The sequence below is a fragment of the Corythoichthys intestinalis genome, chromosome 16 (genome assembly GCF_030265065.1).
Source record: "Corythoichthys intestinalis isolate RoL2023-P3 chromosome 16, ASM3026506v1, whole genome shotgun sequence".
Classification (NCBI taxonomy): Eukaryota; Metazoa; Chordata; class Actinopteri; order Syngnathiformes; family Syngnathidae; genus Corythoichthys; species Corythoichthys intestinalis.
The window spans coordinates 33,402,002-33,888,980 of record NC_080410.1 but is presented as its reverse complement, the minus strand read 5'-3'; the positions used below and the strand labels follow the sequence as shown (position 1 = coordinate 33,888,980).

Here is a 486,979-nt window from a genome sequence, read left to right as displayed (position 1 = left end):
TACAGTAACAGATTTAAAAAACATTCAATACAGTATTCACATTGTCTCTTAATAGTGCATTATCAGTTCAAATTACAATAGTGTTCTGTTCTTGTATGTAGAGCCGCATGAATTGTGTTTTAAATTCAACTAAACCACATTTTAATAAAGTTATGTTTCAGTCATGTATTATTTTTCATTAATAAACGGAACTATTGTTTTGCTTTGTTTCAAGACGAGTTACAATAATACACCATCTCGCTTGTAGATATCACATATAAAAGGCTAGATGTTAAATGATGGAGTCGGTGCGTAAAAAAAAATCTTGCTACTCACATAGGTAGAGGACGAAGCTGAGAGTATATTATTATGAATATTACTATATTATTATGAATATTACTACATCTCTGACGTTATTGAAACACCAAGTCGTCTGAAAATTAAGCAGTCTGTTGCTTTTTGACACACGCTCCGACTTTATCGAACGGCTCCTACGCAAAATGGCCGACAAGTGAGGACGCTCGTTCCACTTGGTTCTCATCACGCACAAGACATCTAGCCTCAGAAACTTATGATATCTAGGTTCTGACTAAACCATCTCAAACGCGTCTGCATGTTTCATCGCTAAGGTCAGCACATAAACCTATATTTATTTGGCATATCTATGGAACCTACACTTAATTATTCTTAAAAACGTGATTAGAAATGTTGTACAAATATCTTTTAATATCAAGGATCATTTTGACAGGTCCTTTTGATGAGGTGATACAACTTCATGCTTAGTGTACAAGTAGACGCTACAGGCTGGTCGATAGTCTAATATCAATGTTACTAAAATGATTTCGCGTGTGACTATTGTTGTTGTTGTTGTTGTCCCCACCTCATTATCTCATTAACTTGATCATTGAAACACATGCATTCATAGGCATTCCTCCTGGTCTAACTGATTTGGATGTCTATTACAATCAATGGCATGCAATGAGTTAAAAACAATGAAAAAATAATTACCGTTACAGTGTTATTTGTGGCAGTAACCTGTGTGTATTTCTATTTTTACTTATTTTCATTAATTTAGCTTTTATTAAGATGGTATTAATATATTGAGTTATTTATAATACTAATTTTAAAAAGGGAAAATACAATATTTATTAATGATTTTTTTAAAAAAAGAAGAAGAAGAAGAAGAAGCTAATATTAATGTATTTTAAATGGCCCAAAATAGTCACTTGCTCCATAAAGGATTAAAGGTCGTTATTTTATGAGATAACTGTTTGAGCACATTTAAAAGATAAAAGGTTTTATTGTTCCTATGTCGATATCTTCAACCTGTCTGTTTGTTTGTCTGTCTGTCCATCTGTCTAACCCATTTACCTTGATTACTAGGCTACTTAATTTAATCCATGTGTTCGTTAACAGTCATCAATATCTCCAGATATTGCAAGTGGATGATTCAGAGGTTCTACAATTCTATGACCATGACTGAAAAGCCATGAACCAAATCATCTTTCAACATGATAGCGTTCTGTCAGATGTTCACATGTTGCTCCCCAATGCCCACAACATAATGACGCGCCTCAACAAAGTAGGACAACCTGGTATGTATAAGGCGAATATCTTTTTTCCAATATTATTCAATAAAATTGAAGGTAGCCAAATGTAGTAATTAAAAGTTTATCTTGTTGGATGTTTTTTTTCCCCTTTCTGCAAGCACGCACCTAAAATTTGACACCATGTTATATTTAGTGGAGTGAGTTTTATTTATAGCTCCAACCATTCCTACTTGGTGCAATATAAACTCTGAAATAAAGTAATTAATAAGCATTGGTGCGAACACAAAGTAGATGCTTCAGTAGAGACTAGAAGTTTGCTAAATTTCCGATTCTTAATGTATTCGCAATTTGGCCGTGGAAGATTCGAGAACGATTCACAAACATCCAAATTCCGATTATTGAAATATGTCAAGTAAAGCGGAAATAAAACACAGTCAGCGCGGTCTTCGTGACGCAATGAGGAACGGACCATGCTTGTCATTACCAGGGTCATGACTCATTACCTGGGCAATGACAATGCTCAACGCCCCTAGATAAAAAAAAACAATAATACCTGACAGCTGCCGACACCCGCTACAGCTACAAACTATGTCCACATAATGCTACGGTAGATATCTTATTTACTGTATATAGAACTAGATGCGAAATGACGGACTCAGCAGCGTTAGCACATTTTAAGAGAACTAGATGCTAAATGACAGACTTGCCAGCATTAGTAAACAGTCGCCATCTTAAAGCAATAGACTTCTCTGAAAAGCTGTTGTAGCGAACCTTCCGAGCAGACCTAATTAACTTTTTATCTAAAATACTTCTAAATTGGCAAAATCTTGACTTGAGACCATCTTTAAAACAGTTTTAAAACTTTCACATGTCAAAAGTAGACAGAAGGGAAATTATGGAATAACGGGAGCAATTTTAACAATTTTAACAGTCGATTGACAACATTAAATTGTACAGAATGGGGACTTTAGTATTTTATTTACTGTTTTGAACTGTTCACTTGATACTGAAATAGTCGTTTATTTAAGCTTGAGAGGATTTTTGTACAATTTTTGTAACTAAAGTACGAAACATTAAAAGCAGCTAATACAATGGTGCAAATAAGTATTTAGTCAACCACCAATTGAGCAAGTTTTCCTACTTGAAAAGATTAGAGAGGCCTGTAATTGTCAACATGGGTAAACCTCAACCATGAGAGACAGAATGTGGGGGAAAAAAAGGAAATCACATTGTTTGTTTTTTAAAGAATTTATTTGCAAATCATGGTGGAAAATAAGTATTTGGTCACCTATAAACAAGCAAGATTTGTGGCTGTCAAAGAGGTCTAACTTCTTCTAATGAGGCTCCACTCGTTACCTGTATTAATGGCACCTGTTTTATCTCATTATCGGTATAAAAAACACCTGTCCACAACCTCAATCAGTCACACTCCAAACTCCACTATGGCCAAGACCAAAGAGCTGTCGAAGGACACCAGAGACACAATTGTAGACCTGCACCAGGCTGGGATGACTGAATCTGCAATAGGTAAAACGCTTCGTTTAAAGAAATCAACAGTGGGAGCAATTACTAGAAAATGGAAGCCATACAAGACCACTGATAATCTCCCTCGATCTGGGGCTCCATGCAAGATCTCACCCCATGTCGTCAAAATGATAACAAGAACGGTGAGCAAAAATCCCAGAACCACACGGGGGGACCTAGTGAATGACCTACAGAGAGCTGGGACCACAGTAACAAAGGCTACTACCAGTAACACAATGCGCCGCCAGGGACTCAAATCTTGCACTGCCAGACGTGTTCCCCTGCTGGAGCCAGTACACGTCCAGGCCCGTCTGCTGTTTGCTAGAGAGCATTTGGATGATCCAGAAGAGGACTGGGAGAATGTGTTATGGTCAGATGAAACCAAAATAGAACTTTTTGGTAGAAATACAGGTTCTCGTGTTTGGAGGAGAAAGAATACTGAATTGCATCCGAAGAACACCATACCCACTGTCAAGCATGGGGGTGGAAACATCATGCTTTGGGGCTGTTTTTCTGCAAAGGGACCAGGAGGACTGATCTGTGTAAAGGAAAGAATGAATGGGGCCATGTATCGAGGGACTTTGAGTGAAAATCTCCTTCCATCAGCAAGGGCATTGAAGATGAGACGTGGCTGGGTCTTTCAGCATGATAATGATCCCAAACACACAGCCAGGGCAACAAAGGAGTGGCTTCGCAAGAAGCATTTCAAGGTCCTGGAGTGGCCTAGCCTTTCTCCAGATCTCAACCCCATAGAAAATCTGTGGAGGGAGTTGAAAGTCCCCATTGCCCAACGACAGCCCCAAAACATCACTGCTCTAGAGGAGATTTGCATGGAGGAATGGGCCAAAATACCAGCAACAGTGTGTGAAAAGCTTGTGAAGAGTTACAGAAAATGTTTGACCTCCGTTATTGCCAACAAAGGGTACATAACAAAGTATTGAGATGAACATTTGGTATTGACCAAATACTTATTTTCCACCATGATTTGCAAATAAATTCTTTAATAATCAAACAATGTGATTTTCTGTTGGGTTTTTTTCCACATTCTATCTCTCATGGTTGAGATTTACCCATGTTGACAATTACAGGCCTCTCTAATATTTTCAAGTGGGAGAACTTGCACAATTAGTGGTTGACTAAATACTTATTTGCCCCACTGTAGCTGGGGGGCATCAATAATCGATTTATAATTGAATCGTAGCCTCTGAATCGTAATCGAATCGTTAAGTGCCCAAAAATTCCCACCTCTAGTAGAAACCACGTGAAAATGTGTCCTGTGGGGGACACTTCCAATGGTTTCTATTACCCTTGCTTGTACACAGTTGAAAGTAATTACAATGATCAAAACATCTTCAGGATCAGATGCATTCTAGGGATGTCCCCGATGCGATCATGTCATTTTCAGTGGATCGGAATAAGGTGAAAAAACAGACTGGGTTTTTAAAATGTATTTACCGTATTTTTAAGTATTAACTCATTGGCTGCCATTGACGGCAATAGACATCCAATACATTGTGACTGGGAGGGTTGGCAGCGTTCGAAACATGATCACTCAATGTCAGTCTTGGAGAGGCACTTTTTGAGTGAACAGCTCCATCTAGTGTTAAAGCTGGAGAAATGCAAAAAATATAGGCAGAACTCAAGCTTCTTGTGTTTAATATATATAATATATTTAAATTTTTATAAGCCCACAGGCTGTAGTTTGGACACCACTGCTCTAAAGAGTCTGCTAAAATGAACATTGACGTGAAGCATCACGATGCGCTCTAGATTTATGACTGGTACGGCTTTTCATCAAGGTATTACAAAGTATTCATATATCCAATAATTAGGTTGCTCGAATCCAAAATGGTAAATTAAATATTTTGCAGATGACAAAATAAATGTTTTTTCCTTCTAACATTTTAAAAATTGATATCCATTGTGGTGATGTCTACATACAGTATGTTGTACTATGTATACTGTATTTTCTTCTTTTTTTTTTATTCACCCAGTTTTCATCTCCAAATTCAAGTTTTTATCCAATGCCGAAAAACAGGACAGGAAGTGTGAGGCAACGAGTGAAAACAGCGACTGTGAAGCATATGTTACGCAAGGAAAAGACAGAGATGAGAAACATGAAAGAACTGTAGCGCCAGCTTTGGATGAGGATGGAGATCTCGACATTCCAAACCGGTAGGGAAGAGCTCCAGTCTAGTAATTATTGTTGTATGTTAAGACATGTTGATTTTTTTAAAGTGTTATTTTGAATTCACCAAGTTTTTAGGATTTCTGCTCTTTCAAAATTCAATTTTTTCTTTACTGTATTGGTTTACAGACGTAGATGCTAGTGCTTGTACAATATTATAGTTTGTGTTGTTCGTCATGGCACGTAAAATATACATTCTTGACTATTTACAGCAGGTGTGCCTAAACTACCTCCCGTGCGCCAGCTCCGGTCCACTGCACAGTTTTTATTGGCCCACAGCAAATTATGAATAAGTCATTTAATAAGGCCCACACAAAAAGCTTAAATTTAGCCTACATTCTGTTACAGTTTTCAGCTTTAACACTAAATATAGCTAGTCACTTAAACAGTACCTCTCCATTAGCTCCTGGGTCAAAACCTGACTTATATAGCATTTTAGGAAACTGTGCTTACGTTTGGATACCCCTGATTTCCACTATAGCAATTGTTTAATTACAAATGCTTTGCTTTTCTTTAGACCCAGGAATAATGTTACAGAGGATTGCACCAGAGAAGTGATCTGCCCTGTCATTCTCAGACAATCCGATACAAGTGCAGTACAAAACGAAGTGAATACAGATGATGAAGCAGACGAGTGCTTTGATGACATTATACGGATTGGTAAGTACCAGATGGTTAAAATATACAGTACAATGTTGAGGAAATTAACATTTAAAATGAAATGTAAAATGTATAATTGAGGATGGTTTGATAACATAATAATGGGTGGAAGGTTTGAAAGGGTATTGGCTTAATCCAGGTTCTGTTGTTTTTAATGAAGGGCTCATGTTCTGTGATGTAAATGCCATATTGGAAAAAACTACCATTGCAATTTTTGGAGGGTTTTCGATATATAGCGATGTTAAATTTAGTAGAATTTTCACCATATAACTAACTCTGTTTAGGTTAGGCCTGAATGATATCAGGAAAAAATAATATTGCGATGTATTGCCAAGGCTCCACATTTAATTTTTGCATTGGTTGCACGAAACTTTTTTCTTAGGGTGCACCAGCACCAAATGTAGGCGCACCTACATTTTTTATTGCATTACCTTTAACGCAATACATATGATTTTATCATTCATTCATCTTCTGAACCACTTATCCTCACAAGGGTTGCGGGGTTGCTGGAGCTTATCACAGATAACTCCAGGCAGACGGTGGGGTACACCCTAAACAGGTTGCTAGCCAGTCGCAGGGCACATATATACACACACAATGTCAAGTTCAAAAATAGACCCTTAGGTAGACATTTGTAAAATTACCCAAAAATAAGGAGAGAAGACACTCAGTTTTCTTGGCCAAGGAGAGCAAGGAGGGACTAGACAGTGAAATGCTAGATTATGCTGTATAGTCACCAAAATTGATCTAAAACTAAACTCCTTGCTCTTTCTTTTATTAGGGGCTTGTCCTAACACAGAAAGGTGCCGCCCTAAAGGGAGGGGGAAAGCAAGCTAGAGACACCCATTTTGGTTGGCTATGTGTGAGCATGTAGGTGGAACTAACTAAATACACGTGTGTAAGCAAAGGCACTTAGGTAAAGTGGTCAGAATGACCTAGACACTTAAGTTATGTAACGCTGCGGCCATGGAAGATGTCCTCGAATGGAAGATGTCCTCGAAAGTCTAGACGTAAGATGCTGAAGATGTCCCAGAAGGTCTAGTTACGCAATGTTGCGGCTATGAAGCAAGGCAGTCGTCACCCCGACCCTCTTTAACACTTTGTAACACTTAAACATTATACTACAGCCTAGTATAGCAAGCAATAATCATTTACTGTTTATATCAAATAAGAAAAAATATGGCAATATGTATTATGTATGTAGTAGGTATATATAAGCACAAGCAAATATTCAATCAATCAAGCAAATATTCAATCAACCCTCGATAATTAACTCAACACACAACCATTCTTGCAAATACTCACACCTATGGACAATTTGGAGTGCTCAATCAGCATACCATGCACGTTTTTTTGGGATGTGGCAGGAACCTGGGGAAAACCCACACAGGCATGGGAAAAATGTGCAAACTCCACACAGGATGGCCGAATCTTAGATTATTCGCGATTCGGCCGTGGAAGATACAAGAACGATTCACAAATATCCAAATTGTGATTATTGAAAGCGTGGTCATCGGGACGCAATGAGGAACGGACCGAGAGTAAAAACATCATGCTTGTCATTACCCGGGTAATGACAATGCTCAGCTCATGGCTCTGGCTCAACTCATGCCGCTAGATAAAAAAACAAAAAACAATAATACCTGACCGCTGCCGACAGCCGCTACAAACTACATCCACACTGTGCTAGGGTAGATATCACATGTATAAAAAACTAGCTGACAAATGACAGAGTCGGCGGAGTTAGCAACACGTATAGAAAACTAGATGCAAAATTACAGACTTGCCAACGTTAGTAAACAGCCGCCATCTTAAAGCAGTAGACTTCCCTGGAAGGCTGTTGTAGCAAACCTTCCAAGCGAACCTAATTAACTTTTTATCTAAAATACTTGTAATTCGGCAAAATCGTGACATGAATATATCTTTAAAACAGTTATAAAACTTTCACATGTTCAAAGTAGAGAGAAGGGAAATTAGGGAATAATGGGAGCAATTTTAACAACTTTAACGGTTGATTCACAGCATTAAATTAATTGAATGAAGTTTAAAGCTGCTGAGACAGAATGGGGACTTGAGTATTTTATTTTCTGTTTTGAACTGTTAACTTGATACTGAAATAGTCATTTATATAACCCTGAGAGGATTTTTGTAAAATTTTTGTAACTCATGTACGAAACATTAAAAGCAGCTAATAGCTAAGGGGGTGCATCAATAATCGATTTATAATCGAATCGTAGCCTCTGAATCGTAATCGAATAGTTAGGTGCCGAAAGATTCCCACCTCTACTAACCACTGTCCCAACGTGCCGCCTTCATATTGTGAATACATTTTAAACAAGAATAACGTAGGAAAATGCATGTCTTTCTTAAATGCTTCATTGAGTCCACTCAAATTCACTCACGCTTTGATGCTCACGGTGCTCAACATCACTTACACAATGAATGAGTTGGCACAGCACACTTCAGTCTGGGCTGCAAGTTTAACGATGATTTACATATTTGTGCCTTTGATCGTAGAGCTATAAAGGCTTTTCTGGCCAGATCAAAGCTACAAACCTGTCAATCATTGTTAACAATACCAAACATTAGCTGCACTGGTGACCAAGAAAAACAATTTGGTCGTGCACTTTAGCAGGAGGGAGGGTGTGAGTATTTTATTTGCTGTTTTGAACTGTTAACTTGATACTGAAATAGTCGTTTATTTAAGCTTGAGAGGATTTTTGTACAATTTTTGTAACTAATGTACGAAACATTAAAAGCAGCTAATACAGTGGTGCAAATAAGTATTTAGTCAACCACTAATTGTGCTATTTCTCCCACTTGAAAATATCAGAGAGGCCTGTAATTGTCAACATGGGTAAACCTCAACCATGAGAGACAGAATGTGGAAAAAAAAAACAGAAAATCAAATTGTGTGATTTTAAAGAATTTATTTATTTATTATTTATCGAAAGCCTTTGACCGGATCAATCACAGCAAACTTTTTCTTATGTTGGCACAAAGAGGGGTGGCCAAATACATAATCCGTATTCTGGCCTTCTGCTATGCAAATCAACTTGTTCGCATAAAATGGGGTGGCTCGGTCTCTGCTTGCTTTAAAGTAGGTAATGGTTTGAGACAGGGAGGAATTCTCTCTTCATATTTGTTAAATGTTTTCATGGATGATTTATCCAGCCGACTCAATAAGTGTAATACGGGAGGTGTTGTAGGAGGCGCTGTCATTAACCATTTTATGTATGCAGATGATGTGGTGGTGCTCTTCCCATGCAGTGCTGGCTTGCAGGAGTTACTCTCGATATGTTCCGAATTTGGTGATCATTTTGACATCAAATATAACGCAGAGAAAAGTAATGTAATGATTGTCTATTCTAAAGAAGATAGGGCGGCTATATTCCCTCAGTTCTTTCTTGGCAAAGTAGCTATGAATATTTGCAATGAAGCTAAATACCTCGGCCACTTCATATCTGAAGACTTGTCGGATGACAGGGATATTCGTCGTCAATGTTGTAAACTTTATGCACAGGCAAATATGCTTAAAAGAAGATTATTTATGAGCTCCCCCCACGTTAAGACCTCGCTGTTTAAGGCATACTGCACACCGTTTTACACTGCTCACCTGTGGTCAAGGTACACAGCAAAATCCATGCAGAGGCTAAATGTAGCCTACAATGATGCTCTAAGGCTGTTACTGCGTGTGCCTAGATGGTACAGCGCCAGTCAATTATATATTAACTCTGGATTACCCACCTGTTGAGTTGAGTTAATGAGTTAAAACAGGTGCCATTAATACAGGTAACGAGTGGAGCCTCAATAGACCTTGTTAGAAGAAGTTAGAACTCTTCGACAGCAGTGTTGTTAGTTTTACTTTTAAAAAGTAATTAATTACAGTTACAAATGACTTCTCCCGAAAAGTAATTGCGATAGTAACTCAGTTACCTGAATGTAAGAGTAATTTGTTACTTGGCAAAGTAACTCGTGATAATTTTTTCTTTTTTTTCTGGAAAAAAAAAAAACAGGTCACGCAATGTGAAGTTTAAAGGGTTTGGGGGACAATTGGCCCTAGCCCAATTCTTTACCCTCCACCTAACTAGACACAAGGGTATTGTGATAACTAGATAGTAACCTTTGCTATGTGTGGAAGTCATTTAAAGTTTTGAATCAACCGTTAAAGTTGTTAAAATTGCTCCCGTTATTGCATTAGTTCCCTTCTGTCCACTTTAAACATGTGTAAGTTTTAAAACTGCTTCATCATTTAAAGATAGATTTAAGTTAAGATTTTGCCGATTTAGGAGCATTTTAGATTAAAAAAAAAAAAAAAAAGTTACTTAGGTTCGCTAGGAAGGATCTCTACATCAGTGCCTTCCTGAGAGGTCTACTGCTTTAAGATGGCGGCTGTTTACTAACGCATGTAGTCCTTAAAACATGTTGCCAATGCAGCTGCGTCTGTCATGTGCATCTAGTTCTATAATATGATATCGACCGTGTCATGTGGGCGTAGTTTGTCGGCTATGGCTACAGTCAGGTATTACTGGAGCCACCTAGCATTGCGGTTGCAACGGCGTCTTCCCCACACCTGCTCTGCTCTCTCGTCTCTGTGAGTCCGTTTCTCTCAGACTTTTTTTATTCAACCAACTTAGTAACACATAGTAACGCACGCCTTTCCTGCCTCAGTAACGCTAACGGCGTTGCCAAGATGAGAAAAGTAATTAATTAGATTACTCATTATCATTACTGAAAAAAATAACGCCGTTAGTAACGCCGTTATATTCTAACGCCGTTATTAATAACACTGTTTGACAGCCAGAAATCTTGCTGGATTGTAGGTGACCAAATAATTATTTTCCACCATGATTCTCAAATAAATTCTGTAAAAATCAAACAATGTGATTTTCTGTTTTTTTTTTCCACATAGTGTCTCTCATGGTTGAGGTTTACCCATGTTGACAATTACAGGCCTCTCTAATCTTTTCAAGTAGGAGAACTTGCACAATTGGTGGTTGACTAAATACTTATTTGCCCAACTGTAACTCTTTGGATTGAACGTCTAGCCGCTGTAGCGCCATCAATTGCACTGAAACATGAGCATTCACAGCCAGTCCTACCTGTTTGTACTGGTTGTACTTGCCACTGGGATAATTTATTCACTGTTTTTGATGGAAATAAACTTTAAATCCATTTTGACTGGGACCACTGGTAGTGTTCATTTGGTGCCAACCTCAACTGGACCGTTTTTTTAGTTGAATACTTCTGAATTAGGTCACTAGCAGGGGTTTTCTTTATACAGTACCAGAATGAAAAAAAAAACATTTAACACCTGTTTCAGTTTAATGTTTGTCCCTGAGCCACAGTTTAACTAATACTTTTTGTTTTTTAAAATTCATATACTACTTGCCACGTTTCCTCATTCAAGCATTGCTGGTCTTGCCTACCGTCAAATGACCATTGTATTTTATATGAACTATAAAATTATTATTTCGTTACACGTTCACTTTAGACGTGTACTGAAAAAGACTACCGGTATATTGTTTACATTGCAGTTGTGATAAAATGGGGAATGTAAACCTTTTAGTATGATTCCCATTTGCATTTATATACATTTGAATTTTTGCAGAGCATACTATGGCCACACCCCTGGAGGATGTTGGCAAACAGGTTAGTAAAATGACTTTTAACATATAATTTTCTTGATTTGTGACAGGATCAAAACGATTGCTGCCATACCTCAGTCAAAATGGCAGCCAATGAGTTAATACTTAAAAAAATGACTAAATACAAAAAAAAAATAAATAAAATTCCACACTATTCCAATCCTCTGAAAATGATGTGATTGGCCCTTTTTGGGGGCATCCCTAGTGCATAGTGTTCTGAGTGACCATGACTGTTCATATAGCCCATAAAAATTTATGGAATCCTAAATAGGTTTGAATGTTAGTCAAAATACTTTTTCCCACAATATTGCTGTCATAATGTCATTACATTTAGTGTGGGTTCTAGGCTTGCCCTATAGCAATGACAAATGTTTCAAACGTGTTTGTCTTCCTCTCATCAGGTTTGGAGAGGAGCATTACTCTTGGCTGACTTCATTCTTTCTCAGCCCCTCATGTTCAAAGGCGCAACAGTTATTGAGTTAGGAGCTGGTGTTGGTTTAACCAGTGTTATCATGTCCACGTTAGCCAAAAGAGTGTACTGCACAGGTATTCAGTTATAAAGCAATTCTAATTTCTCTTGCTTTCCACTAAATTTCTCGAGTATTCTAATTTTGTGTTACAGATGTCGGAGATGACCTTTTAAGCATGTGCCAGAGAAATATAGTTCTAAATGAACAAATGATTGAGCTTGCAGGTGAGAAATTTGCAACAAAAATCTTCCCCAAACTAGTTTAATCGTCAATAAAACTGTGGTCCCTGTGGATGTAAGCCTATACTTTTCTGCATCCAGTAAATATGTTTAGCCTTTGTCAGCATTTTGGAATTTTCTATTGGCTGAAGGCTGTTGTTGGGGTGTGTACATTATCAATTAAAAAAAAAAAAAATCTATTTTACTGTTATCCGTGGCCTGATCACAATGAAATTTGGCGGGTATATTCTCGGGAATATGCATCAATCCAATTTTTAAATTAAGTTAAATTAAAATTAAATCATGACTGATTAATTAATTGCAGACTTATTTTTGCCTGTAGTTCAGGAGTCCGCTTCATCACAGCCTTCAGCCTGGAGTACCATATTTATACTTAGGAATTAGACAAAAATTTAAAAACATTTCTAGTTGAAGACAGTTGATTGCTGTTTTTGCTGTAATTTGACATGCTTCTTTGCTTTATGCTCAAAGTAAAGCAAATCTTGCAACGTCAAAACGCATGATTATTTTCAAGACTAATATACAATAGTCACACTGCAAAACACACCGCCTTAAAACTAGTTAAAATACCTTGTTTTCATTGTAAATCTGCTAGAAATAAGTGAAATTATTTGCCAGTGCTTCAAGTAAATTTTACTCACTTAGATTTTTTTGCAGTAAGAAAAATAGCTATTTTAAAATCAAACTTAAAACTTTAAAACTTTTTTTAAGCAATAAAGTTTTTAAGTATTTAATCTAAGAAAAAAAGCTTGTTTGCCAGAAATGTTCTCAATCAGGGGTGTCCAAACTTTTTGCAAAGGGGGCCAGAATCGGTGTGGTAAAAATGTGGGGGGCCGACCTTGGCTGACATACTTTACGTAGAACAATATATTTATGCAAATTTTAGCAAGCCATTCTGTGTGTCACATTTGCTTTATTATTTTGTTTTTAATTAATAATTTCCACAAAATCTTGCAACTAGCCTTTGTGGCCTTCTCTTTCATCTCTTGGGCTCTTGCGAAATACTGCTGCTGTAAAGTTAAACTAGCTTTAAGTTGCTTCAATTTCTCGCTACGTATCTTCCCTGTAATCTTGTCATACATGTCAGCGTGTCTTGTTTAGTAATATCGCGTCACATCGAACTCTTTCAAAACACTGTCTCATTGCAAATGAGGCAGACACAGTTTTTGCGTATTTTAGTGAAAAAATAGTCCAATTTCCACCTATCCATGCGTAGGCCGTCACAGTCAACTTTCTTTTTTTTTGTTGATTGTCGCCATTTTAGAAAATTGGGAGTAAAGGGTCACGCGGGTTAATGTTGCTTAAGAGTGCTGCTGCCTTTTAGTGGGTAAATGAAGAGCAGCATTTAGTGTGTAAGCTACTTCATATGCTGGTAGCAGTACTGCTGACCAATTTATTAGGTCTGTGTACGGGCCAAACATTATTGATTTTATGACACAGGCTGGGGGCCGGATGAAATTTGACCACGGGCCGCCCCCGGGCCGCACTTTGGACATGACTGTTCTAAATGAAAGAATAGATATTGTTCAACACATTATTTGAAAGCAAATCTTTCTTGATTTCGGTAAAAAATTACAGACTTCTAGACGTATGGGTTAAAGTAAGTGGAATAATCTGACGCATTAATCTGTTAACTAGTTTTTAACATTCAAAACAAGATGGGGAAAAATGATTTGACTAGATTTAGGAAACATACCGTATTTTTATAGCACTGACACATCCTGGCGCATTCTGAATTGAATTGCTCTGAAGATGACTGAACACTACCTGATACCTAAATATGTGCAAATTAGTTACAGTTGCACATTTTAGTTTACTGCTATTACTTAATGTGAACAGATACTCACTACCTTGGAGGTGAAAATGTGCCATATTACTATACTGTATCTAGTTCGCAACCTGTACACTTTTCCTATTTGTAAAACCTGGCGGTTTGATTTTTTCAGTGTTATTCCAGTGTCTGATTTAAGAAATGCGAGGCTTTATTTCTTTCAGCAGCAATAAAAACAATATTCGAACAAATAGGAACATCCGTTCTTTTCTAATAGTACTCATTAGGGACCTATGTGTGCCGAGGCGTACATTTTAAACAAAAGTACCCATCCGTTTATCTTTACACACACGACGATCTTTAGAAAAATTACTTGAATGTGCTGTTTAACTCTGTTCTGTTTACAATCAGGCGGGGAAGTGAGAGTGAGACAGTTGGATTGGCTCCGATCTGATCTTTGCACAGGTAATTTAAATTATTGAATTATTCATGAGACATTTATTGATTTAGCATTTAAAGTCTCTGTAAAGGGAAAATATATGTCCTGTAAATAAAAAACACCACAGAGAAGTGTGTTGTCAACTCACCCATTTGTCAAGCGGCAAGAGTTATCTTACATTATTTTTCATTACTTTAGTTGCCATTTTACCAGGATTGCACAACAATTTGTGTTGAAAGTGCCCTGAATGTCATTCTTCAAGGTACCTTAATTGGTCCTTTTGGGGCTCTTGTGCAGACGTGTGGTTTCTCTTTAATATGCAGCTAACTGTATTTTTAATATGAAAGTTCATTCACCCCTTCCTGTCAAAATGGATTGGACGTCAAGTGCCGTCAATGGCAGCGAATGAGTTTAATGAGTGTCCTGCATGGATTAAAAAAAAAAAAAAGTCATTCATGCATGAACGAGGTAATAAATGACAATTTCAGATTTTAGTTTGGTCCATTATTTTTGTGAAAGTCCCTTTTAAATGTGTTGTAATTACTGCTCTGTTCAACCGATTTAGATTTAAATACTAAAATATAATGATATATAATAATAAAATATTAAAGGTCAACGACTGCACTTACATATTGATTGTTTTTCTAAATCAGTTGCAGTACGGTAAAAAGGTAGAATGCTAAAAATGGTGTCAATTTCCAAATATTACAGACCTGAGTGTATCTATCATATCTGCATTCACTTTGGTGTGAAATACAAATGTCCCTTCAGACAAGTTCATCATGATGCTGATCCTAAGTTACCAGGGTTACTAAGTTATATAGTTGGCAAATTTTGCACACTTGTATCAAGTCTATGCTTGTATATTTGTACTTTCACTTTCATGCGTTAAAAATAAATGCATTCCATTTGTCTTGCCTGTAGATGCTGATGTGGAACTTAGCTGGACAGAGGAGGAAGTAGCTGATATACATGACAATGTCAGTTTCATCATTGCTGCTGACGGTAGGTCATCTAGACTCTTTTAAAGTCAAAGCTCATATAGTTGCGTTTGCAGTTAAGGTTTCATTTTCTAGCGAAGTCTTCTAAATATAAGAAAAAATGGATTGCAATTCCCTTCCCTGAGCTGTCATCGCATCGTGCTGGAGGGGTTTGCATGTTAAAAGATCGTAGGAACTAAAGCTACATTCAAACCCCAGTCCAAATCCAATTTTTATACCCATATGCTGACATTTTCATGTAGTATGAACAGTCCAATTCCGATGTTTTAAAATCCAACCTAGACATTTTTCATATAAAGATATAATTCCAATATGCATCTAATGCATCTGCACTCTGAATGCTCATCTGTACACCTATACCGTATTGGCCTGAATATAAGACGGTGTTTTTTTTGTATTGAAATAAGACTGAAAACATGGGGGTCATCTTATATTCGCGGTCTAGACGTTATACCCATTCATGACGTTAGATGGCGCCAGATATCATTGAAGCGATGTTCTGTTATGACAGATCTCAGCTACTCTTAAGTTTAACCAGTTTGCATTATTTTATTGCAATGTTTTTCCTTATTCAGATTGTTTCAAGACTACAGTTACAGTTAGACTTCAATTTGATGGTTAATGCAGTTATTGCAATTTTGTTGTTTTATCACAATAGATTGGTTTATTTACATTTCGAAAACCAGAAGCCATTCATTTACGAATGTGATTGCACTTTAGTTTACATATTAAATGTTCAGATATTAAGATTTGAATGAGGCAAAATAACATGCTTTTTCTCTCAAAAATATTGTCATAATCATTTGTTTCAGATGTACTGTAATTATTTTCTATATAAAAAATAATTTGGTGTTCAAAAAGTCTTTTTTCAAACTTGAGTCTTGGAAAAGAGGGGGTCGTCTTATAATCAGGGCCGTCTTATATTCGGGCCAATACGGTACATCAACAGCAAGTGAAATACAGTGGGGAGAACAGGTATTTATTTATACTGCCGATTTTGCTGGTTTTCCCACTTGCAAAGCATGTAGAGGTCTGTAATTTGTATCATAAGTTCTCTTCAACTGTGAGGGACGGAATCTAATACAGAAAATCACGTTGTATGATTTTAAAAAAAATAAATGTGCATTTAATTGCATCAAATAAGTATTTGATACATCACAAAAATCGAACTTAATATTTGGTACAGAAACCTTTGTTTGCTATTACAGATACCAAACGTTTCCTGTAGTCCTTGACAAGGTTTGCACACACTGCAGCAGGGATTTTGGCCCACTCCTCCATGCAGATCTTCTCCAGAGCCTTCAGGTTTCGGGGCTGCTGCTGGGCAACGCGGACTTTCAGCTCCCTCCATAGATTTTTTATCGGGTTCAGACCTGGTGACTGGCTAGGCCAGGGGTTTTCAACCCAGTCCTCAAGGCACACTGTGGGTCCTGGTTTTTGTTCCAGCCGATCCAGCAGAGACAGTTGAACCAATGAGGCTTCTGCTAAAACAAGCCACACCTGACTGCAATCAACTGATTGCACTTGTAAAACACCAGATTGGGGAAAAAGTGTTGTCATCTTGTTTGGTAAGAATGAAATCCTGCACCCACAGTGTGCCTTAGTGGAATAGGTTGGGGACCCCTGGGCTAGGCCACTCCAGGACCTTAAGATGCTTCTTACGGAGCCACTCTTTAGTTGCCTTGGCTGTGTGCTTTGGGTCGTTGTCATGCTGGAAGACCCAGCCACGACCCATCTTCAGGGCTCTCACTGAAGGAAGGAGGTTGTGAAGCCAAAATCTGGCGATACATAGCCCCATCCACCCTCCCCTCAATACGGTGCAGTCATCCTGTACCCTTGGCAGAGAAGCAGCCCCAAAAAAATGATGTTTCCTCCTCCATGTTTCACGGTTGGGATGGTGTTCTTGGGGTTGTACTCATCCTTCTTTTTCTTCCAAACACGACGAGCCGAGTTTAGACCAAAAAGTTCAATTTTGTTCTCATCCGACCACATGACCTTCTCCCATTGCTCCTCTGGATCATCCAGATGGTCAGTGGCAAACTTCAGACATGTCTGGAGTTCTGGACTTGCACTGGCTTCAGCAGCGGGACCTCGCATGCGCTGTAGGATTTTAATCCATGACGGCGTAATGTGTTTCCAATGGTTTTCTTCGAGACTGTGGTTCCAGCTCTCTTCAGGTCATTGACCAGGTCCTGCCGTGTAGTTCTGGGCTGATCCCTCACCTTCCTCATGATCAGTGATGCCCCACGAGGTGAGATCTTGCATGGAGCCCCAGAACGAGGCAGATTGACCGTCAACTTGAACTTCTTCCATTTTCTAATAATCGCTCCAACAGTTGTTACCTTCTCACCAAGCTGCTTGCTTATTTTCCTGTAGCCCATCCCAGCCTTGTTCAGGTCTATTATTTTAGACCTGATGTCCTTACACAGCTCTTTGGTCTTGGCCATTGTGGAGAGGTTGGAGTTTGTTTGTTTGAGCATGTGAACAGGTGTCTTTTATACAGGTAACAAGTTCAAACAGGTGCAGTTACTTCTGGTAATGAGTGGAGAACAGGAGGGGTTCTTAAAAAAGAACTAAGAGCCGAAATATTTACTAGTTGGTAATGTATCAAATACTTATTTCATGCAGTTAAATACAAATGTATTATTTAAAAATTATACAATGCGATTTTCTGGATTTTTGTATTAGATTCTGTCCCTCACAGTTGAAGAGAACTTATGATACAAATTACAGACCTCTACATGGCTTGCAAGTGGGAAAACCAGCATAATCGGCAGTGTATCAAATACTTGTTCTCCCCACTGTACGTCAACACTGTTTGACAAAACAAACAACACACGAGCAAACGAGCAGTGTTGAATAAAGACGCAAAACATACTTTTTGCTTCTTTACACCACACGTGAAGATATCAGGCTGTAGAAACGTTGGCTCAGGTAGCATATGATCCTCAGACTAATTTGCTGACCCATGTATCGGTAATTGTTCTATGTATCGCTATATCATGAGATAATCGTGCTCGTCAGTCTCGAATCGCAAATCATATTGTATTGGGAGGTACCCAGACATTCCCTCCCCTTGGATTTGCATTTTTAATATACCAGTCATAATACTGCTAGAACATAATGTTTGTGTTTTTGTGTCACTAGTTTGCTACGATGATGATCTGACCGATGGCTTCTTTCGAACACTGTACCGACTGTGCAGTAACTTTGCTCACAATTGCACCATCTTTATTTCCATTGAAAAAAGGTAAGGACTACCAACAATTGGTCCTCTGTTTCATACAAGCAAAAACACCAGAAGCATTTTATCATTTGGTACTTCAATAATCAACTCAACATTTTTGGAATATGTCCCGCAATCCTTTGTACTATTATTTAAATTTTCACACATCACTCTGGAAAGTTGCTCACATTTGTTGCATTAGAACCAGAACTGGACCAGTATTTATTTAGGTATCTCTGTTCTCACCTCTGTTCTCACACAATTTAGGTGATTGAGGCTAAATTATATCAGCCTGAATCTTGACAACATTTTTTCATTATTATTTCAAATATGTTGTTTTGTGTGCATATCAAGGTTAATTTCATGCTGTTTAATTTTTTTTTTTTTTTTTTTTTATAATTACACCACGAGTATCCAAACTACGGCCCACGGGGCTACTGTAGACACCCCTGAATGAGACTAAGGCCCACGGGGCTACTGTAGACACCCCTGAATGAGACTAAATATCTATAAAACCTAAGTGACTGATAATTGTTATTTTTTTCAAGGTTTAACTTCACCCTGCAAAAAATGGATGTATCTTGCGACGCTTACAACCATTTCCAACACTGCCTGTCGCAGCTTGAGGACATGGTGGATGGGAAATGCCTGTTCACAGTAGAACAGCTTCCTTCTACGTTCCCCCAATTTCTTCAGTATGAACGCATAGATCAGTTGGTAAGTAACACATCTCTTATAACCTACATACATTTTTTCTTACTTTTAGAGTTTACCTTTTCAATAAGAGTATCGGGATATGAAAAAATCTTGCAAATGCAATTTTCCAAGTTTTTGAATTCATGTGTTCAATGCTCATCACATTTACCTTGTGCAGGGATGTCCAAACTACAGCCTGCGGCTCAGTTTGTAATTGGCCTGCATCAAATTATGAAAATATCATAGAATATGGCCCATGCAAGAAGCTTACATTCAGCCTACATTCGCACTTGTGCATGTTTAATAAAACCCGTGTTTCAGGTCCTTTGGATTAACCAGGGGAGAAAATGCTCCTCAAAATTTGAAGGTTGCTTCTCAAATTGATTTGCAGAACTGCTCCTCAAAGTAAAACGTTTGATCATTGTTGCATGGATTTTCCTCTGTTACTCTGGCTTTCACGCTCATTTCCAACCCAGTCATAAACAACTGGTACAGAGTGGATGGATTGATGGTTTTTTTGTTCAAGATGTTTGATTTTGTTTTTACATTAGCATTAATCAAAGTTATTTTGTTCTTGTTGTTAATTATAAGACTTTTGACTTGCCCTACCCCACTATCAAATTTATTAATAGAGTCCCATTATGAATCTGTTGTTCCAGGAGCTGTGGAAGGTGACTGCCAATAGAGTCTCATTTGACAAAGACCAGTCCAATTCCCAGGAATTAACTTCTTGACATGTACTATCTGTCACCACCAATGGACAATCCTCTTCCAGGAATCTCTCAAATCTTCAGGTTTAAATTTTGAAGTGTATCTGTAATTTTCGGTTTCAGCCAACAATTTTCATTTAGGTGCATCTCTACTGTAATTATGATTACTACTGTGAGTTAACATAGCTTACTGAAACAGTGCATCGTATTAAAATTTAAGTGCAGTTTTGTGTTGTTGTATTTAGTGTTGCACTGAATTCGATGCTTGTATCAGAAGGGCCCCAGACACATCGCTAAAAAGCAGATATCGGTATCGACGTGTACTCAGCCATAATGCACCGGTTCTATGCAATATGTACACTTTGAGATTTAGTTATCCTACCCATGATACCTGCCAGTTACGAATGCTGCCGTAAAAGAAGCAGAAATTGTTGCTCTTCCCAAGATGGTCGCCGATTACAGACTCCATGATAGCAATTATTTTACATTCAAGTGAGTGTGCAGCAGAGGTGGGTAGTAACGCGTTGCATGTACTCCATTACATTTACATGAATAACTTTTTGAGAAAAATGTACCTCTCAGAGTAGTTTTACTCAGCTATACTCTTTACTTTTGAGTAGATTTGTGAAGAAAAAAAACTCACTCTGACGCCGTAAGTTTGGGCTACTCAAGATTTGTTATATTTTTCCTCTTTATTCTACATATTAGATTGATTTATTTATTTATTGTCAGTGATGTCAAGAGTAGAAACGTGCTTGGGCTATTACCGGGATAGTTCTACCGATTTCACCAATGAGACGTCGCAACAATAATCACATGACTCCATTATACCAATCAGATGGAAGCTTGCCATTCTTCACGCCAGCCTGTTCAATCGCGGTGTCTTTAAAGCACTGTAAAAAATTGAATATTTAATATACTGTACCTCAACATGACACGGAAGCGTGGGTTTTAACATCCCTCCCAGTTTTTATTTGGCACTGATTAACTACGGAAAACCGTAGACGTGATCCTTTTAATTTCACAACAGTAATTATGAAGGAACTCTTCACTATTCAAACTTGGCTATTTCTCCACCAGAGGGCAGTCATGGTCTTTGGACGAATAAGGCTTCATTTATGATTTTTTTTCTTTCTTGTCGGAATGCAGTCATTTTTTTTTGTTTGTTTTGCATTTCTTTGGCTTAATGTGGTTATGTAATGGGTTATTGTACAGTGTATGTCATTATAACAATAGTCCATACAGATAACGTTTTGCTCAGAAAAAAATACCATTGTAAAAAAAAAACATCCAACAAAAATTGAATTGAATATTCTTTTCACCAAATACTTGTTTTACTTTTACCTAAGTACATTTTTTACACGACTACTTTTACTTTTACTTGAGTAACATTATTTTGAAGCAACGCTATTCTTAATTGAGTAAAAAATTTTGACTACTCTACCCACCTCTCGTGTGCAGTAATAGTCACTTGCTCCTTAGAGCAGGGGTGTCCAAACTTTTTGCAATGGGGGCCAGATTTGGTGTGGTTAAAATGTGGGGGGGCCGAGCTTGGCTGACGTCCTTTACTTAGAAAAATATAAGCAAATTTTAGCAAGCCATTCTGTGTTTCACATTTGCTTTATTATTTTTTTTAATTGTAAAATTTCAACAAACTCGCAACTAGCCTTTGTGGGGTTTTGTTTCGATTCTCGGGCTCTTGCGAAATACTGCTGCTGTGAAATTAAACTAGCTTAAAGTTGCTTTAACTTCTCGCTACGTGTCTTCCCTGTAAATCTTGTCGTACATGTCAGCCTGTCTTGTTTGATAATATCGTCTCACATTGAACTCTTTAAGAACAGCGACTGTCTCTTTGCAAATGAGGCAGACATAGTTGTTGCGTATTTTAGTGAAGAAATTTCCACCTATCCTTGAAGCGTCGGCCGTCGCAGTTAACTTTCTTTTTTGTGTTGATCGTCGCCATTTTGGAAAATTGGGAGTAAAGGGTCACCCGGGGTAATGTTGTTTAGAGTGCTGCTGCCTTTTAGTGGATAAATGAGGAGCAGCAATTGTTTGTAAGCTACTTCATATGCTAGTAGCAGTACTGTTGACCAATTTATTAAAGTCTGTGTGCGGGCCAGACGTTATTGATTTTATGACAGCGGCTGGGGGCCGGATGAAATTTGACCAGGGGCCGCATTTGGCCCCCGGGCCGGACTTTGGACATGCCTGCCTTAGAGGGTTAAGTCCTGGCATCATTTGAGATTAATTTTATGTAATAAAAAATACTTTAATGATCAGACGAATGATATGACATTTGATAACATCCTGCAGCATACATGATGGCCAGATTAAGGAATCACTTATTGGCCCAGTGTAATAGTTTTCTTTACTATGTACTACTCAAAAAGTCTTCTTTGTGTTTTATATTTTTTTCCGTGAACAATACAACAACGTATTGTCGACGTTATTGTTTTCTTTAGTCCTTCACAAAAAATCAGCATATTGTGATAAATTTCATTATTTTCTGTAATGTACTGATAAACATTAGACTTTGATGTACAGTGGGGCAAATAAGTATTTAGTCAACCACCAATTGTGCAAGTTCTCCTACTTGAAAAGATTAGAGAGGCCTGTAATTGTCAACATAGGTAAACCTCAACCACGAGAGACAGAATGTGGAAAAAAAAAAAAAAAAAACAGAAAATCACATTGTTTGATTTTTAAAGAATTTATTTGCAATTCATGGTGGAAAATAAGTATTTGGTCAATACCAAAAGTTCATCTCAATACTTTGTTATGTACCCTTTGTTGGCAATAACGGAAGCCAAACGTTTTCTGTAGCTCTTCACTCTTCACTTGATGTAAAGAAATCAACTGTGGGAGCAATTATTAGAAAATGGAAGACATACAAGACCACTGATAATCTCCCTCGATCTGGGGCTCCATGCAAGATCTCACCCCGTGGCGTCAAAATGAAAGCAAGAACGGTGATCAAATTTCCCAGAACCACACGGGGGGACCTAGTGAATGACCTACAGAGAGCTGGGACCGCAGTAACAAAGGCTACTATCAGTAACACAATGCGCCACCAGGGACTCAAATCCTGCAATGTCAGACGTGTCCCCCTGCTGAAGCCAGTACACGTCCAGGTCCGTCTGCAGTTCGCTAGAGAGCATTTAGATGATCCAGAAGAGGACTGGGAGAATGTGTTATGGTCAGATGAAACCAAAATAGAACTTTTTGGTAGAAACACAAGTTCTCGAGTTAGGAGGAGAAAGAATACTCAATTGCATCTGAAGAACAGCATACCCACTGTGAAGCATGGGGCTGGAAACATCATGCTTTGGGGCTGTTTTTCTGCAAAGGGACCAGGACGACTGATCCGTGTAAAGGAAAGAATGAATGGGACCATGTATCGAGAGATTTTGAGTGAAAATCTCCTTCCATCAGCAATACAAGGGCATTTAAAGATGAGACGTGGCTGGGTCTTTCAGCATGACAATGATCCCAAACTCACAACCAGGGCAACAAAGGAGTGGCTTTCGTAAGAAGCATTTCAAGGTCCTGGAGTGGCCGAGCCACTCTCCAGATCTCAACCCCAAAGAAAATCTGTGGAGGGAGTTGAAAGTCAGTGTTGCCCAACGACAGCCCCAAAACATCACTGCTCTAGAGGAGATCTGCATGGAGGAATAGGCCAAAATACCAGCAACAGTGTGTGAAAAGCTTGTGAAGAGTTACAGAAAACGTTTGGCCTCCGTTATTGCCAACAAATGGTACATAACAAATTATTGAGATGAACTTTCGGTATTGACCAAATACTTATTTTCCACTATGATTTGGAAATAAATTATTTAAAAATCAAACAATGTCATTTTTTTCCCCACATTTTGTCCCTCATGGTTGAGGTTTACCCATATTGACAATTACAGGCCTCTCTAATATTTTCAAGTGGGAGAACTTGCACAATTAGTGGTTGACTAAATACTTATTTGCTCCACTGTATTTTAGATTCATTACACACAACTGAAGTACTTGAAGTATTTTATTGTTTTATTTTGATCATTTTGGCAAAAAATTCAAGAAAAACCAAAACTTCTTATCTAAAAAAATTAGCATATTTCATCTGACCAATCCAAAAAAGTGTTTTTTAATACAAAAAAAGTCAACCTTCAATCTTTTATACCAGCTATGCACTCAATACTTGGTCTCAATACAATGCGGCGTGGCATGTAGGTAATCAGCCTGTGGCACTGCTGAGGTGTTATGGAGGCCCAGGGTGCTTCGATAGCGGCCTTAAGCTCATCCACAGTGTTGGGTCTAGTGTCTCTCAACTTCCTCTTCACAATATCCCACAGATTCTCTATGGGGTTCAGGTCAGGAGAGTTGGCAGGCCAAGGTTGTGCTGAAAAATGAAATCTTCATCTGAAGTGCTCCAAAATCTCCTGATAGCTAGTTGCATTGACCCTGCCATTGATAAAACACAGTAAACCAACACCAGCAGCTGACATGGCACCCAAAACTCAAAATCCTATCAGTACTTACAGTTTAGACTAACTTAAAACTGAAATAGAAAATAGCTTGACACAAATGGAAATTAAATTGAAACACGTGGGGAAAACACGTAGCTTTCAAGTAATGTGTGTTATCAAGCATAATTACATTTTTAGGTAAGAAATATTTTTTTTATAAGATCTAGAAGTTTTTGAGTGAAAGCAGTTAATTTTTTTTTTCTAGTCACGTCTGAGATACAATTGTTGGCTGTTTTCAACAATGTACATCGAAAATAAAGACATTGATTGACTGAAAATGGTTCAATATCGGATTTAATGTCTTTTTTTCTCGTGTATATTTATAATTGCTCCTTACCTTAAAAAAATGTTTTATCCGATTACTCGATTAATAGATTGAATTTTCAGTCGAATACTCGATTACTAAAATATTCGATAGCTGCAGCCCTAATTAAAACAAAGGCTTGAACTACTTCAGTTGTGTGTAATAAATCTAAAATATATGAAAGTCTAATGGTAAAGGGTACTAAAACACTAAGGGGCTGTGAGATATCAATAGAACCGTTATGTGGCAAGATAACAAATATAGTTAACAAAAAAATAAATCGCATTCATGAGCAATTATCGAAAATAGATCGAAAATTACGAACATTTCCGAAAGTATTCCGGAAACAGCCGAATGGGGCGGAGACGTCATAACAAGGAAACGAAAGGTCGACGCAGGTGCAATTTATTGACGAGAGAGTTGCGTTCGTGTTTTATCAAAAAATCGCGAAAATGGTTCAAACCTGTCATGCTATGTGGTCTACAAATAGCCATTTGTCGCAATGTAGTACCCATGAGTTCCCGAACGCGAGAAAAAGAGCTGGACTACGCTAAAGTTCATCCGTGCTAAGTGGGCTAATTTTGCAGAGCCAGCCTCCGGTGTTCTGACAAAATTTGCAACCCATCAAAAATTGCTACCTTGCGGTTTTGCGCATGCGCGTAACGTTAAAAATGGCCGCGAATGCAGCGATTCCAAAGTAAACACTACAAACTTTCTTTAAAGAAAGGAATATTTACTTAAGTTTGATCATGTAAAGACATGTATAAAAGTTCTCAGACACATCCTACCATGTTAGCTGCACACAGCAACTGCACCCCGCGCTCTCACCGTTAACGACTTCGCCGTGTCGTTAAGTATTAATTTACGCCATTTTCGTGTTGCACATGTATGTTTATGATGTATCTAGTTTAGTTAGCACCTTTGGATAACATTGAGAGTCCAACTGAATCTAAAAGAGGGCTTTTTTAGTGCCACAAAAGCTTTGGGAGCAAAATTTTATAAGGGAGCAAATTTTGACAGAACACCGGCACGGTTTTGTGTGGTGCGCATTTTACACCTGAAAGCTATTCGAACTATGGACAAATGAAATCGGGTTTTGCCAAGAAATTGCTGATGAAAGCAGCCACCATACACGCGCAGCCACCTAAATGTCCCGCGATACCAAGAAAGAGGACGACTGGCTCTGACGAGACCACCCCAGGCTAACCAAAGGAGCGGAGCAGCCAAGCTCGAAATGGCCAGAGTGAGTACTCTTTTATAATAAAAACATATCACGCATTGGATATCGGACTGGACTCATGTATAAATTATCGCTCGTAAAATATATAGAACAAATCCTCGAATCCCATTCATATTTGTGTCTGTTGGCAGAGCGAAAACCTATGATAGCACTATAAATGATAATTATTCTATACATTACATTATTTTGCAGTCACGGTGTATCAGCTTCGCAAAAAGAAATGCAAAACAAACCATTCGGTGTTTCCCAGCCGATGTTGCCGGTGTTTCATCAGTGTGATTGCTCCTCTCAATGATCCTTTCACTAGGCTGCATTGGCTTTCGTTTGGGCTCAAATTGATAACCCAAAACACCAAAGAAAGGTTCATAACTCTCCTCGTCACCATTCGAAAAATGTTCGTTACGTCGGGTTCGTCGCTGCAACTATAAACAAAATTGTCCGCTATCATCGCCGCCATTCAGTACTAGGGACTGAGCCGGTTGTTTCCTCGTAGTGACGTCACGCACACAATATGCTAGATTTCCGGTATCTCTAGGCGGGTCCTTTTAGCTTGACAATCGATCCAAATTTCTATCATTTTCTTGGTGTTGCGATGTGTGTAATTACACGAAGTGGCATGATATGACTCCAAAAGGCATGCGTTTATGGATAAATGATGGAATATTAGCATTTCCCCAGGTGTTGTCATACCCTTTAATCAGTACATTATAGAAAATAATGAACTTTATCAGAATATTGTAATTTTTTAGAAGGACTAGGAAATATAAACACATTACGTAATCCATTTTGGGGGGCTTTATAGAAAAGTTGTTTGCAATTATACTGACCACTAGGGGGACATAATAGATGTAAAATCCAAAGCGGGAAAGCAGCCAATCATAAGCGGGTCTAACGGGGAGGGCAACTCAGCATGGGGGCAAACTGCACCATATGAAGCAATCAACCAGCTTTTGAAAAGGCGTTATAGAATAGAACTGTTTCCCCCGGATCAGCTGGAAGCGGAGAGGCACAAGTTGTCAGGCCGACCACCACCAGGACGGAACCACAAATCCGACAAGGAAGAAGCCCCTCCTCCCCTTAGCGACCCGCGCGGCGGCTGTCTAGCCTGCGAGCTGCAGTCGAGCCCTCTGCCTCACCGACTCCGATCCAGTCGTCCGATTTAGCGGTAAGTTTTAGAAGCCTGCATGTCACGATGGGTCTACGTCTACATAGCATGAGCACGTCGTGTGTGTCACGCTTCCAAGTAGAGAGTGAGCAGGTGACTCCGCAGAGTCCGTGTAAACAGAACGGCAGATGATGGTGCAGCCTGCAGAATAACGTAACCTATTAGGAGAAGCTTGCCAACTCCGATATTCTCGACTCATTCATAACACCTCATGTGGAAGCCAGTCGGATCCAGTTGGAACCAGATTGGAATGAGGACAGTTAAAGAATCAAAAACAAGTTGAAAAGCCATTCATCATCAAACACTTTGAATGGGCTCGTTATGGTAGTGAACCTTTGGATCCATGAATGGATAGGATACTGTGTTTGACCTGCACCTGACTATCAAAAGTTGTCGCCCTTCTCTCACTGGAATTCTGCATCATGCAGATCTCGATCTGTCCATGTAATGTTTTGAAATTGCTTAGAAAAACGCTGCAGGACATACGTCACAATTCATAAGTGTCAACTGTTTTGTGTTACAAGTTATAATGTCATTCAGAATGCATAACAATTAATTCATTCCTACTTTAAGAAAATTGGCAGAAAGAAAATTTGAATCAGTATTTTTTTGTTTTTTTTGTTTTTGTAATTGTGGGTTCTGAAGTTTATGTTATGGCATGCCTGGTTTATACTGTTGGATTGCCCTAATTACATTACAGAACATCGTTACAGTTTAGATCGGTGGTGTCCAAGCTACGGCCCCGGAGCCAACTGTGGCCCAATTTTTATTGGCCAGCAGGAAATTATGAAAATATTATTTAATATGGCCTGCCAAAGAAGCATGAGTTCAGCCTATATTCTGTTGCATTTCTCAGTTTTGACATTAGATGGAGTTGTTAACTTAAAGTGCCTACGATAGGATTTTAAAAAGTCTTATATAGCATTATTATGTGAATTGGAATCATATTTTGAGACAATTCGACTATATACAACAATTTGGCAAAGCGCAGATGACGGGAAATTAGTCTTTTAATCTGCCGTTTAGCCCCTGCGTGGCATTATAGCGCTCTAGCGTCCCCAACAGGAGGATGACGTCGGCAGGGTCATGGTTTCATCTGATTTAGAATTCAGCCCATTAAGGAGGAATTATTCAGAAAGAGGAAAATGCGACGAAGAGAGCCACAAAATGTCATTGTTTCAATCTCTCTACTCCAATATTTTTACAAGATATTCTTTTTATCGAAGTATTTCCCCCAATTACTAATTAAAAGGTATGGTCATGACAACAGTCTTGTGCTAAATGGAATATGAAATATTAAAAATGCATTTGTTCAGTACGACATGGCAAAATTACTCCATAATGGTCAAAACTGTCGACTTCTTGCACCTTCCGAACGATATTTTATGCCACCGGAGTTAGTCCAGCTTTTCTCATTTCCCTGCCCCAGCTTCAGAGAGCATAAGCAAACCAGGAGGCGTGACAGCTACCTGACATGCTAACCCGAACCGAGTGGCGTTTCCAAGTCTTATGCTTGCCTTTTGAAAAATCACACCAAACTACCCCGGAACATGTCACACGGCGGCAGGGTTGTCGATTGTCTTCGCCGATCGGCAACTCGCCCGGCAGCAAGCAAGTTACAGCTCGTCGTTCCCCTGCTGCGGGCAGGAGAGCTCGTTTGCCAGGGAGGCAGCTGGAGAATGGCCGCCGGACAAACCAGCCGAAGTCGGAGGAGCGCGTAGCTGCCACATGGTCAGCACGAATATGGCGTAAATTAATGCTTAACTACACGGCAAAGACGTAAACAGTGAGAGAGCGGCGTGCAGTTGTTGTGCAGCTAACATGGCAGGATGTGTCTGATAAGAACTTTTCTACATGTCCATCAATGACCAAACTTAAGTAAATAGTTCTTTATTTAAAGAAAGTATGTAGTGTTTACTTTGTAATCGCTGTTTTCGCGGCCATTTTTAACACAGAGTTGCAATTTCTGATGGGGTTAAAAATTCGACAGAACACTGGGAACACAAAGAGGGCAATAAGTCGAGTATAGCGCTCTCCCGGCGGGCATGCGAATGACCGAGGGGGGTGTGCGACCAGTGTTGTTAATCTTACTGAAAAAAAGTAATTAATTATAGTTACAAATTACTTCTCCCAAAAAGTAATTGCGTTAGTAACTCAATTACCTGAATGTAAGAGTAATTAGTTACTTGGCAAAGTAATTGGTGATAATTACTTTTTTTTTTTTCCCTCAAAAAAAAAAAAAAAAAAAAAAAAAAAAAAAAAACATTGGCCACACTATGTGAAGTATTTTTGTGAAGGTTTTTGGTACAATTGGCCCGAGCCCAATTCTTTACCCTAATTTACCCTTTACCCTGAATCAACTGTTAAAAGTTGTTAAAATTGCTCCCATTATTGCATTTGTTCCCTTCTCTCTACTTTCGACATGTGAAAGTTTTAAAACTGTTTCATCATTTAAAGATAGATTCAAGTCAAGATTTTGCCGATTTAGAAGTATTTTAGATAAAAAGTTACTTAGGTTCGCTAGGAAGGTTCTCTACAACAGAGCCGTCCTAAAAAGTCTACTGCTTTAAGATGGCGGCTGTCTACTAACGCATTTAGTGCCATGCAGTGTTGTTAATTTTACTTTAAAAAAGTAATTAATTACAGTTACAAATTACTTCTCCCAAAAAGTAATTGCGTTAGTAACTCAGTTACCTGAATGTAAGAGTAATTAGTTACTTGGCAAAGTAACTAGTGATATTTTTTTTTTCTCCAAAAAAAATAAATAAAATAAAATAAAATTAAAAAAAACAGGTCACACAATGTGAAGCTTAAAGGGCTTGGGGGACAATTGGCCTAAGCCCAATTCTTTACCCTCCACTTAACTAGACACAAGGGTATTGCGATAACTAGCTAGTAACCTTTGCTATGTGTGGAAGTCATTTAAAGTTGTGAATCAATCGTTAAAGTTGTTAAAATTTCTCCCGTTATTGCATTAGTTCCCTTCTGTCTACTTTAAACATGTGTAAGTTTGAAAACTGTTTCATCATTTAAAGATAGATTTAAGTTAAGATTTTGCCGATTTAGGAGCATTTTAGATTAAAAAAAATTACTTGGGTTCGCTAGGAAGGATCTCTACATCAGGGCCTTCCTGAGAGGTCTACTGCTTTAAGATGGCGGCTGTTTACAAACGCATGTAGTCCTTAAAACATGTTGGCAATGCAGCAGTGTCTGACATCTGCATCTAGATCTATAATATGATATCTACCGTGTCATGTGGGCGTAGTTTGTCGGCTATGGCTGCAGTCAGGTATTATTGGAGCCATCTAGCATCGCGGTTGCAACGGCGTCTTCCCCACTCCTGCTCTGCTCTCGTCCCCGTGAGTCCGTTTCTCTCAGACTTTTTTTTATTCAACCAACTTAGTAACGCATAGTAACGCACGCCTTTCCCGCCTCAGTAACGGTAACGGCGTTGCCAAGATGAGAAAAGTAATTAATTAGATTACTCATTACTGAAAAAAATAACGCCGTTAGTAATGCCGTTATATTGTAACGCCGTTATTAACAACACTGTGTGCGACAAGCTGCCGTTCGTCGGCCGAGTGGCATTCTCGGTGGACTAGGAGCATGGTCAGCCACAAAATGCAAGCCACCTCTGTATTAAAACGCGTGCCATGAACCCAGTATTTGACATAATACAAAATACGATGTTTACTCACTTCCTCATAAATTGACTTGTTTTAGCCATTCTCCGAGGGTGAACGGGAACTTTTTGAAACCCTAAAAAGGCTCACACGCCTCTCCCTGGTGCAGCAACAAATCCCTGCAGCACATTTGGCTGGCACGATGCGAAAAATAAATGAATTAATCCGCAAAATCAGCTGAATCCGGCCAATCCGCAGTCCATCTGCATGCTATAAAGCAATGCTGTATTGTGAGATAATGACCTAGGTGACGTCACATTCGCATTTCTCCTTAAAACAGGAAGTTATTCATTTTCATGGCGCGGGATTAAAAAAATTGAATAAATAAAACGATCGCTTCCACACAGATCCAAGCGGTCCATTTCATTCAGGAGCATAAATTACCGCTTGAAATATGAAATAAACATGATTTCTGGTGTCATAGGCACTTTAAACAGTCCCTCTTCATTAGGTCAGGAGTTAAAACCTGAAAGCATTTTGAAATCAATGTAGGAAAATGTCGAATTTCAGTGTTTTGTTTTACATGAAAATTTGAATGCGAAATTTCAAGTGGGCCCTTGCATTGTTTGAATTTTCTGAAAGATAGCGACTCTCTGAGGACAAAAGTTTGGAACCCCCCTGTTTTAGATTGTTTATTGTCATGCTCTCAAACCTATTGCGAGGCGGTAGTCAAGCAGCTCTGCTCTTTGGTATTGCCGTACTGCAGCCACGGTTACACAACAGTCCATTTGTCAATGGACTTGCAGGTCATAGGACAGCCAGCTGATTTGATCGGCCCAGGCCAATAATGCCATTCTGTATGTATAATGCTCAGTTCCGAGTGCAGTTTTTATTGACCCAATCTGTATAGATTTAGTTTTAATTCATGGATTGCAAACTATTAAAACAACCTTTCTGTTATAACATCTACATGAGGGTATAAATGTTGATGAATTGCAAATTTGTCATCCATTTATGGGTAATAATGTGTTAACTTTTTAATTGCGATTGGCAGCTCATGTCACTTGCTACAGTTGAGTAACTTCAATAGTAAATAAACATGGTAAGTAGTGCTGCAACGATTACTCGATTAACTTGAGTAATTCAATTTTAATAAAGCCTCGAATCAAATTTTGCTGCTTTGAGGATTCGTTTAATTAGTGGGGTTGTAATGGTTTGTTGTGAAAGTGTTTGCATTTTGTTGTATTGATTTAGGTCGATACACTCCCTCTAGTGGCAAGAGTGAATATAACATAGCTCATCTAACATGGTTGGATCTAGCTGCTCCCTGTTAAGACCAACATATGGTTGAAAGTTTTTGTTTAAGCTAATATGATTGTTTATGCATATGTAATTTAGTTTAGAGGCATATTTAGCTGTTTTTGGGGGGGAATATGTGTTTGAACGATTTGTTCAGACCATTGCAAAAAAAAAAAAAAAGTAAGCATTTTATAGCATTTAAGCTAGTGGACTTATGCTATGCAAGTTAGCCAATTGTTCTTTTGCTGCACTTCGACCCTCAGTTATTATTTTTTTTATACCGTTTGAGGGTATGCTTAGGTATTTTAATTTAGTTTTAAATGGTTTTATTGCTCTTGCGAAATTAAAGTGCAATTCTGCATAGTTTGAGAAAAACAGTGGGAATTTTATTTTGAATTTGCATTTCATGCTCTTTTGAAAGTACAATCTTAGCAAGCCATCCTTTTACAGTATATCTCCTAAAATTTATTGTGCAATGCATTAAATGTTCCTAATCCAAAATTAATCGATTATTAGAATTAACTAATTGATAGATTAATTGATTACTTAAATAATCGATAGCTGCAGCCCAAATGGCAGGTTTATCACTTTTTTATAAAGACGTTGGTCCTGCAGGACAATTGCTAACTTGATATTAGGGATCAGAATTTGCCCTATTACTTTCTGTAATGTTAAAAACTTGTACAAAGACCAACAAACTCATTGGCTGCCATTGACAGCAATAGACGTTTGCTGCCATGCTCCCATTTCAAATGGGTTCGACATGTACTAGTGATAAGAGTTTCTTTTTTTTTTTCGCGCGCCACATAATTGGATGTCTGTCATTGTTAGTGGCACTGAAGGAGTTATCACAAAAGCAATACAACTTGATATTTGAGGTGACCTTTTCTGTTAAAAAGGTTTCAAGATATCCTTTTTTTTTGTAATCTTTACTCAATTTTCTAAAAGTTGTTCGACCCTTGCATCATTCAATTTTCGGGCAAAAGTTTGGCCACTGCTGGTTTGAGTGAACTGAATCACGAAGTAAAAAATTCGCTCAAAAGAATTGTTCACCAAATCACTGCATCAAAGGGTTAGGGTTTGAACAAAGCAATCACAAATGACACAAGTCTCTCAGCCTGAGGTACCTGTATTTGAAAGTAATGTACTTCCATCCCATAATTCTAAGCAATTATTAATCTCTTTCTCTGAAGTCCTGCAATCACTAGCTGCTTGTCCTCTTGAGCCTCCGAGCTAATTACAGTACATAGTTCAAGAGGAAATGATACCAAAAACTATCATCATCAAACTTTTTGTTTTTTGGGAATGTTTCGTTCCACAAAAAGCTAATTTCCTCAGTTTTTCTTAAAGATTCTTTAGAAAGTGGGCCCGATCACGTTATTTTCAGAGGATCGGAATGAAAGATCGGGTTTTTTAAAAATGTACTGTATGTATTATTTTTATTTTTTAAATATTAAAACATTGCCATTTACGGCAATAGACGTCAAATTTATTTTTACTGGGAGGGACAGGGACTCTTCTGTTTTTATTCCTTTTAACGTCATTAATTAACCATTATTAACATTGGATGAATTCATAAATCTATTCATAATTATATAAAAACAATATTCCGCAAAAATAAAATAATGATGAATCATTTTGAATAGTAATAACTGCTAATATTTGAGTGCTTTTTAATGACCAAAAAAAGTCACTTGCACTACTTGAATGTGAACTTTTGAATATCTGTCTACTGTAGTGACCATTATTCCTGTAAGGGTTAATGACTTCCCACCACTGACTGAGACAAATTTCCCTCTGAGACAAAGTATGCGGTCAGATTAGACATGAGATTTAATCACCCGAGATGTGACAGTTAATTACTGTGGTGTTAGCGCCCAGCCATGCGATCATTTTCTCTCCAGCAAACTGCTTTGGTACTTGACACTTGTTTTCTTCTCTTTTCAACACGTGTGTGGACAGTGAATGTTTTGGATTAGATAACTCATGAAAAGCCTTTGCTCAAGTTCAAAGTCTGAAGTGTAATTTAAAGTCAATAAATACAGAAATGTTTCCATAAATAAACACCTCCGCTGCAAGATTTAAAACCCTTTCAAGGACAGTGGTTACTACACTGGACAGCTGTTTAAAAGTTGTGGATCCTTCATTGATCATTCATTCATTTTATTAAAAAATATTCATATTAGGGATGTCCCTGATCCGTTCACGTGATCAGGAATTGGGCCGATTGGGCCATTTTTAAGAGGATCGGAAACGGGTGAAAAGGATCGGATTTTTAATTAAAAAAAAAAAAAAAAAACATTGTGCTGGCTAGAATCTCCAGTGTTAAGAGCCAGTTGACATTTTACAGTAAATTCCTGCCACCTTGTGGTCATAATAATTCATTGCATCTATCGTGTGACGCAGTTTGGAACACAGGCTCATTCACTCAATGGCGCCACCAGGGGGTGGCCAGGCCTCCCCCTATAAATTTGTTGGCCACTCCACTTGCCAGTTTATCATTAGATTGTTGTAGCATCAGTTACTGTCACATTAACATTATGTTGGGAAATATCCAGTTAAGATATGATTGCCTCTGTACTAGCTTTTATTTGTATCTGCCAGCACCTGCTTTTCCCAGTAATCATTTTGTTTTGTTAAATGTACACCGTATGCCTAATATATACATAACACAATAAAACAGAATTGTTGTGGAACTCAAAATGTTGACTGGACGTTATTGACTATGCACATTAAATCATTAGTAACATCAAATTAGAGCTGAAACGAATACTCGAGCAACTCGAGTAACTCGAGTTTAAAAACTGATCCGAGTAATTTCATTCACCTCAAGTAATCATTTTTTTTGACAGCTCTAAGCATCACGTTTTGCTCGGACTACTTTTAATGCGGGACAACGCACTGATGTCACGTGCGTAGAGGAAGAAGCAAAAAAAAAAAAAAAAAACTTACATCAGCCGACAGCCGCTACAAACGACGCCGACACGTTGCTAAACCGCACGATGCTACGTTGATAGCAGGTAGCGTCTGATGTGTCTCGTAGAGATCACATGTATATTGAACTAGATGCGAAATAACAGACTCGGCCGCGTCTGGGCAGCGTTAGTAAACAGCTGCCATCTTAAAGCAGTAAATGGTAAATGGTAAATGATGTTACACTTATATGGCGCTTTTCCACCTTTCTAGGCGCTCAAAGTAGAGTGCTAAGCGCGAATAAAGAGCGCTAAGCGCTAATAAATAAGATTAACGTTACTGTCACTAGCTCACGTAACGTTAGCCCTGCGGAGGGCTAGGTTTCTATTAATTATGACCACTGTCAATGCGTGGCTAACGTGTCTTACATACAGGCTTTAACATAACATAGCGTTGTGGAGTGATGATGGTGTAAAATAAAAACTCAATAATGCTAACTATCAATTTTAGCTCAGTAGTCATTGCTGGATAAAACACCAAGTAGCACTGGTCCCTAATGTGCTCCAATACAGCCTGTATCATACATTTATTTTGAACACTGCAAAAACTCAAAATCCTGTCAGGACTTACAGTTTAGACTAACTTAAAACTTAACTAGAACTTAAAAATGGCTTGACACAAATAGAAATTCAATTGAAACACGTGGGAAAGAAATTTTTTTTTTTTTTTTTTTTTTAATAAGATCTAAACGTTTTTGGAGTGAAAGCAGTGAATTGGTCTTTTTTTTACTCTAGTCACATCTGAGATGCAATTGTTGGCTGTTTTCAACAATATACATCGAAAATAAAGACATTGGTTGACTGAAAATGGTTCAAGATTAGATGAAATGTCTTGTTTTATCATGTATATTTATAATTGCTCTTCACCTAAAAATATATTTGTTTTATCCGATTACTCGATTAATCGATAGAATCTTCAGTCGATTACTCGATTACTAAAATATTCGATAGCTGCAGCCCTACATCAAATATTACACAATACACCAAAGTATAACAGTAGCCGTGTCCATAAGTCTTTCTGATAGTTTTCCCCGGACCTTTTTACTGCAATAATATAATGAAAACCTAAAATTATGGCTTTTAGTTTTGGTGTGCCACCCCAAGATTTTAAGTGGCCCCATCTGGCCACCCCTTTGAAAAATTTCTGGAGGCGCCACTACATTCACTTGCACAGTACAAAGCCTGTCGGCCACATTGACACTGTTGAATGCATTATGTTACCTTTCTGCCTTGGAAAATACAAGTCTGTAAGCATTTTACATCTATACCAACTTGTTAATATGCAGTATACGTGTGTTTATGGGGAAAAGTTATCTGAACAAACTTTGTTAATAAATCCTGCTGTATGAAAGCTAACCCATACTTATAGTTTGTAGTTCAAGTGAAGTGTGGTGTCTCGATGGTATTTGTATACCCGCGTTTATTGTGCAGTTCTGTTAAATGCATGCATTTTTCTTTGTTTCTTTCACAAAATTTAAACGAATTACTTCATATAAAAACAAGAAAAGACCAAGCCTTGCGTTGTGTTTTATTGGAGGACATTCAATGTTAGATAGCTGTCGGACAGTGCACAAGGAAATGCACTGTTTTGGGTAATACACTTTTGTATATTTTTAAGGACTAAAAAGTAACAAAACAATCCAGAAATTAAATGGCCTTGCCAAAAGAATAAAAAAATAAATACGTTTTATACTCCGCATGACTCCGCAACAAGTGGAAGTACTGTTAACAGTATAGTACTGTAACATGTTTGGAACTAAAGTTCAATTTAAAAAAAAAAAGTTGAAAAATTTTTCTTTCGCTCGATGTCGGATCGGTACTCAGTATCGGCAGATTCTCAAAATCAGGTGACTCAGACTTGGGAGCAAAAATATGCGATCGGGACATCCCCATTTTGGGGGGGAACAAAACAAAATACGTGCAGGCAACACTAATACTGTACTACAAGTAGATGTCAGATGGGAGTCAAAAACTGTTGTCCCATGGTCTGCAATTGGCCCCTGGGCCACAGGTTTGAGACCACTGTCCTATATGAATGTAATAAAATCATTTGTTTAAAAAAATCATAATTCATGCATCAAGGAGGCCTGATTAGTGTATATAAACTAGGGGTGTGACAAAATATCGATATATCGGGATACTTTGTATCCCAAAAGGTTATCGATATGCTCCTGCCAAGAATCGAGATATCGTTTTAAAAAGGTGTCTTTTTTTTTTTTTTTTTTTTCCTTAAAAAGGGAACCAACAAGTTACTGCCAAAATCTTCCACCATAATAGTGTCTCAGTTAACTCTAAGGCTGCCATTGACGGTGCTCAACGCCCAATCCATTTAGCCTGGGAACTTTTGTTCTTTCAAAACCAGAGCATTCACAGTAATTCGGTCTGATTTTCGGGGCATTTACAGGTCACTTGCTGTTCATTTTAGGGCATTTACAGGTCATTTCCTGTTGAGTTTGTGTCACTGCCTATTCATGTGGGTGATTCCCAGGTCACTTCCTGTTCTGTAACTCAAAATAAACAGGAAGTGACCCATAAAATACCCCAAAATCAATGGGAAGTAACTAAGGGTGTAACGGTACATGCATTTGTATTGAACCGTTTCGGTACGTGGTGCTCGGTTTGGAACGGTGGCGTACCGAACGAGTTTCTGACATAATGTAACCCTTACTTTTCGAGGCTGTGAGTCGATCGGGTTACAGTTTCTTTGTGTAGATTATATTTACTCTGTCTTCTCTACTATAATGAGGACCAACACAGTAGGACAGTATAACCCAGAAACGTCAACGGCGCGACAACGTGGCCGACGTGAGAACGCAATGAAACGCGGGCGTTAAAGTCAATCAGCCAATGCACACCAGTCGCAGTGCGGCCGCGTTAGACGCGTCCCAGAAGCGGCTCAACACGACGCACGCGAAAAGAACGACAGTTTATTATTTGACGCGAGACGCGACCCTCCTACGTCAATACTACTACTAGTAGCTAGGATCGGGCAGACTGGAAGTCACTCGTGTAAAAATACGGTGAATCCGGTCGGTTTTCAAACTAATATGCAATCGTAACCCACTTTTTGAGTCCATCAGATTTCTTGAGTGGTAGATCGGGGCACAGTTGACTTGCCTTTGTTGATTTACTGCCGTCTTCTCTGCTATAATAATAACCAACATGGCCCTGTGTTCAATACAAAACCCTCCTACCACAACAAAACAAGTAGGAACTAATATTCACATAGGAACTAAAGTTATACAACATAAAATATACCATATAAATGAATAGTACATCACATTTGTAAAATATAAACACATAATGAAATAACTAATAGCCCATTTAAATGAATTGAAATGAACTAACACACCTGTAATTAAATAATAAGAATTATACACAGATCCTGCTTACACAATTAAATTTATTAATTTCTGTGTGGCGCTTTAACTTGAGAAAATCCACCAATAAAGCTTTTGAAAACCGTTCATAAGGGAAAAAATTATTCATTAAGGCATTTCATTTGTAAAATACATGTTAAAATCTTTGTCATTGGGATTGCTTTTCTCATTAGCACAGGACTTCTTTTTTCTTCTTTCTTTCAGAAAGAAAGCTGACCAATATGCGGGGTCTGAAAGGCAAATTGTTGTTGGATTATCTTTAAATACCCGCTACTTTTTGAGCAGAATTCTAGCTTTGTATAGGCTAATGTTCCTATTGTTGAAAGCACAAAGGTGTGTAATAAACAAATAGCACATTTATATTTTGCATTTTGTTTTCTTACTGTACGGAAAATGAACCGAACCGTGACCTCAAAACCGAGGTACGTACCGAACTGAGATTTTTGTGTACCGTTACACCCCTAGAAGTAACTGAAAATCAACAGGAAAATCATCTTAAATGGCCCAAAATTACCTCATTGGCTGCCACTGATGGCACTGATGGTTTCCTAGTGATAAACTCATTCCAATTCACAACAGAAGCTTGTTTTTCTGTTTATTAGTTGTTTGTAGAATATCCTAGAATGATTTTCCGACCAATGTATCAATAATCGTTGTATCGCCATATCGTCAGATCATCGTTATCGTGAGCTTTGTATTGCAAATTGTATTGTATCGTGAGGTACCAAGAGGTTCCCACTCCTAATATAAACACAACTTTTTCAATTGGGTTTTATTTCTTGATTTTATTGAATCGTTTCGCTCTTTAGTGGGATCCTTTATGCTGCAAACCTTGTATCTTCTGTTTTGAAAAGTGCTAAAGAAATAGTTTTTTTGTGACTCTGTCCTACATCTTTTTCCTCAAACCAGAACACTGAAGCATATGAAGATGCAGTCTTGTGTAACACTCTCGGAACCAGTTTCATCCAGTTCATGAGGTGTTGCCAAGTAACCGGCTGTGTGATGTGCGCGATAATCGGGTTGTCCACTGTGTGAAAGCAGAAAGCTGGAGTTTTCCCCATTTTGCAGTCGATATTACATAAGGATTCGGAAAACAACAGAAAACATAAGACTTATTTTCTTATTTTGCTTTTAATTGAATTTGAAAAGCAAAGCTTCTTGTTGTCACAGTGCAGACTACATACAGAACATGTAGTCGGGGAAACTGTGTCTGATTTGACTCACTTTTGCATTTATACCCCCTCCTCCCCAAATATTACCCATTTCAATTATGATTTTTTTTTTTACCCCCATAAATGTTTTTAATATATTCTAGGGCTGCAGCTATCGAATATTTTAGAAGTCGATTATTCGATGGACTACTTAGTTCGATTATCCGAGTAATCGGATAAGAAACATGACAAATTAAAATACCTGAACTGAGCCTCAAACCGTATATATTTTTTAAAAATGAGGATCAATGTACAACACAAGAACAATTGGTTAACTTACATAGAAAAAGTCCGCTAGCTTAAATGCTATAAAATGCTAAAGTTTTTTTTTACAATACTCTTAACAAATGGTTCAGACACATATTCCCACAAAAAATGGTTAAATATACCTATAAACTAAATTATGAATGCATTAAAAACATTAGCTCAAACAAAAACTGAAAATGTCTTAACAGGGAGCAGTTGGATTCAGCTACGTGAAAAGAGGAAGACCAGAGGTTAGTGCATCCACCCAAGGCAATAAAACTAAATGGAAACACTTTCAAAATAAACCATTACAACACCACTTTAATTAAACGAATACTCGAAGCAACAAAATTTAATTTGAATATTTTTTTCTAATCGAATACTCGAGTTAATCGATTAATCGTTGCAGCACTAATATATTCACGACAGCGGTCTCAAACTTTCGAGCCAGGGGCTAATTGTAGAGCCCCCATTTGACATCTAATTGTATTAGTGTTGCTCTGCCTGTATTTTGCAATACTAAAAATATGTATAAATAATTTCAAATAAAATGAATGAAATAATTATTTTTGAAAAATACATTTTAAATACAATTTGAAAACATTTCAACTTCACAAAATAAAACAAATTGTCAAAACTTGGAGAAAAAAAAGGAAGAAATATAAAGAAATACATTCTAATAAATGTGGCTTGTGTGTTTTTTGTTGTGAGAATTTTATTTCTGTAGTTTTTGTTTTGTTTTATATATCCCTTATGACCTCACATAGCTTAACTCTTTGGCTGCCATTGACGGCATTAGACGTCCAATCCATTTGAACTGGGAAGCGATCAAATGAGTTATTAATTATAATGAGTTAATACTAAAAACAAAAATAAATACATTTTTATATCCCGATCTTTTTTACCCAATTCCGATCCCCTGAAAATAACATGATAAACAAAAATAACGGCCCGATTTACGATCACACGATTGCATCAGGGGCATTCCTACCAAGGGCGTAGGTTTGCATAGGGACAGTAGGTACATAACACTACCAACTTTTCAGGATGCTCAGATCGTCCCCACCAGCTTTTAAGCAACCTGTCAGGAAAATGCTGGGCAGGCAGGTGTGTGTGGACCCAAACGCAGGAAACAAAAATGCAAGGCAGGAGGCAGATGGCGATGAACTCAAAAAACGTTTTAATGATATCTAACAAAAACACAAAGTACAACCAAAACCACTGGGGATCAAAAGGGCAAGATTCAAACAAAACTTACTTAAATCGGAGGGACGGATACACGAGGGCTTGGACAGGACTTGGCTTTTACACGGACATGGACGCTGACATTGACAAAGACAATGACGCAACAAGGAGTGACAAGAAACTGGGTCATTATATATGCAGACAAGGGGTAACGAGACGAGGAACAGCTGGGTAACACAGGTGGATGCAGATTGCAGGATACACTGGGAAAACACACACAGGTGAGAGCAATGGGTAGTCACAGGGACAAGTCACACTAGGAGAAACCAACACAAAACCTAACAGTACCCCCCCCTCAAAGGACGGATCCCAGACGTCCCGAAGAAACGAAAAGTCAGAAGGTTGCTCGGAGGAGGGAGTAACACAAGCCCGTCAGGGCCAGTCAGGCGGGCGTCCAGGACGCCAGACATGGGCTGACCGGAAGGGTCGATCTGGAGGGCGTCCAGGGCGCCAGACATTGGGCGACCGCACGGGCCGATCAGGCGGGCGTCCCAGACGAGGCAGTGCTCGGTCTTTCATGCCGCCAAGCCGTGGCAAGAAGCGGGGAGCAGCGGTGTCGTCTGCTGGCGGGACAGCAGCGGTGTCGTCTGCTGGCGGGACAGCAGCGGTGTCGTCTGCTGGCGGGACAGCAGCGGTGTCGTCTGCTGGCGGGACAGCAGCGGGGTCGTCTGCTGGCGGGACAGCAGCGGAGTCGTCTGCTGGCGGGACAGCAGCGGAGTCGCAGGAGTCTGCTGGCGGGACAGCAGCGGAGTCGCAGGAGTCTGCTGGCGGGACAGCAGCGGAGTCGCAGGAGTCTGCTGGCGGGACAGCAGCGGAGTCGCAGGAGTCTGCTGGCGGGACAGCAGCGGAGTCGTAGGAGTCAACAGGAGCAGTCGGCGCGGGCACTTGACTGCGGGGAGTCGGCGCGGGCACTTGACTGCGGGGAGTCGGCGCGGGCACTTGACTGCGGGGAGTCGGCGCGGGCACTTGACTGCGGGGAGTCGGCGCGGGCACTTGACTGCGGGGAGTCGGCGCGGGCACCTGACTGCGGGGAGTCGGCGCGGGCACTTGACTGCGGGGAGCCGGCGCGGGAAGAACTTGACTGCGGGGAGCCGGCGCGGGAAGAACTTGACTGCGGGGAGCCGGCGCGGGAGGAACTTGACTGCGGGGAGCCGGCGCGGGAGGAACTTGACTGCGGGGAGCCGGCGCGGGAGGAACTTGACTGCGGGGAGCCGGCGCGGGAGGAACTTGACTGCGGGGAGCCGGCGCGGGAGGAACTTGACTGCGGGGAGCCGGCGCGGGAGGAACTTGACTGCGGGGAGCCGGCGCGGGGGGAACTTGACTGCGGGGAGCCGGCGCGGGGGGAACTTGACTGCGGGGAGCCGGCGCGGGAGGAACTTGACTGCGGGGAGCTGGCGCGGGAGGAACTTGACTGTGGGGAGTCGGCGCGGGCACAGGACTGGAGGCCAGACGGCGAGGTGCCGGGACAGGGACTAGGCGACGAGGCGCCGGGACGGGCACCTCGGGCAGTTTGGACATCGGCGCAGGAGACCGGGACATCGGCGCGGGAGGCTGGGACGTCGGCATGGTAGCTTCAGGAAGCCACGACGTCGGCACTGCAGTGTGCCGTCGGCGTTGACGACCACGCCGAGGCTTTTGGCGAGTGCCTTCATCTTTCAGAAGCGGCAGAACAGCCTCATTAGGCCGCAACGAGCCTGGTCGACCCCGCAGACCACCCCGGGGGCTCCCTGATAGAGGGCCCAACGGGATCCCAGGTAGGAGTCTTCGGCTTGGATCTCCGAACGGGACGCAGAGAGCGGAGGGTGGAAAGAAAAATACTCAGGGGAGACAGAGGGCATAAAATCAGAATCGGAATCGGAGAGAAGATCACATAAATTATGATCTTCCTCAAAATCAGAAAAATCTGAATCCAAGAAAATGTGTCGAGGAAAAACATAATCAGGGGAACGGGCGGATGGTTGTCGGCGTGCACGCCGGTGGCGAATTTTTCCCGCTGGGTCCACAAGTGGTTGCGTCATTCTGTCTGGAAAATGCTGGGCAGGCAGGTGTGTGTGGACCCAAACGCAGGAAACAAAAATGCAAGGCAGGAGGCAGATGGCGATGAACTCAAAAAACGTTTTAATGATATCTAACAAAAACACAAAGTACAACCAAAACCACTGGGGATCAAAAGGGCAAGAGTCAAACAAAACTTACTTAAATCGGAGGGACGGATACACGAGGGCTTGGACAGGCTCTTGGCTTTTACACGGACATGGACGCTGACATTGACATAGACAATGACGCAACAAGGAGTGACAAGAAACTGGGTCATTATATACGCAGACAAGGGGTAACGAGACGAGGAACAGCTGGGTAACACAGGTGGAGGCAGATTGCAGGATACACTGGGAAAACACACACAGGTGAGAGCAATGGGTAATCACAGGGACAAGTCACACTAGGAGAAACCAACACAAAACCTAACACAACCTTATTCGAATTACACAATGACTTCAGTTTTGTAGGTAAATTAGATTGTCGTCTCATACAACGTTGCAAGAATAGAATAGACCCTACCATTATTAAGTGAATTATTTTCATTATGTTCAGACTTACATTTACCAAATCCCTTTTCACTTGCTGAATGTGCCCGTCCATTTTTTCCCCTCAAACGCACGTTTGATTGGCCAATGACTAGAACACACAAACACACACTCACACAACTCCAACAAAAATACATGCCAACATGTCGCCTCCTCCGCCCCCTTCGAAGATGAGGGATTTTTAAAAAATTTTCCAGCCAGCCGCAGCAGCAGCCACTGTAAGTAATGTAAAAAGACATCAATGTTGTGGAAGTGGGGAATACGGCACTTATTTTGCTACTGAAAGTCCGACCTGCATCCGAGTTAGCATAACATTGAACTGTGTAAACTTGCTAACCTGCAAAATCGAGTCAAGCGCAGTGTTTTCTACTGTTAATGTTAATTGAATTGAGCATTTAGTGCATTTGTTAATTAATTAAAATGTATTTATTTTATTTTCTACATCATTCATTTAAAATAATTTTATTTGCAGACATTTTACCCCCCCCCCCAAAAAAAAAAAAAAAAAACACACACACACACACACATACACACAAAAACACAACAACTGTAAATTTCCTTTATATGAAACAAGGGGGATTTTCCCCATTTTCTCCCTTAAAAATAAGAACTTTAACTTTTTTAATCTTTACCTAGGAAAGACATCAGCATATTCGTGACAAATATAGCCCTGACCCCCATTCACCCAATCTGTTTGGTCTACACGTCAGCATATTCGTGAGAAATATAGCCCTCATCCCCGTTCACCCAATCTCTTATTAATGCCCCGTCTCCAGCAAAAAGTTTATGCAGGTTATGCTGTTATAGCCCTACTAATGTTGAGACCAAACCTACATCTTGATTCCTACTAATGGATTTGGTAGTGATTTAGAGTGACAAACAAACCATGTTTTGCTTTTGTGGGCTATAGTTATCTAAATAACTATTAATATTTTTTAGTTTAAAATATGCCTATTTATGCCTTTTGTTTTCTATTGTATCGTCTTTTCTGTCATGTTAATGTTCGTTTTTGGTGTTTTATAAAATAACCCCCCAATGATGTGACTTAATATGGGTTTTTTTTCCCCTCTTTATGTGCATTTTTTGATTGGGGTGATTTATCATCCAAAAATATGATATAAAAGGTTGAATTGAGCAGATGTACTTGTTGCCATATTGAATCCCTATTTGTTATTTGCCTTTCCTCACACACCTGCTCCCACTTTTTCCCAAACCCAGGTGACCTGGTTGGTGAAGCTAGATAAGGGCAGCTGCTGCCTCTCAAAAATTCTGTCTGGCTCCTGTCATGGCATCCTTTGTGATCAGCCGTCATCTTGCGCTGTCCCTCCACAAAAACCTACACCTCAGTGTTACAGGTAAAACGATTTTTATGTTGAACATATACTGTACCAATGTCTGCGTATAACTTTGTCGCAGAATTTGATAATTGCTGTGATCAAAAGTATATCTGATTTGAATCTGTTTAACCGTGTCACTATTTACAGTGGGGCAAATAAGTATTTAGTCAACCACTAATTGTGCAAGTTCTCCCACTTGAAAATATTAGAGAGGCCTGTAATTGTCAATATGGGTAAACCTCAGCCATGAGAGACAGAATGTGGAAAAAAAGAAAGAAAATCACATTGTTTGATTTTTAAAGAATTTATTTGCAAATCATGGTGGAAAATAAGTATTTGGCCAATACCAAAAGTTCATCTCAATACTTTGTTATGTACCCTTTAGTGGCAATAACTGAGGCCAAACGTTTTCTGTAACTCTTCACAGGCTTTTCACACACTGTTGCTGGTATTTTGGCCCATTCTTCCATGCAGATCTCCTCTAGAGCAGTAGTGTTTTGGGGCTGTCGTTGGGCAACACGGACTTTCAACTCCCTCCACAGATTTTCTATGGGGATGAGATCTGGAAACTGGCTAGGCCACTCCAGGACCTTAAAATGCTTCTTACGAAGCCACTCCTTTGTTGCCCTAGGGCTGTGTGTTTGGGATCATTGTCATGCTGAAAGACCCAGCCACGTCTCATCTTCAATGCCCTTGCTGATGGAAGGAGATTTTCACTCAAAATCTCTCCATTCATGGCCCCATTCATTCTTTCCTTTACACTGATCAGTCGTCCTGGTCCCTTTGCAGAAAAACAGCCCCAAAGCATTATGTTTCCTCCCCCATGCTTTCACAGTGGGTATGGTGCAATTCAGTATTCTTTTTCCTCCAAACATGAGAACCTGTGTTTCTACCAAAAAGTTGTATTTTGGTTTCATCTTACCATAACAAATTCTCCCAGTCCTCATCTGAATCATCCAAATGCTCTCTAGCGAACCGCAGACGGGCCTGGAAGTGTACTTCCTTCAGAAGGGACCCGTCTGGCAGTTCAGGATTTGAGTCCCTGGCAGCGCATTGTGTTACTGATAGTAGCCTTTGTTACTGTGGTCCCAGCTCTCTGTAGGTCATTCACTAGGTCCTCCTGTGTGGTTCTGGGATTTTTGCTCCCGTTCTTGTTGTCATTTTGACGCCACGGGGTGAGGAGGGAGTTGAAAGTTCGTGTTGCCCAACGACAGCCCCAAAACATCACTGCTCTAGAGGAGATCTGCATGGAGGAATGGGACAAAATACCAGCAAAAGTTTATGAAAAGCTTGTAAAGAGTTACAGAAAACATTTGGCCTCTGTTATTGCCAACAAAGGGTATATAACAAAGTATTGAGATGAACTTTTGGTATTGACCAAATACTTATTTTCCACCATGATTTGCAAAAAAATTCTTTAAACATCAAACAATGTGATTTGCTGTTTTTTTTTTCCACATTCTGTCTCTCATGGTTGAGGTTTACCCATGTTGACAATTACAGGCCTCTCTAATATTTTCAAGTGGGAGATCTTGCACAATTAGTGGTTGACTAAATACTTATTTACCCCACTGTACATGTACAAGAATTTTATCTGATGAAGAAAATAATAAGACATTAATGAACATTTTGAAGGAAATATTTCATCATGTGGATATATTATTGAGATTGAAATTAATAAGAATTTATTTTGTGACTTTAGAAAGATAAAAACATATATATATATATATATATATATAATGCACAAACATACTCCAAAGTTTGTCTAGTTTAGAGATTGTGAACGTCTGAATGTTACCGTAAATCTGGTCGGCAGACAAAAGGTATCTGTCTCTTATGATTGGATACAATGAAAGCGCATGGAAGAGTTATGTAATCTTTGCAATGTTTGACTAACTTATGTAGAAGCGAGGATAGCAAAGGTTAATAAGTATGCGGAACATTTGTTGTTCTGAAAAGTACTGTAATTTTCGGACGAGTAGCCGCTACGTTTTTCTCCTAATCTGCGGCTTTTATAGTGATGCGTCTTTTTTATGGATCTTCATGTCGTTCTTTTTATTCCATTTTATTAGATTGGACGTCTATTGCCATCAATGGCAGCCAAAGATTGAAGCTGTGTGAGGTTGCAAGAGATGTCTAAAACAAAACAAAATCAATAAAATTCCCAGAGTGAAATAAACACGAGACACACTTAATAGAATTTATGTCTTTATTCTTTTTCAAAAACGACTAACTACAAATAGCTTGTAAAATTCGTGGCATTTTTTTTACGCAAGTTGTCTCAGACACCTGATGAAATGACAGTAGAGGTTTGATTAGAAAAAAAAAACAGTCCACCTTTAAATTCATTGTATTTTCAGGATGCCGTTATGCAAGCAAAGCGGCCCCCAAAGCCCAAGTGGACTTTGATTATGATGGACCCTCCATGAAAACCGAAGTCCCTGGGCCGCGATCACAGGTACAAGACACAGACAAAAACGTCCAAATAGAAGAACCAGTCGATAGCTATATAATATTATTAATATCCTGGACTTTTGACTTCTGTCTTTAGGAGCTGACAAAACAACTGGGAGAAATTCAGGTAAACCGAAATATGTTTGTGTGAAATTCTTAATTTTTTTTTTCTCAGTTGTAGAACTGCTTTTCTTGCTTTAAAGATTCAAGTTTGTATTTGAAGTAAGGCTGAACAATATTGGCAAAAATTGAGATTGCGACTTTTTGGGGTTTTGTGATATACAGTGGGGCAAATAAGTATTTAGTCAACCACTAATTGTGCAAGTTCTCCAACTTGAAAATATTAGAGAGGCCTATAATTGTCAACATGGGTAAACCTCAACCATGAGAGACAGAATTGTTTGATTTTTAAAGAATTTATTTGCAAATCAAGTTGAAAATAAGAATTTGGTCAATACCAAAAGTTAATCTCAATACTTTGTTATGTACCCTTTAGTGGCAATAACTGAGGCCAAACGTTTTCTGTAACACTGTTCACACACTGTTGCTGGTATTTTGGCCCATTCCTCCATGCAGATCTCCTCTAGGGCTGTCGTTGGGCAACACGGACTTTCAACTCCCTCCACAGATTTTCTATGGGGTTGAGATCTGGAGAGTGGCTCGGCCACTCCAGGACCTTGAAATGCTTCTTACGAAAGCCACTCCTTTGTTTCCCTGGTTGCGTGTTTTGGATCATTGTCATGCTGAAAGACCCAGGCACGTCTCATCTTCAATGCCCTTGCTGATGGAAGGAGATTTTCACTCAAAATCTCTCGAAACATTGCCCCATTCATTCTTTCCTTTACACAGATCAGTCGTCCTGGTCCCTTTGCAGAAAAACAGCCCCAAAGCATGATGTTTCCACCCCCATGCTTCACAGTGGGTATGGTGTTCTTCGGATGCAATTCAGTATTCTTTCTCCTCCAAACATGAGAACCTGTGTTTCTACCAAAAAAAATCTATTTTGGTTTCAACTGACCATAGCACATTCTCTCAGTCCTCTTCTGGATCATCCAAATGCTCTCTAGTGAACCACAGATGGGCCTGGATGTGTACAGGGGGACACGTCTGGCAATGCAGGATTTGAGTCTCTGGCGGCGCATTGTGTTACTGATAGTAAGTAGCCTTTGTTACTGTGGTCCCAGCTCTCTGTTGGTCATTCACCAGGTCCTCCCGTGTGGTTCTGGGATTTTTGCTCACCGTTCTTGTTATCATTTTGACACCACGGGGTGAGATCTTGCATGGAGCCCCAGATCGAGGGGGATTATCAGTGGTCTTGTATGTCTTCCATTTTCTAATAATTGCTCCCACAGTTGATTTCTTTTCACCAAGCGTTTTACCTATTGCAGATTTAGTCTTCCCAGCCTGGTGCAGATCTACAATTTTGTCTCTGGTGTCCTTCGACAGCTCTTTGGTCTTGGCCATAGTGGAGTTTGGATTGTGACTGAATGAGGTTGTGGACAGGTGCCTTTTATACCGATAATGAGTTAAAACAGGTGCCATTAATACAGGTAACGAGTGGAGCCTCATTAGACCTCGTTAGAAGAAGTTAGACCTCTTTGACAGCCAGAAATCTTGCTTGTTTATAGGTGACCAAATACTTATTTTACACTCTAATTTCAAAATAAATTCTTTAAAAATCAAACAATGTGATTTTCTGTTTTTTTCCACATTCTGTCTCTCATGGTTGAGGTTTACCCATGTTGACAATTACAGGCCTCTCTAATCTTTTTAAGTACGAGAACTTGCACAATTGGTGGTTGACTAAATACTTATTAGCCCCACTGTATTGTGATATTAAAACTAAAAGAATTTTCACCAGATGACTTGAATAGCTCTGTTTGGGAAGGCTTTGGTTGACTCACCAACACATTGTATTCATCTAATAACATTTAATCCAAGCTAAGGGGGTTATTCTGTGACTGATGATGATTGCTGGATATCAGTGGCAGATGCTGGTCTTTCAGTGAGTGGAAGCTAAAAGTGTGTCCACCTGTGAGTGCTTTGTGACGGTGGCGGGGCTCAGCCGCACCCGCTGCTCGGTGGGGAAAGAAACTACAGTGTCAGAAGTCAAGTCTCCGAACACAAGCAGCTACAATAGAAAAAAAATAAGCTCAATTTTTCGAAGAAGAAAGTGGCGCTAGGATGATTATGAAAGTCTCCGGTTCAACTCAGAACAATGGAATAAAAATTGAAAAATGCCTCCGGCGGATGTTAATACGACAAGGCGTCATTCCGCTGTCAGTCAAAAAGGGATTCAGCCTCAGATTAATCATCCAATCATAATGCAGAGAACCAGCGCGTCCGGGCTAGCCGAGCCCACCACACCGCCCATAGACCCCGAGAGACTCACAGCGTCCGATGGGAACGATAAAACCAGCCTTTACCCAATGACTCATCTCATTTCGCTGCAATGGAACAATGTATTCTAAACTCTGGAGTAGGCATGTGCTGGTATGAGATTTTGACTGTATGATAACCTTAAGCAAAAATACTGCGGTTTCACGGCATCACGGTATTGCAATTATAGCTCTAAAATGTGTTATTTTTAGATGTATGGGTTAAAAAAAAAAAAAAAAAAAATCCACAACTCATTTGCAAAAAGCAGATGTTTACAACGGCAGAAGACTTTACAAAAGTAGACTAATAGTAGAGAGGAAACTAGTTAGCTGTCTTGGCAGCGTAACTAGCCACATTATCTGCCTCGTTAACAAGCTTACGTTAGAGTATTTGTTTTACCATCGCAAGACACACTAAACCAGCTTGAGTGAACTCTCGTAGCTGGAGGGAAACGTTCATTACAGCGTTTACTTACCTTACATTTTGTGTAAAGTGACAGATAATGGTCATGTAAATGTGAAATCATGTTGGAGGTGTTGCCTGCACGTCGGTTGACCTTTCTTCTCTAAGCCGCGGCCGTCTGTTTCTTTTCAGTAGCCGAAGTACTCGCATACTAGCAACTTTTGGCTATTTTTGCGGGGGGACTCAGGTGTAGTGTCACTGACAGACACAGGACAGAGAAACAACTGGAAGGGGATGGGTGAGCACTGCCGCTGTAAGCCACGGATTTCTCACTATATTTTTGGTACCTCAAAAATAGCTAATACCGTATAAGCTACCTACCTACGCTACATACCTACGGTATGACGGAAAATTTTAGTGGTTTTGATACCGTGACGTTTTCATTCCACTGTAAACCTGAAACCGGTAACCGCCACATGCCTGCTCTGGAGACACACAGCATCCACACCGTTAAAGTACTGTGAAGCTGCATGAATGAATGAAATGCAAGCAGCATCGTAACCATTGAAGCTAATTCTGAACAAAAGATGAGTGCGTTATAGCACATATTTAGTCATTAGCCACGTTTACATGCTGACTTTTATTCATACCGATTCAAATCATTCCGAATGGAAATTTCACATCTGCTGTTTACATGTCACTTCATCTATTCCGATCCAGCGTTTACATGTGACTGCCTTTATTCCGAAAGGACGTTTGACAGCTGCCGTCTGACATGCGCAGATTAATCAAAACAAAGCGTCACGTTGCAAAACATGAAGATCGATCGTTAGATCAGCTGCTGTTTTAACTTTTAGAGTGGAAAAAAAACTTCAGAATGATACGCCGTTCATTTAAGAAGTTGTGTGGGTGCGCTGTGCGTGTGCTTGGAAGCCATGTTGCAAGTGACGTTACTTACGTCACCAAGTGACGTCACCACGTCAGTACGGAGCATGCGCAGAAAGAACGCAACCAGACACCATTCCGCTTCCCTGTTTACATGATATAATTTTACTTCTAATCGGTTTGGGAAAAGGAATATTCCACCCCTGTGAATCGGAATGAAATTCCATTCGGTTTGGGCCTGTTCATTCCAAATGAGGTGTTTATATGGAACACATTTATTCGGTTTGAACAAATATTCCGATTGTAATTGGAATATTTGGCTCCATGTAAACGTGGCAACTGACATGTACACACCTCAGTATACATTTGATCACTTATTTTCTTACATTTTGGGGGAAGCTGAGCTTCCCTTGCAGTCTTTGAGCAATCGTCTCTGTTTGCTAGGTAAGTTTCCTATTTGCAAAATAAAATGTATTAGTTTGTGCTAGGGCTGTCAAAATTATTGCGTTAATGGGCGGTAATTAATTTTTTTAATTAATCACGTTAAAATATTTGACGTATTTAACGCACATGCCCCGCTCAAACAGATTAAAATGACAGCACAGTGTCATGTCCACTTGTTACTTGTGTTTTGTCGCCCTCTGCTGGCGCCTGGGTGCGACTGATTTTATGGGTTTCAGCACCATGAGCATTGTGTAATTATTGACATCAACAATGGCGAGCTACTAGTTTATTTTTTGTTTGAAAATTTTACAAATTTTATTAAAATGAAAACATTTAGAGAGGTTTTAATATAAAATTTCTATAACTTGTACTAACATTTATCTTTTAAGAACTACAAGTCTTTCTATCCATGCAACGCTTTAACAGAATGTTAATGCCATCTTGTTGATTTATTGTTATAATAAACAAATACAGTACTTATGTGCAGTATGATGAATGTATATATCCGTCTTGTGTCTTATCTTTCCATTCCAAAAATAATCTACAGAAAAAAATGGCATATTTTATAGATGGTTTGAATTGCGATTAATTAATTTTAAAGCTGCGATTAACTCGATTAAAAATTTTAAACATTTGACGGCCCTAGTTTGTGCGTGATCTTTTGTATATGTATCACTGAGCATGAGTAAACTATGTTTTGTTTCTTGTTTGGCGTGATTTTAACTCCGTGGGCGGGGCTGCTTTTTTGCCTCCCTACAAGATAGCCCAGAGTAATGACATAGAAGTGAAATTGATGTCACATGGTTGAAATAAGTCTTTGCCAAAATTTCCTGCAGCTTCTACTGTGTTGCTCATAGCCATTGGCAGTCTCTCTGACCAGGATTCATCACAAATGTGAACATGAGTGTGTAGATTTTTTTTTTTTTTTTTTTTTTTTTTTAAATAACTACTCGTCTGGCGCGGAATGGCATCTTCAATTGTATCTGCCCAGTGAACCAGTTAAATAGAGCCTGTAGCACTAATGCTGTTCCTGTAGTTGGACTCTACCACTTGCCTTTGTCCTCTTTGTTAATGCTCAAGTGATGGATGTATTCATTTTCCAGCAAATTATTGAGGGGTGTATGTACAAAATGTTTGGGACTTCAATGCAATGTTGATTTTTTTTTTAAAAATTAATTAATAAAATACAAAGGAATAAAAATAGAAATACAGGGTGACCCAAAAAAAAGTTTACACTGCCATAATACAACTTAAATGCCATGTTTATTCAGCTTAGAATTAGAATTTAATCACAAATTATACATTATTGTAAAGAACATGTACAGTACACTCTATTTTTCAATGTGTCCTCCCTTAAGTGTCACAACAGCCTCCAGGCGCCTGCGGAACGCTTGACAGGTCTTCTTTATGTAGGATGCTGTCATCTTTTCCCAAGATCTAACAATGGACCTCTCCAAGGCTGCCACAGAAGTTTGTGGCTTCTTACAGGCACTGTCCACCACAGTTGCACATATGCTATAATCCAGGGGATTGAGATCTGGACTCTGGGGTGGCCACATATCACCTTGTCAATCAACTTTTTGGTCCGCACAGATCGGCACTTCCAGACCCAGGTTTTCGTGAGGCTGTTCCAATATCTTTCAGCTTCTTTTTAACTTTGTAGACTGCACATCTGAATATTCTCAGATTTGCTGCAATCTCAGTAGGTGTCAGACCGGCACCCAGCAATTCAGGTACAGCTAAAGTTTTCTTCATTTTCAGCAGAAGCACAGGAATTGTAGAGACGAGAGATTACCAGCTGCATTGAGTGACCTTAATAAATCACTTAAGCATGACAACCTATTTAGATATGTTTCAATGGCTTTTAAACAAGCAGTCAACTGAGTGTAAACTTTTTTTTGGGTCACCCTGTACACACTGATTACAGCTCCAAATATTTTTTTTTCATTGTAATTAACTCATTGACGACATAGACGTCTAATTCTTTTAAACCGGGAGGAAAGATAGTAAACGCTAATGTTTCAATGCCACCGATGGCGCTAGACGTCCGATCCAGTTCAACTGGGATGGGTTAAAGAACGAACGTTCATTGGCCCCTTCCAGTCAAAATGGATTGGACGTTTAGCGCCCTCAATGGCAGCCAGCGAGTTAAATAAGGGCCCTGGAAGGGTTAATAAAACTTCTTTTCTGGGCTATAAGTCGCACTTTTTTCACTTAAAAATAATGCAACTTATATCTGTTTTTCCCTTTTCATTCTGTATTCTTTGGCTGGAGCGATTCATACCCGGGTGCGACTTTTAATCTGGAAAAATACAGTAAATAAGTCCTAATTGGTTCACTAAATCACCCCTGAGTAGAAGTCGCTGGCCCAGTCAAACTATGAATAAAAGTGGGAATTATAGTCCGGAAATTATGGTACCACCACCAGCCATTCTTGTTTTTATTAAATGTAATTGATGTGGATTTGCTAACATCACCGATTATTAAATGATTTAATTTAGCCAACCATTATATACTGGTAAACACGCACTTGAGACATACACATCAATGTTCCACTTTGGTTAGTTCTGTTGTGGAATGAGCAAATAAATCCCACCTGTGCTTCCCCCAATTTAATGGTGTAAAAAGCAGTTATATTGCTAAACAGAACAACAACAGCAGTTTACAGCTGTCTCAAGGTATTATAGGGTACTTATCGGCTAAATTGCTCACATCCAGTACTGTAGCAGAATAGAACACTACGGTAAAGTACCACAACCAACAACAGTGCATTTTCTTAGGCAGAATCTGGTACTGAATTGGAAAAAAACAAGAGTGAAGGCTGCAACCATGTATACCACGGGTCCCATAACTACGGCCCGCGGGCCGGATACGTCCCGCCTCCACATTTGTTCCGGCCCCCTGAATATTTTTTTTTTTTTTTTTCCAATAGTGTTATTTATTTCCTGGCTTTTTTTCTGTGAAGAACCCAGAGAGTGTTATTTGGTTATTATCTATTTCATTAATAATAATAATAATAATACATTTTATTTCTAGAGCGCTTTTCAGATACACAAAGACGCTTAATTAATAGTGTTATTATTATTTATTATTATATTATATTTAGGGCTGTCAAAATTATCGCGTTAACGGGCGTTAATTAATTTTTTTAATTAATCACGTTAAAATATTTGACACAATTAACGCATGCACTGAATGAGCCGCTCTCGCATTGCCTCAAACAGATTTCAATGACGCCGTTTATGGACATTAAGAGTGAAGAGAATGCCACCAGCCGCTTGGGGGCAGCGCAGCGCCGTTCCATACTAATGTTATTCCTTCTAATAGTGGGAGAATTAGTAGTTGTGAGACATTTATGCTGTTGCTTTGTGCTCCACACATATTTCGGTAAGTTTGCTTTCTTTTAGTGGCAATTATATGTCTCTTGTTGTATTTTGGGTAAGATATGCACAGAGATATATGTTATAAAGGCGAATGGACACAGGCGTTCTTTGGGCTGCTCCATTTATTGGCATAAGCTTCTGCAACTCCTTCACAACAAACAGAAGTATCATTTAGTGAAAGCACAACAAAAATAATATTGCTATGTCCCAAAAAAAAAAAATGTTTACAAAAAGAAAAAGCACTTCAGTCTGTAGTAATGAGGCCCTATTCTCACTCAGCTAAACAACAATGCAAAGTGAACTGGCATTACTCAGAGTTTGGTCACTCAATTCTTATTATTGTTATTTTTATTCTTCTTATTATTATATCAACTCTACTTTTAATTGAAAATTGTACAAATTTTATTAAAACGAAAATATGAAGAGGGGTTTTAATATAAAATTGTGGGTGGCGTGGCTCAGTGGTAGAGTAGTTGTCCCCCCAACCAGAGGTTGTGGGTTCGATTCTCCGCCCTGATGAACTCGTCTAAGTGTCCTTGAGCAAGATACTGAACCCCACGTTGCTCCTGGTGCTGCGTCACCAGTAGGTAGATGGCGAGATAGTGTAAAGCGCTTTGAGCGCCTTGAAAGGTGGAAAAGCGCTATATAAGTATAACACCATTTACCATTTACCACTATAACTTGTATCTATAACACTTATCTTTTATGAACTGTTTGAGCGGGGCATGTGCGTTAAATGTGTCAAATATTTTAACGTAATTAATTTAAAAAATTATTACCGCCCGTTAACGCGATAATTTTGACAGCCCTAATTATTTTTTTATTTTTATTTAATTTACTTTTGTTCCGTGAAGAATACAGAAAGGGTTATTTGATTGTGGATTTATGAAAAACAATACATTTTTACATTTAGGCACTCCTGCAATCGTCACACTTTTTCTGTTACAAACTGACCCGGCCCCTCATCAGAGAAGGGAAAAGTTATGTGGCCCTCACAGAAAAAAGTTTGGGGACCCCTGATGTATACAGTATGTTTTCAGTTCCCAGTATCTAAAGACCTGTGATGCAGTCAGTAACTGGGACTGTGAATTGGTGAGAGAGCACATTGGAGCGCTCTGCTTGGCATTTCAGTATGCCCATGAGGCCCAGAGGCTAAATATTAATCGACCGTGATAACAAAATGAACCTTAAAATCAACTCATTCATGCGAAGTGAAAGGAGACTATGCACAAGGCACTACCATCTGGTGTAGGTGAAGTACTGTCTGTGCACGTGTGTAAATCTAGTCTTCTTCTCTGATTTTTTCTGTTCTTATGTAGTGTTGTGGTTGTCTTCAACTGAGGTCTAAAGCTGGCATAAATTCAATGGTGTGCTTGTTTTTGAATAGAAAACATGTTTCTTCGCAGAATGTTGGCGCCGTCAACTTTTTCTGCAACTACGAGGAGAGTAGGGGGAATTACCTGGTGGACGTGGATGGCAACCGGATGCTGGACATCTATACTCAAATCTCGTCTATACCTATCGGTTAGTAACAAAAGCACACGCCACAGCAGTGTTGTTTTTGGCAGCACTTTTAATTTTAGTCTTAGTCTTTTGGACAAAAATACTTTGTAGTCTTAGTCATATTTTAGTCATTTCAAAATGTGTTCGTCTTCGTCTTGTTAAGACGACGAAATTTCATACAAATTTCGTCTAGTGTTAGTTGAGAGTTACTCAAAATAATTCAAAATTATTACTCCAAAAATCAATAAAGGTTTCAAACAATTTCGAATAAATATGTACAGACGAGCACATATTGTAGCATCTATAAGGACAACGCCAACTTCGTGATGATAATACACACTCAGCAGGAAAAGCAGTACATTATTTTCAAATAAACCCACTTAGAAGCCACAAATTCTGTCTTAAAAAAAAAGTTGTCAGAGCGTTTAAAAGGATGCTCGCCACGCTAAAGTAAGAAGCTAATGCTAACACAAATGCTATGCTAACGTGACGAGTTACATTTAGTGTGTGCTCAGTACAGACCTTCAAAGGCTAAAGCAACTTTGAATATTATCTGTTGCCAAGATATGAAAACAAATCTTACCATCTGTTTCCAAACAAGCAGAATGGAGCGCAGCCTAGTTTGAAACAGATCCTAAACTTGGTGAGGAGAGTGAGGGAGAGGCACAGCATATCTCACATGAGTGGCACGACCCAAACACTGCCACGATGCAAGCTGACTTACTCCACGTACAATATGAGAATGTCACGCATTGGGAACATATAACAGAAACTACTATATGTCTTCTTTTCGTCTCGTTGTCATCTCGTGAGACAAAAACTGGCTTCTGTCTCGTTATGTTCTAGTCACCCAAGCCACATTTTTAGCTTGTCATCGTCATGACAAAATTGTTCGTTGACACTTTTTTTCGTTATCGTCATTGTTGACAAAAACAGCAATGCACCGCAGGTATCAACGCATAGCCTTAGCAATGAGTATCGATTCAAGATAAAAGGGTAAGAAAAAAATCTAGGGCTGCAGCTATCAGTTATTTTAATAGTCAATTAATCTATCAACTAGTTATTTCAAATAATAGAGTAATCGGATTGGGAACATTTAGTGCGTTGCAGAATAAATTTTTGGTGATGTAAAACAAAGGCTTGCTAAAATTGCACTTTTAAAAAAGCCTTAAATGCGAATACAAAATACAATTCCCGAGTGTTTCTTCAAACTATGCAGAGTTGCACTTTCATTTAAAATAAAATTAAAATACCTGAGCTTCAAACGGTATTAAAAAATAAATATACAACAAAAGAACAACTGGCTAACTTGCATGGCAAAAGCCCGCTAGCTTAAATGCTAAAACATGCTACCGTTTTTTTTTTTTTACAATTCTCTTAACAAATTGTTCAAACACATATTGGCACAAAAACGGCTAGATATACCTATAAACTAAATTATGAATGCATTAAAAAACATTAGCTGAAACAACAACTTACCTTATGTTGGTCTTTACAGGGAGCAGCTGGATTCAGCTATGTTAAATGACTTACAGTATGTCACATTCTTTCAAAACAAACTATTACAAGGCCACTATAATTACATGAATACTCGAAGCAGCAAAATTTGATTCGAAGCTTTTTTCTAATCAAATTACTGAGTTAATCGGTTATTCATTCCAGCACTGAAAAACATAATACAAATGAAAGCAAAATTCAGTACACCAACAATGCATTATCATTATTTTGACAGTAAAATCAACAACACAGATACATGTGAAATGTTTTGATCTGTCCTAGTTGTAAAAAATGTCACCTGGGAATCTGATTCTCACGTCTTGATTTCCCAGTTGTGCGTCTTCCATCTGAATTTGCTTGTTTTCCTTTGGCTGTTAACTTTTAGTTGAATTGGTGCATCGTCTGCTGTAATACACACATTGCCAGTCTGTCATGGTAAAGAAGGAAGATCAACCATCTGTTCCTCTGTTATAATTATGTGTCAGCAATGCCGTAGCTAACAATGAGTGCAAGTAGTGTTTGAAAACCTTTTTTTTTTTTTTTTTTTTTTTTTAAATTAACTGACTGATAAACAACTGTAGTTCCAATAAGGCCACAATATATATGTCTGAAAGAATGGGGGGGAAAGTACAATTTATTTCAGCAGATAATTCAAAGAAAGCTGCAGTGGTTTGCCTGCAATATTTTCTCTGTGATCACCGTTATTTTTAAGCCATTAGTTTTAGGATTCAGCACCCAGGCAACATCCAAAAGGGTTTTTTGTTCTTGCCACTGCCTCACACATTAATTAATTCAGTAGCTGAAAGGGTAACTACTGTGACTGTTGCTTTTCACTGGTTATACAATCGGCGTGCTAGATATGCATTGAAATCTAATTGACGGTCTCGGAAAATTTACGGGAAAAATAAACTACCATAGTTTTATCCTAGTTTAAATTTGATATAGTGTATGTCATGCACACCGTCAGGATTTAATTTTAATCTTAACACATCATCAATTGATTTAATTTGAAACTGAGTAAGACAGGATGACACATAGGAGGTCTACAATTCTCTCTGTGAACTACAAGCACATGACATGAATAGTGATGGTATTTTTCATTCTTACAAAGAGATGACATAAATGCAGGAGCATTGCATACATTACTTTAAGTCATAATTTTACTGTATGTGTAAATCTAAGTCACATTGTATGTTTTTGTGCTGTGATTTGAATCAGTGACAGGATTATGGATGAAAAGAAGAAATAACAACTGTCATTTTGATTCATTTTATAATTGATAATAATACAGTGCCCTCCATAATTATTGGCACCCCTGAAAAAGATGTGTTTTTTAGCTTCTAATGATTTCTTTTTAATTCAAATGATATGGGACCTTAATGGAAAAAAAGGGAAAAAAATCCAACCTTCAATACAAGTGCATTCATTCAGTGGGGAAAAAATCCCACATAAAGAAAAAAGTATTTGACATCACATAATGTGTGTCACAATTATTAGCACCCCTGGTGGTAATACTTTGTACAACCCCCTTTTGCCAACAAAACAAGGTCTGGGGACTGAGATGGCCATGGGAGAAGCTTGATTTTGTGTCTGGTGAACCATTTCTGTGTAGATTTGGCCATATGTTTAGGGTCAGTGTCTTGCTGAAAGACCCAGTGACGACCCATCTTCAGCTTTCGGGCAGAGGGCAACAGATTTTGATTTAAAATGTCCTGGTATTTCAAAGCATTCATGATGCCATGCACCTTAACAAGGTTCCCAAAGCCTTTGGAAGCGAAACAGCCCCACAGCATCACTGACCCACCCCCATACTTCACAGTGGGTATGAGGTGCTTTTCAGCATGCTTTTCAGCATGCGCATCTTTCGTGGCACGCCTGACCCACAGAGAGTGTTTGTTGCCAAAAAGCTCAATCTTGGTCTCACACAAAAATACACACGGTCCCAGGCTTCAACTGGGACCGTGTGCTTTGGTCAGATGAGACCAAGATTGAGTTGTACAAAGTATTAACACCAGGGGTGCTAATAATTGTGACACACATTATTTGATGTCAAATATTTTTTTCTGTATGTGGGATTTTTTTCCACACTGAATGAATGCACTTGTATTGAAGGTTGGATTTTTCTCTTTTTTTCCATTAAGGTCCCATACTATTTGAATTTAAAAATATATATATATATTAGAAGCTAAAAAAACATCTTTTTCAGGGGTGCCAATAATTATTGAGGGCACTGTATAATAATGATAAATAAAATAATAATAAAATATATATAATTGCTATTTTTAACCCTTTCATGCACTAATTATGTTGTTGTTTTTTTTAACCAGAATTAACTTATTGGCTGCCATTGACGGCACAAGACCTCTAATCCATGGCTGGGAAGAGCAAATGAACGAACATTCGATGAGCATTCATGGCCAGTCTTACCGGTTTAAATGAATTGGACGTCAATCACTGTCCATAACTGTCTAACAATTTTTAAAAATGCAAGAGCATTATTACTAGTATATATTATGTATATTTTTTTTATGAGCAAACATAGTTACTTGCCTTACAAAAGGGTTAGAGGTATTAAGTGTCAACTTTTGAAGGGCTGTCAGCTGTAGTGACCACTGTCCCTGAAAAAGTTAAACACAAATGTGAATGATTTGGGACGGAAGAAGTTGGCACCATTTGATAGTTATACTTTACTCCCCTCTGCTGGTTAGAAGTGGGAGTTAAATTCAATTTATGTAAGGCACTGATCAGCTTACATAAGACTCAAAATTCAATTGTTTATTGTCAGAGATGAAATGCTAAAGATATTATCGTCTTCATTGTGCATTCTTCGGCAGGTGCGATTTATAATGGGGTGGGAATTATAGTCTAAAAAATACGGTAATTTACAGTATATTGTCAAGGATTCTGACGAACGTTAAAATGAAGGCTATAAATTACCAATTCATGACAATACGATACAATATGAATTATTTGGAAAAAAATTACGATTTTTGTCCTTTGATCAATTTTATACGACATGATCACACGTTTTATCACATATTATCACATCTAAAATAAATACATATATATAACACAATGAAATGGGAAAAACATGGTCATTTTTATGTTTTTGACAATATTTCTGCTGAAAATTTTCAGACATTTAAATGAAAAACTTGTGTTATATCTAAAAGATGTTGATGTTGATCGATGTGTTGCGTTTTGATTAAATTTGATTTCATTTTGTTTAACCAATAGATGTATTGATCCAGATTGATGTATCGTTAAACCTCTAATTAAAACGCAGGGGCAAAATAGCCCAAGTAGTGTTATTCCTGAAAAGCATATTTAATATTATTTTAAGAAGTTGTAACATTTTTCAATTTGAAAATTAACACTGTACTTCAATTTAAGGAGAACCACAAACACCCTCCCCGTTCACCCTCCTTTTGTATTTCCTCAGGATACAACCACCCTGCTCTCCTCAAGCTAATGTCCAACCCCAACAATCTAGTAGGTCTCATTTTTATTTCCATCTACTGCAAATATATTACAGTTCGTTGTGTTGATTAATAACACTTAATTTCCTGTTCGGTTTCAGAGTACAATTGTGAACAGACCCGCCCTCGGAATCTTACCTCCAGAGAATTTCCCTGACAAAATCACAGAAAGTCTTCTTTCAGTGAGTTACTTTCACACGAAATCTTGCCTAATGTAATGTTCTATATGATATATTTTTAGCGTTCTTTAATTAGCATCACTTCAGTGTGTTTTTTTTTTTTCTTTTTTTCTCTTCTATTCCTTTTTGTCAGGTGGCTCCCAGTGGAATGAGTCGTGTCCAGACAATGGCCTGTGGCTCATGCTCCAATGAGAATGCTTACAAGGCCATGTTTATCTGGTATAGGGTGAGGACGCTATGTATACAGAATGCGCTCTGGCTAAAACATTGTCCAAAAAATTTATATATTTTTTTAAAAGCCAAAAACGATTTAACAGAAATACTTCAGGTGTTTGGTTGTGCTGATGATTATAGTTAGAACTATGATAACTATGAGAATGATTATGATGGTTATTTGTCAACTGCACGAAAGAAAAACTGGAAGATGTATATGTGCTCTATTGAAGCTTACGACTCAGTACGTCTTAATCACAAGTAGGCATGTGCCGGTATGAGATTCTGCCGGTATGATAACCTTAAGCCAAAATATCACGGTTTCACGGTATTGCAATTACAGCTCCAAAATGTCTTACTTATATCAGTGTTTAAAAATATATATATTTTTCAAAACATATTACAAAATGGGAATATAATCATCATGTTTAGTTAAAATGAATTTTTCAAAAAATAATAATAATAAGTACATTTGTATGACTCGTATCATGTTTACATTATACACACACTCTCTTTCTCAACACAGACAGTTGCCAGAGAAAAAAAAAACACGTTTTACCACACACTAAACACGCTGGAGTTAATTCTCGTAGCTTGTGGGAAACGTTCATGACAGTGTTTACGAGAGCTGGGAATCTTTGGGCACCTAACGATTCGATTACAATTGCGATTCAGAGGCTCCGATTCGATTATAAAACGATTACTGATGCACCCCTTTAATTTTTTTTTTTATGTTTTGTATATTAGTTCCAAAATTGTTCAAAAATCCTCTCAGGCTAAACCAAACTACTATTTCAGTATCAAGTTAACATATAACAGTAAACAAATATACGAAAATAACAGTAAATAAAAAACTCCAGTCCCCATTCTGTATCAGCAGCTTTAAAGAACATTCAATTAATTTAATGTTGTGAATCAACTGTTACAGTTGTTAAAATTGCTCCCGTTATTCCATAATTTCCCTTCTGTCTACTTTTGTCAAAGTTTTAAAACTATTTCATCATTTAAAGATAGATTCAAGACAAGATTCTGCCAATTTAGGAGTATTTTAGATAAAAAGTTGATTAGGTTTGCGACAACAGAGCCTTTTAGAGAGGTCTACTGCTTTAAGATGGCGGCTGTTTACTTACGCCGGAAAGTCTGTCATTTCGCATCTCTGTTCTACATATATATGATATCTACTGTAGCCGTATGTTTGTAGGAACTAGCAACCGGGCGTTGTTTGTAGCGGCTGTCAGCCGCAGTCGGGTATGATTGTGTGTTTTTTTATCTAGCGGCATGAGTTGAACATGATATTTACTCTCGGTCCGTTCCTCATTGAGTCCCAAAGACCGCGCTGACTGTGTTTTACTTCCGCTTTACCTGGTATAATTCAATAATCGGAATTTGGATATTTGTGAATTGTTCTCGAATCTTCCACGGCCGAATCGTGAATAATCTAAGAATTGGAAATTTCGCACGCCTCTAGTGTTTACTAACCTTTAATTTTGTATGATTGTGAAATCATATTGGAGGTATTGCCTACTTGGCAGCCATCCTCCGCAAACATGTTTTACATGTCAGCCCTCCTGCTTTAAGGCGGTCTGTAACTTTTCTGTAGCCGAAGTCATAGACTTCATAATGTATTGACAGGGTGCGGGGCCGATAAAAAGGGGGCCTGCATTGTTGGCGAGGCCGTCAAAGCTGACCAAGTGGAATCACAAATAAAGAGCTTTTTTCGTTGAAAATTCTTATGAATAAATGAGTAAATCCCTGAATTCCTTATAGGTATGCATGTAAAGCAGGCTCAATTCTTGGTAAAAGCAAAAAAAAAAAAAGCGTGCAGTTAGCATTTATTTTACGTAAATATGTCGAAGTACAATGGTAGTTTGTTAGTAAATGTAGCTAGCGGCCGCCTTATGTAAACAAAGCTTTTCCGGTGAAAATTCTTGTGAATAAATGCTTAAATCCCCAAATTCTTCATAGATATTGATGTAAAACAGTCTTGATTCTTGGTTAAAAGCACACAAAAAAATACGTGCAGTTAGCATTTACTGTATTTTAAATATGTCGAAGTACGATGCAAGTCTGTAACTCAATGAGGCGGCCGCCGTGTGTAAACAGAGATTTTCCAGTGAAAATTCTTGTGAATAAATGCTTAAATCCCCGATTTTATTTTTATAGATATGGACGTAAAACAGTCTCAATTCTTGGTTAAAAGCAAAAAAAATGTGCAATTAGCATTTATTTTACGTAACTATGTTGAAGAATGATGCTAGTTTCTTAGTTCTTTCTTGTGATAAGGGGGCTGCCTCAATGGCTTTTTTTCCGTTAAAAATTCTTGTGAAGAAATGTTTAAATCCCTGAATTCTTTATAGACATGGACTTGTAACAGTCTTGATTCTTTGTTAAAAGAAAAAAAACGTGCAGGCAGCATTTATTTTACGTAAATATTGCGAACTATGAGGCTATTCTGTAAGGAAATTATCAGCCACCATATGTAAACAAAGAGCTTTTTCCGTTGCAAATTCTTGTGAATAAATGCTTAAATCCCTGAATTCTTTATAGATATGGACGTGAAAGAGTCTTGATTCTTGGTTAAAAGCAAAAAAAAGTGGGCAGTTTGCATTTACTTTACGTAAATATGTCGAAGAATTACACTAGTCCTCAGCGGTTAATTTCTCCCACTGGTATTTTTCACGTTTTAAAATGCATGCATGGTATGAAAAATATCATAATTACCTTGAATCCCCGAACAAATCACTCCTGAGGCAATCGTCCTTGTTTGTATGCGGTACAGCTTTCGTACTTTTTCAATCCTAAATCAGGCGTTGGATCACTGCATGTGTTGACTCTGCGACCGACTGCGAATAACTGAAGCGGACTGTAGGGCAGCCACCAACTTAAAGGCGTTGCACAGTGAAGGTGTAATCTGACCTGTCAATCATTATGAAGTCCATAACGAAGTATTCCCATACCAGCAATTTTGTTTTCTTCGATGGAGGTAAAAGTTCAGAAGTTTCACGTCCTCCAGCCATCGTGTAGCACAACTGATTCACTGACACTGAGCAACAACCGGTGGGGGAAGGTTTACCCTTGCAGCTGCATGCGAGGGATTACTCCCAGCATTTTTGGGACATAAAAAATACAGTGCCTTGCAAAAGTACTCGGCCCCCTTGAACCTTGCAACCTTTCGCCACATTTCAGGCTTCAAACATAAAGATATAAAATTTTAATTTTTTGTCAAGAATCAACAACAAGTGGGACACAATCGTGAAGTGGAACAAAATTTATTGGATAATTGAAACTTTTTTAACAAATAAAAAACTGAAAAGTGGGGCGTGCAATATTATTCGGCCCCCTTGCGTTAATACTTTGTAGCGCCACCTTTTGCTCCAATTACAGCTGCAAGTCGCTTGGGGTATGTTTCTATCAGTTTTGCACATCGAGAGACTGACATTCTTGCCCATTCTTACTTGCAAAACAGCTCGAGCTCAGTGAGGTTGGATGGAGAGTGTTTGTGAACAGCAGTCTTCAGCTCTTCCCACAGATTCTCGATTGGATTCAGGTCTGGACTTTGACTTGGCCATTCTAACACCTGGATACGTTTATTTTTGAACCATTTCATTGTAGATTTGGCTTTATGTTTTGGATCATTGTCCTGTTGGAAGATAAATCTCTGTCCCAGTCTCAGGTCTTGTGCAGATACCAACAGGTTTTCTTCCAGAACGTTCCTATATTTGGCTGCATCCATCTTCCCGTCAATTTTAACCATCTTCCCTGTTCCTGCTGAAGAAAAGCAGGCCCAAACCATGATCCTGCCACCACCATGTTTGACAGTGGGGATGGTGTGTTCAGGGTGATGAGCTGTGTTGCTTTTACGCCAAACATATCGTTTTGCATTGTGGCCAAAAAGTTCAATTTTGGTTTCATCTGACCAGAGCACCTTCTTCCACATGTTTGGTGTGTTTCCCAGGTGGCTTGTGGCAAACTTTAAACGAGACTTTTTATGGATATCTTTGAGAAATGGCTTTCTTCTTGCCACTCTTCCATAAAGGCCAGATTTGTGCAGTGTACGACTGATTGTTGTCCTATGGACAGACTCTCCCACCTCAGCTGTAGATCTCTGCAGTTCATCCAGAGTGATCATGGGCCTCTTGGCTGCATCTCTAATCAGTTTTCTCCTTGTTTGAGAAGAAAGTTTGGAAGGACGGCCGGGTCTTGGTAGATTTGCAGTGGTCTGATGCTCCTTCCATTTCAATATGATGGCTTGCACAGTGCTCCTTGAGATGTTTAAAGCTTGGGAAAACTTTTTGTATCCAAATCCGGCTTTAAACTTCTCCACAACAGTATCTCGGACCTGCCTGGTGTGTTCCTTGGTTTTCATAATGCTCTCTGCATTTTAAACAGAACCCTGAGACTATCACAGAGCAGGTGCATTTATACGGAGACTTGATTACACACAGGTGGATTCTATTTATCATCATCGGTCATTTAGGACAACATTGGATCATTCAGAGATCCTCACTGAACTTCTGGAGTGAGTTTGCTGCACTGAAAGTAAAGGGGCCGAATAATATTGCACGCCCCACTTTTCAGTTTTTTATTTGTTAAAAAAGTTTATTATCCAATAAATGTTGTTCCACTTCACGATTGTGTCCCACTTGTTGTTGATTCTTGACAAAAAAAATTAAATTTCATATCTTTATGTTTGAAGCCTGAAATGTGGCGAAAGGTTGCAAGATTCAAGGGGGCCGAATACTTTTGCAAGGCACTGTAGCTAATACCTTAGGGACGGTATGACGGAACATTTTTGCAGTTTTGAAACTGTAATGTTTTAATACCATGAAATCAGGAATTGGCACATGTCTAATCATAAGCCAGGAGTTCGGTCTTGTGACTGGTTACGTAAATCACACCTCAGTATAAGTCGCAGGCCCAGACAAACTATGAAAACTGCAATTCATCATCTGGAAAGTATAGTAATTGTAATCTGTTGCCTGATGTTCTAGATAATACAGCATCAATTTAAATTCTAAACATAATTTTAAACCAAACGTTAATGCAATTTTATCTCAAATCTTGGTGTAGAATAAAGAACGAGGCCACAACTCACCAACAGAGGAAGACATCAAATCCTGCATGATAAACCAGGTGAAGAAACACTATTGATTGGATTGCCCTATAGTCTCTACTATTCGAGTTACAAATCCTTCCATCCAAGTTGGTTTTGACCCCATTGATTTTTTTTTTTTTTCCCGCAGGGTCCGGGTTGTCCAGACTTCAGTATTTTATCTTTCATGGGCGGTTTCCATGGTAGAACTATGGGTAAGTGGCAAATCTATAAACTACCGTAATTTCTGGACTATTGGGCGCCCCTGATTACAAGCCTCACCCAGTACATTTTTAAAGGAAAAACCATTTTGTACATACATAAGCCACTCCTGCCTATAAGCCACGTGTGCCCACTTAGTAACAAGAGACACTGACAAAGAAATATACAGTTTTCAAAATTTTAATAACACAGCTTAACTTTTAGTTCCAAACAGCGCCGGCAAACACGGCAGTTATATAGCAGCGGCACGGAAGTTACATAGCATCAGCATGGCGGTCCAGCACTAATTGTGCTGGTTAATAAAAACATAAAAGTCTTTGTTAGCAATCTTCATCTTCCTCCTGTGCATTCAAACCATGGAAGTCTTCACCCTCAGTTTCGGATATGAAGACGCTCAGATGCACTTTGCCACGCACCTACTCAGTCACTCCTTCGCTGTCGCCTTCAATGTCTCCCATAATGAGGCAAATTCACTCCTAGCCCGTGCTGTCCTCCTCGTCACGCGGCAGAATGGCCCCTTCGAAACCCGTTGGTGATGGCGGACTCTTTCACAGCGCTTCACGCTGCCAGGCTCCCCCGGCAAACCTGTGCAAAAGCTGCTCTTTGCATGCGGCGAGTCTTGGCAAACGATCTCTCGCCACTCGTCATCAAAGCTTCCCATACAACTCGGATGGCCAATTTAATTTCTTCGAGCATTTTCCATGATGCAGGTATGCCAATTCTACTCATGCACAAAGGCGGATGCACAACGCACAAAGTTAAACTACCGGTAATAGTGCAAACTAGCGTCTTGTTGTGCTGAAAAATCTCCCCCCCACGTGAAATGTCCCCCCTGACGGGAGCGCTTATTTATGAGGCTTTATTGAGGTGAAAACGTGAAATGTTTTCATGGACGCATTACAGTAATGGATTTACGACTGTAAAATCAGTTTTAAATAAATAAATTACACAAAATACTAGTAATGTATTTTGGTAACAAATCGTGAATTGGGCCACATAACCATCTTTGAACCGAAATGTATTAGTCTACAGGTTTTCACGACCATATCCCGATGACAATCACACAGGTATGACATTTATTAGTTCAAGCAGAGCAAAATAATACATATTCACAGTACAAGATTCATTAGTTCAAGCAGAGTAAAATAATACATATTCACAATACAATATTTATTAGTTCAAGCAGAGTAAAATAATACATATTCACGGTAAAAGAAAGTCGTTTCCGTGTCCATCGATTGGTAAGAAAAAGCTGTTTGTACGAGTGACGTGTAGGCGCTTCCGTCAGGGGGGACATTTCACGCGGGGCGGCTATTTTTCGGCACAACACTTCCTCCACACATATATTCCACGTGTCTAACTCCCACATTCCATGCTCGAGCGCCCCTGGCGGCCGTCAGAAAAATACACAAATTGGCCGCATCATTGCACACGCCGCAGGACCCAAAATGAGGGAAAAAAGTAGTGGCTTGTAGTCCGGAAATTACGGTACACAGTCCTACAAAACTGTGATTTAAAAGATTACTTTTGTCTATCTAGTAAAGCAAACAAGTTTGATTGTGGCGCTATTTTGATTTCCTTTTTTTTTTTTTTTTTCCAACTATGTTATGCCTAGGTTGCTTGACGACGACACACTCTAAAGCAATACATAAACTGGATGTGCCCGCTTTTGATTGGCCGATTGCCCCATTTCCAAAACTGCAGTATCCATTGGAGGAGTTCGTCAGAGAGAATGCGCAGGAGGAGGCTCGCTGTTTGGAAGAAGTAGGCTTCAAGTGGTTCTTGCTTGGTTCTTATAATTTACCTGCACGCATTTTATTGTTCCTCCCTGTGTATTTCCATTTTTTTGCTATTTACTAAAGCTGTCAATCTTCAGGTGGAGGACCTGATTGTGAAGTGGCGACAAAAGGGTAAGCCCGTTGCTGGGATTGTTATTGAACCTATCCAAGCCGAGGGAGGAGATAATCACGCCTCAGTGGATTTCTTCAGAAGTCTCCGCAAAATTGCAAACAAGGTAACAGGATCAGAAATCAGGTCGTTCGTTCAGAGCCTACAACTTTTAAAGCAGTAATGTGAAGTGAGGTTGGCCAACCATGTTTTTGAATAATATCAATGGCTAAACAGTTATAAGCATATTTTCGTCTTTTTTTTTTTTTTTTTTAACGCAACCCTTCCAGATTCTTTGTTTAACCCATAGCAACGCCCTTGACAACGAAAATGTTTTTCTTCGGCAATATTCGGAAATCTTCGAAAATTACGTCACACCGGGAAGTGCGAGGGAAGTGCGCCGTAGAACAGTATTGTTTGTTGCATTGTTTCTCGGTAAGATGCCATGGCGGTGTGTGGCGATGTTTTGTTCTCACTCAAACGGAAAGTTGAATGAGTGGCCAAAGGATAGCAGGGCACGTAAATGGACATCTTTCGTTCGCACGAAGCGAATGAATTTCACGTCATCATCGAGTAGTGTTCTCTGCTGCAAACACTTGGAAGATGCCTGCTTCCTTAACTGGTCTGCTTGTGATCAAGGATTTGCCAAAAAGTAAGTGTGATTTTTGGATAAATGACTGATGACTTTGTCAAAGCAGAGCTGCCAACTGTTGTGGAATGAACAGTATAAGCTAGCGACGTTAGCCAAAAGTTAACTCGTGGCAATCTCCGATCATAGTTGTTGTTGCGTTCGCTAGGTTAAGCGTGTTTAAATTGTGTGTCATCTGCGATCTTGTCCAAAAGGGTTAATCCACTGTCAGTCGGGAAGGGGTGTGGATGTGCATATAAACAGGTTGGCGTCGCGGTAATTCACGGTCACGTTGCAGTAAGAGTCACACACCGCCGGTGAGTTTGTGCACATTTATTTGTATTTGTATTACGTATTTCCACCTTCATGCTTCAAGCATTGCATTTGATTTGTACGGTTCGGCGTTTCATTCACGGTGATCGCTTGATAGCCTTCTAGTTTGTGTTTTACGAGAGCCATTGACAGCTGACGAACAAGCGTGTTGGTATTGAGTCAATCTCGCAGCGAATCAGCGAAATGTAATCTCGGGACAACACTGAAGTGGTGCTTTGCAATCTTTTCGCTTGTGTGAAAAAAACTACATTTCCTCACACCATTAGACGCCACTTCCTCCCGAGAGCCCTGAGCCGTGTTGTACTTTTAGCTCCATGTGTTAATAAAGAAACAAAGTTGTCAGCACGTCGTGTGTTCGATACATTTGTAAACAAAAAGCTCATAACAAGACACTATGCACGATCCGTTTAAGAGACGCTGGAGTAGTAGGAGGCGAGGAGGAGATCAGCGAGAAGCAAAACTTCGCGGTCGAATGTGGCGGCAGTCCGCTATTATTTTGTTTTCTTATTGTTGCCACAATAAAGTGGAGAAAGCCATCAACGACTCATCTCCTTCTTTCCCCCCAACGTTTTTATATTATTATTTTATATGCACGAGAGCTGCCGGATCTGCCAAAATGAACATGAAGTCTGACTATTATTTTTTTTAACAATGTCATCAGATAGCCAAAAACATAAAATTATGTGCAAATGCCTGCATCTTCAAATCATGAAAATAATAACAGCCTATATCTTACCAATCTTGTAATCTCGATGGGTCTTGTATCCATTCCATGTCAGGTAGTCTAGGCACATTATTTGCATCCTGATGAGCGTCTGGCTAATACATGTTAGGTCCAACATAAAATTCCAACCTCCTCTTCTTCCTTCAACTTTTCAAAAACTTGGATCTCCTCCCTTGCGCTTGATGTATCGCTTATATCGCTGTTTGAATCATTGTTTGAAGGGCTTTGTATGGCGGCCGTATGTATGGAGCTGCCATCGCTGTTCCCGGTATGACGTATCACTTCCGGGTTCGTCCCCTTTCAGGCTCGAACTTCGGAAACGCGATTATTTTGTCAAATATACAACATATAAATTATTTTTTCATGCTGTATTTGTTGGACAATGTTTAATTACTTTAATTGTGACCCTATTTGGCATGTTATGAAATTACTTCACATTACTGCTTTAAACTAAACCACACATTATCAAATCTGAACTGGTTGATTATTAAAGGGAATTAATGAGTTGAATGGTCCCGGCGCTTCAGAGGTTGTTGGGTTTTTTTCTTTTTTTTTCCCAACATTTCAGCAAGCCTGGTTGTACCAAGCTTCTGTGACTGCTAAAAATCTTGTTCGAGCTTATATTATAATAAGTCACTTTTAAATTGATGCATGGTCCAGTGAGTGAGTGCCTTCCCTGTTTTGCATCATTTGAGTTAACAAGCAATCCAACAAGAAGAGATTTTGTCTACTGATGCAGAAAAGAAAGAAGTAGAAGAAAGAATGTTAAGTAAATGGTTGGGTTGATGGTCATGGCTTGGTTAGGCACTGCTTAAAACCTTTGTGGAGCAGGAAAAAAAACTAATATAAACTTTGTGAGTGCACAGTTAATGCCTTTACGTTAGCTTAGCTCATGTGCTAATCGCATTTGCTTGGTGACTACACAAGAGTGCTTGCCTACGTTTCCCCTGTTTTACCACCTTTAACAAAGCTAACATCTATATAGATGTTTATATCAATGTAAGTGATCATAAAATTTTAAATCCTGGCTGGTATTACTGTTAACATGTACATTTAGCCATCATTTAAAGCAAAGGCCCGCACATCAAAAATATGAATGCTACATGATTTGACTCTTATCATTTTCCCTCTTACAAAAAAAATATTAAACTATTTGTAGGTTGTTGTTTTTTTTAACTTTAGTGCTTTTTTCTAGGGCTGTCAAACGATTAAAATTTTTAATAGAGTTGATCACAGCTTAAAAATTAATTAATCGTAATTAATCACAATTCAAGCCATCTATAAAATATGCCATATTTTTCTGTAAATTATTGTTGGAATGGAAAGATAAGACACAAGACGGATATATACATTCAACATACTGTACATAAGGACTGTATTTGTTTATTATAACAATAAATCCACAAGATGGCATCAACATTATAAACATTCTTTCTGTGAAAGGGTTCCACAGATAGAAAGACTTGTAATTCCTAAAAGATAAATTTGAATACAAGTTATAGTAATTTTGATAGTTTGAATATTGTGCCTAAATATTGCCATCTAGTGTATTTGTTGAGCTAAACGAAATGTTTGAATAGAATTTGTATTATTTTGCATAGCTATTTTGATTGGGAATGCCAGTTCTCTTTGCATTGAGCGCTTTTCTTTTTATCAACATTATTTTTTTTAAGAGATAGAATACTTGTTCTGCTTTCACTAAATGAAACTGTAGCGACTTAACTGTTCTTAACCCTTTAAAACCTAAGCCTATTTTAGCCGAATTTGCATGCCTTTGATGTTGCTTTTATATGTCAAAGAAAAAACTGTTCAAAATGGCCAAGTTGAGTCCCTTTTTTCAGTATTTTTTTTAAGAGATAGAATACTTGTTCTGCTTTCACTAAATGAAACTGTAGCGACTTAACTGTTCTTAACCCTTTAAAACCTAAGCCTATTTTGGCCGAATTTGCATGCCTTTGATGTTGCCTTTATATGTCAAAGAAAAAACTGTTCAAAATGGCCAAGTTGAGTCCCTTTTTTCAGGATACCTTGAACTTCATGTCCAAACTGTTTTTTTTCTTCACTGACCAACTTTAATCCACATTTTGGACCCAAAAAGAAAAAAAAAATCCTAAAAAAAATTGGTAATGTTGAAGTCCCACTGACAACCAAACATGCTCGACCAACCATTTTGAAGATTGATAATATTTATTTATCTTGCTAAGATAAACATTCAATAGAAAAAAATAAGATTGAATAGTTTTGTGTTTGACAACTCAACACAAAGAGCAGCTTCCGTACTTTCAAACGAGAGCAACCAGGGGCACGTGGGTGACGTAATTACAGTGTTACGAGGCTTCAAAGATGAAGCATCCGACACGTTCGGTGTTAAAGGGTTAACTGCCCAAGTGCATGATGGGAACCATGACTGTCAGTGGTGGCTGTAAATGGTATATCTTCTCTGCGTTGCAAATAATGCAGGATGTTAAGTTAATGATCAACTCCTCGCATTCTTCCCCACGTCGTTCGCCATAATAGTCATAATTATTGGGGAAGAGATGCAAAGGCTTAAACTAATGAATAGCGCGGCTCCAATGAATGGCAGTGTCCACTTCACTTGCTTGTTTCTGCTTGTTAACGTTCAATATACTTTAACGGCGCCATTGTAACCCGTTCGTGACAATGCCTGAGTGGGTCATTCCGCGCATGCGTTAGATATTTTAACGTGATTAATTTAAAAAATAATTACCGCCCGTTAACGCGATAATTTTGACAGCCCTAATAATAATATTGTAATTATAATGAAAAAAAAAACGTTTTACATTCAAAAGAAATAATTGAAGGATGACGGTTATTGGCCCGGCCCTCTCTACCAATGAGGTGTCCCTTATTTTTTTTCAGGGAGTTGGCAACCCTGTGGCTGTCCATCATGGGGAGGGCAACTGGTGTTTTTGGAAACCTAATCTCAAAGTATACATATGCATCTGTGCATTATTTCTAAGTACTCATCGATACTTGCATTTAAGGGCTGTATGATACTAGTATTGGTATCCCTGCAAACTACGTAGTCAACTGATTATTACAATCCATAGCGAACCTCATGACTTTATATTCAGCTGAAGACCCGAGTGGGTTGATGCAATAAAAATGATTTTACTTTAAAGAGCATACGACAGGAGAAAAAAAGTCTTAAATAGCATTATTATGTGAATTAGAATCATATTTTGAGACGATTTGACTACATACAACAATTTAGCAAAGCGCAGATGACGAGAAATTAGTCTTTTAATCTGCCAGTTAGCCACGCCTACCATTGTAGGGCTCTAGCGTCCCCAACAGGTGGATGACGTCAGCGGGTGAATGGGCTCATCGGTTTTACTATTCAGCCCATTGAGGGGGAATTATTCAGAACGAGGAAAACGCGACAAAGAGAGCCACAAAATGTCAATGTTTCAGTCTCCAATATTTTTACAGGATATTCTTTTTATCCAAGTATTTTTCCCCAATAGCTAAATAAATGGCTTGAGAAGGACCAGTCAGCCCGTCGAGGGGGAACTATTCACAAGGAAGAAAACGCGACGAAGAGAGCTGCAAAATGTCATTGTTTCTGTCTCTTTACTTCAATATTTTTACAGGATATTCTTTTTATCCAAGTATTTTCCCCAATTTCTAAATAAATGACATGGTCATGACAAATAACAGTCTTGTGCTAAAAGGAATATGTAATCATAAAAATGCATTTATTCAGGACGACATGGCAAAATTACTCCATAATGGTCAAAACTGTCGACCTTACCTTTACTGTCGAACCTCCCGAAAGATATTTTATGACACCTAAATCAAACATATGTCATTTACCTTCCACGGCTTCGGAGAATGTAAACAAACAAAGATGCGTGACAGCTAGCCGACGTGCTAACCCGAACCGAATGATGTTTCAAAGTCTTCAAAGCGGAAAATCACACATAACTAGCCCGGATTATTTGACATGACGACTGGGTTGTCGATTGTCATCGTGGATCGGCAAACCGCCCGGCGGAGAGCAATTTACAGTTCGTTCCCCGAGGAGGGCGGCTGCAGTTGTTGTACAGCTAACGTGCAGCTAATGTGCACGAGGAGAGCTTTTTATATGCCTATCAATGATTAAACTTAAGTAGTCCCTTATTTAAAGAAAATTTTTAGTATTTACTTTGTAATCGCTGTATCCGTATTTGACATAATACAAAACAAGATGTTTACTCACTTCCTCGTAAGTCCAATGGTCCCACAGTAAATATCCACGGTGAATGGGAACCATTTGAAACTCCAAAAAGGCGCACACGCCTCTCCCTCATAAAGCAAGATTTTTCTGCAGCCGTTTGGCTGGCGTGATGCGAAAAATAAACGTATTAATCCGCAAAATCAGCTGAATCCTTATTCCTCATACACAACAGTACCGCTGTTTAGTGAAGAGAACGCCTTCACCCCTACATGTCACAGTGCCCTCCTCCTCAATGCAAAACCGAAGCCGGAAGTCACTCATTTTCATGGCGCGGGATTCAAAAAACTAAATAAAAATAGCGATCGCTTCCACACATATCCAAGCGGTCCATATCATTCAGGAGCATAAAATACCGCGTGTATTATGTAATAAACATGCTTTTTCGTGTCACATGCACTTTAAAGTAATTTCTCATTTATAATATTATAATGTATTCTCCTGTTTTTCCATGAAGCATGGCTGTGCATTCCACGTGGATGAAGTTCAAACTGGAGGAGGGTGTACAGGAAAGTTCTGGGCCCATGAGCACTGGGGTATGGACGACCCGGCGGATATTGTCTCCTTCAGCAAGAAGCTTCTGACGGGCGGCTACTATCACAAGCTTGAATTACAGGCCGATAAGGTTTGACATTTTTTACTACGTACACCATATGGTTGTTTTGGACAGCCCTTTTTGTTTTAGTCTCAGCGTTAGTCTTGCAATTATGATTCTTTGTTGTATTTTAGTCATTTCACGTCATATGCATTTTATTTATAAAAAACACATTATATAACCCCATCTATCTCTATCTCTAAAACATTGCCCTTTTTTGCCTATTTTCAGGCTTACCGCATTTTCAACACATGGATGGGTGACCCTTCAAAGAATGTGTTACTGGCCGAGGTGCTCAATGTGATTCGCAGAGAAAACCTCCTCGAGGAGGTGAATCGTTCAGGAAAAGCCTTGATGAATGGCCTGTATGAACTACAGGTGAATATATTTATGTGACGTTAATGTCCATTTTATACTCAATGTAAAGTTACTTTTCTGTTATATTGTTAATCATTTTTTACAGCAATTTGAATAGTTGTACTCATGTACTGCATACTGGGTGCACTGGCGATGGGAGGACCCTAAACTGTGTTTATGCATGACAATTTTCTTTTTTATATTGATGTTTGAACTTGTCTAAAACTGGATTCTGCTTATTCTTCAATGCACAGCTCGGAAAACAAGCAATGGGTTCTAGCTTGGTAAGAATACAGTATGACCTAGATGCCTTTGCTCCTCAGGCTCAGTATCCTGGCATCCTGAGTCGAGCTCGAGGACAGGGAACATTCTGTGCAGTTGATATCTGCGATGATACAACACGCAATGACATCCTTCTGAAGGCCCGGAACAAGGGTATGTTGGCTCTCGCTCTGTATTTATTTATTCTTTCTTATTTTCAAATTAAATCTGCGTGATGATCGTGACCTTGTCCTTATCTTTTCACGTCTCTGTGGTTGCATACGTGATAAACATACAAATAAACAAATACACACACTCACAAATGGGATCCATGGAAATGCAATTGGAGCGTGTGTGGGTCAGAATCTGTTCTGCCACAAAAAAAAAAATTCTTAATTTTTTTTATCACATTGATAAAGATCATAGGTCAATTTTTGCAGCCCGGGGGCCATTTGCGGTCCACTGGACAATATTTTGCGACCTCCATTCGGCATCCAATTGTAGTACAGGTAGTCCCCGGGTTACGACACACCCGACTTATGTGATTTAGACTTTACGATGCTGGAGTCTCCTGTTGTTCTTTTTTTTTGTTTGTTTTGTTTTTTAATAATGTTGACTTTTGTTTTGTGATGCATGCTTTTATTTTGGCGCAGGAAGTGTGCTTCTGCACGCAAGTAGGAGCGCATGTACATACGAAGAAGAAAGTATTTGCGCACACGAAGAAGAGTGCATGTACACACGAAGAAGAACATATTTGCGCACACGAAGAAGAGCCATTTGCTCCCACGAAGAAGGGGAAAGAGCTGCAAGCCTGCGCGCACATTGGTTGCTTGTGAAGCATCCACAGATTCAGAGATTTATTTGTTATTGACACGATCTCTCACAAGATGACAACAGATGACAACAAAATTTCGTTCGATGAGTGACCATCGGGCCGCTGCAGACGTTCCGCGCCACCAACTTCTCTCTCTTCTTCAGAAATTACAGAGCGAGTTACAAGTAGACACTAATATATCATATAACATATCAGGGATATGACACCACGCACAGGTCATGTGCAGGGATTTTTTTGTACGAAATAAAAAGGAGAACTACCAGTCATGGCTGGAGGAAGGCGGAAGGGGAGTCAGTGATAGTAAGAAAAAGGCGGAGGGGGGGAGGTTGTGTGTGAGTGTGTGTATGCACAGGTGTATCAGTATTTGTACGTCACTGTAGACAAAATAAGAGTCGCAGAGCCCTGCGACTGGCCTTGGGAAGAGATTAAGGGCAAGAGATAGGGCCATCTGCGTGGCTCTCTCCAGGAGAAGGGATGGGTGGGGTAAGGGTGTTCGGGAAAGGGAAAGGAAAATTATAATCGAATTAAGCCGAATAAGTAATTTAAAATGTCCAAATACGGTTGGTCTTCGGTCAAATTCGCGCTCCCCATGGCGTAGGCGAGACCTCAGGTCCCTTAAGTCATTGCCAGTAGTCGCGGTCTGCCTCGACAGTTCAGTCACCTGCCCTGACAGTTCCATCACCTGGCGCAAGGTAGCATCCACTTTTCTCCATCCTTCCTCGGACCGAACCGTGAGTACACGGAGTCAGTTCTCGATCTGAGCCTCGACACGGTCTTCCAATGCCTTGAATCGCACCGTTTGAACTATGGTCAATTTGTTTCCTTGAAAGCTGCCGTCTTGGAAACTTTCCGGTAGAGCAGGGCACTTCCTAAGCCAAGCAAACGTCACGCCAAACAGCCATATATCCTCGATATCTTCCACAGATAGGTCAGTAAGACACACTGGCTTCCAATGATCCCATGAATCTCTCACATATCCAGCGGCAAAGGTACCATCTGGGCAAGAAGGCCCTCCTGGTGCACTGTGTCTTGTTGAAAACAAATCTTTTCAATTGCGCTGAGAGACCAACTAATCAGATTCATTTTCATATGAGAGACCAGCACAGTTGATCCACAGAGGAAATACAAAAAAAGCAGGAAGACTAGACTGACGAAGATAGCAGCAAGCAGGAGCAGGGAGGAAACGCGTCCGCCCCGTCGAAGGCAGGAAGAAGCAACACCCATATATAACACCTTTTGTATTGTTTGTTGTGCGTTTTGAATTGTGATCGAATACTTGCGGAGTTGATGTAATTGTTTTTAATGATGTGCGGACGCTAACTTTTACATGCTAATTGTCTATGTGGATTCTTATTGCTGTATAAGCAGCTAGTTACAAACGCAAATTTAAATCGATGTTATTGTGATGAAACTGATTTAATTTCATTTTTATTTTAGTTTCATTCTGCAAGTGTTGGTGTTATGAGCAGCTGAAAAAAATCAGCAAACACACAGATGTCTGACATCGTCATTTAGGGTCTTGGCTAGCTGTCTGGCTAAGACTTAGATCCAACATCTTGTCGAGGACAGTACAATGATGTATAATACATGTTTTCGGATAGTTATTTTGAGATTTAGGGGGTTTTCCGGTGGTACTTAAAGGGTTCATTCCTACTTACGCGGAAATTTGAGTTACGTCGCCAGCCTAGGAACGGAGCTCGTTCGTAACCCGGGAACTACCTGTATTAGTGTTCGCACGTATTTTGCAATGGGCAATAAAAATATTTAAATAATTTTAAATAAAATTACGGAATTAGTTTAAGGATCAATTTTGGAAAAAAGTATCATTTTTAAAAACACAAATTGAAAAAAAATATATAAAAGTTAAGAGAAAAATAATTAAATTCATGCAAAAAAGAAAAATATAAACATAAATTAAAATAAATCGAGCCCATTTTGCTCTGGGAATTTTATTCATTTTTGTTCATTTGTTTGTTTTATAAATCTCTTGTGACTTCACATAGCTTAAGTCTTTGTCTGCCATTGACTGCTATAGACGTCCAATTCATTATAGCTGGGAGGGGCTGGAAGCGATAGAACGATCGCACGTGAAATGACTTACACAAGTGGAATTTCTCACCTGACTTTATCTTGTCAACAGGTATCCTCCTGGGAGGTTGTGGGGATCGCTCCATCCGTTTCCGCCCATCACTGGTCTTCAAGGAGTACCACGTGCACATTTTTCTCAACATCTTCAATGACGTGTTGGCTCAGCTCAAATGAAAGGCAAAACAAGGACTTTCCTTAACACTATCTGGAATAGAGGGGGGTCCATGACCAGATAAGCACAAACCACAGAAATGGAAAAGACCTTTGAATGAACGAGGATCAGTTGAGATTACCCAAACCATAACAAGAATAATGTCACCGTACAAGTGATGTCATTAGGATGTAAATTAATACTTTCACGCACAAATTAATATATTTTTTCTTTTTTTTTATTACATATATTTAATTTTTTTTATTACATCCATATAGAACAAGGGTCTCAAAAATGGAGCCCAGAGGCCAACTGCAGTCGGCAGGTGAAAATTTTGTAGCCCCCATTTGACATCCAATATCAGTATTAGTGTTGGATGCGTGTATTTAGCGATTGGCAATTTAAAAAAATAGATTAACAGTTTTAAAGAAATTGAGATAATTAATTAAAGGATCCATTTTATTTAAATTGGAGGTCAGACAATTTATTTAGCTGTATTTGGAGTTCTTTTCAAGGTCGGTTATCGGGCGATATAAAGCCCAAATAATTGTATAACTGTTATCTTCACTGTTTGGGTGACGAGTTTTGGATATTGTGATTTTGCACCATCTAGTGGCCAGTGTTACAAAAGGAAAAAGCAGAAGAATAACATCAGAATTTACCATCTAAGATATAGATTTGTATAATGAGCCTTTCATAATCAATGTGCGTTTAAAAAAACATATATCGGCTTTGGACATCCCTCTCCTTGTAACCATCAATAGGCCTTTCTCCAAACATGCGTCTTTCACCAGCTTTTACCAACAAACTGATGCGTCGTCTGTTTTAACGTGCATCTGTTACACAGTATTCTTATCAATGAATGTGTAGTGGAATCTGATATCATTTCACATGGAAATTGAGTAAAGCATGTTATTTTTGCCATAAATATCAATACTAGGGTGATCTGTCCGTGTCCCTGACATTTTAGCAAACAGTGCATTCATTTTTTTGACACAAATTGTGAAGTTGTGTTATTCCTCTTGTGTAAAATTACATCCTCGTTCAGGCAAGGACAGCGCAAAACAAGGTCTTTTGTGACCAACCAACTTAAAAGTGCAAGACTGTTACTAATAAATTAATTAAATGTAAATTATGACTTATTGGTCAGAGCAAGGTACTGTATGCATTTCCTTTTAGTTCATTTATGGTGATCCTTTGTCCCATCATCACCTATCACTAAAATGACCACAAATGCTTATTTGAGAAGGCCGACAGACATCTTTGGTCTAGGATTCAGTGTTAGTGATGAGTACAATGCCAGTCTGCATGTAAGTGTCCCATTTAAAATGTCCTCGTAATGGTTCTGCCTGTTGTCTTGCTATGACTATAGGAATGACTCCGCTTGAAACGTAGCTTGCACAAACGCCAACCTTAAATTGACCATAAAAATGTCTGCGTAGTGCCTGCATGATACTCGGCATTTTTTATTTTAAAGTTACTTTTTCTACTCATGCAAATATTGCTACCCTTCTATAAACTTCCTTTTGACATATTTTTACCAATAATAGACCAGACTGAATTTGTGTTTACTTTGAAAACAAACATGTTGAAGTAATAAAGTATTTTAAAAAAAGAAAAGAACAAGATACCATAAATGTAGCTCACTAGCTACAGTTAATATGGAATCCCATAACAATGTGATAATTTTTGAACATGAACCTTGACAGATAGTGATGTTTGCTCGTTGTAATCATGGGCTCTTGCTATGCTTGAAGATTTTACCGGTGTAAATTCAAAACAAATAACTCAAGTTATTCTTACTTGTGATTTTTACAAAGATGTAGCACATGTCTAACAGCTTTATAACACATACATAAATGTTTTTGTCATTTCGGAAGATGCAGGAGGAAATACGTTTCAAGGATTAGTTGCCATTGATGACGAAAGACAACCATTTCATTTCCCTTAGTTCAAATGGAGTGGACGTGTTATCGTCAATGGCAGTGAACGAGTTAAAACAGGGGAGTCCAAACTTTCTCTGAGGGCCAACTTGAAATCTTTCCACTTGCATATGTTAAATAGAGGATCAGAATCGAGCAAAAAAAAAAAAAAAGTTGTTATTTGGTTGGAATTTCAGTATTAACTCGTTGGCTTTATGGAGAGGCACTGTTTAAGTGACTAGCTCCATCTAGTGTAGAAGCTGAAAAGTGCAACAGAATGTAGCCTGAATTTAAGCTTATTGCGCGGGCCATGTTCAACAGTGTTGGGAGTTACGCCGTTATAAATAACGTTACGTAACGGCGTTATTTTTTCAGTAACGGGATAATTTAACTAATTACTTTTTCCGCCGTTACAACGTCGTTATCGTTACTGACGGTCAAAAGCGGTGCGTTACTTACTCTGAATAAATTGAAGAAACTACCAGCCGTGTCGAGTCGACTCTCTGCTCTGTTGATTTGTCATCCAAGATCTGGGGTGCGTTCAAGTTCGAGACTAGCGTACGTACTTCTGACTTCAAGCTGTTTGTCCCTGCTCATTCAATTAGACAATGCTTTCCAGAGTTTGGTAACGTTTCTGTGTTTGCTACACCTGATGTAGCCTCGTTCCCATCTCCCACTGTCAGCCAGTAATAATTCTGCTTCCATCTTGAGGACGGCAGACGCTTTGAAGGTGACGTGAATTGTCGGGAAACGAGCCTACCTGAATGCAGCCCCTCGAGAGATGCAATGGAAGTGATTGTGATTGGCTGAGGATTAGAGTCATGTGTCGTGGTAAGCCAATCAGAGCCGGTGATTTCACAAGCAAACCGGAACAGCGTGTGCGGCAAACACACACACGCAAAACAGATGCACAGGGTCGGGATGGCAGAGCATTCAGAAGAAAAATTGTCCTTTAAGAGGTGGAGATATAGACACTATTTCAAGTTTGTCGAAATTAAAGAAAAGAACCCGCGTATAATGTGTAATTTCTGTCCCGGGGCAAAGCTTTTGTCGACATCTGTGGTAAGCAATTCAAATGTGCTGAAGCACCTAACAAGTTGACTACCTGTCTGTTCTCTATTCCACTGACTCGAATACTGCTCAGAAAATTTCAAATTCTTTGACATACAACAAGTTCTTTTTAAAGTAACGGAAATAGTTACTTTCCCTGGTAACTAGTTACTTTTACTATAGAGTAATTCTTACTGAGTTACTAACTCAGTTACTTTTTGGAAGAAGTAGTAAGTAATGTAACTAATTACTTTTTTAAAGTAACGTGCCCAACACTGATGTTCAATGATATTTTCATCTTTAGCTGCGGGCCAATTAAAATTGGGCAGCGGGCTGCAGTTGGCCCGCAAGCTGTAGTTTGGACACCCCTGAGTTTAAAAAAAAAAAAAAAAGGCTTCTTCCTGTCAGACTGTTTTCGTGAATGTTCAATCCTACATTTTGAGCAAGTGTCAGAAATGTGTATCAAGTAAGATACCATCTGTCTTGTATGAATTACCTTAATATAGTGTATATTGAAATCGACTCTGGAGAAGCCGTTTAGTTGTTTAATGCTGAGGAATACCATAGTGATAATACTTCTCCAATCCTCATGATCAATCAGGATGATATAGTTAAGACAGATACAGATAAGTTTCTTTAAACATTTTTGCACTTGTGATCTGATCCAGATTATTATTGATGTAATTATTTTAGATGGCTTTAACTGTTGTCTTTAAAATATATACATTGTCAATGTACTGTGATGAATAAATTACATTTTGACTAACTTATCTCTTGGTTTTATTTGTTACATCCTATGAAATTTGTCATCAGCCTTCAAGTTATCATTTCAACAATTTTGTGACAACACTCATATTCAACACCATGCAATTCTAAAAATATTAGGTACACGTAGTCATGTATTTCAAGTACTTTTACTATGTTTCATCAGTTTTCTTACACACTATTACAGTAAGAGTAAACGTAGCACTTGAACTTGTGAAGCAGCAAATATCAAATACAAGGCGGTTCACGTTTACGTGACAACGTGGCGCTTAAAAACCAATAAGAAGGCTCGGACCGCGCGTCTTTAAGGTGATTGGTTAAAAGCTTCTGTGGCACTGCCTTGATTGGATAATCAAAGGACATAGCCCGCCTTCTCGACAGCGTTATTTAAAGGTACAGAGTGCCAACGCGTACAAAGTTCTCTGCTTAGCGCCAATCATTTGACGGAGGTATCGTAAGCAACTTGCAAGAAAGTGGTAAGATGTTCATTTAAATTGCTTTTTAGCGCGATAAAAAATAACAAAAGCACGGAATACTGGCTTTTCAAAACTGTACGTTTCCGTAGTCTGCCATTTGCATCGCAGTGAATTGACATCAGCTCCTAGTCATGTCAGTGATTTGGATAAACGGTACTGTGGACACATAAGGGAAAGATGGGAGTGTTTTTTTTTTTTAACAGTTTTGTTCTCAAGTTTTCAAAACTATAAAGTGCTATTCAAATTTCAAACGGTGTGAAATAAAAACATTTTTGCGTGGAAAGTTACTCTCTCAATGGAATGCTGAGTAAAGTTCATGTGCTGATCCTAATAGTTGTATCGCTACATTTCTCCTGCTCGTAGTTGAATGATTTGGGCTTTCCTTAAAATGAAAGGGTAACTTGCAAAACTGTAGTTAAGAATTGCTCTACTAATATTTGGTTTGATGCAGTTGACTAAACTTGCAATGCAAGCGAACCTAACATCGTGGTTAAGATGGCTTTGTCCCCCCAGTTTCCTCTCACCACTGTGACATTGGGTGTGTCCCTTCCTAAACAAGTCAATATAAACTGGATGGCTAATCTTTGTCTGTTCTGTTGTTCTTCGAATATTTTGCATCCAAAATTTCATGAAATATGCACGTTTCAATTTTCAGCCGCTGGCTGGCGATCCAAATGTTGCTGCAGTCCCTAGCATCCTTCTGCCTCCTGGCTGCCACTGCCTTTGCCGTCCCAGCTCAGGAGAAACGCGTCCATCACCACGCCGACTTGAGCGACCACGCTCACAATGACGCTCACGACTTTCAGTACGACCACGAGGCCTTCCTGGGCAAGGAGGAGGCAAAGACCTTTGATAAGCTGACTCCTGAGGAGAGTAAAGACAAACTAGGGTAGGTGTCGCTAACGTCAGCTTAACGACAATACATTGTGCCCCTACAAAAATTTGGACCTCTGAGTTTATGTCACATACCTTGTGATATACATAGCTACAGTACATACCGGAAGTTGTTTAGTAAAATAAAACGTCAAAGTCTGAGAAAGCAGTCTTCTGCCTAAGCAGCCTAATTCAAAGCATCACTGTATTTGGTAGAGTGCACACACTACCTTTACCCACATGCACTTTTGTCAAAACTTTAATACCTCCTTAACACTGTGTTAACTAAATTGTGTTACTTTTGTGTGGTAGAATTAATTAATTGAGAAGAATTGGTTCTGGAAGTAGTTTCGTAACTTAAAAATTCTATAAGTAGAGACATGTTTTCCATGTAAATGCCCTAATCCTTTCTAACCCCCATAAATTTCAGGCATAAATCTTTAATAATGCATAAAATGCATCAAAACATGTAACAACTACATGTTACAATTAGATTATTGCACAATAAACATAAAATATGAGTTGTGCATCATGTAAAAAAACAAGAGTAAAAGTTAATTCACTCACGTAAAGCTGTCGGACCATGAGGGGTGAATGAAGAGGACGCTGGGATACACACATACACATACAGTAGAGGTCCCTCTTAGCCAATTGGATGTTGGGAATGATAGGCAATAGCCAATGGCAGAGCATGTTACGTTCAGTAAACTCTGGGAACTGCGAGTACCAGCCATAGTGGTTTTTTGCCTTTCGTACCCTTAAATTTCTTTTGTAACAAGGGGCAGTATTTTCCCATTGAGGCGTGTCTTAACCTGAAAATTCTGTATGTAGAGTAGGTAGACGCAGGGCTTTCAACAGACTTGCAGGGGCCCGGGGACAAAAGACCATTATAGGCCCCCCAACCCACCCCTGCCAATGGCTTGTCACGACAACATACGCAGTACTTTTAACACTTTGCAAGCAAAGACAGTGTAAATTTTCAAATGATTGAATTTGAGATGGACAGTTAAATTTAACAGACTGTAATGTGATGTGACACAATATAAACAAACAATTTCCATCTATTGTCCCATGTAGGCTACAATACAATACCACTGAGAGTGCTATGCCTGCCTGCTAAGCAACTAAACAGTATAAGTAAACATCCTGTGCCTGCCCCCTTCACATCCCTGGGGTTATCGAGCCCTCAGTGATGCGCCTAGATTTTTTTGACAGCAAAGTAGTTTATAACATCAGTGAAATCCAGTTTATGAGCAAGCTCACGCTCAATGGAGAGCATGACTAGGTTGTTAAGCCTGCCCAGTGATATGGTGGAGCGTATGTAGTTTTTTATTATTTTCATTTTACTGAGGCTTGCTCTCCTCCAGCTACAATCACTGGCAAAGACAAGAAAATGCGTAGCAGTGTGCAGAGAACATGAATACTTTGTAGACCCATGCCATAGATGGCAATAAGCTGGTCTAGTGGTCCCCGGTCCTCCTCAAATGTTGCAGTGTATATCTTTTTCAGGTGACAAACCTGGTCTTTACGTGACTCTGAAAAAGTCGTTTTTGTATTTTTCTGACAGTTTTTGTGCATGCCGATTTAATACTTTCAGTGGTTGTAAACAATCAGTGTTAGCGGCTGTTGTTCACTTACCGACATCATCATCCACAGCCAACTCTAGCCCTAATTCTCAGGCTTCTTGTCCCCCTTTGAAAAATGTCATCATTTTTTCTCGTTCACCTCCATGATCTTCATCTCTTTTTCTTTTTTGCGCACCTGATTTATGACGACTCGCCATTTTTAGAGCAGGGCCGGCCCAGCCTATACGCAGACTATGCAGCTGCTTAAGGCTTTTGACCACTAGGGGGCCCCCAATCTGGCTTAAATTTATATTCTATTTTGTTTACTACAGTTTGCTTTATTTGACTTTTGTGAGTTTTGATACTTGATTACAAGCTTAAAAAAAATAACAGTTCTTCCTTAACTTCTTTTTCCTCTTTTAGAAAAAGGTTTGGCGCTATCTACTGTAAGTACTGACAATCATTTGGGGTGAGAAGTTTGAAGTATGCAGTGCAACAAAATCTGATTAATATACAAAATATGGACGTATGGCTTGGATTGCATGTATGGGTTTCACAGTACACTGTGACAAAATGGTGGGCCAAAAATATGGGCCCCTTTGCATTATTTTGCTTAGGCCCCCCAAATGGGCTGGGCCGGCCCTGGTTTAGAGTTTATAACAATTACAGATTTTATTTCCCGCTTCAGGGCACAAACGTAGTGTAGCCTTGAGTGCGCCAGAACGGGGTCAAACCATTCTCTGTTAAGACGGGGGGGGGGGGGGGGGGTGTTGTGCAAAAAAAGGAAAAAAAATATATTTGAAATATTTCATATGTTAAAGTTTTTAAGTATAAGTATATTTTAAGTATGTTGTCCCCCCCGTCGACGGGCTTGGGTAGAGGCACCACTGTATAGCTAATGTTAGCACTGATCTATCATTGTGTTCAATAAATTGGAAAGCAGCAACACCATTGTCCTTTACATAAGAACAAAATTAATTATTATTTTAAAAGGCTACACACGATAATTAAACAAAAACTGAAAAAAAAAATCTATTTTCCAAACTGATGTCATCTTCCTGTTTTACAGGAAGATTGTGGACCGCATTGACATAGACAAAGATGGCTTCATCAACCACTCAGAACTGCATTATTGGATCAAACACCGGCAAAGGAGGTACATCGAGGAGAACGTAAACAAGCACTGGAAGGATTATGACATGAACCAAGATGACAAGATCGCCTGGGGGGAGTACAAAAACACCACCTACGGATTCTATCTTGGTAAATCATTCAAATCTCACAGCAATATCCATCAGTCTGACATTTGACCTTCCGCCGTCTCAGATGAGGAGTTTGATGACATCGAGGACAAAGCCACCTACAAATCCATGCTCACCCGAGACGAAAGACGCTTCAAGGTCGCCGATCGTGACGGCGATGGGATCGCTACGCGCGAGGAGTTCACTGCCTTCCTCCACCCAGAGGAGTTCGATTATATGAGAGACTTGGTTGTACAGGTAATTCATAATCTTCATACTCACAATTCTATATAGTACATGCAATGGAAAAATTGCCATTTGTTGTAGTACGACTAGTGATCTCAGCATTATAAGCCACTCAGCCAAAATTTCTCAAAATTTTAGGAAAAATCTATATACACCACACCTGAATGTAAGCTGCATGTGTCCATGTCTTATTATTGGATATTTACATAGATGTTACGCAGAAACATTTGATTGATGGAAAATTTATTTATAAACCAAATTAATATCAACACACCAAGCACTTCCTCGTCTTCCGCAAACAGTGGCCTGCAGAGGGAGACACACACCACAAGTCCCACTTGTATTTCTAAGTCTAAAATACAGTAATCACTCGCTACTTTGCACCCTCAGTCTGTTGTGGATTTTTTTTTCTCTATAATTAAAAAAAAAAAAAAAAATTACAGATGAGCTGTCCTGGCCCGATTGCGTAATCTCACTCTCTATCCTTCCCTCTCCCTGCTCTTTGTTGGAGGCAGTGCACTGGAGTTGCTTATTAAAGTTAACTATGATTGGCAGCAGTTAATATGCGATCATGCCAAAGAAGCGATCTTCAAAGCGTCGTATGCGTCAATCATCATTTAACTTGTTAAACAGTTGCTGTGGCAACTCATTGTGTATAAGTGAGGAGCTTGAGCAGATGTGAGTGGACTCACTCAATGAAGCATTTAATAAAGTAAAGCAGTTTTCTGCTTGAAAATAATTTGGTGGGACAGTAACATGTTTAAAAGTGCTCAAAACCTATATATTAACATATATATGGCGGAAATCACAGACAAGACTGAAAAAGCAGTTTCTGCTCTTGCACTCCTCTTTAAAAGAAACTGCTGTATTTTAAGCCAAAACAACTGTTGTGTTTGATAGAACAATATGTCTATATGCGGCCATAGCAGATTCATGGCACATTAAGCCCCCGAACTATTTTTGATTTGTCCGTTTTACCCTGGAAACCCCCGTTTACAGACGCCGCGCAACCGCTTTTGTTTCAACCTAACCATAAAAAGAAGGTAAGTAATCGTATTTATTATTCGAAACGTCTGTCATTTTTATCTTACAATCATTATTGAGGTTTAATATTTAGTTTTAAAAAAAACGACTTTAAAAAATCATTCACTCGCATATTTTAAACTTTTAAACAAATTACGTCACAATGAAAAAAAATGACGTCTGTAAAAAAGTCACATATATCTACCTCATAACTATCGCTAAATTGTATTTTTTTTTTTTACTTTCGCATTTTCCCCGATATGTTAGATGATAATCGATCCAAAGAAAGAAAAATTGGGGGAAAAAATCATTTAAAAGGGTAAATATATGAAAAAGAAAATCTCGACCACTCCTTGATGTCTGCGATTTCTGCATCGCGACCCTTGTTATATTACCATGTTCCTCCCATAAAATCCCCCAAAAAATCCAGCTGTGGCCATTCACATCCGCGTCTTGACACTCTATGATACATGCTACATGGAGTTTTTGGATCGAAACGGGGTAAGTGCACGATAATATCTCGTTAAAATCATAGCGTCTTTAATTCTGCTCTCGCCTCCATTTGGGGTTTTGCTGTTTAATTTTTTATTTTTTTTTTAAATGCCCTCCTGTTCAACATTTTTCTTCCCCCTGAAAATTGATATTTTAAGCTTTCCAATGATGTGTCACACATGCATATAGGACAATTTTGAAATTTGGCCAAATTGGGGGTCTCAGAGCGGAACTTCAAATTGCCTGAGTGTTTTTTGCCATATATATATATATATATGTGTGTGTGTATGTATATATATATATATATATATATATATATATATATATATACACATACATACATGCATAAAACATGTCTTTTATGTATCTCTTTCCAATGCTAAATATGAATAAATACATTGAACCCACAAAAAGGAAATAATTTTTTTTTGCGGGGGGGGCGCTACTTCGCGGTTTTTCACTTATCCCGTCAGGTTCTGTTCCCCATTAACAGCGAAAAACGAGGGATCACTGTGGTCAGTTTCAGTCTAAATGGATTTGATGTCTACAACTATCAGTAGCAGTGAATTATTTCAGGGCTACAAGTACCTCTTCTTATCTATAAAATTACTTCGTTTAGGAGACTATTGAGGACATTGATAAGAATGGCGACAGCAAGATCAGTTTGTCTGAGTACATCGGTAAGTGACCAGCTAGTCAACTGCTGCCTCTCAAACTTGAAGCTGAGTATAATGTGTTGTGTGTTTGTGTAATGTGCCCACAGGTGACATGTACACACCAGAGGAGGGAGAAAATGAGCCTGAATGGGTGCAGACCGAGAAAAAACATTTCACTGATTTCAGAGATGCCGATAAGGTAATCTTACCATGGTAAATATATTCATTAAAGAAACAGCACTTGCACGTATACCAAGTCAACACTAGATGGTGCCAATGTAATGTTTGTAATATTCAGTGAATACCAAACAACATGTCCCCCCAAAATTACACCAACAGGTTATGTCACAACATGCTGAATTGCAAATACAATGTATGTATGAGTTCACTGTTCAATATTAAATTTTCGCTACTGCTGATGGCCCATTCATCTTCATCACCATATCATAAGAAACCGTAATATGAAAACAAAGTTGCGGTAATTGACTAAAATCTTTCTGACCAACCACAACATTATTTGCAATTTTACATTGGATTGATTTTTAAGGGCTTTAAGGGACAACCCTGAATACATTCAGTTTCCGGTAGAATTTTCCTTAAAGGCCATTCCCAGTCACCATGACTGGTATCTGTCTATGCTAGATTAGTCCTTTAGACTGAATTCTTCCTATAGTAACATTAGGGTGACTAAACGTCCGCTTTTGCCCGGACATGTCCACCTTCCTCGTCATCCGGCCGGGTTTTATAAATTCATGAAAATGTCCGGTTTTTATGATTTTTCACGGGACCAATTTGAAGAGAAGCCCTCCGGCCGCTGGGGGGGCAGCGCTCGCATGCGTTGTCGTGGCTCCTACTAGTAGGGGCGGGAGAAGGAGTACAGTTTACCCCTTGTATTATGGGGCATTACTGCCATCTACTGGGTTGACGGTTTGGCAAGAGAACAGGCAGTTACAGACTACAATAAGGAGTAGTTGAGAGACGTGTATAGTGCTCCATACACCTTTCTATAAGTTTATTTTCTGTTAATGTCGCTCATGTGTCCTCTGTTATATATTATACAATATATGGGTACAAAGAGATGCAGTATGTTGTATTAGTCCTGTATTAATTGTTCTGCGTTCGTGTGGTTGAATGTTAGTATTATATTCTAAGTAGGAGCGCCTGCCCAGTTGTTAAGAGTTTTTTTTTAACGATAAATACGTAGATAATGGCAACTGTTGACTTCTATTGGAGCTTTGTACTGGCGTGATATGTAAAATTCCATTTGGTGTCAAATCGTTGCGCTACCGATGATTGTAAATTTATACAGCAAGGTTTGATTTTGCCTCGTCTCCCGGTACTCGCTTATATGGTAGCTATCAGTGCGCTAAGCTGCGCTAGGCATTATGGGAAACGTAGTTTTGAACTGCTGCGTTTGGAAACATGCTGGTTGAATAGTTTGTCAGTTTATTTCGGTTATTGTTTGCGTGCAATCTAGAACAGTGAATGAGACTAAAATTGAGTGGGAATAACAATTTCTCAACGACAATTGTCGTGATAGTGATTTATAAAAATGTTTATGTGGCACAAGCCTACTGTGTGTCTGAACTATATTTCCATGGGTCTGCATTTTTTTGTGTGTGTGTGTTTTCTTTGTATGATTATTTTTTAGTAAGAATAAAGTCTGTCGAGTAAAAAACTTATTTACATATAGTATGTAATAAATACTATATGTTTTTTTTTTTTTAAATAAAACAATTTTTCTGTCCAGACGGAGTAGACACATCTTTGAGTGAACTTCGAGTAAAATTCAAGTATCTCAAGGCCAGGCCGAGTGTCCTCTTTTTTGGAAATCAAAATATGGTCACCCTAGTAACATGCATTGTGTGTCACACAGGATGGTTACATGGATTTTAATGAAGTGGCCCATTGGATTTTGCCCGGAGAAGTCGACCATGCTGACAATGAAGCCAAACACTTGATCCACGAGACAGACACTGACAAGGTAGCCTTACCACACAAATACACATATTTTACATACTTTTGGCAAGTCGGGGTAATGACAACTCGACGTACGAGAAATCGATGCAAAAAAATAAATTGACTGAATGTAGAAATATCAGTCAAATGCATGGAGGAGTGACAAATACACGGTAGCTACTTGCATGCAATTGACAACAGGTAAGACGGATACAATATATGGTTTAATTCATCAACAATAACTGGCATAATTCATAAATAATTGTGACTTCATCCTGTTTTAATTAACACTTACTAATTGTCTTTTCGCTTAATTTCTCTTCCTCAATCATACCAATGTTGGATGCAATGTGGCCATCAATCATCAGGATCAGAAAATAACCAAGAAGGAGATCTTGGCCAACTGGAACATGTTTGTTGGTAGCCAGGCCACCAATTACGGAGAAGATTTAACAAAGAGTCACGATGAACTTTGAAGAACTGTCACGTCCCAAGTGGAGCCTTGCATTATTTCACTAGGTTTGCTCACGTGGTGTCCGTGCCTGACTGCTGGAACGGGTCGCTGGGTATCACACTTACAGAAACTATACCACATGCAGTCACATACCGTGTATGTGGTTACAGGTGATTTGTACTCCAACATAGCATTATTATAACCAAGTAAAAAGAGTCCGAACATATTTCAATTAAGTCCTACGAATCTGGATTTCGTCCACCGTGCACTGATATTAAACGGTGTGTTTGGAGTTTGATCTTTCAAAGATGGTCACAATTCCAAAGGCTATGGTGACATACACTCCACTGACTGGTTTGTTACTGACGTGCTGTACTTGAATATATTCAGTGTTTTACTTTGTGACACATCATGTATAGCAATTGATTGGCTTTTCTAATTGAAAGCTTTTAATGGTTGTGTTGGACTGAATTACAAATGTAACAACTTTATCTTATCAAGTTGCTGTGTAGGTCAGACAAATTAGATAGTGTTACTGTGGATTGGACAAATAAAGTTGTGATTTGTTTTTTTTTTAATCCTGCACTGAATACTTGTCATATTGAAGTTACAAATTCAAATTACTCATTCTTGCAATTCTGTCTGAATGTGTAATTTCTCCCAGAAAATGATTGCAATTTCAAATGATTTGGTAGGAATATATTCATTTATTTTGCTTGCAATGAAAAAACACAGAAGAGAATGGGAAAAAAATCATTATCATTTTACACAAAACTCCAAAAATGGGCCAGACAAAAGTATTTGCCACCCTCAGCCTACTATTTGGTAGCACAAACTTTAGACAAAATAACTGCGAACAACCGCTTCCGATCATAAGCTGATTTTAAGGCGGGGTAGGGGGGCCAGGCCAAAGCTGTCATTGCATGAAATTGACTTTCCTATATATATATATATAAGTTGTAAAGCAGTAAAACTGCAACAAAAATGAATGAAATGAACAAAAAAAATATACAGTGCCTTGCAAAAGTATTCGGCCCCCTTGAATCTTGCAACCTTTCGCCACATTTCAGGCTTCAAACATAAAGATATGAATTTTTTTTTTGTCAAGAATCAACAACAAGTGGGACACAATCGTAAAGTGGAACAACATTTATTGGATAATTTAAACTTTTTTAACAAATAAAAAACTGAAAAGTGGGGCGTGCAATATTATTCGGCCCCTTTACTTTCACTGCAGCAAACTCACTCCGGAAGTTCAGTGAGGATCTCTGAATGATCCAATGTTGTCCTAAATGACCGATGATGATAAATAGAATCCACCTGTGTGTAATCAAGTCTCCGTATAAATGCACCTGCTCTGTGATTGCCTCAGGGTTCTGTTTAAAGTGCAGAGAGTATTATGAAAACCAAGGAACACACCAGGCAGGTCCGAGATACTGTTGTGGAGAAGTTTAAAGCCGGATTTGGATACAAAAAGATTTCCCAAGCTTTAAACATCTCAAGGAGCACTGTGCAAGCCATCATATTGAAATGGAAGGAGCATCAGACCACTGCAAATCTACCAAGACCCGGCCGTCCTTCCAAACTTTCTTCTCAAACAAGGCGAAAACTGATCAGAGATGCAGCCAAGAGGCCCATGATCACTCTGGATGAACTGCAGAGATCTACAGCTGAGGTGGGAGAGTCTGTCCATAGGACAACAATCAGTCGTACACTGCACAAATCTGGCCTTTATGGAAGAGTGGCAAGAAGAAAGCCATTTCTCAAAGATATCCATAAAAAGTCTCGTTTAAAGTTTGCCACAGGCCACCTGGGAGACACACCAAACATGTGGAAGAAGGTGCTCTGGTCAGATGAAACCAAAATTGAACTTTTTGGCCACAATGCAAAACGATATGTTTGGCGTAAAAGCAACACAGCTCATCACCCTGAACACACTATCCCCACTGTCAAACATGGTGGTGGCAGCATCATGGTTTGGGCCTGCTTTTCTTCAGCAGGGACAGGGAAGATGGTTAAAATTGACGGGAAGATGGATGCAGCCAAATATAGGAACATTCTGGAAGAAAACCTGTTGGTATCTGCACAAGACCTGAGACTGGGACGGAGATTTATCTTCCAACAGGACAATGATCCAAAACATAAAGCCAAATCTACAATGGAATGGTTCAAAAATAAACGTATCCAGGTGTTAGAATGGCCAAGTCAAAGTCCAGACCTGAATCCAATTGAGAATCTGTGGAAAGAGCTGAAGACTGCTGTTCACAAACACTCTCCATCCAACCTCACTGAGCTCGAGCTGTTTTGCAAGGAAGAATGGGCAAGAATGTCAGTCTCTCGATGTGCAAAACTGATAGAAACATACCCCAAGCGACTTGCAGCTGTAATTGGAACAAAAGGTGGCGCTACAAAGTATTAACGCAAGGGGGCCGAATAATATTGCACGCCCCACTTTTCAGTTTTTGATTTGTTAAAAAAGTTTAAATTATCCAATAAATTTTGTTCCACTTCACGAATGTGTCCCACTTGTTGTTGATTCTTGACAAAAAATTTAAATTTTATATCTTTGTTTGAAGCCTGAAATGTGGCGAAAGGTTGCAAGGTTCAAGGGGGCCGAATACTTTTGCAAGGCACTGTATCTTTATAATGGGTCAAAATTATTTTTCGAACAGATCATGTGACTAGCACCTTAGACGGTCATTTGCTTTGCATATAATTTTTTTTTTAAATTAGGGGAAGGCATTTTATTTTTCACGATTTTTTTTCTTTATTTGAAAATATTTTTAAACTTTTTTTAGGATTGAATAATTTAGACACAAATGTCCTACCCATAATATGGCCCTAACACAAAAAAGATTGCTTCAATCAAAGAAAACTTTTTCAATGAAAAATTAAGTGTTCAAATGCAAATTTTTCAATCTCAAATATTTTTTCGCATTCAAAAACGTTTTCTATATTAAAATTTTTCATTTTTTGATTGAAGCGATTTTTCTTTTTGAAAATGTGTATTTTTTGAAGCAACTTACTTTTTGATTGAATGATAAAGACAAAAGTCCTAGCCAAAATGTGGCCCAAACACAAATCAACATTAGTTCAATCAAAAAAGTTGCTTCAATCAAAAAAAACTTGACTCCAATCAAAAAAATAAATAAAAGAAAAAAAGCTGTCACATGCATTTTTTGGAGGATTTCAAAGTTATTTTTGTATTCAAACACTTTTTTTGATTGAAAAAAAAAAAAACTTTTTTTTTGGGGGGGGGGATTAAATAATAAAGACAAATCTACCTCCATATGGCTCCGCCCAGGGGATACAATTTTTGACTGGGGTAACTACATTGGCACGACACTAGCGGGTGTACCACATTCAATGGATGATGATCTTGGTGAAAAGTATTGCCTAAGCAGCCTTTTGTAGAATTCCCCTCAAGAATGGTGGGAAACAAATTGTCAACAACAATTGTTAACATTGTCAACTTATTATTATAAATATTCTTGTACGTAAGTTAATTTTATTGCTGACACAGAGTTTCGGGGTCATCAACATGTTGTGCCCCCCCTGCCCCAAAAGTCAAACTCCGCCTATGCTTCCGGTATCCATCAATGAGTTTCTTACAATGCTCTGCTCGAATTTTAGACCATTCTTCTATGGCCAACTGCTCAAGGTCTCTGAGATTTGATAGGCGCCTCCTCCAAACTGCAATATTCAGATCTCTCCATAGGTGTTCTATGTGATTCAGGTATGGACTCATTGCTGGCTACTTTAGAAGTCTCCAGTGCTTTCTCTCAAACCATTTTCTAGTGCTTTTTGAAGTGTGTTTTGGGTCATTGTTCTGCTGGAAGACCAATAACCTCTGAGGGAGACCCAGCTTTCTCACACTGGGTCCTACATTATGCTGCAAAATTTGATGGTAGTCTTCAGACTTCATAATGCCATGCACGTGATCAAGCAGTCCAGTCAATGCCAGAGCAGCAAAACATCAGGGAACCTCCGCCGTGTTTGACTGTGGGGACAGTGTTTCTCAGGTATGTTTTAGTAAACTCCAGCCTAGCTTTTTTGATGTCTCTGGGTCAGAAGTGGGGTCTTCCTGGGTTGACACTGTCGTACCCTCGGACTGCAAGACACCTTGAACTTATTTGGATGTTCGTCAAGGCTCTTTATCCGAGATCCGCACAATCTTTCGTTGAAATCTCTTGTCAATTTTTCTTTTCCGTCCAAATCTAGGAAGGTTAGCCACAATGCCGAGGGCTTTACACTTATTGATGACACTGCGCACGGTAGACACACGAACATTGAGGTCCTTGGAGATGGACTTGCAGCCTTGAGATTGCCCATGCTTTCTCACAATTTTGCTTCTCAAGTCCTCACAGTTCTTTGGTCTCGTTTTTCTCCTCCATGCTCAATGTGGTACACATGAGGACACAGGACAGAGGTTGAGTCAACTTTAATCCATTTTAACTGGCTGCAAGTCTGATTTAGTTATTGCCACCACCTGTTATGTGCCAAAGATAAGTAACAGGTGCTGTTAATTACACAAATTAAAGAACCATCACATTTTTTCAAAGGGTGCCAATACTTTTGTCCGGATCAATTTTGGAGTCTTGTGTAAAATGATAATTTAATTTTTTTCCCATTCTCTTTTGTGTTTTTTCATCACGAGTAAAACAAATGAAGATATTACTACAAAGCATTGGTAATTGCAATCATTTTCTGGGAGAAAATGAGCATTATCTGACAGAATTGCAGGGGTGCAAACGCTTTGGCCATCACTGTGTATATATATTATAAATGCCTACATTAATACAGTGTTAATTAAAACTAAATAAAATTGAAATGTAGAAATAGAAAGACACTGGTCTTAGCCCTAAATAACACTATTAGATTTTTTTTCACTCCCCAAAGTACTTAACACTTGCATGCCATTGACGACAATGGACGTCCAATTTTTTTAAACTGGGAGGTCTTGCTGTGATAGCTCATCATTCAGTGCCATCAATGGCAACCAATGAGTGCCCTGTAACAGTTTAAAAAAACAAATTGTGTATGCACTTTTGATCCCAGGCGTTCTCCTCCAGTTATATAATGGGACCTACTGTATGTACACTGATTATACATCAATACTATTAGTACAAAATTGGACTAAAATGAGTATCACATTTGCTTAGCCTCACACATGAAAAAAATTACAGGAACGAACTACAGTAATGATAGTGAATTGAGACTATTGCAGATGTAATTGAGTTTGTATCAGTATTTTTCCTTAACCTCTTCTTCCCTTTTATTGTTGCTTTTGTTTTCCCATCTTCCCTGTTACTGCATACCAGGATGGACTTCTTTCATTGTCTGAGTTGCTTGACAAGTTGGATTTCATCAAGATCAGCACCATAACAGACTTTGGGGCTATGGAAGTCGACGAACATGATGAGCTCTAAATATCAGTACCACTTAAGTGAATAAAAATGTGTCTGTGTTGCAAGGAAAGTAACAGCACCCTTCTAAAGAGCTTGTAAAGTGTACTGCATTGTGGAGTAGAATGACTGACAAAACTGACTATAGTTCCTTTATTTGTATTTCATATGAAAACAAAGCATGGTATTGACAATCTTACAAGCAACAAAATTGTTCAAATAGTGATCATGGATAAGAGAGCATGTACTACAGGAAAAAAAAGTTTTTTAGAAACCAAAATACGGTAATATTCCGGAGTATAAAACATTCTAGAGTACAAGTCAAACTAGTCAAAAAATGTGTCAAAGAAAAAAAACACAAGTCGCACCGGACAATAAGTCGAATTTTTTTGAGGAGAACGAACCATGTCGTGACCACTATTTTTTGCTCATGCGCAGTCACTAGTAAGTATTACTTCAGAAACAAAATGTTACATGAAAACGTAAATAGCACTTCATTAATTCAATCAAACTGCTCCAAATTGATAATCCTGATAATCCTTTGTAATCCTAATTATACTGTCTTGGGTAGATTATAATAAATACGGTATAGTCAATACTGTTACAGCACTAACATTGCTTGGCGTCTTGATCATAAGAGCGCCCTCTCGCGGCTGGTTGTGGTTATTTTTTACTCCATCGTCAGACAGTATAACATTTCACAAAATGTAAAAATCCATTTTTTTAACATTATGTAAGTCACAACCTCAGCCAAAGTATTAAAATTGTGCTATACAGTCCGGAAAATACGTTACTAATTCCGAGATGATCTTTCACACTTGCATCACTGGACGAGCTTCTTTGGCCTTGAGTTCGATACCAGCACCTGCGAAACCCGTTCCTCCCTGTCAAACAGACATCAAACCAAGATCTAAACACTGGGAAAATTCTGAAAAACATTTATGAAACCAAAATCATATTTTTTTAATGGGTTCATATACAGACCACCAACTCATATTTACCAATCTACATACATACATATATATATATATATGGCGGAAAACACTCAGGTGACTTGAAGTTCTTCTCTGAGACCCCCAATTTGGCCAAATTTCAAAATTGTCGTATACGCATGTGTGAAACATCATTGGAAAGCTTAAAATTTAAATTTTCTGGATGACGAAAAATTTTGAACAGGAGGGCATTTTATTTATTTTTTTTTTTTTTTTAAACCCCTAAACCGTAACTCGAGATGAGAGCATTGAGAGGGCATAATTAAAGACACCATGATTTTAACGAGATATTATCACGTACTTACTTTGTTTTGATCCAAAAACTCAGTGTAGCATGTGTCAAGACACAGCTATGAATGGCCACAGCCGGACCTTTGGGGGATTTTATGAGTGAAAGACGGTAATATAACAAGGGTCGTAATGCAGAAATCGCAGACATCAAGGAGTGATCGAGATTTTCTTTTTTCAAATGTTTAGCCTTTTAATTTTTTTTTCAAATTTTCTTCGTTTGGATCGATTATTTATCATCTAAAATATCGCGGAAAATCGACAGTAACAAAAAAACATACAGTGATAGTTATGAGGTAGATATTCGTGACCGATTTACAGACACCATTTTTTTCATTGTGACAAAACTTGTTTAAAAGTTTAAAATATGCGAGTGAAAAGTTTTATCAAGTTTTTTTTTAAACTAAATATTAGACATCAATTAATGATTCTAAGCCAAAAATGATACATATAATATGCTGTATTCTACTATTGTACTAAATTATATGCTACACACATACCCTCTGCAGTGGGATGATGTCTTTGTCAGAGAGCTTTTCTCCACTCACAGGATCAGTCATGTCCATCTTGATGAGTCTCTCCACACACTCCTGTGTCACCACGCACCCCCTGAACACAACGTGGAGAGAGGTGTGAGACCACCTTTCCTGAGGCTTTTCTGTGAACATGGAAAATCATTGAAAGACAAGTTGTTTCGATGACTCACGATGGTCGCAGGACAGCACAGGGAACGCTGTTGCCTAAAACATCTTTGGTGACCGCACACACGTACCTGTCCTGAAGAAGAAACACTGGCTGATGAAATTATGAATACACTGTATTTTCAGGACTATACGTTGCACTTTTTTCATTTTTTGGCTGGATCTGTCACTTATACTTCTGTGTGACTTTTACTTGTTTTTTTCCTTCGTTTTTTTTCTTTGGCTGGTGTGACTTCTGGTAAGGTGTGACTTACAGTCCAAAAAATACTGTAAGTTAACTGATAAATAGCCTCGGTTGGCAATTGTAGTAGCTTCAAATTTTTATATCTTCCCCCTTTATGAGGTCAGGAAGACAAGCATGTGACTTTTCCTTATTTGGCAAGAGATACCAATGGATATAGGGTTCACATGACATTTGCCCTTTGTCGGAATATGGTGTGCACAGTGTCCTAGTAAAGCTTGATCCTTTGGGTATTTTGATAATAGCATGTCACAGGCACTTGGGTTAGTGTTGATATAAACTAACCTGGCGGTTGATAAGGGCTACTCGGTCCAGGCTTGGGTCTACCGGGGTAAAGCGCACCGTAATCAGATCGCTCATCTTAATTGGCTGTCCCGACATCGGACACAACACAGTCTTGCTCTGACGAGACATCGGAAAAGAAGGCATGAGCAGCTGAAGCAAACTGTCGGCGCACATCTCTTTGCTGTTACATTTGGAAGGCCACAAACAAGGTCAGCTTGTTATCAACATGCAAACACACAAAGTAAATAGAGGGCATCATGACATTAAATTTGAAGGCAAACAGGTTAATTCACATAAGAAGGTACGGAATAAATAAAGGCATCTCAGTGGGTAAGTATTCAAAAGTTATCATTAGCTTAAAGAGCATACGACAGGAGAAAAAAAGTCTTAAATAGCATTATTATGTGAATTAGAATCATATTTTGAGACGATTCGACTATATACAACAATTTAGCAAAGCGCAGATGACGAGAAATTAGTCTTTTAATCTGCCGGTTAGCCACGCCTACCGTTATAGGGCTCTAGCGTCCCCAACAGGTGGATGACGTCAGCGGGAGACTGGGCTCATCGGTTTTACTATTCAGCCCATTGAGGAGGAATTATTCAGAACAAGGAAAACACGACGAAGAGAGCCGCAAAATGTCATTGTTTCAGTCTCTCTACTCCAATATTTCTACAGGATATTCTTTTTATCCAAGTATTTTTCCCCAATAGCTAAATAAATGGCTTGAGAAGGACCAGTCGGCCCGTCGAGGGGGAACTATTCACAACGAGGAAAACGCGACGAAGAGAGCTGCAAAATGTCATTCTTTCTGTCTCTTTACTTCAATATTTTTACATGATATTCTTTTTATCCAAGTATTTTCCCCAATTGCTAAATAAATGGCATGGTCATGATAAATAACAGTCTTGTGCTAAATGGAATATGAAATCATAAAAATGCACTTATTCAGGACGACATGGCAAAATTACTCCACAATGGTCAAAACTGTCCACTTCACCTTTACGGTCGCACCTCCCGAACGATATTTTATGACACCTAAATCGGACATATGTCATTTCCCTTCCCCGGCTTCGGAGAATGTAAACAAACCAAGAGGCGTGACAGCTAGCCGACATGCTAACCCAAACCGAGTGATGTTTCAAAGTCTTCGAAGCGGATAATCACACATAACTAGCCCGGATTATTTGACATGAGGACTGGGTTGTCGATTGTCTTTGCGGATCGGCAAAACGCCCGGCGGAGAGCAATTTACAGTTTGTTCCCCGGAGGAGGGCGGCTGCAGCTGTTGTGCAGCTAATGTGCACGAGGAGAGCTTTTTACATCCCTATCAATGATCAAACGTAAGTAGTCCTTTATTTAAAGAAAGTTTGTAGTGTTTATTTTGTAATCGCTGTATTAATATTTGACATAATACAAAACAAGATGTTTACTCACTTCCTCGTAAGTCCAATGGTCCCACAGTAGTAGGGCTTGGCCAATATCCACGGTGAATGGGAAACTTTTGAAACTCCAAAAAGGCGCACACGCCTCTCCCTCATAAAGCAAGATTTTTCTGCAGCCGTTTGGCTGGCGTGGTGCGAAAAATAAACGTATTAATCCGCAAAATCAGCTGAATCCTTAGTCCTCATACACAACAGTAGGCTGTATAGTGAAGAGGAGTCCTCCTACGTCACAGCGCCCTCCTCCTCAATGCAAGACCGAAGCTGGAAGTCACTCATTTTCATGGCGCGGGATTCAAAAAACTAAATAAATATAGTGAATGCTTCCACACACATCCAAGCGGTCCATATCATTCAAGAGTATAAAATACCGCATGTATTATGAAATAAACATGCCGTTTCGTGTCACATGCACTTTAACCCATTCACTGCAAGGCCAGGTCACAGAGAATGTGTTGTGGTAGTTAGTAAAAGAGGAAAATTGACCCATTGATGCGATAGACATCCAATCTATTTCAGCAATTTAAAATGGATTGTACGCCTATTGCATACACGCGTAAAATGAAATGAGTTTGAATGCCTAGCAATACACTACACTGGAAAGCAGACAACTCAAATTTTCAGCCAATTTATATCCCAAGCAGCCACTCACTGGTTTCTTGAGAAGGGTGGGCTTAGCTTCTGGTGTCAGAGAAGGAACCCAAAAGCTGGGCAAATTCTGGCTGGAGGAGGCCACTGAACCAGTGGAGGTTGATGCTGAAGAGCTACTGTCCCTTCTGATTTTGTCACCTACTTTGCTTTGCCCTGAAGGGAAAACACAGTTGATACATTTCCCAAATAAACTGCTAACAAGTTATGATTGCTGCCCGTTTTTCATTTTCACAAAGGTTTTTAAGCAGTGCCTGACCAGGCCAACTATTTTACATTCAAGTATGCAGTAATTTAGTATTAAAAACTGCATCGGTGAACACTAATGATTATCACAGCTGTATGTTGACAAACACGTACCCGAAATGAAAGGGTTGATGGGTTTAGAAACGATGCTGTTCTCCCTGTTTTTAAACTTTTCCACTTTCTCACGTTCCTCTGACTTGGACACAAGCTGACTGTCATTCTTCTGAGCTTGTTTTTGCTTCTCGTATGCCTTGAAGAAAATCCAAGAGAGAAAACGCTGTTTAGTTTTATTATTTACATTTTGACAGGAAAAATTAATCCCAAACACATTCATCATTCCCTCTACAATAGTGGACTAGTCAGTCAATCAAAGGACACATGTAAGGAAACAATTGACCGTCATCGCTAGAGGTGCAAGAAATTTCCGATTCTTAGATTATTCGCGATTTGGCTGAGGAAGATTCGAGAACGATTCACAAACATCCAAACTCAGATTATTGAAATATACCAAGTAAAGCAGAACTAAAATACAGTCAGCGCAGTCTTTGGGACGCAATGAGGAACGGACCGAGAGTAAACATAATGCTTGTCATTATGGTAGGTAATGACAATGCTCAACTCACGGCTCTGACTCAACTCATGCTGCTAGATAAAAAAAAATTAAAAAAATAATACCGGACTGCTGCTGACAGCCGCTACAAACTACGCCCACATAATGCTACAGTAGATATCACATGAATAAAGAACGAGATGCGAAATGACAGACTTGCCGGCATTAGTAAACAGCCACCATCTTAAAGCAGTAGCCTTCCCTGGAAGGCTGTTGCAGCGAACCTTCCAAACGAACCTAATTAACTTTTTATCTAAAATACTCCTAAATCGGCAAAATCTTGCCTTGAATCTATCCTTAAATGATAAAACAGTTTTTAAACTTTCACACGTCGAAAGTAGGCAGAAGGGAAATTATGGAATAACGGGAGCAATTTTAACAACTTTAACGGTTGATTCAATACATTAAATAATTGAATTTAGTTTAAAGCTGCTGATACAGAATGGGGACTTGAGTATTGTATTTACTGTTTTGAACTGTTAACTTGATACTGAAATAGTCGTTTATTTAAGCCTGAGAGGATTTTTGTACAATTTTTGTAAGTAATATACGAAACATTAAAAGTAGCTAATAGCTGGAGGGGGTGGGGTGCATCAATAATCGATTTATAATCAAATCATAGCCTCTGAATCGTAATCGAATCGAAACGTTAGGTGCCCAACGATTCCCACCTCTAGTCATCACTGGATAAGAATGCTGCAGTCAGACTAGTGAATAAATGCACCTATATTAATAAATTCTAACATAATCATCAAGAACTTACTTTCATCTTTCTAGCAATGTCTGTCTTCTGATGCAGAATGTATTCAAGAATGGCTTGTTTTTCATATAAGAATCCATCAGGACTGTGGAAAAAAAAAGAAATGTGATGTTAACATTAGTGATGGGAATTTTGACTAATTTCCCTGCCAACTAGTCTCAGATTTTATTTGTGACGAATCGACTATTTTATAAGCAAGAAAACTCACAATTTAATACTGCAAAAATACAGCCAAATGCTGCTGACTTTCTTGCGCGATAGTGTCGCCATCTTCAGATTTTACTTACTTACCCAAACTTTGTGTCCCTGCCCCCTCCTACGTGTGTGTATTAGGGCTGCACCTCAATTAGTTAGTTCGAATAATCGGATTACAAACATTTAATGTGTCGCAAAATACGTTTTAAGATTTGTAAAACAAACAAGTGTTTATGCTTGCAATAATATTTATTTTGGCTTGCTAAGATGACACTTTTAAATGAGCATTAAAAGCAAATACAAAATAAAATTCTTTAGTGTTTCTTCAAACTATGCAGACTTCATTTCACAACGGCAATAAATGCATTTAAAAATAAATTTAAAACACCTGAGCTTTGCCTTGAACAACATTAAAAAATAAATAAATGAGGATCAAAGTACAACAAAAGAACAACTAGCTACGTTGTATAGCAAAAGTCCACTAGCTTAAATGCTGTTTTTTTTTCGTACAACGTTCTTAAGAAATTGTTCAAACACATTTTCCCACAAAAAAACTACTTTACACAAAAAATATACTTCTAAACTAAATAACGAACACATAAACAAACATATTAGCTAAACAAAAACACACCTTATGTTGGTCTTAACAGGGAGCAGCTGGATTCAGCCATGCTAGACAAGTTATTGCAGATTCACTTTTGCCACTAGAGGTGAACAAACCATTACACTACTGGTGCACGATAATTATTGGTCCGATAATTATCGGTCCGATAATAGGAATTATGACGTCATCCCGATAAATCCAATAATATTATTAATAGGACCGATAATATCTACTGTGCTGGCTTTCCAGTTTACACACTAGTATGGGAAATCAGTTGACCATTTGTGGGGCATTGCTGCCACCTGCTGGTCAGAATAATTCCCCGCATCTAGTTTTTGTTACAGTAGTTTGGTTCATTCACTTACTCAGTGAGGTGTCTAGCGGTAGCATTGACAATCGTGAATGCTTTCTGTTACGTTTCCGCCTCGGAAATATATGTCTCTAAATATTTTATGTTTACAAGAACATACGGATGTGCAACATATGTTTACTTCTGTGGTGAAGGGTCATATGTACAGAACTTCATAAGTTGTTCTGTTATAGCCAGCCAATGATTTAGTAGCTCAAGCTAGTGTGCTATGCTATACATATAATAGTTGTGTATATAAGTTTATTGTGCAGTTTGTTGTATATTGAGTACTGAATATGAGTATTTTTCGGTTGTAATTTCACAATATTAAGATGAGTGTCTTCCCATAAAAGCAAGAAAAGACCAAGCCTTGTGGTTTATGGAAGTGCATTCATTCTTAACTGGCTGTTGGGCAGTGCAGAAGTGAAACGCACTGTTTTGTTCATGTCATTATGAAAAATCTGGTGAATTCAAAGGCAAATCTATGTAGAATCCACCACTAGGTTTTTTTCTTTAACCTCCAGGCGTTCAAAAACTCAGGTCATACATTTAAAAAATTATATTTTTATCATCGGTTATCGATATCGGTATCGGTTTGAGGAGCAGGAAGTCATCCATATCGGTTTTTAAAAAATGGATATCGTGCACTCCTACATTACACGTCACTAATTAAACTAATCCTTGAAGCAGCATAATTTGATTCGAAGCTTTTTTTCTCATCGAATTACTTGAGTTAATCGATTAATAGTTGCAGCGCTGGTGTGTATGTGTGTTTGTAGGTGGTGGCGGTGGGGGGTGGGGGGGCAATTCTCTCAATGGCTGCTCGGCCTGTTTACAAAGAGGAAGAGGGGCGAAGACCAAGATGCATGACGCTTAGTAAACTACGAAAAGTTTAAAAAATGAGGCGGATAAACATTTAAACAACTAGTCGCGCACATCCCTAGTTCACATTCATGTTTATGTACTCTGAAATACAGAATATGAAAAAAACTATGTGCATTTTATACTATACGTATTTTATATTTACACTTTTGAAAAAAAAACCTTTGCAGAATAAAAAGAAAAAGTCAAGAAAATAACAATGAAAATAATTTTTAAAAGCTAGTATTTGCAGAATAAAAAGAAAATATTCAGCTCCAGCAAAAAAAGGCAAGAAAATAACAAAAATAATTTTGAAAAGCTAGTATTTATACAGTCAGTGTTGAGGAACATACGTCACCACGGGAGTCTGGCAGGGCTGCAGGGACAAACAGCAACAGTCAAAGTCTTTGATGGCATCTTTTCCTAGGCGGATGCTCTGTGTGCCATAACCAGACGCCGCTGAAAACAAACAAACAAACAAAAAAACAGACAAACAAGCTCACGCTTATTCTTTAAGTAGATTTTACGTTCTGGAATATGGAGAAGAGCATGCAAGTTCGGGGATGTTAAATCCAAACAGGACATACAAGCAGAGATTCATAAACACCTTTAAGCTGTGATTCAGCAGTGTCCACAAATGTCATTATTAATAAATTGAATAAAATCAAATTAGTAAGAATTTAACAAAAGGTGAGCACTGCAGTGTATGTATTTATTATAATTATACAATTGACAATAGCTAATGTGAGAATAACTGAGCTAAGAAACACAAAAACAAATAAAAATGTGTATTTTCTGATCAACCAAATTTTGATGGGATAAAAAATGCATCATATAAACAAGTTGACAATTGTTAACATGAATCAGGTAAGGAAACAAGCTGTATGTTATGTACTCCAACTTGAGTGAGGTGTCCCAATTTAACTAAAAAAAATAAAAATAGAGCACGATTTCATTAGCCACGGACAAAAAAAAAGCAACTGAGCGGTTAGCCCAATTACTTAAATCTCACCTGTATCTTTCTTTTTCTCGTGGTACGTGTAGACGGCTCCGGCTGTGCAGTTCTTGCCGTGGCGAGTCATTTAGTCAGTGAAATGTGGCCAGTTAATGAAAAAAAACTGCGTAGAAGCTGCAAGATTGGCAGTGCTAGTTAGCTTGTATTCAGCTCGCAACTCATCGATAACACGGGAAGCTAAATTGACGACAAGTTTTGTTTTAACGGAGAGAGACAGGAGATATGTTTAGAATTAATCAGTCATTCTTTCCTCTTTTAATCAGTAGCCAGGGTTTTCTTTATATTTTGCGATATTGTTCCCTCACCAACCAAGTGAAAAATTGCTTCCGTTCACTGCTCAGGCGCGCTGTTAATGACGTCATACATGTCGCAAAAAAATCAACGTCACCTAGCAGTCATGTGCAGACACTTTGGATACACTGTATAATTCATTCGTCTGACTAGCCGCTTATACTAAACACACACAATGGTCACGGCGGTTCTGAAGCCTATATAATGATTCATTATATAAAATTAAATAAAAGAACTCCAATTTAAAATTTGAGTTTAAAACACATTTGTCCTTGTAACACAGCACCATAGGCGGAGTTTGACTTTTGGGGCAGGGGGGGAACAACATGTTGATGACCCCGAAACGCAGTGTCAGCAATAAAATTAACTTACAAGAATATTTATAATACTAAGTTGACAATGAGCGTTTTTTGTTTGTCATTATTCTTGAGGGGAATTGTAGATCAGGCTGCTCAGGCAATACTTTTCGCCAAGAGTGTCATCCATTGAATATGGTATGCCCACAGGTGTCGTGCCAATGTAGTTACCCCAGTCAAAAATTGTATCCCCTGGGCGGAGCCATATGGAGGTAGATTTGTGTCTTTATTATTCAATCCAAAAAAAAGTAGCTTAAATTAAAAATTAAAAAAAAAAAAAAAAATAGTGCACCAATTAAAATATATATATTTTCAATTTTTTTTAAAATGTGTTTGAATGCAAAAATAAATTTGAAACTCAAAAAACTAAAAAAAAAAAAAAAAAAAAAAAAAATGCATGTGAAAGCTATTTGTCTTTTTTGTTTGTTTTGTTTTGTTTTAATCAAAGTCAAGTTTTGTTTTTTGTTTTTTATTAAAGCAACTTCTTTGATTGAAGTAATGTTGATTTGTGTTTGGGCCACATTTTGGCTAGGACATTTTTGTCTTTATTATTCAATCAAAAAATAAATATATATATATATTTTTTTTTTCAAAAAGGAAAAATCACGTCAATCAAAAAAAAAAAAAAAAAATATATATATATATATATATATATATATATATAAATTTGAATCATAGAAAAAGGTTTTGAGTGTGAAAAGATTGAAAATTTTGCATTTGAACGCTTGATTTTTCATTGAAAAGGTTTTTTAGATCGAACCCATAGTATGGGTAGAACATTTGTGTCTAAATCATTCAATCCCCAAAAAAGTTGCTTCAATCAAAAATAGTTTCAATCAAACAAAAAAAATCATTTAAAGAATAAAATTGCCCTCCCCTCATTTTTTTTTTTGTTTTTTTTTTTGAAAATTACATGAAAAGCTAATGACCGTCTAAGGTGCTAGTCACATGATCTGTTCGAAAAATAATTTTGAATACATTTTTTTTTTCCATTCATGTTTGTTGCATTTTTATTGCTTTACAAGTTATATATCTATAGGAAAGTCAATTACATGCAAAGACAGTTTTAGGCCACCAGGGGGGCCTTGCCCTGGCCCTCCCTTAAAATCCGCTTATGCACAGCACGATTGCCAAGTTCACCACTATTGATGATTAGGGCACTCTCTTTTTTCTTCTGTACCTCAGATAACTGGGAGAAAATTGATGGATTTCGGTTAAATGACACACTGCTATAATTCCAACTTTTTTATTGTTATGAACCTCAGATAACCATGAGAAAATGGATGGATTTAGGTTAAATGAAACACTATTATAATTCCAACATCTCTTCATGGTCTTTGAAAGGAGTAAAAATCCTTGAATGTCACTTTGCTGATGAGAAAACGGTAATGTGTGCTTAGATAACTTGTTTATTTATCTGTCTTTCAACAGCAGCATTTCCTGCCTTTGCTACTGTGAATTTCCTGTGAGCAGATCCCCACACCCTTTGCAGAAATCTACATCTAGCAGAAGCCTGCTGCAGTAATATCCATCAATGACATCAAAATAAGCACACAATATGAGCAAATAAGAGATTTGAGCATAATCAGTGGTCGAGCGCCGGTAGTATATATCTTTATAAGAGGGGTCTTCAAACTAAGACCAACAGTTTTCCATATATTTGTATTAAAAAAATAATAATAATTAAAAAAAATATATATATATATATATATATATATACATATACTGTATATATATATATATATATATTAGGGTGTCAAACGATTAAATTTTTTAATCGAGTTAATTACAGCTTAAAAATTAATTAATCGTAATTAATCGCATTTAATCGCAATTCAAACCATCTCTAAAGTATGCCATATTTTTCTGTAAATTATTGTTGGAATGGAAAGATAAGACACAAGACGGATATATACATACAACATACTGTACATAAGTGCTGTATTTGTTTATTATAACAATAAATCCACAAATGGCATTATTAACATTCTTTCTGTTTAAGTGATCCATGGATAGTAAGACTTGTAGTTCATAAAAGATAAATGTTATAGTTACAAGTTATAGTAATTTTATATTAAAACCCCTCTTCATATTTTCGTTTTAATAAAATTTGTACAATTTTCAATCAAAAGTAGAGTTAATATAATAATAAGAAGAATAAAAATAACAATAATAAGAATTGAGTGACCAAACTCTGAGTAATGCCAGTTCACTTTGCATTGTTGTTTAGCTGTGTGAAAATAGGGCCTCATTACTAACAACTGAAGTGCTTTTCTTTTTGTGAACATTATTTTTTTTTAGAGATAGCAATATTATTTTTGTTGTGCTTTCACTAAATGATAGTTCTGTTTGTTGTGAAGGAGTTGCAGAAGCGTATGCCAATAAACGGCGCAGCCCAAAGAACGCCTGTGTCCACTCGCCTTTATAAAAGATATATTTCTATATATATCTATATATCTAAAACAAGAGACACATAATTGCCACTAAAAGAAAGCAAACTTACCGAAATATGTGTGGAGCACAAAGCAACGGCATAAACGTCTCACAACTACTAATTCTCCCACTATTAGAAGGAATAACATTAGTATGAAATGGCGCTGCGCTGCCCCCAAGCGGCCGGTGGCATTCTCTTCACTCTTAATGTCCATAAACGGCCTCATTGAAATCTGTTTGAGGCAATGCGAGAGCGGCTCATTCAGTGCACGCGTTAATTGTGTCAAATATTTTAACGTGATTAATTTAAAATATTAATTAACGCCCGTTAACGCGATAATTTTGACAGGCCTAATATATATATATATATATATATATATATATATATATATATATATATATATATATATATATATATATATATATATATATATATATATACAGTGGGGAGAACAAGTATTTGATACACTGAACCCACTGGCAGTGTAGCAAATAATTGTTCTCCCCACTGGATATACATGTATCCAAAGTGATGAATTGAGCTATCTTGACTTTCCTTACTGTACCTTACCGAACGCTGCTCTGCAAAGTTTCATTAGCGTAAATATAAATATATATTGCAATATGCTTATACCTCTGGATTATTTTCTCACTTGCAGCTATTAACTCATTCACTGCGATTGATAGTAACAGGCATCAAATCCATTTCAATTGGGAAGGCTGCCATTGAAGGCGATAGACGTCCAATCCAATTTCATCCATTAACACTTAAAAATAAATGTATTTTAAAATATTTATTTTTATCCAACCCTCTATTCAACAAATAAAAGTAGAAGGATTTCAAGTTGACCCTTACATCTCTGATTTTTCTGAAAGCATCCCTTGGAGAAAAAAGTTTGGCCACCCCTGTTCTGAAATAACAAATAGTTCAAACATCTGTTGACACTTGACTATAAAATATTTATTTATTTTAAGCTTAGTCGAACAGGGCTATGTGGAGACATATTCAAGCAGTTGTGTTGCTATGGTGACACAGTAAAGGCAATGAAAAGTTACATATGTAAAAAGAGTTGCATCAAGGATTAACAAAAAGCCGCAAAACTTCTCTCATAAACAACAATTCTCCATGGAGGCCCACCCTGCACTTATCCAGAGCATTTAACTCCTCTTTATCTGCCCTCCTTGAGCTTGTCGAATATACTGTATCACTTCATCAGCACCCTCATTTTCCAGCAGTCTTGTCCCATCCTTATGTCCACTCTCATACTCTTAACTCCATCAACACACCCTTCAGTAAATTGCTTATTTGAATTAAAGGAACTAGTTCGGGGGTGTCCAAACTTTTTTCTCTGAGGGCCTTTTTCAGCAAAATCAAAGTATGAAACAGCCAACTTGAAATATTTCAACATACGAAATAAATATTCGGTTTATAAAATATATTTATTTTTCACTTTTAGCTCATTGGCTAACAATGATGGCGATAGCCGTCCAATCCAATTTGACTGGAGGACTGCCATTGATCGTTGGGCAGTGTAACATGATCACTCAATGCCACCCTTCCAAGTTGAAACAAATTTGATGTCTACAGCTGTCAATAGCAGTGAATGAAACAGACAACAAAATAATTCAAAGGTATACAAATATTGCAAAATATACATTTATTTTTATTAGAGCTGTCAAACGATTAAAATTTTTAATCAAGTTAATTACTGCTTAAAAATGAATTAATCGTAATTAATCGTAATTCAAACCATCTATAAAATATGCCATATTTTTATGTAAATTATTGTTGGAATGGAAAGATAAGACACAAGACGGATATATACATTCAACATACTGTACATAAGTACTGTATTTGTTCATTATAACAATAAATCAACAAGATGGCATTAACATTATTAACTTTCTGTTAAAGCGATCCATGGATAGAAAGACTTGTAGTTCCTAAAAGATAAATGTTAGTACAAGTTATAGAAATTTTATATTAAAACTAGGGTTGTTCCAATCATGTATTTTTTTTGCTCCCGATCCGATCCCGATCGTTTTAGTTTGAGTATCTGCCGATCCCGATATTTCCCGATCCAAATGCTTTTCTTTGCTCCCGATTCAATTCCAATCAATCCCGATAATTTTTCCAGATCATATACATTTTGGCAATGAATTAAGAAAAAAATGAATAAAACTCGGACGGATATATACATTAAACATACAGTACATAAGTACTGTATTTGTTTATTATGACAAAAAATCCTCAAGATGGCATTTACATTATCAACATTCTTTCTGTGAGAGGGATCCACGGATAGGAAGACTTGTGACTTTGTATATTATGACTAAATATTTCCATCTTGTGTATTTGTTGAGCTTTCAGTAAATGATACTGTAGCCATGGCCAAATGCATGATGGGAAGTGGAACCATGACTGTGCGTAGTGCTACCAATTGATATATCTTCTCTGCGTTGGGATAACGTAAGGTGTTAAGAAGAAGATCAATTGCTACCTTGCTTCCCTACAGTGCTTCCCATGATATTTCTTATCGTAGGGAGAGGGATTGTAAGGCTTTACCCTATTTAAAAAAAGGCTCCGAAGGCTGCCAAAATTCACTGTACTCATATTACGCTGCCTTTTATCTCTCTATATAGGTAAAACGGCACCATCAGATTGAGCGCGACAATGCATGAGTGGATCATGCAGCGCATGCATTAATTGCGTTAAATATTTAAACGTGATACTTTTTTAAAAAAATTATTTACCGCCGTTATCGGGATAAATTTGATAACCCTACCTTAAGTCTAAACTAAAGACTCTGGATGAGTGTAACATATTATGTCTGTAACGTTAAATACAATTAGAAAACGATTTAATTAAAATATATATACATATTAAAAAAAGGCATGGCCGATATTTTTTTGCCGAATCCGATACTTTGAAAATGATGTGATCGGACCCGATCGATCGGCATCTCTAATTAAAACCCCTCTTAATGTTTTCGTTTTAATAAAATTTGTAAAATTTTCAAACAAAAAATAAACAAGTAGCTCGCCATTGTTGATTTCAATAATTACACAAGGCTCATGGTGCTGAAACCCATAAAATCAGTCGCACCCAAGCACCAGCAGAGGGCGACAAAACACCAAAAAACACAAGTAACAAATGGACATGACACTGTGCTGTCATTTTAATCTGTTTGAGCAGGGCATGTGCGTTAAATGCGTCAAATATTTTAACGCGATTAATTTTGAAAAATTCATTACCGCGCGTTAACACGATAATTTTGACGGTCCTAATTTTTATACTATTGAAACAAACTTTGCAGAAAAAGGAGAAAATGTCCAGCGACAGCAAAAATGTCGAGAAAATCACAACCAAGATAGCTGAGTACATCACATTTATTATTTTTTTTTTATGTATGTAGAACAAAATACAGAAATTCTACACATTTTCCTACATTGACTTCAACATGTTGTCAGCTTTGAACCCTGAGCTAATGAAGAGATACTGTATAAGAGACTCGCTCTATCTAGTGTTAAAGCTGAGAAGTGCAACAGAATGTAGGCTGAACTTAAGCTTCTTGTACGGGCCATATTCAGTTATATTGTTTGATTGTGCAAGTTATGACATGCTGGGCATCAGGCAGCACTTGGCCCACTGGCCGTGGTTTGGACACCCCTGATATAGCCATAGCTCGAGTTAAATGTCCACATTGACCTTTTCCTGGCCTCTAGAGCTCTATTCAGAGCCATCAAACATCTGCATCTCTTTATCTCCATCTCTCATTACCTCCCCCAACCCCCCTTCATGATCTCTGGGTGTTTGTTGTTAGCTTCCTGTCACAGAGGAAGTGCCTCACCCTGCCGCCTTGCTGGCTATTGGTCCCTTCTCTGATCAACTGTGATTTTAAGCCAGTGAGGGGGGTTACAAAAGGATAGAAAAGGGTTTGGGAAGGGAACAGACTCAAAAGGCGGAGGCAAGTGGGCTATACAGAATGCCTTTCTGCTCATAAGAGGAAACACATTTGTGGTGCAGGAGGTAAGAAGATTGCTAGTAACTTTACACACTTGGAAATTCACTGTTATGTATTTGTAATTGATGTTTGATGTGGACTAGAAAAAGGCTTGTAAAATTGTGTCATACCATCGACTGTACACCCGTGGTCAAATGTTTTGAGACAATTTCTCATCCGACTGAATGGCAAAGTGTCTCAAAACTCGAGACACAGCAAGTACATGTAAAATGATGTACCAAATGTTTTCCAACTAATCTATCCAGAATATGTGGCAAAAGTGATTTTTTTATATTTATACTTTTATACATGTAAATGCAAAATGTATAGGGAGTATAGATGGATATTGTTTTTCTTTTCAAAAAATACTTTTTGTTTTTACCATGCATATAGTTTACCCGTTCATTTACCAGCTCGTGGAAACAAATCTTCACTAACTAATGTAAAGGTGACAATTGCAATTCCGTACTTGATGTTTGCTAGCAGTCCAACAATTTCTTGGTGTGGCTACTCCCAATCCTTGTACCAGTGTCTTGATTCCACACGGACGCTGGACTGGTTTGGGGGGAGTTGTTCCAAGTACGAACCACTGGAAATTCATTGCTGCTTCCACGATTTCATTTCAAGAGTCATCAACATAGTTTTTTTATGATTTGTTAAATGATGTCAACTAGAGAGGAAGACATTGTTCCTCTCACAAGGTAAATGTCACACTTCTGATTGTTGAAACATGTGAACAATGCAAAATGTAGAAAGTTCCAACTATTAAACAAGCAGATTTTGATAACGCTTGTGAGCAATAAAATTATTTATCTCATATTTTCTTGTTTGGTCTGTGTTCAGTACAGAAAATGTATTAAATGTGTTTATTCTTAATTCTGCAGTGGACATTTTCTATATGCTAGCTTGCATTGAGCCTGACAGAAAAACAGACTGAAGTGTGCAGTTTAATGGATGCTTTCAGGGGGAATATTTTGATCAATATAAAGTTTAATTACAAATAAAAGTTTATATTTAATATGTGGTTCACTCGGCTCACTTCCGTGTAGCATATCAAATTCCAGGTAGCATAGGTTTTAGTTCCTTAAAAAATATATGCGGAAACATAAATAGAAAAATAAGGGAAGATGGACATCTTAACCCTTTCATCAATGAATGATTTTTTTTTTTTTTTTTTTTTTTTTCAAAACCGTTACAGGGCATTAATTTATGGATTGGACGTCTAGCGCCATCAACAGCATGCAATGAGTTAAATACTACAACAACAAAAAAAAACTTTAGAGTGTTACTTGGGGATGTTACCATTGTGTATTTCTTTGATTTAGTTTTCTATTAACATTGCATTAATTTATAAACTTTATAATAATAGAAAAATACTCTTTAAAAAACACAATATGATTAAATTATATATATATTTAACTGATCAAAATTAGTCACGTGCCCTTTAAAGGTTAAAAGGTCTTAAGCAGGGGTCCCTAAACTACGGTCCGCGGGCCGGGTACGGCCCGCCTCCACATTTGGTCTGGCCCCCTGAACAATTTTTAAAATTAAAAAAACATTTTTTTAAATTTGTGTTATTTATTTCCTGGCTTTTGCTGTGAAGAACCCAGAGAGGGTTATTTGGTTATATTATATTATATTATATTATATTATATTATATTATATTATATTATATTATATTATATTATATTATATTATATTATATTATATTATATTATATTATATTATATTATATTATATTATATTATATTATATTATATTATGTTTTATTATATTATTTTTATTTTATTTACTTTTGTTCCATGAAGAATCCAGAAAGGGTTATTTGATTGTGGCTTTCTGAAAAACAATAAATTTTAAAATTTTTACATTCTGTTACAAACTGACCCCGGCTCCTCATCAGAGAAGGGAAAAGTTATGTGGCCCTCACAGGAAAAAGTTTGGGGACCCCTGGTCTTAAGTGTCAAAAAGAAATGTAATGGCTAAAAATAGTCAATTGCGCAATAAAGCGTAAACCCTTTCATGCACTATTTATTTATTTTGTATGTTTTGATTAAATTCATACAGGACAGCACTCACAAATGTATGGCCCAGCGGCCAAATACTCGATCAAATCCGAGACAATATTTTGTGGCTCCCATTTGACATCCAATTATTGTATGATTATTATAGTATTATTGTTGCCTGCATGTATTTTGTGATGTGCCATTAAAAAACATTTATAGAAAAATTATATATTATTATATTATTATTATTACATTATTATATAGAAAAATAAATAAATAAATGCAATCAATTTATTGAAGGATGCATTTTATATAAAAAAAAAAAAAAGATTATTTAAATAGTTATGAATAATTTAAAATAAAATAAAAAACAATTAAAAACATAAGCAATCTATTAAAAAATATACATAATTCAATAAAATGAAATTAATTAAATAAAAAAAAATTGTCATAAATTGAAAGGAAGAAGAAGCCATAAATTCAAATAAGTGTGGCCTGTGCGTGTATTGCTCTGGGAAATTTATGTTTTGTTGATGTTATTTTGTGACTTTAGATAGCTTGACTATTTGGCTGCCATTGACGGCAATTGCTCTCCAATCCATTTTCACTGTGAGAAGCTGGAAGTAATCAAATGGATTGAAATGGCTTGAATTTATATTGCCGTCAATAGGTATCTTTAATATCAATTTTCCTTTTTTACGAACCACCACAACACATATTCTGTGACCTGAGCTGGCAGTGAATTACTTCAGCTGATAGTAACTTTTGAATAGATATCCGCTGTAGTGACCATTATCCCTAAAAGGGTTAAACAACAGGCACCTGGCCTTTTCCATTTTTAAAATGTATATAATTATATATAATTCTTATCTAATAATATTGTTATTATTTTAAATAAAAGAATACTGGTGTCGTCAGCGGTGTCTGCCAGCCTGGTGGTGAGAAAATCCCTTCAAGCTACTGTCTGTCGAAATGTGAGCCAAAGAGGACATCTAGCGGCAAATATTGAAAACTACAGCTAGAATGAACTACTGTACTGTATGAAACTAACTTTTGGGACGTGCCAGACCAGTCCAGGCGCCGCCTCGCCACCTACTAGTGTTGCCGCGCACTACCACAACTTGGAAATCTCTGCCCAGCCCACCGACTCCCAAAGGTACGATTCGAAATATCTTTCATTGGTGTTAAATGCCCCAATCTAACGTTTTACCGGACCTTTAGAACAATCTGTGTCGATTTAAAGCTCGAGTATCACCCTCGTACTGTTCACGCCTTAATGTAATACTTGTACTTTGTTTTATAATATTAACGTATGACATTTGTATACAACGTCGTGGTTACTAATGAACTGCTCATTATGATACATTTAATCGGTCGCTAACTTTTGTTTATTTATATTTTGTGACGTCCAATGATCCAACCCGGTCGGTGCGGTGCTCACCGAAATGTTCAACCTTCCGGAGATTTTTACTTCGCGCAAGACCTCGTTCAAACGAAACCGGCTTATTAAAAAACACTCCATTTGTCCAATACAACGTAGAGTAATTCATTAAGTTGTAACATGCATTGAGACAACGTGGTGCGGAGAGGAGACAAGGTTTTTAGACGTGAATGAAAACATGAAGTTTCGTCTCAGTGACGTCACTGTTTTCCAATCGCGCCATAATCAGAAGGCTGAATAAGAACCAATCATATATTAACGTGTTTTTTTTTTATCATATATGTTTGTTTTGTATATGTCTTTTGTTTTGTTTTGTTATTTGTATGTTTAAATTAAATGTATACACAAAGAAAGAGAAGGGAAGATAATCGTAATGCATTTTGGGAAATCCCCAAGGAGTCTACTCCAGGACAATCGTGTTACCTTAAGTTTTACACTTTCGTGCACGAATAAAGATTTTTTTTTTTCCCTTAAATGTTTTTATTATATTAATAGATTGGACAGGGATTTCAAACCCGTGGGCCAGGGGGCAATTGTGGCCCGTGGGACAATATTTTGTGGCCCCTACTTGACATCCACTTGATGTATTAGGGTTGCATGTATGCATTTTGCGTGGACAATAAATTACAAAAAAAAAAAAAATTGAATAAAATGAATGAATTCATGCGGGAAAAGGCAATTATTTAAACAGACATAAGCATAGGCATACACATATACATACGCAGTATATATGTATATTTAAACCTAAAACATTTTAAATAAGCCATGAATTATAAAAAATATATAAAGAATTTGAAATAAAATACATTTCTTAAAAAAAAAAAAAAAACAACCTCAAAAAGTAAACAAAAAAAATATATACTGGAAAAAATGAAAAAGAATAATGACATACTGTATATTGAAATGTCTTTTGTGACCTCACGTAGCTGAACTTTGTGATGGCAATACTGTAATTTTGTGAATATATATTTTTTTGTTCTTGTTTATAAGTGTGACAATTGAAGTGCCTTGAAAGAATTCTGCCACGAGTAGTACAGTATGTACAATGTGCCTCCTTTGTTTTTGTTTGTTTTTTCATAGATGTTTTTGCGTTTCTTCGTTTTGCAGAGTTTTGTATTTGTTGTGCTTTGTTTGTGTGTGATTGTTCGAATTAAAAATAAATAAATAAATGAACGAATAAATAGATGCCCATTCAATTTTAGCTGGAAGGGGCGTCCGTTGCCATCAATGACTTTTTTTTTTCTCTATATCAATTACCACAACACATACTCAGTGACCTGGGTTGACACTGAAGTGTGGCTAATGATAACTTTTGAATAGATGTCCACTGTATTGACCACTGAAAGGGTTAATAAATGTTCCCACAGGATCTTTAAAAGTCTTAAATGTATCTTGATTAAAAATTTTGAAAAGGCACGCTGCATTGCGGGAAATTGTCTGAGAAATAAGAACTTATTTCTATCTGTCCTAACCCAATTAATTGGATTTGAAGTTAGGAACCATTTAATGAATACAGTTTTTCAACGTGATTTCAAGTACATTTATGGTTGTAATAAATCTTGTGCTTACCGTCTGTCTGGTGCTTCTAATTACTGCAACAATAGAAGGAACACATTTTCTAATCCACAATTTTGTCTTCATATCAGTGATGTCTATGGGCCGCTGTTCGTCCGTGTCCTCCATCTCTCTACTTGATATCAAAGCTGAGAGCCGTCTAGTCCTACAAGCTTTCCTCAATCAGACACTGTCCATCCCATTTGTGGAACGGCCAGGCAGAGTAGGAGGTGGCTACAAGGAATACAACAAATACAGGTAACGTACTTGTCAATAAAGGCTAATGGAATAGATTCATGGAGTATACATTCACGTCAGTGGAGGACTTTGAGTCAAAATGTCACTATATAATTTTTTAAAAGGCTGTTTTCTCACTCTTACTTAATTCACAGTGCTAGTGTTAAGCCAAATCCCAAAGTAAAAGATGGGTGGGATTCTCAAGCTGAAGATCAAAGCTCAGCAGATGAGAAGAAGCCAGGATTTAAGGATTTCCTGAAGCAACTGCCCCGGCGTAGTTATGCACGCTCTTCTAACAAGGATGGGAAAGGTTCTTTGGAAAAGGACAACAAGCCTAGAGCGCCAAACATTAGAGAGCTGTCTGAGGTAAACATATGGCCCTAACCCTCCAAACCTCTGTTGAGATAAAATTGCTGGATAAATTACCTTAGTGAGATTTTATGCTGCAAATTCTGCAAAGTATATACTGTTTATATATTTTGGTGAGTGTTGTCTGGTGATTTTTGTTTTTGTTTTGTTAATTAATTTTTCCCTTTTTTCATCAATATTAAAATCCTGCAAGAAAGATAAAAAATCTAGACACATACTGTATAAAAATATTTACAGATATACAGTATATGCTCTATGTGTGTGTGTGTGTGTGTGTGTGTGTGTGTGTATGGGTATGGCGGAAAACACTTTAAGTTCCTCTCTGAGACCCCCAATTTAGCCAACTTTCAAAATTGTCTGATATGCATGTGTGAAAAATCATTGGAAAGCTTAAAATCTCAATTTTCTGGGGGAAGAAAAATTTTGAACAGAAAGGCATTTAACCAAAAAATGTTTTTTAAACAGCAAAACCCTATCTGGAGGTGAGAGCATGCGAGAGCAGAATTACAGACGCCATGTCGTTAACAGATATTATCGCGTACTTACCTTGTTTCGATCCAAAAATTCCATGAAGCATGTATCACTGAATGTGAAGACACAGCGATGAATGGCCAGAGCTGGATTTTTGGGGGATTTTATGGGTGAAATATGGTAATATAACAAGGGTCGCGATGCAGAAATCACAGACATCAAGGAGTGGTTGAGATGTTCTTTTTCATATATTTACCCTTTTAAACTTTTTTTAACCATTTTTCTTTTTTTGGATCGATTATTTCTCATCTAACATATCGGAGAAAATGCAACAGTGACATAAAAAATACAATTAAGCGGTAGTTATGAGTTAGATATCCGTTACTTTTTTACAGACGCCATTTTTTTCATTGTGACATAATTTGTTTAAAAGTTTTAAATATGTGAGTGAATAATTTTTAATTTTTTAAAATTTTTTTATAGCGAAATATGAGACATCAATTAATGATTCTAAGCTAAAGACATTTTGAATAATAAGTATAATTAATTAACTTAGTTTTATGACTGGGTTGAAACAAAAGCGGTTGCACGACGTCTGGAAATGGGGGTTTCAGGGTAAAACGGACTAATTAAAAATAGTTTGGGGGCTTAATGCGCCATTAATCTGCTATGGCACCATATAGACATATTGTTCTATCAAACACAACAGGTTTTTTGGCTTAAAATACAGCAGTTTCTTTTAAAAAGGAGTTCAAGAGCAGAAACTGCTTTTTCAGTCTTGTCTGTGTTTTCCGCCACACACACATGTGTGTGTGTACAGTATGTATACAGTATATGTATTTATATAGGATTAGGGATGTACCAATCCAATCACGTGATCGGAAATGGGGACAATCGGGCCATTTTTTAGAGGATCGGAATTGGGTCAAAAGGATCGTTTTTTTTTTTTTTTTTTGTTAATCAAAAAATAAATTTATGTTTTTCTTGCTTGCACAGCCTATCTCCCTCCTGCTTATTGTCTTGGTCAGCAGTGCACCGGAGTTTGCTAGTTAAAGTTAACGATGATTGACAGGTTTCTAGCTTTTATCTTGCCATAGAAGCTCAGCTCAATGATCAAAGGCGCAAATCTGTCAGTCATCGTTTAGCTTGTTACACACTAGCAGTAGTGTGTTGTGGCAACTCATTGTGTAAGTGAGAGGCTTTTCTCAGCAGCATGAGCGGATTTGAGTTGACTCACTCAATGAAGCATTTGATAAAAACAAGAATTTTTCTACATTACTCTCGTTAAAAATAATTCACCTTTTGAAGGCGGCATGGTGTGACAGTAGCTTGTTTTAAAAAAACAACACTTGTTTTTTTTTGTTATCGGATCGGGACTCGGTCTCGGCAGATTCTCAAAATAAATAAATAAATAAATAAATAAAAAATATATATATATGTGTGTGTGCATATATATACATACATATATATATATATATATATATATTAGGGCTGTCAAACGATTAAAATTTTTAATCGAGTTAATTACAGCTTAAAAATTAATTAATCGTAATTAATCGCAATTAATAGCAATTCAAACCATCTATAAAATATGCCACATTTTTCTGTAAATTATATATATATTCTGTAAAATAAATTGTTGGAATAGAAAGATAAGACACAAGATGGATATATACATTCAACATACGGTACATAAGGACTGTAGTGGGCATTTCACTCTACTGTCATTTAAATCTGTCTATGCTGTCCTCACTCCGAAGCGTCCACTTTTTCCAAAGCTAGACAGCTAGTGAACGACGCCTTAATAATTAGACTTCTTCCTTTTTCATCTGATTTATTAATGAAATGGCCTCAAACCATTGTCCTCTTTAGACCGTCGTAAAACTACAAAATAAAAGTACACAAGCATTGCATTAGCAACAACGTTAGCTTAGCACGCTATACAGGTTCACTAAACATAAACAAAAAGCGTCTCATTCAAAAAATATAACATTTCGCTTACTAACATAATATATACATTCTTTACAACAACCATACTTACGGACAAATCTTGTCCAAGGATCATATAGGCACAACATTATCAGCCCGAGACGTCGTGCAGCCATAATGAAGAAAGAAAAGAAGAAAATAATAAACCATGTCGCAAAGCGACCACAAGAGTTCGCTGTTGGAAAGCGCAAAAAGCCTTGCTGTAAAACTTACCAAAAGGCAGAATACTTTCTGAGCGGGACATGTGCATTAATTGCGTCAAATATTTTAACGTGATTAATTTAAAAAATTAATTACCGCGCGTTAACGCGATAATTTTTACACCCCTAATATATATATGTATATATATATATGTATGTATATATATATATATATATATATATATATATATATATATATATATATATATATATATATATATGTATATAGTGTATGTATGTACAGCATATACAGTATTCGTATGTACATATATGTGTGTAGCTGGCAGAGATCGAACGGTCACTGTCAGCCCTCCCCGTCAAAATGGATTAACGTCTCTTGCCGTCAATGACAGCCAATGAGTTAATACTTTAAAATAATAATTTTAAAAAACACATTTTAAAACCACCATTTTTTTTTTTTTTTTACCCGATTCCGATCTTCTGAAAATGACGTGATCGGGGCATATTTCCGATCACGTGATCGGATCGGCGTCCTAAATGTTAACCATAAAACCTTTTTTCCTGCAGGAAGACATTTTATCTCCCTCCTCTACATCCGAAGAAGACGACGGTGACAAGAAACAGAAAGGACTGAACAAAAAGAAGCTTAAAAAAAAGATTTCCAAGTTTTTCAAGATAAAGGAGAAGGAAAAAGAGAAAGAAAATGATCAAGAGAAGGAGAAGAAACGAGAGGAGAAAGAGGGACCTAGCTCTCAACCTAAGAGACCTTCCACATTGCTAATAGACAAAACAGCTGAGCCAATCTCACCCCTTGTTTCCCCAAGTAAGTTCTCTATTTAAAAAAAGAACTCAACAAACCAGCTTTACAAACCACAATAATATAATAAAAAAGTTGGCACCACTATTATGTCAGTGCCTAGACTGTTGTTAGCTATGATTATTAATGCCATTTTGAATGTGTGTGTTTTCTATTTTAAGTCCAATATAGGAACAGGTTCATTCTAAAAAGTAGCACAATTGTACAAACTACCTAATGAAGCAAGTAACTAACCTGCTTATCTGTAAAATGACGTGAGGCATAAATTCACAATGAATATAAGTGTAACCTTTGTGTTTTTATTGCCCGGGCATTTAGATCACCCTCCTGAATTCTATAATGAAGTTGCGCAGAAGCTGGAAAAAATCGCACAAAGGTCTACGAGTACAAAGAAGGTGACTCCCCTCACTCCCCCACAAGATCCCTCAGGTACTTAATAAACCTGTTTCATCACATGCATATAAATCTTACCAGGAAATAACTAGTGCTGCACCCATACCATTTTCTGGTGCCGATGTTGATACTGGGTGTTTGACAAAAACAGGAACTGATCATGCAACAAAAGTATTGTACTAAATGAGAGGGCGACCGATAATGTTAAAAAAAAAAAAAAAGTTGATCGCCGATGTCTAAAGCCGATATTTGAGGCCGATATACTTTTTAAAGCATGTTGATTTTGAGAAGCAATTGAAACACTCATTATATAAATGTATACAACTGTACAGTATATCAGAAGTTATTTTTTTCTTATACTACTGACTGTTGTAACACTTGCCACTAGGTGGTGCACAATTACAGTTAGCAACGATATAATATCGTACAGTTATCCTATTATATTGCCTATATATCGGCCGTAATTGGTCGATCTTGAAAAAAATTCATAAATGAATTCAATCAATTTTAAATAAAAACAAAAAAAAATTTTTTTTAAATCCCATTTTATTGCCATTATAAAATATGTGAAAGCAACACTAATTCTACATTTAAAAGTCAAATGGTGGCCTCAAAATATTGTCCCGTAGGCTGCAATTGGCCTGCCGGGCCGCAGGTTTGAGATATCTGTCCAATATGAATGTAATCTAAAAAACTAGGACTGAAAAAAATGCATGAAACGGTTTAAAGCTGATTTTTAAAGGGGCGTACTAGGCACTTCTAAATCTATGCATCGAAATTAATAAGGTTAAAATTCAAATCCAGTAAATTCAAAAGTTACCATAATATATGGATAATTTTGTAATTATGTCATTCCTTTTTTCATCAAGTTGTGGACAACAAAGAGCTGGTGGTTCAGCAGCTGGTTCAAGTTCTCTCTGTCGAGGCAGAGTCTATTAACAATAAGGTAAGGTTAAGTGTCATGTCATAATGTCATGTTGGTGTTGGGTGTTATACTTATATAGCGTTTTTCCACCTTTCAAGGCGTTAATTTCAGGAACCATAAAGCAGTAAATCAGTGCTACATTAAAGTGCATACGACAGGAGGAAAAAAAGTCTTAAATAGCATTATTATGCGAATTAGAATCATATTTTGAGACGATTCGTCTATATGCAAAAATTTGGCAAAGCGCAGATGACGAGAAATTCGTCTTTTAATCTGCCGTTTAGCCACGCCTACCATTATAGGGCTCTAGCGTCCCCAACAGGAGGATGACGTCGGCAGGGTCATGGTTTCATCTGATTTAGAATTAAACCCATTGAGGGGGAATTATTCAGAACGAGGAAAATGCGACGAAGAGAGCTGCAAAATGTAATTGTTTCAGTCTCTCTACTCCAATATTTTTACAGGATATTCTTTTCATCAAAGTATTTTTCCCCAATTGCTAAATAAATGGTATGGTCATGACAAATAACAGTCTTGTGCTGAATAGAATATGAAATATTAAAAATGCATTTATTTAGTACAACATGGCAAAATTACTCCATAATTTCAAAACTGTCGACTTCACCTTTACTGTCGCACCTCTCGAACGATATTTTATGCAACCGTAGTAAGTCGGGCTTTTGTCATTTCCCTGTCCCGGCTTCGGAGAATGTAAACAAACTAGAGCTGAAACGAGTACTCGAGCAACTCGAGTAACTCGAGTTTAAAAACTGATCCGAGTAATTTTATTCACCTCGAGTAATCGTTTATTTTGACAGCTCTAAGCATCACGTTTTGCTCGGACCACTTTTAATGCGGGACAACGCGCTGTCACGTGCGGAGAGTAAGAAGGGGGGGAAAAAAAAACTTACTGCAGCCGACAGCCGCCACAAACGACGCCGACGTTGCTAAATACTAGCCCGCACGATGCTACGTTGGTACAGGTAGCGTCTCATGCGTCTCATAGAGATCACATGTATGTTGAACTAGATGCTAAATGACAGACTCGGCCGCGTCTGGGCAGCTTTAGTGAACAGCCGCCATCTTAAAGCAGTACAGCGCTAAGCGCTAATAAAGAGCGCTAAGCGCTAATAAATAAGATTAACGTTACTGTTCTGAAGTAACGTTAGCCCTGCGGAGGGCTAGGTTTCTATTAATTATGACCACTGTCGATGCTTGGCTAACGTGTCTTACATACAGGCTTTAACATAACATAGCATTGTGGAGTGATGAGGGTGTAAAAAAAACTTAATCATGCTAACTATCAATTTTAGCTCAGTAGTCATTGCTGGATAAAACACCAAGTAGCACTGGTGCTAATGTGCTCCAATACAGCCTGTATCACACATTTATTTTGAACACTGCAAAAACTCAAAATCTTATCAGGACTTGCAGTTTAGACTAACTTAAAACTTAACTAGAACTTAAAAATGGCTTGACACAAAGAGAAATTCAATTGAAAGACGTGGGAAAAAATCCAAACTTTTAAGTGATGTGTGTTATCAAGCATAACGGCATTTTTAGGTAAGATATTATAATTTTTTTTGTAATAAGATCTAAAGTTTTTTGAGTGAAAGCAGTGAATTAGTCTTTTTTTTTTTTTCTTTTTTTTTAGTTCTAGTTCCATCTGAGATGCAATTGTTGGCTGTTTTCAACAATATACATCGAAAATAAAGACATTGATTGACTGAAAATGGTTCAAAATTAGATGAAATGTCTTGTTTTCTCATGTATATTTATAATTGCTCTTCACCAAAAAATATATTTGTTTTATCCGATTACTCGATTAATCGATAGAATTTTCAGTCGATTACTCGATTACTAAAATATTCGATAGCTGCAGCCCTAAAACAAACCGAGAGGCGTGACAGCTAGCCGACATGCTAACCCGAACCAAGTGATGTTTCAAAGTTTTCGAAGCGAAAAATCACATAAAACTAGCCCGGATATTTTCACACGGCGGCGGTGTTGTCGATTGTCTTTGTCGATCGGCAACCCCCCGCCGACGAGCAAGTTACAGCTCGTCCCCTGCTGCGGGAAGGAGCGCGTGTTTGCCAGGGAAGCAGCTAGGGAATTACCGCTGAACAAACTTGCCGATGTCGGAGGAGCCGCTACATGGTCAACACGAATATTGCGTAAATTAATGCTTAACTACACAGCAAAAACATAAACAGTGAGAAAACGGCATTGTTGTGCAGCTAACGTGGCAGGATGTGTCTAAGGAGAATGTCCGTCCAAGATCAAACGTAAGTAAATAGTCCTTTATTTAAAGAAAGTTTGTAGTGTTTACTTTGTAATCGCTGTATTCGCGGCCATTTTTAACACAAAGTTGCAAAATTTCTGATCAGGTGGAAAATTTGACAGAACACCGGGTACACGAAGAGGGCAATAGGGCGAGTATAGCGCTCTCCCGCCAAAATCAGCTGAATACGCATTCCATCTGCATGCTATAAAGCGATGCTGTATTGTGAGACTCTGACCCGGGTGACGTCACATTCACATTCGTCCTAAACCCGAGACTGGAGCCGGAAGTAATTCATTTTCATGGCGCTGGATTATAAAATTGAATATTTAAAACGATCGCTTCCACACACATCCAAGCGGTCCATTTCTTTCAGGAGCATAAAATACCACGTGAAATATGAAATAAACATGCTTTTTGGTGTCATACACACTTTAATTAACAGTAGTGTTGCACCGATACCGATAAAATGCAGGTATTAGTATCAGAGAGTACTAAGAAATAATGCACCAATCCATGCATTACTGCGCCATGTGTACTCTTTGAGATTTAGTTTCCGAACATTGGATTTCTCTTCCGTGATGGCCACCAGTTACGAACGCTGCCGTAAAAGAAGCAGCGCTTGTCACTCTTCCAAGATGCCTGCCAATAACATATGCCACCGAAAAAGAAGAAAAAGGAAAAACTCACTAAAGTAGAAAAATAGATCAAAGGCGTTTTGTTTTTTTGTTAGTTTGTTTTTTTGTAATATTTAAAATGATTGTCAAGTCCTGTGGTGTTTTGAGCCAAACCTGTAGTCAAATAATGGATGTCATACGGTAATACCAGCCAGGATTGAACATTTTGTAAAACCTGATGTTGACATGAGCAAAGATGTTAGCTATGTTAAAAGGAGCTAAAATGGGGAAAAGTAGGCTGGCGAACTTTTGTAGTTGCCTAGTAAGAGTGATAAGCACATGAGCTAAGCTAACGTACTTATCTGGTATAATCTGCACTCACCAGAGGTGGGTTGGGTAGCCAAAACTTTTACTCAAGTAAGAATTGTGTTACTTCAAAATAATATTACTCTAGTAAAAGTAGTCGTCCAAAAATGTACAAGTAAAAAAGTATCCAGTGAAAATAATACTCAAGTAATGACTAACATTGTGAGTAACCGCTTTTTTTTTTTTTTTTCAGTTTTTTTTTTTTTTTTTTAATCTCAGCTCAAACTTATCTACATGAACCTGTTATAATGATACTGTACAATAACCCATAAAAGAAATACACACAAAAAAAAATATTGAATTCTAGCAAGAGATTAAAAAAATGAGAGAGAAATGAAGCATTAATTGTCCAAAGAGCATGAGTGCCCTCTAGTGGAGAATATAGTTCCTAGTTTGAATAATGAATAGTTCCTTCATAGCTACTATTATGAAATCAAAAGGATCGCATCGCCGGTTTTACGTGGTCAATCGGTGCCAAATAAAAACTGCGAGAGAGGTTTAAGTCCGCGCTTTCGAGTCATGTTAAGGGCAGTGCTCTATGTCAAATACTTCATTTTTTACGGTGCTTTAAAGACGCCACATGATTGAACAGGCTGGCTTGATCATAGAACGGCAAGCTTGCGTCAGATTGGTGTAATGGTGTAATTGTTGCAACGTCTCATTGGTGAAATTGGTAGAGCTACTCTTGGCAACGCTGGCAAAAAAAAAAATCTAAGCGGAAGAATAAAGAGGAAAAATGTAACGACTCTTATGTAGCTCAAAGTAGCGTAGTAAGAGTAGTGTATTTTCTTTACAAATCTACTCAAGTAAAAGTAAAAAGTATGGCTTAGTAAAACTACTCCAAGAAGTACATTATTCTCAAAAAGTTACTCAAGTAAATGTAACGGAGTACATGTAACGTGATTAGGGATGTCCCGATCCAGGTTTTTGCAGTTCCGATCCGATACCGGCCGATACCGATACCGGCCTATCTGAGCATGTGTTAAAGTTTAAAGTTATTTAGCCTTCTTACCAGTTGTCAGACTCATGTTGAAAAAGGTTTTTAGTACTCTTGATAATAACTAGCCAGCTGAATTAGGTGAGTTTGAATAACACACAACGGTTGGTAACAAGAAACTGACCTGTTTATTCAGTGACAAACACAAAACATTGTAAATAACAAACAGAAATGGCATAGTCAGTCAGTATAACGTACAAATAATATTGTAAACTGTCTTAAAAAAGCAAAACACACAAACAACCTCAGTGGAAAATCCCACAAACTCCCCAAGCTATTAGATGCTTTTAATGTTTCGTGCATTAGTTACAAAAATTGTATAAAAAGCCTCTCAGGTTTAAATAAACCACTATTTCAGTATCAAGTTAACATTTTAAAACAGTAAATAAAATACTCGAGTCCCCATTCTGTATCGGCAGCTTTAAACTACATTCAATTCATTTAATTTTGCGAATCAACTGTTAAAGTTGTTAAAATTGCTCCCGTTATTCCATAATTTCCCTTCTGTCTACTTTCGACATGTGAAAGTTTTAAAACTGTTTTGAAGATAGATTCAAGTCATGATTTTGCCGATTTAGGAGTATTTCAGATAAAAAGTTAATTAGGTTCGCTTGGAAAGTTCACAACAGCCTACTAGGGAAGTCTCCTGCTTTAAGATGGCGGCTGTTTACTAACGCAACTAGTTTTCAATACTTCAATGTTGCTAAAGCCGTCGAGTCTGTCATTGTGCATTATCTACAGTAAAACAATGTTGACGTAGTTTATAGCGGCTGTCAGCAGCAGTCAGGTATTGTTGTGTTTTTTATCTCACGGCATGAGTTGAGCTAAAGCTGTGAGTTGAGCACTGGCATTACCCGGGTCTATGACAAGCATGATGTTTACTCTCGGGACGCAATGCGGTCCGTTTCTCATTGCGTCCCGAAGACCGCGCTGTGTATTAGTTCCGCTTTACTTGACATATTTCAATAATTGGAATTTGGATGTTTGTGAATGGTTCTCGAATCTTCCACGGCCGAATCGCTCAAGGATGTAATGACGGCTGGGCATGTTGTACCGTGGTTCTAAGTGTTGGATGGTGCGTCTTTACTCACGAGAGATAATGGCTCGTCATCCAGAATGAATTCTTCGGCAATGACTCTTGTTATTCCCTGGGCTTTGGGACTGTCGAGTGCCAGTTTGTCACGCATAGCAAAAGTTTCTGCCAGTGTTAGTTGCGTAGGACCTTTCTTTTTGTCTTCGGTTTTCTTAACATACTTCTAGACTTATATTTTTTGTGGTGGTATTTTGCTAAATGCTTGATTAGGTTGGTTGTATTAAAATTTCTTACAGCTTTACCACCACGCTTGACTTTATTGTGGCATATGTTGCACTCTGCCTCTTCGTCTTTGTCGTCCTTTAAGGTGAAATGATCCCACACAGCTGACATTTTTACCGATAAAGTCTCTCGGTAAATTGGGAGACTGTAATGTAAATGTAGTGTGTTGAAGGTGTGCCGTAAAATGCGGACCTGATTTTAGGGAAACCGAAGCAAAAGCTGGAATGGATTATATAAATCGGTGCGCTGGAAAACCCGTAAAAGGAAAAAAAACTGGATCGGAAGTCTGGATCGGAATTTTTCTGTGTTGGCCGATCCGATACCGATGCGCATTTTTTTGCCCATATCGGCGTCCGATCCGATCCGATCCAAATATCGGATCGGGACATCTGTAAACGTGATACTACCCACCTTTGGCACTCAAGTTTTTTTAGTCTTTCTTCGTATTTCACCAAGTTTTTAAGCAGTGTCTGACCAAGTCACAATAGTAATTATTTTACATTCAAGTTAGTATGCAGCAACGCTGGCTCTACGCAGGGGCAAGAGGGGGCAGTGCGCCCTCAAATAAATGTTTTGCCCCCTCAAATCTAAATTTTAGAAGTTAGGAAAGCACATTTGTAATATTCTCGCAAAATGAATACATTACAAATTGACAGATTAATCTCTCTTTGCCTTCGCTGTGTGTGTAGTCAGCGCGCGCACAGTAAATGGCTCACAGCCCCCCCAGTAAACATCCAATCCCTGTTACTATGTAAATGAGCCTAGACGTCACCAGACAATGTGGTGTTAGGTTTCAATACATCCATGGAGCGGGAAGACTTTGAAAAAGCAGCTGTGTTTTCTCAGTCACAACAAGCACAGAAATAAGTCCATGTCCACTTCACGCGACAGACTGAAGTGAAAACAAATGATGATCTTGGCCCATGAGAAATCCATAACAAATAGGAGGGAAGTAGGAGACTGTTGCTGTCGAGTGAAGGGAGATTTTTGAACCGTTTGGTTGCTAACAAAAAAAAAAAAGTTAAAAAGAAAGAAAAAATGTTCTGTTCTTTATCTGCTGTGTTTGATAAATAAGTTTGAGAAGTATTTTTTTCATTAATTATTCATAAGCCTACCTTTCAATTCTCAGGTTACAATTTATTTGAGAAATAGGTCATCCAGTTAAGATATATGTTATGTTGTCAGTTTATAAATCTGGATGAAGGATATTTTATTTATAGTATTGTTCATTCCCCCCCCCCTTGAGGGATTCCCACCTTATTGTGGTCAGGGGGTTTGCGTGCCTCAGTGACCTTAAGAGCTATACCAGCAGGAGCTTAGTCCTTAAGTGGGACACCCAAATGTACTAAGCTTGAGAACGATAAACTGATAGGACCGGATATCCGGTTTTACAGGTGAGAGATACAGATGTATTGATAGTAAAGTTACAATTCAACAGTAATTAGCCATTAAATATTCAATGAACCGATAGTAGAAATAGAATTCGGCTATCGCGAGCACAAGAATGGGCTTCTAATGCCTAGCTCAATGCATTGCTTAATATTTTACTTCACATGCTGCGCTTGTGTCATTCACCACACAGCTCACTTGGATCGAGACCGCACGCATGATATAATATGGACAAGCACTACTCACGGTCGTGGTTGCCTCAACTTCCCATGCATTTCGGCAGAACCGCTACTAGTCGCCGTCATTACCCGATCGTCACGGGCGTGTCATAACGCGAGAGCTAACGAAACCACTGTAACGCACGCTCTGTAGCATTTTCTTCACAGCCCAAAACGAAACTAGTAGTGGCAACATGCTAAAACAATGGACAGTGTGATCACCGACGCCAGCGACGTGTAGCGATTGATTTTCAACGCACCCAGGAAAACGAAAGTCGGACTTTGAAGTAATGAAGGCAGGCAGATAAGTTCGCATGGGACTGAGCTTGTGTGAAGTGTGGAGCGGTGCAGAGATCGTGAGTTTTTGTTAGTGAAAAATAACCCACTACAATGGTGGAAAGGGTGGCATATTGTTTCCACGAAACGCAGTCTACTTAAACATGAACATGTGGATTAGTTGATCTTCCTCAAGAAAAATCTGCCCTTCAAAAAAGATATGGATATGTGATGAGGAATAAAAAATGAGGAAGCGCAGGCATAATTGAATGACTTTGCTGTTTATTAGGTTAAAGTAATGATTATTGACCTGTCTAAAATGCCTTGTTTTTATTCCCCCAATTATACCAGTCATAAAGCATAATTTATAATTTATTTATGATAACACTAGCAGGTTTTTTTTTTTTTCTAGAGCTGCTGCATATAATTAATATTTTTTGTTTGTAAGATGTTTACATTGAAAGTTTGCACTTAAATTACTTACCTCTTGTGTTCAAAACACCAGGAAATACAGTAATTGAATTATTGCACTTTATTGTTGTCTGTCACTGGAGTTTTATTATCAGTCCCATCCAACAAAATGACGGTCATATAGTAAGCCTTAAATTTTTTTTCATAAAAAAATAAAACATAACATTGGTATGAAATTTTGTTGTTTAATTTTGCTATTAGAAATGTGATCTTTTTTATATGTTTAAAATACTGTACGAACACACACAACAAATGTTTACTTTCGTATCGTTTTCACTCTGTATCGAACTGTATCGTTCTTAAACTGTATCGAATCGCATCGAATCGCTCGGCCATAAAAATGGATCGTTTTTTAATCGAATCGTAACCTGTGTATCTAGATACATATCGAATCGGCTTCATGCCAGAGATTCCCAACCCTAAAATGTACGTGTGTACATATGATGCCCCCTACACATTCCTGACTGCCCCCTCATACATGCTTGCCTACAACCGACCCTGGTATGCAGTAATTTAGTAATAAAAAATGTTGTTGCTTTTTTTAAAGTGTTATCACTATAACATCAGCTGATACCAGATAGCCAGGTATTGGTATCGGATGCAAAAAACATTATCGGTGCAAAACTAATGATACAATTGATATCATTACATGAAAAAAAACCCAAAATGAACACAAAAGAGCACCACCATTCATTGTTGTTCCTCATTACGTAACTCAAGTCTTAATTACTAATCATCCGACTTGTCCAGTCTGACCTACTATGGTTTGCTTCAGGATTAATACATGTCTGTGATCTTGTACAGATTCAGATGGACCCATTTCTGCGCTCAAGTTTGGCTCGCCTATCGTACCCATCCTTCGCGAGGCTTCTCGACACTGTCAGCAGCACTCAGGTATTGGATGTCCCACTCCTCCAGCCAACAGCGAGCCCGACTTTGCGCCGCATGGCCGTCTCTATGGAAGTGTCAAGGCGTATAGTGACAGCTACAGGTGTCCATCGCATGCAAGGGTATGCAGAGTGCTACATGGAGAATTTTGCCCCATGGTTAAAGAGTCGAGGAGGATGGGTAAGTGCTTGTCAGAGTCCCACTCTGTCTTACAGCCAGTCTGAAATCAAAAAAGCACTTTCATGCACGAATGAGGATTTTCCATCCTTACGGGGCACTCATTGAACTCACTGGCTGCCATTGACGGTGCTAACTTCCAATCCATTTCGACCGGGACTTCTAGCGCCGTCAATGGCGCTGAAACATTAATGCATGAACGGTTTAAATGTACACCACGTGTCATCCTTAATAGAAATCTGTTTTGTATTTTATAATTCCTGTGGTTTGAGGTTTACCGACATTTACATATTTCATTTTATCCTCAGGAGAATGTGGCCGAGATGAAGGATCCTGCTGAATATGACTGAATTGTGTCCATTGTGCCACTGAGGTTAGAAGAAGAAGACTTGTTGCATTTTTGTTTCAACTAAGTTATTGTTGTGAATCCTTACTCGTCAAATTGGATTATTGTTCTATCAAAGTAAAGGTATGATCAAGTTTGAATGACTTTAAGGAATTTATAAAAACATCCCATTTTAAGGGAGTTCTCGTCTAATAATGCCTGCAAACTACAGTATTTGCAACATTTGACCATAATACCGTCATTAAGTGCAAAATGCCGAATACTACCTCCATTGAGTATGTAGCTTTGAGATTCTAGTTTAACCTTGTTATGATCTGTTCATTTTGTTTTTGTTGCATTAATACATTGACAAACCCTTAAAATCATGCATTTTTGTATACCAACATTTTTCATATGTTTGTTTTTTGGAATTACGCTTGAAAATGTTAGACATATGTAAGCAGTTATTACATGTGTACTGTATTTGTGTCTTTTGTTTGTAAGGATAGTTAGACTTTATTGTTATATTATTGGTTTGTGGTGGTAGACATTTGTAACCAGAGCAAACAGTCTTGTTGTCAAGTGCAAAGTGAAACCATTAACAATTTTAAAAAAATATGTTTTTTATTTATTGCTATTTAAATAATTGATTTTTTTTGTTTGCCCATCGCAAAATATGTGCAGGTGACACTAATACTATAATGGACCTATCACAAAGCTCCGCCCCCTTGTAAAACTCAGTCAACTAAGGCATTGTCAAATTCTCTCAGTGACAGTGATTGAGTTAACGAACGATTTATGGAAGATGGCGGGAGTTCAGATTTCTGAATTTGTGTAGTGATTGGCTAGTAAACAAGTAGGCAGTCAAATGTTAGCAAATTAATATTAATTGTTAAGTTTATGTTTTTACTGCATGCTATCAAATACTTTTTTTTTTTTTTTTTTTACAAATTGATCATTAACTTACCTTTGAGCAAGCATAAGTGTTCTTGGGTGACTGTCTTGACATTCAGTTGTTTATGAGGTCGACGACAGAGCCTTATCTATAGCGTGCATTTGTCGAGCCTTATTTTAGGCTGTGAAAAAGGACAAAAAAAATTCCTCCCCTCAATCTTTTGGGTTACCTGGTGTCGGAATTACAGGTACTCCACGTTCTCCATGCACAGCATTAAACTATCGGGTTTTTGCTATTTTAAAGTTAGAAAAAAAATATGTTTTAAGTCACAACTACACAGTATTCCGATGCAACTCTGTGGCTAGGTGTCCAACTTTTGTGATTTAGGGCATGGTTTTGCCATAGGTCCATTAGATGTCAAATGGGGTCCCAGAATATTGTCCTGTGGCTTGTAATTTAAACATATAAAGCAACACTTTGTAACTTTTCAGTTAGGTTGATTTTAGCGACGCTGGTGGAAAAAAGCGCTAGTGTTTTGCCTAAAGAAAGACTGCGTTTCCCATGAGGACCAGCGCACACCCAAACAGTGTCGTAAAATCATCAATGAATCAAAAATCAATCTCCCGGTCACCTGCAGATAGAGTAAACATTTTTTTTCCAGAGGCTGTGTGAAGGACAAATAGTTATAAGTAGAGATCGATCGGGTCCGATCACGTCATTTTCAAAGTATTGGAATCGGCAAAAAAATATCGGACATGCCTTTTTTTAATATATATATTTGTTTTAATTAAATCGTTTTCTAATTGTATTTAACGTTACAGACATAACATGTTACACTCATCTAGAGTCTTTAGGCTTAAGGTAGGGTTATCAAATTTATCCCGTTAACGGCGGTAATTAATTTTTAAAAAAATTTATCACGTTGAAATATTTAACGTAATTAACGCATTGTTGCGTTCAATCTGTAATGGCGCCGTTTTACTTATATATAGAGCTAAAAGGCAGCGTAAAATGAGTAGAGTGAATTTTGGCAGCCTTTGGAGCCTTTTTTAATTGGCTAAAGCCTTACAATCACTCTCTCTACGATTAGATATATCCTGGGAAGCAATGTGGGGAAGAAAGGTAGTAATTGATCTTTTTCTTAACACCCTATGTTATTTCCCAATGCAGAGAAGATATATCAATTGGTACCACTACGCACAGTCATGGTTGCACTTCCCATCATGCATTTGGGCAGAACAGTTAAATGGCTACAGTATCATTTACTGAAAGCTCAACAAATACACTAGATGGCAATATTTAGTCACAATATACAAAGTCACATTTATCCTTTAAGAATTACAAGTCTTTCTATCCGTGGATCCCTCTCACAGAAAGAATGTTAATAATGTAAATGCCATCTTGAGGATTTATTGTCATAATAAACAAATACAGTACTTATGTACTGTATGTTGATTGTATATATTCGTCCGAGTTTTATTCATTTTTTTCTTAATGCATTGCCAAAATGTATATGATCGGGAAAAATTATCGGGAATGATTGGAATTGAATCGGGAGCAAAAAAAAAAGCAATCGGATCGGGAAATATCGGGATCGGCAGATACTCAAACTAAAACGATCGGGATCGGATCAGGAGCAAAAAACCATGATCGTAACAACCCTGGTTATAAGGTAATAAATTCAGTTGTGGCTAAACAATAGCATATGACGGTTAGCAACTGTGTGGCTTAGTGTGGCTAACCCCCCAACACCACCCCCAAACCGAACTTGTCAACGCTGACAAGTTCGGTTTGGGGGACGGGGGGCGTCACGCCAGCGAGTGAAAGCCGGGCCAATGTTTATTGTTGAGTGCCCTTATATCCTTATTCTTCCTCAGACAAAACATTTTGTCTCTTTTGTTGCTCTGCCATCTTTGCAGCATTCACGCGGAAGTGTTCACATCTACTGCTGTCTTTATAATGAATGGGGAAAGGGGGAAGTGACGTATGCCGTAAAGCAGTCAGCGCATTTGTAGTTTTTTTTGTGTGGCAGGATTCCTGCCACCCTCCTCAAAGTTAATTAGTACCGGTGAAAACGATACAGAACCCCTCAAGATATAAAAGAGGTGTCATTCAACTAGTTGTCAGTCGATATATTATCACAAATGTTATGAAAATATTTTATAAAGGTTGAAAAGTTACCTAGTGTTGCTTTAAGAGAAAAAAAAATCATCATTCTTGCATGAAACGTACCAAAATAATAATAACAGCATGCTGATTTGACTGTTGGTGGTATTTCTAACTACACGCTTTCAAAACAAAAGAGGAACAAGAGGTGAAGCAATGATATACACTATATTTATTCACAGCCTTATTCACAGCCTGTACAAGTTCGTCAGTCGGCAATATGGGGGAAAACATGATTCTTGACAAGTTTGAATGTGGAGTCAGCGCAAGTCTGTGAAGCAAGGCCAGTTTACGCATCAGTGCCAATTATCTAATGGCTCTGTGAGCTTTATTGTGTGTGTTTTTGCACTCTTGAAATTGTGAGTGTATTGAAAGTACAATGTATTTTTTTCCCACTTTGTTTTATGAAAAAAAAAAGATCTTGATTTGGAATGTTTGAAAAAAATAATGTTTTATTGTTTAAAAAAAAAGAAGCTTTTTTTGGAATGTTTAAAAAAATAAAATTGTTGACTGGAAAGAATCTTGTAGAATTTTTTTTGTTTTATTTCAGCTCAGATCGGCCAAATCCAATAGAGCTAATTTAGTGCAGTCGAATAATCACACTCCAAACAATAGAACAACAAAATATGATAATATGTAAGGCACAGAAACAAATTGAAAAGCATAGAAAAATATCATAGATCATTAAATCCCACTTGTTGAAACAAACAGCCGGAGTGCAGAAATAATTTCATATCCTAAATGTGCCTAATAGACAACAAGGCTTCTTACGATAAGGTAAGCTGTTACTAATTTTTTAGCAAAAAAAATACATTAATTCAATTTAATTTGCAGCACAAATTGTGAGGGTCAAGGCAAAGATCATCAAATACTTTGGACCATAATAGTCTAAAGCGTACTTTTAGAGGTTAGAGGTCTAACCGTACGCAAAAATAGCTACACTGACAAGAAGAAAATATAAACATATTTTTTTACCCAACAACAAACATAAAGTGAATATCAAAATTACCTCCCTAAACAAATGGTGACAGTGTCGTGAGATGATCAGCTTTTGATTCAGTGCATCGGGGAAGTATTCTGCTTATTAATTTCTCCAAATTGTGCTATGCTCTTACGATATTCCATAGAACAATTAGCTACAGAGGAAAATCTTGAAAAATATCAAGGTTGCGTAAACCATAACACTACGTGCTCAAGTGCGTGTTTATGCACATAAAACTGTATTAATCTGATTTAAAACATTGATTTATGTTTGAGGACATCCACTGCACATGTCGGTTTTGGTTTCAAATGCTTAGGAAAACAACAACAAACCTTTTCGACACTTTTCATGAACAATCGGAAGGTTTTTTTGAGATCGCATTGGGAAGAAAAAAAAACCCTAAAACATCACAGTTTTACCACTGCTGCAATGTGTGTCAGTTTAGCGCTGTGGTAACTGTAGCTTGGCTTGGTATTTGAAACAGTATTTTAATGGGCTTGTCAGCAGGTCCACAGTCAGTCCAAATACTTCTCGGCACACGTAATTTGGCAGTACATCAGCATGGAGAACACCAGGGCTAAGATCTGATTGGGAGCAGGGTACAAAAAAAATTGTAAAGAAAAAAATTCTACTTCAATTTAATAGAGATAATATGGAATTAATATTCAAAAAATATATATGTCAATGCTTTTAACGCACCTTTGGAGCAAACAAAAATTAGCTTTTCGTTTATCTATTTGTATTGTGGTTTTAATGAAAGTTCCCTGATGAAGAAACATTTTAACAATTACCTGAATGACACCAATGCACACCCCAAACACCAGAACAGATGGAATGTTATCCAGAAGCCATTCCCTGGCCTTCTGATAACAAGGCTGCAGAAAACAGACAGCGTAGAAGAGAATATAGTTTATATCAGAGTCTAGTAATGACAACTTTCCCAAACATTTTAATATGACTAAAGCAGTGGTGTCCAAAATAACAGCCTTCAGGCCAAATGGGACCCGTTGCCTGTTTTTTATTGGCCCACAGTGAATAATGAAAATACAGTGGTGCCACTACTTACGAACTTAATCGGTTCTGGAAGTAGGGATGAGAATCGAGAACCTGTTCTTATAGAGGACCGGTTCCATGTGTTTCGATTCCATGGAATCGTTTGGCAGTTTACCTAACGATTCTCTAATCGATTCCAACCAGCATGATTTACATTTAGAAATTTTTGGCAGTTTACCTAACGATTCTCTAATCAAATCCAACCAGCATGATTTACATTTCGAAATTTACGCATGTTGCACGCGTTCATTTCGGCAAGCATGGCTACATAATTACACATAGACTTCACATTAATTGTAATCTGGATAGAGTTGTTACCGAGTGAATTTGTATTGACATTCACTGGCTTGGTCATTATTCATGAGACTACTTAAAGAAATGGTGATTTTTCCCAAAAAGTCTATTAATGGGTCTATCATATTCCTCGTCGAGTACTCTATAAGAAAAATAATACATATATGCATCTAAAATAATCCTAAACGATTATATTAGCAATTTTAATACTCCTGTTAGAAAGATTCCATGGGTATGAATTCGTTCCCATAGCAACCACTCAGTTACACCCAGTTATTGTCCTACATCATGCGCGCTGCGTATTCTGGGAACCAGAATAGGCGTAAGGTACGCATTTCGAGCAGAGGACGGCCACCTGTTAGAGGAAATATCTGTGTGCGTCCATGTATTTCTTCTTTATGCCATAAAGTTCTTATGATAAGTTAGAGCGGTTATCAGCGCGACCGTTTTGTGTTTTTACTGTTACGTCGGCTGGTTGCTCCCGCTCATACTCGCTGTGTCGAGGAGAGCGTTGTTTACATTATATTCACGTTGCACATTTGTGATAAGAGGGAATGTGTTAGTTTAGCATCTTAGGATGATGTTGTACATCCATATGAGTGTAAAGTGCTTAGTTTTATGGCCAAGATGACCGCAGGTGCATGCAGCGTGCTTCCAGGTTGTGCGCGCGCACTCGCTCCCCCCCCCCACCTTTGTGTCATTATAATGTGCGAGTCGTTTATGTGTGTTATTCACTGCTTTACAATCAATTTGCATTGTTTATTGCGTCAGCACTAATATGATGTAATGTTCTTTCCTTTTAGAACCACACATATACCCACACATTCCAGTGTTCTTCCACACACATACAAATACATCAACATCTTTCCACGCATACTCTCATCTGCTCATTGAGTGCCATTGCCCGTATATGCAGTAGTTGTGCCTGTTGCCAAGTTGGATTAAACGTGCCAAAGACCAACTTCACTCTCCGCTCCTTGTGTTCTAACCGACACCCCGAGGCGAATGAACCATAAAACATATTGAACCCGGAACCTCATACAGTCCATTAGTCCAAATTAGAATCGATAAGGGAATCGATAAAGAATCGAATCGATAAGCAATATCGATTATGGAATCGGAATCGTAAAAATCTTATCAATTCCCATCCCTATCTGGAAGTAGTCTCTTAACTTGAAAATTCCTTTAGTAGAGACTCGTTTTCCATGTAAATGCTCTAATCCGTTCCAAGCACTGCTGAAACACCACATTAAATTTTATAATCGTCTTAAAACCGGAATAAAGCAACAGCCAAATGCCTGTGAATCATTCTATATACTTAACCCAGTGGTTCTTAACCTGGGTTCGATCAAACCCCAGGGGTTCGGTTAGTAAGTCTAAGGGGTTTGGCGAAGGTAAAGAAACTCAGAGCCCTATTTTCGTACGCTGATTAAATCTAGCCAAAGTGGATTTTTAGACAAGGTTTTGGACTGGTTTGCTCCAAGTTCGAGGCTTAATCCATTTCTTTTAACTCCTAGTCCTCGATCTAATGGGGGGAGGAACTGGTTTGCTCAGTGGAAGGTTGACTCGCACTTGGTATGAGGGAATACAACAGACCAATGGGCAGCGTGGTCTCAAATTTTTGACCTGTTTATAAAACATGCTATCAAAATGAGTGTTGGATTTAACTCGGGTGTTAGAAGGGGGCGGGGCACCACAGGTGACGCATACGCCACAATGACGCATGTTAGGACACACCGGGATTTGATTGCTGTACGTAAATAATATATAACGCGATCAAAAATTGACATATTATATATTTAACATGAGAAATAATAGTTACTGATGACGATAGTAATACATTATTCTGAAGTCAATGTGTTGTAGCAGTAAAATCATATTAAAAATATATTGTAGTTGATATCATTGTCATAATTGTAAGAATAAGAAAGTGAAGTTATGCTTATTTGCTGCATTTTTATTTAATTTGTACATTATGTACCAATACATTCTGTTTATTGTACTCATGTGTAGGTTATTACCTGCTGTGTACTGCTGTGCTCAATAAAACAAAAACAAAAGCGTGCACAACGAGTAATCCATCAATTGCTGAGTGACGAACCCTATTCAGAGGGCTGTGAAAACAGAATTAACTGAACAATGAGATGAATTTTGAACGGGAATTTGCTAAATTATTAGCTTGTTAGGTTACATATTTCGGTTTTGAATTTTTAAAAAATTGCTTAATTATCTAATTCCGAAGGGTTCAGCGAATCCACTGGTGATACTTGCAGGGTTCGGTACTTTTAGCTAAGTTAAGAACCACTGACCTGAAGTGAAGTAGATAATAGAACATAATTCGAAGGAAAATAGAGAAAATAAAATATCTTACCGTCCTTCTCTTTCAAGAAAGTGCCTATCGCCTATCTTACTCACATGACAGAAAAACGCGAGGAGACTTGTGCTCTTTTGGCGACGATGTCAGGCCCGCTATGACAACAACACTGTCACGCCTTTGCACATCATTAGACAGCGACAACCAGATTGAAACGGCATCAACAATAGGCCATTAGGAGAGAATCGCGTTACTGAAGCATGATCAGAAAGCTTATGACCAATAGGGCAGCAGGATCTTATGGTGCGATATTTAATAGCAAAAAGCAGGAAGTACATACTTATTTTTTACAGTACTGTACTGTATTTTTGCCTCACGTATCCTTTTGTAACAAGAGGCAATATTTTCACATTGAGGCGTGTTGTAACCTGAAAATTCAGTTTATAGAGACGTTTGTAAGTAGAGGTACCACCGTATAATCAAATATAGCCCACACAAGAAGTTAAAATCCCGCCTACGTTCTGTTGCACTTCTCATATTTAACACTAGATGGGGCAAGTCATTTAAACCTGACAACATGTTGAAATCAAAATAGGAAGCATTATAATTTCCGTATTTTGTTTTTGGATAATTAAATTTATATTTAAAAAATAATCCAACTCTATTACAGTGGGGCAAATAACTATTTAGTCAACCACTAATTGTGCAAATTCTCCCACTTGAAAATATTAGAAAGGCCTGTAATTGTCAACATGGGTAAACCTCAACCATGAGAGACAGAATGTGGGAAAAAAAAAACTGAAAATCACATTGTTTGATTTTTAAAGAATTTATTTGCAAATCATGGTGGAAAATAAGTATTTAGTCTATACCAAAGGTTCATCTCAATACTATGTTATGTACCCTTTGTTGGCAATAACAGAGGCCAAACGTCTGTAACTCTTCACAAGCTTTTCACACACTGTTGCTGGTATTTTGGCTCATTCCTCCATGCAGATCTCCTCTAGAGCAGTGATGTTTTGGGGCTGTCGTTGGGCAACACGGACTTTCAACTCCCTCCTCACCCCGTGGCGTAAAAATGATAACAAGAACGGGGAGGAAAAAAATCCCAGAACCACACAGGGGGACCTAGTGAATGATCTACAGAGAGCTGGGACCACAGTAACAAATGCTACTATCAGTAACACAATGCACCGCCAGGGACTCAAATCCTGCACTGCCAGACGTGTCCCCCTGCTGAAGAAAGTACACGTCCAGGCCCGTCTGCGGTTTACTAGAGAGCATTTGGATGATCCAGAAGAGGACTGGGAGAATGTGTTATGGTCAGATGAAACCAAAATGGAACTTTTTGGTAGAAACACAGGTTCTCTTGTTTGGAGGAAAAAGAATACTGAATTGCACCATGCCCACTGTGAAGCATGGGGGCGGAAACATCATGCTTTGGGGCTGTTTTTCTGCAAAGGGACCAGGATGACTGATCTGTGTAAAGGAAGGAAGGAATGGGGCCATGTATCGAGAGATTTTGAGTGAATATCTCCTTCCATCAGCAAGATGAGACGTGGCTGGGTCTTTCAGCATGACAATGATCCCAAACACACAGCCAGGGCAACAAAGAAGTGGCTTCATAAGAAGCATTTCAAGGTCCTGGAGTGGCCTAGCCAGTCTCCAGGTCTCAACCCCATCGAAAATCTGCGGAGGGAGTTGAAAGTCCGTGTTGCCCAATGACAGCCTCAAAACATCACTGCTCTAGAGGAGATCTGCATGGAGGGAATGGGCCAAAATACCAGCAACAATGTGTGAAAAGCTTGTGAAGAGTTACAGAAAACGTTTGGCCTCTGTTATTGCCAACAAAGGGTACATAACAAAATATTGAGATGAACTTTTGGTATTGACCAAATACTTATTTTCTAACATGATTTGCAAATAAATTCTTTAAAAATCAAACAATGTGATTTTCTGGAGTTTTTTCCCCACATTCTGTCTCTCATGGTTGAGGTTTACCCATGTTGACAATTACAGGCCTGTCTAATATTTTCAAGTGGGAGAACATGCATAATTAGTGGTTGACTAAATACTTATTTGCCCCACTGTATATAAGCTGCACACTGACTACTTTTCATTGTGTCAAAGTGTCATTTTCTCAGTGTTGTCCTATGAAAAGATAAATATCTGGAGAAATGCGAGGGGTGTACTCACTTTTGTGATACACTGTAAGTATAAACTATATATTGCAATACCTCTGGAATATTTTGTTGCTCGTAGCCCTTAACTCATTCACTGCTTTTGACAGTTCTAGTTACAGTTCTAATTAATTTTAACTGTGAAGGCTGGTATTGACTTATCCCATTACACTGCCATTGACGTTAACAGATGTCCAATCCAATTTCTCTGGGGGGATGGCAGCGATTGTTTGGCCGCTTTAAAGTACTAATTTAAAGCATTGTTATACAGTTTTGAAATGACACTGAATTGATTGTTTCTTTTACGTCCTCTGGAAAAATGATTCGTTGACCACTGGATTGTGTTCAACTGTAAAGATCACACTGTACTCTTTTCCGTAATTGTTCCCCAGCAGTAAACCATTTGAAAAGTACGAACTTATAACGTATGGTTGTTGTCACGCTGACACAAGCTTACTGTCCAAACAGTGCAATGCGCCTTTGTCACAATGGCGACAGTGCTGTACAATAGCATGTTAAATGATGGAGCCTGACGAACTTGTTGCTCTTATTAACATGCATATTCTACCTCCCTCGGTGCTGTTCATGTGCAGCAACCCACATTCACGCATCTGGAGCAAATTTAGAACTCGTGAGTGGATCGAGGCTTGTCACTTTGAAACCACATTCCCCCCGATGATTTATGTGTATACACTTTAAATGAGAATGAAACTAACCTCACTCCATCCATCAGTGCATTGGTCAATCCCGGAAGAGCAGCAGGACGATGGCAACGTTCCATTGAGTACTTCATACCAGTCAGTTTTATTGGTGATGCCACAACATTTGAACTGAAAGAGGAGTATGACACAACTCAAATGCATGATGTTTGACTGTGTGCGTGGGCGTGCAGTACCCAAAAATTGTACAATTACAAATAGGCCACAAATGCAAGAGATAAATAGTGTTTGAACTGTCATTGCAATTTTGGGGTTCAGATCGAGGGGGGGCAAAATTGGGGCTGTGGAGTTGTTTACGTTGTCCTATTCATTTAAACCGGGTAAAATGGCTGTGAATGCTCATCTTTCAGTGCCACTGAACGAACGTTCATTCGCCGCTCCCAGTCAAAATGGATTGGAGGTCTAGCGCCATCAATGGCAGCCAATGAGTTAAATAAATGGCCTTTAAAAGTAAAAAAAAAAAAAAAAAAAAAAACATAATTTATGCATGAATGGGTCAATATTCATTTTATACACACATATATATATATATATATATATATATATATATATATATATATATATATATATATATATAAAACATTCTCAGATTTCTGTAGTTTTATTTTAGCAAGAAACAAAGTACATTATTTTACTTTCACCGTCCACACCAAACCAACATCGTGGGCCAGTTTTGGCCCTCAGGCCTTGAGTTTGACATGTGTGTTAAGGGTAAAAACTTACTTACTTATTCAAATCAAAGTATTGTTTCAGTTGTATTGTTTGCTCTAGGTTTTTTTATTGTTATGCTTACTATTTTTTGAACATTATCCCACGATGTTTTAAGCCCAGGTTCCGATTCATAGCTCTTCATCCCTTCTTTCAACTCGCCTTGTGCTTTGGAATCCAGCTGGGTGGGAGAAAGAAATGGAGGAGGACAATCATGTTAAATGTCCCATTAACAACTGTCCAATAAATCAAAAGAGGATTGATGTAGCTGAATGTGCCGGTCTATTTTTTTCCCCTCAAATGCACGTTTGATTGGCTGATGATTAGTCCCCCCACATACAAACGCACACTCACACAAACACGACAGAATACATGTCAACATGCTGCCTGCTCCGCCCCCTTCAAAGAGGAGGTATATTTAATCCTTAGATGCATAAGTGGGTCAAAAATGACCCGGTGAGGTTGTTTTCTTGAAATATCTTCGGAATGACAAATTGTTATCAATTCAGATTTCAGGTATTCCTCAAAAAACATGTTTTTGATATAATGCCATTCAAATTTTGGATGAACCTTTTATACATTTGAAGAAATTGTCATTTTTGTATTACTACCCTAAGCTTCCACAAGTGGGTCAAAAATGACCCACGTGCATTTTCTATGGAATCCAATGGGAATCTTTCATTCTTATCAACTTTGGCTGTCAGGAATAAATTTACCGTGGACCACACAGACTAGTTATGTAAAAAGTGACATCCCTTAAGAAGATTATTTTACACAGCAAGAGCTGATACGTGTACTGTAAGTACTTTATTATTATTTATCAACAAATTAACCTACTTCATAACTAGCTAGCTAACTAAGGCTAGGTTAATACCGCAGGTTGTAATGCACAATTCTGAATTTTTGTAATATTTTTTTTTTTTCCGTACCCGTTCAGACTGCCTTTGTCCATTGAGCCTGTTCAAGTATCACACACGCGCTCTAATTTGCAGTCCAAGATGCGCTGAGCAAGCTGGCCCGCATGCGCAGGAGCATTGGAGCAGAGAGAAAACCGAGCATTGTCAGGCTTTTTCTCAACCCATTTTATTTTTTCATTACTGTTGTCCAGCCCGCTCCTTCCCCAAAAGCTGCGTTCTTGCTAGGCGCTAACGCTAATGCACAGCTGCACCTCTACCGTAGCACCCTGTCTCTCTCGCTCTTTGCTGATGTTAATTGCTGAACATGAACATGAACTGACATGAAAAAAAATGTGAAATGAAATCACACATCAGAATTTTATGACAGTACTTTAGTCAGAGTCTTGGGATATCTCAGATTTTTTTTTTTTTTTTTTTTTTTCATTAATTGCACTTCAAAATGTTTTAGTAGTTTTTGTAAACAAAGGTTTGAATCGAATGTTGTATCACCTGAACCAACACATGTGAAAGTTTGTATAAGTCAGTACTGATATTTTTTGCATTGATCATTTACACTATGAATTAGGTTCATATTAAGCCTGAACGATATATTGCTTAAACATCGCCACCGCGATGTGTGCGTGCGCAATAGTCCCATTGCAAGGACGTGAAATAGTTTTTATTTTTTTAAATCCACATACGCCCTGCTTTCTGCTCTGCGCAGAGCCTCACACCCTCCCTCTCTCAGCTCTTTGAACCTCACAGTCACTGCAGCACTTGCTTATTAAAGTTAACGATGCTATTATCTTTGATCTTGCCACAGAAGCGGACATCAAAGCGCAGCAGCTGTCAATCATCGTTTAACTTGTTAAACAGTTTCTGCAAGGAAGCCGCTTTGGAATGAATGTGTGTGTGTGTGGAGACGTTTGAGACATATAAATCAAATGCCAGAAGTGATCATGAGGAGTTTGTAATTTCTACATGTCCACCAAGAGTCACAGCTAAGGTAGATAAACAGAAGTACTTAATAAAGCCAAGCATTTTTCTACTACAGTACTTTATTCTTGTTCAAAAATGATTTGGTTGGACAGTTATGTTTAAAACTGATCATAATTATTACATTTGGAGTGCTTAAAACCATTTATTAAAAGATATATACATTATATATATATGTGTGTGTGTATATATATATATATATATATATATATATATATATATATTAGGGCTGTCAAAATTATCACGTTAACGTGCGTCAATTAATTTTTTAAATTAATCACGTTAAAATTTTTGACGCAATTAACGCAGATGCCCCGCTCAGACAGATTTAAATGACAGTACAGTGAAACGCTCACTTGTTGTGTTTTATGGAGTTTTGCCGCCCTCTGCTGGCGCTTGGGTGCGACTGATTTTATAGGCTTCAGAACCGATGAGCATTGTGTAAGTAATTATTGACATCAACAATGGCGGGCTACTAGTTTATTTTTTGAGTGAAATTTTTACAAATTTTATTCAAACGAAAACATTAAGAGGGGTTTTAATATAACATTTCTATAACTTCTACTAACATTTATCTTTTAAGAACTACAAGTCTTTCTATCAATGGATCGCTTTAACAGAATGTTAATAATGTTAATGCCATCTTGTTGATTTATTGTTATAATAAACAAATACAGTCCGTATGTAACGTATGTTGAATGTATATATCCGTCTTGTGTCTTATCTTTCCATTCCAACAATAATTTACAGAAAAATATGGCATATTTTATAGATGGTTTGAATTGCGATGAATTGCTATTAATTACGATTAATTTATTTCTAAACTTTAACTCGATTAAAAATTTTAATCGTTTAACAGCCTTAAATAAAAATCATACTTTGGGGAAAAAGTGAGAAAAAAACCTGCCTTATATGTATCTCTTTCCAATGCTAAGTCTGAATAAATACATTGAGCACACACAAAAAAAATAAAAATTTCGCGTTTTTTCACTTATCGCGGCGGGTTCTGGTCCCCATTAACCGCGAAAAATGAGGGATCACTGTACACTGGTCGTTGTTAGTCATCCAAAGTCTTTCCAAACAGCTATATAAGTCATCTAGTGAACATTTCTTTAAATTTTTTTTTTTTTTTTTTTTTTAATATCGCAATATAATATCGCAAACCCCCAAAAAATCGTAGCAATAGTTTTTTCCAATATCGTTCAGGCCTGGTTCATATTCGTAAGAAATGTAGCCCTGACCCCTGTTCAATAATCTGTTCAGTCTTATTAATGTCCCATCCCCAGCAAAAAGTGTACATGCTGGTTATGCTGGTCCCTACCAATGTCGAGACCAAACCTACGCCCTTGCTTTTAGGGATAGTTAGAAATGTATGGAGAAATATTTTAAGTCACTATTGTTTGTCCGTCTTTCTTCTACTCCTATTTCTTGCTACTTAGTCAATCTGCACATCTCAAAATAAATTGTTACAACCACAAATGTAATGTCATGAAAACAGTGAATCCAATTGTAACTTTATTTTTCTCCATGTAAATGTAGCTACTGCCTACAATCCAATCTGACTGTAAAAGAAAATGTGTTAAAGACGAGCTCACCTGGTCTTGAAAGATGTGTATGACCAGTGCGAGTGCCACTTCTGTCAGGACCAGGAGCAACAGGATCACAAAGAACTGCAGAGTTGGGAACCCATTTAAACCTTTTTCATGCCGATCAGTAACATTGCCTCACTGACATCTTTAGCATAACCTCTGAAAAATTGGGTAGAAGAGTGCTTGAACTGTGTATGTGGTCCTACCATGAACAACAGGCAGCGCTGCTCCTTAAGCGCTCCAAGACAACCAAGGAAGCCCGTTACCATAGTGATCCCACCAGCGACTAGCAGCAAATTGGCTGCCGAGAGCGATGGGAAGGATAGAGGAAGAGATGAAAACTCAGCTTGAGTGAAAGACAGCCAGACGCCAACGCCAAACAGTCCACATCCTCCCAGCTGTTCAGGAGACACGGTATAATATTCAAATTCAACATTGGCCAAAGCAGCATCTACTATGCAGTAAATGTTAATGGCATAAAAATATAATTGGAAAATAAAACGCAAAAATATACCATACTGGCCCGAATATAAGACAGTGTTTGTTGCATTGAAATAAGACTGAAAAAGTGGGGGTCGTCTTATATTCGCGGTCTAGACTTTATACCCATTCACGACGCTAGATGGCGCCAGATATCATTGAAGCAATGTTCTCTCATGACAGATCTCAGCTACTCTCAAGTTTAACCAGTTTGCATTATTTTATTGCAATGTTTTTCCTTATTCAGATTTGTTTCAAGACTACAGTTACAGTTAGACTTCACTTTGATGGTAATGCAGTTATTGCAATTTTGTTGTTTTATCACAATAGATTGGTTTATTTACATATCAAAAACCAGAAGCCATTCATTTACGAATGTGATTGCACTTTAGTTTACACATTTAAATGTTCAGATATTAAGATTTGAATGAGGCAAAATAACATGCTTTTTCTCTCAAATATATTGTTATAATCATTTGTTTCAGATGTACTGTAATTATTTTCTGAATAAAAATTTGGTGTTATAAAGTCTTTTATCAAACTTGAGTCTTGAAAAAGAGGGGGTCGTCTTACAATCAGGGCCGTCTTATATTCGGGCCAGTACGGTATTAGGGATGTGACAAAATATCTTAATTGTGATAAATCGTGATACTTTGCATTCCGCCAGGTTATTGATATGCTCATGCCAAGAATTGAGATATCGTTTTAAAAAGGTATCAATGTTTAACAAAAGAAACCAACAAGTTTCTACCAAAATCTTCCACCATAAAACCCGAGTTATGCTCCCGTGTTGCGGTGACGGCGCAGCGTCTGCGGCGTCATTCGACATTCGATGGTTCTCCGGCCAGGAGACGCGTGGCGTTATGTTTGTACGGTTTTGGGGCATGCTTGTTGACTTCCTCTTGTCTAGTTTAACGGAGAAAAAAAATAAACAATGCAAGATGGAACGCTTGAATGTGGATCTTCAGCTCATCAACATTGAATAAATGTTGATCATACAAATGTTGCGGCGCAGGCGAAGCAGAAGACAGTTTTTAGGCGGTCTGTCCAACTTTTGATGCCGCATAGAGTTTTAGCCTCGGGTGAAAACCAACTAGCTGTGGCGGCTCAGCTTCAAACTGGCGTCGAGCACTGTGTCCAGCGTTTTGTCCGAGGTTTGCAAAGCCCTCCAGCCCGATTTGTTTGCCGTGTTCTCCAACCAGCCAGTTGGAAGCTTCTGGCTATTTCTGGCGTCTATGGAACTTCCCAAACTGCGTTGAAAGCCTTGATGTTAATGTTATCATGAAAGCATCGAGGCACTCTCAATCAGTGATGATGTATCATGTGTGAACTGTCTGTTGTTGAAAATGAAACATCAAAACAACTCTTTTGACACCAAACCTGTGCTTTATTTTTCATATACTTGAAGTGTGACACGTAAATAAGTCACAGACTCACAGCAAACAGATGTACACAATAAATGATGAAGTGCACCAACCAAAAATAACGACATAAAGGGATAAAAAGCTGGCAGTTTTTGGCCGACTGCGTCACCGCTTCGTGTGGCCACTCGATTCCGAACACACACGTCTAACTGGTCCTTCCATTTTTTTATTCAATCGCTGACATTTCCATTTGGCAGTCTTAATGATGTCTTGATGAGACTTGCTCTTCGATGAAACTCCCGTCGGCTTGGTCCATTTCTGCATGTACAATGGCGGTGATTTTGAGCTGAACCGGAAATAACAGTTTGAGCGGACCAATCACAGTTCAGTTCCGTCACATCATCTGCGTCGACGTGACGCTAAGGTTTGAAAATTCAATAGGACCACGTCAGGCTATGGCGCAGGGTCGTAAATTGGGTCTTCCTTGACAGCGCAAGTCTGACGCGGAAGCATAACTCGGCCTTAATAGTGCCTCAGTTAACTCTATAGCTGCCATTGACGGTGCTCGACGCTCAATCCATTAAGACCGGGAAGGGCGAATGAATGTTCGTTCATTTGTTTGAAACCAGAGCATTCACAGTCTCACTCTTTCCGATTTTCGGGGTATTTACAGGTCACTTTCCGTTCATTTTCGGGCATTTACAGAACAAATCCTGTTGCGTTTAAGTCACCGCCTATTCTTTCCCGGGTCTTTTCCTGTTCTGTAACCCAAAATAAACAGGAAGTGACCCATGAAACAGGCGATTCAGTCTTTCCGATTTTCGGGGTCTTTACAGCTCACTTTCTGTTAATTTTAGGGCATTTACAGGCCACCTGCTGTTCTGTAACCCAAAATCAACAGGAAATGACCCATAAAATGCCCCAAAGTCAACAGAAAGTGACCCTGAAATACCTCAAAATCAACAGGAAGTGACTGAAAATCAACAGGTTATGACCTGAAATGGCCCAAAATTACCTAGTTGCCTATCATTGGCTGGCACTGATGGCCACAAAAGTTGGTGGGGCCTCTTTGAAGTGGGAGAAGTTCATTCGCTGCCACCCCCCCAGTTCAAATGGATTGACGTCTACTCGTTATAAACTTACAGCAGAAGGATGAAGATAGCTTGTTTTTCTGTTAATTAGGTGTTTTGTACAATGATTTCCTGACCAATGTAACGATAATCGTTGTATCGCCATATCGTGAGATGATGGTTATCCATACCTGTTAACCCCAGGCCATTGGCAATCTTACAAATAGTGACGTATGCCCTTACAAATTGGTGACTAATCTTACAACGTTGTATAAATTGAATTTATTGGTAATATTGTCACATATAACCTGGTGCAATCAAAGAATAATCAATATCTTCAGCTACATCATGATTACTAAAATTTGACAGTGACTTTTGTTAGAATTGTATGTAGCGCTTTGGCAATTTCTATCATGTCTTGATGGCTGCCCTTGATGGCACTTCAGCTCGCAAGTCAGTTTGACTTGAAGGTAGTTTGTTTGTGTGTCCAATTAAAAATTAAAAAGGTCAATTGACAAGATTGACTTACCAATGCAATCTTTGAGTCAGGGAGCATTTCTTTTGCTAATTCTGAGAAGTGATTAGCAATAGTTGCAGGCAAATTGTGTTCGGCAACAAATTGGCAGAATCAAATCTCTGCTTTTGTCACTTTTCATTCTGCAGACTTCATCTTTATGACCATTGTTGGTTATCTTACTTTTAAAAAGTAATTAATTAGTTACAAATTACTTCTCCCAATTTATCTGAAGGTAAGAGTAATTAGTTACTTGGCAAAGTAACTGGTGTTACCTTTCATGTTATTTTTTAAAAATAAATAAATTAATTAATTAATTAATTAAATGAAATAACATAGTAACCTTTGCTGTTTGGAAATCGTTTAATATTGTGAATCAACTGTTAAGTTGTTAAAATTGCTCCCGTTTTTGCATTAGTTCCCTTTTGTCGATCGTAATTTCCCGAATATAAGGCGCACCCATGTATAATGCGCACCCCAAATTTACTTGATCAATGTAGGGAAAATTATTGTACCCATTTGTAACGCGCACCCTAATTTTAGCACCAATAAATAGAAGAATACAAGAAAAAAGAGCTCGTGTACAGATACAGACATGTCATTTTACTGAATGGTGAAACACAGCACAAGCATAGCACATTGGTAGTTCAAAACATTACCATAAACTGACAATATTTACGGTAATAATATGATTTGACAACTTCTCCAACTTACCAGAATCTAGGAGAAAACAAAACAGATGTGACTTTTCTTTTAAAGGCTTCTGTATAACTTGCTCGTTTCATCATGATGAATGAATGTTTCTTCCATGGATTGAGACGGTAAAATGAAAGTGAGAACGTAAGTCGGAAATCTGTGAGAGCTCATCGCTGTCAGCACGACAGTAGCAATAGGAACTATTGTTATTTGGGTTTGAGTTTCCCGAGGGACAGATATAGTTGACGGACACAGGAAGTATGTGTGCTTACGTTTGTTATGGTCCGAGTTGTGGAGCTGCAATAAACGTTGACTCAAATGAGTTCAAGAAACTATATTCTGTGCTTTATGAAGAGTGAAAAAAGGAGAATTTAACACAGACGAAATCATTCGGCCGATTAGAGTGAAGTATTACTGAAACAAAACGGTGACGTCACGTACCATAATAGTCGGCAACGGGTCGCCGCATACGTTTCTTCAACACAACGTGGCCGTGTCAATAAAAAAAAAATCGGTTTATATATATATGTTATATATATATATTTCTGTCTCCATCCATGTATCCGTTTATAATGCGCACCATGATTTTACAAGTTGATTTTGGGGGGAAAAAAGTGCGCGTTATATTCGGGAAATTACGGTACTTTCGACATGTTAAAGTTTTAAAACTGTTTCATCATTTAAAGATAGATTCAAGTCAAGATTTTGCCGATTTGGGAGTATTTTAGATAAAAAGTTACTTAAGTCTTCTAGGAAGGTTCACTACAACAGAGCCTTTCTGAGAAGTCTACTGCTTTAAAATGGCGGCTGTTTATTAACGCCGCCGTCTGTCATTTCGCAAGTTGTTCTATAAGCATTTGAGTTCTAGGCGTAGATTGTAGGTTGTCGGCTACAGTCAGGAAATATTGGAGCCACCTAGCCTAGCATCACGTTTGCTACAGTGTCACAACACTCTTCTTTCTCAGTGTCTCTGACTTTTCTCGCGTCATTCAACCAATGTAGTAACGCATCATAACGCACATTGTCTCGTTGCCGAAACGGTGACAAAATCCGTAAAAAAAAAAACGTAATGCAGGAGAAACTTACAGATTTTGAACGTATGGCGTACACATTTAAAAATGGTTATCGTGAGCTTTGTATAGCAAATCGTATTGTATGGTCAGTAACCAAGACAATATGTAGTACTCGCTCATGTAAATACTCACCCAGAAGATGAGGTTAAAGACAAACATCACATATTTGACGCAGCACAAACATTTCCGAGACGCTGACATCCTGAAAAGAAAGAATTAAGATATCAGAGCCATAATTCTGTGATCATCAATGCCACTTCATTTGTACTTGGTGAAATATTCTGGACGGGTGGACTATTTCCAATTTCATTTGTTGAATAGAGGATTGGAATAAGGCAGTACTTCTCAAATGGTGGGGCGCGCCCCCCCAGGGGGGCGCAGAGCGATGCCAGGGGGGGCGCGAGTGACCTCGGGGAACATGTTTTTTTTTTTTTTTTTTTTTGCCGTACTAGATAGAATAAAGTGTACTTGCACATCCACTCCGTGGGTGGCAGTGGCGCTCTCATTTTCAAAGTGCGTGCAGTATTTTTGAAGTAAGCAAGAGCACACGGAAGAGACTCATGCAGAGCTGGACTCACGCAGCGACCCACTGTCGTTCTCACGTGTCCGGCCGAGAAGTGCCGTTTTCGGCTTGGGATCATCACGACCACCGCCCTCACCTACGGTTCTCCCTCGGCCGCCGAGAATGCGCTTTTTTTCGGGCCGTTTGCCTTTGACTTTTAATATAGTGGGAAATGAGGAAAGACCACTGTTTACTGAGTCTAAAAATGATTATAGCGGAGAAGCCAAAAAAAAGACATTAGACCTCAATCTCATTGATAAGCTGCTTGATTGTTTTTCAGCGAAAATGTGCCGAATATTGCCAATTGTCACAATCGTCCCGCTTTGTCAGTGTTATATCAGTAAACCAGTGAGCACTGTGGTGAATCAGCGAAAATAAAAACTTTCCTTCTGTCCAAAGACTCCCCCCCCCCCCTATTCAGTTTTGTTTTTTTTCGGTCAAATTTTTTGGCATGTTGTCCTGAAGAGTAAATGTTTCTAATCAATTTGAATTTGTTATTATTTACTGATTTTATTACATTTTCTTTTTCAGTATCAAATGGTCAAAAATGTACCTTGAGTGTATTTTTACAGTTTGGATGTGACTTTTTTTTTTTTTTTTTTTTTTTTTAACCTCAGGCAAATTGATGCGCGTTAAGTCTTTTCTGTTACAAGCAACACAATGTTAAAAAAGTTATACTTTATTATAAGTTGATCTATGTTACTTTTTTTCTTTAATAGAAAAAAAAGGACACAATGTTAGGCTGAGGCGTACTTATAATAGTAATATAGACGAATGATACTATTTACAGTGGCGGCAGAGAGTTGGGGGGGGGCGCGAAACATTTACGTCTTCCTTGGGGGGGCGTAACAGAAAATAATTGAGAAGCACTGGAATAAGGTAATTAAAAAGAAAAAAGTAGTGGGTTGCAGTTGGCACAAGGGCCGTAATTTGGACACCCTTGCTGTAAACGCTCTACGTTTCAACAGAGGGATGGATTGGACAGTGTCCTTCCTTGCTTTGCTGTGGCACTATTGATTTTTCATGTGAAGACAAATAACTGCAATAAAGCATAGTATAAGTCAAGAGTACAGTGTATCACAAAAATGAGTACACCCCTCGCATTTCTGCAGATATTTAAGTATATCTTTCATGGGACAACACTGACAAAATGACACTTTGACACGGTGAAAAGTAGTCTGGGTGCAGCCTATATAATAGTGTTAATTTATTTTCCCCTCAAAATAACCAAAATATAGCCATGAATATCTAAACCCCTGGCAACAAAAGTGAGTGCACCGCATGGGAACTACGTACACCCCTAAATGTCCAAATTGAGTACTGCTTGTCATTTTCCCTCCAAAATGTCATGTGACTTGTTACAGGAGTGCTGTCAGCATTGCTGCAGAGATTGAAGAGGTGTGGGGGGGGGTCACTTCCACCACCATGCTTGACTGTAGGCATGACACACCTATCTTTGTACACCTGGTCGCCGCCACATATGCTTGAGACCATCGGAACCAAACAAATTAATCTTTGTCTCATCAGACCATAGGACATGGTTCCAGTAATCCATGTGCTTTGTTGACATATCTTCAGCAAACTGTTTGCGGGCTTTCTTGTGTACCGTCTTCAGAAGAGGCTTTTTCCTGGGGTGATAGCCATACCACACCAATTTAATGTAGAGTACGGCGTATGGTCTGATCACTAACAGGCTGACCCCCCCCCACCTCTTCAATCTCTGCAGCAATGCTGACAGCACTCCTGTAACGAGTCACATGATATTTTGGAGGGAAAATGACAAGCAGTACTCAATTTGGACATTTAGGGATGTACGTCTTTTCAAAGGGGTGTACTCACTTTTGTTGCCAGGGGTTTAGATATTAATGGCTATATTTTGAGTTATTTTGAGGGGAGAATAAATTAACTCTATTATACAGTATTTATTTATTTATTTATTTCCCTTCAGGCATGACATACAACATTTGTATGTGTTTACAATTAATTCAACCCGAAAAGAAAAGGGCTGACGGGAGAAGCCGAACCTTATTGAAACTCGTCCCCAGTATACCATATAGGACGCAACATCCTCGATATCGTTCCACTTCAAGCCACGATAAACTGCACACAGACTACCTTTCATTGTGTCAAAGTGTCATTTTGTCAGTGTTGTCCCATGAAAAGATATACTTAAATATCTGCAGAAATGTGAGGGGTTTACTCACTTTTGTGATACACTGTATATGTTTGCATAGGGACTGTAGGGACATAACACTACCAACTTTTCCAGATGCTCAAAATTTTCAACTTTTAAGAAACCTTATTTGCATTATTGACTGTCTGATGACTTGACCCCACCCCATCTCCCCGACACACGCTCTCACAGACCCGATAGAAATGCAACATGTCAGTAACATGTCGCCTCCATCCGTCCTCTTCGGAGAGGAGGAATATTAGAAGTTTTTTTTTCGGCGAGCAGCTGCCACGTAAATGTTGTGGACGTAGGGTACACACCAAAAACTTTGCTACTGAAAGTCCGACCTGCATCAGAGTTAGCATATCATTAAACTGTGTGAATTACTAGCCTGCAAAACTCGAGTAGGAAGCTGCTTAGAGAGAAGTGTGTTGTGTTTTCTACTATTAAAGTTGATTAAAATGTGAGAAATGTAGTAAACTGAGGTGTACCCCCTTCTCCCCAATTTTCATTTTTATTTTATTTATATGGTCACTAGAAGGGGTGAAAGTGGCTAGAATTTCTTGCCAGAACTCCCCGACGTGAAGGTCGACACGTAGCCAGAAATTGTATTTATTTATTTATTTATTGGGGGGGGGGGGGGTCAAACCTCTTAAACTACTGAAATGCAAAGAAACTTTTAGCACGGTTATTTCTATAACACATACAAAAACTGATTTTCATTCAAATTTTTTTTTTTTTTTTTTTTTTAATGATTTGCGAAATAAACATTAACAAAAACAGCAATAACCCCAACCTCCATTTCCTAATTTTTATTTTTTTTAATTTTCCCTCATTTCCTCACATACTATATATATATATATATATATATATATTTTTTTTTTTTTGAAGATCGCGCAAACATTTACTTTTTTAAATCATAAGGAAATGAGTAAGTACCCTAACATAAATGAAAAAATATAAATCCAAAGTGCAAATTGACAGCTAAGATGTTCTGAACCTCCCAATCAGAGTAAATAAAACTAAATATGATAAATAAGCCTCCTCAACTCTTTCGTTGCTCTTAAAGATTTGATTCATTTTATGTTGCATTGCCCTTTTTTGTTGCATCAATTCAACAAGCTTTTTCCCCCCCGCTGTTCCAGAAAACATGCACATTTGAACCAATCAGAGCTAACCATTTCTGCTGATCACATGTCAGTATGTCTGCCAATTGAAAGAATAAATGAGTCCAGGCGTTTTGCTTTGCGTGCATTCGCACATTGACGTGACTCATCATCATCAGACTCAGATAACTGCTGCAGCTGGGGAAACCTCCATGCCGTCCGTGGAATAAGATCAATATTAAATATTGGTGGAAACGGATTACGCTACACAAGCACTTTATTATGCTTGTTGTTAACACTTGTGTATGTAAATCTGATGTTGGTAGATTGTTTTCTTCTTGGAGATGAAATGCATGTGTGGCAGCTTAGCATTTTTTTACACATCGTTTTGACAGTTGCTGTCATATTTTCGCAATCAAAGCACCGCGTACCGGAACAGCATTCTGGCCCTTAATCTTATACCGGAACAGCTTTCCGGCCCTGAATCTTATACCAAAACTGCGTTCTGGCCCTGAATCTTACACCGGAACTAGGTTCCTGACCAATCTGGCCCACTTTCATACCTGGTCATTAGCCTATCAATTAATTAGGTTCATATTTGTGAGAAATGTAGCCCTGTTCATCCAATCTGTTTTGTATTATTAATGTCCCATCCCCAGCAAAAAGTGCAGGTTATGTCGTTATATTGTCCCGACCAATGTTAAGACCAAACCTACGCCCTTGGTATAAGTTAACACCTTACGGAATTGAATGGTACTATTGTGATGAAAATACAGCATAAATAGAACAAGGGTAACTTTCTGTATAGTTTAGAGAATGTCTGAACATTGGCATCATATGGTTAAGGATAAATTACAGCATCGGGAGTCATTTCCTGGTCATCCCATGTTGGTTTGTAAATCCACAGAGCTCTCACATTGTGTCAAAATGAACGTGCGAGCGGCTTTTGTCCATGTGTCCATCTGTTTGTATAAGTGAGTCGCAGTCATCCTCCCTCTGACAAGTGACCTCACACAGGAAGTCAAACTGCTGATAGGAAGGAAGCGGCCTCCCAACCTCAATAGACCTAATTATACTACTGAAAGCATTTCCCATGGCCACAGCAAACTTGTGACCCACTGAGGAGCGTCCATCAGCTAACCACTACTAATGTGTACTGTGGAGTAAACAATATGATGTGACGTTAAAGCAAAGACTAGGATTTGTCTAACCCTTACAGGGCATGCATTAGCTGCCATTGACAGCGGTAGACGTCCAGTCCAATTTTTCATTCTTTCACCAGTCCCAGTCAAAATAGATTTGACGTCTAGCGTCATCAATGGAACTGAAATCTGAACATTCCCAGCCAGATGCCGGATTAAATGAATTGAACGTCTATGGCTGTCAATGGCAGGCGATGAGAAATACTACAGGGATAAAATAATTCTCATCATCATTTATCTTTATTTATAATTATAAGAGATAATATAAAAATGTAGTAATGGATAATATAAAAATTAGGGGTGTCAAACGATTAAAATTTTTAATCGAGTTAATTACAGCTTAAAAATTAATTAATCGTAATTAATCGCAATTAATCGCAATTCAAACCATCTATAAAATATGCCATATTTTTCTGTAAATTATTGCTGGAATGGAAAGATAAAACACAAGATGGATATATACATTCAACATACGGTAAATAAGTACTGTATTTGTTTATTATAACAATAAATCAACAAGATGGCATTACCAGTATTAACATTCTGTTAAAGCGATCCATGGAAAGACTTGTAGTTCTTAAAAGATAAATGTTAGTACAAGTTATAGACATTTTATATTAAAACCCCTCTTAATGTTTTAGTTTTTATAAAATTTGTAAAATTTTCAATCAAAAAATAAACTAGTAGCCCGCCATTGTTGATGTCAATAATTACTTACACAATGCTCATGGGTGCTGATTCTGCTGAAGCCTATAAAATCAGTCCCGCCCAAGCGCCAGCAGAAGGCGACATAACTCCGAAAAACACAACAAGTACACATTTCACTGTGCTCTCATTTTAATCTGTTTGAGCGGGGCATTTGTGCGTTAATTGCGTCAAATATTTTAACGTGATTAATTTTAAAAATTAATTACTGCCCGTTAACTCGATAATTTTGACAGCCCTAATAAAAATATATGTATACAATTAAGATGGGGCTTTGCAAGGCAAAGGCCCATGTAAGAAAATTCTTTTTTTTTCTTAATGGATGTTTCTTCGGCACGCCGCACAACATGAACCGTGATCGGCACCGTTCGAATATTGAAATGACCGGAATTTTCGTGCGATGCAGAAAATTGTTAGAATGACCTCCAAAAACTTTTAGTTCCCCGTAAACAATGTTTTTTTTTGGGGGGGGGGGGGGTTCAAAACACTACTTGTCATACAATTTTTGACCAAATCACAAAATGTAAACATCGAAAATTCCAGGACCGTCTGAGGCATAAAAGTAGAATACAGAATTTGGCAAAAACATACGGTTCTCCCAAAATTTGTCAAAAACTTGCCCTTTCATTTTGAGTGGGATGCCACTGACAGTCATGTACGTCCAAATTTCCCATTCATTTTCAATGGCAGTAAAACATAGATTCTTATGATTTCCGACCATTTACCATGACAGCCAACTGGCGTCCAAGTACGTTGATGCCACTGACAGCCATGCAAGTCCATGCCATAGATGGCCGTGTACGTCCAAATTTCCCCTTCATTTTCAATGGCAGAAAAATCTGTGTGGTTGTGTTTTTTTTTTTTTTTTACCAAAAACCTGCGATTACAGCCCATTGACATTCAACTGGTGCCCAAGTAGGTCGATGCTATTGACAGCCATGCAACCGGACGTGTTCCCGAAATGTCCCCAAATCAACAGGAAGTAACCTAATATCAACAGAACGTGTCCCAGAAATGTCCCCAATTTAACAGGAAGTGACAGGATAGATCTATATCTACCACGGCAAAGCCCCATCGAAATTTCTGCAGAAATTGCAGTTCGCAGTTGTACTTGCTAATCCGCATTTATGATTTTTTTTAAATGACCAAAAATAGTCACTTGCCCTATAATAGGTTAAAGGTCTTAGGTGTCAATGTATATATATGTATACATATATTAAACATATTTATATATACATAAGGTCATGTGAAAAAATTAGGACACCCCATTAAATAATCAGTTCTTTATTAAGAAATGTTCACATATCAATGTCTCATCTTGTTTTTCTTTATCTCTGGAAAAGAATGTGATTTAATTGCAGGTAAACAACAAAAACTAACATTGTTTTACTCATTAAACCAAATTTATCAACAAAAATGCATAATATTACTGAGGAAAAAGTTAGGACACCGTACAACCTAATAGCTAGTGTTACCCCATTTGCCTGAAATAACTTCAGTGAGACGCTTTTTGTAGCCATCTACCAGTCTTTAGCACCGGTCTGAAGAAAATTTGCTTCACTCCTCAACGCAGAATACTTTCAACAGTGACTGACTGTTGAAGAGAGAGAAAACACCATGGTGAGATCAAAGGAGCTGTCTGAGGCCTTCAGAAAGAAGATTGTAGACGCTTATGGGTCTGGTAAGGGATTTCAAAACGTCTCAAAAGAATATACAATCAGCCATCCCACTGTCCAGAAAATAGTCTACAAGTGGAGGCCATTCAAAACAATTGCCAACATGCCCAGGTCTGGCCGTCCAAACAAGTTCACCCCGAGAGCAGACCACAAGATGCTAAAAGAAGTCTCCAAAAACCCTAAAATGTCATCACGGGACCCACAGCAGGCTCTTGCTACTGTTGATGTGAAAGTGCATCCCTCTACAATCAGAAAGAGACTTCACAAGTTTAACCTTCATGGGAGGTGTGCAACTCGGACCAAGAATAACACGAAAGCCAGACTGAGGTTTGCCAGAGTGAATGTAGACAAAGACCAGGACATATAAAATCATGTTCTTGGACAGATTAATCTAAAATTGAATTATTTGTACACCAGAACAGAGGACATGTTTGGCGTAAACCCAATACAGCATTCCAGGAAAAGAACCTCATACCAACTGTGAAGCATGGAGGTGGAAGTGTCATGGTTTGGAGATGTTTTGCTACAGCAGGACCTGGCCAGCTCACCATCATAGAATCCACCATGAATTATATCATTATCAGAGGGTGCTTGAGGAACATGTGAGATCATCTGTTAAAAAAATTCAAGCTTAAGCGAAACTGGACTATGCAACATGACAATGGCCCAATACATACCAGTAAATCATTTCTTCACATTAAAGGAAGAAATGAAGAGTCCTTGAATGGCCGAGTCAAAGCCCAGATCTAAATCCCATTGAGATCCTTTGGGGTGACTTGAAACGGGCTGTACATGCAAGACACCCCTCAAACATCTCATAGCTGAAAGTATTCTGCGTTGAGGAGTGGAGCAAACTTTCTTCAGACCAATGTCAAAGACTCGTAGATGGCGACAAAAAGCATCTCACTAAAGTTATTTCAGCTAAAGGGGGTAACACTAGCTATTAGGTGGTAGGGCGTCCTGACTTTTTCCTCAGTTAGAATATGCATTGGTGTTGATATATTTGGTTTAATGAGTAAAACAATGTTAATTTTTGTCGTTTACCTGCAATTAAATCACTTTCTTTTCCAGAAATAAAGAAAAACAAGATCAGACATTTCTAAGTATGTGAACATTTCTTAATAAAGGACTGAATATTTCATGGGGTGTCATGACTGTATATATACATATACATATGGCGGAAAACACTCAGGCTGACTTGAAGTTCTGCTCTGAGAGCCCCAATTTAGCCAAATTTCAAAATTGTCCTATATGCATGTGTGATACATCATTGGAAAGCTTAAAATCTCAATTTTCTGGGGGAAGAAAAATTTTGAGCAGGAGAGCATTAAAAAAATTTTGAATTTTTTTTTTTTTTTTAAACATCAAAACCCTAACTGGAGGTGTGCGCACATGAGAGCATAATTAAAGACGCCATGATTTTAACGCGATATTATCGCATAAATACCTCTTTTCGATCCAAAAACTCCATGTAGCATATATCACCGAGTGTCAAGACACAGGTGTGAATGGCCACAGCCGGATTTTGGTGGGATTTTATGGGTGAAACATGGTAATATAACAAGGGTCGGGATGCAGAAATCGCAGACATCAAGAAGTGGTCGAGATTTTCATGTATTTACCCTTTTAAACATTTTTCAATTTTTCTTTGTTTGTTTGTTTATCATCTAAAATATTGGGGGAAATACGACAGTAACAAACAAACAAACAAAAAAGAGACAATTAAGCAATAGTTATGAGGTAGATATCTGTGACTTATTTACAGACGCTATTTTTTTAATTGTGATGTAATTTGTTTAAAAGTTTAATTTTAATTTTTTAAAGTTGTTTTTTTAAACTAAATATTAGACATAAATTAATGATTCTAAGGTAAAAATGACCGACATTTCGAATAACAAATACGATTACTAGAGTTGTTCCGATCATGTTTTTTGCTCCCGATCGTTTTAGTTTGAGTATCTGCCGATCCCGAGATTTCCCGATCCGATTGCTTTTTTTTCTTCTCCTGATTCAATTCCAATCATTCCCGATAATTTTTCCCAATCATATACATTCTGGCAATGCATTAAGAAAAAAATGAATAAAACTCGGACGAATATATGCATTCAACATACAGTACATAAGTACTGTATTTGTTTATTATGACAATAAATCCTCAAGATGGCATTTACATTATTAACATTCTTTCTGTGAGAGGGATCCACAGATAGAAAGACTTGTAATTCTTAAAGGATAAATGTGACCTTGTATATTGTATTGTGACTAAATATTGCCATTTAGTGTATTTGTTGAGCTTTCAGTAAATGATACTGTAGCAATTTAACTTCTGCCCAAATGCATGATGGGAAGTGCAACCATGACTGTGCGTAGTGGTACCAATTGATATATCTTCTCTGCGTTGGGAAATAAAATAGGGTGTTAAGAAAAAGAGCAACTATTACCTTTCTTCCCCACTTTGCTTCCCACGATATTTCTAATTGTTGAGAGAGGGATTGTAAGGCTTTAGCCAATTAAAAAAAAGCTTCTCTCTACTCATTTAACGTCGCCTTTTAACTCTATGAACACGTAAAACTGTGCCATTATAGATTAAACACGACAATGCGTGAGTGGGTAGTGCAGCGCATGCATTAACTGCATTAAATATTTAAAAGTTATTACCGCCGTAAACGTGATAAATTTGATAACCTAGTTTAAGCCAAAACTAAAGACTCTGGATGAGTGTAAGACATTTTGTCTGTAACGTTAAATACAATTAGAAAACGATTTAATCAAAAAATATGTATATATTAAAAAAAGGCATGTCCGATATTTTTTTGCCGATTCCGACACTTTGAAAATGGCGTGATCGGGGACATCTCTAACAATTACTTCTTTTTATGGCTAGGTTGAAACAAAAGCGGTTGCGCAACGTCTGTAAACAGGGGTTTCCAGGGTAAAACGGACAAATTAAAAATAGTTCCAGGGCTTAATGGCCATGAATCTGCATATTGTTTTATCAAACACAACAGTTCTTTTGGCTAAAAATACAGCAGTTTATTTTAAAGAGGAGTGCAAGAGCAGAAACTGCTTTTTCAGCCTTGTCTGTGTTTTCTGCCAAATATAGTTTCGAAATGGCCAAAAATAGTCACTTGGCCTATAAAGAGTTAAAGGTCTAGAATAGCTGTCCACTGTAGTGACAACTGTCCCTGAAAGGGTTCATTTGGATTGATCACATTCAAAGACAGATGCAAATAAAATTAAGTTAGTCTATGTTTCTATGTTTGGATTACACTCATATACTCATTACGGTTGGCAGTAGAATTAGTTTGTTAGTTTAGAAAGCACTTATACTTTGACAGCAAAATGGATCGAAGGAGATACTGGATACTGTACAACTAAACTTTAATTGGAATGAAAGGACAATGCTAATTTTATTTCTGTATGAATCACATGATCAGCATTAAGAATCTGTGCCGTTACAACAGGTTTTACCTGAGGATGTGTTTCAGTTCTGTCCGGTGTTGTTGTTAGGTTCTGTTCTGTATTCCCAACTTGTTAATCCCTTCGCTTTCCTCTTTCTCTCCAGGAAGGAGAGTTCCTGAAGCAGCCAAATGCTTCAATCAGCTTTCTTTACACTTCTCCACTGTGTTCTTCTTCCAATGTGGTCGCCTCTTCCCCCAATTAGTTTGTCTTCCCTCTTGATTCCCAACCTTTTGACTTCATGTATTTTTCCATCTGGGAGGCTATACCCTACTTTCAAAAGTTTCCAGATGTCTGATTTTGGTCTGTCCCGCTCTGTGCTCCTCCCCTGCTCATTCTTTCCATGTCCCCCCCCCCAACCACAACCCCACTACCTCTACATTCAGCCTGCCCCAATGCGGCTAGGTTTTCTCTTTGTTCCAAAACATTGTCAAGATCACTCGAGGATGGCCTGTATTTAATACAGTTGGACATAAAACTTTTCAAACTTTGTGGTAAATTGCATTTTATTTGCAAATTCAATAAACTTCCAATTGTTGATCACTTGTACAAAAACAACAGTTGCGTTGATCTTTTTTAATTGTTTTTGTTTTGTTTGTGCGCTGACAACTTCTGTGCATTTATAGATTTGCAACAGGGTTTGACCATTATTGAGTTAATGCACATTTTTCAGTTTATAACTGCAAATATTTAGTGAAACATTCCAAACAATAAACAAAAATATCTATGGCAGTGGCGGTTCTAGGATTTTCTGAAACAGGGGCCATAAAGGGGCCACATGTAATCCTCAGAGGCCAAGTGTCGCTGCCATCTTTGTTTAGTGTTTGTTTTGGTCAATAAGGCAATACGCAGATTATCTTACATGTGGCGGTAAAAAGACATCTTTGCTTGGTACTGTATCAAACAAACATGAACCAGTAAAATTTGTAATAATTCATATTTAATCATAATGTTTGCAAGTAATGATACAATACATCGGACAATACTTTAAATCAGACATGTCCAAAGTCCGGCCCGGGGGTCAAATTTCATCCGACCCCCAGCATCTGTCATAAAATCAATAACGTCTGGCCCGCACACAGACTTAATAAATTGGTCAGCAGAACTGCAACCAGCATATGAAGTAGCTTACACACGAAATGCTGCTCCTCATTTACCCACTAAAAGGCAGCGGCACTTTAACCCTTTATTGCCAAATGTATCACATTTGATACACCTAAAATGTAATGATTTTGAGACTGATTTAGAATTTTGACATTTCTTTTTGAAAAAAAAAAAAAATGATGGATGCAAGTCAACACATGCATCTGCAGGTTCCATGAGAAAAAAAAAACATGATTTAGCATGGGTTATAGATATTAGAGCACTTATTACACATATTCATTTTGACTTTTCTTTTTACAAATTTGAAAAAAAAAGTTTCATTAGGACCTTATTTTTCAAATTTTGGGATTCTCTGATAATTGCTTCATGTTGCAGGTATTTAAGGGCTAAGCAACATTACCCCGTGTGACCCATTACTTCCATTTTCTAAAATGGCGACAACAACAAAAAAAAAAAGAAAGTTGACCGTGATGGCTGACGCTTCAAGGATAGGTGGAAATTGGACTATTTCTTCACAAAAATATGCAACAACTGTGTCTGCCTCATTTGCAAAGAGATAGTTGCCGTTAAGTTCAATGCGAGGCGATATTACCAAACAAGACTATCTGACATGTACGACAAGATTACAGGGAAGATACGCAGCGAGAAATTGAAGCAACTTGAAGCTAGTTTATTTTCACAGCAGCAGTATTTCGCAAATGCCCGAGAGTCGAAAGAGAACGCCACAAAGGCTAGTTGCAAGATTGTTGAAATTATTAATTAAAAATAAATAAATAATAAAGCAAATGTGCCACACTGAATGGCTTCCTAAAATTTGCTTAAATATATTGTTCTACGTAAAGCACGTCAGCCAAGGTCGGCCCCCCACATTTTTACCACACCAAATCTGGCCCCCTTTGCAAGAAGTTTGGACACCCCTGCTTTAAATCATTTTTTCTAAAAAGTCATTTTAAACACGAAAAGCAGCATTTAAATTTTAACAAACTCTAGAAACGGGGGGCCCATTGAAATTAGAGGTGGGGCCAGTGCCCCTGTATCCCCACCCCTAAAACCGCCACTGATCTGTGGGCTTATGATTTATGAGTTACATATTATAGAAACAAACATGTGACATAATAGTCATCACAGTTAGAGAAATGTAGTATGGCATATTAGCTTCGAATTGAAAGTAAATAAATAATCATGTTTCAAAGACTTGAGCATGATTGATGTTGATACAAACAAAAACTTACTATTACCGATCAAATAAAAGTACCGTACAAAGAAACAATTCATTGGATTTTCTTTGCAATATGTATATTGCGCTGATTATTTTCCATTTTCACCCGACACGCAAGCATTTTTTTGCGATGCGAAGGAATACTCGGCTTTGTGATGCATGACCAGCTTGTTGTTTACGAAGTAAAAGCTGTCTGAGCGTGTCTCGAATGGGTTGGCAATCATATCTTCAACTGCAGAGAATAAAAGGAAAAGAGTTAGATTTTTTCCCCGGGAATAAAGAAATCAAGTATAGTACCAAAAAAAAGCAACAAATTCTGTTCATTGAATCAAGTTCTTTCTGTTCTTCTCATTGTTAGAAATATGCATATACAATAGTCACCATTACACAAAAGCATGGATTTAAAAATGTAACATTTTAAGCAGTTACTCATTACTTTAGTATTCTTCTTAATGAATACATTTTACTCTTACTTGAGTGACACAAAACTAGTGATGAAGTTTTTCAAACAGGACACGTATTTTTAGACATATTTTAGATTTTCTTGAATCTCCACTGAAATTTCCACCCAAGAACTCAATGTCCACCATAAACAGTTTTTCGCGGAAATTATTTACAATTACAGTGATACCTCAGCTCACGAACGCTTAAGCTCACGAACTTATCGCCTCAAGAACATTAAATTCGCGAGCATATAGTCTCTGCTGATGAACTAGTTTTCGGCGGACGAACCAAACCACGCGGTCGAACAGCGCCACGAGAAGCTGATGCACGCTCACGGCGTCCCAGTTCGTCCCCTCCCTTTCGTTGAGTGTGGACGTGGTTTGTGTTTGATAGACATTTTGGACCATATTGAGTGTACTTTTGCTATTATGGGACCGAAAAAGACCCCACCACAGGCTAGTGTTAAGCCTAAGAAGACATTAAAGAAAATAAGGTATATTTTTGTGTAGTTTTAAGGCTTATTTAGTAGAAAATTATGTTTTATGGGGACCTGGGAACGGATTATTCTCATTTTAATGGTTTCTTATGGGAAATAAATGTTCAGAAGACGAACTTTTATGTTCGTGAGCTGAGGTATCACTGTAATTTTTTTGTGGGTGTGTGTTCAATGTATTTATTCAGATTTAACAGCATTGGAACGAGATTCATATAAGACATGTTTCCCCCTTTTTTCCCGTAAAGTATAATTAAAAAAAAAAAAACGTATATTTTAATAAATGGTTTTTAAGCACTGCAAATGTAATAATTATGATATACAGTGATCCCTCGTTTTTCGGAGTTAATGGGGACCAGAACCCGCCGCGATAAGTGAAAAACCACAATATTTTTTTCACTTTTTTCCCAAAGTATAATTAAAAAAAACTTTTATATATCAGGCGAAAAAAACTCAGGTGATTTGAAGTTCCGCTCTGAGACCCCCAATTTGGTCAAATTTCAAAATTGTCCGATATGCTCGTGTGATACATAATTGGAACACTTAAAATCTTAATTTTCTGGGGGAAGAAAAAATTTGAACAGGAGGACACACAAAAAAAAAATTTAAATTAAACAGCAAAACCGTAACTGGAGGTGAGAACATGAGAGAGCATAATTAAACACGCCATGATTTTAAAGAAATATTATCGCGTACTTACCTTGTTTCGATCCAAAAACCCCATGTAGCATGTATCACCGAATGTCAGGACACAAATGTGAATGGCCACAGCCGGATTTTGGGGGGATTTTATGAGTGAAACATGGTAATATAACAAGGGTCGCGACTCGTGATGCAGAAATTGCAGACATCAAGGAGTGGTCGGGATGTTCTTTTTCATATATTTACCCTTTTAAACTTTTTTTGTTTGTTTTTTTTTCCCAATTTTTCTTTGGTTAGATCGATTATTTATCATCTAAAATATTGGGGAAAATGCGACAGTAACAAAAAATATATATAATTAAGCCATAGTTATGAGGTAGATATCCGTGACTTATTTACAGACACCATTTTTTTCATTGTGAAGTAATTTGTTTAAAAGTTTAAAATATGCGAGTGAATAATTTTTTTTGAGTCTTTTTTTTTTTTTTCAAACGAAATATTAGACATCAATTAATCATTCTAAGCTAAAAATGACAGATGTTTTGAATAATAAATATAATTACTTACCCTCTTTTATGGCTTGGTTGAAACAAAAGTGGTTACGCGACGTCTGTAAACGGCGGTTTTCAAGGTAAAACGGACTAATTAGAAATAGTTCGGGGGCTTAATGCGCCATGAATCTGCTATGGCAGCATATAGACATATCGTTCTATCAAACACAACAGTTCTTTTGGCTTAAAATACAGCAGTTTATTTTAAAAAGGGGTGCAAGAGCAGAAACTGCTTTTTCAATCTTGTCTGTGTTTTCTGCCATATACAGTATATATTTTAATTAGGGCTGTCAAACGATTAAAATTTTTAATCGAGTTAATTACAGCTTAAAAATTAATTAATCGCAATTCAAACCATCTCTAAAATATGCCATATTTTATGTAAATTATTGTTGGAATGGAAAGATAAGACACATGACGGATATATACATACAACATATTGTACATCAGTACTGTATTTGTTTATTGTAACAATAAATCCACAAATGGCATTAATTAACATTCTTTCTGTTAAAGTGATCCACGGATTGAAAGACTTGTAGTTCTTAAACGATAAATGTTATAGTTACAAGTTATAGTAATTTTATATTAAAACCCCTCTTCATGTTTTCGTTTTAATAAAATTTGTAAAAATTTCAATCAAAAGTAGAGTTAATGTAATAATAAGAAGAATAAAAATAACAATAATAAAAATAGAGTGAAAAGTTTTAAGTGTATTTTGCATAGCTAAATTGATATGGAATGCCAGTTTATTTAGCATTGTTGTTTAACTGTGTGTCAGAATAGGGCCTCATTACTATAGACTGAAGTGCTTTTCTTTTTGAGAACATTATTTATTTTTTGAGAGATAGGAATATTATTTTTGTTGTGCTTTCACTAAAGGATACTTATGTTTGTTGTGAAGGAGAAGCTTATGCCAATAAACGGCGCGCCTGTGTCCACTCGCCTTTACTGTATAACATATACAGTGGGGAGAACAAGTATTTGATACACTGCCAAAACCCATTGGCAGTGTATCAAATACTTGTTCTCCCCACTGTATCTGTACATATCTTACCCAAAATAAAACAAGAGACACATAATTGCCACTAAAAGAAAGAAACTTACCGAAATATGTGTGGAGCACAAATAGCAATTTGCATTGCATTGTGTATTCAGCATAAACGTCTCACAACTACTAATTCTCCCACGTTTAGAAGACATAACATGAGTATGGAACGGCGCTGCCCCCAAGCGGCCGGTGGCATTCTCTTCACTCTTAATGTCCATAAACGGCCTCATTGTAATGTTTGAGGCAATATGCAAGCGGGTGCGTTAATTGCGTCAAATATTTTAACGTGATTAATTTAAAAAATTAATTAACGCCCGTTAACGCGATAATTTTAACAGCCCTAATTTTAATAAATGTTTTTTAAGCACTTCAAATGTAATAATTTTGATAAGTTTTATACATGTTACTGTCCCACCGAATTATTTTTAAACAACAAAAAGGTAGATGCCCATTCTATTTAAAAGAAGTAGAAACATGGTTGTCTTTATTAAATGCTTCATTGAGTGAGTCCACTCAAATCCGCTCAAGTTGCTCACTTACATACAACGAGTTGCCACAGCAACTGTTTATCAAGTTAAATGATGTTGACGCATGCGGCGCTTTAAAGTTTCGGCTTACAAGTGTCTCTGGCAAGATCATGCCTTAACGGTCTGTCAATCATCGCTAACTTTAATAAGCAACTCCAGTTCACTGCTTGACTAAGAAAAGCGGCGGGAGCAAGAGTGAGAGACAACGTGATCGGATCAGGACTGCTCTATAAAATACTGCATTTATTTATTTATTTATTTTTTAAATTGGAAAAAAATCTGCGATGGATTCAGGGCGCGAAGTTTGAAGCGCGATATAGCGAGGGATCACTGTATTGCCTTTCGGATTCCGTCCTTAACGCAGAGTGATCGGGAAATCAACTCTGCTGAGGGAAAATGCTAATCGTTATGGATCGTTGTGAGTCTTTAAAATTGTTTTTGAATACCTTTTAACAAGATTCAATAATTTGAATAATGTGAAGAAATGATGACAGTGAGACTTTGTTAGTTACTTTTGTTTGTGTTTTGATATATGTTCAAAGAGTAGCCAATGTATTTGGATGAAGTCAAGCTTGCATATCTAACATACAGTATATCTAATTGGTGTATTTAAACTAGGGCTGTCAAATTTATCGCGTTAACGGGTGGTAATTAATGTTTTTAATTAATCACGTTAAAATATTTGACGCGATTAACGCATGGACGGAATGACCCGTTGCCTCAAACAGTTTACAATGACGCCGTTTTGGCACATTGAGAGCGAAAAGGCAGAGAAATACGAGTGGGCACAGGCGTTCATTGGACAGCACCTTTTATTGGCTTCAGCTTTGGCAGCCACTACTAACAGTCATGGTTGCCCAACTTCCCATCATGCATTTGGGCGAAGCAGGAGACAATCTTTTTCTTAACATGCTTAATTGAACACAACGCAAAAAATACTGTATACCGTTTGCAGCCCCCACTGACAGTCATGGTTGCTCAACTTCCCATCATGCATTTGGGCCGAACAGTTAAGTCGCTACAGTATCATTTAGTGAAAGCACAACAAAATTAATATTCCTATCATCTATCATCCTATTGGGAATGGCGTGGCTCAGTGGTAGAGTAGTTGTCCCCTTAACCCACAGGTTGAGGGTTCGATTCTGTGCCCTGATGAACTCGTCTAAGCATCCTTGAGCAAGATACTGAACCCCACATTGCTCCTCGTGCTGCGTTACCAGTAGGTAGATGAGGATGTAGTGTAAAGCGCTATACAAGTATAACACCATTTACCATCTCTCGAAAAAAATAATGTTCACAAAAATAAAAGCGCTCAATGCGAAGAGAACTAGCATTCCCAATCAAATAGCTATGCAAAATACACATGTTAATAATGTTAATGCCATCTTGTGGTTTTATTGTTAACATAATCAAATACAGTACTTATGTATAGTATGTTGAATGTTTATGTCCGTCTTGTTTCTTATCTTTCCATTCCAACAATAATTTACAGAAAAATATGGCATATTTTAGAGATGTTTTGAATTGCGATTAATTACGGTTAAAGAATTTTTGAGCTGTGATTTACTCGATTAAAAATTTTAATCGTTTGACAGCCCTAATTTAAACCAAACACACTTTGGGAAATATCTTTCTCCCTTGAACCATATAAGTAGCCTTAGTATAGATTTTTGTCATAGTATAATTTTGAATGAGCAAGACCTTTGTCAAAAACACAGCCCTAACACATTTAAATTGTACCTGTCTCAGGTTCCAGGTCAGGTAAGCAGTATATGTGCTCACAGGTGTTCCTGCTATGTGGAATGCAAAAACCAATCTCAAAGTCAAAAGTTTTAAGCAGGACATTTCTGAAGAAATGTCTCTCGATGAGACGAAAACGGCTCAGTGCCTTGCTCCCCACGGTAAACTCTAACCTAAAAGACAAGCAGCAGATAAACACAGGTCAGAGCAATTGACTGGATAGTCCAGGAATTGTCCAAGACTATGGTCACTCCAATGGTAATTGAAGGGATCATTTTGAAACTGTTTACTTTAAGTTGCTCATGAACGCACCCAGGAATGAGAGCAAAATAAAAGTTTCCAAAGCTGGAAAGAAGCTATGTAAACCAATCACCTCCAAGTATCAGGCGATCCTGTAATGGCCAAAATCCTGACTGACGACCAAACAAAAATGTTGCACCTAGATGCGTCTTGCATAATGAATTCACTTACATGAACTTGTTCCACTAACTGCAGGTACATGACAACACAAGGTAGGTAACCCAGACAATAGTAAGTCATGTACTGAGCTCATAAGTGACTTTGACTTACGTGGCTCCAATCTCGCTGAGATTCAAAAATGCTGGTGAGAACTGATATTGGATGAATCTGTTTGTATCAAGGTCAATGATGTCTTGGATTTCTGAATTGAGAAGAGCCAAATAAACAAGAACGTCAAACAAACAATGCACAGGGAATGGTTCAGAAAAAATGCAGAATTCAGACTCAAAATGAGGAATTTCAAGGTTGATTTACCTTATTTGAACTTGAGGGATATTAAAGTTTAGAAATGATTCAAGCATAGAATTCATACTACAGTAGTTTATCATTTGACTCAATGAATTATCATGTGCCTTACTATTATTATTATTTTATTTCTTTACTTTTTCTGTTTTTGGAAGAGTACATTTGACAATTAATAGCTGACAATACCGTAATTTTCGGACTATAAGGCACACTGGACTATAAGCCACATGGGATATTTACACCTAAAGATATTAACCGGTAACACTTTATTTGACAGCGGCATCATAAGACTTTCATTAGACCAAATGAACCACCATGAAGCTTTGAACCAATTGGCTGCAAAGCTTCATTGTAGGGTTGTTCCGATCATGTTTTTTTTTTGCTCCCGATCCGATCCCGATCGTTTTAGTTTGAGTATCTGCCGATCCCGATATTTCCTGATCCGATTGCTTTTTTTTTTTTTTTGGGCTCCCGATTCAATTCCAATCATTCCCGATAATTTTTCCTGATCATATACATTTTGGCAATGCATTAAGAAAAAAATGAATAAAACTCGGACGAATATATACATTCAACATACAGTACATAGGTACTGTATTTGTTTATCATAACAATAAATCCTCAAGATGGCATTTACATTATTAACATTCTTTCTGTGAGCGGGATCCACGGATAGAAAGAGATGTAATTCTTAAAGGATAAATGTGACTTTGTATATTGTGACTAAATATTGCCATCTAGTGTACTTGTTGAGCTTTCAGTAAATGATACTGCAGCCATTTAACTTCTGCCCAAATGCATGATGGGAAGTGCAACCATGACTGTGCGTAGGGGCACCAATTGATATATCTTCTTTGCGTTGGGAAAGAATATAGGGTGTTAAGAAAATGTTCAGCTACTACCTTGTAAGGCTTTAGCCACATAAAAAATGGCTCCAAAGGCTGTCAAAATTTTCTCTACACATTATACGCTGCCTTTTAGCACTATCTATAGGTAAAACTGTGTCTAGACTTAATTTGACAGTGGCACCATAAGACTGCCATAAGATCATCATAATTATGACATGACACTGCCATGGGCATTAATGAATGCTTATGACAGATGTTATTAAGTGTCATCCGGCAAATTATGTCACTAACTCCATTTATGTCCAACTCAGATCTTTTACAGTGTATCACAAAAGTGAGTACACCCCTCGCATTTCTGCAGATATTTAAGTATATCTTTTCATGGGACAACACTGACAAAATGACACTTTGACACAATGAAAAGTAGTCTGTGTGCAGCTTGTATAATAGTGTTAATTTATTTCCCCCCCAAAATAACTCAAAATATAGCCATTGATATCTAAACCCCGGCAACAAAAGTGAGTACACCCCTTAGAAACTATGCACATCCCTAAATGTCCAAATTGAGTACTGCTTGTCGTTTTCCCTCCAAAATGTCATGTGACTCGTTACAGGAGTGCTGTCAGCATTGCTGCAGAGACTGAAGAGGTGGGGGGATCAGCCTGTTAGTGCTCAAAGCATACGCCGCATACGCCGCACTCTACATCAAATTGGTGTGCCTCTTCTGAAGACAGTACACAAGAAAGCCTGCAAAAAGTTTGCTGAAGACATGTCAACAAAGCACATGGATTACTGGAACCATCTCCTATGGTCCGATGAGACGGGCAGGCTTTCTGCAGAAATACGAGGGGTGTACTCACTTTTGTGATACACTGTACATCCATTCAAAAGTGAGATAATTTGTCAGATGACACAAAATGACATTTGTCATAAGCATTCAGTAATGCTCATGATAGTGTCCTATCATAATTATGACGGTCTTATGACGCCGCTGTGAAATAAATTGTTACTTATTAACCCAAATAAATCAACAAATGAGCCGCACTGGACTATAAAGCGCAGGATTTTAAATGAGGGAAAAAAGTAGCGGCTTATGGTCCGAAAATTACAGTAGTTAAAAAAAAACATATATATAAATATTTTGTAACAATAATTATTTCAAAAAATCTGGTGAGGAGTACTGTTAATTATGGGAAGCTGCAGCACCAAACTAAGATTAGACCAGATTTTGAAAGCCTAAAACTAGGGCTGTCAAAATGTTCGCGTTAACGGGTGATAATTAATTTTTTTTAATTAATCATGTTAAAATATTCGACGCGATTAACGCACATGCCCCACTCAAACAGATTAAAACGACAGCACAGTGTCAATTCCACTTGTTGCTTGTTTTTTGATGTTTTGTCGCCCTCTGCTGGCGCTTAGGTGCGACTGATTTTATGGGTTTCAGCACCATGAGCATTGTGTAATTATTGACAATAACAATGGCGAGCTACTAGTTTATTTTTTGATTGAAAATTTTACAAATTTTATTAAAACGAAAACATTACCAGGGGTTTTAACATAAAATTTCTATAACTTGTACTAACATTTATCTTTTAAGAACTACAAGTCTTTCTATCCATGGCTCGCTTTAACAGAACGGTAATGATAATGCCATCTTGTTGATTCATTGTTTTAATAAACAAATACAGTACTTATGTGCAGTATGTTGAATGTGTATATCCATAGTGTCTTATCTTTCCATTCCAACAATAATTTACAGAAAAATATGGCATATTTTATAGATGGTTTGAATTGCGATTAATTACGATTAATTAATTTTTAAGCTGTGATTAACTCGATTAAAAATTTTAATCGTTTGACAGCCCTACCTAAAACATCTGTTGTGGGGAACTAAATTCCAAAATATTAACACAAGAACGCAAGAGTATACTGCATGTGCTAACAATAGTACATTATACCAAATGAAAGTCAGTTAGTGGAATAAAATTTAGAACGAACAATTCAACAACACGAGGGAAATGGAACCTCCAAAGTTAACACAGTATCTACCTGTTGGACAATGTTTTTTTATGTCAAGGATGACCAAACCGCTGGCTAGGTCCCTGATCTTGAAACGAGAAAAGTTGATGTTGTAGATGTTGTCCTCAGGTAAACATAGGTAATCTGTCATAATCAGTCAACAAGACAAGAACCGAAATTTATTTTAGAATATGCATTGTGGAAGACAAAAGTATGATCATATATAGAATTCTGACTCACCCGCTGTGTACCTATTGAGCCTTAAGACATGCTGTGGCGTCACTGGTTCACCAGGTCTCCATTCATCCACGACCTCCTCTTCCTCTTTTTCAACCAATGGTAAAATAAAGCTGCTCCACTCCTTCTCTCTTTGGCTGTCTCTTTGGCATTCCTCGTTACTATTTACTACTATGCTTTCGTCCTGTTTATCCATTTGCTGTTTCTGGATGTTACTGTGGTCTGTTAGCGGGTTTGAAGGCTGGGTGCAATATGGATCATTCTCTGCTGCTGTCTAAACTGATTATGTCACTCTGGATTTGTCTTGGAATGTAAATCCATAATTAAAAGTTGGATTGTGACGTATGTCATAGTCTCATGATCATTAGTTAAAGTATTGTATCCTAGATTACGTTGGATACAAAAATGGTAGTGTATGCATTTTTATTTGAGCACCAATTAGTTGGTTTCTTTTATTGTTAGCAATGTTAAGCAAGACGATTTGGTCATGGAGAACCTCTGGGGTGAAAAATTAAAGTCCTGGAAATGTTTGAAAAGCCTGCAGTGCTGAGGATTGCCACTGGAAGCTATCTTCAAAACAGAGAAAACTCCCATTGAATCTAGTTTTAAACAGCATGATTTCACCATCAAAGTTAAACTGTTTAAAGTCTCGTACAATCTTTGAGTTTGGAATGTATAGCAACACCAGTGGCGGACTTGGCAATTTTTTTTTTTTTTTTAATTGAATTTTCATACTTTAATGGGATCGGTACAGGCAAAACACAACAAGGGTAGAAACACATAAATGATAGTTGATGCTAGATAAGTTTTTGATAACACAAAGTAAGCTTCATTCCAATAAGGTCAAGATAAGGGTACCTTCCCGGCACGATCAAGACAGCAGACGTTCTCATTCACAACTTGCACACACACCCACACAAAAAAACAAAAAAACAAAACAACAACAAAAAAAACACACACACACACAAAAAAAAAAATATATATATATATATATATATATATATAAATTAAAAAATATACATAAATAAATAAAAATAAAAAAAGAAAAAGAAAGAAAGGGAGGGGGTGTTAGTAGCTCAATGGTTTTCAGCTTCAATAGGTATGGAATCTATGTAGAGTAGAAAGGGTTGCCAGATTGTATCAAAGGTTTGGAGGGAACCCTTTAAGGAAAATCTAATTTTTTCAAGTCTAAGGTTTTGCAGGATTTCTTGGATCCATTTGTTGTGTGTAGGTGGGGATGAGTGAGTCCACTTAAGGAGAATTAGCCTCCTAGCAAGTAGTGTTGTGAAAGCAATCACTTTTCTTGATGGTTTGGACAAAGCAGGTGAGGTGTTCCAAAAATTGCCGTTAGGGGGTCCGGATTCAGCTTAGTGCGAAGCACTTTTCCTAAAGTGTCAAATACAGTTTGCCAAAAGACAACTAGTTTGGGGCATGACCAAAACATATGTATATGATTGGCTGGCGAGAGTTTACATCTATTACATGCATCAGATCTTCCCGGGAAAATTTTGGCCAACCTCGCATTTGTAAAATGAGCCCTGTGGAGAATTTTGCACTGTAAGAGTTGATGTCTGGAACAAATTGATGAAGAATGAACAAGATGAAGCATGTTGTTCCATTGTTCATCAAATGTATTAATGTTGAGGTCTTGGTTCCACGCTGTTCTAAGAGAATTTAAAAAAGTTGGATTGATTTTAAAAATTAAACCATATAAAGTAGACAATAAGCTTTTCTGTGTTGGTTTGAGTACAAGAAAGGCATCCATCGGCGTTTCAGGTGGGCGATTTGGAAAATGAGGAAAAAGTTTTTGAATAAAATGTCGTATCTGAAAGTAACGGAATAAATGAGAGCTTGGAAGAGTGAACCTCTTTGACAAGTCAGCAAATGAGGGAAATATGCCATCAATATAAAAATCGTCAAGAATTTGCAGGCCCTTTTTCGACCACGAGTCGAAGGCTAGGTCTGAACACGCCGGAGGAAATAAGTGATTTTGGCTAACTGGGGCTAGTCTTGATCCAATATGCAGTCCAAATTGTTCTCTGAATTGCCTCCATATTTTTAAAGTCTCGAGGACTATAAAATTTTGAGATATATCTTTAATGGGTAAAGGTAACTGTGCGCATACGACCGACCACAATGAAAAATGTGCGGATGATAATTCCATACATGCCCAGAGAGGTCTGTTGTTTGCTACGCCTGTATTCCAGTAAAGGATTTTGCCAATATTACTAGCCCAGTAGTATCGTCGGAAGTCTGGTAAAGCCAGACCTCCGAGAGATTTGGGGAGCTGGAGAGTTGATCTTTTAATCCGAGCTTGTTTACCCCCCCATAGGAAAGAGTTAATGATCTGATCAAGTGTAGTGAAAAAAGATTTGCGTATAACTAAGGGAATATGTTGGAATACGTAAAGAAAACGAGGTAGTATTGTCATTTTAATGAGGTTGACCCGACCAAGTAATGACAAAGGGAGTGTGGACCACTTAGTTAAATCTAGTTTACAACGGTCAAGAAGGGGTTTGAAATTTTTAGAAAATAGTTCAGACAGGGATTTTGTCACAATTATGCCAAGATATTTCAGCCCATTGTTAGTTTTCTTAAAAGGAAAAAGAGATTGAGGAAGGTTTTCAGCAGGTAAATTAAGAGGGAGGTATTCACTCTTGTGTAAATTAATTTTATACCCTGACAATTTACTAAACTGTTCCAGAATGGCCAAAATAGGGGGGAGAGAGACAACTGGGTTGGATATGTAGAGCAACAAGTCATCTGCATATAATGATAGTTTGTTGGAGAGGCCAAATCGACAAATCCCTTTAAATTTCTCTTCCTCACGGAGCCACAGGGCTAAAGGTTCGATCGCTAGCGCGAACAAGGACGGGGAGAGCGGGCATCCTTGACGAGTGCCACGAGACATGGGGAACAGTTTGGATTTGAGTCCATTAATATTAAGGCTCGCTACTGGGGATCTGTATAGGAGTTTAATCCACGATACAAAATTCGAATTAAAACCAAATTTTTCCAAGATAAAAAACAGGTAGCCCCATTCCACCCTGTCAAAGGCCTTCTCAGCATCTAATGATAAAATTATTTCAGCAGTTTCAGAATCTTTGCAGGAAGCAATGACATTGAATAACCGCCTTGTATTATTAAAAGAATGACGCCCTGTAATGAAACCGGTTTGATCTGGGTTTATTAGTGTCGGCAAAACCTTCTGAAGTCGAATAGCGAGTACTTTGGACAATATTTTAAAATCGACATTGAGAAGAGAAATTGGTCGGTAACTGCTACAATGAAGAGGGTCTTTGTCTTTTTTAAGCAAAAGTATCAGTATTGGCAATTTTGGGGCCTAAGGCGAACATATCCAGGGGCCCTCTTTATGGGTCAGGGGTTAAAAAGGTGAGGGTGTGGAGGAAATATGTTCTGGTACACTAGGGCTGTCCTAAACGACAAATTTTCTCCTGATCAGTCAGCCGACTAGTTTTACGATTAATCGACTAATCTAATAATTTTCTTTTTTTTTACTAATTTAGCAATGAAATTTTTGTTGACGCTTATTAATTCACAAAACTATTTTGGAACACTTAAATTCTTTATTAAAGTACAAATAATCATGTAAATAACAATAATTAATCACAAACAAACAATGAGGTTAAATGCTGATAGCATTTACTAGTGAAAAAGAATGGAAAGTAAACATTCAGAACACTGACTTTGCCTTTCCAACATTATTCAAAACAATTCTTTAAAAAAAATTCTCGAAATATTATTACAGGATACTACGATATATAATAGTAGTATTAATAATTATTCATTGCCAATCATATTGGTCATGAAGAGTGTCATTTGAAAGCTATTCTAAGTGTAGAATCTGTATTATGTAGTACTTACTCAACATATTATAATATTAATTCTGTAGTATGTGGGATTAACTCCAGAAATCATTATTTATAAGACGAACATGACATGCTTTTGCTGTTAACCAGCTGTTGAGTGTAATTGTATGACTGATTGGAACTGTACTACATTGTTTCGCCACAAGGTGTGCTGTCGTGTATTTTATGTTTGGTGTGAAGAAGAAGAAGAAAGTGAAAAGAGGCATTAGAGGCCTGTTCTCAACTTTTCCCTCACTGCACTTTGGCTCTCAGGGAGAGCACGTTCGCCCATGTGTTCGAAATAAACGATAGCCGACGTGCAAAGTAGCAAGTGAGCTGTAAAAATAGCGAGCTTATTGGCGTGAAAACAGCGGGAGAGCTCCGTGAAGCTAACGAACAGCTAAGCAATGCTAAACGGCACTAAATGAAGCTAAGCGACTGATACTCAGTCTGTCGTCGTGGAACAGTCCAATGTAGTGCATGTGTGGGGGGGAAGAGATAATATAAATTCCACATTCAAATGATTTTCTTTTTTGTTTTGTTATTTTTTGTTTGGTATGCTGACAAAATTATACATGACGAATAGCTAGGGGTGCTGCTGGCTCCGGTGGCCCAAGCCGTTGCTTGTTGGGGCAAGGGCAGCTGGTTGGGGACCCCTCGCCTGAATAGTAGATCCGCCTATGAGCAACACCATCGCTTCATGACAATTGAATGGGGTGAATTTTTTTGTGACACAATCATTATGTTGTTATAAATCAGGGGTGGCCAACCCTGGTTGTCGAGAGCCGCAAACCAGCTTGTTTTCCATGTCTCCCTCCTTTAACACACCTGAATCAAATGATCAGCTCATCAGGAAGCTCTGCAGTTAACTGATAACAACCCTGATAATTTGATTCAGGTGTGTTGGAGGAGGGAGACATGGAAAACAAGCTGGATTGCAGCTCTCGGGGATCAAGACATTATAGGTCGTTTGATCGCTACCAGCCCCTCCCAGTTGAAATGGATTGGCTGTCTATTGCCGTCAATGGCAGCCAAGGAATGAAGTTATGTGCAGTCACAACACTAAAAAATGAATAAATAAAATTCCCAGAGCAATCTACACATAGGCTACACTTATTTGAATTTATGTATTTGCTCTTCTTTGTTCATGTGTTTAATGTATTTCAATTTGTCTTCATGAATTATTCATGGCTTTTTTTTTATTTTTTTTAAGAAAATCGTATTAATTATTTTTAATTCATTACTATTCAAATAATTGTTATTTCCCCAAACTTGATCATCGCAAAGTACATGCGAGCATCACTAATACTACAATTGGATGTCAAATGGTGGCTGCAAAATAAAGTCCCGGAAGCCGCTATTGGGCCCTGGACTGCACGTTTGAGACCTCTGTCCAATATGAATGTAATAAAAAATGTAAGAAAAACAAACACATAATCCGTTCATGAAAGGGTTAAATCAGTTATAATTTATTCAGCAGGATAACATCAAAGGAACAAGTCAAAGGTAAGTTAAAAGAGTATATTACACTATGTATTAGTAGGATTAATGATAAGCACAGGGTTGGGTAGAGTAGCCAAAAATATTACTCAAGTAAGAGTAGGGGTTACTTCAAAATAATACTGCTCAAGTAAAAGTAGTCATCCAATAAATGTACTCAAGTACAAGTAAAAAAGTATTTGGTGAAAAGAATACTCAAGTAATGAGTAGCATTGTGAGTAACTGCTTAGGATGTTGATTTTTTTTTTTTTTTTAAGCAATGGTATTTTTTTCTCAGCACAGTTATCTATATGAACTGTGATTATCATACTCTATTATAAGACATTACATAATAACACTAAGCCAAAGAAATTTGAAAAAAAAAATGAAAAAATTCAGGCGAACGAAAAACATCTACAGAAATGAAGCATCATTCATCCAAAGAGCATGAGCGCCCACAGGTGAAGAAAACATTTCGTATTATGAAATTAAAAGTATCATATCTGGATTTTCGTGGTCAATCGGTGACGGATAAAACTAGCAGAGAGGTTAAATCCGCGCTTTCGAGTCATGTTGACGGCAGCGCTTTATGTCAAATACTTATTTTTATACGGTGCTTTGAAGACGCCACATGATTGAAAAGGCAGGTGTGATCATAGAACAGCAAGCTTGACTCAGAATGGTATAATGGAGTCATGTGATTATAGTTGCGACATTTCACTGGTGAAACTAGTAGCGCCACTGTTGGTTTCTCTGTCGAAGAAGTTAAATCTAATACTGAATGTAGATTAAAGACGAAAATTTTAACGGCTAGTGTAGGCCAAAGTTGCGGAGTAAGATAAGCGTTTTTTTTCTTCACAGATCTACTCAAGTAGAAGTCAAAAGTATGGCTTAGAAAAACTACTCTTACAAGTGCATTTGTCTCAAAAAGTTACTTAAGTAAATATAACGGAGTAAATTTAACGTGTTACCACCCACCTCTGATAATAAGCAGAATTAATGTAGCTATTGAAAATTGGGGAGAAGGCGTTAAACCTCAGTTCACTAGCTTTCTCACAGTTTAACTAAAGTTGACAGTAGAAAGAACAGACAGGAGGACACGTGTCTCTAAGCAGCTTCCTATTTGGGTTTTGCCGGTAATTAACTTCACACAGTTTAATGTTATGCTAACTCTGATAGAGGCTGGACTTTCACTAGCAAAATTAGTGGTGTGTTTTCCACTTCCACAACATTGACGTCTTTTTACATTACTTACAGTAAGGTCTTGTTGGAGTAGTACAGTTACCAGTCTGCTCGAAAGTAAATGTCTCAAACATGATTATCTGAAGTTTTGGTTTTATAATACTGAGAGCAACCTATAACTGACAAATGTAATAACCTTCATCGTACTTGAAATTGATAGTTGCATATACAGTGATCCCTCGTTTTTTGCAGTTAATGGGGACCAGAACCCGCAGCGATGCGTGAAAACTGCAAAGTAAGCACTTCAAATGTAATAATTATGCTAAGTTGTAAATATGTTATTGTCCCACCGAATTATTTTTAAACAAGAATAAAGTAGAGAAATGCTTGTCTTTATTATATGCTTCATTGAGTGAGTCCACTCCAATCCGCTCATACACACAATGAGTTGCCAAAGCAACTGTTTAATAAATTAAATGATGATTGACGTATGTGGCACATTGAACTTTCTGCTTACAACCATCTCTGGCAAGAGCAAACCATAACGTCTGTCCATCATCGTAAACTTTAATAGGCAACTCCAGTAAACTGCCTGACCATGAAAAGCAACAGGCGCGAGAGTGAGGGACTAGATGATCACATTAGGACAGCGCTATAAAATACTGGATTTATTTTTTTATTTTTTACTTTGAAAAAAAATAAAAATAAAAAAAGAAATCCGCGATGGACTGAGGGTGCGAAGTTTGAAGCGCGAAAAAGTGAGTGATCACTGTGAAATGTTTATATGTTTGTCAGTCAATTGCATCTATAACAACCGATTAAAAAATATGTTACTCCATGTCTTTGTCTTCTTCCCTCGCCTCTGGCATCATATCCATATCTTCACCCTCATCTTCATCTTCTTCTTGCAATGTGCACTCTTTCATTTGTCTGTGCAGCGTAGCAAGTCTCCCATCCACTGTCATTGCCATTGGCTGAATGATGTTATTTCTAGGTGTACACCAAGAGTGAAATTTTCATTTGTACTCTGGAAAATAGCCAGTTCTAAGACTCACCTTGATAGTCGGTTTATCATGCTGATGAGGCGACAGGCCTCCTCCTCCTTCTCCTCCTCTGTCATGCCCTCCATCGGGTCAGGCTGCTCTGCCTCCACCCGACCCGTCACCAGGTTAATCCTGGCTTTGGCCTCGCGGTACTCTTCTGTGTCTGAGTCAGAATCGCTGGAGTATTGGGTTGTGTGCTGGAAGTCACCGGAATGCCTTCTCCCATTTAGCAGCCCGCGAGCCGCCAGAAGACCAGCAGCATTTCCGTAACCCGTGTACTTGACAAAGCGGCTAACTGGAAATTGAAAAATTTGTTTATTGCACAATATAGTTCTCATGCAGAATTGTACATGATAACGATGGTGGCACAGTGTAATGCAGGGGTGACCAAACTCAAATAAAATCCAAGAATCATCTCTCCATTGTAACTTCCACTCTCACTGTGGCTTTCAAGTGTGCTGACTACTGAGCTAATAGGCCAGTCTGGCTTTACCTGGTGATATGCTCTTTTAGGTCCTCAGGGATAGAAAGGTTTTCATAACATTCTGACATGCACAGCACTTGTGCTGCTGGTCTTAAATCAGAGGTGATTGCTCTTAGACTGTAAAGGAAGCTCAGCTTCCCCTAAAATGTCAAAAATAAGTGATCAAGTGTATTCTGTTCTGTGTACATGTCATTGACTAATTATGCGCTACAATGCGATCAATTTTTGTTGAGATTATGCACTACAATGCGATCAACTTTTGTTGAGAATTAGTTACTTATCAGTGGTTATGATGCGTCTTGCTTTTCATTCATTTATGAACCTTCACACATAGACTTCATAATAATATAAAGATATAAAGCAGGGGTCATGAATTAAAAATACTCTGGGTCCGAAATTTAAAAATTACAACAATCTCGGGTCCGGAAATATTTTTAATGCTTCTTTTTTTCCAAAAAATACAAACGTATTTTTACGTGGCCATGAAGCTAATTACAACATTCAAGAATGTAAATAAAATATAAAAGGTACATAAAACTAAAAAAGTGCTTTAATTAAATCATTAAATAGCAACATAAGAGCATGTTCAAGACTTGCTTTTTTAAATTGTGGATGCTGACAGGAAGATTTGCTTTATTTTTTGACAGCCCTCTTCTTTTTGCTTTCCATCCACAAAGTTTCAGCAACTACACTCATATAAACTTTGACAATCGGTGCGTCACTGAAAGACTTTTTGTTTTGACCCAATATCCACGCTATTCTGAGGGAGAATTCATTTGCGCGTTGCTGTGCAGTGAATAAATGAACCATGAGCCTTGAGGTGCGATCATATTGAGCCCTTAATTCCGCTATTTTTTGAGAACGGATGGCAGAGTTCATAGGGAAACTTTGCAAAAAAAGCTGCGCGCTTTGTCTCATAGTGCCTTTTCAAATTGCTTTTTACAAGCGCTACCGTCTCTGAATGAGTCTCAGATGAGGCATAGCAGTCTTGTGCTGCCGCCAGGTAAAATGAACAAAAATGTGTTGGTCCACTTCTCCTTAAACACTCTGTTTTCTGCATCAATCTTGCATAGTTTTGAGCACGCCATTTGCCGTACCTTTTCACCTCTTCCTCCAACTTCAATCGGCTCCGTTTTTGGCTGTCACTCCGCGGAGTCTGGAAAGCGAGTGTGAGACATGCTGTTCTAAAAATAACTTTCAAATGCTTCACTCCCATTGGCTGGCTCACGCGCATCACCGCTAAGGTTTTTGTTTGTTGCCCGCCCCCACTCGGCAAACCCGCAGAAAAAAATGATTTTTGTTGTTGCAACGTGTTTTAGTCCGGACAGCTTGAGATCCGGTCCAGACGGCTTGGGGGTCAGGAACCGGACCGAGGTCCGCGGTTCCGTGACCTCTGATATAAAGAATTCAGGGATTTAATCCTTTATTCACAAGAATTTTCACCGAAAAAGCTCTGTTTACATATGGCGGCCGCCACATTGACTGACAGACTAGCATCGTATTTCGACTAATTAAATTTTTGTTGTTGTTGCTTTTAATCAAGAATCGAGACTGTTCTACGTCCATATATTTATAAAGAATTTAGGGATTTAACCATTTATTCACAAGAATTTTCACAGGAAAAGCTCTGTTTACATATGGCGGCCGCCACATTAACTGACTAGGATCGTACTTCGACATATTTACGTAAAATAAATGCTAACTGCACGGTTTTTTTTGCTTTTAACCAAGAATCAAGACTGTTTTACGTCCATATCTATAAAGAATACAGGGATATAAACATTTATTCACAAGAATTTTCAACAAAAAAAGCTCTTTGTCTGTGATTCCACTCGGTCAGATTTGACGGCCATGCCAACAAAGCAGGCCCACTCATCGGCCCCGTGCCCCGTGTCCCGTCAATATCATTATGAAGTCTATGCTTCACAGTCCTTTCTTTTTTCTTTATTTTTTTTATTTCTTTATTTTTTTTTAATTAGCAGTGTGGACGCTGTGCGTCTCCAGAGTTGAGAGTGCATTGTTCCACTACAGCAAAATGAGACTAGTCACTGCGCTGTGCCTCTCTGGGGGTCTATAGGCAGTGGGCTGGGCTCAGCTGGCCCGGACCCTCTGCTTATCTGCATGATGATTGGATTATCTGTCTGAGGCCTTGTCTACATGTAGCAGGGTATTTGGCAAAATGTTTTTCTGTGGTGTGGCCTATCATCCACACGCACAATTTGTTCATTGAAAATGAGGGTTCTTAAAAACTCTGTCCAAAGTGAGAATGTGCGAATTCTGCGTTTCCAGAGCCACCATGTGAACACTGATGACCGAAGATTTAACTGTGGAAACGTCACTGACTGTGACAAACTTTGTTCCTACGTCACACGTGAGACCAATGTTTACGTCGTTTATGTTTGGATCTGATTATTAGACAAGTACTTTTCGCTTCCATTTAAAAACTCTTGCAGTACTTCGTATTGATGAACACATGCTAAGAATGAGGGTTTTATGGACAATTATGTTTTGCTCATTGTTATGAATGGAAGCTTTTTTTTTCTACAAACGTGCTGGTGTAGACATTATTTTTACCGGACCCTCGGTTTGAAAAAAAAAAAAAAAACTACTAGGTGTTGACATGACCTGAGGCCGAATCCATTTTTGATTGACAGCGAAATAAGCGAATCAATGATATTGTCAGATTAACATTTGCGGGAGGCATTTTTCATTTTTCATTTCGCTGTTCTGAGTTTAACCGGAGACTTTTATAATTGTCCTAGCTAGAGATGTCCCGATCCCATATTTGGATTGGATCGGACGCCAATATGGCCAAAAAAATGCGCATCGGTATCAGATCGGCCAACACGGAAAAATTTCGATCCAGACTTCCGATCCAGTTTTTTTTTTTAAAGTCCGGTCCGGTTTTCCAACGCACCGATTTGCATAATCCATTCCAGTTTTTGCTTCGGTTTCCCTAAAATCCGGTCCGCATTTTTTGGCACACCTTCAACACACTACATTTACATTACCGTCTCCCAATTTACCGAGAGACTTTATCGGTAAAAATGTCAGCTGTGTGGGATCATTTCACCTTAAAGGACGACAAAGACGAAGAGGCAGAGTGCAACATATGCCACAAGTTTTAATACAACCAACCTAATCAAGCATTTAGCGAAATACGACCACAAACAATATAAGAAGTATGTTAAGAAAACCGAAGACAAAAAGAAAGGTCCTACGCAACTAACACTGGCAGAAACTTTTGCTATGCGTGACAAACTGGCACTCGACAGTCCCAAAGCCCAGGGAATAACAAGAGTCATTGCCAAAGAATTCATTCTGGATGACGAGCCATTATCTCTTGTGAGTAAAGACGCACCATCCAACACTTAGAACCACGGTACAACATGCCCAGCCGTCATTACATCCCTGAGCGATTTGGCCGTGGAAGATTCGAGAACGAATCACAAACATCCAAATTCCGATTATTGAAATATGTCAAGTAAAGCAGAACTAATACACAGCGCGGTGTTCGGGACGCAATGAGAAACGGACCGCATTGCATCCCGAGAGTAAACATCATGCTTGTCATAGACCCGGGTAATGCCAATGCTCAACTCACGGCTTTAGCTCAACTCATGCCGCTGGATAAAAAACACAACAATACCTGACTGCTGCTGACAGCCGCTACAAACTACATCAACATCGTTTTCCTGTAGATAATACATATCATATGTATATAGAACTAGATGCAAAATGACAGACTCGACGGCGTTAGCAACATTGAAGTATTGAAAACTAGTTGCGCTAGTAAACAGCCGCCATCTTAAAGCAAGAGACTTCCCTAGTAGGCTGTTGTGAACCTTCCACGTGAACCTAATTAACGTTTTATCTAAAAGACTCCTAAATCGGCAAAATCGTGACTTGAATCTATCTTCAAAACAGTTTTAAAACTTTCACATTTCGAAAGTAGACAGAAGGGAAATTATGGAATAACGGGAGCAATTTTAACAACTTTTAACAACAGTTGATTCGCAAAATTAAATGAATTGAATGTAGTTTAAAGCTGCTGATACAGAATGGGGACTTGAGTATTTTATTTACTGTTTTAAAATGTTAACTTGATACTGAAATAGTCGTTTATTTAAACCTGAGAGGCTTTTTATACAATTTTTGTAACTAATGCACGAAACATTAAAAGCATCTAAGGCTACGTTCATACTACAGGTCTTAATGCACGAATCCGATTTTTTGTCATATCCGTTTTTTTGGCGTGCCCGTTCAGACTGCCTTTATCCATTGAGACCGTTCAAGTATTACGCATGCGCACTAATTCGCAGTCGGACACGCACTAAGCAAGAAGACCCGCATGCGCAGAAGCATCAAAACAAATGACAGACATCATCCGTCATTCCAGGGATATCATATTTTGCTTTTCAAAAGGTGGGCACAAATAACAGACATAAATGATCCCCGTTTAGGCTTATATTCAAAGTTTATATGGATCGATAGCATGCACGCACTGTCCGTGCACGTCACACACACATACGGGCAGTTTGTCCCGACTCTCGGCCGTGGAGGCAATGTTGAAATATTGCTCACTTGGAACAGAGAGAAAACTGAGCATTCTCAGGCTTATCCTCAACCCATTTTTATTTTTTATGACTGTTGTCAAGCGCAGTCCTTCCCCAAAAGCTAATAACGCACAGGTGCATCGCTACGGTAACGACTCTCTCGCTATGTGATGACGTAATTGCTGCATTAAATCTGATTTCCGGGACTGGACAGTACAGACCGCCGAGACAGTCTGGAAAAATGTGGCCCAGATCGGATTTAGACCACATACGAAAGTGACCCAGATCGGATTTGAAATGGTCCCGTTCTATGCGACTTGTCACGTTCAGACCGTCAAGTTAATGCCTCACTCGAGTCGGAAAAACACGAAAAAATCGGATTCGTGCATTAAGACCTGTAGTATGAACGTAGCCTAATAGCTTGGGGGGTTTGTGGGATTTTCCATTGAGGTTGTTTGTGTGTTGTGCTTTTAAGACAGTTTACAATATTATTTGCACGTTTTACTGAGTGACTATGCCATTTCTGTTTGTTATTTATAACGTTTTGTGTTTGTCACTGAATTAACAGGTTAGTTTCTTGTTACCAACCGTTGTGTGTTATTCAAACTCACCTAATTCAGCTGGCTAGTTGTTATCAAGAGTACTAAAACTTTTTTCAACATGAGTCTGACAACTAAGTAAGGAAGCTAAATAACTTTAAACTTTAACACATGCTCAGATAGGCCGGTATCGGTATCGGCCAGTATCGGTTTCGGGTCGGAAGTGCAAAACAATATCGGATCGGAAGTGCAAAAACCTGGATCGGGACATCCCTCGTCCTAGCGACACTTGCTTTGTTAAAAATGACTAGAGAAAAGCTTCTATTCTGATGTTTTTTTTCTATTGTAGTGTATTTGGAGACTTGACTTCAGGCACTGTAGTTTCTTTCTCTGCTGAGCAGTGGGTGCCACTGAGCCCCTCCACCGTCACAAAGCACTCACAGGCGGACACACGTTGAGCTTCCCCTCATGTAAAGACCAGCAAGTCGACTGTCTTAAATAGCTCATTAGTCAGCACACTTGACTGCTCAGGGTTCAAATTCTGTTTGAAGAGGTGGTAGAAATAGAGAAATACAGTGCCATTGTCACCATCAAGAACAATTATATGTATACTATAGTGTTAAAAAAAAGATTTTTGTGTGGTCTTCTATCATGATTTTCAGTTAAAACATTTTTTTACAGATACCAACGCACTATACTGTTGTAATGTGTTTCTTACAACTTTCACATATTTTACTGGTAAACTAATGGCAACCACAAATGCCAGTATTTTACCGTGAATTTAATGGGTTTTATTTGCACTGTTGGAATACAGTAGCTTTATCCGGCTAACCACTTGTGTGTTCCTTAATTGCAGTGACACAAGAAAGTCCTTTACCGTTCTCCTTGCAGAGCACAAACAGCAGCTCAGCAGCGCAGTGCTTCACATCTGTGTCAACATGGGTCATCAGGCGGACCAGCTGCCCTCTCAGTGTGGGGTCCTGCTCTGGACGGATAGCAACATCTCTCAAGGGAGGCAAGATCTGCAGTCGTTACAAGGACAGCATTGTCAGCACTGGCCACAGAATGTTTTAAGATATGTATTCACAGACATGCATTTGCGACCGATGAAATTCAAGATCGATTCCTTTAAAGAAACCCATACGCTATGCTTAACTGTCATTTAGTTTTGAAAATAAAACAAGAAAATGTACCTGTTGCCGCAAATAGTGGCGTGTCTCCCTGTGCACCCGAGAGCTCTCAGTCAGTAGATTGAGTACAAGAATTAGTTTCTCCTTTAGCTTCTCACCCTGAATGATAGAAGATAACAAATTCTTACTAAACAGCTGAGAGTTAAAGACTTGCAGTAACACTTTAAAAAGTTTAATATATGTAACTTGTTCAGGAAAAGTTTATTTATTTTTATTTGTATGACAATTCCTCTGTGATCTATATATTCATGCAATCTACTTGACTATTTCAATTATGAGAGTGAGCCGGATATGCCCCAGAATAAACAGAAAGTGAGCCCAAAACGCCCTACAATCAACAGGAAATGACTTGAAATGTCCCAAAATAAGCAGGAAGTGATCCAAATCAACAGGAAGTGAAGTAACAGGATGCAACCTACAGGGTTTTTCCGATCTGCATACTATGCAATTTCTCTAGAAGTGGCATTTAGTGGCACATACACTGCTGGTATAAAGTACTGGCACCCCTGCAATTCTGTTGGATAATGCTCAATGTCTCCCAGAAAATGATTGCAATAAGAAATGCTTTGGGAGTAATATCTTCGTTTATTTTGCTTGCAATGAAAAACCACAAAAGAGAATGATTTTTTTTTTTTTTTTTTTAAATCATTATCATTTTATACAAAACTCCAAAAATGAGCCAGACAAAAGCGTTGGCACCCTTTGAAAAATCATGTAATGCTTCTCTAATTTGTGTAATTAACAGCACCTGTGGCACATAACAGTTGATGGCAATAACTAAATTACACTTGCAGCCAGTTAAAATGGATTAAAGTTGACTAAATATCTGTCCTGTGTCCTTGTGTGTACGACACTGAGCATGGAGAAAAGAAAGAACACCAAAGAACTGTCTGAGGACTTGAGAAGCAAAATTGTGAGGAAGCATGGGCAATCTCAAGGCTACAAGTTCATCTCCAAAGACCTGAATGTTCCTGTGTCTACCGCGCACAGTGTTATCAATAAGTGTAAAGCCCATGGCACTGTGGCTAACCTCCCTAGATGTGGACGGAAAAGAAAAATTGACGAGAGATTTTTCAACATAAAATTATGCGGCTGGTGGATAAAGAACCTCGACTAACATCCAAACATCCAAGTTTAAGCTGTCCTGCAGTCCGAGGGTAGAACAGTGTCAACCAGTACTATCCATCGGCATCTGAATGAAAAGGGACTCTATTGTAGGATACCCAGGAAGATCCCACTTCTGACCCAGACATAAGAATGCCAGGCTGGAGTTTGCCAAACTTACCAGAGAAAGCCTAAAACGTTTTGGACGAATGTTCTCTGGTCAAATGAGACAAAAGTAGAGCTTTTTGGGAAAAGGCATCAACATAGGGTTTACAGGGAAAAAAAACTAGGCCTTCAAAGACGAGAACACTGTCCCCACAGTCAAACATAGTGGAGGTTCCTTGATGTTTTTGGGTTGCTTTGCTGCCTCTGGCACTGGACTGCTTGACCGTGTGCATGGCTTTATGAAGTATGAAGACTACCAACAAATTTTGCAGCATAATGTAGGGCCCAGTGTGAGAAACCTAGGTCTCCCTCAGAGGTCACAAGTCTTCCAGCAGGACAATGACCCAAAATGCACTTCAAAAAGCACTAGAAAAATGTTTGAGAGAAAGCACTGGAGACTTCTAAATTGGCCAGCAATGCGCCCAGACCTGAATCCCTTAGAACACCTGTGGAGAGATCTGAAAATGGCAGTTTGGAGAAGGCATGCTTCAAATTTCAGAGACGTGGAGCATTTAGCCAAAGAAGAATGGTCTAAAATTCCAGCAGAGCATTGTAAGAAACTCGTTAATGGATACCGGAAGTGGTTGTTCGCAGTTATTTTGTCCAAAGGTTGTGCTACCAAGTGTTAGACTGATAGTGCCAATACTTTTGTACAGCCCATTTTAAGAGTTTTGTGTCAAATGATAATGATTATTTTTTTCATTCTATTTTGTCTTCATTGCAAGCAAAATAAATGAAGATATTATTACCAAAGGATTTTTAATTGCAATCATTTTCTGGGAGAAATTCAGCATTATCTGACAGAATTGCAGGGGTGCCAATACTTTTGGCCAGCAGTGTATTTGGGATTTATCAGTTGGCAGCAGCAAGTAAACAATTGCATACACTTGCCCTGTTCAGGCGTCTTTCCATATACAGCATCAATGTGTGGACACAGTCCATGTTGACACCTTCCCATGGATGGGAGGCTTTGTCAACATGAACAGACAGCAGGACGTCCAGACATGTCAATGGCAGTGCTGATAGAATGTTTACTGTATGCCTATGGTGAAGTGGGTTGAAAAATATTATTGATCATTTGCTGATGTTTTATGACTTAGTTGCTGCTTATAAACACATGTCAAATGAATGTACATGTAAACTTGCACAACTGACTGACCCCTGAATTTCCTCCTTGGAGTCCTCATCCACATAAGATAGCAAGAGGCAGTGTCGTAGCACAGCTGCTAGTTGACGATACATTGTTGCCTCGTCCTTAAAAAAAAAAAAAAAAAAACAGAGAACTGTGGTTTCATTTGAATGTCACATGATATGGAAAATATTTGACTTTTTATGTGAAAGTGCACAAATATCTGGAGTGTTTGTGCACCAATCAAATGTGAAATTATGGCTGCATTATTCTAAACATTTGAGCATGCTGACTGCAATTTAGAGGCAGTTTCTATGCCAGAATTGATGAATTTAAGGTGCACCGCCCCAGTCATAATTGATTGGACGTCTAGTCAGGATTAAAAAATATATATTCCGTAATTTTCGGACTATAAACCGCTACTTTTTTCCCTCATTTCGAATCCTGTGGTTTATACTCCAGTGCGGCTTATTTGCAGATTTATCTGGGTTAAAAGGTAATTTGACAGCGGCATCATAAGACTGTCATAAGACTGTCATAATTATGACATGACACTGTCATGGGCATTGATGAATGCTTATGACAGATGTCATTACGTATCATCCGTCAAATTTTGTCACTAACTCCATTTATGTCCAGCTCGAATCGTTTACATTCATTCAAAAGTGAGATAACTGACACTAAATGACATCTGTCATAAGCATTCATTAATGCTCATGACAGTGTGATGTCATAACCAGACGGTCTTATGACAGAGTTAAGAAATGGCTGTCAAATAGAGTGTTACCGGTTAATATCTTTTGGTACTGTATAAATATCCCATAATACAGTGAGGACAGCTGTGGCTTATAGTCAGGTGCACCTCATAGTCCGAAAATTACAGTATATATAATAATTCGTGCATGAAATGGTTAACAGTTTACAGTTAACATTTACAGTTACATGGTGTCCTTTTTCCTATTTTGTTGTTTACAAAAGCTCTAAGAATTGTGAGTCTGAAAGACATCAACCATTACATGCACGTTGGGATAATCACCAAAGTTGCAATGATGGCAAGTTAAGGCTTTATGAGTGAGGCATTAGGTACGTTTTCAGGTTTCACCTCATCAGGTTCCTGCCTGTTGAACTTGTGTGCGATGTTGAAAAGTGTTTTGAGGATCTCAATGACTTCATTGGAAGTTTCCTTAGAAAGAGGAAGGGCTGTCGTGTCACTCAGCACCTCAAACCCGTTACCCCATTTCGCTGCCAGGCATCGCTCCAGAGCTTTGGTTAGCACTGACACTCCTTTCTCCTGACACAGGGGAAGCAAACTGCTAAGCACTGATAAAAATGTAACCCAAAAGATTCACAATGTTTTTATTTTATTTTTTCACTGATTAAAGAAATATCATATTTTCCGGACGATAAGTCGCACTATTTTTTTCGTCCTTTGGCTGAGCCTGTGACTTACATAATGTTACAATATAGAATTTTACATTTTCTAAAATGACAGACCATGGATTCAACATGACCCCGGTACCAGCTGCAAAATTGCGCTCTTTGTTCGTGAATAATAAGCCAATAAATGTTAGTGCGCTTACAGTTTTGACTACAGGTAGTCCCCTGGTTACGAGGTACCCGACTATGATTTCGACTTTATGACGCCGGAATCTTTCGTCAATTTGTCTCCATTCGTTTTTCTTTCTTCTTTCTTTTTTAGTCGCTTAACAGTAGCCTATTTAAGACTTACAGTGGGGCAAAGTTTGTGCAAGTTCTGCTACTTGATAAGATTAGAGAGGCCTGTAATTGTCAACATGGGTAAACCTCAACCACCAGAGACAGAATGTAGAAAAAAAACAGAAAATCACATTGATTGATTTTTAAATAATTTATTTTCAAATTAGAGTGGAAATAAATAAGTATTTGGTCACCTACAAACAAGCAAGATTTCTGGCTGTCAAAGAGGTCTAACTTCTTCTAACGAGGTCTAACGAGGCTCCACTCGTTACCTGTATTAATGGCACCTGTTTTAACTCATTATCGGTATAAAAGGCACCTGTCCACAACCTCATTCAGTCACAATCCAAACTCCACTATGGCCAAGACCAAAGAGCTGTCGAAGGACACCAGAGACAATTGTAGACCTGCACCAGGCTGGGAAGACTAAATCTGCAAGAGGTAAAACGCTTGGTGTAAAGAAATCAACTGTGGGAGCAATTATTAGAAAATGGAAGACATACAAGACCACTGATAATCTCCCTCGATCTGGGGCTCCATGCAAGATGGTGGTGTCAAAATGATAACAAGAACGGTGAGCAAAAATCCCAGAACCACACAGGGGGACTTAGTGAATGACCTACAGAAAGCTGGGACCACGGTAACAAAGGCTACTATCAGTAACACAATGCGCCGCCAGGGACTCAAATCCTGCACTGCCAGACGTGTCCCCCTGCTGAAGAAAGTACACGTCCAGGCCCGTCTGAGGTTCGCTAGAGAGCATTTGGATGATCCAGAAGAAAACTGGAAGAATGTGTTATGGTCAGATGAAACCAAAATAGAACTTTTTGCTAGAAACACAGGTTCTTTTGTTTGGAGGAAAAAGAATACTGAATTGCACCATACCCACTGTGAAGCATGGGGGTGGAAACATCATGCTTTGGGGCTGTTTTTCTGCAAAGGGACCAGGACAACTGATATGTGTAAAGGAAAGAATAAATGGGGCCATATATTGAGAGATTTTGAGTGAAAATCTCCTTCCATCAGCAAGGGCATTGAAGATTAGACGTGGCTGGGTCTTTCAGCATGACAATGATCCCAAACACACAGCCAGGGCAACAAAGGAGTGGCTTCGTAAGAAGCATTTCAAGGTCCTGGAGTGGCCTATCCAGTCTCCAGATCTCAACCCCATAGAAAATCTGTGGAGATAGTTGAAAGTCCGTGTTGCCCAACGACAGTCCCAAAACGTCACTGCTCTAGAGGAGATCTGCTTGGAGGAATGGGCCAAAATACCAACAACAGTGTGTGAAAAGCTTGTGAAGAGTTATAGAAAACGTTTGGCCTCCGTTATTGCCAACAAAGGGTACATAACAAAGTATTGAGATGAACTTTTGGTATTGACCAAATACTTATTTTCCACCATGATTTGCAAATAAATTATTTAAAAATCAAACAATGTGATTTTCTGTTTTTTTTCCACATTCTGTTTCTCATGGTTGATGTTTACCCATGTTGACAATTACAGGCCTCTCTAATATTTTCAAGTGGGAGAACTTGCACAATTAGTGGTTGACTAAATACTTATTTGCCCCACTGTATGCCCCGCTAAATTACAGTGTAATGTGACGTGGGAATTACCTGTGTCATGGCTTTAAGAAACAGGGAGATGTACAGTGAATTTTCTATGTTGGATACTTTCAGACTTGTGCAGTGTCAGCGACTCGGCGCGGAGTATTATATCCCGGACATTACGTCATTTTTGTGTTGACATCCATAAGAAAATAAAGCACATATTACCAAACATGGATGATGGACTGTGTCTCCCTCAGCTCTAAGATCCTGTAGCAATTTAATTTTCCTGTGTTTCTAGTTTAATTTTTCTATTTCCAATTCGCCATGTTGATAATTGCGATGTTTGTTTACCGCTTTTTGTCTTACTGCGAAGAAAGAGGAAATGACAATCGGCCCACCATGATACACACGTCATCAGCCTTGGCGCTGTCACTTGGGAATTAACCGGCTGCTTCATGCATGTTTCATCCCGGTTAAGGACCGAACATTATACTAGGATGCGACCCGGTTAAGGTCCGTGACAGTCGACCCGGGAAACTGCTTTCAGACATGAGAGCTACCCGTTTAAATACTGGGACTTAACTGGAGTTCAGCGTCTCGTCCAGCCAACTGCTAGCATTGATGGTAACAGTGTTGTTTTTGGCAGCCATTTTAATTTTAGTCTTAGTCTTTTGGACAATAATACTTATCAGTCTTAGTCATATTTTAGTGATTTCAAAATGTTTTTGTCTTCATCTAGCTTTTGTTGACGAAAACTCAGACCAATTTCGTCTAGTTTTAATCTACGTTTACTCGATATTTTCATCTATAAAATTTTAAAGTTTCACTCTAAAAATAGATAAATAGGAAAAAGGTTTCCAACTGTTTCGAATGAACATTGACAGACGAGCACATACTGTAGCATCTACAAATCTATCACCGGATAATACATACTCAGCAGGAAAACAGTTTTTTTCAATTAATTATACCCACCTGGACGCCACGAACTGTATGTAAAAAAAAAAAAAAAAAAAAAAAAAGTTGTCCAAGAGTTTTAAAGGACGCTCGCCATTAGCAATAGCCTAATGCTAACGCAAACAATAAAGCTATGCTAATGCTATGAGTTATATTTGTGTGTGAGGGTCACTCAGCACAGACCTTTAAATGCTAAAGCAACATTGCATATTCTCACTTGCCAAGATAAGATGACAATTCTTACCGTGTGTGTCTTAAAACAAGCAATGGAGGGACTGGAGAGGACACTATTGGGTGAGTTGGTGGGGGCGGTTCATTGTAGCAGTGCCTGCTTGTGTCACATGAGTGACACAAGCAGACACTGCTACAATGCAGGCTAACTACACATAAAATGTCATACAAATACTTTTTTAGCTCGTTATTGTCTCGTCATTGTCATGAAAAATTGATCGTTGACGAAATATTTTGTTATAGTTATCATTGACGAAAAAAACACTGGATGGTAAGTACAGTATCTTGTTTTTTACTTTATTGTATTAATATGACGTATAACACATGTTTTTGGATAGTTATTTGAGATTTAGGGGTACGTAAAGGGTTAATTCCGATTTATGTGGAAATTCGGGTTACGTCACCAGCATAGGAACAGAACTCATTCGTAACCTGGAGACTACCTGTATATTAGGGTTGTTCCGATCATGTTTTTTTGCTCCCGATCCGATCCCGATCGTTTTAGTTTGAGTATCTGCCGATCCCGATATTTCCCGGTCCGATCGCTTTTTTTTTTTTTTTTTGCTCCCAAATCAATTCCAATCATTCCCGATAATCTTTCCTGATCATTTTTTGCTCCCGATTCAATTCCAATTATTCCCGATAATTTTTCCCGATCATATACATTTTGGCAATGCATTAAGAAAAAAAATGATTAAAACTTGGACGAATATATACATTCAACATACAGTACATAAGTACTGTATTTGTTTATTATGACAATAAATCCTCAAGATGGCATTTACATGATTAACATTCTTTCTGTGAGAGGGATCCACGGATAGAAAGACTTGTAATTCTTAAAGGATAAATGTGACTTTGTATATTTTGACTAAATATTGCCATCTAGTGTATTTGTTGAGCTTTCAGTAAATGATACTGTAGCCATTTAACTGTTCTGCCCAAATGCATGATGGGAAGTGCAGCCATGACTGTGCGTAGTGGCACCAATTGATATATCTTCTCTGCGTTGGGAAATAACATAGGGTGTTAAGAAAAAGATCAATTGCTACCTTTCTACCCCACATTGCCTCTCACGATATTTCTAATTGTTGAGAGAGGGAGTGTAAGGCTTTAGCCAATTAAAAAAAGGCTCCAAAGACTGCCAAAATTCACTCTACTCATTTTACCCTGCCTTTTAACTCTATATACAGGTAAAACGGCGCCTTTATAGATTGAACGTGACAATGCGTGAGTGGGTCGTGCAACGCATGCGTTATTTGCGTTAAACGTGATTAATTTTTTAAAAATTAATTACCGCCGTTAAAACGATGAATTTGATAGCCCTACTTTAAGCCAAAACAAAAGACTCTGGATGAGTGTAAGACATTTTGTCTGGAACGTTAAATACAATTAGAAAGCGATTTAATTAAAAAAATAATAATAATTTTTAAAGGCATGTCCGATATTTTTTTGCCAATTCCGATACTTTGAAAATGACATGATCGGACCCGATCAATGCCGATCGATCGGGACATCTTTACTGTATATCTAATCAAACCAATACAATAATATTCGACTTATAGTCCGGTGCGACTGACACTCAAAAGTGATTTATCGTACGGAAAATACACTAATATTAGTCTACTTGATGGTTTTAGTACCTGCTGCAGCTGAAGCCTGAGTTCTGGCCTCAAAGCTGTCAGTAAGAACAGTAGTCTCAGCCTATAGAACTGGACACTGTTTCGCTCGCTGCTGTTGATGCCCTGCTTCACACTATCCCAAACACCTTGCAGAAATCTTTGAAGGAAAGATATGAAAAGGGCGGTGGGAGATTGGTCAGCAGCTAACGAGACAGAAACTCTTCTATCTACAGATATATTGTACCCCAATTATTGATATTTTACCCATCCGGAGTTTCAGAATGACGCCTTAGAAAGAAATTAATTGACATGCTTGGTTTTACGTGTTGCTTATGTGACTTCCTACAGTGTATTGGTTTCTCACCTCAGTGCACTGGCTCTTTCCTGTGCCCTGGGGCTGTTGTAGATAACGTTACACAAGGCTTTCAAAGCCTCCTTCCTGCACACCTCCTCGTCTTCTTCCAGATGTTCATCATCCTCTTCACTTGTGAATTGGTAAGTATTGGTTGTACAGGCTTCCTCCAATGAAACTGGGACCACAGAGCCAACAGCTGCCAGAGTAGCATCAGAATGTATTTGACTATGCTTTCTATCTGAGCCATCTGTAGCTTTTTCCTGCTGCTGTAGACAAGCCTGTAAGCGGATCCCTCCCAGGCCTGCCAATGTGGTCAGCGCACCATCAGTGACCATTGGTCCTAGGCCCCGTCTATCGCGGGACAGGATACGCAGCGTTTGCAGGCACACTCCTAATACTGATGGTTGAAGCTGACCGCTGATAAAACTCATCAGGGCTGCAGTAAGATGCTGTTGAAGTTTGTTGGAAAGAAAAGAGATAGCAGTTAAGATGAATTTATATTTTGACAATAAGCAGGCATGAAAATGGGTCAGGAGTTAAAAAGGTGAGAAGGGTGTGGAGGAAATATGTTCCAGTACACTGTACACCCCAACAAAACATTGAGCTCTGTCGACCCACACTGTGTTTCAGCAGGGCCATGCAGAGACCGATGGAGGGGCGGGTGCTCGTAGATCAAAAGGGGCACATTAACAAGTATTTAATACACCTTAAAACAACATAACTTCAATTTTAACCAGCTTTAGATAATAATTGGCTGCGACTGTGACATACTTTAATTGGGAGGGGGCAACAGTGAATAGACATCAAAACTGTCATCAACACTTTCTGGCTGTGACTCAGTCAGTCTGCCTCTTTTCGTCCTTCAACCTCTGCATCAAAACTTCCTTCCTCAACTTGTTCATCTGAGAACAAACCACATCAGATGGTCACTGAGCCACCAACAGCACAGTTTTCTTAAAACTATTATTTCATTATTATCCATACTTAACAACTCTAGCACCTAATGATTAATAAAGCAATGACATAAAAATCTTATAGAAAAATAATATTGTAATTGTGTTTATAATTGTATTTAATACCCGACTATCCTTGCAAACTTGTTCTTACCAGGTCTGCTATTCACCCAGCTGATGAGGTATCCACTGCCTTTAGCAGCCTCATCTAACTCCTTTTTTTATCCCTCAATCTCCCTTCCCTACGACGCATGTCTATGTAATGAAATATAAATATTTAAAAAAAACAAAAAAAACAGACTCCCCGGTGGCTTTTAGTTTTAAAGCTTTCTTAATTTCTTTCTCTCTCAATAACGATGGAGGTAGATTTGTGTTTTTATTATTCAATCAAAAAACAAAGTTACTTCTATCAAAAACAAAGTTGCTTCAATCAAAATACAGTATAAACTTTTAATCCCCAAAAAGTCACTTCAATAAAAAAAATTGTTTTTAATTGCAAAAAAATAAATTTGAGACAAAAAAAGCATTTGAAAACTATTTTTCTTGATTGAAACAAATTTTTCCATTGAAGTAATGTTGTTTTGCGGTTGGACCACATTTTGGCTAGGACATTTGTGTCTTTATTATTCAATCAAATAAGTTCCTTCAAACAAAAAAATATATATAAAAAGAAAAACTTTGCACACGTGTCAATCACCGTTTACCAAAGCCTGAGAGGGTTTGAGTAGACTCACTGTGAAGCATTAAATGAAGCCAAGCATTTTCTTACTACTTTATTCTTGTTTAAAAATAACTTGGTGGGGCAGTAACATGTTTAAAACTTATCATAATTCTTACATTTTGAAGTGCTTGAAAACCATTTATAAATGATACTTTGGTGAAAAAAGTGAAAAAACATGTCTTATATATATCTTTTTTCCAATGTAAAATCTGAATAAATGCATTGAACACGCACAAAAAAATGGGGGGGGGGGGGGGGGGGGCGCTACTTCGCGGTTTTCACTTATTGCGGCGGGTTCTGGTCCCCAATAACCGCGAAAAACGAGGGATCCCTGTATTTCTGAAAAGCTTTAAGAAGCAGGACTCATTCCCACCGATCGTCGGGCCGGTGTTGTGCCGACACCGGCCGTCAGCTCAAATCCAAGCCGAAAATAACGCGTCTCCGGCGGACGACGGGAGCGATGTGAGGCGCCCCCTCCATCCGAGAGCATGCCGCTTAATTTGACTCAACAGTGTGTTTCTTCGTTTATATTACCGCTAAATACACAAGCTTGCGCCAATTTAACGGGAGCTATTTTTTTTCATGGGAGATTTGGCTTGCTCTGGCAGTGTTCAACGCAAGCTGCAACGAATGGCAGTAACTTTTTTATATCGCAAAATGTGAAAACGATTGAAACCATTACTCACCAAATTCAATCTGCTGGCAAATACAGGCAAGTGTGTATGCTGCGCTCTGGTCTGCCCCGGTGTGAGTAAGGCCTGCTTTTTGTTTTCGCAGCTTTGCAATGCAACCAAAGGCTCTCCGAGCACTCCATGTACAGTAAGGAGTGTGCGCGTTTGGAATAATGGAATGCAGCTTGGGCCGATGATTGGTTCTCGTCAGCGAAGCATCTAGAAGGATTTGCTGACTGTGTTCTTAAGTACTCAGTTTACGTACTAAGTTAATCACATGATGATAATAATAATAATTATTAAATAAAACCTCCCGACCCCCCCCCCCCCCCCCCCCCCCCACTCCCAAAAAGAATTTCTCCTCGGATCTACGCAATTCACGTAGGTCGCCCTTTTTGACTTCAAAACGGCGAATTTCGCCGAAAGGTGAGAGATTTTCATGCCTGAATAAGGCACACTTGAATCACACTACTACGAATCTCACTTCCATCAATGGTAGCTAATGAGTTAAGGAAGTTGTAAATGCAGTATATCCATACCTGTTAACCCGAGGCCGTTGGCAATTTTACAAATAGTGACGTATGCCCTTACAAATTGGTGACTAATCTAACAACGTTCTATATAGCGTGCAATAGGAAACAAAAAATAAAACTCAATTTTTCAAATAATATGAATTTATTGGTAATATTGTAACATATTACCTGGTGCAATCAAAGAACAATCAATATCTTCAGCTACATCAAGATTACTCAAATTTAACAGTGACTTTTGTTAGAATTGTCTGTAGCACTTTTGGCAATTTCTATCATGTCTTGATGGCTGCACTTCATGGCACTTCAGCTCGCAATTCAGTTTGACTTGAAGGCAGTTTGTTAGTGTGTCCAATTATAAATTCAAAAGGTCAATTGATAAAATTAACTTACCGATGCAATCTTTGAGTCAGGGAACATTCTTTTGCTAATTCTGAGAAGTGATCAGCAATAGTTGCAGGCAAATTGTGTTCAGCAAGAAATTGGCAGAATGAAATCTCCGCTTTCGTCACTTTTCATTCTGCAGACTTCATTTTTATGACCAGTGTTGTTAATCTTACTTTAATAAAGTAATTAATTAGTTACAAATTACTTCTCCCAAATAGTAATTGAGTCAGTTACCTAAATGTAAGACTAGTTAGTCACTTGGAAAAGTAACTGGTGTTACCTTTCATGTTTTTATTTTTCATTTAAATAAATAAATAAAACATAAGAACCTTTGCTATGTTTGGAAATCATTTAATGTTGTGAATCAACCGTTAAAGTTGTTAATATTGCTCCCGTTTTTGCATTAGTTCCCTTCTGTCTACTTTCGACATGTTAAAGTTTTAAAACTGATTCATCATTTCAAGATCGATTCAAGTCAAGATTTTGCCGATTTAAGAGTATTTTAGATAAAAAGTTACTTAAGTTCGCTATGAAGGTTCACAACAACAGAGCCTTTCTGAGAAGTCTACTGCTTCAAAATGGCGGCTGTTTATTAACGCCGCCGTCTGTCATTTCGCATGTAGTTCTATAAGCATTTGATATCGAGGTGTAGATTGTAGGCTGTCGGCTACAGTCAGGGAATATTGGAGCCACCTAGCCTAGCATTGCGTTGCGTTTGCTACAGCGTCACAACACTCTTCTCTCTCAGTGTCTCTGACTTTTCTTCCGTCATTCAACCAACGTAGTAACGCATCGTAACGCACATTGTCTTGTTCCCGAAACGGTGACAAAAACCGAACAGAGAAAAAAAAAAACGTAATGCACGAAGAACGAACAGATTTTGAACGTACGGTGAACACATTTAAAAATCAGTGCTCACTTGTACAAATTACGCTGAAACCATACAACTTGACAGGTATGTATATCCTTCATTAGCATTACTATCAAGAGCAGTGAAAAATCAAATTTGCTCCTTGACAACAAATTTCTAGTGACCTGTGATCGAGCAAAGACGAATAACTGAGTATTGATACTTTTCCAATCTAATATCGTATCCGAGCAGAGCATTTCTTAATACTTATCAATGCTTTTGACAGTCCTACTTAAGACATACAGCTAATCGGCCTGTAAAAATCCACGTATAAGCCGCAGTGCTCTCTGGGCTCTCAGACAGGGAGAAGCCCAGCCATAATACTCAGGTTCACAAATAGAAGATAGAAAATCACCCTATTGAAATTGGGTATATTCATATTTTGTCTTTCTTATATGTTATTTGATTATTGTTATTGACTATTTTTACTTATGTATTGAATATTCCAAATAAACATGTTCGTCATCATCGTCATCAGTGGACTATAAATCGCAGGGTTTAAAGCGGATAAAAAAAGTAATGCCTTATATAGGGATGAGAACCGGTTACGTGTGTTCCAATTTCATGGAAACGTTAGGCAACTTATCGAACGATTCTCTTATCACTTCCAACCAGCACTATTCGAGTCACAAAATTTGCGCATGTCGCGCATGTTCGTTTCGACAAGCACAGTAAAATAATTAATCCTGGAGAGACTTCTTCTAACCTGGAGAGAGTCATTGCTAAGTGATTATATAATGACTTTCACAGGCCCGGTCATTATTCATGAGAAAACTTAAGGAAATGGTGATTTTTCCCAAAAAGCCTATTAATGGGTCTATCGTATTCCTCATCAAATACTCTATCAGAAAAAAATTGCATATATTCATCTAAAATAATCCTAAACAATTTTATTAGCAATTTTAATACTCCTGTTAGAAAGATTCCATGGATTTGCGTTCGTTCCCATAGCAACCAGTCGTTACTTCCAGTTTTTGTCCTACATCATGCTCGCTGCGTATTCTGGGACTGAGAATAGGCGTAAGGTGCGCATTTCGAACAGAGGAAGTATCTGTGTGCGTCCATGAACGAATGTAAGTATTTCCTCTTCATGCCATAAAGTTCTCTTGATAAGTTAGAGCCGTTATCAGCGCGACCGTTTCATGTTTTTACTTTTACGTCAGCTGGTTGCTCCCGCTCGTTCTTGCTGCGTCGAGGAGAGTGTTGTTTACATTATAATCGCGTTGCACATTTGTGTTAAGAGGGAATGTGTTAGTTTAGCATCTTAAGATGATGTTGTACATCCATATGAGTGTAAAGCGCTTAGTTTTCGCCACTTTTTTGGCCAAGATGACCGCACGTGCTCTTCTGGGTTTTGCACGCTCGCCCCCCCCCACTCACAATGTTACTCATTGCTTGAGTACAGTATTCTTTTCACGAAATACTTTTTTTATTTGTACTTGAGTACATTTTTTGGATGACTACTTTTACTTGAGTAATATTATTTGAGTAATATTATTTAGAAGTATCGCTACTCTTACTTAAGTACAATTTTTGGCTACTCTAACAACTGATTATTTCAACCCATAGACCAGTGCTTCTCAATTATTTTCTGTTATGCCACCACTGTAAATATTATCATTTGTCTATAATATTACTATTATAAGTACGGCTCTGCCTCACATTGTGTCTTTTTTTTCTATTAGAGAAAATAACAGAGATCAACTTATAAAGCATAACGTTATTAACATTGTTTTGTTTGTAACAGAAAAGACAACGCGCATCAATTTGCCTGAATTAAAAAAAAAAAAAAAAAAAAAAGTCACATCCGAACTGTAAAAATACACTCAAGGTACTGTACATTTTGACCATTTGATACTGAAAAATAAAATCAGTAAATAATAACAAATTCAAATTGATTAAAGACATTAACTCATGCGGCCAATATGCCAAAAAAAATTTGACCGAAAAAAATAAACTGAATAGAAGGGGGAAAAAAGTGTCTTTGGACAGAAGGACAGTTTTTATTTTCGCTGCTCGCTGCTCACAGTATTACCTCCAGTTTGCAATGGTGTGGGGTTATTTTGCACTGAGCATGCTAACAGTGCTCACTGGTTTACTGATATAACACTGACAAAGCGGGACGATTGTTGGCAATATTCCGCACGTTTTCGCTGAAAAACAACCAAGCGGCTTATCAATGAGATTGGGGTCCAATGTCTTTAAGTGGCGTCTTAATTGATTTGACTTCCGGCTGTCCGCAATAATCATTTTAGACACAGTAAAACAGTGGTCTTTCCTTATCTACCACTGTATTAAATGTCAAAGCCAAAAGGCAAACGGCCCGAAAAAAGCGCATTCTCGGCGGCCGAGGGAGAACCGTAGGTGAGGGCGGTCGACGTGACGATCCCAAGCCGGACAGCGGGTCGCTGCGTGAGTCCAGCCGGAAAACAGCTTTCGAAAACGGCGCACAGCTCTTCATATCTGCCTTCTGTGTGCTCTTGCTTACTTCAAAAATACTGCGCGCACTTTGAAAATGAGAGCGCCACTGCCACCCACTGAGTGGATGTGCAAGTACACTTTATTCTAGTACGGCAAAAAAAAAAAAAAAAAGCATGTTCCCCAAGGTCACAAGCACCACCCTGGCATCGCTCTGCGTCCCCCTGGGGGGGGCGCGCCCCACTACTTGAGAAGTACTGCCGTAGACACAGCCTTGATTTTAGGCTTCTTTTTTGTTAAGTCCCAACAAGCACTGCTAGTGACTGCAAAAAAACGATCTAACCTGTCGGAGAAGAAGATCTGGCTCTTCGTCGTCAGAATCCATGTCAGAATCAGGAACACATTCCCTGGTTTTGTTCTTCCTGAACTGATCAACCAAGAGGAAGAAAGAGTCAATATATGGGGAGAGACTTCCGCAAGGATACCCTTTGAATTTAAGTTCAAGCACTTAAGAATGGCCTGAATGTCAGTATTGCTGATGATTCATACTGCATATTTTTTAACAACTACTTGGGTTCCCTGTGTTACAGATGCTAAGCAAGTAACCAGTTATGATTAAAAACCCAAGCGCGCAGCTGTATACATATTATGTGTACTGTCTGAGTCAGTATTCTAAACACATCGAGCTTATTGTAATACCCTGAACAAATTCAGAGTCAGCTCATCTCACTGTGTCTTTGTGCGTGTGTCATTTACTTCTTCCAGCTCTTGTTGCTGCAGTCATTTAATCCATGAAATCCATGAATCCATCCATGGAAATGCATGCATAAAATTAGAAATGATAGCATCAGAAGGATTAAGGACGCCTTGTTATAAGAGTTTGACACAGAATAAGACAAATATATCATCTGAATGTGCTTTTCTGTATAAATCACACACATTATTTTACAGTAAACCATCTATGACAAATGGATAAAAAATGCGTTGACAATGAATTGATACCTTCACTGACTCAGCCCTTGTTCAATTGTATCATATCTAACCCATATGATAGATTTTTTTTAAAAATGCCTCTTACATAAAACTGACACTGTCATATTGTTTTAAAAATTTCTAAAATCATTTATACATGTGGTTGGGATTTTCTATCAATTTGGTCACTGAAAATACAGCATTTTAAAATTAATTGTTGAATACCTCTCTCACTATGTCAATCAACAATTAACACAATTCTTATTGTGGATACCACCATACCGGTTTTGAGAAATCGGTGATAATTTGATATCTCGCTTCAGTTAGTTGTTTATGAATAGGTGTGATGTGAATAGAACTGACTTAAACGTGATGTCATAATATATGTTATAAAAGATGTAAAAGAAGTTCGTAAAAAAATACAACACCCTGTATTTTAAAAATGCGTTTGATAGACATGTATTTATATCAAAAGGTATAGTTTGGCCATCCATTGAGTTGCAAAAAATCCTGTGTGGTGTACTGACCTTTTTTCTCTCCTGCTCCTCACTGTTAAAAAAGAAGCACTCAGCATACTACAGGGAAAAAAGTACATTAGGGTAATGATGACTTAGAAACACTTCACAAATAGCTTTAAAATGAATATTTAGAGGCTAGATCAGGGTTTGGCAACCTTAAACACTTAAAGAGCCATTTCAACCATGTTTCCACAAAAAAGAAAAAACTGGGAGTCGCACATACACAGACACTTGAAATGATTGTATCAGCTTTACTGTATGTGTATATACACACACATATATATATATATATATATATATATTAGGGCTGTCAAAATTATCGCGTTAACGGGCGCTAATTAATTTTTTAAAATTAATCACGTTAAAATATTTGACGCAATTAACGCAGATGCCCCGCTCAGACAGATTTAAATGACAGTACAGTGTAACGCTCACTTGTTGTGTTTTATGGAATTTTGCCGCCCTCTGCTGGCGCTTGGGTGCGACTGATTTTATAGGCTTCAGCACGCATGAGCATTGTGTAAGTACTTATTGACATCAACAATGGCAGGCTACTAGTTTATTTTTTTGAGTTTTTACAAATTTTATTAAAACGAAAACATTAAGAGGGGTTTTAATATAAAATTTCTATAACTTGTACTAACATTTTTCTTTTAAGAACTACAAGTCCCTCTATCCATGGATCGCTTTAACAGAATGTTAATAATGTTAATGCCATCTTGTATATTTATTGTTATAATAAACAAATACAGTCCTTATGTACCGTATGTTGAATGTATATATCCGTCTTGTGTCTTATCTTTCCATTCCAACAATAATTTACAGAAAAATATGGCATATTTTATAGATGGTTTGAATGAATTGATTAATTAATTTTGAAGCTGTAATTAACTCGATTAAAAATTTTAATCCTTTGACAGCCCTAATATATATATATATATATATATATATATATATATATATATATATATATATATTATGCTTTTGTTGTACTATTCATCTATTATTTACCATATTTTTTTACATAAGTATAACAAAACCTAAAATGGCTATAAAATTCTCAGATTTTACGCTAGATGCACAAAAATCATCAAATGCAGAGATAATCACATCTATTTTCAGGATCAATAGCAATATTTAACATATGAAGTTTTTATATAGCGACTTACATTTCTTTTATGTTGTGCAATTTTGACATTCTTTTTCAACAGCTAATACATCACTCAATTTTCACATCAGAAACTTAAAACTTGAGGAAAGCATGCAGAATCATCTTAATTTTACTCAACAAAATCAAATTTTGCATTTTTCTATGTACAATCACAATTTATTTCGGTTGGATTCTGATGTCACTATTGCCTCAGCACATCTTGCCGTCTATTTGGCCCTCTTGTATACACTTGTCAAATGAGTTTTGCCTCCATTTAGTAAGCAGAATAAGTGCTCACTTTTTACACACTTTTATTCACACAACACTCTCGCAGGTCATGAATTCAACAACTATGTAAAGTCACGGTTGCGTACGTACACATCTTTTCGCCTGTGAATGGCATGACCTGCACATGTTCTGTTACCGAACACACAAAATAGTGAGGCTGACTTTATCGACCAACTAAAGGTAAAATAATAATATCAAATATCCATTTATTTAATATAAAACTGAGTCGCATTAGAGGGTTCAAAGAACCACATGTGGCTCCAGATTTGCAGGTTGCTGAATAGATATTCGAGTTAGTGCTTCATTTAATCATCAGTCAAACCTAGTTCAGTCTTTACATTTCTAGATTGAATGTAGAAAGTTAAGGGAATTAGAAGGTACGTCCTTCCAACGTTCCTGCGGTTGTCATGGAAACAGCGAATTACCTGGGTGTTATACCTCTGCAGGTAGAGCCGGACACTATCCTGGTCTCCTCGGACAATGCTCTCAATGATGATCCTCTCCATGGTGTATTTTCCCAGACTGCAAAAATAGCAAAACACACGTGTTATTATACACAGTACCATCCAATAGGAACATATAGATATACATAGCCCAGGTCAATGATTATCATTTGTACCTAATACTTTTTCTATGTACGTTTGCCAGTGACCATAAGACTTGGAATAGGGAGACAATTAAAAAGCAGACCTAAACAGGAGGGGATACATTTGCTGTCTTTTGTTGTAGTGATAATTAGTTGAATCTTACCAGCCTCTTGTTTAAATAAAAAATAAAAATAAAAAAAAAGCACAGTCCAATTATTCGACACAATATACGTAGAGTATCGATAAACTGGGTATTACTCACCCATATGCAGATAAGAAGTAGATGCAGTCTACCACTGCAGGCTTCACAGCTCTCTGCTCAAGTGCTGCTGGATAATCTTATTTCGCAGCAACAAACTCCCTGCATTACTCTCTAAGTAGTGGATTTAGCCACACTAGAGCATTGAGAGATACTGTAGAAAAATTTGAATGATCAATTCCTCTATCTACACCAGGGGTCCCCAAACTATGGCCCACGGGCCGGATACGACCCGCCTCCACATTTGGTCCGGCCCCCTGAACAATTTTTTTTTTTTTTACTTATGTTATTTATTTCCTGGCTTTTTCTGTGAAGAACCCAGAGAGGGTTATTTGGTTATTATCTTTTTAATTAATAGTGTTATTTTATATATATATATATATATATATATATATATATATATATATATATATATATATATATATATATATATTAGGGCTGTCAAAATTATCGCGTTAACGCTGTAATTAATTTTTTTAATTAATCACGTTAAAATATTTGACGCAATTAACGCACATGTCCCGCTCAGACAGTATTCTGCCTTTTGGTAAGTTTTACAGCAAGGGTTTTTGTGCTGCCTAACAGCGAACTCTTGTGGTCGCTTTGCGACATGGTTTATTTTTTCTTGCCAGTTCAATATGGCTGCACGACGTCTCGGGCTGACGCCTACGTTGTAATGTTGTGCTTATATGATCCTTGGACAATATTTGTCCGTAAGTATGGTTGTTGTTAAGAATGTACATATTATGTTAGTAAGCGAAATGTTATATTTTTTGTATGAGACGCTTTTTGTTTATGTTTAGTGAACCTGTATGTAGCGTGCTAAGCTAACGTTGTTGCTAATGCAATGCTTGTGTATTTTTTTTGTTGTTGTAGTTTTACGTAAACGGTCTAAAGAGGACAACGGTTTGAGGCCATTTTATTAATAAATCAGATGAAAAAGGAAGATGTCTGATTATTAAGGCGTCGTTCACTAGCTGTCTAGCTTTGGAAAAAGTAGACGCTTCGGAGTGAGGACAGCATAGACAGATTTAAATGACAGTAGAGTGAAATGCCCACTACAGTCCTTATGTACCGTATGTTGAATGTGTATATCCATCTTGTGTCTTATCTTTCCATTCCAACAATTTATTTTACAGAATATATATATAATTTACAGAAAAATATGGCATATTTTATAGATGGTTTGAATTGCGATTAATTGCGATTAATTACGATTAATTTTTAAGCTGTAATTAACTCGATTAAAAATGTTAATCGTTTGACAGCCCTAATATATATATATATATATATATATATATATATATATATATATATATATATATATATATATATATATATATTTTTTTTTTTTACTTTTGCTCCGCGAAGAATCCAGAAAGGGTTACTTGATTGTGGCTTTTCTGAAAAACAATAATTTTTTACATTTAGGCACTCCTGCAATCGTCACACATTTTCTGTTACAAACTGACCCGGGCCCCTCATCAGAGAAGGGAAGAGTTATGTGGCCCTCACAGGAAAAAGTTTGGGGACCCCTGATCTACACCAAGGGTGTCCAAACTTTTTTTCTCTGAGGGCCGCTGTCAGAAAAATTGAAGGTTGCAAGAGCCAACTTGAAAATTTTAAATTTATCTATTTCTACTGTATATCTGTATCTATATTGATGGTGATAAGACATCAAATCCAATGGCGAAACAAATATGAACAGGGCCAGGGTGCAATGAGCATAAACGGGACCCCCCCAAGTGGACCATCCAATGGAGGGTGGGTTAGGGGTGCTAGTTGAAAATAATTCTTGGGTGCCTTAGGCTAAGTTCAGACTGAAGGTCTTAATGCACCAATCTGATTTTTTCGTGTTTTTCCGACTCAAGTGAGACATTAAGTTGACGGTCTGAACATGACAAGACGCATTGGATTGGACCATTTCAAGTCCGATCTGAAGGAGATGTTTACAGAGCTAAACCTACCAGTTCTCTCTGAAAATGATGTGCCTGGTGCCAAATTGACAGGCAAAGATGTGGAAGAACATAAAAATGTTCAGTTAAAGAGATGGCTTTAGTGTCGAAGGCTGAAAAAGACGAAAAAAACGAGCTGACCTAAGCATAGCTTTAGCTTTTTTATCGACGCGACTGACAATGACATTCTCCTATCCTTTACCATCAGCCCTGTCTTTCTTATATATCCTCTGGTTGTCCTACGTCTCTTACCGTTCTTGGGGGTAATTTAGTTAGCTTTGTGTAGCGATCGCAAATGCTACTCAGTGACAGCCAACGAACACTTTTAATTTTTTCATTGATAACACATCTTAATTCTATGATTTATTTACACTTCCCCCTTAGTAAAGTTGTTTTTTATATATATAAAAGAAACGGTAACAGTGGCAGTCAGATACCATTGTAATTCTTTTCAGGTCATTCATTGTCAGACAGAAGCAGAACGGCACAACGCTACGCTAAATAAATAAGTTAAAAATATAAAAATGGCTTACCTCTTTGTCCTCTGAAAGACCATGCCAACCCAACATAATGTTTACTGCATATGAAATGTGAATGGATTCACCGAGCTGGTGTTAAAGTCCGTGCAAGTTGATCCGGTCTTCACATTTTTTCCTCCCGAGTTTTTGGTTTCCGGAAACGTATGAAGAAAACATCCTTTATGTGTCGTAATGTCTAGAGTCGTTTCTACAAGTTCCAAAAAAGCAATGCGTGATCGGCATGTCGTTTTTTAAAGATTACCGGAGAAAAGTAGCACAAATTACGTTGTGTCTATGCGAGGGCGGGTCTATAATGTCCCACTTCGGCTTTACTTCTGCTTTACGATGCGACGTCACGGTCTAAAAATAACCTGCGTGCGGTACGCCATTGTAGTGAGTCTTTTATTGATCATTAATGCATTTTTATATTTATAAATAAAATTTACAGATTAATGCAATGTCCCAGTCAAAATTGATTGGACGTCTAGCGCCGTCAAAGCAGCCAATGAGTAAAAGGTCACTCAACCCATCGTTGTTTTTTTCCTGAAAATAACTTCCAGCGAGCTATATAGAAAATGTAATCAGTGTCATTCGAACTGTTTTATTTGCTTTTGTCAAATACAGGAATTTCATGTACAGAAGAAGAACTTGGAGAACGAAGAAGCTGTACACTATGTACACATCATAACAACAAATATGCTCTGCAAGAATATCCTCCGAGAGTTCAAATGATGGCAAATATCAATCAACAAGAGACAGATAAAAAGGACACACTAAACACGGACATTTAGGCGTTTGGATCATTTCATGTCACACTTCCTTTTAGAAAGCTTTTCTTTTAATTCTTGTTTTTACAGGAATAAACTCCTCTGTGTGGTTGTCTTTTAAAGAACAAGCACAAAAAATATATATACAGCTTAATTTAAATACATTACCCCTGAATCTCAACTGCTTTCAAATTGAGGCGAGTAGAAACAAGGAGACTATTACATAGTCACTTTAAACCTAGTTTTACCTCTGTAGGTCTGAGAGGACCGAAAACAGCAAGTTGGCCATTTCTTGTAATATCCCTTGAAAACATATTCCAAATTATATTTACAGACATCAATCCCTTTAGGAATATTTTAATGTCATTGTATAAATTATACAAACCATAGTTGTTAACACAATTTGTTTTTCATTGTGTGCACACACTGAGTAGACCTTCTTGATTTTTTTGTAGTGGGTTGCTGACCAAATGATCTTTGCTCCCTTAACATCCTTCACATTCACTTCATTGTGCACAAATTTTCATTTTTCTTCATATAAACATCTTTGAAGTAAGCTTTTCTCAAACAAATCGACAGTGCCGTCTTCAGTCTGTGGTGCGATCCCTCCAAAAGCCTCCATTTTGTTCTTACTGGACTGTACTCTCTCTTTCTGCCACTGTAGGTTGGATGTCCTTGTGTCCTTCAGGCTTTGCCACTAAGGCTGACAAGCTCCATGAAGGAATTAAAGAGGCTCTCCAGCCAGTTCTGGTTGGCCATGCACTGCTGTACTACCTCCTCTTGGCCAGGGTCATCTGCTGCCTGTTCGATGCTGTCCGTCTGAAAACAACACCGATTTGTCATTTTCAAGTAAAATAGACGGTATATTGTATAGTTACTAAGGGTGTAACGGTACATGTACTTGTATAGAACCGTTTCGGTACATGGGGCTCGGTTTGGAACGGAGGCATACCGAACAAGTTTCGGACGTAATGTAACCCTTACTTTTCGAGGCTGTGAGTCGGTCGGGTTACAGTTTCTTTGAGTAGATTATATTTACTCCGTCTTCTCTACTATAATGAGGACCAACACGGTAGGACAGTATAACCCAGAAATGTCAAAGGCGCGACAACGTGGCCGCCGCGAGAACGCAGTGAAACGCGAGCATTAAAGTCAATCAGCCAATGCACACCAGTCGCAGTGCGGCCGCGTGTTGGACGCGTCCCAGAAGCGGCTCAACACGACGCACGCGAAAAGAACGGCAGGGTTTATTATTTGAGACGAGACGCGACCCTCCTGCGTCACTACTAATACCGGTTGCTAGGATCGGGCAGACCAGAAGTCACTCGTGTAAAAATACGGTGGATCCGGTCGATTTTCAAACTAATATGCAATCGTAACCCACTTTTTGAGTCCATCAGATCTCTTGAGTGGTAGATCGGGGCACAGTTGACTTGTATTTGTTGATTTACTGTTGTCTTCTCTGCTGTAATAATAACCAACACGGCCCCGTGTTCAATACAAAACCCTCCTACCACAACAAAACAAGTAGGAGCTAATATTGACATAGGAACTAAAGTTATACAACATAAAATATACAATATAAATGAATACTACATCACATTTGTAAAATATAAACACATAATAAAATAAACAATCGCCCATTTAAATAAAATAAATTGAAATGAGCTAAAACACCTGTAATTAAATAATAAGAATACTACCCAGATCCTGCTTACATAATTAAATGTATTAATTTCTGTGTGGCACTTTAACTTGAGAAAATCTACCAATAAAGCTTTTGAAAACTGTTCATATGAAAAAAAAAAATGATTCATTGAGGCATTTCATTTGTAAAATACATGTTAAAATCTTTGTCATTTGGACTGCTTTTCTGTTTAGCACAGGACTTCTTTTTTCTACTTTCTTTCAGAAAAAAAAGCTGACCAATACGCGGGTCTGAAAGGCAAATTGTTGTTGGATTATCTTTAAATACCCGCTACTTTTTGAGCAGAATTCTAGCTTTGTATAGGCTAATGTTCCTATTGTTGGAAGCACAAAGGTGTGTAATAAACAACTAGCATATTTATATTTTGCATTTTGTTTACTTTCTGTACCGAAAATGAACCGAACCGTGACCTCAAAACCGAGGTACGTACCGAACCGAGATTTTTGTGTACCGTTACACCCCTAATAGTTACTGAAAGTTAAAAATGAAAGTAGTGGTACCTCGACATACGATCACTTCGACACACGATCTTTTCGACATCTGATGTAAAATTTGACAGCGTCGCAATTTCATTGTTTTCCCGCAAGACTGACGCAAGGCGGATTTTCTTGTGAGAGAAATCAACATGACATGGGTTCCAAGAATGTTAAAGCAGGTGATGAGAAAAGAAAAAAGGTGAGGCTTACCATTGAAATGAAGATGGAATGATGGAAAAATATGAGCGTGGGGTGCACGTCCATGAACTGCTTGACAATACTCCGACAACCTCTGTTCGCCAGTCTTTATACGTTAAGGTGACAATTATTATTCTGGTACCATCGCCAAAGAGATCACCAGCTCCGTCAGGTTTTTAATCATTTCATTCAGAACTTGTTCAACAAAACACTCGTCGCAAACAGATAGCAATAACGACGTGAAAAGACAAAGTCAACTGCACTCTCTCACGCTGCCGTCAGCCCCGCGGTGCGTTCAGGTACACTACGCAAAATACACAATGTATTTGTGTTGCTCTTGTAATTGCTTTTTTTGCAATAGTAACAGCAGTATTTATTAAGGATTTTGTAAAAAGGCACTGAACTGGTGTGACTAGAAGAATGGATACCACTGCAGATAGTCATTTTAGAACAATATTGATGCCCGTCCAGAATTAATTAGACCTAAACTTTCACTTCATAAACGCGTTGCCTTTTTATTTTCTATGAGAACGTAGGTCTTAGCTTTCTTTAGGTGGCCAAAATATGCCTGAGCATAAAACCAACTAATTGCAAATCGCAACCAGGGGGGTCTAAGACACGTAACATGCAAACAACCTGGCATTTTTAACAGATTCAATGTAGGTTCTTGGGCTGTGGAACGAATTAATGGAATTATAATGTATTCTTATGGGAAAATCCTGCTCAACATGCGAACATTTCGATTTACAAACAAGGTCTTGGAACGAATTAACTTCGTATGTAGAGGTACCACTGTACACTGTGTTTACATGCATGATAATAACTACCAATATTATCATTTCACAATGATTTAGATTACCGTATTTTCCGGACTATAAGTCGAACCTTTTTTATACTTTGGCTGGGTCTGTGATTTATATATTGTTAAAATACAGAATTTTACATCTTCTGAAATGTTAAACTGGCCGAGCATGGAGTAAACATTACCCACAACCAGCCGCGAGAGGGCGCTATTTGCTCACGATTAACAAAGGTGGGTAGATAGTCAAAAATTGTACTCAAGTAAGAGTAGCGTCACTTCAAAATAATATTACTCAAGTACAAGTAGTCATTCAAAAAAATCTCAAATACAAGTAAAAAAGGATTCAATGAAAAAACTACTCAAATATTGAGTAATTCCTTATAATGCCTTATTTATTTTAAAAATGATAGCATAAGGTAATCCATCAGAACGGTTACTATTATTATACATAGACTTCACTATTCGTTGACGAGACAGCTCCTACAGACATTGCGCCACGTCTGCCCCTGTAGGGGGCCGGGCCAGGCAGGGCATCATGGTTTCACTGCGATAAACTCAAACACACGCTGCGTTCTAACGTCATATTTAGGTGGAAACAGGAGTGATTTGGTTGAGGATTCAAGGTCATTATTAGATAAAATAGCAACCATTCAAGCACTTTGAATAATTATGGAAAAAAAACTAATGGGAAAAATTAGCGTTAACTTTAGCTTGAAATATTTACGTACAATTAATGATAACTGCCTGGTCTTTTGCTTTTAACGAAGGAGCTAGACTGTTTTATATTCATATCTATAGAAATTCCTGGATTTACGCATTTATTTACAAGAATTTTCAATTTATACAGTTCTTTGTTTTGTGATGGTCGCCATGTTGGATTTTGTATCCATACACAATAGCGTAACTTTACATTCAAATTTCATTCAAAGTTTTTTGGCAAAAAAAGTCCGTACAAAAAAAAAAAAAAAAAAGGCATTTACGTGTTTTATTTTATGTAACATTTCAATCTAAAATCGACGAGGGCCAGATAGCCAACAAGACATGCGGAGGCAATAGTGACATAGGAATTTAACCTAACTAAGTTGGGATTGTATATAGAAAAATGCAAAATTTGCTTTTATTGAGTAAAATTGCATGAATCTGCATGCTTTCCTCAAGTATTAAGCCTCTGATGTGAAAATTGTATGATTTATTAGCTGTTGAAAAATTGCACTAAATAAAAAAAATTAAGTCGCTATTTCAGGCCATAGACTTCATAATGATATTGAAGGGACACATTCCCCAGACACTGTGCCACGCCTTCAAGTTGGGGGCCGTCCCACACTCCGCGTTTCAGCCGGTCGAAGTCGGTCGCAGTTATTCTCAAACACATGCAGCGATCCAAGGCCGGATTTAGGTTGAAAAAGTGCGAAAGCTGCACCGCATACAATCAGTAAGGATTGTCTTAAGAGTGATTTGTTCAAGGATTGAAGGTCATTATTATATGCATGAATTTTGAAACGTGAAAAAAATCAATGGGAGAAATTAACCGCTACTGCATTGGCGTCATAATTCACAATATTTACGTAAAATAACTGCTAACTCCCTGGTTTTTCGCTTTGAACCAAGAATTGAGACTGTTTTACGTTCATATCTATAAAAAATTCAGAGATTTAAGCGTTTATTCACAAAGTTTTCAACTTAAAAAGCTCTTTGTGGTGATAAGGCGGCGCCACAGTGCCTTAAAGACTAGCAGCACATTCGACATATTTATGTAAAATAAATTTTAAGTGCCTGTTTTTTTTGTTTTGTTTTAACCTAGAATCTAGACTGCTTTACGTCCATATGTATAAAGAGTTCAGGTAATTTCGCATTTACTCATAAGAATTTTCAACGTAACGCTCTTTGTGGTGATAAGGCTGTGCCACAGTGGCTTAAAGACTAGCAGCACAGTTCGACATATATACGTAAAATAAATGCTAACTGCCCTTTTTTTTTTTTTTTTTTTTTTTTTTTTAACCAAGAATCGAGGCTGTTTTATGTCCATAGCTATATAGAATTCAGGGTTTTAAGCATTTATTCACAAGAATTTTCAACATAAAAAGCTCTTTGTGGTGATAAGGCGGCGCCACAGTGGCTTAAAGGCTAGCAGCACATTCGACATATTTACGTAAAATAAATGCGAACCGCCCGGTTCTTTGCCGTTTTAACAAAAATCAAGACCGTTTTACATCCATATGTATAAAGAATTCAGGTATTTAAGCATTTACTCACAAGAATTCTCAACGTAAAAAGCTCTTTGTGGTGATGAGGCGGCGCCACAGTGGCTTAAAGACTAGCAGCACATTCAACATATTTACGTACGTAAAATAAATGCTAACTGCCCGTTTTTGTTTTTTTTTTCTTTTAAACAAGATTCGGGACTGTTTTATGTCGATATCTGTATAGAATTCAGGGTTTTAAGCATTTACTCACAAGAATTTTCAACGTAAAAAGCTCTTTGTGGTGATAAGGCGGCGCCACAGTGGCTTAAAGACTAGCAGCACATTCAACATATTTACGTATAAGAAATGCTAACTGCCTGTTTTTTATTTTAACCAAGAATCGAGACTGTTTTATGTCCGTATCTATATAGAATTCAGGGATTTAAGCATTTATTTACAATAATTTTCAACGTAAAAAGCTCTTTGTTTCCACAGACAAAGGCCCCCTATTAATCGGCTCCGTCAATATATTATGAAGTATATGTTCGGGCAAAAACTTAAATGATATGTAAATATTGCTATTGATCTTAAAATATAGGTGACAGTCTCTGCATTTGGTGATTTTTGTGCATCTAGCGTAAAATCTGAGAGTTTTATCGCCATTTTAAGTTTTGTTATACGTATATAAAAAAATAATAATAATCGGGATTTTATTAGGGAACGACTTTGAATTTTTTTTATGCCGCTGCTCATGAAGATTTATATTGTTCTATGCCTAAGGGATTTGCCTGTTTTCGTTTTAGGTCGCTAGCGGCTTTGGTTTTGAAAATATTTGAATTTTAAGTTTTTGAAAATAGACCCCAATGGAGCGACTCCGCGCCCCGTTTCCCATCAACTTATAATGAAGTCTATGTATTTTACCATAACCTATGAGATGACCGTATTAGGCCAAAAATATACCAGAATCATCGAACTCTGACTATAAAAATAGACATGAAAATCACCTGACCCAAGAGCATGACTGTCCTCTAGTGGATAAACACATTTTCCACCATGAAACTAAAACTAGCTCTGCTTTTCTGTGGTCTATCGGTGCCAAGTAAAAACTAGGAAAGTTTGAAATCTGCACTTTTACTTTTGACGCCCTATCTAAAATACTTTATTTCTACTTTGCAACAAATGGTGTATAACATACAATATATTTTCCACCAAAAACTCAATTTATAGTACAATGCGACTATGTTTTTTTTCCTTTGTCTGACGCATTTTTTGACTAGTACGACCTATGCTCCGGAAAGACTTTTAGCCCAAAAAATACAGTACATTATATACAGCATTTAAAAAGTGGAAACAAAAGACTCAGAATCAAGCAAAACGCTTAATCTATTTAAGCATAAAGCAGCATTCTTACTTCCTTCTTGCAGTGCAGGAAGGTATGATACTTATAGTGGTGAAGGGAATGATACAAACTGTAGACACGGCAGGCTTCAATAGAGAGCTTCAGATCCTAAAAATAAAGTAAATATAGATTTACATACAGTAGTTATTGCAAATCAACACTGAGTCATTTGATGGAATAATGAAGACGAGTTTGTTATAGCAGTAGAAGTACTTACTTGATGCTTGGGAATGCTCCTCTTGCCACGGTTGAGAGTTTTACGGTTGTAACCCTCCCCGCCAAGTCGAACTTTGACAGTCCCAGATTCCAACGGGTCAGCTGTCATTTTCGGGAATATATGAAGAGCCTCCTAAACAACAAAAAAGACACACAAAGACGGGAAAATAGTTTAATTTCTCTTTTGCCCCTCCTAGTCTTTTCTTGTGTACTTATTTACATACCTGGTGCTGAGCACTCATGCTGACTCTTCTCAACAGTCTTTTCTTCTGCTCATTCAGCAGACTGTCAATCTTCCTCATGGGCGGCAGGTATAACTCATCTAAGTGATGAAAAAAGATCAGGTTTTTAAAATGTAGTTTTTAAATACAGTGTGTTCCAAAATGGTTGACCCCATTCTAAATGCCCATATCTCGGAAACTACTCGATGAAAAAAATTAAACTAAATACACTTTATGTTGAAGGTCATAAGATTTATTGGTTACCGTATTTTTCGGACTATAAGTCGCAGGTTTTTTTCATAGTTTGGCTGGGGGTGCGACTTATACTCAGGAGCGACTTATGTGTGAAATTATTAACACATTATGATATCATTTCACATGTTATTTTGGCGTTCTGTTGTGACACTGATGGTTTGGTAAACCTGTTAGCATGTTCTTTATGCTATAGTTATCTGAATAACTCTTAATAGCTATGGCCACGTTCGCGTTCTGCCTTTGGCAACGTGTGTTCAATTGTATTATTGACTTTTTTATATTGAAATGCATGCTTTTAGTTTGTAGCGCTTTCACGCCCAAGTGGGGGCGCACTCGCACTTGTTTACGCGAAGAAGAGCGCTCACGAGAGTGAGAGAGAGCGAGCGAGAGAGAAACGGCTGCGAACCTACGTTCATTGTTTATGCTTGTAAAATATCTCTACAGAGGCAACGCCTGTGTGTATCATCTTTTCTGTTGTTGTTGTGTGTTTTCCACACGCGATCGGAAACTTAGAGCCAGTTGTGTGGTTGTTTGAACGATGTGCTAATGCTAGCGAACGCATGCTAACCGTTTGTGTCATTGCTGTAATTGCACCTAATTATCATTTATTTACGTTGATGCGAACCTGTTTGGTATCGAGGACGAAATTGCTTCAGCAAATTATACGGACGTCCAGCATCGTCATTTGGGAGTTTAGCTCGCTGTATAGCCAGGACCGAGCCGTGGCATCCTGGTGAGGACAGTATATTCGCATTTCGTTGTTCATGCATCATGTAACATCATACTGTACACTTATTCAGCATGTTGTTCACTATTGTATTTTTATATTAAATTGCCTTTCAAGATGACATATCTGTTCTATGTGTTGGATTTTATCAAGTAAATTTCCCCCAAAAATGCGACTTATACTCCGGTGCGACTTATATATCTTTTTTTCCTCTTCGTTGGGCATTTTATGGCTGGTGCGATTTATACACAGGTGGACTTATAGATCAAAAAATACGGTAAATTTACAAAGAAAAGTACAAATATTTGTTGGCTCTATGACAGATTTTCATAAATGTTCAATACGAGCGCCGCCTGTGACTCTGCATACGTCAAGTCGGTATTCGAGCTCGTCCCAAACTCGCTGAAATTTCTTTAAATTTTTGGTGCCAAGTCCTAATTTGTTTTGTAGTTGGTGCCTTCTTTGCAAAATTTGTGAAGAAGGCACGCTGCACTGTCTTCGGTGACTGAGTCCGAGCTTACTCTAACACGCAAAATGCCTTTTCTTTCGAAGTGAATGGCATTTCTTAACCTGAAAAGTTAGAAATGCCAAACGTTACACACAAAAACTTGAAATGTTTCTACACAAGCCGTGAAAATTTGAGGTCATTCCAACGAAAATTATCAAAATTATTGGCCTATGAAATGGGCTCAAACATTTTGGAACACCCTGTATATTTCAGTCTTAACTCATCGACCAAAACTGATAGCGATAGACATCTGATACATTTTGACTGGGAGGGCCAGCAGCAAATATGGACATCTATCGCCATCAATGGGAGTGAAACATGATCACTCAGTTCTAGCCTTCCCTGTTTAAATGGATTTGAGCTCTACAACAGTCAATGCCAGTGAATGAGTTAAGGGCTACAAGTAACAAAATAATCAAATTGTGTAGGGATATTGCTTTCCGTAAAATATAAATATTAGGGCTGTCAAAATTATCGCGTTAACGGATGGTAATTAATTTCTTAAATTAATCACGTTAAAATATTTGACGCAATTAACGCACATGCCCCGCTCAGATTAAAATGACAGCACAGTGTCATGTCCACTTGTTACTTGTGTTTTTTGTCTCCCTCTGCTGGCGCTTTGGTGCGACTGACTTTATGGGTTTAAGCACAATGAGCATTGAGTAATTAGTGACAACAATGATGAGCTACTAGTTTATTTTTTGATAAAAAATTTTACAAATCTTATTAAAACGAAAACATTAAGAGGGGTTTTAATATAAAATTTCTATAACTTGTACTAACATTTATCTTTTAAGAACTAAAAGTCTTTCTATCCATGGATCGCTTTAACAAAACATAATATTAATGCCATCTTGTTGATTTATTGTTATAATAAACAAATACAGTACTTATGTACAGTATGTTGAATGTATATATCCGTCTTGTGTCTTATCTTTCCATTCCAACAATAATTTACAGAAAATTATGGCATATTTTATGGATGGGTTGAATTGCGATTAATTACGATTAATTATTTTTTTAAGCTGTGATTAACTCGATTAAAAATTTTAATCCTTTGACAGCCCTAATAAATATATATGCAGCGCAATATACTGTATATATGTCTCAATTTATATGTTTATTTAGTGAAACAATTTTTTGACATTCTACACATTTTCCTCCATTGATTTCAACATCTGAGCTAATGGAGAGGCACTGTTTAAGTGACTAGCTCCATCTAGTGTTAAAACTAGGAAGTGGAACAGAATGTAGGCGGGATTCAAGATTGGAATTAAAGCTGAAACGATTACTCGAATATTTCGAGTAACTTGATTTTAAAAAATTAATTGAGGTATTTTCTCCACCGAGAGGAATCATTTAGTTTTGCCAACTTTAAGCATAACGTTTTGCCCGGACTACTATTAATGTGGCACAATGCGCTAACGTCACGTGTGTAGAGGAAGTAAGAAGGGAGAGGCGGCGGATATATTTGATTTCAACCACGCATGAATATAGAGGTAACGACGAAGAATCCGACGAAAGAAAAGAGAAAGGCACCAAGAAAAAGCAGAAAATGTCAGTGGGAGTATTTCAAGCTGGAGACCAAGATGAACACTGTTTCATGTATTCGCTGTAAGACAATGCTTGCATAGCACTACCCCTCGGGACAAGGTAAAATTAAGTCAACGAAGAAGATTAACGTTATTGTACCTTGCTAACATAACGTTAGCTCTGCGGAGGGCTAGGTTTTTTATTAATTATGACTACTGTCAATGTGTGGCTAATGTGTCTTTCATACAGGATTTATTTAATCTGTACAAACAGAGCGCTGTAGAGTGATGAGGGTGTAAAATGAAAACATAATCAAGCTAACTGTTAATTTTAGCTTGGTAGTCATTGATGGATAAAACACCAAGTAGCACTGGTGCCTAATGTGCGCCAATACAGCAGGTATCATACATTTTACTTTGAACAGTGCAAAAACTCAAAATCCTGTCAGGACTTACAATTTAGACTTAAAACTTAAGTAGAACTTAAAAATAGCTTGACACAAATGAAAATTCAATTGAAACACGTGGGAAAAACACCTAACTTTTAAGTGATTTTGTGTTATCAAGCGTAATGACATTTTTAGGTAAAAATAGGATTTTTTTTTTTTTTTTTTTTTTGGGGAGTGAAAGAAGTGAATTTGTTTTTTTTTCCTAGTTACATCTGAGACACTATTGGCTGTTTTCAACCATGTACGTCTAAAATAAAGACACTAATTGCCGAAAAACGGTTCAATATTTGGTGAAATGTCTTGTTTTCTCATGTATATTTATAATTGCTCTTTACCTAAATAAAAAATGTTTTACCCGATTACTTTATTAATCTATGAATTTTCAGTAGAAAATTTGATTACTAAAATGTTCGATAGCTGCAACGCTACTTCTAATCCTGGCCATATTCAGTGATATTTTCATAATTTTCTGTGGGCCAATAAAAAGCTGGCAGTAGGCCACAGTTGGCCCACGGAATGTTGTTTTGTCACCATTGTTATCTACAGTGATTGACAGCTAACCAGGGGCGGAACTTATGGGAATGCTGGGGGAGCGACCGGTTTGCGGGCGTAAAGTGGGTGTGGTTTGGTGACAGTAGGGTCAAACGGAAAGGTAAGATGATGCGCGGAGCTGTAATATAGTGTTTCAAGAGTTAAAATATCTAAAAGTCATTCTGATTCTCACAGACATGCTTGACTGGTTGCCTGGAGTGGCCGGCAAAAAAATTCCACTAGCCCCCGTTGGACAATCCACTCGGGGGATCCTGTTTATGCTCATTTCACCTGGGCCCTGTTCACATTTGTTCCACCACTGGAACTAACCACTTGTAATTGTAAAGACCATTCTGCAGCCATGTGACATATGAACAAAATGTTCTTAATTTCTCACATCAAAAAAGGTTGGCTTTCTGTGGTGCGGTGAATTCTCACCATCTGTGTCCTCAAGGGCTTGGATCATGTCAGGATCAAGCGCTGTGCTGACCAACATCTCCACATAGCTCCTAAACATCTCTCTCATGGCCCGACTATTCATTCCAACCCGCAGAAGTCCTGAAAACAAACATGACTTCCACTGAGCTTTACGTGGGATGAAGCGGGACATTCGTATACAGAGATGCTGACCTTCATCTTCACTGGGCGGGGAGGAATCCGATTCGGAGGAGGAGGACGGCAACTCCTTCATCCACTTCTTTCTCTTCTTGGGAGGAGGCTCCGTCTTGTCCATTGACGTTTTGCCTCTTGAGTGATGCACCATCTTCTTCTCAACTCTTCTTTTTTCCTCCTTTACCCTCAAGCATTGCGCTGTTCCTCTTCTGACTTCTAAGATTTCCCTCGCCAACTCCCTTTCTTCCTCCTTGTGTCTGGCCTTTTCCGTGACTCCGGTTTCTGGCCCAAGTCTCTCTTTCTCTTTCAGCCTGTCCTTCATCTGTTTCTCCTTTTCCTTGCATTCACGCTCCCTTTCTTTGCACACCCTGTCCAGTTCCTCCCTCTCTTTAAGTTCCCTGCATTTTTTCTCTCTCTCTTTTTGTTCTCTTTCCGTTTCTCTCAGCTCCTTGTTCTTTTCCTCTTTCTTATCCTTGTCCCTTCTTTCACTCTCCTGTTTGAGGAGGGCCGTTTGATCTTGTCCATTAGGCTCCCTGTCTGACTGCTCCCTATTCTGTTTGTCATTTTGCGCTTCCTTCTCCACATTCTCCTTTTCTTTCCTTTCCCTTTCTCTCTGCTCCCTGTCCTTTTTCTCCCTGTCGATTTTTTCCTTACGCTCTCGTTCTTTTTGCTCCTTCTCTTTCTTCTCCTTCAGCTCCTTCTCTTTGGGTCTCTCTTTGTCCCTGTCGTCTCGCTCCACCCGAGGTGGGGTTTGATTGTGAGGGGCGGGTAGTTGTTTTGGTAGCGACTGGCGCCTGTCGGTGAAAAAAAAGACAGAGGTTGAAATCAGCCGGTCGTTCGGGACGTTGTATTCAGCAGCTGGTGGATTCTGTATTTTCTGTGTACAGTATAATTGAGCCACTTAGTTTGTCTAATAAAACTATTTAATTAGAGGCCTTATAGTTAATTCATATTGTTTAATTTTAAATAATTTTAATCGTAGAAATCCTTTTTTTTTTTTTTTTTTTTTTTTTTGAGAGTATGTTAGTGAATGATTGAATAAAATAGTAAAAGTGAACACTGTTTTTAAACTTTTCATTCAGGAATTATGTTTATTTTTGAATAAATGTTTCGATTACATTCATAAAGGACAAGCGTCTCAAATTTGCAGTTCTGGGACCAATTGCTGCCCGCGGGATGTTTTGTGGTAGATATTTGACAACCAATTGTAGTACAAGTAGTCCCCAGGTTACAAACGAGCGCCATTCCTACACTGGAGATGTAAACTGATTTTACGCATAAATCGGAATCAACCCTTTAATTATCCCTAAATATCCCTTAAATCTCAAAATAACCATCCAAAAACATGTATTATTCATTATATTAATAAAATAAAGTAAAAAATGACATAGATAGATAGATAGATAGATAGATAGATAGATAGATAGATAGATAGATAGATAGATAGATAGATAGATAGATAGATAGATAGATAGATAGATAGATAGATAGATAGATAGATAGATAGATAGATAGATAGATAGATAGATAGATAGATAATTACTTCCCTCTGTTAACACCGATCACACCACAGTTCTTCTTACAACTGACATTTATTAATTTGTCACTGTCAAACTATGAACACACTATTAGAAAATAAAATACAATATGACAAAGAGCGTACAATAATGCTATAAAGTAAATCAATAGAGACATATTTGCGTATATAAACATACCTCAATGGCTGCACAATTATACCAAGGGAAATAAGGACCAAATCTTGCTTGGGCAATTCAACAAGGAAAATGACAACTATTAGTGGCACCTGTCCAGCAGTGAAAACGAATGCTGTTCAATAAGTTAGCGGGCTAATAGCGAGTTAACAGGTGAGCAAATGTTAATGTTCAGCCCCGCATCCCAACGTGAAAGTAGCACTCAAAACCAACGGAAAATAGCGCTGGGTGGAAAATCAATTAACTACGTAGTAATACATTAAAAGGATTACATTTCATATAGATGTGCCTTTCATGACATTCAGGGTCAATGTACAGAGGTCAATAAAACAATCAGTACAAACATAAGAGTTAAAAAGCATAAATGCAGTATAACTTACCTAAGAGTCAGACCAGTTCTGTGCCACGGCTTTCTGGAACACACTCTGACGTAGTCTTTCTTGTTGACGTTCTCCAGGAACTTCACATACAAGCGTTGGTATCGCATTTTAGCATCACCAAAATAACCCAGATACTGGGGGAAGAGAATTTTGAAATAATAGGAATGATTCATCACATATTCTGGATATAACATGATAAGTAAATGCTGGGAAATACTGTCCCTGAATAGAAATGCTGTCAGAAAAATCTAACTGGATGCTTGTTAAACTATGTTATTTAAAGATAATGGCGATACTAATTTCAGCGCGCTATTTTTACTGCAAGTCCCTTTAGAGGGCGCTGTACAATCCAACATGATTCAGTATTGATTTTTTTAAGAAGGAAGTTCACTGTAAAACTCACATTGCTGGTTGCACAAAACTGTCTTTGACCATCTTTGATCTCCGGACTGAATTTCTGGAGTAAGGCTTTCTGCACTCTCCAGATTGGTGGGGGCTCCCGACCCGTCTGCAAAGCCATCTGATGATGCAAACAAAAGAGTTCGGGTTCAGAGTTCAGGTGTTCGGCTACATAGTCATCAACCAAATTAAACTATCAAAGGCTTAATTATAGATCAATTGTAAAATGTTATGATTGGATTTAATTGATATTTATAATATTTGACATCATCAGAATAACAGCAAAACTGTATTATCTTTTTCTTATGAGTAGAAGCTAGCTAGCTAGCTGGCTGGCTGTGATGACTGAACAAGAGGACAAACTCAGTAATGTAAATAAGTAAACAAAATGTCTTATTCTGACTATATGCAAAACAGGGTTGCACGAGGTAGACTGAAACATTTAATCAAGGCTAACTCTTACAAAAAAAATTAAGAATAGAAGACGACATAAATTGGCTCGATCCATTCTTTTATTTAAAAAAAAAAACAACTGCTTAATAATGTCATGTCTTGCGTGTCATGCGAACGTTCATTCGCCCTTCCCGGTCAAAATGGATTGGACATCTAGTGCTGTCAATGGGAAGAAACATAAGCATTTACATCCAGTCTTCCCAGTTTAGATGAATTGGACGTCTATCGCAATCAATGGCATGCAGTGAGTTATACAATTTTTAAAAAAAACAAAAAAACAACATCTTCAGGGTGTTACTTTGGGCCGTAACCAGTATGTATTTTGTTTTTATTCATTTTAATTTAATTCATTTAGTTTTTGTTAACATTGGTATACAGTGATCCTTTTTTTTTTCTTTTTAATGAATGGTTTTTAAAAACTTAAAATGTAATAATAATGATAGGTTTTAAACATGAATAAAGTAAAAAAAATGTTTGTCTTTATTAAATGCGTCATTGAGTGAGTCCACTCAGATCCACTTAAGCCGCTCTCTTACACACAATGAGTTGCCACTGCAACTGTTTAACAAGTTAAACGATGATTGACACATGCGGCGCTTTGAAGTTCCGGCTTCCTGGCGTCTCTGACAAGATTAGACCTTAACGCCTGTCAATCATCTTTAACTTTACAAAGCGAATCCAGTACACTGCCTGACGAAGAAAAGCGGCAGGAGAAACGAGTAGAAAGGCAACGCGTCATTGAGGCTTTCACTGCAATAAACTCAAACACACGCTGCGTTCTAACACTGAATTTAGGTGCAAAAAGGACAAAAATTTTAGTGCATAGAAGCAGGCAGGAGTGTCTCGAGAGGGATTTCGTCAGAGATTCAAGGTAATTATATTTAATAGCACAATGCATGCACCTCGAAACGGGAAAAAAACCCGGAAATGAATGGAAAAAATTAGCGTAACTTTAACTTGAAATATTTATGCAAAATGAATGATAACTGCCCGTTTTTTTTTTTTGTTTGTTTGTTTTGTTTTTATTTTAGAAGAATCTAGACTGTTTTACGTTCATATCTATAGAAATTCCAGGATCTACGCATTTATTTACAAGAATTTTCAACTTAAAAAGCTCTTTGTTTTGTGATGGATGTCACATTCGATTTTGCATCCATACACAATAGCGTAATTTTACATTCAAATAATCAGGTAATTTTTGGCCAACTGCCCGTTTTTTGCATGCTTTCCTTTAGTATTAAGTTTCTGATGAGAAAATTGAGTGATTTATTAGGTGTTGAAAACTTGAAAAAAAATTTAAGTCGCTATTTCAGGCAAAAACTTATATGTTAAATATTGCTATTGATCCTGAAAATGTAAGTGACTATCTCTGCATTTGGTGATTTTTGTGCATCTATCATAAAATCTGCGAATTTTATAGCCATTTAAACCCCTTCAGATCTGAGCATGCTTCTAAAAGACATGAGGCGTTCGCATCTATAAATCATAAACACACTGAATTTAGTCGCTATTGCCACTTCTGGGAGATGATTAGACAGAAATTTACTCGTCGAAATCCAGTCATGAGGTTTAGCATGCCTTCTTTGCAATTTTTGGCTCTTTGAAAATGGCCGAGACAAAACACAATTTCAAAAAGGCAAACATCAGAGCTCATTTCTCATTAAAACAACCAATAAAAGCATGAAATATCTCAGATTCAAAAATTGCACTTTGTTCTGGTATTTGAGTGGAGTAAAAATCAGCGATGATTTTTTTTTTGCCCAGCAGAAAAAATGCGGGTCTGAAAGGGTTAAGTTTTGTTACACTTATATTTTAAAAAATAATTAATCGGGAACGACTTTGAATTTTTTTATGCCGCTGCTCATTAAGACTCATGAATTTTTTTGATGCCGCTGCTCATGGAGACTCATATACCGTAATTTTCGGACTATAAGTCGCAGTTTTTTTCATAGTTTGGCAGAGGGTGCGTCTTATACTCTGGAGCGACTTATGTCTGGTATTTCCTTTTCGATATGGTGCAGCTATAGGATTGAAAAACAAACTAAAGACAGGGGAACTGAAAAGCAAACAACTGCGGTAGGAGTGGGATATGGAAAGTATTCAAATTGATTGTTGAAGATGCTATACGGAAACCTGTGTCGGCTTCACTGAATGTAAACGAATGTGGGGCTTTGGTCTCATATGAGAAATACATTTAACAAACTTTTCCATTGTTATTTCCTTATGTAAATGCATTTATAAGGATCATAAAAATATGTAGACTATTTAAACGTTGAGAAAACTTGCGTTTTTTTTTCTGCCAACTCGAGGAGATTAAAATAAATGTCAAATCCACTATCCGCCTGTTAGAACAGACACACAAATATAAAAGTATTTAAAGTAAATATAAATGTTTATTGAATGTCCATCTTACAGTCTTGTTTTACTGGGAGAATTCGTTACAAAAGACAGGCTTTATCACACAAAACGCAACCACGCATCACATCCCCGCATTTCCTCCTTCTACTGAGTCCTCACAAATAAAACATAAAATTTCGGGGGGGGTTCCGACTCGTGCCTACAAATAAAACAAAATTTCGTGTTTTTTCCGGCTCGGGCAAGCAAATCGAGTTAATTGATCGGGCTCGGGCCGCGTCGGGTTTTAATACCCGAACTAACTTCTAGCGTCATATAATGTTAGCATACCGTACACCTATTCAGCCTGTTGTTCTCTATTGTATTTCAAATAGCCTTTCAAGATGACATGTCTGTTCTTGGTGCTGGACTCTATCAAATAAATTTCCCCCAAAAAATGCGAATTATACATGTTTTTTTCCTTTGCGTTACGCATTTTTTGGCTGGTGCGACTTATACTCGGGTGCGACTTATAGTCCGCAAAATACGGTATGCCTTAGAGAGGTGCCCATTTTGGTTTTAGGTCGCTAACGGCTTTGGTGTTGAAAATATTTGAAATTTAAATTGTTTTAAAAAATAGGCCCCCTACGGAACAGCCCCACGCCCCGTTTCCCGTCAACTGATAGTGAAGTCCATGGTGGGATATAAAATGTTCTCCAATTCTGCAATGAGCCTAATGTACACATCCTTCAAACTCACCTTGAGTGTCCCGATGTCCTCCGTTCGAATAACAAACTCGTCCCTTTCGCGGAAGATTCCCTCCCCTCCACTTTCACTGTCCTCCTCCTCGCTCTCCCCTGCGATTGCAGCATCAGCCTGTTTCTTGGCCAGGTGCAGGGCGGTGAGTCGCTGGGATGCCGGAGCTTCCTCTGGGGTGGGAGGAGACGGAGGTGGAGAGGAGGAGGCTGAGTGAGAAGAAGCCGACGGGGAGGAGGGGGACGCCTGCCCGGCTTCTTGGTCGTGGTCAGAGCACGACGGGGGCGGCGTGGTGGACGGAGGGGGTATGGAGTGACTTTGGGGGAGGTTGGAGAGGGGGGGTGAGGGGATGGCCGGAGGGGAGGTAGAGGGGGGTGGGGAAGTGCCTGCTGCAGTTGGGGCTGCTTGGTAGGAGACCTGCTGCAGTTTGCAGGGAGGATAAGAGGGATCCACTTCTTCATCCTGCTGGATCGGCTGTGAGGAATTTACAGAGGCAGGCAGACACGCAGGAGAGTAGGTGGGTGGTGAAGGGGAATCAGAGGGTGATGCAGACGCTGGAGCCGGAGTGAATGCGGGGCCTGATGGTGAATCTGGAACACAAGGAGGGGGTGGAAATCAGCTTTATCTTCAGCTGCTGAATGCTAAATGAAGTCGCTTTGCTCGTTTGCTGGATTTTGGGTTGATGGGCGAGTTTAGTTTGATAGAAAGACAACTAGTTGTCATTTGATCGGTTTTGCATATACTTGTCATCTATATTTATTGAAAGAAAAAAAGTCATCATCAATGTGCTCATAAATTCATTTTACTGATTTCTACGACATATGACAAGTTGGCTGAAAACAATTAGTAAATTTTAAAATCTAAGAACTTGAATAATTCAAAAAGGAACTGTTTCATCAATATTTTTCTCTTGTATATGATGGCTGAAATAAACAAACAAAAAAAGCCCTTTATATGGTCAAAGGTTTGAGATCACGCAGACAATTTTGTGTTTTCCATTCAATGTTGCACTTTCATTTATCAAATGAGTTGCAAAATGATAATTGACGGAAAATTAAAGCCAAAATGCCAAAGGTCTGCAATGCTTTAATTGCTACAAATGGAGCATTTTCTGCTGAAAACTAAATAAATTTAAAATACAGTAGTAGAAACTAAAGATGTCCCGATTGATCGGGATGCCGATCGATCGGTCCGATCACGTCATTTTCAAAGTATCGGAATCGGCAAAAAAATATCAGACATGCCTTTTTTTAATATATATATATTTTTTATTTAAATCGTTTTCTAATTGTATTTAACGTTACAAACAAAATGTCTTACACTCATCCAGCGTAGTTTTGGCTTAAAGTAGGGCTATCAAATTTATTGCGTTAACGGCGGTAATTAATTTTTTTTAAGTAATCACGTTAAGTAAGTAACGTATGCGCTGCACGACCCACTCACGCATTGTCGCGTTCAATCTATAAAGATGCCGTTTTACCTATAGATAGCGCTAGAAGGCAGAGTATATTGAGTAGAGAGAATTTTGACAGCCTTTGGAGCCATTTATATGTGGCTATACAAAGCCTATACAGCTAAATATAGCCTAAAGGCTATGTAAAGCCTTACAATACCTCTGTCAGCAATTAAAAATAACGTGGGAGGCAATGGGGGAAGAATGGTCGTAGTTGATCATTTTCTTAACACCCTATGTTCTTTCCCAACGCAGAGAAGATATATCAATTGGTGCCCCTACGCACAGTCATGGTTGAACTTCCCATCATGCATTTGGGCAGAAGTTAAATGGCTGCAGTAGTATTTACTGAAAGCTCAACAAATACACTAGATGGCAGTATTTAGTCACAATATACAAAGTCACGTTTATCCTTTAAGAATTACAAGTCTTTCTATCCGTGGATCCCTCTCATAGAAAGAATGTTAATAATGTAAATGCCATCTTGAGGATTTATTGTCATAATAAACAAATACAGTACTTATGTACTGTATGTTGAATGTATATATTCGTCCAAGTTTTATTAATTTTTTTCTTAATGCGTTGCCAAAATGTATATGATCGGGAAAAATTAATGATGAATGATTGGAATTGAATCGGGAGAAAAAAAAAAAAGCAATCGGATCGGGGAATATTGGGATCGGCAGATACTCAAACTAAATCGGGATCGGATCGGGAGCAAAAAAACATGATCGGAACAACCCTAGTAGAAACAGAAATACACACTTGTTACTGCCACAAGTAAAACTCTAAATCTGAATTTCTTTTCAGTATTTAATTCTTGTATTTGTTTGTATTTTTAATTTAATGAAAGTAGCTTTTATTAACATGACATTCATTTTTTTTTAAAATAAAAAAACAGTATAATAATACAGTAATTGCTAATATTGAAGTTTTTTTACTGACCAAAAATAGTCACTTGCCCGATAAAGGGTTAAAATTCTTGAGTGTCAACTTCCATTTAGTTGTCCACTGTTGTGACCACTGTCCATAAAAGGGTTCAAACCTGTTGTGCAACAGCACGGACATATGGCCACCAACACCTGACTTGGCTGATGATCTAAATAATGGTCTACATGTGAGGGTCTTCCTCGTCAGTTATGGAAGTTTTTGGCAAAGCAGACAGAGCACTAAATGACCTAATTTCAGAACCCTCTTGAATACTCCACCACCTGCTAAGCCAAAATACTTTGAGACCATATTGGCAGGTCATATTTGAACTAAACAGACAATTACCCTCCTCCAAAGGGGTGATTCCAAAAAAAAAATACTTATGGTTGACATTTAGGGCATTGCGTGTCTATTTAAAGCTTTGATGCACGAATTATGATTTCCTTTTTGTTCTTTTCATTACATTCACATAACTTTTACTCAAACCTGCAGCCCAGGGGCCAATTGCGGCATGGGAACAGCATTTTGCGGCCCACATTTGACATCCAATTGTAGTATTAGTGTTGTATAAATATTCGTATACAGTGATCCCTCGTTTTTCGCGATTAATAGGGACCAGAACCCGCCACGATAAGTGAAAAACCGCGAAGTTGCTATATTAAGGGTGTAACGGTACATGTATTTGTATTGAACTGTTTCGGTACATGGTGCTCGGTTCGGAACGGAGGCGTACCGAACGAGTTTCTGACGTAATGTAACCCTTACTTTTCGAGGCTGTGAGTCGATCGGGTTACAGTTTCTTTGTGTAGATTATATTTACTCCGTCTTCTGTACTATAATGAGGACCAACACGGTAGGACAGTATAACCAAGAAACGTCAACAGCACATCAACGTGGCCACCGCGAGAACGCAGTGCAACGCGGGCGTTAAAGTCAATCACCAATGCACAGCAGTCGCAGTGCGGCCGCGTGTTAGACGCGTCCCAGAGGCGGCTCAACACGACACACGCGAAAAGAATGGAAGAGTTTATTATTTGATGCGAGACGCGAGTCACGCGACCCTCCTGCGTCAAAACTACTACCGGTAGCTAGGAACGAGCAGACCGGAAGTCACTCGTGTAAAAATACGGTGGATCCGGTCGATTTTCAAACTAATATGCAATCGTAACCCACTTTTTGAGTCCATCAGATCTCTTGAGTGGTAGATCGGGGCACGGTTGACTTGTCTTTGTTGATTTACTGCTCTCTTCTCTGCTATAATACTAACCAACACGGCCCCGTGTTCAATACAAAACCCTCCTACCACAACAAAACAAGTAGGACCTAATATTCACATAGGAACTAAAGTTATACAACATAAAATATACAATATAAATAAATACTACATCACATTTGTAAAATATAAACACATAATCAAATAAATAATAGCCCATTCAAATAAAATAAATTGAAATGAGCTAAAACACCTGTAATTAAATCATAAGAATAATACACAGATCCTGCTTACACAATTAAATTTGTTCATTTCTGTGTGGCGCTTTAACTTGAGAAAATCCACCAATAAAGCTTTTGAAAACCGTTCATAAGGGGGAAAAAATGATTCATTGAGGCATTTCATTTGTAAAAAATACAGCACAGGACTTCTTTTTTCGTCTTTCTTTCAGAAAGAATGCTGACCAATACGCGGGGTCTGAAAGGCAAATTGTTGTCGGATTATCTTTAAATACCCGCTACTTTTTGAGCAGAATTCTAGCTTTGTATAGGCTAATGTTCCTATTGTTGAAAACACAAAGGTGTGTAATAAACAACTAACACATTTATATTCTGCATTTTGTTTTCTTACTGTACCGAAAATGAACCCAACCGTGACCTTAAAACCAAGGTACGTACCGAACCGAGATTTTTGTGTACCGTTACACCCCTAGTATGATGTTTTGTCCCCCCCCAAAAAAAACTTAAGTGTGTATATATATATTTTTTAATAAATGGTTTTAAGCACTTCAAATGTAATAATTCTGATAAGTTCTAAACATGTCCCACCGAATTATTTTTAAATGAGATTAAAGCAGAAAAATGCTTGGCTTCATTAAATGCTTCATTGAGTGAGTCCACTCAAACTCGCTCAAGCTACTCACTTACACACATTGAGTTGCCACAGCAACTGCTTAACAAGTCAAATGATGATTGACGCATGCGGCTCTTTGAAGTTCGCTTCTCTGGCAAGATCAAACGTTAAACGCCTCTCAATAATCGTTAACTTTAGTAAGCAACTTCGGTGCACTCACTGCCTGACCAACAAAGAGCAGGGAGAGAAAGGTGAGGAGGGACAGCTCATCTGTATTTTTTTTTTTTTTTTAATTGAAAAAAAATCCGAGTGAGGGCGCGAAGTTTGAAGCGCGAAGTAGCGAGGGATCACTGTATAGTAATAAATAAAAAGAATGAATAAAATGCTAATTTAAAAAATAAGCCATTAGTAAAAAATAAAACAAAAAAACCCCCCGAAAAAATAACAATAATGTATAAAAATTAAAACTTCAAAAACAAACTACATTAAAACTCATTTTTAAAAAAATAGGGAGAAAAAAAGAAGAAAGATGATCCAAAAAGTGGTCGGTGTATATTTTGCTGTGGGAATTTATTTGCCAATTGACGGTAATAGACTACCACAACACATACTGTGTGACTGTGCTGGAAGTGAATGAGTTAGGATAATGATTAATTTTTTTTTTTTTTTTTTTTAATAATCCAAAGCAAGGCGACCACATTACCTTCAGTTCTGAACGTCTCTGAAGTCTGCCGGTCAGACATTCTGTCCTCTTTCATCACCTCCAGCCCTTCCAAAGCTCCCTGCTGTGAATCCCGTGGATCTGTTTTCATTTCTTCCTCAGCCGCAGTTTTTCCTACTCCTTCTTCTTCCTCCTCCTTGTGATCTCCACTTGGCTCACTTTCGCACTCCTCTTTCACGGCACCGTTGGATTGCGAGACAAAGTTGTTCTCGTCTGGAGCATGAAGCTGATTGTACGTGAGCGTCCCCGCTTCTTCATTGGCCGTAGTGGTGGAGGGGACAAGGGATGGCGCAGTAGGAGGCAAGGGGCTGAGTTCGGGCTCCTGTGGGGTTGGTGGAGAGAGCGTGGATGGTACTTTGACCATAGCGGAGGCCATAGCAGCGGCGAGAGAGTGCGGAGTGTCATAGAGGGCAGAAATGGCAGACGAAATGCTTTTCTGCAAGTCTTGGTTTTTACTGACCGAATCTTCCTCGTCAGAGGAGAAGGAGGGCAGCGCCTCCAGGTTCCCTTTCAGTTCGTCGTCAAGAGGTTTACAAGGACTCGGGCAACTACTGAGAGCTAGGTCTGCCCCCTCGCCTCCCCTCTCCTCATTGAATGTTCCCGGAGGCTGCTGTGGCGTAGTTGGTGATAGTGGAGGTGTGGGGGTTATGGGTCTGATCCCTCCTTTTAGAGAGGAACAGGTGTCCATGGGTTCCTGTTCACAGCCAACGTCATCCAGTTCAAGGCCTGACTGTTTTTTACCTGTCTTCAGGAAGTCCAAAAAAGAGGACACGAAACCAGGTTTGAAGTCAAATGCTTTCTCGTCAACCTGTAAAAACATTAGCAAAGGAGCAAGATGATTGTATTTATTATGATTATACATTACAATTATATCAAAATTACAATGGCAAATATATAATCAGACGTTCAATTAGAACAGGGGTCCCCAAACTACGGCCCGCCTCCGCATTTGGTCCGGCCCCTTGAACAATACCAGAGAGCATTTTGAGTTTTTTTTTTTTTTTCTCAATAGTGTTATTTATTTCCTGGCCTTTTTCTGTGAAGAACAAAGAGAGGGTTATTTGGTTATTATCTATTTAATTAATAGTGTTATTATTAGAGATGTCCTGATCACAAATCACAAATTAAAAAAAATTGATTCTCAAAATGTAGAGCAGTGTATTTGTATGTTTGTGCGTGCATGAGCGTCAATAAAGATGTCATACATGTATTTGTTAGAAGGAGGGAAAACTGGAAAAAGCAGGCTTGAGAATTAGCATAAATGATTAGCACATGAGCTAAGCTAATGTACTAATGTGGTATAATGGCACTGACTGTGGTCTGAATACGAGCATCATGCTTGATACCAAATTGAACACACATTTACAAAAAACAACATTTTGTCCATTGAGAGCATTTTAAGTCTGTCATTTTAAGTTTTACAGTTTATTTATTTATTGTGACAGCCACCCACGCCAGGCATAAGCGGATTTTAAGGGGGGGCCAAGGGAACTAACCCCCCCGGTGGCTGAAAAATATAATTGCATGAAATTGACTTTCCTATATATATAAAAGTTGTAAAGCAATAAAACTGCAACAAAAATGAATGAAATGAACAAAAAAATATATTTTTATAATGGGTCAAAATTATTTTTCGAACAGATCATGTGACTAGCACCTTAGACGGTCATTTGCTTTGCATACAAAAAAAAAAAAAAAAAATTAGGGGAGGGTAATTTTACTTTTTTTTTTTTTTTTTGTCTTTGATTGAAAATATTTTTTTGGGTTGAGGCAACTTTTTGGGGGATTGAATGATTTAGACACAAATGTCCTACACATAATATGGCCCAAACACAAAAAAGGATTGCTCCAATCAAATAAAACATTTTCAATGAAAAATTAAGTGTTCAGATTTTTAAATCTCAAATATTTTTTCGCATTCAAAAACGTTTTCTATCATTGAAATTTTTCGTTTTCTGATTGAAGTGATTTTTGCTTTTTAAAATGTTGAAAAAAATTTTAAGCAACTTATTTTTTTTATTGAATAATAAAGACAAAAACATCCCAGCCAAAATGTGGCCCAAACACAAATCAACATTACTTCAATCAAAAACAGGTGCTTCAATCAAAAAAAAACTTGACTCCAACCAAAAAGAAAATTCAATCAAAGAAAAATAGCTTTCACATGCATTTTTTTTTTTTTTGAGTTTTGAATTTATTTTTGCATTGAATCAGATTTTTTTTTTGATTGAAGCAACTTTTTTTTTATTGAAAATATATATTTTTGATTGAAGCAACGTTTTTTTATTGAAGCAACTTTTTTTTTTTGATTGAATAATGAAGACACAAATCTACCTCCATATGGCTCCGTCCAGGGGATACAATTTTTGACTGGGGTAACTACATTGGCACGACACCGGCGGGGCTACTATATTCAATGGTTGACTATCTTGGCGAAAATTATTGCATAAGCAGCCTGATTTTAGAATGATGGGAAACAAAAACACTCATTGTCAACTTATTATTATAAATATAGTTTTAAGTTATTTTTATTGCTTACACTGCGTTTCGGGGTCATCAACAAGCTCCAAAAGTCAAACTCCGCCTATGACGCCAGGTAAGCACAAGTCTCTGACCAAGCCATAATTGCAATTATATTACATAATGTAGATGAGTATGCAGTAATTTCCTACTAAAAGAAAAAAAACATGATATGGGTACTGGCCAATATTACATGCGGAATCGGTATCGGGAGCCATAAAAATGGTATTGGTGCAACACTAGGTTAGATTTAAAGGATGATGAATTTTACGTGTCGGCATAGCATTCGCTTTGTTACCATATTCGGTAGTAAGTCTTAAAAGACAGCAGGTGGCACTGTGGCAGCAAGGATTCTGCAGTGAAAACTACAGTAACCATAACAACGGCTGCCCTGGTAACAGTGATCTCTCTTCTCTCTTTTGTCAGTCAGAGAGAACTGGCTGTCAGTCAGCTAAAACAGTCTTTTTCAAACCCAAATCCTGTGATCGAAAACCAGGGCAGAATGCGGTATTTTCATCATTTTTTCCCCCCTTTCACTTGATAAACTCATTTATGGCATTATTTCCCAATCGGAAACAGCTACATAAAATGTAGGTAGTGGATGTATGTGGATAAAAGTCACACATAAATGTCTTGGCTATGCGTGTTTTTGTGCAATCCAACTTACACAACTGGAGAGTTTCTGCATAGTGCTCCAGCCTTCAGGGTTCAACGGATCTTCAATTTCTTTCTTCCATGTAATCTATGTTGGAATCAGAAAAATAATGACCTTTGAAAATTGTAATCTGAGCATTCTTTGTCAAATATATGAATGAACTTTACACGGTTAGCTTTATTGCACAAAGGTTTTTGGGGGACAATTCTCCTAGTCAGGGGTGAAAGTGGGCCAGAACGGTCAGGAACGCAAGTCCGGTATAAGATTCAGGGCCGGAATGCTGTTCCGGTATAAGATTCAGGGCCGGAATGTTTTTCAGGTACACGGTGCTTTAATTCCGAAAAGATGACAGCAACTGTCAAAACGCTATGTAAAAAAAAATTAAATTAAAAAAAAAATGCTCAGCTGACACACATGCATTTCAGCTCCAAGAAGAAAACAATCTACCAACATCAGATTTACATACACAAGTGTTAACAACAAGCATAATGAAGTGCTTGTGTTGCGTAATCAGTTTCCACCAATATTTATTATTGATTTTATTAAACTTGTTGAATTGATGCGACAAAAAAGGGCAATGCAACAAAATGGATCAAATCTTTAAGCGCAATGAAAGAGTTGAGGGGGCTTATTTATCATATTTAGTTTTATTTGCTCTGATGGGGAGGTTCAGAACATCTTAGCTGTCAATGAGAACTTTGGACTTATATTTGTTCATTTATGTTAGGCTACTTATTCATTTCCTTATGATTTAAAAAAGTCAATGTTTGAGAGATCTTCAAAATATATTCCATTTCACTCTGCATAATATAAGTCATTTGCACTTATTTTTCTGAATGTATGTTAGGGTTAGGGTTATCTTTATTATTTAAAAAAAAAAGTAAATGTTTACATTAACTTCAATTTTAATATATATCCTATGTTCTTAAGTAGTTAAAATTGAGATTTGGCATTTAGTATGTGAGGAAATGAGGGACAATAAAAATTAGGAGATGGAGGTTGGGGTTTATTGCTGTTTTTGTTAACTCTTATTTTCCAAATCATTGAAAAAATACAATTTTGAATGAAAATCAGTTTTTGTTTTGTGTTATAGAAATAACTGTGCTAAAACAATTTTCTTTGCATTTCAGTAGTTTAAGAGGTGTGACACCCCCCACCCCCCCCCAAAAAAAAAGAAAGAAAAAAATTAATAAATAATTAAAACAAATTTCTGGCTCCATGGCGACCTTCACGTCGGGGAGTTCCGGCAAGAAATTCTCGCCACTTTCACCCCTGCTCCTAGTCCCATCAAACAAATTTCAAAATTGATCTATATACTTTGAGAATTTAATTGCATAGAACACTGGAAAATGACATTTCTGGATAAATTGCCAGGTGAACCCATTGGCTGCCATTGAAGGTGCTAGACGTCCAATCCATTTTGACTGGGAAGGGCTTGAGGTCCAATCTATTTTGACTGGGAAGAGGGTCCCAGTTAAAATGGATTGGACGTCTAGTGCCGCAATGGTACTAAAAGATGAGAATTCACAGCCAGTCCTTCCAGTTTAAATGAATTGGAAGTCTGCTGTTGTCAATGGCAGCCAATGGGTTAATTTTACTTACAGGTCATTTCCTATTGATTTAGGGTCACTACCAGAAAATTTTGGGGCATTCCGGGGTTACTTGCTGTACATTTTGAATTATTTCTTGCTGATTTTAGGCCCTTTCTGGATCCCTTCCTGTAAATTTGGAGGTTTTTTCGGTCACTTCCTGTTGATATTAGTTATTTTTTCCCCTTGGAAATGAATGGAGCCATTCAAATAATTACATTTGTTGTCAAATTCTGGTGTAACTACATTTTTGGCAAAGAAAACAAAAAACCCAAACGGTAGAACTTTTGCGCGCTTTGATTTCCAGAATTTTTTAGTGTACCTTTGAATCAGATTAAACGAGACTAACGAGATACATTTTGAAATTTGAATTGTGTTGGCGTTTGGAAATGAGTACAGTGATCCCTCGTTTTCCCCTTTTTTCCACAAAGTATGAGTCTTTATTAAATGCTTCATTGAGTTAGTCCTCTCAAATCAACTCATGCTGCTTAGCAGCACACAACACAACACAATGAGTTGCCATATCACGCTGCAGCCCATGTTTAACAAGTTAAACGAGTCAGCGCCTTTGAAAGGTACGGTAGTTCTCAGTTTAAAGCTGTACATGATCGGATGGGACATCTCTATAAAATCCTGCATTTATTTATTTTATGGCACACAAATGATTAAAATTTTTAATCGTAATTAATCGCAATTCAAACAATCTCTAAAATATGCCATATTTTTCGGTAAATTATTGTTGGAATGGAAAGATAATCCACAGGACGGACATATACAGTACATTCAACATACTGTACATAAGAACTGTATTTGTTCATTATAACAATAAATCCACAAGATGGCATTAACATTATTAACATTCTGTCTGTTAAAGGGATCCACGGATTGAAAGACTTGTAGTTCTTAAAAGATAAATGTGAGTACAAGTTATAGCAATTTAATATTAAAACCCCTCTGAATGTTTTCGTTTTGATAAAATTTGTAAAATTTTCAATCAAAAAATAAACTAATAGCTCGCCATTGTTGACGTTGCCGAGCAGTGACGTCACATCGGGCTCCCTGCCGTTGTTCCAAAGTGTCTTTAACTACGTAAGGTAGTGATTGAAATACACCACAAAGTCTCAATGGCGAGTTTTAAATTAATTTGAGATATAGCCAAGGCAAAGTCTGAGTAAGTTTTATGTGTATTTTGCATAGCTATTTTGATTGGGAATGCCAGTTCTCTTTGCATTGAGCGCTTTTCTTTTTGTGAACATTATTTTTTTTGAGAGATAGCAGTATTATTTTTGTTGTGCTTTCACTAAATTATACTGTAGCGACTTAACTGTTCTGCCCAAATGCATGATGGGAAGCTGGGCAGCCATGAATGTCAGTGGTGGCTGCAAATTGTATATGTTCTGTGTTGTGTTCAATAAAGTGTGTTAAGAAAAAGATCATCTCCTGTCATTCTTCCCCACGTCGCTCGCCATAATAGTTATGTTTGTTGTAAAAAAGTCGCCAAAGCTTATGCCAATAAAAGGCGCGGTCCACTGAACGCCTGTGTCCACTTGCATTTCACCACTTTTTAGCTTTCAATATGCAAAAACGGCGTCACTGTAATCTGTTTGAGGCAATACATGAGCGGGTCATTCCGTGCATGCGTTAAATGCGTCAATTATTTTAATGTGATTCATTAAAAAAATTAATTACCACCCATTAACGCGATAGATTTGACAGCACTAATATTTTTTTAATTGAAAAAAAAAATCCACAATGAACTAAGGGCACAATGTTTGAAGCACGAAGTAGCGAGGGATCGCTGTAGTGCGTTCCTGCCGCCCCCCCCCACAAATGCATTTTTGCCCTAACTGTAAACGTTGGGCTGAAATCGAACAGTGAGAAATGGTCAAAGCGTGTTGACTCTGCTTGGCGTGCCGAAAAAAAAGTGGATGGAACCAAAACCTGAATATTATACTGTACTGTATGTGGGGAGCTTTGCAAAGCATTATTAAATTTCATAATGTGACTGCCATGAGCTTGCAACACAAATCAAAATAGAAATATATGTCCCAGCTGATCTGGACCACATAAATTCCCTGCAAGCAGAATTGTCAGATGTATGCTTTTGGGTGAATATCAAGTGTTTTAATCTCATGTCTTCAATTTTCAATTGAAAAAATAATATCTCTCTGTTCAGCCACTGATTTCTTCTTCAACCGTATCTCATTTATTTGTCATTCTGCCACTCCCCGGCAAAAAAGCCGCTTCACTCGCCCTCAAGCTGTTGTGAATAATTTGACAGAGGAGATGAGAAAGTCTCAGCTTTGGTCACACATTGCACATGGCCAATCCATTCATACTTGCATATTAATGTCTGTATTGGTGTCATTCATAATCTTTTCAAATGACTGATTATCACCGTTCCAACTTTGAATCGTCAAAAAAAAAAAAAAATTCACGTGACACAATTCTCTTTCGATTGTATTAATGGTTTCCATTAAAATGCAGGTTTTTCGACTCCATTCATTTCCAATGGCAAAAACATTCACATTTAAATATGTATCTCTTCCAACATTTTTTCGCTTATTCATATAATTTACACATTAAAAATTCACAAAAATATACCGTTTTTGCCAAAAATGTACGATTTCACCAAAATCTGACAAAAACATCCTCATTTATTTCAAGTGGCCTCGTTCATTTCTAGCGGGAAAAAAAATTACAACAGGAATCTCAACAGGAAGCACCCCAAAATCTACAGGAAGTGACCTAAAACCAAAGCAAAAACAAACAAAAAAACATGTAAACCACAAAAATTAAGAAAACAAAAACAAAACAAAAAAGAACAGAAAAGTAAAATAACATGGAATAAGTGAAAAAATGTAAAGGGTAAAAAAAAAATAAAATAAAAAATTTTAAAGCAAAATAGTGCAAAAACATAAAAAACAGAAAAGTCACAAAACTGCGGGAAAGAAATTCACCCCAAAAAAACTCCACAAAGCTATCAAAAAATTCACAAATACAAAAAAAATCATGGAAAACTTTAAGCATCACCATGCAATTTCTCTAGAAATTGAATTGTCTAGTATCCATAAAGGCATTTTGCCTTTCAAATTGGCTCCATTTTCAAAGCAAAGGGAAATCCAAGCAGTATTAGAAAAGAAATATTTCATCACTTAAACTAATGAAGACAGTTTCAATCTATACATCAGTGAGAATACTCAATATTGCACTCTATACCGAATAATAAATTGTGTTTAAAGTATATACCTCTCCAGAATTCTCATGATGAATCCTGTCCTGTGTCTGGTTTAGCTCATTTCTGCTGATGTCCATGTTGGCACTAGGTCCCGGACTCGGACCCAGTGATGGTGCTGACCCCAGTGATCCATCAGACAGAGCTGGATCAGTGCTGGACAGTGAATCAGTCCTCAACAATGATTGTGATGGGGTCATGGCAGGACCGTGAAGTGCGACCTAAAAGATGGATTGACAACAATGTGACTTCAAGTTAAAGCCACCTATTCTTCAATGCATAACAGTTCGGCGAGTGAATGTGCCAATGTTTATTCTGTATATCCTGGTAGCCTCCCTTTTTTTTTCCTCCTCAGACAAAACTTTTTGTCACTTTGGTTGCTCTGCCATCTTTGCAGAATTTGCACGAAAGTGTTTGCATCTACTTCTGGTGTTACAATGAATGGGGAAAGGGGGAAGTGAAATATGCCGTAAAGCAGTCAGCACATTTTGTAGGTTTTTTTTTTTTTTTGTGTGGTAGGGTTCCTGCTACCCTCCTCAATAGGGGTGTGACAAAATATCGAAATGGTGATATATCGTGATACATTGTATCCCAAAAGGTTATCGATATGCTCCTGCCAAGAATCGGGATATCGTTTTAAAAAGGTGTCAGTGTTTAAAAAAAACATTTTAAAAAAAGGGACCAACAAGTTGCTACCAAAATATTCCATCATAATAGTGTCTCAGGTAACTCTTCGGCTGCCATTGACGGTGCTCGACTCCCAATCCATTTGGACTGGGGACGTTCGTTTATTCGAAATAGGGCTGCAGCTATCGATGATTTTAGTAGCCGATTAAGCAATGAACTATTCATTCCGAATAACCGAGTAATCGTATATGGAACATAAAAAATTTAAATACCTGAGCTGAGCCTCAAACGGTATATAAAAAAAAAAAAAGAGGATCTATGTACAACAAAAGAACAATTGGCTAAGTTACATAGCAAAAGTCAGCTAGCTTAAATGCTATAAAATCCTAACGCTTTTTTACAATGCTCTTAACAAATGGCTCAGACACATATTCCCACAAAAAATGGCTGAATATACCTTTAAACTAAATTACGAATGCATTCAAAAAAATCATTAGCTCAAACAAAAACTTGGCTTATGTTGGTCTTAACAGGGAGCAGATGGATTCAGCCATATGAAATGAGGTAGACTAGAGGGCCGTGTATCCACCCAAATCAATGAAAATAAATGCAAACACTTTCAAAACAATCCATTACAACGCGATTTGAAATTAAACGAATACTCGAAGCAGCAAAATTTAATTTGAATCTTTTTTTCTAATCGAATACTCGAGTTAATCGATTAATCGTGGCAGCACTAATTTGACACCAGACCATTCGCAGTCATTCCGTCCGATTTTTAGGGGCATTTACGGGTCATTTGCTGTTATTTTACAGGTCGTTTCCTGTTCAGTTTGAGTTTTAATCATTTGGGTGATTTCCAGGTCACTTACTGTTCTGTAACTCAAAATAAACAGGAAGTGACCCATAAAAATATCCCCAAATCAACAGGAAGTAACTAAAAAACAACAGGTAAATGACCTTAAATGGCCCAAAATTACCTCATTGCCTGGCATTGGCTGCAGATGACGGCCATAGACATTCAATCCGTTTGAAGTCGGAGGGATGGACTCTCCCACTTCAAATGGATTGGGCGTCTACTAGTGATAAACTCATTCCAATTCACAGCAGAAGTTTGTTTTTCTGTTTATTAGTTGTTTGTAGAATACCCTAGAAGGATTTCCTGACCAATGTATCGACAATCGTTGTATCGCCATATCGTCAGATCATCGTTATCGTGAGCTTTGTATCGCAAATCGTATCGTATCGTGAGGTAACAAGAGGTTCCCACTCCTACTCCTCAAAGTTAATTAGTGTCGGAGAACGCGATACAGACCAGCTCAAGATATAAAAGAGGTGTCATTCAACTAGTTGTCAGTCAACATACTATCACAAATGTTATGAAAATATTTTATAAAGGTTGAAAAGTTACCTAGTGTTGCTTTAAAGAGCATACGACAGGAGAAAAAAAAAGTCTTAAATAGCATTATCATGTGAATTAGAATCATATTTTGAGACGATTCGACTATATGCCACAATTTAGCAAAGCGCAGATGACGAGAAATTTTTAATCTGCCGGTTAGCCACGCCTACCATTATAGGGCTCTAGCGTCCCCAACAGGTGGATGACGTCAGCGGGAGACTGGGCTCATCGGTTTTACAATTCAGCCCATTGAAGGGGAATTATTCAGAATGAGAAAAACGCGACGAAGAGAGCCGCAAAATGTCATTGTTTCAGTCTCTCTACTCCAATATTTTTACAGGATATTCTTTTTATCCAAGTATTTTCCTCAATTGCTAAATAAATGGCATGGTCATGACAAATAACAGTCTTGTGCTGAATGGAATATGAAATCATAAAAATGCACTTATTCAGGACGACATGGCAAAATTACTCCATAATGGTCAAAACTGTCGACTTCACCTTTACTGTCGCACCTCCCGAACGATATTTTATGACACCTAAATCGGACATATGTCATTTCCCTTCCCATGCTTCGGAGAATGTAAACAAACCAAGAGGCGTGACAGCTAGCCGACATGCTAACCCGAACTGAGTGATGTTTCAAAGTCTTCAAAGCGGAAAATCACACATAACTAGCCCGGATTATTTGACATGACGACTGGGTTGTCGATTGTCTTCGCGGACTGGCAAACCGCCCGGCGGAAAGCAATTTATAGCTCGTTTCCCGGAGGAGGGCAGCTGCAGTTGTTGTGCAGCTAACGTTCAGCTAATGTGCATGAGGAGAGCTTTTTACTTTCCCATCAATGATCAAAAGTAAGTAGTCCTTTATTTAAAGAAAGTTCGTAGTGTTTACTTTGTAATCGCTGTATTCGTATTTGACATAATACAAAAGATGTTTACTCAGTTCCTCGTAAGTCCAATAGTAGGGCTTGTTTCGGCGAATATCCACAGTGAATGGGAACCTTTTGAAACTCCAAAAAGGCGCATATGCCTCTCCATCATAAAGCAAGATTTTTCTGCAGCGGTTTGGCTGGCGTGATGCGAAAAATAAACGTATTAATCCGCAAAATCAGCTGAATCCTTAGTCCTCATACACAACAGTACGGCTGTAGTGAAGAGGACGTCTTCAACCGTACACGTCACAGCACCCGCCTCCTCAATGCAAGACCCAAGCCGGAAGTCACTCATTTTCATGCCGCGGTATTCAAAAAACAAAATAAACATAGCGATCGCTTCCACACACATCCAAGGGGTCCATATCATTCAGGAGCATAAAATACCGCGTGTATTATGAAATAAACATGCTTTTTCGTGTCACATGAACTTTAAGAAAAAAAAATACTAATTTTGGGAGAATTTGGTTAAGAAAAAAAATACAAATTTTTGGAGAATTTGGGCAAGAGTTAACTAAAAATCTAAGTCATGTACAAATAAGTTTGATACACTTTTATAGTGCTCATAGTGGATATCGGACCAGTACAAATAATACTAATAATTTTTTTTTTTTTTTTAATCATGTAATTTTTCCCACTGTACCTTGATGGGGCTGCCTGGCTCTTGTTGCAGTTGTTGGTGTGGCTGCTGCATATGTTGTTGGTAGTTGTGTTGCTGTTGTTGGTGATGCATTTGGTGGTGAGAGGGAGGAACGTGATGATGCAAGGTATGTCCTTGTTGCTGTTGAGCTATATGGTGGTGTTCTAGCTCTTGTCTGCGATGTTCATGCGCATCCTGTTGGAGATGCTGTGGCTGGTTGTAATGTTGCGGCGGATGCTGCTGCGGGTGATATGTGAGGTGGTGTGCTTTGTTCATATCTTGATGAACTTCCATGAGACCGTCATCCTTCCTACCTCGACCTCTACCTCTCCCTCGTCCCCTTCTGCTTTCTCCAGCTGCTGATCCCATCAGGCCACGGCAGTAAGAAGGTTCTGGGAGAGGGCGTATGCGTGGTCTACCTCTAGGCCGAGGAGGACCTTCGCGTTTTGGTTTTGTTGGTTTCCTCCCTCTTTTCTTTGGGCCATCGTGGGTGACGATTGGTTGTGAATGTCCGAGGGAAGAATAGCCAGATGGGTGGCAGAAGTCCATGTCGCCCATCATGGGACTGAGCCCACTGACTCCTGATGCACTGCCAGACTTTCGACAGCTAGATATCAAGTCCGGGAGCATGTCGGGAAGGCGTCGACTGTTTAGACGTATATCAGCCGGGCCGTCAGCTTTATCTTCATCATCTTCAAATTCATATTCTTGTGCATAATTTTTTTTGGTTAGCGGTTGTGGCTCACGTCGCTGTTTAAGCAAGTGAAATGAACTTGTTTTCAGCAGTTTTTTGGGTCGAGACGAACAAAAGATTGCTGAGGTCATACCAGTATTGTTACTCCCAGCTCCCACTGACCCTGTCATTTTGTTGGCCGGATCTTGAGCAGTAGAATTCAATCCTATAGCAGAGGTCTGGGACTGTATAAGGCCAAGTTGATCAGTATTCACAGTTGAGGGAAGATCATGGGTCTTCATAGAGTTGGGATCTGCATTTGGATTTGAATTTCCTGATCCAGAGAGACTGTGACAGTATTGTCCATAACCTTGATCTCCGTGATGTCCAACCAGACCATAGCGTTGTCCGGCATGTCCTGTTTTTAGGACATCCATGGCTTCTTGCCCACGCCCTTGAGCAATGTTCTCTCGGGAACCCTGTCCAGTCACAGAATCCCCGGCACAACTAGACTTATATGTTGCTGAGCAAAACATGTCTTCCATTCCTGGAAAGAAAGACCGGTCTTCATCATTTAAAAGAGAGTCTGAAAAGCAGATAGATGTTAAAGATGTAAACTGCTCCTGTTGCTGATTTTGATTCAATCTGTTTTTTACACCACGGCTGACGTCATCAAACTGATGAGGCTTATGTCTGTCTAGCTGGGTGTGTGACAGATGGTTTTCTGTCTCTCTTGTTTGGGATTGTTGCAGTTGTTGGGGAGTTCCTATATTCCCTGCCAACTGATGTGACTGTGGATGAGCTAAATGGGAATGGGAAATTTGATGGTGACCGTGAGCTTGCTGATGGTGGTGGCTATGTGTCTGAGGTTGGTTGACGTGGTGCAGGTGGGAGGTAGTGGGTAAACCCATATCTGGTTCAGACAGAAACCCATGCAGCTCTGGGGCTGTGTGTTGAGGATGGTGGTGGGATGGCAGACAGTTCTGCTGTCTATGTCTTTCTCCAACAACACTATCACCTTCTGTAATATTAGCACCAATTCTGATGGCATGTCTGTCTAGAGCTCCTCCACTATCTCTGCTTCTCGGCTGTGAAAGAGGCTGGTCCAACATATCTCCCGTGGACACAGAGTTCTGGCTTATTCGACTTTGCTCTCTCTGCGCTCCAAGACTATAGCGTGTATCCAAATTTTGATTCTGCAGCTGGAGTTGTAGCTGTGACTGACTCTGTGCATGGGAACCCACACCTGTGAGCCCCGATCCTCGACTTGATGCCATGACACTTTGCTGGCTCAGAGGATGTTGCTGTGGTGCTTGTTGGGATTCCATTTTAGTCCGAGACATGACAGGATGCATCATCTGAGTTTGCTGAGGGCAGTCTGGTGGTGAATTCATCATTTGGTGAGAAATCTGGTTTTGTCTAGCGTGCTGGACATCTGTCGTAGTACATAAGTAGGACCTATCTGTGCTATCTGAAGACTTTTTTAGCTCCATATGCGGATGCTGTGGGTGAGTATGATTTTGCTGAGAGTGATGGGGAGGTTGTGTGTGCTGAGAGAGTTGCGATTGCTGACATTGTTGCTGAGAATGGGGTGACAGGTGGGGGATGTGATGGGAGGGACGAGAATGTTGGTGCTGTGTGTAGGGGTCCCCTCTTCCATAATGACCTACCGAAACCATGGAGTCATGTTCTGAAGGATGGGAGTGGGTAGTATGGGAAAGGGAGTCTGTTACTCCACCCACCCCTTCAGTGGTGGATTTTGATATAGTCAACTCAGTCTTAGTATGCTGTTGCTTCTTTTGTGACATTTCCAGTTGACTATTTAATCCACTTGTTACTTCACTAAATGATGTTTCAGGCTCCGAACTGCTATTGGTGCTATTTGTACGAATTACACTGTGAAGGTGGTAACGTTCCTCTGAGATCTTGTTCATGTCATAAGTTCTTCCTTTGGCTTCTGTATCTCCAGTTAGTGGAATCTGTTCTGGTATCTGAACAGAAGAAAGATGCTGGGCAGAATGAGAAGTTGAACTTTGCGTGTGAAGTAATTGTTCGATGAGGAACTCATCATCTTCTTCCGCCTCTTGGGAGCGCTCAGGCCTAAGCATGTTGGGCTGGGTTTTGGGTTTGGGTGGAGTTGAGTGGTAGGGCTGTTGCCGCGTTTCATTAAAACCTTGTGACGATATAAATGTGGGTGAGAGCATGGAGGGCAGGTATTTGCTGGCTCCTGAGACCCCCGGGGATTGTGCGGGCCGAGCTGAAGGAGGAGAGTGCAAACCAGGGTGTGGGACAGTAGAAGTAATAGAAGGTGAGGGACTAGACTCATTCAAGTGGTACGAATTGCTTACATTAGCACCCCCACTTCCTGAACTTGCAGCAACAAGTCCAGTATCAAGTGTGGTAACTCCTGATGCCCCGCCTCCTTTTGATCCTGTAGCATTTCCATACCCTAGGGAAGGACTCTCTGCTCTTCTGTGGGAGGCTGAGCTAAAGTTTGAGTCCCCAAAGACAATTTCTGCCGAAAGCGAGCGTCCACCTGACCCTAAATCGGTGAAAGCTTTCCCTCCATTTCCTCCTCCTCCAGAGCTAATCTCATGTGTGCTAGGGGAGCTAAAGCTACCACAAGACTGGGTCATGTGAGTCGACGTTGGCTGGTTAGGAGAATATGCCTGGGCTTGTTGTTGGGGAGGGGTCTGGCCTTGTAGGCTTGTGCTAGATTTAGCTACAGGTGGAGAACCATATATAGCGAGACATGGTTTGGGCGTTGACTGGGTTGATGAAACCATTGGTGAAGGTGGTGCTGGCACTGATTGAGGTGGAGGCTGCTGGCGAGAGGGAGCAGACAAGGTTCCATTGTTGGCCTTAGGGTTTGAAGACGATGAAGAGGAGTTGCACAATGCTGATGGTGGCGTGTGTGAGGTTCTTGAAGAGGATGATGCTGTGTTTGAAGAGGAGAAGCTACTACTGGAGCTATTGGCTTCTTTAGTCCCAGATAAAGAGATTGCTGAGCTGGAGGAAGAAGAAGTGTAGGGTGGTTGAATATTAGGTCGATATGGCTGAGACTCTGACTGTGGTGAGGGTTTAGGATCTGAATGCGGGCTCTGATCCCCCAAAGGACTAGAAGACACACCAGTGTGAGGGTGTTGATTTGGTATATGCTGGTAACCTACTGACCCACCACAACTGATATATTGCTGTAGTGGAAGCGTTGTGGAATGGGCTGGGGGTGAGCGTTGGTAATGCTTAATAACGGTATCCTGTCGGGGAATTGCCCTCTCCTGTGGAGGGAGTGGCTGAGGGGGCGTAGTGGGTATCAGGGCTGATGTGGAGGAGAACATGGAGGAATTATAAAGCTGAGAAGACTGGTTGTGGAGTTGGGAGGATAGCAGGTTAAACTGATGAGGGGGCAGATGGCAATTGGCGGAGGTGGGCGGGGCATGGTTTTGAGGAGGTGCCGGTAGCTCCTGGGAGCTCCGGTAGGCGCTACTTTGGGAAGACAGCAGGCGATCAAATCCCAGGCTGGACTGGGAGGGTGTTTTAATGTGCAGCAGGGGATCATGGGGGGACAACAAACCATTGGAAGTTGGGCTAAAGGTGGGTGTGTCCTGGAGGGATAGTGAAGGATTGAAGGAGCGTCCAGAGAAAGAGCCAGGATGCTGGTATGCAGAAAGGGCTGAGGAGGAGGGAAAGGAGCTGGAACCAGGAAGAGCTCCTGAAATAAAGAGCTCCGTTGGGGATGGTGCGTGCATTGCTACAGGACACAGATCAACATTACATGGATAGTGTCAGTCAAAACAAGTATCAGATCAGATTACATTTAACATATTGGAAAGTCTTCAATTTGAGAGATTTTAATTGTGTTCATTTTTTTTGTCAGATTAAACTTTATCTGAATACTACAAATGATTATGTACAGGATATCTGAGCATTTCTTTTTTTTTTTCTTTGCAAGAAACTAGGATTCCCCTAACAAGTTGACACATACCAGTCTGCCAAGAGGGAGTGCGAAATTGTGTGAGGAGGGAAGAAGCTGAGGGTGGGGGCTGTGGACCACGGGAATCCAAAGCAGAAATCAGATTCATGACGGATGGATCAGGACCCGAGGGGCCCGAGTGGTGAAGACTGGCATCAAACAGCCCTGACAGGCCTGGCAACAAACCACATCCATGATGTTTTACATAAAAATATGATCATCATTTCATTAACATAACGTGCTACAGTGTAGCATCACAACAGGTGTTTCTGATAAGATAATACAAAAAAGACTACATGATTATTATCACTTTTTAGATAACCAATAACATATATAAACCATTTCATTGCCCCTTTAAAAATGAACCTATTATTCATTTTTATATCAACTGCTAAAGTCCATTTCAATATCAAGTGCTACAGGGACCTACGCCTCCTGCAATAAAGAGACCACTCTGCATCAGTGCATTTAATGAGGATTCTTTCCATTTTAGTGAGCTTCCAATGGTTTATCATTTTCAAGCAAGGGAAGTAGGAATTTTAAACACTATTTATCTTTTCATAGGGAACATTTTCACCAGGCACTATATTTCAGGTTTTTAAAAATTATCATGTAGGTTGTGTGTTCAGACAGAGTCCAAAATAAAACCTGTAACTATACTTTGCTATCTTAATCAAGAATTAATATCTATCAAACAGCGACCAGTTTCTCACCCAGTGTGCGTCCACCCCAAGCCCCACCCTGTCTGGATCCTCCTGGGTGGTGGTTGGTTGCATAACCCTGGAGGGGATGAGGGGTACCATAGGCTTGCCGGTGGAGCAGCTCTGAGTCGGTGTGGCTTGACCTGGCACTCCCATACATGAGGCTGAAGAGATATGATCGTAACAGTTAGATATTAGTATTGGTAGGGGCCCTGATACGGCATTAAAATGCAGGCATCGGTATGGGCTAGTACTAAAAATAATGTGCCGATGCTGTGCAATATGTTCTCTTTGAGATTTAGGCCGTATTCACACCTGCCCTGTTTGGTCCAGACCGAACCAAAAAAGTTTGTAGTGTACTCCTTTTGGGCTGGTGTGAATACAAACCAGCAAACTCTGGTGCGGACCAAACAGCCGGTCCGAGACCTCGCCGGAGAGGTGGTCTTGGTTCGTGGACCGTGGTGCAGTTCGCCATAGGTGTGAAAGCAACCGCACCTTGGTCCGGCCCTAGTCGAAATCACAAGCTTTTTGGACATAAGAGGCTTCCGTAGCATGGAAATGTTGTTTAGTTAACGTAACAGTCTGTAGTTAGCATTACGTCGGCTAATATGAATTGGGTTTCCACGTAGAGCAATGAGGAACGGAATGTTCACTGTCCTTGTAAAATGAACGTGGCACCAAACATCTCTGATGCAGGACTCTTGAGCTCCATGATTGCTTACTTCCTTATTTTACAGTGTTACCCCGCCACGACTGTTTTGTCCATTGATTGAACAACTTTTGTACATGCCTAGGTTTGTTGTGGAATCCTGGGTCGCTTGCTCAAATTGCAATGTGAAAAGGATCCGCATCATAAAAAGTTCGGACCAAATGTATTTTGATGCGGACCAAAGAAAGCGAACTATAGACTTTCTTGGTGTGAATCCGGCCTTAGTTTCTAACCAAAAGTCTAAAAGGAAGGTTGCCCTTCCCAAGATGGCCGACAGTTACAAACGCTGCCAAAGAAGCAGGAGTAGAAGCAAAAGTAGCAGAAGATGATTAAGAAGAAGATGAAAAATAGGTGTTTTTTTTAGCCACGGAGAGTTTATTGTCTGGTAAGTGTTGTTGAATGTGATCATTTAGCATATTTGCAATATATGGCCCCAGTGTTGTTTTCGTCAAACATGACAACGAAAATATTTCATCGACAAACAGCTCTTTTCATGACGATGACTAGACGATAACGAGCTAAAAATGTGCTTGGGGGACTAAAACATAATTAGACGAATTCCAGTTTTCATCTGACGTGACGAAAGTACAAAACAGTTTCCATCACATGTTCACAATGTGTGACATTAATGTGTAGTTAGCCTGCATTGTAGCAGTGTCTGGTTTTGCCACTCGTGACATGCTGCGTCCCCCCGCCTTCCCAACTCACTAGTGTGTTGTCTCCAGTCTACGTGCAGGCTTGCAGACACGGTAAAATTTATTTTCTTGGCCAGAGAGAATATGCAATATTGCTTTAGCCTTTATAGGTCTGTGCTTAGCGATCATCGCACACTCAATGCAACTCGTAGCGTGAGCATAGATGTCGCGTTTGCGTTAGAATTAGGCTAATGCCACTTATTTTAAATTAGTTTGTCATCAAGGTGGGTATAATTAATTGAAAATAATGTAATGTTTTTTTGCTGAGTGTGTTTTATCACCAAGTTGAGAGTAGTCCTTGTAGCTAGAAGCTACAATATGTGCTCGTCTGTCATTGTTTATTCAAAATAGTTGGAAACCTTTATTTATTTTTGGAGTAATAGTTTTTTTTTACAGACGAAAATATTTTTAGCCAACGTCGACTAAAACGAGACGAAATAAGCCTTGAGTTTTCGCCAACAAAAACTAGACGAAGACAAACACATTTTGAGATGACTAAAATATGACTAAGACTAATAACCCGGATAGCAGACCGACGTTGAATAAACGTTGATTTTCCATCAAAGTCATCAGTATGGTTGGCATCGAAATTTTCGACATCAAGTAAAACAACAGTGTTTTATGGTATGTTAGGCAGTACTAAGCCCTTGTGAAGGCACTGACCGATTTCTGAGGATATTGTGGTTCTGTGTTCTGCCCTGGGTGGAAGGTAATTCTCTCAAGTAAGAGCCCTAACAACTCATTCTGTTGGCCATGATTTGGACACTTTCTTCTTCAGAGGACACATAAGTGGAATCTTATGAGTCAGATTGATCCTGTTCAGTTGGATTTCCAGGTGGACAACTGCCACTGCCACCTGGACAATAGTCTGGGTCCTCATCATCAGAAATTTTGGACACTCGAGTCCAACCCCGTCACTGCCTCTCCATCATCCAACATCTGTAGGACCATTTCAGCTGTAAATCTAGCAGCAATGACATTTTGGATAAGGAAACATAAGAGTAGTGTTTTCAATAGATCAATATGGAGCCGTATAAATAAATACACACACACAAACACACTATATATACATACAATAATGTTAGCTAACTTGGCTAGGTTCGAATCCGATTTTTTCGTGCTTTTCTGATTCGACTGAACAGGAAAAGTCACATGAAAGTGGACCATTTCAAATTCGATCAAGGTCACTTTCGTATGTGGTTAAAATCCCATCCGGGCCACATTTTTCCAGAATGTGGCTGCGGTCCGAACTGTCAAGTCCCCCAAATTGGATTTCATGCAGCAATTAACATCAGTAAAGAGCGAGAGAGAGACCGGGTGCTATGGTAGAGGTGCAGCTGTGCATTAGCGTTAGCGCCTAGCTTGATGGCGGCTTTTGAGGAAGGAACGGGCTTGACAACAGTCATAAAAAAATAAAATGGGTTGAGGATAAGCCTGACAATGCTCGGCTTTCTCTCTGCTCCAATGCTCCTGCACTTGCGGGCCAGTTTACTTAGCACATTTCGGACTGCGAATTAGAGCGCATATGTGGTACTTGAACAGGCTCAATGGACAAAGGCAGTCTGAGCGGGTACGCCAAAAAAACAGATATGACAAAAAAATCGGAATTGTGCATTAGGACCTGCAGTATGAACCTTATTAGCTCGCTACTTATGAAGTAGATTAATTTGTTGATAAATAATAATAAAAAGAGTCATGAAAGACACACACACACAAAATACTATATGGACATAATACTTACAGTACACGTATCAGCTCTTGCTATGTAAAATAATCTCCTTAAGGGATGTCACTTTTTACATACCTAGTCTGTGTGGTCCACGGTAAATTTATTCCTGACAGCCAAAGTTGATAACAATGAAAGAGTCCCATTCGATTCCAAAGAAAATGCATGTGGGTCATTTTTGACCCACTTGTGGAAGCTTAGGGTAGTAATACAAAAATGATATTTCATAAAATGTATAAAAAGTTAATCGAAAATTTGAATGGCATTATGTCAAATACATGTTTTTTGAGGAATACCTGGAATATGAATTGATACCAATTTTTTCATTCCGAAAATATTTCAAGAAAACCTCACCGGGTCATTTTTGACCCACTTATGCATTTAAGGGTTAAGAATGTATCGTTTTTTTAATCGAATCGTAACCTGTGTATCTAGATACAAATCGAATCGGCTTCATGCCAGAGATTCCCAACCCTAGTTTTGACCCCTGAGCTAATGGAAAGGCACTGTTTAAAGTGACTAGTTCACACTAGTGTTAAAACTTAAATATTTTCATCATGTGCTGCACATTAAAAACTGGGCAACGCATGATAGTTTGGATTCATATGTTGTGCCTGCTGTTCGTACAATGCAGTAAAGTTATCATTGTAACCATCTTACTCCATTTCAACGCAATGCTCATGGACGCCGCGATTTTCCACAGCAGGCTCGCCAAAGAATGTGATGGAGGACCGATGTGGTTGTCAAGGCGACCGCTAACGTGAAGTAGCGAAGCTAACGCGAGCTAGCCCACTTTAGCGAGGCTCCAGGCCACCCTTCATTCCAACACATAAGCTGCATTGGCATGGAGAGCAAATTGCCCCGATGAATCATTTATGGGCCCGAGTGTGCGAGAGTTGAAGGGGAGGCGACCCTTTTCCAATTTTGAACGGTGAACAGCGTTAGCTTCCGTGCTAGATAATTAGCCTGCTGGCTAACGGAGCTTTTAGACACTGCGCGTAGACTGTCCGCGTGCTCGCGCAGCCATTGGCACACTCTCGCTGTAATGTGGCGAGTCGACGGCATCCGTTATCGGCACAACACGACGAGATAGCGAGCACAACTTGCAACTTGAGGGGGCATTGCATCTAATTAGCTGACGTTTAATCCGGCGACACTGGGGGCACGTTCGCCAGTCACGTGACATCATTGTAACACTGTTTACTAATACTAGTGCAAGAAATGTCGTCCAAATTTTCTTGGGAACATTGAAGGTGATTTGTCTTTACGCATTTCTTTTCTTTTTTTTTTTTTTTTTCATAATATGCATGAATGGACATGTATTCGTGCAGCCGCTGTTGAATGTGCAAATAGTTGTCCGGAGAGCAGCGGCAGTGGAGCGTGGCCGCGGAGCTGCAAGTGTCTCATCTCGTCTTCTCTCCGAAGCTGTCACGCGTTTTATGTTGTCTTAAGGCAGACAAAGCTGCAGCGGTGATGGATAACAATGCAGCCTCGCGCTCAGAGCCCCACATGTCATCTGTCATTCACGCATGCACATTTCAATACATTAATGAAACACCCCCCACCCCTCCAATATTGCATCGCTATTAACCTTCCATCGCATTCCTTCCAATTAAGAGACGCCCCCCTTGCTTCCCCTTGCCCTCCCCCCCAGGTAGATGACAATACAGGACTGAGTGTACCTGAGCACCAATGCAGTAAGGAGCCCACTTCTACCGCCGCTTACCTCGCTTTGGCCGTTCTGTCGTAACTCCATCCCGTCCCAGAGGCGAGATCTCCAAAGCCAGCTGCGGGATAATTCCTCTCCATGAAAAAGAAAAAAAGGGGGCTGCCTGGATGAAGATGGGCAGCAGATAGTGCGGGTGGGGTGGGGGGGAGGGGAGAGGAGAGGAGAGGGGAGGAATGTCCTCTCTTCTTCCTTCTCTCAGCGTTTGCTCCTGTTTATTTCTCTGCTTGACGAGCCTGTAGACTGGGAGGAATGGAGGGAGGAGGAGAAGGAACGAGTGGGGGAGGCGGAGGAGAGGAGGGGGTCACAGCAGCCAGGAGCACCTCCTCCCCATATATTTCACTGTCTATTGTCTCCCGCGCACAGCGCCACGTTCCTCCGCTCCACACACTCCACAAAGCTATTTTGGCCCATTTTCTTCAAGAAGACGCCATATTTAAGACGATTTTTCTCTCTCTTTCAACCCTCCCTTGTCCTCGCTTCTCACGCACACAATTTGTCACGCGCGGCAACGCTCAGCGCGTGGAGGCCCTTTGGAGAAGAAATTGGCTGTGGCGAATGTGCTTCGCTTTTTTTATGGTCACTCGTCTGCCGTTTTAACGACAAACACATGCTGGAACGTGTAAAAGAATGGCGCGCTGACATCTTCTCGCCGACACGTGCACGCGCGTGTACTTGTCTGTACTAGCCAGACAAGTTGGCTGCAATGCGCGTATTCCCCCAGTCCCCATGTCTGTTCGAATATAGGCGCCCAGATGGATTTATTGTGAATATGGAACATCTGAAACTCAAATCTGGCCGTACAGAGCAATCGGGACACACAAATAAAGCCCCTCCCTCACCTGCATCCAATTAACTCATTGGTTGCTATTGACGGTGCTTGACGTCCAATTCATGTTGACTGGGAGGGCGCGCTGTCAACACCTCCCAGTCAAAGTAGACTTGGACGCAAGGGCGTAGGTTTGGTCTCAACATTGGTAGGGACCAGAGGCGTCCAGTCCCATTAGGCAAACCAGGCAACTGCCTAGGGCCCCTAGCCAGCAGGGGCCCCCAAAGGGTCAACAGATTTAGCACACGCAGCTTTACTGCACTGTTGGAGCGACAAGTGTAGGGAGTGTTTCAATACCATGGAATCATTTGGCAGATTATCTAATAATTCTGTTATCAATCCCAGTCAGCACTAACCATGTCACGTGGAAACACATGTTTAAGAAAGTCCAATCAGAAATTGATACCACATGATTGTTAAAAGAGTGACTCAACAAGTACTCTCTAGATCAGGGGTCCCCATCTGCCGGGCCGCGGACCGGTACCGGTCCCTGGCGCATTTGCTACCGGGCCGCACAGAAATAATAATTTAATAACGATGGCATTCTGGCTGAATTAACCCTGTGCCCCTGCTTAACACACCAATATCTCTGTCTACTCTAGATATGATACTACGGGATAGATTAAAATGTCGTCATAGAAATCCATTGATTGGACAGCTAGTAGTACATCTTGTTTGTGTATATAATATATCTATGTGAGCGTGTCCTCGATAATAACAAATTGCTAGGCCGCGGGCGCAGCACATTTGTTCTCAGAAATAATTAGCCCCCACACGAGCGAAGATGACTGAAAAACAGACGTCTTTGGAGATATTTTTACGGCGAAAAGGGCACCTGACGAGCCTACCTCGAAGACCCACGAACTGCAAAGGAGTGGATTCCTGACCCGTTTGTGAATAAACCGAGTGATTGGAGCATGTCTGTGCAACAGGAAAATCAACTTGTAGAGATCGCAAATGATGGCGACCTTATTAAGCGTACATTTGAGACAACAACTCTACCGAGGTTCTGGATTAAAGTCATTCTGGAATATCCTGACATCGCTACAAGAGCATTGAAAACCTTGCTACAATTTCCAACATCGTATTTTTGTGAAGCGGGCTTCTGTTTAACGACAAGGCGAAGTTGTTAATGGTGTGAGCGGTGTGCAGCTTACATGGCAGGATGTATCTGAGGAGAACTTTTCTACAAGTCCTTCCATGATCAAATGTAAGTTAATATTCCTTTCTTTCAAGAAAGTTTGTAGTATTTACTTTGGAATCACTGCATTTGCGCATTTTGCGGCTATGTTTAACGTTACGCGCATGCGCAGAACCGCATCGTTGCAATTTTTGATGGGTTGCAAAATTTGTCAGAACACCGGTCCGTGAAAAAAAGACCCAAATAACACCGGTCCGTGGTGCAAAAAAGGTTGGGGACCCCTGCTCTAGATCACAGGTGTCAAACAGATTCCAGAAAGGGCCTAGTGGGTGCAGGTTTGCTTTCCAACCAATGAAGAGGACACCTTTTCACCAATTAGATCTTTTACATGTGTGATCAGTTAAACTTTGTCAGGTGCTGCATGTTTCAGCAGGAAGTTCACTGGTTAAACTCTTTGCGCGTTATCGATTGGAACAAAATCCAGCACCCACTAGGCCCTTCCTGGAATCGGTTTGACACCTGTGCTCTAGATCATGGGTGTCCAAACCTGTCCTCAAGGGCCGCTGTGGGTCCTGGTTTTTGTTCCTATCAATCGAGCACAGACAGTTTAACTAATGAAGTTTGTGCTAAAACATGCAGCACCTGACTGCAATCAACTGATTTTACTTGAAAGACACCAGATTGATGAAAAGATATCTTCTTAGTTGGTAGGAATGAAATCCAGCACCCACTGCGGGCCCATGTGGATTAGTTTGGACACCACTGCTTTAAATAGCCAAAGTCTAAGCGTTCAGCGGTGATTTTCACAGACCGCCTCATTATTGATGTGACTACTTAAAGAAATGGTGATTTTTCCAAAAAAGTCTATTCATGGGTCTATCGTATTCCTTATCGAATACTCTACAAGAAAAATATAACATATATGCATCTAAAATAATCCTAAACAAATCTATTAGCAAATTTAATACTCATTTCGGTCGGTAGTCGACCAATCAGTGGTTTTTACGGAATAATTTGAATTTGGTGGGTCGTATGGCCAATCTGACTACTGATTTCACACAAAGGTATATACCTCCACATCCGATGGTGGTATTTTTTGTGTTGCTACTCTTTCTTCTATTGCTCCAAGTCTAACTGTCCCCATTACTTGCACACGCTCGAAGGGCCCAATGTTGCTTGTTGCCTGGGGTCCCCGGGGACCCTTGCTACGCCTCTTGTAGGGACGATATAACAGCATGTAGACTTTTTGCTGGGGAAGGGACATTAATGAGACCAAACAGATTAGGTGTACGGGGGTCAGAGATACATTTCTCACGAATATGAACCTAATTAATTGATAGGCTAAATTAAGGGTGTAGGTTTGCATAGGGACGGTTGGGACAAAACACTACCAACTTTTCAGAATGCTCAAATTGTCCCCACCAACTTTTAAGCAACCTTATTTGCGTTATGTAATGACTTAAGTTATATAGGTCATTTATATTGTCTTCCCATATGTTTTAATTGTTTTAATTGACCCCACCCTTATTAAGTGAATTATTTTTATTATGTTTAGATTTACATGTACATCGTTTCACTTGCTGAATGTGCCGGTCCATTTTTTCCTCCTAAACTCACATTTGATTGGCTGATGACTTGACCCTCACACACATGCACATTAGATATTATTGATATGAGAAAGGTTTTTTTTTTCAGCCAGCAGCAGTCAATGCCATTGTTAGAAATGTAAAAATAGCTCATTGTTTTGGAAGGGGGGAACACACAATTAATTTTGCTACTGTAGGTCCGACCTGTATCAGTGTTAGCATAACATTAAACTGTAATTTTGCTAACCTGCAAAACTCAAGTAGGGAGTTGCCTCGAGAGAAGTGTCCTTCTCATTGTGTTTTCTACTGTTAACATTAAATAAACTGTGAGAAATGTAGTGAACTCTGCTGGAAACTATGGAACTAGAAAAACGTTAGCAAGAAGCTGCTTAAAGAGAGAGGGGTGCTGCATAGCCTAATATATAGCTCACACAACACAACATGCAACAATCATAATTATGTATATTTAAAAAAAGGTTTTTTGGGGTGGATGCCGCGAGCTCCCCACACTAGCTTTGCGATTGACTGGTCGATCGTGATCGACGTCATGAGCACCCCTGATTTAGCAATGCAATTAATTAGGTTCATATTGGTGAGAAATGTAGCCCTGAACCCCGTTCACCCAATCTGTTTGGTCTTATTAATGTCCCATGATTCCAAGCAAAAAGTTAACATACGGGTTATGCTTTAATATCACCCCTACCAATGTTGAGACAAAACCTACGCCCTTGGGCTAAATGATCAATGCAAGGTAAATCTGTATTGACTTATATCAACTTTCATATGTATTAGTTCAAGTGATACATCGTTCGATTCAAACCTTTTGTTGAGTTAATTATCGAGGGTTGATTGAATATTTGCTTGATTGATTGAATATTTGCTTGTGCTCATATATACCTCATACATACATAATACATATTGCCATATTTTTTCTTATTTGATATAACTAGTAAATATTTATTGCTTGCTATACTAGGCTGTTTAAGTTCATGTTTAAGTGTTACAAAGTGTTAAAGAGGGCCGGGGTGACAACTGCCTTGCTTCATGGCCGCAACATTGCGTAACTAGACCTTCTAGGACATCTTCAGCATCTTATGTCTAGACTTTCGTCTAGACTTTCGAGGACATCTTCCATTCGAGGGCATCTTCCATGGCCGAAGCGTTGCATAACTGAAGTGTCTGGGTCATTCTGACCACTTTACCTAAGTGCCTTTGCTTACACACGTGTATTTAGTTAGTTCCACCTACATGCTCACACATAGCCAACCAAAATCACAAGGGTGTCTCCAGCTTGCTTTCCCCCTCCCTTTAGGGCGGCACCTTTCTGTGTTAGGACAAACCCCTAATAAAAGAAAGAGCAAGGAGGTTTTTTTAGATCAATTTTGGTGACTATACAGCGTAATCTAGCATTTCACTGTCTAGTCCCTCCTTGCTCTCCTTGGCCAAGAAAACTGAGTGTCTTCTCTCCTTATTTTTGGATAATTTTACAAATGTCTACCTAAGGGTCTATTTTTGAACTTGACACCTTTATTTTCAAAAACTACTAAAAAAAAAAAAACATTTTGAAAACTTCCAGAATAAATGTCTGAAATTTTTGTTTTGTTTTGTTTAGCAAATTTAAATTGCAATATTTGAACAGAATTTAAATTATATTAACATACACAATTATCTCTTAACTATCCAGGAATGAAAAAAATTGACAATTGTCGTAAGACCACTTAACATTGTCTGTCTAAATAAAGAAATTAAACACATCTGAAAAAACGTCTTAGTTAGGGAATACCAAAAATCAAGGGTTTAGGTTTGGGCTCAATATTGGTAGGGACGATATAGCAGCATAACGTGCATGTACACTTTTTGCATGAGACGGGACATTAATACCACCAAACAGATTGGGTGAACGGGGGTCAGGGCTACATTTCTCACGAATATGGACCTAATTAATTGATAGGCTAACTGATCATTGCAAAATAAATCTGTATTGAGTTATACCAGTCCCTCTCAATTATTTTCTGTTACGCCCCTCATAGGAAGACACTATGCGCTCATGCGCTGGTCCTAATGGGAAACGCAGTCTTCAAAAAACTACCGCTTTTGTTCACCAGCGTCGCTAAAATCGACCAAAACTGAAAAGTTACCAAGTGTTGCTTTAAGACCACATAGACAAAATGAAAATTGGGTAAAAGGGGGTAAACCTCGGTTTACTACATTTCTCACTGTTTAATTAACGTTAACAGCAGAAAACACATACAAAAGTGGAGGACACTTCTAAGTAGCTTCCTACTTGAGTTTTGCAGGTTAGCAAATTCACACTGTTTAATGTTATGCAAACTCTGATGAAGGTTGTAGCAAAATTAGTGGTGTGTTCGCCACCTCCATAACATTGACGTCTTTTTACATTACTTACAGTGGCTGCTGCTGGCTGAAAAAAACTTCTAAAATCCCTCCTCTTTGAAGGGGGCGGAAGAGGCGGCATGTTGGCGACATGTTGTATTTTCGTGTGTGTGTGTGTGGGGGGGGGGGGGGTCCAAGTCATCAGCCAATCTAACGTGAGTTTGAGGGGGGAAAATGGACTAGCACATTCAGCAAGTGAACAAGGGGTAAATATAAGTCTTAACATAGTGAAAATAATTCCTCAATAATGGTAGGGTCAATTGTATCCTTACAACATATGGGAAGGCAATCTAAATTACCTATATAACTGAACTCATTCTAAAATGCAAATAAAATAGCTTAAAAGTTGGTGGGGACAATTTGAGCATCCTGAAAAGTGGGAGTGTTATGTCCCTATGCAAACCTACGCCCTTGCCAAAAATAGATAAAAATGGAACCTTCCTTCAGGTAAAACACTACTGCTTTTGTCAACAAACACAACCAAACTCAACAAAAAATTAAACCTCCTTTGGGCTGCTTTAAGACCACATAAATAAAATGAAAATTGGGGCGAATGGGTTAAACCTTGGTCACTACATTTCTCACAATTAACGTTAACAGTAGAAAACATACTGAAGGACACTTCTCTCTAAGCAGCTTCCTACTCGACTTTTGCATGTTAGCAAATTCATACAGATTAATGTTATGATAACTCTGATGCAGGTCGGACTTTCAGTAACAAAATTAGTGGTGTGTTCCCCACCTCCACAACATTGGCGTCTTTTTACATTACTAACAGTGGTTGCTGCTGCTGCTGCTGCTGCTGCTGCTGCTGCTGCTGCTGGCCGAAATATGTATCCCTTGTCGTAGAAGGGGGCGGAGGAGAAGGCATGTTGTCGACATGTATTTCTGTCTAGGCTGTGAGTGTGTGTGTGTGTGTGTGTGGGGGGGGGGGGGGCTGATGTCATGTCATGTCATCAGCCGATCAAACGTGTGTTTGAGGGGAAAAATGGACTGGCACATTCGGCAAGTAAAAAGGGGAATAAATGACAGCCTCAGCATAATGAAAGTAATCATTTAATAATGGTAGGGTCTAGTCTATCCATACAACATATAGAAAGACAATCTAAATTACCTATATAACGGAACTTATGATATAATGCCAATAAGGTTGCTTAAAAGTTGGTGGGGACAATTTGAGCATCCTGAAAAATTTCTAGTGTTTCGTCCCTACTGTCCCTATGCAAATCTACGCCCTTGCTTGGACGTCTTGCGCTGTCAAATCCTATTAATGGCACTGAAAGATGAGCATTCACTGCCAATTCATCCAGTTCAAATTAATTAGACGTCTGTCACCGTCATTCAAGGGCGTAGGTTTGGTCTCAACAGTGGTAGAGATGCTTTAACAGCATAACCTGCATGTACATTTTTTGCTGGGGACGGGACATTCTTAATGATCAATGCAAAATAAATCTGTATTGACTTATACTATCTTTTATCTTTTTTTTCAATTCAAACCTTTTGTTTTCAAAAATTACTAAAGAAGCATTTTGAAAACTTCCAGAAAAAAAATCCGGATATTATGAGCAAATTTAAATTGCATTATTTTAACATAAATTATATTAACATACACAATAAATGTAAGCTTTTTAATAATCTCTAAAAAAAAAAAAAAAAACATTTGTCTTAAGACCACTCAACATTGTCTAAATAGAGAAATTAAAGAAGAAAACACATAAAGGAAGACACTTCTCTCCAAGCACCTACCTACTCGAGTTTTGCAGGTTAGCAGGTTCACACAGTTTAATGTCATGCTAACTCTGATGTAGGTCAGACTTTCAGTAGCAAAATTAGTGGTGTGTTCCCCACTTCCATAACATTGACGTCTTTTTATATTTCCTGCAGTGGCTGCTGCTGATTGAAAAAAAACTTCTGATATCCCTAATAGTGCATGTCTGTGTGTGTGGGGGTGGGGGGGTGGGGGGGGGTGAAGCCATTAGCTAATCAATGTGCGTTAGGGAAGAAAAAAAATGGACTGGCACATTCAAAAAGTGAAAAGGAACATGTGAGTCTGATAATAATGAAAATAATTCACTTTGGGGTCAATTACAACAATTACAACATATGGGAAGACAATCTAAATAACATATATAACTGAAGTCATTATATAACGCAAATAAGGTTGCTTAAAAGTTGGTGGGGACAATATGAGCATCCTGAAAAATTTCTAGTGTTTCGTCCCTACCGTCCCTATGCAAACCTACGCCCTTGCTTTAATAAGCTTGTAGCAATTGGCTATTTTTGGTCATTTTTAAAAATGACATGCATATTATCAATTATTATTATAATGTTTTTCCATATTTATTTTGAATTATTGTAGTTTTAAATAATTACTTATACTCATTTATTTGTATAAATAAAATTAGATGTGGTTTTTAACCTCTGCTGCCACCTTCTGTCAAAACTGTTGTCATCCAACATGCCTCCTAGCATGCATTGCAGCGCTACAGATGTAAATAGCAATCAAAATTCATGTTCTGTGCTAATTATTTCTTCGGTTACTGCTCCAGTTGTTTCATTAATTGCTAGTTATGGTATTTGGTAACACTTTATTTGACAGTAGCACCATAAGAATGTCATAAGATAATCAAAATTATGACAGGCCACTGTTATTAGCATTAATGAATGCTTATAACAGATGTCATTACGTGTCATCCGGCAAATTATCTCACTTTTAAATGGATGTAAAAGGTCCGAGCTGGACATAAACAGAGTTGGTAACATAATTTGCCGGGTGACACCTCATGACATCTGTCATAAGCATTCAGTAATGACCATGATAGTGTCATGTCATAAAACGTTACCTTTTAACCCAAATAAATCAACAAATAAAGCCGCACTGAATTATAAACTGCAGGATTAAAATGGGGGGGGGGGGGGGGGTAGCAGTTTATAGTCCAAAAATTATGGTAATATTGACTGCGCTAGACGTCCAATCCATTCCCACTGGGAGAGGCTAGTTTCCATCAAAGGCAACCAATGAGTTAAATGTCTCATAATGTTAAGAGCGTCATATCCGTACTATACATGCGTCACGCTGTCAAAAATGTCCGTTCCAAGTTTGGCTCTCAAGTCCGTCCATAAATACGTTATACAACATGCAATATTTAAACTTCACTCAAAGCATCATCAAGTGCCTGTGTCAGCCACATTGAAGCAGCTCCGGCTGGCTCAGGCTCACTCGTTGTCTCCTGGGTCTGCAGGCTCAGATGGCGCCCCCCTGTGGTCAAAGAAAAGACAAGTCTTTTTCTGAGTTCTGGAATTCAACGTCTGCGATGTCCCTGTAACCATCCAATATGGCAGCAACAAATTATAGTGATGTATTGCAATACTTAGTATCCTTATCGATATGCTTCAGCCAATAATTGATATATCTTTTTTTTTTTTTTTTTTTTTTTTAATCCTGTTTGATAAAGGAACCAACAGGTTTTTACCAAAATTTTCCTGTAGACCAATATTTTCCAGTAGAATAGTGTGTGTTCACTCATTGGCTGCCATGGACATCGAGGGACGTCCAATTCATTTTGACCGGGACATCCAATAGTAGTATTAGTGTTGCTTGCATATGTTTTGCAATGGGCAACTAATCTATACATACAGTATTTATATGGCGGAAAACACCCAGGTGACTTGAAGTTCCACTCTGAGACCCCCAATTTTGCCATATTTCAGAATTGTCTTATATGTATGTGTGATACTTCATTGGAAAGCTTAAAATCTCAATTTTCTGGGGGAAGAAAAAATTTGAACAGGAGGGCATTTTAAAAAACAACATTTTTTTAAACAGCAAAACCCTAACTGGAGGTGAGAACATGAGAGAGCTTAATTAAAGACGCCACGATTTTAATAAGATATTATCGTGCACTTACCTTGTTTCAATTAAAAAAAATCCATGTAGCATGTATCAGCGAGTGTCAAGAATGGCCACAGCCGGATTTTGGGGGGATTTTATAGGTGAAACATGGTAATACTAGTATAATAACAAGGGTCGCGATGCGGAAATTGCAGACATCAAGGAGTGGTAGAGATTTTCATTTTCATGCATTTACCCTTATAAATGTTTTTTTTTTTTTTTTTCCTTTGTTTGGATCGATTATTTATCATCCAACATATCCAGAAAATGCGACAGTAACAAAAAAAAAAAAAAAAAAAAAAAAAAAAAAAAAAAAACAATTAAGTGATAGTTATGACTTCTTTACAGACACCATTTTTGTCATTGTGACGTATTTTTTTCAAAAGTTTAAAATATGTAAGTGAATAATTTTTTAATGTTTTTTTTATATATATAACTCAATATTACACATCAATGAAGGATTCTAAGCTAAACAGGACATTGTGAATAATTAATATAATTAATTACCTTCTTTTTATGGCTGGGTTGAAATAAAAGCGGTTGCGCGACATCTGTAAACGGGTGTTTCCAGGGTAAAACGGACAAATTAAAAATAGTTCGGGGGCTTAATGCACCATGAATCTGCTGTGGCAGCTTGTAGACATATTGTTTTATCAAACACAACAGTTGTTTTGGCTTAAAATACAGAAGTTCATTTTAAAGAGGGGTGCAAGAGCAGACACTGCTTTTTCAGTCTTGTCTGTGTTTTCCGCCATAAACATATACAGTACTGTGCAAAAGTTTTAGGCAGGACACTTGCCTAAAACTTTTGCACAGTACTGTATATATATTTTTTTAATTGTTAAATTTATTAGGATCATGGAAGCTTCCACTTGGGGAAAATATATACATACAGTATATCCTGTATATACATAATATAATAAAAACATACAGTACTGTATATATAAATTAACTGAAGGATCCATTTGGGGGGTGGGGATCAATTATTTAAATAGTAATAAGTAAAAAAAAAAAAAAAAAAAAAAAGTTATTGTTTTTTGGTTTAGAAAAAAGCCAATAAAAAATATGAATTATTGTAAGTAAAATACAAAAACAAACTGCAAAAAAATAAATGAAAACAAATAGTAATACATTTAATAAGTGTGGCCCGTGTGTATTTCTCTCAGGCAATTTTATTCTTTTTTTTTTTTTTTTTTTTCCTTTGTCTGCCGTCAATAAACGTTTTCATTATACATTTCCCTCATCATTAACTACAAGGGCGTAGGTTTGGTCTCAACATTGGTAGGGACGATATAACAGCATAACCTGCATGTACACTTTTTGTTGGGGACGGGACATCAGTAAGACCAAACCGATTATGGAACACGAGTCAAGGCCACATTTCTCACGAATATGAACCTAATTAATTGATCGTCGAAATGATCGAAGCAAAATAAATCTGTATTGACCTATACTAACTTTTATTTGAATTGGTTCACAAGACTCGAACCAAAGTACTCATATGAAATTCTGATGTGTGATTTTGTTTCACAGATTTTTGACATGTCAGTGTCCCTCTGAGGTGGACCCATTCTTGGGACTTGTTGCATTACAGTAATGCACATAATGCAAAAAAATGATTCCAATTTAGGGACGGCTAGCTTGACTTTGTTGTTCCTTGTGGAGGCTGGCCTGACCACAGTAGTTTTGCAAGTTCACACAGATTAATGCTATGCTATCTCTGATGCAGGTCGGACTTTTAGTAGCAAAGTTAGTGGTGTTTCCCCCGCCTCCACAACATTGACATCTTTTTACATTACTTACAGTGACTAGTGCTTTTCGAAGGAGGTGGAGGAGGCGGCATGTTGTATTTCTGTTGACGAGGTTGTGTGAACGTGCGTGTGTGTCTGTGTGGCGGGAGGTGAGGACGAGGGGTCAAGTCATCAGCCAATCAAACTTGCGTTTGAGGGGGAAAAATGGAACGGCACATTCAGCAAGGGAAAAGGGATGATTGTAAGTCCGAACATAATGGAAATAATTCAGTTAATAATGGTAGGGCCAATTCTATCCTTACAACATATGGAAAGACCGTCTAAACTACTCATAATATAATGCAAATTAGGTGGCTTAAAATTTGGTGGGGACACTATGAGCATCCTGAAAGTTGGTAGTGTTATGTCCCTACCGTCCTTATGCAAACTTACGCCCTCGATTAACTACCACAACACAAACTCTGTAACCTGAGATGGCAGTGAATGAGTTAAACTATAATGATAACTTTTGAATTACTGTCCACTATAGTGACCACTGTCCCTGAAAGGGTTAAATTAATAAATAAAGACATCACATGTACATAACTATTCACAGACTTACCTATACGGTACTTTGTAAAACATCGTGATGGAGAACAGTAGATAAGCGCTGTTTAAGTACCGTATTTTCCGCACTATAAGGCGTACCTTAAAGCCTTAAATTTTCTCAAAAGCCAACAGTGCACCTTATAATCCGGTGTTCCTTATATATGAATCAATATTGAGCCGCAACAGTTTTTTTTTTGGTTGTTGTTGACAGATTTATACAAATATGCAAACAAAAAATGGGCTTACAAAATTGCACCATTATAATAAGAAAACCACAAATAGCACTCATGCATGCCTTTGATATTTTATATTTATATTTCAAAGAAAGACTTATAAATCAACATTTTGGGACCAAAAAGTAAAAAAAAAAATCCTCCAAAAATTTGAATAAATACTTTTATATTTGATAATTCAATATAAGCAGCAGGTATAGTCACAGGCATTTTTGGCCTTTATACATGCTCTGGTCAAATACAGTGCATACATTGCAAAACACTGGAAAAATTATAACCCATCTAACACAAAAAGGGTGACTGTGGAAAAGAAAAAAATTCCCCTCCACAATGTGATATAAATATTGCACTACATGTTTTACCTTGCTGTTGTGTTGCTGTTTTGTTGACATTCCCTTTAGCACAGCACCGTCTAATGGATGCAGAAAATAACCCCAGCTTCTACTTTAGCGTTTATTCTATGCGCCTTATAATGTGGTGCAACTTATATATGGATAAAGTTTTAAAATATACCATTCATTGAAGGTGCGCCTTATAATCCGGTGCGTCTTATAGTGCGGAAAATACGGTACACTCAATATACCATTAAATATACTGTATTTTATTTATTGTATGTAGTATTCAGTAGGGCTGCACAGCGTACTAATGTTGGAATTGTTGCCCAAAATCCTGACAATCGTCCCCTGCTCATGTACAGTAAAGGTGAGCATGCCTGGCTGCAGCTGTCCAGTATGGATGACATATTTGTGTCCTCTAATACTGACCGTGAACACTCTTAATGTCCATACAGCTGACTTAACAACATGGCTAGCCATTAGCCTGAATTGATGTTGATGATGCAGGATGACACCGCCACCATAAAATAGTGATTTGGTCAGCAGATTGTCTGTTCTGCTCCTGCCAGATGTTGGCTGAGGATGCAGTTTGACTGTCTGCCAACTGAATACAGGCTGAAGATGTCATCGATTGATGTTGTACATGTGTACAAGACCACATGACTACAAACCTAGTCTGCAAACACTGGTGTGGATGAAAGGCTTATTCTCACTCTGAAATCTCGGCTTTCAAAATACGACTGCACGGTGTGGGTGGAGGAGGAATACTTGTTGAATAGCAGGAAGAATCTATTAACTCCATGCTGTGAAACGTCGCCAAAAAAAAAAAAAAAGCTAGACGGCCCCCCCCCCCCACATTCCCCAGCGCAACCATCGACTCCCCTACATATGGCCTGTTATTAGTTGCATCATCATACAAATTTGGAAGCTGTACAGTACAATGTCGTATCAAAGAAAAAATATGTAGTACTTGTACCATAAAAAATCCAGTTTTAAATCATTTTGGTGGTGTCCTGGCTTTTAAAAAGGAGAAAGGCATCACTCTCGTTGCTATGGAAACTCCAAATTACCTATTTTTGCAGTCTCTAACCATTTTTGGACCAGTCGAGCCACCTCTTGTGCAGTGTTAGTCCTGTATTTGGTACTGCTGATGCAGTTCAAAGTTAAGTGCCTTCCCACTAATGATTAGGAACTAATACAAAAAGCAGCCAATACACTCATTACTAGGTTTCTTCAACCACTGACCATGTCTGTTAAATGCAGCTAAAATTTAAGAATTTGGTGCCTTATAGTCACGTACGGTGTATATATGGACATTTTCTTCTTAATTTTTGTAAAATTTGGGTGGCTTATAGTCAGGTGCCTCTTTATAGTCCGTAAATTACAATACCATAACTATCTTTGTGAAAATGACTTAGGGAATTATTTTAAGAAAATTGTGACTCTGTACTACACAGTGGCGGACTTGGCAATTTTGGGGCCTAAGGCGAACATATCCAGGGGCCCTCTTCATGGGTTAAAAAGGTGAGATGGGTGTGGAGGAAATATGTTCCGGTACACAAGGTCTGTCCTAAAAGACAAATTTTCTCCTGTTTAGTCAGCCGACTAGTTTTACGATTAGTCGACTAATCTAATAATGTTCTTTTTTTTTTTTTTTTACTAATTTAGCAATGAAATTCTTGTTGACGCTTATTCACAAAACCATTTTGGAACACTTAAATTCTTTATTAAAGTACAAATAATCATGTAAATAACAATAATTAATCACAAATAAACAATGAGGTTAAATGCTGTTAGTATTTACTAGTGCAAAAGAATGGAAAGCAAACAGATTCAGAACACTGACTTTGCCTTTCCATCATTATTCAAAACAATTCTTGAAAAAAAATTCTAGCAATATTATTATAGTATACTACTATAAATAATAGTAGTATAATAATTATAGTAATTGTTCATTGCCAATCATATTTGTCATAAAGAGTCATTTGAAAAGCTATTCTTAGTGTAGAATCTGTATTCTGTAGTATTTACTCAACATATTATAATATTAATTCTGTAGTATGTGGGATTAACTCCAGAAATCGTTATTTACATGACGAACATGACGTGCTTTTATTTTGAAATGTTCACCGGAGGTACGTTCGCTAAACCGCTAACCGAAAGCTTTACACTCCGTAAAAAATACATTCTTCGTCATTGCTTGTGGTGTCACTAATAGATTTAATTTTTTTTCGTTAGCAAATGCTGCTAACCAGCTGTTGAGTGTTATTGTATGACTGATTGGAACTGTACTGCATTGTTTCGCCACAGGGTGTGCTGTCGTGTATTTTATGTTCGGTGTGAAGAAGAAGAAGAAGAATAAAGTTAAAAGAGGCATTCGCAGCCTGTTCTCAACTTGTCCCTCACTGCACTTTGGCTCTCATGGGTAGCACGTTCGCTCATGTGTTCGAAATAAACGATACCCGACGTGCAAAGTAGCAAGTGAGCTGTAAAAATAGCGAGCTTAGTGGCGTGAAAAATGCGCGAGAGCTAAGTGAAGCTAACGAACACCTAAGCGGAGCTAAGCGATGCTAAACAGACTTAAGCGAAGCTAAACGGTGCTAAATGAAGCTAAGCGACTGATACTCAGTCCGTCGTCGTGGAACAGTCCATTGTAGTGCGTGTGGGGGGGGAGAGATAATATAAATGCAGCATTCAAATGGCTTTCTTTTTTGTTTTGTTATTTGTTTGTTTGGTATGCTGACATAATTATACATGACGAATAGTTGGGGGTGCTGCTGGCTCCTGTGGCCCAAGCTCTTGCTCGTTGGGGCAAGGGCAGCTGGTTGGGGGTCCCCTACTGGTTGGGGGCCTAAGGCGATCACCTACTTCGCCTGAATAGTAGATCCGCCTATGGTACTACATATACATTGTATGTGGGAGAAGCGAGGGATGGAACATAATTGATAAAATGGGGGGAAAAAAAAGATGGCAGTCTAGAATGATCAGAATGAGAATCAACCCCTCACAAAATAATGAACAAATTGGAGATGATGCGCCATAGTTACTTTTACATCTCTGTTAAATGTGAAAAACAATCAGTTTTTTGACTAACTGGATTTTATACATAAAGCATATTTTACATTGGAGGTCTACTTTGTTGTAATTGTCCTAGAGAGAGCACTGACTCACCCTGAATACGGTGGTGGCGGGGCATCGTGCATCCCGCTGCGGTTTAGAGCCTCGTTGTAGCTGGGCAGACCTGGGGCGGTTGCCAGGGGCACCATCTCTACGCCTGGACGTCCATCATGCACCATTCTCACAGGACACAAGACGCAGAAAATTAGACAAAAATCACTTACAGACAGATTCAACCGCTCAGTTAAGGCAGTGTATAAAGAATATGACAAATATGACAGTGCCAACTTTAAAACGTATTAAGCCGAGAATCCGAATCAAGAAAAAAACATCGGGTTTTCAAAACTGATTACATTTATTTCTAAGTATTAACTCATTTGCTGCCAATAGTCAGATCGAATTGAACGTCTATTTTTTGAGCATGTTGATTATGAAACACTTACTTTATAAATGTATATAGGTATTGTATATATACAAGAAGTATGTACTGTAAATTTCGGACTATAAGGCGCACCTGACTGTAAGCCGCTATCCAACAAATTTGGCATGAAAACGGCATGTGTTCATAGATAAGCGGCATCGGACTATAAGCCGCAGATGTCCTCACTGTCATGTGATATTTATACCAAAAGATATTAATCGGTAACACTTTTTTGACAGCGGCATCATAAAACTGTCAAAAGACCAAATGAACCACCATGCAGCAATGGACTACAAAGCTTCATTGCTTCAATAATCTTCATTTGGCCATCACTGCTCCCTTGGGGTAGACAGTCAACCTCTGCTGCCACCTGCTGTCAACACTGTTTTTGTCCAACATGCCTCCTAGCATGCATTGCAGCACTACAGATCTAAATAGCAATCAAAATTCATGTTCTGTGCTAATTATTTCTTCGGTTACTTTTCCAGTTGTTTCATTAATTGCTAGTTATGGTATCTGGTAACACTTTATTTGACACCGGTGCTATAAGACTGTCATAAGACCATCATAATTATGACATGCGACCAGGGGCGGACTGGGACTAAAAAGCAGCCCTGGACTTTGACTCAGCCCAGCCCATAAGAATCGCTATACGAAGGGAAACACAGACCCCATAGGGGGGTCCGGGAACATGCCCCTCCCGGGAGAATTTTTTTTTTTTTTTTTACATTTTATTGTAAAATGCACCAATTTCGTGCACTTTGAGAGAAAAATGAAGAAAATGTGTCTAGACTGTGACTGTCTGACTACGGGCGCTCAAAGTACTGCAAGGCTGAACTGGAGTTGGATTCATTTTCTGTACTAGCTCTATGATCAACCTGAATAAACAAATGAAAGAATTTATTTTTCAAAGCAAGTTTTACGTATCCAATTGATTATAATATATCTCTATAGATCTCTGTCTATAAAATGACTTCATTGTTTATGCCATAATTCAGTGGTCTCCAAACTATTCCACATAGGGCTGCGGCGGGCGCAGGATTTCATTCCAACAAAACAAGACAAAACCTCTGCACCAATCTGGTGTCTTACAAGTGTAATCAGTTGATTGCAGTCAGGTGCTGCTTGTTTTAGCAGAAACTTCATTGGTTAAACTGTCGGTACTCGATCGGTTAAAACAAAAACCAGGCCCCACAGCGGCCCTTGAGGACCGGTTTGGAGACCCCTGCCATAATTAATCTTGCCATACAAATAATAAATTTCAATGAAAATACAATACACATTTCAAGACAAATCCTGTATACATAAACTTCATTGGAAAGTATTAACCAGAAAACAAAACGATATATAAATGATTAATAATGTATATAACATCAATTTAACTACCTAAACTTTAAAGTAAAACCATTCATTTTATTAATATTTTGTTATATTTCTTCTGAATTAATATTGCTATGCTGCGTGTGCATACATTGTTTTACGGCTAAAATATTTTTTCTTAGGAGAGGGATAGTAGGACTAGCATACTGTAACTTGACACGATTGCAAACGGGTACATCGACTAGCTGGCACTAACCCTTTAATTGTCATTTATTTGATTTAAAATGTAGCTACCTGATGGATAACAATTGCCAGTTTACAGAGCAAGTAACCCTCTTCATCCCAATTTACTTGCCCTGCGCTTGTCTGGGGAACTTCCAACAGTTTATCGTTGCCCCCTCCCTCTTCTTTTCTCTCTCCCAGCACCGTCTGCACGTCAGAGCGGCTGCAGCTCCCTCTCACCATCGCCGGGAGCTGAGCTGTTGTTACCCGACGTGGCCGTTGCAGCCAGACTGCTGCTTGCAAAAATATTTGTCGATTTATGACATTTTAATGCTTCACTCTCCAGTTTCTTTAATTTTTTCTCTCTAACCTTCTCCGCGCCACCCTGCTCTTTACAGTTTTTTTGCCACCACCATCCATATTGTGCATTAACACTCGTCGCTATTTTGCTTCCACAAGGAAGGAACCAATGAAGGCTACTCTGTGCTTTCGTCGTTCCTAGTCTATCAGATTGGCGGTGAAAAGCCAGGCGCATTGCTGCCACCTGTCGGATTGGATGCGAACTGTAGATAATCAGAGGATAGGGGGGATAAAAACAGTGATGCATAATGAATGGCGGCCGCCGGCCGTCCAGGGCACCGGCCGTTCTGTGATCCTCCAGAACCCACAGATTACCAGTCCGCCCCTGCATGCGACTGCCATCAGCATTAATAAATGCTGATGACAGATGTCATTTTTTGTCATCCGTTAAATTATCTCACTTTTGAATGGATGTAAAAGATCCAAACAGGACATACAGTAAATGGAGTTAGTGACATAATTTGCCAGATGACACTTAATGACATGTCATATGCATTCATTAATGTCCACGATAGTGTCGTGTCATAATTATGACCGTCTTATGGCAGTCAAATAAAATGTTACCTATTAACCCAAATACATGAAAAAATAAGCCGCACTGGACTATAAGCCACAGGATTCAAAATGAGGGGGAAAAGTAGCGGTTTACAGTCCAAACATTCCGGTATATATATTATTTAAAGATATATATATACACATGTAAAGTATACACAGACAGTGCCCTCCATAATTATTGGCACCCCTGAAAAAGATGTGTTTTTTAGCTTCTAATAATTTTTTAAAATCCAAATAATATGGGACCTTAATGGGAAAAAAAAAGAAAAATCCAACCTTCAATACAAGTGCATTCATTCAGTGGGGAAAAAATCCCACATAAAGAAAAAAATATTTGACATCAAATAATGTGTGTCACAATTATTAGCACCCCTGGTGTTAATACTTTGTAAAAAAACCCTTTTGCCAACAAAACAAGGTCTGGGGACTGAGATGGCTATGGGAGGAACTTGATTTTGTGTCTGGTCAACCATTTCTGTGTAGATTTGGCCATATGTTTAGGGTCATTGTCTTGCTGAAAGACCCAGTGACGACCCATCTTCAGCTTTCGGGCAGAGGGCAACAGATTTTGATATAAAATGTGCTGGTATTTCAAAGCATTCATGATGCCATGCACCCTAACAAGGTTCCCATGGCCTTTGGAAGCGAAACAGCCCCACAGCATCACTGACCCACCCCCATACTTCACAGTGGGTATGAGGTGCTTTTCAGCATGCGCATCTTTGGTGGCACGACAGACCCACTTAGAGTGTTTATTGCCAAAAAACTCAATCTTGGTCTCATCTGACCAAAGCATGCGGTCCCAGTTAAAGCCTGGGACCGTGTGTATTTTTGTGTAAGAAAGTAATAACACCAGGGGTGGTAATAATTGTGACACACATTATTTGATGTCAACATTTTTTTTCTTTATGTGGGATTTTTTCCCCACTGAATGAATGCACTTGCATTAAAGGTTGGATTTTTCTCTTTTTTTCCATTAAGGTCCCATTTTATTTGAATTAAGAAATATATATTAGAAGCTAAAAAACACATCTTTTTCAGGGGTGCCAATAATTATGGAGGGCACTGTATACAGGTAACAGTATTGTTTTTATTCTGCTACTTCCTTTTGTAACACTGGCCACTAGATGGTGCAAAATTACAACAAAGATCGCCCAAATACAGAACATAACACTTATCCTATTAATTACAGTATATCAGCTAAAAATCGGCTGATATTAGCCTATCTTTAAGAAAGTCCATATATCTGCCTGATAAGAAAGATAATCACCAAAAACCACCCAGTGAACATAATAGGTATCCTATTATATTGGCTATATATTGGCCGATGGCCGATCAACAAAAAAGTTCAGATATCGGCCTATCGGCTGGTCTGAACGTTCGTTCATTCGCCCCTCCCAGTCAAAATTAATTGGACGCCTACCACTGTCAATGGCACTTAAAGATGAGCATCAAAGCCAGTGCTCCCAGATTAAATGAAATGGACGTCTAGCATTGTCAATGGCAGGCAATGAGTTAAGAAAGACACTTATTTGTTCACAAGAATGTTGCCATAATATAGTGTCGCTGTAATTATTTGCAGAAATGTTTCACCGAAATATTGTCCTACTCTGTGAGGAAGACGAATGTTTAGGACAGATTGTCCACGACAGTGCAAAAAAAATAAAAATAGAAAAACTCGTTTTGCTCTTTAATAGTAGTATCATAGAATATCATAGATTGACTTCCTGACCCGTGTATCGTTAATTGTTGTATCGCTATAGTTTAAGATAACCCTAAACATAAATCGTATCATATCGGGAGGTACCCAGAGATCCCACCCCTGGTGTAACCTGTGACTATCATTTTATATGATTCTTCTTCATAATAATATATTTGAGTTTTCAAATTAATAATTTTGTAATGCAATATCTTTTGTTCTTATCAGCTCTCCTAGTCTTTCTGGTGTGTGGGGTAGCAGAACCCTCCATCGCAAGTTGCCATGGCGACAGCACAGTACAGTACACGTGATTGATATGTGATCATTTTACGTTGGGCTTGGGGGAGTTCTGCCTAGCAACAAGTGGCACACAAAGTTACACGAAAAGGAAAAAGACAATCTGAGAACTTGTAAGCTATTTTAGAATTTCCTTCAATATAAATCACGATTGTGTGCATGCTGTGAACTTACTGCACTGGTCTCCTTCCCCCCTTGTTCTTGGACTTGTAGAAGTAGAAGCCTAGCACTGTTGCAATCACACCGCACACTAGTATTGCCAGGATCCCTGCCACCAGCCCTGCCACATCCACTTTGGGTGCATATGCTTCAAAGACATGACAGCAACATGAAAACTGCTGCTGTGACTCTTCATCATGTACGTCCTAAATGCATGTGATTGATACTGCTGGATCTGAGATGTACAATGTTTTTCTAAATAGTAGCCTAAAATTACAAAATATATATACTAGGGCTGTCATACAATTAAAAATTTTAATCGAGTTAATTACACCTTAAAGATTAATCAATCGTAATTAATCGCAATTCAAACCATCTATAAAATATGCTATATTTTTCTGCAAATTATTGTTGGAATGGAAAGATAAGACACAAGATGGATATATACATTCAACATACAGTACATAGGGACTGTATTTGTTTATTATAACAATAAATCAACAAGATGGCATTAACATTATCAACATTCTGTTAAAGCGATCCATGGATAGAAAGACTTGTAGTTCTTAAAAGATAAATGTTAGTACAAGTTATAGAAATTTTATATTAAAACCCCTCTTAATGTTTTCGTTTTAATAAAATTTGTAAAAGTTTAAATCAAACAATAAACTAGTAGCCCGCCATTGTTGATGTCAATAATTACTTACACAATGCGCATGGGTGCTGAAGCCTATAAAATCAGTCGCACCCAAGTGCCAGCAGAGGGCGGCAAAACTTCATAAAACACAATTAACATGTGGGCATTTCACTGTACTGTCATTTAAATCTGTCTGAGCGGGCCATGTGCGTTGATTGTGTCAAATATTTTAACGTGATTAATATAAAAAATTAATTACCGCCCGTTAACGCGATAATTTTGACAGCCCTAATATATACACACAAATGTGAATTAATGTCATGAAAAATACTCATATAATATAGTGTATTACCGTGGCTTTCAACATAGTCAGTCCAAAACAGTTCCTGAACACAAAAATAAGAGAAAAGGGAATTAAACACATATAGTATGTTAAGAAATATAGCAATTAACACAGTGGTGGAAAGTAATTTGCAACGGCATTAATCCAAAGCTTTTACCAGCCATTTTTTTTTCAGTGTCTGTATTCACCGTATTTTTCAGACCTTTGAATAAGGCTAGGTTCATACCGCGGGTCGTAATGCACAATTCCGATTTTTTTTTTGTCAAGTATCGTTCAGACCGCCATTGTCCATTGAGCCCGTCCAAGTGTTACGCATGCGCACAAATTTGTAGTCCGACACACGCTGAGCAAACTGACCCGCATGAGCAAAAGCATCAAAACAAATGACTACACATGCTGGTAGGGTTGTTCCGATCATGTTTTTTTGCTCCCGATCCGATCTCGATCGTTTTAGTTTGAGTATCTGCCGATCCCGATATTTCCTGATCCGATTGCTTTTTTTTTGCTCCCGATTCAAATCCAATCATTCCCGATAATTTTTCCCGATCATATACATTTTGGCAATTCATTAAGAAAAAAATGAATAAAACTCGGACGAATATATACATTCAACATACAGTACATAAGTACTGTATTTGTTTATTATGACGATAAATCCTCAAGATGGCATTTACATTATTAACATTCTTTCTGTGAGAGGGATCCACGGATAGAAAGACTTGTAATTCTTAAAGGGTAAATGTGACTTTGTATATTGTGACTAAATATTGCCATCTAGTGTATTTGTTGAGCTTTCAGTAAATGATACTGTAGCCATTTAACTTCTGCCCAAATGCATGATGGGAAGTGCAACCATGACCGTGCGTAGGGGCACCAATTGATATATCTTCTCTGCGTTGGGAAAGAACATAGGGTGTTAAGAAAATGATCAACTACTACCTTTCTTCGCCACATTACTTCCCACGAAATTTCTAATTGTTGAGAGAGGGATTGTAAGGCTTTAGCCAATTAAAAAAAGGCTCCAAAGGCTGTCAAAATTCTCTCTACTCATTTTACATTGCCTTTCAGCTCTATGTACTGTATATGTAAAACGGTGCCATTATAGATTGAACGCGACAATGCATGAGTGGATCGTGCAACGCATGCGTCAATTGCATTAAATATTTTAATATTATTACCGCCGTTAACGCGAGAAATTTGATAGCCCTACTTTAAGCCAAAAGCAAAGATTCTGGATGAGTGTAAGACATTTTGTGTGTAACGTTAAATACAATTAGAAAACGATTTAATTTAAAATATATATATATATTATAAAAGGCATGTCCGATATTTTTTTGCCGATTCCGATACTTTGAAAATGACGTGATCGGACCCGATGGACATCTTTACAAATGACTATACATGCTGGCTATACGTCATTCTAGGGCAGAGGTCACGGAACCGCGGACCTCGGTCCGGTTTCGGACCCCCAAGCCATCTGGACCGGATCTTAAGCTGTCCGGACTAATACACGTTGCAACAACAAAAATCATTTTTTCCTGCGGGTTTGCAGAGTGGAGGCAGGCAACAAACAAAAACCTTAGCGGTGCTGCGCGTGAGCCAGCCAATGGGAGTGTAGCATTTGAAAGTTATTTTTAGAACAGCATGTCTCACTCTCGCTTTCCAGACTCCGCGGAGTGACAGCCAAAAACTGAGCCGAATGAAGTTGGAGGAAGAGGTGAAAAGGTACGGCAAATGGCGTGCTCAAAACTACGCAAGGAGGAGTGGACCAACACATTTTTGTTCATTTTACCTGCCTCATCTAAGACTCATTCAGAGACGGTAGCGCTTGTAAAAAGCAGCAATTTGAAAAGGCACTATGAGACGAAGCACGCAGCTTTTTTTTTGCAAAGTTTCCCTATGAACTCTGCCATCCGTTCTCAAAAAATAGCGGAATTAAGGGCTCAATATGATCGCTGCTCAAGGCTCATGGTTCATTTATTCACTGCACAGCAACGCGCAAATGAATTCTCCCTCAGAATAGCGTGGATATTGGGTCAAAACAAAAAGTCCTTCGGTGACGCACCGATTGTCAAAGATTGTATGAGTGTAGTTGATGAAACTTTGTTGATGGAAAGCAAAAAGAAGAGGTCTGTCAAAAAATAAAGCAAATCCTCCTGTCAGCATCCACAATTTAAAAAAAAGAAGTCTTGAACATGCTCTTATGTTGTTATTTAATGATTCAATTAAAGCACTTTTTTTAGTTTTATGCACCTTTTATATTCTATTTACATTTTTGAATGTTGTAATTATCAGCACAGCCACGTAAAAATACTTTTGTATTTTTGGGGAAAAAAAGAAGCATTAAAAATATTTCCCGACCCGAGATTGTTGTAATTTTTTAATTTCGGACCCAGAGGATTTTAATTCATGACCCCTGTTCTAGGGTTATCACAAGGGCGTAGGTTTACATAGGGACGGTAGGTATATAACATTACCATCTTTTCAGGATGCTCAAATTGTCCCCACCACTTTTAAGCAACCTTGTTTGCATTTTGTAATGAGTTCACTTATATATGTAATTTAGATTGTCTTCCCACATGTTGTAAGGATAGAATTTACCCTACCATTATTAAGCTAATTATTTTCATTATGTTCAGACTTACATTTATCCCTTTTTACTTGATGAATGTGCCAATCCACCCCCCCCCTCAAAACGCACGTTATGTTGGCGAATGACTTGCCCCCGCTGCCCCCCAAACACACAGACACACACAGCCCCGACAGATTCATATCGACGACATGCCGCCTCCTCTGCCCCCTTCGAAGGGGAGGAATATTAGAAGTTTTTTTGGCCAGCAGCAGCTTCTGCAAGTAGTGTAAAAAGACGTCAATGTTGTGGAGGTGGGGGAAACACCACTAATTTTGCTACTAAAAGTCCAACTTGCATCAGAGTTAGCATAACATTAAACTGTGTAAACGTGCTAACCTGCAAAACTACTGCGGTCAGGACAGCCTCCACATGGAATAACGAAGTCAAGCTAGCCGTCCCTCATTTGGATCATTGTTTGCATTATGGACATCACGGAAATGCAACGCGGTGGCTTCGGAGTCCAAGTCCGTTTATTTAACATGAACATTTACTGACACAAGAAAAAAATCTGTGAAATGAAATCACACATCAGAATTTCATGAGAATACTTTGGTTCGAGTTTTTGGGAAGTCTAGTATGCCTCAGATGTAGATCAGTCCTTGGATATCTTGATATGTTATATCATCCCTACCAATGTTGAGACCAAACCTACGGCCTCATATTTTGATTTCCAAAAAGAGGACACAAATAACAGACATAAATAATCCCCGCTTAGTCTTATATTGAAAGTTTATATAGATTTATAGAATACATGCAGGCACTGTGCGTGCATGTCAGTTTGCCCCGACTCGGCCATATAAGCAATACTGAAATATTGCTCGTTTGGCTCACAGAAAGAAAACCAAGCATTTTCAGGCTTATCCTTTTCTTCATTTTATATTTTTATGACTGTGGTCAAGCCCGCCTCTTGCCTAAAAGTCGAGTTCAAGCTAGGCGCTAACGCTAATGCACCGCTCCATCCCTGCCATCCTGCCTGGAGCTCTCGCTCTTTGCTGACGTAATTGTTGCATGAATTCCGATTTAGGAGACAGCAGTTCAGACAAAACGCGGCCCGGATCGGATTTTAAAATCAATTTTAAAAGTGACCGAGCTCGGATTTTAAATGGTCCACTTTCATGTGACCGGTCCCGTTCAGACCGTCAAGTTAAGGCCTGACTCGAATCGGAAAAACACAGGAAAAAATCTGATTTGTTTCCTGCGGTATGAACCTAGCCTAATCTCATCAGTCAAAGAATGCACAATTAATGGGAAAAAACAAATCGCACTGGAATATAGGTCGCATTTTGGGGGGAGAATTTTTTTAATATACCGTATCAGAAATCAAGAACAAACATTACAGGTTAAAGTAATAATCAGAGGCGGGTAGTAACACCTTACATTTACTCTGTTACATTTACTTACTAGTAACATTTTAAGAAAAATGTACTTCTAAGAGTGGTTTTACTAAGCCATACTTTTTACTTTTACTTAAATAGATTTGTGAAGAAGAAACGCTACCCTTACTCTGCTACTTTGGGCTACACTAGTCATTACATTTTTCTTCTTTATTCTACATATTAGATTTTACGTTTTTTTGCCAGTGATGCAAACAGCAGCTCTACCAGTTTCATCAATGAGACGTCGCAACAATCACATGACTCCATTATACCAATCAGACTCAACCTTGCCGTTCTATGATCACGTCGGCCTGTTCAATTACGTGGCGTCTTTAAAGCACCGTTAAAATTAAGTATTCGCCCTCAACATGACTCGAAAGCATGGATTTCCACTTCACTCCCAGTTTTTATTTGGCACCGATTGACCACGGAAAACCGGAGATATGATTGTTTTAATTTCAAAATAGGAACTATGAAGAAATTACAAGTATTCACTAATCAACTATTCAAACTAGGAACTATTTTCTCCACTACAGTGCACTCGTGCTCTTTGGACGAATGATGCTTTATTTCTGTATTTTTTTTTCTCTCGCCGAAATTCAATGATTTAAAAAAAAATTTTTTTATGTATTTTTTTGGCTTAATGCGGTTGTGTAAAGGGTTATTGTACAGTCTAACAATAACAGTTCATATACCGTATTGGCCCGAATATAAGACGGTGTTTTTTGCATTGAAATAAGGCTGGAAAAGTGGGGTTCGTCTTGTATTCGCGGTCTGGACGTTATACCCATTCACGACGCTAGATGGCGCCAGATATCATTGAAGCGATGTTCTGTCATTACAGATCTCAGCTACTCTCAAGTTTAACCAGTTTGCATTATTCTATTGCAATGTTTTTCCTTAATCAGATTTATTTCAAGACTACAGTTACAGTTAGACTTCACTTTGATGGTTGATGCAGTTATTGCAATTTTGTTGTTTTATCACAATAGATTGATATTAAAGATGTCCCGATCGATCGGCATCCCGATCACGTCATTTTCAAAGTATCAGAATCGGCAAAAAAATATTGGACATGCTTTTTTTAAATACATATATATATATATATATACATATATATATTTTTTTTTTTTAATCGTTTTAAAATTGTGTTTAACGTTACAGACAAAATGTCTTACACTCATCCAGAGTAATTTTGGCTTAAAGTAGGGCTATCAATTTTTTTTGCGTTAACGGCGGTAATTTTTTTTTTTTAATCCATCACGTTAAACAATTAACGCATGCGCTGCACGACCCACTCAAGCATTGTCGCGTTCAATCTATAAAGAAGCCGTTTTACCTATAGATAGCGCCAAAAGGCAGCGTATAATGAGTAGAGAATATTTTGACAGCCTTTGGAGCCATTTTTTATGTGGCTAAAGCCTTACAATACCTCTCTCAGCAATTAAAAATAACGTGGGAGGCAATGTGGGGAAGAAACGTAGTAGTTGATCATTTTCTTAACACCCTATGTTCTTTCCCAACACAGAGAAGATATATCAATTGGTGCCCCTACGCAAAGTCATGGTTCCACTTCCCATCATGCATTTGGGCAGAAGTTAAATGGCTGCAGTATCATTTACTGAAAGCTCAAGAAATACACTAGATGGCAATATTTAGTCACAATATACAAAGTCATATTTCTCCTTTAAGAATTACAAGTCTTTCTATCCGTGGATCCCTCTCACAGAAAGAATGTTAATAATGTAAATGCCATCTTGAGGATTTATTATCATAATAAACAAATACAGTACTTATGTACTGTATGTTGAATGTATATATTTGTCCAAGTTTTATTTCTTTTTTTTCTTAATGCATTGTCAAAATGTATATGATCGAGAAAAATTATCGGGAATGATTGGAATTGAATCGGGAGCAACAACAAAAAAAGCAATCGGATCGGGAAATATCGGGATGAGCAGATACTCAAACTAAAACGATCGGGATCGGATCAGGAGCAAAAGACATGATCGGAACAACCATAATTGATGTATTTACATTTCAAAAACCAGAAGCCATTCATTTACGAATGTGATATTTAAATGTTCAGATATTAAGATTTGAATGAGGCAAAATAACATGCTTTTTTCTCTGAAATATATTGTTATAATCATTTGTTTCAGATGAACTGTAATTATTTTCTGTATAAAAATGAATTTGGTGTTCAAAAAGTCTTTTTTCAAACTTGAGTCTTGAAAAAGAGGGTGTCGTCTTATAACAAGGGCCGTCTTATATTCGGGCCAATATGGTATATAACTTTGCCCTGAGAAAAAAAATACCATCGTTTAAACGAAATCAAACATTGTAAGCGGCTACTCGCAAAGTTAATTAATTGAGTATTCTTTTCACCAAATACGTTTTTAATTGTACTTGAGTACGTTTTTTATGATTAGCTTTATTTTTTCTTGAGTAATATTATTTTGAAGAAACTACTCTTATTTGAGTAAAATGTTTGGCTACTCTACCCACCTCTGGTAATAATGGTGAAATGGAAAACATCAGGTAACCAAATAGGCATCTGTTAACGTAATATATTAACAGTATAAGTTGCAGGCCCAGCTGAATAATGAAAAAGTGCAATTTATAGTCCAGAAACGGTACGATAAGTACGGTAAGTGAGCAATTTTGCCGGCCCTGAATTTCCATACAGATACTACATCTTTGTTACTAGCTTGTGGAATGTACTGCAAAGATAATTTTACCGTCTGAGTGTCATCCTCAAACACTTCTCTGGCTTCTTCGTAAGTGCATATCTCTTCCCGACATTCCCTTTCAAGGCTGTCAGGCACCACTAGTTCAAAGTCCCAGCTGTTATAAAGCAGTGAGCGGGACAGGAAGGAATTAGCGGCCTGTTGGTCCACTAACGGTGAACTCCCTGCAACACACAGTCAAGATGGAGAGAAATTGATGTCCAAAATTTCCACAAACTGGAATAATAAGAGGAGAATATAACTAGCCGAATCTAGACCTTTTGTGTGCAAATTATGATTTTTCTCTTTCAGTTTTAACCCTTACACTCGTTGAACTCATTGGCTGCCATTGACGGTGCTAGATGTCCAATCAATTTTGACAGGGAGGGACGTTTCATTCGCCCCTCCCAGTGAAAATGGGATTGGATGTCGGGCAGCATCAATCTCACTGAAAGTTGAACATTCTCAGTCAGTCTTCCCAGTTTAAATTAGTTGGACGCCTATCGGTGTCAATGACATGCAATGAGTTAAATACTACGGGTCCGATCACGTCATTTTCAAAGTATCGGAATCGGCAAAAAAATATCGGCCATGCCTTTTTTTAATGTATATATATTTTTTAATTAAATTGTTTTCTAATTGTATTTAACGTTACAAACATAATATGTTACACTCATCCAGAGTCTTTAGTTTAGGCTTAAGGTAGGGTTATCAAATTTATCCCGATAACGGCGGTAATTAAATTTTTTTTTAATGTATCACGTTAAAATATTTAACGCAATTAATGCATGTGCAGCACGACCCACCCATGCATTGTAACGCTCAATCTGTAATGGCGCCGTTTTACCTATATAGAGAGATAAAAGGCAGTGTAAAATGAGTAGAGTGAATTTTGGAAGCCTTTGGAGCCTTTTTTTTAATTGGCTAAAGCCTTACAATCCCTCTCCCTACGATTAGAAATATAATGGGAAGCAAGGTAGCAATTGATCTTTTTCTTAACACCTTATGTTATTTCCCAACGCAGAGAAGATATGCAAATACTTGTTCTCCCCACTGTATCAATTGGTAGCACTACGCACAGTCATGGTTCCACTTCCCATCATGCATTTGGGCATGGCTACAGTATCATTTACTGAAAGCTCAACAAATACACTAGATGGAAATATTTAGTCACAATATACAAAGTCACAAGTCTTACTATCCGTGGATCCCTCTCACAGAAAGAATTTTAATCATGTAAATGCCATCTTGAGGATTTATTGTCATAATAAACAAATACAGTACTTATGTACTGTATGTTGAATGTATATATTCGTCCGAGTTTTATTCATTTTTTTCTTAATGCATTGCCAAAATGTACTGTATATGATCGGGAAAAATTATCAGGAATGATTGGAATTGAATCGGGAGCAAAAAAAGCAATCGGATCGGGAAATATCGGGATTGGCAGATACTCAAACTAAAACGATCGGGAGAAAAAAAAACATGATCGGAACAACCCTATAAGGAAGTATTGACCATTCAAACTAAGAACTATTTTCTCCACTAGAGGGCACTCATGCTGTTTGGACGAGTAATGTTTCATTTCTGTCTTTTTTTTCTCTCTCTCTCTCGCCGGATTTCAATGATTTTTTTCATGTATTTCTTTGGCTTAATGTGGTTATGTAATGGGTTATTGTACAGTAAAATAATAGCAGTTCATATAGACAACTGTGCTGAGAAAAAAATAACAATGTTTTCAAAATAAAATCAAGCATCGTAAGCAGTTACTCACAATGTTACTTATTACTTGAGTATGCTTTTCGCCAAATACTTTTTTTACTTGCACTTGACTACATTTTTTGGGATTACAACTTGATTTTTTATTTTATTTAATTTTATTTTTTATTTCTGTAATGGGTTATTGTAGAGTATCATTATAAAGACAGTTCATGTCGATACGTTTGTGCTAAGGGGGAGGGGAATACCATTGTTTAAAAAAAAAAATAGATAAAATAAGCAGTTACTCACAACGTTAATCATTACTTGAGTCTACGGCCCAATGCCCAGTTTGTAACAGCCCGCAGCAAATTATGAAAATAACATTGAATATGGACCAAACAAGAAGTTTGAGTTCATCCTACATTGTTGCACTTCTCAGCTTCAAAACTAGATGGAGCTATTCACTTAAACAGTACCTCTACGTTACGTAATTTATACGAGTCCTGTATAATGCGGCGATATACTGTTTATCGTCATGTTTGACAAATAAATGTGGAAGGACTTCAAGTCGGCCCTTAAATCCTCGGATTTCTCTGAAAGTGGACCTCAAAGAAAAAAGTTCTATGTGATTTGTAAACAAGAAGAGGTGTGGTTTACCTGAAGTGTGTCGGTAGGTGAGAGAGCAGTAAACTAGTTGCAGGAAGGTCAGCACAGGAATCCACATCATTGAGGCACCCATTGAAACAAAAACTACATGGAACCTGGCAAGAGCATGTTTCGTTGAAACACAATCCAACATGTCTGACACGAAACCCTCACCCAGGCACGCTCACCTGCTTGCCTGGTCTCGTCCAAAGATGTCCTTGCAATGTGGTTCTTCACTCTTCACAAATCCATAGGGTTTAGAGGACAAGTGCTTTAACAGGGTTTTTTTAGTCTGAAAACCCTAGGTACACAAGTGTCACACACAAAGAGTCGTCTTCCCAAAGCAAACTCATATCACAAAACCTGTCGGACAACATACCGATTGGAGGGAGGGACCGTTTCAACTGTTTTTTTTTACAACAGGAGCACACACAAATTTCTGGATCATTTTTTATTTTGTGCTGGAATTAAATGTATCATCTTTTTTTTTTTTTCTTTAATTTTACACACCATGGGGACGAGTGATTTTGACAGCTCTGCCAAATTTAAATGATGAAACTGTTAGGTTTTGTGTTGGTTTTCTCCTAGTGTGAATTGTCCCTGTGATTGCCCATTGATTTCACCTGTTGTGCCTCCTCCTAGTGTATCCTCCAACCTGCATCCTCCTGTGCTCACCTGTTCCTCGTTGTGTCGTTACCCTTGTCTGTGTGTGTGTATATAAGCTCCCAGTTTCTTTTCACTCCTTGTTGCGTCATTGTCAATGTCCATGTGCACGTCCGAACCTGTTCTCGTCAGTTTTCTCTACGTTTTTGATACCCAGCCTTTTGTTAACGACCTGAGTTTTGTTTTCTCCGTTTTTGGGATCTCCACATTATTTGTTGATATTTTGTTTTTTGCTTGCCTTAATTAAATCATTTTTGCACCGTCTACCTGCCTCGCCTCCCTTTTCCTGCATTTGGGTCCACACACCACCTGCCTGCCCGCGTTTTCCGTGACAGAAACAACTTGCATAGTATATAAAATGAGGCTTCAAAATCATGAAAAATCAAGATTTTTCTCCCCATTCCACAAAATCTCCCTCAATTGTCAGTCAAATTTTACTACTACATCCACGGTCATATGTTTTAAGATTATTTTCACTATTCAGTTGAATGAGAAAGTCTCAAAACCTTTGACCAAGGGTCAGATATATATATATATATATATATTAGGGCTGTCAAAATTATCGCGTTAACGGGCGTTAATTTTTTAAATTAATCACGTTAAAATATTTGACGCAATTAACGCAGATGCCCCGCTCAGACAGATTTAAATGACAGCACAGTGAAACGCTCACTTGTGTTTTATGGAGTTTTGCCACCCTCTGCTGGCGCTTGGGTGCGACTAATTTTATAGGCTTCCGCACCCATGAGCATTGTGTAGGTAATTAGTGACATCAACAATGGCGGGCTACTAGTTTATTTTTTGATTGAAAATTTTACAAATTTTATTAAAACGAAAACATTAAGAGGGGTTTTAATATAAAATTTCTATAACTTGTACTAACATTTTTCTTTTAAGAACTACAAGTCTTTCTATCCATGGATCGCTTTAACAGAATGTTAATGTTAATGCCATCTTGTTGATTTATTGTTATAATAAACAAATACAGTCCTTATGTACTGTATGTTGAATGTATATATCCATCTTGTGTCTTATCTTTCCATTCCAACAATAATTTACAGACAAATATGGCATATTTTATAGATGGTTTGAATTGCGATTAATTGCGATTAATTACGATTAATTAATTTTTAAGCTGTAATTAACTCGATTAAAAATTCTAATCGTTTGACAGCCCTTTATATATATATATATATATATATATATATATATATTTATATATATATATATATATATACTACACACACACAGGGGCAAAAAATACTTAAGTAAAACTACAAGTATCTAAGAAAAAAATTACTGAAGTACAAAAGTACTTGCTTTAAAATTTACTTTGCAAGTAAAAAAGTATTTTCTTCCGATGCAAAAATGTGATATATACAGTATATAGCGGAAAACACAGGCGAGACTGAAAAAGCAGTTTCTGCTCTTGCACTCCTCTTTAAAAGAAACTGCTTTATTTTAAGCCAAAACAACTGTTGTGTTTGATAGAACAATATGTCTATATGCTGCCATAGCAGATTCATGGTGCATTAAGCCACCGAACTATTTTTAATTTGCCTGTTTTACCCTGGAAACCCCCGTTTACAGACGTCGCGCAACCGTTTTGGTTTCAACCCAGCCCTGAAAACAAGGTAAGTAATTATATTTATTATTCAAAATGTCTGTCATATTTTATCTTAGTCATTAATTGATGTCTAATATTTTGTTAAAAAAAAAAAACAGACTTTAAAAAATTATTCACTCGCATATTTTAAATTAAAAAAAAAAAAATTACGTCACAATGAAAAAAATGGCATCTGTAAAAAAGTCACGGATATCTACCTCATAACTATCGCTAAATTGTATTTTTTGTTACGTTCGCTTTATCCCTGATATGTTAGATGATAACTAATCGATCCAAACAAAGAAAAAAAAACACGTTTAAAAGGGTAAATATATATATAAAAAATATCTCGACCACTCCTTGATGTCTGCGATTTCTGCATGATTATATTACCAGGTTTAACCCATAAAATCCCCCCCCAAATCCAGCTGTGGCCATTCACAGCTGTGTCTTGACACTCAGTGATACATGCGACATGGAGTTTTTGGAACGAAACAAGGTAAGTACGCGATAATATTTCATTAAAGTCATGGCGTCTGTAATTCTGCTCTCGCGTGCTCTCAGCTCCATATAGGGTTTTGTTGTTTAAAAAAATCTTTTTTTTTTTATTTTTTTTTTTTTTTAAATGCCCTCCTGTCCAAAATTTTTCTTCTCCCAGAAAATTGAGATTTTACGCTTTCCAATTATGTATCACACATGCATATCGGACAGTTTTGAAATTTGGCCAAATTGGGGGTCGCAAAGCGGAACTTCAAGTCACCTGAGTGTTTTCCGCCATATATATATATACAGTATATACTGTATATGTATATACACAGTGCTGGCCAAAAGTATTGGCACCCCTGCAATTCTGTCAGATAATGCTCAAAATGATTGCAATTACAAATGCTTTGGTAGTAATATCTTCATTTATTTTGCTTGCAAAGAAAGAAAAAACAAAGAGAATGGGGGGAAAAAAATTAAATCATTATCATTTTACACAAAACTCCAAAAATGGGCCGAACAAAAGGATTGGCACCCTTTGAAAAATCATGTGATGCTTCTCTAATTTGTGTAATTAACAGCACATGTTACTTGCCTGTGGCACATAACAAGTAGTGGCAATAACTAAATTAGACTTGCAACCAGTTAAAATTGATTAAAGTTGCCTCAACCTCTGTCCTGTGTCCTTGCGTGTACAACATTGGACATTGAGAGAAAAAAGACCAAACAACTGTCTGAGGACTTGGGAAGCATGGGCAATCTCAAGGCTACCAGTCCATGTCCGAAGACCTGAATGTTCCTCTGTCTACCGTGCAGTGTCATCAATAAGTATAAAGCCCATGGCAATGTGGCTAACCTCCCTAGATGTGGACGGAGAAGAAAAATTGACGAGATTTCAACGAAAGATTGAGAGATTGTCTGAATGAAAAGAGACACTATGGTAGGATACCCAGGAAGACCCAACTTCAGGCCCAGAGACATAAAAAAGCCAGGCTGGAGTTTGCCAAAATTTACCTGAGAAAGCCACAAACGTTTTGGAAGAAAAAAGTAGCGCTTTTTGGGAAAAGGTATCAACATAGAGTTTACAGGGGAAAAAAACGAGGCCTTCAAAGAAAACGCTGCCCACAGTCAAACATGGCGGAGGTTCCCTGATGTTTTGGGGTTGCTTTGCTACCTCTGGCACTGGACTGCTTGACCGTGTGCTTGGCATTATGAAGTCTGAAGACTACCAACAAATTTTGCAGCATAATGTAGGGCCCATTGTGAGAAAGCTGGGTCTCCCTCAGAGGTCACGGGTCTTCTAGCAAGACAATGACCCAAAACACACTTCAAAAAGCTCTAGAAAATGGTTTGAGAGAAAGCACTGGAGACTTCTAAAGTGGCCAGCAATGAGTCCAGACCTGAATCCCATAGAACACCTGTGGAGAGATCTGAAAATGGCAGTTTGGAGAAGCCACCCTTCAAATTTCAGAGACCTGGAGCAGTTGGCCATAGAAGAATGGTCGAAAATTCCAGCAGAGCATTGTAAGAAACTCATTGATGGATACCGGAAGCGGTTGTTCACAGTTATTTTGTCTAAAGGTTGTGCCACCAAGTATTAGGCTGTTGGTGCTAATATTTTTGTCTGGCCCAATTTTGTGTTTTTTCATTGCAAGCAAAATAAATGAAGATATTACGACCAAAGCATTTATAATTGCGATCATTTTCTGGGAGAAATTTAGCATTATCTAACAGAATTGCAGGGGTGCCAATAATTTTGGCCAGTACTGTATAAAGCAGAGGATGAATAGTAAAATGTATCGTCAAAATTTGAGCCACAATCTCCTTCCGTAGGTCAGAGAATCGAAGAGGAGTCGTGGCTGGCTCTTCAAACATGACGATGATCCGAAGCATACAGCCAAGCTGACCAAGGAGTGGCTGCGTAAAATGCAAATCAAGGTTCTGGAGTGGCCTAGCCAGTCTCCAGACATCAATCCAATAGGAAATCTTTCTATTTCTATTCTTTCTCAACGACAGCCCCGGAACCTGACAGATCTAGAGAACATTTGTGTGGAGGAATGGGCCGAAATCCCTCTTTCCATTAGTGAAAACTTGGTGAAGAACTACAGAAAGCGTCTGATCACTGTAACTGCAAATAAAGGCTTCTGCACTAAATATTAGCTCTGATTTTCTCAGGGGTAAAAATACTTATGAACCCCATTAAATTGCAAATATATTACTGAAAAATCATACAATGTGAGTTCAGGGTTTTTTTAAGATTATGTCTCTATTAGAGCTGTCCCGACTAGTCGACATAGTCCACGTCATCGTTGACGTAAATCCGTCGACGAGCACAACATCCCGTCGACGGTTAATGAAGAGTTAAAAAAATATATGCATGGAAAGTTCAGAATTTCGGATGCTCTGTATGCAAGCGGGGAAAGCGGCACAAAGCCAAAAAAAGCGCACCAGAGTGTCCAAAACATTGACTTATTTCAAAGAAACAAAGGAGGGTACACTCTTCTGTCCTGTCTCTTCAATGCCAAGCTTGGCTGCACGTCGGCCGTGAATAAACACCTCAAGCGCCGTCACCCAGTTTGTAAAAAAATTTTTTTTTTCATTTTTTTGTACACCAGAGGATGCTGTCGCCTTACTAAATAATAATGTTTCATTGACAATGGGTCTATAAGTGCTATTAGTATTGTTCTTAATGCTAATTGAAAGGTTTACAGTATTTCATGTTATGGTTTATTTTATGGTATAGAAAATTATATAAGGTTAAAAGGTCATAAATATATACAGTATATACAGTGATTGCACTCAAGGGAGAGATTGTCAATGATAAGGTAATAAATTAAGGTAAAGGCAATTCATATAGGCAATTCATTGATATATAAATAAGGTTTAAAAGGAAAAAGGTGAAAAGTTTTTGTTAATTTCTAATTGTGTTCTCTTACGGTGTGTTTACATCAAGGATGGAATAAAAGTTGTAAACCATCAGTTTAAGAGACCATCTTTTCAATCGGGATGCTATACTAGTTAATTCTATCAGCATTTGAACTCATTGTTTATTTGTGATTTATTATTGTTATTTACGTGTTTTTTTAATATATTTATTATATTTATTTTATATATTTATAATTTAAGTGTTCCAATGTTTTTTGTGAATTGATAAGCGTCAACAAAAATTTCACTGCAAAATTAGTAAAAAAAAAAAAAAAAAAAAAAAAAAAAATTTAAATTAATTATTAGATTGGTCGACTAATCGTAAAAATAGTCGGCTGACTAATCGGGAGAAAATTAGTCGTTTGGGACAGCCCTATTCTCTATGAGTGGAAATGCATCCATGATTGAAATTTCAGACCTCTACCAATTTTTTAAGTGGGTGAACTTGCAAAATCACAAGGGATGCAAATATTTCTGCTAGGGCCGTCAAAATTATCGCGTTAACGGGCGGTAATACAATTTTTTTTTTTTTTAATTAATCACGTTAAAATATTTGATGCAATTATTGCACATGCCCCGCTCAAACAGATTAAAATTACAGCACAGTGAAATGTCATCTTGTTAATTGCGTTTTTTTTTTTTTAGTTTTGACGCCCTCTGCTGGCGCTTGGGTACGACTGATTTTATTGGCTTCAGCACCCATGAGCATTGTGTAAGTAATTATTGACATCAACAATGGTGGGCTATTAGTTTATTTTTTGATTGAAAATTTTACAAATTTTATTCAAACGAAAACATTAAGAGGCGTTTTAATATAAAATTTCTATAACTTGTACTAACGTTAAGAACTACAAGTCTTTCTATCCATGTATCGCTTTAACAGAATGTTATTAATGTTAATGCCATCTTGTTGATTTATTGTTATAATAAAAACAGTACTTATGTACCGTATGTTGAATGTATATATCCAACTTGTCTTATCTTTCCATTCCAACAATAATTTACAGAAAAATATGGCATATTTTAGAGATGGTTTAAATTGCGATTAATTGCGATTAATTTTGAAGTTGTAATTAACTCGATTAAAAATTTTAATCATTTGACACCCCTAATTTCTTCCCCTCACTGTATACAGACTGTACATTCATATTACTGTTGTTACGATAAGACACGATGTATATCGTCATGTTTAAGAAATGAAAGTGGAAGGAATTCAAGGTGACCCTTGCATCATAGAATTTTCTAAATGTACACTCCTGCAATAAAGAATTTAAAAATGTTTCTTTAAATATACAGTATATACACTTATATATACTTTACCAAAAGGTCATTACAAATGTTTGATACAGTGAGTGAATTCTCAATGTTGATGCAACAAAATACTTTGAGTTATGTTTTAACGATGTACAAAAAGTGATGCCGTATAAGTCAAAACATTTTAATTGCAATTTGTAATATATAATATACGTATAATGCAAATAATTCATTCCAAAAAATAGGACATGGATCTACACAGCCCAAAGCATTACATATAAAAAGACATGTAAAACAGGATTATTTGGCAAAGGAAAATACTCCCCAATTATTAACACCACTCACTGCATGTGGCACTTATCAGTCTTAGTTGGGGGAAAAAAAAAATCTGATCTTTATGTTTTCACGCTACAAACCTTTTCGTTACTTCAATAAACATCCAAATAAAAGTCACAACATTTTGAAAGTTAAAACTCAATCTTCACAAATGCACCTGGCAAGATCAAACAAGCCAATAGTATGCATGCTACTGTCTTGGTAAGCGTTTGCTGTAATTGGGTTGGGCTCTGTAGCACAAAGTCCCAAAAGGTGTTGAATAGAAAAAAATCTTCACAAATGTTGGGTTTAAAACATCTTCAGAATACTGTACTCTAATGATAATGTAGGCAACCATCAAAACAGGTACTCCATAGTCCAGTAAAAAAATGTTTTCCCTAATCTGCCTAATTACAGTAAACATGAGCCTTGAAGACTAAACCCTATTTCTTTGATAAAAAAAATGGCTTGAGTGAATCAGTGTCTATGAAAGAAATGAACCGCCAAAAGAGGAAGATATACAGAGACCCTTTCATGCAGGAATTATGACTTTTTTAACCTTTACCATAGACTTCATAATGATATTGACAGGTCAGATTCGACCTTTGACCTTCACTGCGCCACGCCTTCAAGTAGGGGGCCATCCCACAATCCGCGTCAGTTATTCGCAGTCGGTCGCAGCAACACATGCAGCGATCCAACGCCGGATTTATGTTGAAAAAGTACGAAAGCTGTAGCGCATACAAACAGGAAGGATTGTCTCAGGTGTGATTTGTTCGAGAATTCAAGGTAATTATTTTTTCACAAGAATTTTCAACATAAAAAGCTTTGTTGTAAGGCTGCCACCACATGTCTAAAAGACTAGAATCATTCTTTGACATATTTACATAAAATAAATGCTAACTGCATGTTTTTTTTGTGCTTTTAACCAAGGATGGAGACTGTTTTACGTCCATATCTATAAAGAATTCAGGGATTTAACCATTTATTCACAAGCATTTTCAATGGAAAAGCTCTGTTTACATATGGCGGCCACCACATTGACTGACAGACTAGCATCGTACTTCGACATATTTATGTGAAATAAATGCTAACAGCACGTTTTTTTTTTTTTTTTTTTTTAACCAAGGATCGAGACTGTTTTACGTCCATATCTACAGTATAAAGAATTCAGGGATTTAAGCATTTATTCACAAGAATTTTCACCGGAAAGCTGTTTACATATGGCGGCCGCCACACTGACTGACAGACTAGCATCATCCTTCGACATATTTACGTAAAATAAATGCTAACTGCATGTTTTTTTTTCTTTTTTGCTTTTAACCAAGAATCGAGACTGTTTCACGTCCATATCTATAAAGAATTCAGGGATTTAACCATTTATTCACAAAAATGTTCACCGGAAAAGCTCCGTTTACATAAGGCGGCCGCCACATTGACTAACAGACTAGCATCATACGTCAACATATTTACGTAAAATAAATGCTAACTGCATGTTTTTTTTTTTTTTTTTTTTTGCTTTTAACCAAGAATCGAGACTCTTTTATGTCCATATCAATTAAAAATTCAGGGATTTAAGCATTTATTCACAAGAATTTTCAACGAAAAAAAGCTCTTTGTCTGCAATTCCACTTGGTCAGCTTTGAAGACCACGCCAAGAATGCACGCCCTCCTATTATTCGGCCCCGTGCCCCGTCAATATCATGATGAAGTCTATGCCTTTACATGGCACTCTTTTAATTCATTGGCTGCCATTGACAGTATTTGACGTCTAGTCCATTTTGACTGGGAGGGGCGAATGATCGAACATAGTTGTATTTAGTAAAAATAGATATAGAAATAGATATTGAAAACACCTATTGACTGCATTTGACGTCCAATCCATATTGACTGGGATGGGCGACTGAACTGGGATCATTTGATCTCTTCCAGCTTCTCCCAGTTCAAATGGATTAGACGTTTATTGCCGTCAATGGCAGACAAAGAGTGAAGCTATGTGAGGACCACAACAAAACAAAACAGATAAATTTTGAAAGCAAAATAGTACACATGGACTCATAATTGGAGTTTAAGGGGGGGCAGGAGGGCCAGGCCCCCCTTGGTGGCCGAAAAGTGTCATTGCATGTAATTGACTTTCCTGTATATGTAAAATTCGCAAAGCAAAAAAATAAACAACAAAAATGAATGAAATGAACAAAAAAAGATATTTTTATAATGGGTCAAAATTATTTTTTGAACAGATCATGTGACTACCACCTTGGACGGTCATTTGCTTTGCATATTATTTAAAAAATAAAATAAAATAGGAGAGGCCAATTTTATTTTTCAAATTATTTTTTTCTTTGATTGAAATTTTTTTTTTTTTGGTTGAAGCAACTTTTTGGAGGATTAAATGATTTCGACACAAATGTCCAACCTGTAATGTGGCCCAAACACAAAAAGGATTGCTAAAATCAAAGAAAACTTTTTTAATGAAAAATTAAGTGTTCAAATGCAAATTTTTGAGCCTCAAATATTTTTTGCATTCAAAAACTTTGAGTGAAATTTTTTTTTTTTTTGATTGAAGTGATTTTTCTTTTGAAATATATTTTTTTGTATGAAGCAACTTAATTTTTGATTGAATAATAAAGACACAAATGTCCTAGCCAAAATGTGGCCCAAACACAAAACAACATTACTTAATCAAAAAAAAAAAATTTTTTTTTAAATTGACTTAAATAAAAAAATATATATATAAAATAAAAAGCTTTCAAATGAATTTTTGGGGTTTCAGATTTATTTTTGCATTGAAACGCATTTGTTTTGTTTTTTTTGATTGAAGTGACATTTTTTTATTGAAATATTGAATTGAATATATATTTTAATTGAGGCAACTTTTTGTTTTGATTGAAGCATTTTTTTGGATCGACTAATGAAGACACAAATCTACCTCCATATGGCTCCGCCCAGGGGATACAATTTTTGACTGAGGTAACTACATTGGCACGACACCGGCGGGCGTACCATATTCAACGGATGATGATCTTGGTGAAAAGTATAGCTGTCCTGCAACCAGCCTGGTTTAGAATTCCAATCAATAATAACGGGAGACAAAAAAAAAAAACAATGCTCATTTTCAACTTATTATTATAAATATTCTTGTAGTTAATTTGATTGCTGACACTGCGTTTCGGGGTCATTAACATCTTGTGCCCCCCCGCCCCAAAAGTCAAACTCCGCCTATGCATGGATCATACTTTCATTTTTAAAAATTTTTTTTATTACAATTTATGTTAAAATATAATTTTATTTAAATTCATTATTACTAAAGGGTTTTTTTTTATTTGTGGTTTTAAATTCTTTTTTTCTCTATTTGTTTTGTTGCCCTAAACAGATCCTTTAATAATTAATTTAATTGATTTAAAATTATTCATTTCTTTTTTACTGCCCATAGCAAAATACAAGCGAGCCACACAATTAGATGTCAAATGTGGGCCACAAAATAGTGTCCTGCAGGCCGCAATTGCCCCCTATAGTTTTGAGACCAAAAATCATAATTTGTGCATGAAAGGGCCCCAAAATTGTCAGTTGACCTTTGAAATGTTCACCGTCTTTAGTGTCAGCTTTTAAATAACTTTCCACTGTGGTGACCACTGCCCCTGAAAGGGTTAATGTCAACAAGGTTTGTACAGTATGTTCATAATACAAAGCATGAGCATGAATAAACTAAATGCGTCAACTAGTTTTGGTCAAAATATTCTTGTAAACCATTTGCATATATTTATGGAATTCAATGAAGGTTTGATAAAAGGTAAAGCTGCATCACTAAAAGTCAAGTGCATATCTTTGAGTTGTCAGTTTCCACGTTCATCGCATTTATACCATAATTTCGGTTGCCAATCTCTCAAATGTTGAAATGCAGAATAAGTGTGTAATTTAGTCAAATTGTGGTTCAGTCCACCCCTGCATAAACCCACTTTCCGAATACTGTCGAGAAATAATTTGAACTCTATTTACAGTGTCTGAGGCAGTCATATTGGCTGAAATGTTTGGAGAAAATACCAGAATGTTCTAACTCATTTGCTGTTCCAATGCTTTGCTGCTGCTGTGATCTGCTACCCCCTGCAGGACAGCTTGGAACATTACCACGCAATGATGCGTCATGATTGGGTGTGACACACATCATTTCTGTTACTGTACGTAGATTGATTTTTCTGCATTAACTAACTCAGCATTACGGCAGGAGTTAGAGTACCTAATGCGGTGACGTCTCGCTGACACCAGTACCCGAATGCCACAACAGCAACAAAATATTTATAGCACGTCGTAATATGAGGGTGTCTTTTTATGGACTGTAACTATATACAGTCACGTCATTATTATCCCATGTCTCCAACAGAACTATTCTTGCTGCTGTTGAAAGCTCTTCCCTTAAACTAAAATAATGATATGGAATTATAAATTGCTTTTGGTAAAAGTGCAAATGAATCCATTACATGGATAAATAATGCACCTTTTAATTCCATCTCTCCCTCAATCTAACCCACTTCTTTTTTTGGACAAGCTGGAGAGGCTTTGGTGTCCTTAGGAAGGCTGCTTAGAGAAGAACGCAGGGACAGCCACCACTCTTCTGCTTCCCAGTATGATGAGTAGGAGGGGGAGGACACTCCATTTCCTGAAACCTTCTGTAGAAGTGAAAAAAATGGCTTTGTCAGTTTAGTTTACTTCAACAGGATTTACCAGTTAGTTATCCCAACTGTGTAAAGATACAAAATAATAATAATAATAATAATAAATACCTGACAATTCGCACTAGCTCCAAGAAGGCTTCATCCACATTGTAGCGATTCTTAGCTGAAGCCTCCATATAGTGGATCCTATTTTCTCTGGCAAATGCCTGAGCGTCCTCCCTGGATATCTATGACCAAAACAAAAAAGAGATAATGTTGAGTGAAAAATACAGGTAGTCCCCGGGTTACGAACCAGTTCCCTTCCTACGCCGGCGACATAACCCAAATTTCCGCGTAAGTCGGAATTAACCCTTTAAGTACCCCAAAATAACGAATCAAAAAGTCCAAAAGTATTGTAATTTGTGTAAGATGGTGGATACACTGCCCTCTGGTGGCATAGTTGGGTCTGGCTGGACTGTCGCCTTGTATGACTGAGAGGCAGACTCAGACGTCTGACATGGATAAGGGATAGCTGCACTCTGGTTTGGCCGACTTAAGGCTGTAAGTTGTAGTGCTACAGCTATCGAATATTTTAGTAATCGGGTAATCGACTGAAAATTCTATCGATTAATCGAGTAATCGGATAAAACATACATTTTTTTAGGTAAAGAGCAATTATAAATATACATGAGAAAACAAGACATTTCATCTAATATTGAACCATTTTCAATCAATGTATTTATTTTCGATGTACATTGTTGAAAACAGCCAACAATTGCATCTCAGATGTGACCCGGAGGAAAAAAAAAAAAAAAAAAAAAAAATCACTGCTTCACTCAAAAAACTTAATTGATCTTGTGGGAAAAAAAATCTTATTTCTTACCTAAAAATGTCATTACACTTGATAACAAACAACACTTAAAGTTAGGTGTTTTTCCCTCATGTTTCAACTGAATTTCCATTTGTGTCAAGCTATTTTTAAGTTCTAGTTAAGTTTTAAGTTAGTCTAAACTGTAAGTCCTGATAGGATTTTGAGTTTTTGCAGTGTTCAAAATAAATGTATTGTAACATATCAGGTTATAATATGGCGTGGATATTTGCATGTGTTCCTGAATGCACCGCTTGACGTGCGGGGGTGAGGGAGGTGCGGGAGAGCGGGAGACGTGCCTTCCTGTTGTTATTGTCGTTCTGGCAGGTGCGTGTGCGTCGTGTTGGTTGTTCCTAAAAAATAAATAATTGCAACCTAACCAAGCAGGTGACTTTTTGTCAACGTTACAGTATGATGCCTGCTGTATTGGAGCAGATTACGGACCAGTGCTACTTGGTGTTTTATCCAGCAATGACTACTGAGCTAAAATTGACAGTTAGCATTGTTAAGTTTTTGTTTTACACCCTCATCACTCTACAGTGCTATTTTATTTCTATTTTCACAGATTAAATAAAGCCTGTATATCGTTAGTGGTCATAATTAATAGAAACCTAGCCCTCCGCGGGGCTAACGCTACGTAACGTTAATCTTATTTATTAGCACTGAGAAGTGTACTGCTTTAAGATGGGGGCCGTCTGCTAACGCCGCTGACTTTTGTCATTTCACATCTAGTTCAACATATGTGTGATATCTATGAGACGTGACCGTACCTGCTGCTGCTACCACCGTAGCTTCATGCGGGCTAGTTTTCAGCAACGTCGGCGTAGTTTGTAGCAACTGTCGGCTGCAGTAAGGTTGTTTTGTTTTTTAATTTTTTAATTTTTTTATTTTATTGCTTCTTCCTCTATGCATGTGACATCAGCGTGTTGTCCCGCATTAAAAGTAGTCCGGTCAAAACGTGATGCTTACAGCTGGCAAAATTAAACGATTCCTCGAGGTGAATAAAATTACTCGGATTAGTTTTTAAACTCGAGTTACTCGAGTTGCTCGAGTATTTGTTTCAGCTCTAGTAAGTTGTTTCAGCTAATATAGGTTTTTGTATGCATTTGTGATTAAGTTTAGAGCAACAGGTTGCGGGGTTATGTGTGAGCGATTTGCTATGAGAATTGTAAATACCAAGGGCGTAGGTTTGGTCTCAATATTGGTAGGGATGATATAACTACATAACTTGCATGTACACTTTTTGCTGGGGACATTAATAAGACCAAACTAATTGGGTGAACGGGGGTCAGGGCTATATTTCTCACCAATATGAACTTAATTCATTGTAAGGCTAAATTAATTCATGATTAATGCAACTTATACTACCTTTTACACTGCCAATTTATAACGTGATCTGATAATTTTTCTTAAATCTAGCCCAATAATTTTCTACCATCTTGTTTTGAGTATTAAAGGTGAGTTAACAGATTAATGTGGCAAGATAAAAATGCTTTTAAATAGTGTTTTGACTTTTGAAGAATATTCTTGAATTAAGAACATTTCTGACAAACAGGTTTTTTAATATGAAATATACAAACTTTTTTTTGTTGTTGCCTGAATTAAGTCTATTTTCAGCTAGCTATTTTCTTATTTCAAGAAATCTGAGTAAAATTCACTTGAAGCACTAGAAGATCATTTCACTTATTTTTAGTAGATTTACACTAAAAACAAGGGAATTAATTTTTTTCCCCCCAGTTTTAAGGAGATGGGTTTTTGCAGTGCATATGTATTGGTTCAGGTGATACACCGTTCGCTTCAAATCTTTGTTTTCAAAAACTACTAAAGAAACATTTTGAAAACTTCCAGAATAAGTGTCTGGATTTTATAGGCAAATTTAAACAAAAATTATATGAGCATACACAACAAATACAAACTTGTCTATCATCTTTTAAATATCCAGGAATGAAAAAAATAAACAGTTCTGCGCATGCGCGCAATGTTAAAAATGGCCGCGAATGCAGCGGTTCCAAAGCAAACACTACAAATATTCGATAAAGAAAGGCATATTTACTTACGTTTGATCATGGTCGGACATATAAAAAAGTTCTCCGCAGACACTTCCTGCCATGTGGCTGCCCACAACTCAACTGCACGCCGCTCTCTCACTATTAACGTCTTCGCCGTGTCTTTAAGCATTTATATTTATGCCATATTCATGTTGCACGGAGGGGTGAAAGTGGCTAGAATTTCTTGCCGGAACTCCCCGACGTTTTTCTTTCTTTCTTTTTTTTTTTGGGGGGGGGGGGGGTTGTCAAACCTCTTAAACTACTGAAATCCAAAGAAAACTGTTTTAGCAGTTATTTCTATAACATACAAAAAACGATTTTCATTCAAATTTGTATTTTTTTCAATGATTTGCAAAATAAAAGTTAACAAAATCAGCAATAACCCCAACCTACATCTCCTAATTTTTATTTTCCCTCATTTCCTCAAATACTAAATGCCAAATCTCAATTTTAACTACTTAAGAACATAGGATGTATATTAAAATTGAAGTTGATGAAAAAAATTACTTTTTTTTTTTTTTAATAACAAAGACATAAGTAACATACATTCAGAAAAATAAGTACAAACGCCTTGCAGTGTAAATTATGCAGAGTGAAATGAAATATATTTTGAAGATCGCGCAAACATTTACTTTTTTAAATCATAAGGAAATGAATAAATAGTCTAACATAAATGAACAAATACTAATATCCAAAGTGCACATTGACAGCTAAGATGTTCTGAACCTCCCCATCAGAGCAAATAAAACTAAATATAATAAAAAAGCCTCCTCAACTCTTTCGTTGCTCTTAAAGATTTTATCCATTTTATGTTGCATTGCCCTTTTTTGTCACATCAATTCAACAACCATTTTTTCCTCTTTTTTTGCTGTTCCAGAAAATATGCACATTTGAACCAATCTGAGCTAACCATCTCTGCTGATCACACGTCAGTATGTCAGCCAATTGAACGGATAAATGAGTCCAGGAGTTTTGCTTTGCATTTGCACATTTACGTGACTCATCATCGTCAGACTCTGATAACTGCAGCAGCTGGGGAAACCTCCATGCCGCTGTGGAATAAAATCAATAATGAATATTGGTGGAAACGGATTATGCTACACAAGCACATTATTATGCTTGTTGTTAACACTTGTATATGTAAATCTGATGTTGGTAGATTGTTTTTTTTTTTCTTGGAGATGAAATGCATGTGTGGTAGCTTAGCATTTTTTTTTTACATAGCGTTTTTGACAGATGCCGTCATATTTTTGGAATCAAAGCATCGTGTACCGGAACACCATTCCGGCCCTGAATCTTATACCGGAACTGCGTTCCTGACTGTTCTGGCCCCCTTTCACCCCTGGTTGCACGTATATGTTTATGATGTAAGTTGTTTATTTAGCACCTTTAGATAACATTGAGAGTCCAACTGAATGTAAAACAGTGCTTATCCACCACCACAAAAGCTTCGGGAGCAAAATATCATCAGGGTGAAAATTTTGACAGAACGCCGGCTGTGAAAGTGTGCGTTTGTGTGTGTGTGTGGGTGGGGGGGGGGGGGGTATGGAGGGGAGGGGTCAAGTCATCAGCCAATCAAACTTGCGTTTGAGGGGGAAAAAATGGACTAGCACATTCAGCAAGGGAAAAGGGGTCAATGTAAGTCTGAACATATTGAAAGTACTGTAATTCGCTTAATAATGGTAGGGTTAATTCTATCTTTACAACATGGGAAGACAAGCTAAAAAAAACCTATAGAATTGAAGTCATTACATAATGCAAATAAGGTTGCGTAAAAGCTGGTGGGGATAAATTTGAGCATCCTGAAAAGTTGGTAGTGTTATGTGCCTACCGTCCCTATGCAAACCTATGCCCTTGGTTAATACGTTAGCATTTGTAGCATTTAAAATAGCAGACCTTTGTTCGTCAGATTAAGCTCATTTAATCTACTAAATTTACATATTGATCAGACTAAATGGACGTTTGAACGCCAGGTGTTTTATTGTTAAAATGAGTGTCGTTTTGAACATAAGTGTGCATACAGGGTGACCCAAAAAAAAGTTTACACACAGTTGACTGCTTGTTTAAAAGCCATTGAAACATATCTAAATAGGTTGTCATGCTTAAGTGACTCATTAAGGTAACTCAATGCAGCTGGTGATCTCTCGTCTCTACAATTCCTGTGCTTCTGCTGAAAATGAAGAAAACTTTAGCTGTACCTGAATTGCTGCGTGCCGGTCTGACACCTACTGCGATTGCAGCAAATCTGAGAATATCCAGATGTGCAGTCTACAAAGTTAAAAAGAAGCTGAAAGATACTGGAACAGCCTCACGAAAACCTGGGTCTGGAAGTGGCGATCTGTGCGGACCAAAAAGTTGATTGACAAGGTGATATGTGGCCACCCCAGAGTCCAGATCTCAATCCCCTGGATTATAGCATATGGGCAACTGTGGAGGACAGTGCCTGTAAGAAGCCAGAAACTTCTGTGGCAGCCTTGGAGAGGTCCATTGTTAGATCTTGGGAAAAGATGACAGCATCCTACATAAAGAAGACCTGTCAAGCGTTCCGCAGGCGCCTGGAGGCTGTTGTGACACTTAAGGGAGGACACATTGAAAAATAGAGTGTACTGTACATGTTCTTTACAATAATGTATAATTTGTGATTAAATTCTAATTCTAAGATGAATAAACATGGCATTTAAGTTGTATTATGGCAGTGTAAACTTTTTTTGGGTCACCCTGTATGCGTGGTACAGCTTTACAAATTGTCAAAAGTGAAGGAAGTAAAACGCTTCAGAAAGCACAATTGCCTTGTTTGCTGTCTGTAAAGCTGAACAACTTCACGTTAAGTCAGGACAGAACACGCCATATTAATAAAGTCAAGAAAAAATAAGATACTGTGAGGTACAAAAAGCATAAGGTACTGTTTATGCAACAACAACAACAAAAAAAGACGAGATAAAAATGGCGGATGAGACCTCGTAAAGTCGAAATCTCGTAAATTGAGTACGTCGTAACCCGGGACCACATGTATGCGTCTCAATGAATGAATGCTTTATTTTGGACATATGCCAGAAAAAATGAAAAAGAATAATAAAAAAAACAAAAAAACAACAACAACAGTATTTAAAAAAAAAAAATCTGACAAAACCATCGAGACACTTATCATAATAACAACAATAGTCAGGACAATAATATTCATAATAATTAGGGCTGCAGCATTCGATTATTTAAGTGATCGATTAATCGATCCATTAGTTAGTTCAAATAATCGGGTAATTGGATTAGGAACATTTAATGCATTGCAGAATAAATTTTAGTAGATGTAAAACAAAGGCTTGCGAAGACTGCTCTTTAAAAAGAGCATTAAATTCAAATACAAAATAAAATTTCAGAGTTTTTTTCAAACTATGCAGAATTGCTCTTTCAGTTCACAAGACTATAAATGCATTTTAAAAAATAAATTGAAATATTTGAGCTTAGCCGCAAACGGTGTAAAAAAAAAAATAATAATAATAATAATAAATGAGAATCGAAGTACAACAGAAGAACGATTGGCTAACTTGCATAGCAAAAGTCCGCTCGCTTAAATGCTATAAAATGCTAACCTTTTTTTTTTTTTTTTTTTTTTTAAACAATGCTCTTAACAAATCGTTCAAACACATTTTCCCACAAAAAACTGCTAAATATACATCTAAACTAAATTAAGAATGAATAAACAATCATACTACCTCAAACAAAAATTACAACCTTATGTTGGTCTTAACAAGGAGCAGCTGGATCAAGCCATGTTAGATGAGTTATGTCATATTCACTGCTGCTAGACAAAAACAAACAAACAAACCAATACAACACCACTCTAATTAAACGAATCCACGAAGCAGCAAATTTTGATTCGAAGCCTTTTTTTCCTAATCGAATTACTCGAGTTAATCGATTAATCGTTGCCTCCCTAATAATAATAATAATAATAATGTCAGAATTTCTTCAATATGCCCAAAAAAGGAGGAGGAGGATGCATTTGCTCTGATTTCACATAAAGTTGAGGCCGGACCAACAGCAAGCAATCATATGACACCGAAAATGTTTCTTAACCCTTTTATGCACAAATTATGATTTTTCTTAAAAATAATTACCATTTAAATAACTGTTTTTCCCCAAAATTGATACTTCAATTAATTAATTTCATTTGAAATTATTCACATACACTACTTTATATATTTATATCATTTTTTTTTTGCTGTTTTTTTTTTTATTGCCCGCCACAAAAAGCGTGCAGGCAACACTAATACTAGAATAGAATAGAATAGAATAGAATAGAATAGAATAGAATAGAATAGAATAGAATAGAATAGAATAGAATAGAATAGAATAGAATAGAATAGAATAGACCTTTTTTGTCATTATACAGTTGTACAATGAAATTGTGGAGCATCTCCCTTTACAGTGCAGGACAAGTAAACATTTCGAAAGTGGCTTGCAATAAAAGTATAAAATCTAAATAAATATAAAATATGTATGAGGTAGTCCTTTGTTTAGGCAGTGCAAATAATTAAAGTGAAGTAGCAGCAGTTGACAATGAAGGCACTGAATATTGCACATTAATACTGCACGTAAATAGGTACTACATTTGGGTGTCAAATAGGGGCCGCAAAATAATGTTTCGCAGGCCGGATTTGGGCCCCCGGGCCGCAAGTTTGACAGCAATGTCCAATACAATAAAACAATTAAGAAAAAGAAAATATAATCATTTGTGCATAAAAGGGTTAAAATCAATATTTTTAAATTGCTCAATACCTATGAATAGCTGTCTCTGTATTTCATCATCTCCTTGGGAAACCTTACAAATAAAGATTAGTTACCACTCTTTGTTGCTCCAGGTCTGCCTTGTTTCCGACCAGCAGCATGGGGAAGTCGTCCCGATCCTTCACTCGAAGGATCTGGGTGTGAAACTTCTGGACTTCATGGTAGCTGGTAGGTCATAAACACATTTAAGAACAAAATAAGTATCCTTGGTTATTCACTGAAAACTAACCTATTTGCTGTTTTGAATTTATGCCAAAGCAATAAAACAAAGACTCTGGCGCTATGCTGGTGCCAAGTAACTATGTTTAAGTGGGCAGTGTGAACCTTTTACTGGAAAAGTTTCAATCACTCACAGATGTTTGCTAATGATTAAAACTACCACAAATTCAATTTGATTTATACAGCTTTTGTAAATCCAGCTATCTTTTCATTATACACATTTTACTCCTCTGTTAATAGTGCAAAGTTCAGACCATATCTATGAACTAAAAAGACTGTTTGTTTAATGCTTTCTTTATTTCAATGACCACGTATAAAACATTTCTGACTCATTGTAAGCCAGGGGTGTCCAAACTACACACCACTGCCCTGTTTTTATTGGCCCACAGCAAATAATGACAATATCATTGAATACGGCCACCACAAGAAGCTTAAATTCAACCTACATTTTGCTGCACATCTGAGCTTTAACACTAGATGGGGCTAGCTATAGATAAAGGTCGATATACGGATATATCGGGCCAATATATGGACTTTCTTCAAGCTCAGCCATTGGCAGATATAAAAAAAGATATTATGTTAGCTGCTTGGGTGCTGATCTGAGAGGCCGACCGATATGTTGGCCGGCTAATATATCGGGCCGATAAACAGAGTTTTTTCCAAGATGGCCTTTATGTTCCCTATTTGGGCGATGATCTTTCTTGTAAAGGACGACCGATATATTGGCAGGCCGATAGATGGACTTTTTTCAGATTCAGCCGATATCAACCGATAACATAGCCAGTATAATAGAATAACGTATGTTCACTGTTTGGGTGATGATCTTTGTTAATTGTGATTTTCCACCACCTAGTGGCCAGTGTTACAAAAGTAGGCAGCACAACAAAATTCGAACCTTTAATATAGACATTTATATAATGAGCGTTTCAATTACCTTTCGTAATCAACCTGCTTTTAAAAATGCATATCAGCCTCAAAAATCAGCGTACAAAATCGGTATTTGACATTGCAATCAGCTGAATTTATTTTTCAAAAATCGATATCTGCCTTTGAAGATTCCATATCGGTCGACCTCTAGTTAAACATCTTTTATATCCAATTCCGATCCTCTTCGGGGGAAATAAGTTTGGACACCCCAGTTGAAAACTGATGCAACAGTCATGAAAGCACTCTCCCCTTTTATGACTCCAGATAAATTCTTAATATGGACGAATCGTTATCAGCTACTGGTCTGTTTGCATAGCGCTGAGGCCATGTTTATGCTAACGAAGAAGGAATAGGTTCTGTATAAGATCATTCGAGTGACCTAGCAGGCTCTCTAAAAAAAGTCATCTGCGTCATGGCCTCCCCACTAAAGGCAACACCATCAATGAATTAAGGCTTATAGTCAGACTAATCTTGAAGAAGGCTAAAAAAATCCTGGTTGTTGAGAAACATTTCAGCAATTTGAAGATAATATTGCCCCTTGTGGCCAAACAGGCAGCTGCCAGTATAACGTTATTCCAAAACCGTTTCACATTTCTGTAATATTAGTGAAATCCATAAATACACACTTACCTCCCCCGGTCGTTGAGTGCAAACACGAGCAAGAAGCCTTCTCCCGAGCGCATGTACTGCTCTCTCATTGCCCCAAACTCTTCCTGACCTGCTGTATCCAAGACTTTAAAAACATAAACACACCGTTACATATGAATTAATGTCAACAGGTGTGATTTATCATTGTGGTTTGCCTACAAATATACTTCCTTCATGCACAAACACAACAGGCAGAACCAAATGCACAATGGCAACACATTAGAAAATGACCTTTACTATCATGTTTCATCGATACACGAATAAAAAAAAAAACAATAAAACTGGACCAGGGGTGTCCAAACTAGAGCTATAGACCCTACTCACCGACGTCACAGAATGACGTGTCGCTGTAGCCGGCCGCCATATTGTCCGTCTCTGTTAAGCCCTATTCTCAATGGTTTCAATTAGTCGTTCAGTTTATAGAGCAATTCATGGAAGCCCCAGTGCTTCCAAACGCTGTAAACTCATTGGATGCGTTGCATAAAAGGCGTTATGTGGAAAAGCTTCAGTCTATCCATTCGCCAGATCCATATTTGATGCCTAAATCGATATTTTTCGACCCGCTGTCTTCGCCCTCTCTGCCTGACATCTGCTACCCTGATATCTACAACTATCTTTTCCACAGAAACTCGGCCTTTTCTCACAAAACTTTGAAAAACATTAAGAGCAGCACTATAAGCAACATTACCCTGTGTGATTTCTAAAATAGCGACAATCAAAAAAAGAAAAAAGTTGACTTCGATGGCCGACGCTTCAAGGATAGGTGGATATTGGACTATTTCTTCAATAAAACACGCAACAACTGTGTCTGCCTCATTTGCAAAGAGACAGTCGCTGTTTTCAAAGAGTTCGATGTGACGCGATAATAACAAGACACGCTGATATGTGCGACAACATTACAGGGAAGATACGCAGCGAGAAATTATAGCAACTTGAAGCTACAGCAGCAGTATTTCGCAAGAGCCCGAGTGTCGAAAGAGAACGCCACAAAGACGAGACTGTTGAAATTAGGAATTAAAAAAAATAATAAAGCAAATGTGACACACAGAAGGGCTTGCTAACATTTGTTTAAATATATTGTTCTATGTAAATCAGCCAAGGTAGCCCCCCGCATTTTTACCACACCAATTCTGGCCCCCTTTGCAAAAGGTTTGGACACACCTGTTTAACTGATGATCCGTAGACGAGGCCAACTTCTTTCACTTGGTACCAGCTAAATATTATTCAAAATGTAATGATGGTGGAAGAAATAAGCATCTTGAATTTGAAACTGTATGTTGTCGGCGATTGGCCTCGCAATGATCTTAATTGTGGTTGTCAGCCCAAAACCCTCTAAATATATATTAAATGCATCTTACCAGATATAAAATGACTACTACATAATCTGTGGTAATCGTTTGGAGCCCAGTTTTCTCGTTGAATTGCAGCAGTCCATCTCGCTCTCCTCTCCGGGTCTCTCGGAATATGGTAGAACTTCAAGTCTCTCCGTCTATCTTCTCTGTTATTGCAACCAACCACCACACACGCCTTCACAGTTTTGATTATTAATGTTAACGAGCAGAAAAACACTCCATAATAGGAGGAATTTACGTAGCAGTAATGCATCAAAACGACGAGTAGACGGACAATATGGCGCGGAGGCGTGGTTGTGACGTCATGTGAGTAGGGTCTATAGCGATTATTGGTCGGGCTAATATTTGGAAATTTGACATACCGTATTGGCCAGAATAAAGACAGTGTTTTTTGCATTGAAATAAGACTGAAAAAGAGGGGGTCGTCTTACATTCGCCGTCTAGAAATTACACCCATTCACGATGCTAGATGGCGCCAGATATCATTGAAGCGATGTTCTGTCATGACAGACCTCAGCTACTCTCCCCATTCACGACACTAGATGGCGCTAGATATCATTGAAGCAATGTTCTGTCATGACAGATCTCAGCTACCCTGAAGTTTAACCCGTTTGCATTATTTTATTGAAATGTTTTTCCTTATTCACATGTTTCAAGACTACAGTTACAGTTAGACTTCACTTTGATGGTTAATGCAGTTATTGCAATTTTGTTGTTTTATCACAATAGATTGTTTTTTTTTTTTTTTTACATTTCAAAAGTCAGAAGCCATTCATTTACGAATGTGATTGCACTTTAGTTTACATATTTAGTAGGGGTGTCAAACGATTAAAATTTTTCATCCAGTTAATTACAGCTTAAAAATTAATCGTAATCAATCGCAATTAATCGAAATTCAAACCATCTATAAAATATGCCTTTTTTAATGTAAATTCTTGTTGGAATGGAAAGATAAGACACAAGATGGATATATACATTCAACATATGGTACATAAGTACTGTATTTCTTTATTATAACAATAAATCAACAAGATGGCATTACCATTATTAACATTCTGTTAAAGCGATCCATGGATAGAAAGACTTGTAGTTCTTAAAAGATAAATGTTAGTACAAGTTATAGAAATTTTATATTAAAACCCCTCTTCATGTTTTCGTTTTGATAAAACTTGTAAAAATTTCAATCAAAAAATAAACTAGTAGCCCACCATCGTTGATGTCAATAATTACTTACACAATGTTCATGGGTGCTGATGCCTATAAAATCAGTCGCACCCAAGCGCCAGCAGAGGTCGACAAAACTCCGAAAATCACAACAAGTACACATTTCACTGTGCTGTCATTTTAATCTGTTTGAGCGGGGCATTTGTGAGTTAATTGCGTCAAATGTTTTAATGTGATTAATTTAAAAAATTAATTATCGCCAGTTAACGAGATAATTTTGACAGCCCTAATATTTAGATGTTCAGATATTAAGATTTGAATGAGGCAAAATAACATGCAATTTCTCTCAAATATATTGTTATAATCATTTGTTTTGGATGTACTGTAATCATTTTCTGTATAAAAATTTGGTGTTCAAAAAGTCTTTTTTTCTAACTTGAGTCTTGAAAAAGAGGGGGTCGTCTGAAAATCAGGGCTGTCTTAAATTCGGGCCAATACGGTATATCGGAATCGGCCATTTCTTTAATCAGACCGGCCGACATTAAAAAATTGGGTGATTTCGGCTCAGATGCAACCGCGCAGCAATCCTTCGTCCAAACATGATCACTCAATTCGTCAAACCCTTTCTTTTATCCCATATGGGATAAAAGAAAGGGTTTGACGAATATATAAGTGTAGGCAAAATGAACTCTATACAACTATGATCACTCAATGCCAGCCTTCCCAGTTGAAATTGATTTGATGTCTAGAAGTGTCAATGGCAGTGAATACGTTATGGGCTAGAAGCAACAAAATAATCCAGAGGTATGTAAGGATATTGCGGAAAAAACAAACAACCTGATATTCTTAAGTTTCTTACACTGATTACATGTTGTCAGGTTTGACTAACGGTGAGGCACTGTTTAAGTGACTAACTCTATCTCTAAAAAATAGAAATAAAAAGTGACTATCTAGTGTTGAAGTTAAAAAGTGCAACAGAACATTGGCTGGACTCCAGCTTTTTGTGCAGGCCATATTCAAAGATATTTTCATAATTTGCTGCAGGCTAATAAAAACTGAACAGCTGGCCGCGTTGGTCCGCAGGCCGTAGTTTGGACACCACTGCCTCAGTTACACTGTTGCAAATACAGAGGACCTGCTGTTCCCAAATAAAAATATGTGTTGACTTCAAAAGTCATAAGACTACATTTAAACAGAAATGTTCTTACAAACATGTTTTGCGAATGAGGGAGGAAACCAGAGTACACAGAGGAAAACTCGCACAAGCACAGAGGCAACATGCAAACATTGGACAAGAAAGCTGAATTTTTGATTCGAACCACTAACCCATGGGTATCAAACTCATATTTGCTGCCGTAGTTATGGGTTCCACCAAATCAGGGTGTACCCCACCTACTGTCTGTAGTTAGCTGGGATAGGCTGCAGCACCTCCATGACCCTCGAGAGGAAAGCGGCATGGAAAATGAATGAATGAATGAATGAGTTACGGGTTCCATCGATTATTACTGATCGATTATCAATTGACTATTTCAAGTATTTTTGATATTTGTTTGCACATTTGTAACTCTAGCAACATATGTGTGATTCCATCCATCCATCATCTGCCGCTTGCTCCGGGGTCGGGTCACAGGGGCAGCAGCTTTAACAGGGAAGCCCAGACTTCCCTCTCCCCAGCCACTTCATCCAGCTCCTCCGCCGGGATCCCAAGGCCTTTCCAGGCCATGCGAGAGACATAGTCTCTCCAGCGTGTCCTAAATCGTCCCCGGGGCCTCCCGCCGATGGGACATGCCCGGAACACCTCTCCAGGGAGGCGTTCAGGAGGCATCCGAGCAACCTCAGCTGGCTCCTGTTGACGCGGAGGAATAGTGGCTAGATGCCGAGCCCCTCCTGGATGACCGAGCTTCTCACCCTATCTCTAAGGGAAAGCCCGGACACCCAGCGGAGAAAACTAATTTCGGCCGCTTGTATCTAGGATCTTGTTCTTTCGGTCACGGCCCACAGCTCGTAAGGGTAGGAACGTAGATAGACTGGTAAATCGAGAGCTTCGCCTTTCGGCTCAGCTCCTTCTTCACCACTACGGAACGGTACAGAGTCTGCATTACTGCAGAAGCTGCACCGATCTGCCTGTCGATCTCCTGCTTCCTCCTACCCTCACCCTTGAACAAGACCCTAAGATACTTTAACTCCTCCACTTGGGGCAGGATCTCATCCCCGACCCGGAGAGGAAACTCCACACTTTTCCGACTGAGGACCATGGTCTCGGATTTGGAGGTGCTGTTTTTCATCCCAACCGCTTCACACTCGACTGCAAACCGCTCCAGTGAGAGTTTGAGGTCACGGCTTGATGAAGCCAACAGCACCACATCATCTGCAAAAGCAGTGATGCAATGCTGATGTCACCAAACCGAACCCCCTCAACGCTTTGGCTGCGCCTAGAAATTCTGTCCATGAAAATTATGAAGAGAATCGGTGTCAAGGGCAGCCTTGGCAGGGTCCAACCCTCACTGGGAACGAATTTGACTTACTGCCGGCAATACGACCAAACTCCGACAGAGCTTGTACAGGGATCGAACAGTGTACTCCCGGAGCGCCCCCCAAATGACTCCTCAAGGCACACGGTAGAACACCTTCTTCAGACCCACAAAACACATGTAGACTGGGCGAACTCCCACGCACCCTCGAGGACCCTGCCGAGGGTGTAGAGCTGGTCCACAGTTCCACAGCCGGGACGAAAACCACACTGCTCCTCCTGAATCAGACATTCGACTTCCCGACGGACCCTCCTCTCCAGCATCCCTGAATTGACTTTACCGGGGAGGCTGAGGAGGGCAATCCCTCTATAATTGGAACTAAGCCTGTCGCAATATGCAATAATGCCATTTATTGCACGATAAATAAAAATGAAGGCAGTAATTTTTCCGTTGCGATTTATCGCCTCGCGTGCACGTGCGTGCGGTTGACATGCTGTTAAAAGTTCGGATTCCCTGTTACCAACTGCGCGAAATGCATCTTCGTTCCAGGTCCGGCAAAAAATAGCGCCAGAGCCAATCGTTCCCATTATATCCTATTGTTTAACGTATAACGGCCGCGTCAGTGCTCCGGATTGACTGCAGACCATCGACAGCGTGCCGGTGTTGTTGACGTGTGGGCACTCCCGTCAGGGGTGACATTTCATGCGGGGCGGCTATTTTTCGACACAACGCCGGATATTTACAACCAAGTCCGCCAAAACATTGTTACCGACTCGGCTGCTACGAACAACATCGCTTTGACAACGAACAGCTGAATGAAATTAAGAGCGCTGTGCTTCAAACTCGTCCTGTTTATGAAAGTCGACTGTCATATGCTGGTGTTGTGCAGTAATGAGCAGACGTGACTTCTGTGGTGTTTGCTAACTTTTTCAATGCGCGCACACATTAGAGTTCATGAAATTGCAAACTAGATGTGCTACGTCCCATGCCATCGGCTACGTGAGCCCAGAGTGATTATGGGACACGTACTCCATATACTACATTGATGAATTATAAACCAGCATGACTGAATGGAAGTTAGGAAGGCCAAATCAATCCATACCAGTGACTATAGATAATGCTGCAAATATTGTTAATTCAGTACGTGACACAGATGGATTGTAACCACAAATAGGATGTCTTGCTCATGTTGTAAACCTAGCTGCTAAGAGAGCTGTAGCAATCAACAGTGTGCCCCGCCTCACTTTACAAACAGTAAAGACTGTTCTCAGTACTTTTATACTAGGCAAGGCAAGGCAAATTTATTTATATAGCACAATTCAACACACGGCAATTCAAAGTGCTTTATATCACATGAAGATCATAAAAATCACATTTAAATCAACACAACGTAAAAACCAAGACAAAAGATCGCATTTAATCACAGAATGAAAATAAATAAATAAAAATAAAACAAAAATAAAAATAAAACAAAAACTACAACTAATAATAATAATTGAAATCAGCAATGGAGATAAGCACAAGAAGGATAGAAAGCAGGTAGATTGAAATATATAGACAGTTATAGATATGCAGTGCTAAACAAAAGCGTTTTTAGCCCTGATTTAAAAGAGCACTAAATATCTTCAGATCAGTAAGAAGTAAGCACATAGATATTATGCACAAAAATGCATTTTTTAATGATGGCAATTTAATTTTTGCTCGTTTGCAAAAAAAAAAAAAAAGAAACAAAAAATACAGTTGTTATTTTTTATTAGCATTTTTTTAGAGCATTAAATGCATTGAATCAGATCGAAAATCGTGTCCCCCGTATCGAGAATCGTACCGAACCGTGACTTAACTGTATCGTTGCATCCCTATGGAACACCATTGCATAAGCTACAGTGCCTTGCAAAAGTATTCGGCCCCCTTGAACCTTGCAACCTTTCGCCACATTTCAGGCTTCAAACATAAAGATATAAAATTTAATTTTTTTGTCAAGAATCAACAACAAGTGGGATACAATCGTGAAGTGGAACAAAATTTATTGGATAATTTAAACTTTTTTAACAAATAAACTGAAAAGTGGGGCGTGCAATATTATTCGGCCCCCTTGCGTTAATACTTTGTAGCGCCACCTTTTGCTCCAGTTACAGCTGCAAGTCGCTTGGGGTATGTTTCTATCAGTTTTGCACATCGAGAGACTGACATTCTTGCCCATTCTTCCTTGTAAAACAGCTCGAGCTCAGTGAGGTTGGATGGAGAGTGTTTGTGAACAGCAGTCTTCAGCTCTTTCCACAGATTCTCGATTGGATTCAGGTCTGGACTTTGACTTGGCCATTCTAACACCTGGATACGTTTATTTTTTAACCATTCCATTGTAGATTTGGCTTTATGTTTTGGATCATTGTCCTGTTGGAAGATAAATTTCCGTCCCAGTCTCAGGTCTTGTGCAGATACCAACAGGTTTTCTTCCAGAATGTTCCTGTATTTGGCTGCATCCATCTTCTCGTCAATTTTAACCATCTTCCCTGTCCCTGCTGAAGAAAAGCAGGCCCAAACCATGATGCTGCCATCACCATGTTTGACAGTGGGGATGGTGTGTTCAGGGTGATGAGCTGTGTTGCTTTTACGCCAAACCTATCGTTTTGCATTGTGGCCAAAAAGTTCAATTTTGGTTTCATCTGACCAGAGCACCTTCTTCCACATGTTTGGTGTGTCTCCCAGGTGGCTTGTGGCAAACTTTAAACGAGACTTTTTATGGATATCTTTGAGAAATGGCTTTCTTCTTGCCACTCTTCCATAAAGGCCAGATTTGTGCAGTGTACGACTGATTGTTGTCCTATGGACAGACTCTCCCACCTCAGCTGTAGATCTCTGCAGTTCATCCAGAGTGATCATGGGCCTCTTGGCTGCATCTCTGATCAGTTTTCTCCTTGTTTGAGAAGAAAGTTTGGAAGGACGGCCGGGTCTTGGTAGATTAGCAGTGGTCTGATGCTCCTTCCATTTCAATATGATGGCTTGCACAGTGCTCCTTGAGATGTTTAAAGCTTGGGAAATCTTTTTGTATCCAAATCCGGCTTTAAACTTCTCCACAACAGTATCTCGGACCTGCCTCGTGTGTTCCTTGGTTTTCATAATGCTCTCTGCACTTTAAACAGAACCCTGAGACTATCACAGAGCAGGTGCATTTATATGGAGACTTGATTACACACAATTGGATTCTATTTATCATCATCGGTCATTTAGGACAACATTGGATCATTCAGAGATCCTCACTGAACTTCTGGAGTGAGTTTGCTGCACTGAAAGTAAAGGGGCCGAATAATATTGCACGCCCCACTTTTCAGTTTTTTATTTGTTAAAAAAGTTTAAATTATCCAATAAATGTTGTTCCACTTCACGATTGTGTCCCACTTGTTGTTGATTCTTGACAAAAAAATTAAATTTCATATCTTTATGTTTGAAGCCTGAAATGTGGCGAAAGGTTGCAAGATTCAAGGGGGCCGAATACTTTTGCAAGGCACTGTATGAGGGGAAAAGTTTTCATTTGGCTAAGTGCTTAAGTTATTAAATGCAATTGTGTTTTTTTTCTCTTGAAAAACACATTTTATTTATTCTGTTTCTGTGCAGTATTAATATTGTTGTCTTTTACTTAAGAGGGATGGTTTTTAGTTGTGATTTCTTTGCGCGTTTAAATGTGTGTACTTGATCTATTAATATATACTGTATTCTCACTGTGTTATTGTAAATTGGTTAAAAAAAATGGGGGGGGGCGCATTAATATCGCAATAACTTATTAGATAAATTATCGCACACTAAAATTTGTTATCGCGACAGGCCTAATTGGAACACACCCTCCGGTCCCCCTTCTTAAAAAGTGGGACCACCACCCCGGTTTGCCAATCCAGAGGCATTGTCCCAGACGTCCACGCGATGTTGTAGAAGCGTGTCAGCCACGACAGCCCCACAACATTCAGAGCCTTTAGGAACTCCGAGCAGATCTCATCGACCCCTGGGGCCTTGCCACCGAGGAGCTTTCCAACCACCTCATTGACTTCAACCCCAGAGATCGGAGAGCCCACCTCGGAGACGTGTGACTCCATTTACGCATTTGTAACTTTGGCTACCCATTTGTGACTCTGCCGTGGCAGGACTGTGTTAAATGTCACGTGTAAAATCATATCCAATCCAGAGACCCAGTAATTACAGCTCACACAAAATACACATTCTGTTGTTACGTATCTTACGTATCTGCGTCTCAAGATACACAATCGAGGCTCTGGCTAGGTATTTGTGAATCTGGGTATACATTGGCAGCCAGAATTTTGCTATTATACTGTAATGCCCCCATAGCCCCAGTCTAGATGTGCAATAAAATGTAATATTTAACCTTGAACAATAACCTCTTCTACTCAAATGTAACTACAGTTCATGAGAGGAAATTGGAGTTAGGGAAGTAGGGCTGACAGCCATTGACTCGTCATTGTATTTGTGTGTCATAGTATATGTTGGTCCCACCCTTCACCCTAGCACTTAGTCTCTGAATTGTATCCAGGAATTACACCATGCATGTAGTCATTTCTCTATAGTGAAAAGTTAAACACAAGTGCAGTAAATCAGCTGCCAAGTGCAAGTCCTAACAAGGGAACATCCAGAGAGCAAACACTGCCTTTGTCATATCACGTCACATTGCAACTGCAACACACCCTCTGCTTTTCCCCACACACATATCCTTTAGAACTGTGACTAACACAGATATTTTTAATCATGTGTAGTGCAGATTAATCTTACTGTCCAGACGGGTCTCCTTTCCATCCACAGTGCAGATCTTCGTATAGGAATCTTCAATGGTCGGGTCGTAGTCTGACACAAAGTAGGACTGCGAAACACAATCAGAGTTATCACCTATACCTTCTTTTCCCTTTATTTATTTTGACTTGGCTCCTTTATCAGGAAACATTGTATTTCCCTCCATTTTCATGCGGCCAACACCCAAATTTATGTGCCTCAAGAAAAATGGAGACGGATACTCACTCCCTCCATCGCTCAAATGTCTCGAGATAGTATAAAGGCCTGGCTTGTTGGAATTAGATGTGTAGCAATTTGATGCACTGTGCTTGCTTCTCAAGTGCATAACTCCAGTGGAGTTACAGATGTAATAGGGACCTCAATCTTTTTTCTTTTTTTTTTTGGAAATGATGTGTTCACATTTCATCTGGAGACCCAGTATACTTTAACCCTTTTAGGCCACTCATTTAACTAATTGGCTGCCACTGTCAGAGCTAAAACATCCAATACATTTTGATTGTGAGAGGCTGGTACCTCGACAAAATAAATTGGATGTCTAGTGCCGTGAGTGGAACTGAAACATGAGCATTCACACTCAGTCCCCCCAGTTTAAATGAATTGGACGTTCATCGGTGTCAATGACAGGCTATGTCTTAAATACAATGAAATTGAAAAAGATAAAAACTTTATAGACTGTTATGATGGGGATATTTTCATTTTTTCCTCATTTTAATTTTATTGACATTTTATACATTTAAAATATAATCATTATTTTTCCATGATATTACAGTAGAGATGTCCCAATCCCATATTTGGATCGGATCGGACGTCGATATGGGCAAGAAAATGCGCATCTATATCGGATCGGCCAACATAAAAAAATTCTGATCTAGTTTTATTTTTTTTCAAGTCCGGTCTGGGTTTTCCAGCGCACCGATTTACATAATCCATTCCAGTTTTTGCTTCGGGTTTCCCAAAATCCGGTCCGCATTTTGCAGCACATGTTCAACACACTATTTTTACATTACCGTCTCCCAATTTACCGAGAGACTTTATCGGTAAAAATGTCAGCTGTGTGGGATCATTTCACCTTAAAGGACGACAAAGACGAAGAAGCAGAGTGCAACATATGCCACAATAAAGTCAAGCGTGGTGGTAAAGCTGTAAGAAGTTTTAATACAACCAACCTAATCAAGCCTTTAGCGAAATACCTCCACAAACAATATAAGAAGTATGTTAAGAAAACCGAAGACAAAAAGAAAGGTCCTACGCAACTAACACTGGCAGAAACTTTTGCTATGCGTGACAAACTGGCACTTGACAGTCCCAAAGCCCAGGGAATAACAAGAGTCATTGCCGAAGAATTCATTCTGGATGACGAGCCATTATCTCTCGTGAGTAAAGACGCACCATCCAACACTTAGAACCACGGTAAAACATGCCCAGCCGTCATTACATCCTTGAGCGATTCGGCCGTGGAAGATTCGAGAACGATTCACAAACATCCAAATTCCGATTATTGAAATATGTCAAGTAAAGCGGAACTAATACACAGCACGGTCTTCGGGACGCAATGAGAAACGGACCGCATTGCGTCCCAAGAGTAAACATCATGCTTGTCATAGACCCGGGTAATGCCAATGCTCAACTCACGGCTTTAGCTCAACTCATGCCGCTGGATAAAAAACAGAAGAATACCTGACTGCTGCTGATAGCCGCTACAAACTACGTCAACATTGTTTTATTGTAGATAATAGATATCATATGTATATAGAACTAGATGCAAAATGACAGACTCGACGGCGTTAGCAACATTGAAGTATTGAAAACTAGTTGCGTTACTAAACAGCCGCCATCTTAAAGCAGGAGACTTCCCTAGTAGGCTGTTGTGAACCGAGCGAACCTAATTAACTTTTTATCTAAAATACTCCTAAATCGGCAAAATCATGACTTGAATCTATCTTCAAAACAGTTTTAAAACTTTCACATGTCGAAAGTAGACAGAAGGGAAATTATGGAATAACGGGAGCAATTTTAACAGCTTTAACAGTTCGCAAAATTAAATGAATTGAACGTAGTTTAAAGCTGCTGATACAGAATGGGGACTTGAGTATTTTATTTACTGTTTTAAAATGTTAACTTGATACTGAAATAGTCATTTATTTAAACCTGAGAGGCTTTTTATACAATTTTTGGAACAAATGCACGAAACATTAAAAGCATCTAATAGCTTGGGGGGTTTGTGGGATTTTCCACTGAGGTTGTTTGTGTGTTTTGCTTTTTAAGACAGTTTACAATATTATTTGCACGTTTTACTGACTGACTATGCCATTTCTGTTTGTTATTTATAATGTTTTGTGTTTGTCACTTAATAAACAGGTCAGTTTCTTGTTACCAACCGTTGTGTGTTATTCAAACTCACCTAATTCAGCTGGCTAGTTGTTATCAAGAGTACTAAAACCTTTTTCAACATGAGTCTGACAACTAAGTAAGGAGGCTAAATAACTTAAGTTTAACACAGGCTCAGATAAGCAGGTATCGGCCAGTATCGGATCGGAAGTGCAAAACAATATCGGGATCGGATCAGAAGTGCAAAAACCTGGATCGGGACATCCCTAATATACAGGGGTTGGACAAAATAATGAAAGCACCTAACATTTTGGCATTATAATCATTAAACACACGTGTTAAAGAATGGCATGAGGAAAATTCTAATGAAGTTGAGCATCTCGTTAGCCGGCACAATCCCCAGACCTCAACATTATTGAGCATTTATTCTCATATCCGGGCATTAATGACGTCACCAGCCACAACAAAGCGTCGCCATATTGAAATGGGGGCAAAACACGAGTCACAAGCAGTTGCTCTGTCGTGCATTGTAGTACAAACGCATTGAACTTTTGACTTATTTGCGGTCTTTTTTTTTTTTTTTTTTTTTTGTCGGAAGGACTAAAAGTTGCCGTGTTGCGGGTAACACAAGGAAGAGTTCGGAGCCGCATTTGAAGTTCTTCATTCTTCCTCGTGAGAAGTAAAAGGACAAGCAAATGGCTGAAAGCAATCAATCGAGGAACAGTAAAAGAAGACGGTTCCGTGGACCATTTTCGCCAGTGGGAACCTAAATCCAGGCACATTTACGTTTGCAGCCGATTTTATTACTGGTGAGTAAACTTTAATCGATTTTTTTTAAAATGGCGAGACGTTGCTATGCGAGATGACGTCATCATAACATCAAGCCGACTGCGAGAATGGTCAGTTTTAGAGATTCAATTAAGACGTCGAGTTCAATCGCCATCGTCTCTAAAAGAGCTAGAGGGTATTCTAACTGAAGAATGGCTTAGAATTCCTTTGGAAACAATTCACAGGTTGTATGACTGAATACCTCAGGGAATTGAAGCTGTAATTGCCGCAAAAGGCGCACTTACACCACATTAAATTAGTTTTTGTTGATTTTTAAGGCATTTCCATTATTTTGTCCAACCCCTGTATAAGTTGAATGAGAAAACTCATTTTTGATGTATCAAAAAACTGACGGAGAGAGTAATTGTATGTTTATTTTTATTTTTATTTTTTTATTTTTTGCATTCACTTAACTCGTTCACTGCCATTGACAGTTCTAGAGATCAAATCAATTTCAACTGGGAAAGCTGGCATTAAATGATCATGTTTCAATGCCATTGACGGCAGTAGACGTCCAATCTAATTTGACTGGGGGCTGACAGCGATCGAACGAACTCAGTTAATGAGATATTACTTTAAAGCAACACGAGATAACTTTTCAGTTTCACCCGCACAGTGTTGTAAAATCATCAATCAATCGAAAAAATCTCCCGGTCGCCTGCAGATGGATTAAACAGCATTTCTGTTTCCGGCAGCTGTGTGAAGGTTAAATAGTAATAAGGTAATGAATACGTTGTGTCTAAACAATAGCATATGACGATTAGCTTGGTGTGGCTAACCCCCCCCTACCACCCACAAACTCGTCGGGGAGCGTGACACCAGCGAGTGAAAGCCAAGCCAATGTTTATTCTGTAAATCCTGGTAGCTTCCCTTTTTTTCCTTCTCAGACTAAACTTGTTGTGTCTTTTGTTGCTCTGCGATCTTTGCAGAATTCGCGGGAAAGCGTTCGCACGTAAGCTAATTTTCGGGGGTTGGGGGCAGGCCCCCCTGGTGGCCGACAAGTGTCATCGCATGTTATTGACTTTCCAATACAGTATATGATTTTAAAATTAAGAATTTTCCTTGAAAATATTGTCTATAAAAGTTGTAAAGCAATAAAATAAACAACAAAAATGAATTACATGAACAAAAAAAGATATTTTTAGAATGAGTCAAATTTTTTTCCGAAGAGATCATGTGACTAGCACCTTAGACCCTTGTTTACTTTGCTCAGCCAAAACCACCCGAGGACCGAAGAGGCAAGATGGACAAGCTTAGGTTTTTTCAAACCTAAGCTTTCAAAGCAACAACAACTACTGAGCAAGAACCAAGGATTGAAAATGTGGACAATGAAATGCTAGAGACCACCGTCAAAATGGTAAGCAGAGTTTCAATTTGCCCCACTAAAGACGCTAATTGTACAACAGAGCCACCACTGGTGTCTTGCCAATGTAGTTCCCCCCGTCAAAAATTGTGTCCCCTGGCTGCAGGGAGTGCACACACACACATTAGTAATGAGTTATGTAGACTTAAACAATTAATTGAAGCCAGAAAAGAACCACAGATATATATTTTGGACATCAACGTTTATTTAACTGGAGAAACTCAATACAGGACTATAATTACAGTAATAACAGATATAGGTAATCCTGCGAGTAACAGTGAAACATTGCCTTTTTTACATTCAGTACGTATGTTGCGTTATATGACACAAAAAAAGTTTTTTTGTTTTTTATGGATGTGCCATGTTTTAAAATCTCTTAGATAACTACATCACCAAAACATGGAAATCAGGCAAATCAGTGCAGCGCAGTAGCTCCGCCCAGGGGACACAATTTTTGACTGGGGTAACCACATTGGTACGACACCGGTGGGCATACCATATTCAATGGATGACGATCTTGGCGAAAAGTATAGCATAAGCAGCCTGATTTGGAATTCCCCTCAAGAATGATGGGAAACAAAAATGCTAATTTTCAACCTATTATTATAAATATTATTGTAGGTTATTTTATTTTGCTGACACTGCGTTTCGGGGTCATCAACATGTTTTGCCCTCCCTGCCCTAAAAGTCAAACTCGGCCTTTGCGTTCGCATCGGCTTCCATCTTTATAATGAATGGGGAAAGGGGGAAGTGACGTATGCCGTAAAGCCGTCAGCACATTTGTAGTTTTTTTTCTGTGGCAGGGTTCCTGCCACCCTCCTCAAAGTTAATCAGTGGCAATGAAAGCGATTAGAGTTGAAACAAATTCTCGAGTAACTCAAGTTTAAAAACTTATCCAAGTAATTTTATTCACCTTGAGTAATCGTTTAATTTTGACAGCTCTAAGCATCACGTTTTGCCCTGAATACTTTTAATGCGGGACAACGCGCTGATGTCATGTGCGTAGAGGAAGAAGCAATTAAAAACATTTTTTTTTTTAAACTTACTGCAGCCAACAGCCGCTACAAACGACGCCGACGTTGCTAAAAACTAGCCCGCATGATGCTACGGTGGAAGCAGGTGGCATCTGATGCGTCTCATGGAGATCACATGTATGTTGAACAAGATGCGAAATGACAGAGTCAGCGGCGTTGGTAAACAGCCGCCATCTTAAAGCAGTGGACTTCTAAGCGCTAATAAATAAGATTAACGTTACTGTCACTCACTCACGTAACGTTAGCCCTGCGGAGGGCTAGGTTTCTATTAATTATGACCACTGTCGATGCATGGCTAACGTGTCTTACATACAGGCTTTATTTAATCTGTGAAAACATAGCGCTGTAGAGTGATGAGGTTGTGAAATAAATACTTAATAATGCTAACTTTCAATTTTAGCTCATAAGTCATTGCTGGATAAAAAAACAAGTAGCACTGGTCCCTAATGTGCTCCAATGCAGCAGGTATCATACATTTATTTTGAACACTGCAAAAACTCCAAATCCTATCAGGACTTACAGTTTAGACTAACTTAAAACTTAACTAAAACTTAAAAATAGCTTGACACAAATAGAAATTCAATTGAAACACATGGGAAAAACACCTAACTTTTAAGTGATGTGTGTTATCAAGCGTAATGGCATTTTTAGGTAAGAAATATATTTTATAAGATCTAAAAGTTTTTTGAGTGAAAGCAGTGAATTAGTCTTTTTTTTTTTTTTTACACGAGTTACATCTGATATGCAATTGTTGGCTGTTTTCAACAATGTACATCGAAAATAAAGACACTGATTGACTGAAAATGGTTCAATATTAGATGAAATGTCGTTTTCTCATGTATATTTATAATTGCTCTTCACCTAAAAATACATATATATGTTTTATCCGATTACTCGATTATCGATAGAATTTTCAGTCGATTACTCGATTACTAAAATATTCGATAGCTGCAGCCCTAAAAGCGATACAGACCTCTTCAAGATATAAAAGAGGTGTCATTCAACTAGTTGCCAGTCTACATATCATCACAAATGTTATGAAAATATTTGATAAAGGTTGAAAAGCTACCAAGTGTTACTTTAAAATAAAAAAGGATACAGCTCAAAAACCCAATCTTTACCTAGTTTTTCCCCAATTTCGATCCACTGAAAATGATGCGTATACAGTGGATATCATGTTTAACACAAATGAAAGTGGAAGGATTTCAAATTGACCTTTGCATCCTTCGATTTTTCTGAAAGCGGCCCTCGGAGACGTATATGGACGCCAGGTCTTTACATACAAGATTTATTTTTTTAAATCTTAATTAGTAAAAATAGTTAGATCACTTCTGTTTGTGATCAACAAGCCAAACAGCAAAACGCTCACAGTATTTGATGCAGACTTCAGGGAGGTAGCTGTATAGTGCCATCAAACAAAGTCAAGTTTGAGGAAATGTTCTGGCTTGGAGAGCGCATGACACCCCCTTAACCAATTATTCCCCACCCCTATCCACCATAAATGCCATCCCGCATCCGCAGGACGCTTTAATTAGACAGCAGCCTGTATAAACTTAGATTATCCGGGCGTTGTTGCCAAAGATCTTACCTGAATGAACTGGATGGTCAGGGCGCTCTTCCCAACTCCTCCACCTCCCACCACCACCAGTTTGAATCTTTCTTCCTCTCCGCTCATTTTTTTTTAACTTGTCCGGACTAATAGCAACAAAATCTGTCAACCGACTAGCTCAAAGTTCAAATCCAATCCTGATAGCGAGCGGTTAGTTGTACGAGAACAACTTCAAACTTCAGCTGGTAACGTGAATTTCATTTTTACTAGGTTATAAACGCACCACCAACTGGGAACGGGAAAAATCCCCGGAATGTTAGCTCAACAAAGGACAGTTACAAAACCGCGGAATTTTTTTTCTGAGAAGTTTGACTCTTTGAACGCAGTCGTCGTTTTGCTTCTTTGCTTTCCCTCTGCTATCTAAAGTCACGGCGGCTTGCGAGGGCGGAACTGCTTCCTCTTTTCCTTGTGGAGAAAGTCAAGCTAACACACGCATACGCACACGACGTTTTTTGCTCACTCGACAGTCCCTTCGCTTAGTCTAAGAGATTACCGAGGCAAAATGCGTATATTCTTTTTTAAGTTAATTAAAATTTCTTCTGGAACAAATTCCACTTTAATTTGTCAGGTCAGATACCTTATATGGTCATTGGGAGTAACAATGACGTCACATTTACAAGCGGTGTTCACTGCACATACCTAAAAGTGGTAAATGGGTGTTCAAAAATCTAATGTTGATTTATCCCGGCGATTAAATATTGTTTGGTTCGTGGTTAGATTCTAAACTTGCACATGTTACACACAGCAGGACTGTGACTGTAGTTCAGGTATGTCTAATCTTTATTATTTATGGCGGAAAACACCGACAAGACTGAAAAAGCAGTTTCTGCTCTTGCACTCATCTTTAAAATAAACTGCTGTATTTCAAGCTAAAAGAACTGTTGTGTTTAATAATAATAATAATAATAATAATAATAATACATTTTATTTATAACGCACTTTACATTTGAAAAACATCTCAAAGTGCACATTTCCCCCCCCAAAAAATGAAATAATAATAATAACTAAAAAGACTAAGAATAAAAGAGTAAAAGCAAAACAGACAGAAGCACAGATAAAATCTGATAAAAGGCCCTGTCGCCCATAGTCTTGAGCCGAGTCCTGGGCGGGAGTAGACGGTGCTGATGGCCTGCCCGGGTTCTGGCTGAAGTATGTAATGTGAGGAGTTCGGTGAGGTAAGTGGGGGCTACACCGTGTAGACAGTGATGGGTGTGAAGGAGGATTGTGAATTCAATACGGAGGTGAACAGGGAGCCACTGTAGGGTGTGAAGGATGGGGGTGATGTGCTCATGTTTACGCACCCTCATCAGGACCCTGGCAGCACTGTTTTGGACACACTGAAGCCTTTGTAGGCTCTTGCCAGGGATCCCATTGAGGAGTGCGTTACAATAGTCCAACCTGGAGGAGATAACAATATAGAACAATATGTCTATATGCTGCCATAGCAGATTCATGGTGCATTAAGCCCACAAACCAGTTTTAATTTGTCAGTCTTACCCTGGAAACATCCGTTTACAGATGTCGCGCAACCACTTTTGTTTCAACCCAGCCATAAAAAGATGGCATAAAATATCGCTCGGGAGGGGCAAGAAGTCGACAGTTTTGACCATTATGGAATAATTTTGCTATGTCGTACTGAATAAATGCATTTTTAATATTTCATATTCCATTTAGCACAAGACTGTTATTTATATATGATCTTTATTCCGGAATCTCACAGTGGGTCCATAGCACACACACACCAACAAAGAGGAAAAGAATACCGTACATAGGGAGATTTGTCATGAACATACCATTTATCTAACAATTGGGGAAAATACTTAGATAAAAAGAATATCCTGTAAAAATATTGGAGTAAAGATTGAAACAATGACATTTTGCTGCTCTCTTTGTCGCATTTTGCTGGTTCTGAATAATTCCCTCTCAATGGGCTGAATCTAAATCAGATGAAATCGTGACCCTTCCGACGTCATCCTCCATCTGGGGACACTAGAGCACTATAATGACAGGCAGGGGCTAAACGGCAGATAAAAAGACTAATTTCTCGTCTACTGTGCTTTGCCAAATTGTTGTATATAGTCGAATCGTCTCAAAATATGATTCGAATTCACATAATAATGCTATTTAAGTTTTTTTTAATGCTGTCACAGGCAGCATCAATGACAGCCTCCCCAGTTGAAAACACTACCACTTTTGTCCACCAGTGTTGCTAAAATTGACTAGAACTGAAAAAATACCAAGTGCTTCTTTAAATCATTAATAACTTGAAATATAACACAATAAACCAAAGTATATCAGTGGGCATGTCCTGAAGACTTTCTGACAGTTTTCTACGGGTCTGTTTACTACAACAACATAATAAAAACCTGAAATTTTGGCTTTTAGTTTTAGTGTGTCACCCCAAGATTTTAAGTGGCCCGATTTGCCCACCTCTATGGAAAATTTCTGGAGGCGCCACGGATTCATTTAATTCAAAATTATCTATAATTTTTTTTTTTTTTTTTTGCCCATCGCAAACTACGTGCAGGCAACAGAAGTACTATAATTGGATGTGAAATGGGGGCCGCAAAGTATTGTCTCACGGGCTGCAATTGGCTCCTGGGCTATAAGTTTGAGACCACTGCCCTGTCCTATATGGATGTAATACAAACATTTAGGTGGAGCGGGATGATAATTCATGCATGTAAGTGTGCGTGGTTTGCCGTCATGTGCTCTGCTTGCAATTAAAACTTCCCTATGATAAAACAAACACTATTAAAAATGGCTACATAAAAAACACACTTTCTGCAAAATTAGTTTCTTGAGAGATGTGGTTTAAATTCAATCTTTAATCAGCAGTAAACACTATACAATTCAGGCCAAAGCAACAGCTCATTAAAAATATTGCCATCTTACAAATGACAAGATGACAGGGTCAAAATCAGCAGATAAGTGGAGATTCGTTCTCATATCCCAGCAATAAATAAACAAGGAGTTCCTGCAGACCACTTGTGTGTACTGTGCACATAAGTGGTGTCATTCCTTTGAAGCAGGGATGTCCAAACTTTTATTTCACTCAATGCCAGCCTTCCCAGTTGAAATGAATTTGATGTCAATACCTGTCGATGCCAGTGAACGAGTTAATGGCTACAACCAAACAAATAATCAAAAGGTATAATGATATTGCAATAAGTATTTATATTTACATACTGAAGAAAACTTTGCAGAAAAAATGTCCAGCAATTGCAAAAAAAAAAAGTCAAGAAAATCACAATCAAGATAGTCAAATTTATCACATTGAAATTCTACATGGTTTCCTAGGACTCCTGAGCTAATGGAGAAGCACTGTTAAAGTGACCTGCTCCATCTAGTGTTCAAGCTGAGAAGTGCAACAGAATTTAAGCTGAACTCAAGCTTATTGTGGGGGCCATATTCAGTAAAAACTGTGCAGCGGGAGTAGTTTGGACACCCCTGCTTTGGAGAAACATGCACAATCACAAACGCACATAATTAATGGTCCCACTCAGCATCTATATGGCAAAGCAGGCTGTCCCATCTTGACAGGGTGGGCAAATACCCCACCCAACAGCATACGCTCACCCCAGTCCAGCAATTTGTTGAGTGTGCAGCTGAGCGGTGACAGCAGGCCTTGCTCCTTCACCTCTGAGCCGTTTTGTTTTTCCTGCAAAGGACTCTGCTCCTTGTGCGTCTCGCCCACGTGCCTACTTATCGTCTTTGCGTCCGAGTCCGTCTTGACGCCTCTCGATAAGTCGAGGCTCTTCGTTTGCTTGCCGTCGCATGTCATCGAGGGAGGGCAGATCCCCAAGGGGGTCAAAGAGAGGCTGAGGCTTTTGCGTCTCTCTGAGAGGGAAACAGAAACTGCTGGAAGTTGGAGTTGAGTGGGCTTTGGTGCTGCTTTCATCGGGGTACAAGATGTTGGACTGGATACCCTGAAAGGTGTCTGGATTTCCTGTGGATTTGTATTATGAGTCCAAAGTTTCTGCTGGTTTCCATTCGCGTCAGGATTGGAATGTCTCTGCTGGTAGAAATTCTCTCGGCATAATTGCATCTCTTCTGTTGATCTGCCGCTATTGTCGCTGTCTTGGTATTTCACATTGGGAATGTTGATGGATGGCAAGCTGTTATCCAGCTGCTGGCTTTTGAAGCCATCGCCGGAGGCTTTTTGACGAAGGGTGCTCTGGAAGTGTTGTAATTGACCAAGGAAGTTGAAGTTTGGCGAAATGGAGGGCCGGCGCTCTTTCACAAACCTGACAAGCAAGCGGACAGAGCGGAAGGGAAGTTAGTGAAATGTGATAAAACGTCCAATTCATTTCAACTGGGAGGACTAGCTGTGAATGCTCATGTTTCAGCACTATTGACGGGGCTAGGCGTCCAATCCATTTTGAACAGGGGAGGGCAAGTGGACAAATGTTCAATGGCTGCCTATGAGGTAATACTTCAAAATAAATACATTTTTTAACACTCAATCTTACCTGATTCTGATCCTCTGTTTAAGCATTAAGGCTCAAACTGTGCATAACGTTACAGTCGTTTACAACAGGCATGAAAATGGGTCAGGGGTTCAAAAGGTGAGAAGGGTGTGGAGGAAATATGTTCAGGTACACTGTACAACTGGGGCTGTCCCAAATGACTACCGGTAATTTTCTCCCGATTAGTCAGCCGAGTATTTTTACGATTAGTCGAATAATCTAATAATCCCCCACCCCTTTTTGGGGGGTTTTTATTTTGTTTTACTAATTTAGCAATGAAATTTTTGATGACACTTATTAATTCACAAAAACATTTTGGAACACTTAAATTCTTTATTAAAGTAAAAACAAACACATAAACAATAATAAATGAGGTCAAATGCTGATAGCATTAACTAGTGCAAAAGAATGGAATGTAAACAGATTCAGAACACTGTCTTTGCCTTTCCAACATGATTCAAAACAATTCTTAAAAAAAAATCTAGCATTAATATTATAGCATACGACTTCATTTATTAGTACAGTATTATAATAATTATTCAATGCCAATCAGATTTTTCATAAAGGGTGTCATTTTAAAGCTATTCTTAGTGTAGAATCTGAATTCTGAAGTATGTGGGATTAACTCCAGAAATTGTTATTTAGATGATAAACATGACGGGCTTTTATTTTGAAATATTAACCGGAAGTATGTTCGCTTAACCGCTAACCGTAAGCTTTACACTCTTTTTGTCGTTGCATGTGGTGTCAGTAATCTTTTTTTTTTTTTTTCTTTTTTTTCGTTTGCTAACGCTGTTAATCAGCGATTTTTCATTTTTGAAGTGTAACCTTTTAACCGCAAGTTTGTGTTTTGGAGAAGACTGCCAATGTTTTATAGCAGGCTAAAGTAAGTTGTCTTTTTCCCCCCATTATTCTCAATGTAGCAATGCTAACGTTTACAGTGTTTAATATAGATGTGTTTCCTTATTTTGTATGTATGTACTTTAATTCTATGGCGTGTTGGTGACCAATAAACATCTGTGAAAGGAACTGTTGTCTCATATGCCATCAGCACGCACGCACAAATGAATGCGCGCGCATGATAAAACGCAGCCGTGAAAATTACTGCCCTCATTTTTATTTACCATGCCATAAATCAACTCATTGCATATCGCGACAGGCTTAGCAACTTCAATAAAACATGTCGTTAGTTAGTTAGATGGACTTACGATCTGCCAGCTTGTAATTGTCTCCTGTCGTCTTCCAAAATTACAACTGGGTTACGGCGCTTTAGGTGTTCATTCACAGCCGACGTGCAGCCAAGCTTGGCATTGAAGAGGCAGGACACAACACTGTACCATCCTTTGTTTTGTTGAAATAAGTCGATGTTTTGGCCTCTCTGGTGCTCTTTTTTGCTTTGTGCCGCTTTCCCAGCTTGCATACCAAGCGTCCGGCATAAAAAAAAAAAAAAATTTTAATCTACCGACCCCCCCTTACAAATTTTCTACTCGGATCTACACAATTCGCGTAGGTCAACCTTTTTGACTTCATAACGGCGAATTTTGCCGAAAGGTGAGAGATTTTCATGCCTGTTACAATCATATTAACAGTTTTTAGGAATAAAACCTTCATTCACTTTTGTACTTTAACATTTGCTGTGATGTGGTTATGTATTTCATCCGTTGTTTTTGTTGTTTATTTCTATATTTTTGAAGGCACTTGTTCAATACTTTGTACAAAAACTCATATATTTTACTATTTTTTACTTTAGATTATTGAATTTTATTGGTCTATATTTATTAAAGGACACCAACACATATTGTACACGTTAACCTATAATCGCAGTACTACATGCTGGTGTATATACCGTATTGGCCCGAATATAAGACTGCCCTGATTATAAGACGACCCCCTCTTTTTCAAGACTCAAGTTTGAAAAAAAGACTTTTTGAACACCAAATTAATTTTTATACAGAAAATAATTACAGTACATCCGAAACAAATGATTATAACAATATATTTAAGAGAAAAAGCATGTTATTTTGCCGCATTCAAATCTTAATATCTGAACATTTAAATATGTTAACTAAAGTGCAATCACATTCATAAATGTATGGCTTCTGGTTTTTGAAATGTAGATAAACCAATCTATTGTGATAAAACAACAAAACCATCAAACATTGCAATAAAATAATGCAAACTGGTTAAACTTCAGAGTAGCTGAGAACTGTCATGACAGAACATCGCTTCAAGGATATCTGGCGCCATCTAGCGTCGTGAATGGGTATAACGGCTAGACCGCGAATAAAAAACGACCCCCTCTTTTTCAGTCTTATTTCAATGCAAAAAACACCGTCTTATGTTCGGGCCAATACGGTAATAGCATGGTATATGTGTAATAAAATTGCAAGTCAACCTGTAGGCATGGTCCAGATCCATTCCCGAGCTATACATGATGTAGGCTACAGCCAGAGCCGGAGAGCGTGAGATTCCAGCTGCACAGTGGACCAGCACAGAGGCACCGGAAGACATTGCAGAGTCTGCATAAATAGCAAATATAAATAAGAGAGTGCTATTTCTGTCTGAATGATGTCAAAATCTGTCAAGTGCTGAATCCTGACCAATGAAGCGGAGCGCTTGAGGGATCCAGGGCAGCAGGTCATCCCACAGGGAGTCATCAATGGGGATGCGGAGGTATCTGGAGCAGGGTAGGAAGGACGGTCGGGGGCTGCAGCGGCTCACGCTCAGCACATAGGAGATACCCAGAGAGGCCAATCGGTCCTGTATGCAATTACACACAATATCTGTAATACTTCTATTATTGTGTTGAAGGAAGTTGAAATGGTGGTCGTTGTAACCCGCGCATCATGAAGTGCCTTTAATACCTGCGTCACATCGCTCTCTGCTCCCAGGTAGAGCCTTGGCAGGATGATGGACAGAGGAGGACGTTGTGTCTCTTCCTCCCTTGACCAAACCATGTCTGTAGCACAATGAACACCATAAAATCATTTATATATTTTTCTGTATTGCATGCAATTCCTTACCAATAGTTGCAGAACAGTTTATGGAGCAATTTCAAATTTTGCACAGTGGGAAATATTAGTTGAATTCAAGCCTTAGAAATATGTTTATTAATATGTATTCAAATTTTACTCTTTGCAGGTTGCCGATTAGTATGGGTTAATTTACCATATAGTTGTTGGAAGTTTTAGTGTCGCAAGTCGTTCAGTTGCAAGTAAAATATTCCTACTGCAGTTTTTTATGTCCCTGAAGGAGTTGCATATACTGTATATTTATTCCTTTTTACAGGAAAATTAATTTATATTTTAAACACTGTCATCAGAGAACTTGCCATAACATGATTTTACACAGAAAATTAATCATGCAATTACTCACTGTGTTTTTTCTTTCTTCTAAAACTGTGTTTTTTTCTTTGTTGAGACTCGGTCTCAGTTGCAGATCTGCAGATCCTTTCAGTTCACGCCAGTGAAGTCCTGTATCCTCTCCCTTCTCCCAGAGACTGATTCTAAACGATGAGCTCATCCTCTTACCAACAATAAACCTTGAACGGTGATGTCATTTTTAGCCAATCGGCTCTTCGCTGGACATCCACACGCGCAGACGCACAAGGGTGACATCCCCCTCCCTACCCCGAACAGGGATGCCTGCCGGGTGTAAAGGGGGCGGAGTCTGGCAGGCTGTCAGTGCTGCCTCATCACCACCATTCCGACATCTATATGCAAATGAGGACGTCCGGCTCTATTTTTCACCACTCGGCCAATTCTGCCCGTATCAGATGACCACGGAAGTTGCACACATAGCTCGTTGCATTGAACGGTATTGTTGTGGTGCTCACTGCGCAGTTTTGCGCACATGCGCTACTGCGTGCTCGCCGCATGATGTCACGTTATCTGTGGTATTGTTTGTTGCTCAAACACAAGTAAAGGCAATGTCACATGAGCTCATCAATATCACGCCTGAGACAATGTTGAAAACTAGAACAACAAACATCCACTAACTAGCCAATGAAGGCATTCATGTAATTAGATCCAGTTCAAAGAACTTCAGTTTACTAACTGCACAAAAGGTTTATTGTTCATTCCAGAAATGGAGGGCACTTGGGATTCGGAATTCTTGGAAAATAAGCCTTCACTTTCCTTGTGTGCCTCACCAATGTCTTATTTGACATCGTGAGCGTAGGTTTGCATAGGGACAGTAGGGATAAAACTAGGGTGACCAAACGTCCTCTTTTGCCCGGACAAGTCCTACTTTCACTTAGTATCCTCGTCGTCCGGGCGGGTTTTGTAAATTCATAAAAATGTCCGGTTTTTATGATTTTTCACGGGACCAATTTGAAGAGAATTTCTCCGGCCGCTGGGTGGCAGCAGTTGACATAGCTCCTACTAGAAGGGAGGGAAGGAGTAGTTCTTCTTGTTTTTGTTGGCAGTTTACCCCTATCATGAGGCATTACCGCCATCTACTGGGTTGACGATTTGGCCACAACGCCTGCCCAGTTGTTCAGTTTTTAATGATAAATACATATATAATGGCAACTGTTGACTTCTGTCGGAGCTTTGACTGTGAAATCCCGTTTGGTGTCGCATCGTTGTGCTGCCGATGATTGTACACTTTTATAGCAAAGTTTGATTTTTGCCTAAGCTAGCTATCAGTAAGCTAAACCACGCTAGGCATTATGGGAAACGTAGTTTTGAACTGCTACGTTTGGAAACATGCTGGTTGAATAGTTTGTCAGTTAACTTCGGTTATTGTTTGTGAGCAATCTAGAACATTGAATGAGAATATCAATTGAATGGGAATAACAATTTGCCAAGGACAATTGTCATGATAGTAATTTATAAAAATGTTTAGTTGGCACCAGGGGTCGCGTTAACCGGATATTTTCCGTCGTTGACCGGTTTTTTAAAACGGTGACGGAAAAAACTGAAGTCCGTCCGTCATTTTGACAGGTTGCAATTCACACCCCAGACCACAGGGTGGCGAGTTAGCATATTAATTAGCTATTGTTTCTCTTAATGCATGACGTCGTTGGCTCTTCTGTCAGAATATTGTAGCGTCATCGGGGTCTGGCGGCGGCACCGTGATTGACACATCAACGCGACGTTCTTATTGGTGCACCCGGTGTACCAGCGCGTCATCCAATTGATGGACAAGATTGCTGCCTGTGTATAGACCCCAATCACATGACGTCACAACTCCGCCCCCCTGACTGGAGCCGCCATATTGTGTGTCAGCTCGTCATGTTTACACATTACCGCTACGTACATGCCTCTTATTACGGCGTGTTTTTCTGCTCGTTAATATTAATAATCAAAATGGTGAAGGCGTGTGTGGCGGTTGGTTGCTGTAACAGAGAAGATAGACGGAGAGACTTGAAGTTCTACCGTATTCTGAGAGACCCGAAGATGAGAGCAAGATGGACTGCTGTAATTCGACAAGAAATCTGGGCACAAAACGATCACCACAGACTATGTAGTAGTCATTATATCTGGTAAGATGCATTTAATATATATTTAGAAGATTTTGGGCTGACAACCACAATTAAGATCATTGTGTGACGTTGGTGATTGGGGTCTATATCGTTGCCTCTTTTTCTTTGGGGGCGGAGTTGTTGGCGGTAAGCAGAGTAAAAAGTGAGAAAAATACCACGACTTCCGTGTCTAATTTTTCGCCGCCAAGCAAGCGTTACAATATTAATTAAAAATGAATGAAAACTAAATACTATTGAATATGTCATCATTTTAAAAATTTAAGTGACGGGTAAAAATAGACTATGACCGGATTTTTATGACCCTGTCAGTCAAAATGACAGACAACGAAAATGTCTAGCGCAACCTCTGGTTGGCACATAGCCTACTGTGTGTATGTGTATTGGCTGGACTACATTTCCATTGGTCTGCATTTTATATATAGATATATATACTAGTCATTATTTATTTTTTTTTTTTCAAACTGCATTCTTCCATCCAGAGTGCGGGGGCACACTTTAAATATTTTAAAGTGATATAGAAATCTTTGAGTGAACTTAAAAAAAAAAAAAAAAGTAAAATTCAAGTATCTTGAGGCCGGGCTGAGTGTCCTCTTTTTTGGATATCAAAATATGGTCACCCTAGATAAAACACTACCAACTTTTCAGGATGCTCATATTGTCCTCGCCAACTTTTAAGCAACCTTATTTGTGTTATAGTATACTGACTTCAGTTATATAGGCCATTTAGATTGTCTCCCCACATGTTATAAATGTTGTAACTGACCCCACCTTTAAATTATTTTTTATTAGAAGTTTTTTTTTTCAGCCAGCAGCAGCCACTGTAAGAAATGTAAAAAGACTTCAATGTTGTGGAAGTGGGGAACACACCACTAATTTTGCAACTGAAAGTCCAACCTGTCAGTTAGCATAACATTAAACTGTGTGAACTCGCTAACCTGCAAAACTCTGTGTGTCCTCCTTTATGTGTTTTCTACTGCTGACGTGAAATAAACTGTGGGAAATGTACGTGGTCTTAAAGCAGCCCACAGGAGCTTTCATGTTTTTGTTGAGTTTGGCTGTGCTTGTGGACAAAAGCAGTCGTGTTTTACCTGAAGGACAGCTCCATTTTTATTTATTTTTTGTTGTTCTCTGACAAAGAAGTTTTATTATATTATTATATTTAATTTCTTTAATTAGACTATGTTCATTGGTCTTAAGACAAATTTTGTTTTTGCATTCCTGGATAGTTAAGAGATGATTAACAAGCTATTGTGTATGTTAATATTATTTTAGTGATGTTAAAATAATGCAATTTAAATTTGCTCAGAAAATCCAGACATTTTTTCTGGCAGTTTTCAAAATGTTTTTTTTTTTTTTGTCAAGTCAATAGATTTATTTTGCATTGATAATTACGAATGTCCGGTCCTCAGCAAAAAGTCTACGTGCAGGTAACGCCATATCGTCCCCACCAGTGTTGAGCCCAAACCTACGCCCTTGTTTGACATATATTGTAATATATATTTTAACTCCATTCATGCACGGATTATGATTTTTAAACAATGTTTTTAGTATATTCATATAGGCCAGGAGTCTTAAACGTGCAGCCCAGGGGCTGATTACGGCCCGCGGAACAATATTTTGCGGCCCCCATTCAACATTCAATTGTAGTTTTAGTGTTGCCCACATGTATTTTGCAATGGGCAATAAAACAATTATAAATAATTGAAAATAAATCATTTGAAAGATCATTGTTTGGGGGAAAACGTTGTAATAAAGGGAAACTCTGACTTAAAAACTTGTAGACTCTACTCAGTGTTGTTAAAAACGGTGTTTGAATATAACAGCTATACTAACGGCGTTATTTTCTCCAGTAGTGAGTAAACTAATTAATTACTTTTCTCATCTTGGCAACGCCGTTACTGTTACTGAGGCGGGAAAGGCGTGCGCTACTATGCGTAACTATGTTGGTTGACTGACACGAGAAAAGTCTTAAGAAAGACGGACTCACGGAGTCGAGAGAGCAGAGCAGGAGTGGGGAGGAGGCAAGGGAGTGTGACGCCGTTGCAAACACGATGCTACTATGCTAGGTGGCTCCAATAATACCTGCCTGTAGCCTGTCGGGTAATGACATAGCCGATAGCCCACAAACTACGGCCACATAATGGTACGGTAGGTATCATATATACAGAACTACATGCAAATGACAGACTCGGCGGCATTAGTAACATGTATAAAGAACTAGATGCATTAGTAAACGGCCGCCATCTTAAAGCAGTAGACTTCTCAGGAAAGCTCTGTTGTAGAAAACCTTCCTAGCGAACCCAAGTAACTTTTTATCTAAAATGCTCCTAAATTGGCAAAACTGAACTTAAATTTATCTTTAAATGTTGAAACAGTTTTAAAACTTACACATGTCGAAAGAAGACAGAAGGGAACTAATGCAGTAACAGGAGCAATTTTAAAAACTTTAACGGTTGATTCATAACATTAAATGACTTCCACACATAGCAAAGGTTACTGTCTAGTTATTGCAATATCCGCAATACCCCTGTGTCTAGTTACGTTTTGGGAAAAGAATTGGGCTAGGGCCAGTTGTCCCAAAAACCCTTTAAACTTCACATTGACCTGTTTTTTTTTTTTGTTTTTTGTTTTTTTTTTTTGGGGGGGGGGGGGGGGGGGGGCGTGGAAATTATCATCAGTTTCTTTACCAAGTAACTAATTATTCTTACATTCAGGTAACTGAGTTACTAACGCAATTACTTTTTAGGAGAAGTCATTTGTAACTGTAATACTTTTTAAAAGTAAGCCACAATTGTTCTCTTTTACTAAAATATGTTATTAGAAACAGGGCCCTTTTGTCACTGATTCTGTTAATAATTTTTATCGACAAAATTTCTAGAGGCAGCCGAAGCGTTGAGGGGGTCCAGTTGGTGACCTCATCATTGAATCTCTGCTTTTTGCAGATGATGTGGTGCTGTTGGCTTCATCAAGCAATGACCTCCAACTCTCACTGGAGCGGTTCGCAGCCAAGTGTGAAGCAGTTGGGATGAAGATAATCCGAGACCATGGTCCTCAGTCGGAAAAGGGTGGAGTTCCCTCTCCGGGTCGGGGATGAGATCCTGCCTCAAGTGGAGGAGTTCAAGTATCTTGGGGTCTTGTTTACGTGTGAGGGTAGGAGGGAGCGGGAGATCGACAGGCAGATCGGGGCAGCATCTGCAGTAATGCAGACTCTGTACCGGTCCGGAGTGGTGAAGGAGCTGAGCCGAAAGGCAAAGATCTCGATTTACCAGTCGATCTACGTTCCTGCCCTCACCTATGGTCACGAGCTGTGGGTCATGACCGAAAGAACAAGATCCCGGATACAAGTGGACGAAATGAGTTTCCTCCGCAGGGTGTTCGGGCTCTCCCTTAGGACGAGAAGCTCGGTCATCCGGGAGGGACTCGGCGTCGAGCCTCCACTCCTCTGCGTTGAGAGGAGCCAGCTGAGGTGGCCTGGGCATCTGGTTCGGATGCCTCCCGGACGCCTGCCCGGAGAGGTGTTCCGGGCATGTCCCACTGGCGGGAGGACCCAGCGACGACCCAGGACACGCTGGAGAGACTATGGCTGTGTTTCAATCGCGGTTTAAATGAGCCCTCGCTCACTTGCCCTAGCCACCGCCCCCCGGAGGAATCCCCACCGCCATCTTAAGGGCCGTTCCAATTCCCAAAACAGCGAAGTGAACTTGGTGAGATGGACCCTCAGAGGGCTCAGTGATCGAGTGAAAAACGATGGTCACTCCGGAGCTCCCTGTATCCCACAATGCATTGTAGTGGCACACGAAAAACATGTCCATGCGGTGGTGCTAACGAAGCTCAAATACAGTTGTCTGCTGTCTATTTACCACCAAAGAAGAAGAAAATGAATGGAGGAGCCAGCACGGTGTTTGAATGTGATACTAAACTGCCTTTCAAATTGTAAAATTTATCATTGTTGTTTATAAAAATAAATTAGACTTTATGTGGCAGTTATGGCAGGACGTATGAAATCACAGGAGTGCCAAAATAAAAAAATAAAAAAAACATGAATAAATAAAAAAATATCAAGAGAAATACATGAATATATAAGGGGTAATGTTACTTTTCTACTGACTTTCACATTTGTCAGTAAAGAAACGGAAAATGCAATGACAATTTTTGTCATTGACGTTTCTATTTCGCTTGCCTTTTCTATTTTGCTTTTAACGTAAGGAATGGTCTGTCAGTCAAATTGCGTTGGGAGGGACTGAAACTAAACTTCAAATATGTAGGTTAAATGTATTTAAACAACAAATCTGTTTACAGATTTTAAGGTATAGACAAATAAATAAATAAATAATGAATTGCCCAAATGAAATTTGATACAAAACTAATAATTCTGATAATTCCCAGGTACCATCGTGTTGCCATCAAGCACGGAAAACTTCTCCGGCTTATTGACATGAGTCGTAGTATATTTTGTGCGATGTGGAATAATGGTGTCACCAGGTGGGTGGCCAAGCCTGGCAACGGCTCTCCCTAATGAATTTGTTGGACACGGCACTCGCCAGTATAATGTCAGATTTTAGTAGCTGAGGAACTCAAAATGTTGACTGGACTATTATGGACTATGTACATTAACACAATATAATAGTATACAATATACTGTGCAATACAACACAATCAACAAAAGTATATCAGAAGGTGTGTCTTGAAGTCTTTCTGGCAATTTTCTACTGGCCTGTTTACTACTACAACATAGTAAGAATCTGAAATGATGGCTTTTACTTTTTGGTGTGCCACCCCAAGGTGGCCCCATTTGGCCACCCCTATGAAGAATTTCTGGAGGCGCCACTGATTTGGAATAGGCAGGATAGCGCTACTCCAACCACTTGTGGTCGTTCCATGATTTTCTTGCCTGTGAGTGAATGAGGGCAGGTGTGTTCCATTTACGTCTTTTGCTCCCCCTCCGCCCACTTTCCCTCCGCCCTCCAAGTGGCCCCAGTGTGATGTCATAGCAAGTGCTCAGGGCAAATGAGCGAGGGCAACTCAAACCATGATTGGAACGCAGCCTATGTCTCTCGGCTGTCCTGGGAACGCCTTGGGATCCCGCCGGTGGAGCTGTTTGAAGTGGCTGGGGAGAGGGAAGTCTGGGCTTCCCTGTTAAAGCTGCTGCCCACGCAAACCGACACCGGAGCAAGGGGAAGATGATGGACGGATGTTATTAGAAACACAAAATATTGCCATTGATTTAAAAATCTATAATATTTAGTACGTTTTGACCGATGAAGGGCGTTTTGTTTTAAGCACGCAATGGACGCTTGGGGTAATGACGTAGATTGTCACTGTCACTCGACAAATACAACCTGGTTACTGCATTTCCTTCTAAGCGGCAAGATGTCCAACTCATGCTCTCAATGGTGTTGAAATTCCTCTCCCCAGACAAGCCGCACGGAAACAGCGATAGCTGAACAAAGTGCCGCTCTGCCGATGCTGCCTCCGCGCGCGCCAACCAGGAAGGCGGAACTTCATGTGTTCATCTCTGATATTAACCCTTTGTACTGACTCCCTATTCCAAAAGTTTGAAAAAGACTCGCCAAAGCAGGTTGACAATTTATTCGTCGACAATGGTAAAAAACAAGGCAAAAACAGACGACGGAGGGACAATTCTGGATCCAAAACAAGGCTACATGTTTCCGAGTAGAGCTGGGAAGCTTTGGGCACCTAACGATTCGATTACGATTACGATTCAGAGGCTCCGATTCGATTATAAAACGATTATTGATGCACCCCCCCTCCTTTTTTTTTTCTCTCTCTTTTTTTTTAAAATGTTTTGTACATTAGTTCCAAAATTGTTCAAAAATACTCTCAGGCTAAAACACACTACTATTTCAGTATCAAGTTAACATATAGCAGTAAATGGTAAACAAATATACAAACATTAAATAAAAAACTCCAGTCCCCATTCTGTATCAGCAGCTTTAAACTACATTCAATTAATTTAATGTTGTGAATCAACCGTTAAATTTGTAAAAATTGCTCCCGTTATTCCATAATTTCCCTTTTGTCTACTTTCGACATGTGAAAGTTTTAAAACTATTTTAAAGATAGATTCAAGTCAATATTTTACCGATTTAGGAGTATTTTAGATAAAAAGTTAATTAGGTTTGCTTGGAAGGTTCGCTACAACAGCCTTGCAGGGAAGTGTACTGCTTTAAGATGGCGGCCGTTTATAACGTCCGCATCTAGCTTTTTGTAGATGTGCTGCTAACACTAGCAAATCTATTTTGCATCTAGTCCTATATAAATGATATCCACCGTAACATTACATGGATGTACAGCTTTTCGGCAGCAGTCAGGTATGTTGTTGTGTTTTTTTTTATCTCGTTGCATGAGTTGAGCTAGAGCCGTGAGTTGAGCATTGGCATTACCCGAGGGGCCGGGTAATGGGAAGCATGATATTTAGCTACTCTCGCTCCGTTCCGTCCCGAAGACCGTGCGGCGCGCTGAGTGTTGTGTACTTCCGCTTTACTTCGCATATTTCAATAATCGGAATTTGGATGTTTGTGAATCGTTCTCGAATCTTCCACGGCCGAATCGCGAATAATCTAAGAATCGGAAATTTTACACACCTCTATTTCTGAGCAGCAAAATCTGTCTTATCTCAGTGTCCAGTGTTTTTTAAGTCCGTGGGCCGGCCGAAGGTGTGTCCAGGTGTTCCTTTGCGATCAGTCCTCTCTGGTCGGTTTCGGGCTGTTTAGGTTCGTGCGTGGATGGGATGTGGTTGCCACAGCGACCGACGCTGGTCTTGACGTCACAAGCGCCTGCTATCAACTTTGTTATCCAGGCTGGCACTACTTGTTTTAGGACAAAGCGCGCTGGTCTTTGTCCTTGTTTGTTTGTCGGGAGGACTGATTGCCAGAGTTGGTGCGTCAATCTTGCTCGTGGCGCACACGTTTTGGGTTTCTGTGATAAGATGGTGTTGTGTATCTATTGTTTCTTTAAACTATGGTGTGCTATTTATTTTACATTAGGTGTGTTAGAGTAGTGCAGTCCTACAGTGAATGAGAAATGATACTATTCCCTGATTGATTATATTACGTGCATTCGAGTAATGCAGTTAGTGCCTACGAGAAACGGTACCATTTTTCCTTTTCCCCCTCATGAGTGCCGATAAGGTGATTTATTCTACTGTGTTCAAGCCCACTGAGTGGAGTCTGCCTAAACTATAGTTAAATTAATGTGTTATACTAATGCAAACAATTATATGGTGTGCGCGAGAACGGTATCTTTTCCCTTCAATGGTTAAAAGTGGCAAGTACTTACTATTTGTGTTTTTATTCAGTCTTTTATTAGCTTTTCACTGCCTCAAAATAGTTTTTGCATGTATTTCCCTCTCATACTTTTAAGCATTGTGTTTTCTTGTGGTGGCTTGAAAGCAGATAGTTGATTGATCTGTTGACCACATTAGTCACATAGCATATTTAAACCACTCTTGATATCACTATGTCGAAGCAGTTTCTTAAGGCATCTTTAGTATGTTCTGTCTATGCATCAAAAAAAAAAAAATTGTAGTACTTTGAGTGTCAAATTTGCTTCTTGTAGACATTTCGCCAGTGTAGCACATTTTGGTTAAACTTTTTTTTCCTACTCTCGTCTCATCCCGTCTTTCCTGTTCATTTTGCTTTTTCTGCTCATTTTGTGAAATATCGACAGTGCTGTCATGCTCATTTATGTTCCTCTCGGGTTCAAATTTAAAGGGCAGAACAGATGACATATTTATGTCACTAGTCATACTCTGGAAGCCCGGCAGCGTAACCATGTGACGTCACCAGTTTTGTATAAAAATGAAAACACTAAGAGAGGTTTCTAATATATCAAATTATTTTAACTCATAATAATGTTTATCTTTTAAAAACTACAAGTCTTTCTATCCCTGGATCCCTTTAAGCTTTTTTTAATGACAAAAAAAGTATTTTGTCTGTTCTCTTCTGTCATGAAGACACACGTATGTCAAGCGATTAGAGTGCAACAGTGAACACAGGATGCGTCATGACTGATATATGGCATAGTTTTACTTTCACATTTTTCATTACAGAGTAAATCTTAATTCTAACACAGGTATTGGACATTTTTAACATCAATACATGAGGCTGTATTAGCTAGTGGATACTGCATAGACACACACGCACAAACACACACACACACACGACAAAAAAATGACTACGCTTTCCACTACAATGTCTTGTGATTGCGTTGCGGCAGCAGATTGTAATGTGTCTCCGAAATATCTTAAGGATTTCATTTTATTACCTGCTTCCAATTCCAGTTCTCATATGAACAAAGTTCCCTGTAATTATAATGGACAACTCTAGTACTTTTCCACTACATGACTACTGCTACTGCATCCAAGAGGAAGCCCGATAAAACAATATCAAAACTGGAGATGCGTGAATAAAAATATTTGGATGGATTTCTGATGCTAGGAGAAAAGCGCCGCCGTCTCGCTGACTGTTGAAAAAAAGTTTTATGCATCATTTATTCATTATCGTTTTCCATTTTCCACAAGATTCTCAAATAGACTTTGGAGCACATCAACTCCAACTTAACATGATTAGGACCATTTTATCTGATGGTTATAGAAAATATAATAATAAGTGTTCGATTTAAAAAAAAAAAAAAAAAAAAGGAAAAAAAGAAGCATGTCTCCAAAAGACAAGTAGGCATCTCTTCAAAAAATGTTTAGGTTGTACAGTAGAGCAGCGAATGTTATACCTGGACATCCCTCCAGGCAGTGGGGAAAAAAGAAGTCCTAACGGTTTCAACTCTGAAAAAGTCGACCCTGTGTCAGTCACCGTCATTCTCATTGACTACCATTCGTCTACATGGGCAGCCTGGGCTAGATCATCTTAGCCACAAGCTAGATGGGAATGTCTATGAAAGCAATATAAAGTAACACACTGCGGCATATTTACAGACACATCAACAAACAAACCATCAAGGTCATTGAAATGTAGAGCTACTCATTACAAAGCCCCAGGAGAGGAATCAGGTTGATCACACAAAGGGGCTCATGCTGGAGGGTCTCCCATAGGATCCCAATAGCCTTAAGTGCATTTTCACTGGCCAATGAAAAAGGGGAATGCTTGAAATTAAGAGTGCTGGACCTTCAGGTCTCCCTTCATTATAGGACCCGATGAGGGCCGCAAGGAACCACTTACATTTGGGGGTGTGTGTAAATATGCTGGGAGTAAATGCGTGCAAGTGTGAAGAATATCTCCCGTTTCTCACCAAGGAATGATCTATCAATTGATCAAAAATAAATCAAAAAACACACACGCACACTGTACATTTCGCATCAGTAATACAGAGCAGCCAGGATAAAGCAGAATAGGACTGCAGCACACAGTGGGAAACACGCGCAACACACACGCACGCACACACCCGCACAGTCCTGGCCACACACACACACACACACCAGCTACACAGGTAAACACCATGAAGAAAAAAAAAACGATAATGTAGCATTTTGTTAATAAACAAATTGATGAATTAGAATAATGACGATAATATGGTCACCGTTGCTCGCGGTGACTGCTTTTTCCCTTATGTAGGTTACACCTTTTTTGTAATTAAAGAACCTTTGTTGGGAAGAGGAGAAAAAGATGGGAGGGCTCGCTGATGGTGGTACTGGTCTTGATAAAATTCTGTAACTCTGGCTATTCTAGAACTGTTGGGCCAGCAACTCGCAGAGACGCCTTGACACAGAGTCTTTGCTGCAGCGCAGAGTGAGTCGGTACATCTGTGAACACAGGAATGCGTAGACATTTGTATTAAAGATACACGATAATATCGGTCGCCGATAATTATCGGCCGATAATGGCAATTATGACGTCACACAGATAATCCAGATAATAAAAAAATTCAACCGATAATGCAACCCGATAATTATATACTTGATTTAGCCTCCAAATGTGCACAACCGAAGAATTCAGCACGCCGCCTCCTCAACCCCTCCCCTCTCTGAAGCCCCTGAGGGAGGAGGGGTTGAGGAGGCGGAGTTACACGACAAGAAATAGTTCAATATTATGGCGGCTGTTACTAAAAAAACGACGCTCTCGCCGTCCGCGAAACATGTACCGCAGAAGTTCCACGAGGCCGAAAGAAAGCGTCCTCATTCAAAACCACTAACCCAGCTTCCATTTAAAACTGCATCACAAAGATTTTTGGAACGAATACGAGGCTGCTGCTAGCGGGAATGCTAAAGCTATTGGAAACACTAAGTTAAACTACGGGGCTTGTGACGAACAGAGTCAGGTTGTTTGGGAAAGCAGCCCAAGGCGGGTGGTAAACTCGCATCTAAGGCTAAACACCGGCACGACTGGAAACCGATAGTCGGCAAGTAGCAGTCTTCCGACGGAGCCCGCCAATCTGCCCGGTCCGGCAGGCCGCCGCCGCCTCGCCGTTGGCTGGGCGGGCAGAGCCCGGTACCCCGGCTTCAAGACCTCCGGCGAACACCCCGGTTTCTCGAGCGTTCCCTGACGGCGTGCGAGCAGAGGCAGGCCCCGAATACGCCGTGGCGAACCGGCCGGTGCGGGCGGATTATCCGGTAAGAACGTAGCCGCCGCCGAGACGAGACATGATTTTTTTTTTCCGAAATGACCCGAGAGCCAAAGCCCTGGATAAAAAAATAATGCAGTTTATATGACCACCATTCTTCATGAAAACATGCCAATCACATTTTCACCACGTACATTTGGAAAAGTGATGTCCAGTAAGGAAGCTTATCATGACGGCACAGTGGTTAGATGACAATTTAAACATGGAAAAAACGAAGTCAGCCAGTCAATAATGCATTCAGTATGTAAAATGATGAGCGGTCAGATGATTTTGTAACGCTGCCTTTATTTTCGGCGTAACAAAAATCAGGCACAAAACAACACGCACGGAGATGCGAGCTCCAACTCCATCCAAATAGTACTGCCGTGTATCAGTTTAGCTGCTGTAAAGCAAATGTCGTGAGTGCCGCAAATGTAAACAAAGCACTGCAGAATGGGTACATGACATCTCGCTCTTTTGAGTTAATCATTTTCACAGTGTGCAACAAAGCATATAACATTAGCAATCACTTTTTAAATTAATTTAACTTATTTGTCTGCTCAATTACAGTCACGGTAGATAATCAAAACTTATTGGCACTTATTAACACTTATCAATTTAAATATGCACATTCCTGTTGTAATGAAATAATAATATTCTGTAGCCACAAATATTATTCAAAATCTTTTTTTCTCCCAAGTTTTTTTTTAGGATTAAGTATAATAATGTATTGCTTAAAATAAGGCTGTTAAGATTATTTTCAGCTAGCTATTTTTCTTCCAAGAAATCAGAGAAATACACTTGAAGCGCTGGCAGATAATTTCACTTATTTCCAATAGATTTACACTTAAAACAGACTAGTTTTAAGGAGGTATGTTTTGCAGTGTATTAATGTTACATATGTTAGGAATGGCTTACTTTTAAAGGCAATTTTGTGCAACTTAAGTATTTACTCTCCAAGTAATTGTTGCCAAAAGTTTACCATAACACAATGTCAGACAATCTGTCATTATTGAGATGTTGGAATTGACGAGTTGTTCATATTTTATGTTGAAAAAAAGAGCAATAAATTATATTTTCGCACAGTGATATTTTCTTTTGTGTATACTTTAAAATTTTACATAAATCTTTTAATAGAATTATCGGCTTGACATTATCGGTTATCGATTGGAATGAGGAGGAAATTATCGGTTATCGGTTGAAAAATGTATTATCGTGCATCACTAATTTGTATGTATTCAACTGGAAACTCATGGCAGGGTAGGAGTGGGAACCTTTTGGTACTTCACGACACGATACGATTTGCGATACAAAGCCCACGATAACGATGATCTGACGATATGGCGATTAGAAGCATGCGAAATTTCCCATTCTTAGATTACTGTATTCGCGATTCTGCCGTGGAAGATTCGAGAACGATTCACAAATATCCAAATTCTGATTATTGAATTATACCAGGTAAAGCGGAAGTAAAACACAGCGCGGTCTTTGGGACGCAATGAGGAACGGACCGAGAGTAAATATCATGTTCAACTCATGCCGCTAGATAAAAAAAAAAACAATCATACCTGACTGCGGCTGACAGCCGCTACAAACAACGCCCAGTTGCTAGTTGCTACAAACATACGGCTACAGTAGATATCATATATATGTAGAACTAGATGCAAAATGAGACGACGTCGGTGTTAGAACATGTATTATTGACCAGAGATGCGAAATGACAGACTTTCCGGCGTAAGTAAACAGCCGCCATCTTAAAGCAGTAGACAGCTCTAGAAGGCTCTGTTGTAGCGAACCTAATTAACTTTTTATCTAAAATACTCCTAAATCGAATCTTGTCTTGAATGATGAAATAGTTTTAAAACTTTGACAAAAGTAGACAGAAGGGAAATTATGGAATAACGGGAGCAATTTTAACAACTGTAACAGTTGATTCACAACATTAAATTAATTGAATGTAGTTTAAAGCTGCTGATAAAGAATGGGGACTGGAGTTTTTTTTATTTACTGTTATTTTTGTATATTTGTTTACTGTTATATGTTAACTTGATACTGAAATTGTAGTTTGGTTTAACCTGAAAGGATTTTTGAACAATTTTGGAACTAATGTACAAAACATTAAAAAAAAATAAAATAAAATAAAATAAAAAGGAGGGGGGTGCATCAATAATCGTTTTATAATCGAATCGGAGCCTCTGAATCGTAATCGTAATCGAATCGTTAGGTGCCCCAATGATTACCAGCTCTAATGGCGATACAACAATTATCGATACATTGGTCAGGAAATCATTCTAGGATATTCTACTAAGAACAAATAAACAGAAAAACAAACTTCTGCTGTGAATTGGAATGAGTTTATCACTAGTAGACGTCCAATCCATTTGAACTGGGAGGGTGGCAGCGAATGAACATTGGTTCATTCGCTGCCATCCCTCCCACTTCAAACGGATTGAACGTCGATGGCCGTCAGTGGCAGCAAATGCCAGGCAATGAGGTAATTTTGGGCCATTTAAGGTCATTTACCGTATTGGCCCGAATATAAGAGGGTGTTTTTTGCATTGAAACAAGACTGAAAAAGTGGGGGTCATCTTATATTCGCGGTCTAGACATTATACCCATTCAAGACGCTAGATGGCGCCAGATATCATTGAAGCGATGTTCTGTCATTACAGATCTCAGCTACTGTCAAGTTTAACCAGTTTGCATTATTTTATTGCAATGTTTTTCCTTATTCAAATTTGTTTCAAGACTACAGAACCTACTCACATGACGTCACAACCACGCCTCCGCGCCATATTGTCCGTCTACTCGTCGTGTTGATGCATTACCACTACGTAAATTCCTCCCATTATGGCGTGTTTTTCTGCTCGTTAACATTAATAATCAAAATGGTGAAGGCGTGTGTGGCGGTTGGTTGCAATAACAGAGAAGATAGACGGAGAGACTTGAAGTTCTACCGTATTCCGAGAGACCCGGAGATGAGAGCGAGATGGACTGCTGCAATTCGACGAGAAAACTGGGCTCCAAACGATTACCACGGATTATGTAGTAGTCATTTTATATCTGGTAAGATGCATTTAATATATATTTAGAGGGTTTTGGGCTGACAACCACAATTAAGATCATTGCGAGGCTAATCGCCGACAACATACAGTTTCAAATTCAAGAAGCTTATTTCTTCCACCATCATTACATTTTGAATAATATTTAGCTGGTACCAAGTGAAAGAAGCTGGCCTAATCTACGGATCATCAGTTAAACAGGTGTGTCCAAACCTTTTGCAAAGGGGGCCAGATTTGGTGTGGTAAAAATGCGGGGGGCTACCTTGGCTGAATTTTAGCAAGCCCTTCTGTGTGTCACATTTGCTGTATTATTTTTTTAAATTCATAATTTCAACAGTCTCGTCTTTGTGGCTTTCTCTTTCGACACTCAGACTCTTGCGAAATACTGCTGCTGTGAAAAAATAAACTAGCTTCAAGTTGCTATAATTTCTCGCTGCGTATCTTCCCTGTAATGTTGTCGTACATGTCAGCGTGTCTTGTTATTATCGCGTCACATCGAACTCTTTGAAAACAGCGACTGTCTCTTTGCAAATGAGGCAGACACAGTTGTTGCGTGTTTTTTTGAAGAAAAAGTCCAATATCCACCTATCCTTGAAGCGTCGGCCATCGCAGTCAACTTTTTTCTTTTTTTGATTGTCGTTATTTTAGAAATCACACAGGGTAATGTTGCTTAGAGTGCTGCTCTTAAAGTTTTTCAAACTTTGGCTAGAATAGGCCGATTTTGTGTGGACAAGATAGTTGTGGATATCAGGGTAGCAGATGTCAGGCAGAGAGGGCGAAGACAGCGGGTCGAAAAATATCGATTTAGGCATCAAATATGGATCTGGCGAATGGATAGACTGAAGCTTTTCCACATAACGCCTTTTATGCAACGCATCCAATGAGTTTACAGCGTCTGAAAGCGCCGGGGCTTCCATGAATTGCTCTATAAACTGAACGACTAGTTGAAACCAGTGAGAATAGGGCTAAACAGAGACGGACAATATGGCGGCCGGATACAGCGACACGTCATTCTGTGTCGTTGGTGAGTAGGGTCTACAGTTACAGTTAGAGTTCACTTTGATGGTTTTGTTGTTTCATCACAATAGATTGGTTTATTTACATTTGAAAAACCAGAAGCCATTCATTTACGAATGTGATTGCACTTCAGTTTACATATTTAAATGTTCAGATATTAAGATTTGAATGAGGCAAAATAACATGCTTTTTCTCTCAAATATGTTATAATCATTTGTTTAATTTGGTGTTCAAAAAGTCTTTTTTCAAACTTGAGTCTTGAAAAAGAGGGGGTCGTCTTATAATCAGGGCCGTCTTATATTCGGGCCAATACGGTACCTGTTGATTTTCAGTTACTTCCTGTTGATTTTGGGTTATTTTATGGGTCACTCCTGTTTATTTTGAGTTACAGAACGGGATTTGACCTGGGAATCACCCGAATGAATAGGCAGTGACTCAAACTCAACAGGAAATGACCTGTAAATGCCTTAAAATGAACAGCAAGTGACCTGTAAATGCCCCAAAAATTGGACCGAATGACTGTGAAAGCTCTGGTTTTGAATGAACGAACGTTCCCAGTCTAAATGGATTGGGCGTCGGAGCACAGTCACTGGCAGCCTTAGAGTTTATTGAGAAACTATTATGGTGGAAGATTTTGGTAGCAACTTGATGGTTGTTGTTTTTTTTTTTAATTTTTATTTATTTATTTATTTATTTTTTAAACATCGACACCTTTATAAAACGATATCTGGATTCTTGACAGGAGCATATCGATAACCTTTTGGGATACAAAGCATCACGATATATCACCATTTCGATATTTTGTCACACCCATATGGCAGGGGATTGAAATGTATGCCAAATATAAGCATAAAAACAAAACCAACAAATATTTTTGTATCTACTGTGGAAATCTATTCAAAATTTATCATAAGCGTAACCCATTCACTGGCATCCCAAGCTGCAGAGAATGTGTTGTGGCAGTTAGTAAATGGGGGAAATTGATATTGAAAACACCTACTGATGGCAATAGACGGCCAATCCATTTCAAGTGGGAGAGGCTGGAGATCGTTTGATTCTTTTTCAGTGTAGCACAATTTGCTTTATTTTACTTTTTTTTTTTTGTAATGATTTCTTAAATTGAGAAAATTATTTTTTTAATGGATTTTAAATTTTTTTTTTTTTTAATTTTGTGTTTGCATGTGGGCACCATATACTACAATTGAATGTCAAATGGGGACCACAAAACATTGTCCATTATCATTTTCTTATTTAAAAACAATTATTACTTTTTTCATTGTTTCCACTGATATATTTTTCAATTTTATTCCTTTGTTATTTACATTTTTAATGAAAAGGGAAGATTAAATACAGTGGTACCTCTACATTCGAAGTTAATTCGTTCCAGGAACTTGTTTGTAAGTCGAAATGGTCATATGTCGAACAGGATTTTCCCATAAGAATACATTGTAATTCCTGTTACTATTGCAAATAGCATTACAAAGAGCAAAACAAATAAATTATGAATAGAAAAAATAATAACAATGATAGTAAATATAATACCTGTAATTATGTAACGAATCGGGTTTTAATGTGGCAGACTTTTTTTGCTGTACCTGAACGCACCGCGGGGCTGACGTGACGATGAGCAAGAGAGGGCGGTTCTATCTTACTTCCCGTTTTGATCCTGGCGTCAGTGTTGCACAAGTTGATGGAATAAATTATTAGAAACCTGACTATAAAGACTGGCGAATGGAGGAGGACCACCAGCCGAGATCGACATTCTATGGCCCTATTGTCGACCCAGTTCATGGATGCACACACCATGCTTAAATGTTGCTATCATTTATATCTTCATTTCAATTGTAAGTGTCACCTTTTCTTTTTTTCTCCCCCTGAACTAACCTTTTTGGATCCAGTGTTGATTTCTCTCACAAGAAATTTAGCCGTGCGCCCGTCTTCCGGCAAAACAAAAACTGCGCGCTGTCAAAAATTGTCGTATTTCGAGCATGTCGTCGAATGTAGAAACAAATGGCGAGTCAAATTTCACGTCGGATGTCGAAAAGATCGTGTGTCGAAGCGATCATATGTCGAAGTACCACTGTATTCTCATTATAATTCTTATATATATTAGGACTGTCAAAATTATCGCGTTAACGGGCGGTAATTAATTTTTTAAATTAATCACGTTAAAATATTTGACGCAATTAACGCACATGCCCCGCTCAAACAGGTTAAAATGACAGCACTGTGTCATGTCCACTTGTTACTTGTGTTTTTTGTCTCCCTCTGCTGGTGCTTTGGTGCGACTGATTTCATGGGTTTAAGCACCATGAGAATTGTGTAATTATTGACATCAACAATGGCGAGCTATTGGTTTATTTTTTGATTGAAAATTTTACAAATTTTATTAAAATGAAAACATTAAGAGGGGTTTTAAAAAAAAATTCCATAACTTGTACTAACATTTATCTTTTAAGAACTACAAGTCTTTCTATCCATGGGTGGCTTTAACAGAATGTTAATGTTAATGCCATCTTGTTGATTTATTTTTATAATAAATAAATACAGTACTTTTGTACCGTATGTTGAATGTATACACCTGTCTTGTGTCTTATCTTTTCACCCCAACAATAATTTACAGAAAAATATGGCATATTTTATAGATGGTTTGAATTCCGATTAATTACGATTAATTTTTAAGGTGTGATTAACTCGATTAAAAATTGTAATCGTTTGACAGCCTTAATATAAATATATATATGTTTTTTGAATTATGGACCAAAGACGATATAAACGTTCTCTTGTATTACACCATGTCACCAAAAAAAAAAAAAAAAAAAATTGTTCCAGGCTTGTAATCATTTTATTTGTGTTGCTTGGGTCCAAACTAAATTTAAAAAAAAAGTGCCACTAAAAAAGTAAAAATTTGGTTTTGCAAAAATTAGAGGCTATATTCAAAATTTCAAATTTTACGTCCTAGGTTTGCAGCAAATAGTTGTTAAATGTCATTTCTTTACGTTTTTAAGTCAAACTAAGACTATAAAATGAGGAAAATGTGTATACACACACACACACACACATACATATGAAAGCATTAGAAAGTACGACAGTAAAGAAAAGTGGAAAATAGAATTTCAAAGTCACGACCACAAACCCTAACTTTTTGGGAAACAAAAGTGTTTTGATATGTCAATGCCACGAAACAAACTACAAAATACCACTTAAAATCAGGAAACAAAATATGTGTTACATGTTGTTATTTATCTTAATGGACTATGTTGCACAAGAAACATCAGGTTGATGCATAAAATTTAATTTGGCAGGCCAGGTGTTTGAAACCTGTGCTTAAGTAGAGACCCCTGCGTTATACTGTACCTGAGCCTGAGCATTGGGCTCCAGTCTTAGCAGACAGCCAACTTGCTGACCCTTGGTCTGGATCACTCCAGCAGACACATAGTTCTCTGGGTTTGGATCAACATTGTCCAGCAGGGCGGCTCCTAATCCCAGTAGCTAGAATGACACGAATCACCAAAAACATATTACAACCCCTGAAAAAACGTGGGGAATCACCAGTCTCAGGCAAGCTCTCACTCAGACATTTTATCATTTAGAACAAACTCAGATAAAAAGCTTGAAAAAATAATGAATTCGTTCAAAAGTCTTTAGCATTCAGAAATACTAAAAGAAATGAATAAAAAACATTGTGGTGGTCAGCAAATGTTACTTTTAAAGAGCAAGAATTATAAATGGAATCACTCCATTCAAAGGGAAAAAATACGGAATCATGAGGAACAAACAAAGAAATAACAATCAAAACACATCTCTATTATTTAGTAGCACCACCTCTGGCTTTTATGACAGCTGGCAGTCTCTGAGGCATGGACTTGATGAGTATTCATCATCAATTTGGTGCTAACTCTCTTTGATTGCAGTTGCCAGATCATCCTTGCAGGTCAGAGTCTTTCTGTGGACCATTTTTTTTCAAATTTCCACCACAGGTTTTCAATAGGGTTGAGATCTGGGCTATTTGCATGCCATGACATTGACTGGATGAGTCTTTCTCCAAGGAATGCTTTACAGTTTTAGCTCTGTGGCATGATGCACTGTCATCTTGGAAATAATTTCACTATCCCCAAACATTTTCAATTGAAGGGATAAGAAAGCAGTCTAAAATTTCAATGTAAACTTGTGCATTTATTGAAGATTTAACCGCAGCCATCTCCCCAGTGCCTTTGCCTGACATGCAGCCAATATCATCAAGGACTGAGGGAATTTAGATGTTTTCTTCAGGCAGTCATCTTTGTAAATCTCACTGGAACAGCACCAAACCAAAGTTCCAGCATCATCACCTTGTCCAATGCAGATTCTTGACAAGGTGATGATGCTGGATCTGAGTTTGTTCTACATGACAAAATGTCTGAGTGAGTGCTCGTCCGAGACTGGTGATTCCATACATTTTGCTAGGGGTTGTACACTTGGTGTGTTCGCTGGGGAGGGGGGTGATCAAGATAAGACGTACCTTAGCCTTGAGTACTTCTGTGTCCATGCTGTGGTTGGCCTTGAAAATCTTTTGTGCTTCTTGCTGAGGCCTGAGGGCAGTTCAAACAAGAACTTTATTAATAAACCTAAATCAATTGACAAAATACTTACTCCTACTACTCCAAACTTACTGGCTAAGTTGTTTCCAACGCTGGAAGAAATCATTTGAGGACATTTCAGTTGGCTGAAAGAATTTGTTGATGGTGACAGGCAGCTTGAGGCTCAAGTTCTGCAGAGCTCCTCCATATCTATAACACACAAATACACCATCATTGCTGCTCTGAGACAAAATAACAGTTTCAGAAAAGTGAGAAAAAAATTAAGGGTGCTTTTCACATGAAAGCTAGAATCCACAAACTGTTGAGAGGACATAACAAAACATTTAAGTTGTTCTTACATATCACAAAATTCGGACTTTTAATTACTCTTAACGAGAAACTGAATGCTTGTGCCATATCGGGGCGATTGTCAGGTGCGTTTCTCATCTAGCGTCAGCAGTCAATGAACTGCTCGAATGCCTCCTGAACACCTTGTAATTGTCATCGTATATGGAGGTACGACTTGTTTAGTTAAAGCAAGCTAATCAGAAGTCATTTTTTGCTGGCCTTTGAGCTCACCTGAACTTGATGTTGAGTAGTGGAGCATCGGAAAAATCTGTTAGACACTCAATGTTGAGGACTTGCTGGATCTGGGCTCCTCCCTCTACCAGTGGTTCCACTGGTTTGGTTTGAACGTTAAGCTGTGGCTTGCTGTCAAGGGCCATTAAACAGATGGTACAAAGATCCAAATATATCTTACTGGAAGTTACACTATTTCTTTTCAAAGCAGTAACATAACATTAAAAAAGCCTTATGCATTTAGAAACATTCGACATATAAACACGATTTGAAGCTGGCAATATTCAACATTCAACCAAGCCATATTATAGCTTATTTAGCAATAACAGAATAGCATGCTGATCCAAATCTATACAGTTTAAATTTGTACCAACGATTGACAGGACAAATAAAAAGATATGAGACTGGAGCTCCCCAGGACAGGTGACCGTGGTGGTGAAGCTGGCAAATTGCACTGAAGTCTTGTTACCATAGAACAAGTACATTCTCCCTAAAAGAAATACACGGTTCATTAACACATAGCAAAGTCAAGAAACCAAGTCACACACAGATTTAGTTTTTAATCCCATAGTATCACATACAGTCATGGACCAAATGATTCGCACTAGGGTTGTTCCGATCATGTTTTTTTGCTCCCGATCCGATCCCGATCGTTTTAGTTTGAGTATCTGCCGATCCCGATATTTCCCGATCCGATTGCTTTTATTTTGCTCCCGATTCAATTCCAATCATTCCCGATAATTTTTCCCAATCATATACATTTTGGCAATGCATTAAGAAAAAAATGAATACAACTCAGACGAATATATACATTCAACATACAGTACATACAGTTGTGGTCAAAAGTTTACATACACTTGTGAAGAACATAATGTCATGGCTCTCTTGAGTTTCCAGTTATTTCTACAACTCTCATTTTTCTCCGATAGTGATTGGAACAGATACTTCTTTGTCACAAAAAACATTCATGAAGTTTGGTTCTTTTATGACTTTATTATGGGTGAACAGAAAAAAAGTGATCAAATCTGCTGGGTCAAAAATATACATACAGCAGCGCTAATATTTGGTAACATGTCCCTTGGCCATTTTCACTTCAATTAGGCGCTTTTGGTAGCCATCCACAAGCTTCTGGCAAGCTTCTGGTTGAATCTTTGACCACTCCTCTTGATAGAATTGGTGCAGTTCAGTTAAATTTGATGGCTTTCTGACATGGACTTGTTTCTTCAGCATTGTCCACAAGTTCTAAATGGGGTTTAAGTCAGGAAGGGCCATTTTGGGAAGGCCATTCGAAAACCTTAATTCTAGCCTGATTTAGCCATTCCATTACCACTTTTGATGTGTGTTTGGGGTCATTGTCCTGTTGGAACACCCAACTGCGCCCAAGACCCAATCTTCGGGCTGATAACGTTAGGTTATCTTGAAGAATTTGAAGGTAATCCTCCTTCTTCATTATCCCATTTACTCTCTGTAAAGCACCAGTTCCATTGGCAGCAAAACAGCCCCACAGCATAATACTACCACCACCGTGCTTGACGGTAGGCATGGTGTACTTGGGGTTAAAGGCCTCACCTTTTTTCCTCCAAACATATTGCTGGGCATTGTGGCCAAACAGCTTGATTTTTGTTCCGTCTGACCACAGAACTTTCCTCCAGAAGGTCTTATCTTTGTCCATGTGATCAGCAGCAAACTTCAGTCGAGCCTTAAGGTGCCGCTTTTGGAGCAAGGGCTTCCTTCTTGCACGGCAGCCTCTCAGTCCATGGAGATGCAAAACAAGCTTGACTGTGGACACGGACACCTGTGTTCCAGCAGCTTCTAATTCTTGGCAAATCCCTTTTTGGTGATTCTCGGTTGAATCTTCACCCTCCTGACCAATTTTCTCTCAGCAGCAGGTGATAGCTTGCGTTTTCTTCCTGATCGTAGCAGTGACAAAACAGTGCCATGCACTTTATACTTACAAACAATTGTTTGCACTGTTGCTCTTGGGACCTGCAGCTGCTTTGAAATGGCTCCAAGTGACTTTCCTGACTTGTTCAAGTCAATGATTCGCTTTTTCAGATCCATGTATGTATATTTTTGACCCAGCATATTTGATCACTTTTTCTGTTAACCCATAATAAAGTCATAAAAGAACCAAACTTCATGAATGTTTTTTGTGACAAAGAAGTATCTGTTCCAATCACTCTATCGGAGAAAAATCAGAGTTGTAGAAATCATTGGAAACTCAAGAGAGCCATGACATTATGTTCTTCACAAGTGTATGTAAACTTTTGACCACAACTGTAAGTACTGTATTTGTTTATTATGACAATAAATCCTCAAGATGGCATTTACATTATTAACATTCTTTCTGTGAGAGGGATCCACAGATAGAAAGACTTGTCATTCTTAAAGGAGAAATGTGACTTTGTATATTGTGACTAAATATTGCCATCTATTGTATTTGTTGAGCTTTCAGTAAATGATACTGCAGCCATTTAACTTCTGCCCAAATGCATGATGGGAAGTGCAACCATGACCGTGCGTAGGGGCACCAATTGATATATCTTCTCTGCGTTTGGAAAGAACATAGGGTGTTAAGAAAATGATCACATTGTCTCCAACGTTATTTTTAATTGCTGAGAGAGGTATTGTAAGGCTTTAGCCACATATAAATGGCTCCAAAGGCTGTCTAAATTCTCTCTACTCATTATACACTGCCTTTTAGCGCTATCTATAGGTAAAACGGCGTCTTTATAGATTGTACGCGACAATGCGTGAGTGGGTCGTGCAGCGCATATGTTACTTATTTAACGTGATTAATTTAAAAAAAATAATTACCGCCGTTAACGCAATAAATTTGATAGCCCTACTTTAAGCCAAAACTACTCTGGATGAGTGTAAGACATTTTGTCCGTAATGTTAAAAACAATTAGAAAACGATTTAAATTAAAAAATATATATAGATATATTAAAAAAAGGCATGTCTGATGTTTTTTTGCCGATTCCGATACTTTGAAAATGACGTGATCGGACCCGATCAATCGGCATCCCGATCGATCGGGACATCTTTAATTCGCACCCCTGGAATTTTTCCAGAAAGTACACAGTTTCTCCCAGACATTAACGCAATTACAAATGTTTTCAGTATGAATGTGTTTATTTTTTGAATTTGCATTGGAAAAACACAAAAAAGCTGAAAAGCCAAAATGTACACATTTTTACACAGAATGCAAAAAATGGGCTGGACAAAATTGTTGGCACCCTCAACTCAATATTTGGTTGCGCATCCTTTAGTAGAAATAACAGAAAGCACTCGCTTCCTATAACCATCAACAAGTTTCGTGCAGCTCTCAGATGGAATTTTGGAGCACTCTTTTTTTGCGAACTCCAGGTCTCTCATATTTGAAGGGTGCCTTCTCGCAACAGCAATTTTGAGGTCTCTCCATGGGTGTTCAATGGGATTTAGATCCGGACTCATTGCTGGCCATCTATGAATTCTCCAGCATTTTTTGTCCAAAACACACCAAGAAATGGTTCTTGGTGCTATTTGAGGTATGTTTTGGGTCATTGTCCTGTTGGATCAAACATGACCTCTGACGCACAACGCACATCCAGTTTTTAGACACTACATCCTACATTACGGCCCAAAACATTTGGATGGTCTCCAGACTTCATGACTCCTTGCACACTGTCAAGGCACCCAGTGCCAGAGGCAGCAAAACTACCCAAAACATCATTGGACCGCCACCATGTTTGACTATAGGCACTGTGTTCTTTGCTTTGTAGGCCTCATTCTTTTTTCTGGCACTGGGTGCCTTGATAGTGTGCAAGGAGTCACGAAATCTGACATCTGGAGACTATCAAAATGTTTTGGGCCGGAATGTAGGATGTAGTGTCAGAAAACTGGGTCTGCGTCAGAGGTCATGGGTGTTCAAACAGGACAATGTCCCAAAACACACCTCAAATAGCACCAAGAAATTATCAGAGACAAAGTGCTGGAGAATTCTGAGGTGGCCATCGATGAGTCCAGATTTAAATCATATTGAACACTATGGAGACTGGAGAGATATCAAAATTGCTGTTGCTGGAAGGCACCCTTCAAATCTGAGGTGCATGAAACTTGTTGATGGTTATAGGAAGCGATCACTTTCTGTTATTTCTTCCAAATGATGTGCAACCAAATACTGAGGTGAGGGTGCCAACAATTTTGTCGAGCCAATTTTTTGATTTTTGTTTAAAATTGTGTCAATTTTGACTTTTTTCATCAGCTGTTTTGTGTTTGTCCAATGCACATCCAATAAATAAACACATTTATACTTAAAACATATGTAATTGCATTAATTTCAGTAAGAAATGCTGTATTTTCTGGAAAAATTCTAGGAGTGCAAATAATTCCGCCCATGACTGTATATAGAGCTAGATACGAAAATTTGTAGCCGGCAGCATTAGTAACCTCTTTTGCGGCGAACCTAAGGTGAGCGATTTTCTCCACTTAAGTGCTCTTAAATTTGAGGAAATCTTGATAGATTTTCAAACCGTTTGGTTTATAACAAACCGTATTAACATGGCTAGGATTCAGGCTAGCTGTGGGGAAAATAATATAATTATTTTTAAGTGTTTAGTTAATTTACTCAATTTCTGACGTTTTTGAAAAAAAAAAAAAAAAACATTGAAAATGATTGAGAACTGAGCAATTTAGCAGTATTTCAAAGTGCACCCACCATTGACTATATTCAGGGGTGCACATAATTTTTTTGCCCAGGTTCTCAGAGGAGGACCTGGAGATGTGACTTGGTCCTCATTGAGCTTGAGAGCCGACCCGCCTGATGCGATAAATTTATGACAAGCTTTACTTAGAGCCAATTAACTTTAATTAATTATATTAACAATTAATGCTTGATTAACATCAACTGGCACAACAAAATTGCCATTACTTTGAAGTGAAATGTAAAGAAATAAAAAGCACCAATTCAAAATAAAGGGCATTATGCGGCTCCCACATTAACTCCAAGCCTTTTTAAAAGTGGGATGTCCTCCTCATAAGACCTCATTGAACGTGCATGTTTAGCTTTGTAAAATGCGAGCAAAAACACGTTTGTCAGTGCATGTCGCTGTTCATTACCTTTATTCCGCGACTTAGGGCCAGTGGGCGAGTGGGGTCATGTCTGACATCGATAGTTTGCTTAATTGCCACATTCTCTGTTTTTTTTCGTGCTTTTCAAAGTTTGGATGGCTGAAATTCTTTGACCCTACATAAAATGCGCTGCTCTTATCGGCGACATTGGGATTCTCACAGCACATTTTGTACCGCATTTCCGTGCGAGCATCATTTGCTTCTAGCCATGGTACTTCCTGTAGCCACTTTTCAGCAAAAGTCGTTTTTTTCGGTAGCTCCGGTGACGTCTCTGTCGTCTGTCTTGTCTTTTGACGGGGGTGGGGGAACACGGAAGTAATTACTCAGTGTGGCCTGCCTCTTCGACATTTTGAGAAGTTATTTTCTCGTGTCCGCCGCAAATACAGTGGTCAGCCATCGGTACGCAAAAGCGTATGGAAGCCGTTGAGGGCCAACGCTTTTGTCTACGTCCAGTAAGCATGCGCGCATGCAGACCACTTATGTGCACCCCTGACTATATTATTATGTTTATCAAATGACACAGACACAAAACTGATTGCACATTCTGGTTTCCGGTTGATCAGCGGCAACATGCTTGAGAGACGTCCTTTCTACGTTCTTGTACCCATTGAGGTTTTTGTCGGGTTTCTGCTTGAATTCTATTGCAGGATGTCAGAATAACCTCTCAAAGCTATTGTATGGATGTGAACTGCTTTCCACCTTTATGATATTTTGTCTGAGGATGTTCCAAAGGTTCTCAATCGGGATGAGGTCAGGGGAGCATGGGGGCCACACCTTGAATGTCTCTTTTTATGCAAGTAGCAGCATATTTTAATTTTGGCAAATACAAGACTAGACACAATTATTATAACACCAGATGTTTTTCAAAATGTACAATATACAGTGCCCCACTGCCCTCAATTATTGGCACCCTGGTTAAGATGTGTTTTCTAGCTTCTAATATATTTTTTTTCTAAATAACATGGGACCTTAATGGAAAAAAAGAGAAAAATCCAACCTTATATACAAGTGCATTTATTCAGTGGAGAAAAAATCCCACATAAAGAAATAATTATTGGACATCAAATAATGTGTGTCACAATTATTAGCACCCCCTGGTGTTAATACTTTGTACAACCCCCTTTCGCCAATAAAACAGCACCTAATCTTCTATAATGTTTCACAAGATGGGAAAAGACAGAAAAAGGGGTCTTCAGCCATTCCTTTTTGCAGACTCTCTCTAAATCATCCAGAGACCTGGGCCCTCTCCTCTTCAGCTCACCCCACAGGTTTTTCAATGGGGTTGAGGTCTGGGGACTGAGATGGCCATGGGAGGAGCTTGATTTTGTGTCTGGTGAACCATTTCTGTGTAGATTTGGCCACATGTTTAGGGTCATTGTCTTGCTGAAAGACCCAGTGACGACCCATCTTCAGCTTTCGGGCAGAGGGCAACAGATTTTGATATAAAATGTGCTGGTATTTCAAAGCATTCATGATGCCATGCACCCTAACAATGTTCCCAGGGCCTTTGGAAGCGAAACAGACCCACAGCATCACTGACCCACCCCCATACTTCACAGTGGGTATGAGGTGCTTTTCAGCATGCGCATCTTTCGTGGCACGCCAGACCCACTTATAGTGTTTGTTGCCAAAAAGCTCAATCTTGGTCTCATCTGACCAAAGCACACGGTCCAAGTTGAAGCCCCAATACAGCTTGGCAAACTCCAGACGTTTGCGTTTATGATTGTGAGTGAGGAAAGGTTTTCTCCGTGCATGCCTCCCAAACAGCTTGTTGGCATGTAGAGAGCACCTCATGCCCACTGTGAAGTATGGGGGTGGGTCAGTGATGCTGTGGGACCATTTCGCTTCCAAAGGCCGTGGGAACCTTGTTCGGGTGCATGGCATCATGAATGCTTTGAAATACCAGGACATTTTAAATCAAAATCTGTTGCCCTCTGCCCGAAAGCTGAAGATGAGTCGTCACTGGGTCTTTCAGCAAGACAATGACCCTAAACATATGGCCAAATCTACACAGAAATGGTTCACCAGACACAAAAACAAGCTCCTCCCATGGCCATCTCAGTCCCTAGACCTCAACCCCTTTGAAAACCTGTGGGGTGAGCTGAAGAGGAGAGTACAGAGGAGAGGATCCAGGTCTCTGGATGTTTTAGAGAGATTCTGCAAAGAGAAATGGCTGAAGATCCCTCTTTCTGTCTTTTCCCATCTTGTGAAACATTATAGGAGAAGATCAGGTGCTGTTTTTTTGGCAAAGGGGGTTGTACAAAGTATTAACACCAGGGGTGCTAACAATTGTGACACATTTTATTTGATGTCAAATAATTATTTCTTTATGTGGGATTTTTTCCCCCACTGAATAAATGCACTTGTATTGAAGGTTGGATTTTTCTCTTTTTTTCCATGAAGGTCCCCTATTATTTAGAAAAACAATATATTAGAAGCTAAAAAACACATCTTAACCAGGGGTGCCAATAATTATGGAGGGCACTGTAGCTCGGGAAACCATATATATTGTTTCAGCTGACCACCAGAGGTAGGCTTTAAATTTCTCAAGCAGATCCATTACTCACCAAGATTTTGGCGATATTCTGACTTGATGCCAATCTGTAAGAGCTGATTCTCAAACAAAACACCGTTGTTCTTGCAAACAAACCTGTTGAATGAAAACAGATTGTATTAACTCTATAAAGAACTGGATGACCATGAGAAATCCGATGGATGATGGAAACACTGAATCAGTAACACACCAAAAACACCAAGAGGGCTGGGTAACATTACCACCAGGCGCAGGTCCTTGCATCTCTCTCGAGTCCAGTTATCATAATTTTTACATTTGTACCTTATATGCTGTATAAAGAGGGGAAATATCGTATTTTCCGAAATATAAGTTACACTTTTGCCCATACTTTAGCTCATACTCATGTGAGACTTATATAATGTTAAAATGTATGAATTTTATGTCTTCTGAATTGTTATACTGGCTGACCATGGAGTAAACATTAACGCAACCATGTATATTTTCTATTACCCATTGCAAAATACGTGGAGGCAACATTAATACGACAACTACATGTCAAACAGGGGCTTCAAAATATTGCCCTGTGGGCTGCAATTGGCTCCTGGCCTGTAAATTTGAGACCCCTGTCCTACATGAATGTACTTATTAAAAAAATAAATAAATAAAACAAAATACATTCATGCATGAAAGGGTTAAAGACATATTTTGCGAAAGTGTATAAGCGACCAGGATGCCTGGAACTTGATTGAGAACCACTTCAAACACTACAGTAAAATTGGGTGGATTTTATAGTGAGGTGGAAATATGTACCGTTCCATGGGGGAAAAAAAAAAAAATGGCGAATGTTTTCTGCGGTAATCATGCAGAGCTGAGCAAACAAGACAACAAAGATTTAAACAGAGAAAGCGCTTACTTGTTAAGGAGTTCATCAGCTTCAGACAGAGGGGGAGCAGGATCCTCAGAAGGAGGAGCAGAGCTGAAAGACCACAAGATAGCGCAAGGATGGAGAAAGCCCACAGAGTAGAAGAGTGATACGGGTGGAGAAAATAAAAAGGCATCCGCGCAACACATGCGCGCAGACGATGTGATGAAGATTTGTTAAAAACATATGGAGGAAAATGGAGAAAGGGATAAAATACAGAGATGGTTAGTAAAAACATCCAAATTGAGTTTAAGCAAAAAATATAAATACAAACACCAGCAGCATGTATTTGGACATTTTCTGTTATTTTGGTGTAATGTTCATAATAAATCACAGCATTAATATAAGGAGGACACTATACTGTAATATCATTCAAGCTCAGAACTGACAGGGTCATTAACAATTTTTATATAAACATGCAACACAGACAAAACCCTAAAAAGACACATAGGATATTTAAATCAGGACTTGCTAAAACCCGTTGCATTTTTGGGTTAAAAGACCAAATGTACGGTAAATCCAAAAGAAGAGAAAATGAATCTCTTTCCAAATACATTCCAACTGCAACCCTACCACACAAGCACAGTTCACGAGTCAAGCAATGCAGTAGCTTGATGTCAAAAACTTGTTTGGTATGCAAAATATATGTTTATGTTTTGGGGTGTCTGAGTTTTTGGAGGGGTGTTTTAAATTTAGTATTACTGGAAATTAATAGATGCAGAGTTGTAATGTAAACTTAAATGTATGAGCGCACCAAAAATATACAAATTCTATTTTATCCTGACTAACTGACTGGTGTTAATACGGGATTCATAGAACAGCAGTTATATTTTTAACTTTCAATTTACACGACAGTTGCACTAAAATAACAGCCTTCAGTAAATACCGAATTGGCCCGAATACAAGACGGCCCTGATTATAAGACAACCCCCAATTTTTCAAGACTCAAGTTTGAAAATGGACTTTTTGAACACCAAATTAATTTTTACACAGAAAACACAGTACATCCAAAAAAAAATGATTATAACAATATATTTGAGAGAAAAAGCATGTTATTTTGCCTCATTCAAATCTTAATATCTGAACATTTAAATATGTAAACTAAAGTGAAATCACATTGGTAAATGAATAGCTTCTGGTTTTTGAAATGTAAATAAACCAATCTATTGTGATAAAACAACAAAATTGCAATAACGCATTAACCATCAAAGTGAAGTCTAACTGTGACTGTAGTCTTGAAACAAATCTGAATAAGGAAAAACATTGCAATAAAATGATGCAAACTGGTTAAACTTGAGAGTAGCTGAGATCTGTCATGACATCTGGCGCCATCTCGCGTCGTGTATGGGGAGAGTAGCTGAGATTTGTCATGACAGAACATCGCTTCAATGATATCTGGCGCCATCTAGCGTCGTGAATGCGTATAATGTCTAGACTGCGAATATAAGACGACACCCTCTTTTTCAGTCTTATTTCAATGCAAAAAAACACCGTCATATTCGGGCCAATACGGTACACTATTTTCCATATTAATGTACGGTAAATTAATGATGCTATTGAATTGACATTTGACATAGTGTATTACAGAAAATGGTAAAATGATTGCACTTTTCTCTACATTTTATGTAGCAGGATGATCATGGAAATGGTCCATACGTTCTTCAGATGGTTGTTGCCATGACAGAAAAACAAATTAGGTCTCGCCATTGATTGGTTTGACAGACATAAAAAAGAATGGACATCCACAGTGTGCTACGACCAAGCTCTGATAGCCATTAGCTATGGCGACAAGGTAACGAAGGTTATATTTGTCTTCTTGGTAATTCTAGCAACTTGGTTTTTAAAGTGCTTTCGTGATTTCAAAATGGCTGTAAATACATACTGTAAAACACTAAGACAGTGACGCTGCCCTGACAGTCGGCTGCATTTGAACGAGGAGAATGCAAATCGACGTATATATTTGGTTAATGAAGAGAATTTTGATCGAATTTTACTGCTTACATTGAGGGTAACATGGAAACAAACCATATTAAAACCTGGAAATATATAGTCTAGTGCAGCTTACATGTGTAGTTTTTCTTAAATGTTATGAAATTTAGGTGATGCTGCTTGTAGTCATGTGTGCTCTTTGCGCGTAATTGGGGTAACATACTTGTGAGTCATGTCTAATTAAATGTGAACTGATCTGGTAAATATCTCAAATTCCACGTGGACTGTTATGCTCTTATTGTTCAGCAAGCTACCCATCCACAGAAGCATACATTACCAGCACTACAGAATATTGTATCATTTCCATTATGACAGTATAAAGCTGTCATAATTGTGGTTTTCTAGCTAAGTCTGTAGTTTACTATAGGGCCCTTACTCCGAGTCACCAGAACCCTCCACCAAAAGGGAGTCAGAGGTCTCGGTGGGCTGTTCCAGATCTCTGTCAATGTCCAATCACGGTATAGGACAGAGGACAGACATACATTCAAACCAAAACACAGAAGCCCACAGACACACGCACGCAGGAAAATGGAGAGAAGGGAAAGAGAGAAAAAGACGAAAGACAGTCACATACATAGTAAGTAGAAAAAAGAACAGACAAGTAAAGCAAACCTGCCAACAAAGAGGAAGAATCCCGTCAAGGTAGCGACAACCAGTGGCTGGACTGCAATCGTGGCTACACACTGACTTTCTACATTGAAGCGCTTCTCCACTAGAGCATTAATCTGTATCTCTATCGTAGCCAACAAGATAACTCTTCTAACAGGTATTGTATTTTGTTTTGTTTAAAAAAAAAAAAAAAAAAAAAAAAGGTAGCTATCACAAGAAGAGGTTGACCGCGAAGCAATTGTGAAAAGTAGATTTGCAAAAATGCCAGATCAAATGATTAAGAGGTACAGTAAGGCTGGGAAAATGTATTTCCTATTTGTTTTTTTAGCTCAATCTGTGTGATCAGCAGTGTCATATCTAATCGACCTTATACATGTGCAGATGCAAACTTTGAAAGATTTTGAGAAGTTCCTCAAAAAAGTTCAATGTTGATAGTTTTAAAGCGGTTTATTGCACAACGGGTGAGGTTAATTGCTATTGCAACACTAAGAAAACAAATAAAATTACACTTATTGTACTGCAAAATACAGAACTTTTTTTGAGCGCCTGCTAGCTTAATGCTAATTTAAAATGGAAGGTGTGATTGCATAAAATTTACAAGTTAAAAACAAAACAAACAATATAACATGTTATCCACCTTTGGAATGTTCAAAACATGAAAAAAACATCTCTCAAGTTTTGCAGTGTTTTTCCTAAAACTATTTTATATTTCACAATATTGATATTGCGGTTTGTTAGCATTTTACGGAAAAAAACAGCCATAAAGGAAGGACATTCAGCTGGTTATACATTACCGTACATTACCGCATATATCAGCTAGGAGCTCAGTCAAAAGTCTATTCATATATAGAACATTACATTTTCTACATAAACTAACAGCAATGTTATTTTTTAGTTTTACAATCTCTCCAATATTTTTTTTAAAAGCTTGTAATTGTTTTTTTTGTTTTGTTTTTTTAAACAAATTTAGCTCTGGTGAAAGACTGCAACACATTCAGAAATATTCTAGTTTAATTTTTACACTTACTTTTATATTGTAATATACGCAATGTCACCTCGCCTCAAAAATTATTTTAGGATTTGATTGCAATGAGGACAGAATTCCAAAGCCCAAAACTCTTTCCTCCAGGTTGGCAGGTTCATTACACAAATATAAAGAGAGTACAAAAACAGTATCAAACAACAGACAATGCACAAGATTTTGAAAAAGCAGTTAATGTCCAGACATACAGCAAACACCAAAACCATTCACATTAAAAGACAACAAAGTATCAGTTCTTGGGTCCATAACTTTTCCCCCCCTAGCCAAGTAGACTAATCATATATTTCAAGTGTCACAGTTAGAACTTTGGTTACAACTGTCTCAGTTTAGTTAAGATTTAAAACTTGGTTTAGCCACATCACCCTACACCCAGCATGCCAGTATGACGTTAACATAATAGCTACAATACTGCCAGATAAATTGTGATAACTTGGCTCACAACTTTTGTCAGAAATAAAATGAGCCCATACAAGGTTATCTATCGTCTGTAATTTTGTTACAAAAAAAAAAAAAAGACGTCAACAAAGAGGGAGGCGGTAACAGACTAGATAAGATTTATCTGTGGCTAACTGACAAGCAAAGGTTGACATTTGCTTCACGATGTGAAAATAAATAAATGGGCCCTGAAACAGTTCTAACTGGACTCCTGCTAACAGGCACATAACGATTCTACGAGTACATCTGCTCATTTAACCTTCACCTTAGGAAGCCGTCGTCATTCACTGCTGCAGAGGGTGCCGTTGGCCCAGCTTCAGAGAACACATCCACCAACAGGCTGCCAGCACTGGTTGGAGCGGCACCAACAGGAGGTCCTGCTCGAATTCCAAGAAGGTCTGCTGACGGTGATGGAGTTGACTGGAATAATGAGTGCATTTGCATGAAATTGTCAGCACGAAAAATATTGTTTGGTAATTTTTGTGTAATTACAGTTGTGGTCAAAAGTTTACATACACTTGTGAAGAACATAATGTCATGGCTCTCTTGAGTTTCCAGTTATTTCTACAACTCTGATTTTTCTCCGATAGCGTGATTGGAACAGATACTTCTTTGTTACAAAAAACATTCATGAAGTTTGGTTCTTTTATGACTTTATTATGGGTTAACAGAAAAAGTGATCAAATCTGCTGGGTCAAAAATATACATGCAGCAACACGAATTAGCAATTTCTTGTGATTATTGACTTGAACAATCATTGACTTGAACAAGTCAGGAAAGTCACTTTGAGCCATTTCAAAGCAGCTGCAGGTCCCAAGAGCAACAGTGCAAACAATTGTTTGTAAGTATAAAGTGCATGGCACTGTTTTGTCACTGCCACGAACGATCAGGAAGAAAACGCAAGCTATCACCTGCTGCTGAGAGAAAATTGGTCAGGAGGGTGAAGATTCAACCGAGAATCACCAAAAAGCAGATCTGCCAAGAATGAAAAGCTACTGGAACACAGGTGTCAGTGTCCACAGTCAAGCGTGTTTTGCATCTCCATGGACTGAGAGGCTGCCGTGCAAGAAGGAAGCCCTTGCTCCAAAAGCGGCACCTTAAGGCTCGACTGAAGTTTGCTGCTGATCACATGGACAAAGATAAGACCTTCTGGAGGAAAGTTCTGTGGTCAGACGAAACAAAAATCGAGCTGTTTGGCCACAATGCCCAGCAATATGTTTGGAGGAGAAAAGGTGAGGCCTTTAACCCCAAGTACACCATGCCTACCGTCAAGCACAGTGGTGGTAGTATTATGCTGTGGGGCTGTTTTGCTGCCAATGGAACTGGTGCTTTACAGAGAGTAAATGGGATAATGAAGAAGGAGGATTACCTTCAAATTCTTCAAGATAACCTAACGTCATCAGCCCGAAGATTGGGTCTTGGGCACAGTTGTTGTGTTCCAACAGGACAATGACCCCAAACACACATCAAAAGTGGTAATGGAATGGCTAAATCAGGCTAGAATTAAGGTTTTTGAATGGCCTTCCCAAAACCCCATTGAGAACTTGTGGACAATGCTGAAGAAACAAGTCCATGTCAGAAAGCCATCAAATTTAACTGAACTGCACCAATTCTGTCACGAGGAGTGGTCAAAGATTCAACCAGAAGCTTGCCAGAAGCTTGTGGATGGCTCCCAAAAGCGCCTAATTGAAGTGAAAATGGCCAAGGGACATGTTACCAAATATTAGCGCTGCTGTATGTATATTTTTGACCCAGCAGATTTGATCACTTTTTTCTGTTCACCCATAATAAAGTCACAAAAGAACCAAACTTCATGAATGTTTTTGTGACAAAGAAGTATCTGTTCCAATCACTCTATCAGAGAAAAATCAGAGTTGTAGAAATAACTGGAAACTCAAGAGAGCCATGACATTATGTTCTTCACAAGTGTATGTTAACTTTTGACCACAACTGTAAATGCTGGCTGATGAGCAGCGGGTCAACTTACAGCATTGGAGGCAGCCATGGCTGATGGGTCTTGGCCCCTTTCGCTACCTCCGTTCAGCTCTCCACCTTCCCGTTTGCTGTCCTCCAGGTCTGTCACAGACACTGCACCGGGCCCCTTCTTCTTCTTAAGCTTAGCCAAGATTGAAGACTCCCTCTCAGGGAAAGGAGGCATCTCCTCCAGAACAGTGGCCTAAGAAGAAAAAAAAAATCATACTTTGTCAAACTGAAAGAAAGATCTCTGCAGTCAGTTGACTGGTACACATTTCACAGTTCACATTTGTTCCGCCACTGCCATCGTGCTCTACTGAATACAATAGACGCGGAATATCTAGAAGCTCAGGATGTTAAGGAATGGTAGACATTTCTTTCATACAATTTACAGTTCCACCCTCAATTATGGTTATGGGGTTTGGGTGATGAATGAAAGGACCAGGATGCAAATGCTGTACACAAAATAAGTTCCATGGAATAAAACATGATTTAATTACCAATACATCTGTGCTGGCAATAGAAGATAGCTTCAAATACTCGACGGCACGTTGCTGCAGCTCTACGTCAGAGTTGCGAATCTGACTGTCACAGCGAAGAACCTCCTGGATAGTGGCCTTGGTCTCTGGGAACAAGTTGATAAACTTGATGTAGGCTGACAGCAGAAGGGCACGAGTGGGTACAGAGCATAGGTGGAACTTTGAGTGAAGAAGGTTGAACTGGACCAGTGGGCTGAAAAATAGAACACAAGTTGCTTTTAATCCTCTCACTGAATAATACGTTGCCTAAAAACACATACTGACCTGGAACGGGGGTCACCTGCAATGAGGTTACCAAACTCTCCAAGAATATAGCCTCCAACTTTCACCATGTTTTCATGACATGCTGGGGCTTGCAAGGCCTGAAAGAAGCAGTAACTTGATTTCTGTAGGCGCTATTTCCTGTTATTTGGCAAACACATTGCCCAAACAAACACAGTATTTTCAAAATGTTTTCTGATGAGAAAATTACAGGCATAAGCAGCAGCAGAAATCCCAGTGCAAAAATATTTTAAGTAGATCGTCAAATTCTGCAGTGTTTCTCATAGCACTAATACCTCAAAGACGGTCTTGGCAGCGTAGCCTTGCACATCATCACGGTTGATGACGATCTGGATGACACGGTACCATACTTCTTCACTGACATAATCGCCAGCGATGCGGATGAGGTTAAGAATAGTGTCGACGTACCAGGAGTAATCAACAGCATACTTTTCGGCCAGGATAGCCACTTTGAGCACCTGAAGACAGCATACTGCTCAGCCATTTGTTAAAAAAGCTTGGAGAAATTGTCTCTGTCAAATTAGATGCTGGTTTAGACATGCACGAATTGGGTTTGAGTCAATCCATGTGTTAGAAAACAACTGAATTGTCCAAGGTTAATGGCCTTATATGTTTGATTCTGTTCAATACAAAAAAATGTTCCAATGTACTTGTAGGACCATAAGCTGCAAATGAGAAAAAAAAACATTCTTATTTTGTCAGTTTTGCACACCATTTCCTCTCTGATGGAGTAGTCGGCTGTCTCAAGGTAGCTGAGCATCTCAGCTACTATCTGCTTGGCATTACTGCGATCACACATGGCGTACAGCAGATCTGCTGCTCTTTGTCGAACACTAACATCCCGCTCAGTCTGCAGAAAGAACAAGGAGAACAATTGTGCAAGCGTATTACAATGAGTTGACTTCCCCACATTACTCATAGTAAGTTGAATTGTGTTATTTGTGAGTTTCGGTTGCTCATTGTTGGAAACTGGAAAAGGATATAAACTTGTGCTGTCAAATTTATTGCGTTAACGTGCGGTAATTCATTTTTTAAATCAATCACGTTAAAATATTTGACACAATTAACGGGTGCACGGAATGACCCGTTCGTGCATTGCCTCAAACAGTTTACAATGACGCCGTTTTAACACATTGAGAGCTTAAAGGAAAAGAATTGCAAGTGGACACAGGCGTTCATTGGACCGCACCTGTTATTGGTTTAAGCTTTGGTAACTCTTTCACAACAGTTATAAGTATTGTGGCGAATGACGTGGGGAAGAATGACAGGAAGAGATCTTTTTCTTAACACGCTTAGTTGAACACAACGCAGAACATTCTGTATATCATTTGCGGCCACCACTGACAGTCATGGTTGCCCAACTTCCCATCGTGCATTTGGGCAGAACAGTTAAGTCGCTACAGTAGCATTTAGTGAAAGCACAACATAAATTATATTCCTATCTCTCACAGGAGACGATCTTTTTCTTAACACGCTTAATTGACCACAACGCAGAACATACTGTATAGCATTTGCAGCCACCACTGACAGTCATGGTTGCCCAACTTCCCATCATGCATTTGGGCGGAACAGTTAAGTTGCTACAGTATCATTTACTGAAAGCACAACAAAAATAATATTCCTATCTCTCAAAAAATAATGTTCACAAAAGCGCTCAATGCAAAGAGAACTGGCATTCCTAATCAAAATAGCTATGCAAAATACACATAAAACTTACTCAGACTTTGCCTTAGCTAGATCTCTAATTTAAAACTCGCCATTGACAACTTGTGGTGTATTTCAATCAGTACATTATGTAGTTAAAGACACTGTGGAACAATGGTAGGGAGCCCGATGTGACGTCACCGCTCGGCAACGTCAACAATGGCGAGCTATTTTATTTTTTGATTAAAAATTTTACAAATTTTATTAAAACGAAAACATTAAGAGGGGTTTTAATATAAAATTACTATAACTTGTACTCAAATTGATCTTTTAAGAACTACAAGTCTTTCTATCCATGGATTCCTTTAACAGAAAAAATGTTAATAATGTTAATGCAGTCTTGTGGATTCATTGTTATAATAAACAAATACAGTACTTATGTACAGTATGTTGAATGTTTATGTCCGTCTTGTGTCTTATCTTTCCATACCAACAATAATTTACAGAAAAATATGGCATATTTTCGAGATGGTTTGAATTGCGATTAATTAGGATTAATTAATTTTTAAGCTGTGATTAACTCGATTAAAAAATATAATCATTTGACAGCCCTAGTATAAACTAATAAAGTGTGTGATCAATCACCTTGAGTGCATTTATGACAGTTTCAATGTGTGTCTTGACTGCTTCATGAGAAAACTCTGAGCTGGCCAGAGTACACATGCTTTCCAAAGCCAAGTAGCGCAGGTTAGTCTCCCGATGCTGCAGGAACTGACCCAGCTGGTTACAGGCTCGCACCAGCAGATTTGGCTCACTGTGTACGAAACATATGCCAAAAAAAATTCAGCAACATAGCTTCAAAATTTCTGGTATCCAATAGATAAGGCAATCTATATCTTTTGCTCCAGTTAATCGTTTTCTCACCTGTCGTAGTGGATGATAAGAGAGATTGCCTCAAAGAGGATAGCATTCTTGGCATTAGAGTGCTGTACTTTCTTTGATTTAGGTGGTTCCTGTGCCTTGTTAAGGATGGTTTCCAGACACTCCACCAAACGACCCTTCACCGCGCCATCTTCGGGTGGAGGGTAGCATTGCAGCAGGCGCAGAAGTTTACAAGAGAGCCATGGTGCTGGGACAAAGTAGTAGGTGTAATCTTGCAGGTCAGTGGAGGCTGATGAGACAATCTAAAGAACCAAAAGTTAATGTCATCGGTTTCCTTCATTTGGAGAGAATGTAAGAGGATGGATATAATATAAAAAAATAATTATATTGTAAAGGCAAACAATCCAGCCAAATACCGGAACAGCAAAAGCTGAACCACGATAAAGTTTACTTGAGCTCAATTCATTTGCTTGTATGTGAAATGTTCTATATTAACTCTTTCAGGGACAATGGTCAGTTGGTCACTATTTAAAAGTTGACACTTAAGACCTTTAACTCTATTTAGCGCATGTAACTATTTTTGATCATCTAATAAAACGTAAATATTTGAATTTATAATGTATTTTTTGTAATTATTGAAAAATAATGTTATTATTCATGTCTGTAAAGGTTCAAGTGAATGCCAACTACTTACCCTGCTGAGTCGAGACACTGCCAGGGAAACACATGTCTTGAACTCATCTGGATTCTTCTGGCTCAAACAGGTAATAAGAGAAATGGCTGCTGTTACCACACCCTACAAATATAAAATAAAAAATAAACCATTGATTTCTGGTATTTAAGCAGAGCAGATGACATCAGCAATGCTTTTTGTAACTAAAAATATGAAATGTGTGAGTAGAGTTGATAGAATTACGGTAAAGTTAAGATACAAGAGGCAGCAGTACATGGGGGGGGGGGGGGGGGGGCAGAAAAAGTTCAAGGCAACATATATCAGAATAGAATAGAACTTTATTGTCATTGTCAGCAAGAATGTTGTCAACAACTAAATTTGACGAGGCACTCCAGTATAAAATAATAGAATAAATAATGGGAAAATAGAATAAAAATAATAGGAAAAGATATTCTAGGGCTATAAGTGAGTAATTAATAATTATAGCTTGCTTGAACTGAATACTGTATGTGCAACACAGGAACAGTGCAATACGGTCCTGAAGTTAGCAGCGTCATTTGTGCAAAACAACAATAAACTTGAATTTTCTAGTTTTTATGGAAAACTTGTAAAGACAAGTTATTCCCGAAACCTAAAAAATAGAAGTTCATATTTTAAGTTGCACCAAAAAAAAAAAAAAAGATTATTCACTAATAATCACTCAGCAAGCAAGCAAAAAAGTATGCATGTATTTATTTTTGCTAGCTTTTTTTGTTTTGTTTCTGCTAACAGGAACCATCTTTGATGACAAGATTTTGATCCCATGCAAGGGATAAGGTTACACAACAAAGTTCATCCCTCGAAACATGATAATTCAAGTGAACAAAACTGATTTTATCAGGTTGATAGTGTTAACTTGATAAAATGATTTATAATTACTCAAAATACGACTGAAGAAAACAAAATTGGAGTTGCGTCTACTTGAAATCTTAAGATAGCATAACTTTTTGGAAGTTTTAATGTTTACAGTGTAGCTAAGAAAATGGGATCTCTAAGAGAAGAAAGGGCCAGATTGCTTCTCCCTAGTTTAGTAAAGTACATATTGACAACTGTTCGAGACACGCTTAGAGTATGGCTGCAGTCCAATCAACTCCTGTTTTGATTGTGTGTATACAAGTACCAGTTTTTGGCTAATACCAGGTGATATGCATATAAAAGTGCTTTAAAACTAAACAGTTTCCAAACAGCAAAGTATACAGTATATCTCAGACATAATCAAAGCAATTGCCCTTTATAACCACATATGCGTAACACATGAATGGTTCTGTTCCACTAAAAAACTGTTTGATTCACTAATTGCTCTTACCATGTGTTGGTCATTGAGAAGGTGTACCACACGGGATGTCCATTCTCCCATCAGCACTAAGTCCGGGGAAGTTTTATAGAGGCGCAGCAGACACAGGGCAGCTGACTGCTTCACACTGTCCATTGTATCACTTTTGCAGACATTCACAACATGTTTATTTCAGCCACGAGGATGCTTAAGTGTCAAAATGGAGAACAGTTAAAACAACTCACCCAGCAACCAAGATGCGGGGGATTTCACTGGCAAAGGCCTCGGCCATTTCACGACTGCCCACATTGGCAATACAGTGAAGTGCCAGGCACATGAAAGTTGGGTTGCGGCTGGACAGGTCATTTTTGATGGCATTGTTAATCAGACGGATCAGTTCGCTATTGCTGTTGACCAGTACTGAGATGAACAGGTAGCCCTGGAAAAAAAAAAAAGCCACTGAGTGAGAGGCAAATCTTTCTTCTAATCTAATATTTGGTGTTGTATAAATCACCCAAGATGCCTAAGGAGATCTCAACTTTGGAACAACAAATTACGCTATTTTAAAATGTACAAAATCTGCAGTTTTAGGCTTTATTTTGTCCGCAGAAGTTTCACCTGAATTTGAAACTGGGTAAGCGGCAGCGCAAAGTAATTCTGGCCAATCAGAAGCAACCTTTCAGCGTAGCGTAGCAGCAAATGATGTTTTGTTTACTCCATGAAGGATTAAAGAATTTCATCATTGGCTACATCAAAAGCACCGCTTCGGTTTGAAATGAGATGTGATATCATGGCCTGCCCAGTTCAGTGTGTGGTAGCTAAGGGAGTGCCAAAAAAATTCGATCATTAGATGCATCGCAATTTGACACGTGATGGTTCGATTACGATTCATAAATGTTCAAAAACGATGATTTTCCCAAATAACTTTATTAACGCTGTTCGTAGCGGAACGAAATTCAAGACATGTCTGCCGCCGGACAATTTAACGGACACACGCACCACGTTATGATGGATGCTGCCAGTTACGGTTACTGAGTGAGAGATTTACTCCTTTTCAAAAGACCGGAAAATAAATTTGTGTATGAGACAGGCAGGGACCCGTCAGTCGCGCGTCTGTGCGTAAGTTATTTTTTTAGAGCGAGAGGGGAAGAGCGATAGTTCGTTGCTCCTTGCCTTTCAGTTGTCCAGCAGTAGGTTCAAGTCGTGTTAATTGGAAAAAGTCCCTAGTGTTTTGCTAAGTCTCGCGTCCGTCTATCAGAGGTGAGTACATGAACCCTCTTGTACTGTTTAGCGCTATGCTAATGTTTTTTTTTTTCTCGCTATGCTAATTAGAGACTTGTATTTCCATGTCAAGTTGTTCGTTGTTTGGTGGTGTACAAAAGTTATTCCAGATGCAGAACGTGTAAAGCCAAGAGTATAGCGGTAACACTACAAACGTGAAATAGTACAGAAATCTGTGAAAACAAAGTATAAATGTTAAAAGAAGTCTTATTTCTAAACACACTTTGTTTCCAGAAAATGTGGAATTCATTCCACCAGTGTAAATTTTATTGTATTGTTGAGAGAAATAAGTACTGTTTATTCTTGTGAATATATTACACAAATGAGTTTGTCAAAGAAACCATTTATTTGCAAAATAAAAAGAATAAAATTACTCCACGATACGTGTTAGTTCCAGAATTCTTGGTGCATTTTACTCCGGTTAAAATGTCCATTCAAACTAGACTTAGCATTTTGTCATTTTCGAGCTATCTTGTCACATTTACATTTGAAGATCACCTAAAAAAAATAACCATTCATAAAAGTTCAATACAATTAATCATGCTGTCTTGAGTGGTGCAGCAGTCAACCCTGACCGCTTGCAAAATGACTACTGAGTACATAATTCTGCTTACTCAATGTTTCCTGTTCCTGTGACAACGGTCAAAACCAAACAGGAACCGCACCAACTTTGCATTGGGATCTACATGAAAAAGTAGGAAAACTATCTAGAGCTTTAAGGTGTCCTTGAAAATAAAAGTGTCTGAAGTCATTTAAGGCTACGCTATTTGTATTATCAACGTACTTTAGCTTTCTGTGTGGAGGATAACACCAAGGTCTTTGATCCCTGGTTCTGTCAATACTGACAGGGCATCTCAGTGTAACACATCTGTGGTTAATGCAAAAGAGCATGTGGAATCAAAATATAGTGTGTGGTTAAACTGGCACTAATTTAATTCATTTGCTGCCATTGACGCACCAGACGTCCAATCGATTTTGACTGTGAGGGGCGAATGAACGAACCTTCAGTCAATATGGATTGGACGTCTCGTGCCGTCAATGGTGCTGAAAGATGAGCATTCACACCCACTCCACCCATTTTAAATGAATTGTATGTCCACATCGTGAAGTTCGATAGGTTGATTGATTACAGCAGCATCTTCACTAATGAACTTAACTTGCATTTTAGCTGCTCACAACTAGAGTAGCCGATAATATCGGCTGATTAAAGCATTTTAAAATGATATCGGATAATATCGGCATCGGTTTTGGGCTAAAATGCATGTTGCCTTCAAAGTGAATGTAGAGGTTAGGTTGCTTATGTTAGGCGTAGGGCTGCAGCTATCGATTGTTTTAGTAGTCGATTAATCGATGAACTATTTAGTTCGAATAATCGAGTAATCGGATAAGGAACATAAAAAATTAAAATTGGCTAACTTGCACAGCAAAAGGCCGCTAGCTTAAATACCATAAAATGCTAACTTTTTTTGTTTTGTTTACAATGCTCTTAACAAATGGTTCAGACACATATTCCCACAAAAAAAACGGGACTAAATATACCTATAAACTAAATTACGAATGCATTTAAAAAACTTAGCTTAGGTTGGTCTTAACAGGGAGCAGCTGGATTCAGCCACGTGAAATGAAGCAAACTAGAGGGCAGTGTATCCACCCAAATGAATAAAGGTGAATGCAAACATTTTCAAAACAAACCATTATGATGCCACTTTAATTAAACGAATACTTGAAGCTGCAAAATTTAATTTGAATCTTTTATTCTAATCGAATACTCGAGTCAATCGATTAATCGTTGTAGCTCTAGTTAGGCGGTTACATTTATCATTATTAAAGCATTCAGTTGGGCATCACAAAAGAATTAGCCATAATATGTTAAGTCCACAACCGCATGTATCGGTAGCGGTTTGATATCAGCATCGGATTTTTGGAGTTGGACAATATTGGGATATCAGTTAAAAAGTACATATTGGACAACTCTACTCACAACGCGTGAGCTGTAAACTGGATGCAATTTCTGATTTGTAGGTACACAGTCAAATTCAACAAAATAATTTGAAAAATGACATGAATTAAAAATGCATTGGATTTTTTCATTTTTTGCATATTTTGGTTTGTTTCTAACAATTTCCTTGTGAAAGGTGGATTTGCTACTGCTTTGGGGACCAATCTCAATATACTTTTCCCAGAATTCACTTCGAATCGGACCTCTGAGAGCGATTTCTATTGACAAACATGTATTTTTAAGTTGAATCATGGATGAATATAATAACATTAATTATTATTGTCTTTATTGAAAATAAAAATAGAATAGTTTGAACTTTTTCGTAGAAGAAATACACCTCCCATGATGCTTATAGTGATTCCACTACTCTTGATTATTTTGGGGGATGTGGGTGGGAGGGGCCTGAAATATCAAAATATAGATTGAGTTGTATTAGCAAAATGTCTTATCTTGAACGACAGGTTGTAATATGGGCTGTTTTTTTTTTTTTATAAACTAGGCGGGTTTTAAGATATTATTAGGCTGGAGACTCTTTCCTATTTGGCAAACTTGACAATAAGTTTTAAATTAAATTCACATTTGGCACAGCAAGTTAGCTGCTTGAAGTGTAAGAACAGGGGGTCCTTGGTCTACAGTGGAGTTCCATACCTACGTAAGGCGTTGACATAGCCTGAATTTGAACATAAGAATGCATCGCAGCCTATGATTGACACCAAGGTAGAAAAAAATATGTACCAATTTTGAATTAATCCGAGCTCAATTTAATGTTGATAATCGTGCACAAGAGACTTACGATTTGTTTTTCTGTATACTTGTTGGAACTCAGCAGGTTTACCGCCTCCATGTGTCCAAAGTCAATGTCATGGCCAAGCAGGAAGATGAAGAGCAGCTTGCAGACATATTTCTTCTTGCTGTAGCCATCCAGAGCTTTGTCCCCTTTAAATTTGGAGCGAATGTTGGCCAGTTCTTTATTGATCCGCTTGATTTCGGCTTCCTTGCTTTTACCTGGCATGTGAAAGACAGTGTGAGTAATTTACCATACAACAGCATTATAGTTAAACCATGAGTAAAAAAAAAAAAATTTTTAAGTTTCGAATTAACAAGATGCCTTCAATTGAAAATGAATTGGGGGTCTCACAGCACAAACAGTCCTACATTTGTTTTCAAGTACTTATTTTAAAGTGCAAAGGTCCTTGGAATGGAACAATTATGTCCTTTTTTTGTTTTGTTTTGGGTATTACACTTTTAGTGATGATCAAAAATAATAAGATTGTGAATCTATACATTGAAGATTGTCAGGCAGGCTATGCTTTCATGTTTCTTGGAGCTGACATTTCCAATTTTTGCACAGCTTCACCAAAATATGTTGGGATCATCAATGCCTTATTTACTATCAATACAGTACAGCAACTTTGATCGTTACCAGCTCAACGCAGTGGAGAAAAGAAGTCAAACCAATAAAGCTAGTAGCGGCCAGACATTTTTTGCACAGTCCTACATATACCAAATGCTTGCTTCTTGAGCAAAATAGAAGCTACCATTTTACTTTTTTTTAATTTTTTTTTTATCTCGAGTGTAGAGATGCAGGCAGAATTGGAGATACGAGGTTGCTTCAAATGCCTCCCAGACCCCTGGATGAGAACACATCACAACAGCCATTCATCGAAAGGGCAATATTACTAGGTGACAGGGATGCACTATTAAGCTGGTATACCAACTAAATGCTTCAATACACAAATCAGGGAGTTGTCATTTTTTTACTGCTACTACATATTCCTCCAATATCAATTATAAATACATCAGTTGACCCATGCCAGATAATTATTTTTTTCACAGCGTTTCTCACACTTCTGAGTTTTTGTTTTTGTTTTTTTTAACTCCATTCACTGCAACACAAATTATTTTTAACTACTGGTAATAATAATGTCACCCCCGCCCTCCACCAAAATAATAGTAATAATAAGAAGAATAAATACCTCATTACTGCACAAAGCCTAAATGTCATTCACTGTAAAACTCAACCCAAAAAGCTCACTAATTTTCATCTATTTTCCCCAAAAGTCAGCGATTTTGCCAATCTTTTTGGGGAAGAGCACCTTTAAATCACCACTCAAGGGAGACCAATTTAAAAATAATCATATCTGGGCCATTCACATACAAACAGAAAAATGCTTGCTTAGTGATTTGACAGTAACCACTCCCGAAAACACACACATTGGAATGTGCGATATTTTTGTTTTCCCCAACGGTACAACAATGCTACAAATTTTTCCAGACTATACAATCTTAAAACAGATGAGGGGTGGAACACGTTAGAACGCGAAAGCAAGAGAAACGGCAAACGATTTTATCAGCTTTGGTGGATGGCTGCCAACAAGCATGCAAAAAATGAACAAGAAAGGTCACTTACAATTCCTTATGTCCGAAATGAAAACGGCTAATCCGCGCATTCCATCTCCTTTCGACACAGCCGGCATTTTTGCAGGTTTTTATCCGGTCTGAAAGTGAAAAATAGCCCCTGTTGGTCAGCTTCTTCGATGGACAACTTGAAGTGGACGACTAGCTAGCTTCTCAGCAATGACAGTCGATCGTAAAAAATCCCCCAAACTTTTATAATTCGGTGATTTCTGAACAGATCTGTAGAAGTCTAAATACCTCGGACTGGAAGGTTCGCTGGATGGTGGTGATCAAGGCGAATAAACCTTATCCCCGTTAACTGGCTCGTTTCAGCTGGCTATATGTCAAGCTATTTCATTCAATCCTTCTCGAGTGAGGATTAAACGCGAGGAACACGACACAAGGCTACAGTGGGAATGTACTTTATGCCCGATTGTCACACGGTGCTACAATCTCGCGGACGATCGTAAATGTGTGGGGGGAAAAACAGGAGGCGTTGATGAAAACACCGTACGAGAATACGCCGTTAAGTTCTGCTCGAGTCGCTAGCTCGACAGCTAGCCAACTAGCTGGCTAGCGATAGCCTTCAAATGCTGCAATACATCACCGCTTGAGCGAAACAGCACCAGTAAGGAGTTTGTCAGCCAGCGATACAAAACGTAGCCGCGTTTTACGCGTGCGGGGGAAACGGACAGAGGAATATTTATGATATAATTGATGCCCCTTCTAATTCTCCGAGCCTTTACCCTGCTGCCTGGATCAAGCTCGTGACAGCAGCAGCGCTACTGCGTGACCGCGCGACGCACTCGTGAACGCGCACGCTCCTCCAGATCAGCCAAACACGCTTGTGTCCACCAATACATTCTCCACGACTAAACGCAGGCTTTAAAGCAACACTAAGTAATTTTTCAACCTTTATAAAATATTTTCATAACATTTGTGATGATATGTCAACTGACAACTAGTCAGGGGTGAAAGTGGGCCAGAACGGTCAGGAACGCAGTTCCGGTGTAGGTTAACTATCCTCTTCTCCTCACTATCCACTCGCTCTCGCTATATAAGCTATATAATTGGCCGAGGAAATGCTGTCCCGTGAAATGCCTGTTTAAAAATGTTCCCGTTGTTACTTCTTGCGTTCGCTTAAAAGTGCCCATTCAAAAAGGAAAAGCGATGGATGATACTCCACGCAGAGCGTATTATTAACAAATGTTAAAGTTGTATAAACAGCGAGAATAAGGAACGTCACTGACAAGCACAGGCCCCCGCGGGTGGATAGTGAGGGGAATAGGATAGTGCACCTACACCGGTATAAGATTTAGGGCCAAAACGCAGTTCCGGTATAGACCCTACTCACATGACGTCACAACCACGCCCCCGCGCCATATTGTCCGTCAACTCGTCATGTTGACGCATTACCGCTACGTAAATTCCTCCTATTATGGCGTTTTTTTCTGCTCGTTAACATTAATAATCAAAATAGTGAAGGCGTGTGTGGCGGTCGGTTGCAATAACAGAGAAGATGGACGGAGAGACTTGAAGTTCTACCGTATTCCGAGAGACCCGGAGAGGAGAGCGAGATGGACTGCTGCAATTCGACGAGAAAACTGGGCTCCAAACGATTACCACAGATTATGTAGTAGTCATTTTATATCTGGTAAGATGCATTTAATATATATTCAGAGGGTTTTGGGCTGACAACCACAATTAAGATCATTGCTAGGCTAATCGCCGACAACATACCGTTTCAAATTCAAGATGCTTATTTCTTCCACCATTTTTATTTTTTGAATAATATTTAGCTGGTAACAAGTGAAAGAAGCTGGCCTCGTCTACGGATCATCGGTTAAACAGGGGTGTCCAAACTTTTTGCAAAGGGGGGCAGATTTGGTGTGGTAAAAATGTGGGGGGCTACCTGGGCTGATTTACGTAGAACAATACATTTAAAGACATTTTTGCAAGCCCTTCTGTGTGTCACATTTGCTTTATTATTATTTTTTTCTTTTTTTTTTTTTCTTTTTTTTTGTGGCGTTCTCTTTCAACCCTCGGGCTCTTGCGAAATACTGCTGCTGTGAAATTAAATTAGCTTCAAGTTGCTTTAATTTTTCGTTGCGTATCTTCCGCGACTGTCTCTTTGCAAATAAGGCAGACACAGTTGTGTATTTTATTGAAGAAATAGTCCAATATGCACCTATCCTTGACGCGTCGCAGTCAACTTTTTTTTTATTGATTGTCGCCATTTTAGGAAATTGGAAGTAAAGGGTCACACGGGGTAATGTTGCTTAAAGTGCTGCTCTTAAAGTTTTTCAAACTTTCGTGAGAATAAGCTGAGTTTTTGTGGACAAGATAGTTGTAGATATCAGGGTAGCAGATGTCAGACAGAGACGGCGAAGACACCGGGTCGAAAAACATCGATTTAGGCATCAAATATGGATCTGGCGAATGGATAAACTGAAGCTTTTCCACATAACGCCTTTTATGCAACACATCCAATGAGTTTACAGCGTCAGATAACACCTGGGCTTCCATGAATTGCTTTATAAATTGCACGACTAATTGAAACCATTGAGAATAGGGCTAAACAATGACGGACAATATGGCGGCCGGATACAGCGACACGTCATTTTGTGACATAGGTGAGTAGGGTCTATAAGATTCAGGGCGGGAATGCTGTTGCGGTACACGGTGCTTTGATTCTGAAAATATGACAGCAACTGTCAAAACGCTATGTAAAAAAAAAAGTGTTAAGCTGCTACGCATGGATTTCAGCTCGAAGAAGAAAACAGTCTACCAACATCAGACTTACATACACAAGTGTTAACAACAAGTATAATAAAGTGCGTGTGTAGCGTTATCCGTTTCCACCAATATTTATTATTGATTTTATTCCACGGACGGCATGGAGGTTTCCCCAGCTGCTGCAGTTATCTGAGTCTGACGATGATGAGTCACAATGTGCGAATGCACGCAGCAAAGCAAAACGCCTGGAGTCATTTATCCGTTCAATTGGCTGACATACTGACATGTGATCAGCAGAGACGGTTAGCTCTGATTGGTTCAAATGTACATGTTTTCCGGAACAGCAAAAAAAAAAAAAAAAAAAAAAAAAAGCTTGTTGAATTGATGCGATAAAAAAAGGGCAATGCAACATGAAAAGGCTCAAATCTTTAAGACCAACGAAAGAGTTGAGGAGGCTTATTTATCATATTTAGTTTTATTTGCTCTGATGGGGAGGTTCAGAACATCTTTGCTGTCAATGTGCACTTTGAACTTATATTTGTTCATTTACGTTTGGCTACTTATTAATTTCCTTATGATTTTAAAAAGAAAAGTCAATGTTTGCGCGATTCTTCAAAATATATTCCATTTCACTCTGCATAATATAACTCATTTGTACTTATTTTTCTGAATGTATGTTACTTTTATCTTAAAAAAACAAGTAAATGTTTACAATAACTTCAATTTGAATATATATCCTATGTTCTTAAGTAGTTAAAATTGATTTGGCATTTAGTATGTGAGGAAATGAGGGAAAATAAAAATCAGGAGATGGAGGTTGGGGTTATTGCTGTTTTTGTTAACTTTTATTTTGCAAAAAATTGAAAAAAAATACACTTTTGAATGAAAATCAGTTTTTGTATGTGTTATAGAAATAACTGTGCTAAACAGTTTTCTTTGCATCTCAGTAGTTTAAGAGGTTTGACACCCCCCCCCCACCCCCCAAAAAAGAAAAAAAATAAATTAAAATTTCTGGCTCCGTGTCGACCTTCACGTTGGGAGTTCCGGCAAGAAATTCTAGCCGCATTCACCCCTGCAACTAGTTGAATGACACACTTTTATATCTTAACCAGGGGTGAAAGTGGCTAGAATTTCTTGCAGGAACTCCCCGACGTGAAGGTTGCCACGGAATCAGAAATTTTGTTGATTTATTTTTTTATTTTCTTTTTTTGGAGAGGGCGGGGAAACCTCCTAAAACTACTTAAATGCAAAGAAAACTGTTTTGGCTGTCTGTTATTTCTATAACACATACAAAAACTTATCTTCATTCAAAATTGTATTTTTTCAATGATTTGCCAAATAAAACTTAACAAAAACAGCAATAACCCCAACCGCCATCTCCTAATTTTTATTTTCCCTTATTTCATTACATACAAAATGCCAAATCTAATTTTTAACTAGTGCTGTCAAAATTATCGCGTTAACGGGCGGTAATTAATTTTTTAAATTAATCACGTTAAAATATTTGACGCAATTAACGCACATGCCCCGCTCAGATTAAAATGACAGAAGTGTAATGTCCGCTTGTTACTTGTTACTTGTTTTTTGTTGTTTGGCGCCCTCTGCTGGCGCTTGGGTCCAAATGATTTTATGGGTTGGACAGTGAGCATGGTGTAATGACATCAACAATGGCGAGCTACTACCGGTAGTTTATTTTTTGATTGAAAATTTTACAAACTTTAATAAAACGAAAACATTAAGAGGGGTTTTAATACAAAATTTCTATAACTTGTACTAACATTTATCTTTTAAGAACTACAAGTTTTTCTATCCATGGATCGCTTTAAAAGAATATTAATAATGTTAATGCCATCTTGTTGATTTATTGTTGTGATAAACAAATACAGTACTTATGTACCGTATGTTGAATGTATATATCCGTCTTGTGTCTTATCTTTTCATTCCAACAATAATTTACAGAAAAATATGGCATATTTTATAGATGGTTTGAATTGCGATTAATTACGATTCATTAATTTTTAAACTGTAATTAACTCGATTAAAAATTTTAATCGTTTGACAGCCCTATTTTTAACTACTTAAGAACACATGATGTATATTAAAATTGAAGTTAATGTCAACATTTACTTTTGCTTCTTTTTTTAAATAATAAAGATATAAGTAACATACATTCAGAAAAATACAGTTGACTTATATTATGCAGAGTGAAATGGAATATATTTTGAAGATCGCGCAAACACTGACTTTTTGAAATCATAAGGAAATGAATAAATAGCCTAACATAAATGAACAAATATAAGTCCAAAGTGCACATTGACAGCTAAGATGTTCTGAACCTCCCCATCAGAGCAAATAAAACTAAAATATGATAAATAAGCCTCAACTCTTTCCTTGCTCTTAAAGTTTTGATCCATTTTCTGCTGCATCGCCCTTTTTTTGTCGCATCAATTCAAAAAACTTTTTTTGTTGTTGTTTCTGTTCGAGGAAACATGCACTAGCTAGCTAACCCTCTCTGCTGATCACATGTCAGTATGTCAGCCAATTGAATGGATAAATGAGTCCAGGCGTTTTGCTTTGCTGTGTGCATTCGCACATTGACGTGACTCATCATCGTCAGACTCGGATAACTGCGGCAGCTAGGGAAACCTCCATGCCGTCCGTGGAATAAAATAAATAATAAATATCGGTTGAAACGGATTACGCGACACAAGCACTTTGTTATGCTTGTTTTTAACACTTGTGCATGTAAATCTGATGTTGGTAGATTGTTTTCTTCTTGGAGATGAAATGCATGTGTGGCAGCTCAGCATTAAAAAAAAAAAAAAATTACATAACGTTTTGACAGTTGCCGTCATATTTTTGGAATCGAAGCACCGTGTATCGGAACAGCATTCCGGCCCTGAATCTTATACCGGAACTGCGTTCCTGCCCTGAACCTTATACCGGAACTGCGTTCTTGACCGTTCTGGCCCACTTTCACCCCTGATCTTAACTCATTCACTCCCAGCCATTTTCACGGGTGCAACCCCCTTCGCTCACGGCCGTTTTACTGGATTTTGACTGATTTTGCAAGGCCCACAGAAAATTCTGTTCTATTGCTATATAAACATGGAACCCACCAAAAGAAAGATTAGACTCTCTTCTTTCAGCAGGAAACAAAGTTAGTTCATATTTTTTTCTATTCTTTAGAATTCAGCATTAGAAAATAGTTTAGTTTGAGCAATTTTCCAATTTCTGAAGAAAAAACGGAGAAATTGAGCTTTTTGTAAAAGCATACATTGGACGGGGTGGGCTTTTCCCTCGTCACCGCCTGTAGTGTCTCAAAAAGATGGATTTTTTTGAGTCTTTCTTTTGTGGTGACCACTGCTTCGTGGCCGAGTTCGCCTGGGGAACTTGTGGGGGGCATGTTGTGTTCCTGGGGGGGGGGGACTGTTTTTTGCCTTGCGCGTTTCCGGCTGAGTCGCGGGACACTGGAGGGTGCGGGGGACGCGAGCGGCCGAGCACGGCAGCGTGGGCTCTGCTCGGCATGCAGCACGGACTCAACAGCATCGTCCACTGCACTGGTGGTCCTGGTCATTCTGCTCGGTCGTCCAGTACGTCCTCCCGGTGTTTCTGCTCGGTCGTCCGCTGCCTGGCATCCTGGACGTCCTCCTGGTCGTCGCACTTGGTCGTTCATCGCCTGGCGTCCCGGACGTCCTCCCGATCGTCCTGCTTGGACTTCCCTCGCCTGGCGTCCAGTTCGTCCATTCGGTCGTTTTCCGTCAGCGCCCCGGCCGTGCAGCCCACCCGTTCGTTCCATTGAATTGGGTTGTGGGTCTTACCAAATGTGCTACTGCCCTCCAGTGGCCAGTTTTATTCCTTTAAAATGGATTTTCAGCATTGTGCTTTGGAGAAAGGTTGCATCAGAACCTAGAGATGTCTCTTGTGAAAAAAAAACGTAAAAGACGTATAAATACGTTTTTGGGACACTGAAACAATTAAAAATACAATGTATTTATACGTTTTTGGAAGCAAATGAGTTAAAGTGCCTATGACAGGATAAAAAAAAAGTCTTAAATAGCATTATTATGTGAATTATAATCATATTTTGAGACAATTCGACTATATACAACAATTTTCCAAAGCACAGATGACAAGAAATTAGTTTTTTAATCTGCCGTTTAGCCCTTGCCTGTCATTATAGCGCTCTAGCATCCCCAGCTGGAGGATGACGTCGGCAGGGTCACGATTTCATCTGATTTAGAATTCAGCCCGTTGAGGGGGAATTATTCAGAACGAGGAAAATGCGACGAAGAAAGCAGCAAAATGTCATTGTTTCAATCTCTCTACTCCAATTTTTTTAGAGGATATTCTTTTTATCTAATGTAAGTATTTTTCTTCAATTGTTAAATAAATGGTGTGGTAATGACAAATAACAGTCTTGTGCTAAATTGAATACGAAATATTAAAAATGCATTTATTCAGTACGACATGGCAAAATTACTCTATAATCGTCTAAACCGTCAACTTCTTGCACCCCCCGAACGATATTTTATGCCACCGGAGTTAGACCGGCTTTTGTCATTTCCCTGCCCCGGCTTCAGAGAGCAGAAACAAGCCAGGAGGCGTGACCGCTAGCCGACATGCTAACCCGAACCGAGCCCGAACCGCAAGTCTTATTCTTGCCTTTCGAAGCAAAAATTGTACACAACTACGGTGGCGGGGTTGTCAATTGTCTTCGCCGATCGGCAACCTCCCCGGCGGTGAGCAAATGACAGCTTGTCGTTCCCCTGCTGCGGGCAGGAGAGCTCATTTGTCAGGGAAGCAGCTGGAGAATGACCACCGGACAAACCGGCCGACGTCGGAGGAACACGTAGCTGCCCGAGCCCAACCCGATGATAGTTGTCTATTGCCGGTGTTCTACCAAATTTTTCACCCTTATAATATTTTGCTCCCAAAGCTGTTGTGGCCGTGAATCATCCCTCTTTTACATTCAATTGGACTCTCAATGTTATCCAAAGGTGCTAAATAAACAAGTAACATTGCAAGCATTCATGTTCAACACGAATAGTGTGTAAATTAATGCTTAACTACACGGCGAAGACGTAAACAGTGAGAGAGCGGCATGCAGTTGTAGTGTGCAGCTAACATGGCAGGATGTGTCTGAGGAGAACTTTTCTACATGTCTGTCCATGATCAAATGTAAGTAAATATTCTTTATTTAAAGAAAGTTTGTCGTGTTTACTTTGCAATCGCTGTATTCGCGGCCATTTTTAACGGAAAGTTGCCATTTCAAAAGGGGTGCAAAATTGGACAGAACACTGGGCAAGCGAAGAGGGCCGAGGGGGGGGTGACAAGCCGCCAGTCGTCGGGCGAGTTGCATTCTCAGTGGACAAGGAGCATTGTCAGCCACAAAATGCAAGCCACCTCTGTATTAAAACGTGTGCCATGATCCCAGTATTTGACATAATACAAAACACGATATTTACTCACTTCTTTGTCAGTCCAATGGTCCCACAGCTGTCGGACTTGTTTTGCCCAATCTCGGGGTGAAGGGGAACTTTTTGAAACCCAAAAAGGTTCACACACCTCTCCCTGGTGCAGCAACAAAACCCTGCAGCACAATTGACTGCCGTGATGCGAAAAATAAACGAATTAATCAGCAAAATCAGCTGAATCCGCTGTTCATCTGCATGCTATAAAGCAATGCTGTATATGTATACAGGGAGTTATTCATTTTCATGGCGTGGGATTCAAAAAATTGAATGAATAAAACGATCGCTTCCACACACATCCAAGCGGTCCATTTCATTCAGGAGCATAAAATACCGCGTGAAATATGAAATAAACATGCTTTTATGCTGTCATAGGCACTTTAACTCATTAATATTTATCCTTCACACAGCCGCTGGAAACAGAAATGTCGTTGACTCCATCTGCAGGTGACCGTGAGATCAGGATTTTTGAAGTCACTTGTTGTAGTGTAGTGTAGGCAAACTAGACTTTCCACTTTAATTTTAAATGAGCCAGATTGAAATGCTAAAACATGCAATGGCAAGTGCTTGAAAATAATTTACCCCTTCCAGGGACAGTGGTCACTATAGTGGACAGCTATTCCAGGGTATCCGCGGGGTCTTAAGAAGTAAAAAAAAAGTCTTAAATCCAAAAATTTGATCCTTAAAATATCCAAGATTCCCCTAAAAATGTATAAAAGGCCTTAAATTCAATTTGGAAAGGTCTTTAAAATATATTGACCTTACTTTTATTTTGAACCTGCTTAAATTTTAGTCTCCCTTTTAAATGTTTTGATTTTTGAGGATGCTATAACAAAGCGGAATTATTATGTTGCATGGTCAAAATTAATCAAACAAAAGCAGGTTTTGCTGTGCGCATGCAGTTGCGTGTTGAGAGTTAGCATAGTCATAGCAGAGAAAACTTAACCGATTTACAGTAGTTTTCATACATAGGTAAGCGCAAATTTGTGATTTGTTATTTCTTTGGCATAATGTGGTTATGTAATAGGTTGAAGTATAATATCAACAGTTCATATAGATAACTCTGTGCTGAAAAAAAGATATTGTTTAAAAAAAAAAAAAAATCAAACTCTAAAGCAGTTACTCACAGTGTTACTCATTACTGAGTATTCTTTTCACCAAATACTTTTTTACTTTAGTATTTTTTTGGATGACTACTTTTACTTGAGTGATATTATTTTGAAGTAACGCTACTCTTACTTGAGTAAAAAAAAATTGGCTTCTCGATCCACCTTTGGGTAGTTACTACTAGCAAAAGAGGGAAATTCATATTGAAAACAGCCATTGACGGCCATAGATGTCCAATCCAATTCAACTGTGAGGGGCTTGAAGTGGGCTGGAGGTGGAAATGATCGAAAGATAACTTCCAGCCCCCATAAGTGGATTTTAAGGGGTGGGGCAGGGGGGCCAGGCCCCCTGGTGGCTGAAAAGTGTCATTGCATGTAATTGTCTTTCCTATATATATAAAAGTTGTAAAGCAATAAAACTGCAACAAAAATTAATGAAATGAACAAAAAAATATATTTTTATAAAGGTTGAAAATTATTTTTCGAAAAGATCATGTGACTAGCAACTTTTAAAATTAGGAAAGGGCGATTTCATTCTTTGATTGAAGCAACTTTTTGGGGGAATTGAATGATTTAGACACAAATATCCTACCCATAATATGGCCCAAACACAAAAAGGATTTTTTCAATCAAAGGCAACTTTGTCAATGAAAAATTAAGTGTTCAAATGCACATTTTTCAATCTCAAATATTTTTTTCGCATTCAAAAACTTTTTCTATGATTGAAATTTTTCTGTTTTGATTGAAGCAACTAATTTTTTGATTGAATAACAAAGACAAAAATGTCCTAGCCAAAATGTGGCACAAATCACAAATCAACATTACTTCAATCAAAAAAGTTGCTTCAATGAAAAAAATACTTGACTTCAATCAAAAAAAAACTTTTTGGGGGGTTGAAAATATATATTTTGATTTAAGCAACTTTTTTTGATTGCATAATAAAGACACAAATGTACCTCCATATGGCTCTGCCCAGGGGATATAATGTTTGACTGTGGTAACTACATTGGCACGACACCGGCGGGAGGACTATATTCAATGGATGACGATCTTGGCAAAAAGTATTGCCTAAGCAGCCTGATTTAGAATTCCCCTCAGGAATAATGGGAAACAAAAAAACGCTCATTGTCAACTTATTATGATAAATGTTCTTGTAAGCTTGTAATGCTTGACACTGCGTTTCGGGGTCATCAACATGTTGTGCTCCCTCCTGCCCCAAAAGTCAAACTCCGCCTATGCCAGCCCTTACCAGTTGAAATGGATTGCGCGTCTAATGCCGTCAATGGCAGCCAAAAGTTAAGCTGTATGAGATAACAAAACATAAAATTGATCCTTCAGTTAATGTATTCAAGTTATATAAAATTATTATTACACAGTGTTTTTTTACACGCTTTTTTACACTAGTTGTACAATGGATGTCAATCGGGGGCGCAAAGTAAATAAAGTATAATATAAGTTTAAGACCGCTCCCTGTATGAATGTGATAAAAACATCTTGGAAAAATCGAATCACAATTCATGCCTGAAAGGGTTAAATAAAAAATAGGCACGTATTTGATTGTTCGCGGTCGTGTGTAGTTTCCATTTCCAAACAGCGGGAGGTGCTACGTTAAAGATTTTGAGTCCCACTCAAGACACAAGGTAACGAAGAAGAGTGGAAGCCGCTTTCTTTGGTTGCGCAAGAAGGACTTGTACTCTATTCGAGCTCGCGCAGTCAGGCACAAGATCGAAATGGCGGCGCCAGCGGAGAGGATGGAGGTACAATATTTAATACTGTAGAGTCGTCTACATTTTTTCTTACGCGTAGGGCTTCATTTCGTCGTTGTGATAAACAAAGACAAACCGTTCATATGAACTTCTTAACGTTTAGGTGTTAATCACATGCGCACTAAGTGATTCATCCATTTTACATTCGGTACTTAACATTCACAGCTGTATTTTTGTGGTTACTGCTTATTTGTAGAATGAATGTTGTATCTAAAATTCGAATTTAAATTATATTTCGATAAAACCGCTGTTGGCTTAGGTTTCTTCAATGGTCTTAAAGACCGCGTGGGTACCAGCATGTTAGCTTCTCAGCTAAGTAGCTATCAGACACGGATGCTGATTCATTCTCAATTTCAAGCCTTTACGATTCAATGCTGGTGTCTGAATAGGTTTGGCAATGGCATGTTTTCCCTCCTGGTGTCGCTCCGGTCCCTGTTGTTTAATTTGCCGCCCTTTTCTCCCCCGTTCATTGATGACCGGCTAATTAGGAGCGCGTACAGGGTATTGATCAATGTGAGTGCTCAATATATGTAATACACGTAGACTAGTAATAGCGGTGCGAGTCAATCGCCGGCCTTTGTGAAGAAAGCGTTTTTTTCCTTAATTTTAGTTTTTGATTTTGAGGACATTCCTCGGGTGCCTGTGTGGGCAAGGCCAAAATCACATCGCAGTACTTCAACCATGTGCTCCCCCTTTGTGCTGCGGGGGAAGCTATATATTTTACAATGAGTGGAGGGGGTACATTTCCAGTGCATTTGAACTGTTTTTCCTGCCCCCCCCCCGCGAGGAACACATTTGGAAAGACTACAAACGTTGTCTGCTGAGGTTTTAAATGTATTTCATGGTTTTCTGGAAGTAAAATGTTAACTTTGTTCCTAAATTCATTGGCTGCCATTGACGACGATAGACGTCCAATCGAAGGATGTCTCGATGTTCTATTTTTGCATGAGAGTCCGAGTCCCCCGATTTTAGGGATCTGCCAATGCATCAGAAATGTTTTAAGAAGGAAAATAGAGTGAATTATAATTAAAAAAAAAAAAAAAACAGTGTGCAGCACAAAATAAAGTTGCAAATATTTAGTTTTATATAGAAAACCTCCATACAAAATATAAAGTTGGTCATCCAATGTGATGAATTGAGCTGTCTTGGTTGTGATGTTCTTAACGTCTTTTGCCGTCGACTTTTTTTGCATTGAGTGACCATGTTTCACCACAATTGACAGCGATAGACGGCTGATCCAATTTGACTGCGTAATTGCTGCCGCCCCCACTGGCCCCAGTCAAAATAGATTGGACGTCTGTTGCAGTCAAAGGCAGCCAATGAGTTCATATTTGAAAGATATACATGGAAAACAAATACAACGTATTTAAAATAACGTGCTGCTCTTGGCTTAGTCACTAAGTCTTGCATAACGCAATTATGATCTAATGGTGCACGGATACCATTTTTCGGCCCGATACAGATACCTGGCTGTGCAGTATCGGCCGATACCATTCCGATACCACTGTTTGCAAAAAATATATATACATATATGTATATGCATGTATAAGGGATGCAACGATAGTTAAGTCACGGTTCGGTACAATTTTCGATACAATTCAATACATTTAATGCTCTGAAACAGAAAATACAACTGTTATTATTATTATTATTTTTATTTATTTATTTATTTGCTAACAAGCAAAAATAACAGTGCCATCATATAAACAAGCATTTTAGTGCATAATATGTATGTGCTTATTTCTTAATTCTTCTGAAGAAATTTTGTATATAAGTGCTGAGAACAATCTTTACTGTTTGTAAAGTGGGGCACACTGTTGATTGCTGCAGCTCTCTTAGCAGCTATATTTACCATAAAGCAAAACATCCTATTTGTGGTCCGAGTCCATCTGTAACATGTACTGAATTAACAGTATTTGCAGCATTATCTATAGTCACTGGTATGGATTGATTTGGCCTGCTTAACTTCCATTCAGTCATGGCGGTTTCTAATTCATCAGTGTAGTATATGGACTACCGTCGCTCTGGGCTCACGCAGCTAATGAGATCTAGTGGGATCTAATGTAGCACATCTAGGTTGCTATTTGATGATATCTAGTGTGTGCGCGCGAGAGTTGGCATGGGATCTAACACAGTACATCTAGGTTGCTATTTGATGATATCTAGTGTGCGCACTGCGCCGCTTGAGTGTTTTCTGGCCTTAGAAGTCACTTCTCATTACTGCACAACACCAGCATTTGACAATCGACTTTCATAAACCGGTCGAGTTTGAAGTATGGCGCTCTTAATTTGCCACTCATTGTTCATCATGAAACCATGAGTCTGCTTAGTCTCCCACGATCTTAACCTTTCTGATCCCATTGGCGTTAAAGCAGCAGGCGTTAGCTTACGCATGCTAATCGTTTGTGAATGCCATGTTAGATGAGCAGCGTAACATCGTGGATATGCGTTGTAGAGTACATCCTTAATATTTAAGATGTAGGTGTTAATTTCATTTGGTAATTTCAAGACAAACACATACAGATGTCATGCACCGGGATATGTGAAGTTAGCTCACGTGGGGAGGACAGTACATTTGCGTTCAAGTGATGCCAGTAGATGGTATCGGCGCCCTAAATGTTGGTACTCGTCGATGCCGATACCACCAATTCGGGCCGGATCGGCGCCCCCTGCCGATACTGGTATCGGTGCAACTTTAACTATCGCTATTAACAACTTTTGATAATTTACGATATTGATTGTAATTCGTAAATGTCTTTTTGTTGAGGTTTCTCAGGGGGAAAACGTGGCAAAGCCTGCTGCTGAAGATATGACGTCAAAGGATTATTACTTTGACTCGTATGCTCACTTTGGCATCCATGAGGTAATTTCAGCAGTTTTCTTTTACTAGCACATTCTTCTAGATTTTAATCCTGGCCTTTGTTGACAAATGTTGTAGGAGATGCTCAAGGATGAGGTCCGGACTCTGACCTACCGCAACTCAATGTTCCACAATAAGCATCTGTTTAAAGACAAGGTGGTGCTGGATGTGGGCAGCGGCACGGGTATCCTCTGCATGTTTGCTGCGAAGGCCGGAGCCAAGAAAGTTATAGGGGTACGTTTGTGTTTGCTACCCTCCAGCGGTGCTATAAGGTGAAAAAGTTTGTGTTGAAATATTGCTTTTTTGTATTTCTTAGATTGAGTGCAGCAGTATCTCAGACTACGCTGTGAAAATAGTAAAGGCTAACAAGATGGATGATGGTGAGTAAACTGAAATTGGGAATTGTTCCACAATTAAGGGAGCCATATGTATGAAATGAACTTCATTAAATGGGTCTAATATTTCAATAGACATTAACGACTCATATTGTTTGCAATTACTATAACACGGTTCTCAATGGTAATGCCTACGTTTTCCCATTTATAAAGTTGATTGTCAGTCCATAAGTTATTGTTTTGATTGTGTTATTAATGCGGATGTCCCACCCTCCACCATTTAGCCATTAATCCATAGGCTACTTAAACTATGGCCACTACAAACAGTCTGAATTAACAATGTCTTCTACCACTTGAGGGGAAAAACTAGTTATGAATCTGAGATGAGTCATGACAAAATCAGAAATAAGACAAGGATATGCATTGGAAATGCCTTTACTTAATGGAAACAATTATACTACTTAGGGCTGCTTTAGTATTAACTGCTATTTGGAGGAGAGGGGATTCATTCAAATTTAATAATTATGATTTTTGTTTCCAGTGGTAACTATTATCAAAGGGAAGGTAGAAGAAGTGGATCTACCTGTGGATGGAGTCGATATCATCATATCTGAGTGGATGGGCTACTGCCTTTTCTATGAGTCCATGCTCAATACAGTTATCTATGCTCGTGACAAATGGCTGGTACGTGTGATTTTATGTATGAACTTTTAAGTTCCCACAGAAAGCATGTAATTCGATAATTGTTCCAATTTTTTATGTGGATGACTGCCAAGTGTGGCATGTGTCCAATCTGTTTGCAAGATATGAAATTTGGACATTAAAACTCCATGGTTTGTGAAGTTTGTTTCACAACCAACCACCCTTGGTCCTGCTTTGTACCCTTACAGAAGCAAGACGGGCTCATTTTCCCAGACAGGGCAACCCTTTACGTGACCGCAATTGAAGACAGGCAGTACAAGGACTACAAAATCCACTGTGAGTGACAGTAACCCAACTTTGGCTAACAATTCATGAGTTGCGCTGACAAATCACAATGTTAATGTTTTAGGTGGTTGAACTCTGTCAGTTTTAAAAGAAAATCTCCATCTTTTATACCATATACATTCATGTAGACAGCAAATTATCAGCCAACATTGAAATTCCTACAGGCATGTATAAGAAGACAGTGCACTCACATAATGTCATTTACGTTACAAATTCTATTGCAAATCAGCAAAACAATTACATTAGAGCAGATGATGTTATAGTGTTTAAGTTCATGGGACAGTTTGAAGGCGAAACCTGAGCAAAAATCACAGTGGGGGTTATATATGTCCTTGTCTATTTCAGGGTGGGAGAATGTGTACGGATTTGACATGTCATGTATCAAGGAGGTGGCCATTAAGGAACCCCTGGTCGATGTAGTGGACCCCAAGCAGCTGGTCAGCAGCGCTTGTCTCATCAAGGTGGGTTAATAAAAGTGATGAATGAAATTATACATGACGTAAGTATGTTGGCTTGTGTTGTTAACTCTGGATTTTGCGATTTTAATATTTGTGTGTAGGAGGTGGATATATACACGGTGAAGCCAGAAGATTTAACCTTCACATCACCATTCTGCTTGCAAGTAAAAAGGAATGATTACATCCACGCTCTTGTTACCTACTTCAACATCGAGTTCACCAGCTGCCACAAGCGGACCGGCTTTTCCACCAGTCAGTTTGTCTGCTTTTCTTATTCTTAAAGTTTTCATGAAGTAAAATATTTCAGGAAATTCTCTGTCTATGCTAGAATTCTGTACGAGTGTTGCAGTAACAGTGTCGGTAACCGTGTGCTTTCTTGTGCCAGCTAACAATTACATTTTTGCATTGCTATGCCTCCTTGTTATGCACAAACTTGCAAACGGTCTAAAGGCAGTTTCGCGCTAGCGGTAGCACGTTGTGCGTGGCAACCTATTCATTGTGTATGTGGGAGGGGGGCGAAAGTGAGCGCTGGTGGCAGTTTTGGACAAAGTGGCAAGTCTTGAGTGAATTTTTGCAGAGGGGCGGGGCCAAAATAGAAAGGTATTCTATTTTAGCCGCATTGGCGTCAACAACGCATCCAATAGCAGAGGGACGAGCATGGGCGTAATGATAAGTTATCAGGCTGTTTCGGCGGCGGGGATACGCACAAATCACGACGAAGCCGAGGAAACCTTGTTAATGTGATTTTTTTTTCGGGAGCCCTGGGGAACAGAAAAAATGACTCACACCTCTCCTTGCTAAGCTAAATGATATCTCGATGTGCATTTGTGTGGAAATGTAGTTCACAAATAACAGCAACAACAACAAAAAAACTTAACCTTCTCACCGAAACCAGTAAAACACTTTACATGGTTATCATAATCCCCCCACCCACCCTTAAAATAGGAAGTCGTTTTCTTGTGCAACAATGAAAAATAAATGCATTGGTGCTTTGGATTATATATGTCCACCCACTTTTCACTTCCTGACAGCGTCTACGTCAGCCTCCGTGGCTCGTCCCATTTTACACTTGCCGCTTTTTGTACTGGGCTGTCGCCCAGACTTTTTTTTTTTTTTTTTTAAATGCTGTTTAATTATTTAACAATCGCTTGAGAAATAGTTGTTGATTTTGGTCTTTTTCTTACAATTACAGCAACATATATTTTTATGTTATTAACAGCACAATGGTGAAAGAATACATTATTTCGAGGCACAAGACACGCTCATAATGCTATTTAGTTTTTCATTTGTTTATGGCGTCAAGTTTTTCCAAAAATATTTGACCCAATTGTAACTCCCCTGCTGTGTGACTATATCTTAACGGCACAGTTGTACTTTTTATCCATTTGTTGGTTTGTCACAGTGGGAAGGAAACACTCTTAAACTGTGGACTTCCTGTATAAACAATAGAGGCATGCGAAATTTCCGATTCTTAGATTATTTGCGATTCGGCCGTGGAAGATTCGAGAACGATTCACAAACATCCAAATTCCGATTATTGAATTATACTATGTGAAGCGGAAATAAAACACAGTCAGCACGGTCTTCGGAACGCAATGAGGAACAGACTGAGAGTAAATATCATGTTCAACGTGTGCCGCTAGATAGAAGAAGAAAAAACAATAATACCTGACTGTGGCTGTCAGCCGCTACAAACAGCGCCCAGTTGCTAGTTGCTACAAACATACGGCTATGGTAGATATCACATATATCTAGAACTAGATGTGTTTGACAGACGACGGACAAGTTCGAACATGTACCAGGAACTAGATGCGAAATGACACTTTCCCGCGCTAGTAAAACAGGTGCCATCTTAAAGCAGTAGACTTCTCTAGAAGGCTCTGTTGTAGCAAACCTAATTACTTTTTATCTTAAAAAAAAAAAAAAAAAAAAAAAACCCTAAATCAGCAAAATCTTGACTTGAATCGATCTTTAAATTATGAAACCGTTTTGACATGTCGAAAGTAGACAGAAGGGAAATTATGGAATAACGGGAGCAATTTTAAAAACTAAAACGGTTGATTCACAACATTAATGTAGTTTAAAGCTGCTGATACAGAATGGGGTCTTGAGTATTTTATTTAACGTTTTTAACTTGATACTAAAATAGTAGTTTGGTTTAGCCTGAGAGGATTTTTGAACAATTTTGGAACTAATCTACAAAAAAATTAAAAGCGGTCAATAATCGATTTATAATCAAATCGGAGCCTCATAATAGTAATCTTAATCGAATCTGTAGGTGCCCAAAGATTCCCACCTGTAATAAACAAGACCTAAAACTGTGTTAAAAGATCAAGCCCACATTCTCGACTTCTTGAGGTCATGTTTAAAAGTTGTAGTAAAAGCCCTGAACTGTTTTCAGTGCATCTTCCAGATAGCATTCCATTACCATTAGTTTGAACTTTGTTTTCCAAGGTCCGGAGTCCCCATACACCCATTGGAAGCAGACAGTCTTCTACCTGGATGATTACCTGACTGTCAAGATCGGGGAAGAGATCTCGGGCACTATCAGCATGAAGCCGAATGTCAAAAACAATGTAAGCGTGTTCAAAGTGCCTATTTTTAATACATTATAAAAATGAGTGACCATGTGTTATAATCAAGCTTTGTATTGTAATTTTATTGAAGACAACATTTGTTCCTACTGCTACTATAGTTTGCTACAAAGAAACAGTTTATTCTTGGCCTTTAGATAAATTACATAAATTGTATTTACAGTGCCTTGCAAAAGTATTCGGCCCCCTTGAATCGTGCAACCTTTCGCCACATTTCAGGCTTCAAACATAAAGATATGAAATTTAATTTTTTTATCAAGAATCAACAACAAGTGGGACACAATCGTGAAGTGGAACAACATTTATTGGATAATTTAAACTTTTTTAACAAATAAAAAACTGAAAAGTGGGGCGTGCAATATTATTCGGCCCCCTTGCGTTAATACTTTGTAGCGCCACCTTTTGCTCCAATTACAGCTGCAAGTCGCTTGGGGTATGTTTCTATCAGTTTTGCACATCGAGAGACTGACATTCTTGCCCATTCTTCCTTGCAAAACAGCTCGAGCTCAGTGAGGTTGGATGGAGAGTGTTTGTGAACAGCAGTCTTCAGCTCTTTCCACAGATTCTCGATTGGATTCAGGTCTGGACTTTGACTTGGCCATTCTAACACCTGGATACGTTTATTTTTGAACCATTCCATTGTAGATTTGGCTTTGTTTTGGATCATTGTCCTGTTGGAAGATAAATCTCCGTCCCAGTCTCAGGTCTTATGCAGATACCAACAGGTTTTCTTCCAGAATGTTCCTGTATTTGGCTGCATCCATCTTCCCGTCAATTTTAACAATCTTCCCTGTCCCTGCTGAAGAAAAGCAGGCCCAAACCATGATGCTGCCACCACCATGTTTGACAGTGGGGATGGTGTGTTCAGGGTGATGAGCTGTGTTGCTTTTACGCCAAACATATCGTTTTGCATTGTGGCCAAAAAGTTCAATTTTGGTTTCATCTGACCAGAGCACCTTCTTCCACATGTTTGGTGTGTCTCCCAGGTGGCTTGTGGCAAACTTTAAACGAGACTTTTTATGGATATCTTTGAGAAATGGCTTTCTTCTTGCCACTCTTCAATAAAGGCCAGATTTGTGCAGTGTACGACTGATTGTTGTCCTATGGACACTCTCCCACCTCAGCTGTAGATCTCTGCAGTTCATCCAGAGTGATCATGGGCCTTTTGGCTGCATCTCTGATCAGTTTTCTCCTTGTTTGAGAAGAAAGTTTGGAAGGACGGCCGGGTCTTGGAAGATTTGCAGTGGTCTGATGCTCCTTCCATTTCAATATGATGGCTTGCACAGTGCTCCTTGAGATGTTTAAAGCTTGGGAAATCTTTTTGTATCCAAATCCGGCTTTAAACTTCTCCACAACAGTATCTTGGACCTGTCTGGTGTGTTCCTTGGTTTTCATAATGCTCTCTGCACTTTAAACAGAACCCTGAGACTATCACAGAGCAGGTGCATTTATACGGAGACTTGATTACACACATTTGGATTCTATTTATCATCATCGGTCATTTAGGACAACATTGGATCATTCAGAGATCCTCACTGAACTTCTGGAGTGAGTTTGCTGCACTGAAAGTAAAGGGGCCGAATAATATTGCACGCCCGACTTTTCAGTTTTTTGTTAAAAAAGTTTAAATTATCCAGTAAACGTTGTTCCACTTCACGATAGTGTCCCACTCGTTGTTGATTCTTGACAAAAAAATTAAATTTCATATCTTTATGTTTGAAGCCTGAAATGTGGCGAAAGGTTGCAAGATTCAAGGGGGCCGAATACTTTTGCAAGGCACTGTATCTCCCTGATTTAATGTCACAAAATACTTTAACACGGAGTTTATTTTTTTCACTATGGTGTTCAATTGAGTCATTCAACGCAGTTATTAATATTTCATGTCTTGTCTGCAGAGAGACCTGGACTTCACTGTAGATCTCGCCTTCAAGGGCCAGTTGTGTGACGTGTCCAAGACGTCGGAGTACAGGATGCGTTAGGAATCTCGAATCTCCCTCCGCCCTGTGTATAGTTTGTCTTTAGAGGCTGACAATTATGGTTTGACAGAGAGTTCTAAAAAGCTCCCCCTGCAGCAACATTTTAAAAGATTATTATTTTTTTTGCTTAAATGTTTGCCATATTTAAACATTTTTCCGTCTTTTTGGGAGAGTGAGTTGGCATTGAAATTCATTGTGCAGTAGTCAACAGTATGCATGTTTTGTGTCCAGTTTCTTGGGGTTCCCTTTTGTTCTTTGCACAATAGGAGTCCGAAGACGCACACTCATGACAAAACTGCTCGGACAGTCACGTAGGCCACTTTTGACTGTGTTGAAACTGCAAATATGTAGGTTGTTGGTTTTCTGTTCAAAAGATGGCTCCTCTAAATCCAGCGACAGTTCTGGTCGGACTAAAATTACATTTCAAGAGGAATCCCATAGTGAAGCCATGGATTTTAAAGTGGAGAGGCTATCTCTAGTGCGACGGCGTATCAGGGTCAAAGGGTGGTGGGGCAGGAACACTACAAGAATAAATTCATAATGTTACGAGATTAAATTGGAAATATTACATGAATAAAGAATAGAATAAAATCATAATACTATTAGAAAAAAGTAACAATATTAGTCAAAAACATAATATAACGACCAGTAACGTAATATTTTATGTTACATAATATGTAGGGATGCTGTATGGCTAGCTGCTACATACTTTACAAAGCTCTGATCCACTTTCCTTGAACATAAATTGCGAGCTCAACGAAGTCTTGGTATAAATCTTTATTGATAATAATTTGATATAGATGTGCCAAAAGATAGATTTCCTTATTTGTGAAATCGATTGTAAAATAAAGCCTCACGAGATGGTCTCAATATTGTTCATTTCTATGAAGGCTGTGATTTAGCTAAATTAGCCGTACTGCACCAAATATATATTTTGTAACTTAGATGCGTAATTTAACTATAATCTCGTAATGTGACTTTATTCTCGTAATATTTTGAATTCATTTCGATCCTATTTTTTTCTTTGTTTTGCTCTAATACTCTGTCATACTGGATAAACTGGCATTTGAGATCTTAAACTCTATTTCAATCTTGATTGGCAGTGCCTTGTGCTCTATAGTCCTGTAACAAACTAGGATTTGTCCTGTTTTGTGACGTGTCCATCGCCAAGCCAGCAGCCCTCCCCAGATTTTTTTTTTTTTTTTTTGCAGGTTAAACAGTTCGAAATTTTGCAAACCAAACAACACCCAATGTTAAACTTTCTATTGTTTTCTTAATGGTATGTTTTCATTAGTGCTGGGCCCGAAAGAAGAAAAGACTGCCTGGTTCCAGCTAGTTGCACAGCTACATGGGTGTCTTGGAGCACCTGTGTTCGAGTATGCCTTCATATTTTTGTATGAGGCTATTTGAGTCTGTCAAAAGTGAAGTAACTGTTGGCACAGGACTGACATGACTCACCACACTGACCTTTATTTGGGGTTGTATTTTGTCTGCTTTTTTTATATAGTGAAACTAAATCTGTAAATTAAACTTTTTTGCATCAGCTCCATTTTTTTGGTGTGGTTTTATTGTTGAAAAACTACAGTACATACCATATTGAAAGCAACCACAACCAAACTGTGTGTGTGTGTGTGTATATGTGCGTGTGTGTGTATATGTGTATATATATATATATATATATATATATATCAGTGCATGTCCAATATATCAGACAATTGCTGTCTTGTACTACAAATTTATATTTTCGGGCTATGATGCTGACCTTATTAGACGCACCTGCCAAATTTGTGCACGAAAACGATTTATTAATTTATAAACTGCATGTGTCTACGTGTATTGTGGGATATTTGCTAGTGTTGCACTGATATGAGAATGATTGGGGCACTGATACAGCACTAAAATGCAGGTATCTGTACGAAGAAATAATGCACCGATGCTGTAAATTATGTACTTTAAGATTTACAGAACGTAGTTTCCAACAACCTGTTGTTTTACCCCAGATGGCCACCAGTTACGAACATTGTTAAAGAAGCCGTGCTTGTCGCTTTTCCCAAGATGATCATCAAATTCAAACGCCGCCGAGAAAAACACAGCTACCGTCATGTAAAAAAATTAGGACACCCCATGAAATATTCAGTTTATTAAGAAATGTTCACATATCAATGATCTTGTTTTTCTTTATCTCTGGAAAAGTGATTTAATTGCAGGTACCCAAACAATAGCATTGTTATATTCATTAAACCAAATATGCATATTTTAACAGGAAAAAGTTAGAGGACACCCTACCACCTAATAGCTAGTGTTACCCCCTTTAGCTGAAATGAGACTTTTTTTGTAGTCATCTACCAGCCTTTGACATCGGTCTGAGGAAAGTTCCCCACTCCTCAATATAAAATGCTTTCAGCTGAGATGCTTGAGGGTACCTTGAGTGTACAGCCCATTTCAAGTCATCCCATAGCATTGCAATTGGCTCCAGGACTCTCCATTTCTTCCTTTTCAGCCAGTCCTTTGTGCATTTACTGGTATGTTTTGGGTCATTGTCCTGTTTCTGGGTCCAGTTTATAATTTTTTCACAGAGGATCTCACATGTTCCTCAAGCACCCTCTCATACACCACATACTTGATGGTGGATTCTATGATGGTGAGCTGGCCAGGTCCTGCTGTAGCAAAGCATCTCCAAACCATGACACTTCCACCTCCATGCTTCCCAGTTGGTATGAGCTTCTTTTCCTGGAATTCTGTATTGGGGTTACGCCAAACATGTCCTCTGTTCTGGTGTCCAAATAATTCAATTTTAGATTCATCTGTCCAAATAACATTCCATAAGTCCTGGTATTTGTCTGGCAAACTTCAGGCTGACCTTGATGTTCATCTTGGAGAGCAAAGGTTTCCTCGCACACCACCCATGAAAGTTCAACTTGTGAAGTCTCTTTTTGATTGTAGAGACATGCCCTTTCACATCAACAGTAGCAAGAGCCTGCTGTAGGTCCCGTGATGACATTTTAGGGTTTCTGGAGACTTCTTTTAGCATCTTGCGGTCTGCTCTCAGGGTGAAGTTGCTTGGACGGCCAGACCTGGACATGTTTGCAGTTGTTTTGAATGTCCTCCACTTGTAGACTATTTTCTGGACAGTGGAATGGCTGATTTTATATTCTTTTGAGATTTTTTTAAATCCCTTACCATACTACACAAGACCCTATAATCTTCTTAAGGCCTCAGACAGCTCACCATGATGTTTTCTCTCACTTCAACAGTCATGGGTACACTGAACTAAATGTGAAGTTTAAATAAGGCAAGCCTCCTTTAAAACACTGGGTAATGATGGTCTAATTATGTGCACCTGATGTGATACCCCTGTGCGGGATTTTCGCCATTTTTAAGTGGGATTGGATATGGCGATGTCCTAATGTATTCCTCAACAAAAATTGCATTTATTTAAAATTACATTTTACAGAAAGTTATAAAAAATCTTTTTTTAGTTTTAATTTAGTTAAGTTTGGTTCTATCTGTCAAGATTGTTAAAATTGTTATTAAATTTCCATATGACCAAATATGTTAGAAAACACACAGGCTTCCATAGAGTGTCCTAATTTTTTCGCATCACGGAAATGGGGAATATTTTTTTATAAGTTGGAAAATGAACAAATGAACTGTGTCCCTCGGGGAGTCCTGTGGGAGGTGCTTCAGAAGTTGTGGGTACCGAGCCCCTTGGTAAGGGCTGTTCGGTCCCCGTACGACCGGTGTCAGTTTGGTCCGCATTGCAGTAAGTCGGACTTGTTCCAAGTGAGGGATGGACTCTGCCAAGGTTGCCCTTTGTCACCGATTCTGTTCATAACTTTTATGGAGGGAATTTCTAGGCCCAGCCGAAGCATTGAGGATGTCCGGTTTGGTGGCCTAAGCATAGCATCTCTGCTTTTTGCAGATGATGTACTGCTGTTGGCTTCATCAAGCCATGACCGCAAACTCTCACTGGAGTGGTTCGCAACTGAGTGTGAAGTGGTTGGGATGAAGATCAGCACCTCCAAATTTGAGACCATGGTCCTCAGTTGGGGATGAGATCCTGCCCCAAGTTCAAGTATCTTGGGGTCTTGTTTACAAATGAGGGTAGGAGGGAACGGGAGATCGACAGGCGGATCGGTGCAGCGTCTGCAGTGATGCAGACTCTGCATGGAGTGATGATGAGGAGCTGAGCCAAAAGTTGAAACTCTCGATTTACCAGTCGAGCTACGTCATGAGCTGTGGGTCGTGACCGAAAGAATAAGATCGCGGATACAAGTGGCCGAAATGAGTTTCCCCGCAGGGTGTCCGGGATCTCCCTTAAAGATAGGGTGAGAAGCTCGGTCATTCGGGAGGGACTCTGCGTCGTGCCGCTGCTCCCCGTGTTGAGAGGAGCCAGTTGAGGTGGCTCGGGCAACTGGTTCGGATTCCTCCTGGACGCCTCCCTGTAGAGATGTTCCAGGCATTTCTGACCGACACGCTGGAGAGACAATGTGTCTTGGCTGGCCTGAGAACACCTTGGGATCCCGCTGGAGGAGCTGGTTAAAGTGGCTGGGGAGAGAGAATCCTGGGCTTCCCTGCGAAAGCTTCTGCCCCCTTGACCCAACCCCGGAGATTAGGATTGTAGATGATGGATGGAAAATGATAGTCAAGTCCTGTGTTTTGTTTTTGTTTTTTTAGCTAAGGAGCTTTTTTTCTGCGCATTTAGCAGTCATATTTTCAATGTTACAGTTAAATGTTGGATAAATGTTCATGTCAAACGGTAGCCTAATACCAGCCAGGACTTCTGTTTCATGAACATTGACATGAGCATCTAGAAAGATGTTACTTTGTTACAATGTTGCGAAATGAGGACGAGTAGGCTTGTGAACATGTGTAATCTAGTAAAAATGATTAGCAAATTAGCTAAACTAAGGTACTCATGTGGTATTGGCATTGTGCTCTTGTAAAGTTTATATGAATCTTTTTTCTTCTTTCACAAGGGTTAAGCAGTGTCTGGCCAAGACAGGACAGCAATTATTTTACATTTAAGTGTGTATGCAGTAAGTTGGTATTTAAAAAAAGGCCATTTGGTCAATACCACGCAGCAAGATATCAGGAGCAAAAGACTATTGGTGCCATATGAATATTTGCACTTAAAGACATGCTGCTCATTAGCTAGTAAAATCTGTGCATTAGCTGCACTGGACTAAAGGCCGCATGGTTCAAAGTGAGAGGAAAAAGTAGCGGCTTAAGTAAAAAAAAAATAAGGTAGGTTCATCGCTGGTATATAGTGCGAAAACAACAAAAGCTTCCAATAGTGTGTCAAGTAATTAGTGCAGCCACAAATCGAAGTGTGGTTTGGTGACATCGGTGAAAAAGCTTGAACGTCTTGATACAGCGCACCACACAGGAAGTGATTCGCTGACCGCGAAGGGATAAACCATTAAACCAACCATAAAACCAAGACCATAAAAAGCGCGGGAAAACGTCACCTGCACATCTTGTTTCGCTTTTGTTTCTCGTTTGTCCGGCTGAGTGTACCTGCAAGTATTTGGAACTCGACGACGGAGCAGCAAAAAAATTAAAAAAGGAAAAGTCTTGGCAGTTCTTTGACCTCATCGTTCGCAATAAGGTATGTCTTAGAATGATCAATCCAATAAGATGTTATTCATCTCACAATGGAGAAATTCACTTGCGTAGCTCATATAGACACACAAGGGGTTAAAAAAATACATCGTCTGCTCACATAGAACAAACATTAGTGTGTGGATGTGTTGCAACAAGTGAAATGTCTTGTTCAACAAGGGTATTCTAGTGGAAATTTAGCAACTCCACATTTTGACCTTTAGATGGCGCCATTGATTACTTTTACTATGAAGCGTCAGTACCTGCATTGGCCCAAAGTGTTAATTCTTGAAGAGTCGTTCTCTAAATGCCTCTCTTGCTTGCCCTATAAAGGGTTAAAACTTAAAAGTCTTAAGTGTCGTTTGAATATCTGTCCACTGTATTTTCCACAGTCCCAGAAAAGGTAAATTAACTAATGTGATCCTTCTAACGTTGGTAATTTGGCTACAATGGGGTACCGCACGCTACACGTCACTTCCGCTCATTTATATCCACGACGCTAGCTTCTGTGGCTCTGCTCGTAGCTAAGGGGGGACAAGCTCTTGTTTGTCCCCAATAGGAAATGAATCGGAATAGTGAACGACGGAGATATTTATATAGCTAAACCTACCAATTCTGTCCGAAAATGATGTCCCTGGTGCCAAATTCACTGGTAAAGATGTGGAAGAACATACAAATGTTCAGTTAAAGAGATGGCTTGAGTTCGACGGCTGAAAAAGACAGAAAAAAACAAGCCTACCTACGCTTCCCTTAAAAGCTTCCCTTAGCTTTTTTATCGACACTTTTTCTTACGCCACTGACAATGACATTCTCCTGTTTCAACAATCTATCCTTTACCACCATAAGCCCCATCTTTCTTATATATTATATCCCCTGGTTGTCTTACGTCTCTGACCGTTCTTTTGGGGGACATTGCTGTTTTGTGTAGCGATCGCAAATGCTACTCATTGCCAGCCAACAAACACTTCATTTTTTTTTCATTAATAACAAATCTTAATTCTATTAATTTATTTACACTTCCCCCTTACTAAAGTTGTTTCTTTACAACAGAAAAGGTAACAACGGTGGCAGTCAGATACCACTTAAATTTTTTTTTCAGGTCATTCATTGTCAGACAGAAACAGCACGAAAAACGCCACGCTAAAAAAAAAAAAAAAAAAAAAAAAAAAAATATCAAAATGGTTTACCTCTTGGCCCAAACAAAATGTTTACTGCATATGAAATGTGAACGGCTTCTCTTTGCTGGCGTTAAACTGGTCTTTTAGACGTCCGCGCAATAGTAGCATAGTCGCTCCATTCTTCACATTTTTTGTTTCCGGGAGAGTATGAAGAAAACATCCTTTATATGTTGTAATGTCTAGAGTAGTTTCTACAAGTTTCATAGTAGCAGTGAATAATCGGCATGCAGTTTTTGAAAGACTACCGGCGAAAGAAGGCCGAAATATAATGGTTTGCATGCGAGGGCGTGTATATAATGTCCTACTTCCGCTTTACGATGCGACGTCACGGTCTAAAAATAGCCTGCGTGCGGTACGCTATTCAGTCTTCACCCAACCAACGTGAGCAATGCATTCAAAAGGCGTACCGCACGCAACACGTCACTTTTGCTCATTAATATTCATGAGGTTAGCAATTGTTGCTAGGCGGGTCAAGCTCGCGTTTGTCCCAAAGCTTAAAGGATGGAAATAGTGTACGAACAACATGTTTACTGAGCTAAACCTACCAATTATGTCAGAAAATGATGTCACTGGTGCCAAATTCACTGGTAAAGATGTGGAAGAACATACAAACGTTCAGTTAAAGAGATGGCTTGAGTGTCGAGGGTTGAAAAAGATGGGAAAAATACTTTTTCAGTAACAATAAATTTTAATTCTATAATTTATTTACACTTTCCCCTTACAAACCTTTTTTTGCAACAGAAAGGTAACAACAGTGGCAGTTAGATACCATTTTAATTTTTTTCAGGTCATTCATTGTCAGACAGAAGCAACACGGCAAACGCCATGCTAAAAAATAAGTAAAAATATCAAAATGGCTTACCTCTTCGTACACTGTAGGACCATGGCCCCCAACCAAATGTTTACTGGATATGAAATGTGAATGCCTTCACCTTGCTGACAGTAAACTGGTCTTTTGGACATCCGCGCAAGTTGATCCATTATTCACTTTTTTTCTTGCGAGTTTTTGGCTTCGGGAAACATATGAAGAAAACATCCTTCATGTTTCGTAATGTCTAGAGTCGTTTCTTCAAGTTCCATAGCAGCAGTGTTTGATGGGCATGTTTATTTTTTAAAGATTACTAGAGAAAACAAGCAGAAATATAATGGATTGTATGCGAGGGCGTGTCCATGTTGACCCACTTCCGGGTTACGATGGCGATGTCACGGTCTAAAAATACCATTGGTGCGGTACGCTATTCAACTGTAAATACCAGCACTCAAAACAATACAGTATTACAGTACAGGGTTGTGTTTGTGCAGTGTGCATTGATTGGGGGGAAAAACTTAAAAATTGTGAAAGAAAAACAAAATCTTTGGGACTAGGTGATAATATAGGGGTGGAGTTGGGCCAATCATCTGACTTTTTATAGTTAGCGCACCCAAAGGAGTTTCATTGGCCCTTATATTTCTTTAGATTCAAATAAATACCTGTAAAATATTAAAATACTTTGGGTAGAAAAAATATAGTACCACCAAGTGACTAAGTGTGTACGAACATGCATATAGTGTAACAAACACAAGAATAAAATGTGTGTTAAAAGTGCTCAGAGTTCAGCTATTGTGTGCATAGTTGCCAATTCACCGAGTACCTTACGTGACATCACAGAATGGGCGAGGTTACAAGACTCCTAACAGTCTGTTACAGGCTGAGAAAGTAACAAGCAAAAGTGAACAAGGCGGGATGAAGAAGACCAAGGTAGACAAAGGCGGCACTGGTGGAAAGTCTGAAATTAAGAAAGAGAAAGCTAAGGTATGTGACCTGACCACCACAACAAATGCACACACAGTTTTACTATGTAGCAAGTTTCTTTTAATTATTTTTCTGTAGCTTCAGAAAGTGTACTTATGCATTAATAACAGTTTTGGATCAACCATGGATCAACTTTTTTAGTCAACCTGAATGTATCTGACATTGTAAACATTGTGCATTTTTGCACATTATTTAAAATTAAGCAAATAATATACATGCAAGGGAAATTGAGGTAAATATTTCCAGATATTTAATTGTCAAAGTTAAGCATGTGAGAAATGTCAATCAAAAAGTGAACATACACGTCAAACAACGCTACTACGGGGCAAGATTTTACTTTTCATCGTTTCACTTTCCCTGATAAGGATATGTGTAACATTCAATTCGATTGTAGTTACCTGAAAAATCCTTTACAATGAAACTTTTCCAAAGGGTGAATCCTGAACGCTGTACAAAAAAAACTCCACATTTGTAAGTGTGTGAGTGGGTGTCCGTGTAGATAACTATATATATTAATAAATTAGAGACTTGTTGATAGGCTCGTATTTTTAATTCTTTTGACAGCCTCAGTTTTTTAAATATACAAGATATCAACAAATACATTTATTTTAAAATTAATTTTCAGCTTTTCCTAATTGGTCTCGTAATGCTTCATAATTTATTGGTCGATATTTTGATTAATTAAAAGAAGACAAATATTCATTATGGATGACAGCACATTTGAAAAGAATTATGGTGATATGATCTATATGACCGTGTCCATGTTGGTGTCTGTTTTAAACAAAAATTTGCGTTTTCTTACCCAAAAGAAAAAAACAAGTACAAATGGGATTAAAACAAAGCATTTTAGTAAACGTTATATAAATATTTTTTAAACAGTTTTTTGGGGTCAGTTTACTCTAGAGTAATAGGTAGTATGTAACAGTATTTAAAAAGATTGGCTTGTAGAAAACAGGGAACAAACAGTTTGGAAAAGCACAGGGAACACAGTAGAATTGGGCAGGCGAACAGGTCAAACCAGTCCTCTTTCATTCAGGGTTCTGATGACTTACTTCTGCTTGACAACTTCTTTATTAAACATACTTGCATGCACTATTGTTAGAGGCCTTTGAACTCATGCCTCAGCTTGAATGACACTAATATCATCCGGTTTGTCCTTCATTCACCTCTCTACTTGTTCTATTTCTTTTTTTTTAACCTGTCCTGGTGAGATACTTAGACACACAATGGTGATCTAAGTGTCTTTACTGGATGAACATTTTTAATGTGCCACATGGGAGTTTCACATAGTCCCATTGCGTTGTTTATTCAGAGACAGCAGATTGACAGAAAATGGTTTGGGGGGTGGGTAGGGAAAGGAAGAACAAAAGGAATAGTCATTTAAAAAAAAACATTTAATATACTGTATATTCTACAAGTAGTGTTGCTGTCTACTCTTACTGAGGGGACAGCATGTGGCGAGGGGGATGTCTAGTAATAGAAAAAGAGGAAGGGAGAAGATAGAACAGATTAGTATGTGTACAAGTGAGTGTGCAAATAATGTTAGTAATGTGTAGTGGGGACCTTAGTATTAGGACAATTCACCTTTAAGAATTAATAAATTGCAATCATACAACAGCGGTGTCTAAACTATGGCCCCCTGCTGAGTTTTTATTGGCCCGCAGCAAATGACAAAAATATGGCTCGCACAAGAAGCTTGAATTCAGCCTACATGCGGTTGCACTTCTCAGCTTCAACACTAGATACAGCTAGTCGCTTAAACAGTGCCCCTCAATTAGCTTAGAGATCAAAATCTGACATGTTGAAATCAATGTAGGAAGCGGTAGAATTTCAGTAATTAAAAAAATTTTTTTTTTTGCACTATTTTTATACCTCTAGATTTTGTAGTTTATAGCCCTTAACTCATTGACTTCCATCGAGAGTTCCAGTTCATGTTTCACTGCCATCGAACTATCGTTGGATGAGACGTCCACCGCTGACGATAGCGTATATAGTCCACTGTAGGGTTCGATAAAGTTTCTCTGACTTCAATAGATTTATTTTGGTCAAATCAACCAATGCTTTTCTCATCCTCAGAGTTGGATCCCCAAGATTGTCAAAAAACGAGTGTGCACCACATTTATTGAAGACTCATCAAGGTAAATCTATTGATAAAAGTGCCAAAATAACTAATGAATTTGTGATAGATATGAACTTAAGACCTAAAGCTTACCCATCTGCGTTTGTGTTGTGTGTTAGTAACGGAGTGCTGTGTCAGTGCGGTCATGTCCGGAACGTCCATAATTTCTTTGATGGAACGGACTCCAGTGGGGCTCCTGTTGTCACCCAGTGGGACAGTAAGCAACACACCACCGAATCTAGCACTGATGCTTTTGGTGAACTGGAGTTTGCTGGCGCTGGTCGCAGACACAGCTACGTAAGTGGCATTGCTCTACATCAGGGGTGCCCAAGTCCTGTCTTCGAGAGCCCCTATCCAGCTTGTTTACCATTTCTCCCTCCTTTAACACACCTGAATCCAGTGATCAGCTCATCAGCAAGCTCTACAGGAGCCTGATGACGATCCTGAGTATTTGATTCAGCTGTGTTGGATGAGGGCGACATGGAAAACAAGCTGGATAGGGGTTTTCGAGGACCTGACTTGGGTACGTACCTCTGCTTTACATACACAAAAGAAGATAATGTGCATGAACTTCATGTTTCTGTCTCAAATGAAATTTGAATAAAATTTCTGTTGTCCTGAATGAAAGATTAAATTAAAGTGAGAAAGAGGTTGAGAAGCGCTATACAAGTATAACACCATTTACCATCTTCGTAATACAACCTCTTTCTCACTTTTCAAATCCAAACTCAAAACATATCTGTTTAAATTATCATTTCCATCTTGATCCTCTGTTTTTTGTGTTATGATTTCTTTCCTGTTATTCTGAAGTACTTTGACTTTGCGTTTGATTTGTGTTTTTGTTTATTCTTATCTCTTGTGTACCTGGTTGTAAAGTGTCCTTGAGTGCCCTGAAAGGTGCTTTGAAAAAAATGTTTTATTATTTATAATTATCATAAAGACTAAAGGAATCAGAATATTTGCAGATTTAAAAAAAAAATATATATATATATATATATATATATATACACTATATATATATATATATATATATATATATATACACTATATATATGGTATACATATAAATGAAATTTTTTTCAAATGTAAAAACTCACGAGAAAATATTTAGTGTTGTTAATTAAGAAGAAATTACACTTTTATATGAAAAATAAATTTATAAAAAATATTAACTGCTTTTTCACTTTTTTGTTTGATTGAAAAATATAAGCTAATCAAAAAAATGAATACATTATTTATTTAAAAAAAAAAAAAAAAACCTTTGAAAAAATAAAACAATATGTAAAACATTTAAATTAATAAAGAAAAAGAAAAAAGAATAATTGCTCTTTAGAAGCCCCCCTCCAAAAAAAGGATTTGGACAATTTATAGGTCAATATCTTTAACAATTTATTGCCTTCCAAAATAGTTGTCAATTTATTTGACGATTAATTAGTTGCCATTTGGTTGATTCATTGTGGCAGCCCTAATTGGCAGAGATAATGACCGTAACCATACCTATGATGTGGGCCACAACATTGATGAGTTTTGACATCCCTGTAGTGACTACAAACACTGACTTGTCATCAAACATTGCTTGGCAGAGTTGTCACCATTTGTGGCGACAAACAGCATAGGAAGCCCAATTTTCAATTAAAAACTATTCTTTTCTTATGATACTGGTTAAATATTAGTATCATTACAAAAGTGTTTGTGTAGGTGATAACTTATTGTTTACGCAATGCGATGAAATACAGTATGTCTTTATTATGCATGTTTGGTGCATAGAAATGGTACAAAATAGAATGGCGCCAGGGAAAATACTAGCGCCTTGTATATTAATCAAAATATTGGTCAATGGTAAATAATTTATATGATAATTGATAATTATATAGCTGTTTAACGTGGAGATGCGGGGGAAAAAGTACCGTAGTTGTTTTTTGTCCCCCCCCCCCAAAAAAACGGGTAGATCTCTCATATAGAATAGGACACACCAAAACTGTTTGCCACACTGTAACCGCACCCTTCATTGTGTGTCACATACAGAATAAAAGAGTCACCGTGAACGATGACAGCAATAGTGAATTCCAATCCAATTTCTACGCCCGTAGAACATAACATGACAGGGCAAAAGCATGACTAAAGCCACATGCTTTGAGTTCCTGTGCACAGGCGTGCACAGTTCAAACAATATAAATAGTTTTTTTTAATTTTATTTATTTATTCATTTTGCTCCAATTAAACCTTACATGCACACGTTATGATTTTTTTTTCCCCCTTAAATGTTTTTATTACATTCATATAGGACAGTAGTCTCAAATATGCGGTCCAGAGGCCAAATGAGGCCTGCAGGATAATATTTGGCAACCCCTATTTTAATTCAAATAAATGATTTAATTTAATGATCCATTTTGGGGAAAATTTAGTTTAAAAAAAAAAAAAAAAAAAAAAAAAAAAGGCATGAGTAATAAAATCTAAAATAAAATTTCAAAAAAATAATTAAAACAAATTGTAATAAATTAAAACAAGAAGAAGAATAAAGACATAAAATAAGTGTGGTCTGTGTGTATTTTGCACTGTGAATTTTATTATCATTATTATTATCCCACGCAGACAGTCTCCCACCTAACCTACAAGCTCTATTCCAACTAAGGGAATCAAACTACGACCTAAGAGGAATCAGATTGTTTTCCTATCGGGCAACTAGGACAACATTAAAATCTTTCTTGATTACGAACATTGGGGCTCGCCTATGGAATACATGTCATGCAGCGCTTACGAGTATGAAATCATTGAGTTACTTCAAAAAGATGTACAAAGAAACTATACTAAATTGCTACATGGACCAAAATGAGTCATAGGTGCACTGCACACACACATCCGCTACAAATTGTTCCCACAACAAAAAGGCAAACAAAGGATGATTAAATATCAGGGACAGAGACTAAGACATAACATTGCTTGCTCTGAAGATATGCCCTCCAGTAAAATTAGATGACTGATCTGCCATTGCAACGTGAGCGCTGTGTTTAACCTGCTGTGAGATGGAGCTCCTTGACTGGACACTTAGCTCATTGGACAAAATATTTTCTACAATGAGACCTACACCAAACCAACGGCCATGTCCGGCCAACACCTTCATATCTGGATATGTGGAGGATGCCTGGGGAAAATGGAGGCCCATATGCTTAACGTCTCTCCAGATTGAGGACGTCGAGGACCACTTTATCTTCGGCTCTCTGATGGCGCTCGCCTTCCTGCTGCTTCTTGGTGCCCTCTGGGTACACCGATTCTCGATGAGAATGAAGCGTCAACTCAACGAGGCAAAGGAGATTGCTCGTAACAACGGCGACAAATTGTCCCAGGTGACGAAGGTACAAGCAGCGTTAAGTGATGCCACCGCTCAAATGGTCACGAAAATCATCACGGAGATCCGGGATCATGAAAGGCTCGCTCGCGGGAACCGGGCAAGGGAGAATGATGACTAATCTTCCGGAGTGGATACAGCAGACGTGGGCCTCCATGATACCCCTGGCCATCCCTCCCTACACCAACTTGGAAATCAACCTATCCAATGAATCTACTCAAATTGACAATATTGCGAAATGCCATGGCAATCAATGACTTTTCGAAAGATATATGTGCGTCCCGGGCTGTTGGGGGACGGGTATCGATAAGCATTTGCTTTTTTCCCGTCTTCCTTTGTCTTTCATTGTCTTTTTTCGGGCAAATTATTCCATATCCTGTGTCAATGTTTCTCCTTTCTGGCCATACTATCCAACACTCTGTAACTGTCAATGATCCTGATGATGATGACAATGACAATAAATTCATTCATTCATTCATTCATTCATTCATTCATTCATTCATTCATTCATTCATTCATTCTTCTTCTTTTTTTTCTTCTTCATTATTATTATTATTGTGACATTACATAGCTGAACTCTTTGGCTGCCATTAACAGCAATAGATGTCCAATCCATTTTAACTGGGAAGGGCTGGAAGCGATCGATTGTTCCAGCCCCTCCCAGTCATTTTTAATATCAATTTCCCTCTTTTACTAACTACCACAGTAAATGCTCAGTGATCTCGGTAGGCAGTGTATGAGTTAAGCTAATGATAACTTTTGAATGGATGTCCACTGTTCTTAAGAGGACAACAAAACACAGTGTAAACGTAAATTTAAGAAAAGAGCCTTGATCATTATTGACATCTCATCACTGATCTCTTTGTCCTGTCTAGTTTCTGCGGCTATCATGTGACACACCACCTCATACCATCTACACTCTGATGACAACACACTGGGGTATGCCCTCACCCAACCTGGTGGTTTCAGTAGTGGCGGGCGAAGGCTGTGACAAGATTCAATCATGGGTGAGAGATGTGCTGAGACACGGCCTGGTTAAGGCTGCACAGAGCACAGGTAAGGAGTTCATCAAAAACACTAAAGATAATCTTTGTAGCATATTTGTATGTAATATGTAGATGTACACTACAGCTCTGCTAACCTTTTGGCACTTCCCATGATACAATTTTTGCCTTCAGACTCTGGGTTACATGAGATAACAGCAGATTCATGAACCTTTTTTTACTCTATCTTGATTGCTTTGACACACAGTATCAAGGCAATCAATAATAGAAAAAAAAAAAAAAGTATTTTTTTGAACATGTTGTGCCGACTCAAAATTTCTTATTTCAAGCCAAATATAAAGTTTTCAAGAGCCGTTTTTGTAATAGGCTGGCAGGGTTTCTGTGCTGTAGGTAGTGATGTACCGAGGTGCGCCGAGCCTTCGAAGCGTGTGTCTTAAGGCCGAATTATGCTTCTGCGGCAGACCTACGCCATCAAGGCAGACCCGATTTACGACCCTCCGCCGTAGCCTGCCGTGCACCTCAACAAAATCTTTACTTGTTTGACGTCAACGCGTGGTGAAGTGGCGCAAATGGACTGTGATTGGGCAGCTCACAGTGATGTTTCCAGTTCAGCGTGAAATCACCGCCATTTTCAAACATTATTTTGCTACACGCAAAACTGAGCAAGCTGAGGAGCGTATCACCGAAGAGAAAATACGACAACATCTACAATGTCTCATTAAGACATTATAAAGTTGGCCAAATGGCAAGAAATTCGTGAGAGGAGATTGCTGAAAATACGGGGCTGGAGGTCAGCGATTGCATAAAAAATGGAAGAACCATGTGTGTGTTTGGAAGCGAATGGCCACACAAAGCAGTGACACATTGAGCCAAAAACTGCCAGTTTTTTATCACTTTATTTTGTATTTTTGGTTGATGCACTTCATCATTTATTGTGTACATATGTTTGCTGTGAGTCTGTGACTTATTTACATTTCACACTTCAAGTATATGAAGAACAAAGCACAGGTTTGGTGTCAAAAGAGTTGTTTTGATGTGTAATTTTCAACAACACACAATTCACACACTTGATACATCATCACTGATTGAGAGTGCCTTGGTGCTTTTAGGATAACGTGTTTACCATCAAGGCTTCCAATGCAGTTTGGGAAGTTTCATAGCCACCCCAGAAATCTGCTATGGCTTCCCACTGGTTGCTTGTTGGACACGGCAAAAAAATCAGGCTGGAGGGCTGTCCACAATGCTTCGCAGACCTCGGACGAAACGCTGGACACAGTGCTCGACGCCAGTTTGAAGCTAGCCACAACAGCTTGCTGGCTTCCACCCGAGGCTAGAATTCGTAATGTGACTGCCAGGCTCTGTGCGGCATCAACAGTCGGACAGACCACCTCCGAAAACGTCTTCTGCGTCACCTGCGCCTCAACATTTGTTGTTCAGTGTTAATGAGCTGAAGATCCACATTCAAGCGTTCCATCTCCGTTGGCATTGTTGTGTAACCGGAAGACAACTAGAGGAAGTCGACAAGAGTACCCCAAAACCGTACAAACACAACGCCACACCGCTCTAGTGACTTGGCGGTGAATTACAGAGCAACGCGTACCCTTGCCGCAGAACTATCGAATGCTCCTTGACGCCAAAGTCGCTTCGCTACGTAAGGTACTGTTTATGTCTATGTGTGCGTTTTTTTTGTTTCATATGTATTGGTCGTTTTTGTTTTTTTTTTCTTTTTGATTCAGGGGTACTGCCTCCCCCCATACAGCATGGCCACTCAGGTTATGAGTTTGATCCCATTGCTGAACATCTATGCCAAATTTAACTTCTGTGACTGGAAAACAATGAAATGTGATCATCTATGTACATCGAGGATTTGGTCAGACAATATTTTGCTAAATAATTCCTTCCCAACAGACACACACACACACAAAACTCAACGAATCTCTCATGTGGTTGGGCGACAACTGACTGTGATTATACACTAAGCCAATAAGTGGTTCCGTGGACACATGAAGCTCCGAGAAATGAACCCTTTCTCGAACCAATTTGCTCAAGTGGTGCAATGCCTCGTGAGGCTTCATCTCACCATCACCAGCTGTAGGCATATTAGCACAGACAAGGCTGATTAGTTAAATAGTCGGTTTGGCAAGCAGGTAGAACAGGGCAGAAAAGGTACTGGTGCAAATCAGGTGAATTTGCTAAGATGGGTGTGGTAACATTTTGGAAAGTGTCAAGACATGTTCATTTGTAATTCACAACAACATATATGATAAATGAAATTTGACAAGGGTGCGCAAAAATATATGAGAGGGTATGCATAATTTGGAAATTTATGAGAACAATGTTGAAAATGTATTATTTAGGAAAAAAAATTGAATAGAATTATCACGTGAATCCTGTACAAAAAAAATAAAGAAAAAAAATGGTAGAAAAGCCCTCACCATTATAAGTCTAGATGAGCCACGAGTCAGTAAAAAGTTGTCTTAACATTGACATTGTCTTTCTCTTTTACAAAAATATTTCAATACGTTCATCTGAAAAATGTAGTCAGCAAATAGATAATAGTGTATCGATGGTTAGCCTAATGCTATCAATATTTCTTTACTGAAATTAGCAACACCGAGTTTGTACCCAGCCAAAATAACTTAAATTACCGAGAAATTATGTAACGTTAGCGGCACGTAAATATATTTTGAATGTCTTTTTTTTTTAACATGAATGATTATATGATTATCTGATATTGTAAAGCATCTATGCTCGATTATCTGATATTTTAGAGCATCTATGCTCGTTTCGGCTTGCGAGTTGCTAGTACAGCTAGCTGATATATTCTCACAGACTATAGGGGTCAGTAAAAGGCATTAGGGACAAAATGACTGTAACAGAGGGAGACTTACAACCCCCACTCTAGCCATTAGCCAATAGTAGTTCGTTCGGCAAACGTCTGCAAGGTTTAAAAATATCAGTACTAAGCAGATATGTGGCGCATTGACCTTTGATTTAAACAAGTACATTTGAAGGAAGTAAAGTCTGACCTGTGCATGTGAAAGAATAGAATCTCACTTCTGATTGGTCCACAGCATAAACTGTACCTACGTAGCACCTTACCTTGTGATTGTTTAGCTTGACCTGTGCATTGGAAGTATTAGCAGGTCATTTCTGGTTGGAGAACGTGACTTGTGCATGTGTGACACACTGTCAGGCAGTAGGGTAACTGTAAAATAGCGGTGACATCTTTGGTCAGTCAGGAGTACATAAAAAAAACTGCAGCTTAGGTGATTTCAAAATCGTGTTTTCTCAAATCACAATTTCGGTTTGAAAACAATCTTTCAGCATCGATATATGTGTTATCTAGGGGCCTGGATCTTGACGGGGGGTCTTCGGGAAGGCGTATCCCGCTGTATAGGAGAGGCGGTGAGGGACCATGATGCTGCAGCCCCTGCTCTCTCCAAAAAGAAAGTAATAGATGTGGGAGTCGCACCTTGGGGCATTGTGCACAACAGGCAGCAGCTTGTAAATGCTCAGGTACACCTTGATCATTTTACGTAACCGTGAACCTGTTCTATCATGTAAGAGCTGAATGACATAGTTTTGTTTTTTCCTGGGTACGACTTTAAAAAATGCAAAATTTTGGAGGGGAATAAAAGAGCAAAATCGGTAGCAAATTGTTTGACTAAATATTCTCTTGTCTCTTTAAAGGGAAGCTTCCCCGCTTGCTACTATGTTCAGAATACAACACGTGACACCTGCTGCCTTGACAACAATTGCCAGGCATTCCTGCTTGTGGATGATGGGAGCACTGGCCGAAAAGGAGGAGAAACAGCCTTCCGTGCCAATTTGGAGGACTATATTTCTCACCAGCGTACTGGTATATGGGGTGAGACACACGCTTGAAGTCAAGTGACTTACGCTAGACTCACATTAAGTCAACTTACATTTAATTACCCTTTCAGGGACAGTGATTACTACAGTGGACATCCATTCAAAAGTTATCATTATCTTAATTAATTCACTACTTTCCCAGGTCCCAGAGTATGTGTTGTGGTATTTCATAAAAGAGGGCAGCAATAGACATCCAATCAATTTCAACGATCTAATGGAAGCGATCTAATGATCTATTGCCGTCAATAGCAGCTAAAGAGTCAAGCTATGTTAGGTCACAAGACATTTAGAAAACAAAACATGAAACCTGAATAAATGAATAAAATTCCCAGGGCAAAATACACATTTACAATTTTTTTTTTTTTTCCAGTTTATTACAATTTGTTTTACTATGTTTTTTAATACGTTTAATTTTATTTAGAATTAATGCATTAATATATATGTATATGGCAGAAAACACAGACAAGACTGAAAAAGTAGTTTCTGCTCATGCACTCCTCCTTAAAATAAACTGCTGTATTTTAAGCCAAAAAAACAGTTGTGTTCGATAGGGTTAGTAGACTGATTTGTCTATATGCTGCCGTAGCAGATTCATGGCGCATTAAGTCCCCGAACTATTTTAATTTGTCCGTTTTACCCTGGACCCTGGATTTACAGACGTCGCGCAAGCGCTTTTTCAATCCAGCCATTAAATTGTATTTTTTTTTTTGTCACTGTCACATTTTCCCCGATATGTTAGATGATAAATAATCCATATAAATATATGAAAGAGAAAATCTCGACCACTCCTTGATGTCTGCGATTTCTGCATCACGACCCTTGTTATGTTACCATATTTTACCTATAAAATCCCCCCCCAAAATCCGGCTTATTTAACAATTGATCATTTTGCTACCTTTTCCTTCAATTAATTCTTTCATTTTATTACAAATTATTTATATATTTTTCTTTATCACAGTTGACAAAAAAAAGACATCCCCAGATCTAAACCCCCTCAAGGACAAAATCTCGAAACCCCATCTGAGGAAAAATAAGGAGTGCTGTTAAATTGGTAGATCAAAATCCATTTAAAAAAGAAAGAAATGTAACAATGACAAATCACAGTTAAGTCAAGCCTATGTTCATTTACAAAGAATTGGAAGAAGCACATTGTTTTTTAAATATACTCCATAACCTTTATAATCAATATATACGTAAATACATTCATGTGCTGTAATAATGTAAGCTTGAAATTACAAGGCAACATATTACAAATAAAATACATTTTGAAAAAGCAAACAAATATATACAGTGGGGCAAATAAGTATTTAGTCAACCACTAATTGTGCAAGTTCTCCCACTTGAAAATATTAGAGAGGCCTGTGTAAACCTCAACCATGAGAGACAGAATGTGGAAAAAAAAAAACAGAAAATCACATTGTTTGATTTTTAAAGAATTTATTTGCAAATCATGGTGGAAAATAAGTATTTGGTCAATACCAAAAGTTCATCTCAATAGTTTGGAACGTGCCCTTTGTTGGCAATAACGGAGGCCAAACGTTTTCTGTAACTCTTCACAAGCTTTTCACACACTATTGCTGGTATTTTGGCCCATTCCTCCATGCAGATCTCCTCTAGAGCAGTAATGTTTTGAGGCTGCTGTTGGGCAACACGGACTTTCAACTCCCTCCACAGATTTTCTATGGGGTTGCGATCTGGAGACTGGCCAGGCCACTCCAGGACCTTGAAATGCTTATTACTAAGTTCTATTTTGGTTTCATCTGACCATAACACATTCTCCCAGTCCTCTTCTGGATCATTCAAATCCTCTCTAGCGAACGGCAGACGGGTCTGAACGTGTACTTTCTTCAGCAAGGGGACACGTCTGGCAGTGCAGGATTTGTTACTGTGGTCCCAGCTCTCTGTAGGTTTACTAGGTCCCCCTGTGTGGTTCTGGGATTTTTGCTCACCGTTCTTGTTATCATTTTGACGCCACGGTGTGAGATCTTGCATGGAGCCCCAGATTGAGGGAGATTATCAGTGGTCTTGTATGTTTTCCATTTTCTAATAATTGCTCCCACAGTTGATTTCTTTACACCAAGCGTTTTACCTATTGCAGATTCAGTCTTCCCAGCCTGGTGCAGGTCTACAATTTTGTCTCTGGTGTCCTTCGACAGCTCTTTGGTCTTGGCCATAGTGGAGTTTGGTGGGACTGACTGAGGTTGTGGACAGGTGTCTTTTATACCGATAATGCGTTAAAACAGGTGCCATTAATACAGGTAACGAGTGGAGCCTCATTAGACCTCTTTAGAAGAAGTTAGACCTCTTTGACAGCCAGAAATCTTGCTTGTTTGTAGGTGACCAAATACTTATTTTCCACTCTAATTTGGAAATAAATTCTTTAAAAATCAAACAAGGTGATTTTCTGTTGTTGTTTTTTTTCCCACATTCTGTCTCTCATGGTTGAGGTTTACCCATGTTGACAATTACAGGCCTCTCTAATCTTTTCAAGTAGGAGAACTTGCACAATCGGTGGTTGACTAAATACTTATTTGGCCCACTGTAACTAGTTGCTGACATCAAAATACACCTGCTGTAAGGCACTGCAGGAATTGCTCTGAGGAAATTTTTAATTATTTCCTGTTTAAACCTGCAATTGTGTCTCAACAGGTAGTGGCAATATTGAAATCCCAGTGCTGTGTATGCTCATCTCAGGAGATGCCAACATGCTAGAGGTGTGAACAGTTTACCCATAAACACACACACGCGCACAGATGCAGGCCAATAAACGGAAATGGCTTCACAAGTAGAATATCACTCATTAGGATAACAAAACGATATTTACTTAAACCATTGCATACTTTGTGATATAAATCTATTCAAGGGCCTTTGATTGACTACCAGTACACATTTAACAAAATCAGTTCACCTAAAACAAAATTCGGGACATTTTAAACTCTTTTATTGCTGAAACATTACAGACATTTTAATGAAAACTCTTCATTTTAACAAAATGGCATAACTAAAGCATGACTATATCGGTCAAAGTTTTGCGACTTTATCAATTTCTCTCTCTTGCTGTACTGTCTACAGAGAGTAGATTCGTCGCTAAGAAGATCTACACCCTGGCTTGTTCTAGCTGGTACTGGCCCAGCTGCAGACTTTATCAGTGAACTCCTGTTGAGTTCTGGTGGCCTATTCTTCTGCCCAACTGCCCAATCATCGGAAGACGAGTCTGAGGAGTGTTTATCAGATATCCGCGATATGATCCGTGACAAGATAAGAAGATACTTCCAAGGCGAAGCCGACCTGGAAAAACTCGTGGAAAGTGTGAGTTTAGACTTAACTGACAACTACTGTGATTTCCGCACTATAAGGCGCACCTAAAAGCATTCAAATTTTTTCAAAAGCGGACAGAGCGCCCAATGTATTTGTTTCATTATTGGTTAATCATGGGATGAAATTCCCTCACCACTACTTCCCTACCACTACTACTACTGTGCCTTTTAATGCAGTGCACACTACTGTATATGAAAACACGTAAGCCATTCATTTATACTACAATGCACCTTATAGTGAGGAAAATACGGTACTTCAAAGTTGACATTGGTTAACTCTTTCCCTTCCACTCCTGCTGTGTAACCAGGCTGTGAGTATTTATCAAAACAGAGAGCTCATCACAGTTTTCCATGAGGAGCAAGAAGGACCATATGATTTTGACACTGTAGTCCTAAAAGCCCTCGTTAGAGGTATGTATGATGTTATTCGTTAAAAATATATGTATTCTACATAGCACATTTGAAAAGTAATGATGCACTGATACACATTTTTTCACTTCCGATCTGATCCGATCCCTAAATTAAGATATCTGTAAATTCCAATACCAGGTCTTATTTTTATAAGTAATATTATACTTGCCTCGCCATTTGAAAAATCCAGGAGAGCGACTTCACATCGCTTAACTCTTTGACTGCCATAAACAGTGGTAGGCGGAATCTGTGTGTTTTGTGTCAAGCTAGTAAACGTCTGTCGAGAGATGCCAGCGAGTACACTGAAGAGTTGAAACTGGCTGTAGCCTGGGACAGAGTCGACATCGCCAGAGCGGAACTCTTCACTGGAGACATACAATGGACGGTCAGAGCTGGTCATACTTGGGGATTATTGTTATTCCATACAGTGTATGGTAACTAACTAGATGTTTGTGTTTTTAGTATGATGACCTGGATGGCTCCATGACAGATGCTTTGATCAATGACAAGCCTCAGTTTGTGCGCCTCTTCTGCGAGAACGGTCTAAACATCCTGGACTATCTTACTTACCAGCGCTTGGAAGACTTGTATCGCTCAATCTCTGACAGCACTGTGGTTTACACTCTGCTCCAGAGGCATCTGAGTGACCGACTAAGCCTGTTTGGATCCTTGTCTAGTCTGAATAGAGTCAAGATGGGACCACTAACTCAGAATGAAATGCTTGGGTCTACTTCAGCACAACAGCTTAGCCTGTTTGAGGTGATCTGCCTAAAACAAGCATTATAGTTTATACAGTAGTTCAAATTGATTAGCTAAATTTAGGGTTCACCTGTTTTGAGAGGCTTCAACCATTCATTCCCAATTTATTTTTTTTTGCAATTGCAGGTATCACGTGTGCTGTCAGACTTGCTGGGAGATGTTTGTCAGCCTTTCTACTATGGACCCCTCGGTCTGGATCCCAGTCTAGGCCCTCGGAAGACCATCAGAGTCTGTAACCGACACTCCTCTCCACTAAATGTTTTCATCTATGCCTAAAATCGGGTTATACATACTGTACATTTTTAGCAGATTTAGCAAATCATAGCTGCAATGCAAAAATCACTATTGTATCCTAAAATCTCACTTTGTTTTTTTTCCTCAGCAAGTTAGCAACTTGTTGCAGGGCAAATGTGCATACCGGGACCAACACTGCCAGTCTCCTTGGGCAGCCCTCTTCATCTGGGCTGTGCTGCAGAACCGTAGTGAGATGGCGGTTTATTTCTGGGAGATGGTGAGACCCCTTAAGAAATAATGTGTGCAAATAATCAATGTGCATGTTTTTTTTTTTTTTTTTTTTTTTTGATAAGTTCAACCGCCTTTTTTTACTTTTGCATCTCATAACTTGCATCTAGAAATTTCACATCAGCGCTTGGATTTTTTTTTTTTTGTATGTATAATTCGAATATCTTAATTGTCCTTGGACGTCGATTGCCCTCAACATGTATTTTCAAGAACTACCACAACAAAGATGAGTAAAGCTAATGATAACTTTTCAATAAATGTTCATCATAGTGACCACTGTCCTTGAAAGGGTTAATAAGCCTCTAATGGCCTTTTTCTCCAATCCGGTTCAGGCGGGGGAGTCGGTGCTGAGTGCGCTAGGTGGCTGTAAACTACTGAGGGAGCTTTCTAAACTTGAAAGTGAGACTGAGATTAAAGTGGCCATGACAGATCTGGCACAGAAGTTTGAGGATCTTGCACACGGTGAGTCAAAATTTACAGTAAGACCATACAATAACCACTGTTTAAAGAAAATACTTTAATAATGGACCCAAAGTAGCATATTGATAGTTCAGGCTTGGATACCAGTATCCAAGTTTCGTAAGTTACATAACACGTGAATCAAAATTCCCCTGCAGTGTATTGGTATTTTGCCTACACGATAATTTAAAATGTGTATTAGAGCTTGTTGTTGTTGTTTGAACCGGCTTTAGAGCATTTTTGGTGTGAATTTATGTCGCTGACTGAATAAAGTAATAGTAATAGGGTAATTTGCCTATCTACAAAATGCCTGTTTCACTTCTCTAAACAAAATATACGTAAAGTGATCGTAAAAATTGACCATCTTGATAAGTGTCACTGCTTAACCGTTTCATGCACAAACTATGATTTAAAAAAAGAGTTCCTACATGGCACTCAGTCCAAATGGATTGGACGTCCAATGTCGACAATGGAAGGCAATAAGTTGAATACGATGAAAATAAAAAGAAATCTACTTTAGAGTGTTACTTTGGGCCATAATCACAGTGTATATCTGTTTTTATTCATTTAAATTTCATTAATTTAGCATTTATTAATATTACATGCATTTATAAATGTACTTATTATTTATAAAAAATAATATTAAAAAAATACAATAATAATTAAAGCAAATATTTAGGTGTTTTTTAATGACCAAAACAGCAGCAGCGTACTGACTGTCATTATTTACTGTTATATTGTGTATTATTAAATAATACGTATATATGTATTAAAGGTATGTAACCCATCGGACTGCAAGAATACGCTTTTCTTAATTCTTAAATGTGCCCTTTTTTTAGTGGCGTGGTTTTTTTGAGTGGCGTGAATGGGCTTCCATGGTATTGCATTTTTTTTCAGCAAAAAAAAAAAAAAATTAATAGTTTTGCCTTCTGGTGTTCAGATGTTTTTGGAGAATGCTTCCAGAGCAGTGAGAGGCGTTCATTCAAACTTCTGATAAGAGTGAGCCCAGTGTGGCTTGGAAGTACCTGTCTGCAAATGGCAACTGCTGCAGATGCTCTCCAATTCTTCAGCCATGATGGAGTTCAGGTTATTATCTCACTAGTTCACTTTGCTTTGTGACTTCACACATATTAGCTCTTTGGCTCCCATTAACGGTAATAGATATCCAATTCATTTTAACTGGGAGGGGTTGGAAGCCATTGGACGATTCCATTCGACGTAGATTGGATGTCTATTGTTGTTAATCGGTGTTTTCAGTATTTTTGGTAAAGCTGCTGTTCTCGGCTTTAGGCATTGCTCTCCCAGATCTGGTGGGGCAGCATGGATAGAGACACTAGGGTCTGGAAATTGGTGACATCTTTCTTCATGCCCCCCCTCATCTACACAGATTTAATCAACTTCAGGTCAGTTTTGCACTTCAAACATTTTTCAATGATGGTTTGATTGTAGTGTTACTGAGAGATTTGTGCACGTGCAGGAAGGTTAAGGAGGTAGTGATTACTCCTGCAGAGGTCCTTAAGATGGAGACTAACAAAATGGAAGAAAATGACGCTGCGGTCTTCTCCCTGGAAGACATTATACAAAAGTAAATACAGTACATTTGTTCCCAAACATGTTTATGTTAAAACTACTACTTCCCCAATTGATTGATTTATTGTTATATACACCAATAGGGATGGGGATTCAGATGAATTCAAGCCTCTCAAAGAAAATCTGAAAGGTGAGTCTTGATCTTGCAATACGTTGTATATTATTCAAAAGTTATTATTAGCATAAGTGATCCGCTGCCAGCCCATGCAGTAATTTGTTTATTTTTCAAATAACAAGCCTTCAATTTTTCATACAGTAGTACCTCTACTTAAGAGCGTTTCTACATACAGAATTTTCAAGTTAAGACACACCGCAGTGGGAAAATATTGCCTTTTGTTAAGAAAGTGTTCTGATAGCTTTACATGAGTGTATTAACTCTGATTCTTTATTCTTGGTTTTATGCACAACTCAGATTTTATTTTTATTGTGCAATGATCCAATTGTCATATATATTTGTTACATGTTTTGAGGAATTTTATGCATTATAAAAGATTTATGTCTGAGTTTTCAGGGGCTTAGAACGACTTAGGGCATTTAGTTGAAAAATGCATTTCTACTTACAGAATTTCAAAGTTTAGAAACTACTTCCAGAACCAATTAATTTCGTAAGTAGAGGTACCACTGTATATAATAAACAACTATATATATTTTTCTCATTGCCCTCCAAAAAATGCGTGTGGGAATCCTAATACTACAATTGGATTTGAAATGAGGACTGCAAAATATTGTCTCTTGGGCCGCAATCGCAAATTTGAGACCCCTATCCACTTTGGATGTAATAAAAACATTTAAAGAAAAAAAATAAAATAAATAATGCATAAAAGGGTTGTAGAGAAAATGCAGAGAACCTTTCGATTGGCCCCAAAAAGTAATGGTTTGCCTTATCATTTCAGCTTCGTCTCCGTCCAAGATTAAGAGACCATTCATTGTGTCACGGTGGACACAGTTCTGGTTTGCCCCTGTCACCTCCTTCCTGGGCAACATATTGATGTACTTCCTGTTCCTCTGCTTGTTTGCCTATGTCCTGTTAGTGGATTTTGACTCCCCATCACAGGGTGCCCCATCCGCGCCGGAATTTGTGCTCTACTTTTGGGTTTTCACCTTAGTTTGTGAAGAGATTCGACAGGTCAGTCATCTAAACTAGTGTTGCACCCATACCCATACTTGTATCGTAAGGGGCCCCGATACGGCATTCAAATGCAGGTATCAGTATCGGCGAGTACTATAAAATAATGCACCGATGCTCCACAATATGTACCTTAATTTTCGGACTATAAACCGCTAATTTTTTCCTTCGTTTTGAATCCTGCCGTTTATAGTCCAGTGCGGCTTTTTATTCATTTATTTTTATTATTATTAATAGGTAACACTTTATTTGGCAGCGACATCATAAGACTGTCATAATACTGTCATAATTATGACATGACACTATCATGGGCATTATTGAATGCTTATGTCATTAAGTGTCATCCGGCAAATTATGTCACAAACTCCATTAATGTCCAGCTTGGATCTTTTACATTCATTCAAAAGTGAGATAATTTGCCGGATAACACTAAATGACATCTGTTATAAGCATTTATTAATGTTCATGACAGTGTCATTTCATAATTATGATTGTCTAATGACAGTCTTATAGCACCACTGTTAAATAAAGTATTACCAAATACCATTACTAGCAATAATGAAACAACTGGAACAGTTAATTGAAGAAAGAATTAGCACAGTACATGAATTTGGATTGTTCTTTACATCTGTAGCACTGCAATGCATGATAGGAGGTATGTTGGATGACAACAGTGTTGAAAGTAGGTGGCAACAAAGGTTGACTGTCTTCCCCAAGGGAGCAGTGATGGCCAAATGAAGCTTCTTCAAGCAATGAAGCTTGGCAGCCAATTGGTTCAAAGCTTAATGGTGGTTCATTTGGTCTTATGACAGTTGTATGATGCCGCGATCAAATAAAGTGTTACCGGTTAATATCTATTGATGTAAATATCCCATAATACAGTGAGGCTTATAGTCCATTGTGGCTTATCTATGAACAAATGCCGTTTTCGTGCAAAATTTGGTGGGTGGCGGCTTATAGTCATGTGCGCCTTATAGTGCGAAAATTACGGTACTCTTCAAGATTGTTTCCACACACCGGTTATTCAAGCAATGAAGGCCGCCAGCTACGAATACTGCCGTAAAGAAGAAAATGAAAAATAATGCTCTAAAGGTAAAAAAAAAAAAAAGTTAAAAGTCATTGAATATATTTTTTGTATGATGGAAAATGTTAGTCAAGTCCTGTGGTATTTAGAGCCAAGGAGAGGAGTTTTGCTTATTTAGCTGTCGTATTTTGATTTTATTCGATGTTAGAGCCTATAACGTACTCTAAACGGTGGATGAATGTACATGTGAAATGGTAACACCCCCAGGATTTAATGTTTTATGAACACTGATTTTGTTATGAAAATCTATAAAGATGTTACCTTTGTTGGAAGGAGGTAAAAGAGGGAAAAGTAGACCAGCGAACTTGTGTAGTCTCCTAGCAAAAATGATTAGCATATGAGCTAAGCTAAATGTAACTAATGTGGTGTAATGACATTGCCTGTGTACTCACAAAGTTTGCATTAGTCTTTTTTCCTGTTTCACAAAGGTTTTTAAGAAGTGTTAGACCAAGTCACAATATAGCAGTTATTTTACATTGAAGTGAGTTTGCAGTAATTTAAATATGTAAACTAAAAAGATTGTGTACTTTTCGTTATCGGGACTCGGGAGCAACCAAAAAACAAACAAAATGGTATCGGTGCAACACTAAAACACAAGCTTTCCTACCCATATGTGCAAATGTGACCGATCCACTAAGCAAAGTCCAACTCTTAAACTCTTTGTTTGCCAGGCCTTTACCGGCACCAACTTGGTGCTCCAGGGAATGAGGAGTTACATCCAGGATTCTTGGAATAAGTGTGACCTCATAGCCATCTTACTCTTCATTTGTGCTATGTGTTGCAGGTGATAAGATAAATACTTTATGTGTTTTACCTTTGCCACTATATCCTTGTAGAGTGGAGCCTGTACAGTCAAACATTCATGAGGTTGTCTCGACTGTCATTGTCTTCTTGATCAAGGAGTTTCTTAGTGTGTGATCCGTGTCATGTTTCAGTGCCATTGACAGTGCTAGACGCCAATCCATTTTGACTGTCAGTCAAAACTGATTGGACGTCTAGTATCGTCAATGGCAGCCAATGAGTGCCCTGGAAGGGTTAAGAAATAATCATAAATCGTACATGAAAGCATTAAAATAACCCATTTTGGTGGTGGGGGGGTAAACTTGTCATGTGCAAATTATCAACTCGATGAGGCCGGGACCAAAGCATTATTCACTCAACCCATCCATGCATTTTTTCATATTTTCACAGCCTTAATACAATGATAATTTTTAACATCGAACTGTACGAATGGTAAATGCTTCCAAAATTTTTTTTTATCGTGAAAATAAGTAATTCTTTATACAAATTGGGGTGAACTAAGGGTCCACCATATTTATTTACAGGTTAAACATCAGAGCCTTGCGTCCAATATCCCTGCTTTGTTTTCCAGAATGTTTCCATGGTCATTCGAGTTTGGTCGAACTCTGATGGCCTTAGATTATATTGTCTTCTCGCTGCGCCTGATACATATATTTGCTGTCCACAAACAGCTCGGGCCCAAGATTATCATTGTGAGAAAAATGGTGAGACATGAATACTGACACATTAACTCAATCTCCAATATTTTTAGTGTAAATATTTAACAATGTTTTCCCAATTTGCTTCCCTCAGATGAAAGACATTTTCTTCTTCCTCTTTCTCCTGGCCGTGTGGCTCATGGCCTATGGAGTAGCCAACCAGGCGCTCCTCTTCTCATATGATCCCCGACCTGATTGGATATTTCGCCGGGTCATTTACAAACCTTACATGCATATTTATGGACTTCTTCCTGTGGAAGAAGTCGATGGTGAGTAAATTAAATGTGAGAAAATCACGAAAAACTGTTGATTTGTCTGATTATAATCATTCTTACTTACTTGGATAATTTTCATTTAGTTCCATTTTACTGTTTGATAGCATAGTGCAGCACCAATATGACTGACCATGACCATATATTTCCAAATTAGAAGGAATTCAGTAAAGTGAATTAGTAGCATTAGTCCAGAAAAATAAATGAATCTACCAAAGTTAATGCAGTACATGTTACCGTATTTTTCGGACTATAAGTCGCAGTTTTTTTCATAGTTTGGCTGGGGGTGCGACTTATACTCAGGAGCAATTTATGTGTGAAATTATTAACACATTATTATTAGGGCTGTCAAACGATTAAAATTTTTAATCGAGTTAATTACAGCTTAAAAATTAATTAATCGCAATTCAAACCATCTCTAAAATATGCCATATTTTTCTGTAAATTATATATATATTCTGTAAAATAAATTGTTGGAATGGAAAGATAAGACACAAGATGGATATATACATTCAACACACAGTACATACGGACTGTAGTGGGCATTTCACTCTACTGTCATTTAAATCTGTCTATGCTGTCCTCACTCCGAAGCGTCTACTTTTTCCAGAGCCAGTGAACGACGCCTTAATAATCAGACTTCTTCCTTTTTCATCTGATTTATTAATAAAATGGCCTCAAACCATTGTCCTCTTTAGACCGTAGTAAAACTAAAAAAAAAAAAAAGTACACAAGCATTGCATTAGCAACAACGTTAGCTTAGCACGCTATACAGGTTCACTAAACATAAACAAGAAGCGTCTTATACAAAAAATATAACATTTCGCTTACAAACATAATATGTACATTCTTTGCAACAACCATACTTACGGACAAATCTTGTCCAAGGATCATATAAGCACAACATTACCACGTAGGCGTCAGCCCGAGACGTAGTGCAGCCATATTGAATAATTGAACTGGCAAGAAAGCAATAAACCATGTAGCAAAGCGACCACAAGAGTTCGCTGTTAGACAGCATAAAAAACCTTGCTGTAAAACTTACCAAAAGGCAGAATACTGTCTGAGCGGGACATGTGCGTTAATTGCGTCAAATATTTTAACGTGATTAATTAAAAAAATTAATTACCGCGCGTTAACGCGATAATTTTGACAGCCTTAATTATTATATAATTTCACATATTTATTTTGGTGTTTTGGAGTGACGCTGATGGTTTGGTAAACTCGTTAGAATGTTCTTTATGCCATAGTTATCTGAATAACTCTTAATAGCTATGTTATGTTAACACACCGGCCAAGTTCGCATTTCGTTGTTCATGCATCATGTAACATTATCATACTGCTCACTTATTCAGCATGATGTTCTTATTGTATTTTTATTTTAAATTGCCTTTCAAGATAACATATCTGTTCTATGTGTTGGATTTTATCAAGTAAATTTCCCCCAAAAATGCGACATATACTACGGTGCGACTGATATACCGATATGTTTTTTTCCTCTTCGTTGGGCATTTTATGGCTGGTGCGATTTATACTCAGGTGTAATTTATAATCTGAAAAATACGGTAATGTGTATTTATGAGATTTAGAGACCCTTTACTCAATTTCTATAATGGAAGAGTTCGAAAACAGTGGTTCTGTATAAAAATATGTTCAGGTACTCTTTCTGCGGGGCCGAGACCACTATTTTCAAAAACGGATGCTTTCAAATCAAAGCAGGCTGGCTGCTCCATACGACACCGGGTCTGCTGAGGGTTAAGTGGCTGAACAACTATCATCTTAATGAGCCACCGTGTGTATAGCGAAGAAAAGATCAATGTGTGTCAGATGGTATCCTCATTTCAACAAGCTTCTTTGCCCTTGTTCAGACTGGCAGCCAAAATCTGATTTTTAGCCCATCCAGATTGAAACTGTATGGCTCTTTTGTATTCTGAACAGTCACAAAGCACAGAAATCTGATTCTATATGCTGGATGAAGCCTTCACTGCCAAATTGTGGCAATAATGTGGCCCAGTATGAATAGGCCCGGATCTGATTTGGACACTTGCTTAAAATAGTGTGAACAGTCAGGCCTAAAAATTAGATTTGAGGAGGAATCCGATTGGAATCTGATATGCCTGCGTCTGAACGCAGCCTTTTTGCCTCCAGCTGAAGTGGTGACCTTGTGAGGGGTCTAAAGCTTTACAATACTGATGCTCACATGATACCATGTTCCTTTTAATTTCTTTTCTATGTAGCTGAATTATTTCAACAAACCAACTGTACCAACAACAGGACACTAATCCAAGCAGGGGCAGAGCCCTGCATGAACACCTACGCCAACTGGCTGGTTATCCTTCTTCAGACTGTCTATCTGTTGATTACCAACATACTGCTAATCAATCTCCTCATCGCCATGTTCAGGTACAGTACAGTCATAACAATTCCTAATACATGAGGATTATTGTCCCATGTAATGGCCAGGCATGAAAATGGGTCAGGGTTAACAAGGTGTGAAGGGTGTGGGGGAAATGTGTTCCGGTACACTGTACAACTAGGGCTGTCCCAAACGAGTAATTTTCTCCCGATTGGTCAGCCGACTATTTTTACGATTATTCGACTAATCTAACAATTCCCTCCCCCCTTTGTATTTTAACTCATTTAGCGATGAAATTTTTGATGATGCTTATTAATTCACAAAAACATTTTGGAACACTTAAATTCTTTATTAAAGTACAAATAAACACGTAAATAACAACAATAAATCACAAATAAACAATGAGGTCAAATGCTGATAGCATTAACTAGTGCAAAAGAATGGAATGCAAACAGATTCAGAACACTGACTTCGCCTTTCCAACATGATTCAAAGCAATTCTAAAAAAAAAAATATCTAGCATTAATATTATAGTAAACAGTATATAATAGTAGTATAATAATTATGCATTACCAATCAGATTTTTCATAAAGGGTGTCATTTTAAAGCTATTCTTAGTGTAGAATCTGAATTCTGAAGTATGTGGGATTAACTCCAGAAATCGTTATTTATGTCACGAACATGCTTTACACTCTGCAAAAAAAGCTCTTTTACCGTTGCGTGTGGTGTCAGTAATCTTTTTTTTTTCTTCATTTTTTTCGTTTGCAAATGCTGTTAACCAGCGATTTTTCATGTTTGAAGTGTCACCTTTTAACCGCAAGTTTGCGTTTTGGAGAAGATTGCCAATGTTTTATAAAGTAGGTTGTCTTTTTTCCTCTTTAGCCTCCACATAGCAATGCTAATGTTTACAGTGTTTTAGATAGATGTGTTTCCTTATTTTGTATGTCTGAACTTTAATTCTACAGGGTGTTGATGACCAATAAATATCTGTGAAAGGAACTGTTGTCTCATATGCTATCAGCACGCAAACACAAATGTATGCACGCGCGCGCGGTGATAAAACGCAGCCATGAAAATGACCGTCCTCATTTTTATTTACCGTGCGATAAATGGACTCATTGCATATCGCGACAGGCTTAGCAACTTCAATAAAACATGTCAATAGTTAGTTAGATGGACTTACGATCTGCGAGCTTGTAACTGTCTCCTGTCGTCTTCCAAAATTACAACTGGGTGACGGCGCTTTAGGTGTTCATTCACGGCCGACGTGCAGCCAAGCTTGGCATTGAAGAGACAGGACACAACAATGTTACCCCCCTTATTTTCGATGAAATAAGTCAATGTTTTGGCCACTCTGGTGCGCTTTTTTGGCTTTGTGCCGCTTTCCCCGCTTGCATACCAAGTGTCCGACATTAAAAAATTTCTCCTCTGATCTACACAATTCACATAGGTTACCCATTTTGACTTCAAAATGGCGAATTTCGCCAAAACGTGAGAGATTTTCACGCTACCAGTAAAAGTGGCTATTTGTTAGCCTCTTGCTAATATGTCACTAAGCCACAGAAGATGACTGTACCGGTACTTGTTATTAAATTTTGTTGAACTAGCAACTATTACAATTGAGGGATCATTTCATGTTTTCCTTTTAATTACAACTGTATATGCTAATTTGTGGTAAATCGAAATTTGTCTTGTCCTTTCCTTTACTTCCAACAGTTACACTTTCAACGAAGTTCAGGATCGCAGTGACACCTACTGGAAATTTCAGCGTTACAGTCTGATCGTGGAATACCATTCGAGGCCCTGCCTTGCTCCACCTTTTATCATCATTTCACATCTTAATGTTTTTATTAAGAGATTCATTCGCCGCATCCCTTCGGAAAAGAGGAAACACTTTGGTGAGAACAGCATAAGACACAATGATAAAACGTGAAATAAATGATAAAACATCACTGCTCACAAAAAAAAAGAGATAGAGATTAAGTGATTCGGATAAATTTCAGGACCTAAAATGCACAATGAAACCCTTGAAAGGTGAACTTATATCGACTCTCTCTAAACTTTTGATGGCGCATTTTCCAATGTTTTCCTGTTCCTAATTACTTTTTTCACATAAATTGATCCAATTTAATCGGTCAATTTCTCAAACACCTGTTCTGAATTTTTCTGTTAGGGCGTTGTTAATAGTGTTGCACTGATACTAGCGTTGGAAGGGTCCACCGATACCCCATTAAAATATGTGCATCTGTAGCAGCTAGTATTGAGAAATAAAGCTAAAAGATTTAGTTCCCAACCACCAGTTTTAATCCTGGTAAGTGTTGTTAAATGTGCTCATTTAGCAGTCATATTTTTAATGTAGGGGCCTATACTTCAAATTGTAGATAAATGTACATGGTAAACGGTAATACCAGCCAGGATTTTAGTTTCTGAACACTGATATTGACATGCGCATCTGTTAAGATGTTAGCTTTATTAAAAGGAGGGAAAACTGGAAAAAGCAGGCTAGCGAACCTGTGTCTTCTGCTAGCATAAGTGATTAGCACATGAGCTAAGCTAAAGTGGTATAACGCGACTGACTGTGAACAGGACCAAAGTTAAGCAGTGTCTGACCAAGCTATGATAGCAATTATTTTACATTAAGTGAGTAGGAATTTTGTACTAAAACAAACAAACGAAAACAATATGTTAATGTGTTTTTTAAAATGTGGTATCGGCCAATACCACACAGTGGAGCAGTGGAATCCGTATCAGGGGCCAAAGAATGGCATGGGTGCAACACTATTATCCAATTTTGCAAATGAAAGTATTAATTTATAAGTTTTCAAAATTGTATGAGGGAAACAAGACTTCCCTTGCCACTTGATGTCCCAGTGTGGTTTACTGTAAACTTTTGTTTCAGTTTTGGAGTTACAAGGCATTAAAGCCAGCCGACTTAACATGTGGGAGGCTATCCAGAAGGAGAACATACTCTCTGATCAGAATAAGCAGCAAAGAGAGAGTGACACAGAGCGACTTAAACGTACATCTGTAAAGTAAGTACTGTACTCCATTCTATACTTTTAAACTGAAAGCACAGACATATACAGTAGATCATTGAATTGACTTCCCTTTCACAAACACTTATTGGCAGTCATGCTTGTGTCTCTTAAATCTCATTGTACTGTATATCAATATTTGAATTTTTACAAGCTTAAGGCCAATCAAGTCACCGCTCAAGTAGTTGTTGTTCCTCTTGTTGTTGTGGAATCTAACTTAAGTCCTACTCCTCCATCATTTGTGAACCGATTATCTTGAAACTTGTAGTATGGGTCAATTTCTATCAATACTCAGTGCTCGATTTTTTATTTTTCGGCTCATTGCACACTTATAGTTCGGAGTTAGCTAGTAGAGGGGAGACTTCTGCAGGTTAGGAATTTACCAGTAGAAGCCTGTAAAGCACATGAATACTGGTACTTGTTTTTATAAAACAAGCACAAATATCAAGCACAGTGTTTTTCATATTTCTTTTTAGGAAAACAGGTAACCTATAGTTCAAAAACTTGATGTTAACAAAATACCTAGATCAGTTTTGGATTCTGCACCCAAATTACGTTGAAAACAGCTGTCAGCCCTAACTCGACAAATATTTTGCTCCCAGTGTTATATATCGTTTGCTGTATAGCCAGCAGTGTTGTTAATCTTACTTTAAAAAAGTAATTAAATTACTTATGCCAAAAAGTAATTGAGTTATTAACTCAGTTACCTCAACATAAGACTAATTAGTTACTCGGCAAAGTAACTGATGTTACGTTTCATGTTCTACACGTTATTACATGATCCATTCTATAACGTCTTTCACATCAAATATGTTTATAGTGACTGATTGAATTGAACTCTTTTTCATTCCAAAAAATCATAGGTCACCCTTTTCACATTAAAAAAAAAAAAAAATCACCTATATAAAAATGTAATGGTATACAAGATTTTAACTCTCAAACGCTGTGAGAAAAAAAGCCTTTTACCTGTTGTACTGAACCATGACCATCATACCCCTAATATATATAGATGGCGGAAAACACAGACAGGACTGAAAAAGCAGTTTCTGCTCTTGCACTCCTCTTTAAAAGAAACTGCTGTGTTTGATAGAACAATATGTCTATATGCTGCCATAGCAGATTCATGGCGCATTAAGCCCCCGAACTATTTTTAATTTGTCCGTTTTACCCTGGAAACCCCCGTTTACAGACGTCGCACAACCGCTTTTGTCTCAACCAAGCCATAAAACGAATGTAATTAATGATATTTCTTATTCAAAATGTCTGTCATTTTTAGCTTAGAATCATTAATTGATGTCTCATATTTCGTTTAAAAATAAAAACAACTTTTAAAAAATTATTCACTCGCATATTTTAAACTTTTAAACAAATTACGTCACAATGAAAAACATGGCGTCTGTAAAAAAGTCACGGATATCTACCTCATAACAATCGCTTAATTGTATTTTTTTTTTGTTACCGTCGCATTTCCTCCGATATGTTAGATGACAAATAATCCATCCAAGCAAAGAAAATTTTGAAAAAAAAAAACATTTAAAAGGGTAAATAGATGAAAAAGAAAAAATCTCAACCACTCCTTGATGTCTGCGATTTCTGCATCGCGACCCTTGTTATATGACCATGTTTCACCCATAAAATCCCCCCAAAAATCCAGCTGTGGCCATTCACAGCTGTGTATGGACACTCAGTGATACATGCCACATGGAGTTTTGGATTGAAAAGAGGTAAGTATGCGATAATATCTCGTTAAAATCACGGTGTATTTAATTATGTTCTCGCGTGCGCTCAGCTCCAGTTAGGGTTTTGCTGTTAATTTTTTTTTAAATGCCCTCCTGTTCAAAGTTTTTCTTCCCCCAGAAAATTGAGATTTTAAGCTTTCCAATGATGTATCACACATGCATATCGGACAATTTTGAAATGTGGCCAAATTGGGGGTCTCAGAGCGGAACTTCAAGTCACCTGAGTGTTTTTTTTTTTTTTTTAATATATTTTCCAATATGCAGGTGAGGCTTTAATCACCTCCCCCTTCTATCTTTGCTGTAGTTGTTTTGATTTTTTTTTTTAAAAATCACACACAGTTTATGGATACATCATTCAAGAAAAGTTTAGGGCAAGTGACTATTTTTGGTAATAAAAAACAAAAACTATTATTATACTGTAGCATCTACAAGGACAATGCCCACTTGGTGATGATAATGCATACTGAACAGGAAAACAGTCCATTATTTTTCAGTTAATTGGATGGTAACGGCTTTGCAAAGATGGGAAAAGTAATAAATAAGATTACTCACTACTGACAAAAATAACACAGTTCGTAACGGTGTTATACTCTAATGCCGTTATTAACAACACTGATAGCCAGCTTGTGTTTATTATTTGCAATTTTGCATATCATAATGTGTTTCACACATTGGTTTGTGTGGATGCGTGTTTGTATGTGTGCAGAATGGACAGTGTGCTGAAGCACATTGCAGAGAGCCGTGACCACGACAGGCGTTTGCAGCTCCTGGAGACTGAGGTCAGTGATAAATCAATACATCTACAGTGGTATGAAAAAGTATCTGAACCTTTTGGAATTTCTCACATTTCTGCATAAAAACACCATCAAATGTGATCTGATCACTGAAATTTTTAGGTTTTCATATTTTAATGAGGATAGCAAGCAAACAATGACAATAGGGGGAAAAATAAGTAATGGAGCGCTCTGCCTAAAGAGACTTAAAGAGCAATTGAAACCAATTTTTACTAAACAATTTGCTGTAAGTCAGGTGTGTGCCCAATCACTGATGATTGGTTTAAACCGGCCCTGCCCACTATAAAACACACACCTGGTAAGAATTGTCTTGATGAGACACATTGCTTGATGTGCATCATGGCTCGGTCAAAAGAGCTGTCTGAAGACCTGCGATCAAGGATTGTGGATTTGTATAAAGCTGGGAAAGGATACAAAACCTTCTGTAAAAGTTTGGATGTTCATCAATCAACAGTCAGAGAAGTACAAAGGTAGAGAATTTGGCACTGTTGCTTCTCTCCCAAGGAGTGGCCGTCCACCAAAAGATGACGCCAAGAGTTCAGCGCAGAATACTCAGAGAGGTAAAAAAGAACTCTAGAGTGTCTGCTAAAGACTTACAGAAATCACTGGCACAGTCCAATATCTCTGTGCACACATAAACTATTTGTAAAACTATGGCCAAGAATGGTGTTCATGGGAGGACTGAACGGAGGAAGCCACTGATGTCTGGAAAAAAAACATTGTTGCTAGTTTATTGTTCGCAAAAAGGCACTTGGACATTTCTTTGAGGTTTTGGCAAAATATTTTGTGGACTGATGAAACCAAAGCTGAATTGTTTGGGAGTAACACACAACGTTATGTGTGGAGGAAAAATGGAACAGCTCACCAACATCAACACCTCATCCCCACCATGAAGCATGGTGGAGGGAGCATCATGATTTGGGGCTGTTTTGCTGCCTCGGGGCCTGGAGAACTTGCAATCATTAATGGAAGAATTAATTCAAAAATTTTTCAGGATGTTTTGCAGGAAAACCTGAGTCCATCGGTCAGAGAGTTGAAGCTAAAAAGACAATGTATGCTGCAACAAGACAATGATCCAAAATACAGAAGTAAATCAACTTCAGAATGGTTTCAGAAGAATAAAATACAAGTTCTGGAAAAAGTCCAAAGTCCAGACTTGCAACCCATTGAGATGCTGTTGCATAACCTAAAGACAGCGATTAATGCCAGACATCCTTGGAATATGACTGAACTAGAGCAGTTTTGTAGAGAAGAATGGGCCAAGATTAGTCTTGATCGATGTGCCAGACTGATCTGGAGCTACAGGAAGTGTCTGGTTAAAGTTATTGCTGCCAAAGGGGCGCGACAAAATATTAAATGTGATGGTTCACTTACTCATTTTCCCCCTTCTGTCATTGTTTGCATACTATCCTCATTAAAATATGAAAACCTATAAATGTTTGGGCGGTTTTAGCTAAAACAGATGCTGTTTTTTCATCTCTGTGATTTTGACACAGATCAGATCACATTTGATGGTGATTTCATGCAGAAATGTGAGAAATTCCAAAAGGTTCAGATACTTTTTCATGCCACTGTATACCATTTATGTGGTATAACTCGAGCAGAGGTGTCTAAACTACCGTCCACGGGCCAATTGCGCCCTACTGTCCAGCTTTTGTTGGCCCACGGCAAGTAATGAAACTATCATTGAATGTGGCCCGCATTAGAAGCTTTAGTTCAACCTACATTCTGTTGTACTTCTCCTCTTAAATGCTAGATAGAGCCTACTCAGCTTAGTCACTTAAACAGTGCATCTCCATTAGCTCAGAGGTTTAAACTCAAAACATGAAAACACGTTGAAATCAATGTAGGAAACTGTAGAAATTTTTGCAATATACTCATACCTTTGGATTATGTTATTGCTTGTAGCCCTTAACTCATTCACTGCAATTGACAGTTCTATTATACAATAAATCTGTTTCAAATATCATCAAATGACTATAAAAGATCAGTGGCATAGAAAATGCATTCTATTTTATTCTCTCTCTCTCTCTCTCTCTCTCTCTCTCTCTCTCTCTCTCTCTCTCTCTCTCTCTCTCTCTCTCTTTCTCTCTCTCTCTCTCAGATGGAGTTTTGTTGCAACGCCCTCTCCTGGATGATGGACGCCATGTCTCAAAGTAATGTAATTACAACCAACCGCGCTCCTCCACTCCTAAGAGGTAGGGATACCGTTGCACCCCCGACTGAGGAACGTGTATCCGCTTCCTTCAGTGAAACAAATTCATGTTATCATAATTTGTAGAAATTATGATTGTCTATTAATGAGGTTTGTCCATTGTTTTCTTCCAAATGTTGCAGATCTATAGCCAAGGTGAAGCTTCTGAAAATGGTTGGCAACAAACTCACGCATGTTGACACTCAGGGAAAAGTACATATTATTTTCTTGGAATTTCTTTTTGTATTTTTTACTTTTTTTTAAAGTTTTGACTGGTTCCAGTTTCATTTGAGATAAAGTAAAATTGTGGTCATGTTTTGGCAGCATGAAAAGCAAAATCCCTATCATTATTCTGAGAAAATAAATATGACATATGGAGCAAAGTGGTCAAATTATTTGTATTTATGAGTATTTTAGATGAAGTGTGTACAAGTGCATGACTAGATCCCATTTTATATGAAGGTAGATAAGTACCTTTATTATTCAATCAAAACAAAACCCTCACCTCAATCAAAAAAATATCTAAGACCCATAAGATTATGTTTGAACGTTTTTATTGAAAATACATGTAAACATAATCTTTTTTGTGATTGAGCCATACAAGGAGTAGGACATTAGAGTCTAAATTATTCAAAAAGATGCTTCAATTTAAAAAAAAAAAAAAAAAACAGTCAAAGAAAAAAACTCAAATGCAAACTGAAAATTGGCCTCCTCTCAAAAATCATTTGAAGTGTTTGTCTTATGTTTTAACTGATTTTTTTTATTTTTATTTGAAGTGAAAAAATTTGCCTTTTTTTTTATAATTGTTAAAATGGATTGGACGTCTATTGCCCTCATTGGCAACCAAAGAGTTCACAAGTCACAAGAGATTTATAAAACGAAATAAAATTCTCAGACCAAAATACACGTGAGCCACACTTACCTACTAGTTTCCTTTAACTACTTTCAAGTTATGGTTTTCTTGCTTGCAGCTTGCAGTATCTGTAGGAGGTACCTGTCTCCTTTTGTAAGTCCATTTGGGATATTACCCAAATAAAACATTAAAACTTGCTTACAGTTTTAAACGCAAAATCTTCTCAGCAACCATCGCTACAGGTCTCCAGAAAGAGATCTTGGGGCACTCCCAGAAGATATGGAAGTGGTCCACAGATGAACAGCCGCATTTCCTCCAACAATTACCATGAGTTTTTGCTTGTGAGTTCCTTTAATCTTGGTGTAAAAAACAAAACAAAAAAAAAACGCATAGTCTTCCAGGTGAATTTACGCTCAGGAACCCCCATTCCTTATTAGAAAGTTCTATTCCTGCCTCCCCCTCCCAACTGAGCATGATATAGTGTATGTAGTGGTCAGGTTTTCCATCCTGTGTAGTGCTAAATATGTTTTAGACATTCGTTTTTTTAGTGAGTGTGACTCTTGAAACATCTACAAAGATAGTAATGATTGGGTGTCTGTCACGTTCACTTAAAATGATTATGTTAAAATAGTGCTGTAGTTGAAGCTATTGAAAAAAATCAGCCTTCCCCAGGCCATATTTGTTTATAAGTTGTTGGAAAGCGTAAAGGTTACCACCTGATGGAATTGACCAATATGTGGGAGTAAAGTCATACGCCGGCCACCGTAAAACATTTGCATCCTTCTCAATAGTTTTATTTTTAAGTATCCAAGTAGTAGTAGTCCAAGTAGAAACCTTATCCAGATAAAAAGCCAGGAGTACCCTCTTCCCCAGTATTGATGAGATTTTGTAAGGCTTATGCATTTTTTTTTCAGAATTTCAAAAATTATCATAAAACATTTTTGGGCCAGGGAGCGCCGGGAAACCTTCTGAAAACCCGTCAGGACTCTTGGCAAAGCCCAAATATGCCAAAAAAGTGTTTCCTTTTTGTTGGGGGGGGGGGGGGGGGGGTCAATTTTTGGTTCTTTTGTAAGGTTTTGTAAGGCTTACGCCTTTTAGTAAAGTTTCAAAAATGACCAAAAACATTTTTGGGCCAGGGAGTGCCAGGAAACTTTCCAAAACCCAGTCAGGACTCTTGGCACAGCCCAAATATACAAAAAAGTGCACTTTGAGGGAGGGGGTCAATTTTTGGTTCTTTTGCAAGACTTACACATTTTTTCACAATTTCAAAAATGATCAAAAAACACTTTTGGGCCAGGGAGCGCCGGGAAACCTTCTGAAAACCTGTCAGGACTCTTGGCACAGCTCAAATATGCCCAAAAAGTGCATTTTGGGGGCGGGGGGGGGGGGGGGGGGAATTTTTGGTTCTTTTGTAAGGTTTTGTAAGGCTTATGCGTTTTAGTAAAATATCAAAAATAATCAAAAAAACTTTTTGGTCCCAGGGAGCGCCAGGACACTTTCCAAAACCCTGTCAGGACTCTTGGCACAGCCCAAAGTATGACAAAAAAGTGCACCTTTGGGGGGATATTTTTTTGTTCTTTTGTAAGGTACGCATTTTTTCAAAATTTCAAAAATGATCAAAAAATACTTTTGGGCCAGGGAGCGCGGGGAAACGTTCCAGAAACCCGTCAGGCCTCTTGGCACAGACCAAATATACCAAAAAAAAGTGCACTTTTAGGGGGGTCAATTTTTGGTTCTTTTGCAAGATTGTTTGTAGTATAATTATAATTTAGATAATTTCTAGTGCACACCAGACAGTATGTGGTGCGCACCAGATGGTTTAAATTTGTTTTATTTCTTTCAATGTCCCTTTAGGGGCTCGGTAGTTTTCATTTTTTAAAATAAATAATTTTAATTTGTGGTGGGATTTACTTATTTATTTATTATTTATTACTAATTAAATAGTTGTTTTACCCTAATGAGGCGTACAGTATTCAGTCTTGTGCACACAAACATGCAGTTGTCAGTACTGTGAATTATATTAAGACTAAGATACTGATAAATGTTTTGTCAGAATTTATTTTTAATTTCCATAATTTTCATAATATAAGCCACTACTTTTTTCCCTCATTTCGAATCCTGCGGCTTACAGTCCAGTGTGGCTTTTTTGTTTTATTTGGGTTAACAGGTAACGCTTTATTTGACAGTGGCATCATAAGACTGCCATGAGGCGGTCATAATTATGATATGACACTATCATGGGTATAACTAAATGCTTATGACGGATGTCATTAAGTGTCATACGGCAAATAATGTTACTAACTCCATTTATGTCCAGCTCAGATCTTTTACATCCATTCAAAAGTGAGATCATTTGCCGCATAACACTAAAGGACATCTGTTATAAGCATTCATTACTGCTCATGACAGTGTCATTTCATAATTATGATTGTCTTATTACAGTCTTATGGCACCACTGTCGAATAAAGTGTTACAAACATACATAACTTACATGACTAGCAATTGATGAAACAACTGGAACAGTAACTGAAGAAATATTTAGCACAGAACATACATTTTTGATTGTTATTTACATTTGTGGTGCTGCAATGCATGCTAGGAGGCTTGTTGGATGAAGAACATTGTAACTCTTCACAAGCTTTTCACACACTGTCGCTGGTATTTTGGCCCATTCCTCCATGCAGATCTCCTCTAGAGCAGTGATGTTTTGGGCTGTCGTTGGGCAACACGGACTTTCAACTCCCTCCACTGATTTTCTATGGGGTTGAGATCTGGAGACTGGCTAGGCCACTCCAGGACCTTGAAATGCTTCTTACGAAGCCACTCCTTTGTTGCCCTGGCTGTGTGTTTGGGATCATTGTCATGCTGAAAGACCCAGCCACGTCTCTTCTTCAATGCCCTTGCTGATGGAAGGAGATTTTCACTCAAAATCTCTTGATACATGGCACCATTCAATCTTTCCTTTACACAGATCAGTCGTCCTGGTCCCTTTGCAGAAAAATAGCCCCAAAGCATGATGTTTCCACCCCCATGCTTCACAGTGGGTATGGTGTTCTTCGGATGCAAATCAGTATTCTTTCTCCTCCAAACACGAGAACCTGTGTTTCTACCAAAAAGTTCTATTTTGGTTTCATCTGACCATAACGCATTCTCCCAGTCCTCTTCTGGATCATCCAAATGGTCTCTAGCGAACTGCAGATGGGCCTGGACTTGTACTTTCTTCAGCAGGGGGACACGTCTGGCAGTGCAGGATTTGAGTCCCTGGCGCCGCATTGTGTTACTGATAGTAGCCTTTGTTACTGTGGTCCCAGCTCTCTGTCGGTCATTCACTAGGTCACCCCGTGTGGTTCTGGGATTTTTGCTCACCGTTGTTATTGTCATTTTGATGCCACGGGCTGAGATCTTGCATGGAGCCCCAGATCGAGGGAGATTATTAGTGGTCTTGTATGTCTTCCATTTTCTAATAATTGCTCCCACAGTTGATTTCTTTACACCAAGCGTTTTACCTATTGCAGATTCAGTCTTCCCAGCCTGGTGCAAGTCTACAATTTTGTCTCTGGTGTCCTTCGACAGCTTTTTGGTCTTTGCCATCGTGGAGTTTGGAGTGTGACTGAGTGTGATTGTGGACAGGTGTCTTTTATACCGATAATGAGTTAAAACAGGTGCCATTAATGCAGGTAACGAGTGGAGCCTCGTTAGACCTCATTAGAAGAAGTTAGACCTCTTTGACAGCCAGAAATCTTGCTTGTTTGTAGGTGACCAAATACTTATTTTCCACTCTAATTTGAAAAGAAATTCTTTAAAAATCAAACAATGTGATTTTCTGTTTTTTTTTCCACATTCTGTCTCTCATGGTTGAAGTGTACCCATGTTGACAATTACAGGCCTCTCTAATCTTTTCAAGTGGGAGAACTTGCACAATTGGTGGTTGACTAAATACTTATTTGCCCCACTGTCTGTTGCCGTTGCCGCTGTCAAATAAATTGTTACCTGTTAATATCTTTTAGTGTAAATATCCCATAATGCAGTGAGGACACCTCCGGCTTATAGTCCAGTGTGGCTTATCTATGAACAAATTTTATTTCGTATCAATTTTTGTGGGTGGCGGCTTATAGTCAGGTGCGCCTTATAGTCCGAAAACTGCGGCAAGCATATGGCATGCAGAATACTTTGCTTTGTACATTCATGCCCCTGAGCTACACGGTACTCAAATGAGCTTGGTTAAAGGCTGGCCCCCAGTTTAGCCTGTCCTTACATGGAAAGAGAGGGCATGGGATCATATTGAGGGAAGCAAATAAACCCTGCAGGGGAATTTCAAATCTGCTTCATGAAAAGGCTGATGCAGCACACCTTGTTGTCATCGCCTCACCAACATGACACCTCTCCCAACATGTTTAATCCATATAATGTGTATTTCTTTAAATTCTTCCCCCAATATACAGGCCTAAAGCTTGATACTGCAGCCAAAATAATTCCAAGTGGATCTAATGATATCTGATGATTATTTTTAAAGCGGTTACAGATAACTAATAGGGTCGACTGGTTCAATCCAGGCAGTCAGTGACTCAAGAAATGTCTTTGGCATGTCTGAGCTCAGCTCCACTTTCAGCCACTTTGCAGTCTTCATCTTGATGCAACCTCCTTCTCCTCGCTCTTTCAAACTCAGCTGTCTCCTACTGCTGCACATCGATCACTAATTCTAACCAAAGTGACACGCTGCCTGTTGAAGTGCTGACGCTAAAGTGCCTACGACAGGATGAAAAAAGTCTTAAATAGCATTATTATGTGAATTGGAATGATATTTTGAGACGATTCGACTATGTAGAACAATTTGGCAAAGCGCAGATGACGAGAAATTAGTTTTTTAATCTGCCGTTTAGTCACGCCTGCCTTTATAGGGCTCTAGCGTCCCCAACAGGAGGATGACGTCGGTAGGTTCATGGTTTCATCTGATTTAGAATTGAGCCCATTGAGGTGGAATTATTCAGAACGAGGAAAATGCGACGAAGAGAGCCGCAAAATGTCATTGTTTCAGTCTCTCTACTAAAATATTTTTACAGGATATTTTTATCAAAGTATTTTTCCCCAATTGCTAAATAAATGGTATGGTCATGACAAATAACTAGAGATGTCCCGATCGGATGCCGATCGATCGGGTCCGATCACGTCATTTTCAAATATCGGAATCGGCAAAAAAATATCGGACATGCCTTTTTTAAATATATATACAGTATATCTTTAAATTAAATCGTTTTCTAATTGTATTTGACGTTACAGACATAATGTGTTACACTCATCCAGAGTCTTTAAGCCTATTATTATTATTATTATTATCACCCTAATTTATTTCCCAACGCAAAGAAGATATATCAATTGTTACCACTACGCACAGTCATGGTTGCACTTCCCATCATGCATTTGGGCAGAACAGTTAAATGGCTACAGTATCATTTACTGAAAGCTCAACATACACTAGATGGCAATATTTAGTCACAATATACAAAGTCACATTTATCCTTTAAGAATTACAAGTCTTTCTATCCGTGTATCCTTCTCACAGAAAGAATGTTAATAATGTAAATGCCATCTTGAGGATTTATTGTCATAATAAACAAATACAGTACTTATGTACTGTATGTTAAATGTATATATTCGTCCGAGTTTTATTCATTTTTTTCTTAATGCATTGCCAAAATGTATATGATCGGGAAAAATTATCGGGAATGATTGGAATTGAATCGAGAGCAAAAAAAAAGCAATCGGATCGGGAAATATCGGGATCAGCAGATACTCAAACTAAAACAATCGGATCGGGAGCAAAAAAACATGATCGGAACAACCCTACAAATAACAGTCTTATGCTAAATGGAATACGAAATATTAACAATGTACTTATTCAGTACGACATGCAAAATTAAACCAAACTATATCTTATGCCACCGGCGTTAGTCCGGCTTTTGTCATTTCCCTGCCCCGGCTTCGGAGAGCGTAAACAAACCAGGAGGCGTGACAGCTAGCCGACATGCTAACCCGAACCGAGTGATGCTTCAAAGTCTATTTCTCGGCTTTTGAAGCGAAAAATCACACAGAACTACCCAGCATCATGTCACACGGCGGCGGGGTTGTTAATTGTCTTTGCCAATCGGCAACCCGCCCGGCGGTGAGCGAGTTACAGCTCATCGGACTTGTTCCCCTGCTTCGGGAAGAAGAGCTAGTTTGCCGAGGAAGCAGCTGGACAAACTGGCCAAAGTCGGAGGAACGCGTAGCTGCCACACGGTCGACACGAATATGGCGTAAAATAATGCTTTACTACATGGTGAAGATGTAAACAGTGAGAGAGCGGCGTGCAGTTGTTGTGCAGCTAACATGGATTTTTCTGAGGAGAACTTTCTACATGTCCGTCCATGACCAAACGTAAGTAAATTGTCCTGTATTTAAATAATATTTGTAGTGTTAACTTTGTGATCGCTGTATTCGCAGCCATTTTTTACGCAAAATTACAATTTCTGATGGGATTGAAAATTTGACAGAACACCGAGCACACGAAGAGGGCAATAAGCTGAGTATAGCGCTCTCCCGGCGGGCACTCGAAGGACGGGGGGGTGTATGCGGCAAGCCGCCGGTTATCGGCCGAGTGGCATTCTCGGTGGACAATCAGCCACAAAATGTAAGCCACCTCCGTATTAAAACGTGTGCCATGATCCCAGTGTTTGACATAATACAAAATACGATGTTTACTCACTTCCTGCCTAAATAATTGTAATTTGTTGTCATTACATTTATACAATGGATATTTTCTGAAATTGAGGCTTGTAAGTCCTACAGCATGGCAAGTGGGCATTTGCGTGTTGTTTTCAGCTGCATTTTCTTCGTATGTTCCGGGACCTGTGCCCATCTCGTCATCCCTATGCTGTCATATGCACTTTGGCTTCCGGCACATGTTTTACAAATTAAGCATTGCATCAATGTATTGGAATAGGAAACAGCGACTTCAGCAATTTTGACTTTAGAAATTTAAACGTTTTTTACTTGAAAATGGAAAAACGAATACTTGAGCAGCTGCTCAACAATCCATGCTCAAATCTAAGGTTATGATCCAAAGCGGATGCTATTCTCTGACCTATTAGCATATTGTCTAAAGCCAACAAAGACAAACTTACTAACCATTTCGGAAATCTTAATTTTATATTTTTAAGAAAAAAAAAAAGTTTCCAGCTTGCAGCCATAGATCTCATCTGATCTATGTCTAGATAAGACTACAGAGACTTTCTGATACTTTGCTGCTGCCATATAAATGCAGTCCAGGAGGCTCACATTACACTGACTGTGGCGTTGTGTGGTTAAAAATAGTTCAGTTGTCAACTCCCCCTTACACAAATCTTATCTATTTTGGGGATGGTGGGAGAAGGACAGAGAAGTAGATGGAGAGTAGAGCTTGATCAGTGTCTGGGCTTGGCCAACACACCCTGACTGCATCAGCGTGACTGTGATACAGGAAGCATCCAGTTATTCAATAATTACTAAGTGAGCCTTCGATTGCCCAATATTGTGATCTTTTACTGTCAATCAAAATATATCCAAAAGGAAAATAGAGCAGTGGGTATGAGAGACAAATACAGGTTGTTGAAATGTATTGATTTATTTTTATTTTCAAGTATGAATTCATTGGCAGCCGTTGACGACAGTAGACGTCCAAGCCATTTTGACTGAGGGGGCTGGTCTGTCGCCATCAATTGCAGTGAAATATGATTAGTATGTTGAAATGAATTTGATGTCTAGAACTGCCAATGCTAGTGAATGAGTTATGGGTTACAAATACTGAAGTTATAAACAGTTTCTTACACTGATTTCAAAATGTAAGGTTTTGACCCCTGAACTAATGGAGAGACACTGTTTAAGTGACTGGATCTATCTAGTCTTGAAGCTGAGAAGTGCAGCAGAATGTATGCTAGACAGTGTCAGGGGTATTTTCACCACTTGCTATGGGCCAATACAAACCGGGCAGTGGGGTGCAGTTGGCCTGTGGGCCTACCTGACTTCATCTCTCGCTATAGTACCTCCATTGCTCTCGCTCTCTCTCTCACACTTTCTCTCCCTCTTCATATACACTCCCTGACAAAAATCTTGTCGCTTATCCATTTTGTAGAAACAATTGCTAATAACCTGACTTTTAATTATTCAATTGGTTTCAGAAATGGCTTATATGAAAGCTAAGGCCCTCCCAAATAATGTTGAATGTACAAAAATCATAACATGACATGACATGACATAACAACACCATTAATTAAATAGATAATAACCCTCTCTGGGTTCTTCACAGAAAAAAGCCAGGAAATAAATAACACTATTAAAAAAAGAAAAAAATCAAAATGGTCTCTGGTAGAGATGTGCCGATCACGTCATTTTCAAAGTATCGGAATCGGCAAAAAAATATCCGATATGCCTTTTTTAATATAGATATATATACATATATATTTTCAAATTAAATCGTTTTCTAATTGTATTTTATGTTACAGACAAAATGCTTTACACTCATCCAGAGTCTTTAGTTTTGGCTTAAAGTAGGGCTGTCAAATATATCGCGTCAACGGTGGTAATACGCAATTAACTCATGCGCTGCACTACCCACTCACGCATTGTCGCGCTCAATCTATAATGGCACTGTATTACATATACATAGAGCTAAAAGGCAACATAAAATGAATAGAGAGAATTTTGGCATTCTTTGAAGCCTTTTTTAATTGGCCAAAGCCTTACAATCCCTCTCTCAATGATTAGAAATATCGTGGAAAGCAATGTGGGGAAGAAAGGTAGTAGTTGATCTTTTTCTTAACACCCTATTTTATTTCCCAACGCTGAGAAGATATATCAATTGGTACCATTACGCACAGTCATGGTTGCACTTCCCATCATGCACTGGGGCAGAAGTTAAATTGCTACAGTATCATTTACTGAAAGCTCATAAAAATCCACTAGATGGCAATATTTAGTCACAATATACAAAGTCGCATTTATCCTTTAAGAATTATAAGTCTTTCTATCCTTGGATCCCTCTCACAGAAAGAATGTTAATAATGTAAATGCCATCTTGAGCAGTGTTGGGCACGTTACTTTAAAAAAGTAATTAGTTACATTACTCACTACATCTTCCAAAAAGTAACTGAGTTAGTAACTGAATTACTCTATAGTAAAAGTAACTAGTTACCAGGGAAAGTAACTATTTCCGTTACTTTAAAAAGAACTTGTTCTATGTCAAAGAATTTGACATTTTCTGAGCAGTATTCGAGTCAGTGGAATAGAGAAGAACAGACAGGTAGTTAACTTGTTAGGTGCTTCAGCAGATTTGAATTGCTTACCATAGATGTCAACAAAAGCTTTGCCCCGGGACATAAATTACACATTACATGCAGGTTCTTTCCTTTAATTTCGACAAACTTGAAATAGTGTCTATATCTCCACCTCTTAAAGGACAATTTTTCTTCTGAATGCTCTGCCATCCCGACCCTGTGCATCTGTTTTGCGTACGTGTGTTTGCCGCACGCGCTGTTCCGGTTTGCTTGTGAAATCACCGGCTCTGATTGGCTTACCACGACACATGACTCTAACCCTCAGCTATTCACAATCACTTCCATCGCATCTCTCAAGGGGCTGCATTTAGGTAGGCTCGTTTCCCGACAATTCACGTCACCTTCAAAGCGCCTGCCATCCTCAAGAAACAGAATTATTGCTGGCTGACAGTGGGAGATGGGAACGAGGCTAGCTTCAGGTGTAGGAAACACAGAAACGTTACCAAACTTTGGAAAGCATTGTCTAATTGAAAGAGCAGGGACAAACAGCTTGGAGTCAGAAGTACGTGCGCTATTCTCGAACCTGAACGCACCCCAAGTCTTGGATGACAAATCAACAGAGCAGAGAGTCGACTCGACACGGCTGGTAGTTTCTTCAATTTATTCAGAGTAAGTAACGCACCGCTTTTGACCGTCAGTAACGGTAACGGCGTTGTAACGGCGGAAAAAGTAATTAGTTAGATTACCCCGTTACTGAAAAAATAACGCCGTTACGTAATGGCGTTATTTATAACGGCGTTACTCCCAACGCTGATCTTGAGGATTTATTGCCATAATAAACAAATACAGTACTTATGTACTGTATGTTGAATGTATATATTCGTCCGAGTTTTATTCATACAGTGCCTTGCAAAAGTATTCGGCCCCCTTGAACCTTGCAACCTTTCGCCACATTTCAGGCTTCAAACATAAAGATATAAAATTTTTAATTTTTGTCAAGAATCAACAACAAGTGGGACACAATCGTGAAGTGGAACAAAATTTATTGGATAATTTAAACTTTTTTCACAAATAAAAAACTGAAAAGTGGGGCGTGCAATATTATTCGGCCCCCTTGCGTTAATACTTTGTAGCGCCACCTTTTGCTCCAATTACAGCTGCAAGTCGCTTGGGGTATGTTTCTATCAGTTTTGCACATCGAGAGACTGACATTCTTGCCCATTCTTCCTTGCAAAACATTTCGAGCTCAGTGAGGTTGGATGGAGAGCAGTCTTCAGCTCTTTTCACAGATTCTCGATTGGATTCAGGTCTGGACTTTGACTTGGCCATTCTAACACCTGGATACGTTTATTTTTGAACCATTCCATTGTAGATTTGGCTTTATGTTTTGGATCATTGTCCTGTTGGAATATAAATCTCCGTCCCAGTCTCAGGTCTTGTGCAGATACCAACAGGTTTTCTTCCAGAATGTTCCTGTATTTGGCTGCATCCATCTTCCCGTCAATTTTAACCATCTTCCCTGTCCCTGCTGAAGAAAAGCAGGCCCAAACCATGATGCTGCCACCACCATGTTTGACAGTGGGGATGGTGTGTTCAGGGTGATGAGCTGTGTTGCTTTTACGCCAAACATATCGTTTTGCACTGTGGCCAAAAAGTTCTATTTTGGTTTCATCTGACCAGAGCACCTTCTTCCACATGTTTGGTGTGTCTCCCAGGTGGCTTGTGGCAAACTTTAAACGAGACTTTTTATGGATATCTTTGAGAAATGGCTTTCTTCTTGCCACTCTTCCATAAAGGCCAGATTTGTGCAGTATACGACTGGTTGTTGTCCTATGGACAGACTCTCCCACCTCTGCTGTAGATCTCTGCAGTTCATCCAGAGTGATCATGGGCCTCTTGGCTGCATCTCTGATCAGTTTTCTCCTTGTTTGAGAAGAAAGTTTGGAAGGACGGCCGGGTCTTGGTAGATTTGCAGTGGTCTGATGCTCCTTCCATTTCAATATGATGGCTTGCACAGTGCTCCTTGAGATGTTTAAAGCTTGGGAAATCTTTTTGTATCCAAATCCGGCTTTAAACTTCTCCACAACAGTATCTCGGACCTGCCTGGTGTGTTCCTTGGTTTTCATAATGCTCTCTGCACTTTAAACAGAACCCTGAGACTATCACAGAGCAGGTGCATTTATATGGAGACTTGATTACACACAGGCGGATTCTATTTATCATCATCGGTCATTTAGGACAACATTGGATCATTCAGAGATCCTCACTGAACTTCTGGAGTGAGTTTGCTGCACTGAAAGTAAAGGGGCCGAATAATATTGCACGCCCCACTTTTCAGTTTTTTATTTGTTAAAAAAGTTTAAATTATCCAATAAATGTTGTTCCACTTCACGATTGTGTCCCACTTGTTGTTGATTCTTGACAAAAAAAATAAATTTCATATCTTTATGTTTGAAGCCTGAAATGTGGCGAAAGGTTGCAAGATTCAAGGGGGCCGAATACTTTTGCAAGGCACTGTATATTCATTCATTTTTCTTAATGCATTGCCAAAATGTATATGATCGGGAAAAATTATCGGGAATGATTGGAATTGAATCGGGAGCAAAAAAAAAAGCAATCGGATCAGGAAATATCGGGATCGGCAGATACTCAAACTAAAACGATTGGGATTGGATCGGGAGCAAAAAAACATGATCGGAACAACTCTAGTCTCTGGTATTGTTCAGGGGGCCGGACCAAATGTGGAGGTGGGCCTTATCCGGCCCGCGGGCCGTAGTTTGGGAACTCCTGCTTTATAGTATGAGAGGGAAACATGCAAAAAGTATTTTGAGGCAATGAAAACGTAATAAAAGACTCAATAAAAACACAAATAGAAAGTACTCGCCGCTTTTAACTGATGAGCGCATGTGTTGCAGTAACCCGGTAGTATTCGTCGAGTGACACTGACAATGTACGTAATCACCTCGAGCGTCCGTAAAAAATGGTGCCCTCCATGTGTCAAAAGATGTACTAAATATTATAGATTTTTAAATCAATGGCAATATTTTATGTGTTTCCAATAACATATTTTAATAAAAGAGAACAATTTTGGCTTATAAGAGCCTACAAGTCTTTCAGTCCAAGGTTCCCTTTATAGCATGTCATTTAGGAAATAATGATGGAATGTTAATATTTTTAAAAAGACATTCTTTAAATGGCATCCTCCTGTACGCATGCACTCTTGAAATCTGCTGTTGAGATTCCTTATTGATTCCTCATCTGAGCTTGGATACTGTGAACTTTGTCCTGAATTTACCATGGTTACTAAAATGTCACACTGTTTACTTGCCCAGTCACTGTCTCGCAGTGCTGCCACTTGCTTATGTCTGCCAATACGCAAAAATTTCCGGTTAACAGCAGATTTCAAGAATGCATTCATGCGGGAGGATGCCATTTAAAGGACATCATTTTAAAATGAAAAATTCCATCTAAATGGCATGTTTTAAGGTTTTTATGAGAGCAAGGAACAGAATGAAAGATGAAATGCTCCATTCAGTGAGGTGCAATCCATATATTGAACTCAGTAGTTCTTAACCTTGCTAAACATACCGAACCCCACAAGTTTCACATGTGGATTCGTCGAACCCATCGGAATTGGATAATAAAGCACTTTTTTTCAAATTCCAAACCAATATATCTAAGCTAGAAAGTTAATCATTTTGCAAATTCCTGTTCAAAATTCTTCTCATTTTGACAGCATGTTTTATAAACAGGTCAAAATTTGAGTCCACGCGGCCCATTGGTCTGTTGCATTCCCTCATACCAACTGCGATTTAACCTTCCACTGAGAAAACCAGATCAGATTGAGGGCTAGCAGTTAAAAGAAATTGATTAAGCCTGTAAATTGGGAGCAAACCAGTCCAAAACCTGATCTAAAAAGCCACTTTGCCTAGATTTAATCAGCACACAAAAATAGGGCTCTGATTTTCTTTTCCTTCACCGAACCCCTTAGACCTACTCACCTAACCCCTGAGGTTCGATCGAACCCAGGTTAAGAACCACTGCTGTAGCCACATGTTAGTGCTCAGGGCGTGGTCAGTTTTAACCTAATAAGGTATGTTGGTTACGTACTCAGCGAGCGTCCTGTCGTAGCTCCGCCCCATATACTCCAAATATCAGGGGTGGGTAGTAACACATTACATTTACTCCATTACATTTACTTGAGTAACTTTTTGAGAAAAAATTACTTCTTACAGTAATTCTACCTAGCAATACCTTTAGGTACTTGAGTATAAAAAAGCTTCCTGAGCAAAATATGGGCGGCGCCATCTTGGACAATGTCTGCTCAGAACTTCCGGTTTAGAAAGAACAATATGAATTGCGGTTGAAGTAAGCAGTGTGTTGACAAAGTTAAAACTACAAAATTAAAGCAGAGGAACTCACAAAATCTCCAAAAATGGATTCAGCACGACGTAGATAAGACGTAGATGAGATGGTATGATTGTTCTCATCACTTCGTTGATCATTCATGGACAAAATTATAACAAACTGTCAGCCCGTGTTGACGTGAGGTGTAGATTGATACGCCGGCCACTTGAGTGACCAAAATGATGTGAAATTACAAATTATGTTGCATTTGCCAAATGCAGAAGGGCTGACACGGACTTTGTTGTTACAAGGAAATACTACAAGGTATGTACATATAAACAAAAATAGTGTGTCATTCTTTTTATTGCAGATATTGATCACAATAAAACATTTGGACAACATGATTCCATTTCTTGTTTTATCTAAAACGATTGGTGCATATGCAAAACAGGTCAATAAATCACAATTCATATAATGATTAGAAAAATATTAACAAAGGTTTAGCATACGAGAAATGTGTTATCTAGCAGCAGAGCTTAAGGGAGCCTCGCCAAACTTCCACCCCACATTACGAGATCCTCGGCGGCATTCAACTGGGCTTTCTCCTGCTGTCCTCGGTCATTCCAGCTCCAATAGCGTATATTAAAGTTGCTGGAGTTAAAAAATTTGGGCTCAAACTGACGCTCCGCCGAGCCACTGTCTGTCCCAGCCCCTGCCTCTCGGTTGTTCATTAAATTTTATTTATTAGGAGAAAGCAGTGAACAGGAAGGGGTTATGTTGGGACAGAAAGGAAGGAAGCAGACAGAAGAGAAGAACAAACAACAACAAGAAATACATTATTTAACACCTATAATTCTATGCATTTTGTACTTCTAATCTGATTTACAAGAAGCCAGTTTGTCTTAAATAGAAAAAAAAATCGGAGACAAAATTCTTGACTGACAAGCTGCCAATCAATTTCTCTGCACGCTTTTATTATGTATCGCTTTCATCTCGAAAAGACAGGTTTTACTATAACTCTAGAAAGCCAGTGAGCTTCACCTGTTCCTTATGCCACTCTTCCCTTTAATCAGTCCCCTGTACCCTGAGTAGCTTACGGATACAAGCCTGCCCACCAACATTTGCCCCTGTCAGTCAGTTTAAAGCACCCCCCACCAATGCTGTCTTATCATCTTACCCCATGGGTTGGTCTCACGCTTTTTCACTCTACTGCCAGTGTCTCTAACACTGAACAGACACTTACGGCTCTCATAAAAGTGCTGACTGAAAATTGAGATTCAAATCGAAGATTTTTTTCAATCCAAGGACCGTTGTGGCGAAACTGGGATAACGCACTTGGAACTGAACTGGGATATTTTCCATTAGCTGGAGTCTGTTAATTCCATGCCATCAGAGCTGGTGTCACTTCTTCACTGTGTAGTGGGTACTTGAGAGCCGGTCGGACTTTGTTAGGGTGTGTGTATTTGTAGGCCTGAACTCCAACTGGGAATCTAGATTGATCCCTTGTTACCTGGCCCAATATTGTTTTTGGACATGGCGTCCTTTAGAAGTCTGATTCTTGCGCTGCTGATGGCGCTACTCTGCACCTTTCACACTCCGTTGGCTCCTGTGGCCAAGGCACAGGATCTGCCATTCCATTCGGAGAACGGACTGGTGGCTGATGATGATGATGACGATGATGATGATGATGATGATGATGGTGGTGACGACGATGGTGGTGACGACGATGATGATGACGACGATGATGATGATGACGACGACGATGACGATGATGATGACGATGATGACGACGATGATGACGACGACGATGATGACGACGACGATGATGACGACGACGATGATGACGACGACGATGATGACGACGACGACGATGATGACGACGATGATGATGACGACGATGATGATGACGATGATGACGACGATGATGATGACGATGATGATGACGACGATGATGATGACGATGACGACGATGATGATGACGACGATGACGACGATGATGATGACGACGACGATCACGAAGGTTAGTAAATGTGTTTGTTCCTGTAAAAGACCCTTTTCATGTTATGTAAGACCACTTCCTTCTTCCTGGAATTACAGGATTAGTTTCTTAAAAGACAATTAGAAGTAGTCGGATTGTTTACATTTTACATTTGACCGGGGTGTCCAAACGGACACTGCTGCCCTGCTGCCCAGTATTTTTTTGGCCGGCAGCAAATGCTGAAAATATCATTGAATATGGCCCACATTAAAAGTTTGAATTCAGCCTACATTCTGTTCTCAGCTTCGACACTTGATAGAGCAATAGCGTACCGCTTGAATGCTATTTTTAGACCGTGATGTTGCCATTATACACACGCCTTCGCATACAATCCATTATATTTCTGATTGTTTTCTCCGGTAATCTTTCAAAAACAAACATGCCGATTAGAGATGTCCCAATCGATCGGGATGCCGATCGATCGGGTCCGATCACGTCATTTTCAAAGTATCGGAATCGGCAAAAAAATATCGGCCATGCCTATATATATATATAAATATTTTTTAATTAAATCATTTTCTAATTGTATTTAACGTTACAGACATAATATGTTACACTCATCCAGAATCTTTAGTGTAGGCTGAAGGTAGGGTTATCAAATTTATCCCGATAACGGCGGTAATTAATTTTTTTAAAAAATGTATCATGTTAAAATATTTAACGCAATTAATGCATGCACTGCACGACCCACTCACACATTGTCGGGCTCAATCTGTAATGGCGCCGTTTTACCTATATAGAGAGATAAAAGGCAGCGTAAAATGAGTAGAATGAATTTTGGCAGCCTTTGGAGCCTTTTTTTAATTGGCTAAAGCCTTACAATCCCTCTCCCTACGATTACAAATATCATGGGAAGCAATGTGGGGAAGCAAGGTCGCAATTGATCTTTTTCTTAATACCTTGTTATTTCCCAACGCAGAGAAGATATATCAATTGGTAGCACTACGCACAGTCATGGTTCCACTTCCCATCATGCATTTGGGCATGGCTACAGTATCATTTACTGAAAGCTGAACAAATACACTAGATGGCAATATTTAGTCACAATATACAAAGTCACAAGTCTTTCTATCCGTGGATAGAATGACACACAGAAAGAATGTTAATAATGTAAATGCCATCTTGAGGATTTATTGTCGTAATAAACAAATACAGTACTTATGTACTGTATGTTGAATGTATATATTCGTCCGAGTTTTATTCATTTTTCTCTTAATGCATTGCCAAAATGTATATGATCGGGAAAAATTATCGGGAATGATTGGAATTGAATCGGGAGCAAAAAAAACCAATCAGATCGGGAAATATCGGGATCGGCAGATATTCAAACTAAAATGATCGGGATCAGATCGGGAGCAAAAAAACATGATCGGAACAACCCTAATGCCGATCAAACACTGCTGTTATGGAACTTGTAGAAACGACTCTAGACATTACGACATATGAAGGATGTTTTCTTCATATGTTTCCCGAAACCAAAAAACTCAAAGGAAAAAATGTGGAGAATGGATCTACTTGCTCGGACGTCCAAAAGACCAGTTTAACGCCATTCACATTTCATATGCATTAAACATTTTGTTGGGGGTTATAGTCCTTCAGAGGACGAAGAGGAAAACCATTCTGATATTTTTGCATATTTTTTAGCGTGGCGTTTTGCCGTGCTGCTTCTGTCTGACAATGAATGACCTTTAAAAAAAATTAAAGTGTTATCTGACTGCCACCATTGTTACCTTTGTCTGTTGAAAAGAAACAACTTTAGTAAGGGGGAAGTGTAAATAAATTAATAGAATTAAGATTTGTTATTAATGCTAAAAATTAAAAGTGTTTGTTGGCTGTCATTGAGTAGCATTTGCGATCGCTACACAAAACTGACTGTATAAATTACCCCCAAGGACGTTCAGAGACGTAAGACAGCCAGGGAATATAATATATAAGAAAGACAGGGCATATGGTTGTAAAGCAGGGTTCACTAAATCCGGACCTCGGTGCCACTTTTCCTGTCGTGTTTTCCATGTCTTCCTCCTCCAAGACACCTGAATCAAAATAATCAGGATCATTAACAGGCTTCTGGAGAGGTTGCTGATGACATAATCATTTGATTCAGGTGTGTTAGGGGAGAGACGTGAAAAACACGACAGGAAAAGTGCACCGAGGTCCGGATTTAGTGAACCCTGTTGTAAAGGCTAGCTTGTTGAAACAGGAGAACGTCATTGTCAGTGGCTTAAGGAAAAAGGTGTGGATCAGGTCGGCTCTTTTTCAGCCCTCGACACTGAAGCCATCTCTTTAACTAAACATTTTTATGTTCTTCCACATCTTTGCCAGTGAATTTGGCACCAGGGACATCATTTTTGGACAGAATTGGCAGGTTTAGCTCAGTAAACATCTCGCTCGTAGACTATTTACATGCATCTAGCATGAGGGACAAACGCGAGCGTGTGCTCCCTTAGCAACAGTTGCTAACATCATGAATATTAATGAGCAGAAGTGACGTGTAGTGTGCGGTACGCTATTCACTTAAACAGTGCCTCAGGCATCAAAACCTGACAAATAGATGCTTTCGGACTGTAGGAACCTGAGTACTTAGTCCTATAACTCTAAGCCTCTCCAGTAGTGATAGGAACTATCCTTCGCCAGGCAGTTGTGTTCGCTCATGGGTACTGCGCCTGATACGAACTGCTGTGACATTGCTGTCTGCGCCAGTGACGTAATATTTACTCACCACACCCACCTGTAAACTAAGCTGAACGGAAAACAACAAAAAGAACCGTTGAGGACACAGCGGCAATTCTTGCATGTTTGAAGCAAATAGTTTCCATCCACGAGCAAATCTAGCGTCTAACGACGAGACTGCAAGAGCGCACAGATTTAGTACAGGGTAGTTTTTTTAAAACATGGCAGCTCCTTGAGACGCGCGAGTATGGAAGGGGCGTAGCTGCTGATTTCAGCGAACACCTACATAATCGAATTCCTACGGCCCCACTGAAAGTCTCTACCTCAGAGTAGGAGCTGAAATGGTTCTCGGAATTCGGGTTCCTGGTCCCTAGTTCCTACATGTGCAGAGGTGGGTAAACTAGCCAAAAATTTACTCATTATCTGGGTCTTTGGAAATGGGATTTCTTCGGCGCGCCGCACAGCTAGAACCGTTTGACTGATCGGCACCGTTCAAGCATCGACAAGACCGGACGCAGAGAATTTTTCGAACGACCCCGAAACATTTCCCGTTCGCCTGTAAACGCAAATTTTTCCGGGACGGTGAGGGGCATTAAAGTTGCATACAGAAAAAATTACAGTTCCCCGGAAATTTGCCAAAAACTTTCCCATTCATTTTAAATGGGATGCAACGTTCAAATTTCCCATTCACTTCCAATGGAATTTCCAAAGGAATTTACATCGCATTGATGCTATTGACAGCCATGTATGTCGAATCTATTGATGCCAATGTATTTGGATTCCATTGACGCATATGTGAGTCGATGCCATTGACGGCCATGGACGTCCAAATTTCCCATTCATTTCTAATGACATTTGCATTTCATTGAAGCCAATTTAGATAGATGCCATTGACGGCCATGTATGTTAATTCTATTGATGCCAACGTACCTGGATTCGATTGACACATATATAAGTCGATGCCATTGACAGCCATGGACGTCCAAATTTCCCATTCATTTTCAATGGCAAAAAAACAAATGTCCCCAAATCAACTGGAAATGAACAGATATCAATAGGACGTGTCCCCCAAGTGTCCCGATTCCATTGACGCATGTGAAAGAAGATGCCATTGACGCCCATGGACGTCCAAATTTTCCCATTCATTTCCAATGGCATTAACATTGCATTGAGGCCAATTTGGACTGATGACATTGACGGCCATGTATGTCAATTCCATTGATGAAAATGTACTTGGATTCCATTGACGCATATGGATGTCGATGCCATTGACGGCCATGGAAGTCGAAACTTCCCATTCATTTTCAATGGCATTGACTTTGTTTAATGCAATTGACGGCCATGTTTGTCGATTCTATTGATGCCAATGTACTTGGATTCCATTGACACGAATGTAAGTCATTGCCATTGATGGCCATGGACGTCCAAATTTCCCATTCATTTCCAATGGCAAAAAAAACAAATGTCCCCAAATCAACAGGAAATGACCAGATATCAATAGGACACCCCCCCAAATGTCCCCAAATGACCTGATATGACTAGGACACGCCCCCCAAATGTCCCCAAACGACCTGATATGAACAGGACAGGTCCCCTAAATGTCCCCAAATGACCTGACATGACCAGGACACGCCCCCCAAATGTCCCCAAATGACCTGATATGACCAGGACACGCCCCCCAAATGCCCCCAAATGACCTGACATGACAAGGACACCCCCCCCCCCCCCAAATGTCCCCAAATCAACAGGAAGGAACGTTATATTGTCCCCGAAATGTCCCCAAAGCAACCTGGGCAGGGCTAAGATCTGTATCTCCACACAGTAAAGACCCAGAGTAATTTGTCCAGAACTTGAAGTTTCTAGTGTTAGAGTAGTGTTATTTCTAAATAATATTACTCAAGTAAAAGTGAAAGTAGTCATCCAAAAAAAATGTACTAAAGTACAAGTAAAAAGTATTTGATGAAACTTTTTTTTTTTAAACAATGGTATTTTTTACTCAGCACAAAGTTATATGAACTGTTGTTATAATGTTATAATGATACTGTAAATAACCCATTACAAAACCACAAAGAAGAAAAAAAAAATTGAATTGAATTCCGGCAAGAGAAAAAAAATGACAGAAATGAAGCATTATTTGTCCAAAGAACATGAGTGCCCTCTCGTGGAGAAAATAGTTTGAATAGTGAATATAGTAGTTCCTTCATAGTTACCATTATGAAATTAAAAGGATCATATCTCCGGTTTTCCGTGGTCAATCGGTGCCAAATAAAACTGGGAGAGAGGTGAAAATCCACGCTTTCGAGTCATGTTGAGGGCAGCACTCTATGTTAAATACTTCCTTTTTTACGGTGCTTTAAAGGCACCACATGATTGAACACTCTGGCGACATCATGGAACGGCAAGCTTGCGTGTGATTGGTATAATGTAGTCATGTGATTGTTCTTGTGACGTCTCATTGGTAAAATTGATAGAGCTACTCTTGGCATCACTGGCAAAAACATAATAATTCTAATACGTAGAATAAAGAGGAAAAATTTGACTCTTGTGTAGCCCCAAGTAGCGGAGTAACAATCGCGTTTTTTTCTTCACAAATCTATTCAAGTAAAAGTATAAAGTATGGCTGAGTAAAACTATTCTTACAAGTACATTTTTCTCAATACGTTGCTCAAGTAAATGTAACGGAGTACACGTAACGCGTTACTACCCACTTCTGCACATGTGCGCAAAATGACCTCATCATCCCCTAAAAGGTTTTAGAAACTGCGGAAAGTTCTTACAGTGCGAAAGCGGCTAAGATGTTGGAATTAATTATGGAAAAATGTAGCAATGCAGTAATTTAGTTCACATAAACAAAGTACAGTACATAAAAAAAAAAAATCTAGTGCAGTCAAATGTATCGCGTTAATGGGTGGTAATTATTTTTTTAAAATTAATCATGTTAAAAAATTTGACGCATTTAACGCATGCGCGGAATGACCCGCTCATGCATTGCCTCAGATTACAATGATGCCGTTTTTTGCACATTGAGAGCTAAGAGGCAGAGAAAGGCGAGTGGACACAGGTGTTCATTGGACCGCGCTGTTTATTGGCATATGCTTTGGCAACTCCTTCACAACAAACATAAGAATCATTTAGTGAAAGCACAACAAAAATAAAATTCCTATCTCTCAAAAAAATAATGTTCATTCCCTTTCAAAATAGCGATGCAAAATACACATAAAACTTACTCAGACTTTGGTCACGCTTCAAACATTTCGTTTAGCTTAACAAATACACTGGATGGCAAGATTTAGTCACAATAAACAAACTATCAGAAGTCTCGTACGTTGTGAAGCCAGGACTCAAATGACCGTGTACAATGTATGAACCATTAAACAGGGAACTACGGCGTCAATCGAGGGACAAAACACACTCATTGGCTTGATTTCTAAGTAATTTAAAACTCGCCATTGACACCTTGTGGTGTATTTCAATTAGGGCTGCAGCTATCGATTATTTTAGTAGTCGATTAATCGATGAAGTAGTTAGTTCGAATAATCGAGTAATCGTATATGGAACATAAAAAATTAAAATACCTAAGCTGAGCCTCAAACAGTATAAAAAAATAAATAAATGAGGATCTATGCACAACAAAAGAACAATTGGCTAAAGTCCGCTAGCTTAAATGCTATAATTTGCAAACGATTTTTTTTTACAATGCTATTAACAAATAGTTCAGACTCATATTCCCACAAAAAAAATGGCTAAGTATACCAAAAAATGTAAATTACGAATGCATTAAAAAAATTAGCTCAAACAAAAACTTGGCTTATGTTGGTCTTAACATGGAGCAGCTGAATTCAGCCATGTGAAATAAGGCAGACTGGAGGTCATTGTATCCACCCAAATCAATAAAACTAAATGCAAACACTATCAAAATAAACCATTACAACGCCACTTTAATTACACGAATTCTCGAAGCAGTAAAATTTAATTCGAATCTTTTTCTCAAATCGAATACTCGAGTTAATCCATTAATCGTTGCATCACTAATTTCAATCACTACCTTACGTAGTTAAAGACACTGTGGAAGAACGGCAGGAAGCCCGTGTAGACGTCACCGCTCGGCGACGTCAACAATGGTGAGCTACTAGTTTATTTTTTGATTAAAAATTTTACAAATTTTATTAAAACGAAAACATTAAGAGAAGTTTTAATATAAAATTACAATAACTTGTACTAACATTTATCTTTTAAGGACTACAAGTCTTTCTATCCGTGAATCCCTTTAGCAGTTAATAATGTTAATGCCATCTTGTGGATTTATTGTTATGATAAACAAATACAGTACTTATGTACAGTATGTTGAATGTATATATCCGTCTTGTGTCTTATCTTTCCATTCCAACAATAATTTACAGAAAAATATGGCATATTTTAGAGATGGTTTGAATTGTAATTAAATACGAATAATTAATTTTTAAGCTGTGATTAACTCGATTAAAAATGTAACCGTTTGACAGCCCTAAATAATCCAATGTGATTAACTGAATTACTTGTAATTTTCTTGACTTTTTTTTTTTTTTTGCCGTCACTGGATATTTCCTCATTTTTCTGCAAAGTTTGTTTCAGTAGCATAAATATGAATACATATATGTTGCAATATTTTACCTCTGGATCATTTTGTTGCTTGTAGCCCTTAAATCAGACATGTCCAAAGTCCGGTCCGGGGGCCAAATGCGGCCCGTGGTCAAATTTCACCAGGCCCCCAGCCTGTCATAAAATCAATAACGTCTGCCCCGCACACAGACTTAATTAATTGGTCAGCAGTACTGCTACCAGCATATGAAATAGCTTACACACTAAATGCTGCTCCTCATTTACCCACTAAAAGGCAGCAGCACTCTAAGCAACATTACCCCATGTGACACTTTACTCCTAATTTTCTAAAATGGCGACAATTAACAAAAAAAAGTTGACTGCGATGGCTGACGCTTTAAAATTGGACTATTTCTTTACTAAAATACGCGACAATTGTGTCTGCCTCATTTGCAAAGAGACAGTCGCTGTTTTTAAAGAGCTCAATGTGAGGTGATATTACCAAACAAGACACGCTGACATGTACGACAAGATTACCGGGAAGATACATAGCGAGAAATTGAAGCAACTTGAGGCTAGTTAGTAGCTATTTCACAGCAGCAGTATTTCGCAAGAGCCCGGGAATCGAAAGAGAACGCTACAAAGGCTAGTTGCGAGATTGTTGAAATTATTCATTTAAAAAAAAAATAATAAAGCAAATGTGACACTCAGAATGGCTTGCTAAAATTTGCTTATATATATTGTTCTACGTACAGGACATCAGCCAAGGTCGGCCCCCCACATTTTTACCACACCAAATCTGGCCCCCTTTGCAAAAAGTTTGGACACCCCTGCCTTAAATTATTCACTGCCTTTAAGCCATCAATTAAAAACCTGATTTTTTTTGTTTTTTTTGTACCTGATGCCGATCCTTCAAAATGAAATGATTCCTACGTTTGGACACCCCTGTCCAATATGAAAGTAAATAAATAAATACATTGAAAAAAATAATCATAATTTCTGCATGAAAGGGGTAATCAGTGTGACGTTACAGTGTGATGTTCAAATGCATGACTTCAAACGAGGCGGAGGGGAGGGAATAAACCCTTGCCCCTCCTCCCTCGTTAATATCATACCAACCTGATCATCTCTGTCAGTTGTCTTTAGAACATATACAATTTTGTCAAAGCCCCCTCCTCCACCACTTTCTTGCTCTCCAATTTTCTTCTCTGTCTGACACTGTGTCCTTTTCCCTACTTAACTATAGAGTTATGAGCACTCTGGGGGGATTGAACTGGCCCACCTGAAGCCCATCTGTCCGAAGTTCTTCGTACAGTACACTAGATATGAACTTGAGGACTGCAGAAGCATTTGTTTGAGAGAGAGATTGAAAGTAAAAAAAAGACAATTTTACATCTGAGCCTGTTTTTGCATAAGCAACGTTTTTTTCTTCTTCTCATCTTTTGATTTAGTGGAAATAGTAGTTCTTTTCAGATCATTGTAGGTTTAGATTAATTAGTGCTTTTGTCCATTTTATGTGAGTCTACAGAGAAAGAGAGACTTGTTAGGGGTTGAATTTTCCCACTCAGTAGACCAAGGGAGATTTAAGCAGAGAGGAGGTGCAGGAGGGCCGCTTTGTAAATTTATTGATTGAAAAATGAACAAAACGATCAAAAAGTGAGAGATTTTTAAACACCATGATTTGATCCTATAAACTTCTACTGATTTCCTGTCTGATTTCGAATCATCTTTTTAACTTCCCAACGGCCAGCAAATACAATTTTCTCTCTTTCTTCAGATCTCTTAATCGCTCTCTTTCTCTGTAGAACATCAGTGCTACTGTTGAACATAGAGGCAATTTGTTTTTCAAGTACTAGAAAAACAGCAAATTGTGACGTAGCAATGCATTCACTGAATCTTTTTTTTTGGAAACTTACAATCATTACATAAAGTTATTTTAATGTTTTAGCATTTTGTGACCTCTAAATGCTTTTGGAGCACTGTAACAACATTAAAAATGATTGTGAACTAATCTGGAATATATTTATGAGGGCATGTTTTTCCATGAATTATTACAAGAAATTATAAGGAATTCCTGCCCAGCCTTCTGGGAGAGAGTATTTGGGAAAAGAGAGAAATATCTAAGCGCTTGTTATATGTCAACTTGTCAAGAGATGAAATGGTTTCTATTTTTTTTTTTTCTTTTTGTTGACTGTGAACATGTGTGATCAAAAAGTTTAATCACCACTGTGCATATGTCTTTAAATGTACTTGAAATCATGAAATAAATCAAGCGTACACAAAATGTGAACATGACTAAAAGTAGCATTTCTCTAGTACTTACAGCTTACAACTAATATTGTTTGTAACATTGTTTTTACTCAAGAATTGTAAAAATATATGTGGTAACTCGTTTTTTAATTGTCCCTTCTAAAATGACCTCATACGTGCATTATACTGCAGAAGATCTAAATATGTATAACTGTCAAGTTCAAAAATAGATCCTTAGGTAGACATTGTAAAATTACCCCAAAATAAGGAGAGAAGACACTCAGTTTTCTTGGCCAAGGAGAGCAAAAGAGTGACTAGTGACAGTCACCAAAATTGATCTAAAGAAAAAAAATCCTCCTTGGTATTTTATTTAGGGGTTTGTCCTAAAAAATGGGTGTCGCCCTAAGGGAGTGGGAGAGCAAGCTGGAGACACCCATGTGGCTTTCGATTGGATATGTGTGTGCATGTAGGTGGAACTAAGTAAATACACGTGTGTAGGCAAGGGCTCATGTAAACAATCATGTAAACAGTCAAAATGACCCAGACACTTCAGTTATGCAACGCTGCGGCCATGGAAGATGTCCTCGGATGGAAAATTGTCCTCGAAGGTCTGGACGGAAGTCCAGACGCCAGGTGCTGAAGATGCCTCGGAAGGTCTAGTTACGCAATGATGCGGCCATGAAGCAAGGCAGTTGTCATCCCGACCCTCTCTTACTCTTTGTAACACCAAGCAATAATCATTTACTGGTTATATTAGTAAGAAAAATATGGCAATATGTATTATTTATGGTATATATGAGCACAAGCAAATATTCAATCAATCAATCAAGCAAATATTTAATCAATCAAACCTCGATAATTACCTCAACAATAACCAAGGGAATCGCTGGGGAGATACAGTGGTATGAAAAAGTATTTGAACCTTTTGGAATTTCTCACATTTCTGGATAAAATCACCATCAAATGTGAGCTGATCTTTGTCAAAATCACACAGATGAAAAAACAGTGTATGTTTTAACTAAAAGCACCCAGACATTTATAGGTTTTCATATTTTAATGAGGATAGTATGCAAACGACGACAGAAGGGGGAAAAATAAGTACCGTAATTTTTGCATTATAAGGCGCACCTGACTATAAGCCGCCACCCACCAAATTTGACACAAAAACGTCAACTGTTCATAGATAAGCCGTACTGGGCTATAAGCCACAGCTGTCCTCACTGTATTATGGGAAATTTACACCAAAAGATTTTAACCGGTAACACTATTTGACAGCGGCATCATACGACTGTCATAAGACCAAATGAACCACCAAGAAGCTTTGAAAAAATTGGCTGCAAAGCTTCATTGCTTCAAGAAGCTTCATTTCGCCATCACTGCTCCCTTGGGGGGGACAATCAACCTCTGCTGCCACCTGCTGTCATCACTGTTGTCGTCCAACATGCCTCCTAGCATGCATTACAGCGCTACAGATGTAAATAACAATTAAAATTCATGTTCTGTGCTAATTATTTCGCCAGTTGATGTTTCAGTTGTTTCATTTATTGATAGTTATGGTATTTGTTAACACTTTATTTGACAGAGACGCCATAAGACTGGAGTTAGTTGCATAATTTGTTGGTGTCAGGGTAAGCAGGCATGCAGGTGGTATGGACCCAAATGCAGGAAAAAGGGAGGCGAGGCAAAAAATGCTTTGATTAAAACCAACGAAAAACAAAGTACAAAACAAAGGCTGTGGTAATCCAAAGAAGGCACTGAGGCAAACAAAAACTGTCACTAACAAAAGACTGCTTTTCAAAAAACTCACTTGGAACACAAGGGCTTGGATAGGCGCGAATACTGCTGACGAGAACTTGACAAGGACATTGACAATGACGCAACAAGGAGTGAAAAGAAACCAGGAGCTTATATACACACACAGACAAGGGGTAACGACACAACGAGGAACAGGTGAGCACAGGAGGATGCAGATTGGAGGATACACTAGGAGCAGGAACAACAGGTGAAATCAATGGGCAATCACAGGGACAAGTCACACTAGAAAAAAAACACAAAACCTAACAGTTGGATGGCACTTAATTAAATCTATCATAAGCATTCAGTAATGCCCATTATAGTGTCATGTCACAATTATTACGGTCTTATGACGCTGCTGTCAAATAAAGTGTTACCTATTAACCCAAATAAATCAACAAATAAGGGGCACTAGACTATAAGCCGCAGGATTTAAAATGAAGGGGAAAAAGTAGCGGCTTATAGTCCGAAAATTACGGTAAGTGAACCATCACATTCAATATTTTGTTTCCCCCTGTTTGGCAGCAATAACTTTAACTAGACACTTCTTGTAGTTGCAGATAGTCTGGCACATCGATCAGGACTAACCTTGGCCCATTCTTCATTAACAAACTGCTATAGTTCAGTCAGACTCCTAAGATGTCTGGCATGAATCGCTGCCTTTAGGTCATGCCACAGCATCTCAATGGGATTCAAGTCTGGACTTTGACTTGGCCACTCCAGAACGTTGAAAATGTGTATATACTATATACAGGGAGGAAAAAACGTATTTGAACATCCTGTGATTTTGCAAGTTCTCCCACTTGGAAATGACGGGTGAGCTTGAAATTTTCACTCCTTGGTTATTCTGGCTGTCTGTTTCGGGCCATTGTCATGTTGGAAGACCCAGTCACGACCCATTTTCAATGCTCTAACTGAGGGAAGGAGGTTAGTCCCCAAAATCTCACAATACATGGCCCTGGTCATCCTCTCCTTAATATAGTACAGTCGTCCAGTCCCATGTGCAGAAAAACACCCCAAAGCATGATGCTACCACCTCTATGCTTCACAGTGGGGATGGTGTTCTTGGGATGGTACTCGTCATTGTTCTTCCTCCAAACACCATGAGTGGAATTAAGACCAAAAAGTTCGATTTTGATCTCATATGACATCACAATTTTCTCCCATGACTCCTCTGGATGATCCAAAATTCCAAATGGTCATTGACAAACTTAAAACAGGCCTGGACATGTGCCTGTTCAAGCAGAGGTCTATTACCACCAGTAACCTTGTAAATGGTGGTCCCAGCTCCTTTCAGGTCATTGACCAGCTCCTCCTGTGTAGTTCTTGGCTGATTCCTCACAATTTTTAGGTTCATCAAGACCCTATGAGGTAGATCTTGCATGGAGCCCCAGTCAGAGGGAGATTGAGAGTCATGTTTAGCTTCTTCCATTTTCTAATAATTGCTCCAACGGTAGATCTTGTATCACCAAGCACCTGACAATTGCCCTGTAACTCTTTCCAGGCTTGTGGAGGTCTACTATTCTGTCTCTAGTGTCTTTAGACAGCACTTTGGGGTGTATGGTGTGGATAGGTGTTTATATGCAGCTAACTGCCTCATCAAACTCAATAAGTCCACCTCTAATTCTCTTATTTAGGAGAATAAGTCGAGTGGAGTTTTTAAAAGGCGACTAACAGAGCTTTGAGGCTCACAATTCTAGCTAATAGGCAGTTGTTCAAATACTTATTTGCAGCAGTATAAAAGAAATAAATTGTTAAGAAAATCATACATTGTGATATCTGGATGGTTTTTTTTTTTACATTGTCTCTAAAGTAGACAAGCATCCACCATGAAAATTTCAAACCTGTCCCTCATTTCTAAGTTGGAGAACTTGCAAAATCGCAGTGTGTTCAAATACTTATTTTCCTCACTGTATGTTGATGACCAGAAGCTTGTGCGTACTGACCATTTTTGCAGGTGGTGACGACGATGACGAAGATGACGATGACAATGATGCCGAAGATGATGATGATGATGATGACGAAAGCGAAAAAGATGCCGAACACCAAAAAGATGATGATGATGACGATGATGACGATGACGACGACGATGACGACGACGATGACGACGATGATGACGACGATGATGACGACGGCGATGATGACGACGATGATGATAATGACGATGATGATGACGATGATGATGACGATGATGACGACGATGATGACGATGATGATGACGACGACGACGATGATGACGACGATGATGACGCCAATGACGACGGCGATGACGACGACGATGACGACGACGATGACGATGACGAAGACGATGACGACGACGATGACGACGATGATGATGATGACGACGATGATGACGACGATGATGATAACGACGGAAAATATCACAAGGGCTCCGTCTGTGCATACTGTGAATTCTGTGATGTAAGTAAGCCTCAGTAAAATCTCTGGAAAAATGTCAATTCCTCTTTAACTTCTTCGCATTGCTTGTTCTCCATAAAGTACCAATTTTAAAACTCTGTAGCAGGGTTGTCAAACTTGCAGTCTTGAGGACAGTAAGGGCCCGCAGTACATTATTTTGCACCTGTTACCAATCTTCAAATTTTTATTAATATAGATTGAGACGCTTGTTTTAAATATACAGTGCTGGCCAAAAGTATTGGCACCACTGCAATTCTGTCAGATAATGCTCAACTTCTCCCACAAAATGATTGCAATTACAAATGCTTTCGTAGTAATATTTTCATTTATTCTGCTTGCAATGAAAAAACACAAAAGAGAATGAATTTTTTTAAAAAATCATTATCATTTTACACAAAACTCCAAAAATGAGCCGGACAAAAGTATTGGCACCCCCAGCCTAATACTTGGTAGCGCAACCTTTAAACAAAATGACTGCGAACAACCGCTTCCGGTATCCATCAATGAGTTTCTTACAATGCTCTGCTGGAATTTTAGACCCTTCCTCTTTGGCCAACTGCTCTAGGTGTCTTAGATTTGAAGGGTGCCGTCTCCAAACTGCCATTTTCGGATCTCTCCACAGGTGTTCTATCTGATTCAGGTCTGGACTCATTGCTGGCCACTTTAGAAGTCTCCAGTGCTTTCTCTTAAACCATTTTCTAGTTGCTTTTTGAAGTGTGTTTTGGGTCACTGCCCTGCTGGAAGACCTATGACGTCTGAGGGAGACCCAGCTTTCTCACACTGGGCCTTACATTATGCTGCAAAATTTGTTGTTAGTCTACAGACTTCATAATGCCATGCACACGGTCAAGCAGTCCAGTGCCAGAGGTAGCAAAGCAACCCCAAAACATTAGGGAACCTCTGACATGTTTGACTGTGGGGACTGTGTTTTTTCTTTAAAGGCCTGGTTTTTTTCCCCTCTCAACTCTATGTCGATGCCTTTTCCCAAAAAGCTCTACTTTTGGCTCAACATTCTTCCAAAACGTTTTTGGGCTTTCTCATTTAAGTTTTGGCAAACTCCAGCCTGGCTCTTTTTATGTCTCTAGGTCAGAAGTCGGGTCTTCCTGCGTATCCTACCAGGTGCCATGGACTTTACACTTATTGATGACACTGCGCACGGTAGACACAGGAACATTCAGGTCTTTGGAGATGGACTTGTCGCCTTGAGATTGCCCATGCCTCATCACAATTTTGTTTCTCAAGTCTTCAGACAGTTATTTTGTCTTCTTTCTTTTCTCCATAAAGTTGAGTCAACTTTAACCCATTTTAACTGGCTGCAAGTGTGATTTAGATATTGCCACCACCTGTTATGTGCCACAGGTAAGTAACAGGTACTGTTAATTACACAAATTAGAGAAGCATCACATGATTTTTCAAAGCGTGCCAATACTTTTGTCCGGCCCATTTTTGGAGTTTGGGTAAAATGATAATGATTTGAATATTTTTCCCATTCTCTTTTGTTTTTTTTTTATTGCAAGAAAAATTAATTAAGATATTACTACCAAAGCGTTTGTAATTGCAATCGTTTTCTGGGAGAATTGAGCATTATCTGGGCCGATTTACAGAGCTGGCCAATAGTTTTGGCCAGCATTGTACATTATGAGTATTTGTTTTTGTGGGTTAGTTAATGCATCCCAGATTCACCCAGGTTTTCGCCAGCGGCCCTCAGTTAAATAGAGCTTGAGACCCCTGCTCTATAGGTTCTGTTATATGATACAGTATGTGACTGTTTTTGGCGCGTCATCTCCTTTCAGCACTGTGACAGCTGTGATAAATGTCCTTGCGAAGAAGGAGACAAGTCAGAGCACTGTGACGACTGCAAGGTGAGCACTGTGGAATTATGTTCTCATTTTTTATATTGTTGAATGTACAGTATATACAGTGCCCTCTTTAATTATTGGCACCCCTGAAAAAGATGTGTTTTTTAGCTTCTAATATTTTTTTTTTAATTCAAATAATATGGGACCTTAATGGAAAAAAAAGAGAAAAATCCAACCTTCAATACAAGTGCATTCATTCAGTGGGGAAAAAATCCCAATTAAAGAAAAAATTATTTGACATCACAATTATTAGCACCCCTGGTGTTAATACTTTGTACAACCCCCTTTTGCCAACAAAACAAGGTCTGGGGACTGAGATGGCCATGGGAGGAGCTTGATTTTGTGTCTGGTGAACCATTTCTGTGTGGATTTGGCCATATGTTTAGGGTCATTGTCAGTGTAGTCACAGATTACTTAAAAAAGTAATTTAAATACTGATAACTGATTACGCCTCAGAAAAGTAATCTAGTTACTTTACCGATTACTTTATCATCAAAGTAACTAAGTTACTTTAAAAGTAACCTATCAATTACTTTTTACCAATTTTTCTCCTTTTGCTGCCTCAACATAAAAATAACAAAAAATATCGCATGTAATTGAATTTTTCACGTAAGGCATAATCTTTGAGTTAGTGGGGGTTTAATTAGTCGATGGATTGATTTCAACCACCATTGACTCGCGCTAGCTTAGCCACCCCGAAGCCCTGAAACTAACAAATAACTGATAAACTGCACGGAATTTGTTCAAATCAACTCCAACGAATACATAAACCCCCGCTAACTCCAAGATAAAGCCTAATGTCAAAAATTCTGAACTTCCCATTTAAAATAAAGACCTAGCTGTTAAAATATTGTCTATACAAGTTGTACAGCAATAAAACAAACAACAAAAATTATTGAAATGAACAAAAATCCTACAACGTATTTCATAATGGGTCAAAATCATTTTTCGAGCAGATCATGTGACTAGCACCTAAGACACTAGCATTTGCTTTACTAAGCCAAAACTACACCTGTGGAGGCAAGATGGGTATTTAGAATTTCTGTAAACCTAAGCTTTCAAACGCAACCAACAAGAACTGAGCTTGAACAGTTTTATATATACGTATATATACAGTATTGGCCAAAAGTTTGGGGACACCTCAAAGGTGGACACTTTGAAGAATGTAGAATATAAAACCTGTTTTCAGTTATTTCACTTTTTTTGCCATTCAACATGTTCGTTCATAGTTTTGATGTATTCAGAGAGGATTTACAATAGTAGGAAAAATATATAAAACGTAAAAACGTTTAGGTGTGTCCAAACTTTTGACTTTTGTTTCAGTCATCAACATGCTTTGCCCCCAGCCCCACAAAAGTAAAACTCCGCCTATGGTTACAAACACTGACAATAAAATGTGCATAAAGGCTGGTTACAAACTGTAGAAGTGCTGGCTGTCTTGTTACCTCTCGACTTTTTCAAGTTTTGTTGCGTTGTCCTGTAATTCCAAGTGCTTCCTTGTTGAGTTGGATGTAGAGTTTTTAGCGGCCGACAGTCTTTTTCCGCCAGCGTAAAGTTTGAAACACACGGAGATATTTTTGTCATCTTTACTGGACAGAAATGTGAAGTAATGGCTGTATTTCCAGTGAGCAAATGCATCCATTTGCGGTATATATCCTGCCTTTCACTGTTAGCCTCGCTGCCTCGTCAGAATGCTATGTTGTTGACCGCTGTGGCAGACAGCCTCAGACAGCACCGTAATACACGTGACCCGTTTTTTTTTTCCCCGCCGATGAGAAATGCTCTTCGTACATGACTACAGTATTCTTCATTCTACATACATTATGAGGCAAAAACAAAATAGTAACGCACAGGCACTAGGGAAACTAACTTTAATCGGATTACTGGCTTGGAAAAATGAACGCGTTAGATTACTCGTTACTGAAGAAAGTAATCCGATTACAGTAACGCGTTACTGACAACACTGGTCATTGTCTTGCTAAAAGCTTGCTGTGTGTATTTCAATCTTGGTCTCACACAAAAATACACACGGTCCCAGGCTTCAACTGGGACCGTGCTTTGGTCAGATGAGACCAAGATTGAGCTTTTTGGCAACAAACACTGTAAGTGGGTCTGGCGTGCCACGAAAGATGCGCATGCTGAAAAGCACCTCATACCCAACGTGAAGTATGGGGGCTGGTCAGTGATGCTGTGGGGCTGTTTCACTTCCAAAGGCCCTGGGAACCTTGTTAGGGTGCATGGCATCATGAATGCTTTGAAATTCCAGGACATTTTAAATCAAAATCTGTTGCCCTCTGCCCGAAAGCTGAAGATGGGTCGTCACTGGGTCTTTCAGCAAGACAATGACCCTAAACATATGGCCAAATCTACACAGAAATGGTTCACCAGACACAAAATCAAGCTCCTCCCATGGCCATCTCAGGCCCCAGACCTTGTTTTGTTGGCAAAAGGGGGTTGTACAAAGTATTAACACCAGGGGTGCTAATAATTGTGACACACATTATTTGATGTCAAATAATTCTTTCTTTATGTGGGCTTTTTTTCCCCACTGAATGAATGCACTTGTATTGAAGGTTGGATTTTTCTCTTTTTTTCCATTAAGGTCCCATATTATTTGAATTTAAAAAAAAAAAAATTAGAAGCTAAAAAACACATCTTTTTTAGGGGTGCCAAAATTTATGGAGGGCACTGTACAGAAAAACCTTGAAAAACCTCATTATTTCAATGAGTGGAAAAGTCTACAAAGGATAAATCAGCAGATAATTTCAACATCCTCACTTAGTACACACATTTTCCTACACTCCATAACTCAAACTATATTGTTTCCCACCCATAGTGCTGGAGATGTTTCGGTTTAGTGATCTCTGAGTGATTGTAACACAATAAGGCTCCCTCCCTTGGCATTAACAGTAAAGGCAGCTTTTTATCGGCCCTCAGCAAATGATGAAAATATCATGTAATATAGCCCGCACAAGAGCTTGCGTTCAGCCTCCGTTCTTTTGCACTTCTCAGCTTCAACAGTAGATGGTGATAGTCACTGAAACAGTGCCTCTCCATTAGCTCAGAGGTCAAAACCTGACAATATGTAGAAATCAATGTGGGAAGCTATGTAGAATTTTAGTACTACTGTGTTGTGTTTTGTTTAACATTCATAAATTTATATTTAAAAAAAAAATGCAATGAATTGAGCTTGGTTGTGATTTCCTTGCCTTTTTTGATGTTGCTGGAAATGTTCTCATTGTTTTTCTGCAAAATATTCTTCAGTTGTGTACAATACAGGCCAAAGGTTTGGACACACCTCATCCAATGCAACACAAATGAAGGTCCCAACCCCAGTGTTCGTTCATAATTTTATTACCATCAGTGAGAATTTGCAATGTTAGTAGTTATGAAATTAAAGAAAACGCATCAATGAGAAGGTGTGTCCAAATTTTGGCTTTTACTGTATGTATCAATAGATATATTATTAAAAGCACTGTATATATTTTATTTTTTGTTTTGTTTTGTTTCTTTTTTTTTTTTTTTTTTTGCCGTATCCTTAAACCACTGCATTATTTTGTTGCTTGCAAACCCAAACTCATTCAATGCCATTGACAATTCTGGACATAAAATCCATTTCAACTGGGAGGGCAGAGTCAAAGTCAAAATGGATTGGATGTCCATCGTCGTCAATGGCAGCCATTGAGTTAATATTTTAAAAATACAAATAAATTGGGACTGACAAAATTATCGCGTTAACGGGCGGTAATTAATTTTTTAATTAATCACGTTAAAATATTTGACGCATTTAACACACAGGCCACGCTCAAACAGATTGAAGTGACAGCACAGTGTAATGTCCACTTGTTACTTTTGTTTTTTGGCGTTTTGTCGCCCTCTGCTGGCATTTGGGTCGGACTGATTTTATGGGTTTCAGCACCATGAGTGAGTATTGTGTAATTTTTGACATCAACAATGGCGAGCTACCAGTTTATTTTTTGAATGAAAATTTTACAAATTTTGTTAAAACGAAAACATTAAGAGGGGTTTTAATATAAAATTTCTATAACTTGTACTAAGATTTACCTTTTAAGAACTACAAGTCTATCCATGGATCACTTTAAGAGAATGTTAATAATGTTAATGCCATCTTGTTGATTTATTGTTATAATAAACAAATACAGTACTTATGTACCGTATGTTGAATGTATATATCCGTCTTGTGTCTTATCTTTCCATTCCAACAATAATTAACAGAAAATATGGCATATTTTTTATAGATGGTTTGAATTGCGCTTAATTACGATTAATTGATTTTTAAGCTGTAATTAACTCGATTAAAAATTTTAATCGTTTGACAGCCCTAAAATAAATCAATACATTTTTATACTAGGTCTATTTTACCCGTTTCCGATTGGACACCCCTGACATAGAAGAAGAATTTGGTCGATAAGCATTTAATGTTAACTACCTTTTCAGTTCTAATTAATGCCAATAATTAAAATATTTCTTTTTCTTTTCACAGATGTGCAGTTTCTGCCACGTATGTCCCGCTTGTCAGACTCTTTGCCAACCTGGTGAGTGACAACCAAACAAAAGTGACTTTAGTGTCTATTACACAACTCTGCAAACGCTGACAAAAGTGATAGTTGATGATTCTCAAGGTTTTACAGTTTTATAAACTAATCCGTCTTTTACAGAGTTTAAGTACGTACAGGATACCGGCGCCCTACAGTTTTATAAACGACTCTGTCTTTCATGGAATTTAAGTGTACACAGGACACTGTCGCCCTTAAAATAAGTCAACCGCGGAAATAGTACCACTCATACAGTACATTTGGGTGAGTGAATTTCCTGAGAGATCACTTCCGGAGGTGAGGGCAGTACCCTTGCAAACCGAGGCCATGCACGGACTTGATTGGATGTCGACTCTGCCTCTTGGAACTCCGGGTATATTGCAATCCGGCTCGAAGGACCATTAAAATATCAAGTTCAAATACAAATCCTTAGGCTGACATTCATCAATATTAAATGAAATAAGGAGAGAAGGCCCTCAACCTTTTGAGAAACTTGCAAGGAGAACGGGACAGAAATATACAATGCAATACTAGACGACACAATAGTTTCCAAGATCGTTCTTAACCTAAACCTGGGATGGCCCTAGCAACAGATGGGTGTCTTGCCCTTATAAGGAATTGGGGAAGCAAGCTGGGGACATCCCTCGAACTTGTTTGTCCATGTGTGTGTATGTAGATCATAGGTGTCCAAACCTGTCCGCAAGGGCCGCTGTGGGTCCTGGTTTTCGTTCCTACCAATCGAGCACAGACAGTTTAACCAATGAAGTTTGTGCTAAAACAAGCAGCACCTGACTGCACTCAACTGATTACACTTGTGAGACACCAGATTGGTAAAAAAATGTCATCTTGTTTTGTAGGAATGAAATCCAGCACCCATTGCAGTCCTATGTGGAATAGTTTGGACACCACTGATGTTGATGGATTTAAATACATGTGTGTCAAAACATTTCATGTTGCAATATACGTTTGGCAACGTATTAATGTGACAGTTTGATTTCTTAATGTCTGCAGCTTGTCCTTAAGGTTGACCTGTGGAATGAAGGCTGGTTTGAACCGATGAAAATGATAAGGCAGTTTTATTGACAGCAAAACATGTCTATCCATATGTCTTCTAGCAATCAATCACTAAAACATTTCTTTATTGCAATCATTCATCAAAACTATCCCGATCAATCAGGTACGATCACGTCATTTTTAAAGTATCGGAATCGGCAAAAAAATATCGGACATGCCTTTTTTTAATATATATGTATTTTTTTATTAAATCGTCTTCTATTTGTATTTAACGTTACAGACAAAATGCCTTACACTCATCCAGAGTCTTTAGTTTTGGCTTAAAGTTGGGCTATCAAATTTATCGCATTAACAGCGGTAATTATTTTTTTTTAATTAATCACGTTAATATATTTAAAGCAATTAACGCATGCACTGCACGATGTACTCACGCATTGTCGCATTCAAATTATGATAGTGCGTTTTACCTATACATAGAGCTAAAAGGCAGCGTAAAATGAGTAAAGTGAATTTTGGCAGTCTTTGGAACATTTTTTTAATTGGCTAAAGCCTTACAGTCCCTCTCCCAACTATTAGAGTAATTGTGGGAAGCAATGTGGGGAAGAAAGGTAGTAGCTGATCTTTTTCTTAACACCCTATGTTATTTCCCAACGCAGAGAAGATATATGAATTGGTGCCACTACGCACTGTCATGGTTCCACTTCCCATCATGCATTTGGGCAGAACAGTTAAATGGCTACAGTATAATTTACTGAAAGCTCAACAAATACACTAGATGGCAATATTTAGTCACAATATACAAAGTCACATTTATCCTTTAAGAATTACAAGTCTTTCTATCTGTGGATCCCTCTCACAGAAAGAATGTTAATAATGTAAATGCCATCTTGAGGATTTATTGTCATAATAAACAAATACAGTATGTTGAATGTATATATTCGTCCGAGTTTCATTCATTTTTTTCTTAATGCATTGCCAAAATGTATATGATCGGGAAAAATTATCGGGAATGATTGGATTTGAATCGGGAGCAAAAAAAAAAGCAATCGGATCGGGAAATATCGGGATCGGCAGATACGCTAACTAAAATGATCGGAATCGGATCGGAAGCAAAAAAACATGATCGGAACAACCCTAATCAAAACATTTCTTCATAGCAATCAATCATCAACAACACGACTTTATTGCAAGCAATCATTGTTAAGTGCAAATATATAATAAGCACCTAAATGATCTCATAACTAATATTCTTTTTCCTCTAGGTGGGTTCCTTGACAAAGTGACTGGGTCAATCTACAAGTAAGTCTTTGCTGTCAATCAAAATGAACATGTTATCAACTCATTCCCTAATCTTACTTATTATTGCATCTATTTTTTGTGTCTCAATCCACAGGACTGTTGCAGATGTCTTTGAGGACGATGACAACAACTAAGGGCTGCCATCAAGTGGCCGTTTGAATGTCTCACCTTCAATAATAATTATTTTTACTTACTCATTTGAGAACCTCAATAGTGACTGAACAAAAATTGTGAAAATGATATCATAATATTTATTTGTGTCATATGTTAATTGATGACAAAATATGTCTCTCTCTTGAGAAATGTGAAATAGTTTGCATCTCTCAAATACAAAAAGAGTTTGGAATAAAAAGAGGTTACTTTTTCACGGATTGGTTTCCTATTTATTTTTTTAAAGCACTAAAATGAATGGTGATGTGTTCAAAGCATGAAAGCTGTAATGTAGATAGAAATTCTTTGTCTGGTTTCAGAAATAGCAGGCAATGAAGATGACCCAAAGAGTGTTTAAAAGAATATGAATAAACAAAATGCTAATATCGTGTTTTGGGAAACTACCCGGAGAAGCTAGTCATTCAACGTGATGAATTGAGCTGTTTTGGTTGTGATTTTCTTGACTTTTTTGGAGTTGCCGGACATTTCTCTTTTATTTGCAAAGTTTGTTTCAGTAGTGTACCGTAATTTAAAATATACTGTGGGGCAAATAAGTATTTAGTCAACCACTAATTGTGCAAGTTCTCCCACTTGAAAATATTACAGAGGCCTGTAATTGTCAACATGGGTAAACCTCAACCATGAGAGACAAAATGTGGGGAAAACAAAACAGAAAATCACATTGTTTGATTTTCAAAGAATTTTATTTGCAAATCATGGTGGAAAATAAGTATCCAGTATGGGGGTGTGCGAGAGATCTGCAGGGTGGAAGGCAACATAAATAGTCTGAAATATCAACAAATCTTAGCTGCTGCTTACATTCCTAACCATAAAAAGGGACAAATTCTGCAGCAGGATGGTGTTCCATCGCATACTTCAATCTCTACCTCACAGTTTCTCAAGGCAAATAAGATCAAGATCCTCCAGGATTGGCCAGCCCAGTCACCAGACATGAACAGGAAGCATGGAAGACAAAACACAAGAATGTTGATGAACTCTGGGAGGCATGCAAGACTGCTTTCTTTGATGTTCCTGATGACTTCATCAATAAATTGTATGAATCCTTGCTGAACTGCATGGATGCAGTCCTTGAAGCCCATGGAAGTCATAGGAAATATTTAATTTGGATCTCACAGCACCACTACTTAATTCGCTTATGTTATGTAACATATTTTTGTATTTGAAGTACATTTTTTGTTCAATTTTCACACTACTTTTTGTCGGCGACAAAACTTTTGTCTTGCCAAAATTTGATCTTTATGTCTTCATTAAATGATAAATATTTTATCAGTGAAACAAATAAATTTTTGTACTTTCAACATAATTTGGGAGGGTCTTAGCTTTCATATGAGCCATTTCTGAAACCAATAGAATAATCAAAAGTCAGGTTATTAGCAATTGTTTCTACAAAATTGATAGGCGACAAGACTTTTGTCAGGGACTGTATATATACTGTAAGCCTGTCGCAATATGCAATAATTCAATTTATTGCACGGTAAATTAAAATGAAGCCGGTAATTTTCCTGCTGCGATTTATCGCCTCACGTGCGTGCGTGCGTACGTGCGTGCGTGCGCGTGCAGCAGATGTGCGGCGGACGTGCTGTTAAAAATTCGGCTTCCTTGTTACCAACAGCGCAATATGCTGTGATGAGGATTCACTCTGTTTTATTGACTTCTGGGTATGTTCGTTTTACACATTTGAACCTAGCAGGCTACGTTCATACTACAGGTCTTAATGCATGAATCCGATTTTTTCCGTGTTTTTCCGACTCCAGTGAGGCATTAACTTGACGGTCTGAACGTGACAAGTTGCATAGAACTGGACAATTTCAAATCCGATCTGGGTCACTTTCGTATGTGGTCTAAATCCGATCTGGGCCACATTTTTCCAGAATGTGGCTGGCGGTCTGAACTTTCAAGTCTCCCGAATCGGAATTCATGCACCAATGACATCAGCAAAGCGAAAGCGGCAGGCAGGACGGGAGCAATGTAGCTGTGCATTAGCTTCTGGCTTGAACTTTGCTTTTATGCGCGAAGCGGGCTTAAACACGGTCATAAAAAAATAAATGAAGAAAAGGATAAGCGTGACAATTTTTTATTTTAATTTTATGCGCCGAATGAGCAATATTTCATAAGGCCGAGACGGGGCAAATTGACACACCCACGTCATGTGACGCACACAAGTCAAGGCTTATGTGCGTGCGTGTATGCGTTCTATCAGTCCATATAAACTTTGAATAAAGGACTAAATGGGGATTATTAATGTCTGTTATTTGTGTCATCTTTTTGGAAATCAAAATATGATCACCCTGGAATTATATACAGCCAGCATGTGTAATTTGTTTTGATGCTTCTGCGCATGCGGTCACTTTGCTGAGCGCATCTCGGACTACGAATTAGTGCGCATGCGTGATAGTTGAACAGGCTCCATGGACAAAGGCAGTCTGAACGGGCACGCCAAAAAACCAGACATGTCAAATAATCGGATTTGTGCATTAAAGAGCATACGACAGGAGAAAAAAAGTCTTAAACAGCATTATTATGTGAATTAGAATCATATTTTGAGACGACTCGACAATATACAACAATTTAGCAAAGCGCAGACGACGAGAAATTTGTCTTTTAATCTCCCGGTTAGCCACGCCTACCATTATAGGGCTCTAGCGTCACCCAACAGGTGGCTGACGTCAGCGAAAGACTTGGCACATCGGTTTTACTATTCAGCCCATTGAGGGGGAATTATTCAGAACGAGGAAAACACGATGAAGAGAGCCGAAAAATGTCATTGTTTCAGTCTCTCTACTCCAATATTTTTACAGGATATTCTTTTTATCCAAGTATTTTTCCCCAATAGCTAAATAAATGGCTTGAGAAGGACCAGTCAGCCCGTCGAGGGGGAACTATTCACAACGAGGAAAACGCGACGAAGAGAGCTGCAAAATGTCATTGTTTCTGTCTCTTTACTTCAATATTTTTACAGGATATTCTTTTTATCCAAGTATTTTCCCCAATTGCTAAATAAATGGCATGGTCATGACAAATAACAGTCTTGTGCTAAATGGAATATGAAATAATAAAAATGCACTTATTCAGGACGAGATGGCAAAATTACTCCATAATGGTCAAAACTGTCGACTTCACCTTTACTGTCGCGCCTCCCGAACGATATTTTATGACACCTAAATCGTACATATGTCATTTCCCTTCCCCGGCTTCGGAGAATGTAAACAAACCAAGAGGCGTGACAGCTAGCCGACGTGCTAACCCGAACCGAGTGATGTTTCAAAGTCTTCGAAGCGGAAAATCACACATAACTAGCCCGGATTATTTGACATGACGATTGGGTTGTCGATTGTCTTTGGGGATCGGCAAACCGCTCGGCGGAGAGCAATTTACAGTTCCTTCCCTGGAGGAGGGCGGCTGCAGTTGTTGTGCAGCTAACGTGGAGCTTATGTGCATGAGGAGAGCTTTTTATATGCCTATCAATAATCAAACGTAAGTAGTCCTTTATTTAAAGAAAGTTTGTAGTGTTTACTTTGTAATCGCTGTATTCGTATTTGACATAATACAAAACAAGATGTTTACTCACTTCCTCGTAAGTCCAATAGTAGGGCTTGTTTCGGCCAATATCCACGGTGAATGGGAACCTTTTGAAACTCCAAAAAGGCGCACACGCCTCTCCCTCATAAAGCAAGATTTTTCTGCAGCCGTTTGGCTGGCGTGATGCGAAAAATAAACGTATTAATCCACAAAATCAGCTGAATCCCTAGTCCTCATACACAACAGTATGGCTGTTTAGTGAAGAGGACGCCTTCACCCGTACACGTCACAGTGCCCTCCTCCTCAATGCAAGACCGAAGCCGGAAGTCACTCATTTTCATGGCGCGGGATTAAAAAAAATTAAATAAATATAGCGATCGCTTCCACACAAATCCAAGCGGTCCATATCATTCAGGAGCATAAAATACCTTGTGTATTATGAAATAAACATGCTTTTTCGTGTCACATGCACTTTAAGACCTGCAGTATGAACCTAGCCTTAGTGAAGCCAGATTTTTGTTACTGCTACTTAATTAGTCTATTTTTCTCTGTTGTTGATGAAGTGCAATTGTTTGTGTCACTACAACTTTATACCTCTGTGTCTAAATGCTTAAGTTATTGAAGTGCAATTTTATCTTTCCTTGAAAAATACATTTTATTTATTCTGTGTTTCTGTTGCCTGGCACAGCCAGATTATTCTCCCTGTATTTTTCAAACACTGTAAGAAATAGTCTGGGACCCAGCCCATTAACGGCCTCTCGAGCAAGGTACAAAATCAATCGTCCAATCAGATTCGTTTATTTGCGTGACGTGTTCTTAACGAGTAACGTCACTCTTGCGCGCCGAAAGTCGTGTCTACAACAACACAGATGGCGAACGGGAGAGCCGAGAATATGTTCCAATCCGCAGTAAAACCATTTTTAAAATTACCAAAAACACATCGAAACAAGTCATTGACAACAGTCAACATGGCTCGCGCTCGCCATGTTGAATAAACTTCTCAATTCTCCGCTCACGCTAATTGCTTGTCGATTTAACAACGTCACGTCTGCCCGTCGCTGATTGGTCCACTCCGCTGTCTGTTTGCTGTGGCTTGCTCCGCCCTCGGAATTTGATCCGCCGGACGGTCGCCAGACTCAATCGCTGGAACAGCGGTGAGTTTGGCATACCAGGCAAGTGTTTCTGTGCGGTTGAAATTGTCTTTTACTTAAAAGAGGCATGGTCTATTGTTTTTAGTTGGGATTTCTTAAAAAGTATTTTTGAATTTCAGAGTAAACGTTTATTGCGTTTAAATGGGTGTACTCAATATTACTTAGTATTAGTAATATATACTGTATTCTTACTGTGTTATTGTAAATTGGTTAAAAAAAAAATTTGGGGGGACGCAATAATATCGCATATCGCAATAATTTACAAGAGAATTTATTGCCCACTAAAATGTGTTATCGCGACAGGCCTAATATACTGTGTTTTTTTAAAATATTCTTATATCTCTGGATTATTTTGTTGCTTGTAGCCCTTAACTTGTTCACTGCCATTGACAGAAATAGACATTAAATCCATTTCAACTGGGAGGGCTGGCATTGAGTGATCATGTTTCACTACCATTAATGGCG

The 486,979-nt window shown here is 38.6% G+C and overlaps 16 protein-coding genes across 33 annotated transcripts; 7 read left to right on the top strand and 9 right to left on the bottom strand.

Annotated features, from left to right (window-relative positions):
* The first annotated feature begins 550 nt into the window (after window positions 1-550).
* Window positions 551-22,763, top strand: mettl22 (methyltransferase 22, Kin17 lysine). 2 transcript variants are annotated; one of them, XM_057818017.1, is made up of 12 exons: window positions 551-608; window positions 1,396-1,574; window positions 5,048-5,228; window positions 5,759-5,901; window positions 11,513-11,553; window positions 11,951-12,095; window positions 12,172-12,243; window positions 14,441-14,494; window positions 15,393-15,473; window positions 18,617-18,719; window positions 19,244-19,412; window positions 20,051-22,763. In XM_057818017.1, the coding sequence occupies exons 2-12, from the start codon at window positions 1,469-1,471 to the stop codon at window positions 20,123-20,125; spliced, it is 1,170 nt and encodes a 389-aa protein (XP_057674000.1). In that variant the 5' UTR covers window positions 551-608; window positions 1,396-1,468; the 3' UTR covers window positions 20,126-22,763. The 2 variants fall into 2 exon arrangements, with proteins under 2 accessions (XP_057674000.1, XP_057674001.1); XM_057818018.1 differs by having other exon boundaries at window positions 555-608; window positions 1,412-1,574.
* Window positions 22,764-27,022: 4,259 nt separating this feature from the next.
* abat (4-aminobutyrate aminotransferase) lies at window positions 27,023-81,612 on the top strand. The gene is made up of 16 exons (XM_057861224.1): window positions 27,023-27,321; window positions 45,101-45,237; window positions 47,580-47,677; window positions 47,771-47,800; window positions 56,573-56,690; window positions 61,609-61,658; window positions 61,747-61,827; window positions 61,958-62,050; window positions 67,108-67,170; window positions 67,281-67,344; window positions 68,967-69,115; window positions 69,228-69,365; window positions 75,618-75,785; window positions 75,987-76,133; window positions 76,436-76,547; window positions 79,349-81,612. Exons 2-16 carry the CDS (start codon window positions 45,168-45,170, stop codon window positions 79,468-79,470), a joined length of 1,503 nt encoding a protein of 500 aa, XP_057717207.1. The 5' UTR covers window positions 27,023-27,321; window positions 45,101-45,167; the 3' UTR covers window positions 79,471-81,612.
* A 1,909-nt stretch (window positions 81,613-83,521) lies between these two features.
* Window positions 83,522-97,713, top strand: rcn3 (reticulocalbin 3, EF-hand calcium binding domain). 2 transcript variants are annotated; one of them, XM_057861226.1, is made up of 8 exons: window positions 83,522-83,660; window positions 84,316-84,549; window positions 87,168-87,361; window positions 87,425-87,597; window positions 89,720-89,780; window positions 89,864-89,955; window positions 91,633-91,740; window positions 97,491-97,713. In XM_057861226.1, the coding sequence occupies exons 2-8, from the start codon at window positions 84,335-84,337 to the stop codon at window positions 97,596-97,598; spliced, it is 951 nt and encodes a 316-aa protein (XP_057717209.1). In that variant the 5' UTR covers window positions 83,522-83,660; window positions 84,316-84,334; the 3' UTR covers window positions 97,599-97,713. The 2 variants fall into 2 exon arrangements, with proteins under 2 accessions (XP_057717209.1, XP_057717208.1); XM_057861225.1 differs by lacking the exon at window positions 97,491-97,713 and adding an exon at window positions 92,084-92,747.
* Window positions 97,714-107,174, bottom strand: nosip (nitric oxide synthase interacting protein). The gene is made up of 9 exons (XM_057861227.1): window positions 106,810-107,174; window positions 106,151-106,256; window positions 103,792-103,873; window positions 102,533-102,668; window positions 102,177-102,328; window positions 100,082-100,198; window positions 99,561-99,631; window positions 99,355-99,463; window positions 97,714-98,458 (listed from the first exon to the last, which is right to left on the bottom strand). Exons 1-9 carry the CDS (start codon window positions 106,877-106,879, stop codon window positions 98,387-98,389), a joined length of 915 nt encoding a protein of 304 aa, XP_057717210.1. The 5' UTR covers window positions 106,880-107,174; the 3' UTR covers window positions 97,714-98,386.
* An 8,510-nt stretch (window positions 107,175-115,684) lies between these two features.
* On the top strand, window positions 115,685-137,151 carry bcl2l12 (BCL2 like 12). 2 transcript variants are annotated; one of them, XM_057861476.1, is made up of 8 exons: window positions 115,685-117,058; window positions 118,990-119,155; window positions 119,290-119,500; window positions 122,692-122,947; window positions 123,260-123,370; window positions 124,204-124,280; window positions 132,994-133,257; window positions 133,563-137,151. In XM_057861476.1, the coding sequence occupies exons 2-8, from the start codon at window positions 118,992-118,994 to the stop codon at window positions 133,602-133,604; spliced, it is 1,125 nt and encodes a 374-aa protein (XP_057717459.1). In that variant the 5' UTR covers window positions 115,685-117,058; window positions 118,990-118,991; the 3' UTR covers window positions 133,605-137,151. The 2 variants fall into 2 exon arrangements, with proteins under 2 accessions (XP_057717459.1, XP_057717458.1); XM_057861475.1 differs by having other exon boundaries at window positions 132,994-137,151.
* tspan4b (tetraspanin 4b) lies at window positions 136,247-164,735 on the bottom strand. Its single transcript, XM_057861478.1, has 8 exons — window positions 164,464-164,735; window positions 153,701-153,770; window positions 148,578-148,769; window positions 148,378-148,452; window positions 144,976-145,071; window positions 144,180-144,293; window positions 138,414-138,497; window positions 136,247-138,206 (listed from the first exon to the last, which is right to left on the bottom strand). The coding sequence occupies exons 2-8, from the start codon at window positions 153,767-153,769 to the stop codon at window positions 138,138-138,140; spliced, it is 699 nt and encodes a 232-aa protein (XP_057717461.1). The 5' UTR covers window position 153,770; window positions 164,464-164,735; the 3' UTR covers window positions 136,247-138,137.
* Window positions 164,736-164,934: 199 nt separating this feature from the next.
* On the bottom strand, window positions 164,935-176,679 carry unc119.2 (unc-119 lipid binding chaperone B homolog 2). The gene is made up of 5 exons (XM_057861477.1): window positions 176,098-176,679; window positions 175,888-176,001; window positions 172,793-172,883; window positions 172,223-172,395; window positions 164,935-167,006 (listed from the first exon to the last, which is right to left on the bottom strand). Exons 1-5 carry the CDS (start codon window positions 176,288-176,290, stop codon window positions 166,864-166,866), a joined length of 714 nt encoding a protein of 237 aa, XP_057717460.1. The 5' UTR covers window positions 176,291-176,679; the 3' UTR covers window positions 164,935-166,863.
* A 6,638-nt stretch (window positions 176,680-183,317) lies between these two features.
* Window positions 183,318-209,855, bottom strand: si:ch211-195b15.7 (synembryn-A). Of its 4 annotated transcripts, none has more exons than XM_057817723.1 (14): window positions 209,631-209,855; window positions 209,220-209,303; window positions 207,354-207,400; window positions 206,610-206,629; window positions 206,197-206,280; window positions 199,273-199,712; window positions 198,930-199,065; window positions 193,937-194,125; window positions 192,865-192,959; window positions 192,597-192,747; window positions 190,440-190,535; window positions 190,124-190,268; window positions 183,680-183,962; window positions 183,318-183,614 (listed from the first exon to the last, which is right to left on the bottom strand). In XM_057817723.1, the coding sequence occupies exons 2-14, from the start codon at window positions 209,285-209,287 to the stop codon at window positions 183,455-183,457; spliced, it is 1,914 nt and encodes a 637-aa protein (XP_057673706.1). In that variant the 5' UTR covers window positions 209,288-209,303; window positions 209,631-209,855; the 3' UTR covers window positions 183,318-183,454. The 4 variants fall into 4 exon arrangements, with proteins under 4 accessions (XP_057673706.1, XP_057673705.1, XP_057673703.1 ...); XM_057817722.1 differs by having other exon boundaries at window positions 206,610-206,627; window positions 207,353-207,400; window positions 209,207-209,303; window positions 209,631-209,854; XM_057817720.1 differs by lacking the exon at window positions 209,631-209,855 and having other exon boundaries at window positions 206,610-206,627; window positions 207,353-207,400; window positions 209,207-209,620.
* A 2,480-nt stretch (window positions 209,856-212,335) lies between these two features.
* Window positions 212,336-261,081, bottom strand: prr12b (proline rich 12b). Of its 3 annotated transcripts, XM_057861219.1 has the most exons (17): window positions 256,049-257,524; window positions 254,908-255,183; window positions 252,853-253,004; window positions 252,152-252,313; window positions 247,497-251,917; window positions 243,904-244,110; window positions 239,078-239,152; window positions 235,873-236,698; window positions 230,725-231,311; window positions 227,183-227,299; window positions 226,780-226,913; window positions 224,706-225,481; window positions 224,514-224,633; window positions 220,074-220,171; window positions 219,851-219,982; window positions 219,646-219,741; window positions 212,336-213,686 (listed from the first exon to the last, which is right to left on the bottom strand). In XM_057861219.1, the coding sequence occupies exons 3-17, from the start codon at window positions 252,998-253,000 to the stop codon at window positions 213,552-213,554; spliced, it is 8,034 nt and encodes a 2,677-aa protein (XP_057717202.1). In that variant the 5' UTR covers window positions 253,001-253,004; window positions 254,908-255,183; window positions 256,049-257,524; the 3' UTR covers window positions 212,336-213,551. The 3 variants fall into 3 exon arrangements, with proteins under 3 accessions (XP_057717202.1, XP_057717200.1, XP_057717201.1); XM_057861217.1 differs by lacking the exons at window positions 254,908-255,183; window positions 256,049-257,524 and adding an exon at window positions 257,697-261,081; XM_057861218.1 differs by lacking the exons at window positions 254,908-255,183; window positions 256,049-257,524 and adding an exon at window positions 257,697-261,081 and having other exon boundaries at window positions 247,497-251,878.
* Window positions 261,082-261,088: 7 nt separating this feature from the next.
* Window positions 261,089-289,620, bottom strand: prrg2 (proline rich Gla (G-carboxyglutamic acid) 2). The gene is made up of 7 exons (XM_057861220.1): window positions 288,847-289,620; window positions 288,671-288,774; window positions 286,325-286,497; window positions 279,585-279,618; window positions 278,611-278,743; window positions 273,617-273,742; window positions 261,089-266,905 (listed from the first exon to the last, which is right to left on the bottom strand). The coding sequence occupies exons 2-7, from the start codon at window positions 288,750-288,752 to the stop codon at window positions 266,863-266,865; spliced, it is 591 nt and encodes a 196-aa protein (XP_057717203.1). The 5' UTR covers window positions 288,753-288,774; window positions 288,847-289,620; the 3' UTR covers window positions 261,089-266,862.
* A 6,139-nt stretch (window positions 289,621-295,759) lies between these two features.
* Window positions 295,760-327,534, bottom strand: rras (RAS related). The gene is made up of 6 exons (XM_057861631.1): window positions 326,968-327,534; window positions 319,809-319,896; window positions 310,031-310,133; window positions 308,311-308,419; window positions 300,683-300,801; window positions 295,760-300,568 (listed from the first exon to the last, which is right to left on the bottom strand). Exons 1-6 carry the CDS (start codon window positions 327,052-327,054, stop codon window positions 300,481-300,483), a joined length of 594 nt encoding a protein of 197 aa, XP_057717614.1. The 5' UTR covers window positions 327,055-327,534; the 3' UTR covers window positions 295,760-300,480.
* A 2,262-nt stretch (window positions 327,535-329,796) lies between these two features.
* On the bottom strand, window positions 329,797-334,979 carry si:ch211-195b15.8 (dual specificity protein phosphatase 8). Of its 2 annotated transcripts, XM_057860561.1 has the most exons (5): window positions 334,833-334,979; window positions 334,322-334,416; window positions 334,058-334,217; window positions 333,853-333,976; window positions 329,797-331,235 (listed from the first exon to the last, which is right to left on the bottom strand). In XM_057860561.1, the coding sequence occupies exons 2-5, from the start codon at window positions 334,412-334,414 to the stop codon at window positions 330,491-330,493; spliced, it is 1,122 nt and encodes a 373-aa protein (XP_057716544.1). In that variant the 5' UTR covers window positions 334,415-334,416; window positions 334,833-334,979; the 3' UTR covers window positions 329,797-330,490. The 2 variants fall into 2 exon arrangements, with proteins under 2 accessions (XP_057716544.1, XP_057716545.1); XM_057860562.1 differs by lacking the exons at window positions 333,853-333,976; window positions 334,058-334,217; window positions 334,322-334,416; window positions 334,833-334,979 and adding an exon at window positions 332,666-333,834.
* Window positions 334,980-344,971: 9,992 nt separating this feature from the next.
* On the bottom strand, window positions 344,972-383,144 carry ap2a1 (adaptor related protein complex 2 subunit alpha 1). Of its 6 annotated transcripts, XM_057817008.1 has the most exons (22): window positions 382,356-383,134; window positions 380,739-380,950; window positions 376,911-377,104; window positions 376,699-376,828; window positions 375,375-375,476; window positions 374,723-374,982; window positions 374,444-374,612; window positions 372,867-373,004; window positions 372,430-372,612; window positions 372,137-372,234; window positions 371,834-372,065; window positions 371,347-371,535; window positions 369,625-369,779; window positions 367,650-367,712; window positions 365,276-365,338; window positions 364,415-364,497; window positions 357,135-357,224; window positions 356,735-356,858; window positions 356,249-356,365; window positions 356,098-356,167; window positions 354,954-355,088; window positions 344,972-346,720 (listed from the first exon to the last, which is right to left on the bottom strand). In XM_057817008.1, the coding sequence occupies exons 1-22, from the start codon at window positions 382,420-382,422 to the stop codon at window positions 346,643-346,645; spliced, it is 2,952 nt and encodes a 983-aa protein (XP_057672991.1). In that variant the 5' UTR covers window positions 382,423-383,134; the 3' UTR covers window positions 344,972-346,642. The 6 variants fall into 6 exon arrangements, with proteins under 6 accessions (XP_057672991.1, XP_057672992.1, XP_057672988.1 ...); XM_057817009.1 differs by lacking the exons at window positions 365,276-365,338; window positions 367,650-367,712 and having other exon boundaries at window positions 356,735-356,866; window positions 357,140-357,224; XM_057817005.1 differs by lacking the exons at window positions 344,972-346,720; window positions 354,954-355,088; window positions 356,098-356,167; window positions 356,249-356,365; window positions 356,735-356,858 and having other exon boundaries at window positions 357,025-357,224; window positions 382,356-382,443; window positions 383,089-383,144.
* A 10,122-nt stretch (window positions 383,145-393,266) lies between these two features.
* On the top strand, window positions 393,267-404,179 carry prmt1 (protein arginine methyltransferase 1). 2 transcript variants are annotated; one of them, XM_057817901.1, is made up of 10 exons: window positions 393,267-393,415; window positions 396,192-396,287; window positions 396,363-396,518; window positions 396,601-396,664; window positions 397,161-397,303; window positions 397,510-397,597; window positions 397,952-398,067; window positions 398,166-398,316; window positions 400,519-400,640; window positions 402,554-404,179. In XM_057817901.1, the coding sequence occupies exons 1-10, from the start codon at window positions 393,389-393,391 to the stop codon at window positions 402,635-402,637; spliced, it is 1,047 nt and encodes a 348-aa protein (XP_057673884.1). In that variant the 5' UTR covers window positions 393,267-393,388; the 3' UTR covers window positions 402,638-404,179. The 2 variants fall into 2 exon arrangements, with proteins under 2 accessions (XP_057673884.1, XP_057673885.1); XM_057817902.1 differs by having other exon boundaries at window positions 393,342-393,415; window positions 396,201-396,287.
* A 3,929-nt stretch (window positions 404,180-408,108) lies between these two features.
* trpm4a (transient receptor potential cation channel, subfamily M, member 4a) lies at window positions 408,109-443,249 on the top strand. 3 transcript variants are annotated; one of them, XM_057817787.1, is made up of 29 exons: window positions 408,109-408,245; window positions 411,094-411,208; window positions 413,285-413,346; window positions 413,447-413,624; window positions 417,549-417,729; window positions 421,027-421,196; window positions 421,371-421,548; window positions 424,203-424,267; window positions 424,626-424,862; window positions 425,179-425,281; window positions 425,548-425,666; window positions 425,744-426,040; window positions 426,167-426,268; window positions 426,423-426,551; window positions 426,895-427,024; window positions 427,962-428,107; window positions 428,312-428,424; window positions 428,499-428,606; window positions 428,695-428,741; window positions 429,505-429,737; window positions 431,493-431,605; window positions 432,194-432,326; window positions 432,415-432,589; window positions 434,830-434,995; window positions 436,665-436,846; window positions 437,848-437,980; window positions 440,429-440,501; window positions 442,621-442,714; window positions 442,854-443,249. In XM_057817787.1, the coding sequence occupies exons 2-29, from the start codon at window positions 411,140-411,142 to the stop codon at window positions 442,859-442,861; spliced, it is 3,744 nt and encodes a 1,247-aa protein (XP_057673770.1). In that variant the 5' UTR covers window positions 408,109-408,245; window positions 411,094-411,139; the 3' UTR covers window positions 442,862-443,249. The 3 variants fall into 3 exon arrangements, with proteins under 3 accessions (XP_057673770.1, XP_057673771.1, XP_057673772.1); XM_057817788.1 differs by having other exon boundaries at window positions 408,134-408,245; window positions 411,104-411,208; XM_057817789.1 differs by lacking the exon at window positions 408,109-408,245 and adding an exon at window positions 408,624-408,641 and having other exon boundaries at window positions 411,104-411,208.
* A 15,146-nt stretch (window positions 443,250-458,395) lies between these two features.
* LOC130904559 (protein starmaker) lies at window positions 458,396-481,927 on the top strand. Its single transcript, XM_057817403.1, has 6 exons — window positions 458,396-459,217; window positions 472,485-472,948; window positions 474,739-474,807; window positions 479,309-479,360; window positions 481,637-481,673; window positions 481,768-481,927. The coding sequence occupies exons 1-6, from the start codon at window positions 458,731-458,733 to the stop codon at window positions 481,805-481,807; spliced, it is 1,149 nt and encodes a 382-aa protein (XP_057673386.1). The 5' UTR covers window positions 458,396-458,730; the 3' UTR covers window positions 481,808-481,927.
* Window positions 481,928-486,979: the final 5,052 nt, after the last annotated feature.

What these genes read in the sequence shown, in the direction of transcription:
- prr12b (XM_057861217.1), bottom strand. Translation starts at nt 257,779, where the DNA reads ATGGAGAGGAATTATCCCGCAGCTGGCTTTGGAGATCTCGCCTCTGGG. An exon ending in TTGGGGTGGACGCACACTGG is followed by an intron (nt 252,314 to 252,852) that starts GTGAGAAACTGG and finishes GTTTGTTGCCAG; the next exon opens with GCCTGTCAGGGCTGTTTGAT. An exon ending in CCCGCCCAGTGAAGATGAAG is followed by an intron (nt 224,634 to 224,705) that starts GTCAGCATCTCT and finishes GTTTGTTTTCAG; the next exon opens with GACTTCTGCGGGTTGGAATG.
- rras (XM_057861631.1), bottom strand. Translation starts at nt 327,054, where the DNA reads ATGAGCGGAGAGGAAGAAAGATTCAAACTGGTGGTGGTGGGAGGTGGA. An exon ending in AAAGGAGACCCGTCTGGACA is followed by an intron (nt 310,134 to 319,808) that starts GTAAGATTAATC and finishes ATGTTTTTAAAG; the next exon opens with TCTTGGATACAGCAGGTCAG. An exon ending in GAGCTAGTGCGAATTGTCAG is followed by an intron (nt 300,569 to 300,682) that starts GTATTTATTATT and finishes TCACTTCTACAG; the next exon opens with AAGGTTTCAGGAAATGGAGT.
- si:ch211-195b15.7 (XM_057817720.1), bottom strand. Translation starts at nt 209,347, where the DNA reads ATGGTACTGTGTATAATAACACGTGTGTTTTGCTATTTTTGCAGTCTG. An exon ending in TGGAAAGACGCCTGAACAGG is followed by an intron (nt 190,536 to 192,596) that starts GCAAGTGTATGC and finishes TCTATCATTCAG; the next exon opens with GGTGAGAAGCTAAAGGAGAA. An exon ending in ATGATAAACCGACTATCAAG is followed by an intron (nt 183,615 to 183,679) that starts GTGAGTCTTAGA and finishes GTGTACACCTAG; the next exon opens with AAATAACATCATTCAGCCAA.
- mettl22 (XM_057818017.1), top strand. Translation starts at nt 1,469, where the DNA reads ATGAACCAAATCATCTTTCAACATGATAGCGTTCTGTCAGATGTTCAC. An exon ending in TTTCATCATTGCTGCTGACG is followed by an intron (nt 15,474 to 18,616) that starts GTAGGTCATCTA and finishes TTGTGTCACTAG; the next exon opens with TTTGCTACGATGATGATCTG. An exon ending in TTTATTTCCATTGAAAAAAG is followed by an intron (nt 18,720 to 19,243) that starts GTAAGGACTACC and finishes ATTTTTTTCAAG; the next exon opens with GTTTAACTTCACCCTGCAAA.
- bcl2l12 (XM_057861475.1), top strand. Translation starts at nt 118,992, where the DNA reads ATGTCTATGGGCCGCTGTTCGTCCGTGTCCTCCATCTCTCTACTTGAT. An exon ending in AAGGAATACAACAAATACAG is followed by an intron (nt 119,156 to 119,289) that starts GTAACGTACTTG and finishes CTTAATTCACAG; the next exon opens with TGCTAGTGTTAAGCCAAATC. An exon ending in TCCCCCACAAGATCCCTCAG is followed by an intron (nt 123,371 to 124,203) that starts GTACTTAATAAA and finishes TTTTTCATCAAG; the next exon opens with TTGTGGACAACAAAGAGCTG.
- prrg2 (XM_057861220.1), bottom strand. Translation starts at nt 288,752, where the DNA reads ATGGGTGCCTCAATGATGTGGATTCCTGTGCTGACCTTCCTGCAACTA. An exon ending in CACCTACCGACACACTTCAG is followed by an intron (nt 286,498 to 288,670) that starts GTAAACCACACC and finishes TGTGTGTTGCAG; the next exon opens with GGAGTTCACCGTTAGTGGAC. An exon ending in GGGGGAAGGAGACCAGTGCA is followed by an intron (nt 273,743 to 278,610) that starts GTAAGTTCACAG and finishes GTGTCCTGTGAG; the next exon opens with AATGGTGCATGATGGACGTC.
- si:ch211-195b15.8 (XM_057860561.1), bottom strand. Translation starts at nt 334,414, where the DNA reads ATGGTTTGGTCAAGGGAGGAAGAGACACAACGTCCTCCTCTGTCCATC. An exon ending in CAGAGAGCGATGTGACGCAG is followed by an intron (nt 334,218 to 334,321) that starts GTATTAAAGGCA and finishes AATTGCATACAG; the next exon opens with GACCGATTGGCCTCTCTGGG. An exon ending in GATCTGGACCATGCCTACAG is followed by an intron (nt 331,236 to 333,852) that starts GTTGACTTGCAA and finishes CTTGCTTGTCAG; the next exon opens with GTTTGTGAAAGAGCGCCGGC.
- ap2a1 (XM_057817008.1), bottom strand. Translation starts at nt 382,422, where the DNA reads ATGCCGGCTGTGTCGAAAGGAGATGGAATGCGCGGATTAGCCGTTTTC. An exon ending in CCCCGCATCTTGGTTGCTGG is followed by an intron (nt 376,829 to 376,910) that starts GTGAGTTGTTTT and finishes TGTCTGCAAAAG; the next exon opens with TGATACAATGGACAGTGTGA. An exon ending in AGAATATCGCCAAAATCTTG is followed by an intron (nt 357,225 to 364,414) that starts GTGAGTAATGGA and finishes TATTTCTTTTAG; the next exon opens with GGAGAATGTACTTGTTCTAT.
- LOC130904559 (XM_057817403.1), top strand. Translation starts at nt 458,731, where the DNA reads ATGGCGTCCTTTAGAAGTCTGATTCTTGCGCTGCTGATGGCGCTACTC. An exon ending in CATACTGTGAATTCTGTGAT is followed by an intron (nt 472,949 to 474,738) that starts GTAAGTAAGCCT and finishes ATCTCCTTTCAG; the next exon opens with CACTGTGACAGCTGTGATAA. An exon ending in AGCACTGTGACGACTGCAAG is followed by an intron (nt 474,808 to 479,308) that starts GTGAGCACTGTG and finishes TTCTTTTCACAG; the next exon opens with ATGTGCAGTTTCTGCCACGT.
- trpm4a (XM_057817787.1), top strand. Translation starts at nt 411,140, where the DNA reads ATGAAGAAGACCAAGGTAGACAAAGGCGGCACTGGTGGAAAGTCTGAA. An exon ending in TTTATTGAAGACTCATCAAG is followed by an intron (nt 413,347 to 413,446) that starts GTAAATCTATTG and finishes GTTGTGTGTTAG; the next exon opens with TAACGGAGTGCTGTGTCAGT. An exon ending in GTTTGAGGATCTTGCACACG is followed by an intron (nt 427,025 to 427,961) that starts GTGAGTCAAAAT and finishes TCTGGTGTTCAG; the next exon opens with ATGTTTTTGGAGAATGCTTC.
- prmt1 (XM_057817901.1), top strand. Translation starts at nt 393,389, where the DNA reads ATGGCGGCGCCAGCGGAGAGGATGGAG. An exon ending in GAGCCAAGAAAGTTATAGGG is followed by an intron (nt 396,519 to 396,600) that starts GTACGTTTGTGT and finishes TGTATTTCTTAG; the next exon opens with ATTGAGTGCAGCAGTATCTC. An exon ending in AGCCGAATGTCAAAAACAAT is followed by an intron (nt 400,641 to 402,553) that starts GTAAGCGTGTTC and finishes TCTTGTCTGCAG; the next exon opens with AGAGACCTGGACTTCACTGT.
- unc119.2 (XM_057861477.1), bottom strand. Translation starts at nt 176,290, where the DNA reads ATGGATAAACAGGACGAAAGCATAGTAGTAAATAGTAACGAGGAATGC. An exon ending in GCTCAATAGGTACACAGCGG is followed by an intron (nt 176,002 to 176,097) that starts GTGAGTCAGAAT and finishes TGATTATGACAG; the next exon opens with ATTACCTATGTTTACCTGAG. An exon ending in TGACCTGGAACCTGAGACAG is followed by an intron (nt 167,007 to 172,222) that starts GTACAATTTAAA and finishes TATTCTCTGCAG; the next exon opens with TTGAAGATATGATTGCCAAC.
- rcn3 (XM_057861226.1), top strand. Translation starts at nt 84,335, where the DNA reads ATGTTGCTGCAGTCCCTAGCATCCTTCTGCCTCCTGGCTGCCACTGCC. An exon ending in ATTTCAGAGATGCCGATAAG is followed by an intron (nt 89,956 to 91,632) that starts GTAATCTTACCA and finishes TGTGTCACACAG; the next exon opens with GATGGTTACATGGATTTTAA. An exon ending in ACGAGACAGACACTGACAAG is followed by an intron (nt 91,741 to 97,490) that starts GTAGCCTTACCA and finishes ACTGCATACCAG; the next exon opens with GATGGACTTCTTTCATTGTC.
- abat (XM_057861224.1), top strand. Translation starts at nt 45,168, where the DNA reads ATGGCATCCTTTGTGATCAGCCGTCATCTTGCGCTGTCCCTCCACAAA. An exon ending in CCTACACCTCAGTGTTACAG is followed by an intron (nt 45,238 to 47,579) that starts GTAAAACGATTT and finishes TTGTATTTTCAG; the next exon opens with GATGCCGTTATGCAAGCAAA. An exon ending in TTGAATTACAGGCCGATAAG is followed by an intron (nt 75,786 to 75,986) that starts GTTTGACATTTT and finishes GCCTATTTTCAG; the next exon opens with GCTTACCGCATTTTCAACAC.
- tspan4b (XM_057861478.1), bottom strand. Translation starts at nt 153,769, where the DNA reads ATGTCAGCGTCTCGGAAATGTTTGTGCTGCGTCAAATATGTGATGTTT. An exon ending in GGGATAATGTTCAAAAAATA is followed by an intron (nt 144,294 to 144,975) that starts GTAAGCATAACA and finishes CTCCTCTTTCAG; the next exon opens with TTCAAATGTTGTGGCATCAC. An exon ending in TGTGCATTGGTGTCATTCAG is followed by an intron (nt 138,207 to 138,413) that starts GTAATTGTTAAA and finishes GCTCCCAATCAG; the next exon opens with ATCTTAGCCCTGGTGTTCTC.
- nosip (XM_057861227.1), bottom strand. Translation starts at nt 106,879, where the DNA reads ATGACTCGCCACGGCAAGAACTGCACAGCCGGAGCCGTCTACACGTAC. An exon ending in ACATTGCTAGAAAGATGAAA is followed by an intron (nt 102,669 to 103,791) that starts GTAAGTTCTTGA and finishes ATTTTCTTCAAG; the next exon opens with GCATACGAGAAGCAAAAACA. An exon ending in ACATCATCCCACTGCAGAGG is followed by an intron (nt 98,459 to 99,354) that starts GTATGTGTGTAG and finishes TCTGTTTGACAG; the next exon opens with GGAGGAACGGGTTTCGCAGG.